We start from the raw sequence: 576,716 nt of genomic DNA, 5'->3' as shown, positions 1-576,716 counted from the left end.
ACTGTTCTACTAGAAAGTATCATAAAAAATACGGTGTAAGTGAATGACCTTAGTAAGAGTAGATTTATATATAAATGAATTTTTAATTCCGAGGTGTTTTATCATTGAAATTACTCCCAAAACTGCATTAGAAGTGTGGCTGTGCAAGGCTTCCTTTTATCAGGCCTCAGCGTGCAGGGGCTTAGCTTTTGTTGCTTTGACAATTACAAAAGCAGGTCATGAAAGGGAAGAAGGTAGAGAAAGAACATGGGGGCAAAATTTCTCACCCAGGGTTCTGGGTCCCATGGGGTCACATAGACTTATTCTTGGGATTCAAAAATCCTGAAACCATTTTTAAATTGCTTCTATTTTCATGATAACTTGCTTAAACTTATTTCAATATTTCTAAAGATGAAAATATACAATGATAATTTTTATATCAAAGACTTTGGTTTCTTCAGTCTGTTTCCCAAATTGGAATATTTAGGAATATTTTTTGAGATTGCCTCTGTCTTTTTTTCCTTGATATCATTGAAGATTGGGGACTACTTTTCCTGGTTAGGAAAAGACAAATGGGTGTCCAAATTTCTTTAAACCATTGAAGTGAGGCTTCTTCTCCCCCACTCTGCTCACATTGAAGGAAGGAAAAAGGTGACGAGGTCAGTACTGCTGAAAAGAGCTAATCAGCTATCTAAAAGGAATATTTTGAGGCCCAGTGTTAGTAACAAAGAGAACATATAGACCTAAAAACTACTTTCCGGGGCCGGCCCCGTGGCTTAGCGGTTAAGTGCGCGCGCTCCACTACTGGCGTCCCGGGTTCGGATCCCGGGCGCGCACCGACGCACCGCCTCTCTGGCCATGCTGAGGCCACGTCCCACATACAGCAACTAGAATGATGTGCATCTATGACATACAACTATCTACTGGGGCCTTGGGGGGGAAAAAAAAAAGGAGGAAGATTGGCAATAGATGTTAGCTCAGAGCCGATCTTCCTCAGCAAAAAGAGGAGGATTAGCATGGATGTTAGCTCAGGGCTGATCTTCCTCACAAAAAAATAAAATTAAAAAAAAAACTACTTTCCATATTTATTTATATATATAAATATTGGGGTACATGTTAATCTGGCATCTTCCTGCATGCTAAATTCGAAAATGTAAATACATTAGAAAAAGAAAAAACTTTTATTTCTCTTTTGGTGTCTATTTATTGTGTGAAGCTACAGTCGAGCATAACGCACAGGTGGTTTAAAATGCTTCTCTGCCATCTGAGATCTCGGCTTGCCAGGGTAGAGATGGGGATGTCACTTCAGGGAATTGGGCTTATTCAGTATGTAAAATGAGGCTGGCATGGGTTCAGAGGTTTTGTCTGTGTCTTTACTCAATTAACAATTTTTTGCTTTCTTTTTTTAACTTTTTAAAGGCCTTTTAAATTTACTTTTTAAAAAATTTTTATTATGTAGATGCATAGATTAGAATTACCTGAATTTTTCTGTCAAGTCCACTAAGATTCTTAATACCTAGTATTCATAATATATATTTCCTATCAAAATACATAGGAATTATTAGTATTTAAACCAGAGGTCATTTTAATCCTGGTACTGAAATAATATTCTGATTTACAACCTGTCACAAAGATTTATTTTCTTTCTTTGATGAAAATCTGTGTTAACTTGATGACTGCATTGTATCCGCATTTTGGATTTTGTAATATTGTAAAAAAATCAAACTAGGTTTTATTTTTCCAAATTTGATGTTTTGTGAGCTTATTTTATACTAAGTATTTGACATTTAATTCATGGTATGGGTTTGAAAAAAAAGGAAAAGTGGTTTAGATAAGGAAGGTATGGCTCAATATACTATTATACATACATATGTATAGTAAAATGAGTGTTGTCTCAATAACAAGTAATATAAAAAGAAAATCAACTCTTGGATAAGTGAGGAAGAAGGAAATACAATACAAGTCTAGGTTTGACAGCAATATACAGATAATACCACTTATTTTATTTAAATGTATATTTTTCTGAATGAGAACTTTGTGAGTATTTAGGATTATAATGTCTGCCTTTTTGATCCACTGTGTTACTGTATCTAATTTTAATGAAGAGGGCAGTATGTGGCAATAAGAAATAGAAATGGTGAGACCTTTGTGGACCCTCTAGCAATCAGTGAATATCAGATCACAAATTTCCCAGCTTTAATTACAGGCAAAAGACAAGACAAAATTAGCATTTTAATATAGAAATATCTTAGGCTTTAGGAGAATTATGATAAATCTAATGTTGCCTAGTGAACCAAAGAGGGGATATTACAACAAACTGTCTCCTTAGGAATATTTGTTTAAATAAAGGCAACAATACTTCATTCTTATCTTTTTTGGATAATTATCGCTATTTCAGGCTGTTCTTTGTTCCAGGTTTAAAATACCTTTAGTTTAAAAAAAAAGTAATTGGCAGTGTTTGTTTTCTATAAAACTACAAGAAGGGAAAAATTCCGTTTCCTTGGCACTAACAAGATAATGATTTTAGGAAGAGTTTTTGCTCTACAGCTCCAGTTCACTGGTGCCATGGCGTCTCTGCACTTGGATGCGTTTAGGTTATCTCATTTCAGTTACAGCGTATTAAACTGACTCCTCTTCCATGGCTGAGGTTTGCCCACCTGTCTCCCCTAAAACACCTGCAACATATGTTTGCATAACCCTGTAATGCTTTGCCTTTGGGGTCTTGAGAAATTCCCCCAGAGCTCTTTGCTTATAAACAGCTGAGCAATTCGTTTTTCTAATGACGGTTGCTTTTCCCCCAGCATTGAGGCAATAACATATTCACTAAAATAAGAGTCTCATTTTTCATCAAAGAGAAACGTTCGACATATTTTTACAGTGCTGTTTCTCCTTCTGAGCCTTATTTTTTCCCCTTTTCTAATCTGGCATGCTAAAAACTAAGAGTTGGTAGCAAGATATTAGGAAAAGAAAACTAAGTAATTCTTCATTTGTCAATATTTTCTTTTCTTCATGCCAAACGTGCAGTATATTGTAAATATAAATCAATCTTTTCTATTAAACAAATGCTACAGGAACTATATCAGTTTAAGTTAATGTAAAAATTGTGACCAATAAACTATAAAAATGATAATAATTTGGACATATTGCAGGAAATCACTTTAATTATTGTAACCTCATAAGCTGGCAAACAATTGTGCGTTAATAGCATAGTATGGTTTTACAATTTTTTTAAATTTATAAATGTATGCACTCCTATTCAGAGAATTGAGAGCCTTTCTCCCCACATATGAGATCCAGTGTGCATGATATACTTTCCTAAATATATGTTTTTGCTTTTTAAAAATGTGATGTTTGGTAAAATCTACCCTCAATTATATATATATGATTATCAGAAGTATGAAGTATCACTTTCTTGTTATGACGGATTTTAAGTTGTCAAATTGTCAGATCTACTCTGAAATTAAAGGTCTACTTGTCAGTGCTCATGGCGTCAGAAGGTAATCATAGCTTCCATTTCAATGAGTTTTTATCAAGTGCCCAGCACGGTGCTGGGCACTTGATGCTCATTGTCTCATTTCCTCCTTACCCCAGTTTTGCAGCTGAGGCAACTAGGCCTAGGAGTGTAAGTGACTCTTCCCGGTGGCTCAGCTAGTGGTGAGTGGAGCAGGGATCTGCACATAAGCCTCACTGACTCCTGACCCTCTTGCCTCCCCGTCCGCAGCCTGTGCCTCTAAAGCAGATGAGCGATGTTTTGTTTACCCTCGTCCCTCTGTTTTTAACATACAACTTTTAACTCTTCTTTAACTCCTACGGGTACATTCATAAATTAGAACAGGGATCGCTGGAATTGTTCTTCTTTTGCTCCTTTCAGTTCTACGTGTGCTTGTAAATAGCCAGCCCTTTAAAAGGTGCTGTGTTGTTCAAAGCCAGATGAGTACTTCAGACTTGTTTCCTTCTGGAGTCTCCATGTAAGAGTTCAAAAGGAGATAATCATCTTCACGGGAGGGACAGGAGTTAGGGGATCAGTCTAGAAAGGTCTATTTGTCATGACCTTTGTCAGATGAGTTTGATTTCACCAGCCTCAGAACAAGGAACACTATCATGTACTATCTTGTAGTTAGTTGTACTTAGTGTGGGTTAGCATTTAAATATTTGTATACTACCACAACAAAGTGAGTTTGAACTTAAAATACTGAAATACTACTATGGGGGTAAGGGTGGCAGGGGGAGGAGGGTTATATGCAAATCTGCAGACTTCCATTAGAGAGTAGAGCAGAGGGGAGTGGTCCACCATCAAAAGTCATCCTCAGTAAGGGACAGAGTGTTTGCTTTACCTGAAATTACATTAAGGAACAGCTTACTGTCGTAGAATGTAGACCTCAGAATTGAAGAATGTTAACTATAATGGAGAGGTTAGATAGATTTCAGTCAGTCTTATCCCTTACATTGATTGCTATCATTTAAGTACTATTTGTAAATTGATTTTGTGATAATACCAAATTAACAAAAGCATTTTAGAAATTCAGAAGTACAGCATGGGCTTTGTTCTGTTTTGTTTTTCCGTATAATTACCTCTAGGAAACTTGTTTCTACCACTATCGATTCTGCTTCTGTAAGTCATTTTGTCCACAAGACTTGAAGATGCCTCCCCCAAATCCAGCCTGTCTATGCCATGGGTGGTATTTTCAGCATCCTTCTTATATTGCCATAAAATAAAATGCTGAAGAGAGAGAGTTTTAAGAAGGGCTTCACAGATTGTTACCAGAGAAGAAGTGAGTGGTACTTGGGAAGTTAACTTTCTGCAATCTTGTAGATCATTTATTTCAAGCCCATCCAGTTGGTCTAGGAAAGGCATGGTAAAGCCTGGGTGGACTGATTTGTGATTTCTGCATCTTCATGTATCATTATATAGGCTTCCCAGGTGATGAACCTAATTGGTATTCCTCTGTACACAAACCAATGTAAGTTAAGATGTGATTACCATTTTGCTATCTTTATTCTGAGGAAAGATTCACCAAAACACAAGAGATTTTTAAAAATCTACATTGGTTTGGAAAAGCTTATAATATTTGAAATTTGACATGTGAAAATGGGTTTAAAATAATTACTAATTGTTCCAATCCAGGCAAGATATAATATTAAAGTTGTCAACATCACATGTCCTGCACAATGAGAAATTACAGCTGTCATGGGGTCTGGTCTTTCCTACATACAGGGTTTTATACGTGTAGAATTCTAGTGGCTCTTATATTTTAGAGGAAATTCCAGATTTTTAAAAATTAAAAATCAGGACTGTTATATTCCTGTAAAATTTTATTTGGAAAAAAAGTCTTTAAAATAAGAAAAGCAAGTATCTCTTTCCTTTTAAAATGTTTCTGTTAGACTTCTGCTTATTTAATCTCATCCCCCTAAGGAACCCATTGTTATGATTTCGGTACATAGTTATGTGAGAAGATATTGCTCCAAAATTTCTCAACTTTTTGAAACCTTATTCAGAAGAGATAAAACTAACTTAATTGAAAGGGAAGAATTATAGGTGAATCGAAGAACTGTCAGTATTGAATCTTAATGTATAAAAGCATCTGTGTTCTTTTTATTGTTCATGTCCACACATGTTGATTTTTCTAGCCACGCATTAGTGTACATACACGTCAGACGTTTAGTTCTGGGTTGTCCGTTACAGGAGCCACAAGCCACGGTGCTCTTAAGCGCTTGAAGTGTGGCGGCTAGTCCAAATTGAGATGTGCTATAAGTGTAAGATATGCACTGAATTTCAAAGACTGTACAAAAGAAAGAATGTAAAAATGTATCAATAATTTCTTACATTGATTACATGTTAAAATGACAATATTTTGGATATACTGAATTAAATAAAATGTTATTACATTGAATTTCACTCGTTTCTTTTTTTTTCAATGTGGTTGCTAGAAAATTTTAAATTTCATGTGAAGCTTGCATTTGTGACCCACATTATATTTCTGTCGGAAAGTGCTAGTCTAGATCATCTATCTGTCTACATACTTACGTTTTGGTAACAGCATCATCTTCTTAGACAGAAAAACCTATTGTATAACTTCCAACTATAACCTCTGATTTTATTTTCTTACATTTTAAATGCTGTTTTTCAACATCATCTTTTGATTCTTTGTCTTCAATCCTAGTACAGTGGTACTTTCCCTCTCCCTTTGACACTAGTACGTCTCCTAGGAATTTAAATAGGCCTTAGTGAAAGCAATACTTGAGCCTCATTCATATGTTCAAGTTAGATCATTATTCCTAATAATGGCTTTAAGTGCTTAGATAGATTAGCACTTCGTGTCTTCGGTTGCTCGTCATCTGTTTATAAAGACGTGTCAAGAAATTGCACAATGCAATCCCTTCTTTCATTGTTTTCTAGCAAAAAGTAACATAATCCTTTATTAGTTAGTTGGAAGTCAGAGAAGAAAAGCCTTTTATATTAGCAAAAATAAAATGTATTTCCAGGTACTGAGAATAAAGAGCAAAATTAGTCATGAGTGATAGTCCTGCGAAAGTTAATTTTTTTAATAAATCATGAATGCACTGGCAACCGGCCAGTGGCTTTAACCTCTATTTTATTTTCCCATTATGCTTGGGTCCAGGTTGTCATCAGCTACCATGAGGAAACCTATGTAATTCCTAGAGAGAGAAAAGTTGCGCTGTTAGACTTAATAGTATGGTAGTCATGGAAGCATCAGTTATCTTCATCAAGGCAATTCAGATTTGATTATTGTAGAACTGTGTTGAATACCAAACCAGTGGAGTAGTAGCTGGAGCTAAATCAAGGGATTGTCATTTTTGTCAGATGATTAGGGCTGACTAGGGAAGAGATATGAAAGGGTTGAGCTGTGTAAATATTCTCTTTTCAGCAGAAAAAGAAAAGGTCCATCGTGGCCATTAAGATGCAGCTTGTTAGCTTGATGAATGTCAAACTATTTAACCTTAGCAATTATATATCCCCACCTCCATGCAAGTATATCAGTGCCTTGGGATTATGCCTCCAGGGATTGATATTGAAGCATATTGGTAATTTTCTATTAAGAGAAAATGCAGCCTTTCTGTGTCTAGATAGATCTCTCAGAGGATAGGGCATGCTCTGGTTCAAAATCCTAATTATTAATTCAAATCATATATTCAGGTAAACATTGTAACACATTTATTTATAAGTTTTTTAAAACTTTTCTTAACACTTTAGAGATGATGGTATTCATTTAAGTTATGCTGTTAACATGTTACATTTTATAAACTGGAAGTATATTTGTTTAATTTTTATTTGCCTATGAGGGACTTGTCTATTTAAATAATAGACACATTAAATAACAGCAAAATATTTAAATAGACACACTTGACCTAATGATTCAAGGACATTTCTGCAATGATTATAAATAATATTAAATGCCAGAAAAGGCAGTATATGCTGCTTTTATGAAATGTGCATTAGTCAATTTGCTTTTGTGTTGTGATGGTACCCTGCTAATATTTCCACTACCTGGGCACTTATTAAACTCGTATGTAAGAATAGATGACATAGAAATTGCTAACTTGAAAAGAATTGCTGAATTCTGAAATAACACATTGATTTTAGGAGAAGAAAGACTCAGTGTGCCATCTAGTGGGCATATTTAGCATTCTGGTTATCAAAAACTAACAGTGATTTTTACTTTCTCCAAAATACAGCTTTCTTGACACTGTCTCTCAGCCCTTACGCATAGATTGTGCTCATGTTACATCTCATATAATTTTTCAGTTTTGTTTTAATTTTATCTGATTGTATTTTGGAAAGTCATATTGATCCAAATCATCAAAAATAAGTCTAATGACAGAAATAAATCTATGTAAACTATGAGACAGATAAAAGTAAAATATATTAAAACAATTGCAGTGTTTAATTAGGACTAAGATCAGTTAAGACAAAATTTCAACAATAAAAGCAAAACTAAAGCACACAAATTATTAAACTTCATTGTTATATGTATTTTTTCTGAAGGATATAAAAATCGTTTTTGTTCTTTTATGTGTTAATGTATAATTTAAATAGCTTTATACATTTTTTTTTTCTATAGAGAAATCCAAGACCAGTGACTTATCAATTCCATCCAAATTTAGATTATTACAAAGCACGGGGAGCAGACCTCATGAATAAAAGCCGGTAAGTCCTCTTTCTCTGATGAAAGTTATAAATCACAAAGATATTCTGAGAGATCATCAGGAAATTTTACACATTTGCTGAAAATAATTTTCCAGATTTCAGAATATCAGTGGTTACTGCATGTAATGAATCTTTGTTAAATAAATTATCTGAGTTTTTTTTAAAGCCATAAGAAAATGATATACATCAATGTCAGTGGTAAGATGAAAAATTAAATAAATATAAGAGTACTTGTTACAATTTGAAGTTAGACAACTTCATTTTTCTAACACTAATAAACCTGAATAAATTGTGCCTACTTGTATAATCTCTTTCTAGATCCTTGCTTTTGATTGAAAAGAGGCAGTTCTATAATATATTTTTAAATTATTTCAGTAACAAAATTAAAATTGGGTTTCCCAACTGTCTTTAGAACTACACAGTAAGCTTATAAATGCATCTTGTGTGTGCATTTGTGATTATATACATAGAAATTTTAAGGGTCACTGTAGGAATAAAAAAACATTAAATCCTACTTTTAAATGAAATTAACATTGGCATAAAGGGTTGATGAACAGTTTTGTTCTTTCATAATACTGTGCTCAGATGTCTCAGGAGTTAACTTTTCAAACCAGAACCATCTCAAATTAGAATGTAATTTCAAAGTTTACTCTGCAAGACTAAAATGTTAGTAATGATAAATGCTGCCAAGTTGTCCGAATTTTCTTCCTTAAGCATTTGCCTATGTGCTAGCTTTTCTTCAGTAGGCTTCCAACAACCTAAATATACATTTATGGGGTGCATATACACGATGTGTTCGGCTCTTACTTGGAGAGTTAAAAAGAAGACATAATTCCTGCCACACACAAACTCATAGTCTAAGGGATGAGAAGAGGTTTACAAGAAAGCAGCTAAATTTAAACTTGTATTTTGAACCCTGTTTTAGTGTAATGTTATTTTTAAAGTACCCATCCCTGACTGAAATCTGTCTTATGTTTTGATGTACTGTGTAATTACGAGACAGTTCTATAGCCCAGGAGGCTTCTCTGAAGCTCTTTTCTGTTTATTCATTTCATCTGGTTCTTGTTTCACAAATAAAAGGCTATTCCCTGTAGTCACTTTGTTCATTTAATTTAACATATTTTTGTTGAGCACCAGACTCACATTATTCTAGGCATCAGAGATACTCAGTAAACAAACCAGACAAAAATCCCTGCCCTCAGGAATCTTACAGTCTAATCACTTGTATTTCTCCCGTCATGTTAAGTATTTAGTTTTGGTATGTTTAAAAGAACAAAGTATTTTAGGTACTTTCTTTATACAAGATCTTTCTAGCTAGAATCCCTTCTTCTCTCACCACTTCTCCCTCACCAGTACCACTGGATTAGTTTTCACGCAACGGCGGAAGAATTATCAATTTACAGCAGATTATGTCACAGCCCCACTTAAACCTCTCGAAAGGCTTCCAGTTACCGCTGATAATCCAGTCTTCTTCCTGTGCCCCTTCCCTCTCTCTCTGACGTTATCTCCTTCCATTCTCCCCTGCTCTGCACTCCCATGCTTGCACCTGCCTGGGGCCTTTGCACTTAACTCTTCCCCCTTCCTGGAGCACTTCTCCCACCCTCATCTTCCCTTGCCTCTTCATGATTTAGGGCTCACCCCAAATATCATCTCAGAGAGGCCACTTCTGACCTCCCTGTTGTCTTCTCCTCCCCTAGTCACTCTCTACCCATTTCCCAATCTTATTTTCATAGCATTCATTACTAACTGAAGTTATACGCTTCATTTGTGTGTGCATCATCTGTCTCCCCAACTTCCCCACTAAAATGCAAGCCTCCTGAGGGCAGGCACTTTCTCTTACTCACCACCTAAGGGCACCTCAGATAATGCCTGGCATAGAGAAATTACTCAACAAATATTTGTTGCATGTATACTTGTATTATTTTTTGACATTTTTCAACATCTACTTTTTTCTCCAAAAAAGGAAATGAACTGTACCCTTTCTTTTCTACCTTTCATGTTTTCTTTCTTCTATTTAGCTTTCTGTCCCTACATTTTTCTTCTCAAAAATGTTGGTTCTGTTTTATGTATTTCCTTATAAAGCACATTGAGATTCCTCTATAAAGTGTCATTGTGATGATTGGAGGGAAGGTTTTTCATCATCTCTGTTGTGGTTTCAAAGGTTAAAATTGAAATTGAACCAAATGAAACATAGTGTGAGAAGACATCGCAGACCAGTGAGCAAGGGAAGAGTTAATAAATGTGTGCTGGGAAACTTGACAGATCTTTTTTTTTTAAGATTTTTTTTATTTATTTGTTTTTTTCCCCCAAAGACCCAGTAGATAGTTGTATGTCATAGTTGCACATCCTTCTAGTTGCTGTATGTGGGACGCGGCCTCAGCATGGCCAGAGAAGCAGTGCGTTGATGCGCGCTCGGGATCCGAACCTGGGCCGCCAGCAGCGGAGCGCCGCGCACTTAACCGCTAAGCCATGGGGACGGCCCTTGACAGATCTTTTGAAAACGTTATCAACTTATAACCTTACCACACACCAAAATAAATTCCAAGTGAATCAAAGTGCAACAAGGAAACACAGAAATAACACAGAAGTGTCTCTCTGAACTCTAGTTACAGAAGACTTTTTAACCTTAAAAGTAATGGAAGAAATCACAAAGGAAACGACTGGTGGATTTTGCTACACAAATGTTTTTAAGTAGATATGTCAAAAATAAACTGAAGCAAAAGGCAAACAGAAAATTGGGAAAATATTTGTAGTGGAAGTAACTGATAAACTCTAATATCATTAACGTATAAAGAACTTATGCAGTTCAGTAAGAAACACAACATCCTGTCTCAGCGGCCGTTCCTTCTCATGCCATGCTCTCTTGGATTCTCTCCTTCTCTGCCTATAAATGTTGGAACACCTTCCAGGCTTCTTTTCTTCTCTGCACCCCTTCCCTAGAGGATCTCAGCCCAGGTTCCTGGCTTTAAATACCATTTATGACTGAAGGGTCCTTAATTTATATCTTCAGTTTGTCCCCTGCCCTTGACCTCCAGACTTATATAGTCCACCACCCACTCAGTTTTTCCTCCTGGATTCCCACACGCATCTCAAATTTAATACTTTGCAAACTAAAATTTTGATTCCACCTCCACAAACCTGTTTTTCCCCCAGTGTTTTTCCATCACAATCAATAGCACGACCCAGTTGATAGAGCCTTAAAATTGCCCTTGCCTCCTCTTTTTCTCTCACATCACATGTCAAGTCCATCAGCAAATCCTCTTCAAAATATATCCTGAAACAAATCACTTTTCTCTCTCTGTACTGCTAATACTGAGTCACCACATCATTGCTCATCTCACTATTGTAGTCTCCCAACTGGTCTCCCTGCTTCCTCTCCTCTTCCTTATAGATCCTTTCCACACGGCAGCCAGATTAATGTAAGTCAGATCATATCACTCTACTCAGAGCCCTTCAGTGGCTTCCCAAAACATTTAGGATAAAATCCAAAGCCTTTTCAATGGCTTACAAGGCTGGCCCTATGTGATCCAGCCTCCTGTGTCTCCAAACCCATTTGTTACCACCACTCTCATTTGGTCACTGGACTCCGGCCACACTGGCCTGCTTACCATTCCTCAAGCACACAAACATGTTCCCATTTCAGTAGCTTTGAGCTTGCTTTTCCCTGTGCCTAGATTCTTCCCCAAGAATCCACGTGGCACACTTACTATCCAGTCTGTGTTTACATATTATCTCTTTGGAGAACCCCTCTTTCACTGCCCTGTCTAAAATAACTGCCCCCTTCATTCTGTCCCTTTGCTTTGTTTTGTTTTTCTGTTTTTTATAGCAATTCTTAATTACATGAAATGGTATTTTTTAAAAATTTTATTGGGTATTTTTTGTTTCTTGCACTGAAATGTAAACTCTACATGTTTGTCTTATTAACTGTTGTATCTCTGCACCTAAAATAGTGCCTAGAAAACAGGAGGCACTGAATGAAAGAAGAATTGCAAACAGCAGATAAACATTGAAAAGGCTGTTTACTCATAATTAGTGAAAGAAATGCAAATTAAAACACCAATAAAGTACCATTTTCACCTTTCAAATTAGCAAATTAAAAATATATGAGCCAGGGGCCGGCCCGGTGGTGCAAGCGGTTAAGTGCGCGCACACGGACACACTGCTTGGCAAGCCATGCTGTGGCGGTGTCCCATATAAAGTGGAAGAAGATGGGCACAGATATTAGCCCAGGGCCAGTCTTCCTCAGCAAAAAGTGGAGGATTGGCAGATGTTAGCTCAGGGCCGATCTTCCTCACACACACAAAAAATAATAATTAAAAAAATAAATGAGCCAGAGATAAATAAGTCCTAGAGATCTACTGTACAGCATAGTGCCCATAGTTAATAATACTGTGTTATATACCTAAAAATTTGCTAAGAGGGTAGATCTTACTTTGTCTTCTCATCACAAAAAAATTAAATAAATAAAAAATAAAAAGAGAGCAGGAAGAAATTTTTGAAGGTGATGGATATGTTTTGGTATAGATTGTGGTGATAGTTTCACAGATGTATACTTATCTCCAAACTCATCAAGTTGTACACATTAAATATGTACAGCTGTTTGTGTCAGTCATACCTCAATAAAGTGGTGTAAAATGAATGAGCAAGCTAGCACTGGGGAAGGTGTGTGCATACCCTTAGTCACCAATTGAGGGAGTATAGATTGAGACAAACTTGATAATCTTGCCAAAGAATTCTTCCAATTCCGTATGTAGCCCTTATATCTACCACATTATTCCCTGGAGGTTTGTTTATCGTGTCACTACTTTATCCATGATCAAAAACCAATGTAGCCATGAAATGGTTAATAAAGTCCCCATTTAGCTATTTAAGGCCTAAGATGCTTATACCAGGCTGGGCCCTTGAGCCGTAATTAGCCTTGCAACTACTTTCTTAGCTGTTTAGAGGCTATTAAAGAGTTAATGTATGGGGGCTGTCATTGAGTAGCAAGACAGGGAGTGGGGATGATCCAGAGGGGATCTCTATACTCGTGGGGAAACCCCAGCGGTGATCGGTAAGAGGATAGGCAAGAGATAGACGCCTGGAAAGCAGGGAACTAATACCTGCTGCCTCTATGATAATGGACTTCTATTTGTGTTGCTTATCCAAATAAAAGATGAGGCTGCAAAGATGACATGTGATTTCATGGATAAGAATATCTCTAGAAATCAAGAAGCCTGATTTCTCTTCTCTGCTTTACCATGGATTGCTATAATTAAGTCTTTAAAAGCAAGTGCCTAGGTATTTTAGTGGTAGATTTTCCATTACGTGTGTGGGTAATATTCACTATGCTCTGATTTTACTTACTTGCAAATTTCTTTTTAAAAATGGGAATTGACATTTTCTTATTCATTCAACTTTTGAGCTCAGAACGACAATTTAACACTCAAATCTTGTTCCAGTTTTGTCCTTAAATAACCAGAAATTGCTGCTATAAAAAAATAAGTACATCTAAATTGTGACCAGTCTTCAGAAAGACCCATCTAATTTATTTAGGAATCCATGACTACTAAAATGCCCAGTTCAGTAGTTATGGAACAGAATTTCATAGTTTTTAATACTGCAATCTCTTATATTAGGAGTAGAATCACATACCTTCTCTATTCCAAAACATTCATGGATTTTCTGTTTGAAAATGACACAATTTCTCAAAACGTATAATTCTTTCTGCTCTGCAGAAGTGATGAAATAATGGCACCTGAGCTGTCAGTAGTGCCTCACGAGCACATGTCACTTTATCTAGCGGTGCGTTTTTACAGACTCCACAACAGTAGGTCTTTTAACTTGCTTAAGCAATTTTGTATCACCAAAATTAGATGTTTCATTTGATTAAATTAGGCCTTGATAGAGATGGAAGAAACCGAGCTTAGTTCTTGATCTTTTTACTCACCAGATCAGCAATAACATTCTCTGTGCTAACATTCCCTGCTTTCCTCTTCCCCCTGTCAGAGCTTAGTTTAAACAATTTAATTGATATCAGTGATATAATTCTGGCAGGTAGGCCCTCTGCAGAAGACCCCTTGTCAGGACCCCTGCATGGTATGGAAGAGGAAGCCAGGCTCCAGGGAAAGAAGATTCTAATAAGGCAGGTTCCCTGGGCTCTGGAGATGTATCCCACAGTCCTCAGCGGGGCTCCATGTGATTAAAGAGTGATGGCATCCAGTCCATTCTTACTCCAAGAATGCCTGGTGGCTAATGATTCTTCATCTCTCCTTGGGATCAGGATCTGCCTCAGTTAGGAGTGCTCCCCTCAGGGCCTGGCCTAACTAGAATGTCCTGAGGAAGTACAGGATCCCAGGAAGCACAAGGATTCTGCTAACAGTTGTAGTCTTATGTTAGAATATGAGCTTTGTGAGACCAGGGACCACATCTGTCTCTTTCATTGCTGTTTCCACAGGACCCGGCACAGAGGACAAATTCAAATGTTAGTGAAATGCATGAATACTTTTTAGCTTCAATTATAGAATAACTCATGTTGATGTCAGGGTCTGGATCTTAGAATCTTCGTATTCCCAGTGCCTGGCAGTGTTTCTGGTATTCAGTAAATATTTAGTTTGATGACTGAATAAATAAATGCTGTTTTGAATACCTAAAAGTATTCCAAAAAAAAGTACCAAAAGTACCAAAAAAAAGTCTCCTGGACAGTTTCCATTTTATATAGTCAACAAGATTTTTTAAGTTAGGCTTTATTATATTTACTTACATAATGACTGCATTTTTTTCAAAGTATTTTATTGCTAAAATATGGTAAAGAAATAATATGCTAATAGTATTCCCCAAGCCATGAAGCTGAGAAGTCCATGGTTATCAGTATTAGTAGTTAATTGGCTAATCAGAATTTCAGCGGACACTGATTTCTATATATAAGTAATTTTGTGATATTTTTGTGCTCAAATAACTAAGAATTTGTGCTATAAACACATCTATGTCTGAAGTACTCTTTCTGTTGTATCAAAAAGAGTTGTTAATTCCTAACCAATTTAGGTAGATTGGTAATGCTATCTCCTATCTAGTCCAGAGTAAATAGATCTTTCTTCTCTTTTAAAAAAATTTGTGTATAATTTGTACATGATACACAGATCTTAAGTATTCAATCTGATGAGTTTTGATACTTGTGTATACCCATGTAACCACCATCCAAAACAATATATCTGGAGTGAACGTGTCTTTTCAGCCAAGAGTTCCCTCATGTCCCTTTACAGTCAATTCCAACCCTTCATCCCAAGGCAACCACTTTCTAATTTCTGTTACATATATTAGTTTTGCCTTTTCTTGAGCTTCACATAAATGGAACTACACAGCATGCACTCTTTTGTGTCTAGCTTTTTTCGGTCAGCATAATGTTTTTGCAGTTCATCCATGTTGTTGCATATATCAGTAGTTCCTTCCTTTAGATTGTTGAGCTGTATTCTATTATATGAATATACCACAAGTTGTCTGTTCATTTGTTGATAGATACTAGGTTATTTCCAGATTTAGGGTATTATGAATAAGGCTGCTATGAACATTCTAACACAGGTGTTTTGATGTTGTTGTTTATTATTGTTGTTTGTGGATATGTGTTTTTCTTTCTCTTGGGTAAACACTTTGAAATTAAATTGCTCTATAGGATAGATGTATGTTTAACTTCGTAAGAAACTACCAAACTGTTTTACAAAGTAATTATATCTTTTTCCACTCCCTTCAGGAATATATGGGGTTCTATTGCTCTATATCCTTGTCAGCATTTGCTATTGTCAGTCTTTTTGATTTTATCCATTCTGGTATGAAATTGATATTTCACTGTGGTTTAATTTGCATTTTCTTGGTGACTAATGATGTTGAGCATCTTTTCACAGCATATTGGTGATTTATATATCTTCTTTGTGAAGTGTCTGTTCAAGTATTTTGCCTATTTTTAATGGGTTGTTTGTCTTTCTATCCCTGATTTGTAGGAATTCTTTATATATTCTGGATAGGAGTCTTTGTCAGATATATATGCTGCAAATATTATTCCCCATTGTGTGGCTTGCCCATTCATTTTCTTAACGATGTCTTTTGATGAGCAAAAAATTTGTATTTCAATGAAGGTTTGTTTTTTTTCTTTTATGGCTAGTACATTTTGTTTCCTATGTAAGAAATCTTTACCTCCCCTTAGTCTCCATTGTTGAGGGTCCCCCAGACCACCATCAGCTTCAATGATTCATCAAAGGACTCATAAAACTCAGAAAAGCTGTTATGCTCATGGTTACAGTATATTATGGCAAAAGGATACAGATTAAAATCAGGAAAGGAAAAAGGTTGGAGTCTAGGGGAAACCAGGTACAAGTTTCCAATTGTTCTCTCCCAATGGAGTGCTTAAATCTCCCAGGAACCACGTATGACAATACTTATGAAGTGTTGCCAAGTAGGGAAGCTCACCCAAGCCTTGGTGTCCCCCAGGGTTTTTTATTAAAGGTCAGTCACATAGCCATAAAGCCACCGTGTGACTAACATTAGCTACTCAGTCTCCAATTTCCTCAGAGGTCAAACTGATACAGTGTGGCATGGGGCTCAGGTTGAACAAAAACAGACTTTTACAATAAATCCTATTGTTAGCATAAACTATTTGATGTGGCCCAAGGCCCTAGGTATACACAGACACTCTTATCAGGCCCGACATTCCAAGGACTAGAGGTTATCTCCCAGTTGTCAGTCAAGGGCCAGTCCTAAACAACTTTGGAATGTGCAAGATTTGGGCATCCCAGGTCTGCTGAGTTAACCCTTTACTGTACAGTCTCAAAGATATTCTGTGTTCTTCCAAAAGCTGTGTAATTCTAGCATTTGTATTAAATCTGTGCTATTTGTATTAAATCTGTCACTCCACCATCTGTGTGCAGTGAGGTCAAGATTAAGGTCCATCTTTTTCCATGTAGATATCCAGCTGTTCAGTACCATTTGTTTAAAAAGTCTTTCCTTTCCCTGTTGAATTAAATTGGATCTTTGGTTGAAAATCATTTGACTACATATGTATGAGTCTATTTCTGGATGGTCTATCCTTTCTCTAATACCACACTAGCTCAATTATGTAGCTTTGTAGCAAGCCTTGATTTTAAGTGGTCTGAGACCTCCAGCTTTATTCTTTTTCATTATTTTGGCTATTCTAGGTTCTTAAATTTTAGAATCAACTTAACTTGTCAAATTCTATAAAAATCATTGGGATTTTGCTTAAGAAAGGAAAAAGGTTGGAGTATAGGGGAAACGAGGTACAAGTTTCCAGTTGTCCTCTCCAAATGGATTGCGCTGAATCTCAATCAATTTGGAAAGAACTGATACCTTAATATTACTGACTTATCTAATCCATGAACATGGACTATCTCTTCATTTTGTTAGGTCTTCTTTAAATTCTCTCAGTACTGTTTTATAGTTTTTAGTGTTGAGATCTTGTAGATTTCCTTTTAATTACGAGTAGATAAATTCCTCTTTTTTTCTGCATCTAACCTGTTCCTTCCTGTGCCTGTATTTTTAAAATGTTAAAATTTTTCCTTGGACTTTTCCGTGGACTCACACGTTTCTTTATATATATTAGCTCCCATACCTCCTGCCTTAAAACTCTAACAGTTGGTTCTTGATATATATTTAACTACAGCTGCTTGTGATTTTTTTTTTTTTGGTGAGGAAGATTAGCCCTCAGCTAACATCTGTTGCCGATCGTCCTCTTTTTGCTGAGAACGATTGGCCCTGGGCTAACATCCATGCACATCTTCCTCTTCTTTATATGTGGGATGCCTGCCGCAGCGTGGCTTGATAAGCGGTGTGTAGGTCCACGCCCAGGATCTGAACCTGCAAACCCCGGGCCTCGGAAGTGGAGCGCGCGAACCTAACCACTATGCCACCGCACCAGCCCTTGTGATTTCTTTTTTAATTGTGAAGATACATAGTGATTTTCTTTTTCTTTTTTTTTTTAATTTATTTATTTTTTTCCCCCAAAACCCCAGTAGATAGTTGTATGTCTTAGTTGCACATCGTTCTAGTTGCTGTATATGGAACGCGGCGTCAGCATGGCCGGAGAAGCCGTGCGTCGGTGCGCGCCCGGGATCCGAACCTGGGCCGCCAGCAGCGGAGCGCTTGCACTTAACCACTAAGCCACGGGGCCAGCCCTATAGTGATTTTCAAAGTGAGGGAAGAGTGGTGAGGAGGGCCAAACTCCCCATCAGGTGGGCGTCTCAGAATTATATCCTCTTCCATTCTGATGTGTTCCCCCAGGCTAGAGAATCCCTGACTCTCTAAAGGCTCTGCTGTTGTGAACCACGATTACCAATGGGAGAGATTTGTATCCCTCAGATTCATTGAGTCAGAGAATAAATTAGTTGAAAACTACCGCTTTAGAAAATAGAAACCTCATTTATTCCTATAGATATGTCTTAGGGAGTTTATCTAATGATTTTATATACCATAGTTAATGCATAATTGCTTATTATTTGTTATGTTAGTTTAACAAATATTATAAATTGTGTTCAGACCCAATTAGGTAAGCCCTACAGTCTGGCTTATAACCACCCACACATCAGGGCCAGCCTTTTTATCCCTAATAAGCACTATTCCTTTTGCTTCACATCACACTAACAAAAATTCGCCTGCCACGTGCAAAATCATCATAGTCTTTATAGCTGAAAGAAAACATGTTTCACTTGAAAGTCAGACTTCTAAGGAATAAGTAATAGCAAGCTAACTTTTATCATTTAGTTTTAATAAAACCTATGAATTCTAGAGTTCCATGAGATGTGGAGAGAATTCGTTTTCTAAGATAACAGAAACTTCACAATATGGCAAACAGAATTAGATATAGATGTCTTTCACTGAAGCAGATTTGATGCACTCAACATTAAAGTTAAAGAATTTAAAAAATTGTAAACTAATTCATTTTATAGAATTTGAAGACTTTAACTTACAGAATTTGTAAGTAGAAGTACATCATGAATGTTAGCTCAGATGTTAGAATTATCTGAAAAGTACTATGTTGCAACCCTGACAACTGTTTTAAATTTCCAAATAAAAGACTGATGTCTATAAACATGAAAGAAAGAAATATGAGCCATAATCCATTCAGAGTAGGTCAATAATGATAGACTAGAGAAATACAGAGATGCAAAGAGAATATTGTTTCTATCCAAAACCAAAGTCAGGGATGTGAGGGCGATCTGGCTGCAACATCTGCCACCCCATTGATCACCAGGGTTGATTTGGCTGATCTGGCTGGCTAGGTGGGTATCCCCTTCCTCCCTCACTGCTCCATGTGCGTCCCTTCTGAAGCTGTGCGCTGGGTTGAAAAGGATGACCTTCCCTGATAGAGGAGGACCGTTCTTCTGTCAGGAGTATATGAGTAGCTGTGCTCCCCTGCTAGAACCTCCAAATTGGCTCTCAAAACCAAAGTCCCATATTTATATTTACTTTTTCCAACTATTCTTTGCACTTAAGAAAATAATTTTAAGATAAGTTATATGCTTTTATGGTGGAAAAGAAGTATATGTAGAATGAGGTAAGAAAACGATAGAAAAAATAGGAGCCTATAATAGAAAAAGGACAAGAATGAAAAAAAAAGATCTCTGAAGGAAGATGAACATAGAGGAGGAAGGAGGGGCAAAAAAAAAAAAAAACAGAAAAGAAACTGAGAGTGGAAATAAGGAGGCAGGGCAAACAGGTAGGCCCCTAAGTTTGGAGATGGGGTTTGGTCAACATTCCTCAAGGGCCTAGACTAGTGTACAGGCCTCTTATTTGGTCCTATCATCTCAACGGTATAATGAATGTGATGGTAGAAGCCATTTGGCACTGCAGATCATAAACTCTTAGAGTTGAAAAGGGGCTTTCATTTAACCCTGTCTCTCAGGCATACCAGGACTAGGAAGCTTGGTGTCTGAAGATGGTTTTCCAGTCGCTACTTACACAGTTCCAGAAAGGGAGCACTTGCTTTTTTTTTTGAGGGGGGGGCTATTTATTTATTTTAATTTATATATATATTTTTTTTATCGAGGTCACATTGGTTTATAACATTACATAAGTTTCAGGTGTACATCATTATATTTTGATTTCTGTATAGACTGCATCATGTTCATCACCAAAAGTCTAGTTGCCATCCGTCACGATACATATGTGCCCCTTTACCCCTTTGCCCTCCCCCCCTTCCCCTCTGGTAAACAACAGTCTGATCTCTGTGTCTATGTGTTTGTTTGTTTATCTTCCAGCACTTAGTATTTTAAATAGAGCTTGTTAAACTATTAGAAAGGATTTCCTGTGTCATATCTTTTTAACTGTCTTCTGTTACTTTCTGTAACTTTTGTAACTCATGTCATTTTTTTAAAGCCATGCCAAAAAAGGACTGTTTTCCCTCATGGCAACTCTCACAATACTGGAGGACTTGCTCCCCAGATTTTTTAGCCACTCCTCTTCCAGTGTAATTTTCATACCTCCCCACTGTTCCACTCCATTATATAAACACACAATTCAATTCTACCAGAAATTAATGCATTACCACAAGCTGTCTGCCATAGTTGTACAGTTATCTTCTGCAGTATAGGCACTCATCTAGTATTTCTAGTCACATATTTACATTCACTGTTAAAGGATAATATATATTTACTATAAAAGGATAATATATTTTTAGTATAGATAGAGACCATATTTACTTTTGAAGGATCATTTCACAGGGTACACAATTCTAGGTCAGTGGTTTTTTTTCTCTCAACACTTAAACATTCACTCTGCTCTCTTCTTGCATGCATGGTTTCTGAGAAGAAGTTGGATGTGATTCTTACCTTTGCTCTTCTATAGGTATGGTATTTTTTTAACTCTGGCTTCTTTCAGAAATTTTTTTTCTTTATCTGTGATTTTCTGTAGTTTAAAAATGATGTGGCTAAGTATAGTTTTTTTGGAATTTATCCTATTTGGTGTTCTCTGAGCCTTCTGGATTTGTGGTTTGGTGTCTGACATTAATTTGGGGGAAATTCTCAGGCATTATTGTTTGACATATTTCCTCTGTTCCTTTCTCTCTTTCTTCCCCTTCTGGTATTCCCATTATGCATATGTTACATCTTTTATAGTTGTCCCACAGTTCTTGGATAGTCTGTTCTGGTTTTTTCTGTCTTTTTCCTGTTTGCTTTTTCAGTTTATGGTGTTTCTACTGAAATATCCTCAACGTCAGACATTCTTTCCTCAGCTGTGTGCAGTCTACTAATAAGCCCATCAAAGACATTCTTCATTTCTGTTACAGTGTTTTTGATCTCTATCATTTCTTTTTTTGTCTCTTAGAATTTCCTTCTCTCTGCTTACATTGCCCATCTGTTTTTTGCACGCTGTCTACTTTATTCATTAGAGCCCTTAGAATTTTAATCATAGTCATTTTATATTCCCAGTCTAATAATTCCAACATCCCTGCTATATCTGAGTCTGGTTCTGATGCTTTCTCTGTCTCTTCAAACTGTGTTTTTTTGCTTTTTTAGTATGTCTTGTAGACATCTATGTCTTGATAGATGGACATGATACAGTGGGTAAAATGAACTGCTATAAGCAGGCCGTTGGTAATGTGGTGACAAGGTGTGAGCTGTAGTCCTATGATGAGGTCTCAGTGTTTTAGTGAGCCTGTGCCTCTATACTGTGAACTTCACACATGCCTCAGCCCCTGGGTGGGACAGGATGGCTTGAGGGGGCTGGAGTTGGGTATTTCACTTCCCCCAGGTCATTTAGGCTCTGATAAAACCCCAGCAGGTTAGACTCTGGTTAAGTAGTTTCTCCTGAAGGCAGACCTTGTTAAGAAGAACAGAATGCCCTGGTGTATTTCAAAATGGTTCCTTTTCCCCACCCCTTGCCGGAAGCATGATTTTTCTCATGTATTTACCATGAGAACCTGGTAGGGCTCCAGGAGGTAAAATTCACCCATGACTGGGTCCCCTTGGATTTTTTATATCTCAAATTTGTCCACACTGAGCCTCTAGCAATTCATCAACTACAGTTCAGATTTCCCTACCCCAGTACTGGTTCCTTTGAGTTTCTGCTCGTGGGTCTCTGCTTGAGTAAGTCATGATACTCTGTATTCACCTGTCAATCTCTTCAATTTGGAGACAGCAATTTGCCCTGTGACCTCACTTCTCTTACAGATCTTAGAAAAAGTTGTTCATATTTCTTAGTTTGTTCAGCTTTTTACTTGTTTTTAGGACAGAGTGGAGACTTATAAGCTTCTTACATGCCAGACTGGAAACTAGAAGTTCACTCATCTAGCATTACTGTAACCCAAGAATCTTACTTTTCTTCAACATCATCACTGTGGGCTTATATTAGCCTTGTAGACCAAACCAAAACATTAATGTTTGGGAATTTTATTTTTTTAGTGTGAACTCATATTAATCCATGCCTCTATATTCTATATGTAATGTGCAATTTTAAAAAGTTTTAACCTAAGTACACAAGCTCTTATTTATCTTTGTTATATTTTATCTGTTTAATTCATTTCTCATGCTAGCCTGTTGAGAGTATTTTAAATTTTGATTATTTTATCTGATATTTTATATGTCTCTGCACCCTTTGGTCTCAAATTCAATAAGCATGTGTGCTCTTTCTTCAAGTCACAAAATTATAGAATTTTCTATCTAAAGGTGACAGAAAATATCATATAATTCAGCCCCCTTGGTTTAAAGATAAGGAAACTTTGGTCCAGACAGCAGTCTAACTAACTCTCCCAGGTTACACAGCTCATTACTAGAAGATTTTGACCTTCAAAAAAAGGACTGGTGAGCAGATCTTTGAACCAAGTCTGAGATGCTTATCATCACCAGGAGCCCTTGATGAGTGCTAAAACATTCAGCAGTACACTTGAGGTACAGTTGATTAGCTATAACTGAGCATGCTTTAGCTTCCGTTATATCCACTGGCACTGACATACCTTGATAAAATCTAACAGACTTCAACCCTTCAGACAAGAAATAAAGTTACCTTAGAATGACTTGTTTATAGTGAACCGTACTGGCTACTTGTAATAAACTATAACCATTTCCAAGTAATTAATAAAAATATTTATGTAAACCAGTCTATTTTCCAGTTCATGGTTTCTGCACTCCTTTTGAAAAATCAGAACATTTCCCCACTTCCATTCTTCTGATATTTCTATTTTTACTCAATAAAACAAGATGAGTAATATATTTAAACACAAATAAACTCAAACATCTGAAATTTTAAAATGTACCTAAATAACAATTAGTCAATAGACTATTTAGAAAATGTGGGGAAAAAACTTTGATGCTGTTGCTATATTCACATGTGAATGTATAGCTTTAAATGCTTTTATTGGGAAAGAAAGAGAATGAATAAGTGAATGGGTGAATGAATGAGTGAACCAAGCATTCAACCTTTGGGAACACAAGAAAAGAAATAATAAGAAAAATATTAATTAGAATATAGAGAAAAATAATTTAAAATAAATTGAGGGCTGGCCCGGTGGCGTAGCGGTTAAGTAGGCACGCTCCACTGCGGCGGCCCAGAGTTCACAGGCTCGGGTCCCCGGCGTTCACCAACACGTCACTTGTCAAGCCATGCCTTTGCAGTGTCCCATATAAAGCAGAGGAAGATGGGCACAGATGTTAGCCCAGGGCCAATCTTCCTCAGCAAAAAAAAAGAGAATTGGCATCAGATGTTAGCTCAGGGCTAATCTTCCTCGCAAAAAAAAAAAAAAAATATATATATATATATATAGAAAATTCATTCTTTGACAAAAGTATAAACAAGTATCTAACAAAATTTTATTTCAAAAAGAGTGAAATAAACAAATATTAGATAATATCAGACCTCAAAAATCTATAGGTAGAAAGGAAATAGACCAGGGTGATGTAAAATTTGGATACCAGGAGAGGGAAGGATGTGGAGAATTTTTACAGAGGTAATAATGTGATATTTTTTTTAAAAAAAGCTTTAGAAAGATTTTAGAAGTCGAATGAAAACAGCTCATGACTCCTGCAATTAAGAAGGCCTTGGAGACCCTAGAAACCCTTTCACTAGAATGTAGGTTAGAAAGCCAGGCTGCAAGAGATTAAGGGGTTAGGAAGAGGGTAGGAAGAGGCAGCAGGAGTTACCCATTTTCAGAAATTCGGAAACTGAACAAAAGGGGCCCAACAGGGAAGCCAGGTTGAGTTCTGGTACAAGTGTTTCGAAGGATTCTTGGATCTTCAGAAAAATGCCCCTGTTTCTACTGATTTAACCCTCTAAATGAGTAAATAAATTCTTGGCACAATTTCAAAACAATTCCTCCTAAATGGTACTATTTTTAATAATAGTATGTAGTAGACAATAGTAATGAAAGACTTTGATTACACAGAATTAGTTACTTACTAGATTTGATATTTAATGTCTTGTTAACTCCAAAGTCCTCTTACTATTTATTTCAACACTATTTACACATTGCACTCCATCTTCAATCCAACGCAATCTAATCCAGCCCTCGCTGACCATCAGATCTCTGACAACTGTATTAATTCTCATTAATTCAGCACACATGACTTAATAGTATACATCACAACTAATAACTGTTACAAATTGTTTGGTATTTCTTGTTGAAGAATGCTGCTACTAACATATGCGATCTGTATTAGCTAACGTTGGCATAAAAATTGTCATGCCTGAAAAACAAATGAACTATGGACAGTATGCTTTGCCCAGAAGAACATGGTTTACAATTGTTTATATCTGAAAATACATAGAGTTACCTTCAGTAGTTGTTTTCAGAAGAAAATGTTCTTCTGGAAGCTAAGAGTAATAGATGAGGGGGAAATTGGTTAAAAACAAAAAGTGTTCAAAACAGGAAAACAGTGCTCATCCCCTTTTAAGAGCTATTCAGGTGAAAAATTGCTTGGCATGAGCTTGATCTATATGTTTTTCGTGGTTATTAGTAGTAATGAAGATGCATTAACCATATTCTCTTGATAACGCTCTAGCAGTTTCTTAGTACTTTTATCAACATATAAATTTTACAACTGGCAATATGGGAATTTGACTAGTACGTTTTTGTTTATAAAAAAGGGTAACAACATTATAACTTCTTCATATCTGTGAATTATGAATCTCGACTTGCAAACAAGCAAAACTAAAATGCACTAGAACTTGAATATCATGATAGCTCTTCCTTCTACTGCCACTCACGAGAAATGGGAATGCATGTGGGCTGCTGAGTGGAGTACAGTGCCAGGGGTGAATGCCTTCTTCATCCAGAATTTATGAGTTCTTTTCATTTCATTCATTCATTTTCTTTTTTTTTTTTTCTTTTTTTTGTGAGGGAGATCAGCCCTGAGCTAACATCCATGCTAATCCTCCTCTTTTTGCTGAGGAAGACCGGCTCTGAGCTAACATCTATTGCCAATCCTCCTCCTTTTTTTTTTTCCCCCAAGGCCTCAGTAGATAGCTGCATGTCATAGCTGCACATCCTTCTAGTTGCTGTATGTGGGACGTGGCCTCAGCATGGCCGGAGAAGCGGTGCATCGGTGCGCGCCTGGGATCCGAACCCGGGCTGCCAGTAGCGGAGCGCGCACACTGAACCGCTAAGCCACCGGGCCAGCCCTCATTCATTTTCTTAATAAACATGTGTAGAATGCCTTCTCTGTTGCTAAGCTGTAGTGTCTGTCGATTGAGAATGTTCTGCTTCATCAGGAAGCAGCTGAAAACGGGAAGTAAGTGGTACACAATCACTATATATCCTTATCTCCTTTAGGAAACGTTCTTTTCAACACTTTTTGGAAGGACATTAAATAGCTCCGCTCCTTAAAGATGAAACTTGATGCAAAAAGAACCATTTGAAAAATGATTTTTTAAATATTTCGTTGAGTTATAAATGAATAGATCTTTCTTTTATAAAGCTGAATTTCAGGTTTTAAATTTGATTTGTCCTATCTCCAAAGCAATGGAAGTCTCCAATACCTGGCCCATAATATTAGCTAGTACCATTAGAGCAAACTTTATGGAAAGAAGAAGCATAGTGTTCTTTCCTTTTTATTATAGAACTGTGGATCAGTTCTGTTTTAGAGCTGTATCTGGTAATGCCAAGGATGCAGCTGTCATATAAAAAGTAGGAGAATTACTATGTAAGTGCTGCCTGGCAGATCTGAGAGAAGGAAATGATGGTAAAATTCAATTCGACTCATACTTGATTTTCTATTTTTCACTGTTATGAAAAAGAAGCAAAACGTGAGAAAATAAGTTTCTATTAATGATTTGGGCCATAAAAATACAAAATTTGGCATTGTCATGGAGTTGGACTACCTCCGCAACTAAAATAATTTATAATCAAATTGGTCGTCAAGATAATAGCCTTGAGATACTTGAAGATTATGAATCATTTGGGAAATAATCATTCATTTAACAAACGTTTACTTGGTGTCCTATATTTGCTGGACAGTTATAATAAGACAGGCACTGGAACACCGCGGAAGCTGAGAGAGGAAGTGTATAAGAGGGAGGGCAGTGTTTAAGGGGGTTAATTGCCACTGAAAGGTAGAGTAAAATAAGAATGGACCTTCAGCTCTGCAATGCTGAAGTCACTGATGACCCTGAGGAAAGTGGTTTCAGAGCAATGGCAAGGAGGCCACAACAAGACCTCAGTGGGCCAAAGATGGAAGAAGCAGAAGTAGCATCTTTAGACTCCCTTTTGAAGACACAATTGTGAGGAGGGAAAGAAGTGGGATGGTAACTAGAAAGGACTGAAGGTTCAAAGGAGAAGTTAGTACACACATCCACCCCATGACTGTATGCTAATGGGAATGATACAAGAGGAAGATGCAGGAGCAGCAGTCTTGAAAAGTCAGAGGAGATGGGATCCAGAGCACAGATGGAGAGGCTGGCCATGGCTAGGAGCAGGGACTCTTCTTCCACTTTAACAGGTGAAGAGACTTAGACCACAGGTAGATGCAGCTGCCATTTAACAAATATTTATAAAACACCTATTTTGCGCTAGGCAATGGCAATATATAGCAGAGACAAAAATCCTTGCTTTCATGAAACTTTTATTTGAGTGAGGATTGGACAAGGTAGACAAATAATAACCAAATGAGTAAAACATATAGTATGTCAGATGATGCAAAGTGCTATCAAGAAAAGTAAAGCAGGGCAGCAGGGAAGGAGGATATGGAGTGCTGGGGCAGGGGGGTGTGGATGGCAATTCTCATGAACTGGGCACTTGATGTAACTTCTGTGAATTTACTTCTTGACTCGCAGACATTTATTTTTCGAAATCAGATTAAATGTGGTCTAATACTCATATGCCAGGGCTTGTGGGAAATCTACTCTTGGCCTGGCTTCACCGGTGCCCCCTTCTATGAGTACCCCAAGGCTTTCCCAGCCCTGTACCTCTCCTTTATAGTCCTCATCACAGGTTTTAATCATACATTTATTTATTTAATATGTTGCTTCCCTCCTGGACTAGAAGCTCCAGGAGGGGAACTATGTCTGTTCTGGACAGTTGTATCCCCAGAACCTTGCACAATATTGGCACGTAATAGGCCCTAGATGCTGAATGAAGGAATGAATGAATGAATGAAAAGTGAAAAGACTATTTTCCATAAACCACATCTTTAAGACTCTTGTCGTTTTATTATTCTCTGGTCACTTTTAAGTTTTCACTTCTCAGTTTGTGTAGCTGATCCAGTAAATGGCCTTTTTCATAGCAGGTAAGGTATGTTTTTATACCAATGGAGTATGTGAAATAGAATTGTCCTCTAGTTTAAGTAGTGTCTCTCCAACCAATTTTTTTTTTTTTTTTTTTACAGGACCAATGCCAAAGGCGCTCCCCTGAATATAAATAAGGTCTCTAACAGCCTGATTAATTTTGGAAGAAAGTTGATTTCTCCAGCAATGGCCCCAGGCAGCACGGGTGGCCCTGTCCCTGGGGGCAGCAGTGGCAGCTCCTCCACTGCTGTTGTTCCCACCAGGACCTTAGCAGAGGCCCCCAGGCATCATTTGCAACAGCAGCAGCAACAGCAGCAGCAACAGCAACAGCAGCAGCAACAGCAACAGCAACAGCGGCTGATGAAATCGGAAAGCATGCCAGTGCAATTGAACAAAGGTAAGGAAAAAGTACTAGTAAATCGAAAGAAAACACTCACAGTGTAACCTGGGATCTCCTCACTTGCCTGTGAAGAACCATCCTCCTAGAAATAGAAATTAATGCAAAACTTAATTTTTAAAAAATCTGTTGTATTAGATCCTTTTTAAGTTAGAACATCAGATATTGTATTGTTCTTAATTAAGAACATTTTATGGGGTAATTTGTTAAGGTATTTTTTTAACATTTATATCCTAGTATATTGCATTTAAGTCCTGTGGATGCCCCTAGAGTACGGCACGAACTGTCACAACACAGAACTTGACTGTAATCTCTGCCAACTTCGTATAATGATGCTTCTGACTAGAAGAGGCTCTGAAATGGGAAGTTCCAACGCCATGGGCTTTAATAGTCGCAGCATTCCTCGGTGCCACTGGGAGGAACCTGCCACTAGGCTTGCAGTCTCTCATCCAGCTGCTTTACCTCTGGAGAATACAAACGAGAGCCTTAAGGGCTTGAGAAAAGCTAAACAGAATCTCAATCAGCCAAAGTAAGTGTCTGAGTCCATGCACGAAAACTTAGAACCCTAGAATGTTACAGCAGAGGAAACCTTGGAGATGTCCGATCTGGATCTCATCTGATGAGTGAGGCACTGCTGTTAGTGGCATTCTTGCTGCTGGGACTCGGGGAAGCTCATTTCTATTTCAGGGCCTTCCCAGGGCGTCACCTCCCTCATGTATTTTATTTATAAGAGGGCCCTTCAGGTTCTTACTCAGAACTTTTATACTCTTATTTTCCACCTATTTGCAGAGACATAATGTGTTAGATACCCCTATTCACAGCCGATTAGATTATTTTTAGTAGTGGGACTCTCCTATCTAGAATATAGAAGAAAGAAATAGTAACATGATAGCAGAATATCTAAAAAATCAATCCTAAGACCTCACAAAGCATAGAGTCTGCGGCCATGGTGTCAGGGCAGATATCCTGACCCATGCCTCATTCATGTCTTAAAGGGATCCCTGTGTTGCAGCCATGTTCAATAACCAGTGCTGACAATAACAATGGTAATATTGAGTCAGTAAGAAGACCCTAAACCATGTTCCGTATACTATGTTTAAGAAGATTGCATCCAAAATTATTAAGTATTTTATATTATTGGCATTTAAATCAGTCAACTTAAATTAAATGGACTTTATTCCCCAGTGATACAAAATAATGAATACTATTAGTAATGAGTGTTTGTGTGTGTATCCTTCCATTAGTTACATCATGTTATCTGTTGTTGCCTATATGAAGTATTAGACTTTGTGTAATTAGTATTTAAATTTCTATTAGAATATTTGGTTTACCTTACATAAGAATATCTCCTTTAAATCACATTCCTTTTTTTTTTAATGTAGAGCTATCACACATAGTTTACAGAAAAGGAGACTTCAAATCATTAATCATTAAAATACCAGGAGACATGCCCACTTACAGAATGGAAATGAATGTTATTTTATATATTTCTTAATTGTACTGTTTTATTGTTCTAAACAAATATGACTTCAATATTGCTTTGATAACAAGCTGTAGTCAGTAGTAATTCTAACTGATGGCAGGCAAATGAGTCAGAGAATCTCTTAATGCTGTAGCTTAAATTTTCTGAGGAACCAAGCCAAATGACTCTAGAAATATAAAGTTGTGTCTCTAAGGAAATGTCAAGTATTAATATCACAGTAAGTGAGAAGGGAAGTGCAGGAGGATGGAACAATTGATGAAAACTGAGTCCCCAGTTATGAGGGGACAACAGAGCACTTAAGCAAAGTATTTGGAACATGAGCATCACCAGGGCATTTTGCAACTGATTCCTGTGCTGAAAGAAAGTGGCCTTGTTTGGCAACTCTTCTGTCTTTTTGTTTCTGGTTCGTTCTTCTCATGTCAATCTACAAAAAGCTTGTCTACCTTCATGTTAAAGATAAATATTCTTGCTAAAGCCCTTCCCTGCATAAAGGTTTGAAGAGAGTAAAAGGCAAAGAGAACAGTTTGTACAAGTAGAAGTAGTACAGGTTGATGTTCTTCCTTCCTTTACTCTCCCATGAACTGTCAGTGGAATCCTGAAGCTCTCTGACCCTTTCTTTCCTCACCCTGAAGTGAAAGGTTTGGACCGATCTCTGGGGAGCCTCCCAGCTCCAAAAATCTGTAGTTCCTGTGGTAAAAGATATATTGTTACTTCTCCAACATTAGTTCTTTATGCTGGTGTTTCCCACAAGTATGCTGCTGTTCTGTGACGCTGACAAATCTGCAAGTGTGTCACCTGGTCCCAGAGATTAGTGAGCACAGTATTTAGCCTGTCAGGAGGCTTGTGTTGGAATATGAATTCTAACTATCTCAGAAGAAAGTCATCTACATAGTGCCTTTGAGGAAAGATAATGGAATAGCCTTTTTAGTGTATTCTCTGGTGGAAAATTTGAAAGTTGTTTTGAAAAGTGGTTGTTTATAAAGATGAAAATGCTTATGGTTTTCATAGGCTAGTTAACTCTTGATTGTGTGTGCTTATATAGGGGAACAATTGTATGAAAAATCCAAAATTCATCTATCTGTTGCTTGAAATGCAACGGATTCTGTAGTGTATATATGTGTTGGGGGTAGAGTTGTGAAGGAAGGAAAAAGGAGCACAAATCTTCCTCCATAATTTTCCTGGTGATATTTAATATTAAAATTAGTTTTCAGTCTCTAAATAGACACTAATAGGTGATCCAGAAGCAGCAGAGTAAAATGGGTAGCAAGCACAGAATTGAAAATCTCCTTCAAATATACAGAAAATAGGCACACCACTTATCAGTGAATAGAGAGTTTTTATCAGTGAATAGAGAGTTAACTATATTATGAAAATTCAGGACCTGATAAGTTCTGCTAAAAGCTGTTTATCACTTGTTTGGAATATATACCTATTTATAGATTTTATTTCAGTTATAGGAGAATATAAATACGTGTACTGTTAATTGATGGGGACGACATAATTACAACCTAATATTTCCAGATGAGCTGGCCGTGCTGTAAATCATAATTGTAGCAAGTGGTCAAGGCGTTGAGGGTATGTTATTTAATTCAAAAATTGATTTTTTACTATTGTATGAAAGCTCCAGGGGAAGCAAGTCTATTTATCATACATTATCATACATAGAAAATACAGTGCCCTTTAAGGCTTGTTTTTTAGCTTGTTAACTTCAAAATAGCATAGGCCTTCAGATGCTGTTCTATCTGGAGGATTATTCTGTTGACAGTGACTGTGCTCAGGGTTGAATTTTGTCGTCCAGGAATGAAATCAAAGAACCAAAGTCTTCCTTCTAAATGGTAGCGAACCTCAGGTTCTTCACAAAATTCCCTGTTGTGCTCCTTTTCTTTTCTTTCCTGTATTTAAAATGCACTCCTTTTCCCCCATTTCCTTTGTCTATTTTTTGAATTTGAACACTTCTTTATTTTAAGCATTTACTACAGGTCCAATTTGTAAATGAGATCTTGCCTATAATAAGTATATCAAGTTTAAAGGGTATGCAGTTCACAGATTTATTTTTACATGTTGACATTTATAAGTACATGTGGTAACTTATGAAATCTTTTCAATACTTAATATGAAATTAGAACTTGTTTAGGTCTTTATCTTATCACTGAAGAAACTGGTTTCAAGTTTAGTTAAAAATAAATTTTGTCTGTTATAGGAGGAAATCAATTTCAAAAGAATGCTTCTTAAATGCATATAATTTACTTTTGGATAAAGAATTTTTTTAAAAAGAAAGAAAATATAAAATCACACTACTATTTGTCACATAATGAAATCTGTTAGCAAAATCTTCTGACTGCTAAAGCTTTCTATACTTTAGACTTGTAGAAACCTATTTTTTCCTTTAAGAAAAACATGCACAAAAGCTTTTGAGGAAACACTTTTTAAATATTATTTTCTTTTAAAAATATTTTATATTAATTTTTCTAAGGTTGTGCTTTATTTTCTGTTGTACTGTACTTTTAGTAATTAGGTTGATAAAGTGTTACAACATTAAATATGAAAGAAAAGTTAATTTTTTCCTTTTTATGAAATCTAATTATTTTTTCTTATGAAATCGAGGCGATGTAGTTACAGGAAGCGATGCTCAGGTTTCTGTTCCTGTCCAGACTCTAACTGACCTCCAAGGTACAGTTACCATGGCAACGTAGTATATCTCTTTGCCTGCAGTATTATCATTGCCTACTCAAACTCCATTTTTCTTTTTGCCCACCCTCCATTCATACTGTTTATCAGTTCACTACCATTGTTCAGCCACTGAGTGGCACTGTTGTTTAGAACAAAAGTCCCCTGTCATGTCATACCCTGGTGATGCCAGATCTGGCTGTGATGTGGCTTTTCTATTAAGTTTGCACCAGCCTCTTTCCTTGCAAAATACGATCACTCCATATTTTGTGGTAATTTTAACACTACACTTTATTTGGCAGCTCACACTGAGGTGTTCTTTTTGTTGCATAGGTGTTCTGTGACAGTATTTGTCAAATTAGGTCTGAGATTAGATGATTTATATGCTGTTTATATGCATATTGTTGAGTGTATTGAATTACAAGTTGATTTTGAAATAAATTTTTAAGTACAGACTTTGTAATATGAATCATATTAACAGAATTAAAGTCCTGTGTGACAGATCTCCATATACAGTAACTGACAATGATTTAAAATCAAAAGATAACATTTTAATATCATAACCATTTGTTTAAAACCTATAAAAAAGTTTACTTAAGAAATACAAAATAGGGGCTGGCCTGGTGGCACAAGCGGTTAAGTGCGCGCGCTCTGCTGCGGCAGCCCAGGGTTTGCTGGTTCGGATCCCGGGCGCTCACCAACGCACCGCTTGTCAAGCCATCCTGTGGCAGCGTCCCATATAAAGTAGAGGAAGATGGCCACGGATGTTAGCTCAGGGCCAGTCTTCCTCAAGAAAAAAGGAGAGGATTGGCATCAGATGTTAGCTCAGGGCTAGTCCTCCTCACAAAAAAAAAAAAAGAAATGAAAAATATTAGTAATCCATATTCAGCACCTCCTGTGGAATTTCAAAATGTATAAATATTTAAAGTTGCTTTATTAATCTTTTATTATGGAATCTTTTAGATAAAATATGCTATAGAGAGGATTTCTGTGTTAAGTGGAAGCCTAGACTAATTTTAAGAATCTTCAATTCAAATTCAGACTAAAAAGATAATATTAATTAAAATACATATCATGTTTTTCTTAATTTAAAATATCCACATAATATAGTCATGCTACTAGTATTAAAATACTGTTCTGGGCCGGCCCCGTGGCTTAGCGGTTAAGTGCGCGCGCTCCGCTGTTGGCGGCCCGGGTTCGGATCGCGGGCGTGCACCGACGCACCACTTCTCTGGCCATGCTGAGGCCGCGTCCCACATACAGCCGCTAGAAGGATGTGCAGCTATGGCATACAACTATCTACTGGGGCTTTGGGGGAAAAAATAAATAAAATAAAATAAAATACTGTTCTGATAATGATGTCTTCATAATATCCATGCTTTTTGATAAATTAATGGAAAAGAGAATGTTGTGATTAGGAGATGAGTGGTGTATGGCTTAACTTGTTAAAAACACACACTGTGACAAGAGAAGTACGTGACCTTACTTCTATAGATAGTTCTGGGTTTCACAGGTACAGTTCCTGGCTGTGTTCTGGTAACTGAACCAGCTGACCTTTAAGGGCTTTTCTAGCTCGGGGGCTCCACGAGAAGAGCTGCTCTTTGCTCTTGGTGTCTGTTAAGTGATCTGTGTAATAAAGGGGTGCAGTAGCATAGACAATAGAAAAGGCAGATAATCTTAGCTTCGTCAGTTACTATACTTAAATGAGTATGAATGAGATCATCTTATATGGTGAGAATTCACAGGACTTAAATTTGTTTCCTAAAATTAAAATCTGAGCCCCCCAGGCAACTTTTTAACCAGTGTTTTGTTATCCCAAAGTTAGTTTGCTAACTTTTTTAAGTTAGTTTGCTGCAGAGGAGATCTTTGGCTGTGGAAGCCCAATTTATACCTATGCAAAGAGAACGCTGAAGGCTAGCTTGCTTGTTTGAACTTCTGCTTCTATGCTATTGCTCAGTCCATTTTTTTCTGCAGACCAGAGGCACGTGAACAGTGTTGCTTTTTTAATAGAATCTGGAAGAGACAGGTTGTATCATTTGTTCACATAACTTGTGTTATATAAGTAGAATCATCTCATTCACTTATTCAGCACATATTTATTGAGTGCCTACTATGTACCAGATTCTGTTTTCGTTGGTCCCTGGCTTTCCCTACAGCTTTACCAGGTTGCCTGGCATCAGCTTGTGCTTTAGATGACCCAGGCAAGCCTGCACAGTCAGGCACCAGCTCTTTTTCTGGATACCCTGTTCAGAATTCCGCCTGCCTGCCATGCTCTGACAGAGATTGTGTCAGTCTGATAGGGAAGGCTCTAGCTGCTTTATGAAACATGACACCCAAATAAACAGCTTTCAGACTGACTGTGACAGTGATGATGAGACAGTGAGATGATACCCACCCTGATTTGGAGAAGTCACTTTGTGTTTTCCTCAACACACTTCCTACAAAGTGTCAAAGAAGCAAGAGGAAGTGGAAGTAAACCAGAATAGTTAGTGATGGCAACAAAAAACTTTCTAACAATCCTTGCTTAATAGGATCAGTAATATTAGAAGTTGGAGAACTTCATCAGAGGTGCCACACCCATTATATTCCCCTATATAATATTTCAAGAGGAGATACTTTTCGTTTCAGGGAAGTAAAAGTTCATTTAGACTTGCCCAAGTGTCTTTTTTCAAAGTAATGGAGTAAATTTCAAGAAGTGTAGTAAATATCAATACTTTCAATGGTGCTTTGATTATAGTCTTTTTTTCCCATGAGATTTCATATCTGTATCTTTGCCTTTTAACACACAATAATTATATTGGTTTTAATGTTTTGAAGAAAAACACTGACTGTAAAGTGAGATTCCACAATTTAGATCAATAAATAATTTTTGGAAAATTGTTGGAAAGTTCCATTTTTATATCTCTCAGTGTAGGTTGCAATCATGAAACAATATGACAGGAGAATTTGTTTTTTGAAGACTTAACTCAAAGGATTTCTTCAAAATTATTTTTGGAAATTGCACACCTCCCCCAGAAACTTTTTTCAAGAGATATTTAGGAATTTATTCACAAACCAAAAAGCTTTAAAATGTGGGCACAAACACAAACGTTACTTCCAAAGAGAATTTAGAATTTCCAACAAGAGAGGTACGTAAGTATTATCATATAATGGACCAGTAGGAAAGAAATTTAGATTTCTTAAGTTATTGCCATACACATTTTTAAAATTTATATTTGTGTGTATGTGTTTATTTTATGGATATGAATATATACACATATATGTACACACATAGATATCATTATATAACATTTATCAGGTTGTTTTTAAAAATAAAATGGGGAGAAAAAGGTGAAAAATCTCCCTACCCAGATAACCACTGTTGACATTCTTAAAGTAAAACTAAAATACATATATTAGACAATCCCAATTAATTAAACACATAAAATGGAAAAAACCTCCCTTTTCTCCTCCCACTTCTTTCTGCCAGCGCATTTCCCTAAGGGTAACCATTGTTAACTTTCTTATAATTCCTTCTAGGGAAAAAAAAGATTTTAAACTGAGGAGTAACATGCAAGTCGCTCACGTTAATGTGAGAGCAGCTCTCTTATCTGGAGATGATTTCCGCTCTGGACCTTCAAGAAGAAAGTACTTAACAGAAATGTCCCAGTGCTGATGACAAGCAGCAAATTGGTAGAACAAAGAAAAAGGAAGTCAAATCAACTAGAGTAGGACATAGTAATGACAAGACAAAGAAACTGAAAAACCAAAAAAGTATCCTCATGGATGACCCTATATTGGTCACTGGTTGTTGAGAAATGATAGTCCTGAAGCAGAACATATAGTTTCATTATTTCTGTATAATCACTTTAAGAAGGCAGAGAAATATATAATATGTAAAATGAATTTGGAGAAGCATCAATTAGCTAGAAAATGCAATTTTGTGGAACTTATTCCAAAAGACATTGAATAAATGAGCTGCTTTTGGACCGAGAACAGAGTCAGAATTTGCCCTTTACTTTCAAAAGACCTCGTTCCATTTTTCTTTCATCTAATTTTAGTTCACAGTTAGTCCAGCCCACCTGGCACAGCCCTTATTAGGGAGCAGGGAGGTGCAGCTTTGCCAGCATGGCTCCGGAGTTGGTGCTGGGTTTGACTCCTGCTTCTGTCACTGCCTTGCTGGATGACTGAGGGAGGTAACTTAAGCTCTTATCTGTCAAGAGAGGAAGAGAACAGCGGCTTAAAGGGTGGTTGTCAGAAGTTCCCACAACACCTGTCCCATAGAAGGGCTCGAGGGTGCTACCTGCTCGGGTGGTGGTGATGATGGCAGCACCATTATGTGTTTTCCTCAAATACCTCCTTGGTTACCAGCATCAAATTATGAAGGAGCCAACTCAACACCTCTGTCTTTTTTTTTTTCCTTAAAACCACCTGTTTGCATGCAAGCACTGGATCCAACAGTGGTTGACCTCTGTGGTCAGACTAGAGCAGGTCTATTCCAGGGGCTTTCAGTACAGCCTGCTTCCGTTTGCTCTCCTGTGGCACCAAGATGTGTGGTTTTTAATGAGTAGACGTCAGCCCTCTTGCTGTGTGTCACTCAAGTCCGTGAGGTAAGAAAATGTTACCAGATAGGGTTTTCTCCTGGGTCACTGTATAAAGCCAAGGTGATCCCTTTTCTGTGGCCACAGCACTGGGCTTCCCTGGCTCTTCCCTTTCTGCTGTTCTGAGCTGTGCCCCCCCACCCCCACAACAATCCCCAGACTTCCCAGCCTCCTGAACACCTTGCCTTTCGGTGTCCTGTGTCCAGCTCCCTCAGCTGGTTTCAGGTTGACGGGGATTCTGCCTGTTTATTTAGGAATACAGCCCAGCCCTGTTCTTATTTCCCAATGAGTTTAATGAGAGAAAAGTCATGAAAATATTATTCATGGGGCATAATAGGCACTTAATAAAAATTTTTCCCCTTCCTCCTTTCCTCCCTCCCAGCCATTCTGTAGTTAGGGCTCCTCGCTGATACCTGTGAAGCTCATTCAGTCAACTTGGGCTCTCGACAGATAACCTCGAGTGAGATGCAGCATATGGGACACACAACTTTTATTGAATGTTTCAGAGAGGGAAAGAGAATGAAGGAAAGATTTAATATACCCTAGCATGGCCATATCTAGTCTACCTTTGTGCACTTTAGAAAAAGATACCCCTTCTGTGCAGATGCAGCTCACACCAGGGCACATATCTTAACACGTACAATGTGAGCTGGACTTCAGCTGCTCCACCAGGCAGTCTTATGTATGGCATATGTGGTGGTCCTATGCTTAAAGCCTGTTAGCTGAAGTCTGGAATGTCGCTAAGAAGTGCAGCCAATGCAGTAGTCCCCACAGGAGAGGACTAGCAAATCTGTAACCCCGAGTGCTGCATATTAAACTCCCTGCTTAAGATTTGGAAGTCACCACTGTGCTAGTAATAGCTTATGTCTACTGAGCGCTTAGCATATGCTGGGCACCCCACTGAGCCCTTTACACACATGACCCACTTGGAACACACAGCATGTGTGAAGTAGAGGCCTCACTTGTGCATGAGAACCGTGGCTTATGGAGCCTCAAAGACTTGTTCAGGGCCCCACAATTAGATATCAGCTGAGCTCAGACTCAAGCCTAGGTGTGTCTGACCCAGCAGGTATTCTTTTGAGGGATTCTGCCTTGTAAACATCTCTCAAACCTACCACCACAGCCTTAGTTTAAGCCCTTATAATCTCTTGTGTGGGCCAGTGCAGGAGATGCCTCATTCAGCCAAGCTCCTGTAATCCTCATGCTACTTTCCTGCTTAAAATCTGTGGTAACTCCCATCATCTACTGACAAGATAAAGGCCAGACCCCTTAGAATGAGAACAAGGTGCTCTTCTTGACATAGCTGGCCCTATTTCTAGAGCCTCACCTTCCTTCTTTCCTCCCTCCCCCCAGGGCTGGATGACCGAGAGAAAATAAGCTGGCGTTTAGGGTACTAGCAACTTTTAGAAAGAATTTGTTCGATTGCCTCCTCCCCGCGAAAGACCATTGAAATAATCATCAAATGAAAAAGAAGCACTCTGTTGGACTTGGTCTTATTTTACACTGGTGTTGGTGTCCTTTTCAATTACAGATGGAGAGCGGGAAGCTCCAGGGATTTAATCAGGCTCTGACTGAGCTAGATGTTCGCAGTGGTCTGACTGCCTTGGTCAATACTGTGTTCTCTGCCCAAAATGACCCTCCCTGAGCCCCCACCCCAACTCTGCAGGTTTTAGGATTGAGCCCACACCTCTAATTGCCTGAGACAGGATGGACACTCCCTCTTTTGTGCTTTGAGTACTGCCCTTTATGTTCTGTGTTTGCTTTTCTCACCTGGGATTGCAGGTAGGTTAGTGTGTGTACAAGTCTATATTTCCTTTGTACTGCTATTTGGGGAGCTTCTTAAGAGCTCCTGGTGTGGTCATCCCTTGTCCTCGGTGCTAGGCAGAGTCTCAGGCATTTCATAAGACCAGCCTGTAGAGGGCTTGTTTTCTGATGTTTGGTTATGAATGAAAGACACTGTGCATGCCTGAGGCAGCTTAAGAATGGGCCTATAGTTAGTATATTTAAGAATGCCTTACAGCATAAAATAATTTTAAATAATTGTCTTGGGTCAGGATTTCTGAGAAATACTGTGAGACAAAGATTTATGGGTAGCAAGCTTTTAGGGAGTGTCCTCAAGATCAGCGCCTGGGGAGTGAAAGAAGGAGAACTGAGCTGAGGGAGGAGCTGAACTGCCTTGCAGTTGCTGCTGGAACCTCTGGGGCTGGCACTTCCCCCTAGAGTTGCCCACCATGAGGCAAGGGACCAGCCTGTATCCTCTGTCAACCCAAACCAGTCACTGGACTGGAGCCAGTCCCCGCGGAAGGGGCATGACCTCTCTTCAGCTCTCTTCAGCTGAGGCCTGTTACCAGAGACAGCTCTTGAGAGCCATCAGCAGCCGCCACTGCTGGCAGCTGGGGGAATGAGTGCCTCGGCCTGAAGGGGGAATCTGGGCAGGGCACCACAGCAATATATTTAAAAATGTGCCTCTAAGAATAGACTTCAAATTTTAGTGCAACGAAAGAAATGATTAATGTTGTTCCTATCAGTTAAAAACTGTAAAAGATTTACAGAGCTTCAGAACCACTGTGCAGCTTATGGGCTACCGGCTTGTGAGAATACTGACCCCTCAGCTCGGGAGCTGTCCATGTGAGGCCTGGGTGATGGAATGTCTCATCCATTTGCCTGCTGTGCCGTACCGGTGTTGTCATGTTCTGTGTGTACTGGGCATGAAAAGGGCAGAGAAGCCTGATAGTCCTTTCTTCTTCCCAAGGCAAGATTACTCCTGGTGTCTAGGCCTTTCTTACAGATCTCCAGAGGAGATACTCCATCATCCCTTTGGAGAACATGTTCTGGTGACTTCATTTTCTTAAGGTCTAAATGTTTATGTTCCCACAAGGCACAAAAACCTTAGTAAACTAATTTCTGTAATGGAGGGGAAATATATATATATATATATATTTTTTTTTTTTTTTTTTTTTTTTGCTGAGGAAGATTAACCCTGAGCTAACATCCATGCCTATCTTCCTCTGTTTTGTATATGGGATGCCACCACAGCATGGCTTGATGAGTGGTGCATAGGTCTGCGCCCAGGATGCGAGCCCTGGGCCACCGAAGTGGAGCATGCAAACTTAACCACTATGCCACCAGACTGGCCGCCAGAGAAATATATTTTACACAGGGTTTCTGTGTGAGATCTAGCCCAGGTACTTTATTAATACTACCACTCATTTGGAATTTGATAATTCAAAGATAAATTCTGATAAGAGCTAATGTTAGTGTTATCGCTGAAAAGGTAGCTGCTAAGCAGAATAATAGGTGCAGAAGATACCTGTGGATGTTGTTCCTCATGGGAACAAACTGCTTTCAAATTCTTTCTGGATTTGCATACTTATTCTCACACAGTACATAATTGGTAAGCTAATTTATTAAAGTGAGGAGTCTAAAGATTTCTCCTAGATACATCGTTACCTTATTTTGTTAAGATAGTTACTTAAATATAACAACCTGCATGTTGTGAAAAACATTTGGAAGTTTAGACTGTTCATTGGTTTATACCTGCGCTGTCCAATATGGTATCCCCTAGCCACATGTGGCCATTGAGCACTTGAAATATATGCTGTGAGTATAAAATATGCCATGGATTTTAAAGACTTAGCATGAAAAAATGAATGTAAAATATCTCAAAAGTTTTTATATCTTGATTACGTGTTGGAATGATAATAGTTTGGATATAAGGGGTTAAATAAATTATTCAAATTAATTTCACTTTACTTTTTAAATTTGAATACTAGAAAATTAAAAATGATATATGTGGCTCACATTGTATTTCTCTTGGGTAGCGCTGGTGTATACAGTCCTCTTCAGATGTTCTAAATTGAACATCGGCAGACCTTTATTGCAGTCCCACAACATGCCACCCACTATGCTAGCTTTTCCCAACAGGAGAAGCTGGTAATGACCACAGTCCCTGCTCTTAGTGAAATCTGGCCTTTGTAATACAAGTAGGAACACCTGTCATTGAATACAAGTGGCCTGACCATCAGTTATTTTCTGTTTCTAGAAAAAGCCATCTCAAAATTATATATGTCCTAAAAATTAGGTAGATGAACCTATTCCCCAAATCTGGTTTATTTGGGGTTTTTTTTGGGGGGGAGGGGTTGCCGTTTTGAATGAATAGCTCCTTAGAGTCACCCTCTGTGATACAGAAATATAATAATATGTGTTGGCATAGTCTTTTATTTTGGACAAATCTTATGATGTTGCTAGCTATATATATAACTGTATGTCCTTGAGGAAGTTAATTAAACGGTCCAAGCCTCAGTTTTCTCAGATATGACCATCTCACAATATCATTAGGATTAAATGAGATAATATGTATAAAGGTACATACGTGTGCAAGGACTAAAATTTTGCAAATATCTCATTGCTGTAGTGTATTCTAATTTTCATTCTTCTTCTTCTTTGGGTAGACAGACTAGGGAAATATGTATACAGGGAAGGTTGGAGAAAAAACAAATAGTACAGATAAAATATAGAACCAAAGAAAAGGTTTCTTGGTTTTATTATAGTTTTAAAATGGAAACACGTGATTTATACAAACTAGGATAGCTTAAGATTTTTTCTTTGGTAGTGTAATTTCTTTTAAATGGAAAGATTTCTCAACAGGTTTGATAGAACTTTACTTATATATTGTAAATATCCAATAGATGGATAGATAGACATAATAGGTGCCCACTACCTTATTTCAGAAAGTATTCAAGGCAACTAAAATTTTATAAGGTTTGATATATATAAAACTCCTCACAACTATTTTTTCCTTTTGGAAGAAAGTGGAAAAAAAAGTTGTAATAGTCCACAAAATTCTTTTTCCAAGTGTATAATAAAATTTAAATGATTCTACTTGGAATTTCAGATTAACTCAGACTTTGAACTATAACATCAGATATTGAGAGTCTAGAGATCACAAGTAGAGTATAATAATCAAAGGAATAGTAAAGAGAATTTCCCGTTTATTTAACTGTTCTGTAGGTCAGAAGTCTGATACAGGTCTGACCAAGCTAAAACCAAGGTGTCAGGAGGCTCTAGGGGAGAATCATTTCTGCTGTTGGCAGAATTCAATTCCTTATGACTTTAGGACCAAGGTCCCCGTTTCTTGGTGGCTGTCAGCTGAGGGCCCTTCCCATCTTTTAGAGGATGCCACATTGGCTCATGGCCGTCTTCCTCTGTCTTCAAAGCCAGCAATGCCAGGTCAAGTCCCTCTCATGCTTCAACTGTCTCCTTTTTCGTCTTTAGTCATTTCTCTGACTCATTTTTCTGCCTTCCTATTTCACTTTCAGGAGTCATGTGTCTACATTGGCCCACCATGATAACCCAGGATATTCTTCTCATCTCAGGGTTCTTGATCTTAGTCACACCTGCAAAGTCTCTTTTGCTATGTAAGGTAACATATTCACAGGCTCTGGAGATTAAAGGCATAGGCATTATTCTGCCCGCCACATATATGGCTTTTGGGGGGAAGATATGAATTATAAAAATTGACCAAGAAGTAGAAAACTTTAAAAGAGGAATGAATATAGAAAAAAATCCAAAAGTCATCATTGTAATGCCTTTATAAAGTCACTAGCACCAGAGAACTTTATAGGTGGGTGATCCAAGTTTTGAAGGGACAGATAAATTCACTTGTATAAGCTTAGAGAAAGATGGAAATTTCTTCATTTCATTTTATAAAAAAGCCATGTTCTTGTGAATCAAATGCTTTGGCTTCTTAGAATTTATCTTTTGTTCTGTAAACTTTTAAAAGTAATTTGAAACTCAAAGCTGAGCAAACATTCCTTTTGTTTTAGCTATATCTTACCACCCCAAGGCAATAAAAGCTACTTAAGGAGTAGAGTTCCAAGGAGCAATGAGAAAATATTCATAAAAGGAAAACGAAAAACCTAGGTTTATAATAAATATTTAAATTGTTTCCCACTATATCATCTTGGGGTAAGAAATGCCTTCCTAAATAAGCAGGACTTTAAAAACAAAAGCCATAAAGGAAAATGTGGACACACACACACATATACACAAAGGGCTAAGTTCCAGAATTTAGGAAAAACTCCCCTAAATCAGTTTTTAAAAATAAAATGAGCAGAGACAATTCACATAGGACCTTCAGATGGCCTGTATAAATATATTAAAAGATATTCAGCCTCACTTGTTATCAGGAAACTTCAAGCTAACACAGTGAAGTGCTCCCTTCATCAGAGTAACCAAGTAAAGAGATGAATAAAGATATAATGTATCATGTTACATTTACACTTTATATACAGATGTACATATACACACATATGTATGTTAAAATCCTAGGAGAGAGCAATTTGGAATCATTTATCTAAATTTAAAGTGCACGTACATTAGACATAGCAGTTCCATTTATTTAAATTTACCTTATAGGAATAGCCAAGTGTTTGTACCTAAAGATGTACGTCACTAAACTGTTAATTGCCACTTTGTTTGTAAAGGCAAAAAACTGGAAAAGTCCTAAATGTCTATTCAGGAGTGCTACAAAATTTTTTTCTTCACAGCCATTAAAAAGAGTAAGGCAGGGGCCAGCCCAATGGCATAGTGGTTAAGTTCACGTACTCTGCTTCAGCAACCCGGGGTTTGCAGGCCCAGATCCTGGGTGCAGACCTACGTACCACTTATCAAGCCATGCTATGGCAGGCGTCCCACATAAAGTAGAGGAAGATGGGCACAGATGTTAGCTCAGGGCCAATCTTCCTCAGCAAAAAGAGGAGGATTGGCAACGGATGTTAGCTCAGGGCTAATCTTCCTCACCAGAAAAATAAATAAATAAGAGTAAGGCAGATTTTTATACATGACAAAGACAAATTTCCTAGACTAAGTTAAGTCCAAAAAGCAATTCACAGAGGGAAGGACTTTTGGAATGATAGTATAAGGACTGCTGAAAATTAGTTTCTCCGTAAAAGCAATAAGAACAGTAGCAGAAATGTCAAAATCAGCTTTTTCAGAACTCTGGAAATTAATCAAAGGATTGCAACAATTTGAGAGGCATCTATTCAAGAAAAAATGGCTGAATATCAGTAACAACAGCATGCTTTGTGGCATTTTAACTTGCCCTATTCCCGCCCTCTGCCCAGGCTCCACCATAGCCTTTGATAACCACCAGCCTGGCAATCACTGGAAGAGAAAGAATGGATTTGGAGCACCCTAAAAGTCCCATCCCCATTAAATTGTCACTATTTGACCTGTCCAGAAGCTCCCTGGAAAAGCCTCATTCATAGGGCTTGTCTCTATTTGCCCTATTCACAGCTCACTAAGGGAGAAACCCCATCCATCGGGCATCCATCAAAAATAATCAGTGGCAATTATTTAACATCACAGCTGTCCCAGGTGGAAAGGGAGCAAACAAGCAGCTAACCAAAAACTTAACAGGAAAATCAGAGGCTAACAAAAGACTTAAAAGGGAAATCTGAGGAATGAGATGTCCATAGAGGAGTTAGAAGAGCTCCAGTATATTCCTGGGATTCTAGAAGGCCACATACATGCAGGATTATGCACATGCCCAGGAAAGACTTGAGAAGGCTGTAATCTCTCAACTCTGGATGAACTTGAAGCTCTGCATAGGCAGGAGTGAAGGCTAAAGCAGAATTGTGAACTGCCTGCTAGAGCATTGAAGGTGTGTCCCAACACACACAGAGCCCCCTGGTTCAAGGCGTTAAAAAAAGGAAATTTCTTTCTCTTAACTGACCACTAAGGTAACCAAGCAGAGACTTCAGTGGCCACACACAACAAAAGATATAGACTATAAAATTCATTTAGGAAAGTCACTGAAAAAACAACAAACAGCAAGAAAAACAAACTTGGGGGATGAGTGGGATCTAATTTCCAGAGATGCCACATTATTTTATTAAAATGTCCAGTTTTCAGTAAAATTTCTGAGACATACAAAGAAATGGAAAAGTATGGCTCATGTACAGGGAAAAAATCAGTAAGTACAAACTGCCTCAGAGGAAACTGAGACACTGGACTTACTAGATAAAGACTTTACATCAGCTATTATAAATATCTTCAAAAAACTAAAGGAAACTGTTTCTAAAGAACTAAAGGAAAGTATGAGACCAGTGTCTCACCAAATAGAGAATGTCGCTAAAGAGATAGGAATGTTTTTAAAAAACCAAATAGATATTTCGGAGTTGAAAAGTATGATAACTGAAGTGAAAAATTCACCACAGAGGATCAACAGCAGATTTGAGCTGATACAAGAAAGATCAGAACTGGAAGCTATGTCAGCTGAGATTATCCAGTCTGAAAAACAGAAAGACAAAAGAATAAAGAAAAATGAACACAGTCTCGGAGACTTGCGGAATACCATCAAGCATACCAACATACAGATAATGGGAGTCCCAGAAGGAGAAAAGAGAAAGAAAGAGGCAGAAAGAATATTTGAAGAAATGCTTGCAGAAATATTCCACAGTTTCATGAAAAACAGTAATCTATATATCCAGGAAGCTCATTTAGCTCCAAGTGGGATAAAGTCAAAGAGATCCACACCTAGACCCCATCATAGTCAGACTGTTAAAAACCAACAACAAAGGAAGAATCTTGAAAGCAGCCAGAGGAAAAAGCAACTCATGGTATATGCAAGGAAGCCTTAATGCAGGAGCTCAACTCTAACACTCTGAAAAGAAACATAGGAGTAAATCTTTGTGAACTTGGGTTAGGCAGTGGCTTCTTAGATGTGATACCAACAGCACAAGCAACAAAAGAAAAAATAGGTAAATGGGATTCATCAAAATTTAAACCTTTTAAGTGTCAAAGGATACCATTAAGAAAGTGAAAAGACAATGCACAGAATGGGAGAATTTTTTTCAAAACATATATCTAAAAAGGGACTTGTACCCAGAAGAATTCTTACAGCTCAACAATAAAACAGTAGAAAAACAACCTAATGTTAAAAATGGGCAAAAGATTTGAGTAGACATTCCTCCAAAGAAAATATACAGATGTCTAATAAGCACATGAAAAGAAGCTCAACATCATTAGTCATTTGCGTTGGGAAAATGCAAATAAAAATCATAATGAGATACCACTTCACACCCACTGGGATGGCTAAAATAAAAAGATAGCCAATAATAAGTGTTGACAATGATGTGGAGAAATTGGAACACTCCTACAATGCTGGTGGAAATGTAAAATGGTGTAGCCATTTTCAAAAACAGTTTGGCATTTTCTCAAAATGTTAAACAGAGCAATTCCACTCAAGACCCAAGAGAAATGAAAACATGTCCACACAAAAACTTATACGTGAGTGTTCATAGCAGCATTATTCATAATACCCAAGAAATGGATACAAGCTAAATGTCTATTAACTGATGAGTGGATAAACAAAATGTGGTATCTCTATAGAACAGAATATTATTTGGCAGTGAAAAGGAACGAAGTACTGATAACATGCTACAGCATGAATGAACCTTGAAAACATTGTGCCAACTGAAAGAAGCCAGTCACAAAAGACCACATACTGTATCACTCCATTTATATGACATATCCAGAAAAGGCAAATCCATAGAGACAGAAAGTAGATTAGTGGTTGCCAGGGGCTATAGGGAAGGGAGTATTGGGAGTAACTGCTAATGGGCACAAGGTTTCTCTTTGGGTGACAAAATGTTCTAAAATTAGACGGTGATGGTTGCGAATCTCTGTGACTATACTAAAAACCAAATGTGAATTAAATGTGAAAAACTAAAATGAATTATACACTTTTAAAAAGGCAAATTTTGGGGCCAGCCTGGTGGCACAAGCGGTTAAGTGCGCACGCTCTGCTGCAGCTGCCCGGGGTTTGCTGGTTCAGACCCCAGGCGCACACCGACACACTGCTGGGCAAGCCATGCTGTGGCGGTGTCCCATATAAAGTGGAGGAAGATGGGCGTGGATGTTAGCCCAGGGCCAGTCTTCCTCAACAAAAAAAAAAGAGCAGGATTGGCAGATATTAGCACAGGGCTGATCTCCTCACAAAAAAATAAAAAGGCAAATTTTATGGTATATGAATTAAATCTCAGTAAAGCTATTTTTTTATAAAGGCATTTTTCACATCTAACCAATTTATAGTGAGAATGTATTTACGTATTAGTGGTCTAATTTTAAAAAGAGAAACTAAATTAGTTCCTGAAGTCTTTTTCAGCTCCAGCATTCTAGGACCCTGTACTTGAGATTGTAGCCATGAAAACGTAGCCCAGGGAAGTTAAGACTTAGAGCCCTGGAGGAGGGTGGGAGACAGGGGGAGGCAGAGAAGGGAAGGAGTGAGGTCCAGGTGGAGCTGCGATAGTCAAGACCCTGAAGGAAGCATAAGATGTTTCTAGGCCCTGGGACCTGTTCTTCTCTCTCCTTTCCTGACCTCAGAGGCACCTCTACTACCCTTCGAGGCTCAGCCCCGGTATCGTCCATTGCAGGTTGGATTCTCCAGGAAGCAGACTCTGAGACGGGGTTAGAAGTACAGAAGGTTTACTGAGGAACAACACCTGTGAAAGGAAAAGAGGCGGAAACAGGACTGGGAAGTGGGGGGATGTTGTCAAACCATGATGCAAACCTCACAACAGTCTCTGCCAGCTCGCTAGGGAACTCTGCAGCCATGATTTTCTATTAGAGCAGCCCTCTTTTGGGTGGAAATGGGTAGGCCCTTTACTGCTAGTCACTGCTGGGAGTTTAATGTGAAAACTAACTTTATAAAAATAATAGCTTTATTGAGATATAACTCATATACCATAAAATTCACCTTTTTAAAGTGTATAACTCAGTGGTTTTCAGTATGTTCACAGAGATGCGCAACTATCACCACTATCTAATTTTGGAATGTCTGGAGTTAAACTTGACTTCTCTCTTTCTCTCATACCCCTAATGGATTCATCGGTAAACCTAGTCAGTGTTGTCCAGAGTCTGAGCACTTCCCGCCACCAAGAGCTATGATCATTCTGCTTACTTGGAGTTTTGCAGTGGCAAAAACGGATTTCCCTGCTTTTGTTTTGGCCCTCTCCCACCCCTAATTCTATTCTCAACACAGCAACCAGGTTGATCCTTTTAAAATCAAGTCAAATCGTGTCACTCCTCTGCTCAAATCCTCTAGTGGCTTCCAGTGGCTTCCCTTCTTGGAATAAAAGTAATCAAAATTGTCCACAAATCCCTACCTGCTTTGATCCCCTGCTGCTCTCAAACCTCATCTCCTACCCTTTTCCCCTTCATTCTTAGCTGTAGCCACACTGGCCGTCTTGCTGTTCCTCAAACACACAAAGTTCCTGCTTTGGGGCCTTTGCACTGCTGTTTCTTCGTATTATCTGCAAAGCTGTATTTCACCTTCTTCAGGATTTTGCTCAAATGTCAATGCACCTCAACTCTCAGTGACCTTCCCCGACCATCCTATTTAAAATTGGACTGACACTCACATCCCCCTTTACTGCTTTATTTTTCTCCATAGCACTAACTACCATCTAAAATCATATATATTTTACTAATGTATTTGTCTGTCTCCCCTCACTAGAAAATAAACTCCTCAAAGCTTGGGATTTTTGATGGTTTTAGTTTCCACTGTCCCCCTGCACCCATAAGTGTCTGGCAGTTACCAGGCCTTCAGTTACTAATGGTTGAATGAATGAATGCATACACACCAGGTATTTTGCTAGGTCCTTAAGTCCCCATAACAATCTTGTGGGAGTATCCCACTGTATAAGTGAGACCTGCATGAGTCTGGCTGCAGCCAATTCTCTGTACCAGTCTTCTACACCACACCACCCTCTCCACAGGACTCACTAGAACCCTTGCTCCTGTCTGAGGGAGGTTTGTGGCTCCAGACCTCTCAGTAAAAAAGGCACTACTGGGAAATCACAGATGGGATCCCCCCACTCTAATGTGGGGACAGGTCAAGAAAGAGGCCCTGTGAGCCAATTGTGTTAGTGCCATCAAGTTAATTCCAACTCCTAGCAGCCCTGTGTAGAGCAGAGTGGAACCCTGCCCGGTCTTTTTGTGCCATCCTCTCACAATTGGCACTATATCAGACAATGCTCTGCTGCTGTTCACAGGGTTTTCATGGCCAATTTTTTCAGAAGTGGGTGGCCAGGTCCTTCTTCCTAGTCTGTCTGAATCTGGAAGCTCCACTGAAACCTGTCCACCATAGGTGACCCTGCTGGTATTTGAAATCCCAGTGGCATAGTTTTTAGCATCACAGCAACATGCTGCCACCACAGTATGACAAGTGACAGATGGATGGTGTGGTTCCCTGACCAGGAAACGAACCCGGGCTGTGGCGGTGAGAGCACCGAATCTTAACCACTAGACCACCAGGGCTGGCTCTGTGAGCTAATACCTTGTCCCATTTCCAGATGCTTCTACCATAGGCCAAGGGTAGCCTTATATCTGTTCTACAGTTAATGAAAAGGAAAGAGGCTCTTTTGAAACACTGGTGAAGGATTTAGATTTTTTGATATTAATAATATAATATGCAGTATAACAGTTTCTGGTTTCTATTATTAAGGACAATTCCATTATTTAAGAGAAAATCCTGTCATTTACCCTGTGATTTCTAAAAATTGGATTTTTCAGTTTTTTTATATGTGTGCAAAACTTGGACTATTGTACTATAAATTACATGTAGAAAACTAGAGCAGTATGTCATTGTTTTACAAAAATTGGCAGCTATTCTGATACATACAAATGCACCCATTTTAATATTCCGTAGTGTCATTATGTTGACACTGTGAACAAAGAAGTATCATGACTGATCATTTATCAAAAGCAGTAAATTCAGTAGCTTAGTGAAAGAGCCTGGTGTTTCATTATTTCTACTTTAATTTTCTTACAGGACAAAGTTCTAAAAACATCAGTTCATCTCCAAGCATTGAGAGTTTGCCTGGAGGAAGGGAATTCACTGGCTCCCCACCTTCGTCTGCTACTAAAAAGGATTCCTTTTTTAGCAACATCTCCCGTTCCCGCTCACACAGCAAAACTATGGGCAGAAAAGAATCTGTAAGTATTTGCGGATGGTTTTCTTTTTATCCTTCATTTTCCTCTGGAGCGTTGCATTTGTTAAAGCTTCTTTAGTGCCTAGTTTTATAAAGCTCTTAAAATTTTTATGGACTAAAACGAATTCCTTCATCAAAAATATTTTAATTTTGTTATAATTTAGTAATATTTTAAGGCTATGGGCTATATTATGCAGGGGGAGAAAAGGTAGCATCAATTTAAAATAAGTTGAATCCCAAATCTCAGTCCTTTCTTCCTCTACAAATGCATTTTTGTCAAAGCTTGTGTTTTTTCCCTAAAATTTAACAAAGAGCATTATACTATATAATAGAGTAAAACTCTTACAACAAACCAGGCTGGTTTTTTTTTTTCAGTTGTAAGTATTTCTTGAAAATTAAAAATAGTTATTCTATCACTTGTTTTAAAAAGTTATACAAATTATATTTAAATTATGGTGTGCCTCTCTCTAAGATCCTTTGTATACATTACTCAAAAGGACATATCTACAGCATATCAACTACTTTGTAAATCTGCTTGTGTCTGAAATTTTTTAAGCCAACTTCACAAGAAATAAAACATTTAACCACATTTTGTAATTAGTTTAACACCTAATATTCTAATATGAAGAATTCATCTGCCCACTGGAAGAGGGTGCAAATGTAAGGTATTATAGAAAAGGATCTAGCTGTTGCTGAAATAGTCCTAAATTAGGGGGAAAAAATACCTGTAAAACTTTGAGAGATCATTATTTTCGCTACATAGACTGGAGAACAGCATGATGTCTATCTGTATGCCTGTGTGTGACCTTGGGCTAGAAACGCAGCTTCCTGGTGGCTTCAGCCACCTCATCTGCAAGTTAAACAATACACTTTGCTCTCTGAAGGGAAGAATTCACTATGTACTCTCTTGGAGTCCCTTTCAATATGTAGGAACTGTGATTCTCTAATTTGCGGAAAAGCAGAATGGAATTTTCATGTAAAGATGGCGGCTTTAATGTAAGCAGTTAGCTCTGCTCCCTCCTAAACTCCACTCCAAGGACAGTTAGGGTAGTTAAGGATAAACGCTCAAGGAATAAGAAAACTGGATAGAAGACAACAGCAGCAAAATTTTGTTACTTGGAAAGCAGATGTTAAGTGGTAACTTACCTTAGCAGCCTAAGAAAGCTGACTGCTAAGTCAGCGGTAGGTAAAAACCAAGAAGCAACTTGATTTAGATTATGAAATCCTCTGGAAGCTCAGAAACTGGAAATGAGATGAAGGTGGAACTGGAGACGTGAGGATTTGTCAGAAGTCTCTTCAAGAAGCAATTAGATTCCCTTCCCCACTCTGGCAGAAGACTGGACGTTTAGTTCTTTGGAAAGCATAAAACAGAGTGTCTCTGGACTGAGAGAGATCAGGCACATTCAAGTGTGGGACCAACCTACTGGAAAAGGGATGATGAATAGATTTAAACACTGAATTTGAGATCCCCAGACCTCACCCCACTCGCTTCCCAGAATACCCGTATATATAGCCCTAGAGTTTTCTCTAGTCACAAATTTAAAAAAACACAATTATGCTGACCTTAGGGGTTCTCCAGGGAAACACCCAGCCCACTTTACAGTGAACAGAAATGGAAGGTAAGAGAGCAAAATATAAGAAAATTAGAGAACCAACCCGAGAGGTTCAAAAATCTGAAAATTAGGAGCTCTAGGAAAATAGAATAGAGAAAATGAAAGGAAGGAAATAAGCAAAAATACAGTCAATAAATTTTTCCACTAATGAAAGATCTGAGTTTTCAGATTTAAAAGTCCATAGAAAGTCCCACACAAGTAAAAACAAACCCACATTCAGATACATCACTGAAAAAGTTCAGAACTCTGGAAACAAAGAGATATCCTACAAACTTGTAGAGTTGGGGGGAAAAAAAGATTTCCAACAAAGAATTAGGAATTAGAATAGCTATAAATTTTGCATAGCAACACTAGAAGCAAGACAATGGAGGAATACCTTCAAAGTTCTGAGAGAAGATTACTTCTAGCTCTGTTCAACACCTAGCCAAACTAATTAAGTGTGAGGGTAGAATAAAGCTACTTTCAGATATTGAAGATTCAAAAAATTTATTCCCATGCACCCATTTTGAGAATCCACTGGAGGATGTGCTCTACAAAGATGAGGACATACGCTAAGGATGAGAAATACATAAGAACAAGGAAACAGAGTAACCAGAGCAAGACAAAAAGATTCCTCAGAATAATGTAGGGAGATCCCAAGACTATATATAGCACAGCTATTTAGCAGGTCCAGAGAGCAGCAGCCAACCCAGATTGGAGCGAGTCAGAAGGTTCCAGAAAGTTTTCTTCAAAAAGATGAAATTGGAAGAATGACTAATATATTTGAACGAATTGAAAGATTTAGACAACTAGGGATAAATTTGGATTTGAATTAGTGATAACTTTATAAAAACTAAGCCATTAAAACATAGGACAATTGGTAACCCAAAGAAAAACAAAGAGTGTACAAGAGAAGAAAGAAAGCTTATGATAAACCTTGTAACTGAGCGATGACTAAAATTTACAGACATAATAATGTAAGCCTATTGACTATTAATCTAATCAAAATTGTGCTAAAATTCTGTTGAGAAGATGGGGTGTGGGAACTGTGTGTTTGCATAGGAAGGGGAGGGAGCAGGTGATGGTGGTCAATAGAGCTAAATCTTCATTTTCCATAGTGGAAAATCAGTGTATAATACTCTCTAGAAAAATCAAGAAGTAGCAATATAAGCTAGAGATAAAGAGATGAAAAAAAATGGGTAAAAGAATTGAAAGTGGTTGCTTCTGGAGAGCAGGAAGTGGAGGGTGGGGCTGTGTGAACTGTTTTTCATAACAAGCCTTGTAGCACCATTTGACTCTTCAAAGTGTTACGTATATAACTTAGATTTAAAATAACTAAAAATTACAACAAAAATAGAAGGTATTGGCATAATAAATAGGGAGATGTCTGCCTGTACAAAGAACATGTCTATGAAGAACCAGAATAAGGAATAACAAATGAGAAAGGCATATGGAGACATGTTTCATTTGCATTTCATCATATTTTGGTGGCATATGGATTAGTCTACAACACCAATTAATTATTTTCTTTATGGTGATACTGTAACTTAAAACTGAGAAATTGAGCAAAAATAGAAATAGAGTCTAAACTAACTCTCTCTACATAGACCTGCTGTGAACCACGAAGCAGAATGCCAAATTATTATTCAAAATTTAATATATTTCCTAACTTGTGACAAGTAAGTAGGCAGAAATTTTTAAGAGAAAGCCCATGGTTTTCCAAGTAATAGGTTATCTTATTATTTTATGAAATAAGGGTATTGTAGTCGATGCTCATTGCCAAATAGTTCCAGTTCTCCTTCATTCTAGGCAATTGATAGGATTGCACTTCCTTGTCCCTTGTGATCTGTCAGAGCCGTGTGACTAGTTCTGTCCAGTGAGTTGTGAGTGGAAGTGGTGTGAATGTATTGCCACTGCAAGACCTTCCACAACGCCCTCTTTTTCTCTGGCACAATGAGCAGAGTCCACCTGCCAACCCTTGATTCACATGAAATATGAGTGAGAAGTAAACCTTTATTGATTTAAGCTGAGATTATTGCTTATCATGGCCTAACAAAGCACAGCTGGAAAATGTTCAGGCCTATAGCTGGGAATCATTCTCTGATGGGAGCCACATACCACCCCCAGAGTGGTCCCAGTGGCACCAGAGATTATGACAGGGTACCTTCCATCCCTGAGCCCACTTTGCTTTCATTTCCAGCCCAGGTTGGTGTGATACAAGAATATTCCATGTCCTCAAAAAAGTTCAGAATAGTTTTTCATTAACATCAGCAGCAGCAGCAATTTCTCATACAAGCAAGTGCCCAGAAATTGAAGCAAAGACATCTCTTGCTTTGAGTCTCCAGTGCCTTAGACTATATGATACCTTTCAGATTTCAAGGCTCAGTTGATCTTTAAAGTGGCCCAGGGTCAAGAAATTATTGATGTCAGTTAACAGAAGGCTAAAATAGCAGTTGAAAACAGACATTAAAACAAAGATAATCTAGTCATAGCTATATGGTAAAACCTGCTTATAATGGTTCTAATCTAGTCGTTGAGAAATGATTTCCAAAATTAATGTAAGTGTGACATATTTTGGACAAGCGTCATGTATTAGGTTGTAGAACTTATCTCCTCTCAGTATGGCCTTTTTGTGTATCATATCAAGCCTTGCTGTAACCCACAGGCTGTCTTCTCTAGATGAAGATGTATCACATTTATTCCTGTTAATGACCCTGATGGCTGTATAATAAAAGAGTGCAAAACTCAGCTAAGTCTTTAAAGAGGTAACAAAGTAAGCTTTGTGCCGTATATTTATGAAAGACATCGTTATACTTCTTTTCTGAAATGTGAGCAAACTAGTAGGAAGTTTTAAAAATTGACCTACCTTCATTATCAGTAGTAGTATTGTTTTGAGGATTGGTATTTATTCATGAAGGCAATTTTCCCTCTGCTTTGTTTCCCAAAAGAGCCTTTAGGGCTCACCTAATTCAAACCCAGGTTTTAATTAAGTTCTGACTTCTTAGTCTTGAAGAGAAAAATTGAAAATTTTGATACTTTTAATTTTTTATGCTTTATTTTGCATGATAATGTAAATGACATCCAATACTTAGTTTTCTAGAAATCTATTTTAGTTGATCATTCATCTGACTGTTAAGTAATTTTTTACTTGTTTTAGCACTGTTAGTCATGTTTTATGATTGTTGCCAAATCGCTTTCCAAGAATATCTTTGCTAAGGTTAAAGAATAGAGAAAACACTGAATATAAGAAAAACTCTAAAATTGATTGGTGTATAAGTTCTAAAATTTAAGCACATCAGCCAATTAAGATTTTTTTCTAAGGTCCTGATGAACTGCAAGACATTTTGCTCTGCTTTGTGATAATTACATACCAGTCTCGAAAGATCTAAACTTATCCATGGTTCAGAATCCTCTCTAAACCACAGGAAATTAGAATTGAGCTGGAAACCCTGCATAAAACAGGATGTGTAATGAAGTACCCACCACCTGCAGGCTCACAGCACCACTGGGGGTGCTCATTTTGTGTCTTTGTGACCCCTGCATGCACTCATCTTTGCTGTAGTTTGAATATATACCATGGTCATACTAGTAGAATTTATTTTTGTAGTATTTGTTGATCTATTCTTTATCACAACAAAATTTAACAGAAAGTGTCAGATAAATGAAAACAAATTTGAAAGCAGACTCATATTTACTTCTGGAAGTATAGACAACCTGAATATTACCTGATCTACTTGTCATGTAGAAATTGGAATTTAAGACATATCTATATAAAAAATATGAGAGCATTCTCAATGACGGTGCTTACACTGAAATTGGGGGAGGGGGAAACACATCAAAAGTTAAGTAATAATTAAACTGTCGTGGCCTAGTGGTTAAGTTTGGCATGCTCCACTTCGGTGGCCCAGGTTCAGATCATGGGCACAGACCTACACCACTCATCGGCGGCCGTAGTGTGGTGGCGGCGACCCACATTGAAAATAGAAGAAGATTGGCACAGATTTTAGCTCAGGGCGAATCTTTCTTAGCAAAAAATAAGTAAATAAATAAATAAAAATATAACTCATGAGAGGCATTGTGTGGTTTATAATGCCATATAAGCAGTAAAGACAATAAATAATACGGATTCAGAAGATAGACCACCATGGGCTTTGTTGGTCTAGACAAGCTTCATTTGAGAGATCAGACTTGAGCCACAAACATATTTATTCTTCCATTAAACATGACCATTGTTTTCCCTTATGAAAATCCAACAACTTACTAGGACAGATAGTGGTGGTAGATATTGAATAGGCAGTCAACAATATCTGCTGTAGGTGTTCTCTTCTCCCTTACATCCTCTGGCAGAATGTAAAATAGTTGGGATTATATCAAGTTGCTTTTGGTAAAAATAAGAGAAATTATTATCTCAAATGAGGAAATTGGTTGCTTATTGTTTCAAATAACAAGAGTCCTGAGACAGGCAAGTCTAGAGTTGGATAATTCAGCTGTTCGTTGACATCACCAGCTTTCTATTCTGCTGTCCCCAGTGTATTGGCTTTGCCCTCAACTTGCTCCCATCATGTTCTCAAGAGGGCTTCCACAGAGCCAGGTGTGTGTCCTGTCATCCCTCCCTCCCCCAACCAAACACAACATCTTCTAGAGAAGTCTATTTAGTTTCCCAGCGGGCTTTCCCTCCTATCCCATTAGTTGGCCAAAATTAAATCCCATGCCCACTCCTAAACCAATCTCTGGTAAGGGGAAAGGTTTAGAGAAGTCCAAGACAATGTGGAAAGGAGGTGGAGGGATGTGGCTAGATAGTTCGATAGGCAAATTATCCCTAAAGTATTAATTGCCAAAATGGTTTATTTAATCCTTCCCTAAAACATTTGCATTTGAAAAGAGCAAGTTCTCTTGTATCAATGATGTTTTAGTGATAGATTTTTAGGCTCTTGAGTTAGATTGGTAGTTGGAAGAGAGAAATTGAGCAGTGGCATTCCCAGTAGGCCAGAATTTTCCTAGTTATCTGATTTTCTCTTCAGTCAATGATATATACTTCCTAAGAACATATATTATGTGGAAAGTATTGATTATAATGAATTTCTTTATGGACTTCTAGATGAAATTGAAAGTTGGCATCTAGAATGTATCTAATTATAGGGGTTTTTCAATTAATAAATATATATTTGTAATCTTCCATTGTGTAATCAGTAATACTAATGATAACTGAATTAAAATACAGTCCCATTTAAAATAAATTCCCATATAATATAGTTTACTGAAATGAATAGATATAAAATGAATTTAGACATCAGCAGTTTTTCTAGCTTAAGTCTCATGAAAGGAATTTTAATCTAAGGCCAAAATGAACTCAGATATTTGAAGCATGACATTTATTTAATCATTCAGTGTTCCATGAACCTTGCTCACAGTTGTTCTGCCAGAGCATCAGCTCAAGGTCAGAGAAGGTGGACCATAAATCTTTGTAGGAGTGTTCCTTCCTCCTGTCTCCATCTTTTTTGCCTTACCTAGTTCACATAATTCCGTTGCAAAGAAGTGTAACCATCAAAGGGAGCATCACAAAGAGCTCTCTGTCGTCAACAGTTTATAGGATGACATTTTTAATTTAACTTTTGTAAACAGCTTTTATGATCACCTTTAAACATCTTTGTGCTTCAGTAAATTTATTTTTAACCAGAAAATCTGAGGAGCCTATGAAAGCAGAACCACAGGAAATGGAGTGCTGAACCTTAACTGTAATACCTTTTTTAGGACAGTGAAGATGGTGCCGTTTGGGGACAAATGAGACACTTATCCTCCTCATGCTGGGCCTTCTTCCTCCATCGTTTGTCTTTATCTCCATCATCTCCATAAAATGCAAAGATGCCAGACTGTACCCGTGGTGAACGCTGCCCAGGAGGCATAGACAATGGTTTGGGGAGAGTTCAAGCAAAGCAATTAGAAATATTTAGAATCCCTGTCCAGAAATTCCTGTGGCTTTGTATCATGCTAAATTAAATGTGTCATGGATAGTATCTGTTTCCTTCCAATGACCTTTCTTGAAACTTGACATTTATTCAGTCTTTCAATGACACATTGCCTTGGGGACAGTAATTTGTGCCCTCAAGTGCACATGTGCACAGTGGGGAAGGAAGTGAGGGCTCTGAATTGTCCTGTGCAGATGGAGGTCAGGCAAGGCCAGAGGCCAAGTTGTGGAGGCTCTTAGATTGTCCTTCTCTTTCCCCTCCATGGCATCACCACTTTCTCTTACAGTGTCTTCCTGCTTTTAAATCTTCTGCCCCTAGTGTCTCATCATTTATTCTTTAAAGCAACTATGTCAACTTTTCCAGGAAGCTACATTTTTAATCCACTGAGCTTTAATTCCAGAAAGAATGGCTTTGCTCCTGTCAGGAGTTCCAGGCCTACTGAACAAAGAGGGGATCTGTATCAGACAGGCAGTATTCACCTGGCATTGAAACCTTAAGGCTAAGAACACCTTTCTTTTTTTTTTTTTAATGCTATTGGTCTTAACTTTTTTTTTTTAATTTTATTTATTTATTTCTTTTTCCCCAAAGCCCCAGTAGATAGTTGTATGTCATAGCTGCACATCCTTCTCGCTGCTGTATGTGGGATGCGGCCTCAGCATGGCCGGAGAAGCGGTGCGTCAGTGTGTGCCTAGGATCTGAACCCGGGCCGCCAGTAGCAGAGCGCACGCACTTAACCACTAAGCCACGGGGCCAGCCCAAAGAACACCTTTCTGGTTGTCCCTCATGCTGGAGCTGCTGTGCCCAGAGGGTCACTCAGAGGCTTGGGCACCTTTACCACAGCTTCCTCTCTTTCCCTGAACCCTACACTCTTCCCTCCCAGTTTTCTGCTCCAAGATGCCCATGTGTCAGGAATTCGTACACACGGAAGTATTGCAGGTGGTGAGCACCAGGAACCTCACCCCTGAAGCATGGGAGAAAGAGGCAGAGTTCCAGGGTATCAGTAACGCAGTCTGTGGACTGCTCACGAGAGCCCTGCTGAAGGGGCAGGGGGTGCTAAACCAGCCTGAGCTCTGTTCACTGAGCAGCACGCCCAGCTCTAGGGGCTGTATTTGCCTGGAGAAGGGGCATTTTTTTTCTCTGCACAAAGGTAATATCAGTTCCCCAAGTCCTAGAGTCAAAGGAGGTGACTTTTCCTAGTTAAATTAAAAGCATGCTTTAGGTTAGGAAAGGCCCCAAGAAGGAACTGCAGCTGTTGGAAAAATCCAGGACCTTTCTATCTTATGGCAGTGATGATAAAATAAAAAAACATGGATGGTACCAGGAAGACATGTTAGCATTACCATGAAGAACTAATAATATGAGAAAAGAAAAACAAAAACAGAATTCACTTGACCCTAAGAATAATACTAAGCATAACCATTTACACAGAGAGTACACCATGCATGCTTTATTAGGCCTCGTAATAAGCATGTCTATCATTACAGTTGCATCTTATTAAAAGTTGTGGGCGAGTCCGGCCCTGTGGTGCAGCGGTTAAGTGCGCGTGCTCTGCTGCGGCGGCCCGGGCTTCGCAGGTTCAGATCCCAGGCGCGCACTGACGCGCTGCTTGTCGAGCCATGCTGTGGCGGCGTCGCATATAAAGCAGAGGAAGATGGGCACGGATGTTAACCCAGGGCTGATCTTCCTCACCTAAAAAAAAACGTTATGGGCTACCTTTGAAAAACAAGAAAGAAAAGAATAAAGAAAAATCTTTCAACTGGAAAAGGAGTTCTGAAAGGGGACACTTTCCCCACCCCCCCACTGTTTGTTCATAGACCCCTGACTAGACTCTCATTCCTGGCTTTCTTGGTCTATTTTCCCAATTTTTTTTTTTTACCTTTGATTTTCTTATTGTTCTTCTTTAAAGTTTCCTATCTTTCTTATTTTGCCTCTTTAATGAACTCTTAAAGATGGTCTGATCTTATTTAAATAAACCCGTTCCAACCATACCTTGTCCCTGCAACAGAAAGGGTCTTTCAGACCGGCACCTAGGATCACTTTCAGGTAATCACCCTGACTTCTTGATCATCATCACCTTGTTATTCTTGGAGCCCATCCCAAAGTTAGGACAGAATTGTAAATAAGATTATGTAAATTTGCAACATTTATCTGAATCCTTTCATGTGTCCCCGCAAAGAACTCAGGGGTTCCATTAGCAAGGAAGTGTAAAGAACTGGCAAATTATGTCATTAATCTGTCCCACATACACCTACTGCCACACGGTCCAAAAATTGAAGGAGGCCTCATGTGCAGAATAACGCCCCAATCAATTTAGAATAAACAGTAAGAAATGCTGCCAAATTGCTTAACTTCAGGATGTTCTCAGTCTAAATTCTAGGCAATCTTTTGGGTTTGAAGCATATTTTTATACTCCACATGCATCTCTTATTCATTCATCATGATATAAAGATACATATTCCATAAAATATCATGAACAATACTCTTGAGGGGCCGGCCCAGTGGCGCAAGCAGTTAAGTGCGCACGCTCCGCTGTGGCGGCCTGGGGTTCGCCGCTTGGGATCTCGGGCGCGCACCGACGCACCGCTTGTCAGGCCATGCTGTGGTGGCGTCCCATGTAAAGTGGAGGAAGATGGTCATGGATGTTAGCCCAGGGCCAGTCTTCCTCAGCAAAAAGAGGAGGATTGGCATGGATGTTAGCTCAGGGCCAATCTGCCTCACAAAAAAAAAACAAAAGACAAGAACAATACTTTTAAAAATGAAAGTGCAGAAAATAAGAATGAAACCAGCAAGGTACCACTCTGTGATCATGCTAACATTTATAGAAATCTTAAATTCATCTCTGGACAACAGTCAAGTTTCATCCAGCTGGACAGTGATGAAACTATTAACATCTATTTACTGCCCAGAATAAATGTGTTGGTTTTTCCCTCAGTGTCTACAGTCAGTCACCTATCCTCAGTCTCTATTATGACTAAACTCTTTTTTTTTTTTTGCTGAGGAAGATTAGCCCTGAGTGAACATCTGTTGCCAATATTCTTAGTTTTTCTTGTCTTGAGGAAGATTAGCCCTGACCTAACATCTGTGCCAATCTTCCTCTCCTTTATATGTGGGTCGCCACCACAGTGTGGCTGATGAGTGGTGTACGTCTGCACCCAGCATCCAAACCCGCAAAGCCAGGCCGCTGAAGTGGAAGGCACCAAGCTTAACCACTTAACCACTTAACCACTGCGTCATTGGGCTGGCCCCCTAAACTCCTTTTTTGACACCCTTGATGAAGGTCTTCAGAATTAGGTTTGAAAGTGGGTAGGCATAAGATCTTTTTCTCAAATAAATGAGGAGGCCTAATTCTTTTGCCAGGAATTGAGAGTTAAATTTCTCAGATGGACTAATTGAATTTAAAGACTTAGTCCTGGACCTTGCATTTCATTCCACAGAGAATGTCATCATTTAGGATGCTTTAAGCTGAATAGAATGGAAATTCTGACTCAAACTGCTTCAGATAATAAGGAAAGTTACTAGTTCACATAATTCCAAAGGAATTCTCATTCCTGACTGCACATTAGAATCACCTGGAGAGCTTAAACAAATACCAGTAGCAGGGGCCGGCCCAGTGGCATAGTGGTTAAGTTCACGGCTCTGCTTCGCAGTTTGGATCCCGGGTGCGGACCAACGCACCGCTTGTCAAGCCATGCTGTGGCGGCATCCCATGTAAAGCGGAGGAAGATGGGCACGGATGTTAGCCCAGGGCCAGTCTTCCTCAGCAACAGGAGGAGGATTGGCAACAGATGTTAGCTCAGGGCCGATCTTCCTCACACACACACACACAAAAACACGAGTAACAGAAGTACTGAGTCAGAATCTCTGAGGTGGGGCTTGGGCCTTGTTAATTGTTAAAAGCTTCCCAGGTTATTCAGATGTGTAGTCAAGGTTTAGAACCAGTGGTTTAGAAGCTCATCAGTGTCTTCAAGGACCCACGTTCTTTCCACCTCTCTGCCCTGCTCAGGACAGGCCCTTTCCCAGGTTAGAAGCAAGATGGCCACAGCAGTTCTCGGCACCGTATCTGTTTATCAACATCTAAGAGAGAAAGACCATGTCTTCCTGGGGCTCTGGATTGTGGGCCTTCCCTTGAGAGGAGGCTCAGGGCTGCAGGGCCCTCTTGGGGAGGAAGACATGAGGAGTGAACACAGGGAGCACCCGCACTCCTCCTGCAGAGTCAGAGTTCAGTTAGCCCTAATGCGTGCTGCCGTGATCTCTAGAGTAAAGCTTTTCCGCAATTACCTTTGTAAAAAAAGGTATCAGTATGATTATGATGAATATATTCATCTTCAAATGAACAAGTCGTCTTCAGAACAGTCCATTCTGTTATAGGTGGTTTGTACATTCCCCCAAATCACCATGCTGTGCAAAATCATGCATTAAAAACCACAGGACTCATGGGAAAAGTGGGATTGGGGAACAACACTCAAAAACTTCATCAGTGACACATAAAATAAAAGGGGTAGCACGGTTTTACACATGTTAAATGATTACAAAACAAATGAATACTACAATATAATCCTTTACTTGAACAAGACCTGAAGCTTGGTTGGGGAAGTGGACATCAGAAGAGTTGCAAGCTTTTGAGTTACTAGGAGGTAGAGGAAGGAGAATGATCTGGAATCTGATGGATGTGGGTTATAAGTGTAGCCCATCACACGCACTGTGACCTGAGGTGGCTGCAGACATCTGAGGTGTGTGCATGTGTGCACTTTGTGTATTCCTACATGTCTCAGTTCAGCCACGTGCAATGTTTTGCATTCGCCTAGTGTTTCTTGTGGATGCACTTGTGCATAAGCAAACATGAACTTTGCATTATGTTCAGTTGTTCCCTGATCCATCAATCTTGTTGGAACAAATTCACACTATCAAAACAGGAACTGACTCTGCTGTGAGTTTGACATGCAGCTTCTGAATTTGTTGGGTTAGGGGAACGAGGATATAGAAAGATTATACTTTCTGTATTCATTTTTTCTCAGTTCGGTAACTAACAGTATCATGTTAATTAGGAATTTTAGAATAAGTCCATTTTATTAATGGTTACATACATCCCAAGTATTTCATAACACCAGCTTGCTCACTGTGAGTGTCTAACTCAGTGTCTGACTCCCCATCAGAACTCTGCAGGGGCTCCTTCTCACCAGGATAAATCCTGCGATTTTAAGGCCCAGCCTGCACCCTTTGCCCATCTCATCCCGTCCTGCCTTATCATCAGCCCTCCCTGCAGTTCCTCCCCAGCCTTTCAGGAATGCACCACTGTTTCAGTTCCCACAGACCAACCACACTGTCTCACACCTCTGCAGTTTTGCTCCACTGTCTCTTCTGATGAAAATGATTCTTGTGGCCACAAAACTCGTAGAGTTCTTTACAGTCTCAGCCCAAGGACCTTATGTCCCATGGAGCCTTCCCTGCCACCCTCTGGAAGCTTTAAGCACTTTCAGTAGGTAGCTGTGGCCCTACTTAAGCTGCCAATTTCACAGCCCTTCCCCAAATCTATGGAAGCCACCTCTTGAGATGGGGGGTGTCCTAGGTTATCTGCAAACACTTCCTTTGCTTTGACTGTTGGAGAACTACTTGTATTCAGTTATAAGGCTCTTGCAGGCGCTTGTCTCCATCTCAGTATCCCCTGTGTCTGGCACTCAGTAAATGTTTAGGAATGAATGAATGAATGCTGTTGAGGGTCTTGGGTGCTGTGTAAGGATTCTGATGTATTAGGCTTTACTCTGGCCTTTTCTAAGGCCTGAAAAATCACTTCATTTCCCAGTGGCATTCACCAACCACATGCAGAAACTAATAGGAATTGTTGGTACATAGTGAGAAATGGGATTTTTATGAATTAGTTTAAGGGGTGAATTAACAAAAGTATAATAGGCATGTAAACCAGGTAATTTAGAGAACTGTGTTTCCTTCTCACCTTTTTTTTTTTGTTTCCCGAAGCCTCAGAATTGGTGGTATTTATGTTAAAGCTGTTCCAACACTTGGCTTCCTTTACCAATTGTAATTTAAATTATTTCTTAAACCAAGTTTGTTCCTCAGCTGGGATTTGCTGTAGGGTACCCTTTTTTGTTTGTCTCTAATGGGACGTTATGGGGTCAGTTAGCCCAGAGAATGGTGGTACAAGGGTGCACATTTCATCCTCACCCGAGTCGATTAGTTTTGCCATACGAAAAACAGCCTTGGCCGAGGCCCTTCTATCTGGGTCAGCTATTGTGCAGACGCTTACTTTTGGTGCCAAGAACAGCAAGGGAAAGCACGCATATGGTTCTCCCCAGCCCACAACAGTATGAGAAACTCAGCTAGAGGCGCCAGTGCTGGCTGGGTGGTTTCATCAGTTGGTCTGAGCACATGTAAGTGGAGAGGGAAAAACCCTTGTTAAATAAAGTAACATCTGTGCTAATTGGCATGGCGGAGGAGAGAACTGTTCTACTTCACAAAAGATTGGTCAAGTTGCCTAATTATAAAAATACGACATGGAGGTGATAGCCCAGAAGTCCAAAAGATGAGACGTTTCTCCACAAATGCCATTAAATTAGCCTGCCAAACACAGTCCCTTCTAGGAGAAACCTTTTTTTCCCAGTTAAGATGGTCACAAGACGGGCAATTACCTCAACAACTATGCTTAACATTTTTATACGTTTTGAATGTGTAAAGGCTAGGAAGTTCCTAAGACATATCCTATGCGTATAATTATTTAAAAGAGCAGTTACAGGATTTTTGCAAATAAAGTTTGTAACTATGCAAGTAGGGTATTATTCTTCCTCTTGTTACAACTGTATGAGTTTGTCCTAAAGATTTTATTTTAATTTCCAGTATATTTATTTCAGGATTATAAATTTATTCAGTTTACTTTAGAATTTATAGTACATGATCCTATTTTCTGGCACCATTCTTATCTCTTCTGTTTATTCTGTTTTCTTGTAAACAACTTCTAGAAAAGCAAAGTTAGATTAAAATAGCTCACAATGTTGAAATGGCAGTAGGCATAAAAGCATGTTTCTAAAGGCTAAAAGTAATAAATATTACTTATTATGACTCTTATAAAAATCAGGAATGAATTTAAATACCATGGGTTGTGGATGTGTTCTACCATTTTCTTTTTATTGCATTCATGTTTGAAAAGCATCTTTTATTCTCTGATACTTATACACTGCCTCTGTTTATCACAAGTTATAGAAGAAAGTATGCATAATTCAACAAAATTAGTTTATATTTGACTTTAAAATAAGTGCTTGTGTTTACAGTAGAATAAATTGATACCTAATAGTCTTTAGCTCTAAATGGAATAATGAAGCCACTCTCTACACAACTGATCGACGGAGGCTGGAAAGCTGTCTTGGAAGCCTGTCACCCTGCTTCTCCTCCCTGCATCCTACTTCACGTTGAGGAAGAGGTCTTTTGGAATATTACCAAATATGCATCCCACCGTGCAGCCATCTGTTAGAACTGCCTTAGAGCAGGGAGATAGTCAAGTGTTTCGCAGCCTTCCCAGAGGGACTGGAAGCTGTATTCCGAAGTAAATAGGAGGGCGTGAGATGGGTTCTCTAAATCCTTGCCATTCAAAATGTGGTCCAGAGACCAGCGGCATAGTTATCCTTGGGAGCTTGTTAGAAGTGCAGAATCCCAGGCCCCACCCCAGACCTACTAAATTAGACTCTGCATTTAACAACATTCCCCAGGTGGTTTTTGTGCATATTTAAGATTGAAAACAATTAGTCTAAGTACAATTAATTGAGTATCAAATCAGAAATGAGCTTTTCTATAGATAAAGCCAGCTTCAAATATATCCTAGTGTGAACATGTTCTCCTTGTGGATGATGGCTAAGTGCTAATGGTTAGAGAACACTTTCCATGTGTGTCCTCTGTTCTAAGCGTTTTACCTGTAGTAGCTCCTTTAATCCTCAAAGGACTCTCTGAGGTGAGTGCTATAATTACTTCCCATTTTACAGATGAGAGAACTGAAGCATAGAGAGGCAGTGGTTAACTCTATCTACAAAAAAATGTTACTAGTCCTGCCTGGACAATGGGCAATTTCTGCTTTATCGGGTGGAGCCAAAGAATAAAATGAGGCAAGGAATTGAGATTTTTTTTTTTACTCCCTCAATGAAAATTATGAGAGGCAGCTATTGAATAAGAGGAAACTTTTCTCTCTTAATTTTGTGAGCCTTACATTTTCTATTTTTAAAATATCATTTATAATTCATATCCCATATGTCTCACCCACAGCAAGCATGTGATCCAAGTTAATTATTTTAACCTGCCAACACCTGACTTCAAAAAGATATTTGGAACACTTTCACATGTAAACCGATGAAGTGATTGTGGACTTGATACGTAATTCGTCTACTCTAGGGATGCTACAAGTCAAGTTGCAGTTTGGTAGAGGAAATTTTTGCGTGGAAAAATAAAAGTTTCTCCTACACTTCACCTTGCGGCCCTGCCCTCCAGCTCTTCTTGGGCTGCTGCAGGGAAGGGGTTGGGATGGTCTCTATCCATTAGGACCAGCTGAGGCAGCGTGATCAGCCTCAAAAGCCTGGCTCTTGCCTCCCCTAGCAACTCTGCTTTTAAGGCAGGCAATTTTTGACTTGATAAATCATAAGGAGTCAGTACTCATTTATTGTGGTATACATAACATGTAAATTTGCCAATTTAACCATTTGGAAGTATATAGTTCACTAGTATTAAATTATTTCATAATATTGTACATGCATCTCCATAACTTTTCATTTTGTAAAACTGAAACTCTTTAGCCATTAAACAGTAACCTTCCATTCCCCCCTACACCCTGCCCCAGGCAACCACCATTCTACTTTCTGTCTTTATGATTTTGACTAAGTACCTCATATAATGGAATCATACAGTATTTGTGTTTTTGTGACTGGCTTATTTCTCTTAGCACAATGTCCTCAAGGTTCATCCATGTTGTAGCATATGTCAGAATTTCTTTCCTTTTTAAGGCTGAACAGTATTCCATTGAATGTGTATACCACATTTTGCTTATCCATCCATCAGTGGACACTTGGGTTGCTTCCATGTTTTCCATGCTTCCATGTTACTGTGAATAAGTCTGCTATGAACATGGGTGTACACATATCTCTTTGAGACTCTGCTTTCAATTATTTGGGCTATATACCCAGAAGTGGAATTGATGGATCATTCAGTAATTCTGTTTTTAATTTTTTGAGGAACATCCATACTGTTTTCCATAGCAGCTGTATCATTTTACATTCCCACCAACAGTGAAATCTTTATGGGTTCCAATTTGTCCACATCCTCACCAACATTTGTTATTTTCTGTTTTGTTTTGTTTTGTCTTGTTTTTTTGCTGAGGAAGATTGGCCCTGTGCTAACATCTGTGCCCATCCTCCTCTACCTTATATGTGGGACGCCTGCCACAGCATGGCTCGATAAACAGTGCATAGATCTGTGCCTGGGATCCGAACCCATGAACCCTGGGCCACGGAAGCAGAGTGTGCAAACCCAACCACTATGCCACCAGGCCGGCCCCTGTTATTTTCTGGGTTTTGATAGTGGCCATCCTAATAGATGTGAGATCGTATCTCAGTATAGTTTTGACTTACATTTTCCTAATGATTAGTGATGTTGAGCACCTTTTCATGTGCTTATTGGCCATTTGTATATCTTCTTTGGAGGCATGTCTATTCATGTCCTTTGCCATTTTTTTAATCAGGTTTTTTTTTTTTTTGTTACTGAGTTTTAGGAGTTCTCTAGATATTCTGGATATTAATTCCTTATCAAATATATGATTTGCAAATATTTCCTCCCATTCTATGGGTTGCCTTTTTACTCTGTTGATTGTGTCTTTTGATGCACAAAATTTTTATGAAGTCGGTTCATCTGTTTTTTCTTTTGTTGCATGTGCCTTTGGTATCATATCTAAGAAATCATTGTCAAGTCCAATGTCGTGAAGCTTTTGCCCTATGTTTTCTTCTAAGAGTTTTATAGTTTTAGGTATTACATTTAAGTCTTTGATCCATTTCAGAGTTAATTTTCGCATGTGGTGTTTGATAAGGGTCCAACTTCATTCTTTTGCAAATAGATATCCAGTTTTCCCAGCACTGTTTATTGAAAATACTGTCCTTTCTCCATTGAATGGTCTTGGCACTCTTGTCAAAAATTATTTGACCATATATGCAATATTTTACTTCTGAGTCTTCTTTTCTATTCCACTAGTCTATATGTCTGCCTTCATGCCAGTAACCACACTGTTTTGATTACTATAGCTTTGTAGTAAGTTTTGAAGTCAGGAAGTGTGAGTCCTCCAGCTTTGTTCTTCTTCAGGATTATTTTGGCTATTTGGGGTCCCTTGAGATTCCATATGAATTCTAGAATGGGTTATTCTATTTCTGCAATAAATGTCCTTTTGATTTTGATAAGGATTGCATTGAATCTGTAGATCACTTTGGATAGTATTGACATCTCGATATTAAGTCTTCCATTCCATGATCATGGGATGTGTTTCCATTATTTATATCTTCTTTAATTTCTTTCAGCAATATTTAGTAGTTTTCATTGTACAAGTCTTTCACCTCCTTGGTTAAGTTAATTCCTAAGTATTTTATTCTTTTTAATGCTATTGTAAGTGGGATTGTTTTTGTAGTTTTCTTTTCAGATTTTTCATTGTTAGTGTGCAGAAATGCAACTGATTTTTGTGTGTTGACTTTGTATCCTGCTACTTTGCTGAATTCATTTATTAGTTCTAACAGTTGGGTTTTTTTTGTGGAATGTTTAGGGTTTTCTACAAATAAGATCACATCATCTGCAAACAGAAATAATTTTATATCTTCCTTTCCAGTTTGAATGCTTTTTATTTCTCTTTCTTGCCTAATTGCTCTGGCTAGAACTTCCAGTAGTGCTATGTTGAATAGAAGTTGTGAAAGCAGACATCCTTGCTTTGTTCCTGATCTTAGAGGAAAAGCTTTTAGTCTTCACCATTGAGTATGATGTTTGCTGTGGTTTTTTCATATATGGCTTTTATTATGTTGAGGTAGTTTCCTTCCATTGCTAGTTTGTTGAGTGTTTTTATCATGAAAGGGTGTTGAATTTTGTTGAATGCTATTTCTGCATCAATTGAGATGATCATGTGGTTTTTTCCCCTCATTTTGTTAATGTGGTATATTACATTGATCAATTTTTGTATATTGAATCATCCTTGCATTCTAGGAATAAATCCCACTTGGTCATGGCATTTAATCCTTTTAATATGCTGTTGAATTTGTTTTGCTAGTATTTTGTTGAGGGTTTTTACATCAAAGTTCATAAGAGATATTGGTCTGTAGTTTTCTTTTCTTGTAGCATCTTTGTCTGGCTTTGGTATCAGGGTAATACTGGCCTCATAGAGTGAGTTGGGAAGTGTTCCCTCATCTTCAATTTTTTGGGAAAGTTTGATAGAATTAGTATTAGTTCTTCCCTAAAAGTTTGCTAGAATTCACCAGTAAAGCTATTGAGTTCAGGGCTTTTCTTTTTTGGGAGTTTTTTTTTTATTACTGATTCAATCTCTATACTGCTTATAGGTCTATTCAGATTTTTTACTTAGTCTTGGTAGGTTTTGTGTTTCTAGGAATTTGTTCATTTCATCTAGCTTATCCAATTGGTTGGCATGTGATTGTTCATCGTACTCTCTTATCCTTTTTATTTACATAGAATTGGTAGTAATGTCCCCGCTTTCAGTTCTGATTTTAGTAATTTGAGTCTCCTCTCTTTTTTTCTTAGTCCATTTAGCTAAAGGTTTGTCAATTTTGTTGATCTTTTCAAAGAACCAACTTTTGATTTTGTTTATTTTCTGTATTGTTATTCTATTCTCTATTTCATTTATCTCTGCTATAATCTTTATTATTTCCTTCCTTCTGCTGGCTTGGGGTTTAGTTTGTTCTTCTCCTAGGTTCTTCAGTTGTATAGTTAGGTTGTTGATTTGAGATCTTTCTTGTTTTTTAATGTAAGCATTTATAGGTATAAATTTCTCCCTTAACACTGCTTTCGTTGCATCACATAAGTTTTGATATGTTGTGTTTTTGTTTTCATTCATCTCTAAGTATTTTGTAGTTTCACTTATAATTTCTTCTTGGATCCATTGGTTGTTTAAAAGTGTGTTGTTTAATTTCCACAAATTTGTGAATTTTCCAGTGTTACATTTGTTGATTTTTAACTTTATCCCAGTGTGATCAAAGAAGATACTTTGTATAATATCTATCATCTTTTAAAATCTTTTGAGACTTAATTTGTGGCCTAACATGGTTTATCCTGGAAAATGTCCCATGTACACTTGAGAAGAATGTATATGCTATTGTTGTTGGATAGAGTGTTTATATTATATGTCTGTTAGATCTAGTTGGCTTGTTGTTTGGCTTAAATTCTCTATTTTCTTATCTTCTGTCTGGGTTTGTTCTATCCATTGTTGAGAGTAGGGTAGAGTCTCCAGCTGTTATTCTAGAAATGTCTTTTTCTCCCTTCCATTCTAGGTGTGTAAATGTTTATAATTGTTATATCTTCTTGCTGTATTGAACCTTTAATTCATACATAATGTCTTATCTGAGTGTGGTTATCTTTCAGTTCATCTTACTTGGAGTTCATTAAGCTTCTTGCATGTTTATATTCATGTCTTTTCATCAAATTTGGAAGGTTATCAGCCACTATTTCTTTAAATATTCTCTCTATCCCTTTCTCTCTCCTCTTTTTCTGGGACTCCCCACAATGTGCATGTTGATTCACTTGATGATATCCCACAAGTCCCTTAGGATCTGTTCATGTTTCCTCAGTCTTTTTTCTTTCTGTTCTTCAGACTCGATAGTTTTCATTGTCCTAACTTCAAGTTTGCTGATTCTCTCTTCTGCCTGCTCAAATCTGCCTTTGAATCCCTGTAGTGAATTTTTCATTTCACTTATTGTACTTTTCAGCCCCAGAATTTCTTTTCGGTTTCTTTTTAGGTTTTCTGTCTCTTTATTGATATTTCTGTTTTGTTCATATATCATTTTCTTGACTTTCTCTGCTTTTTCCATTAGTTCTTTGAGCATCTTTAAGTTGATTGTTTTAAAGTCTTTGTCTAGTAGATCTGCCATCAGGTATTTTGCAAGAACAATTTCTGTTGATTTATGTTTTTCTTTGAATGAGCCTTACTTTTCTGTTTCTTTGTAAGCCTTGTGATTTTTTTTGTTGAAAACTGGACATTTGAATCTAATAATCTGGAAATCAGATTCTCCTGCTTTCCCAGGGTTTACTGGTTTTTATTATGGTGGAGTTTTTTGTTTGTTTGTTTCTAGGCTGTCTCTGTACCAAGGATCAGCCTGAGGTGTAAACTTAAGGTCTCCTCACATCTTTTCTGAACCTGTGCCTTTCCCTGGGTGTGTACAATCACTTTCCAGTTTTTTTCATATATGCAGTTGCTTTTGAATGTCCTAGTCTATAATGTCTGGCTTCCCAAAGGGGAAAAAGATAAAAATGAAGTGGGGGATAAAGGGTGCAGGGCCTTTAAATCCACTAGAAGTCACTTCAGCTGGGGCGGGGTTGGGGGTGGCAGGGGGTTGCAACAATGGGAAGTGGTGCAACAACGACCACCCTCCTCTCTGTCTGCAGCTCTGTGATCAGAAACAGCAACCAGCGATCAGAGCACAGACCCCTGATATTTAGAGAACAGGGTCATTTTTGCCCACCCTGGCTCCCACAAGCTGCATGCAAGCTGTTCCAGGAATGAGTGCACAGCTGCCTGCCACAGGGCTTTGGGTAGGGGATAGGTAACTGCTATTGTGCTAAGAACTGAAATTGACTGCAGTTTACCCTCCAAGCCTTTCCCTGGAAGTAGCCAGCCTTCAGTAGACTCCGGCATTCCAAAATAGTTATATCAAACAGATTCTGACAGTGCAATTGTTGTCTCTTGGTGGAGATTCCTGGTGCTTCTTCCTATGCCATCTAACCCAGAGGCAGTATTCTTTTTTTTTTTGTGAGGAGATCAGCCCTGTGCTAACATCCGCCAATCCTCCTCTTTTTTTGCTGAGGAAGACGGCCCTGGGCTAACATCTGTGCCCATCTTCCTCCATTTTATATGGGACGCCGCCACAGCATGGCTTGCCAAGCAATGCGTCGGTGCGTGCCCGGGATCCGAACCGGCGAACCCCAGGCCACCACAGCGGAGCGCGCGCACTTAACCGCTTGCGCCACCGGGCCGGCCCCAGAGAGGCAGTATTCTTGAATGTAGTGGTTTTTATTCAGCTTGCTGGAGGAAACTAAAGTATGAAGTCATACAAAATACTGTTGAGTTTAGGTCTTTGTGCCTTTGTTCTAGGCTACAATAGGAAGAAAGGAGCATCACCATTACAGCATGAAGTGGGGTGGGGAGAAAGGTCTCAGTGATTGTTATGAAAACCCTATTCTGAGGACATCTCTGCTGTCCTCGGTGATACGCATCTTAGTCGGGGTACATAGCACTGCCTCAGTGGCTGAGAAACAAGGAAGCCTGCTCTGTAAGTTCCGCTACTTGTTAGCTACCTAGCTATATTAAAGTCTATTTGTAAAATTAAGTGGTTTGAAATAAATTATCTCTAAAGGCAATTCCAGCACTGAAATTATGTGATTTGCTACCTTAAAATTTAACACCTTAAGCATTGAATTTCAGTTCAAAATTTCTAAAGGCCTTTTCCATTCATATTTAATATGTTTGTTTACATCCTGTCTGCAAATGGGAACTGTTTTATTTACTGGGGAATTTGATAAGCATCTTTATTACTTTAAGTATCTTTAAGAATCACATTCTTGGGGCCGGCCCTGTGGCTTGGCAGTTAAGTGCACACGCTCCTCTACTGGCGGCCTGGGTTCGGATCCAGGGCGCGCACCGACGCACCGCTTCTCCAGCCATGCTGAGGCCGTGTCCCACATACAGCAACTAGAAGGATGTGGAACTATGACGTACAACTATCTACTGGGGGGCTTTGGGGAAAAAAAAAGGAGGAGGATTGGCAATGGATGTTAGCTCAGAGCTGGTCTTCCTCAGTAAAAAAAAAAAAGAGGAGGATTAGCACGGATGTTAGCTCAGGGCTGATCTTCCTCACAAAAAAAAAAAAAAAGAATCACATTCTTTCTAGACAGCCCGTAAAGAACAACGTCCATTGATGTTCCCACTTTAGGTGCCTAGAAAGAAAACCCTTCATCCTAAAAGTACTACTCAGGGTTTGCACATTGGACAAAATATTGTAATTACTTGCTTTTTCCAAGTTATTTAAGTTATTCTTACTGTTTAGTGTTGTTTAGAGCACAGATTTGTTTAGACTATTGTGTTGTTTAGAGTTTGCTTTGGAATCGATTTTGGTCACTTAGAAATATTAATACCTCTTTTTTCCCCTTGGTAATCACCTTTTACTTTTTTTTCCTTATTTTCTCTCTGTTATGTTATTGAATAATCATTTGATTTTTTTATTACAAAAGTATGTTCCAATTTCATTGTAGAAAATCCAGAAAAAATAAGCAAAAAGAAGGGGGAAAAATGACCTATCGTCCCACCATTTGGAGAATAACCAATATAAACACTTTGAGGAATAACTTTCCTTTTTAAAAAAAAAAAAAAAAAATCATGCTTTACCTACTACTTTGTATCTTGTTTTCCCAATTAGTATATATATTATTGTTAAATGTTCTCCTATAAGAACATTTTAAGAAGTTGCATAATATTCTGTTTATGAATGTACTACAAGTTGCCTAAAGTCACCTATCATTGGACATTCAGGAGTGATGTGGAATGTGTGTGTATGCAGGCTGTCATTGAATGTATGATGAATATCCTGGGAGTTATGTTTTTGCATGTATCCATAATTCCTTGGAATAACTTTATAGAATTAAATTATATTAATAATCTAGATGTAACAACAAAATGAACATTTATTGAGTGCCATGTGCCAGGCACTGTGCAAAATGCTTCATCTGGAAAATCTCATGTAATTAGTCCTCCAGCAATCATCTGAGGTAGGAATTATTTTTATCCACATTTTATAGACAGGAAACTGAGGCTCAGAGAGCTTTGCTGTCTGGTCAGGGTCACAGAGATGGTACATGCAGGCGTAGTATACACTGATTCTGGGGCTTGTGATCATATTCCAGCTTGCCCTTCAGCTCGTCTGTACTACTTTACACACCACTTATTTTTATACTCCTAAAAAGTCTTCTTTGTGCTCCTCTTCTGTTTTTCTGGTGGTGTCTTCCTCTGCTGATACCATATGTGCTGGCTTGGATTTCATTCACACCGTGTGTGTGTTTTGCCCTTGTGTACACCACAGCTTCCTCAGAACATCCGTGGCCTTCTCACTTTTTCTCCTTGAGACTTTCCGTTTCCTTCACTTCCCACTTCTTGTTCACCCATCTGCTCGAGAAAGACTGGGCATCTTTCCTGTCTTCTGCTTGCTATATTTAGCCTGTTCCTGCTGCCTGCAGTCAGTATCAGTTCTCTTGTCTGCTTCTCTTCTTGTGATCTGAGGGCACTTGGATGCTTAGCAGATCTCCACCCTGCTACCCTTTGTGCCCTACTTTTCTCCCAAACCAAGGACCCTGGGGTTTTAATTGGTCCATGGACAAAGACACTGCTGCGGCCTGTATAATCCTCATGAGCGTGGTGCATGTTAGGGCCGTGGCCACAGCAGTCTGCACGTCAGACCCCAGCTCTCAAAACATAGTTATCTGAAGTAAAAATGTAATAGGGATGAATGGGAAGAGCAGGAAGCCTTTCTGCAAAACCTCAGCTCCTGCTCTTCCCCGTGCTCTGGCTCCACTCAGTGACCGGGTCTTTGCCCATGTCCCCCACTTTTCTGACTCCACTTCTTCGTCTACTGGGTCCCTGCCTCCTGAAACATCTTGATTCATCATTTCTTCTGAGCCAAGTCCCCCTTCACCTTTAAGACCCATCAAAATGCTGCCTTTTCCAGAAAATCTGCTTTTATTTCCACCTCTGCGAATTGAAAGTCATCTGCCCTCCCCAGAACTGTGACAGCTCCTCGTTCATATCTTTACAGAACTTACCTTACTGCTTTCTTGGCTTATGTACAGGTCTTACCTCCCTCTAGACTTGTAGAGGTTGGAATCCCTGTCTCATTCATTATTGCATTTCCCACAAGGCCTAACACAATACAAATGAATATATTTGTGAATAAATTAATAAGTGAATAAATAATAAACTACAAAATCTTGTTCTACTAAAGAAGAAATAGCAGTGAAGCGTTTAACAAAACTGACATATAAAATCATATATTGTAAAACAATTTAAACAACTAAAATGTATAATATTTGAGTAGAAGTGTAATGATGCATCAACTATTTTGGTGTGAATGGTGGTGGAAACACCACTTTTTAAAAAGCAAATTCAGAGCCAGCCCTGATGGTCTAGTGGTTCAAGTTCTGCACTCTCGCGGCTTCAGTGGCCTAGGTTTGTTTCCCGGTCGTGGAACCACACCACCCGTCTGTGAGTTGCCATGCTGTGGCAGCAGCTCACATAGAAGAACTAGAAGGACTTACAACCAGGATATACAACCATGCACTGGGACTTTGTGGAGAAAAAAAGAGGAAGATTGGCAACAGATGTTAGCTCAGGGCAACTCTTTCCCTGCAAAAAAAAAAAAAAAATGCATTTCCTTAAAAGAAAAAGCAAATTCAAAGAAACGTTTCTTCAATCAAAATGAAAATCATTCAGCAAACAACAAAATAACACAGCCAATGATACCTGAATGTTTTTCAAGGAAAACAATTTAGTAAGCAATTTGGGATTAGGACTCAACATTGTAATTGGTGAAAGAAAACCGAGATATGAGGTTATTCATTGGAAGGGCAATAGTAATTAAGCATAAGAAAGAATGTGTACACAGGAAGAAACAAGAGTAGTGGGCCAAGTGACTTGGGTTCTCAAATAGCTCTCTAAACCTTGGCATACACTTCCAGAGAATGTAGCTTACAGAGGAGGAGACCATGTTTCATGTAGGAGATAATGAGAGAATCTGCCTCATAGGTTTGTTGTGAGAGTTAAATGAGTTAATGCATGCAAAGCTCAGTGCCTGGCATATTGTAATCGTTATAAAAGGGTGAGATGGTAGCTGTTTTTCTCTTCTGATGGAGTGGCCCTCATCGTCTTCCCTATGGGACTGCCAAGTACAGCTGGTGATATGTTACACACATTAGTCTGCATGTTGCCCTACTTCATAATCCTCCATAAGTTTCTTGCCTTGCACATCAATTTGCTATCCAACACTTAAGACAGTGATGGGTTTTTAAGCCCTAATTAATCTTTCTCAGCTAAGCTACATAAAGGTTTTAAAACCAGAAACTAGTATTTTCCAACAGTGAATCATAAAACCCTGTACATAAAGTTCTTTTCACTGTATTGACGTGATTTTAAAAAATTATTTAAAAGAAAGAGTAATTGCCTTTATTGAGTACCTGCTCTGTGCCAGATACTCTCCATGTGTCCTCACTTCGCTGTCTCACCAATCCTGCCAAGGGGGTGAGAGGACCAAGAAAAGAAGGAACTTGTCCGAGATTATACAGCTAGTAACTGGCAGAAAGAGGGTTTGAACCCAGGTGTGTCTACTCCAGAATTCCATCCTCCCTCCTGTAACGGAAGGCAGAACATATATGCAAAAGTAAATATAACAAACATTTATCTTCAGTATCTTATTTATACGTAAAAATTGCACTAACAAGTTGTTTTCCTAAAACCTCAAGGCAATTAGCCAAGCATTTGTTTTTGATGACAGAGGACCGATTTAATGAAAACAAATGACTAAAGCTGTCAGTGTTTAAAGCATGTTAGTTGGAAGGAGTGTAGAGCATGAGAAGCTAAGATAGAAATGTAAAGTCGGTTCCCACACTTCTAGAAGCTTGATTCTTGGCTCTTTCTTTTATCTGTAATTATATAATATAGTGAAGAATAAATGACAAGCCACCCTTTTGCCTCCAAGTGATCCATTTCTATTTATAAAATCTGAGTGATAGTTGAAGGGTTTAGGAATATTTTAAGATTAAGCAAACTCTAGAGAGATAATACACTGGATTTTAAACTTCCAAATGGAAGAGGTTCTTGGGCCCCTCAACCTGTTTCAACCAGAATGCTCCTCTTATCTCATATATTGGGCTTTTGTGTGAGCTTTCTTTTGAAAAAAAGGTTTAAATGAGTGAAAGTTGCCATTTTCTACAGTGTAGATTTCGTTTGTATTGAGGTTTACTTGGGATTTAGGCAAGAAAGATGCTCTTCACTTGCCACCAGAGCCCAAAGCAAAATTGCAAACTTGGAAAATTGTGTTTTTATATCCCCACATGCTCACCCAGCAAGTGCTTCGGGCTGCCATGCATTTGTGCAAATTGTGCACTGCACACTTGTGCAAATTATGCACTGCAGTCTCATTGCATTTTTTCTTACAATATTGTTCTTGCTAGCACCGTCAAGTGTTTTGAGAAAGGGACCCCCTTTGAGCTACATACTTCCCTTCAGCTGTTCAACACCTCACAGCCAACAGGCCTGGCCTGTCTCCTCTTGAAGTGTCTCCTCTCAAGCTCTTCTTCCCTCCCAGCAATTAAAAAGAAAACAAACTGAATAAAATAAATCCATTTAGGTAGGAATGACTGCTAGGGATTAAAACTCCCAAGGGCTTTTGCATTTTAAAGGAAGTGATTGCTTAATCCAAATTAAACTAATACAGAGAATAAATAGAGAAGACGTCTTTAAACCAGGAGGCAGTGCATTCCTAGTGCCGCTCTTTGCTACTACGGGATCTCAGCAGGCCAGTTGGTAGCCACATGCAAGGAGAAACTCAGCCCACAGCTGGGCCCCCTTCTTTTAAAAGACTGCCAAGCTCTGGCCTCAGTACAGTTCTAGACTCATCCAGTTGGGTGTGTGTGTGTAACACATTGCAAAGATGACTTGTTCAGTAGAAGGAACAGGAGGCAGGGACCAGGATTTCCAGAGCAATTTTTCTTATTTCATTATAAGACTTCTGTGTACTCTACCTCATACTCTAGTAATTTATATAAGTTTTTTATTCCAACTACACACTTGTAAGCTCCTTGGGAGAAAAGTCTCTGCCTTTTACCTTCTGCCGAGAGTGCTGAATTTAGGCCCAGACTGGTTAGCGGACTGCTTATGGTTACATGGCTTGTTAATGGCAAGACCAGAAATAGAACTCAAATTTCCTCACGACATATACCAATCTAGTGCTCTTTCTGTTCAACCACTGTTTCAGTTTTCTGTTGCTGCATAACAGCTGCTCCAGAATTCCACTCCTTAAAACAACAGCACTGTTATTCTCATAGGTTTGTGGGTCAGGCATTGGGACAAGGCTTGGTTGGGCTTTGTTCTGCTCCACACGGTGTTGACTGGGTCACTCACTTGGCTGCCTTCAGCTGGGTTGGGCTGAAAGGTCCAGGAGGACTTCATTCGCATGTCTAGAATCTCAGTGCTTCTCCTGTGGCCTCTTTCTCTCCATATTTTTCTCTCCTCTCTTTCAGTATGCTAGCCTGAACTTCTTTACAACATGGTAGCTGTCTTCCTCTAGTGAAAGCAGAAGTTGGCAGACCTCTTACACTAGCCCCAAACTGGAACAGTTTAACTTCTGCTGTATTTTCTAGATCAAGGCGATTCACAAAGCCAGCCTAGATTCAGGGGGAGGGGAAAGAGAAACTACCTCTTGATGAGTGGAACAGCATGTACAATAAAGGAGGGAAGGAATTGATGGTAGCTGTCTTTGGAGACTAACCACAACCATAGTTAACAACAGTTGTAGCCTTCTTTCTCTAATTCCTACAGTGTCCTGATAGGGCAGGGTAACTCAAGCCTGTGCAGAAATAAAGGAGAAAAAAGATAAGAAAAATGCCCTAAAACAGCCTATTCTTTTCCACCTTAAAGCTCAGCCAAAGAGTTAGGAAAGTGGCACCATCTCCCCGTAGGCCCCTGTAATCATCCCCTGGCTGAGCATCTTCTGGGGGCATTTGTCCTTATTTGAGTATCAGAGAGGAGGCTGCTGCACTTTGTGGGATATGTAAGGAGAATGGTTAGTGCCACTGTAATCCTACAGCGAGCATTTCACAGTAATTTTTTAGAGCTACTGCTATGTCTGTTTTCTGTCAAGCATTTATTTATTTATTTTTATTTTTATTTTTTTTGTGAGAAAGATCAGCCCTGAGCTAACATCCATGCCAGTCCTCCTCTGTTTGCTGAGGAAGACCAGCCCTGAGCTAACATCTATTGCCAATCTACCTCCTTTTTTTCCCTTTTTCTCCCCAAAGCCCCAGTAGATAGTTGTATGTCATAGTTGCACATCCTTCTAGTTGCTGTATGTGGGACGCCGCCACAGCATGGCCTGACAAGCAGTGCGTTGGTGCGCGCCTGGGACCCGAACACGGGCCGCCAGCAGCGGAGCGCGTGCACCAACCGCTAAGCCACGAGGCCAGCCCCCTGTGTCAAGCATTTTAATACATATTCTTAAGGGCTCATTCTCCAGGCAGCAGTTAGCAATACTTTCCAGTGCTGCGTATGTGTGTTGCTAAAATGGAATACACCTACAAGTAACCTTTTCAACTGTTAATTTCCATCTATAAGTCAAATTATACTCAGTCTTTAAGAAAAAGCATATCTCAGTAAGTCTCTCTTCCCTCCTTCAATGACACAGAGGATTCTTATGTGAAAGGACAAGCATCTAACACTAGAAAATCAATTTTCTAGCCTATTTCAGCTCTGGCAACATCCTTTTTTTGTATTCTAGCTAACTTGATTTAAAATATCCTACATAATGAGGATTATTCTCTTTCTCTGAGAAAAACTTCCATAATCTTCTAAATTTCCTTGGGAAATTTTTTGTGTGTATTATTTTTTCCTTTTAAAAAACCAGACTTTATTCCTTTGTTGCAGTTAGATTGTCTTTTACCGTTTAGATAATTACTTAACTCAGAGTGTTTTTCCTAGAAACAATCAAATAAATAAAACGGTCTAGTTTCATATCCAGAGAGGAAATGTAAGAGCAGCTATTTATGGGCTGTGGGGGCAAAACTGTTCCAAGTACTTTGGGAAATCTCACATTTTAAGAGATTATCATTGTCTAGAAAATGATGAGATTTGTCTTCTACAAATGGAAATCTTTGGTTTCCCAAATGTGTGTGCGAGAAAACGTAATGTTTTTCTAACAGCTGCCTAGGGAGCGTGGTTTGCTGAAATCCAATTTACTCTACCAATTTGTGTGGCTCAATAGTTATTAAAGATATTTTATGAACTTTTTTTTATACAAGTTTGTGTGGGTAAGCATTTACACATGGCACAAAGCTAGCATTCAGTTAGGAAAAGTCCAGATTTTTTTAAAACTCCATTTTACCCTTTCTCTATTTTGTTGGTGGTGGCAATGGGGGGTTTGCTCTTGTTTATTTGCTATTTTCTTTTGTTTTGTCTAGGACTGAAAAGATATTGTGCCTTTTTAAAATAGTCCAGATCATTTGGAGAACTTTGGGGATTTTGTTTGAATTTTTTTTTATTTTCATTATTTTTACCCCCTTCATTTTAGGAAGAAGAATTAGAAGCCCAAATTTCCTTCCTTCAAGGACAGTTGAATGACCTGGATGCCATGTGCAAATACTGTGCGAAGGTGATGGACACTCATCTTGGTGAGTGAACTGCTTTGGCCCTGGGAACAGTGATAGTCCTAACAGCAATAGCACTAGGCCCTGTGTTGAGTCTTTACATGAGTTACTCATGTCATCCTCACAGCAGCGCTGTGGTAGAAATACTCTAACTGTCCACATCGTACAGATGAGGAAACCGAAGCATGGAGAGATTAATAAAATTTCCCAAGATTATATCACTAGTAAGGGGAGTAGAAATTCAAAATGGAGCATTCTGGCTATAGATTTCAACTTTTCATTGCTACACTGCCCTTTGTAAATATCTACTTCAAACTAAAATAAAATGTTGAGCTTTCAAGATCAATAGTTAGCTCTACTGTTGTGTCAACCCGTCTATAATCACAAATGTGATTATTATTTTAAATGTGTGTTTTTAGCTACCTGCCTGAAATGCATATCAGGACCACATGACCTTCTCTTACTTCTGACTATGGTTATATTCTAAGAAATGTCCTAGTTTGAAGTTTAGTTTACATGTGAGTCATACATATGTCACATTAGAAAGTCTTCAGGCACTACTGTCTCTACAGTTGTGGAAGTTCTGTATTTTGTATCAGAAATAGTCTCTGCTGGATCACATGTGTATTGCTTCAGTAACTCCATGCTGCTTGCAAAAGCTTTTATAATGCATATTGTTACTATTTTTCAGCCCACTTGTGGACATCCTTTCTTTCTCCACTCTCCAGTGTCTCAGCATCCGTAGTTTGGGAACAAATAGGAAAATAGTGGAATTGGGCAATATGCTGCTCTGTGAGTGTGGAGAAATGGCAATACAAAGCATTGTAAGAAATCAGGATGCATCCCACCTGTGAATAGGAACCAAAGAGAATCCACCAAAGCCCCTTCCCACTAGCAGGGGTTCTGAGAGTGGCCCATCTCTGGGGCCGTCGCTGAAGGTGGACTCTCTACCTCAGACTCCTTCTGTCTCTAAGCCTGTTAGGTCATGAGTCCATTGCATGTGGCCAAAATGGCTGTCATTTGGGTATAGCCTAAACCATCCTGGCCTCTAGCAAGTAATAAATGTTCTTTATGGATTTGGAGAGCTGCTGACCTAAGTGGCTGGCTGCCTACTAGTGTCTTATTAGGCAGCTGGCTGGGCCCTATTCTGTCCTCAGCCTTATTTCTACTCTCTTGACACTCCTTCAAAGAAAGGGCTCAAGAAGAGGAAACAGCAAGAGAAACCCTGCTAGATGCTCCAAATGGTAGTATCCCTTATCACAGCAAGAAACATTACCTGTCACGTCTGACTCCACCACCTTCAAAACTCTATTTATATGCTTCTTTATGATCATTTAAAAAAATTCTTATAGAACTAAGTTTATATGAGCCTCATCTTGTAGCATCACACTTTAGAATGCATAAAAAAGTAGTGAAGAGATAGTTTATATATAAATAACTAATTTTAATTAATTATCATTTTAATTTTAAGCAGTGTGTGTACATGTATGTGTATGTGTACACACGCCATGCGTATTTTTTTGCTTCTTTGTCTATGTGGGTGACTTTTGCATTACTTGATTTTGGTTTTGACCAAAGCAGGAGAACAAAGGAGTGACTGAGAGAAAGATTTACTAGAACTCTAGAAAATCCTTTTAGGAAATTTCCAAGTTGTTTGGTCCACATAGCAGCTTTTAAAGCAGCTTTACTTAAGCCTCATCATTTTCAAACAGCTTTTGCTCTGATTTTGGTCTTTCAGTCAGCACTAAAAGAGCATTTTCTCTTTGCATGGGAGGGGGAAACACTTGAATTAAAGAACAGCCCCTACCAGCTGTGAATTTTCAACTAACCACAAAACTAGATTTGTTTTTGCGTGTACGTTTCACTTTCAGCCAGAATCCTTTCACAGGGCTGTCGACATCTTTCACCATATAAATAGCGTGACTGCATGTTTAAAGTAGGTTTGAGGGATGCTACAAAGAATTCCTGGCCCGGGGCCCACAGATGCATTTTATTTCATCTGCATCTTATAACATTGGTTTAGTAAAAGGTGTTCCTATGTTATAGGCAATTTTGACTCTAAGCAAAGATTTGAGGAAAACACAAAAATTAATTTAAGATGAAGCTCTTGATTCACTTTTTGACTTCTTATACTTCCTTTAAAAATGACTTCTACCCTACTATTTTTTCCATATGATGTTTTCTATTTTTCCTGATTATTAAAGTAGTACAAAATTGGAAGAACTATGGGAGAAAATATTTGCAAATCATGTATCTGATAAGGGGTTAATATCCAAACTATATTAAAAAAAACTCATACAACTTAATAGCCAAAAAAAAATCCAATTATAAAATGTGCAGAAGATCTGAATAGACATTTTTCCAAAGAAGACATATAAATGGCCAAGACATACATGGAAAGTTGCTTGACATCACTAATCATCAGATAAACACAAGTGAAAACCACAGTGAGATATCACCTCACACCTCTTAGAATGGCTGTTATCAAAAAGACAAGAAATAACAATTGTTGGCAAGGATGTAGAGAAAAGGGAACCCTTGTGCACTGTTGGTGGGAATGTAAATTGGTTCAGCCACTATGGAAAACAGTATGGAGGTTCCCCAAAAAATTAAAAACAGAACTACCATATGATCCAGTAATTCCATTTCTGAGTATTTACCTGAAGAAAACGAAAACGCTAACTGAAAAAGATATATGCACCCCCATGTTCACTGCAGCATTGTTGACAATAGCCAAGATATGGAAACAACCTAAGTGTCCATCGATGGATGAATTGTTAAAGAAAATGTGGTGGGGGTGTGTGTGTGTGTGTGTGTGTGTGTGTGTGTGTGTGTGTGTACATACACAATGGAATATAATTCAGCCATAAAAAAAGAATGAAATCTTGCCATTTGCAACGACTTGGATGGATCTCGAGGGCATTATGCTAACTGAAGTAAGTCAGAGAAAGACAACATATGATCTCACTTACATGTGGAATCTAAAAACAAAAAAACAAGCTCATAGATACAGAGAACAGATGGGTGGTTGCCAGAGGCAAGGGATAGGAAGTGGGAGAAATAGGCAAAGGGGGTCAAAGGTACAAAAGTCCAGTTACAAAATAAATAATCCTGGGGATGTGATGTACAGCATGGTGACTATAGTTAATAATACCATATTGCATATTTGAAAGTTGCTAAGAGAGTAGATCTTAAGAGTTCTCATCACAAGAAAAAAAATTTTTTTTTGTAACTGTAAGGTGATGGATGTTAACTAGACTTACTGTGGTGATCATTCCACCATGTATACAAATATCTATCGAATCATTATATGGTACACCTGAAACTAATGTTATATGTCAATTATACCTTAATTTTTAAAAAATGGAACAACTGAAATAGCCATTAGTGATTGATTATAATGTAGTAATGCTATCTTTATAAAGATTAAAATACTTCTTTATTAACATAAGGAGATATTCATGATCTATTAAGTGAAAAAAGCAGGTGGCAGAATAGTATACGTTTGATATGAAAATCACTGTTGACAGTGGTTGCCTGAGTGAAAGAAGATTGTAGAGGGACTTTCCAAGGGACCTAATCTTCTATGCTTGGAAAATGCAAGACCCTCACTGAAAATCTGTAGATGGCTTAAGTGTATGTGACTGGCACCTGGGGGTCAGTCTTTACACTGCAGGTGGGAGTCAGCTGTAAGAGCGGCTGGAGGGGTATCTGAGAAGGAGAGACAGCCTCATGGAGCATCAAACAGACACAGGGTGGAAACCAGGCTCTGTCACTTCTTAGCTCAGCCTGCTTATGATTGTGTCTTCATATATAAAGTGGAGATACAAATATCTATCTTGCCAGTTTGTGGCCAAAATAATATATTTTTAAAGCCCAGCATAGGGTGTAGCCCAAATGTGTATTCAACACAAATCCTCTCTTTCTCCTTAACTCTTAACTGTTCCTTCTCAGGGACGAGCCTGAGAGACTCATCCAGCCCATGACCAGAGAGCTGAGTAGTAACTTGTCTGGGGCCCCACAACTAGTTAGTGGAAGGGCTGGGACCAGTACCACATTAACCAGCACCTAACTGAATATTCCTTTATCAAATAATGCAGAAAGACGCTGGAATTGGGGATCTGTTGGTCCTCAGGTTAGGTATGTGAGCTCTTTGAGCAAGAACAGCTTGATCAGAACTGAATGGTGCTCTCCACTCCTTGTCATGAGCACTCCAAGCCTCCGTGATGCCCTGGGCCACAGGCTCCCGAGCTGGCTGTGAGAACTGCCTCAGAAACTTATTCTAGGAGTTATTTCTCTGTATCCCTTTCTAATGTTAACTATTTTCACTAAGTTCCTTTCATTTCAAGAGAATTCCATGTCACCCTATGTATTCCTCAGACATGCAGTAATATCTTAAAATGTCAAGTACGGTTCAAGCCTATTTTTATAACTGATAGAACAAATATAGAGAAAAGCCTCTCAGTTAGAAATTATATAAAAGCATTTGTTCAAATGGTCATTTAATTATAAAGGTAATAAAATTGACAGGTTAGCAGTATTTCCTTATGGTTCTGGAACCCAAAATTGAAAGATTTTGTTTTATCAACACTTTACCAAAATGCTAATTTTATTGTCTTCACATAATTGAACTATTTGAATTCAAAGATTTAGAGAGAGGAATTGAGAATACGTGTTTTATTAAATCTAAACTTTTCCTGTCAACTTCAGAAGACTTTTTTTACGTGCTCATTTTTCTGTTGCTATAGTTACTCCCCTTCCTGTCATTCTGATAGTTGAGTTGAAAGCCATTGACAGTGTTACCCTGCATGGCTGTGCTCAGGCTATTTTTAGATTTGCCGTACTTCACACGTAATTGCACGTGGGTGAGCAGCTTCCACTTCTCTGTTGATGAGCAGCTGGGCTGAGCTGCCAGCTGTTTACGGGGGTGTGAGCTGCTCACCCTGCTGGCCTCTAATGCCCACACCTGCCTGCTCCCACTGGAGGTATTTCCATTCATCTGTTTGGTGTTTAGACACTGGTTTCTAGCAACTTGCCCTTTCATTGGTGGTTCAAACACAATGGGAGAGTTAAATGCAGTGAATTAAGGGAAATTAGGTTTCCCATGCTCTTGTTGAGAGTACTGTAGCTCATAGGATCTTGGAATGTTAAAGATGTGGAAGTCCTAAAAGCCGTCTGAACTGTTCTTCATTTCACAGATGAGAACACCAAGGCCCGGGAAGGATGATTGACACACAGCTAGCTAGCACCCAGGAGTCCAGAGCCGAATCCAGGCCTTGGCTTCTCTTTCACTGATGCTTCTACTCAGGCCACACTTGAATCAGTAGTTGGATTTCAGATCTTCTGCTATTTTATTGCACATATCATTACTGATTTTGCACTTGTCATAATATTTATGCCAGAATTAGCTATAAGAAGAGGCCAGTTTTGAAAATCAGTTTATTTGCCTCTGCAAGAACTTTCTAAGTCTGATTTTCTGATGTTTATAAAAACAACTTTCAATAGATGTCTTTGGAAGTGTTCAATAAGGCAATTAACTAATGACATTTGAAAAACAGAAAAGAAAAATGTGATCACCAGACAGCTTTCTCTCTGTCAACCACACTGTGATAAAAGCTTTTCATAATTATTTTAAGAATTTTAAGTACTACATTTAATTATGAGTAGCATAGTCCTCTATAAAAGGAAAAGATACACTTCACCTGAGGATCTTATTAAAAATGCAGATTTTGATTCAGTAGGTCTGATGTAAGGCCTGAAGTTCTGCATCCTAACAGCCCCCTGGTGACCTGATGTACGGCCCCAGGCTCCTTCAAGCAGCAAGGAGCAAGAGAACTTAAAATTATTTGGGCAAAATTAAATTAATGTATTCATAAGCCTATTGGTATATTCATAACCCCACACTTCAAGCACATGTGCAGCTAAACTCTGTGGGCGGAGATCTCACAACCTCCCCTGGCATTCTGGTGTAGCTTTCAATCATCTGAAATTCCGTTCTTTTTTCAACCTCTCTGAACTTGTTCTATTCTAGTGGAAGTCTTTTCCCCCCGGTTTTATTGTCAGAAGACTTGAAACAATTGGTCAGCATCTTCCTTGTATCAACCCCCTACCTATTTAGGAAAACTTAGCAAACTATACACTATCTTATCCTTTCCCAGGCTAAGATATCACAACTCTGATCGCATGGCCTCAATACAGACTATACTTTCATCATTTTGTTTTCCATTTTCTGGCTCTCTCCCATTTTCCCACATGTTTTTCCACAGGAGGAACCCAAATTAAATATCTTTCCCTCTCTCTCTTTTTTTAAATATAATTCCCAAATCATTACTCTTTCTAAACTGTCTATGCATAGCCTGTCCTCCCCGCTCCATACCATACTGCCTCTCCATGTCCTCCAGTCCCAGCCCTCTCCAGCCAATGACCTGATAGGCAAAAGACTTGTCCACCTATCTCTGTGGAAAGAGGCTTGCTGCCAGTTGCTCAAAAGCTCAAGGACTTGGTGCCAGACCGAAAGCTCAAGGACTTGGTGCTGACGGTGAGCGTCCGTGCTGAGCATAAGGGCTTGTGAGTAGGGGAAGGTGAAGCCCAAGATAAGAAGGCTAATGTTCATTGCCTTGGGCCATATTTAAATCCCTGCTGAGGAGTGGCACTTAACTTTCACTAGATCCTCTTGTCAGCAAAACTTTTATGGCCTGAAATTCACAAAAAAAAAATCCATCTTAAACCCAGTTCAAAGAGTCTTATTTGACTAAATGATGTAATTTCAGGACAATCTTCGCCAAACTGCCCTCCTATCTCATTGCTCCCAAATGAGAGGGCACAATGGCAAAACCCCAGGAGATTTCCTATAAGTAAGGGCCTAGCTATGTTTCTGCTTTTATTTTTAGAAGTACATATTCTGGCAAAGGGATCTAACCATTACTGGAGCTTAGAGAGCTTTTAAGTTTAAAAATGTATGTAAAGTCTCTTTTTCTGGTTGACCCTAAGGTAGCAGCCATATTATGATAGATTTTACTGTAAGGATCATCCTTCCATGACGCTCTCTGGCTGACAAGGTGTGTAAATCCTGAGAGAATAATACGCCAAACAGTAGAGATCAGTAAACATTTGGAACACTGTGCTATAAACACACTCAGTTCACTTAAGAAAACTACTTACTGGCCCGACGACTAATCTTAATTGTAATACACATATTTTCTTACTCTTACTCTTGGATTTTCCTAAGTAACGCTCCTCTCCCAGTGCTGAGTTTAGGATCGTCAGCCATTCTGGCAGCTGGATGCAAAATAGGACCCTTGATTATATTGTCTTTGTGATCTGCTTTTTGGTTTTTAGGAATATACTGAGCATGAAGCACCTGACTCAGTACTTGGCTCTTAATAGACCATCAGTGAGTGTTATTTCCCTTCACCTGCCCCTACCTCTTCTCAAGGCAGGATCTGGTTGATCATGTTAGTATCTCTTAATTCTTCATCTGAGAAATATCTCACATACATCAATTCTTCAGGAGATAAAAATCAGCCCTAATGCTGGTGGGAAAGCCTCACATTGGTCATTTGGCCAATATTTACTGAGTACCTGCTCTCTGATGTAAAAATAGGTTCTAGGAGAGGTAGGTTGGGAGTAGGGTGAAGTGGTGTTCTAAAATTGAGCTCAATGTGTATGGAAGAGGTGAGTAAAACTTCAAAGTAGGGAGAGAGAGCAAAAGAGAATGTACCTCATTAGAAATACCTAAAGTAACACATAGCTTCACATGAAGCAAACCGAGGTCCTCCCAGAGTACCAGTGATCTCAGAAACATTGGCAGGGACAGGTGGGGTTCCAAAGTAAAGAGGGATCTAGTGAACAGAGTACCACATTTGGAACCAAAATACCTTGAGTCCAGGATTTGTCATGTAGAACTGTGCAGTTTCAGGACACTTTCCATCTTTGAGCTTCGTCTGTGAATTGTAGTTCCAAGAGTAAAAGATGAAGTAGGAGGGAGGCCAACAACTGGATGCTTTCAGAGGGAAGACTGTTAATAGGAAGCTGTTGTGTGAACACAGTTTTAAGGTGGACTTTGAAGAAAAGGAGGGATGTAGTGTTATAAGGAGAATGGGAGGGCCTTCTAGAAGGGAAATGGCATTTGCAGGGACACACAGAAATGCACACTGTGTATTAAAGGAAGTATTTGACGCCTACAGTCTTCTCCAGACCTGCCTTTTCCCAAGATCTGGACAACTATGGCACACACTCTGAGCAGAAATGCCTTTGCTAACAGGCCAGCCGAAGCCAATAGTAACAAAGTACAGGTCTGCCCCCCTCCTTGACTGATGGCCACCTCTTTAACCACTGCCACTCTGGGCATACATATGACCCTAGGTCAGCCCTACATGTAACCCCTCTATTTTGTAACAGCCTGCATATTTCCCCTTTAGAGTCTGCGGAAGTCCATTATATGAGATTGTCAGAGGTCAGGGTAATTAAATCTCTATCAGAGATGAGAGATCATCAGAGAGCAGAATCCACTTACGTGCGTATTTAAGGGACTAGAGAAGGAAAGAAAAAATACTAAGCAATAATAGTAATAGTGAGGCAGTATGCTAGAAGGGGACTGCTTTGTTTATCTCACCTAATCTCTCCAACAACCCTGTGAGATAGGGATTACCCCCATCTCACTGATGGGTTTAGTGACACAGGGATCACAGCCCAAGGTCGTCAAAGTCCAAGCTGATGCTAGTGGCAGTGTTCCAGAGAGGTCTAGTAGGAATGATTGGGCAGTCAGTTTTACATATGGGTGACTTCCTATTGCTGGCTGACCTCACTTAGGTCAGTGCCACCACTTAATAAAGGGCACTGGCATCTTGAGGCAATCGAGTCAGTGCCAAGACCCCATCAGTGCCTCTTCATGTCTCCAGCCCCTCCATTAGTGCCGTATGCATTGAGGGCTAGGAGTCCAGACCATCTGGGATCGCATCCTAGCTCCACCACTTCCCAGTCGTGAGATCTCGAATAGCAGACCTGGCATTTTTGAGCCCGGCTCCCTTTTCTGTAATAGGATGATGGTCCTCATCTAGAACTGTAGTTGGGATATCAGATGAGGTAAAGTGGCCACCGAGAAATGAAAGCTACTGGGTCCTGAGCTTCTCATGGGTTAGGTGCTGTGCTAATGTATTTATTCTTCACAGTAATCCTGTGAGGAAGTTCTGTTATTCCCCCTCAGGCACAAGGGGGTTAAATAACTTGCCCAATTGCACCTCCTCTATGGATAAATGTTCTGCTTTTGTCCCCTTTCCGCTATCCTTCTTCATGCATATAGGCTTATGTTACCTTTTGTACCAGCCATTTAAATGAAAACTTTTATTCTAGCATTGAAGAAAATAAGGTTTTTAAGAAATTGAAAAAGTAGTTGTGTGCCATTTCCATTACCCTCAGAGTGAGCGATCAATTTTTGTGGCATTGACATTTCATTAAAAATAGTGGAGTCACCATGGGATTGTTATGTTGATAAGATTTTTGTGTAATTTCCACAGAAGTGGTTAGTTATGTGAGGTTTTCCCCATTAGTTGCAGTGCTTTAACATTTATAGTATATAATACATAGAAGGAGATTAAAAGAATGTCATCTTGCTTCTACACAGAAACAAAAAGAAAGAGCCTTTATATCATAATTTATTCTGCCTGTTGTTACGAGGAAAAATAGGCATTACATTGGAAATTTAAACATTTCACATTTCTGCCTTTAATATTTTAAGGCATGAAAAGACGTGATTATGTTTTTCTTTTTCTATATGTAGGTGCAACTTACTTAAAGCCATAGATTTGTTACTGAGACATTATACATTAGTATGTATTAGTAGAATGTTCATAAATGCTACCTTAAATCAATATATAGTGGAACTGGTTAGGCAAAAGATTTACATAGTCAGTACTTGGTTAGTAAAATAAAAATTCTTCTATTCAAAACATTTAACAGCCTCTGAAGGTGCCCTTTTGTTTTAATTTGGATTTCTATACCCTGGCTTTCTTAAAGCGAGACTGGTTGGCTTAGTTGATTATAGGAGAGGTTCACTTAAAATTAAGTGAACATTTTATGTGTATGTAGGTTTTCAGGGGAGAAGGTCCTGGTTTTCATCAGATTCTAAAGGTTATCATTGATCCTATCCAAAAATTAAGGCTGCAGAATTGCTAGGGGAGGGTACACAGCAATGATACTGAGGCTCTGGGCTCTCCTCCCTCCCTGGCTGAGCCCTTGGCTGCCCACGGTACACATCAGGCTGGAGCCAGCCTGGGACTTGAATCATATTCTGCAGGCAGGAGAGGAGTGGGCGGGGCTCTTTTGTCCCCTTTCATTAGAGGAACTAGATGATTTTCATTCTGGATAACAGGCAGTAGCTGCTGTACTGAGTCAAATAATGTCCCCCTTAAATTCATGTCCACCCAGAACCTATGAATGTGACCTTATTTGGAAATAGGGTCTTTACAGATGTAATCAAGTTGAGATGAGGTCATACTGGATTAGGGTAGGCCTAGGCTGTAATCCAATGACTGGAGTCCTTATTAAAAGAGGGAAATTTGGACACAGACACACAGGGAGAGTGCCACGTGATGAAGAAGACAAAGCCAAGGAAAGCCAAGGATTGTCGACAACTGCCAGAATCTAAGAAGAGGCAAGGAATGGGGCCGGCCCCGTGGCTTGGCGGTTAAGTGCACACGCTCCCCTGCTGGCAGCCCGGGTTCGGGCACCGTTTCTCTGGCCACGCTGAGGCCGCGTCCTGCGTGCAGCAGCTAGAAGGATGTGCAGCTATGACATACAACTATCTACTGGGGCTTTGGGGGAAAAAATAAATAAATAAATAAAATGATTAAAAAAAAAAAAAAAAGAAGAAGAGGCAAGGAAGAATGCTTCCCTAGAACCTTTAGGGAGTGTGGCCCTACCAACCTTGACTTGGGACTTATAACCTCCAGAAGTGAGAATAAATTTCTGTTGTTTTAAACCACCCAGTGTGTAGCACTTTGAAACTAATACAGCTGCTAATAACATAAACCCAAAAATAGTAGGATAAACAAATCAGGAGGTTATTTTTTTCTTAAAGAAAAGAAGCCAGAGGTGGGCAGTCTGAGCAGGGATGGCAGCAACATGATGTGCCCAGTGCCCCAGGCGCCTTTGGGCTTTCTGCCTGCTGTCCTTAAGCTGTGACCCTCATCCGCATGCTGGCATTCCAGGCAGCAAAACTGGGGAGAGTAAAGACACAAACTGAGTCAGTCCCCCATGAGGAGCTTTCCAGAAGCTCCATCCAGGGATTTCTCTTATACTTCATTAGCCAGAACTGTGTCACATGACCAACCTTGGCTGCAAGGGAAGGTGCGCACAGTGCCGCCCTGAATAAAATCTGGGACGTGTTGGTGTGGAAGGAGTGGAGGGTAGAGTTGGGGTAGCCACCAGCAGCTCTGCCACCTCTGTAGACCTAAGAGGCAGTGCAGTAGGGAGGATCTAGAGTTGGTGGCTGCTCATGGTCTTATCAAGAGGGAGCACGTGGGGGGATGTGGCCTTTAGAACATGGGGCATCATTCCCCCGTAGGCCTGTAACAAAAAGACAACAGGTTTCTCTTGTTCCATCTTCCCAATACACCCATATCTTCTGCCTTCACCACCACTCCCCTTTTCGACCTACCCCTGCAAGCATCACCACCACCACTCCTGAGTATATGCGTTTGTGGCAGGCTCACAGCAAAACAGGGCATCTAAGAGAAGATGGCTAGGGCGTCTTGGTTCAGGGGATTTTCAGGCAACATGGCCAGTTGGATTTTGTAAGATCTCAGGTGGGCACTGATACTTTTGTAGTGAGATAGTAATGTTACCAAACCAAGTGGGGTTGCCTCCTGGTGAGTTAAATAAGACTCTACACCAGTGGAAGTTGTCTCACAAAGTAAAGTGTATTTGCAGCAAATAGGAGGCCATGAGGAATCATTTGCAAAGTCATGGCGTCCCCAAACAAAGGGAAGCAGAAACTTTTATTTTGGATGGGGAATGAATATTCAAAAGGGAGAGGCAGGTATTCACTTGCACAGGCTCAGTTGGAGAACATGCTTCCACATAATGAGGCCTAAGCTCCTCCTGGAGAGATCTTGGCATTAAAAATAAGGCAGAGGTCCTGGGCATAGCTCATGTGATGAGGCTTTGTCAGTTTCAGGATGCTTGGTTGGTGGTTATATCTCCCTTGAGTTTCTCGCTTGGTCAGTTTCAGGATGGTTGGTGGTTACATCTCCTTAACATACAAAAGGAAAAGAAACAACTTGGAAAAACAGTTAATTGCTTCCAAACCCATCTGCGAGTTTCTGGAGGAGCCTAGTTGGGGCCAGTAAATCTATATACCTAAACTCAGGCGTGTAGAAATCGTGCTCTGAACTTCCATTCCCACCAGTGGCAGTCCAAGGCTTAAACTTGCCAATTAAAGGCAACTCGGTCTCTTACAGGTTAAGCATCTCATCTGAGCACATGCCCACAGGTAGTTTCTCCACTTTGTCTCTTCTCCCTGCCAGGATGGTGTCAGGGTTCTGGGATGGCTCACATGTCTCTTTGGTGTTTGAGGAAGGGCCTCTTGAGTGCCCTCTGGTTCTCTGTTGGCCTCTAAGGGGAGCTCTGTTCCTGCATAGTCCTGGGCCTCTGTCCCCACTGGAACCACTAACTGCCCTGTAGGGCGGCAGCCTCTGACCCCAAAGGTGTTTGGTCCTTGTTGCTGCTGACCTTGGGCCCCACCATTACACCAGGCAATTTGGCCAAACACTTTTGCTTCAGGCTACGTTCTATAGCAGACTATCAAGGGGCAGCAGGAGATGAAGGTCCAGTCAGGTCAGCAGGAAGAATCATGTTTGGTTTCTGCAGATTGCCTCTTCTCCTGGCCTCCCAATATGCTGGGTGTGGCCCCCAGGGGCCTCCCCTCCATTAGTTCCTTGGACCCAAGAAGCCCCCAATGCTTCCTCCAGATGTCCTGGTGCTCCTGCATCCATTGGCTGAGCTTCCTCTCAAGCCTGGGAGCTGTCCCCCTGCTGCCCCCGCTTACACAGCAGGAGCTGAGAAATCTGCCCCACCTTGCAGCTCAGTGGGGCAGAACCCACTGCCTCACCAAACTGCCCAGTCCACATGTGCCTGGCTGCTCAGGCAGCCCTGGGGCCCTCAGAGCTCTGCTTTAAAAGCCATAGCAGTTGTAAAAACAAAAGTAACCTTTTTTAATCCTCTAAAAGACCCACAGAACTGTTTCTTGTCAATTTTCTGCAGTTGGTTGTTGTTAATGTCTTGTTGAGTGGATTTTGTGTTGTTTTTTATTGAGAGAGAACAAGTTCTTACAGGCTTTTAAGGAAACCAGAAACATTCACTATCTAATTATATCTATTATTCCATTCCCATTCATCTTGCTTTCTTTTGGAGCAGGCCTTTCTGTTAGCCAGAAACTACAGTCCCATTTTCTGAATAAATAAAAGCTGCTGTTTTTCTGCTGTGGTATGGGAGAGGACTTGTCAGCATGGCTTATAGATTGATTCTTAGTGAAGATTCTGATAAATTGTCAGGCGGGACCCGTGTTGATGGTATCAGTCTTGGCCTTGCCCCTACTGGAAATACTTTTTAAAGTATTTAAAATACCAGTGTTTTGAAATACAAGTTCCAAGAGTATTTTTCCACGTTTGTTCGTTCATTCATTCGGTCAGTAAATGTTTAGTGTGTGTCTGATGGCAACCTGTAGGGCCACGAGTTTGTCCTTTTATTTTTGCCATTATGTTGAATCTACAACATGCTTTACTGTTTAATTCCTTAAAGATGGTGTTTTTATTAATTTCAGTCACCTGGGAAGAGCTGGTCTTTAGAGAGAGAGGTGAGTTGACATCAGTGAACTGTGAGGCAGTGTAGGAAGCCCAGTCTGAAAGCCTTCCACCTAGAGGTTGGATGAATGTTCTAGGCTGTCCACCACATCGTGGGTCAGCAAAAGGCGCCCTGGCCTCTGCGGAAGTGCAGACACGTCAGTCACTGTAAGAACGCATTCATGGACTGTTGGTGGGAAGGCCGTGCCTACCAGGCTCAGCGCTCCCCTCTGCTCTGCCCGGCGCCAGCCCCATCTGCAGTTTGGCACACCATCCTTAGTGGGAATAGTTGCTGTGAAGTTTGGCAGAAAAATTCCCGAGTTTGTCTGAAGTTATGGTATGGCAGCAGGTAAGTTATACTCAGAGCATTAGTTATAAAATGTCATTCTAGAGGTACAGACTTCCAGTTATAAAATAAGTAGTCAGAGGGGTGTAATACACAGCATAGGGAATATAATCAATAATATTGTAAGAACTTTGTATGGTGACAGATGGTAACTAGACTTATCGTGGTGATCATTTCATAATGTACATAAATATTGAATCACTGTTGGACACTTAACTAACATGATATTGTACTGTCGACTATACTTCAATTTAAAAAAAATATCATTCTTCTATTTTCAGTGAATATTCAAGATGTGATATTACAAGAAAATTTGGAAAAAGAAGATCAAATTCTGGTTTCCCTGGCAGGATTAAAACAGGTATGTCCATTGATCTGACTTTGTGTCCCACGGGCCACCCTTTTAGTGTTGGGGAGGGCACCCTGGGGCATGGCATACCACAATATCAGAACCAGTGTCCCCCTAGCCCCTCATTTCCTCCCAGACAGAGCCCCTCCTGAATCCTCAGCTCCTCACACCCCTTGATCCTTCTGGTGATTATATCTGATTAGCTTGCAGCCCCAACTGGTTTTCCATTTCCCACCCCTGCCCCTTCCTCTTACCAAACCTATTCTGTTTGTTCCTCACTTAAAGTTGGTGTGGTGTGGTCCACCATCACGTTCAGTCATTCATCCATCAATACACACATGTCCTTGGAGCACAAGTCATAATCACTACCTACAGCAGGCCTCAGAGCCTCAAGGGCCACACTGATTCACCCTCAAAGAGGGTTCCATTCCTAAATGGAATGTAAATGTCAGCGAAAAGAGTGTGCTGCTCTCAGATGTCCGCCTGTGTTATTAACAGCTCAGCTGGAGTGGAGCCACTTGAATAGCCAAGGGCTGCTCAGCGGGGCTGGGTGTGCAGGCAAACGGTGCTTCCTGCTTTAGATAACTTCCAAGGATGTGACACCCATGTCCGACCCTGTGAGAACCTGGCCATTAAGACTCTGAAATTTTCCTTAGTCGTTAATAAGTCAATGACTTTGATAGAGTTGGACTTTTTAAATTTCTTTTGTATGGTGATATATTCATATCCATACTATTAAAAAATGGTCAATGACAAGTCTAGTTTAAATGTATTAGAGGTTTAGCTAGCATTTAAAAACAAACTCATTCATCTTTTTTGTTTATTTTCTTCTTCTTTGAAAACAGATCAAAGACATTCTGAAAGGTTCCCTGCGTTTCAACCAGAGCCAGCTGGAGGCCGAGGAGAACGAGCAGATCACCATCTCAGATGACCACTACTGCTCCAGTGGCCAGGGCCAAGGCCAGGGCCAGAGTGCTCAAATGCCTGGGGCCACCAAGCAGGTACAGGAGCTCTGATGAACAGTGTCACATTAACTGGATGGCGGCGCATTCACGTAATTCTTCAAAGTTCTGAATAATAAAAAACCTTACCAAAGTTGCTTAAAATTACCACGTGTGAAGTTCAACTGTAAAATACCACAAGTGGCCTGAGCCAGGGATGCTGTATATAGCTGTGCAGATTGTATACTTCAGTGCCCTAGGGGGCGCCATTCACAATGATAATAATTAGACTAGTGTTTCCTAGAGTTGTGCAGTGCACAACCTGCACACCTGTATGCAGAAGCTTTGGCCTGAACCTCCTGCCAGTCCCACTGTGTGGCATTAGAAAGCCCGATCTCTGCCTCTGTTATTGGTCAGTTGCCTCCAGCTGATGCCTGCATTCCTCTTTGGCACAGGAAGTACTGTCCATGCTTTCCTAATGCTGTCTTGAGTGTATTTCACTTGGCTGGAATCTTTTTTACCTTCAAGGGGAAAGACTTCTCATTAACCTCCATCCTCTAAGGCAGAGAGGTCAGCAAACTTTTTCTGTAAAGGACCAGATAGTAAATATTTTAGGATTTGCAGGCCGCATATGGTCTCTTGTCACATATTTGTTTTTGTATTTGGTGTTTCTGTTTGTCTGTTTGTTTTCACAGCCCTTTAAAAATGTGTAAGCCATTCTCAGCTTGAGGGCCGTACAAAATCAGGCCACAGGCCGGATTTGGCCCAGAGGCCATAGTTTGCTGACCCCTATTCTCAGATGTTGACGTTGTGTATAATTTATTCTAACATAGAATCACAGAATTTTCCAGTTAGAAAGGATCTAAGAAACGCCTCACGCGCTTAGTCCTGCCTGCTCGTTTGCTGGTGAGGAAACGAAGGCCAAAGAGGCGCATGGGGTCGCCAGACGTTCCGTCTTCAGAACCTGGGTCCCAATCCAGTAACACTGCTCCCGCTCCTCCATGCCGCCTCACTGTGCCTTATCTGATTGGACCAAAAATTCCTAGTAATATTCTTTTTAAATGGCTTACGAAGTTTCATCTTGAAAGTGAACATTAGCAAAATCTCATCCAAGTCACTTTCTCAAAAACCAGCATCCAGATGCTTGTAAATTATTTAATTTTTATGACTTTGAAAAAACAAAATGACATTTTAGAATGCAGACTTTTTCAGTTTGAAGAATACTCTTCAAGAGGAGCACAGGAGCCTGTGTGGGTAACTTCATCCAGCTGTAGAGGAAGTTTTCACAGAGCATTTTGAGTCTGCATTTTTAGCCACATGAGACAACAGTAACATTGCAAGTTTAATTTGGTTAGTTCCTCCAGATTCTCTTTCCCTGCACCAGTGTTTAATTTTTCAGTAATCACTTATTTGTTCAAATATTGTTGGGCTTAGGCTCACCCCCCCCCAACCATTTTTAATTGACAATTTCATTTAAAACATCACATGATTTTTTTAGTTGAATTTGTAAAAATACTACAGAAAAAGACCTTTCAAAAACACTAATGAATTTTCTAAATTTAAAACTTCTTGATTATACTTTACAATTGTCGTTCCCGGTTTTCCTATTTGTAAGAACTTACCTGTTACCACTGCAGCCCCAGTGGACCCCCATGTGCATACTCAGGATGAGGCAGCTACGAGATAGACGTGAGATGAAAGAGGATATGCCCTTGTCTGCAGGGCCACGGTCCTGTGCTGCATCCAGGAGAACGTTCGCCTCTGTACGTGCTTCTGGAACGTAGTCAGCCCCTCCTGGGCCTGCAGACCCCACTGCAGCCTTCTCTGCTTCTCTCTTCCTCTGTAGAGTTAAGTGAGAAAGAAGACAAGTGGGAAAAGGGAAAATAGAAGGGCTTCTCTTCTCTGCTCATTCCCTGCCAGGGCCCCTTCCCCAAGGGTGTCAGCAATTTATAAGAAGCCAGTTTTCTTGAACAAGGTTTTCTCTGAGGAAGGGGGAAATCGGGAAGCAGTGCTCCCCTCTCGCCTTTGGAGGAGGAGGCAAGAGAAATCCCAGATGCAGGCAGGTCACCCAGACGAGCCAAGTGTGTGGGGCCGTCCACGGCAGCGCCCAGGGATCTGGAGTAGATGGTAAAGGGGCCACCAGGCGGGAAGCCCTGACCCACCTTCTTCCTGCAGGAACACTCGTCGCAAGCCTTGGGGCTGCCGTCAGGGCTTGGAGCTGGCTGGCTTTACTTTCCCACGGCTTGTGGGGAAGGGGCAGGGGTGCTGGCTGCGGACAGGAACATGCGTGCCCAGTGGCCAAGTGGGAGTTCTGAAGGCTTTTTCCCTGCTTCCTTCCAAATGTGAGTTGAGGTCCTGCTGTGCCAGGGACCAGGTGTGCAGGGTTATGGAATGTAGCCCCTGCTCTCAAGAGCTTCCAGTTCAGCGGTGCCAGAGGCTGGGGGAGCAGTGCTAGGCAGGCTTTTGCGACGTTTTCTGGAGATGTAATCACCAGGTTTTGGGTCTGTGGTGGGTTGTGCCACAGCACATTCCTAACTTAGCAATGGATTGTCTGTGCTTTCTTGGCTAATCACTGAAGCATGTCTAAAGGATGGTGCAGAGGACCAGGCTCACCTGCCTTGAGGCAGATGGCTCAGGGCCCTCCTGCCAATGCCCTTCCCCATCAGGACCTTCAGAAGGCTCTTCCTTTGTGGGAATGCCCGTGCCCCGCTCCCTGCTGGGAGGGTGGTGGAGAGGCGGCTAATATTGTTCTTCCCATTTGATTACAAACCTTATCTCCAGCTCTGAAGACAGCAGATGTGAAATTGTATTTTGTGGAGTGAAAAGAGCCACATTCTGTCCCTCCCATCCAGAGTCTGTCCTTCACACACTCTTTCGGGAAGGTTTTGATGAGCTTCACTCAAATCTACCGCAGTAGAAGGCAGGACTTCGTAAGACCCTGGGTTCGTCAGTCAAGCAGCCAATGTCACCTGCCTCACTGGTACTTGGGGTGCATGTTTTTACCTGAATGGTCTATAGCTGCATCGTCTAGAACAGTAGCCGCTAGCCACACGTGTCTATTTAAAATCAAATTTAAATTCATTACGATTAAATAGAATTAAAAGTTAAAAATTCAGTTCCTCAGTCACACTAGCCACCTTTCAAGTGCTCGGTATCCACATGTGGCTAGGGGCTGCTGTGCTGCCAGCACGGAGGGAAAGCCTTTCCATCATCATGGAAGATTTCTGTTGAAAGCACTGGTCTGTAGTTGGGCTCACCTGCCTCACCATGATCCTAAACCCAAGCTAAGAAATGAAGCAGGGTGGGGATGGCAGTGGGGGTGTATACTGCGGTGGTCCTGGCCAGTTTTAGGCAGGACTGACAGGTTGACAAACTTTTTTAATCGTGCAGTACATGCCTGTGTTTGGCAAAAATGGAGGATTGACCTAGGAATTTACAAAGTTTCTGTAAATGATATAAATGGCACCAGGTAATAGCTCACACTGCTATGGAAATCCTGAAAGAAGGCATCTTTGTTTCTAGAAGAGTTCTAGGTGGGAGTCCAGAGGAATAGGGTCTTTGCTTTGTGACATTGGCCAAGCCACCAGGCCTCCAATCTGGGCTTCATTTCTTGATATAAAGGTTGGGGGATAATAAAAGAAGATGGTTGCTGAGGCTCTGTCTGCTCTAACGTGCTTTCTCTAAGCCAGGCCATGGGAATTATCTGGGAATTTGGGGGGCGGGGCTGTTACTCACAATTTATAACTTGACTTCCTTCACTACTTTTCCAGAAACACACCAGAAAATTAGTGATGGCAGGAACCATCTTTACTTCTAGCCTCAGGTTTTGTAATATATTTCTCCTCTTCAAAGTCTTGCTAATATCTTCACTATAAGCTGAAGGAGAATAGGTTATCATGGTATTTCTGTAGTAGAGACACCACTCTGAAAACAGCACCCATGTGCATATGTGTGAGAAGACAAGCCCCACTCAGATGTCCCTTCTAACCTCCCCAAAGGCAACTCAGCCCTGGCAAGGTGCCCCTTACAGAGGGACAGCAAAGGGGATGAAAAGGACAGTCTTTCTCTCCCAAACTGCTCTAGTGCCACTTGTGCTCACATCCCCTTCTAACAGAGGGTTATGTGCTGCGTATCTCTTCAGTTTTGTAAGAATTAATGTGTTGATAGAATGTAAACAGCTTTAAAACCTGAAATGAAGAACCTCAAGGCCTGTTGTTTCAGCACTTTGATCTTAAAGGCAAATTCTGTTTCTGTTCTCCAATTAAATATCTTAAAGGCAGACGAATTCTTGAAGGGTGGAGGCACCTAAGCCACTATTAGCCACTGGCCACTCGTCCCCCTCCCCTGTCACGAAGGCGAACATGAGATTCAGAGAGGGCCTGTCAGTCAGGCCCGGATTTCCCTTAGAAGTGTTGCCCACTACCTGTCCAGGCTCTGTCTACAACCCGCAGGTGACCTCAGCCATGCCAGTCTGGAGCCCAGAGGACCCGGGGGGCACTTCCAGCCAAGGGGCTCTGTACATCTCATTAGACTTCAGACCCTGCACCCGTCCCACCCACGCTGGGGGGAGGGTAGGCAGGTGGGTGGGGAGCAGGTGCCGCATTACCCCGGCTTACAGCACTGGGTAAAGTGCCCTTTCTGCCAGGCTGGTGTTGGAACATCCTTGGTCAGACTGTGGCTTTACTTCCATCGCAGGGGAGGCAGGAGTTTCTCTGATCTTAACCTGAAACCTTTACCAGTTCATGGATGTCAGCTTCTTTAGTTAAAAATCAAAATGCTACTCACAATTGCTTAGAAAGGAAAATAATTGTAGAGTAAAACAATTGCTGTCTCCATACTTTTTGCTGTATACTTTGCAATGACCGTTCCTGGTGTTCGTGTTTGTAGAACCTACCAGTTACCACCACTGTCCCAGGGGACCCCCAAGTGCATACCCAGCACGAGCCAGCTATGAGATATAGATGAGATGAAATACACTGGGGCGTCCTAAAGCTATCCTTTAAGCAGGTAGGAAAATCACTCCGGATCTGAGGCTTACGTTAGGGAGCCCGTCCTACAGGATTCACGTCGTGCACGTCATCTCCCTGCATGGTGACCACACACTGTCCTCATCCCCATTTCACAGAGGAGAGAGTTCAAGCCATAGGAGCAGGAGTGACTTACATGGCAGGGTGCCACGTGGAGCTGATAAGGATTCTGTCTCCAGCCTGCTGGCCGGCCCCTGAGCTGGCCTCTCTCAACAACTGCCCAAGAAGGAGATTGACTCCATTCTCTGGGAAGCCAGCATTCAGCTTCAGAGGGGCTGGCCCTGCTCCACTGGGAAAGGCCTGGGCTTCAGGGAAGCAGGACCAAATACTGCGTCTTTCCAAGGAAGAGCATAGGGCGAGGTGGCCTAGATTTCCATGGTGCGCTCCCCAGCTCACAGGACCTCCACTCGCTGTTTCTTCTCTCATCCACCTACACTTCTGATTGTACCTTACAGGCCTCTTCAGAAGCGCTGGGGCGCACAGACAGAGGGATCTCAGACGACTTCATCCTGGTTTCCAAAGAAGACGAGGGGGGCAGCACCAGGGCGTCCTTCGCGGGCCAAGCCCAGCCTCTTCGCACCCTCAGAAGCACATCTGGGAAAAGCGAGGCCCCGACCCGCTACCCTCTGGTGTTCTCCGACCCGCTGATGGGCCCAGCCTCAGCTTCCTCCAGCAATCCTAGCTCCAGCCCCGATGACGACAGCAGCAACAACAGTAAGGACTCTGGCTTCACTATTGTGAGCCCCCTGGACATCTGACCACAGTGCCCCAGGTCTGCCTCATGGGGACCCGGCCGCCCGCCTCAGCAGCCCCAGGGCCAGGCTGAGGCTCCCCCAGTGGAGGCCCCTCTGGAACCAACACTTCTTTCTCAGCACGCATGTGGCATTGGTACAGCCCACTGGAACCCTTGAGAGGGAAGCAAATCAGGCCTCAAAGCACACAGACTGATGTTCACCAAAATGCAGGGGGCGCTTCATGGGCCCAGCCCCACCCCACCTACCCTTGCCCAAGCTAGAGCTGGGTTAAGTACTGTGTCACACTCACTATCAAGAAAGACCAAACCACGAGTAAAATCACTCTTCCTCTGTGCTCTCCTCCCCAACTAGACAGGTGTGGCAACTCCATCAGTTATATCTAGAAGAAGGAAGAAGAGTTGGTTTCAAATCTTTCCTCCCTCAGAGCATCAGGCATAGGAAAATTGATATCAAGAAAACTTTCTCTCTGGAAATCTCTATCTCAACCTATTTCATTCCTCCCTTGGGAAGCCATACAGCAGAGCCAAATGCAACAGAATGGACTAGAACTAGTGGATTCCAGTGCTGGAAAAAACCCATTACTGACATCTCAGAAAATTACAATGATCTTTAGAGACAGAGTCTAAACTTAGGAATCATATTTTGGTGTGCTGTGGTTTAGATTTTTTCATTTGTTGAAGAATGCAGCCTCAGGCCAGATCGACTCTGGTCCCTCCTTAAACAGTTGTATTTCACATTATCTTTCACAGCCAGAAAACACATCACTTTAAGCAAATCTTTGCTGCACTGATTTCAAAAGTTGTAAGAATATTATTCCTTGAATTGGAAAATATGACCCTGACTTTGTGGGATGAACACCTTTCAGACAGTCAGTTTTTGGGGAAAGTTTCTGTAGTTTTGGGGCTGTAGTCACCTGTTAACTTAAGAGTAAAGGGAAAAACCCAAGCTCATTCCCATCCAGAGTCAGGATAGCCCATTGGCCTTAAGGTAGCAGTAATAGGGAATTAGACCTGGAGTCCCTTCTGGGGGAGCAGGGCTTCCTAGAGAACATTCCAGATGCCAGGAGGATGCAGGATTCTGTGCAGCCCTTCCCTTGCTGGGAGCCAAGTGTCAGAGCTGCAGGCCTGGGCTCAGTTGTGCATCCCAGGCTCCAGGACAGGACAGGCCCGGGTCTGATGTTCGGTGCCTTCCTGGGTATCAGCACAGAACAGAGATTCCCCTTGTCAGTTGCAACTTAGGGAACCGTGATGGGCACAAAGCGTCACATGAGCTGTTTCTCTCCTTAAGGAGAAGGGCCATGAAAAGGACACTTCTCTCCTTTGCCTGAGTAGGAATTCTAACAGGATGGACATGGTGACCTCCGTCAAGGAGGAGCCGCCCTTGCCCTGGGCTGACTGCTTCTTTGGGCTTCTCTGAGGATGGCAAGGCCATCCTGGGCAGTGGGAGCTTTGTGGCAACAAGCAAAAAGCTAAGTATGAAAGAATAGACACCGTTGACATCCCTCCCACTGCTGCTCATGTGTTTCTCTATAGACACGTGTGGTAATGACATGATTTCCCACTTGCTCTCCACGGAGATAGTGACGACTCGAGAGTCAGCTACTGCAGAGAGGGTTCGAGTTAGCTCTACAGTTTGTTCTTAAACTCGAGCAGGGAAATCTCCTCCCGACACATCGGCATGTAAGGTGGAAACTCTGGTTTTGCTCAGATAACAGGGTTGTTTGGCCTCCACGATTACTCAGAGATGCACTGATTAGCTCTCTGGCTCTGACTCTGAGTGGTCGCTCAGCACCCTATGGGTGTGACTCACTGAGTAAGTTGCTGCCGAGTACATGTTCCCTTGACGACACTTCCTAAGCTCCCAACGTCCCCATATAGTGAGTGGCCTTGCAACTGCACAGTGGTTGCCATTACTTTCTCTCCAAGTACCTGGCCTGGCAAGGTGCTGATGGTTTCTGTTCTAAGGTAAGAAGTATGGCCCTGTCTTTGCGGGGGTTCTAGGACAGAGACTGGAAAGGCCCGCGAGCTGGCTGTCCCCTGGCTGTTGGGCCACAGTCGTCTGCTCACTTTCAGCATCTCTTTGGCCCTGAGAGCTAGAGTCATGATAGCCGAGTGTCACTGGCCACACAATAGCCCAGACACCCACCACACCGACAAGGCGCCAGGCTAGTTCCCTCAGTTGGCTGGGCGTTGAACAGTGGCTGAAAACTCCCAGCCCTGCCCGCACGCTCGCGTGGGTCCTGCATCCTGTGCTTCCGTGTTGGTGCCACGTGAGAACCAGTGAGGTCACTCAGGGGTTGCTTCTTTGGCCCCCGACAAGCTGTTCCCTCCTCAGAGAAGAGAAACACACGAGGGGGGAGTGGGGTACAGGCAGTGCCACCCTCAAATTCCCAAAGGTTCATGAGTGAGAATTGTTACTGTCTTATCTTTTTTAAGTGACTTGTTTTTATTCTTCATAGTTGAACGTTGTTTGCATTTTTATTAGTTACAGTGCTATCCAAGAATATATGTTCCTTCCTTTTTTATCATCAGGTACTTATGTTTAATTACACATTTTTTAAATCCTGAATATATGAAACCTTTTTTTCTTTAACAAATGTGGTAATCAGTGGAACCCTCTCATGTTTTGATTATTAGCAGTTAAATATATTTTATATACATAAATCTTAGATTAATTCTCATTGTCACCTACTTTTTTATACATGTCCCTGTGTTTCATTCATTCCTCTCTGATCGGTTTGGAAATTTGAGTTAAAATTTATCTCTGTACCTTATATATGAGAGTTACAGGTTAGAGAAACAAAGTCATTATGACTTTGCCTTATCTTGTGTGTATGCCAAGGGGTCATATAACACTTTAAACGTTTAATTATGCTGGATTACTCTTCCAAAGATGACCTCCTGCTCATGCTCACTGCTAACTGCAGTCTGGTAAGAAATCATATCCCCGCAGAATGAATGTGGCTACACATAAGCCACGGCCCCCCTGCGATTGGCCTTCTCCGCTTGTGACTGAGCTGAATCTCGGCGTGGGTCTTTCGGGGTTTGATTGCCCGCCACTAACAAGAATGCTCCTCCGCTGCATCAGAGACCACGAACAAATACAAAACTGTCTTCTAATAATAACCTGCCAGAGTTGACCCAAATTTAGCGGTCTTATTTTATTTTATTGTTTCTTTAAGAAGCTGCCCCCAGGGGTCATTGCAGAACCAGAGTGTGTGGAGGACTTATGTCCCTGCGCTCTGAGTGGCCGTCCTGTGGAGCCCCTGGCCATCCGTCGCTCCCACCCCGCAGATGCACACCTGGCCTCCGCTCCCCGTGTGTCCAGAGCCGGGGCATGGGGAGGCGGCGGCGGGGAGAGGAGACCAGGATGAACTGCCGGCGGCAGCCAGCCGGCAGGGCTTCCTTCCCACGGGCCCGAACCGCTTCCTCAGTGTTACTTTCAAAAGCTCTCTTTTTATAGTGTTGAAAAGAAATATAAAGTTCCTGTAAACAGGCTTGAGACCACTTTGATGTAAAAGTTGTCATCATAATTTTCTCACAATGGCACAGTTCAGTTGATTCACGGGATACTCAGTTCTGCCATTTATCTCCTGTCGCTTTTTTCTCATTCATCTTTATGCTGTAACTCACATTGATTTAAGAAATGACTTATCCTTTTGACAAAGTGATCACATTCAATATGGTTAAAATAAAAAACTAATGTCAAACTGAGAATGTAGCTTGACTCGTTCCAGGCCGGGGGCAGGGGCCCAAGGTGCTGACCAGGCCTGACCCCGAGGAGCCCCACCACCCAGGGCACGGCCAGGCGGGGCGTGCATGGTAGGCCGTGCCCCCAGCCCAGCCTCACACACGCCGCTGCACGGGGCAGCTGGGACTCAGGCCTGACTCAGGGCTCTCACCTAACTCGGCCCTTCCCTTCCTCTCCAGTTTGGGCAAGTTGCTTAACCTCTGGGGCCTCAGTTTATCTGCAAACTGGGGCTAGTGTTAGTCACCTACTTCACAGGGTGCGGTGAGGATCGAACAGGACAACACATGTAAAGCACTTAGAACAGAGCCCGACACCTGGTGAAATGCAGGACAGTTTCAAACGTGATACTTAATTCTAAAGGAACCCCCAGAGGGCATATAGTCCCACCCCTTCTGTTGACAGCGAGGGCCCCAGCAGCTTCCCGGAGGCCTGGCCATCTGCTCCCAGGGCTGCATCAACCCCAGGGGCCCACCTGAGGCAGCCCTGCTCGGCCCGCTGGTCCAAGAGGCCATTTGGGGGTGGCCCCAATGGCTTGCCACCAGCACCCCACTTTCTCCCCTCAGCGCCAAGTTTGCCTGGTGGCCTCACACCCAGTGGGGAGTTTGGTGAAGAGGCCACGGGGTGGGCATGGGAGAGGAGTGCACTCCAAGTCTGAAGCTAGGAACTAGGACAGGTTGGGGGGTCTCTATAGCTTAGGTAGAGCCGTGAGGCCAGCGGCACCCTAGATTTTGTGCTTGGGCCCATCCCTAGCCTAGGCCTCTGTCCCAGGCCCAGGCAACAAGGGGCTTTCCCTCCCGTGGGTCACACCACCATCCCTCCAAGAGACTTGATCAACCACAGGTTTTGCCATCAAAAGGTTGGAGGGCCTGGCACACTTCTCATGCTGGCGACGGTGACCCCTGACCAGTGGCCACCACACACACACTGGCACCCCCCACTGGCCGCCAGGAGCAGAGACCCTGTGCAGCAGGTGCCCCCCAGGAAGACCACTTCAGGGCTGCTGGACCGTCCTCCTGCCCCGCCTGCATCCTTTACCGGGGGGCTTTTCCCAGCCCTGGAAAGCTGCCTGCCGGAAAGTGCGAGGGAATTACACCATCTGGGAGCAGCTCTCAGCCGAAGGCCAAGGAGAGGTGAGGGTGGGTGGCTTCCCGCAGGGGGACGTCCAGCTGCTGACTGCCCTCCCTCTCCTGACTCCCTTCCCTGCTCCACTGCTGGGGTTTCCTTCTCCCACATAAACGCGCTGCTCTTGAAGCTTCCCAGGCCCGGCTTCTAGGGGAACTCGCACTAACACACCTTCCTTCCTGACCTCTTCAGGCAGAAGCGGTGTCCCTGGCTCACCCCCAGCCCAGGCTGCTGGACGAGCGGGAAGAGCCTGCAGGCTATCCAGGTGCTCCAGAGTTCTCGCAGATGCGGGCTGTGCAGAGAGGCACCTTCCCTCGCTTCTGTGGTCGGCAGAGGGACAGTTGCACCAGTCCCATCCAGGGCCGGGGCAGCCCTCTGTGAGTTCTTGCTCCCAGGCCCACCAAGTTGCCAGTTCCTCCTACAAGTGAGCATTACCCACGGCTGATAATGCCTGTTAGAGGAGCTACTGACAGCTTCATTTTTATTTTGTAACTTGCCCCTGTCACAGCATTCTTAGCCTTTTAAGGATGTGTATGTGTCACCAGAAATTTCTGAACTCTGAGAGGCACATCTGTTGATGAGAAGGGATGGTTCTCACAGAAAGGTGACGGGCCCTGGAAGCAGATGTGTGACGCTACCCAGAGAATTCATTCAACAGAATGAATTCAATTTGTTCCTTCAATAGACTTGACTGAACACCCTCAAAGGATGAGGCGACACAGGTGCTGGGGACACACAATGCCTCTCAAATTGCCAGGAAAGGGAGGCAGAGACATGTTACTCTACTAGAAACACAGAAAAAGGTGTAAATACTAAGGAAGTCCTCCCTCCAGCCTGGGAGGTTCCAGAAGGCTCAGGGGTGAGACTGGTGAGCCGGCCCGGTGTGAGTCAGCCATCCTCCCCTCTTGAGCGAGGGGCCACACCACTTCCTGCTCCGTAAATGCTAGAATCTGAGTTGACGGGTGGACTAACAGCAGCTAAGCAGGTTGCATTTCCCCACAGACACGTGCTGTAATGGGGGGCTGGCCCCTCACTAAGGACTCAATGCTGTTGCATCATTCAGTTCTAGCCAGAAAGTGTACCCAGCTTGGGGATCCCCTGGACGGCTCCCGAGGGCTGACATCATCCCAGCTGTAGTTGAGGAAGCAGCCTGGCAGCAGGAACCCTCCCATGTCTCAGATTCGGAGGAATCAAGGGCTACGTCACAGGTATAACTGAAGGGGTGAAGGGGCTGCAGTGGATGTCACCTTCTAGGGGGTCCTCCCACGGGAAGAACAGGCAGCAAAGGCCATGCCCTAAAGAGGAGAGCATTGTCCACTGCCCTTCCAATGACATCCTTGGCCCTCAACACAGGTGTCCCCACCTCCTGTCCCTTCCACTTCTGGCCCTGGTCCTGCATCCATCCAGCTGTCCAAGCCAGGTGCCACTGATCCCTACACAGCCTCCCATCCTGGTCCAGGCCACAGCTTGGTCAGGCCCTCTTCTCCACTCCCCACCACAGCGAAGGCCTCATCCCCATTTGCTGGGCCTGGCCAGTGGCCTTGCTCCTTTGACTATCCCTCTCACCTCCTCACCTAGAAACAGATCTGACCAAGGGTCCTCCTCCGAGCCCTCAGGATGAAGGGTGACTCCTTGCACCTCCCACCTCCACCCCACAGGCCTGTGCTGCAGCCCCACTGGCCTTCCTCCTGCTGGGCCCTTTCCTAGCTCGAAGCGTCCCATGTGCTGTTTCCTCTGTCCAAAACACCTCTCCTGGCTCTCCAGTTTATACCTGGTGAACGCCAGCTTCAAGGCCAGACTCCTGTGTGAGATTCCACCAGACTCCTCTTGCCCATGGAACTGCTTTCTGGAGGGCCCAGCATCAAATTTCACTTTGCCCACTGTGCCAGTTACTATGGATGCATAACAAATTACCCAAAACACGGTGGCATAAAGCCACCGTTTATTATGCTCATGGGTTGTGTGGATCAGGAATGCACACACAACATGGTGGGGATGGTTGGTCCTTGGTGCCTCTGATGTCTGGGGCCACCGATGGAAGATTCAAAGGCTGGGGGCTGGAATCTTCTGAAGGTTGGGTCACTTAGATGTCTGCTGGTTGATGCTGACACCTTAGCTTAGGCTGTCAGCTGGGACACCTACAGGTGGCCTGGGCTTCCTTGCTGCAAAGTGCTTGGGTTCCAAGAGCAAGTGTCTGGAGAGAGAGAGAGAGAGAGAGAGAGAGATTGAGAGTGAGTGAGCCAGGTGGAAGCCATATCACCTTTTCTGACAGCCTCAGACGTCATGCAGCATCACTTCTGCCAAATTCTATTCAATTTGAGGTGGTCACAAGCCCACCCAGCTTCAAGAGGAGGGGAAACAGATTCCAGCTTTTGATGCAGTGGGCAATGTTCTAGAAGCACATGTGAGACTGGAAGTATTGCTAGGGCCACTTTCAGAGAATACAATCTGCCATGCCCATTGACTGGAGTTTTCTTCAGGGTAGCCAGAACGAGGCCGTGGCCATGCAGTGGTAGAGTAAGGCTGCTCCAGCCATACTGGAGAGCTTAGAGGTGCCATCCAAACCTTTGTAGCTGCTCACTCCTCTCCTCCAGCAAGCCTTCTGTGATGGTTTTAAAGCATGCCCCCAAGACTCTGTGACACTCCTCCCATCAAGAGCCCCTTGAATCTTGGCTCTGTGACTTCTTACCCAGTAGAATATGCAGGACATGGTGCAATGCTAGTTTCTGGGCCCAGACCTTAAGAAACAGGCAGCTTCTGCTTCCTGTCTCTGGTACACTCACTCCTGGAACCCAGTCACCATGCTGCAAAGAAACCCAAGCAGCCCTGTGGAGAGGCCTATGTGAAACCAACAGCCAATGCCAACTTAGAGTGAGCCATCTTGAAGTGGATCCTTTGGCCCCAGTTGACACCATGTGGCACAGAGACAAGGTGTACCTGCTGAACCTTTCACAAATCACAGAATTGTGAGCAAACAAAATGATTGTTGCTGTTTTAAGGCACTAACTTTTGGGGCGGGTGGTGATGCAGCAATGGACACCTTTCCCTGGTGCTCTGATCAGCGGGACTCATCTCCAATGAACTCCCTCATCTTGGGGCCATACATCTTTCCCAGCCTTCCCCATCCAGAATTTCCCTTCTTGAAAAGAGGGCCTGAGCTTCACCTATTCATTCACCCATATTTATTGAGCACTTACTATGTTCTAGAGGCTGGAGACATGCAGTGAACAAGATAGACAAGATCCCCAATGCCTTCTTATTCAACGCATTGCCTTGTAAATGAGTGGAGGAGATCATTTCGGATGAGATGATATGGCAGAAACTCCTCAGGAAGTCCAGTTCCCTCCCCCGGGGCCGGGACACAGCTCAACCACATCTCCCGGCCTCCTTGCAGTGACTGAGCTCGACCCACTGGAATATGAGTGATGACCCAGCAGCGGAGTGTGGAGAGGAAGGAGATGAGTAGGTAACCCTGCGAGACTGTGCGGTAGATAGAGGAGGCTGGGAAAGCCCCTTCACTCCCCAGATTTTGAGACCCACCTGTCCCAGATTTTTCCCAAGCCTCTTTGTCATTCTTTGCTTTCATTCCCACAAACATCACCCCTAGGGAAAGAGCCAGAGCCCGCTCTGACAGACTGGGCAGAGATGGCGCCTGTGTCAGTCCTAGCCAACCCCAGTTCACTGATTCAGAGATTGTGGGGCCCATCAGACACCAGTGCCCCAGTCCTGCCTGTCCACTCAACCCTCAAGATGCCAGGGCCCCAGCCCACTCTTAGCCAATTGAGAGAGGCCTGTGAACATGACAAGTAAGCTCTGCGAGCCTCCTTTCCCCATCTGCAAAATGGAGGGGGGAACGCCAAGCTTGGCCACCTCGCAGGGCTCTTTGCAAGTGGAATCCAGTCTGTTCCATGCCAGGCACTGTGCCCGGCTGCCGCTTGCATTCACTCACACTCACAGTAACCCCGTGAGGCTCGGTGATGCGGAAGCACAAGCCCTGGGCTCACTTGGCCAGCGCGTGCAAGCAGCTGCCTGCAGCCCTGCCCCTCCCCCCCTCAGCTGAACGGCAGGATTTGGGGTGGCCTCCAGCACCTGCGGGTGGCAGGTTCTGCCAGTCTGCGGGACCGAGGCCAGCATGATGGCAGCAGCCTCTGTTTCCCTCCACTGTCATCAGCATCACGCCAGGGCCCCAGCTCGCTGCGTGGCAAAATACGGAGGCGCCATTCTCGGGCGTGTGTGAGCTGCTTCACCCGGCGCTCTGACTGCAGTGCAAGCTGCCGTGGGCTTCTCAGAATCCTGCGCCTCAGAGATTCAGAGAAACTCAGACTTTCAGAGAAAGTCTGTCGCTGTGCCGGCAGAGATGCTAACCACAGAGCCTGAGCAGGGGCCAGGTGAGAGCTGGTTCAGCGGGGCCAGGAGGAGGTCACCCTTCCTGTCCCCAGCTGTGGGCGGAGGACCCCTGTAGCAGAGCGCAAATGTCAGACCCATCCCGAGGCGTGTGCAGGGGGTGGGAGGAGCACTGGCCGGGGAGTCTGCAGCCCGGCGGTCAGCTCTGCTGCATTCTGCGGTGTACAAGCCGCCCAGACCTCTCGGCGTTCACCCTCCTGCTCAGGCAGGGCTCCATCCCAGCTCGTTCAGGAGTCCTTGACGAGCCCCTCACAGTCTCTGCCACTTGGTCTCTCCATCTGAAAAATTAACGGGTTAGATTAGATCAGGTGCTGTTTTCAAACTTTTTTGACCATAACCCACATTAAGAAATACGTTTTACAGTGTACTACACAGGATAACGTCAGGTGCTATAATTCGCAGGTCCCAAGATGTCAGTGGCTTCACACAAGAAAAGTTCATTTCTCACTCACATAACTGCAACTCGAGGTCTCCTGGTCTGTGGGTGGCTCTCCTCCACACAGTGATTCAGGGACCCAGCCCCCTTGACCCATTCCATTGGCGAGAGCAAGTCACCCAGGGGTCTACCCAGAAGTGAGGGGCTGGGAATGGTCATTCCTGGCAGGGCAACCCCTCCCCAGGGATACACTTATTCTATGGGAGGGGAGCACAGATCTGGCAGATAGTCAGCTGCCTCTGCCACACCCTGGACACACACACACATATGCACACACACACACACATACACACACAAACTTAAATAGAAGGTTCAGGAAACATGCTCATACACGTGTGATGCCTTCTGATTCGATACCTACCATATTTAGTGCTGGGCGTGACCCACTAAATTAATCCCATGACCAACTATTGGGTCAATGCCTACAGTTTAAAAATTCAGATGATTCCTTAAAGAAGTGACCATAATATTATCCAGCTCTGGAGAGTGTACAGAGTTCAGGGGCCACGTGTCTTGAAGGACTTTTTCAGCCAAGAGAGTTGCTTGAAGCCATAGCTGTCACTCAGAGGACCATGCAATGCAGGAAAACTGGCTTTTAACCCACAAGAAATTAGGATATCCTCCTCATCTGTCCAATGAAGTGAGGCCTGGCCAGATGTCTGGGGGCAGAAGGCACCCTTGGGGCCCAAGAGGGCGGTTTCTGAAGCAAATCGCAGACCGGGTTTGGCGGAGGGGCATGCGGGCTCCCAGCCTCCTCCTGAGAGGGATTTGGCAAGTGCTTTTCCCAGAATGCAGTTGACTTTGGACAAAATTCCAGCTAGGTGGCAATGGTGATTCACCAAAACCTTGGAGAAGGAGCATGCCTCTTAGCACCCGCCATGAAACATCCTGGCGTCCCCACAGATCACACCTTCTCTCCCACCCTGCCCCCATCCCCAGAAAAGGTCTGGGCTCCCCCACCTCATTGCTGATGTTCAGCGAGCTCTGACAGGTCTGCAAAACACCTTCTGACCCCGGTGCTCTTTTCTCAGAAACACCTGGGAAAGAGCCCCATAACTGTGTGTGACTCAGTTCATGACATATGACCCAAAGTGACACTGGGGACGCTGGCCCTTTTCTTTGAAGAGACAGATTTCCAACTAATTTTGGTCCACGCACCGCAGTTTGAGCAACTCTCCTATCATGAACCCAGAGCAAGGAACCTCTCCATGGAAAAGGTGTATGATGGCAGGAAAATGAAATTGGGCAGCCAGTGGACCTGGGTTCAGGGAGGGCCTCTGCTCCACACAAGCTGTGTGCCCTTGAGCAACTTGCACAACCTCTCTGAGTCTTCATTTTCTCACCTGGAAACAGGATACATTGCCTACCTCTCGGGACATGTGTGAGGAGCAGATGAGTTAAAGGGCATGACTTATGATGACTGCCCAATAGATGCTGGCCTGTCCCCCACCCCACCCCCCGCCACCATGAGGAAGAGCCATATAACCACATTCATCTTGTGGGCGTAGACTTCACTGACCTCCAACATGGATGTGAAAGGCAAACGAACCCCCTTCCAGAAACCCACGTGTGTGGACTGTGCTGTGCCCCAAGGGCCACACACCCAACCCAGCCAAGGGACTGCCCTCAGGAAACTCGTTGCCCCCATGTACCCCTCTGACCAGTCCAAGTGGAACAACTTGTGAGTCTGGGAAAGGCGGACTCAAGAGTAGAGGAGGGACATGATCTGCCCTAGACCAGGAGGAAGGGGTGGCAGGTGGGCTCCTTAAGGAAGCGAAGTTTTGAGGTGGAATTTGGAGATGACTGAGCAGTTTTTGGGGGGAGGTGCAGTCAGAGGGAGCAGTGTGTGCAGAGGCCAGGCCCCGGGCAGGCAGGGAGGTGCCTGTGCTGCTTGGAGTCCCCAGGGTGGAAGGGACTTGTGCTGGGCATCCTCACAGGGCCCGGCACATGGGAGGTGACTGGGGGCCCCTCAGTGAGAGCTCTTGTGGTCTGAGGACTTCAAGGCCTCTCAGGGACCTCCCCACCACTCTGGGGTTGAGTGTGTTGGGGGTGGGGGCTTCTAGAATATCTAAGATTCAAAGCTGAACTTGTTAATTTGAAGAATAACCTCAGAACGGCCAGGTGGTCCCAGATGGGACCCTTGGGGGATTGGCGCTGCTGTGGGGGAACAGCAGAAGCAAAGGCAGAGAGGCCAGGACAGAAGAAGGAAAGAAAGACAACTAGAGAGACATTTCCAGTGTTGGAAAGGAGCGTGAGTTGGCAATAAGAAGGATCTAAGTTTCAGCACTGGCCCTGCTTCTCGCTGGGTAATCTTAGGCAAGTCACCTCCCCTCTCTGGGCCCCAATCTCCTCATTGATGAAATCAGGGGTGGGCACTGAACGGAATCACCTGTAGGCTGTCTAGAGTGTGGACTCCTGGAGCTCAGGGAGCAGGCACGTTCACTGTCCCTCCAGAGCCTGGAATCTGGGGGCACAGAGCAAATGGCTGCAGACAAGAGGAAGGAAGAAGGGAATCCACTGACCAATGAAGGAAACTACAATCTCTTCCAGTAACAACTGGCTATTTCTGACGATGGGGAGAGCAAAGAGGTGGAGAAACTGGAACTCTCATAACTTCTGGTGGGAGTGTAAAATGGTGCAACAACTTTGGAAAAGGGTTTGGCGGCTTCTAACCAAGTTAAACATAGACTCACTGGCAATCACACTCCTAGGTATTCACCCAAGAAAAATGAAACATGTCTCACAGACAGACTTACACATTAATGTTCACAGCAGCTTTGTTCATAAAAGCCCAAAACTGGACACAAATGTCCATCCATAGGTGAACGGACAAGCAAATCGTGGAACAGCCATACAATGGGATGCTCCCTGGCAATGAAAAGGAGCGAACTCTTGGTACCCAAAGTGGGTGAATCTCACAGACATGAGGGTGAGCCCCAAAAGCCAAACAAGAAGGAGTACCTACTGGAGGATTCCATTTAGATGAAGTTCAAGGAAAGACGAAAATGAATCCATAGTGATAGACATCAGAGAGTGGTTGCTGCCCATCAGTGGGAGCAGGGGTCGCCTGGGAAGAGCCTGAGGAAACGTTCAGCATTATATCCAAATATATCCAAATATATGCAAATATATCCAAATATATGCAAATATCATCTCCTCCTCCCTCCCTACGACCCCCCCTCCCCTTTCTCCCTCCCTTTCCCTCTTTCTCTCCATAAAACTGTATTCCATCTCCAAATATTCAAATAGAGTTGGTAGTATCCAAGAAAAGGACACATGCATATCCTGTGGTCATATAGACATTTACCCCTGGGCCCACATTCATCCATTCATTCAACGAATATTTATTGAGCATTTCAGAGACTGTTCTAGGCACTGGAGAAGCAATAGTAAAAATAAAAATCTAGATAAGTCCTTAAGTCTAATGTCAGTCTAATGTTATCGTGACAGTCTAACGTCACCATTCCTACAGGCCCCCGCCCTACTCCAGCCTCCTCTGGTCTCAAAGATGTTGTAAATCTAGGTCATTGGTTTGGGTAGATGAAAGTCTTCAGAAAAAGTCCTGAAGAAAAATAATTACTTTTAGAATTATAATAATAATAAAAAACCAGAAAGGAGAACTCAGAAAAAAATGATTTTACAGGCCATAAAGGCATATTGAATTATATTGCAACATTATACATAAATGGAAAACTCACAACTGGAAGGGAAAGATGGTAGAGATAATTAAGAACACAGGATAATCCAGAAATAATTTCTGCTGGCTTTCTTACACAGGCTTTTAAGAAAGGAAATTTAACTTTTTATTTTGAAATAATTTTAGACTCACGTAGAAGTTGCAAAAATAGGATACAGAGAGTTCCTATGTACCCCTCCCCCGGCTTCCTCCAATGATAACGTCTTACTTAACCAGAGTACAGTTATCAAGACCAGGAAGTTGACGTTGGTACATTCCTATCCACTAAACTGCAGACCTCACTCAGATTTCACTCCTTTTTACATGCACTTTCGTTTTTTTGGTGTTTAGTTCTATGAAATATTATCCCATGGATAGATTCACGTAGCCACCACCACAGTCACAGCACAGCATGACTCCCTCACCACAAAGAGCTCCCTCATGCTTCCCCCTCTACAGTCACAGCATCCCTGCAACCTGAGTTCTGGTGGACTGTTCTCCATCGCTATCAATTTCTCATTGGAAGAGTGTCACATAAATTGAATCAGATATAACCTTTTAGGGACGGGCTTTTTTCACTCAGCCTAATGCTCTTGTGATCCATCCAAGTTGTGTGTATCAATAATTCATTCCCTTTCATTGCTGCGTAGTATTCCACGGTGTGGATGTACCACAGTTTGGTTATCTGTTCATCCACTGAAGGACATCTGGGCTGTTTGTAGTTTGTAGCTGTTACACATAAAGCTGCTAACTATATCTGTGTGCTTCTTAAATAGCCTTTGATGTATGGACTCTTTTTCTGCCCACCTCCAGCCAATGGATTTTCCTTATGTTACTCCAACATCATGTGCAAATCTTCACTTATCTGGATGGAATACATTTAGCAACACAAATGAGACTCAGGAAGAAAGCAGACAAGACACGGAGGAGCAATGATAGGTGCTGTAAATGTCACAAAAATGTCACTGCAGAAGGTCCATCAGCCATTGCCCCGAATTGTCAATGCATGTTTTACACACACCTAAAAGGTTTGCCCATCTTGTCTCCTTGTCCACAGCAGTGTAGAAGGCGTGGAGAGCTTTTGACAGCAGCTGGAGTCATGGATGATCATATGACAGTGGCGGTAAGACTTACAAACCACCCAATAAAGCTAGCAATGCAGGCCATCCAGTGCAGGGTAAATAACCCAGTTCTCTTCAGTGGTTCAGGAGGGCGTCTGTGTTACTGCAGCAGAGTAACTTCCACAGTAGCTCCAGAGTCCTCCAGAAAAGAGGAATTATGTTTCGGACGCTCCTTGACGAGGCAACAACAGATGGCATGTATTTAAGAGTGATTTTCACCTCAAACCACTGACAATTACAGAAATCAAAATGCTTCCAGCAGTAAGCACCAGCAAATTGACTTGAAGAATACCGCATTCCCTGACGCCAGATAAGTAAGGTAGCATTTTATTAATTTTAATGAACAAGTCCCAACAGAAGACAGGCCAGGAGGCCCACACATGCTTTATGCCTATAGACAGGGCAGACACAAGAATGGAATCAAATTTTCCGCCAAAGAGCACGGCTCTGAAGTCGCACACGCCCGGATGTGATGCTCGGCGGGGTGACCTCGGTCAAGTCATTTAATTCACTGAGCCTCAGTTTTCCATCAGTCAATGGGAGTGGCAGTCCCTACCTGCGGGGTCATGATGAGAATGAAACAGGATGAAAGTCTGCGGCACGTCAGGTCTCGTGAACGTTCCCGTGAGAAACAACTTTCACATGAGAAGTAACTTTCCCTTGAAGCACTTCAACTCTCCACCCTCCTCGACGTGGGGATGAATGGGGCCAGTTGGTAGTGGCGGTGGAGTCTCTGTTCTCAGCCACTTCCTACCTCAGTGTCCCCTCTGCCCCCACCCTATCCAACCCCTCCCCCCTATTGCCAACCTCAAAGGCTGGGAGTTTCATCGGACTCCTGGACCCTCGGGGGATGAGCTGGCTGGTGAGGAATCTGACCCCTGACCCCTGGAGACTCCCCCACCCCAGGATTCCTCTCCACACCCCCCTCTCTCCATCTCCACCAGCAGACAAGCACCACCTCTCCTCTCTGGAGATCTGAGGGCTCCTGGAGGCAGCATCTGTACAGGCTGTGGCCTCTTCTGATGAAATTATCTTCCGTCAACTGTCAACACCTAAATATCCCAGCCACAGTCAGGAGCTGCTCTTTCACATCAGATACAAACCACTTAATTCGATTTGTTGGGGCAAATGTTTTCTTTCTGAGAGAATCTGGCTCAATGCCCCAGTCAGCCTGAGCAGGAAAATGTGGGCACCCCCTTTGTTGTTCTGGAACCTCTCATGCCTACTGGAGGGGATGAAGTTTTGCCAGGGGGTTCTGATCCAGGAGAAACTCCAGCTCGGGGGAAGCTCACATCCCAAGCCCTGCCCTGAGACCAGAGGTGCTGGGGTCAGGGGGTGCAGGCTCCTGGTGCCACCAACCAGTGGTGTGATTGGGGTAAAAGTCCTGGGACCCCAGTGGGGCGTGAGTTTCTTGATCTGCAAACTGGGATGACAAGACCCTCTCCTAGGATAGTGGTGGAAATTAAAGGAGATAATTTACATAAGGCTCTCTAAAATGTCATCGTCGCTGGACCAGTAAGCAAGGGCACATTCTCATGGCGAGGGCAGCCATGCAAGACAGCAAGCCAGCGCACATCTCAGGCCGCTGCTTGCACCAGGCCGGCTAACATCTCCTTGGCCAAAGCGAGTCCCGTCGCCGAGCCCAGAGTCAGGGGCCGGGAAGTACGCCAGCCAGCAGTGGGACGAGTGAGGGAGGGAGGAGCTAGAACAACACTCCTGTTGGCTATGCTGAGCTGGGATTTGCATCCACATTCTTCTTGAGGGCACTGCCTCCGCGTAATTAACCTGCACTGACTCAAACTGAGAATGAATGTTCAAAATTTTTACTTATAGAAAAGAGTCTTTTATTAACATCCATCTCTAATTGGCCTTAAATTGCTTTCCCATCAGGGACAGGCCTGTTTAGCAAGCGTTCATGGGCGAGGACAGGGAGTGCTTTACAGATTAACTCATGTAGTCATCACAATAACCCTGGAGGGAGGTACCGTTATTATCCCCTTTTAGAGAAGAGAAAACTGAGGCACAGAGAGGTTAAATAACTTGCCCAGGGTCTCACAGCGAGTAAGTGGCGGAGATAGGATGTGAACCAGGCTGGCTGCCTCTGGAAGCTGGGCTCTCACCATTGTGCCTGCCTTCAGAGGCCCTGGGATGAGGGCAGTGCGCAGCCGGCAGCCTGGAAAGGCCCTCTCCATGCCACCCTGTAGTTTCCCTCCTGAGAAGTCTCGGCTCAGATGTCACACGCCAGAAGTCTCCACCCTGCTGTTAACGTGGCCTCATTTGCTCCCCACAGCTGCTGTGAGACCCATTTTAAAGACAAGGATCCTGAGGGGTGGGGAGGGAGTCACGACCGCAGGCTCCTCGTGGCACTAGGATTGGAATCCAGGGCCACCAGAGGGGATGAGGGGCTGAGGAGGGAGGGAGGCCCAGCAGCCGCCGGACCTGGGGTGGGTGGGGGTACGGGGCCTTGAGCTATGGCAGCGCCTTGGGGCAGCCCAGGAGGGGCAGGGGACCGTGTCTCCCTGACAGGCCTTCGGTGGGCCTTCCTCCCAGGGGTGTCCTGGGGGGACCAGCCTTCCAGCCAAAGCTGAGCCTTGGCCCCTTCTCCAGTCCACCGCAGAGACACACAAATGCACATCTGACCTCAGAGAGGACCATCTCTCTTAGAAGTCTTCCTCCTGTGACCTTTTCTCCTACCCACGCCCCCACCACTCCTCACCACTTGGTGCAATGTGGCCTCTTCCCAACTGGGCCCCAGACCGCTCAGCTGCTTGCTCGAATCGACGAACATCAGGAATCTGTGGTGCCCCAAACACAGAGGAACCCCCAGCGGCCCTGCTGTCAACTGAAATGATCCGAGGACAAAACATTTGAGACGAGCTGGTAAGCTGGCAGCAGGCTGGATGTGTTCTATGAGGTCCACTTGGTGATTTACAATTTAGGCGTTAGTTGCCAACATGAAAAACAGGGAGATTTCACACAAAAATCAGGACATATGGCTTCTCTTGAAACCTGGGCTCGGGGCCGGCCTGGTGGCACAAGTGGTTAAGTGCATGCGCTCCGCTGCGGCGGCCTGGGGTTCACCGGTTCAGATCCCAGGTGCGCACTGATGCACCGCTTGGCAGGCCATGCTTGGCGGCGTCCCATATAAAGTGGAGGAAGATGGGCACGGATGTTAGCCCAGGGCCAGTCTTCCTCAGCAAAAAAAGAGGAGGATTGGCAGATGTTAGCGCAGTGCTGATCTTCCTCACAAAAAAAAAATAAAAAAGAAACCTGGCCTCTGCTCGAGGGGCCCACACCAGGTTGGGACTGGGCTGAGCCAGGGAGGTCTCCAAGGTGTACAGTTCAAGGAGCCTCACGCCCAGGTCCGTGCCCTCCAGGCAGCCAGGGCGGCTAAGCAGGGGCATCCGTGCATGCGACGCCTGTTTTACCCTGAGGGGACCCCCTAGAAGCCAGGCCACATCCTACTCTTTCTGCTCACTTCCTTCTCCCCCTTTTCTTTCTTTCCTTTTCATAATTGGCAGTCTATTTTTTTTTCTTTAACTGAGTTAGAATTTACGTCCAGTAAAGGAGATCTTAGAGATTCAACTCAACGAGTTCTGACAGGTGTTTCACCCATGTAACGACCACCCCATGAAGATACAGAATATTTCCCTCACCCCAGAAAGCTCCCATGTCCCTTCCAGTCCCCCCATCACCTCCCCGAGGCACCAGTCATCTCCTTTCTATCACCAGGAATGCTTTCGCCTGTTCTAGAACCTCACGTGGATGGAATCATGCAGGGTGTACTTTCTGGTGCCCGTCCTCTGTCACTCAGCATTCCGTCTGTGAGATCAACCCATTGTTGCGGTCCACAGTGGTCCCTTTCTATTGCTGAGTGGTGTTCCGCTGTGTGGACATACCACAGTGGCCATTCTCCTGTTGGTGGACAACTGAGCCGTTATGGGCTAGTGTGACTAAAGCTGAGACGGGAACAAGCCTCTCAGGAGATTTGCGGACATCTCTAAGCCCCTCACCTTCATGGGTGAGGAGAGAATGCAGACTAGGCCCAGTTTGCCTGACCCTCATCGCCTCCCTGGCTTTAAAAAATCTCACCCTATTTTATTTGCCCACCCTTTCTGTGGGGTCACAGAGTGAAGGATTCACGAGGAGGGGCAGGGAGGGGCAGGGACCAGCCACAGATGGGAATTTAGTGAGAGATTGCTGACACCACACACACAGGCATGCACACACACACACACGCACGCACACACAGAGGCATGTATGCACACACTCACACACACAGAGGCATGCACGCACATGCACACACCATGCACGCAGACACACATAGAGGCATGCACGCACATGCACACACACGGCCAAGCCGCTGTGTCGCTGGCATTGGGTGGCATCTCCTTAGATGAGCCTGCAGGCCCCGTTCCTAGTCTGCTTTCTAGCTGCCTGTCTTGCCTCTGACCCCGTCCACCCGTCCCAGAGCTGCCAGGCTTCCCTTCCTGAAGAAGACACTATTTTGCTCATGTCATCCCCCCTCCCCCGGCACCTTTCATGCCCCCAGTCTGACTCCAGAGGCCACAGATGGCTGCTCCCTCGGCCTCCCTCCCGCGCACACTCCACGCCTGTTCCCACCCCAGGGCCTTTGGGCTTTGGCCAGGAGGGCCTTCTCCACTTTGTAGCCAAGCCTCCTCCTGGTCAGTTGCCCCCTCCCGGATGAAGCCATTCCCAAATGCCAGCAGCCCCACTGCTCTGCCCATGATTTGCCCACACTGCCACCTGCCATCCTTCCCTCTGCTGTCATTACTTTTGTGACCACCTAGGGGCAGGGCTGGAGAGCAGACGGGCACTGGATCCATTGGGTGTCCTGAGGCCAGACCTTGGCGCTCTGGGCTGACAGGAGAGGTCTGAACTCGTGTCTGAGGTAACTGGGGGTGGGGGAGGCAGTGTTGTGAATCACGTATGGTGGAGAGAGACCTTGGGTGTCGGCCCCCTTGGCTGCTGCGTGGGGTCCCTTAGTCTCTGGGGCACGGGGGCTGTTCCCTAGTGGGCGTGCCAGCCCCCACACCTCCTAAATGCACAGGTAAAGATGAAGGCCGCCTTTGCTCAAATATGTGACCCCAAATATCAAGTTTCCCGATAAGATCTCTCAGACCGTTCTGTGACCATCTAGACATTTAGGGTGGTGGGCTACTGGTTAGGATTCAGCACTCTCCCCACTGCAGCCCCGGTTCAGTTCCTGGTCAGGGAACCACAGCACCTGTCTGCCAGTTGACATACTGTGGTGGCTGAATGTTGCTGTGATACTGAAAGCTATGCCACCGGTATTTCAAATACCAGCAGGGTCACCCATGGGGGACAGGTTTCAGTGGAGCTTCCAGACTAAGACAGGCTGGGAAGAAGGACCTGTCCACCCACTTCCAAAAAATTGGACATGAAAACCCTGTGAATAGCAGCAGAGCATTGTCTGATATAGTGCTGGAAGGTGAGAGGATGGCGCGAAAAGACCGGGCAGGGGTCTGCTCTGCTGTCCACAGGGTCACTAGGAATCAGAATCGACTACATGGCACTAACAACAGACATTTAGGGATCGAGCTAAACTATTCAAATGTCCTGATAATATGTTATTTATTAGTTGGTTGCACATAAGTCGTAAGCATGTCTTGAAACTGGAATGTCTTGTGCGACTTTTCTTCCCCGTTAGGTCTCAGCTGGGAGTACAGCTGCTTTGTGTAGCCCAAGAACAGCACCATGATGGGGGCGGATGGGGATGGGGTGGGGTGACCGGGGCTGAAGTTCCCCAGAGGGGCCCATGGGGCGAGTGAGGCACGGGGGGCCAGACAGATGTGTGCCTAGATTTCTCCCCCAGGAAGTAAACGGATTGTTCCCCCTCAGATAGACCGGCCCTGGCTGGTTTCCTTGTAGGTTTCAGTTGCAGCCAGGCCTGACTCAGCCGTGTCCCTGAGCAAGATTTCTGGGCTGGGCCAGAGAGACAGAGACAGAGACAGAGGCAGACAGAGAGAGACAGAGACAGAGACAAACAGAGACAGAGATAAGCAGATACACACAGATCAAAAGAGCTAGAACAAGAAAGAAAGAGAGAGAAATAGCCAGAAAAATACAGAGACGGAGAGAGTCAGAGAAAGAGACAGAGAGAGGGGCACACAGAGCCAGAGGGACATCAAGATACTGAGGCGTTTAGAGAGAGAGACAGAGAGACACACAGAGACATACTGAGTCGATGCAGAGATGGAGGGGGGAAGAAAGAGAACTAAAGAGGGAAAGACTTAAAATCTGCAGAGGAAACAAACAAACAACACAGAACACTCTGCTTGGCAGCTAAGCAGGGTGCTGATCACCAGGGCTCGGCTGGCCTTTCCTGTCCCGCAAACTCCCCAACTGCTCCCAAGATCAAAGCTCGCAGCTCTTCTGAGCCTGACGACCCTTTCACCCCACCCAGGTCCTGACCCCAGACGCTGGCTCAGACAAGGCTCTGAGAAATTCAGCTAAACGCCTTACGGTTACGGCGGGAACACACCCCTTCCCCACCCCCACGCAGAATGAGGCCCCACGGCCGGTCCCCAGCCTCCTCCTGCAACATAACACCGCTGAGGCCACATGGAGAGACAACTAAAAGCTGCCCACAGCCACCATATGGTGGGTCTCTAGGGAAACAATGTGCAGCCCCAGAAACTGTCCCCAGGTTCCCCGAGGGAAGGAGGTCCTGGGCCCCAAGAAATGCCAAGCCCTTCGAGCTGGGCCCTGCCACCTCTCAGCACCCCAGCGGTCCCCAGGGCTCAACAGTAAAGGCAGAGAAAGCAGAAAGAGGGTGACACGGGATCATGGTGCCAATCAGGGCCTGACTTGTGCCGTGTGTGTGTGTCTGTCTGTCCCCAGCTGTTATCCTGAGGAAGCCAGAGGAAAGGCAGGCTCCTCAACATGATGGGTATAAATAGACCCAGAGCCACAGGGGTCCAGATCAAGGAGACGCAGGAGCTATTTCAGGGTTAGAACAAGTGCCGGCCCCCAGGGAAGAGACATTCCACCGCCAGCGCCGAGCACGTCCCTGGAGCCGGGATTAAGGGTTTTTCTCCAAGTCATGGATGCAGGCCCAAGAAGCTGTGCCGGCTGCTGGCAGGGCAGGCGGTCATCCGAGTCACCCCAGGCGATCTAGAAGGCCTGTGATCCTACGGACACTTCCAACTCCCCGGCCAGAGGACACTCTTTTGGTGTGCTGACCAGCCATGCAAACAGATGCACCAACAGTCCCCGAAAATAGATCCCAGTTGTTGTGCACATCCCAAGAAAAAATGTTCAAAAACTTTTCTAAAAATGCTGCACAACAATGTGAATGTACTAATGCCAAAGAACTATATGCTTATAAATGGCTGAAAGGGTAAATTTTGTTATGTATATTTCAAATAATTTTTATAATAAAAAATACAATTTTTAACTATATATATATATATATATTTTAAGTGAGGGCTTCGAACAAGGCCGTTATCTGTCAGCTCTGATTTCCTCCTTCTTTTCTTCATGGAAAAGCAGTCTCTTCCCACCGGTGGCAGAATGGCCAGGTCACCCCCTCCAGCTCAGCAAGTCTGCAGACAAGTGGATTGCTCTCCGCCCATCAAAACCAGCCGAATCCCGAGCCTCACCCGCTGACCCGCTCGGGTCACACGCCCATGGACCCGTGTTGTGGACACGCTGATTGGTCAGGACTGGCGCAAAGCTCCGGACATGCAGCTCTACCTGCGGAAGACTGCTCATTGCAGACTCCCCGGGACGCTCTGCCTGAGGCCTCTTCTCCTGCAGGAGTGCACAGGGCAGGGTGACATGCGGGGGCTCCTGGCCCCCAAAGCTGCTCTTGGCCAGTGATGGAGAGGAAGGCGGTAGATGAACATCCCAGCTGCGCAGTGAGTTGGCCCACCACGGCCCCTGCCCTTTCCTGTCCCACCGACCCCTACAGTGTGTCCTGGGATCACCTTCTAAATCAACTACTTGCACTTGAGTCCTTGTCTCAAAGCGGGTTCTGGGGGAACCCAGACCAGAAAGGGCCCCAGGGGAACCAGGAGACTGCTAGGAGAGGGGAGAATGGGTCCTGGCGGCCAAATCCAGCTCCCTCTGGCTCAGCTCAGGGCGGGGGGTGAGGGGGACAGCAGGGCTGCAGTGCCCCTGCCTGGGGGAACCGCTCCAGCCCGAGGCGCTGTGATTCACCCACACCTGCCCTCTCTGGCCCTGGGGAAAATCCCGCCAAAAGAATTCCTGCTTTGAAAGACAGGATGGTGCTCCCTGGGAAAACATTTAGCTGTGCTCAATGTCAGAGACACTCAGAGGGCAACAAGGGATTTAAGCAGAAAATAATAAAACAGAGATGAGAAGCAGGGAGCCGGTGTGGGCACAGCCTGGCGCAGGCCTGCGGGGCAGCAACTCTGCAAATCGCTGCCTTGAAGCTGATCTGTCACTTGAGGGCGTGACTCAGTCCCAAGTAACTTTTAATAAGGACTCTCAAAACGGGAAGTTAGTTAAGGATCAGTGTCCCTGGAGAAAGAGAATCCCCTTCTGTCTGTAACTGTAAGGAATTACAGGCATTTCAGAGAGAAGGGGTCCTGATGACTCATTCTGAACAGGACGGTCGGGGAACCTTCCTGCTCTCCAGGCTCCCTATATGCTGAGCTTCTACCACTGCGCCGGGCAGGCTGTCCTCCTGACGACACTGTCGCCCAGAGGGTAGAAGCCTGTTGGGCTGGGGAGGGCTGGAGGATGTCAAGACTGCAACTATGGTTTACTGAGGGCTCACTGTGTGAGAACTGCGCCCCATTTGAGTCACAACCCTATGATCCCCATTTTACAGATGGTAAAGCTGTGGCACAGCAAAGTAATTTGTCTGTGATCAAACAGCTGATAACTGGCAGACCTGGGATTTGAACAACCCGGGTAATCTAGCTCCAGAGACCTCGTAATTGCTATGTGATTCTGCTTGCAGGCACTGGGGGAAGTCGCTGAGATGGAGGAGGGGATGGTGGAGATACAGAGAAAAACAGACACACGCACGCACGCACGGACACGGCACCCTGAACTAGGTCCAGCCATCTGAATGGACCTCCTGGCAGCAGTCCCCCCCAACCCCCGCCAAGGCTGTCTGGGTCAGGCGAGGTCCTGCCACCAGAGGAGCCGGTGGAGAGCAGACCCTGGAGAAATGCAGGCCGGGCTGGCACGCTGGCTCTTCCCCCTCAATTTCAGGAGCTCTCCGCATCAGCCAAGCGCGGGTATTTTTGCACGGCCCCTTGCCGCAGGACCATCTCTGTTACCTCCCGGCCCAGAGAATTGCCATCCTTTCCCAACACCCCCGCACGGCAGCTGCAGTAACACAGCAGTAACTGCATTAGCAGGCTCTCTGCATCCCCACGAAAACTAGGCCACTGTGTCCTTCAGACCATAATGAGGGGCACTGCAGAGAGCTCCCTGATCACATCACAGGGGAGATGAAGCTCCACCGGCTGGAAAATCGAGGATCAGGACAGCTGCAGAACCGCCCCCATCTGGAAGGTTCTCCCCCGCAGCCAGGGTGCTGGCTCGAGAGAGAGGACACGGCCGTTCTCACGCGAGCGCACCATGTGAAGGGGTCCTTTGTGCCCCTCACGTGCCACCCCCACTCCAAAGGCTTTGAAAACGACATTCTAAAGCCTCCTCCCCCCACCCTCCGGGCCCGCATCATTAGGGGTCAGTCTGTGAGGCAGGCTCTGTAAAGCCCATCCCAAGGACCTCTCCCTCCCATGGTCCCGAGTCCACGGCTTATGCACCTTATGCCAAACATCTCAAGTGTTACTCAACTAACACTGCGCTCTCTCTGCTCTGTCTCCGAGATGTCACAGAGTTAGGGCTTGTCCTGGGCCTGTAGGGGCGGGTGGCAACGCTGCCATAACCCTGTGCTCTATCACAGAACCCACACCCGGGCAGTTTAACCCAGGAACTCGATCTCCCACGCCTGTGCTAGGAGGTGCTTTATCTTAATGATTTCGTTTAATCCTCCCAGCAGTGCAGTGGTGGTGCTCTAGTAAGTTCAGTTGTGAGTGACAGGCCCCTCTCAAATAGTAGCTCAAGCCAAGGCTTCTCAAACATTATTTTGCACACAAATCACCTGAGGATCTTGTTAAAATGCAGACTCTGATTCCCTAGGTCTGGGGTGGGGCCAAGATCAGCATTTCTAACAAATTCCCAGGTGATACCAAAGCTGTTGATCAAGCATCAGAGGCTTAAATGAGATAGTGGTTAATTTCTCTGCCAGGTAAATGATGTTCAAAGGGAAGCAGCCCTAGTTTGGTCTATGTCTTGATGGTATCCTTTTGCTCTGCCATCCTCAATATCTAGTGTCTTCCTCCTAGCACAAGATGGCTGCCCAAGAACCAGCCATCAGATGCATATTTCAGCCAGCAGGAAGGAGGAATAGTTGAAGAAGGGCATACTTGCTCCTTTGTGGCACTCCCCAGAAGTTGCATATGACAGTTCTGCTTATATCCCATTGTCCAGAACTTAGTCATATGCCTCAAGGAAGCCTGGAAAATGTACTCATTATCCCAGGCAGCCACGTGTGCAGCTAAACATTGGTGAGGGTGGTGGAAAGAAAGGAAGAAATGAAGAATGGATATTGGGGACAGCTATTCTCACCCGCATTTTACAGATGGGGAAATTAGTGGACAAGGAGCTTAAGCAGTTTGAGGACTAAATGAGTTAATATATGAGCGCACAGTAGTCATTTGTCGATGTTTTTATCCATGAGTCTGTTTGTAGTGTTAAAAAATAAAACAAGCAACAAGGACATTTAGAAGCCAGAGATATAGGCTCAACTGCCTCTTGGAACGAACATTTGGAGGAGGTGCCAGGAGACCACAGGTTACTAGGATCATTGAAATGGTCAACAGAAGGGGGTGGGGGGAGGGTGACCTGCCTCAGCCCAGGGCTTCCACGTCCAAGCTGCTGAGTTGCAGACCAAAGGAAACAGAAGAGGGGGGAATGGTTTGTTGTTTTCTTTCTGAGTACCCAGTATGCCAGGTGCTGGGTCACGTGGGAATGCCATACCTCTGCCTGGAGTTGCTCGAGGCCTGGGGGGCCTGTTATCCTATAGAGTTGCTGCATCAGTCAGGTTGGGCCGGGTTATGCCGCAGTGACAAATAACCTCGGAGGCATTAAACAGCAAAGGCTCGTCACTCACGCTGCTCACTTGGAGACCAGCTGGTGGAGCGTCCACCCACTGCTGGTGGCCTAGAAGGAGAGAAGAGTGAATCGTGTGCTGGGTCTTAAAGCTTCCACCCAGACGGGACACACATCATTTCCACTCACATTTCATGGGCCAAAGGGAGTCACACGGTCACACCTAACTTGAGGGAGGTGGGGAACTGGAAGGAGAACTGGAGAAGTTTTGTGAATGGCACAACTACCACAGATGCACGGGGTGCCTTGCCTGGTCTGGTAGCATCAGGGAAGAATTCTCGGAGGAGGAGGTGCCAAAAACAAAATATGTGCTGTATACAATGAGAAATGCGTATTATTATTGCTGTTATCATTGCTTGAAATAGAAGAACAAAAAAACTAGACTGAACGCTTCCTTCTCCCTCAAGCTCACTGGGAAGGGAAGTAACAATTACGATCAATCTGCCTGTGCTGGATACTTTTCTAACTGGCATGTCACCCTCACAGAACCCCTGCGAGGGAGGAACTGTTATCGAGGATGAGGAAACTGAAGCTCGGAGAATAAAGCAACTTGCCCTTATCACACAGGATGCAAGTACAGAGCCCGCATTTGAACTTGGGTTTCTCTGACTCCAAGGTGTGTGTGGTGCTTCACAACACTCCACCTTGGGTCCCTTGGGAACACGGCAGCCCCGCCCACAGCTTCATTCCACCCCACTGCTGCTCTCTGAACGTTCTTACTGGTTTCTGTTGAGTTCCAGAGGCGCCACAGACTAGGAGTCTGACCAGGGGATTTCCACAGCCCCCGCTCCCCAGAGGCAGAACATACTCCACTCTCTCCCCAGACCTTAGCCCTCCTGCTTCTCCCACATCCAACTGGGTCTGGCCAGAATAATCTAGAAGCTACACACTGTGGACTTACTCATTAGGAATTGATTCATAAGGAATTCATTGAGTTATAAGAAATCAATCTTTATGTTGATGTTAAGAATACTTGAAGAAAAAAGAAAGCCAAACTAAAAATCAAATTATCATCAGATTTGCCCTCTGGTTTTCCAGACAGTCCTATTTTTAAGATAAGAAGAGCTAACCGTGGTTGGGGGCTCACTGTGTGCCAGGAGTGTGCTGTATGTGTTAACTAATCCTCACCACCTCGAATTGGCAGGTGATTACCTGTGATTACCCTACTTTCCAGATGAGGAAGTGGAGCCAGGAGGAGAATGGCTGACTCTTGACCATGATATTGCCCCCTACTGGGAGGCCCGAGGAACCCCCAGCCTGACAACCCCAGAGAGACCTGCAGAAGAGGATTCCAGAGGCCAACAGGGGTTAACATTCCCCCTGGGGGAAGGGTTCACGGAGGTTAGTGACACCAGAGCAGGGATTCGAAGGAAGAATAGTAGTTTATCAGGTGGTCAAAGAAGAGAAGGATGTTCAGGCAGAAGAGACAGGGTAGGGCCAGCCTGGTGGCTTAGCGGTTAAGTGCACGCGCTCCGCTGCTGGCGGCCTGGGTTCGGATCCCGGGCGTGCACCGACGCACCGCTTCTCCGGCCATGCTGAGGCCGCGTCCCACATACAGCAACTAGAGGGATGTGCAGCTGTGACATACAACTATCTGCTGGGGCTTTGGGGGAAAAAAAAATAAATAAAATCTTAAAAAAAAAAAAAAAAGAAGAGACAGGGTAAGGATAACGACCTGGAAGCTTGAAACAGGCCTGTAATATTACTGAATTCTTCATCATGTGAGGAAAAATGGCCAAAGATGGTACTGGAGAGGTGGGGGAATCCAGAGGTGAATTTGACGGCATGTGGAGATGTTTGGGACAGGAACGGGTAGAGCCAAGAAGGACTCCCAGGGTCCTGGCCTGGAGGGGTAACATTATTTGATTTATTTGTTCCATAGTTTATTTTAACCATTCATTGCTTCACTCACACCGTGCCTCGCCTGACAAGAGAGTTGAGGCGGCTCCCAATGTCCCTCCATCAGAAAAATCAAATAAATAGCAGAAGGAAATCCCTCCAAAACACTCATACCTGTCCAACCGTGGACTCAAATAGAAGTGACATGTCCAAGAGAAACAATCAGAGATGTGTCCATATTCCTCAGTGTTGTTCATGTTGGAAAAGATTCAGGGTTGGGAGAAATGACAGAGGCACAGATGAATAGCATATGACACATTTGTACAGTGGAATTCTTAAATTATGTGTAAAACACTAAATGATGTGGGAATTTAGCTGGTAAAATTCCATGTGTTTCTGTATAGTATGATTGCAATGATATACCTAGAAATAACTCTTGAAGGAAATATATGAAAATATTCACAGCTGTTTGGCCTGTGGACTTATGGGTAATTTTTGGTTTTGCCTTTATATTTCTATCCTTTGTTTTCAAAGTTTTCTGTGATTTAGAACATATGACTTCTATAATTATGAAAAAAATTAAAATTTTTTAAAATTAAAATGTTTTCTAAAACTGTTGCAATCTATTATTTGCATTCTCATAATACATCCTGGAGTCACAAAAAAAATAGCTGAGAGAAATGGAGTGAAGAGGGGGAAAAAGAGGGCAGCAAAAAGAACAAAGCACAGGAGTCCTCCACAGAAACACCTGCCACCAAAATCCTAGAGAGAGGCCAGCTGTGAGCTTCCTGACAGCCAAAGCAACGAGAGAAACTCAGTTCACAGGGTCTTTCAGGCCAAAATTAACAACCACGACACCACAACAAAAGTGTGCCTTTTCCTGGAACTGAGATCCAAGAGAAATTGCGCCCCATAGAGAACAGTGGTCTGACAGTGAGAACCAGGCATGACACACACAGCCACTCTTCATTACCCATGGGCATGCTAGGGGGTGAAGCTCTGCCCAGGCAGAGCCGTGAGGCCCAAGTGCCTGGCTATCTGATGATCTGACTCCTTGAGGGGTTCGGGACCCCTCACCATTGTGAGAGAAAGCCGTGGAGTTACAGTGCAAACACAGGAAACTGCAATAACCCAGCAGCCTCATCATGGGCGGCCTGCCCCTAACCCCCAGCACGGACTGGGTGCCAGGCTGGGCCCCTTCTGCAGTAGGCACAGCGGGACAGCGCCAGGGCTCACCATACTTTTAGGGGTCCATGAACAAGTTTTCTTTTCTTTTAAAATCGGAAGGGAAAAAAATGAACTTTTAGGTCAAAGAAAATGTTTTAATATACAAATTAACATCGTTATCTTTATAGCAACACAATTGTCAACTATAATTTCTAACATGTTTTTGTGGAGGAAGGGTCCACAGAGGTTATAACGAGGCCCTGGGGCCAGGCTCCACGCTAAATCCTTTCCATCCATGATCTAATCCAACACAGCAACACGCCGAGGGGGCGATGTACCACCCCAATTCACAGATGAGCAACTGAGCCAGAGTGGTGTTTAGTGACCTGCTCTGGGTCACCCAGGTGAGTGGCCAAGCCACTCTGGACGCAGCTCATCTGATGACAATTCTCGAGCTCTTTGGACCCAACAGAAGCAGTGGTCCCACAAGCTGGCAGCTTGAATCCCTGTGGGACCCCTGGAAGGTGACGGCAAGTGGCCTGGTGGCTTCGAGGTGGCTCTGGGCTGAGAGTGAGGGGCACCCCTCAGGAGAAGGAAGAGGAGGGAGGGGAGGGAGGACACAGCGGGTGGCAGAGCAGCCCTGGGCTGGGTGGAGCGTGTGAAGAGGGCTGAGGTGCCCGTTACGATTCAACAGCCTTGGGTTGGGTGGAAAGTCCTTCAGTCTTTGGTGCCCATCCATTAAATGGCTGTTTGACCTCAGGCACGGCCCTTCACCAGCTGACGGGCTAAGCTGTAGATGCATTGGTAATGGTACCTCCACTGTGAGGTCCTTATGTGGACAGAACTAGACGGTACAGCAGTGCCTGGCACAGGGCAGGCATCCCATAAAGGCCATCTCCTCCTGATAGTGTGACCACGTGCCAGACCCAGGGGCCAGCTTCCTGCAGGTGAGTTCTCCTCACTCAGCGCTGACCAGCATCTCAGTCATCGTACTCATACAGAGAACGCATTGACATCTTGACGCCTGTGCAGAGACATCTGGAAGGCTTGATGAAAGGTAGTCCCTACATAACTTCTCCAACTGATGGCAGCCATTTAAGGAACCCTTTTTCCATCACTAAGTTACATGACAAGTTCATAAATACAAGTTTTGGGGATCAACCGATAGCTTCTTAAACTAAAATTTAAACTAAAGTTACTACAGCAAAGCGTGGCTAGAAGTTCATCAGTCCTGTTTCCACGTCCTGGGCAAAGCTGACTCCATTTCCCAGCCTCCTCGCCATCAGAGGCAGCCGTGGATGGAGGTTCTGGCCAGAGGAACGGGAGTGGAAGGGAAACAGGCCCTTTCCAGGCCTGGCCATGAAGGTCATTCGCTTGTGCCAGGTTTGTCCACTGGCCAAATGCAGAGGCTGACGCGGAGGAGTCTGGAGGCCCCAGGAGACCACGGCTCCAGGTAGTGTGCTCTGTTGGTGCCCCACTGTGAGCCCCCCGCTCTCTCCTTTCCTATACATGCCACTCATGGCTCCTTACTCCAGCCTGAGGGCTCTCATGGGCTGTGGATCACTCAGCCTCCCTGGGGGGCAGGCCCTCAGCAGTGGTGGAGGGATGGGGGTGGATGAGTGCCCAGCTCCCATGCCCCTCAGGTGGGGTGACCCTGTTCTCAGGTGGCGTGACCCTGAGGCCTGTTCTACAGTCTCCCAGGCCCCCAGTGGGATGAGCCTGTTACCCCAGCCATAACAGCTCATTCACACATCCTGGATTTGCTGCTTTTCCCTGCCTCACTTTCCCACTCCCCATGGGGCTTCCTGGGGTCATTTGGGATCTGCTTTTGCGGAGGATGCAATCCGAGTCACAGCACGAGATGGAGAGAGATTCCTTTCATAGCCCCTGAAAGGCTGCCTGCGAACCCAAATGGACTGTGACAGGAGGGAGAAATAAACCTTTGGAGCGGGGTCAGCAATCTCTTCCTGAAAAGGGCACAAGAGTTACAGCCATAGGGCCTATGCTCCAACTGCTTGACTCTGCTGCCAGCACAAGAGCAGCCGAGATGGGGCGTAAATGACGGGCTGGCTGCGGCCCAATGGAACACCTCACCCACAGGTGGTGGGCAAGGTTTGCCTGTGGGCTGGTGGTTGCTGGCCTCTGCGTGACAGCGTTAAGCCACTCAGATTTTGAATTTACTGTCTCTGCAGCTAGTGTTCATTACCTTAATTCTTGAGGTCCAATCTTCTCAGAAACAGTGGCAGAATAGATTTTGCCCTTCCCAGGTACACACAGAGGTGAATTGGGATTTTCAGCAATGCAAATACGTTTTTCTGCTTATTGTGGTGATTAAATCTTCCTTTAAAATAAATTCATGTGAGTTAAAAAGCTGAGTCAATTAAATAAAAAGGGTGAGTTCATAATAGTATGGGGAGAGGAAAAGTGGTAAAAATCCTGAACCCAGTAGGACGTCCCATATCTGAGAAAGGCTGGAGGGAGCTGGGGAGTCAAGGAGGGTTCTGGCAGAGGAGACGAGGTAGAGCTGGCTTCTGGAAGCCTGAAGGGGAGGGAGGGCAGGGTCTCTTTAAAGTGCTCAACTGGAGGGCCAGGCACCTGCAGGAAGATGCTTCATCAGAGGGTTTCCTGAGTCCTGAGTCAGGATGCATTTCTGACAGAGCAACGAGAGACAGCCATCTGGCTCAGCAATGTGTGTGAGAAGCTCTTGTCTAAACAAACGGAAGCCAAACCACACAGTAGGCGCCCAGTTCGGCCATAACTGGCTCCCATCTCCCCACAGAAACCAGCTGACTGGCTAGTGACAAGCCGGTCCCTTGAGGGCCTGGCACACTGCTGTTCTCAGCCTCTGCATTGTTATCAGCCCAGGTCTCGAATGAAGAAACGCCCTTCCTTTCTTGTCTCCTAGGAGGTAAACAACGTCTTGTCCCTGCCCATCTCAAGCCGCCTTTGTGTCCAACCAGGTCGGCATTCACCTTCTCTGCCTGCAGCTCTGTCTTCGCAGAAAAGTCATTCTGTGGCCTCTTCGCAGCCCGGATTCTGCCCCTGGTTCTGTAAACGTGGCTACAGTCGTCTGCCTTTGGGGCTCCCGTTCTTAGTTCACGCCAGGGGTAAGCTGTGGTGGGGGGTTCCCTGGCTTCGGCCCCTCAGTTTTTGAAAGTGCTAGGCAGACGTCAGCCCATTTATTAAAAATGATATGGTTCTCTCTCCCTCGCCGCCATTTGACGCTGAGCCTCTAACTTAAAGGCAAAATGCACTTGTGTGGTCCACTGGCCCACTCCTGGCCAATCAGACGTCCCAGTGTTGGGACAGAAACTCCATTTTGAAAAAGTTCCTCAGGAGATTCTGCTGGGCAAGGCTGGTTAAAACCAGCTCTTCTACTAATCAGGAGTTCCCAGCAATAGCTCCTCATTAGACTCACCTGAAGAGATTTTAAAACTCCTGATGATCAACTGAATCAGAATCTTGGAGGTGATAGTATTTTGACTATCTTCCCTGGTGATACCAATGTGTAAGCAAGATTCAGAACCATTGCTCTACGCCAAGGGTTGCAAACTAGCGGCTTGTGGGCTGAGTCTAGTCTACAAACATTTGTTTGGTCAAAATGTCTTAAAATTTGGGGTGGGCATATGTTATCCAAGAGTTTGCCACAAGCCCCACCACTCCCTGTTACCTTACCCCTGACTGCCTCCTTGGTCCCATGCCCTCCTTGATCCCTAAAAGCCTTGAGGATTCAGTTCCAAAGTGGCCTTGGTGACCAGCACTCCTCCTGGACAACATTTCTTTCTCAAAATGGGAAGGGTTGAAGGGAGTAGAGAAGAAAACAAGGAAAGTGGGAGAGGAATCATGGGCAGGGGAACAGCCCTGGGTGGCTGAAGGGGTCCAAGCTGAGGCCCCCTTGGGAACAAAGTCTGTACAGAAATGGAGAGGCAATTTGGAAGGAAGAAACCCCGTGGCCATTCAGACAGCCATCCATAAGCAGAAACAGCTCCCTCCTCCATTTGCTTGGCTTCTGTCATTTCCCTCAATCATGGTATATAGTTATCTATTTAGGAGTCTTCTTAACTTTCATTAGATTTATTCCTAGGTATTTCATGTTTTTGACGTTATTATAAATGTTATCTTTTAAAAATAGCATTTTCTAATTTTTGCTGGGACATAGAAATATACTCAACTTTTGTATATTGACCTTTGTAACCTCACTAAACTCCTCTATTGATTCTAATAATTTATCTGTAGATTCTTTTGAATTTTTTATGTACAAAAAATGAAGCTTGACCCTCTATTGCATACCATACAAGAAAGTCAATTCTAGGTGGATTGTGGCTTTACGTGGAAAGGCAAAGCAATGAAACTTCTAAGAGATAACATATCTTGATGACTTTGAAGTGAGGAAAAGATTCCTTAAGCAGAACCCAAAAAGTACCTAGAAGGAAGGGAAGGATTGGCAAACAGGACTACATGAAAATCAAGAATGTCAGGTCTTCAAAATACACTTTGAGAGAATACAAGTCAAACCACAGAGTGGGAGAGTGTGTGTGCAAGACACACGACCCAGACAGGGCTCGTATTCAGAAGACATAGAGGAAGCCCATAAACCAGTAAGGAAAAGGCAGAGAGCCTATGAGAAAATGTATCTTGATCATACATGTCACAAAAAGGATATCCAAATGGCCAATAAACAGATATAAATGGCTCAGACTCACTAGTAACCAGAAAAATGCAAATTAAGACCATAAGAAGAAGAGCCTGTCCCCACCACTGTGTGGTTTGAGATGAGAGTAAGGATTGAAGGTCCATGTACTATTTATCTAAATATTTAAATGTTATCCATCAAGCTAGCAAAACTGTGGAAAAATATGTTTTATCCTTTTGCCTGAACAAATATAGCTTTGTATTGACAACATTGCAAATATGAGTAAAACTACAGTTTTTATATGACTGAAAGTCATTAAATATCAAAGATAAGTGAATTTAATTAATATTTTTACATCTCTGTGTTCTGTTAATGGGCCAGTGGTGTTTGGATGAGTAGTAAAATAAAGACATACTAATTCATAAATGATTATATATTTATCTGATAAAAGTTATTCTTTTTGCCTTCATTTTAGCAAAATTACTAATTATGTTGTTATAATCAAGATTTTCATATAACTTTTATTTAACTGACAATAATAATCTAAAGGATTAAAATATATTCAAGGTATACACAATTTTATTAAATTTTTATCAAAAACTTAAAGCAAATGTTAAAATTATTTTTAGGTACGTTTTCAAAATTCTTTTCTTCTAAAAGTTTCAAAATTATCTATTAAAATTAAAAGTCAAGCAGGCCGGCCTGGTGATGTAGTGGTTAAGTTCGAGCACTCCACTCCGGTGGCCCAGGGTTCAAGGATTCAGATCCCGGCTGCGGACCTACACCACTCATCGAGCCATGCTGTGGTGGCGTCCCACATAAAAAATAGAGGAAGACTGCCACAGATGTTAGCTCAGGGCCAGTCTTCCTCACTAAAAAAAATAATAATAATAATAATTAATTAAAAGTTAAGGTAAAAATTATATGTTGAATATAAAAATTCTTAATCAAAATTATTTTTAATTAAAGCCAAGAAAAATTTTTTTTTAAAGATTTTATTTATTTATTTTCCCCCCAAAGCCCCAGTGAATAGTTGTATGTCATAGCTGCACATCCTTCTAGTTGCTGTATGTGGGACACAGCCTCAGCATGGCCAGAAAGGCGGTGTGTTGGTGCGCACCCGGGATCCGAACCCGGGCCGCCAGCAACAGAGCGCAAGCACCCAACTGCTAAGCCACGGGGCCGGCCCCAAAGCCAAGAAATTTTAATTAAAAATTTTTAATTGAATCTTATTAATTTTTATAAATTAAATTTTCATCATTCCAGCATTCAGTGTCCACCTAGTTGCTCATGTATCCCACACCATGCCTGTTATGTCTAGACCAGTTTTGCCCCCCAAAAATATCTGGCAATGTCTGGTGACATTTTTGATTCTCACAACTGAGGAGGGTGGTGCTACTGGCATCTAGTAGGTAGAAGCCAGGGATGCTGCTAAACATTCTATAATAAGCATGAGAGACAGCTGCAGCAAAGAATTATCTGGCCCCAAATGTCAATACTGCTAAGAGTGAGAGGCTCTGGTCTAGCTTTGCATACATGCAAATTTGAGAGGGTTACTGGTTGGTTAATACGGCAACGGCTGCTCAGCTGCAATGTGCAGTGGTGCGGACACTGCACTAATTCATGAGCACCGCCAGAACCACAAATTAGAACGTGAAGAAAAGCAAGAAATGGAGGCCCAGTATGACTGAGAAATGGAACGCCATGATGCAAGAAATCTACCACATCCCTGCTACTGAAGAGGATGGATTTGACAAGTTAATTGATTTGTGTTTTCGCTTGCTAAGTGCTTTCTCCCTTCTAACCCTCCCCCCTCCCAAAGCAGCACTGGTCTCTGAGGTTGGCTGCGGCACAACCCACACACCTTCACAATATTTGCATGTAGTTGCATTTTGTTGAGGGTGGAGGGCAAGAAATGTAGAGAAGTGGTTCCCTGAGGCCTTGACAGTGTCAGAAAGAAATGTGGCTCTCTGAAATGTGGGACACAGAGCAGGAGGCCCCTGTTGTCCAGGCTTAAGGTCAGGGCTGCAGTATGATGCCACCGCACACTCACTGGAGTGGCTAAAATAAACAACGATAATACCAAGTGCGGACAAGGATGTGCAGCAACAGCCAGTCACATACACTGTGGGTGGGAGTGTACATTTAGTGTTAAACTTCTAATGCAAAAATATTAGTGATGGAAAATATGCCATATTTATGTACATTTCCTTGGAAACTAGCAATATCTGCTGAAGCTGAACGTACACACACCAACAATTCTAATTCTAGATAGATGCCCAACCGTGTGTATGAGCCTCACAAATATAATATCTTTTTCTGTTAATAAAGGCAGTATGTGCCCTTTGTAGAAAATTAAAAGAAAAGGAAAAAAATCTCGTTATCTCCAACTCCCAGAGATAAACATTGTTAACATTTTTATACAGTTTCCTTCAGGTTATTTAATTGATTTTTAAAAAATTCTATATGTATATGTAGAGAATGTAGAAAAATCTCTTGCTTTAAAAGCATTGTAAGCATTTTTGCATATCATTTAATAATTTTCTATGACAATGTTAACAGCTGTATAATATTTCAGTGCATGAAATGAGTATTTATCAACCTCTTATTAATAGACATTGAAGTTGTTTCCAGTACATTTACATATACACATATACATATACATCTTTCTGAACCTCTCTGATTATTTCCTGGCACGCTTTTTACAAGTGAGATGGCTGGGTCAAAGAGTTATGAACGTTTTTAAGGTTCTTGATACATACTAAACAGTATTTTTCCAAAATACAGTGGCAGCTCACATTCCCTTCTGGAGTATATTAGATTGCCCACTTCACAGCACTTGCTCCAACTCCGAGCATTATTGTTTTTCAATCTTTGCCTATTTCATAGACAAAAAATGGTATCTTGTTTTGATTTACTTCTCTTTGATGACTAGTGATGTTAAATATATTTTTTATGAAGTTTTATTATTCTACAGAAAATTCACAAATCACTATTCTGAAGGAGCATAGTCTAATATTGAAATTTAAACTTACAACACAAAAATATTAACAACAGGAAAATATGTATATCACTGCATATCACTGTATAGTTTTACAAAGCATTCTACAATAATTTCTGTCACTGCAAAGAAGTATAAAATATTAAAAACTGTAACTGATACCGTGAACACATTGACATGTAGGCTACAACAAAAACACAACTTTATCTTTTTTTCTCCCCCATCTCTTGAAAATGTATTTATTGGGGGAAGTTTTTACCCTGTGTGGGATGAAAACTCGGATGTTCCTTTTCTACCCGTTCTTAGGTACTAGATAGTCTTGCAATCACAAACACAGCCTCAATTTGCTAAGTAGATTGCCCATAATCATGGAATAATCAAAACTCCAAACTCGATTTAGAGTCCAATCTTCCCCTCCCCCAGCCAGCACAGCTCTGGGGGAACCGGGAGCGGGCGTGATCACTACGCCCTTCTTCCTCATCCTCCCTCTCTACTGGCTAAGGAAGTGGCTTCTGGTCTTTTCAGAGAGTTACACAGGACAGCGGATATAGAAAGTTCTTACTTGTCTGATACTGTCATGAGACGGTTTTTTCATACTCTGGCATCCTCCGGGGTCTGGCAAGTACTTGAAGCTAATTCTTTCATGAGCACATTCAAGGATCTATCAGATTCTCCTGTTGGGTGCTGCCAACTACAGCTCTCACGAGAGAAGGGGAGTCATGTTCCTCCAGCTGCTGCCCCCTGCTCCCACTCCTGGTTTTTCAGTGAGAACTGTCTCTGCCGGGGTCCATTTGCCCCTCCTGGCTGTCCTCTTGGACAGCTCTAGAGGGCCTCCCTCTCTCAGGTGGCCCACTGGTAGCTCATGAGAAACATATGCAAATTCTTCACCCTGTTCTTGGTGGCAATTCAGTTACTTCTCAAAATCAGCCTTTGACTCCCTTCGTCTCTCTCTGCCTGGTGACTCAGTTTGGTAGCCATATCCTCTAACCTTGAAATTCCTTAGTCACATGCAAGAAATTAAATCAAATGTCCCCCCACAACTGCACCATTTCAAGGTCACTGAAGACTCTTGCAAAATGGGTCACAATTCTCCACTCCTCCCTGTAGCCACACCCCTTTCCAACGTGACTTTGATGATTCTCCCACCAAGAGGTGGAGTTTATTTTCCCTTCCTTGAATCTGGGCTGATCTAGTGACTTGACTTGGCCAATACAATGCAATGGAAGAAAGGATGTGCCTTTTCCAAGCCTAGACCTGAAGAGGCCTTGTACATTTGTGCTTACTTTCTTGGACCCCTGCCACAGTCTTGTGAACAAACCCAGTCTAGCTTTCTGGGGGATGAGAGACAACATGGAGCAAAACTGGGTCAGCAGATTCATCCCAGACTCAAGAGGGAGCTCAGACAAAATCAGCAGAACTGATTTGCTGACCCAACGGTTAACCACACCAGCCAATCTGCATGTGAGCTAAATGAATGCTTGTTAATCTTCTGAGGAACCTCCATATTGTTGTTCCACAATGGCTGTACCAATTTACATTCCCATCAACAGTGCAGAAGGGTACCCTTTTCTCCACCTCATCCCCAACACTTATCTCTTATCTTTGTGATGATAGCCATTCTAACAGGTGTGAGGTGATATCTCATTATGGTTTTATTGGCATTTCCCTGATGATTAGTGATGTTGAGCACCTCTTCATGTATCTGTTGGCCATCTGTATGTCTTCTTTTGAGAAATGTCTACTCAGGTCCTTTGCCCATTTTTTAATCCAGGTTATTTGTTTTTTTTGCCCTTGAGTTGGTTGAGTCTCTTATATATTTTGGATGTTAATTCCTTATCAGATACATGGATTACAAATATTTTCTCCCATTCCATAGGTTGTCTCTTCACTCTGTTGATTGTTTCCTTTGTTGTGCAGAAGCTTTTTAATTTGACGTACTCCCACTTGTCTATATTCGCTTTTGTTGTCTGTGCTTTTGGGGTCATATCCAAAAAATCATTGCTCAGATCAATGTCAAGAAGCTTTCTCCCTCTGCTTTCTTCTAGTACTTTTACAGTTTCTGGTCTTATATTTAAGTCTTTAATCCATTTTGAGTTGATTTTTGTATACGGTATGAGATAGGGGTCCAATTTTTTCTGCATGTGGATATTCAGTTTTCCTAACACCATTTATTGAAAAGACTATCCTTTCCCTATTAATGTGCTCTTGGTACCCTTCTCGAAGATTGGTTGACAGTAAATGTGTGGATTTATTTCTGGGCTCTCTATTCTGTTCCACTCTTCTATACGTATATTTTGATGCCAATACCATATTGTTTTGATTATTGTAGCTTTGTAATATATTTTGAAATCAGGAAGTGTGATGCCTCCAGCTTTGTCCTTCTTCCTCAAGATTGCTTTAGCTGTTTGAGGTCTTTTGTGGTTCTATATGAATTTTAGGATTGTTTTTTCTATTTCTGTGAAAAATGCCATTGAGGTTTTGAGAAGGATTGCATTGAATCTGTAGACTGAATCTTTGGAAATTTATAGTTATTATATTATGGTGCCCTGGTCAAAACTTCCAACTTAACACATTGTTACATATCTAGAAATACGTTTGTTGGTTAAACTTTACTTTTAGCTTAATGCAAGTAAGATTTAACTTATGAATGCCAATGCCTGGTGGTTTCTGCCTCATTACTGTCATTGTAATTTGTGAATCAGGTGTTTAGAGTGGCCCTTGGACACCCAGCAAAGCTACTCACTTATTGTGAGACCGAGAATCAACCTAAGAAGCAAGTTTTGTCCTTTCTAAAGTATTTCACATCTAATATCGAAGGTATGGGTAAAACACTTTGGTTGATTAATGTATGCAAGGCAGTTATTAATACCCTCACTTAACAGATGGGAAACTGGGGCATAAAGAGAGGAATCAACTTGGCCAAGGTCAAAGTGTGGGGCCAGAGCCCAGGGCTCTTGACTCTTGGCCAAAGTGTTTCTTGCTCCCCTCTCATTTCACCCCTGTGCCTATTCCAACTTTCTGGGTCAAGGACTTTGTGACCTTGTAATCTCTCAATCAAGAAACACAATCAAAGACACAGACAGGTGCTTGGCTTGGGGCTTTCCTTAAGAAGTCTGGGCTAACCCTTGATTTAAAATCCCTCAAAGGCAAGGATCAGACATTCTCTTCAATAAACAGTAAACAAGCTGACTATAAAAGGAAAATTACAGTCACATGGGGTTATACAGCCTATTGATTTGAATTTCAGTTATCGTTACGAGAATTTATGGCATATTTATCATCATGAAAAGCATTTATCTTCGGGCAACTAAAGCAATAAGAAAGGCGTAGCATTTAATTTTACCCACAACATTTCCTTTAATCCAATCTGACACCACAAAAAGAGAATCAGTTAGAATTTCCTGGCTCAGGATAATTCCTAATTCTCACATGGCAGCTGCCAGAAAAGCTAATTAATTCAGATTGACTGCTGGGCTTCATTTTTATTTGGATTTTTTTTAAAAAAATGAATGAGGGTAGCAGATCAATAGCATATGTGCAGCCTGGACTCACATTCTAAGATGTTGTCTGCCAGCTGGGTTCTGTGCCCTTCTTAGGCCACAGCCCCCAGAGGGAAGTTTCTGGGAGGACAATAAAATTTCCTCTAACAATTGATACTTCACATCGAGGGCATGACTCAGGCCCGGTGACTCATTCTTTCAATTCCCAAATATATGCAACTATTTGGACCCTGGTGAGAACCATTCATAACTCCCCCAAGACACATTCCACGTCCTCCATCCATTGATGATCTTAGTGACCAAGCAAAGAGTCGCCTGAGACATGCATACTTCTTCTTCCTTCTGACTAACTGAAAGAAGAGTCTTCACATCACTGAGGAGGTGTCTTGAGTTTCCACTTGGCCCTGTTGCACAGCAGGTGTGGCCGGCCTTTCAGATATTCGCAAGAGCCAAAGCTGTCTGGGCTGGCCTTGAGAACAGGGCAACCGGGGAAAGTCTGAGCAATGAATTCAGATAGGTCTGGTCTTGTTCTCTCACTTACTGTGTGACTGCGAGCAAGTTGATTCACCATTCTGAGCTTTAGTTTCCTCATCTGTAAAATGGGCATACTACTGCCTACCACACAGACTGTTAAAGGGAGTTAAATTGCTTAGTAGGTGATGGTTGGATGGTAAGAGCATTGCATACAACACAACCTGTTACACAAGGTCTTCATCGTACGGTGTTGTTTTTCAGAAAAGGTTCATCCTTTTGTTCATTTGTTCAACTAATATTTACTGAGCACCTATAATGGGTCATGGCACTGGGTGCTGGGGATGCAGCTGTGAACAAGATGGACCAAATCCTGGCCGTGATGGTGGTTACATTCTCACTGGGGGAGATAGGCAGCATACAAGTAAACAAAACATCTTTGGCAGACATAATTAAGTTGATGAGCTGGACAGTAAGGAGTGAGATTCTGTGGCCAAGAAAGGCCTCAGGGACATTAGGGTTGAGACTGGAATGATGAGAAGGGGCCAGGCTTGTGACGTAGGGGGGAGTTTGGGGGGGAGCATACTGTCAGAGAAAGAGCATGCACCCAGGCCCTGAGGGGGCAGTGAGCATGCTGTGTGGCTGGAGCGCATGAGCGAGGGAGACAGAACCCAAAGACTGAGGCTGGGGGGTGAGCAGGGGCCAGATCACGCGGGACCTTCTAATCAGGGGTTGGCAATTTTTTCTGTAAAGGGCCAGATAATAAATGTCGTAGGCTTTGTGGGTCATATGAGCTCTGTCACAACGACTCAGTTCTGCTGTTGTAGCTGAAAACAGCCATAGATAATATGTAATGATTGGGTGTGGCCGTGTTCCAATAAAACTTTACTGACAAAAACAGACAGCAAGCAGGATTTGGCCCACAGGCTGTAGTTTGCTGGCCCTTGTTTTAAATCATGGCAACAAGTCTGATGTTTGTTCCAGGTATGGTGGGTGACCATTAGAAGGCGTTAAGCAGGGGTATGACGTGGTCTGACCTGTGGTTATGACTGTGATCTAGGGCTTCACACCAGCAATGTGCTGAATTATCGCAGGGCCCCCAGGCAGTCTGCACAGAATCCCCAGAAGCATCCAAACGCTACTCGAGCCAGCCAGTGAGAGGAGTTAAGAGAGAGGAGGAGGAGCAGGAGAACAAGAGGAAGAAGGAGAAGATGGAGCAGGGAAGGGGAGAGGAAGAGCAGGGCAGCATGAAAAGTGCATATTCCTTGTATGGACTGAGTGCTCTTCGGGTCTGGCTTATTTCTCTCAACCTTATACCCGTGAGATAGCTGGTGTGGTGAGATGTGGTATTTTGTTTATCATTATTGCTCTAAGATATTCCATTGTGTGAATATGTCACAATTTATTTACACATTCTCCTGTTGGCTACATAACAAGAGATATCTGGGTACCCAGGAACTCGCAAAGGTTTGATTCAGGTGCCAGCCCCCAAAGCTGGTCCCACAGCCAGGCCCTGGGTCAGCATCTGGTGCTGGCTGGCTCTGGGGCCTCCCAGTGGGTTCTGTAGGTCCTAATAGACCAGGAGGAGCAGGCGTGAGAGTGAGGTTCCTACAAGCCCTGCCCCCACCCCCCACCACCACTCTTGGAACCTGAGCTGATTGATTTCAGATAAATGAGCATCAACAATCTAGATCTGTGGCCAGGAAATGTACACAGGTGGAGGTAGTGATGGGGGGTACTTTCAGTGTTTGGTTATTTGTGCCCAGCAGGCTGAAGGTTAACAGACATGTGCTAGAATGATCATACCTGTTGCTAGAACATTGACATATTTCCATAAAAGTAGGAAAATAGCCCCCGCCCCAATTTCCCCTGTACCTCCCTCCTGCCTACCACCCAGGCCCTGCCTGGGCCTCCCCCGGATATCCACTAGCCCTCCAGCCTGCCACAGCTCCTGTGCCCCAGCCTCTGCCCCTCTGGGCAAAGCAGGCCTGGACATAGTGGGAGGGAGGGGTACCTGGGACTGGTGCTCACACGCGGCCTGCACCCACCAGCACCACTGGTGCTCACACCTGTGACACCCACCAGCCCCCCAAGGCTGGGCCTGCCTCACATCACCCCCCGCAGTATCCATAGTGCGCTGTGCCAGTTGTTAAGCATTTCAACATCACATCTGCCTCCTGGGACCTATTTTCTGCCTCAGACAGTTGGAGTGAGAGTTTCTTTGATGGCTAACTTTGATCCTTGATGAAAGAGCTACTGAGAACAAGAGTAATAATCATCTTAATAGAGGGGGTGATAAGGACAGTAATAGCTAACGTTTACTCAGTCGCACCATGTCCCTGGCACAGCTCTGAGCATGTTACATGTCGGAGCTCACGCGGCCTCACAACATCACCCTGGGGTTGGTGCCGCAGTGATTTCTATTTCACCAATACAGAAGCTAGCCCAGGACCACACAGGCAGTCAACGGCCAAGCTGGGATTCAAACGCAGATCATCTGTCTCCAACGCCTAGAAAGCAAAAGAGGAGAGAAAGAAGTGTGTGCAGTGTTTCCTGTGCATTTGTTTCCCTGCCGTTCCTGGACAGTGGACACGGTGTGTGGAGACAGAGCTATAACTTGAGCAGGGGTGGAATAAAACACACTGCCTTAACCGCTTCTCTACGCATAGTTGTCTTTTATTCTTGCACGCATGCATTCATTCAACAGTGTTTATTAAGCTTGAAAATGGTGTTAAGTATGAGATTTTGTCAGGCCCAGATGATACCTTTGTTCTCAGTGGGAGCAGGAGTCAGCCAATAACGGACAAAGAAGTGGCGATGGCTTAACCACTGCCTAGCTCTGGGCAGATCCAAGTACAGGTGGGAATTTGCCCTCCACCCCACTCCCTGTGGGAGTCCAGGGTTTCACCCAGTCTCTCTTGGGCTTACGGATGAGCTGGGACCTTGCAATGGGCATGTCCACACAGCGGGTCCTGTGGGCATTGACCCTAATCTGGGGCACACAGACCTGCCCATCTTGCTGGGAATTGGGCGCTGGCTGGCTGCTGGTGGCAGTTTGGAAATATGGCCACTAATTCTTTGATATCTTTCCCATTGAGAGGTTGGGTCTATGTCACTTCCCCTCGAATCCAGTTGAGCCTGTGACTACTTAAAGGAATGGATTATGGCAGGAATACTGCTATGTCACTCCTGAGACGAGGTTGTAAGGGCCACACAGCATCTACCTCGTCATCTGGGAACATTCCCTATTGGAGCCTTGAGCAGTTTGACTTCCCTGAGACCACCATGCAGAAGAGGTCTCATGGAGGCACTCTGGTTGGCAGTCGAGCTGAGCCCAGCCATCCTCCATCCTAGCCCAGGAGCCAGGCGTGTGTATGAGGAAGTCATCTTGGAATTGGGTCCCCCAGCCCCAGTAGTGTGATACCCCTAGTTGACTGAATCACCCCCAACCATTTAAGTCATCCCAGCAGAGGCCCAGACATCACAGAGGAGACAGAAATGCCTGCTGTGCCCTTTCCAACTTCTGGACTCACAGAATCCATGAACAGAACAAACTGGTTGTTGTTTCAGCCACATAGTTTTCTGGAGGTTTGTTATGCAGCAATAGATAACTGGAAATCTGCCTGTGTCAGTCAGGGTTCAACCAGAGAAACAGAATTAGTAGGAGATGTATATGAAGAAATTTATTGCAAGGAATGGGCTGAAGCAATTGTGGAGGCTGGCCGGGCAAGTCTGAAATCCGTAGCGCAGACCATCAGGTAGGGCAGGCAGGAAGTGAGAGTAAGAAAGGCATAAAAATTCCAGATCGGGATCTCAAAGACATCATCCCACCTAATGCAAGGTGCCCAGAGTGACACTGTGGGGCAGAGAGAACGCCCCAACCACTGGAGGGTTTGGGGGCTGCAAAGGATGGGAAGGATGTGTTCCCCAAGGAGGCCATGCTGGAGGGGTGAATAAAGGACAAGTAGAAGGTGGCCAGGTGTTCTGAGGGGTCGGCGACACGGCAGGGAGAGAGACATGCCAGGAGAGCGTGGATCAGTATCTCGGCCAGTGCTGCTGGAGGGAAGGTTGCTCGAGGGAGGGTGGTGGGATGCTGGGCAGGGGGAGCTCTCATGAAGGGGGCTGCCTGTGAAGGCGTTTGGGCTTTATTCTGAAGGAGACACACACTACCTACTATTTTATAGTGTTGTTTGATTTCAGGGACACACACAAATCTTGCCCTGCCTCATTTCTCTCAGGCAGCAATGTCGAAGAGGAAAGTGGTTGAAAAGTACAAATGGCGCCAGTAACAATCCATTACCGGCAGGTACCTCTGCTGTTTCCTGTCTCCTATACAGTCTCCAAAATGACACATTTGGTTCTCCTGGGTCCTCTACTTTATCAACACCCTCTCCCCAGATGTTCTTGTCAACTCCCGTGGCAATACATACCATGTATATATGCTAATAACCCCCAAGTTTGTCTTTCCAATCTTGACTGCTGGTCTTCGCTCCAAATTCACATATCCAACTGCCTACTTGACATCTCCACTTAGATGTCCACTTAATAAGATCCCAACCTCAACATGTCCAAAAAGGAAGTCTTGATCTCGCCAAAATGTGCCCTCTCCCTAGTCTTTCAGGTATCATTTCTTCAGTCAGAATCCTAGAAGTTATCCTTGATTCCTCCTTTTTGTCATCCTACTCACCCAATTGCTTAGAAAGTCTCTATCACCAACATACATCTCCGATGCACCCTCCTCTCTCCGTCTCTACTGCAACCTTTGTAATTGAGGCCACCATCCCCTCCTGCCATGCATCATTGCACCAGCACCCTGACTGGTCTCTTTGCTAAGCTCTTGCAACCTACTGTTTCCTCCCTGGAACAACAAAAATTGAATCATACCCTTAAAACCCTTCAATAGCTGCCCAGTCATATTTAGAATAAAACTTTTCTCATCACGTTTGGCCTACAAAGGTCCCAAGTTATCAGGTCCCTGGTTCTCTCTCCAGACTCATCTAATGTCACACTTCCCTGTGCATATCTCCTGTCACTCTCCAGCACACTGAGCTCCTCCAGCCTTAGAGCCTTTGCACGTGTTCTTGTCCCTGCCTGGAATGCTATTTCTACCACTCTGCGTGAGTAAATCCAATCTGTCCAATGTCATATTTTCAGAGGTTTTGCCTTCCCTGACATCTGTATCTGAAGTGGAATGCCTCCTGCTATTCTTGATCTTAACTCTTGACTTGTTTCTGTAAACTCCTATTACAACTTGCAATTTATTTAAATGTCTGTTTGCCCATTGCCTGTCCACCTTAGTAGAGTTAGCTCGTGTTCTCTTTTCCAGCACCTAGAACGGTGCCTGGCACATATGGGTGCCCAATGAATAAGTGTCGAATGGATACAGACTATGTAATGCCTTCATTTGTTGCTGACTAGGAAGAATAAGGATCCTGTCACAAGCATGCATTTATGAGAAATACTTTGTGAGAATTTTCTTCTTTTCTATCTAGGTCAAAGAAATATCCAAAGAGAGAGGGCTCCAAAAAACATTTAGGTGAAGAAGACAAAAAGCTCTTGGCCAGAGACCCTGGGGGGAAGCTGCCGTGTGTGTGATCAGCGTTGATGGGCTGGGCTGGACACACTAAGTCATTTATAAAGGTCTGTTGTGTGATTACAGTGCTCAGCCCTGCTTGATCACGTAATTCAGCTCAGCTAAATTACCCAACACCCAGGGGAGCAAGAACGTCTCCTTGCTGAGCCCCAGCAGCCAGGCCGTCTTGTTCCTAGGATACAAAACCCATTTCTTCTGGACCCTTGTCCGAAATCATACTGGGCAGTGGAGAATGGGATCCATGACAGGAGAAATCAATTTGAATCCAAAACTCTGGTCTTGTGTCTGGGATAGTATCGTTTTTCAGAAAGAAAATGCCAATGATGACAAAGAAAGTGGGGTAGTTTAGGGAAGTGTGGTGCTGTGACAACAGAGTTGATCAGAGTGTTGGGTGTGGGCAGGTCTGGGGCTTAATCCCTCTGGGGAAGTCATTTCACTTCTCTAGGCCAAAATTTCCTCAACTGGAAGCCAAATTTCCCTTTTTAAATATTCATAGTTTTAAAAACAGAGGTATGGGGCCAGCCTGGTGGCGTAGTGGTTAAGTTTGGCGTGCTCTGCTTCGGCAGCCCGGGGTTCGCAGGTTTGGATCCTAGGCATGGACCTACACGCCGCTCATCAAGCCACACTGTGGCAGCATCCCACATACAAAATAGAGGAAGATGGGCATCGATGTTAGCTCAGGGCCAACTTTCCTCAAGCAAAAAGAGGAAGGTTGGCAACAGATGTTAGCCCAGGGGTGATCTTCCTCACCAAAAAAAAAAAAAAAGATAAAAACAGAGGTATAATTTACATTTGCACTTCCCCCATGGCAGCCCCCGAGTCACCTCTGTGGAACCCAAGGGCTCCTGCAGTTGGTGGCTCCAGCCAACCCTTCTGTGTGGTTAGCCTGGTCTGCCTGAGGGCCCCTGGGGCTCTCTTTTCTGGCCACAGGCATGGGGACACCTGGAGAAGCTTTCCCATGCTCACTCAAGCCAACACTAAGATTTTCTGATCTTAGGAAAAATCCAGGATACAGACAAGCATTTACTAAGGATTTACCACAAATTACGGTCAGTATGTATGGTATATCACAAAAATTTATAATAAATCAATACTCCTTATACATATGTCATGTACTCTCACTTATAAATCCACTCAGTTTTCCCTAAACTTTCAATTTTTTCCAGTGAAAATCAATGGGCAAATTTAAATGCCTTTTATATATTGTTGGTAGAATGAATTCATGTACCTGTCTTAGTACAGATAATCAGGATATTATCTAGACTCTTGCTACTCAAATTGTGATTTTTTAATGCACAGCGTGGGTGTCACCTGGGAACTTATGATAAATGCGGAATCTCAGGCCCCATAGTCATATTTACATTTTATTTCTAGGATATTTTTTTCTAAATACTTCTCTCTCTCTTATTGTCTTCATTAATGCTCTGTGCCCAAATCTAGGGCAATTTTTGTACAGGTTCATTTTTGGAAAAAACTTGGCATGTTACAGATAGGAAATTGTTTTGTGCTTTTGGTAAAATATGCCAATAAAAATCAATCTATATGTTTGCTTTATTAAGGTGAATTTTTATGAGTGTTTTCTGGCTGTATTTTACCTTTACATTATCCACCTTTTCTTGTTATATTCAGAAGCTGAACTTAACTTTCTTGTACATAAGATTAAGTTCATGCTTCCTAGAGTTATTTTAAGAGTAGATACAATTTACACAGTAGAAAGATATGTATATATGCTAAGTGTATATGGATTTTTATTTTTTAGACCAAAATCTCTATTTCTGGTTTAAGTGAGGTAGCAGACAATATGAGTTTTTGCTTCTATTATGTCATTTTCCAGAAATTATATTCTCCTATTTTTTTACTAATAAAAATATGCTATTAAAATTCCTAAGTGGAGATGGATGCACAATTCGAGAACTGAAGTTTGCCACACAATACGCCATTTCTGCCTCCACTGCCTAGGTGCTGGGTTCAGAACAACCAAGATGACAAACATCTAAATGGGCATCTGACACACGACATCGCTCTGACCGATACAGCTCAAATGGCCAACTACACGTCTCGTGGAGTCATTTCCATAGAAAACACAACTGCTAACAACAGGCATCATCTCAAAAATTTAACACAATTTTAAGAGCGGAGTTGAAAAAGAACTGAAATTGGAACCCAGTCCCACAGTCTGGTCTTACCTCTGACCCTGGCTGTTTCTGTGGCCTTGAATAGTCTCTTAACATTTCTGGCCTCAGCTTCTGCATTTTGAAAAAGATATTGGATTTGATGATCCCAGAAGCCATCACTGGGGCTGAAATACTACTGTGCCACTGAATTCATTTACCCAAGCCCAAAGGAGACACATTTTAACCCCTGACCTGTTCCCACAGAGACTGCAAAATTCCAAGATTCAAGTCTTCTTGAGTCTTGAGTAAGTCTCTAAGTCTTGTGAACATGATTTCAATTTGCCTTTTTCATTTAATCAGCATTTATATCTTATTCATATGAACATTCATATTCATAGTAAACGCCATGAGCCAACAGCAGATGTGGGAGGAAAATTATAGAAAGATCCCCACCCCAATCCCACCCCAATCAGGATAATTCTTTTCCTTCTCTTACATGTCTCTGCAAATTAAAAGGAGATACTGTTGATAATGCTCTTTGTATTGAAGACAATTTTGAAGTAAATCGGAAAGGTCAAAAAGCAGCATTGCAACACAACAGTGGCTTGGTAATTATGAGCCTTATCACAACTGACAAGTACCCCAATGGTGTATGACTGCCACAGCCATTAATGATGCAACAGTTCTGGAGACAGGGACTGCTGATTGCTCATAATGCCAAAAAGACAGTATCCTGTGGGTTCTCAGAAATTTCTGCATGACTGGCCAGTATGTTGTTGTTTTTTAATCTGAACTAGAATATCTTCAGCAATGACATTAATTCTCCAGTTGGCCACAGGCCTCACCGCTCTCTATTGTCCTCCTATCCATTTCACACATTTATGCCACCAGCCTGGCTTCTGGAAGCATTTATGGTTACAGCTCTTGCCCGTTTCCCCCTCTTAATCATCATTTATCCCACCATCACACTTCCCTTTAAACATTTCTGATTAACATTTAGCCTCACTGACTCATGAAGTTGTGACTGACCACTATAAATTTCCCCAGTGGGTACTCTGTTAAACCTGCATGAATCAGGCCTTGCCCATCTTGCATATGAACTCTTTGTCCTCCCTGTGATCATTCCTCTGAATTTTTCCTTGTGGATATAAAATCCGTTGATACAGGTCCCCTTTTACAAAATGTTTGAATGTTAAAACATTCAAATCTGTCTTTCCAAGTTGCCAATGACAACATCCAGTTTGTTTTCTTTGGTAGGGCCAATAAATACTTGTCTGTCATATCAGCCATTAAAATTCCATCAAATGCAGTGAATTCTAGCTAAACACGTCTATGGAAGAAACAGAAGTATGTATAGTCCAAAGATAACTTGCATCTAGCTTGGAATATAATCACTTACCTAATCGCACACACACATTTTAGGACTAATGCACATAGCCACTTCATGGTCAAACTGATTTCCTCCCGGCTCAGCCCTCCTATTGGCATTCTAACAACGGAGACAACAGGAAGTTTACATATATTTAACTGTGAGTCATCACTGAATGAAATGACTGTCATATGGGCCCCCAGACCAATTCCTGGGCATCTCCTCCAGGCTGGGCCTGAACTACAGACTCCACAACTATGACCCTCTGACAGTTGTGTGGTCTGAAGCAGGAATGACACAGAATAGCCCTCTGCTATGAGCGTCCCCCTCCCACACCCAGGGCAGACATCATTAATCAATCAATGGCTCAAAAAGAGCCGTCATCAATTGGTAATATTTGCCTAGGCATGTGTTTGCAGGGGGAGTAACTTCTGTTCACCATTTCTTATCTAAATTATAATGTAATTTGTCTGAGGAGTTCACACTACACTAAATTTAGAAGCATTTGAGATAAAAGCTCGACTGCTAGTTCCTGCATGTACACTACAGCAAAGCCTGCTAACGGGCACGCTCCATCCTCTAAGTCAGTCCCCCACGCAGGGGAAAGACAAAGAGAACACACACTTGCATGGGAACCCTCCCAACCATGTTGACCAAGCTAGTAGTTTTTCATTCATAAAAACTAACAGAGCACTCTGGACCTCCTGACAATTGATGAAAAACATTAGTACAAAAGAGAAGAACCAAAATAAACAAACAGAACAACTGAGCATGGAAGAAATAATAGAGGGAAAAGAAAAGCCCTTGTGAAAGATCTAAATAGGGTCCTAATTACAGTCACAAAACAGAACATATTGCCATAAAAAAAATAAGCAATCCTCAGAAAACAAGAAAGAGGTCTTGGAAACAAAAAACATTGAAGCCAACATCACATGGATCAACGTAACAGGCAGACAGAAAAAAGTCAAGAAAATCTAAGACATGGAACAAAAGCACAAAGAGATGACTGAAGGAAGGGAAAAGTTAAGAGATCCTGAGGATTGATTCAGGAGGTTTAACATCCGTCTAATAGGAATTCTGGAGAGAAAGGACAGACAGAATGGAGAGGTTATAATTAAGTAAATAGTAGGAAAAATGTCCTGAGTTGAAGACACATGAGGTTTCATAATGAAAGGGCCCATCAGTTATGAAGCAGCACATTAAACACCATCTATCTGCTGAAGATTCTCCAGCCTGTCTCCCTTAACTCTTGCCTGTCCAGGACATCTGGCATATACACTAGACTCCAATGGTCCATCTGGCATCTCAACTTAGATGTGTCCAAGCAGCACTTTTGATTTTCTCCTCTAAACCTGCTTCTCCCCAAGCCTTCCCTCTTCAGTTAATGGCACACCATTCACCTCGTTGCCAGGGTGAAAATCCAAGAGTCATCCTAGATTTCATCTTCTGTCCTGCCGTGTCCAATTAAGACCCTAAATCTGATCACATCTCCCCATCTCTACTGCAACACTCTATCCCAAAGCCCATCACTGCTTGTCTGGTTGACAGCTAGTGCTTCCTAGCTGGTCTTCCTGTTCCTACTCTTGACCCTCTATAATCCCATGCTTCGTACGCAGCCAGAATGATCTTTTAAAATATAAATCAGATCATATTACTCTCTAATTTATCTAGAATAAGATCCAAGCTCCTGGCAGGCTCTGCAGCATCTCCTCCTGTTTGCCTCTCCGACCTCATCTCCTTCCGCTGTCAGCTTTACTCACTAACTCTCCAGCCCCCTGGCTTATTTCTGTCCCCAAACACTCTGAGTCCTTTCCCGCCTCTGTCCCTTTTGCTTGTGTTCCCTTTACTGTGATGCTCTTCCCCAGATCTCCACATGGCTCCTCATAAGTCAGGGCTCTGCTCAAACGTACCTTCTCCGAGAGGCCTCCCTCGACCACCTGGTCTAAAGCACTGCTCACCCTGCCTCCGTTTATCATTACCCCATCCCCCTGTTCTATTTTCCTCTTGGTACTTGTCAATATTGGAAGGGATCTCAGCTACTTATTTGTGTGTGTATATATATATATATGTGTGTGTGTGTATACATATATATATATATATATATTTTGTGTGTGTGTGAGAGGATCAGCCCTGAGCTAACATCCATGTCAATCCTCCGCTTTTTGCTGAGGAAGGCTGGCCCTGGGCTAACATCCATGCCCATCTTCCTCTACTTTATATGGGATGCTGCCACAGCATGGCCTGACAAGCAGTGCATCAGTGCGCACCTGGGATCTGAACCCGGGCTGCCAGCAGCGGAGCGTGCGCACTTAACCTCTAGGCCCCGGGGCTGGCCCCCCTATTTATTTGTTTATGTTTTATTGTCTATTTCCCACATCAGAATGTAACCTCCACTAGAATAGGGAACTTACTGCTCTATTTCTAGCCTCTAGAGCTCCTGACAATCAACATCTACAATAAATATTTGTTGAATGAATGAATAAACATATATATCATCAAAACATGTTAGAACACCAAAAATAAAGAATAAACCCAAAAAGTTCCCAGGAAAATGAAGCAGGTTACCTACAAAGGAATAAGAGAGAATGGTATCCATCTTCTCATAAGCAATACTGGTACTAGAAGAAAATGTAGTGATACTTCAAAGTTCCAAGAGAAAGTGGTTTAGAGCCTAGAATTAGTGATCTAGCTGAACTTTCAATCAAATACGAGAACAAGGTCAAGAGGTTTTGAACACGGAAAGACTCAGAAAATTTGCCTTCTGTAAACGCTCTCTGAAAGAATTACTCCCAGACATCCTCAGCAAAAGAACAAAAACAAAAAAACCCAAAAACAAAACATAGAACCCAAGAAAGCGCAATAGATAGTAAAACTGAGCATTGTAATAAATAAAATTAATCCCAGTATTAAATCTGTGCAGCAGACCTGGCAAGCAATTAGTCCAAATTAAAAACAAGAAATCAGAGGGCTCAGAGAAAAAAAAAGTCTTCAAAAGAAAATAATCTGTAATAAATTATTTGAATAAGAAACAGGAAAGATTTTACTGATAAGAGAAAAGCATAAAATAACAATAATATATCATGTTCCCTCTTCCCACGCCTACTCCCAATTGTTTTCCTCCTAGTTTATATTTTAAAATATAAAATCAACTTTATTGAATATATAATAAAGTACAGATTACAATATACAGCACAGTATACAATATATACAACACAGTGTACAGATTTCAAATATAAAATTCAATGAGTTTTGACAAATATCTAGTATATTGTAACTACAACCAGTGTAACTACAATCAATCAAGATATAGATTTACATCTATATTACATTTACATCACTCCAGAAAGTTCCATTTGCAGTCAACTCCCACCACAACCCACCCCACCCCAGGCAACCACTGATAAGATTTCTATTGCCGTATCCTAGCTCTGCCTGTTCTAGAACTCCTTATGAGTGGAATCATAGGGTGCTCCTCAGTGTCTGGATTTATTCACTCAGCACCAGGTTTTCAGAGTCACCCACATTTGTTGCAGGTATGAGCAGTACAGTTCTCCTAACTATAGTTAGTAGTAGTTGTTGTTAGTGTCATTGAGTTTAGCGACCTTGTGGACAGCAGAGCAGAACCCAGTCTTTTTGTGCCATCCTCTCACCTTCCAGAGCTATATCAGATGATGCTCCACTGCTATTCACAGGGTTTTCACGGCCAGAAGTGGGTGGCCAGGTCCTTCTTCCTGGTCTGTCTTAGTTGGAAGCTCTGCTGAAATCTGTCCACCATGGATGGGTCAATCTGCTGGTAGTTGAAATACTGGTGGCATAGCTTTCAGCATCACAGCAACACGCAGCCACCACAGTATGACAACCAACAGACAGCGAGGTGGTGTGGTTCCTGACTGGGAAACAAACCCAGGCTGCGGCAGTGAGAGTGCCGAATCTTAACCACTAGACCACCAGGGCTGGCTTGAGTATCACATTTCATGAAAATAACACAATTTTGTCTATTTTCTCATTGATGGTCATTAGGTAGTTTAAGTTTTTGAATATTATGAATAAAGCTGCTGTCAACATTTTTGTATGAGTCTTATGGAGGATATAAGGTTTCATTTCTCTTCAGAAAATCTAGGATTGGAATTGCTAGTTCATAGGTTAGGTGTACGTTTAACTATATCAAATAATGTCCAACTGCTTTCAAAAGTGCACCATTTTACATTTCAACAATATTGTATAAGAGTTAGAGTTGCTCCATATTTTCGTCAACATTTAGTATCATCAATCTTTGTAATTTTAGCCATTTTAGTGGGTGTGGGGTGGTATCCCGTTGTGGTTTTTTTTTTTTTTTTTTGCGAGGAAGATCAGCCCTGAGCTAACATCCGATGCCAAGCCTCCTCATTTTGCTGAGGAAGACTGGCCCTGGGCTAACATCCGTGCCCATCTTCCTCTACTTTATATGGGACACCGCCACAGCATGGCTTGACAAGCGGTGCTTCGGGATCCGAACCTGCGAACCCTGGGCTGCTGAAGCAGAGTGCACGCACTTAACTGCTGCACCACCGGGCCGGCCCCATCCCATTGCGGTTTTGATTTGCATTTTTGTAATGATTATGGTGTTGAGCATTTTTTCAAGTGCTTTTTGGTCATTATATTTTCTTTTGTCAATTGTCCTTTATCCACGATTTTTATTATATGTTTGCTTTCTAACTATTGAGTTGTAAGAGTTCTTTATATATTCTGGAAACCAGTCCTTTGCCAAATATAGCATTGCAAATATTTTATCCCAGTCTGTGGCTTGACGTTCAATGCTCTTAACAGTGTCTTTTGAAGAGCAGAAGTTTATTTTAAAGTTAAATTTATGGAATTTTTGTATTGATTTTGCCGGTTGTTTTCTATTTGCCCCATTTATTTACTCTTTGTTCCTTTCTCTCTTTTTCTGCCTTCTTGTGAGTATGTCTTATTGTTCCATTTCACCTCATTTGTTGGCTTATTAGCTATAACTATTTTGTTATTCTAGTGGTTTCCTACTGCCTATATTTACATCATTAACTGATAACAGCCTACTTTTAAATGATATTATACCTCTTCACATAAAGCATAGGAACCTTACAATAATATACTTCCATTTCTCACTTCTAGGATTTTGTGCCATTGTTGTCATACATATTACTTTTACTTAGGCTATAAACCTCACACTGGATTATTATTTTTGAAACAATTATTTTCTTAAAGAGAGTTAAATAATAAGAAAACATCTTATATATTTATATACATAGTTACCATTTCCAGGACTCTTCATTCCTTTGTGCTGATCCTTATTTCTGTCTGGTATTATTTTCTTCTTCCTGGGGACTTCTTAAAAAACTGTGTCTTGTAGTGTGGACCTATTGGTAATGAATTGTTTTAGCTTTTGTACATATGAAAAAATTTTTTATTTTGCATTTTTTGTGATATTTTTGCAGAGTACAGAAATCTAGGGAGACTGGTTTCCTTTCAGTCAGTACTTGAAAGATGCTGCTCCAGTGACTTCTCACTTGCATTGCTGTCATCAGCAAAATCTGCTGTCATCCTTATTTTTGTTCTGTATAAAATGTGTCTTTTTTTCTCTATCCGTTTTTAAGAGTTTTCTCTTTATCACTGTGGGTGTTGAGCAATTTGATTATGATGTGCCATGGTGTAGTTTCCTTCATGTGTCTTGTGCTTGGGGTTTGTTGAGATTCCTGGATCTGTGGGTTTACAGTGCTCATCAATTGTGGAAAATGTTTGACTATTATTTTTTCAAATATTTTTTCTGTCCCTCCCACTCTCTCCTCTCCTTTGGGTATTCCAATTACACATATATTAGACCATTTGAAGTTGTCACACAGCTCACTAATGCTCTGTTCATTTTTTAAAATTCTCTTTTCTATCTGTGTTTTACTTTGGAGAGTTTCTATTATTGTTATATCTTCAAGTGCACTAATTTTTTCTTCTGCAAAGTCTAATCTGCCATTAATAACATTCATTGTATTTTTCATCTCACACATTGTATCTTTCATTTCACTCTAGAAATCCAATTTGGGCCTTCTCTATATCACGCAAGTAACTACTTAACTTTTTGAGTAGAGTTATAGTAAGTGTTGTAATACCCTTGTCTACTAATTCTAACATCTGTGTCATTTCCAGGTTGCTTTTGACTCATGGATTTTTCTCCTCATTATTGGTCATATGTTTCTGCTTCTTTGCATGCCAGGTAATTCCTTTTTTAGATACCAGACATTGTAAATTTTACATTTTTTGGGTCCTGGATCTTTTTATATTTTAAAAATATTCTTGAGCTTTGTTGAGGGATGCAGTACAGTTACCGGAAAAATTTGATCTTTTCAGGTCTTGCTTTTAATACTTTTAGGTGGGACCAGAGCAGTGAGTGTATAGCCTGGAGCTAATCCCTCCCCACACTGAGGCAAGATCCTTCTGAGAACTCTGACCAATGTCCTGTGAATTAAGTGGATTTCCACTCTGGCTGGTGGTGAGCAACAATATTCCCAGCCCTGTGAACACCACACGCTCTTCTCTCTAATCCGTGCATTCTCAATGGGGGTGATGTTGCCCCCAAAAGGGCAAAACTTACTTTTTGGAGAATAATTTTTGTATTTGTCTCTTTTTATATAAAGCAGAGGTATCCATAAGTTTATATATACATATCTATACATACATACAATACATAAATAACTATACAGATTTACACTAGTCCTGTGGTATTAAAATTCCATAAGGGAGAGTGATTATGAAAATAATGTCTAAAATGACTCCTTAAGGGGTTGATAATCTTAAAAAGGTTGAGAAACGCTGTTCTAATGATTCTGAGTGGCTCTTTCCCCTGCCCCAGGCAGTTTCCCCACATGAGCTGATGGGTACTCTGCGGAACACTGGAGGGTGACCCTCTGCAGATCTCTTTCCCCTCCGGCACCCTGTCCTGCAAACTCTAGCCACCTTGATCTTCCAGGTCTGTTAGCTCCATCTTTGACTCTGCCCTCCCTGCACGATGGCCTGGAAACTCTCTCAAGGTTATCAGCTGGGCAATCACAGGACTCACCTCATTTGTTCCCCTTCCCTATGCCTTATGTCCTGTGTCTTGAAAACCATTGTTTCATATATATTTTATGGCTTTGGGTTGTTTTATGCAGGAAGGCAAATCTGTTCCCCATTACTCTATCTTGGCTGGAAATGGATGTTAGTTATATTCACCTTTGATTGACACCAGTTTGGTCTCATGGGATCACAAATGTCTCCTTCTAGGCAGGTTTAGTCACACTATTTCTGTAACAAATTAATTCTCATGCAATTATAATATTATAAAGGCTGGTTATATGGGTCTTCTGGAACATGCACTCTTGGGATGATCCCTCTTAGAACCCAGTGACCTGCTATAAGAAGTCCAAGCCACATGGAGAGACCATGTGCAGACCCCTGGTTAACAGCCCAACTGATCCCCCTGCCAACAGCCATGTGAGTGAGCCATCTCGCATGCCCAGGCCAGCCAGATGACCGCAGCCTCAGCTGACATCTGCCGGCAACTGCGCAACAGACCCAAGCAAGAACCACTGAAGTGAGCCCTGCCAACCCACAGAACCACGAGAGATAACAAATTACTGTTCTAAGTTCTGGGGGTTGTGTTTCGGAGCAGTAGACAGACCATCTTCCCAGGAGGGTGAGGGCCCCATTACACTCTCATGGCCCCACCTTTCCGGAAGAACTAATGGTAATAATACAATAAGTCCCCTGCAAGCCAGGCACTGGTCCTAGTGCCTTACAAACACCATCTTATTCAGTCCTCACAAGAATCCTGTGAGGGAAAGAAGCATGTTTTTTTTTTTTTCCGTTCTCTTTTTTTTTTGAGGAAGATTGGCCCTGCGCTAACATCTGTTGCCAATCTTCCTCTTTTTCTTTTTTCTCCCCAAAGCCCCAGTACGTAGTTGTATATCATAGTTGTAGAGTTGTAGCTCTTCTATGTGAGAAGCAGCCTCAGCATGGCTTGACAAGTGGTGCGTAGGTCCGCGCCCAGGATCCCACCCGGCGAACCCCAGGCCGCCGAAGTGGAGCCCGCGAACTTAACCGCTACGCCACTGGGCCGGCCCCCGAAAGAAGCATTTTTCTTATCCTTAGAGGCAAGGAAGGTTAAGAACACTTCTCCTCAACACTCAGCCAGGATGTGAACCCGGGTAGCACTTCCCACGGTTTGTGACTGTACCTGTATCTCTGTAATTATGTGGATTAACGTCTCCCCCTTTAAAGCTAAAGTGTGAGCTCCATGGAGGGTAGGACCAGGTCTGTTTTTGTTCGTGGTACATCCCTGGAGCCTAAAATGTGCTCAATAAAATCAGAGCGAGTAAACCTCAGCGGCTTCTGGGAGCTCACGCTCAGCGTGAGAGAAGAATAAAATGCCAACTACCTCATTATTCTTTAGGCCTGGTAGTTCAGAGGTGAAATATGTATTTGGAATTCATAAGAGTATAGAGACATAGTGCTTGGGAATATAGCAGACAGATCTGGGCTCAAATCCTGACTTGAGCACTCTGCGACCTTGGCTAAAGTCATCATTTCTTCACCTGTGATATTAAATAAATACCTTGCCGGTTGTTGAGAGGATGAAATGACATATGCAAAGCACCCTGAACACAGTCCTCGGCACACAGCCCCGATAAAGAGTTCCACTGTCTAGTGTAACAAACAGAAAATTCTTCCAATTCATGGCAAATGTTAGGTCTGCTCCTATCAAACATTAGCTCAGACATGAGCACCCACTGAAAATGGTAGATAGTATGTCCAGCCTGGGCATGCTCACTCGCTGGGTGAAGTGGAGCTCTGCTGCGACTGCATTAAAATTTGCATTTATGATATTTTTAACCCTTGATTAAAGATTCAACAAACTCAAAGGATTCAATATACTACATGAGGTCACATGGGGAAAACTGCAAGCTGGAGGGCTTGCCCCATCCAGTGCTCGACAGCCCCAGCTCCATGAGGATGCAGGACACCCAGCCTGAGAGGGACCCCTGGCCCTGGCTCCAGGGTGACACCTGCCCAAGATGGGGGAGGTGAGCATTTGGGGTTTAGAGGCCTTCTTTCCCACTCCTCGGAAGCTGTAGCTGCTAAAAGCAGAAAACAGACCAACACCTGCAACAGCTTCAGTAGCTGAGAGGGTCGATTTAACAAGTAGATGTGAAGAGGAGGCAGAACATCTTTTAGTGTGTCCGAGATGCCCCGGGGTTTACTGTGGACAGGACATCAACAAGCGTGCTGGAAAGCTGACACTGGGCTCGATTTACAAGTGCGACTTTTCATTTCCCACCGATCTGACCAGCTCTTTGCCACAGTCTCTGTGCACTTTTGTCCAACTCTTCATTGTCCTCTGCAGAGCTTTGCCAGCTGTTTTCATACTCTTCTGATCAGACATGTCCCCTAATTAGAAGTGATGCACCCTCTGTGTGCACAGTGAGACTAATGTACACATTAATCAAATTAGCAGGGCATTATGTGTCTGTACAATAAGTAACTTAATTGGGCGCTCCCCCCATTTAAGGAATGTAGATGATGGCAGGAAGCCAGCATGGTATCCCACTGTCACCACACCTTATGAACCCAAGAACAGCTATCTCACTTCCCTGTGGTCAGCAGGAGTTATAATAAGGCCTCCACAGATTCGGTCCAGAATGGGCCAGTTAGTCCTTTGCAAGAGAACAATGTTTACAAAGGTCGTAAATCATAACCTTGACCCTAGCCTGTTTGATAAATGTTTTCCATTTCCTTTTAAATGCGGAAAAGAGAAGAGAGTAGCTCACTTAGCCATGAAGGTGTGCTCTGCTGATTTGGGTCATCATCTTAAAGGAAGGAAGGGGCACTCACTGAAGGCTGATCTTTTAGCAAGGAAAGGTGGAGCAAACTCTGGCCTGGGGCAGTGCCAACACTACCCCAACAGACTCTGCGACATGAGACAACGCACTTTATTGTTCTTGTCTGCAACTTCTGCATCTAGAAAAGATGTCAGATGGAATGATCTCATAGACTCCTTCAGTTCTAAAGTCACTGATTCCAAGCCTGTATGAACTACAACAAATTACATGTGCCTTGCTCTCAGAGTCATTCAAGTCACATATTAGATAATGCCTGCCACTACTATAAATGTAGCAATTTTTTTCAATTTCATTATATTTTAAAAGTCATTTTTTATGATTTCTGGATTTTCACTTTAAACTAAATATTGCTATTTACTTACCAGCTAAGTTCAAAGATTGCTAACAATAATCTAAATTACACATTACTTTATTTCTCATTTTACAAATCTACTTTTAATTCTTTGTTATTTTCTATTCTTCTGTTTTTTCCACGTAGAGTTCATTTCAGAGCTAAGAGCCTAGGCTACCGGCTGGTTGTTCCCTGGAGCGTGCAGGGAACCGCACTACGCTCAAGTTAACAGATAGGTTTAATTTTCTAACTGGAATTAGATCTAGCGCATAGCCAGTGGAGACGCAAACCTTAATATAAGCATACTATTAGAATGCAAACGACAAGAAATGAGCACAGGAATTGTTTTTTAGGAGGATATTTAGGAGTCTGGGGGGAAATAAATATATCAACCTGAGCATCTCCTTGACTGTAAGGAAATAATTAATAAGATACCAAATTGAAGATTAAATGCTGTCAAGTCGATTCTGACCCCTAGCACCCGGTGTACAGCACAGCAGAACCCTGCCCGGTCTTTTTGCACCATCCTCTTATCATCTGGTGCCATATCAGACAGCGCTCTGCTGCTGTTCACAGGGTTTTTATGGCCAACTTTTGCGGAAGTGGGTGGCCAGGTTCTTCTTCCTCGTCTGTCTTAGGCTGGAAGTTCTGCTGAAAGCTGTCCACCATGGGTGACCCTGCTGGTATTTGATATCCCGGTGGCATAGCTCTCAGCATCACAGCAACACACAGCCGCCACAGTGTGACAATCGACAGACGGGTGGTGTGGTTCCCTGACCAGAAACGAACCCCAACCATGGCAGTGAGAGCGCGAAATCCTAACCACTAGACCACCAGGGCTGGCTAAGCTGAAGACGACACACACTCATCTGGCTTACATACCTGGATCACAGAGAAGAACACGGACAAATCAAAGAGGGGTTGTTGAAGATTTAGGCAGCTTTTACTCTTCCAAGATTTGAAAGCAATTTTGGTTTGGGAGAAGCAGTAATTAGGCTGCAGTGTCTGGTACCTTTTCAAAAATAGCACAAGGTTATGCTGATTTGGAAAATAAAAGCTTGGAAATGCAGCTGGCCATAGGAAAGCTACATCATCTGCTCCGGCCCCTCCAACTGCCTTTGACTTACCATTTGTCTTATTTCAAGGCACACTTCACCACACTGTGAGCTGAGATGTGGAAAGAGGTGTCTCAGTTCGCTTTACAATCAGCTGCCATTATGTAAGGTTGTGGACACCTCACTAAAAGCAAAATTGTCAAGCCAGACAAGCAACTTATTTTTGACAAACTTTGTTCAACAATTGGCTACTCTTAAGGGTAAAATATCTCGAAGCAGAAATTTTAGAAGTTGAACTTTCATTAAATGCATGTACTGCTATTGGAGAAATATCATAAAACATCTTTTTAATGTGAACACTACTTCATACAATGAAAAACTATTTACATTGTGTTGCTTCCAGACTGGCTGCTTTTACATCGTGCATATACCCAGCGTGTGTCTTCAGCCAGGCGCCTCAGTCCAATTGCACGTCCTCCTTGTACGCGATGGCTCTCCAGGGTCCCTGGGGATTCAGGGAGTCTGTCCACTTACATTCTCCTTAGTAATTATGGCTCAGCAGGCATGCCACCAAAATCATCTATCACCCAGAGGCTCTGGCAATCACACATTAAGTAAAATGTGTAGATTAGGTTTTTCTCCAATAAATACTAATTTGACAATACAATCCATTTCCATCTTAAGAAATAGTTTTCAGTCAGGAAAACGTTTGTTTCTCACTGGAACTAGAGTGAACAGTCTGTTGTTCACGCTGGAACTGAGTTATGATGTCTTTGTATACAAATATAGCATATTTTGGCCAGGAATATAATTTCTTGTTAAAGAGTTTATTTGCCTTCACACGCAGGATTGCTACATACATTCACAGTTTTAATAGGCTGTAATTAGCTATTCCAGTTGTGCTTTAAAATCCCAAATATTATTTTCATTAGTGAGTGCAAAGCAAATGTCCCATTTGACTACAGTTGGTCCTAGAGTTATAAACTCCATAATGATTTCTAGAAAGTTCCCTCATTCTCCAGTTTCGTCGTTTGCTTTTTCAGGGATGACTTCCAGGCTCCGGCGCGGCTTCTGACCGTCAGCATTTTCTGTGCCTGGTTTATTCAGCCCGCACGAAACAGCAGCATAATGGATTTGTTTCAAGTTCTCCAAAGTCTCGTTCTTAGCGTATTTCAGAAGATCCGCTTGTCCCTGTAACAAAACAGGCAATCAAACAGCGTTAGATGTGACATGACATTGTTACAGTTTGACAATATAGGTCTTCCACTGAAACTGAAATATTTTGATTCTGCAAGAGAGCATATTTATTTCTTATTGGCACTGCATCTGAAATAGGTCAATTTTAATAAAAAACGAGTTTGTTTTCTCAGTTTTCAACACCATACTGCAAGTGTGTGCTGTCTTTTCAGTTCTTTCCATTCACAAATCTGAACAGAGTTCTGTGCATATGGACCATTCCCGTCTATCCTCGTTAAAATTACATCTTTGGCTAATTGTTTGGCCAATCTTGTTCTTTTTTTACTTTTAAGATTTGCTTTTTTTTTTTACTTTTTATTCTGAAATAAGTATAAATTCACAGAAGGATGCAAACATAGTGCAGAGAGGTCTTGTGTGTCCTTTCCCAAATGTCCCCCAATGGTTGTATCTTAAATATCTCTAGTACAATATCCAGACCAGGTAACCGACAGTGGTACCATGTGTGTATAGTTCTGTGTCACTTCACCCCATGTGCAGGTTCCTGTAACCACCATTGCAATCCTCACATGGGGCTAGTCTACCACCACTAAGATCTCCCTGGTACCATGACTCCACAGGCAGACCCATGCCCTAGCCCTCCACCATCCCGAGCCCTTCACAACCCTAATCTGTTCTCCATCTCTAACAATCTGCTTTTGAAGCAAGCTCTGGCATCACAGACACACAGCAGGTCCTCACTGAGTACTTGCTAAAAGAAGGAATAAAGGAAAGAATTCTCTACTCTGGATGAACTTTCTTAGCCAAATTTTAATTTCTTTTATGGGGTGTGACTGTCAACTTGACATATATGCAGGCTAACACGTATAAAGGTCAGAGAACAGTGGGATGGATTGAAGCGCAGTCACTGGGAGTCTGGAATTGGAGCTGACGATGGGCCAAGGCAGAGTTTGTCAACCTTATCATTCTTGACACTTTGGCAGAGAATTCTTTTGGTGGGGGGCTGGGGAGGGGGCTGTCTTGTGCATCTTAGGGTATATAGCAGCATCTCTGGCCGTTACCCACTAGATACCAGTAGCACCCCCAGTTGTGACAACCACAATGTCTGCAGACATTGCCAAATGTCCCCTGGGGGATGAAATTGCCCTTGCTTGAGAACCACTGGGCTAATGTATCAGTCAAGGATTTCAAGACTATTGGGTAGATGAGGTAACGCGGTGCTCCATTGTCGCAAATTCCAACATTCCTACTTCGCTTTTTTGTTCTATTTTTCTTTCCGATATTAATCTGCCTTCTACTCACACTTCTACCGTCTACTTCTACCTTTCCTTCTTTCTTATTCTCCTTGCTCATTATTTTTTATCCTTTCCTCAGGCTCTCAATTTATTCTATTATTCTCTTTATGATTCCTCTACGGTTTGGTTTTTTCCTTGCCATACTTACATTCTTGTTTTTTTTTTTTTTTTTAACTGCCTCCCCATGTGCGTCCCCTTTAAAGTACTCTTGCACAACAAAAGCTTGGGGCCAGCTGCAGAGGGTAACAGGGAAGGACTTAGCTTGGCAGGCAACCGGACTATAATCAAAGCTCAGTTGCTGGTGAGACCAAATCGCAATGCAATTTTAAGCCACCAAGAGACCTGAATCCACAGAATGGTTTGCTGTTTACCACTCACCGTTCATGATTTTCCTGCTTTACAAAGACCTTTAATTACTAACTATAAATAGATGGTCCATTGCTTAGTTTAACTGAAGGAGCTTCATTTTTATTCATTCTTACTAGTCACTGAACTCATATATTGAAATGTTACAAGTTGTGAGGTTTTGTATATAAATACAGCATATTGTGCCAGGAATATAATTTCTTGTTAAAGAGTTTATTTGCCCTTGCACATAGAATTACTACATACATTCATGGTTAATAGATTGTAACTAGATATTCCATTTGAGCTATTAAATTCCAAATAGTATTTTTTTAATTAATAAACTTTATTTTTTAGAACCATTTTAGGTTCACAGCAAAATTAAGCAAAGAATACAGACAGTTCCCATATATCCCCTGTCCCCACACATGCACTACCTCCTACCCTCCTGCCCCACGGTGGCACATTTGTTACAGTTGACGAACCTACACTGACACATCATTATCATCCAAAGCCCATAGTTTAAATTAGAGTTCACTCCTGGTGTTGTACATTCTACGGGTTTGGAAAAATGTATAGCGACACGTATCCACCATTATAGTACCACACAGAATAGTTACACTGCCCTAAAAATCCTCTGTGCTCCACCATGCCATCCCTTCCTTCCCTCTAATCCCTGACAACTACTGATCTTTTTACTGACTCCATGGTTTTGCTTTTCCAGAATGTCATATCACTGGAATTATACAGTATGTAGCCTTTTCAGATTGGCTTCTTTCACTTAGCATTTAAGGTTCCTCCATGTCTTTTACGGCTTGACAGCTCATTTCTTTTTAGCACTGAATAATATGCATTGTCTGGATGTACCACAGTTTATCCATTCACCTACTGAAGGACATCTTGGTTACTTCCAATTTGGCAGTTATGCATAAAGCTTCTATAAACATCCATGTGCAGGTTTTTGTGCGGACATATGTTTTTGATTCATTTGGTAGATTCATTTCAGTTCATTTGGTAGGAGCATGATTGGTATATCATATGGTTTAAGAGTATGTTTAGTTTTGTAAGAAACTGCTAAACTGTCTTCCACAGAGACTAACATTTTGCACTCCCACCAGGAATGAATGAATGAATGAGAATACTCCACATTCTCACCAGCATTTCATGTTGTCAGTGTTCCAGATTTTGGCCATTCTAATAGGTGTGTACTGGTATCTCGTTGTTTTAATTTGCAATTCTCTAATGACATATGATATTGAACATCTTATCATATGCCTACCATCTGCATAGCTCCTTTGGTGAAATGTCTGCTCAGGTCTTTTGCCCATTTTTAATCAAGTTGTTCATTTTCTTATTGTTGAGTTTTAAGAGTCCTCTGTATATTTTAGATAACAGCCCATTATCAGATGCTCCTTTTACAAATATTTTCTCCCAGTCTGTGGCTTGCCTTGTTATTCTCTTGACTTGTCCTTTGCAGAGCACAAGTTCTTAATTTTATTGAAGTCCAACTTATGAATTCTTTCTTTCATGAATCATGCCTTTGGTGTTGTATCCATAAAGTCATTACCATACCCCAAGGTCATCTAGGTTTTCTCCTATGTTATCTTCTAGGAGTTTTATAGTTTTGCATTTTACATTTAGGTGTACGATCTCTTTTGAGTTAATTTTTATGAAGGGTGGAAGATCTGTGTCTACATTAATGTTTTTGCACGTAGATGTCCAGTTGTTCCAGCTCCATTTGTTGAAAAAACCTTCTTTGCTCCATTGTATTGCCTTTGCTCCTTTGTCAAAGATCAGTTGACCTGTGGATCTATTGGTGGGCTCTCTATTCTGTTCCATTGATCTATTTGTCTATTCCTTCAGCAGCACCACACTGTTTTGATTACTATAGCTTCACAGTAAATCTTGAAGACGGGTAGTGTCAGTCCTCCGACTTTCTTCTTCTCCTTCGATAGTGTTTTTGCATCTCCATATAAACTTTAGAATTGGTTTGTCAATATCTATAACTTGCTGGGATTTTGACTGGGATTTCATCAAATCTATATATCAAGTTGAAAGAAATGACATTTTGAAAATACTGAGTTTTCCTACCATGAACATGAAATATATCTCCATTTATTTAGTTGTTCTTTGGTATCTTTCATCCGAGTTTCATAGTTTTCCTCATATAGATCTTCTACATATTTCATTGGATTTATATCTAAGTATTTAATTTTTGGAGGTGCTAAAGTAAATGGTATTGTGTTTTTAATTTCAAATTCCACTTGTTCATTGCTGGTATATAGGAAAGTGATTGACTTTTATACATTAACCTTGTATCCTGCCACTTGGCTATAATTGCTTATTAGTTCTGGGAGTTGTTTGCTGATTCTTTTGGAATTTCTACATAGATGATCATGTCATCTGTGAACAAAGACAATTTTATTTCTTGCTTCCCAATCTGTATACCTTTTCTTTTCTTTTCTTGTCTTATTGCATTAGCTAGGACTTCCAGAACAATTTGAAAAGCAGTGGTGGCAGGAGACATCCTTGCCTTTTTCCAGATCTTAGCAGGAAAGCTTTGAGTTTCTCACCACAAGTATGATGTTAGCTGTAGGTTTTTTGTAAATGTTCTTTATCAAGTTGAAGAAGTTCTTCTCTATTCCAAGTTTTCTGAGAGTTTTCATCATGAATGGTTGCTGGATTTTGTCAAGTGCTTTTTCTACATCTATTGAGATGACAGATAACAGAGTTCTTTATCTGGTTGAATCTATGTTTCCCAAATTCAGACAATGAATGTATGGCATATTGAACATACCAGGCCTTCAGGCATCATCCAGGTGAGACACAAAGAACCCCTCTAGGTGATAAACCTGGGCTTGGGGAGCTGCAAACTTTGTCCACATCACTTTAATTTTGTTCTCTGTACGACTGACATGTCCTGGAGTTCTGGCATTTAGTGTGAATAAAGAACAATTCTGAAAGAGGTGATGGTGTTTGTTGTAGCAGTGTTCACATCTCATTGCTTCAAAAGACTTCAAAAGAGCAAAGGCTATTTAAAATGCTGCCGCCCACTGACACAGGGTGTCTGGTTTTGAAGACTCCCACGAAACTGGCTTTGCAATGTTTTCAGTTGAGAAACTCAAACTCTATTTGGTTTCACACATTCGTTCTGAATTTCATAACTTACTCTATTTGGTTTTTATCTTGAAAGATTTATAACAACCTTAGGTCAAAATATTTTAGGTTCTTACTTAGACTCAGAAAATAATCTTTAAAAGATGTAGCTACGGGCAGGGCTGGATCCCAGCGGCTCTTGCTGAGAGTCTGGCAGGATGTGCTCCTCTGGCTCTGCCTGGAGCTCACCTGGGATTGGATCAGAGGCTGGAGCAGCTGGGACAGGAATGACGGTAGGTGCCAAACGTCAGAGCCGGCGCCCAAGCCATACTCAACTCTTGGCTAATCACCAAACTTTCTGTCTGACCACAAAAGATGCCCTAGTTTTTAATATATTAAAAACATTTCAAGGCACATCTGTTAGTACTACATAGTTTTTGAAACCAAAATTAGCAATCACAATTCATGGCTTCTATTTAGACCTAGAGCTAAAACAGTAGGAATTCTATACTTCAGTTAATTTTTTCAAAGCTTTTCTGTCAAACTATCTGTTAGAGAAAAACAGAGTTGCTTTACTTCTGAGGTTAGTGACCCAGTGTGGCCACAAAGACTCCCTCGACCTCTGCCACCAACCCGTGCGATGGTTGCTTGGCTGAGAGCCAGAGAGAGCCAAGATGGCCACCTCCCATTCCCTGGGGGCCAGCAGACACTTTTCTTCCAAATTACATGCAGAGGGAAGGAGGAGAAAGAGGAGGACATGCGCACCATTTTGGGACTCTGAAGAAGGCACAAAAGCAGTCAAATACTTTTTGTTTTAATGCAAACAGGAATGTCAGTTATCAGTGTCTGGTTTGACATCAGCATATCTGGGGCCCACAGTGACTTTTGGGTTGTTCTGAGGCCACAGGCCGAGAAGGTTCACCTGGGGCTGCGGACTAGGCTGCCTCCTTCCTAGCTTCCTTATCTGCTTGGGAACACAGAGAGGAACCCAGCAGATTTTAGGTACCTTCTCTGATACCTTCTCCTTTGCCAGGAGATGAGGCTGACTCTGGGATACAGAAAGGGAGGCAGACGCCTGGAGAGCACCAAGGCCCAGGAGGGAGATAGACTGTTGCCCTGAGTGAGCCTAACACCAACCCACATGCATGCGTCCTTATCTTTCCTGTCACCTGCAAGTCTCCAAGAGGCGTCAGGTACCCTCAGCGTCACTCTGAGATGATGGCACCGGGTCTAGGGTCCCTCTGCTATCTCTCACCTGAGTGCTTTCTGCAATGAAAACCAGAGAATTGAACCTGTAAAACCCTAACAGAATCTCATGACTGGGGAAACAAAAGCCAGGTCGACAGGAAGTCACAGTTTCTTTACTGGTTATTTATCTGGCATATTAATAGTATGTGGTCATAAACATGTTACCTTTTAGTAAATATTTTGTGGTTAGTCACTGTTTTGGGTGATGCAAGACTCATAAAGAAACTAAATACATTTCAATCCAGTATTTCATAAGTATTCAGAATCACAGGCCAAATGCACAAACCTCCTTCAAGAGTGCTATGGAAACTATTTAATACGTTATATTTCTTACAACCACAATTCAAACTCACACAGAAAGGCTGCGAATGTAATTATAGTCCTAAATTTGAAACCACAAAGCCTACGAAATGTCAAAAATTAGATATGGGGGCCGGCCCCGTGGCTTAGCGGTTAAGTGCGCACGCTCCACTACTGGCGGCCCGGGTTCAGATCCCGGGCGCGCACCGACGCACCGCTTGTCCGGCCATGCTGAGGCTGCGTCCCACATATGGCAACTAGAAGGATGTGCAACTATGACGTACAACTATCTACTGGGGCTTTGGGGAAAAAAAAGGAGGAGGATTGGCAATAGATGTTAGCTCAGAGACAGTCTTCCTCAGCAAAAAGAGGAGGATTAGCATGGATGTTAGCTCAGGGCTGATCTTCCTCACAAAAAAAAAAAAAATTAGATATGTGGGAATGCATACCAGCAAAGCCTTCTGGGAACAGTAGTTGCCATTTATTGAGTGACTACTGTGTGCCAGGTGCTGCATTAAGCCCTTTACAAAGATTACCTCTTGAGAGTCTCTCAAGTCTGTAAGAGAGGTGTACTTACTATTCCCATTTTATAGATGAGGAAACTGAGTCTAGAGAGACCCAGGGCCTCCCCCAAGGCAGAGTCTGCACAGCGAATTACACTTGAACATACACAGCTTTCTCTGTGTGTGTGTGTTTTGTTTCCTTCTTGGATAAACTAAACCACAGGGCCCAAACTATAGAGAATTGAGCCCCACACATCACATGAAACACTTTAAAGCCGGCAAAGTGGAATGTCCACCACATTTTTAATGTACCCATCATACTGCCAACTGCGCAGACAGTTCACTCTTCCCGTGATTAAACACAGGAATGGGAATACAGATTTCCAGTTCGTATTTGTTGAATGAAGCATGAATGAACAAAGAATGAATGGGCTGTGGGACTCTTAGCTACTGATTCTAAATCACCACCCGTTACACTGACAGTGCCCCCTCGAGTGGACTCGTGGCTGCCTCGACAGCAGCATGTTCGTCAGTTACAGAAGGCCTCAGCTTGGTCAGGCCGTCTCTCCACCGACGTCTCAATAAACCTCACACTTGAAAAAAGAGCCTCTGATCATCAGTCACCTAAGGCCAGAGCGACAGGGAATGTGGCACGTGCTTTTCTATAGGATGTTAGATTCGTTTTAAATGCTTCCTTATTTTTTCTGTTTTTGGCTTCACCTGATGTGCATTCACAGGTTTGAAGGGAATCGAATGTGGGTTGCAAATAAATTTGTCTCACCGCAGCAGGAAGACTGCCTTCCCCCGCAAAGGTTCAGGGTTCTGACAAGGTGGGCGCGGGGTTCTGTGAGCATGTAAAGAACAGCACTGGGAACAAGCTCCTAACCCTTGATTTCTCTCGTAACCCAGAGAGACATTAGAGTTGTACCATGCAGTGTCTTCATTACACAACGACAGTGGACTGATCTGAGAACTGTCTTCGAGTCTTCTTTTTTGTTTTGTTTTTTGTTTTTTTTGTTTTTTGTGTGTGAGGAAGATCAGCCCTGAGCTAACATCTATTGCCAATCCTCCTCCTTTTTTCCCCTTTTTCTCCCCAAAGCCCCAGTACATAGTTGTATGTCATGGTTGCACATTCTTCTAGTTGCTGTATGTGGGACGCGGCCTCAGCATGGCCGGAGAAGCGGTGAGTCGGTGCAACCCTGAGATCCGAACCCGGGCCGCCAGTATCGGAGCACGTACACTCAACCGCTAAGCCATGGGGCCGGCCCCTGTCCTCGAGTCTTGATCCCTCCACCTTTTCACTTTATTTTGGATATTTCATCAATTTACGGTTATTCCCCAATTTAACAATGGTTATACTCAAAGGTTTGTACAAAAGTTAATAATTTAAAATTTTAAGTATAAGATTCAATTTAATTTAAATTCAGAATGAATGCCTTTCTCCTCAGAAATAATTTTATGCTTCACTCAACAAAGATGGAGAGTGGGGGGGCTCCAACACCATGGAGGAGGTGGTGTCTGAGTCGGGCCTTGACAGAAGGTTGGGAAAGGATTTCAGCAGGCCAAGGGGCTGTGGAGGACGCTGCCTTCCACACATGACTCCATGCGCCAACAGATGACGCCTCTGGGGCCTCACCACGGTTTAGTTGGTAGTTTCTATACTACAAAGATTTCTAAATTCCAACTGCGACTACTTCTTCTTCCGTTACAGACCTGGCCGTGAGAAGGGCTAAATTTCACCCTTGGGGTGAGTGCTGGCTCCTTGCAGTGGGAGAGGGGCCTCGCCAGAGGTGGGGTGAGGGTTTCAGGAGCAGCCATCAGCATCCCTAGACAGTGGAAGTGAGCCAGACCTAAGGACAGATGGTAGCAGCTCAAGAGAGGGAGAGGGAGCAGGGCCTGAGGCGGGGAGAGTGTGGCCCCACTGCACAGAGAGAGGAAGTGGAGCGAGGGGATGCTGAGGGATGAGCAGGGCCAGGACAATGTGTGGGAAAGCTCCTGAAACACTAATAAAAACAGTACATGCATAAGCACTTCCTGCATACTATTAATTTTTTAAGCACACCTTTTGCATAATTAAACGTCAGCTGAGTAATCACAAATTCCACGCTGGTGGGATCCAAACATCTGAAATTCTACTGTGTTTTAAATGGATCAGAAGGTACAGCCTGCCTAATGACAAACACTATCGCAGTTTGCTTTTCTGAGCCATTCTGAGGAGTTTTACACACTAAATAGAGAAAGGGCTTTCAGTCAATTATAGCTTTTCAGGAAAACAGGCAACATAATACAGCACATATAATAAATAAAATAACTAAAGGATATTAGCATCAACAAAGAAAAGGAGTTACACACAGACTTATAGTAATTGTTGGAAGGAAACAAACGTTAGTCTTCAGGTCTTCAAGATAAGCACTGCACCTCAGGTAACAACAAAGAAAATCAAGATTAACGTCGTACCAGGTGCAAAAATTGTCTGGTTTAATGACTTATTTTTGGCAGAAGTCTTATGTTCCTAAAGAGAACAAATCTCTAATTACTTTCAGGGTTTAGTTTTTAGTCTTATTTCTGAGGGTGGAGTGGCACAGACGCAGAGAGCTGGCTTGGCAGCAATTCACCCGGAAAACACCTTGGGTTGTAATAAGCTTCATTTAAGTCCATGATATGATGCAGGTGCCATAAAATCCAACATAATTTTGGTCTATATTAACAGAAAGATAATTTTCAGACCACCAGCAAAATCAGACCGACGAGTCTCACTCTGCCTCTGAGGTATGGGATAATTCTGGCCACCCCATCTCATGAAGACCCTGACAAACTAGAGCCTTCAGAAGACAGAGGGACCAGAAGGGGAGGGGACCAGAAGCCATCTCATCCTAGAATCTGCGGAAGGGGCTGAGCAAGCCCGACCCGAATCAGGGAGGTCCAAGAGAGGATATGATAGTGCCCAAGTCTATGAAGGGCTGTTGACAAGAGGGAACAGAACGATTCTGTGCTGCTTTGAGGGCGCTACTGTAACCAGTGGGTAGAAGCGAAGTTACAGAAAGGTCAAACTATACATGTTGTATGACGGAACATGACTACAACTGCATGACAATGGAGCAGGCTGGCAAAGGAGCAGAAGCAGCAGGAAGTCAGATTTGATGACTTTACCGTCTCGTGAGGCCAAGCCTCACAAGGTCTCCGCTTACCCTTCACTCACACTCTGCCACTGTGGTGGACTATCTGCAAAGACGGCCACCAACGATTCCCTCCACCCCTGTCCAGGCACGCTACTGCACCCATCAAGAGGCGGAGTCCAATTCCCCTTCCCTGGAATCTGGACTGGCCTTGATGTGCGTTGATCAATTAAATGTGGAGAAAGTGATGCTGTGCCAATTCTAGGCCTAGGCCTCAAGAAGCCTAGAAGCTTCTGCTTTTGCTCTCTTGGGATCAAGCTGTCATATAAAGAAGCTTGGACTGGATTACTGAATGATGATGTACCACGTGGAAAGAGAGAGAGGAGAGAAGACAGAGACCCAGCCATTGCAGCCGGCTCAGATGAGATGCCAGTCGCGTGAGTGAGGCCTTCTTGGATGTTCCAGCTCCCAGCCAAATAAAGCCTCATGAGTGATCCCAGCTAACACCACACGGAGCAGAAAAACCATCCAGCTGAGCCCAGCTAGCCCACAGAATCATAAAAAACAAGAAGTCATCATTTTAAGCCACTAGTTTTGGCGGGGTTTGTGATACAGCACGAGATAGCTGAAATAGCCACTTAAGGTGGCCATATTTTGTGCTGTGTGACAGTACCTTCCTGCACACAGTGGACTGAAGCAGGGAGAGAACGCAATCCTAGGGGACTTAATACAAGAGAAGGCTTATAACTTTAGGATCGCTGGTCTGGAGCTCAAAGGAAAGGCTGAGCCAATCAGATTTCCCCTCTTCGGAATGTGAAGCAGGAAATACGAATAGATTGAGCACTGGAGATAAAACCTTCTCAGGTACAGTCAGGGCCAGACCAAGGCAAGACCAGGTTGAAAAGCAGCAGAAATTACAAGTGGGCAGAAGAAGCTGCTGGTAGAGGGCGAAGAATGGAGTCAACGACCACGGGCCCACAGAGAGGAGAGCGCCTCAGGCACCGGGCTTCCTGACCACCTCCCAACCCCCGAGGCTGGACTGTAGCTCCTAGTCTCAGAGTTCCCCAAGATCCCTGTGCCCCTCACGCTCCCTGTGTAAGCCCGCATCTCTCCCCCTCCTCTGTGAGCCACCCTGAGTGAGCTTCTGCTCCTTATAACCAGAACAGACCCACTAAAACAGAACTCTGCTGCTGTGAAATTCCACCATTTTAGGAATGGTAATAAATAGAACAGCGAAAATTATCACCAGTATAGTGAATACTTTAGCAAATGGAAAATAAAGGGAGAGGAACTTCTTGATTAAGCTGGTGGGTTGAAAACGCATTACAGAATTTCCTTCCCACACGCCTGACGAAATGAGCAGAAAGAGTAAAATTGGCAAAAACAAAACCAAAAAACCACAAGCAGCAACCAAACAGAAAAAAAAAGGGTATAACAATTTAACAAATTTCTAAAACTCACCGAATTCATACTAGCAATTCACACAAATCCTGAAAATGCTAACAGCCAACCAAACTGGAGAGGTGCAGACTGAGTGAGTGGTCTTCTCTTTTTACCTCTGTTTGATGGAGCAGAGAGGTGATGGGACAGAGGGTGGGAGGAGAGAGGTGACACAGGTAAGTGAGAAATGAGGCTGACACACAACTAGAAAACTAGACACAATACATAAAATAATGATTTTCAGATAGTGCAAGACAGATTCCTGAAAGAAGGATGCAAATACGCAGGTCACTGCTTGGAGAGATTCCAGGCTGCAGTACAGGAAGACAGAACCCAAACAAGCCCAGCGGCCCCACTGAGCTGAGGAGACAAGAGTCTGGAGCTCAGGGAGGCCAAGGCGGCTAGAACGTGAGGGGCAGAGTAGCGGGGCAGGGAGCTCTGAAACAGCTATTGTAAACGTATTATGTGTGCTCAAGAGGGAAGAGGATATGACAAGCACAAAGAGGAGAGAAGTGAGAAATTTGAAATAAAAAATACACTGTGTAGGGTTAATGGCAGATCAGATGCTGTGGAAGATACAGCAATACTGCTTGAAGACAGAGCAATGGAAACTATCAAAAATTTTTTTAAAAACACAGAAAAAAGACCTAAAAACAAAGGAATAGTGTATCTGTGACTTGTGGAATAATATCCAGCATTATATATGCATAATTGGAGTTGCAGAAGGGGAGGAGAGAAAGAGTAAGACAGAAAAAAAATACATAAAGATAACAACGGCTGAAAATTTTCCAAGTTTGATGAAAACCATCAACCCAAATATCCAAGAATCTTAACAAACCCTAAGCAGAAGAAACATAAAGAAAACTACACCAAAGACCATGCTGATTTTTTTAAAAGCTAAAAAACCCTCTCCAAAACAAAAAGACACATAACCTCTATACACTTACTAAACTGGCTAAACTGACAATAGCAAATGTTGACGAGGATGTGGAGTAACTGGAACTCACAGAACACTGCTGAGGGGAATGCAAATAAAAGTTTGTAAAGCAGTGTGGCGATTTTTTATAAAGTCTGACATACACTTACCATATGACCCAGCAATTCCACTCATAGGTATTTACCCAAGAAAAATAAAGACATATGTCCACACAAAGACTGGTATGTGAATGTTCACTGCAGCTTTATTCGTAACAGCTAAAAACTGGAAACAATCCAAATGTCCATCAACTGGTGAATGTGTAAACAAAGTGTGGTACATCCATGAAATAGAATACCATCCATTAATAAAAAGGAATGGATCACTGAAACACACATCAACTGGAGGAATCTCAAACGCATTATGGTAAATGAAAGGAGTCAGGCGCAAAGACCACATATCATACATGTAAGTCCATTTATATGACATTCTGGAACAGGTGAAACCAGAGAGACAGAAATCACCTCAGTGGTTGGCAAGGTGGAGGAGTTTACTACAAAGGGGCACAAGGGAACTTCCAGGGGTGATGGAAATGCTCTATCATCACTGTGGTGGGGTTGCACGACTATATACATTTGTCAAAATTCATTGAATTGTGCAGTTAAAATTGGTGAATTTTATTTTATGTAAATTATACCTCAAAAAAGTTGACCAAAAAAAAAAAAAAAAACAAAAGAGAGAGAGAGGGAGAATGATGCTGACTCTCTAATGGGAGTGAAGTCTTGAGGGCTGGCTTCTGAATTAAAGAAGAAATCAGAAGCCTGTGGGAATGGATTACATCCTCGCCCCAGTGATGCAGCAGAAACCCCAGAACAGGACATTTACAAACTCTGAGAAAGCTGGATCCAAATCTCCAAAGGAAGGCTGCCTAAGACCCCAGCGGAGATTTCTCTCTTCTCTCTGCCATTCCCTTAGGCTACAGAAAAGTGTGGTGACTTCTTGGACTGGCGGTCACAGTGAACCAATTTAAACATTGAGCTTATACCGAGCAACAGGGGAATTACAATCTTGGGACCAAATGGGAATATTTAAACGTGGACAAGGGAAAAATAACAATATGCCTAACTCTCCACACAGAAATATTAGAAAGTGCTAACATTCTCATCTTTCATAGCAGAAGCTCAACCAACAAAGCTTACAATTGAAATGTGTAGCTTTAAAAAACAACAAAATGACTCCTATTAACATTTCTCATTATCTTTTTTCTTAACCTCAGAGGGATTTTATAGGAAATAAATACTTAGAGTAAAAATTGTTCAGCAATTTAAATGAATTGCTAAATGGCTTCTTTATGGTTTCCTTTATTCTGTTAAATTAAGTGAAACTGAGTACTTTTTAAAAAAATTAAAAAGAACAACTACAGTAGGATTCTATCTACTGACACCTTACGTCATAGACTCTGAGACACTAGTGCTTGTGAGATGCACCACTATTTTATATACTACTCAGAAAGGTCACTGCCAATTTAACTAGGAAACGAGGCAAAGATGCCACTAATTATAAGATACATACCAATTTCAAAATATGATAAAAAGGTATGACTCAGAATTAATAAAATATATCTCCCTCCCTCCCTCCCTCCATCCATCTATATGCATATAAAAGGTTCCTGGAATAAGGTCACCTACAGTTAATAAGTCATTTCTCAAAGGGAGGATCTGAGGTCATTTTAAAACTTTTATCTTTTCTACATCACAAAAAGTTCTTTATCATGAAGATGCATTTACAGGGGCCGGCCCGGTGGCACAAGCGGTTAAGTGCGTGCGCTCCGCTGCTGAGGCCCAGGGTTCGACGGTTCAGATCCCAGGCGCGCACTGACGCACCACTTGTCAAGCCATGCTGTGGCGGCGTCCCACATAAAGTGGAGGAAGACGGGCATGGGTGTTAGCCCAGGGCCAGTCTTCCTCAGCAAAAAGAGGAGGATTGGCAGATGTTAGCTCAGGGCTGATCTTCCTCACACACACACAAAAAAGATGCATTTACAAAAGCAAATGAATGATTTTTATTCAACGAAAAAAAGCGACTGGAAGTAAATATGCCAAGATGTTAACAGTGAATCATTCTGGGTGTGGTGATCACGGACAACATTTCCTCTTTGTTCATTTCTGTATTTTATAGCAACTCTTAAAATTGAAAAACTAAACAATGCAAGGAAAGATTCATAAAAACTGGGATGGACATCCTTAGATGAAAGGAGTTTATGGCAGGGTGCCTCCTCTTGGGGTGACCTGTCATCCCCGTTTGCCTGGGACTGTCCCGGTTCTCACACTGGAAGCCCTACGTCCCGGGATGACTGGTCACTGTGTCCTTTATTGTTCACTTGAGTGGGGTGATAACACAACGAAGGATACTTTTGATTTGATTCTAGAGCAGTGGTACTCGATTTTTTTAGGGTGCCTCAGAATACCCTGAGGAACTTGTTGAACAAGCAGATTCTTGCGTTCCACCCCTGGCAATTCTGCTCCAGGAGGTCCGGGGTGGGGCTCAGGAGACTGCATTTTAAGCACCCCAGGTAATTCCTATGCCTGGCCTCAGGCTCCAGGGCTCCCTCAAGCACGTCCTCCTGTCCTCCACCTCCTCTCTCCATCCCCCAGTGTCATCTAAAACCTTCCCCAAGCCTCTGTGCCCACTACCAGGGCACCTGCTGCCTACTGCACACTGCACATAGCCCTGGAGGGCTGCCCCCTCTCCAAGCTCCGCAAAGAACCAGAGGTGAGAGAACTCAAGGGTCCTGTCCCCTCCAGAAAAGGCTGGGAGCTTAACTCAGACCCAAACTCATGTCCCAGACTCTGGGGGCACGGACTCTTCTAATGGAAGTCTAAACCTGTGAAATACACAGAAATGAAAAAAGCCCTTCCAGTATACAGAAACGACACACACATCTCCCCAATTCCTCCCCATTCCTTGCTTAGGTTCTCCATACTCCAACACAATCTACAGCAAATGTTATCCTAGAAATTTTAAAAAGATCAATTATCCTGTCCTATACATTTGTTTCCATTTGGACATAAGTCTGAGGTGTTAATTCTCTCTCCTGGATGTAATTCAAAAGAAAATAGGTTTCCTCAGTGTAGCTATTTCATTCAATTACTTATTTTTAAAATCTGGTCCATCACTTTATGTCAGCTGGTTTTCATTAATATGTGCACCAGGCTCTCATTTTCTGTGGATTTTTGCCCAGTGCTTCTCAAACTTTAATGTGCATAAGAATCCCCTGGGATCTTGTGAAAACGCACAGTCTGATTCAGCAGGTCTGGGGTGGGGCCTGGGAGTCTGCATTTCAAACAAGCTTCCAGGTGACGCCCAGGCTGCTGGTTTCCAGACCACAAATGAGTAGCAAGGATAGCTGACAGATGAAAGTTTGGTGTCTAAATCTATTTTTCCCTATAATAAAATAAAAGCCAAATGAGCATTTGTTCCTATCACAGGGACAAAAAACTATTGTGCTATTTTTTCCTGAGGTTTGCAGGAAATTTGTAGCATACCCTTCACCTCTGGTTGCAAGTGAGTCGGCAAGTTGTAAAGCCAAATTCTTTTTCATTGTAAATTTTATATCTGCTGTTTACTGAACTGCAAACAATCAGAGTTAAGTACTAAGCAGGAGATCTAGAGATTAAAAAAAATACATGTGTAGGAAGGGGAGCGTTTGAAGAAGAAAATGATTTTAATTATAAAAATGAGTAGGATTTAACGCGAGAAAATGCAAGTCGGCTAGCTCTGGAAGAGCGACTTTTTATTAAATCAAATCAGAAAACTGTTGTCAGCTCAGGGATGGATCTTTTAACTTGAAGAGGAACAGAGAAATTAAAAGAGGCAGCTGTGATAACGTCTTTACAGTTTTGAATTCACCCGAGGAGCAAGTCTGGAGGGTGAATACCAGAGAGTGATTTTACATTTCGCTGTCCAAGACCTGGGGTGAAATAGTGTTTCTGTGTCACAGGGAGAAACGGGACAAAGCACAGCAAAAGGCCACCGGTGATCGTCTCTGAATGGTGGGACTAGGGTTGCCTTTGATTATGCTATTTTGACATTTTCTACACTGAAAATATATCACTTTTATAATAAAAGTTAATTTTTTTTAAAGGGTCACGCTGAGATAGATAGAAAGACAGATGGAAGGAAAGGAGGGAAGAAGGGAGAGAGAGAGAGAAAGAAATCAACAGATAGATATGGATGACTTTTTCCCTTGAAGAATAATTTCTTTCAAATGGCAATTCCTATTTCTTTTAATTATGCCCCACACAATTCTTTCCTATTTTATTCTGGGATCATATTAATATTAAGGCTGTGATTACACTTTAAAGTGTTAAATGAAATCTGAGTAACTAAAATCTTTAAATTCCCCATCATTCCTCTGTAATCAATACTTTCTATTTCACATGTAGCAACTGGCATTTATGAACTTTATATCCTTCAAGGATGAAACGCCAGCTCCTTTTCCTTCCCACCAGAATCTACAATGTGCCAACCATCACAGTCCCCTGTTCTCCCTCCGAGCCTCCTGCCCAGCTCTCGTGCTTGCAGACTCTCGGGAGGGCAGACAGAGTTGTCCTGGATTTCTGTGACCACGCTACAGCCTCAAGTGCTGATGAGGTACACTGTAGGAAATGTTATCCAGGAAGAAACATGCTGAAAAAGATGGCAAAATCACTAGCATCAGAAACAACTTGGCTAGATACCTTTAAGATGGTGATATTCCAAGTGAAGCTCTCCACCGCTTTTTGCAGTTTTCGTTCCTTCAAACCTTCCTTGGTGCCTATGCTGTGCAAGTGTTCATGGAATTCCATGGCTGAAAGAAACAGAAAGACAAGGCATTTTACTTCCCCATCCAATCTGTGGTAATGAACCGGCAATATTTATTTTTCTAGGTATAGCTAAAACGATTCCAATCTCCAACGGAATTTCATAAATGTGCCTATTTAAGAATGTAATAATGGGGGGAAACACGGAAAATTGACGGTATCAACAAGGCGGAAGGCATCTTAGAGGTCAGCGATCGTTCCTTGTGGTTTTGAAGGGAGAACAGGGATCATTTGCATTCTCATTTTAGAGATGCTCATGGTCTGAGGCTCAGCAAGGTTCAGAGACTGAAGCCTGATGGAGGGAGCAGGAGAGAGAGCTGGGACTAGAACCCAGGTCTTTGGAATCGCAGAAGGCAGATTTCAGCTCCGCTGAGGACACAATGCTGGCAATTAGGGATGAAAAGAACGCAAAGTAATGTATTTCCTGTCACAGGAAGAGTCAATCTGAGGTCAGATTCCAGGCCATTGTTAAGGCAAGAGGATGGGGAGAAAGACCATGAACTCTAACTGGCATTTGTATCATGACTCTTTATTATAATTTACATAATCAAATGAATATTCTCTACTGTCTTTCAAAATAGTCTCTAAGAGGCTCCTCAGGCAGCAACCCTGCAATAATGCAGGAGTGAGATGATGGGCCTTCTATTGGTTTAATGTCATAATAACTCATGGATTTCTTACATATTCATGGCAGACAATTATCCCGTCTCTGGCCAATGAGAACCCTTAAGACAGGTTCTTACGTCCTTTTGAAATGACCAGTTAGCATTTGATCTGTCCCTGGCTTTCCGGCACAAGATCTTCTAGACTCACCAAGTACATTTCCCATCTCAGACCTGAACCCAGGCCTTTCTCCAAGGACCTCCAGATTCTTTTAGTGGGAAGTGATGTTTAAAGGCAAAAATCGGGGTGCTACGAGTGCTCATTGTTACTGAGTTTTCTATGCCTTTTCATTGGACAGACCTCAGACGTGAATTTTTTTTTAAAAAAGGAAAGACTAAGAGCTTATTAATACTTCTAATTCAAATTTAAGTGTATAGGGTTTTTACATAATTTTTTAAAACTTGACGCTTGTTTCTTATCTCTTAGGTAGAAAATCTTAATTCCTAACCACATCAACATAACTATTAATAGTAAGACTGCTGAATCCAATTTAAACTCTCCTTGCATTTATTTTTGTCCTTAGAGAGTATCTCATTGAGAACGTACAGTAAAAATATTATGTCCTAAGGTCACTCAGAATAATTCTTTTCTCTACGTGGTTATGTCACTAACAAAGTACAAAGAGGTTCATTTGTCTCTTTTTTGTCATTCTGTGTGTGTGGTGAGGGCAGTGATTTTTGGATATAATTTGTTTTATGATTATGACAAAAGTTTACATGATTCCAAAGTCAAACCACATATCAAGGTGTAGGCAGTTAAGTCTTGTTTCCTTCCTGGTCTCCTCTGTCCCAATCCCTCCCTTCCCCTATACATTTTTATTAGTTTTTGATTTATCTTTCTATTGCATTGTTTCCCCTTGAAAATATAAGCAAATGTGTACATATATCCATAATCCTCCCCTTCTTGCACAAAAGGTAGCATACTACGTACATTGTTCTGTGCCTCGCTTTTTGTTTTTCCCCCCACTAACTACACGATCACTCCGTGTCAGTGTACAGAGCTCCTCCTGACTCTTTTAACAGCTACACAGACTCCACTGTGTGATGAACCAGCATGTTAGGGACATTGGGTTGTTTCAAATCTTTTGCTATTACAAAGAATGTGGAAGAGCTGTAATTTTTACAAGACGTTTCCTGTGTTGTTTTGTACACTTCTACTGTTGTAGAGCAGTAGGGCATTCCAGAGAGTTGGGCATTCCAATTTCCAACTCCATTTCTATGCAACATCATTTCAAAGCAACTCTTTATACAGTGATTGACAGCAACTTTACTCCATCATGTCTTTAAACAGTAAGCAAAAGCTGACACACATATGATAAATATAGCAAGCTGCCAACTTAGTCTTTTTTCTGCTTTCTGTATTTTTTCCCTCACTGAATAGGAACTATTGTCCTGATTCCTGTCATGCTAATGAGGCTTAATAACCTCACTGGTTTCAAGAAAGAATAGTAATTAGTAAAATTCATTACATTGTCTAGGAAACTACCACACTGACCACTTTCCTTTTCTCCAACCTCACTTTTGTCAATGACGGTACTTGAGGACATCCCAACTTGATTAACTGACCCCTCCACCCAGTGCTGGTGACCTGGCTCAGACAGTGGGCCGCACCCCCTGTATCTAGTTCTGACTTTCCCTGGATGTGCTGGAGCGTTAAACCACACCCTCACTCACACCCACACCGCGCCCAGACCCACCCACCCACTTTCTCCCTGGTCACCTCTGGGCGACTCCCTGCAGCATGCTGTGATGACTCAGACCGACTTCCTAGAAGAGGGCCATGTGAGGCCCTAATGGTTAACCCTGATGTGCTGGCCTTTCTGTTAGGATTTAATACTGGACTTCAGCAAGATCTGATTTCAGGACATGCGTCTTTAATACTCATCCTGTCTATGTTTCTGGCAGTCAGGAGGCACTTTAGTTTTATAAGTATCACCAAGGCTTGGCAGATGGAATTCATGACTGGAACATGGGAAAGAGAAGAGACACAGGGAAGTCGTGGGGGAGCAGCTCTCTGTAAACAAGAAGGTACACAACTACATGGTCTTCCAGGTGCAGAGGAAAAGAAACTGGGAAGGCAAATGGAAGTGATATTAATGTGGGACTACACACTATAAGTGCCTGACCAGATATGGGCTCTTTATGACACTTTTTAATTACAAATTTCAAAACTGGCACAAGGGTGGGATACGACAATACCGGGGGATTTCTCACCACCCAGGTATCATCAGCTTGGAAGCCTCACTCCACTAGAGGTGGAGTGTTTATCTTGCCTTGCTGAACATTTGACCAGCTTACTAGGTGATCACCTCGCTAGGTAACATTTCATCATCTCACTAGGTGATGATCTTACTAGGCAACGAGGCCACGACAGGACCTGCTTCCCCGGGCTTCATTCCAACTGACAAGTAGGAACCTACAGACCAGACCAGCATGGGAGAGCAGAAGAAGGGAACGCTGAACTTGGGCAAACATCTATCCCAGGTTCTGAGGAAGCAGCTTTCAGAAAGTTCAGAAAAACCCAAGACCAGAGCCGGTAAAAAGATACGCTGCTTGAGGAGGACTGAGGACTTGAGGAAAAATCGCCAAGATGATGAAAAATGACAGTGGTAAGGACGAAGCAGGGGGGCATTCACAGAGACAAGCTCAGCTGTCTGAAAAGCTCTTATTTGACATGTCTATCAAAAAGTGAGACTAGACAATTCCCTTTTATCTTCCCCTTCTTAAAATATCTGTATTCCAATAAAAGTCCACAGGGAAATGCAAAATGTATTATTAATGAAGTTCTTTAAAAAAGGAGCACCAAAAAAAAAAGATGATAAGTTGAAAACTGGAAAAATTATGTTAAAAACATAAAACTCAAGGGGCAGGCCCAGTGGCATAGTGGCTAAAATGTTCGTGCGCTCTGCTTTGGTGTCGCCCAGGGTTCGCAGGTTTGGATCCCAGGATCTTACGCACCACTTATCAAGCCATGCTGTGGTGGCATCCCACATACAAAATAGAGGAAGATGGGCATGGCTATTAGCTCAGGGCTAATCTTCCTCAGCAAAAAGAAGAAGATTGGCAATGGATGTTAGCTCAGGGGCAAATCTTCCTCACCCCCCCAAAAAAATATGTATATATAAAACTCAAAATTTTAGGGGCTGGCTTGGTGGTGTAGTGGTTAAGTTAGTGCACTCTACTTTGGGAGCCTGGGGTTCAGAGGTTCAGATCCAAGGTATGGACTTACACACCACTTATCAAGCCCTGCTATGGCAGGCGTCCCACATACAAAGTAGAGGAAGATGGGCACAGATGTTAGCCCAGGGCCAATTTTCCTCAGCAAAAAGAGGAGGATTGGCAACAGATGTTAGGTCAGAGCTAATCTTCCTCTCTCATACACACACACACACACACACACACACACACACACACACACACACAATATATATATATATATATATAAAACTCAAAATTTTAAAAAGTGACCAAGACTATCAGTCCCATTGTTATTTATTTCATCATTTGGTTTGCTGCATAACACACCCGTTTCTTCAAAAAGACTTTTATATTATTAACTTACAGACTGATCTTTGCAAACATTCTGCTAATTCACTGATTCGAAGCATATGTTGATTTTGTTTTTTAAGGAAATAAAAGGATTCTCACCTTGCTTGGCCTGTACATCATGGCTGTACCTTTCACTGCTCCCCTGTGACATGCAAAGCCCAGGGTAAGGACTGGGGGCACACAACCAAGGCAAGCACAGGCAACCTGCTAGACGGTTTACCTATATTATGTAAGAACATTGGAGGCTACAGAACTTTCCCACAGAAATGGTCAAGAAGGACTTGAATATTGGTTTGTCCAAGCCTGATGTCCCAAGGTTTCCCAACTACCATGCATTATTTCTAAAAAGAGTCCCAGCCCCTAATATGAGCTCATGACAGGGTTCTGAGTACCTAATAGTTATGCTGTGAGGTGAAACACTGTAAGGGCTCTGGGACAGGCACTGACCCAGTTCTAAGGGAATATGAGGGAGAGAGAGGAGATTATGCATTTGAACTGGGTCAGTCCATATATAACAAGGAAATCTAATTATATATCTAAGATGCAAACTGCATTATTCCCTTGCTACTAAATTACTAGGAAATCTATTCTAACATGTCACAGGAGGTCTTTTCGGTTCTTTTCGTCAACAGTGAATATAAAGAACTTGTCTGGGTTAGATGTTAAGTAACTTTCTCCTATTTTCCAAATTATTTTCAGCACAGAAACATTAACCCAATGAAAAGGTCCTTATCTTATTAAGAAACTTAAAAGCAGTATCTCTGGAAGTCATACCATTCTGTCTAAAGAGCAGAGTGAGTTTTAAAGGAGCTGGTAAAAATTAGATAAGTAAAAATTTTAAGACTGTCACCACCTCCCCCTGCCCTCCACCAAGAAGTCAAGTTATTTTTGTTTTAATAGTCCTTGTTCTTTAATTACAGTTAGGGGTGGTAGGGTTAGGAGCTAGAGGAAGGTGAACAGATTCGGAGCTCCCACCCCCACTGTGGGGGTGAGGATGGGGCGTTAACCGGTGCTGGGAGGAGCCCTGGGTGGACAAGGAGCTGGTGTGAACCTGTGACTGCAGATGAACAAGCAAAAGGGGAGGCTGGGAGACCAGTTAGGAGGCTGTTACAGTAATCTAGAGAATTTTAAAAGCACGTGGTCTTGACTGTTGGAGAGAGCGTGTTAGAATGGTAACACGGCAAGGAATTTGGGGGAGCTTGTAAGAAGATCATGGGGACCGGCTTCACAGAGAAGTCACGTGGAGACAGCAGGGTAGATCTCAAACCTCAGCGTACAACAGAATCACTGGAGGTGCAGATCTGAAATGCAGATTCTCTGCCTCTCCCCTGGGATTCTGATTCAGAAGGTCTCGGGTGGTCCCACACATGGACATTTTTAGCAAGCATCCCAGAAGACTTCCATGCAAGAGGGCTACTAGGGATCACTCTGAGGAAAAAGCAGACTAGGAGGATGGGGAGATGGGACAGAGAGACTGAACGTCATGATGAAGATGTACAGCATGTCCAGAAGTGTTAGAGGAGTATTTCAGGAAACCTAAGAATTACGGTACTGTCAACTCTGTCTATCCTAAAAAAGGAAGGATGAAAGGAAGGAAGGAAGAAAAGGGGGGTGGGGGGAGAGAGAGACAGAGACAGAGACAGAGAGGGCGGGAGGGAGGGAGAGGAGAAGGTAGGCAGGCAAGACAGTCAAGACTCAACGTTTTCTTTTTTAATGACTGGCCCAGCTCTCATATACAAATATTTATTTATTTTGTTTATCTTGACCAAGATTTTTTTCCCCTATGTTTTCCAGTTTCACTTTTATTTAAAAGGATCTAACGTGAAACGTAATCAGAAATATTTACTTGGAGAGGTAAAACTGAACTATTTTCTAAGATTCCTTCAACATGTAGTTTTTTCAGAATAATTCTTTGTTTTTATAATTAACAGTCAATATCCATAATATTGAGATACAAAAGGTCTCATCCTTTTGGATAATGAAAGTAATTCTTGATGCTTGAAGTAATAACACTAATTGGTCAGCCATTAACATTTATTGATCACACACCATGTGTAGGTCATTTGACTATATGCTGTGTTGAGTCCTACAACTTAAATACACTGAACATTCTGTAAAAAGCTATAGATTTCTAGAAGCATGGGAACTAGTGCTATCAGCTCACTGACAACTCTTTCATTAAAAAATCTTTATAATTTTGTTCTGGAATACAATGGCTGAGTTTAGAGGCATTAGCACAGGAAATAGGGCAACAGTATTAAAATGATGATGTGAGAATACACATAAAAATTGCTGCTTTTTAAAATTTGATGCCAAAATAAATTCTGTAGGTGCAATATCAAATCAGGACGTTTGTACTAGGAAACACACTATGTATGGGAGATTTAGTAGGCATATAGGGACTATATATTATAATGTAAAACTTTAAAGAATAAATTACAAACAGCTGGTAACGTAGATTAGATTATTTAATCTTACAAAATAAAGTAAAAACAATAAATCTGACAAGTTTAAAGTTCTGAAAACCTGAGAAAAGTCCATCCTGTGTCTTCACTTAAGTGACCAGACAGAAAATGAGAAGATAGTAAACACCTCCTATGGTGGAGTTGATTGCCCCTGCACCTGTTACAAAACCGTAAGCAATTATATTAGAAAGTTACATAATAAGAAGACAGGGAGTCCTGTACGATTTCCTGTGGCTGGCCTCAGTGTCCTCAGTGAAGCGATAGGAAAGCTGAACTCTATTAGAGAAAGGCTCTCTGCTTAGCTCCTGTCCTCAGCAGATGTTGACCAGACAGAGCCCAGGATGCAGGGCACGTGAGCAGCCAGCACGGCTCATCATGACCTTAGGATGCCGGCGAGGCCTCAGGATGTGTTCACCTCCCATTACTCTGTTCAGAAACAAAACCTGGCCACTTCTTTTTTTTTAATTTTATTTTATTTATTTATTTTCCCCCCAAAGCCCTAGTAGATAGTTGTATGTCATAGCTGCACATCCTTCTAGCTGCTGTATGTGGGACTTGGCCTCAGCATGGCCGGAGAAGCGGTGCATCGGTGCGCACCCGGGATCCGAACCCGGGCCGCCAGCAGCGGAGCGCACGCACTTAACCGCTAAGCCACAGGGCCGGCCCCATAACCTGGCCACTTCTGCTGGCCATTCCTCTGGTCAGCTTACACAGGTTAGTTCTACCTCCTGCCTTCTTATTAACTACACTATTAATCCCACTGATATGCAATTATCCCTTTGTATTTACACAAAGTAAATATCTGACTTTTTTGCACGTTCCTAGTTTACTAATTATCAATGTGTCTTTTATCTGCCTGTCTATATTGCCATTATTTCCACTGTGGGAAGGGACTGTTCATTTATATAGGTGCTGTGCCTAGAAGCAGCCCTCACAGGCAGGCTTTTAATAATGCCCGTTAAGTGGAGCCTTGTAATTCTTAAAGGATAAGAAGATGCAGGAGAACTGCCCAAACCAGCTTCTCCTGAGCAGGTGAAAAGAACAGAACACTGCCTCTGTCATTCCCTCAGCGAGCGGACACCACCAAGGGGTGTCCCACGCGGGGCTCTGGGGCATTGTGGGAAGATGCATACCAAGGCGGCTTTCTACGGAACCTCCATTTCTTCATCTGTGGCATTCAGGGCTGACACACGGTTTTCCAGCTCTAAAATAACAACTATTTTTCACTGATGAATTAGAGGTAAGAGAAAACCTACATACTTCTGAAAATAATTAGAATTTTATTGATCCTCAGAAAATTTCTTTTGCAGGACCATCTGTAAAATCAATATTCAGAAGTTTCTAACTTACAGATTTAAGCTAAGAGAACATGGCTCACATGGCCCAAGCACTGCCTAGTGGACTTGGGGAGTGCTACCAGGCAGACGCTGGGGGGAAGCGAGAGGGAGGCAGGTTCTTGATTGTGTTGCGGCTGCTGCTGCTGCGTAGTGACAAGAATCCCTACTGCGAAAGCAATCTTCAGCTTCAGAAATAGAAACCAGGCCAATAATAATGAGGGAATGAGAAGTGGGATTGTTTTTCTTTCAAGAACAAATTCTATTACCCTCTATGTTTCCAGTATCTTCCAAATACTATGCTAACACATTTTCATCATAAATTTGTGTATTTTAGAGCCATGTGTAGTTTTTCACATTATTTTGAAGTTAGTTGTTTGACAAAATAATTGTATTTTTTCTATTAGTCAATATCCCAGATACTAGTCTGATTTAAACCCACTGGCATTATAAGAGCCTCATATAAAGTGTGGCCTTGCCCACGTTTTCTTTAAAGGTGAAATGTCACATTTTGGGGCAACTATTAACAAGGTAGGGGAAGAAACCAGGAATCCTTGATTGTGCTATGACATCGCCACCCAAGTAAGACGAGGTAACAGTTAATTCTGGCCAAAGAAATTGAAATCTTTGTAAATTTTGGTAAACTACATTTGAAAACCAATACTAATTAGGTTAATAGTCTTCTGAGAAGTGTGACATTATATAATTGCAATGTGCTATATTATTTAACAGTCAAAATACACAGAGTGTTTAAAGGCATTAAAAGTTGGAAGTCTGTGAACATATTACACAAATCCAATGAAACGCACAGGAACGTGGATTAAAGCCTGGAGTAACTGATGTGCAGAGAGCAGTGAATGGCCATGTCTCTTAACATAGATCTGGCTGGGCCTGCTGTGGCTGCTCTCTTGCTAAAAGGATTGTCTCTGTGCCTTGGCTGCTCTGGGCCAAAGAACTACAACTGGGTTCCTCCAACTCCATGACCTCAAATTTCTGTTCCTAGGGAAAAGGTGTGGGTTATTTTTCTTCTGGAATGTTAACCAAGGAAAAAATCTGCTCAAAATCCTTTGTGGTAATGAACTTGAGAACTAAGGAAATAAATAGCAGGTCATGAAACAGCACAGAAAGGACAAATGAAAACCTATACTAGGTGATTTCTACGAGAGTTAGTTCTGTTCTGATCTAAAGTGAGTGAAGACACAGGTCATGTGAACAAAGAACAAGGCTAGGCCATGCGTCCAAGGTGAAGACTGCACAAATTGTCTAGCCTTTCGATTTACAGCTATAATGTTAAATTTTAAAAGTTGGTATGGCCACACAAAAGTATATTATTTGATTTTTACGTAAAGAACTGTATTTTAGGAAGTTATTCCTTCTTTCGATGTCATCTCTCAAAAATCTAAACAGCATAGATTTTTTATATAGGTAGGTGTTGGTTTCATATAGTTTTCCAATTATTATTTCAGAAATACTTTATAAGTTAAATATTTTAAAGTTTTTTTTTGAGAGGCTTAAAGTTTAATGATAAAAAGTGAAACGTAATGCTGATAAAGTATCATGTTTTATAAAAATTAATACACGACTGTAAATTTTCTAAGATGATATAATTAAATTAACTAAGAACATTAGTACAACTGCATATAATGGAATGTAGTGAAGAGAAATTTCCACCTCTATCAAGTCTCCTGCTTCCCATCACAGATAAGCTTAGATGAAAACCAAACAGTTATAAAAATTAAATAAAAATTTAAAAATATGTGATATATACAATACTAACATATGAAAAAAAGAGGCTTTGCTTTGAAGGGAAGGGGGGCTCAGTTAGAAACATGGCATCGTTTCCTCTTCGACTGAAATGGATGCCATTTATTCTTGCCAAACATAAAGCAGATGACCTTTCAAACATTCTGGTTGGGATTTTTCTCTACCAATCTAAATGATATGAATCTAAAATATACTATGCAGCGCATGGCCAAAAATTTTTAGAAGCAAATATAATTTTAAAAAATACCCATGAGAGACATATTGATCTTAAACTGATATACTTAAAGATTAGTTTTTCAAATCAAAATTTACTTTGTTGTCTAAAGAGCTCTTTTATCACAAACATATCCAGTTTAAAAATATTTTTGTGTGTGCTGAAAATAGAAAACAAAAGCAAAGGGTAAAATCTTTCAAATGGTGACAAAAGAAATATATATTTATAATTTTATTTCAACTTTCCCAAATTAGGTGTAGTGCGATACTTCCTAGAAGGTGGAATTCCATATAACACAGGTCTATCTGGGACCCTATTCAAGAGATCAATTTATCAATAGTATTAAAAGTACCTCAAAATAACATGGTCTGAGCATGTCTTGCGGCACAACCTCAAAGTATCCTGAGAACAAAATATGGATATCTGATCATTTTTTCCAACTAATTTACCTGTAACACCTGTTAAAACATACAGTCTTTGTAAACTATACACTCTGCCCCAAAACTCCAGAGGTCTGAAGTTTGGGTGTGCCACTGACACGTGGGCGTTTACACCATAATCCCCATGGAGACATGGAAATGCCTAATTATCTTTATATAGTTCCAGTTGGTAGTCTCTTTTTCTTGGCCTTCTTCCTCAACATTCTTGGCATTAACAAAAGCCAAATTATTTTAAGATGAATTTTGAGCTGTTAAATCCCACTCCACATGAGGTGGAATAGATAAACCAGGTCTCTTAAACATATCCACGAAACCCAGATGGATGACAAGATCCTGAGATGCCAAATCCACAGGAGCACAGTTCGAGAACGAATTACATGAAGGAGGTTCTCCTTCCTCTGCCAGCAGGCTCCACCTGGGTAAATCTAGGTGAGCTCAAGATGCATAACTTGTGGTCCTCTGTGGAATCTAAGTACCATGCCACCATTCTAAACACAGGCCACGTGACTCACTTGGGGTGGGATCCTACGAGGAATCATGTGTTTAGCAGGACCCTCCTTACTCCATGTCACTAAAAAGTAAAGAGGCCTTCTTCACCGGACTATACTGAGACTAGTTTTTATACCTGGGACATCTCTGTTTGGATTGCTCCTCTTCAGTCAGTTCTTTCCTCTCCACCACTGTTTGGCATGACCGCCATCACACACCAGGCCCTCGTGACCTCCCCTGTCCACGTCTCCCTTTCTTTTTATACCTCTTCTTATTTTAATTTTTGAACAGATAATATATCATTATGGCTCAACAATTTAAAAAGCATAAACTGGAATACAGAAATTTTCTTTCCCTTCCCCATCTCCCCTCCCACCCGGCAACCGCTGTTATTCCCTCTTAGGTCTCCTTCCAAAGACAGTGACCCACCTGCAAGCACGCAGGGCTCTATTCTCCTGCTAAATCTTTTGAAATAAATATTAGCAAATAGCATACACTGTTTGCTTTGCCTTTTAAAACTATACATACATATATTTACCTATATGTATATGTAAGATCTGCCTCATATATGTATACATATGTAGTGTGTGTGTGCGCAGGTGAATATATATACACACATATTTGTTTATTCTTTTTTATGGTAGCATAATGTTCCATTATATGGATCTATCATAATGTATTTAACGAGAGCCCTCCTATTGAACATTTAGGTAACATTTAGGTTGTTCTCAATGTTACAAAGAGAATTCCGTACACATGTCTTTCCCCCAGTATGTGCTCATATCTGTAAAAGAAACTTTGAAAAAATGGAATTGCTGGGTCAAAGTGTATATAATTTGTAATTCTGAAATGAACTGCCATATGGCCTTCTCCAGGTGTGGACCCAATTTACATCCCCCCAACAATGTGCAGTTATTAGTTTCCCCCACATGCTCACCAATCCATCACGATCTGTGTGTGACAGAGCTTTGGGGTCTTTGATACAAAAGTTTGGATCTGATGCATGAAAAATGGCATCTCCTTGAAATACCTCCTTTACTTGACTTCCAGAAGATGCCAGGGTTCTCCTCCCACCTGTCTAGCTGCATCTTCACCTCCTGTACTTGTTCTTCCACATCTCCCCGACACGTAAACACGGAGGGCACGGCTCCATCCTCTCTATCCACACTCTCTTCTTAGATGATCTTGATCTCCAAACTTAAAAGACTCATCTTTGCGCTTATAGATTCCAAATTCATCACCTCCAGTCTGGACCTCTCTCCTAAACTTTAGACTTGGAAGTCAACGAGGCACATCAAACTGAACATGTGCAAAACCAAACCCCTGATCTTCCCTCTCAAACCCTCTCCTTCCCAGTCCTCTCCATCTCGTAAATAGTAGCGTCCACTTTCCAGCTAAAAATCTTGCAGTCATACTGACTCCCCTCTTTCTGTCCTCCTACCCCACACCCAATCCATCAATAAATCCTGATGGCACGACCTTCAGAATATCCAAACTGTAACCATTTCACATCACCTCCACCCAACCAGGCCAGATCAAGCCACAGTCATTGATGGGGCTGGCCTGTTGCAAACGCCTCCTCGTGAGTGGTCTTCCAGCATCGGCGCTTGCCCCCATCCCTATCCCCAGGCTGACGCAGCCACTCCAGGTCAGATCCTCAGAAAGCCCTCCCATCTACTGAGAGCAGAACCAACATCCTCACGACGTCTGGCCTGCCCACTGTTAACTCTGGCTCCAGGCTCCCCTCCCCTCGCTCACAGCGCGGAGGCCACACTGGCCTGCTAGTTCCTCCTCTGACACATCAAATGCTCTCACCTCAAGGCCTCTGCCTCGGTGGCCCCTCTTCCTGGGATAATCCCTTTCCATGTGTTTGAAAAGCGTGCTCTCCACCTCCAATCATGTCTGTACAAACATCACCAGTACACCGAGGTCTTGGCTGAGCACTTTATTTAAAAGTGCCACCCTCTTCCCCCACCCCAGCACCCCCTAACCCCTTCTCTGCCTTATTGTTTCCAAAACACTCATCACTGTCTGACACACTGTTTTATTTGCTTTTTTGTTTTCTGTCTCCCACAACTAGATTTCAGCGTCATGAAGGCAGGGAATTAGCCTCTGTGTTCATAACTGTATTCCCTGTACCCGGAACAGGTTTGCATCTTTTATAAACGAGGCTGAACATCTTTTCATTTCGTTTTAGAGTCTTCTGAATTTCCCTTATTGCGAACTGTGTTCATACTCTTTGCAGAGACGACAAACATTGGGGTCGCTGGCCTTTTCCCTACCCATTGTAGGAGTTCCTTACATATACGGATAGTAGCCCTTTCTGATATGTAATGCTAAAGTTTTTTTCTGTAGTTTTTGTTGAGACTTTGCTTCTGATAGTTTCTGCCACCCAGAATTCTTTTCATGCAGTCTAATGTGTCAAGTTCTGTGGTTTAACGTTATGTTAAAAGCTTCTGGGTTTCTGTTGTTTGCTTGCCTGCATCCGCAGCCTCATTTGCTACTCCCATCTTTGTCACGGTGTCTTTGTCACGGCCGCAGCTAGTGTGGACCTCACGGCCTTGCCTGTACTCTTCTCTCTGCCTGGAATTCCTGTCCCCGCCTGCCTTGCTCCCTGACAAACCTTCTTGACTCAGCTCCTGTTCTAAAACCTGGTTCAATGATCGCCCCTGACAAATCCATCACAGGGTGTGCTGTCACGGCCGCACAGCACGGCCCTCTCGCTAGTGGATAGAGAACCCGGTGCAGGGGGAGCTCGTCATCCGGCGGCCTGTCTCCAACCCTCGACCTGGAGCCCCCCCCAGGGCGGGAAGTGAAGTCCCCAGCTCTGTCAGCCTGAGAGTAGGGAGCTATTCAATGTCTGGTGAATGAATGAAGGAACAAATAAACGCAGCATTCCATGTTCAATTCAATTCAACGTTTATTTACTGAGTGCAGCTTTGCGCCAGGCACTGCTCTTGGCGTTTGGATGCGTTATGAATAAACAGAGATCCCTGCCCTCAAGGAGTTACATTCTAGTTGGAAGAAGACACGCAGTAAGCAACGAACATAAGTAAACTATATGGTAAGTTAGAAGGTAACAGTTGCTATGGAAAAAAGAGAAGCAGGGGCCGGCCTGGTGGCTAGCAGTTAAGTTCGCGTGCTCCACTTCAGCAGCCCAGGGTTCGCAGGTTCAGATCCTGGGCGAGGACAACGCACCGCTTGTAAAGCCATGCTGTGGTGGTGTCCTATATAAAGTAGAGGAAGATGGGCACAGATATTAGCCCAGGGCCAATCCTCCTCAGCAAAAAGAGGAGGATTGGCAACGGATATTAGCTCAGGGCTAATCTTCCTAATAAAAAAAAAAAAATAGAGAGAGAAAGCAGGGGCCGGCCTGGTGGCATAGTGGTTAAGTTCGCCTCCGCTTCAGCGGCCTGGGGTTTGTGGGTTCAGATCCTGGGTGCAGCCCTACACACCGCTCATCAAGCCAGGCTGTAGCACCATCCAACATACAAAATAGAGGAAGACTGGCACAGATATTAGCTCCGGGCCAATCTTTCTCGCAAAAAAAAAAAAAAAAGAGACAGCAGAGCAGGGCCCCGGGATCGGGTGCACTGGGATGCTTTCACACATCGAGGTTAAAATAAAACATCCAGTTCTGAACTACAGACTCGTAATCATAGCCCAGGATTTTCTGTATTTCCTCCTAACCCTTTCTTCCTTAAAGAACTCATCCACCCAAGTGATTCTTCCATTTGGGTGATGCCAATTCTATCCGCAGACCTGACTCCATCCCGGCTTCACTACAGCTGCTTCAACAACTTACTGGCTATTTCCATTTGACCACCTGCTATGGTCTTAATGTTTGCATCCCCCCCAAATTCATATGTTGCAATCCTAATGCCCAGTGTGATGGTATAAGAATGGGGTGGGGGGGAGGGCGCTTTGGTAGGCGCTTAGGTCATGAGGGTGGAGACTTCACAAATGGGATTAGTGTTCTCCTAAAGAGACCCCAGAGAGCTCCCTAGCCCACCCACCATGTGAGGACACAGAGAGAAGGCCCTGCCTGTGAACCAGGAAGTGGGACCTCGGCAGCCACCACACTGAATCTGCTGGCACCATGATCTTGGACTTCCCAGCCTCCAGAAAGGTGAGAGAGAAATTCCTGTTGTGTATAAGATATCCAGTCTGTGGCATTTTGTTAGAGCAGCCTGAATGGACAAGACACCATCCTACTGTGATCTCATGCTCACTACACCTAAAACAGACCTTCACAATCAACTTCTTCCTATTCTAAATAGGAAGGCATCCACGTTCCATTGTTGGGAGTAGTATTTGAACATGGAGGGCAAAGGAGAAAGATGAGTCAATCAGTGAGTCCCCAGGCCTGTCCTGAACTATTTAGTGACCCCACTGCCTATAGCAATTTCCTAACGTGTTCAAGATGTTGACAGAATGTGAAAAAAGGGCTTTATAACCAAACATGTTTGGCAAATGCTGAGTTAAACCAGGGGATATTTAGCATGCTAATGTGTACTGCCAATCTCCAATGGGGAATAAGTTGCGTCATGAAGATTAGGTGATGAAATCCTCTGCCCAAGGAACATGATTAGTATTTCCTGAATCAGGCTTTGGGCAATGTTGGCCCAGAAAATCAACCCCAAACATTTTTATCCTTGAATTTAAAGGCTTCCATCATTTGACCCCACCTGTATTTCCAACCCTAATTTCTGCTGCTTCCTGGAGCAGACATTGCCCTTCAGCCAGGACAACATATTTCATGTGCGTGGAAAGCACACCTTGAGAAGGAAGCCCTCTACCCCTTGGCCCACCTAAAAAGCCCTGTTCCTTCAGCTGTGCTTACAGGGGTCCTGCATTCCCTCAAGCCCCTAGCTCAAGGCCCACCTCCTTCCCTACCTACAAAACCCTCTGGGCTTGCCCCTTTCTTCAAACTTCATTTGTACCTACTATCTACACCACTGCTTGGTTGGGTTTTATAACCTCCAATGACAGCAGAGACCTTTCACTATTTTTCTGAATCTCCAATAAGTAATTAGTACAACATCTTATCAATGAACACATTCTACAAATGCATGACTGTGTTTTTCCTTTAATATATTAACATGGGTAATGACATGTTTTTGACATGGCACTGACCTATAATGAAAGAATACAGGCTATAGTTGCTTTAAATTCCTTATTCTTATAAGAACATTTATCTCTAAATATTGTTAAAGCATTCTTAGAATGCGTTTGTTCACTTTACCCACTATAATCCTTTATTCATATTATATTACAGGATTTGTAGACCATAGAATGTGAGAGCTGGAAAAGCCTTAGAGATCATCTAGGCTATTTACTTCACTTTAGACCCAAGGATATTTATTAGGTTTTATACATATATATATAACCTTCTGCTATTTGTCTGAGAAAGATGATTTAATTTATTTGAGGACTTTACTTGAATTGTAGTTCTTCTCAGCTTTAATAAACAAGTATAATAGAATAATAATAAAAAAATTTTTATGGGAATGCCAGAGTTGAAAGCAGCCCAACTCCTCCCCAGCAGAGCATCTGCTAAGATGACCCTGAGAGCTACTATTTAAGTGAAAAGTGATGCTTTCAGAGACTCTGTGGGTTTACAAAGGAAGGAGGGAGGAAGAAATGACAAGAAAACACAGCTTTGGGGCTTGCTCACAGGATAAGTCCCCCAGTTTCCCTCCTTTGCATTCAGGGCACTGGGGAGATTTCACTAGTGAGAGCTATGTTAGGAAGGAGGAATACACTCCTCGAGAAAGACAACTTGGCTGCCAATTAATCCCTCAAGCAAGTGCATGCTGGAGTCTGAGCGGTCACTTGTCCCTTTGAGGGCCAGAGGAAGGAGGCTCAGAGGTAAGCATGAACCCAGGGGGGCCCTTCTCTGCTCTACTCTCTAAAGACAGGTTCTCAAAACCTGACTGTGCTCAATCAAATGCAAACTCCTGAGCCCCACCCCGAAGATTCAATACTGGGGGGAGAAGCAAAGAAAGTGCATTTTAAACAAGCACCTCAGGAGATTCTGACCACACTCGGAGAAACGCTGTTAGTATGGCAGTCGATGTGGGGATCTTAAAGCCGGAGGGGTGATGGGCACAGGAGACGGCTGGGTGTGGTGAGACAGCAGCTTTCTGGAGACCAGCTGCTTGTTGTGACGCTTTTGCCCTGAGTTGGCCTAGTAGTCACCTTTGTGATCATTCCCTCCACCCTCCCTTATCAGTGACGAAGGTTCCTTTGGGGGGGATTAAAAGGTGGAGGAGGGGTAGGCTGGCCGGCCACTGAAGACCTTGCTACTTCTTGCCTTCCCATGGCTTCACTAATTGTTACTTAACTGAAGTGCCTAGGAGAGGATCAGGTGATTCAACACCCATTCTTTAAGGAGAGGAAAGATGCTGAGGGTTCCAAAGGAGTTATGGGAGTCTGACTCAGGTTTGTGGGTCTCACCTTCAGAGGCCACTCTTCACCTTCAAAGTTAGGCATTCACTTTCCCCCTTGAAACTCATGCTGATGGGCTGCAATTTAGGTGTCCTGTGCCACTGTACGGGATTACTTGTTTCATCTTGTAATCTTTTTAAGTAACTGCAATCAAGCCATTCCAAAATTGCTGCTTAGGCAATTGATCTTCTGTCACTGCATTTTAGAACCCATGGGGCCAGCAGGGCATCATATAATCCAATGTCACTTAGATTGAGGAAAATGAGGCAGAAAGGGGTCAAGTGACTAACTTAATATCACACAGTAAGACATACAGACAGAGGGCACAGAATATAGGTCTTTGGATCCCCAGGGAAGAACCTCTTTTGTAAAACAGAGCTGAGAAACATCTTGACGTAAACGAAAACAAAAGTTACAGTCTCCCAGGTTTCCTTTTGTGAATATTTTCAAACAGAACACTTGTGAAGTGCTTTTGGAATGATTCTTACAGATGATTTAATATTTACTGTGTTGGGTAAGATAATGATGTGAGTAAACCAAGTGATGGATGGTGGCAGGTTACTTATCCGGTAACCTCAGGTCCTAAGAACACACTGAGATCTGAGAAGTTTGTGAAATAAAAAAGGTCTCTGCCAATCAAATCCAGGCCACGTAGGCCTGGCCTGATTTTCTGCTTGTTCTCCCCATGTGGAAGTGTGTCGGGCTCTCATCTAGATAAGATAAACCTATCAAGCTTGGTCACAGGGGAGATGCCAACTGCTCAGCAGACCAGAAGCAGCAAATCAGAAAGGAAAAAAACCGAGTGGTGTACAGACAGTCGGAAATATAGTACAAATTAGCAGTGAGAACTGAAAGCTGAATGAGAGGAGATGGAATTAAACTAGTAACCCTGATCTGAACAGGCAGAGCAAGGCCATCGAGGGTACAGGTTAAGGATCCTCCAAAACGTAAAGGCTCCTGGAGGAATTGCCCCATTAAACTGAAGAATAATAACACACGCTTCTCAAGATGACCCCGAGTCATCGAAAGTCCAAATTATTTTTGGCAAACCAGATTTGAGAAAGCAGGGATGTACAGAATCCACTACAGAAAATTTTCCATTAGGTTGATTAAAATGAAGGGTAATTAAAGCTTTCCATTATCTGGACAGTCACCTTATATCCCACTGTACTCAGTAAAGACGCAAGCTTGCCGTGCAGGAGAATCCCTTAGAGCTTTTAGAAAGAAGCCTCCATGTAAACAGGCCTGGGTGGACTGGGTTTTCTTTCATTTAGAGTTTGATCTTCCCTCCGTCATTCCGAGAGTGCAGAAGCAATTCTTCTGCCAGAAGAGGAACCAGGCTCTCGCCCACCGGGGCACAGAGACACCGTCTCTGCACCAGGCCTGCCCACAAAGCCAGGGAGGCTGGCAGGCGGCCTCGGCAGGAACCTCAGCTAATTCACCTAACACTGCCCCAACCTTGTGAGCGTGGCCCCGTCCTCCTCTCAGGAAACATCCGCAGTCAGGGATTCCTGTGGCAGCTTCCCATCCTTGATTCCTTTCTTCTCTTTTTTTTCAATTTAGTAATTTAAATTAAATTTAAATTTAGTAGTAATTTAATTTTTATCAGAATCATGCATGCACATAGTTTAAAGAGCCAAATAGTTGTCACCAATTCCTCCTCTCCAGAAGCCAGTTACACTCAAACCCTTTAGCTGAGTTTCCTTTTTTAGTGTTTACGTCCATATTTCTAAATAATATGCTTATGTTGTTTCGTTAGATTTTTTTTCCAAACGTCACCTATTAAACTCCCCATAGTGGATGAGAATTTTGCTATTTTTAATCTCCCCGCTGCCAGGACACATGTAGTCTCTTGGCCATCTGGGGTCTAATTGCTTCTTAATCCAGCTTTGAGGCAGCTCTTCTCTTTTACCCCCACTTCCAGAGGCAGCAGGTGCCACCACATCCTGAGCTGGTGGGGGGTGGTCTGCAGCGCAAATCAGATGCCTGTCAGGTCCCCACCTCAGCTTTAGCTCTCCTGACTCAGCTAAGTCAGTTATCACTTGTTCAGCTGGTTTTCAGTTTCCAAAATTTTGTTGCTCTCATTTTCCTTGTCCTTATGGGTTTATGCCTTAAAAAAACAACCCTTACTGTCATTTTAATGAGGCTCAGAAGGGAGTGGAGATTAAATGCAGGTGTTAATACACCATCCTTGACAGGATGTATGTCACTGATTTCTTTTTTCCTTTCCAGAGAACAAATTATTTTCTATTTAAATTCACCTGATGAAAACACCCAATGCACTGAAGCAGAGCAGTCTGGGTTTCCTTCTATTAGATCAATTCAGTGACTAAAAAAGGAATTAAAATTCAAAGATAGGTTGCTAATTCTGGCCATTGAAAGAGAAAGACATTAGAAAGTGGAAAAGACTGTTCCTCTGAAAGAATATGGCTGATCTTTTATCAACTTTTTAAAAAAGAATTTTTATGAACTTTTATGGTGCTTCTCCCACTGCAGATTCCTGTTCAGATCCCCTGCACGTGTTCCTTACCAATCACCTACTTTGCTATTTCTTGGAAGAACAAGCATTTGTTAGATTTAGGAGCATGTGTGCACGTGAGTGTATGCACCTGTCTCATCGATGTAAACACACTCTTCCTTGTACAGCGCTGCCATTTATCACTGATCTTTCTCACTCACATGGGGGCCCAGACCCACTTACCCCACATCACTCCTGCACCATCTCACATCCAATTAGTCCCTTTTACTGGCACTGAACAAACGCTCCCAGGCTCTGGCCGGTCCTCAGTCCCCTCTTTCACACGCCAAAGCTGCTGCTCTCCTATGGCACTACATCCTTGTCTACCTTCTAACGGAAAACACTCCTTTCTCTCTCAGAATTTCTCTGAATGTCACAGCTCTCTGTATTAACCAGGAAGAAGAGTCCTTCCTCTCGCTAAGGTCAAGTGTTTCACAACTGAACTTGATTCCTGCCCTCCTCACTTCCTCCAGCCTCAATCCCTCTCATCTTTTATTGCCTTCCTCTTCACCTCTTCCCCGGATCTTTCTTACTCCTAGAAACATGGTTTTCTTATTAAGATTTCCCTTTAACCCTTCAACCCTCTGTGCTGCCATACTCTCTTCTTAAAAGAGTGGGCTACGCAGGCTGATTAAAGGGCCCCCTACCCCAGGGTCCCTCTGGGTCATCTGCCCGCCCGGGGCCTCAGGTTCCCAGCCTACCTTGCCTGGGGGTATTCACTTCCCAGCACTCCTTTCCTGCCTCACTCCCTCTTCCCAATAACATCAGCATACGCATTTGTATCTCCAAAAAATCAATTACAGGGGCTGGCCCGGTGGTGTAGCGGTTAAGTTCTCGCTCCCCTTCAGCGGCCCGGGGTTTGCCAGTTCAGATCCTGGGCGTGGACCTATGCACTGCTAATCAAGCCATGCTGAGGCGGCATCTCACATAGAACTAGAAGGATGTACAACTATTACATACAGATATCTACTGGGGCTTTGAGGAGAAAAAAGGAGGAGGATTGGCAACAGATGTTAGCTCAGGGCCAATCTGCCTCAAAAAAAAAAAAAAAATCAATTCCATAGCCAGGAGGTTGAACCTGTCCAGACTGGGTGCACTTTTTTAACATGGGCCTGGAGGAGGGAGTGTAACTCCTTATTTTCACTTAATTGTTTAAATGAAGGTTTATCTAATAAGAATATAAATTTGTGTTTAAAAATTTGAAATACTTCTAAAATAATCCTCTCTTGCAGCACTTTGGTGACCTATATCTTCAGTGTCATTGCGAGATTAAAGTTCTACAAGCAGAATAACAATTACTTATCAAAACTAAAATCTTATGCAAATGTTTTTGAGCCCAATACAAATTAGCAATTCTTCCTATGACTAATGACTATCTGCCCTTACGATAACTGTAAACCCGAGAAACAAAAGATCAAAGGATTCTAAAATAAGCACTTAGGATAATAGAGAGCTGTGTAGGCGTTCAGCAGTAACTGCGGAAACCAAAAGATGATCGTTACGTGCTTCTAAAGGTCTTTAAACCCAGAGCAACATGAACCCTGAACAGTACATAATGGTTATTCTTTTTCCCCTTCCTAGCAAAATCCTTAATAGACAAGACTCTTCAGCATTTTAAATACAAGCAAAAATATCCCCTAATGAAATCAAACAGAATAACACAAAGCTGCATTATGCTAGAAATCACCAAATTTCATAAACCAATGAAGTTGCAAAAAAATTGACAATAACTCAAATTGTTAAATTAATAAACAGTTCTTTTTTCCTGATAAATGTAGTCTCAAATTCTAATAGTCCACAATTCTCATAGGAATACATGCGTTTAATAGAATCGAATATTCAATAGAAGTCAAATCACATTTAGTCAGTTAATATTTGAGCGACTACTCTGTGCAGAATGTTAGAACAGATGTCACAAGTAAAATACAGAGTCACTCAGTATGCAAACCTGGTGCCATAGGATGTTACTATCCTGTTTGGAAGATGGAACACATTAATAAAATATACAGTAACTGAAGCAGCTCTATCAGCTGCCCAAATACATATCTGAAGGGCTGAATAGAATGGTTAGGTAACATAAATCCTGGAATCATAAAAGATCTCCTGTAAAACTGTTGAGACAAAAAGAAGAAAAGTACAGACTGGCAGAGAGGAGGGAGAGGGAAGTCTTACCAGAGGGGGGACTTGTGAAAATCTAAGTAGGAACACACAGGGATTAGGGAAGGGCAGCCCAAAGGCCAGGCTGGTTGGACACCGTCACTTCCTTTCCTTTCTCACTGCTCCCCAGAGCCTTCCAATTGGGTCCTGCCCATGAAAATCTTCTGCACACAGCTTTTCGATCATCACCTTAAAGTTCAGTCTCTTTCCCATTCTGCTCAAAAGCCAATGGCTCCCCACTGCCTCACAAACTGAGTTCAGACTCCTGAGTTACACACAGTAAGGACTCAATACATGTGACTGTGTGTGATTACTTTCATATCTCCTGTTCGATTTGAACGTTCTAGAAGGCAAAAACCAATCTTGCCTATTTTTTAATATTTTGTTATGTAATAGTTCTTACAAGTACCTTATGCATGGTAGAAGTTCAAAACATATTTATTAAATGAACAGATGAGTTAATTAATAAATTTTATATAATATTGGCAAAATGGGTGGGCCAGTTGGTTAGATGACCTTGCATGGGAAGTTAGAAGGTTAGAGTTGATACAACAGACTTTAGTAAGCTACTGGATGATTATGTGTAGGGCAGTGACATGAGAAAAATGGCATTTGAAGTAACTTGTTTTAGTTGTGGTTGTAGGGAATATTAGCCCAGAAAGGACTAGATGTAGAAAGATCACTTCGCCAATATTTTGCTAACAAGATGAGGATTTTTGTCTGTTGATCAGTCACTAATGTGCATATTCCTTCAATAAATACCAAAAAAGAAAATTGTCACATGTATCCTTGTCTTTAATCTATTTTAAACAAGTTTATTTCTGAAATAAGAGATGATTTTTTTCCCCAGGCTGCATAATAGTTATATAGTCTCTTGATCTTAAAGAAAAGCAACTAAAAACCTTAGAAATTAAGGACAGAATTACAAATAATCTCCATATTAGAATCTTCCAAATTGACACTCAAACAAAATTTAAAAATTGAAAGAACTCAATTTTGTCTATTCTAATTACAATGCAGAAAACACTTGATTTTTTGGTTTTATCACAGTTAAAATTAATTACATGCTTGTGTGTCTAAGTAGAATTTTATAATCTAGTATAAATTATCAGCATCTAGTATAAATTCATCAGCATTTGAAAATGCTGGTGCATTAAGAAGTGTTAAGAGGTTGTAATTGTTGCCCATTTTCCTTTCTAAGAACTCATTCTTTCTCAGCTCAAGCCTCACCTTTCCTAGTGTGTGCTAGAAAGTCAGGGTGACTGGGGGGTTTGGCAGCACAGGAAAATCTGAGGAAAGAGATGAGAGCAGAGGTTCTCATCTTGCTGCTCATTAGAAGCACCTGGGAGCTTTTAACAGCTATGAAATCTTAAGCCACACTCCAGACCAATGTCAGTATATCTTAAAAGCTCCCTCCCAGCTGAGTTTGTCATCCAGGCTTGAGACCCAGTGAATTGGTATTTTCTTTAGCCATGGAAAAATAATTTTCATATCTGATTTTCTTGATATAGTATCAAAAAGATGAAATAGTTAGAGGCAAAATATATGATGCTACTCATTTTATTTTACAGAAAAGAAACAAACTTGTACTTACCTGCCTTCTGACAATGTACAATCTTTTCGTACACAGCATCTGCATTTTCAATCAACGCCTTGAGGGACTGGATCATCTGCAAAGGGAACATCCAGACACGAGATGACACCTGACAGCTGGACACTGGTCTGCAAACGTGCATGGGGCTCTTCCCCTGAGAACAGGCTGAGGTGATGAGGCAAAATACTCTTTATCCGACTTCCTACTACTCAAGTTCAAAATGTATGTGAAAAATGATAAAATCACACATCTCCATGTGATGGTTTAAACAAGACTGCGAGTATGATGTTTCCAGGGCAGTTAGGCTTGTACAACACTGAGTTTAAACCTTGAGTCAGTACCGAACTGAGTTCACTTCAATGCGCAAAGCTTCAAATAAATACGTGTACACACCTGATCTGTGTTTTAAGTCATAAACACATTATGACATTTCAGTCATTCATTTTAACAAAATCTCCAACTTCATCTTATAGAAGCCTTCAACACCTACATACCTTATCCATTTTCAAAATGCCTTCATCTGAAAATTGGTTTAAAACTTACAACGAGGACCAAAAAACAGCATTTAGTTGATGCATCACTAATGATATCACTCAAACTAGTATTTTTAATGTTCCTATCAATGATTTTAAAACTTTCTATTTTGAGTTCTTGTTTCAAATTACATGTGCTTGTTTTAAGAGCCAACCTTGAATAAGAAAAACGATCAGGGCACAGCTGATCAATTATTTTACTCACCAAAATGTTAGGAAAAGATCTATCTGAAGTAACATTTTTGGCTTTAGAATCACCATGAAAATAGGATGACCAGATTCAGTTCTCATGACTCACATCGGTATAATTATGATGCTTGCTTTAAATGTAGATTCTAACTTTCTGTATTTAAACGTCCAAATATTTTGCATTATAATATTACTCATCTATTTTACATGACCATTCTATTTTAAATAACAAACACCAATCCATCATTCTCCCTTCCTTTAAATTCTGCCTTGTTTTTCTTTATAGTATTTATCACTAACTGCCACGGTAATTATTTTATAGAAACTAAATATACGTAGGTTGAATTTTTTGTATAACTCAAAGAACACCATATTTTGATTAGTTACACTTATTTAAACTAAAGCCTAATCAACACGCCTCTTAAAAAGTACACCAGATTCTTAAAGTGAGTCACACAGCATTTATCAACTTCCCCTGTTTTAAGAAAAGTATAGTAAACATCAAAAGGTTCGAAGGCCAAAGCAGGTGTTCATTTATGCCTTCATTCGTGATTCATGGAAGGTCTACTATAGGCAGCCCCTGGGTAGGAACTGGGGACACAGTGACCTGCAGGATATAGCCCCTGTCTTCAAGAAGTCCACAGCCTAGTGGCAGAGCTTGCACATTGGAATTCAGTATTTTCACATTCTTTCTTCAACATCTGAGTCATTCCTGTAAATTAAAATACTCTATTTTACAGCTTGACATATTGAACAGGCAGTGATAAAAATGAATAGTTAAGAACTCGATTACACTGATATGAAGTCATTTGTACCATTACATAATCTGCATACTAAAAAGGTTCATAGCATCATCAGTAACCTTTTTCAGCTTTGATGTCGAGCCAAATGAGAGATATGAAGCAGCAAGGACTTCTTCAAGCAAGGATGGTGGTTGTCATAGCTTAGTATCAAAGACCTGGCCAGCAGTGCCTCCATCATTCAGACAGGAAAAAAGCAAAAACAAAAACCACACAAGCAATGAAATGAACCTGGTCATGAAGCAAATGGGCAGTACAGGGGCAATACCAGAAGGAATGTAGGAGAACAAAACAGCAACACAAAGCACAGGCTCACACATGCAGACAACCTGCGGGGGAAGGCGGTCAAAACAGATTCACACTGGGGGTGGCGTGGGGCAGGAAGAGCACAGGCTTCTTTGGGTTCAAATCCTGGTGCTGCTGTTCATTGGCTTTGTCATCTAGGACAAGACATCAAACGTCATGGAGCCATAACGTCCTACCTGTGAAATGAGTTTAATAAAAGACACTACCGTCATAACACTGTGAGGATTAAATGAAAGGATGTGTGCGGCTGGCACAATGAAAACACTTGCAAATGGCCGATGTCACAGCTGACTCCCCATTTATCTAGGGGGCCTGGCAGAGCACTTTCTGGTAGCCCAAAATAAGCTGAATGCGTATGCCTTCCTTTCATATGTTCACTGGCAATGTTTCAAACACCCATTACTAATTTTAGTTTTACTTGAAAAGCCTGGTGTGATGAAGGTCAGAGAAACAACAAAGTGCATTATTATTCTTAGAAGCATCTTCCAGTTTAAAAGCGTCAACAAAGGGGGGCTGGCCCAGTGGCATAGCGGTTAAGTACGCGCACTCCACAGCAGTGGCCAGGGATTCAAAAGTTTGGATCCCCGGTGCGCCGATGCACCGCTTGTCAAACCATGCTATGGTGGTGTCCCATATAAAGTAGAGGAAGATGGGCACAGATGTTAGCCCAGGGCCAATCTTCCTCAGCAAAAAAGAGGAGGACTGGCATCAAATGTTAGCTCAGGGCTAATCTTCCTCAAGAAAAAAAAAAAGTATCAACAAAGGTTAAATAGTTATGCACCTTTCAGCTGTAAAATACCTACAAGGCTTCAGAAATGCACATCCATTTCAAGGGTTTGGAGAGGGACACTCCCCTGCCTCCTGCGCTCTGTAATGCTCAAAGGATCAATCCTTTATTCTTGGGGACAGTCATCTACTGAGTTCCCCTAAGTGTGGAACCCTGAGCTAAGTGCTGAGAATGAATAAAGAATAGTTGCTGACCCAGGACTACGAGCAAACAGTAACCACGATAAAATGTGGCATTGTCATTGTAGCCCACGTGCTATGGGTGTGACAAAGTTAAATACTCCTAAGCCAGGTTGGTGGGATATTTAATGGGGTGGGGTACTGGTGGTGTCACGGCGTCCATATTGATGCTCCATTTCTGGCTTGGACTTCAATATAACAGTTCTTCTCCCGACAATGGGAGTGAACATGCACCCCCCCTCACTTATGAGCAGTACATAAAACATGAAGGAGGCTAACAGACCAGGGTGGAGAAAGCAAACAGAGTGAGAAGCCATTCCCAGCAGGTTTGGAAGTAAACAGCAGTAGGTATTTGCAGACCATGTTAGAGGGGAGTTGGGAGGGAACCAGCCTAGGAGAAGGCAGGCACACAGTAAAGAATCAGCAGAACTGAGAGGAGGCCGGGAGAAAACACATCCAGACCTTAGCAGAGATAATCACTTTGCCACGCCTGGTATTAAATGTTTTCACCACTTCCTTTGGGAGGAGAAGTTGCCAGTTTATATCTTTTCATAGTTTTAGGGTACATATTTATAGTTAGGGTGCATATTTATAATTAAACTAATGTATGGTAAACAGTTTGTAGTTCTTGTCCAGAGCATGAGTTCATTAATCCTCAACTCTTGCAGTATTTGCCTAAGTTCTCCGTGAGTGAGAGAGAGGAGCCCCTCTCAGTGTTCCTAAGGAAGCTCCCGGGACTGTGAGCTCCTAGGAGCACACTAGGTTAAGGGTCCAGCAGGCTGAGAGGCAGGACCAGGCAATGCGCCTTCCGTCTGCCTACCCAGCGGGCTGATGTCTTGCTGTCATTCAGCTGACACTGTGATTGAACAGAGAGCACTTGGCACTGAGGATACAGCAGGGACAATAAGGGGATGCCATTAGATCTCGTGGGGACCAATGTCTGGGTCTGCTGCTTGATAACGAGCTGTGAGTATAAATAGTACAAGTGTTGGTTGAATGAATCAAAATGAAAGTAATTCAAGGCCTCCTCTGCATCAGGTATGTACTTGGTGCTTTCTATTTCATTTAATGCTCACAAAATCCATGTGAGGTGCGTATTTATGGTGTTAGTTCTACAGATGTGAACACCGAAGACCTGAGAGTTAAGCAACTTTCCTAAGGTCATCTGGTATTATGGGCAAAGGAGGGGCTGTAACTAATAAACAACAGAACTGGTGTTGCGTTTGACCTCAAAGCCTCTGCTTTTCCACAATCCATGATGGGTCTTGACATATGAGTAGCAGTTGCCTAGGCAAAGAAGAAGAAAGGGCATTCCAACCAGAAAAACGTACGAGAGGAGAGGGATTTAGTAACTCCTGATAGGCACTACACACAGTATGGTAATATCATCTCAACTATTAACATTGATCCAGAACTATTTTTTTTAAATAATGTTTCTATAAAGTGCTTTGGGAAAATATTTTTTAAAAATGACAACAATGAACAATTTACTTGGCTCCACTTAACAATTCATCATTATAAAAGAGAAATCATTTATATTTAATGTGAAACTACTAGAATAAGCATCTCAGACTAGACAAAAGCAGATATGTGGGGAGCAACATCAAGAAATGAGTCAAAGGGAAAAACTGCCTTATTTTCTCTGTATCTATTACATTAATATGTCAATATAGCACGAGGCCCAGTAGAGCGGTTGGCTCTATGAGCATTATTTGCATTAATGCAAATGCATTAATTTCATCGATCCCCTCTAAATGCATAGGCGTAAGTCTTGGCACAGCAATCAGACATCCTGCTGCCAGCCCTTACCACGTGGACACGCAACTCATGTGGTAACTCACCACGTGGACATGCAAATTGTTTATCAAGTACAAGATGCTTTTATACAGTTGTTGCTAATGGATTTCACATTAGTGTCCAGTTACCAGTACCTCCTAAATTTCTAGAACTAATGCATTAGGAAAATCTATGGATTTAACATAGCCTGAAAAACTATTTCATAAATTTGATCAATTCTAATACAAGGTTTTAATACAGGACTCAAGCAGATGTAAAGCAGAAAGTTTCAACTAAAGGCAAAATAAAAATTAAAATTCATATTTTATTAAGCTGGAAAGAAACCAGAAATGCCTTTCATAAGAATGCTCTGTTAACAAGTAACTCCCCATGTAAGTATAAAGCAAACTTCTCTGTTTATAGGTATGGTTATGAAGGACTATTACTATATTAATATATTTTATATTACTAGATTTCTATAGCCTGCTTCTTTATTTTATGTTTTGAAATTTGCATATCAAGTCAGAAAATTCTGTTTTCAGAATAAGCAAGTCTATGGTTTTATGTAAGGATCTTATGTCTGATTTCAAACAATACACGGAATCTCCTTTCATCCTAGGAACACAGATTGTGATAATTACAAAAGTAACTTGCCAATAATTTTAAGTCCTTGGGTGAAAGAAGTTTAATGATAACAGTAATAACATCTTCTGAGTTCTAGATTTTTTCCCTTTATCTTGCTTTGGCCCTCAGTTTCAGATAGAAAAGGCCCCCCTCTTAACTCCGTCCTTTGCCGTCCCCATCTTAACACACTGCTGCTGCTGCTGCTTCGTTGTAGCTGTTTCTAATGAAGTTACAAAGTCTGAGAGGTGCTCAAGTTGTTATAAAAGAAAATGGCCAGATAGCAAAAAAGGTTTGTTGTTGTTCTCTTTTTTTTTTTTGCTAAGGAAGATTAGCCCTGAGTTAATATCCATGCCAATCTTTCACTACTCTGTATGTGGGTCACTGCCACAGCATGGCTGATGAGTGGTGTGGGTCAGCGCCCAGGATCCCAACCCGCGAACCTGGGCTGCGGAAGTGGAATGCACCGCACTTAACCACTACCCATGTGGCCTGCCCCTAAAAGGCTTGTTCTTTTACACAGATTCTGTGACTATGTGACACATAACTTCCCAAACACAAATAGTTGAGCATCATTCTCAAAATTCCCAATGGACTTGTAAAAGTGATACACCTGGCTCCTACCACTGAACACCCCAGAGTTCCAAGGCAGTCTTGAAGATCCATGGTAGGCCTTGATGGACAGTGAATGAGCAGGTGGCAGGTGTGGCTTCAGGTACCACTAGGCTCAGGAAAGATCCTGGGAGGATTAGACCAAAGCAGGACTTGCCTCTCAGGACTCCAGGGATGAATAAGAAAATGGCAAATGTGAATCAAGGATGGAGGTCTCGAGAAGATGAATGAACGCAATCCAAAACAGTCTTCTCCCTCTAATCAGAATTATCTGCATGGCAGCCTCTAAAGGTCAGTGTCACTGGAGGACTGTCACCCTTGTGCTACATGGACATACGAAGAGAGCTGGTTCATCAATGCTGAGAATGGGACAGAAAATAAGAACGAAATTCCCTCAGGAATCTGTAAGCTTTGGTGCTTTTTTCTGTGCTCTTGAAAGTAACATCTGTCTGAGTTAACAACACTGCCTTTCTTTTTAACATTTTACAATAATTATTACTACTATGTGGGTGAAGAATTTTAGAATCAAAGCAGGAACACTTTAGAAGATCCAGGACTTCTAAACTAAAATTCAGAGGTAACATTTTCTTTCCCTAAAGCTTCCAAGTACAGCAAAATGTCACAAAGTTGAATGAGTGGAAGAGAAACCATTTACGAGGTTATTGTTGGAAAATGCAACGTAGCTTTTAACGCTTAAAAATAATATAAAAGTCACACATTTGCACTGGGGTGCCACAGTTATATCGCTGTGGGGGTCTTTGCCCAGGTGCATGCTACAATTAAACCTAGCCCCCCTCTCCATCTCCCGCAGGTGAGGGCTGTGGCCACACTCTGCTGTGTTGGGGAGGGCAGGGAGCTGGTTACCATCCAGGGGCCGCGGTTCGCCATGTCATTAATCGCTGTGGTCATCATCCCTCCCAGCAAGGTCACTATGAAAACATTTTCTGAGTAACAAACCGTTTCCAGAGTAACTCATCCTTGTTTCCTCAGCAAACTTTGCTTCCACTTCCACATTTTTCACTATGCAAATAATAGAAAAACCTCTATAATAGAAAAATTATAGAAAGAACCTGAAGCTCTGCCAGATAAAAAGCCCTACCGGATCATTAACGAATATAGAGAGGAGCATATTTGGGTGCTACTGCATACAGGACCCCACTGCAGGCACGATGGTGAGGGGGCAGGATAGAAAGCAACGTGAAATATCGTTAAGCTCTCTAGGCACGGGCATTCACCTTAGAGGAAGGCAGGGAAACACGGTTAGAGAAGGAGTGAGGGGCCAGATTTTAAGATTAGGATTTTAAGCAGAGATGCGCTGTGATCAAAGTGGAATTTCAGAACTATGGACAAAGCATGAAGGAAGAAATGGGGGGTGCCGGGCGTGAAAACTGGGACAGGAAGAAGGCAGGGAGCCACTGCTATACGAGAGACCTGGGCGGCTGCAGAAGGGTTGGGAAAGAAAGGATGGGACTGAGAGATTATGTAGGGAGGGACAAAGCAGGATTCGGACCGATTTGCTGTGGGCACAGAAGAAAAAGCCAAAGACACAGAGGGTGAACTGGATAGATAAAACTGGAACACATCCTGCAGTTGTAAACCATGTCACAGTTTACAAAGCGACCTCAATATGTGCACTTATTCAGGATGTGGAGTCCCACCTTAGTTGAGCTGAATTAGTGGTAACAACAGGGCAGTCTTGTGAAAATCTGCAGCAGCAACCAGAAACTGTATGGAAGCTTGGTTCTGGCATTGAAAATTGGGAATTTTCTGCACAGAGGTAGTAGCTGAGATGAAAGAATGTCTGCATCTCCAGGGGAGGAATTTTAAAGATAAATGAGATTAAAACATCACAGTGATGCTCCAGAATCACTTAAATTAATCACCAGAGAGAACTAGTGTAAGAGACACAGAAGGAGTGGTCCAGGGGAAGGAACAGTACAAGGATATTAAACATTCACATATGTGTGAGGAGGGTTTTGGGAAGGAGGGTGGGTCCACGGTATGAGGAGCTCTGGATTCGGTCATTTGGTCATCGTGGAGAATACAATTGCAGTACTGACAGTTCTGCTACAATGCGACATATGTGTTCCTAAAAATCACTGCACTACACAAAATTGTGCAATGAAAACTGCAAGGTTTGTGGGAAAAATAAGGATAGGGGCACAACATTCAAAAATTTTGCAGTGACACATTAAAAAAGACAGGAACCGAATAAAAGCAATAGCACAGTTCTGCATACGTTAAACAGTTCAGGAATGCAAAAATGCTACAACGAATGTGGCACTGGACCTTGAAAAGGACCTGCAGTTTGCTTGTGGAAGTGGGTGTCGGAAGGGTTGCAGCTTGTGAGTTACTGTGAAGGGGTGGAAGGAGAGGGATCTGAAATCTGATGGAAAGTTGTACCATGAGGTGTGGATGGGTATCGCTCCTAACACACTCAGTGAGCTGAGGGGCTGGCAGATGTTTGAGGGGTGTATTGTGTGCATTCAGGTCACCCAGTTGCAGTCTTCTGTGTTCACTAGTGTTTCTTGTGGTCAAAACTGTGCACAAGAAAACACAAAATGTGCGTTAGGTTAAAACGATTCCCTAACATATCAATCACACAAATAAATTTGCATTTTCAAAACAAGTGTTATAGCAGAACTGACTATAAAAGCGTGACTATAAAAGCGAGAGTGTATCAAAATCTTTCTGAAAGTTTTTTTCAAAGTCTCCAATGCAATTTTATTGCGAAGTATAGTTAAACGCTCAGTTTCTATCATATTCAACTTAAGTATGGTTTTGGCATCATATAAGCCTGACACTGTACTCAACTATTTTAATAATCACTTCTTGCCAGAGAATAGACGCCAAGTACTATATAAATCTGGAGCGAATTATGAGTTATGAGTGACCCAGGGCCCAGATGCAGGAAGCCAAGAATTCTCTAGCTTTTCAATATGCTCTAACTTTTCATAAAGTTCACTTCAGAGCTCGGATGGTACCTACCTAAGGAATGACTGTGGCTCTCCGGTTACACGACTTTTATCTAAACACTGGTACAATCTGAATCTCATATGCACCGGATTTCAGATCAAATCCGGTAAAGTAATATCCCATCTCATCTGTAGAGACCTGGCTGAATTTTCACATGACAAAAGGCCTCCTCTACCACAATCAATGCCTCCATCTATCACCTCTCACTCTAAATTAACATATCATCATATTTGCACACTTAGAAAGGCCAGCATTTCATAGATTAAACTTCAAGTTTTAATTAAACTGCACTTTCTGAAGGGAATCACCATGTAAATATAAGATAAAGGCATTATGCTAATTATACACAGGGTAATAAAGGTTTCTCCTGTCCTCACCTAAATAACCATTTGGATTCAGTACAAAATTCATGAAAATAAATACTATCATGTAGTCAAAACAATCAATTTACCACCCTAGGTTCTGTTGAGAGGTTTCTTCCTGTCCCCACACTCCAGTCAAAGCCAGGCCCTGCCATGTTGTCATAGCAACAGCCCTTCTAAGCTGGGAGGCTCAGGTGCCTGAGGAGCAGGGAACTGCCCCTGTTCTGGGCAGTAGCTTGCCTCCGAAGGTGGCGGCCATCAATTCCTGCTCTCTTTGTACGTACACGCCAGGGCCCCGTGGACAGGGAAGGTCCATTCCTCCTTACTTTCTACCAGGTGCTCTGACACCTAGTGCACACGGGATGGACCAAATGTTTACCCTCATGGGCATTTCTGAGAGGCACTTCCAGTGTTAGCCACTAGAAGTCCTTAGTAATACACATTTGTCAGGCTGGAGGAGAGGAGAAAGGAGCAAAGATGAGAGAAAACATCATGAAGACGAAATTGGGAGGAAAAAAGCACATGTAGAGGAATAAAAGAAAAAAAAATGACAAAATCACAGAGGCAGAGCTTAGAGCAATTAAAACAGTGAATGCACCAGAGTGATTTATCTTATCACAAATCATATTTTAAATCGGATAAGAGTATTTTATTTTATGCAGACAACTGAATAAACTATAAAGCCACAACCAAACTTTTATTTGAAAGGAATTCACTCATATTTCTAGATTAACTGGGATTTAGCATTACTAGAAGTCTCCATATGTTCCCAAACATATTTAAATAGACCAGGGGCTGGAGAAGCTCCATTGTGCAAAAGAGCTCAGGGAATATAGTTAAGGGCTCTGGAAAAATCAGAGGTTCCCAGACACCAACAGATTAGTCATGAAGTCAATGTGCAGATTTTAAATGTTTATCCTACTACAAATTGGTGGCAAAGTTTTAAAACTTCTGAATAGTTTTAGTTTCAAAAAGTACACAGAATTTCAAAAAGTTGAAAAGAATTTTGGTTTTGATCTTGTACTATTTCTGGTCCTGTACGATACCATATTCAGAGGAAACAAAATTGTTGAAAATTGAGCAAGAAAAAGAACCTAAACTACCCTAAAAAAGGAACTCCATTGCAATTATAAAAGTATCCAGAAAAACTGTGTACTAATTCCCTCCAGTTCCTCTAACAGCATATCACGCTGTGCTTTTCTGTGTGGACAGCATGTAGACAGTATGTTCACATGCACTTAAACTATAATAACCCTCTTATTTCTCCATTTTATGATCAAGCTTATATGCTCGGAAGTCTTGTTAGGGAAGAACGTGGTGTGCTACACATCGTTTTGTAGGTGATCACCGTGGGAAGACTTATGCAACATTCTCACACCAAACAGGCTACTTTATAGCACAAGATGAATCATACACTCAAGGACACACACACACACACCCCATCCTCTCCGGGGCCTTTGGTCCTATCAGCCTCTCAACATTGTAAAACTCTTCTCTGCTTTCCCAAACTATAATAACAACGTGCTTACACGACACCCTCATACCATCTCAGATGGCACGAAATTTAAGTGCCCCTGGTGCTCAAGCATCCTCTATGGTCAGGAGGGTAGGAAGGGGTATGAGTAAGTGAGGGTCTTAGCAACTTGGAAAGGAAGTTTCTACTGGGCCTGTGGGCAGCCAGGTGCAGTCCAGCGTGGATGTAGTCTACAGGCAGCCACTCACTTCTGTCTCCAGTAAATGCCTGGAAAGAGGGAAAGAAGGGCCAAGGCATCCCGGTGACTCCCCCGGTCTTAGAGCTTTTAAAGATAGTGAGCTCAGAGGCTACATCTTGGGTGGAAGGGAGTGTCTCCAAGGAGCTGATGAGAATGGCTTAAAACCTGGCCTGAATCATCCCTGCAGGAGGAAATGGGAACTTGAGCTCATTAAACCAATTATTCAATGAGCACGCTACTTCCACAGAACAGATTAGGAACTTGCGGATGCTACATTAACTCTTTCAAGTCACCAAGGACCATTTAGAGTTCTGACATGCTGGTTCAAAACTATTATTACTAAATTAATTAAATTTCAAAAGATACAATTTGAATTAAACATAGTACCACTTTTATTACTGCCTATTTATAGCAAGCCTTTTCTCCAAGGGGATCAAGGTGATTTAGAAACTCCTAATTAACAGAAGGTAATTCAATCACAGTCTTACTGTAAAGTAGCATTAGTTTCTCTCAGGTCTGTGATAACTAAGTATAGGTGTTAGTTAAGAGAGAAAAGCAATTGGAGACTTCTCTGTAATGAAAAGCAATATTTTTGAGCACAGTGAAGTGTCCACAATATTCCAGGAATGGCAGAGCTAGAAGGAAGACAAGAATGCATTCGACCAGTCACTCCAGGATGTACTGTACAAACCCAGGCATTCTTCCTAGTGTTGACCACAGAACTCACGTGTCCCTTCACCTTCCCCTTTCAGAGTAGAGAGACAACTCACCTAGCAAGGTGCTGGGAAACCTTACCTTCTCCTTTCACTTTGTAGTTTTAACTCTGCCTTCATGAAATGTAGTAACCAAGCTGCTGCTCTGAAGTTTGGAGGGAGATTAAAACATACACACATAAAGGTCTTAAAGCTTCAAGAGCTGCGTGTTTCTAATAATAAAAACTAATAATGATTACCATTTATTGAGAATTTATTGTATTCTGGGCTATTTACATGTAAACTCATACCCTTTGAGGTGATGATATTATGCCCATTTTACAGACAAATAAATGGTCTTGCCCATGGTCACAGAGGAAGCACCAGAGCAGGGACTATCTCATCCTCAGGGCTCATCTTCTTTGCTAGCACTGCCTCCTAAAAAACACCCACTCATCCACTTCCTAGGGTACAGGCAGGTTCCTCCCTCATCCCCCAATTTCTAGTCACAGTGTCTTTGTATGAGAACAATTCTGTGCACATGTATTTACCCTCCATGCACACCTGCCCAGATGGTCTGCGTGAATTCACAACTGCACTTATTGAGATGCGCCCTTGGCAAAATACATCAGGACATATCTTCTGTTGGGCGCCTTGTAGCCCTGGGAGTCAGCTCACAACGGCAGGTGAGATAGGAAGGATGACAAGGATTTCCCAAGGTGGGGTCAGAGCTGGCAGATACTGTGTGCTTGGGGATCAAGGTTTCTTCCCCCAGGAGCACAGGAGTGTGGTACAGCTCACTTACCAGGGCCAGTGAGTGTTGGAGATGAGGCAGGTGTGACAACTGAGAGAAGGTGGCTGTCTGGTCAGTCCACCAGGGGCCCATGCCCACCTACTAGCTCACGTGACAATCGACCTATGAGAATGCTTTGGAAAATCATAAAACGCTATGCATATATGAGTGATGTTTCCATCTCAGGACATCTTCAGTAAATCAAGCTGCTCTCCTGCCTGGCCAGGTGAACAACTAGGAGCCCTTACTTCTTCCTCCTTTCCCCTCCACTCCTCAACTCTGCTGTATTTTCTTCATAAGGTCTATGAATCTTTAAGTAGGGACTTTCAGACAGAGCAAAGAATCCTTTGGCAAAGGGTAGGGGAGACTCTGAAGGTCTGAACAAGAGGTAAATGATCTGGGGAGCTGGGACCCTCATGCCTTCCTTCCTCCTGCCTGTTCTAGTCCCAACTTCTCCTGCCTTTGGCCCCACCCTTCCCACAAGCATCTGGAGCTGTCCAAGTACCTCAGGCGTCCTCCTCTCCCCAGATCAGCAAAGGCCCCACTCACTGCCTTAGGATGTGAGTGCTACCGTCTAGTACTAAGACTGGAGAGCAGCTGTTCCACCCTCTACCCCCTCGCTAGCCCCCAAACCTAACCCTTCCCGGGAAGGCTACTTGTGATGATATAAATCAGTCAAGTTCGGGGAAATGTAGGCACTCTGTGGCAGGCTCTGCTGTAAGAACATAGTGGTGAACAGGACATACACTCTTCCTACCATCTTGGAGCTCAGATTTGGGGGAGGGGGAAAGACATACCTTAAAAAGAGGAATCAAACCAATGAAAGCATAATTACAAGTTGCAGTGAGTGTAAGAAGGAAATGAACAGCGTAAAGAGTAACAGGGTGTGGGAATCCACAGAGGGGCTTGGGAGCAGCTTTCCCACACGCCCCGGGAGGGGAGAGTTTCAAAGGTCTGGCCTCTGCCTCCAGTACCCTTTATAATCCCTTCCCTTCTGAGACAGCTTTAAATAGAATGTGGTTAGCACAGCCTCGATTTTATGATTTGAGAGAAAGCCCTCCTCCCTGCTAGGGGAGGGTGAAAGGAAACTGGGGGTTTTCAGAGAAGATACAGAGCCTGCCTACTAACTCCACCCAATTCCCCTTTCTCCACCCAGCCCTTCAGCCTCCCTAACGAAATGCTTGAGTTGACTGAGGAAAGGAGCAAGACTTTAACTCAATTCTTTGGCTCATTTTTAATGCCTCATTACCAAGCAGCCCAATCATGATCTCACTGAATATGTGTGGAGTTAAGTTAGTTATACAGTTTATTGGATTATAACACAAAACTCTGGTTGATTGTCACCATTTTCTACTGACATAGCATGCCTGCCTCACGAGCACAGAGAAATCAGAGCAAACTTGAACTTTCATTGCCTTCCCTCTTCTAGTTTCCGCCTCTCTTGTCTTTAGGTTCCTGACCGTCAAATGCTAACAAGATGCTAACAATTAACAAAATGCTAACAACTGGTATTCCTGCCTCAGGGGCCCACTGCTTTTTTCAGGACAGAAGGACTCAGGCGATTACAGAGCTCTCCTCCTACTGGGTTAACACGTAGAATGATGTTCTTATGGATCAAAATTCAAAATGCACTGAGGACATTAGTTAAAGAAAGAAAGAAGAACCTTAAAGATCATAATTTAAGCTGGAAAATGTGAATTTGGAAATCAGTGCATCGGAACCCCCTAAGGACTTTTTCTCCTAATCTTTCTGAGTGTGGACAAACTTCTCTGTAAAGGAGCAGACTGTACGTAGTGGAGGCTTTTAGGCTTCATTTCTGTTGCAACTACTCAGTTCTGCCACCTTAGCGGGAAAGCAGGCACAGAGAATACGTAATGGATGTGGCTGTGCTCGAACAAAGCTTTGTTTATGGACGCTGAGATGTGAGTCTCCTATGATTTTCACATGTCATAAAATATTATCATCATTATTATTTTTTTCAATTATGTAACATGTAAACACCATTCTTAGCTTGCAGACCATACAGAAACAGGTGGTGCCAGATTGGCCCACAGGCCACTGTTTCTCAGCTCCTGTCTAACATGTCACATGAGGCACCGTTTGGTAATACTGGATTGAAAGTATTCAAGAGAATATAGTTTGATATGCTACATGCACATTTAGAAAAGAACATGAAAAATCAGGTGCAGTTAGTATTTTAAAAGGATAAACATATGTTATGATATACGTAGGCAAAGGAAAAATTTGGTTATGAAGAATCCTAACATTAATCGAGGATTTTCACAGACACAACAAAGATAGGGCTCAGTTTTAGGAAAATCAACTAAAAAGTCTAAGTACCATCCCAATTACATTTAGCTAAATATTCAAATAGCCACTTCTATTCACAAAAATAGACTTTTTTTTTTGTGCTTTTGGCACCAGATAAGTGATTCAAAAGCTAAAATTATTTTGTGCCATAAATGACATAAATGACGGTATAACTGCATTTGATCACTCTCCGGTGTAGCAGTGTAATAATCATAAAGAAAACTAGAATGATCAACACTGATCTCAAATAAAACACTTGAATTAAAGATTTCTATAAGTAGATAAAGGATCTCCTATATAAAATCTCCATATAAAGATCTATAACATTTAGCCCTAAAGATTTGGCTAATACTAAATGTAATAGGGAAATAAATATTTTAAACTACCTAACATGTTATTTTTAAGTTAACTGGTAATTAAGCTTGTAGAGTTAAACTTAACTCTTAACACATCATATTGTCCACCCACTGAGTTTACTGTGAGAGTAATTTTCTTATGGTTCAGAATTTAAAATGCCTTAATTAAGTTAGAAAAGACTTTAATACCATTATTAAGTGCTATTTTTATTCCTGATAAATTCATGTGGTAGTAAAATCAGATTTCTGGTATTAAAGGTGGTTATTTTAGTGGGGTGAGTGGCATTAATTATTTCGCAGCAAGCTGTGGGAATAAAAGAGAACAGAATGAAAAACGGGAGTTGTTAAGTGTTATTTATAAGACTATATCTAGCTGTGGAGAAAAATCACTACCTCATTATTCAAACGGCTGTGGAAAAACACCTTCAAAATTTTTTTTTCCAGTTCATGACTAGAGACATAACAGACAGGAAAAAAGGTCAGAAACGAGTATATCCTACTGCCCAAGAAAAAATGCCAGAGGGTGCCTCAAGTAAGTGTGTACAATTACATTTTCTCCAAAACGTTTCTGAAATATGTGATTTTTTATATGAGCTTGCTATTTCTATAGCTTTATTTTTATGGGGTTGATTCCATCCAAATTATCCCATTTCTTAGAGTTGCCTTCTAGAATGTGATTGTCCTTCCAAAGAGTGTTATGTCCACAAAAACAGAGGAGCTCATCATTGCATTTACAAACAGATCTGGGTATCACCACTAAGAATTTTATACAAGTGTTTGATGTAATTTCAATCTTTTCAACTCAACTCCAAATTGGACGTGCAACACTGCGGAATTTCTAAATGGAAAAGCACATGCCGTTCTAAACTACACAAGAATGGGCAGCAATACATCAAGTTAATCCACGATAGATGGGTCCTGCATTTACAACGATAGATGGGTCCTGCATTTACAAAGTCAGGGAATACATCCAGAACATCAAGATTCTAAACAATAACATTATATCACTGTAACTTACATGCTTTCTAAACTCTAATCTGAATATAAACAACAATGGGGCACAATGAAATATTAAACGATTCATCCTTTGGATGAATCTTTGAGGAACAAATACTTCTGAAAAGAAATCCGCATGGGTGATTCTCACTGGTTAATTGCAGCCAGCACTTTGAAGCCAGCACTGTTAAAATGATCACTCAGGCCAAAAAAGCTCCATTTCACTGGCTGGAGAACATTCTGAACCCCACGTAGAGCCAGACACCAGGGCAAATGGCAGGCTCAGATGGCAAAGGCAGCCACCTTCCCAGGTGAAAGGAAGAAGCACCAGAGGCTTCACATCCCCAACTCCCACTTGGCCAGAAATTGCCACCGACAGGAAAACTAAGTTAAACAGCATGGGTGCATTTCCTGGGTCCTCCAGTGGGGTGTGGCCCAAAGAGTGCTGGTGTTTCAAAGCGAAGCCCCTACTTGGGGAGTTGCGAGGTTTCTATTCCAGGTCTTTGCAAGCTTACAACGATGAAGATGAACACGTTCATTTCTCCTTCAGAGTAGGCAGCACACCCTGGGCATGGCCCCTCTGTGCCAAGAGCACAGGTTGGAGGGTCAAGCAGAGACACAGCTCTCCTCTGGGTCCAAGGGAAGACCCAGCCAGGGGGCTCCCAACACAAGGGGAGAAGCAGGCTGAATGCATTACTGAGCGATGAAGTGCATGTTCTACGTCAGCTACTCCTCATGTTTGTGAATCTGAAAGGATTTGCAACTCACAAGCTGCATAAAGACACACAAATTATCATACACTGCAAGTCAATTAGGTTCTTTGTTTCTTTGATCACTGCTTTTCTGTTTGAAAAGGATTTCTACAAAAGAGGACAATCATATCCACAAAACGAGACTCAGAGATGATACCATTTTGCGGACACTACAAAAATAATTACAAACTTTAAGATGTCAAACAGCTTCTGGATGCTGTAAAAACTTTTTTTTTTTTAAAGGGCTGTATAGTATTGATAGTGTTTGATCATGCACATTTCAACAGCAAATCAAAAATTTTGACTCTGGAAAACTTCAATTACTTGAGGAACATATGGATGAGGTACATGTCCTTAAAGTTATCCCCCCGCTTTTTTCTCTCTTAGCAATTATTAGGCTTAGTGTAAATTCTTCATCAATCCAAGCACACCAAAGGGATGCCACAGTTCCAAGATGCTCTAGGAAGAGTATTATTCACTTAGCAATAATAGCCAAGGTCACAGGGAACAATTTGGCTCTATTTCTCTTGATGATGATCATATAATCCCTTTAGCTGGTCTAGTTCTTAAAGTTGTCACATCATACTTCCAACTACCTTCTTGCTCCTCTCTCCAACACACAGGTCTTTCCCTAGGCGGTATTTCAGGAAGTCTGTCTTTACAGCAGTCCAGTGATGAACTGCAGTGGGGAGGGAATGCTGCAGTCTGGGCGGCTACAGCGGTAAAGGTGATGTAACAGGGATAGTATAAAGCTATTTTTTTTCCCCACATACGTTGCCATGGTTTGTAAATCATTTTGCCCTGGGGGCTTTCCACCTATTCAAACAGCAAGTTTCAGAGCCTGGGTGAAAAGCAGCTATCTTATAAAAACAAAGACACTTCTCAGTTTTAAAGGTCAAATTAATTTTTTTTTTTGGGTTCCCACTAAAACAAAAGGCTTGAAAGTCAGGATTTGTCAAGGAGAAACTATTTTCTAAATTATGTTAACATATCAAGAAACAACCCATAGATCACAGAGCTTCATCACCTCGGGTAGAGGAGACTGTCCTTCCAGCTACCAAGGCTGGGCCAAGAGTTTGCAGCTCTGGGACAGGAGGAGAGAAGGAGCAGTGGAGGAAAGCTGAGGGCCCACCTCTTGCGGTCCTGAGTGACTGGAGATGGACCTAGGAAATCCCTCCACTGCATGGACTAACCTCAAGGTGAATGGAAGGTGAAGGGGGAGAACCGTGAGCTTTAGAAAGAGGTTCGTGAGTAAGGACACAGAAGGAAGACTTCTGCAACCACGCCCCTCCAGGCAACCGGTAGCCACTTTGTAGGGGAGCAGAGGGAAGGAGAGGAAGTCTGAGAGGCAGAGCATTTTACATAAAGAGCTAAGCATCTACAGTCCAAAACGGATAACATAAATTAAAGCCATGGATCAAGTTTACCAAACTGAACTAACATTTAGGAATTCCCACCTCCCCCCTAAGAGAGAGAGGAAAGCTACATTTCCTTTGCCATCTGGATCCAGTGTGCAGTCTGAACTCAACTCTTCCACAAAGGCATAAGGTGAGCAGGGGCTGAACTAGAATGACGGCCACAGAGATGGAAAGACAGACAGCGTTGCCTCTGCTCAATTAAAGTTTATTTATTCAAAGTCTAATGGAGACAAAAAACTTACTGAATAAACTAGGATAAGGAAGCTAAACACTTCCTCACAGCTTTGAAAAGCCGCCAGTGCACATCGTGACGGACCAAAAGAACTGTGTATGTTATTTATAGAACAAGTACAGAATTTTTAAGATGTATTCGGTCATTTTTTTTTTTTAATTTGCTGGAGAGGTCCTTGACAGAAAGAAGAACTTAGCAAACGACTTTTAGCCACTGCAGAAACATAAACAAAATACTTCCGGTCAGGAAGAGAATATCTCAAAAATAAACTTTGAAGATTTATTGATTTTACAAAAGTAAAATCCAATATTCAATGTGGAATTTGACGAGAACATAAGAAGTAATTCCTCTGCTCTTGCATAGGAAGAAAGAAGACTACAGTACTTCAACGATCTTAGCTTTATCAAAAATGCAGTAGCGTTGGGGCCGGCCCAGTGGCATAGTGGTTAAGTTCGGTGCATTCTGCTTTGGCAGCCTGGGTTCACCAGTTTGGATCCGGGTCGCGGACCTACACCACTTGTCAGCCACACTGTGGTGACGACCCACATATAAAATAGAGGAAGACTGGCACAGACGTTAGCTCAGTGCTAATCTTCCTCAAGCAAAAAACGAGGAAGACTGGCAACAGAGGTTAGCGAAGGGCTAATCTTCCTCAGCAAAAATAAAATAAAATAAAATAAAAATGCAGTAGTGTTCTTTTGCATAAAGCATAGGTTTAGAAGGAAGTTTCCTAACTTTTCTGGAGCTTTAGGCTTCAGCTATATTTTATACATATTTTTCATCAGATTTGGTGAAATAAAGAGTTTGAAAAATAATCAATCTTGGTCTTCCCCTTTAAAAAGCAACAGAAAGGCTCTAAGCAGAGAAGTAAAACAGTAGGGACTCCACCAAATACCTGGTCCCAACCACTGCCCATCAACAGCTCCCCAGGGGGCTTGGCTCAAGTGGAATCTATTTGAGAATGGAAGAGACGCCAATAGCAGGCTCCCATTTCTCACTGACCAGCACGGTTGGACAGCACCCTAGTTCTTGTTTCCTGAAACAAGATCAGACTGTTCAGTACATCAGATGATACAGTGGCTTGCTTAATATCATTTATCATTTCTTGTCTGAAGACACCACCGGACAACATGTTGAATTCCATTAAGGTTCTCATCTCTGTCCTCCCAGAGACTCTGGAGCTGGGTATCAAATTTAACTGATAAAAACTGCTATATGACGAAGTCTCTCTCAAGGGGATTGCCAGCCGCCAAAATGCTACTCTTTCCCCAACTGTTCATTGCTTGGTATCTGGCATGTGTGTGTACGTGTGTAGGAAGACTTCTAAATATGTGTTCCTTGATGGTTTCTGTGGAGATATGTGAAACTAGAAAACTGGATCAGAAATAGTCTTATAATCACCATCACGTGTACACCCTGAAGCACTATCTTTCAAAACTTTCCAAATCTCCCTGCATCTGATTACCGAGTGGCAGCCTGTACATCTGATCTGATGATACATGTGACGCTGTCATTGCACTGTTTCTTTTAAACATTTCTTTTCCCTTTCCATTGGCAGCTTGAACCGTTTTGGAGCGGCTCAGCTGTATGGTTCTGATGACTCCAGAGAAACTGCTTTTGGAAACATCACTGGCTGGACCTTCCCAATCCTGGAATTAACCACAGCCTTTGGGTTTCTGATCTTCCCTCTGCAGCAGGACATATCCACCTTTCCCCAAACTTTTTTTTTTTTTTGAGTCTTAAGTCAAAGCATAATATTCTATCTGTCCTTTTTTTGTAGTTATAAAAGTTGGGCAAGTGACACTTCCAATTAAAAGAAGCTTTTAATGTCAAGTTCTGAGGCAGTAGAGGGATAAAAGGGGCCACAAAGGAGATGGGGATCAATGGTAACCTTATTACAGATCATCTCTGGCTCAGTTCAGACTGGCATACACCGTTAATTACAAAGCGTGACTTCTCTCTTTACTGCGTTAAGCTGTAGCAAGACAAACCACATGAAGCCATACCAACAAGATACAGCAGAGTGCTCCTGATGTCATGCTGATCGCCAACACGGTGTAAGAAAAAAACCTTCTTTCACACTTTTTATTTAAAGAACCTTGTGTGGGTTTTTTTTGAGAAATATTTAAAGTAATGAGTTAGAAGGGACTATTCAGTAACTTATATAAAAACATTCACAGAGAGCAAATAACATCCTCCTAGGCAAAGCATCTTATTCCTCCCTTTTAACACTAAAAACATACTGTTCTCTACTGGATAAATGGATTCCCCAGAGGATGCTTTCTTAATTAAATGTGAAGGCAATTAAAATCAGGATTTTTGTGAAGCTGTAAAAGACCAAAACAAATTAATTTCAGATAGAAAGTAGAGACAAAGGAACTGCAATGCTAAGAATGAATCATGTGTCATCTCTGAACAGATGAGGGCTGCCCAAGAGCCCACTGCTGTGAGTATGAACAGCCACACTGCCTGTAGCAGAGCTGAGCATCATTTACTTTACTTTTTCCTCGTCTCTCCTTTCCATTCCCTACGACTTCATCTTCAATTTAATTACAATGACTGAAACATATTCCATAGTACAGAAAAATTGTAGCAAAATCAAGGAAAAAACATTTTTTTCTTTTAAAAAAATCTTATTGTGATAAAAACACTTAACATGAGATCTGCCTTCTTAACGAATTTTAAGTGTACAATACATTACTGTCGACTATAGGTCCAACGTTGTCCACAGATCTCTGGAGCTTATTTCTCTTACTTAACTGAAACTTTATGCCTCTTGATTAACAAATCCCCATCCTCCCCTCCCCCAGTCCTGTAACTACCATTCTGGTCTTTGATTTTATGAATCTGACTATTTTAGATACTTCATATAAGTGGAATCATGTAGTATTTTTCTTGCTGTGTTTGGCTTACTTCACTTAGAATACTGTCCTCTAAGTCCAGTGAAAAAACTTTTAAAGAGAACTTTCTTTTTATGCAACACTACACCAAATATTAAAATTTCCAATGTTTTTTCTCTACAGAGGAAGAATGCTGTTCCTTGCTCTCCATATGTTAGTAGAGATCTCATAAAAATTTTTAAAAATTTAAATCTAGAACAGATGGTAAATCTAAAACTAATAAACAAAGATAGCTAGAGAGCTGAATTATTACTCTTACCAACATTAAAAGGATGGTAAAAATCACTTTAGTTTAAAAAGATGATGAATGAGATCACTTGTACCAATGGGAGAGGGGGGACATAGCACTGAAATGCCAGCACAGATCCATTCTTAAGAGGGCTGTGTATTATAAAGAGTATCCAGTTAGTCACTAGAATCTCTTAAACTCAGGTTACATAATCCTTATTTTCTGCTGCCAGCCTTTAATTATACAAGAGAACAAGCTCAATTTTGATATTTGATTGTAAACAGTAGATGCATTCAAGTTCATTTACATAAATTTTAAGTAAAATATTTAAATTTTCTGCTTTCTGAAGTAACAACATTTGTTCAGATACTTATAATCAGATTTCTTCAAGTGGAATTTGATCTAACGATTGATTACAGTCTCCTTTATTTTAAGCTCACTGAATTTGCCTTTTAATATACACCAAAGTATACAAAATGAATTGGTTTCTACCTTCACAGGGAGCAAAAATCAGAAACAAGATACCTATGACTTCAAGAGCCCCACACAGACAACTTTAGATTATCACTATTGAAGACATCTGGGCTTCAGCTATATATTGATCCTTCATCAACACACCACATGTGGCTAATTTTCCTGATCCAGATTGCAGGAAAAAACCAGACAGAGACTACTGGGGCTCTAACTCTGGTTCTGTCATTAATCTGAGGTACCAGAAGGCTTCCATTTTCTCATCTGCAAAATAAAGGTGCTCCACAGGGTGTCTCTGAGCTCTCCTTCACTCCAAACCTCCCATGGTCCATATGCCTAATTCTGAGCACGACCCTTTACTGCTCAAAAATGTACAAGAACTCCCACGGTCCAAACATGGATTTCCCAGAATATGTGCTTCCCATTTCCAAGTATGTTTCACCCTGTGAACTCAGCTTGCAACAGCCTCCTTCTTATCTTTACCTGTTGAAATCCAACTCATTCTTAAAGGTCTAGCTCAAAGGCCAACGTTTCCTTGAAGTCTTCCTAATCCCTAAACTTGAAACTGACCATTCTCTCCCATGAACATCCAAATAATTTGTTTACATGTTTTTAAAAATCTGCCTATTAATCATCTATCATCTTACTATATGTGGATACACATTTCATCTCTTCTATTAAATTGTAAACTCCTCAAGGGAAGAAAAGTCTTATTTGTCTGACAACACTCTCCATACCAGTCCAGTCCTCATTTTTAATAGCCCCCACCCCCATCTGCCTAGTCTAAGAAGATGTCTGTACTTCTCTTCTTCCTCTACTCCTGAATGGCTTTGACACCTACCTTCCTGACCTAAGTCCTAGGCTCAAACCTCACCACTTCCAGGACCCAAGGAGGTGCCACAAATAGGGTAAAACCACAACTGGGCAGTTTTAAAGGTCTGTTTGTTGGTGGTAATCACAGGAGCCATTAGGACAATCTAGGGGCCATGGGCAGGGCGATCACATAACTAATTATCTAAATAGTGACACTTTTAAGGGTTAAAGGGAGAATTATTAACAATTATGCTAGGACAACAGGTATATAAACAGGGTCCATCCTAGGAAAATTGGGTTGTGTGGCCACCCCATGCATGAGCACTCTTTTCTAGCCTCCATACTGGCTTACATGTTCACATTCCCATCATCAATTCCTTCTCTGCATTCTCCTTTCTCACAAAGGAACTGGCTTATTTCTGACATATTAGTTTATAAATAAGAGTTTAGACACTGAAAAGTAACACAATCTTGATAGCACAAGTACATATCCATCCACTTCTACGAGATGCCACGGTCCTGTCCTCACTGGAGGGCGAGCTTTGGCAGTGTGGACCGGCAGCGACACACAAGTTCTGGAGGGGATTTCTCCAACGGCTCTTACTTCTCATTTGGAGTCTTCAAATTATAAGTGGGAAGTCAACAAAGTGAAGTAAGATCTTATTTCTAAGGTTAGTTTTGGGTTAAGCTCAACATAACATTACAAAAATAAAGACCCATATTTAAAGTTACAGGCTGTCCAAGACCTTAGTATATTTCCCACCAATATTTAACCTATTCCTTTAGCTAGCTTTAGTAAATTAATTGTTACAGGTGAGAAACCATTAGGTCACTAAAAAAAGGACTGTAAAACATTACAAGAGTTATAATATTGCTGTAGCAAAATTATAATTTTTAAAATTCAAATTGTAATAATTTAAATTTAATTTGAAGTCTTTTATAGCTTAGTTTATCAGATGGAATTAAAAATAGAACAAATCAATAAAGCTAGGAGTATAATGCAGCACAGCTATTTCAACTAAACATTATGTAAGAGTAATCTCACAATTTAAAAAATTTAAACAAGCTAATACATTCTGTCTTATCACTTCCACAACAACACACATTGTTAAAGTTATATGCAAATAAGAGTTACATATAAAGTTATATGCAAATAAGAGTTACATAATAAGCGTTACCATCTACCAGTCCAGGAGGAGGAAGGGGCGGGGAACCAAGGAACACTGAGCGATTCCTGTGCCAAATATTGTGGTGGGTGCTGTGAAGGCTGTTGGTGTCCATGAGGCTCTCTAACACAGGCCCTGAGAACCAAGCCATGATCACACTCCTGCTCTGGATCGGCTCTCAGCCCCTGAACTAGGTCCTGGGTACTAACCCTTGTCCAGTCTGTTCTGTCACCTACACAGGGCACCATCACCCCTCTCTCAGGACGTTCTTGTGACCATGAAGAAATGTCACTGCATGAGTGCCGCAAAATCAGGGAAACACCGAAGGGGGCGAGTCATGTTAGATTTTGGTCAATGAAATAGGTCAGCAAAATGTGAAACGATTTTATTTGTGGCTTAGGCTTAAAAAACATTTACAAATATCAGCTTTTTGGCTTCTCTCATAAAACTTAAAGAATTGGGAACTAACTAGCTAGCTTGGGTCACAGCATGGAGGAGCTCTTCAAACTTTTTCATTTTTACCTCTGTTTCCTATCTTTCCATTTCTTTCCCCAAAGGAATCTCCGTATAAGCTTCCTATGTTGATTTCATTCCCCAGCTGCCTCCAGTACCTTCTAGTGGACCGGATGGCTCCCTGAGGACAGGGGCCATTCGTGCTCCTCTCTGTGGCTCCTCAGCATGGAGCTTCCCCCAGTGTTTATCAGATACATTTGCCTCTGGCCTTCCTTTTTTCTGCAGGTTGACTATCACTCTCTGCAGTTTACCTGCAGTGTCCAATGTTCAGTCCTTTATATCGCTCACATTACCATGAACTCTAAGCTGGAAATAGCAGGGAATAATAAGAATCTGTTACAAAGTGTGGCTACTGCATAGGAAGCTGGGTACAAGTTCTGAATAAGATCAAGAAGTGAAGATGTAGGACCCCACAGAAACAGTACCCCATAGTCAAGTCCATTTGTGAAACAGGGCACACTGTATCCATCACCACCCTCTCGGGGACTCAGTGTGCCAGCAAATAAAAGGCCCTGAGAAGTCCTGTAATAAAGAAATCTGATTAATTTTGTTCAAACCAGTATGTCTCCAAATTATTTCACCATGGAACCCTTTCTCCCACACGACACTCACTAACATCCTAAAAAAGCAAGGTTCCTCAGAACACACTGTGGGAAATGCTGACCTAAAGTGCTTTTTCTTTCCCTTGAATTGTATAAATCCTCTGAATTGCAGCTTTCTGATCAAGTTATAAAACAGTCAAAAATATTTCTGTTAAAGTGTATGATGCCAATCCCATTTTGTCTTTGACCATGGCAGGCTACATCAGAAGACTAGTGTTCTGTGGTCTTAGTGTGGAGGAGGTGGTGGGTGAGGTCTCTCACCCTAGCACGCTGAGCGGAAAAAGTCAACAGCCTGGCCCATCTGGGAGAGGAGTGTCCAACCCCACCCTTAACCTTGACAGGCCGGAGAGTAACTGCCAGCACTCACACGGAGTTCTGACAGCTTTATCTACATTGTGAGCTTGAAATGTGTGTTGTTCATCCACTAAATTCTCCCTTATAGTTATAATAAATCAAAAAGTATAATAAGAGCAGGATGCGATTAAGAAAATGCAAGATTTACCTTAAGCACAAATATGCAATATTCTAGGTGTCCTGAGGATACCTCATTAATGTTAAGCTGATTACAAATTATAGGTGTCTCAGAGAAGCTGCTGTTAGGGAAGAAACAATCACACAGTACAGTTATGTGATGGAAGCACCTGCCCCCTACGGTACTTAAAAAAAAATTTTTTTAAATTAAATTTCTCACCTTTACCAGTTTGAAAAATGAAAACAAAATTAAAATGAGTGAATTAATGGCTGGTTGCAGGGGAAGATAAAAAACTCTTTACTATATATGTGTGGAAAATAGTGTATCATTTAGAAATCAATTCAGACATAGTTCTTGAGAAGCTAACCACTATTTAATCCAACTGAGGCAAGTGTCTCTGAAGCCTGCTTTCTAAAACAACAACAAAACACTAAACTCTTTCAAATACAGTAAGGTCAGGGGAGTAATTTTTCCAACATAGGTAAATGAAGGATGAAGCAGGAAAGCACACCTCAGCAAGAGCTCCCAAGGATGTCTGGTGTACAGTCTTCAGATGCCTCTCTCACCTAGCTACATCGAAGTAGCAACAACTACTCACCATGTCGTAAGTTGTCACAATCTTCTTCAGAACCTCAGGCACGATGCCCTGCAGCTCCATGGTGGGATACTGCTCGCTGAGATTCAAGACCACCAGGGGTGTGTTGTCAGGCCCCAGAAAGCGGGGAGACACCGCCAACATGCACTGCATGAGATTGGCCACAGAGGAGAGGCCACACAGCTCCTTGAACGACACCACCGCGTTCTGTTAAAGAAAGGAGGCACTTTGTAATTAACCAGGGGCTTCAATTTCTCATGGATGTTATATCTGATATACTTGGTTATCCTTGAGCTTCCTGGTACAACAGTTGTTAGCCATGTTATGACAGAATTGGCTAATGATTATTTCATCCTGGGAAAAATGGCTATTTTCCAAAGTAAATACAGTTACAGATATTTGTAATGCCAATTTATCAAAAGTCCAGAAAATGCAAATAAGTTAAATTCTTCCAAAGGGCAAAGCCTCTTTTCAGATCAAAGTTCACAGCAGTGCTAATGCTGATATGCAATTACGAGCAAACAGAAAGAATGGCTTCTGCCTCCAAGAAAGGTAAAAATGAAGGAAAAAAATCAAATCAGCTTTAAACTAAGTATCAAATACGCCAGCCATCCAAAAAGAGAAAGGATATTTGTGAGGTAGAAACTTGAATCTCTCTCACCTGTATGCCTGCTGGTTCCAAATCTAGAGGAACTCTGAGGAGGCCGCAAGTAACTGGTGTGGTCTGCCCAGCAGGGACCTGGGCCTCCCTCAGCCTCCCTATGAGTGTCTCCACTGATCTCGACGCTGCTCCCCCTCTCTTTTTTCCTCATCACCAGTGGTATGCCATTAAAATATCTATTAAAGAAAATACTTCACACCGTAAACTGCCACGAGCTGGCATTCTCTGAGCACTCGCCGCGCGTGGAGCTCCAGTAGGCATGTTCACTACACACCCCTCACCTAATCTGCTCAGCGGGCTGGGCGCTGGTGAGGACACTGAGGCTTGGCTAGGACCGCTCTCTGTCATGTGTCTAAGGTCACAGAGCTGGCAAGTGAAGGAGTCAAGATTTCACCTGAAATCTGTGGATGTTGAGGCCTATGCTTTTAACCAGTATGCTATAATAACAGGTAAACTCCAGTCAAAATAGGAGTCAGGCATATTATTCCAGGCACACAGGCCCTGACCTGGCAGCCAGAAGGGAGGGATCCAGGCCCTCCAAACCCCATGCCTTCTGCTCTCAGATACCCCGGTTCTTGGAAATGAGCAGCACTTTAGTTTTAAATTTAAACATTTTCTTTTTATTAATATTGCTTTAAACACGGACATCAAACTGTAAGTCATTTTGCTCAAGATCACTTCAGTGTTGACCACTTATGACAGTAAGTCACTACCGTGATATCTAAAGGGGGTCTTGCCCTCACTCTATCACACCTCCCTGTTTTATTTTCTTCACAGCACTTGCTTGCGTCCACAGCCGTCCTATTTGTTTATTCACCCGTTTTTGGTCTGTTCCCCCCTCCCCCAATGCCCACCCCTAACCAAAGTCATCTGCTGGTTCACTGCTGCACCCTCACGGCCCGAACTGCCTGTGCCTGGCTGACGCTCATCAACATCGCCACCAACGCTCGGCCAGGTTCAGCGCAGACACGCATCTCTGGAGAGATGATGCTCAAGTTCCCGAGGATCCTCAAGGGAATTCTGTGTCACACACACAACAGCAGCCACAGGGCCGGGGACAACGTGGCTTGCTCAGAGTTGAGGGTTTACCAAACCATTTCCACCCTCAGAAACAGGAAAGGCTCTTCTCATTTCTGTTACGCTTTTACTTTGAGAGAAAGACGGTAAAATTTCTCTGTTATAGGAAGGTCTTTTTATTGATGGAGTATCCATAGAATCGGTAGAGGAGTGAAATATGTTGAATTTCCTGAGTCAGATTTTTTTTTTTTTGGTGAGGAAGATTAGCCCTGAGCAAACATCTGTTGCCAATCCTCCTCTTTTTGCTAAGAAAGATTGGCCCTGGGCTAACATCCGCGCCCATCTTTCTCTACTTTATATGTGGGACGCCTGCCACAGCATGGCTTGATAAACAGTGCATAGGTCTGCACTAGGGATCTGAACCTGTGAACCTCGGGCCACCAAAGTGGAGCGTGTGAACTTAACCACTACGCCACCAGGCTGGCCCCTTTGAGTCAGATTTTTACTTGCTGGTGGCATTCTTCTCATAATAGTTATGTGTATGGATATATATATACATAATCAGCTAACATACTATATGATTATATATATTTTTTTAATAAACACACGCTGTGCAGCAATCATGCACACGGCACTTCTCACACACTGGACGGGTTAGGGCTGGTATCTCTGGGGGGCGGGCCCTTGCTGTCTAGTTCTGTATCATTCATGGGCCCTAGAACACTGCCAGATATGTGGATGATCCTTAATTACACACATAATTCCTAACTGATTGCTTTTAGCCATTATATAGTTCAGAGTTAATTATCATCTTAGACCTCTAATAAATACAGACACCACACGTCTTTTACTTAAACAATTAAACAGCTGTCTTCTAAAAGCAAGAGGAGGCTTAATGCAAACATACTGGTTCATTTAAGGGCTTGCTATTTTCCCAGCATTACAGCTCCATAAGAAAGGACTGGAATATACCCCTTTTGTTTTGATAGGCCATCAGTTTGTGTTCCAGCTAAGGCATTTTCAGAACTACTAGAGATTCCCATGTACACTACTAGAGAAAATGGGGAACTGTTAAGCAATCATTAACAGGGACTAGGGTGTGGTGTGTGAGACAGCAACAAGACTGGTTTAGTCTAACACGTTATCAATAGTTTTGTATTTATCAATACCAACCGTGGTTTTGGAAATTTAAATGATAAAAAAAATGAGACTAGTGATAAATTCTAATAACCAATTGGAATTTACAAATTATTTAAAATCAAATATACTATTGTAAAAAAAAAAATGAACCCCAATATATTCATAAACTATGCACATACACTAAAAAGGAAAACCAACGAGTCAATAAATTCTTAAACACAAGAACGTACCTGCATGTTCTCTCTCAGATCTGTGGCATCCCGTATAGGGGGCTGGGCATTCTTGAACACCTCATCTACAGTTTTAATCCACAGTGTTCTCAAAGATGCATACTCCCTGGATTTCTTCCCTTTTCTCACAGAAAGGCCCCTTTTATGAGGTTTCCCTCCTCCTCTTCGGTTAGTGATAGCCACATGGACGAAGAGCGAAGCATGCGCTAGCACCTCTCCCGTCAATGACTGGAGGGGGACGTGGCGGTAGCCCGTCTGTAAACATTCAAAGGGAATTGTGTACTGACCGATAAACTCATCCCCAATGTAGTCATCGTCGAGTACTACGAAGCGCACCATGGCCAGTTCAGGGAGGTTGATTTGAAATTCAAAGCTTTCATCAAAAATGGGAGCGTCTCCATTCTGGTGCACTGTTTTTGTCCTTTGTTCTGCACAGTCGGCAGGGATTCCGTGAATTTCAACATAGACATAAGGATCCACCACGTCACCTTTTGCACCTGATCCTTTGGGTTTGGGAAAGTTCTGCCCGCTGATAATTTTAATGTGGAGAAGCTGAGGTGAGACTCCTGGCACAGAGTCCTTCGTATTGGCGCTGAAGAAAGAAACTTCCTCCCTCATGATGGCTGGCCGAAGGACATAGCCACAGTTTCCATTCTGCCTAAACCAGCCAATATTCAGGTCCATCATCAGTCCTGGGGTCTGAAAGTTCATGGCAACGATCTGACAACCACATTTCCAAAAGTCTTGAGGGTTCATGTTACTAGAGTCAATTCTCATTGGACTGGGAAACACCCGAGCAAGAAAACGTTTGTTGTAATTCACAAAGTCCCCTGGATTTTCATTGGCGTATTTGCTGGCAAGCACTTCGTTAAAGGAACAGACTTCCCAGTACTTCTGAACCTGGAATGACACCTGAAATTCTTTGAACTGAACCGACTTGCAGATGCTTACCAGCTCAGACAGTTCTTTACAGAGCTGAAACCGCTTCACAGCCACATTGTTGGGCTGCTCCACGTTCTCTTTTCCCACCCTCTGAGACATTTCTGCTCCTTCGTCTTCATCAGTAACATCTCCTTCTACTCCAGAGCAATTTGAGGACAGCTTCTTTGCTTTAATTAGTATCTTCCCTTTCAGGACATCCGGGGATGGTAGATAAGATTCCTCCACGTTGGGTGATGTTGTGTAGAGCTTGTCTCCTAAAATCTTCTTCATGTGTTGAACCATTACCTTTTGTTGTTTAATAGAACAGTGATTTTCTAAACACAAGATAAGAGGATACTCTGAAGCAAAGAATGCATACTTGTTAATAATATCAATGACACTGCGGAAGACTATCTGAGAGGTCATGGTGTGGCCCGTGTAAATTACAGGTTCATTATCTGGCCCATCCCATACATCTAATTCAACACTCCGGCAACCCATTTTAAGAGCTCGAATGTATCCTGTGATATCAGAGGGACCTCGGAACTGATCCTCTATCAAGTACGTATTATGAGATGAGTTTATAAAGTAATGAGACAAGGGTTGCTTCATATCCTGACAGACCTTCTTATGTTCTGGATCAAATATATAACAGTCAGGTGACATAAGGTAATTAGTGAACCCGTCTATGGAGAGCCAGCCCTTTTCCTGACCCTCTTTGGATGGCTCATATTTGTGAATAATTGCAAGGCTTATTTCCTCATTTATATGTGCCACACCCTGTTCTGCCTCAAGAAACATCATGAGGTCCTTGGTATCAAGGAATTCTTTATTGCTTGAAAACTGAACTAAAAGGAAATAAATTTCAGGTCTGGTACAAAGCTCATGGAAAACCTCGACAAATTCTTCCCTTCTGACGTCCGTACCAGCTTTGTCCTTGGATTTGTGCAATTCTTTGAACTTAAGCTCAATTTTGCTAGTTTTTAAACCAGGATTGAGGTTTATGATACACTGCACAGCATTACACAGAGTTATATGTCCAAGGTTATCTACATCAATTTCACTAAACATTTGTGAAACCCAAGAAGTCCTCATGTTGTCTTGGCTACTTTCTAACATATCAAGTGTATGTTTTCCATAAGAAATTAGGTACCGCAGTCCCGTAACCCAGATGTTCGCAACGTCTGCAGAGTTGGCAACCAAATCGAGTGACTCATAATTCTCTCCATATATGACTGAAAATGCACAATCTTCAGATATCTGGTCAGAAATGCCATTGCTGCGGAATATGTCTGTATTTTTTCCTGTTCTCACTTCCTTGATGGATTTAATATCAATCTTGGCTTTCTCAGAATCCTTCTTAGATGGTTCCCACCTCAGGCTCTGCATGTCGGCATCCAGTAAAAAATACCTATGGTAAATCCTGGAGTTGGAGCGAACCTTTTTGAGTTCTGAGCCCTCAACCATTGAATTGATGCAATCACTTGCACTGCTGATCTTCTTCTCTGTAGGCATGCTACTGAATGACACTGTCTTTTTCCGTTCTCTTTTCTGTTTTGTACCATCCTAGGAGAAAAAAAGAAATAGTGTATTAGAATAACATAAACATAGGTTCCTATGTTTAACACTAGGAATAAAAATTTAATTTCCTTGAAAAAAATTACACTCTCAGGATTTCCTATTGTGTGTCCTATGATGAACGATACTCATTCACTTCTGAAGCTCAGAAGTGGCCTTGGAGTTTACAGCTTAATACAAACAGGTAAAAAAGTCATTATTGAATAACTGCCATCCAAGAGTGTCAGGAAACACAATTGCAGTAACACTCAATGAAATCTTGTACAGAAAACTGGCTACATAATTTGCAGTGTCCAGGGAAAAATGAAAATGCAGGACTTCTTGTTCAAAAACTAAGAATTTCAAGAAGGGCACGAAGAGCATTACGTGCACGGTCCTTCTGAGTGTGGAGCCTGTACAACGCACAGGTCATACACCCAGGAAGCAGGCCCTGTTTGTATATACATCTCCTACACCAGTGTTTCTCAAAGGGTTGTCACTCAATCACTTGTCCCAGAATCACCTGGGTTACCTGGTTAAAATGCAGATTCACAGGCTCATGGAATCAGATCTCTAGCGGGTAGTGCCAGGAGTTTCCATTTTAGGCAATGCTCTAGGTGATGGGGGTGTACAGTAAAAGTTTGAAAACCACTTCCTGACCACTTGCACTCACTGGGCTATAAGACGCCTGGACTATTTCTGGAAACTATATATATCAAATGACCAGAAACAGCTAAGTATGAACCATTAAATTGTGTGTTAAATGAGTAGACACTGGAATTCCAGCAGAAATCTCTGGCTCTTCAGAGTCTCATATTAAATTAGCCACGGTCCTAAATACTTCAGACAGATATGGTTTTACTGTTGCAGTTGTATTAAGTCTGGGTAGGTGGCTTAAGTCTGGGTAGGTGGCCTAGATTCCAGCTGGAGGTGCTTCTAAAATGTTAGAGGCTGGATTTATTAAAGCCCACTACCATGCACCAAGCTCATGCTTAGAACAACGTCACCAAGTACTTCAAATATTAACAGAAGACTAATACTACCAAGTGAAAACTTCAGGCAGCACCTATTTCTAAAGAAGTCTGCACCACCAATAACACACTCAACTTTCCTGCATAACGTAGCAGGTACCCACCTTAAGGAGCTGACGGCACATCTATGTGTGTATTTAAGTTCTTTTCCTGTACAGAAGCCTTTATTATTAAAAAAAAAAATTGTTCAAATCTCACATCTTTCGCAATTTTAACCTAAAACATGATATTGCCTTTCAGGAGGTGTATGCAATTTGTGATGAATTTTCAGTCAGTCATTATATTCACAAATTAGGGATAGAGATGAAGGTTGGGATTGTATAACTTTCATGGCAATACAGAAAAAAGCATGCAAAATATTATACAAAGGTGATTCTAACTTTCCTGCTCTGGAGAGAATCTATTTTGAATAAAATCTCTAAATTTTAAAAAGCGATTATGCTATTCTCTGTGTCTGAAATTTAAAACCACTTTTACTTTTTGACTACCTATACTTCCAAAGCAATTTGCAGAAGGTAATAAAACTTAAACTTTAAATCATATGGGTATCATTTCCTTCCAAGTTTCAAAATGAACCATAGAGGCTTTTGTGATCTGCATGCCAAGATAAAACACAGAAGCCACAAGGCAGAGTATTTCTTTACAACTGTATCCTCAGAACAATGAAGTGCAGAAGACATAAAAACTGTGGTAATTATATCCATAAGATATATCGTATTGTAGCTGTTCCAAATCCCTAAAGTGTAGATTGTATTCTATCTATTCAAGCGAGTTGGCATGAAATTAAATTTGTAATCAGCCATGCATAAGGGCATGAAACAAATGTATAAATTTCCTATTTTTCAGAATGACCGTTGTCTTTACCTTTAAAAACATATTTACCTTTAATAACGACAACATACTAAGTAAGGGAATTTTATAATCTTTATAAATTATATCTCAAAAGTGCCACTAGCAAAAAGAAGTCACAAAGATAAATGGAGGTTCTTACCCATTAAAAATATATATAACGTTTTCTCAACACTGTAATCTTTTATTCTGTCACTTTTAACATATTGATTAATCTTGACTGCCACTTTCTAATTTATTAGAAATGATACATTTCAAATTCATAGCTCTCTTTGTTATTAAGAGAGAAAAGCTGTATTGCAAAGCAGATTAACCACATACATATACGTGTTCACACACCCACATCTGTGGGACAGGCGGCAGTTTAAACATCATACTTGTGGCTTTTTAAACATTGCCTTGCTTTTCACAAGCCAGCCCAGGCTTTGACTGGTGACTTCTGATCATCGATTGTAGACACATGAATATGACGGTCACCACAGCATAGGCTGCTGTCATGACAGCAGGGACTCCCCTTACCAGAGACTTCCTGTCTCTTCTTCCCCTTCTTCTGCTGTTGCCTAGAACCATCCCGTCCTCTCCATAGCACACCGAGGCCTGAACGAAAAGGTCTGTTTCTCCTTCCTCGCTAGCAGATAAAGCTATTAGAAAACATGGATAGAAGAGTGTGCTTGCTTAGAGACCAAAAAGGAGAGCAGGTGTGAGCTTCCAATCATCATTGGATGGACCAGAATCACTGGCTGGAAGCAACAGGTGGATATGAAGGCAGGCTGGTCCCCCACGGCCCAGAGGAAAGGAAAAGGAGGACAGAGGCACTTGGGAGGGAAGGAGAATTGAGGATCAGCAGCAGGAGATCCAGGCCCCCAAGTTGCCTGACTCCCAGAATCTTTATCCCCCTCCTACTCATTTCTACCTGCCTTTCACTTTTTAGCACAGCAGTGATCAAGTACTTGCATCAGCTGAGCAGCTGGTCAGTAGCAGAGTTGGAATCTATTTACTATGTCGCCTCTTAGTGTTAATTAGTCTAAATTTAATACTGAAAAGTGATCAAACTATTTGTGCTACACATATAGTTTTTTTTTAACTAAAAGAAAACTAAATGTATATAACTTATATGCACTAATCACCTAAAACCAGAGGAAAAAACACAAGTTTCTGCTGACACGGAGGTGCCTCAAAATACTTTTAAAAATAATATAAACAATGTTTCAGAGCTGGCTCTTATACTATAAGTACTCGTCACCTAAAGCTTCTGAGTGGTGACAACAACAACATGTAAGCTTGGTCCACTGTGCATTTCTGCTACTCTTTCAGCACTTATTAACATCAAAGAAGGAATACAAAACAAATGCCCAGTCTGGAAGAAAACCAGCTTCCAAAAGAACCCACCTCCCTTTCAATCCTGAAATTCTGAATTCTAGATAAACAATTATAAAATTTTGAACTGGAAAAAAGCTTAAAGATTCATTTAACCAACATTTATCTACAGAATAACAATTTTGTACCAGGAATGATTTTAAGAAAGCAATGAACTAGATAGAAAGAGACTGAGCAAGCTTTTCCACACCACAGCAAATTCAGGAAGAATAAAAATATGTATAGAACTTACATGTAACATTAAAAATGGAAATAGCCATATTGAGTCCTCTGGAAAAACATACGTATTTCTAACAGACTGCCTACTTTATTTAATAGAAGATTGTCACTACCTTTTGGCCACTAATATTATCATCTGGGATATTTAAGAGGTAACAGCAATTTCCTAAGTGGGCATGGGCAATTTCATACATTCTCATCCTGAAGTGAGGTAAAACAAATAGGTTGGCCTCATTCCTTCTGCTGGCAACAAAGTGCTTGGCACTGATCCAATCATTCTAGCTCATTCTGGAGAAGAGGAACCTATCTGAAGCGTCGGAGTCTTGTCTCAGGGCACATGGTTGACGTCCTGCTGGAAGAGAATTGCCTCGTGTTCTCTTGTATTTCAAAACTGACTTGTTTCCATTCTCTGTTGGATTATTTCTCAACAAACACCATGAGAAAATGATGCATCAATATCCAGACTGAAGACATTGGCAACAACAGTGAAGAAGTCTAGGCAGTGATTCTGGTCTGGGGTGAGGGCAGCACAGAAGTGGGAGGGGACGCGCTGTGAAAACAAAGCAATGGATCATCTTTCTGGATTGTTTTGAGTCAAGTTATGTAATTTGATTAAAAGGGTATGAGACCTTTATGTTCATTTAAAGGCGTCTAGGATTAAAGAGAGCTGAGAAAGAGCAGGTTAAAGAAATTTCTATCCTTAACAAAACAAAACACCCCGGACACAACCTGAGGCCCATGAAAGGAGCACAGCAAGGCCTACTCTTTCTTCAGCTCAGTAACAATGACTCTGAACATAAGGAATAAGTCATGCTGGGCACATCAGGGTTACCTCGCAAGGTTTTTCATACATCTTCAAAACTTTGATGTGCTCTCCAAGATGAGCAAAAGGGGAAAAAAAAAGGATCTGGAGCAAAAACGGTCACTCTGAAGGTCGTTTTATACAACCAGAGGAACTGAAAAAGAATCAAACAAGTTGAAGAAAATCTAGGTATGGTCAAATGCTGCTTCCCACTCACGTGGAAGGGCACTTTATTGCAAATAACGGAAAGCTACTCGCCCATGGATACCTCTCCTCATGGGCCGCCTCCTCCATGACGCCCTCTACTGTATTCTAAAAGCTCACCCAGCCCAAGTTTGGCAATAAGTCTTTGAGGGCACAGATCTGCTAATGGCTTGGAAACCTGTGGGTGACTTGAAAGTCACAAATGTGGGCAAGTACAGTTCAGACAATAGCTTAGAATGCAGAAAGTCAAAAGGGAATGTCATTTCCACTCTAACAAGAAAAAGCCAGACTATGAAGTCATAGCTTTTCTTGTATCCATCAGAGAACTGTGGTCACTAGGCAGCCAAGGGAACTGAATTTCAAAGAGTGACAAGCCCTTCTAAGGAGAGACAAGACATAGAAACTTCCACATCTGGCAGAGCATGGGAGGAAGAGGCCACCATGGGAGCACGTAAGAAGAAATCAGCTAAAATTTTAAGGAATTCTGGAGGCCAAGTGTGGGCTAGCATATCAGTTTAGAGTAACTTGGAGCCCCAGATGCAGGGAGAGTTTGTACTCACTTGTAGCCTTCTTGACAGGTGCTCCTGAGAAAGACTGGAGACAGAGCGGAGAGGGAGCCCCTCTCCAGGGCAGAGGCATGCAGCAGGTGACGGCTGCCACTGGGTGACAGCATGAAACTCTGCCTACTTCCCCAACCACCTTCTCATATGAAGCAAAAGCCTTAAGCAACTAGGGAAAGGGCAGCAAGCACTCTTTCTCCCAGGGCCACTGGAAGAAGGGCGGAAGAACCTCTTAGACTCGGGAGGCTGCACCAATCACAGCAGAACTGTGCTACCACCAGAAGAGAGACAGAAAACTGTCTCCTGCCCAAACTCACCACGGATCCAGGCAGAGTTCGGTTGCCTTGGGGAGCAGGGCAGAAGTGCTGAGAAGGTCCCACCCCTGAGGCCCAGGTGCACAGGGCTGCCTAAGAGCGAAACTAGACCAGGAGGACTAAGAATTCCCCCTAACTCGACCAGAAGCCTCGCACCAAGTAGCAAGCAGTGCACCACGGAGGAAGGGCAAGAGCACAGAATGAGACCCCTTTCTAACACAGGCGTTCGCAGATGAAAGCTGAGGGTAGCACAGGAAAAACGAGTACACCCTCCAGGAAGCTAGCCCCCACTTAAACACAAGGTTACGGTGGCCCTCCGGCCGAGGAATTTGAAGGTAACAACAGCAATTCTAAACACAAACCCAGCTCAATTATTGACTAGACTGACTCAACTTCCTAACACCAATGACCGGGAAGAAAAAGAGGCATGTTCATTTCTGAGCATAAATAATATTTACCTCAGCCTCTATTAAATTTGATGTCTAGCATTCAATAAAAATTACAGGATACACACACACAAAACATAAGAAAAAATACCATTGTCAAGCGATAAAGCAATCAATAGAGCCAGACTCAGAAGTGACCTAGATGTTGGAATTATCAGACAGGGACTTTAAAACAACTATTATCAATAGATAAAAAAAGTCTAGTGAGGAAAGTGGACAATATTCATGATCAAATGGGCTATTTCAGCAGAAAGATGGAAATTATAAAAAACAGTTCAATGGAAATGCTGTTTAAAAACCCCAAATATCAGAGATGATGAATTCCTTTGATAGGATTATAAGCAGACTGAACACAGCCAAGGAAAGAATCAGTGAACTTTAAGAGAGGTCAACAGAAATTATCCAAACTAAAACACAAGGAGACAAAAGAGTGAAAAAGTACAAAACTGTGCATCCCAGAGCTGTCGTGTAACATATGTGAAAATAGAGTCCCAGTTGGAAAAGAGAGAAAGAGAATATGGCAGAAGAAATATTTACAGAAATAACGTCCTAGACTTTTCCAAAATTAGACCCAAGAAACTCAAGCAGGATCACACACACACACACACACACACACACACACACACACACACCTAGACATATCATAGTCAAACTGCTGAAAAACAAATACAAAGAGGCAAAGCTTTAAGGTAGCCAGGCTAAAAATGAAAGTTACATACAGAGGAACTCAGATAAGAATTATAGTCCAGATGGATCATAGGTGATCCACTTACATCTAACCACAGGTTGTCTACTTGACCCAGCTTGCAAATGTACTACATATAATAGTTTTATGGGAAAAGTTATTTTCTTTTAAAACACTGTCCCCTTTTTTCCTGTTCCTAAATTGCCTAAACTATTCCTCTTCCTAAATTTCCCCGTGCTTCCACAGACAAGGTGTCCCTAATCTGATATAAATCTTTGAGGGGTCACAGATGGGTTTCAGAGGCCCCACAAGACTGTGACTGGATTCTGAAAGTGATTTGCAAACCCATCCCTCTTCCTTTAGAAAGTTTAGAATCATGGCCTTTTTAACACAAACTTTAGAAGGCAAAGAAAAAGATCATCATTTCCTAAGAAAGAATGCCAGCCTTAAATGTTAAAGGTAAAGGATAAATGTTTCATAGGGTTGTAACGAAAATTAAGGCTATCCTAAAGAGAAACGACAAAGGGAGAGACAGGAAAGAGAAAGGAAACTACATAATTTATGGATATGTCATAGAATTTTACTAATAGAAACAGCAAAATCAATCAATCATAGAAAGAGCTCTTACTTATAGCTGTGAAATGGTTTTCTTTATTCCAAGGTAGAACAAAATAATCCAATAGTTTATAAACTTTCTAGTTCTACAAGTCACCCACAGAAATACTACGGGCCACATGATATGAGCTAGCATTGCATAACTATGCCTCAGTTTTCCGACCTGTAAATACAGATCAAAAAACTACCTACACCCCCCCCATATGTTATTTATATTACCTACTTCATAGGGTTGTTATAAAGATAAAGTGAGGCCATATTTGGAAAAGCGCTCTAAATGCTGCTTGAAATTTTGTACATCCTACATTAGATCCTGTTCAATAAATACATTTCAGGCTGAAATTATTTCTTCATGAAAGAAAAAATAACAAGAAACACTATCATAAATGTGTAACTGCAATACTCTGATCACTTCTAATTTGTTGAAAGTTAGTCCCATCCCAGAAGAAAACAGAATGAACGTCACTCCCTCTGGGTCTTGTTTAACTGAGGCCATTACTTAATGCTACCAAAGAACTTTTGAGCACAATCAAATGGATGTGATGCCCAAGATATACTGGGAAACTGTCAAAGATAGTCAGATGCCCTCTCAAAATAAAGCTTCAGAAGGCTGTATCCCCATATTTATAGGGAAAAAATAAGTAAACCATTTCTTAGTCTTTTGTTAATTTTATATCCCATCAATATAGTTAAAATTACAATTTAATTCATGTGTTAAGTGTTCATATATAAAAACAAAAATTTAAAGCAGTGATCTCCATAATATTTTTGTCTAAAAAATAAGTAATTGACTTGGCTCAAAGCACTTTCTGATCAGAATTATTCAGATGATTCCTTCTACTTCATATTTCCATGTTATTTCCTACAGTGTTCAAAACAACTATAGGTAAAGAAAACGAATTTCCAATTCTTGTAAAAGGAAGTTTTCAAGGTCAGGTTAAGGTTTCCAAATCATTTGATGTAAGGGGTTATACCTGTTTTTAAAACAATGGGGTCTTTAATTATGAAATCAGAGGACCATAATGGAACACAATATATTCATGATAACACTCTTTGGGGGAAACATTTTCACTACTACTGAAGTATTTATTCAAAGTAAATTTACAAAACCATAATGTACATCTGTGTCCAACGTAAATTGCAATAAAATTCGTCAGTTTTCTCCAGTAATGAAAACCTTACTGGTGAGCACCAAGCTTCTATAAACTACACTAGCGCTACTTTATATTCCAGTGAAAATATTGATGCTAATGAATTTTAATTTATGATCTATAATAATGGTACTTAAGTGGCCGACTTTGGTGTGAAAACTGTCAGTGTTTCTCAACTGTGTGTATGGTGATTCCTTATTCAGCATATTATAAAGCCTGTTGACTTCCTATACTACAGAGCTATTTCAAGATGTGGTTACATAACTTTAATTGTTAATAAATGCCTGGCAAATCATACTGAATTTTAAAAGGTATGCAAGTCGAATCACATACTGTGAATTCTTAGCTACAAATATGATCAACTTTAAGAGTAACTTCTCAATCAATTTTTCCCCCTAAATTGTGCTGTTTCTTCACTATTTCAGGATAGCTTAGGAGGAAGAATTTATTTTCCTCGTCTTTTTTTAATCCTTAAATCTGTCATTGCTTGGCATTGAGGGAAAAATGATGACAATCCAGGGGTAGTCAGGAGTCAGGAGGAAGCTTCCGTAGGGATCCGTATGCCTGCTTTGGGCCACGTCCACCATAGAGAAGGAAGAACAGTAGCTCTTTCAGTCAGAAATTTTAATATTTCCACAATTATTTTAAAATTAAAATTTTTTAAGGAAAATTGCTTCACTGACAAGTTATTATGCAATCATCCTGTTTATTATTTTGTTTTTATCTTGTCCTGAGGGACAAAAAATTTCTTGCTGGGGTATTTTTTAATCCAATGGTTTATTTGCATATGAAATTAGTATGTGTGTACAAGAACAATTAGATCAGAAAAACAAAAAAAGAAACAAAATAATGAATCATATAAAAGGGAAACAGCTTTCTACAGAATATGCTTTTAAGTTTCAAGCCATTCAGGAGCCTGCACTAGTCCAGCCCTCAATGTTGTCTCTTCTCCAACTAATACAGTATTTATAGTCTCTACCCTATAATTTAACACTTAATTACAGTCTTATTCAGTTCTCTAATTGTTTTATGTGGGTTAGCCTTATCTCCTCAAGTAGAAAGTGAACTTTTTGAGGGGTTGGGCCACGTCTTACATTCTACAGCCCCTGGCTGGACCAAGGCTGGCAGTCAGAACAATAACCCCTTTTGATGAACTGGTAATCTCAATGATAAAGGAGTCAATCCAACAAGAGAATATAACATTTGTAAATATTTATGCACCAACATAGGAGTATCTAAATATACAAAGCAAATATTAATAGATCTAAAGAAAGAAAGAGCAATACGATAATAATAGGGGACTTTAATACCCCACTTTCATCAATGGATTGATCATCCAGATAGAAAATCAATAAGGAAACATTAGCCTTACATGACATGTTAGACCAGATGGACTTAATAGACATATATAGAATATTCTATCCAAAAGCAGCAGAATACACATTTTTCTCAACATTCTGGAATATTCATTCCAATATCCTAGAACATTCTCCAGGATAGATCATATGTTAGGCCAAAAAACAAATCTTAATAAATTTAAGAAGACTGAAATCATATCAAACATCTTTTCTGACCACAAGGGTATGAAACTAGAACAATTACAAGAAGAAACCTGGAAATTCACAAATGTGTGGAGATTAAACAATGTGCTATCGACCAACCAATGGGTCAAAGAAGAAATTAAAAAAAATACCTTGAGACAAACGAAAATGTAAATACAATACACCAACAGTTACGGGATACTGCAAAAGCAATTTTCAAAGTTCATAGTGATAAATGATTATATTAAGAAACAAGAAAGACCTCAAATAAGCAACCTAACTTTACACCTCAAGTAACCAGAATAAGAAGAACAAACTAAGCCCAAAGTTAGTAGAAGGAAGGAAATAACACAGATCACAGTGGAAAGAAATGCAATAGAGACTAAAAAGACAACAGAAAACATCAATGAAACTAAAAGCTGGTTTTTTGAAAAGATAAACAAAACAGACAAACCTTTAGCTAGACTCACCAAGAAAAAAGAGAGAGGACTCAAACAAATAAAACCAGAAATGAAAGAGGAGACGCTACAACTGGTACTAGAGAAATACCAAGCAGGGTCTGAGGAGCATGGGTGTTGGTTCTTTAAAGCTCTGGCAGCATTCGCCAGCGAAGCTGTGTGCTTCTGGGCTTTTCTTTGTTGAGAGGTTTCCACAACAACTTTAAAGCACTTACTTTTTAACAAACTGCTTTTCGTAGAGTTATCACATGTTCTTGTTATTGAGATGCCTCTAAGATGTGTTACTTGTTTATTGTACATTATATACATGTGTTAGCTACTGACAGACGGTGTATGCTGGAAAACATTCACAAAACTAAACCGAAGTTCTAATATTTTCTTCCAGGCTTATTCAACACGGCAACTAAACCATGAGCCCCAAGCTCAACGCAATGGCCCAGAGGGCTTCAGAGGCCCTTCCCCTGCCTTGCAGCCCTCAGCCAAAAAAACTTTGCAGGTCTTCTGCATGGATCCCAAGTCCCCACCTCACAGAGCTGCTTCCAGCTGGGGTGGATACGCCATGCCTACCTTTTCTTCTTGTTCTTCACCCAGACAGGCCTCTGGCCAGGTCCCTCAAACACCCTAACTCCTGGTGAATCTGCCCTCTACCACTCACTCTGCTCTGCCTTCCAGGAAGAAGGAATAACAAGTGCGAAGACCTTGAGGCTCAAGCGAACTTGAGTACTCCAGTGCTAAACAGAGACTAGTGTGGCTGAAGTGTAGTTAGCTGGGTGAGACTGGAAGGGGATGAAACCACAGAGGGGCAGAGGCCAGATCCTGTAGAATCTTATAGGAAGGCATTTGGATTTCATTCTAAGGGCAACTCCTTGAAGGACAGTGTTGTGATCTGACTTACCCTTTTAATACAGTGACAAGTGGGGAGGGGATGAGAATGGGGCAAGACTGGAAGCAGAGAGACAGTTAAGAGAAAACTACAGTATCCCAAACATGGGATGATGGTAGCTGGGACCACAGTCGTGACAACAAAGGTGGAGAGAGGTGGACGGCTTCAAAATAATTTAAACGATAGAGCTGACAACATTTGCTGATGGACTGGATGCAGCAAATGAGAGAAATGCAGAAAGCTAAGATAACTGTCAACTTTCTGGCTTGATTAAATGGTGCATGATGGTGTCATTTATTTAGATGGGGAAGAATAAGGAATAGATTTTGGGGGAAAATCAGTAGTTTCGTTTTGAACATGATGAGTTTGAAATGCCTCTAGATATCCAAGTGGAGATGTCAAGCAGGCAGCTAAATATATGAATCTGGAAATCAGGAGAGAGGTCAAGCCTACAGATATAAATTTGGAAGCCATAGCACACCGGTGGCCACAAGAGATTACCTAGTGAAAGAGGAGAGAGAAGAGAAGTCGGCCTCAGATTGAATCTGTTGCATTCTAATATTTTAGGTTGGGTAGAGAAAGAAGGACTGGCAAAAAAGGCAAGAAAGTAGAAGCCAGAGATGTAATAGTGACTCCAGAATATCATGGTGTTACAGCAGCCAAGAATAAAGTATTTCAATAAGAATAGAGTAGTCAACAATGCTTCTGGAGGGTCAGGTCAGAAGAGTGACTTATGTTCAATATTAGCATAGTCTCTCCAGCTTCCTTATGGTTGCTGTTTGCATGATATATCTTTTCCCATCCTTTTGCTTTTAACCTATTTGTATCTTTGAATTAAAGTGCAGACAGCAAACAGTTGGATCTTTAAAAAAAAAAAATCCAGTCTGACAATCTCTTTCTTTGTTTGGATTATTTAATCCATTCACATTTAATGTTATTATTGATATAGTTGGATTCACATCTGCCACTTTGCTTTTTCTTTTCAATGTGTCTCATGTCTTTTTGTTCTTTTATTCCTTCTTTAATGCATTCTTTGATGTTAAGTTAGTATGATTAGTATTAGTATGATGTTAAGTTAGTGAGGTATGTTTGAGATTTGGCAGCACAGAGTTCTTTGGTGACCCTGGTAGGAGCAGTTTCAGGGTAGTAAAAACTGCCATAAGGCTTCTGGAGTGAGCTGGAGACTAAAAGGGAAATGAGGAATGGAGACAGTGAGTGTAGTTAACTCTATGAAGAAGGAGCCAGGGAAGGGAATTGGTGGTTAGAGGGAGGGAGAGTTTCTTTGTTTATTCAGATTGACGATATTAGAGCAAGTTTCTATGCTGAAGAGATTTTTCCAATAAAGAAGGGAAAATTAATGATGCAGGAGAAAGGGAACATATCTCTGAAGGAACAAAGTCCTTGGGAAAGCAAGACGAGATGGGATCATGATTCGCTTTCCCCAAGGGGTGACTTTTGAGCTGGATCCTGATGGAAAATGAAAAGGAAGGGAAGGCTAATCAGAGGGAACAGTATATGCAAAGACATGAGATACAAAAGAGCCTGCAGTGTTTGAAGAAGCTCATGAGCCTATGGGCAGGGTAAGGGGAGGCAGGCAAGAGGAGGCTGAATGTGAGACCTGCAGGCAACACCGCAGAGTGAGGCTGCCAGCTTCTGTGGGAGAGGAGTCAGCACCTCCTCTGAGAAGGCCTCTGCAGCCTTGGGAGTGCATGTTCCCATGCTACAGACAGAAAAAATACAAATATGTACAAAACCGATAATCACGTGCAGTTTTCCTGTGTGTGCAAATACAACTCACCACCTGTTTTAAAAGGTCAACAAACGAAAAAGGCCTCATTTGTTTTACAACTTTAAGAATCACCTGCCCGTTCACGTAGGTATTTATTTTGTTTCTGCCTTAACTGTCTAATAAAACTGAGCTAAAGGATATGCTATGTTTAAATGTGACACAGTTTATTGATCCCCCTGAATGAATGAATGAACTCAAAGATTACCACTTGAAGGATCACCATTTTAACACCAGATAGAAACCTGTATAATTTAAAAACACCTTTTTTGAACAGTTATAATTATTTGAAAATGTTATAGTACACAATGTTATAATCCAAACTTTTTTTAATTATTGAAAAAATTTTAAATTATAATCAATTCCAAATCTACTGTTTTTCTACTTAGAGGTATTACATGCAAATAAAAGATTTTCTAACACAAACATCTGCTGAAGTGGCACAGATATTCACAATCTTTGTATCTACTTCACTCATAGCAACAACATACACACACTTTATGTCATACCCGGAGTAAGCCCCATTTTTTAAATTAAAAGCCATACTTGGGTTAAGAAATCAATAAAAATGCCAATGCCTACATGGCAGGAAGCCATAAGACTCGAGCGATTGGTTCAGAGCATTTGCAAAACAGAGCAATGCCAATTTGGATTGCAGAAGGTCCAGTCTGCCATTTTCCTGAATCATCGTATACCCTTTTAAAACTACAAGTCCCTTCCAAATTAATTAGCTCATCAAACTAAAATGAAAAGCAGTTTTAAAAACCAGCAAAATCTCATTATTAATGTATTTTTAAATGGTCTGTGCTGCCAGTGACTAAAGCAATTTAACTGCTTCAATGAAATCTCGTGTCACCATTTCCAGCCCACACTGCTGGAAGTTTTTCTAACTACTGAGAGAAACTACAAGTACCAAATGTACAACTAATTCCATGCAGCACGTACAAAACTCATTCTAAATACAGCTTCCTGAACCTGAATCATGTTTTAAATAATACAACACAGAACACATTATTAACAGGGGTTTCTAGCCATTTTGTATAGAATATGTATAGAATATAGCTCAGGCAATCCTACAGAGTACATTACTGTAAACTTCAGTTTTGAAAGTTGGAACTAGAAGGCTTTTTATTAATATGCTTCAGGATATCAGTGTGAGAATGAAATATAGGCACTTATAAGGCATGCTTAGATTTTATATAAAGGTATTAAAATGTAAGCTTAAAATGCCACATTTAATTATACTGTATTTTATTTCATTAAAGTTATCCAGGAGTAAAAACAAGGACTAATTCTGAGTCTACTTGCAAACTAATCACCAAAAGCCCTTACTCAGCAGGATGCTGTCCTTATTCCAAGAATGAAGCTGCTATACCAACCACCACTTCTAAATAGTGCTTTGATCTCTGAGAGTTTGAAGCCGACCTTTCAGGGCATTATGCAACTCTACACTGACTTGCTAAGGCCCAAGCGTCTTACAGAAGAGACCTTCAGAGAGAGCACTGGCAAATGAAGCAGCGCCCTGACAGAAGGTTCCAACAGAGGCGGGGAAGACACAAGGCCTCCAGGACCCACAGACGCAGGGATGGTTGGAACCACCAGCAACTGGTGGACTAGATTCCCCCAACATGGAGTGACATCTAAACTTGGACACTTCTGGGAATGAAAGTGGGAATTATTAATCAATATGCCACAACAACAGGGACTGTTGTGGGCAAAATGAAATGTATGGTCACCCTACTTGAAAGTGACCTTATTAATACTGTGTTAAGTCCTTACTAAGTGCCAGGCACTGGAGATTCAAGTATAACCAAAGTCTAACCTCAGCCACCGGGATATTCCCATCCTCACTGACAGGCAGGCAGGCTGCCAGTTTGGTCTGTCTGCACACTTCCAACTTGCAGGCTTCACCTTGTCCAGTCTGAAAGCCCATCCTACCCAGGCCAAGAACCCATCTCTACCTGTTTGTGAGGTCTGGCTTAGTCTTGCTGCCTTGAACCAGGGGACAGGTAGCCATGTGTACCTTTGGGCACAGCGGCCTAGTCCTTATGGTTGCTTCTTATTTATTTCCTGAAGCTTCTACAATTCTCTCTACCCTCTGCCCCTTTGTGGGGATGGATCCTTAGCCCAATCCCCAGCCTGCCTGGCTAGAACTGAATCTTGCCCAGCTCCCAGCTGGAGCACCCCTTTGATCTGCATGGACCTTGTTGAGAGCACAATGAGACCAGCTGCTTAGCTGTGCAGAGTTCTCCTCTCCCATGAGTCCCCCGAGGGCACTGGCCTGCGCTCACCACACACCCTTGGACATTACCATTCAGATTCCCATTCTCAATCATGCCTCTCCCACAGTTGGCCTTCCTGCAAATCTCGCGGCAATGCCTGTGCACCCTCCAAAAGGGGAAGCGACACACAGATGGGGGTTATGATCTGCGCATGTGATTAACACAGGCGTAGGTGAGTAGAGTAGAGAGCAGGCAATGGTAGGGAGCCCCTCACAAACGGGATACAGTTGTTAGAAGGGATATCGGAGGCGGAGTGTGAGTTCTCTGAGCTGGAGGAAGGAAGTGAGGTGCAAGGCAGGGTAAAGGAACTGATGGCTGGGCCATTCCAATTGACCATCTTAACAGACTATAAATCAGTTCTTCTCGGGATCAAATCACGCCTCCCTCCCCCCAAAAATATGCAGGTGTATTGTAGCTCTCATTTTATCAAAACATGAATGTATTCCACACAGATGACATCATCACTGCTGTATGTGTCACCTTTGACAACGTAGGACTGCATATCCCACAGTCACCTCAAAACTCGACTCTCCAGGTTCAGCAATCCTTTGTAAGGTTGCTGAGATAAGTCTGTGGCTCATGGCACTTAAGAAATGCATCTAAAAATTAGATTAGCAAAAAGCTTATCTTTTAATCTGATTTGATGCATCTCCCCTCATCCTCCAACCCAAATATGATGCAAAATTCACTTGGGTTTATTGAAAATTACAATGGCAACACAGAAATCACATTTTGTCCTTTGGAAAGAGCTGGAGTTTTAGCTGAACCATGTTTATTCCAATTATAAATTTGTTTTTCAAGTAATTTAGCTGTCCTTTTAAAAGGACATTTTTAAAATGCATTTAAAAAGCATTACTGTAGAGCAGTTTTTAATTTAATAAGACTAAAACTTGAGACCAAAGGCTTTTCAAAATAAGATAGGACTAAGAATATGGGAAAATCAACCCTCTACATGGCCTGTCTCAGCTCCCTCTGAGCAGTCTTGGCTCCTGTAGCCCACTACCACTAGACAAAAATGGGAAGTGTCCTTGATTTAGATAATGTAATGGATTTTCTCTATGAATTAATTTTATTTATGAATTAAGAGAGAAAGAAGAAAACTCAAAAGAGAATGAAGAGAATGAAGTGTGGAGAGTGACTAGAATAATCTACAATTGCTCACACTGCTCAGAGAGACAACCAAGATCTCAGTCATGCTCACCTGTCACGTACATAAGCTTTATAGGCCACATGGTAACTACTGTCTACCTTACCTGTAGTGGTTCCCACTCAGAGGGGAGGTGGGCTAACCTTTGTTGAGCTACTCTTACGCACAGGCACTTTATAAATGTTATCTCTGAATCCTCAACTCTGGGAGGCAGGACCTATCATCCCCATTTCAGAGGTTAAATAGTTTGCCCAGGCATATCGGGTCCTCCTCCAACCCTGCTCTGCTCTGTATGACCAGGGAGCTGCCCTTGAGGCAGATTTCCTCAGACGCCAAGTCAGCTGGATGCCCGCTGGGTTACACCCATGAGGCTCTGGCAGAGGACTGAAGGCTGGGCAGGCGCAGGGCGAAGCCTGGTGGTGTTCCCTCCTCCTCTCCCTGCAGGGGCGAGGCTAGTGAGGCTGCATCCCCTCTGAGGTTCCCATGGCCCCTGGGCTCCAGGACCAATCTGCTCCCTGTCTTTCCACCCTGCGGGCAGGGATGGTTTTCTGCTGTTGCTAATCTCTGGGCGGCTTCACCAATCCCCGGTTGGGCTCGTGGTTCTTCCAGCACCTGTAACAATTCCCTAGATTAAATCATCACGGAAAATACAGTTTTTCGGGTTGGACCCTGAGTGATTCAGTGCTCAAAGATGTACCCGCTCAGTGGTAAGCCAGGTCCTAAAGCTGGCTTGGCCTGGCCCTTCCCACTGCCCTGGCCGGCCCACTCTGACAGCCAGGGCCGAGTTCTCCTAAATCCCCGGTTACTGGCTGTGCGGCCTTGGGAAGGTCAATAAACCTCTTGAAACCTCAGCTGCTAATTTTACAAAGTGAGGAAAGTAATTATTTGCCCTTAATTACTTTACAGGGCCTAGTAAGGCACAAATAAGATAATAAATGTGAAAGCACTGTGCAGGCTGACTTAACCAAGACATTACAAGTCCTCAAGTCTTATTTACTGGGACTATGAGACAGAAAAAGGAGTTCACCTGAAATTAACCCCCAAATTAATCTCACGGATCTAAATGGGTAAAAATTACACAAAGCTGCCTTCTAAGAGCTCATTGTGAGCTGACCAACACTTTGTCCTCTTATAACAGAAGGAAGTCGGTGGGTCATGATCTCTAAGGCTTCCACAGGTACCTGCCTGACCTCCATAGCCGGGCGCTGACTTCTGTACCACCGCTTCCTGTGGAACTAACCCTGGACCACAATGACTATACTTGCTTCCCAGGATTGTTGTTGAGTATTAAACAAGATAATGCAGAAACGCCTACTGAAGTTCTTGATGCCCTCAATAAATGTCAAATGTAGTTAATGTGGTTGATCTTATCACCACTATTATTATTAACATCATCATCATATAACAAGCATTTTACAAGGGTTTGATCAGAGCTTTCTCTTCTGCCTCTATCATTCCCAGACAAGTGGCAATCTCAGCTCTGCTTCCTGGACATCTTTACGTACTTCAAGCAGTCATCATGACACAAGGATGGCTCCCCCTCCTTTCCTTTATTTCTATTCTAAGCACCTGGGAATCTTGGTTTCAGTATTACTTGCTTTTGTGTGTGTGTGTGTGTGAGGAAGATCGGCCCTGAGCTAACATCTGCCAATCCTCCTCTTTTTTTTTTTTTTTTTTGCTGAGGAAGACTGGCCCTGGGCTAACATCCATACCCATCTTCCTCTACTTCATACGAGACGCCACCACAGCATGGCTTGACAAGCGGTGCGTCAGTGCGCGGCCGAGATCCGAACAGGCAAACGCTGGGCCGCCACAGCAGAGCGCGCGCACTTAACCGCTTGCGCCACTGGGCCAGCCCTTTACTTTTTTTTTTTAAATCATACTGTGAAAGAAAAAACTGTGCTATCTAGCCACATATTTACATAACAATGGGCCAAATAAAGGGCTAATAAGAAACCATATACTCTGATTTCTTATCCTATTATACTTTGCCATCATTTCTTGCAGTTATAAACATGAGTATTTATAGGGAAAATACTAATTATCTTTGGGTAGACAGATACTTTCCCTTAGTGATAGCATTGGAAGGAAGCAGAGACACTGTCCAGATCAGTGATATCCAAAAATGTATGAGAGTCACAAATGTAATTTAAAATTTTCTAGTAGCCACCTTAAAAAATGTAAAGAGAGACAGATGAAATAAACTTCAATAATTTATTTGACCGAAAATACTAGAATTTCAACATGTAATTAGTATAAAAATTAAGCTATTTTCCCTTCTTTTTTCATACTAAGTCTTTGAAATCCAGCATCGTGTACATTTGCAGCACATCTCAATTCTGACAAACCATACTGCAGTGCTCAGTAACTACAGGGCTAATGTATCAGACAGCGCAGGGCTAGGTGACAAGCTCCTTAAGGGTAGGGACTCGTCATATTTTATTTCCAGATTCCCCCTGACATTTCTAGTGTGGTGCTTTGCCCAAAGCAAGCATTCAGCAAATTTCATCACTGAACTCGGGGATGAATGGCTGGAAAGAAGGGCTGTCACTCAGAAACGTAATCAAGGCCAATCTAAGTTTTTTGAAAGAAATAACACTTTATGGGCTTTATACTTTAAAAAATTACAAATGAACATCATTGCTAAAAAAACCCACAACGTTCACTCACATTCATATCACCCCCAAAGCCACACTACATATAAAGAGAAAGTAAGGTTAACTGTCCTCTAAAAAAGAAAAAAAAGTAGGAGCGAGCGAGAGGGAAATAAAAAATGGCCCCAACCAGATCTCCACAATAAATGACCATATTCAAATACTATTTAAATAACTTCATATGTCTGATATTATGTAAGAAGCTGTAAGGTATGCTAGGACACAGACATAACTTGAAAAAGAATTAAAAACTAATATTGCAACCAGGTAATTTATGAAAATGATGAATATCTTTTTTCTCAGTGTTACTAAAAGCATATTTTACTTGAAAGTTTAGAAGCTTAATAAATGCAAATTACAGCTAGCTTTTACCTAGTTGATACAAATCAACTTGGTCAGTCAGGATAACAATTTAAAAATAATTTGCAGCTCTTAAAGGCCACAAAATTAGACCGTTTATAGAACAATATACAGATATAGCCAAAGAAAAGACAGTAGTGCCTTTCAACCTGTGGTACAGAAATTATAAATGTCACGTTGCTTTTGACTACCAACACTGCCGTCCACTGAAAGACTACCCAGGCTGGGGCCACTCATCAGCGATAGCTTCTTCACAAAACTCAAGAGGCATTCCATTCCCCTCAAGAAAAGGAAACAGTCAGCCGCAACAAAAGTTGTATGAAATTGCAAAATACTTGGTGTATCTTCACTCAGATTGTGAAATGAGCTTCTGAGGAAAAGTCAACTAACAGAAGGCACGCACTTAGAAGGGTGCTTTCTCCTTTACTGCGATAGAATTGGTTTTTGCTAGTTCTAAATACACTTTGACCAGATGGATTCAAAGGAAAAGGCATCTCAATGTATCTGGCTCTCCTGTTAATGCTCCTACCTACTGGGGAAGGGGGAACTGAGGTGATTCAGCCAAATGCAATACAACTGTGCGGAGGAGAAGCTCTGTGGCTGAAGGAGTTGCTTTTTCACCTTTAGTGAAAAATCCTCTTTTAACTAAAACTTAATTTATTCAACGTAGTATAATTTCCATCAGACCCCAGGCTTGACGAATCCATGGTTCTATGGTTACTAATAAAATACCAGTGTTCAGCTAGTCCTTTACATTTTTATCAACAAAATTCTTATAAAACATACAGCTAATAGCTTCATTTATTTGGCTAAGAACTGGCATACTATATTTACTTCTTAAATTATTAGCTTTGCTTTTCATTTTCAATCTGACTGAAAGTTGTTTGTGCTGTCCTTACATGAAAATAAAGTGTTTTGTTTTTTTGTTTTTTTTTGTGAGGAAGATCAGCCCTGAGCTAACATCCTTGCTAATCCTCCTCTTTTTGCTGAGGAAGACCAGCTCTGAGCTAACATCTATTGCCAATCCTCCTCCTTTTTTTTTCCCCCCAAAGCCCCAGGAGATAGTTGTATGTCACAGTTGCACATCCTTCTAGTTGCTGTATGTGGGGCGCGTCCTCAGCATGGCCGGAGAAGCGGTGTGTCGGTGCACGCCAGGGATCCGAACCCGGGCCGCCAGTAGCAGAGCGCGTGCACATAACCGCTAAGCCACGGGGCCAGCCCTAAATAGTGTTTTTTAAAATCTCCATAATGGCAACTTTTGAACATTTAAACTTCAAGGGAAAAGAAGTGGAGAATATATGAGTCAAAATTTATACCATTATTTTTTAAAAGCTATTTTTAGGCTTATCAGTTTATTTTCCTCCAGAGGCAATATGTGCCTCTTCAATCACTTAAAAAAATTGTTGACGTCTTTTGAATTCTATTTTGTGTCAATTTTTCACATATTGTCCAATTCTAAACACAGATCTCTAAATTGCTATATTGCCACTTGAGTGGAGCCTGTGTTAATAAATGTCACAGATTTTTCAGTAATTCGATAATGTTGATGACAAATTTCATATTGCTGACAAACTGCCACTTATTGAAATAATTAGTTTTCTACCTTAACTTCTGACTTTCATTCCCTCAGTAAATATTTACTGAGAGTCTGCCATGTGCCAGATGTTGCTGAGCCCTGGGTTTACCATGCAGAACGTAGCAGCCCCGACCTTGTAGGGGCTCACGTCCGGAGGGGCCGCTGGGCCTGTCTTTGAAACCCCTCCTGCCAGGAGGACTTTCTGCATTTCAGCAAACGCAAGAGGATGAAGAGCACTGGCCTTAACACCTGACAGACCTGGCTCCAAATTCGGCTCTGCTGCTAGTAGCTGCTGACCTTAGGCTACTAGATCCGTCCTCTCTTGTCTTCATTCTTCTCATCCATTACACAAAGATAATAATTTATTCTACGGGGTTGTGAGAGTCAAATGAAATAATGGAGGTACAGGGAAAGAATCTGGCACTCAGAGGCCCCATAAATGTCAGACTCTCTCCTCCAGTTCCCCTTAAAAACACAGCTTTCTATACTAAATGGACACTATTTTTAAAGCAAAGAGAGAGACGAACTGTAAATTTTAAACATGTATTGGTATATCAAATATTCAGGACTTACATATAATAAGGGCTCTTGGCAACCTGTGAGGCTATTAGCAGCTTGATCCCTCATCCTAAGTCTCTCTGGCAGGTGACCCTTTTTGGTCAATTGTTAGGTTATCATTTGCTCTTCCTCCATTAGAACTTTAAAAACAGTTCTACCATGTCGATAATGGGAGCAAAAGAACCACCAGGGGTGTGGCCCTTCCATCTGTGGGGTGATTCACACTAGAAGAAGAACTGTAGGGTCAGGAAGGAAGTAACACAGTGAACAATTACAGTGTGCCAGGCCTAGTGCTAGGTGCCTCACATGTATTATCTCATATAAATCCCATAACCACTCCAAGATGCAGACATTATTACCTTCTACCTTCCACAAAGAAACCCAGTACTCAAGTAGGCTAGCATAGTTGTCCACAGTGGCAACGATACAAGTAGCCCATCACTCCTCATAACTTCTGACATGCAGGGTCGTTAAACTCCTTGGCTTGGTAGAATGTCTGGCTGGTTCCTCCTTACAGCACCTTCTGCTTATTTCTGTTGGTTGGACAAGATCTGCATCCTGCAGATTAGAATTCCCTATGTCTGGGCTCCACTGGCCACTCCTATCAACATCTCCAAGGTTGCTCAGACTCATGGACAGCTCATGATGTCATGGTTCCATGGATCATCTCATTTTTTTGTTCTCCTCCTCCTGATATCTCCGAGGGACTACCAGAAATATTGAGAACTGTCCTTCAGTGTTGATGACCAACTCTGTCTCTTTCACAAAGCCCTCCGAAGTTGCCACTGGAAACAAGCATATACTCCCCCATATCTAACACCCATCTGCTCCTACTAGGGGTCAGTGCAGCCCAGCTATGCCCCATTCCTCAGAGTGAGTTAACAGAAAGTGAGAGGTGGCCTTCCAGGGCACTGAAGAGCAGTTATTATCACTCCTCTCGGCAGTGTCCAAGCACAGGTAACAGAGAAGCAATCACCTCAATCATTTCATATATCCCTTTTGTGGAGCCAGAAGCACATGGAGTACACAAATGAAGCACAAACACAGCCACATGACTTTTAGTTCTCTAAGAAAATAAACTAAAAATGACACTGGATTAGAGTAATAAGCCTAAAGTCTCCCTCACCTTTACCCTTTGATGTTTCCATGTGTATAGTAATGGAATATTACACTCACCAAGTATATTAACTTCAGCCATAAGACAGCCCATTTTTATGCTTTCTATTTTGTCTTTTAGTCTAGTTCAATTCAATAAACAATTATTAAGCATCATCAGTCAGGTACTATGGAAGTACTAAAACGGCTTATAGTCTAGAGGAGATGGTAGAAATAATTTCAAAAGTATGTGATTAGAAGCTAATATAGAAGCATGCCCAGGGAGCCACCATCCCCAGCCAAAACGTTCAGAGACAGCTTCCTAGGGACTCTTGAGCCTTAAAATAACTAAGACACGCAGAGATCGAGTTACTAGATCCTCTACTGAAGAGAAGTAATTAAAGGAATTTCATGAAAAGTTCTCTTTGCAAATGATACAATCCTACGTCCAAAAATCAGGAGTGAACCTACTTGCACTTGTACTTTCAGAAAGCAATCAATCTTAGCTTCTTTTAAATAATCTATTTATGCCTGAAATTGCTAGGGATGGATCTGATTCTTAAATTGTAACCCATTTTTTTCCTATTGGTCACATCCTCTTCTCTCTGACTTTCCATGTCAATTATGAATTTTCATTACTCTCATTTTCTAATTTATGGAGATCAGAAGCTAAGCAGATTACCCAAAGAGGTGAACCCTGAAAAGATTCACATAGAAACAACAAACTCGAACACTCCTACTCACAGAGAAAGGCTTAGAGTCCAAGAACCAGGGAAATGATTTATTATTTAATAAAACCTTATTTTCCCAAAATTTCAGAACTTTACAACCAATTACAAGTCTACTAAACAAAATCAATAGGTGAAATGGAAAGGAAGAGCCTGTGAAAATAGCTAGTGGTAAGTTATTTTTATTCTTAGACTTACTAGACCCTTATTTCTTCTTTTAAAAAATCATAATCTTAAAAAACAAATTAGCTCTGTTTATATAATTCCTCATTTCTTTTAAAAACAAGTATCAACACCTGTCAATGGGCACTTAGTATTCAAGCTTTTGCATATTAGAAAAGAAATATCCTTCACACATTCAAGTATGAAAAGACATAATAACATGTCTTTTGGTAGAAACCATAGAATTATCCCATTTCCTGTGTTGGTTGTAAATAACAATTTACCTAAATGGCTGAAAATAAATAGCTTTCATATTTTGACTAAGTGTCTTCACAATATACAGAAAAATGCAGTTTGCTGCTGACCTACAATGAGATACAAAATCATTACACTTGAAAACGTGACTCTGAAGGGCAACGGAAGCCTTAATCATATTTCCACGTTAATTAAGGAATAAGAATTTGCTCAAATGATATCTTACATATATTTTGGAATACTTCTCTGGATAAAGCAGAAAAAGCCTTTACAACGAGAATTTCTCTGTCCCTATTAAAATCACCTCAGTTTAAATTAGTCATTCTGAGCAGTACAAAATGAATTAGTCAGTGGACAATTCTGGCCACCTCCTCTGGGGAGAGCATAGTTCTAAAGACACTGCAGTTCTTATGCTATATGAGCCATTTTATTCCCACAGGAGTCACTTAGCTCTGCTTTGAACCACAGCCACAAATCACAGACTTTTAAACTTGGTTGGGCATTTTATAAATCCAAAGGAGAATGGATTAGAGACTGTGGCTGGATCGTGACAAATCAAACCCTGAATGAAACAAGAAGCACCCTTTAACAGCAGCTGTGCTAGATATGTGTACAAGTGGAAGGCAACACGCACTAGCAAAATAGCTGTGTGGGAGAGGGGAGACCTAGAGGGATTTTTTTCTTCCCCAAAATGTTCTTTAATATATGCTTTATATCATCTTTAAATTAATGCAAAAAATTTAAAGACATAAAAAATATGCCACTGCCATGGAGAAACAACCCAAAGCAAAGGCCCACTAATGGTAGATTAACAGATCAGCATTTACAGAGAAGACAGAAATGTAGATATGGGTGAAGACAATTATATAGAAATAAAAATATACTCACGGACTAAGTAAGTTTATTTTCGTCATTAAACAGGGAGGAATGGATTTCATTTTTAGAAACCTCCACTACGGCTTTCCTCTTTTTATTTTTTAATGTTCTGGTAAGAAACCACGCAGCTGTAGAACAGTTTCCTTTGAGTAAAGCAAAGAGAAGGAAGCCTGGCAAGGAGCGGGAGCAGTCGACGCTGTTAAGAAAGGGAGTCACTTCCTCCTGCACCCGGGGGCTCACACATAAGAGGGGGAAGAGAGGACACAACTGCGAGACACCAAGCGCTGAATTAAACCAGGCAGGTCCGACCACATCCCGTCCCAGGCTCTGCCTCTGACACTTGCTTTTCAGTTCAAAATGGCTGAAAAACCCTCTGCCCAGAAGTGTGCATTTCTATCTTGCCTTTGGGCCACATTCCTGTGTTTTGATAAAAGTGGTAGGTGTCACCCGCTGCATTTATGATGAAAAACACCCTCCCCTCCACCCAAAAACACATACACCCCAAAGCAGGAAAAGAAAACAGAAATGGCGAACAGGGCACACACTGAGGCTCAGAAGCCCTCACGGAATCCTCAGGGGGATAAACAACAGCTCCTAAAACCTTGCAAGAGCCTAAATAAGCTGGTAAAATGAAAAGAGGACAGAGGCTGGATGAAGAAAAAAAGGCACTCATGGAGAAAAAGTCTTAATTTTACAGTTTGGGGAAAGACACACGTAGTAGATCCACTTCAATTCGACAGAGACTCAAGAAGCGCCTCACCGGCACCGTAACTTTTCTCACATCCTCTAGGTTTTGGACATGAAGCAAATGCTTTCTCTGCCTCAGATGTTCCTCCTCTGCACCACTTCCATAGGGATGAAACTATTATCCAGAAAACATATTTTTAGAAGTGTGTATCCTGCCCACTTACACAGAATCTGAAATGGCATATGATTATAGCCTAATATAAAAGAGGATAATTTGGGGTGAAGAAAATAGAACATCTATAAGAAGCTTTAAGATAAGAAGTCACCACACACCTGAGGCGAATAAAATGCTTTGGTTAGATGCTAAATTTTTTGTGATGGAAAAGTCAAAAATGGCAATACATAGGGTTACACATCTTTTATTGCCCAACAAAATTAAGCAAGCAAAAGTCCTCGCTGAGATTAACTTTCAGAAACTAAATTCAAGATGCAATTCAGCACATGGTTCTTGTATAAAGAGCACTGTGAAATAAAGTGGCTGGCAACTACTTCTCTACCTAGGAAAGAGAAACTCAAAGAGGTGAAAGTTAACAAGTAAATTAACCTTCAAGTACAGTCTCTGGATAGGTTGCAAACGAAATATAAACCTTTCAGAAGATGTGCCTACATTTGAACCAAATCACCAAATCACAGAAAGCTTCATTACTATTTCGAACCCCACAAAATGCCCCAAATATACATATTTCAATACAGAAATTACCCATTTCCTATAGACAGTGAAAATGAAGATGGATTCACAATTTTAGTCATGAGATTATTATTGGCTTTCTTTTTCCAAACCCTCAATATAAAACTTTAAAGTATGCTATTATTTTTAAAATCTGATACAAAATTTGCTTAAATTAAAATAGAAAGTGAACTGGAAGAAAACATGTTTTTTTCCACTTTTGCTACCTGATCAGTATATTATCAATATTATATTATTTAAATAAACATATTTCCAGGAAATATAAATTATGACAATTGTAGTTAAGAGTGGTTTGATAAATTTTACTTTTTCAAAGTGGTAGTTCAAATTAAACCAAATCGCAAATAAAGTTCATATATGCAAAATACCCTGGTGGGAGAGGGGGGCATATCCATTAGAAAAAGAAATAAGAGTTCATGCCTTAGACTTAACTGAGGTTTTTAATCACAAAATAAATGTGGCTTGTGCCCCACAGAATGTATAAGTCACATCATCAGGTGACTTGGAAATATTAGTCAAATATTCAAAAGTAAACAAGACAACCACCAAAACAAATTGCTGATGCTGTGAAAGGGTAAACATTCCAAAAACAAGACTGCATCATTCCTTAGAATTATCTTTTCTGGACAATTATTTTCCTTGGGTGAGTACTTCTGCATCAGCTGAAAGTTCTAACAGAACAGCAAGACTGACCAAAAGAAAATTAGACCTGAGTTTTCCTCTGCTTTGGCAAAGGGCAAGATTTGCTTTCCTCTCTGCCAACAAAACTTCCTAATGTGAAAAAGAGTCATATTCAATAAGTTTCCAACATTTAAAATTGTTGCTAGGATTCTGGGCTTGTTGCATTGACACAATGTCGTCTGGCATCTGAGCGTGCCAATGCCTCTATGGCGAGAAAACTAATGAGCTTGTAAGAATGTCCTTACATCATTACATCCCCAAGAACGTCGTGGCTGCCAGTACTTCTCCACAGTTCGAACATTTTTCTCCCTTTTAGTGGTGATATCTAGGCTAGATCCAGATTCATTGAACTGCAAAAGAAATGAAAGAGGCCCCTGCCCACCCCCTTTTCTACATCCCATTATACATTTTCCCTTCTCTCTCCTCCTCTCATCCTGCTGGACTACGAGTTCCTAGGGCACCTAACTGAGTAACAAGGGAAATGAAGTTTCAGATTGCTGTCACCGGTCCTCAGAGCAAAGCATCATTAACCAATCTGTGAGCATTGATGAAGTGAGCCTCACTGATAAAGAAGTCACAAATATTTTTAATCTGTTTTGTAGCCATTCATTCATTTTAAACCTTCAAATGATTGTAGCTTTTCTTGTTAACTACGCTCTTATCAACAATAAAAGAAGTAGGAAGGCTCTTCAGTTCTTCTTCTGTCCTCTAACCACATTCCAAATACAAAAAGAAAAGCAAAGTTTGAGATTGTCCAGAAACTGGATAATCAACTGAAAACAATAATGTAGTGGCTGAATAGATTCCTAACATGTGTATCAAACATAAGGCAAGGACTGCTGGAGGCTCCAGTGAGTTCTACTTCATCAACACCTGCAAACTGCAAGGTGCTGAGGGGGATACAACATGGAACAAGACACAGACCCCGGCCTATGGAAGCTTTCAATAGGGAGGCTAGAGGAAAGAGGTAAGTGGTGAGTATCGTAACAGACATTTACGAAAGGGCTGTGATGTTCTGAATACAGGGAGTATAGGGTCCTGGGGAGGCCCTCGTTGTCTATTGAAGAATGGATCTGAATGGGTAAAAATGGAAGGAACATCGTAGGAGTGGAAATGCTCTCGGGGTGACTGTTAAGGGCAGCTAGTGTGGTGCGGCCCGAGTGCAGGCTGTGGGAGAGGAACAGTGAGAGCTGAGGCTAGAGAGGCGAGCTGAGGCAAACCACAGGAACCATGGATGCCAGCCAAAGAGTAAGTACTTACAGGACTATGTTCTAGGACACACTGGTTTGAAATCATTCCCCTCTAATCAGAGAGAAGAGGAAATACAAATCATAATGTAAAGTGATGTGAAATAATTCACTCAATAAACACATATTCAATGGCTATTCTAATACCTAGCACAGTGCCCTGAACATGGAAGACTCAATACTTTTTAAATGAATAATGTCCATATGTATGAGGCTCAGTACTAAGATACTAGACACTATGGGGCTACCAAGATGAACAAACATGGATTCTGCCCTTAAGGCACTTCCATCTATATATACATATGAGCCCCAACTGAGGACCAGGAGTCGGGGACTCTGGCTGGTACCAATGAGGGTAACCTTTCTAGAAGGGAGTAATCTATGATGAGGTGACCCCCCAAATGCTACCCTAGTGTGGGCCAATGGAAGACTCAAAGTTCAAGAAGTAGCTAAAGACTGAAACAAATAAGCCCCACAAATAAGGACAACACTCTCCTCTCCCCACTTCTTCCCACTCTTTCTTGAGGGAAAAATGCTTACCTGATGACCTTCCTTCCTTTAAGAGATGACAATGTTCCATGAGAATTGCAGTGATGGTTAATTTTATGTGTCAACTTGGGTAGACTATGGTGTACAGTTGTTTGTTCAAACACTAGTCTAGATGTGGTTGTAGAGGTATTTTTTAGATGTGATTAATATTTACAATTAGTTGACTTGAAGTAAAGCAGATTAGCTTCCATAATGTGGGTGGGCCCCATCCAATCAGCTGAAAGCCTTAAGAGCAAAGACTGAGGTTTCCCGAGAAGAAGGAATTCTGCCTCCAGAAAGCAGCATAGGAAATGTGCCTGAGTTTCCAGCCTTCAGATTCAAGACTGCAACATGAGCTCACCTGAATCTCCAGCCTGCTGCTGGCTTGCTCTATGGATCTGAAACATGCCAGCCCTGACAATCGCTCAAGCCATTTCCTTAAAATCAATCTTTCATTTTCTCTCTCTCAATATACACACACACATACATATATATATATATATATACATAAACACACATACATATGCACACACACCCACACCACCCTACTGGTTCTGTTTCTCTGGAGAACCCTGACTCATACAATTGTGATCCGGATCGTGCCTCTTTTATAGCCATCCCCCTTCTCCTCAATAGCTGTTTGAGAAGTCCATTTTGTTCCTTTGCCCATTTCTTTCTCAGAGGTAAGCACCTGGATGAGCAAGGTTCAACTCTTCCTTCTCCTACTAGTTCATTCTAAAATGGGACTTGAGGCACTGTCAGGTACTGTCTGCTCCAGCCAACTAATACAGTCTCCCTGCAGCAGCTCGGCTGCACCAGACCTAAGCCAAGGAGAGCCAGGCCTTCTGAAAGACTTGCAGCAGCTTTTCTGCTGGCAAGTGGGTGTGGAAGAAGCCAGCGGACCCAAGGCTAGGGGATGGCACCCCAGATAAACTTTGCCCCAGCCACTCACAGCACCTCAGTTCAACAGCTTCCTTTTCCCAATTCAGTCATCCTGAACTTCTCCCCAACCAGTCTCCAGCCATCCACTTAAGGGCACATCCTCCCACCCAACCCCTATGCAGCCACCTGGGAGAACCTCCATGGTATAATTCCAGTATGTGCCTGTGTCTGACCATCACATGGCCTAGGAGCCCTACTGACAAGTCCCCTCCACCTGGGCCTCTCAGACCTTTCTGCCAGTGTGAATAGTCAAGAGAGCTACATCCTCTAGCCTCCGCAACGTGGAAGTCCGATCCTTCACAGGGGTCCAAAACTACTATAACGAAAGCTCCTAATAAGCTGCTATTGTGCTCCACATCAGGTATTTCACAGCAGCCAAACCCACTACCTAGGAGAGCAAGGGTCTGAAATCAGAGTGATTCTAGGCTTCACTGAGCTGTGCTTTGAATAAGTGAATGAGGAACAAATCCTAGCCTCAATCTCTCCTGATTACTCAGGAAAGGCCACCAGGACTTCCCAGGGGAGCTGGCCTCAAAGAGGCTCTATGAAAAGTCTCTGCATTTATCAAGGGTCCGTCTTTCTGCCTCTGCCCTAGTGTAACCTGAGGCTGGGGGGAAGAACACGTTTTGTTCTTCAAGACCTTTTAGAGGAAGGCAGTACTCTTGGAGCCCAGGTTGGGATTCTCCATGCCTCACTGCCCCTTCTAGATGAGCCAGACCTGAAACAAGTACCCTTTCTTCCACCTGAGCAGATCTCCTCAAGTCACAAATCTGTAACTGAGGAAAAAGGGCCAGCACCGGAACTGGAACCAGATGGAAGCAGGAGCCTCAGGAGGAACTCCAAGTGCCTCGGCCGTAGACTTCAGCCCTTTCCCTCTCCATACACTCAGAGTCTCATGAGGAGAATTTTCAAGACTATTCAATAAGCATCTATTATGCAAAGTGAGACATAATTGCATTTTCAAAGGTTATTAAATCTTTGTGCTATTGGGCAAACGCTTTTGGACTTAGATTTCCCTTAGCAAACAATATAAGGCACAGAGAGATACCGGTGATCCAAAACAGGAACTCTTAATGGCAGCAGCAAGAGAGGCACAAGTACTGTCTGAACTCAGGGACAGAAGGGGTCATGTCCATGCAGGTGACAACAGTCTGGAGTTCTCAAGAGCACCTGACCTGCGTGTCCAGCTGCCTCCCAGACATTTCTTCTTGGTGGTCTCAAAGGCACATCACATAAAATTATAAAAATTTTAAAATATCAAGTTTCATCAGTAGTAGGCCAGGCCACAGGGCAGGGTAAGGATGATGAAAATATCAATAAGTATATCAATTCTTTTAATTCTCTTCACTAATTATTTATAGTTAGGTTATTAAAAACAATTGACTCTGAATTATTAATACTGAAGAAATATAACAGCATAAGAATCAAACATGAAAGGTCCTGGAGGGAAAAAATAAGATCCTAGATGGGGCTCCTCCTGATTGCAGTGAGAATCCAGGGAGCCTAACATCTAGGTCATGAGGCATGCTAGCAGCTAAGGCCCACCATCACTCAAGGATGGAGACGCCTCGTGCTGACCAGACTGATCAGTATGTCTCTGCCAGCTTAGCTCTCCATTTCAAGACTAAATCAACTGACCACAACCTTTCAAAGTAAATCTCTTTCAAAATAATCTCTTCTCTAACATCCCTTCCCCTTCTTCCTTCACCAGACTTTCTATTCCTTATACACCAACTGCCACAAAAGAAAAGTGTCTACTTATCCCTGTGGTCAGTGCCACTCTTGTCCATCCCCAGGCTTCCACGCTCCCTGAGCTGGCCCATGACCCACACAGATCTCCAACCCTTCCCGCATAACTGCCATCCACCAGGCTCATCAGTTGCCAGGTTCCCTCCGGCAGGAGCTGAGACACTGGGCACCCTGGAGCACTACGAATATCAGAGGGCTTGGCTCCTGCCAAGCAAACCCCTTATTCACCTAGTGGTGGCCCTCTGCTGGGTCTCTATGAAGGCTGTCTCAGGTCTTTTCCCCTCACCATCTTTACCCTTCATGGGCAATAGATGACTTTGCTCCCTACATTCTCGAGTAGGTCAAGATTCCTGCACTTCCTACAGGGAGGTTTCAAATATTCTTTATTCTCCTCCTCCTCCCTCCCTATTCTACTACCCTCAGTCTCATCCAATGACCTTGTCTCCTGCTTCATCTGGAAAATAGAAAGCATCACATGGGAATGCTTCCACAGCTTCTGGTTCTCCTTCGTCAGTTCCTTCTGGTTGGAAATGCTATCCCTCTCTGGTCTCAGGATAATGCCCCCACCCCCACCTGCGCTCTGGACCCTATTCCCTTCACACAGCCTTCAAAGGGACATTACTCCACCAGTTACCCTCCAGCCAAATCTTCAGCCTTTTTCCTGCTGTTGGCACTTTCTCTTAGCATTAAATTTCCTCAAATCCTTTCCATATTAAAATAAAGCAACATAAACAAAAAACTTTTCCTCCACCTCATGTCCCACTGCATTTCCACTTTACATTGACTTGTCTGTCTCCTCCGGTAGACTATGCTCTTTGAAGGCAGGGACTGTGTCTTAGAATGTTATAGTTCATTAGCTAGCATGGCCTGACACATGGTAGGTGCTCACTAAGTATGTGCTGAATAAAAACAAGAGTGAATGGAATATATGGATGTGTGCAGTGGAAAGGTCTTTGGATTTGATATAAGAACACCAGCCTCTAGTCCCAGTCCCAACATTTGCTAGTGTTGTAACCAGTCCCTAAATTTCTGTTGGCTTCAACTGTAAAGAGAGAGAGTTCTGTCAAGACTCTCTAAGGCCCCTTCGAGCATTAACCTTCTATGACCTTAGAGCATGAGGTGGTTTTATGTTTTAAATGTCAGAAGGCTATCCCAAGGAAACTGGCAGGCTCTCCAACTTCACTGAAACAAGAGGACATACACTTTAATAGCAAGTATTTCATCTAGAAAACATTTTTTTTTAATTTCCAAGAATGTTAGGCCCTGGCATATGTTACTAACAGAAACTTTTGTTATTTTGTTGCCTATAGATGATTGGATTGTTTGAAATCTTATTTAAGTTTTCTTAGCCTGTTAAGTATTCAAACTATGATGCCCAACAATTAATCAATAAGTAGTTACTGAAATTATCCTCCGTATATTAATGGTCACCAGAGAGGACAGAGAAAAGGATATATTCTCACCCTCAAGAGCTCAAAGCACAGTTATGAAAATAAGACTAAAATATGTTTTAAGAAATGATAGAAAATAGAAAGGCTTCGGGAAATGCTTCTGAAGGAAGGTGAGGTTTATGCCTAGGGAATTGTTTATTTATTCACATAGAAGACATAAATGAACAATATTCGATTAAAATATAGGGTACTGACTTTAGATGCTATAGATTTGGAGAGATTTTGGTGGTCCTTGAAAGCTAGGCAGGACTTAGAATGGAGTGAAGCAGGCAGTTCCCACAAGGAGGACAATGTGGCTAAAGGCATGAATAAGAGAATGTAGCTGACCCAACGTCAAGTGGGAGGAAGGAAGGAAGTGGGAGACAAACTGAGAGGCAAACGTCTGAGCGTCCTGTGAGTCAGGTCCAGGAGCTACAACCAACATCAAAGCAAATAAGGAATGGCTGGATGATTAGTGGCTTGACTACAGTGGTGTTTAGGAAGCATCATCAGGCAGCGAGGACCCCGAGGAGGAATTAACAGTCAGAATGCGAGGAAAGGTGAGAAAGACCTGGGTGGGGCAACTGTGCTGGGAGACCTGATGTAAATCAGCACATGACTCCACAGAGGATAATGGGGCAGGTTGATTTAAGAGAAACTCCTAGATTTTTCAGCTAAATCACTAGTCAACGTGGTACCTCTTACAGAGATCTGAATAATGATGTTACTTTGTTGAAACAAAGAATGTTTATAAATTAACTAGTTTTATGGAGAAGATGACTTTCTTTTCACCCAAAGAATCACAGGTTCTCAAGCTGGAAAGGACATTATAGTGGGACATCTAATTGAAAAAGTTCTGAACACAGGTGGGATACAGTACTGACGGCCAGGTAAGTGTTCAAGGATAGGACTATGCTGAAGAAGCCACTAGTGCAGAGGTGATAGCTGCTGCTTATGAGAGCTCTCCAAGGGAAAAAATATTGATAGAGGAGAGTGTGGACCTGAGGGCAGAGCCGTGATGAACGTCTACCGTCAGACAGCAGAAGGAAAAGTAACCAGCAAAGCAAGCTGAGAAGAACCGGCTATAAAGGTAGAAGAATTATGATGGATAATGTGAGAAAAACCAGGAGGGAAAAAAAAGTCTCATGAAGAGCCGAGTCAGCAACATTAATACTGTGCAAACACCAAAGAGAGAAATAATGAATAAGAGACCTTTGGATTTTGCAACATAAGATCAAGGGTAGCACTGAAGAAAGAAGTTGTTCAGTAGATTGGTGGAAATGAAAATCAGTTTGGAGAGGCTGGGAGACAGTGGGTATGAACCACTTGTTCAATACGTTTTGTAGTAAAAAGGAGCAAAAGAGAATAGGATTCAAAAGGCAGATAATATTATGATAGACAGGCTAGGTGTGTGGTTGAATTCAGAGGGATGGATGGAAGATCCTGGAGAGAGTGAGGATAAACATGGAAACAAGAGCTGAGGAAGGTAAGAGTGATGCCGTCAGGTCCAGGTGCAGGGGCTGGCACTGGAGCAGAATTGGAACCCCCTTTCTCTACACTTGAATGGGAAGCTGGAAGGATACACACAGAGCCAAAGATGGTCTGAGGTGCTGACAAGCCTAAATGTAGAAGTTAGGCTTTGGCAGTGGAAAATAGACCGCAAAGATATCTAATCCCAATAAAGGGGAAAGGGAGTTAGGAGGAAAGGTCTACAGTAGTCATAGTATCTATCCATGGGAAGCAAAGCTAACAGGAACCAGAAGCCTCATCTGGCGGCAGTTTCAAAAACTTAGCTTTCATCATTGCTCCTGACAACACAGGTGTGCATTCTGAACAGTTTATTAAACAAATACTTACTGAAAACAAATTACCAGCTTAGAGTTTAGAGGGGTGGAACACAGTAAGACAAAAACTAAGGCATTCGCTTAAAAGTGATTAAAATTGGAAATCGTGCAAAGTTACCCACAGTGAACTTATTTGCACAATTACCTACAATTAATGGTTTATTGCTCATCCTTTCCTAAGGTTGGTTTTTAGTTAATGTTTTATGGTAGCTAGGCATTTAAAGAAGGGATAACAGCAGTGCTCAATAAATATGAATGCCACTGAATGAAAATTATAGCTTAATATTGTATGAATTAACAGGTATTTTAAAGTTCATCAGGTACATTAAATGAAAATGAGAAGTCAACTCAAAACTTAAATATTTGCACCGGACTTTTTAACTTTATATGATACTTATGACCCATTATAAGTAACAAATTCTCCTAAGACTTATTTCTATGTCTACTATTTAAGATACAGTGGTATAAACTACAACTTTTTTTATGTTTCATAAGAACTCCAAAGGGGTTTTTTAAAGTTTGCACTAATGTTATTAACTTTACTTATCTAATTCCTTTCATAGACAAGTTAAGCATCCACCTTCGGATTATCTGACCTGCATAGGATAAATCTCCATGGATTTAGCACCAGTTCACTGAGGTAAAAAATTACTAATTATTTTACTTCTAGCAAATTAATTACCGTGTTATCACCTATTAAAATAATTACATGAATGTTGTATACCTGCAAAAAAGAGAATTTCAGAGGACAAGCTCCTCAGGGGCAGGGATGCTGTCTATTTTACATGCTTATTACACTGCTAGGCATATGACCATACACAGAAAGGAAATACCGAAGTAGTATCTGATTACAGAGATATCATTTTCTACCTTTTAAAATTTACATTTATTAAAATTTGTTTAAAGTAATTAATGTTTAGGGGCTGGCCCAGTGGTGCAGCGGTTAAGTGCGTGCGCTCTGCTTCAGCGGCCCAGGGTTCGCAGGTTCGGATCCCAGGCACGCACTGATGCACCGCTTGCCAAACCATGCTGTGTCTTGACGTACGGTGTCCCATATAAAGTAGAGGAAGATGGGCACAGATGTTAGCTCAGGGCCAATTTTCCTTGGCAAAAAGAGGAGGATTGGCATCGGATGTTAGCTCAGGGCGGATCTTCCTCATCAAAAAAATAATAATAATTAATGTTTATTGTAAAAATTCAAAATCATAGTAATACACGAAGTGAAGTTACCCATGTTTTGCCCCTTGCTCACAGACAGGTACTATTAACTATTTCATATAGTATTTCTCCTAAAAATTTTTAATGCGCGCATGTGTGTGTATGTGAATGTGTACACACACATACCATTTTTTACAAAAACGGGATCATACTATACATAATATTTTGCAACTTGTTTCATTCACTTAATAATATATCTTGGACATTTTTTCATGTCACTATTATCCATAAAGCTCCCCTTTCTTTTTAAGGTTTGTATAATATTCCCTTTTTTAGATGTAACACAATTTATTTGACCAAGTCCATACTGATGGATATTAGGATTCTTTGTCCAATTTTTTCACTATTATAAACAATACTCAGTGAAATCCTTCTTTACTTTTACAGGAATTGCTGCAGGATTAATTCATAGCAGAGAATTTTTTGGGTCAAAGAATATAAATATTCAAAACTTTAACACATATAGCTAAATTGCTCATCACAAGTTGCCTAACACTACTACCAGCAGATAAGAATACCTACTGCCCCCTAGCACTCTCCAACACAAAATGTATCCATCTTTTTACTCTATGTTCACTGATATTATTTTAATTTAAACTTCATTGAGTATATTTCAGTTTAAATCACCATAATCATTTAAAGCACTTCTGCCTTTACAATTAGATACTATTCCAATATTAAATTTTAGCACTCACCTGATTTTAGGTTATGTACATTCTAGACAAAAGAAGTTATTTGGCTAAAGATGCTTCCAAAGACATACATTTTATTATTAAATAAATCATCACTTTAAAAATTTAGAAAATATAGCCAAATATAAAGAATAAAATGAGATTATCTATACCATCATTCAAGAGATAACTGTTAAAAAATAACCTTTGGGCCGACCCCATGGTCTAGTGGTTAGGTTCGGTGCGCTCAGCTTTGGTGGCCCAGGTTTGCAGGTTTGGATCCTGGGTGTGACCTACACCATTCGTCAGCCATGCTGTGGCAGTGACCCACATACAAAATAGAGGAAGACTGGCAAAGATGTTAGCTCAGGGTGAACCTTCCTCAGCAAAAAAAATAAAAATAAGAAATAAATAACCTTTATTCTATGCACATATTTACCGTACATATATTATTTTTCTCAAAGTGTAATCATACTATATGCTATTTTATATTCTGCTTTATTAAATAATCAGCTATGATTCCCCCCATAATCTTAAATATTTTCAATAACATGATTTTTAAAGCCTATATAATATCTCTTGATTTATTTAACTGTTACTACTGGACATTTACTTCTGATTTTCAGTATTACAAATTATGCAGGAAAGCATTTTTGATTGCATCTCTGAGTATTCCATTAGGTTAGAAAGATTCCTAAAAGTAGTTAGAACAGGTTCTTTATTTCAAAATAATGAACAATATGTTTGAACTATCAAGACCTTAGGTTTCTATCATCTGTTAGATACAGCCTCATCTATGTAGGTGACTCCTCACTTCCTTAGGATATTACAGGCAGCATGGTTGGACTGAACTTTATATTTATAAAACCAGAAATGTGTCTTTTCTTATTTTTTGCAAAATTGTTCATGACTTTGAGTACCAGCATATTTGACTGACAAAGCAATAATCATGGAAAGAGACTTCGACCACACTTTTCTCAGAAATCATCAAATTAAGGATGCTAGCAAGAATGTCAAACAGAAGATCAAAAACAGAAATTATTAGCTTTTATACACAACAGCAATAATCAATTAGAAAAACAAATAGAAATAAATCCCACTCAAAATAACAATTAAGAATGCCTAGTATGCAAGACTGTTATGAAAAAAATATAAAACTTTACTAAAAGACATAAATTAACTAAAGAAGAGACATATCTTGTCCCTGGATGGGAAAACTCAATATAAACTCAATATTATAAAATTAATTTATAAATTTAATGTAATCTCTAACAAAATATCAAATGGAATTTGCAAGGAATTTGACACGCTGATACGAAAAATTAAAGCCAATGAATAAGTATACAAGAGAGCTGAGGCGATCCTAAAAAGAAAGAACAAAGGACTTGCCCCACCAGACATCAAAATAACACTGTGAAGATATAGTAATTAAAACAGCAGGATGCTAGTGCAGGAATAGATGACCAGATTAACAGAAGAACACAGACTCCAGAGATAGTCCAGGGAATACAAGGGAATTCAAAATATAATAAAAGTGGCATTCCAAATCATGGGAAGAGGATTAACTACTCAACAAATGGTATTGAAATAACAGACTGTCCATTTGCAAAAAGCACAAAATAAAAAAGAACAAAATCTCTTCTTCACACAAGTCATACACACATACAAATATTCCAGAGTAATTAAAAACCTAAACCTAAAATAACATACAAGCAGGATCAATTACACGATTTGTGGGGCCCAGTGCAAAATGAAAGTGCAAGACTTTTCAAGATGGCAACAGCAGAGAATTAAACGAAGCGGGGAGGGAGATGAAGGGGCTTCTGAGCACCAAGAAAGATAAATTTGACTACATCTAAATTCAAAACCTCTGCTTGACAAAAGATACCATAAACAAAGTTTAAAGACATGCTAGAGAGAAAGAAAACATTTACAAAACATATGAGACAGAAGATTAATATCCAAAATATATAAAGAACGCCTACCAATCAATAAGAAAAAGTTAAACTAACCAATATTTTAAAAATGCATAAAGGATAATAATTTGCAGAAGAGGAGATTAAAGTACTATAAAACATGAAAATCTGTTCAGCCTCATGAATATTCATACAAATGCAAATACGAATTAAAACAAGGAGTTTGTTTGAACCACAGATAAAGTTTGATGACACCAAGTGTTGGGAGTGGACAAGGAACCTGCTAACGGGAGAGCACACCGGCGTCTTTGAGGGGACAACCTGCAGCATCAAAATGGAAAACAGGCACACCGTCTACCTAGCAATTCTCTCTCTTGTTTACTACCCTAGAGAAAAGCTTCCCACACGTATGTTTACAAGTCATATCCTGGGATTTTACTGCTGAACCATTTTATAACATTTTCATCACTCTAAAAATAAATCCTGCACCCATTAGCAGTCACTCCCCTTGCCCTCCAACCCCTTACTCACTAATCTACTTTATGTCTCTATAGTTTTGCCTCCCTGGACATTTTATATAAATGGAGTCATAAGTGTGTGGCCTTTTGTAACTGACTTATTCTACTTAGCATAATGTTTTCAAGGTTCATCCATTTGTAGCAGGTATCAGTATCTCGTTTCTTTTTATCGCCAAACAATATTCCAGCGCATGGATGTACCACATTTTATTTATCCATTCATCAGCTGATGGATATTTGAGTTGTTTCCACTTTTTGGATATTATGAATAACGCTGCTATGAACATTCACGTATAAGTCAAAACACTTTTTAAAAAAAGTTGAACATTCTAAGTAAATGTGTGCTGGATGATTTAGAAAGTAGGAAAATTAAAATACATGTTTTTCTTTATTCATCCCTAACAAGTAATCTTCAATCAATCTGAAAGAGCCATTTTATAAAAATAATGAACAGGAAGCAATCATTGATATCATACTAACTATAATTAACTTCCAAGTTAACCTTGTCTTAAATGTTAAATTTTAAGAAATGAGTTTTTGTAGCTGGAGAAATATGCTTGATCAATAATTAATTTATTAATTAGAATTTTCTGAAGAGAAAGGAATGAAAGGGCTTTCTGGAAAGCGGTGGGGGAGGGGAGGTTTTAAACCTTGCCAATCACTGGGGTAACTGAACATTTTCATAGCAAAGGTATTCTGCACTCTGACTTGGAGTGAATTTTGTAATTATATGGAATAACAAAATAACTAAAGACAAAACTATTGAAAATCAGAGGATATTCTGTTTTTAAAACACTTCTTCTCCATGGATGTAATGAATTGCCTTTCAAAAGCACAAAAATGCCAGACGGGTAAGATGTGTTCATCCAGAGGCTTTGCAGATGGGCCCTGATTTCTGACTGTCTCAGTAAAAACTGTCATTCCTTCAGCTCCATTTACTGAGTGTAGCTCTAGGGACAAAAGCACCATCCCTCTCCTGAGGAACTCACATCTGAATCCCACAAAGGTGAGAGTTTAAGAAAATCTTTACTTACTGCTGTTTTAGCAATTTTGTTTGAGCTCCCATATAAAATAATGATGACTCATTAGAATAAATCTTTACTCATATTCATTCACTTACTCTTCTTATGTGGGAAAATTAATATAAAAGAAAGGCTCTACCTGATTATTATCTGATTAAAAGGCAGAGGAAAAAACTATGAATCATTTAAAAATATTATAATGTAATAAGAAATTTGAAATAAAATCGTTTATGACAGGACTTATAACTTGTTTTAACTTGATGATTAGCTGCATAGAATAACTACAGAATCAAATGAAAAAAGCCACACTGGATTCCATGTACAGACCAGATAAGGGAAATGTGACACCAAAACTAAAACCAAAACAAATTAAAAGCAGTTATAAGAAATCAGTCCACCATTAAGTTGTATTCCAGAAGTTTCTATGTAAGTCAATTGTCTGCAACTCAAAATTCATCCTCCCATAAAAACTACAATGTAAATAGTGCTTATAATCTCAGACCAACCCAGAAGAGCTTTCTTAATACATGTAGCTAATGTACACAGACAACATAAAAAAGGGAGAAGTAACTGTTGAAATACTAGTAATTAAACCAAACAGAAAACAATTTAAATTCAACAAAAAATAATTTTTAAACTTTTATTTCGATCCTCGTAATCTAGTACAGGAAGAAAAGCAGTGTTAACTAAACGAAAAGCTGGGCTCTCCGCCTCCTCCCTTTTGCTTCTTTTTTCCCTCTACTTCAACCACCTTCCCCCTTTTTCTCTTCTATCCCAATACTGCCAATTTTCAATCTTCAACTTAAATCTTTCCCTTTCCACGAAGGCCGCCTCACTCTAGAAGGATCTTGACCAAGGCTAGAAGCCTGCTGCTCCCACACGTTCATTCTGTTCTTCTGGCAATTAACTTTATAGACCAGCACTGCTTCTGCTCTTGTTAGGCAGTAATAGTTATCAAACAAAGGGATCCCACGGGAAGGTGTAAGAAAGAAAAGGAATGAAACTCTTCTGAGATAACTGGAGAAGAGCTCTAAGAGAAAGAGAAAGGAGGGAAACAGAGAGAAGATGTGCATCACCAGCCTGTAGGGGATGAAGGCAGCGAAGGGTAAATAGTGATGGGTCAGAAGATCCCCACTCCATTCACAAAGTAGAACCGTGAGCTCAGGGTCTACCCGTTAGTTTTGGATGGGGAAAGAAAGGGAAACGGGTTGGCTATATGCATGCTGCTGATGTCAGTGTCTATGCACATTCATTAACTGTCTATTGAGCACTTAGTACATACAGAGTACCACTGGATACCCTAATCTAAAATTGAGGAATTTTTTCTGCTCAGAGTTTACAGTCTATGGGGGAGAGACTGCACACAAACTGTAGTAAATCCAGAATACACTAAGAACCACAGGAAACATGGTGCTATAGGAGCACAAAGGAAGAGCAGGAGACTGGAAGAGAGCCAAAAAGTACATCCCTTCATTCAAAAAACCATTATGGAGTACCTAATATGTGCAAGGCAATGTTCACAGTGCTGTGGACAAACAGCGAATAAAACAGACAAAACCTTTAGCCCTCGTGGCACTTATAATAAACAACAACAACACAATAGTTAAAAATACAAGCAAAGTATATGACATGTAAGATGATGATAAGTACTACGGAGAAAAATAAATAAAGCAAGAAAGGGGAAAACGAGTGCTCTGTGTGTGTATGCGTGTGTGTGAGAGAGAAATTGGATAAAGCCTCACTGAGAAGATGATATTTGAGGAAAGACCTGAAGGAGGTGAGACTGAGCACACAAATATCTGCAGGAAGAGTGTTCCAGGCAGAGGGAGTCGGTAAACACAGCAGTGTGCCTGGTACAGGAAGAGCAAGGAGGCAGAGGTGCCTGAGCAGATGGAGATGAGGAGAATAGCTGTGGCCAGATCACATTATAACTCATGGACCGTAGTGTGGATTTACACTTTGATTCTACATGAGCTGGGTTTTAGGAACAAGAGTAATGTGATCTGGCATACCACAACATGGCGCTGTAATAATCCAGGCTAGAGATGATGTTGGCTTGGACCAATATGATAGCAGTGGAAGATGATAAAAAGTAGTCAGATGCTGACTGGGGAGCTGATAGGACTTTCTAACGGATTAGACGTAAGATGCAAGAGGAAAAGAGGTGTTGTGTTAGTCTGCTAGGGCTGCCATAACAAATACTACACACTGGGCGGCTTACACAACAGAAATTCCTTTCTCACAGTTCTGGAAGCTGGAAGGCTGAGATCAAGGTGGGGTTGTTTCTTCTCAGGCTTCTCTCCCTGTCTTGTAGATAGCCATCTTCTCCCTCTGTCTTCACATGGTCTTTTTAAATCTCCTCTTCTTATAAGGACACCCGTCCTATCGGATTAGGGCCTATCCCAATGACCTCATTTAACCTTAATTACCTCTTCAAAGACCCTGTCCCCAAATACAGTCACATTCTGAGGCACTGGGCGGAGGGGGGTTTAAGACTTCAACATATGAATTTTGAGTAGACATAATTCATCTCATAACACATGTCAAGGATGACTCCAAGCTTTTTGGCCTAACCAAGTGGAAAGATAGAGAGCCATCTGAGCTCGCCGTTGAATGATGAGTAGGCTTCTGATGCTTGGAGAAGGGGATTAGAAGTACAAATCATTATAGTAAAAAGATCAACTGACATGTATTGAGTGCTTATCATGTGTAAGGCACCACACTAAGCACTTTACATCATTACTTCATTTAATCCTGACAACAACACTACAATGTCAGGATTACCATCGCCATCTACAAATCAGGAAGCTGAGGCTTAACAAGGTTACACAACATGCCAAAGTCACACAGCTAATAAGTGTAATGAAAGGGATTTGGACCCAAGCACTCTGACTGCAGCAGTCATGCCCTTAGCCACTGTCTATACCTCCTCTGCCACGGAAAGCCACGAGTTGAAGGCACGAAACCATAAACATAATCAAAACTAACCTTAAGTATGATACCCAAGAGATCATCAAGTTCAACTCTCTCCTTTTACACAAGTGGGCATGGATTCAAAAGGTGATTAAATTATTTGTCCAATTCAAGCCACCTAGAACAGACCTTAATTAGAACATTCTTTATTTTATAATACTAAAAAAATGGAAACAACCTAAATGTAATTGGTTAGAAAATTATGGAATAACCTTACAATTAAACACCATGCAACCATTAAAACAACGATGTAGAGCTACACTGATTACGTGGATAGATATCTGTGTTATATTAAGTTTTTTTAAAATCAGGTAATAAAATAATATTTTAGAATAATCCTTTAAAAATATTATATATATTATATGTATATGCAAAAGTCTGGACGACATACACCAAAAAGGAGAGAGAGCAGGAAAGTGGATAATTTTCACTTTCTTTTTTAAACCTTTCTACTACATCTGATTTTTTTTCTATAGTAACTATGCATTGTTTGTAAAATCAGAAAAACAAAAATGCTGTTGCCAATCTAGAAAGATTTTTCTAGAGCTATTTCCTTTACACTTTGCTGCCCAAACTCCTCCCAGCTAGCGGGCCCTCAGGCCAGGCTGCATTCGAGCTTCTGGGACTGACTTTTCTCAGTGGCTCTGACTGCATCCACAGCAACCCCTGGGAGGCAATCTGTCCACGGACACGCTTCAGAGCTGGTGCAGGGGATAACTGTCCTCACAGTTAATAACTCATTTAGACTCAGAGATCCAACTTATCACAAATGAAGTGTATGATCTCAAGAAATGTAAGCATATTATTCAGCTGGTATTTTGAATAACATCAGATCTGTCAAGATTGTCATTTATGTCAAGTCATTTATGTTCGGATTATAAAATAAAGTACCGATAATAATGTTTGAAAGGAGGAGGCTTATAGATAAGGGCATGAAAGAGAGAGCAGGGGAAATGCTTATGGGGAAGCTAACCAAAAAGCAGTCATAGCATCACACTTACTCCTTATTAATTCAAGCTAGTTGGACAGCAAACTATTATTGAACTCGTTGTTCTACGCATGGCACCAGGCTTTGCCCAACAGAGACGAAGAGAAGTAAGGCACGGAGGAAGAAAAAGGCACAGTGAGAAGACAGGTGGCAAAAATATGAGAGGAAGCAATAAAAGAACTAATACTGAATTTGGGAGAAAAGGTGTCTGAAAAAGAGGATAGAACAACCCAGAAGAACGGGAAAGTGGCATGTGCAATAAAGCCACATGCTGCTCCCTGCCAGGACATGGAGGGAGGCAAGGAGGGAGGCAAGGAGGGAAGACAAGGAGGGAAGAGTAGGGACTCCAGGAACAGCATCCTGAGGCTCCCACTCTGTGTTTCAGTCCTGAGAACGACATCAGTGAGCCTCTGGGAGGCAAGGATGACCGCTCTTCCTCCGGGGTGTGTTTTGGCCTGCCAGCAGGAGAATGTGTGAGAAAGACCATACGGAACCTTTCACCTGACCGCCCTTCCTTCCCTTCCTCTGTGACCCTGGCTGCAGGCAAGCCGGTTCACAGTATGATGTGGTAGGAGCTCAGCTTCTCTAAAGAAATAAAAGAGCTACTTTTCCCCTAAATAATCACGGAATCTGCTCGTACGCATTTGCACAAGAGAACAAGGTACTGGCCCCGGCAGATTCTCACCGGAGACTTCCTATATAGATTCAACTGGTTCACAGGACAAGGAGGCTTCAGTCTGGGGGACCAGAGCGATTAACTCATTTAGACTCAGAGCAACTTTTTGCACAATCATTTCACACAATCATTTATTTCATCCTGGGAATTCATGTACTCCACTATTTTCCCTCACCTTCACTCCTTTGGTAACTAGCAGATTGCATTTAATAAGCTTTTTATTTGACTACATATTTTGCTAAACATTAGGACTAATAAGATAAGAACAGTCCTTGCTCTTAAGGAGTTTACAATCCATGGGGCAAATACAAACAGATCATTTCAGTAGCGCATGGCAAATCTGTGTTTTTCAAACTTTTTTGATGTAACTCTGAATAAAACATACCGTTTACCCAGCAACCCTATGTATACTTACACACAAACGTGAAATAGCATTTTCTCTTCTAGTCCATCCTGTTCAGTTTTATTTAATTTTTAAAAAATGAGTCACAATTATAGCCTGAGAAACAGACAGGGTGCTGTGGGAGGACAGAGGAGGGGCCCTCAGTCCAGCCAGGATTCAAAGAGGGCCTTATGGAGGCGAAGTCTGTGTGGAGGACAATCAAAGTCAGCTAAGCAAAAAAAGGAGGAAAGATATTCCAGGCAGAGCAAACACCCTGAAACTTGCAGGCAAAACATGTACCATGCGTTTGAGGACCTACTGGCACTGGATATCATCAGAGCATAGACTGTGACGGGCGGAGGGACAATGGATGGGGCGCTGAGTAGACAAGAGCCAGGAGAAGAGGAGTCTTGAGTGTCATGGGGAAGTGCTATAGACTATGCTGCTGGGCCAGGGGCTTGGCTGAAGGGTTTTTAACTGGGAATAATCTGATTTGCCTTTTCCAGAAATCACTCTGCCTATGAGACATTAAGGAAGGCAAAAAAAAAAAGGGAAAACAATAGTTAAGAGGCTAATGCCAACAGTGGAATTGAGAGGTGATGGGGTTTATAACATGTTACGAGGGAAGGGGACGTAGCACATCCCAGTGATAATGTTGGCAGGCAAGAGGGATAAACTTGAGCACATGAGCAGGCAGCGGGGAGTTCAACCATGAGCATGGGCGGCATAGTGGTGAGAAGAACAGGAGGCCAAGGACTGAACCCTTGGCAGCCCCTTCCTCTCAGCCATGGGAAAAGGCTGGGAAGGCAACGAAGGAGACTGAAAGCTGCAGGCAGGGTCAGAGGCAAACCTACAGAGTGCAAAGGCAGAAGCCAAGGGATGGGAGCCTGAAGAGACTGAGGGCCTACAAAATCAAGGCAGCCGCAGGTCCAGCAGGAGTAACTGCACCAGCGCTGTTGCAGGAGAAGTAGGAGAAGCCGCTATCCCCCAGGAAGCATTTCCCGTGGGCCCACGCCATGCGTTGCATTCTTTACTATATATTTATTATATACTTGACCACATTCGATCTTCATAATAAAAGAAGCTATTGTCATCCCATTTCCTAATGTAAGGCTCAGAGAGGTTAAGTAACTTGTCTGATGTCTCTTGATGGGTTTGTAGTAGAGCCAAGATTCAAACCTCCACCTACCTCACGCCAAGTCCTATTTTAAAAGTACTAAATTTTACAATATGGAACTTAGTTGTGGCCTTTGCAAAGGTAAACACAAGATTACATAGTTGTGGGGACACAGGGAGAGAGACAGTAAGGAGAGTTCGCTTCTCTTGCAATAAAACTGACAAAGAGGGAAACTAAACAGACGATGCGGCCCCTAAAAGAGGACTGGATGGTTTAGGATGTGAGAGAGGCAAGACCATGCTCAGCGGCTGCAAGAAAAGCCAATTCAGAGAAAGCATTTGAAGATGAGGCAAGGGGCCAGAGGACAATGAGGATGCAAGGTGCTGGCCTGCAGGAGGGACGTCTCACCCCTGAGGTTGGAGGGAGGGCAGGGAAGGAGAGTTCAGCTGAGGCGCTTTGCATATGAAAGTAATTCGGAAGTTCCCTGTCCTCCTGTCATTTAAGGAGTCCTTTTCTTATCTATAGTTTCCCTCAAACCCTACTCATTTGGGGTTTTGAATGACTCTCTCAATTACGGAATATTTTGTTTTTATAGTATGAATCTTTTTCTTTAGACCTGAAGGACTCAGGTACCACCCACCACCCCTGTGCTTGGGTATTTCCTTTGCTCCCCCCCCCACCCTGTAGAATGGCAACAGTCTCTCAGTTTCTTCTCCTTCTATAATGTCTGGAAGCAAACATTTTTCTGAGGTTTTCTAAAATATGCTATTTGCAGGGAAACAGATGGAGTGAAAATAACAAAATTATCACCCCAACGAAAGCTGTCCCCAATATTCTACGCAATATAAACAGAACAAGACCCAGACTTTTGTATTCAGAAGCTCTACAACTCTATGATCATTTTTATTCCACTGAGACCTAATCCAACCTTACCTATTTTATTCCAGAAATAACTACCTTTTGATTGTTTCACCCAATTTTAATAATCTGCATGCACTTATATGACATTTTTCTCATTTATTTATTTGTTTGTAGTCTATCTTGTTTAGGATATGTGTCCAGCATAAGAGACACCCACAAATATCTGTGGAATGAAAGGATGCTCTCTTTAGACTTGGTCTCTAAAGATCACCTCTTTAGAGACATGACAATAGAATCATGGACTCTGGCAAAGCTTAGTGCTAGAAGCAGAGCTCAAACCCATGACTTGAGCCTCATTAGTTCCACGTCCCAATAAACCCAACCAACGGACTTTCTAAAATAAGCATTAAAAGATTTGTATTTCTGTCTAAATCAATAGACCTAGAGGACCTAGAAACTCTAGAAAACTAAACACAAATAGTTTGGATCTATCGAAATTCCAACAGCTATTAGACTGTTGCCCTAAAAGAAAACACAAGAAAGAGTGTGTGGTTACCCCTTCACCCTTGGTGCTATCTGCAGCGAGAATTTTATTTTCAACATGTGCACAAGCATGTGTGGGCCTTCGTTGATTTTCAGGAAGCCAAAACACAAAGCTTGGATTCACAGTATTCCTAGATAAGTCTATATTTAGACAGAGACAAGGTTAGATGATTCAAACAAACTATATAGCTAACTTATACAGCTATAAGTTTTTTCAATTGGACAAATGTTAGAGACAGGACTAATATCCTCCCTCAAACACTTGTACAAATTTTCCTCATATTTCTGAATTCTTGTGCTCTAACTTTTAGAGTGACAGTGGTAGCTGTCTCTCTTTGTTTCAGGCACAAATATGGAAGCAGTAAACTGCATATAAATCCTTGATCTAAAGAACTCGTGTCTGGGCGGGGCATTAACAACAGAAGAGGTACAGGGAGAAGAGACCCTGAAGACATCTTTTGTTCCAGGCGTTTCCAAGGAGGCATCCTGCTATGACAGTTCCCGGCATCAGTCTCATGAAAGTGCTTCTAAACACTACCTTTGCACTATATATGCAACAAAAAATGGGTTACTATTTCCCGGTTTCATATAGAAATGTGCTCAGACAAGGGCCAATCAAAATCTGCGAGGAAAAAAACTGTTAATATGCGGTCTCCCACAAGCGCATAGCTTTCTCTGCGGCTGTGGCTTCCCCTTCTACTGGCCAGTCAACTCCAACTGTAGACGAAATGTTAGTGCTGGACAGAGGAAGACTGAGGATGGCCAGGCTTCTTGTAATTCTTTTCAAATGCTTTTTTGTTTTCTATAATACCTCTTCTTCCCTCTATTAGCAATGATCATTGAAGTGATCATTGAAAGTTGACTCTAATTCTAAGTTCTAACTGTTATTTTATAGTCCTTTAAAAATGCATTCCAGGGCGTTTTTTACAGTGTAAAAACAGTTCATCAAAGTATCCAAAAGCTTTATAAAATCATCAAAACTTTTTTAAAAAACAGATCCAAACATGATTAATTGCTTGTCCAATATAAGCAAAACCATGTTTTTGGCTTTTGGATTTATAATTCACTCCAGTTAAGTAATTAATAAAAATGTATTTAACAATGAATTAACACAATTACATTATATAGGCAGTTATGCTTGAAAGCAATACTAAAAATGATGTAAAACAAGTAAATTTTAATATGGAACATCAAATTACACATCAATTGCCACCTTTCAGACCAATTTTTCATAAAGTAATTTCCATTGCATTATTAAAATATCTGATATAAAACCATAACTTGTTATCCAAAGTTAGTGCAGCACAACATTCTCTGCTAGAGACTGAGTCTGTGACATGGCTCTTTGGTCTTTTGTTTGATCTGTACTGTCAGTGTCAATAAAAAGGGAAGCATCTTTAAAAATCAGCAATGTAAGGGCCAGCCCAGTGGCATAGTGGTTAGGTTCGTGCCCTGTGCTTTGGCGGCCTGGGGTTCCACAGGTTCGGATCCTGGGCGTGGACCTACGCACTGCTTATCAAGCCATGCTGTGGCAGGTGTCCCACAGAAAATAGAGGAAGATGGGCACAGATGTTAGCTCTGGGTCAATCCTCCTCACCAAAAAAAAAAAAAAAATCAGCAACATGAGAGGGAAATTGAACCATATGGGAGGAAAACACACACCACTAATTTCTAGCCAAGTGTGTAACTTGTAGTCATTAAAACACGTAGTCAAGTAAGGGTTTTGTTACAGGCTTTGGTGGATTTTCCAGATTTTCCACAGCAGGTGGGTGTTTCATCTGCATAGGTCAACTGTCCACAGAAGGCCATAACCTGCAATACCTGCATAGCCTGCCCAGCCTAGAAGGGCGGGTGGATATTTAGGAAAGAAGTGTCCTGTTCTTTGATTTATGCCATTAGCACTGCAAATAACTAAATTTAACAACCATAACTGATTCACCATAGAAGTGCCACACGACTCCTGCCCTTTGCCTGGAATCAATCGAGACCTACATCAGATCACTCTCTAGAAAACACCCTCCCAGATCCTCAAGCCTAACCTCAGGTCTCAATTCACTGATTACATTTTCAATATAACCAATTTAGTTAGTGACTTTCAGTGCTATGAAATTTAATTGTATTTCCACTGAAGTTTAGGTAAAGGTTCCTTCCAGTAGCCTATTATTGCCCTGGAGACAACTATCTGACTTCAAAGTAGACCATAGAAAAGTCAAACATAAATCCTGATCTGACCAATCTTACCTTCTCTGCATTGATGATACCAGTGGTTCTCAACCAGGGAGTATATATGCCCCCGAGGGGACACTTCACAATGTCTGGGAGGACATGTTTTAATTGTCATGACTGGGGAGGGGGACAGGGTGCTACTGTCATGTAGTGAGTAGAGACCAGGGATGTTGCTAAACATCCTATAATACAAAGGCCAGCCCCTCACAACAAAGAATTATCCAGCCCAAAATGTTAATAGTGCTGAGGCTGGAAACCCCAAACTATAAAGATAAGATTTAAGAGTTAACACCTATACCTGGACAACACCAGAAAACCTGTGCCATAATAAAAAAAAAAAGGATGATTTCCAACACTCATTCTCTTCCTGATCTCTGATATGCAAAGAGTAGTTAATTATAGCCTTGCTTTTTGAAAAAACATTGCTTAGCCTGCTGAAAAAAAAATGCATTTACAAAGTCACATATTCAACATAGTTAATATTCATAGCCTTAAAAAAAAAAGACCCAATCACCTCAAAAAAAATCTCCCCAGGAAACAACCTTTTGTTCTTTCGTGAATGCAATTACACTTAGATTTTTCATAAATTCATGTAAAATGATAGACACTTAACATATGCTTGCCTGCTCACTTTTCTTTCTTTCTTTTTTTTTTTTTTTAAACAAATTGGCAAAAACACAGAGAAGAGACAAACCACAGAGTTTATCAAACAGATACACATGGAACTCTGGGTGGCCTGAAAGCCACCGAACCCCACCTATGAGTCTTGCAAACAGCATTTACTGGGAAGCCAGGCGTCGCTGGAGAGCCAACAATGGTACAGGCTAACGCGGACAACACAGCCCCTTGGAGCCAAGCACATACAAACAGTCCCATCACCAGACTCGTCTCTACATTTCTCCTAAACATGCACAACAGGGCAGTGCTTTCTCTCAGGAAAAACCAATCAAGCTCCAGAATGTAAATTAAAAAAAAAATCAGACTTCCATTAAGAACCTAAATTATTTCTAAAAGTTTAGGAAATGTTTACCTTGCTGCCAAAATGATAAATGTCAGGGACTGTGGCATTGTCTTTCCTAAGATTCCTTGAGTCATTCTGCGGCTTTGCTTTAGTCCTGTGGGTCAAGACACTACAATCTTTGGTCTGGCTCTGATTTCCTCTACTGCAGTCAAGAAAATGGGTCGTACTGGACCTTCTGCATAGAAAGGAACCTATGAGCATGCAAAGATTAGAGCCACCATCCACCAGAAAAGTCATTCTGATGTTAATTCATGTTTCAAAGAAGAAGGATAAGTTTGAGCTTTGAGTGAAATGCAAGTTGCAACCACGTAAATCATGGGCAATATTTCATGACCTGAACTTTCCCATACACTCCTGATTTCAAACATTCTATTCTTTCGACCATGTATAACATCAAAGGCCTCAGAAATTTCAATATTTCTACATCTAATCTCTGAGACTGCCTCCCCACACAAAATGCATGAAAATTGTTAGACTAGGTGTCCTGATTTTTGGTTTCAGAAAAAAAAATTTTTTTAACTACTGGGAACCAAAAAGGTAGATTCCTACAACACATCTTACACCAGAAAAATCCTGATTAACTAAAGATTTAAAGGTAGAAAATGAAAATAAATGTGAATATTTATACAAATTCCAATATTTATATAACCCAGGGTTGAAGATGGACTTTCTCAACAGTAAAGGCACGTAGCACAAACAAAGCATTTTATTACATTTTAGAAAAGTCTTTCTGATCAACAAAACAACATTAACAAAAGTAAGCACAATAACAAACTAGAGGAATCCTACGACAAACTAGGGCAATACTGCAAAAATTTAAAAGACAAAGGGTTAAGCTGCGACTAAATGTTTATAGACCGCTTAGAAATCAAAAAGACGAAGATAAACTGTTGAAGAGAAAAATAAGCAAAAGCTAAGAATATGCAATTCATGGAAATATAATGAGTAAATAAGCATGAAAAAGCTTCAACCTCACCAGCACTCACAGAAACAAATTAAACCAAAGAAGAGAGACGTATTTTCTACGCCTATTAAATTGGTGTCAATTCAGAGCAATAGTAACACGCAGTGAGGTTGAAGCTGTGGGGCAACAGCAGTTTCCTAATTGCTGTGGACCTGTAAATTGGGGAAGCCTTTCTGGAGGCAATTTGACTGCATTATTAAAAGATTTAAAAATCTCGTTTCCTTTGACTCAGCAATTCCACTTCCAGGGTTTATCCAAAAGAAACAATACAGAAAGTTCATAAAGATGTATATATTAAATGCATTGTTTGTAAGACTTTTTTTAAGCGAACAACCAGAGGGCTGAGTGTCTCTGCCTCCACATCCACGTCTAGCAATAGCTAACACCTGTGGATTCCACTGTCTAAAGAGCTTTCCAATGTCTACTTCTCTCTACCTGCACCGTCATTACCCAGTTCAGGCCACCATCGCTCCTCACTTGGATTATCGCAACAGCTTCCTAAATAGCATCCCGTCCCCTTCCAGTTCATTTTCCACTTGGCAGTCAGAGGAGATTTTAAAAACACAAATCAGATAACTTCACATCCCTGGTAAAAGCCTTCAGTAGCCTTCCAGAGAGTTAAGTCCAAACTCCCTAACAACTGTAGAGAGCTGTGGATATCCTGACCCGATCCCCACAGAGGCTGTGGATAGCCAGCCTCCTCTCCCCATCCGGTCACGGACACATGTGAAATTCCTCCAATCGGCCATGCTGGTCTCTGAGCATGCAGCTGTTCCCCCTCCTGGGACATGGGTCCCCACACTATTCCACCCCTTAGCTAACCTACGCTCCTCTAACACATTCTTCAGGGCTCAGTTTAGCAGGCACTGCCTCCGAGGAAACCTCTCCTGCCTCTCCCCGGTCTGAGTTAGACGGCCATCCTAAGCACACACTGTCCACAGCGCCCTGCACTTATCCAGTCACAGTACTGACCAAACTGTGTTGGAATTATGGGCTTAACTGTGAGTCATGTAGTTTGCAGGCATCTCAAGTCACCTTTATCACTGCTTGGCCTTTTCAGAGGCCCCAAATTCTTTGCATGCCCAACAGTTCCCTCGCTTATTCACACACCAAGTGCTTCTAGGTCTATAACACCACCATTTCTTTTACACAAGCTCAACTATTCCATAATACATACACCCGGTAGTGGTTGCCTGAGATAGCAAGACACTGAGCAGATGTGCTGAAGCTGCGCATTTTAGAGACAATTTTGGGGGTTCTTTGGTCTTTATTGTTTATCCTTTAAGCCTTATCAGATGTGATTGTTGTTTTGGAAACAGAGATCCTACATAGCTCCTTCTATCCTTTTTTCTAGGACAAATTATTAATCATATCAACAGAGCACATTATAATAGGATAGCTCTCACAAACTAAGAAGAGAATTTTAAAAATCTTTCCTTCATTCTAGCACCTTTGGTAGGTAATAATCAAAGACGAAAAGCAACCTAAACGTCCCTCATGAGGAAACTGATGAAATAAATTATACATCAAAACAATGGAGTACTGTGCGGCCATAAGAATGAGAAACTCTTTATACACCAACTTGGAAATAGTGAAAAAAGCAAAGTGATGAACAATATTATAACACAGTGCTGTGTGTCTAAAAGGAGCAGGCACATGCATACATGTGCTGGCTCATGCATCAGATGTCTCTGCAAGAAGACTCTTGCGGGGAGGGAAACTGAGTGGCAGGGGCCAGGGCGGGAAGAAAGACTTTTCCCTGGATAATCTTTTACCATTCAGCCTTGTTAGTATACTACATATTTCAATGACAGCTTACCTTTGGATTTTTATTTAACTAAGTAGGTATGAATGTTTGGCAAAACTCTTCATACGAGAAGCACAAAAGCTAATTTTAATATCTCCCTTCCTCCCCAAGAAAACCTTACAATTTCCAGTGCTCTTCAACAAGGCTGCCAAGGCAGCGGTAGCACTACCGTCCTTGCCAGGTCATTTAAGGTATGTCTCAGCGGAGGGCTGCTGCCTTCTCTCTTCAGTCTGCTCTGCTCCTCTTTCTCAGTCCTTCACCCTACAACGTCCTGAGCAACAGCCACTGTAAAATGCGCCCGCTGTCTAACAATACTTAGGTACATTCCATGTTCTTGGAGGCAGCATGAAACTAGGATGGTTTCTTCCCAGTAAGTGGTGCTGAAATCAGCCTTAAAGGAAAAGCAAAACTATGAATTTGTACAGCCAAACCACATTAACTACAAATTCTGCTTTTGTGGCCCATATTGCTATAAAAAATGAATGACTAAACCAAAGAAAAGATAAATGGATGGACTAAAGAAAACAAGAAAAGGAAGAAAAAGAGAGAGAGAAAACACCTTCACTCCAATGGGCTTTTCCTCTTCCTTAGACTTGGCACAGCCAACACGGCAGGACGAACTAGGAGGGGCTGATTTCCTCCTCATTAGTATTGGGTTACAGACTCTGTCTACAACTAATAAGTTGTAATTCATGCCTTAAATTTGTTTTTCCTACATCTTAAAGATATGTGCAAGAGAATAATATGTTCTGTATCTCCTCTATTTCCTAGTGCCAACCAGGTTATCATGCTCTCCCCATACGAACCAGCATATGGTTATGGAGAGAAGGCCCTTTCCCAAAGGAGAATTGCAATGGAGAGAAAATTTAGCAGAAATTCCAAACAAAATAAGGATAATCCCTAAACATCTTATTTCTTGTCTTCATACCAACATGAAAATAAATACCTCCAAAACAAAATTGCTAAATTTAATTACCAAGTTTTTAAAAAAGACACCATTAATTTAATACTATCTAAAACATGGGAGAGAAATAATGAGTACTCCAAAAATTCTTAAATGAGAAGAAAAAATTCAGTCCAGTTGTCTTATGAAACCATTAATTGAAATAATATTCATAAATTGTTATTACCAAAAAAAGGATGTTACTAAACTGATAGAAAGCTAGATTTTGAAAACTCAGTCCTTGAGACATCACGTATGCTTTCAACCGATACTACATAAACCAACTAGTAGAATGATTATTAAACCCAAGCCTGACAAATATATATAAATTCAGATTCAACTAAAAATTAAGTGAGAGCTTATTCTATTTCAGAACTTACTCTATGTCTTACACTTTACAAGATGCTTTCATGTCCAGTATCTCATCAAATCCTTAAAGTAACTTTGGCAGGCAGGTTTACTATTATTCTCATTTTGCAGAGGAAAAAACTGAACTTTAAGACTAGAGACTTGCCTAGGGTCACTCAGGTAATAAGCGGCAGCAAGAGGACTTGAACGTGGACTCTCAGACTCTAAGACCAACACCTTTCCTCTATAAATACTATTTGTGAGGTTTTCTTTTCTATTCCTTAATGTCAACAGACGTTAATTAAACCGCATTTTGACAGAACACTGATAGTGCAACCAGGTTATTCTATTTGCTGATACAGAAAGCCTGTATTTAAATTGTTTCTATAGGAACAAACTTTTGTGCGCTTTTTTTCTAAGTGAGACAAGCAAATGAGGTGGGAAGACAAAGAAAAGACTGAAAAGAGATCAAACAAGAAATAACTATCATTTAACGGTTCCTCTTCTATTCCATATATCTTTTTCTAAAGTCAAGTCAATTAAATTTAGCCACTAGTTTTCGTGCGGACATAGCCAGACATGGATCTAAGTACAAACTGGGTCCCTATCCTCAAAGATCTCATACTCTAGCAGAAGAGCCAGACCCGCAAGTAAAAAATTACCAAACAATTTCATGAGTATTAGAGTAAAAAAAAAGAAAGGGCAATGCAGAGGAAGAAGGGAATGCATCTTTCTGGGAAGGAGCTCAGGGAGGAATGGTTCTGCCCAGGTTGTGACATCTGGTGGAGGAATAGGAACTGGCCAGGAGGAGGAGAATTCCAAGCAGAAGCATTAACATCAAGATATGGGCCCTACCCTACAATCCGCATGTATAGAGGAAAAACTACAGACTGACTTGACTAGAATATACATCTCAGAAATTGGGGTAATCAAATGTACACTGAAGGTAGGCAAAAAACGAGGTAAAGATGGCTCCAAGGTTTCACGCTCGGGTCATTAAAAAAATACCATCAATGACATAAGAACTACTGAAGAAGAAGCAGACTTAAGGAGAAAATCACGAATAACATTTGGGACATGCTAAATTTCAAGTGCCTGTAAGAGAGTTCCATGAGGCATAAGAAAATAAGGGACTTAAGTTTAGCAGAGACAATGGGGTTCAGAGACCTGAGAAGTGGTCCCTCAGGGAGTTTATACAAGTATCACTTGTTTACTACTCTAGGCTCGATTTCTTAGAAATGTACAGAAGCTAAAGAAGGCTGTGTCAAAAGAAAAAACACTGAATTGTGGTAAAAGTCGTAGGAGTTTAAGAAAATACTACACTATAGCTCTTTTATTTATAGCAGCTCTGATCAAAACAAAGAGAGATGATCAGCAAAGGTCCTATTCAGACATTTGTTGGACTATAGATCTACAGACAGAATAAATAACAATTAGGAGACTTTCAAACACAGCTGTTCCCAATACCAGCTCTTCCCTGCAGTAGTCAAGGGAGGGCCATTGTTTCCTCTCAGCCACAAGTATTCACCCACTTGGAGCTCTCCCTCAAATCTGGGTGTTCTTCCCTCTACTCATGAAATCTTGCCTGTCATCAAAATGAGGGAAACAGAAATAGGAACTCATGAGGTTACTTCCTCAAGTTAAATGGAGAAATAATCAAAAACAAACTTTAACCCACATTACATATTTTTTAGACTAAAAGAAAAGGGAATAAACTACGAGCATTTACCACAGAAGAGCACTGATCTAGGTTCTGAGAGTGAAGACACACCAGGCACATTCTGGCTAGAATACAACTCTAAATTGAGAGCCATGTGACTTTTCTGCATTCCTGGGCAAGTCACCTCCCACTATATTTCTCCGTCTGTAGAGAGAGGCCTCCGCCTTCCTGAGAGTCACTGAGAGCCTGTGTGAGGTAACGTGCAGGCCTTACTTAGAGAGTCTACAGAGAACTGTGGAAACAAAGCCCAGGACCTCGGGGTTACTTGTTAAGCCCCACACAGCAGTCGAGATGTGCAGCAGCTGTCCACTTGCTCCTTTTGGATCCAAGCATGGTGTACTCTCCTTACACTCAAGGAGTTCCTATGTCAGGAAGTAGAGAGCATTCTCCTCTTTCAGTTTCCAGAGGACTAGGCTTCCCCAGTCCTCCAAGACTTGGGGATACGGGGAATTCCTCCCGCCTAGTACAGGAGACTGCGAAGGAGGAAGGGTTTGCTATCCTTGGTCAGAAAAACAACACATCAGTGGCCACCTAAGAAGGAGGAAATGTTGGAGATATATCTGTGCACAGAGAAATCAGAAGGAAAGAGCCAATGGCTACAGCTCAATAGGGTGAGATCTGAGAGGCTTTTTTCAAAAGTTAAGAATGACTACAAAGTCTGTGTTCCAACGTGACTCCCAGGGTATCTGATGACTTTACCAGGATGCTCTGATTCTTCCTGTCTTCTCGAAAGCCTTTTCAGGATTTGAAAACATGGTATCTTCATGGAGATGATAACGCCACAACGGTACACTAAACCTTGATTTTCAGGAACCTACAAATCTCAATTCCAGCAGTATCTAGACACCCTGAGGCTAGTCCTGGTGAAGGGCAGTCTCTCTGCTCCCCAGTTCCCATCCCCTCTGCCTTCCTAAGCTCCTTGCTTTCCTAGGTATCTTCCCTGCCTTGCTTAGCTTCACCATCTCCACCTCTCCTGGCCCCTTACCCTCAGCATTTAAATATGCTCAAGCCTCTCCCATCTTTTTATTTTAAACCTATCCTCAAAATCCAACTCTCTCCAGCAACAATCCCCCCAAACCATTCACAACTAACCTTGAGAAAATTTCTAGTCTCCAGCCTCTGCTTTTTTACCTTCTACTCACTCCTCAAACAGTCACCCCACTGAAATGGACTTTTGCTCCAGTCACCCACAACCTCCATGATACTGAACGCAAAGACTGTGTCTAGGTCCTCATCTTATTTGATGGTAATAATGATGATGTCACCCAGTGTTTACTGAGCTCTTCTCATACACCAGGTATGATACTCCGTACTATCGCACTTTATCTGGTCTTCACTACAAGTTGACCAAGTAGGTTTTACAATTAAACCCCTTTTATAAATTGCACCTTTGAGAAGTAAAGTAACATGAACCCAATGTCACACAACCTGTGAGCAAGGCAGTCATGACCCAAACAGAAGCTTAGCTCCAGAGCCCAGGCCCTCAGCCACTACAGCTTGCTGCTTCCTCTCTGCAGCATCAGACTGCAGCCATTCGCCTGTCTCCATGCTTTCTCCCAGCTCCTTCTTGGTCTCCATTTTGGGGTTGCTCTTTGTCTGTGGACCCTTAAACACTGATGTCCCCGGGGTTCTATCCTTGGCTCCTGTCCCTGAGGCTATCAGCCAGTTCCTGGCCTCAATTATCACGCTCAGGAATCAAAATCTGTCTCTCCAGCCAGTCTACTGACTGGTCTCTCCAACTGGTCTGCTGTCACCTCCACAGATGCCTCAGGTTCAAAGTGTCCAACAGGGACCTCAGCTCCTCTACCATATTTGAGTTAAATGCTCTTCCTAGTGTTCTCTCAGCATCCTATACAGCCTCTCTCCTTGGGCTAACCACCCTGTGTTGTAGTCACCAGGTCTCCGTCTGCCTATTGTGTGTATTGTCATTGTCCCCCAGTGCCTAATACTGGGGCTAGCATGCAGTAGGTACTCATTCAGAAATTATGAAATTAATTAATGCAGAGCCTTTGGCTGGTGAAGTAACCTCCCTAGACCTCAGTTTCTTCACCTGGAAAATGACAGAGTTGGATCAGGGGAACGGAAGTGTATTATATCCTGCAAGCTGCCCTTTGAGAAAAGTTCTGTAGTCAAATAAGTGGAGACATGCTGCATGTTCTCCTCCTGGCAATTCACATTAAATAGCATATTAAAAGCTCTGACAATCTTTTATTGTTGTTTAAATAAGGGTCTCCCAAACTTATCTGACCACAGAATGTTCTTTTCCTGGAGTATCTCAGACCCTCCAGAGTGAGCGATGCTCCATGGGGTGCACGCTCCGGAGAACACTAGACCAGTGATTCTCAATGGGGGGCAATTTTGCCCCCAAAGAACATATGGCAAAATCTGGAGACATTTTTAGTTGTTACAAAGGGGTGGGGGGAAGGGGAGCAGGTGCTACTGACATCTGCTGGGTAGAGATCAGGAATGCTGTTCATCATCCTGCAACGTACAGGACAGCCCCCACAACAAAGAATTATCATCCCCAAATGTCAACATGCCCCAAATGTGCCCCAGTTGTGAAACTCTGAACTAGACTGATCTTTATTATCAAGGTTCCTTCCAGCTCTAAAACTGCTGATGTTACCAAGCCACAAAAACTTATCAAGATGCTCCAGATGTAGACAATGGGACATCCCAGTTAGAACACAGACTGAGCAAAGATGTATTCCTTCTGAACTACAAAGAGGGTTTGATCAGAATGTTCACTAACCATTCTTGGCCATTTTCATTTTTGTCTTCAATTGTTTATTTTTTTCATTTTATCAGTATTTTATTTGCATTAGCATATTTGTAGTATTATATTATGGAGCGATAACTGGAAAACATTCACTTTGAATACCAGTATAACAAATAAAGCAAAATTAAAGAGAAATGTGATAGCTGATACCCTATTGCACAATCAAATGTCTTACAAACATTCTGTGAAGGGTTTACCCCATTCTTTCTTAAAGAATAACTTTAAAGTGCTAAAAGGGATGATGACTTTAACATTTCATTTTAGCTAAAAAAAAAGTATATTCTCTGTGTCCAAATTTCATTTGCTTCAGAAAAGAAGGAACAGAAAAACAAATTGCTTTAATTTTATGTACATCAAGGATAAAAAGTATAATAACTACCAAAGAGCAATTTCAAATTGATTTTTTTCAGCTGTTCCCCCATTCTTCCCTCACCTTAAAAAGTTTTTGATTATAAATTATTATTTGCAAGAATGAAAATCTGATCATTATAGTAAAACAAGTTTCATCTCCAAGCAGTTTCAGAGAGTAGTTTTAAAACATTATTTAATTTACTCTTCCAAAGAAAATCTTTGCAGTTAAGTAATGATATAATAGTAACAATAAGGTTAACAACATTTACTGAGCACTCAGGAAGTGCCAGGCAAGTGTTTTTCACACATGATCTCATTCTAATACTTACAGGAATACCTAGAAGTATACTACTATTAATCCCATCTTAAAGAGGAGGAAACTGAAGTTCAAGAAAGGGAATTATTCCCCAAGGTGACACTGCTAGAAACCTAGTAGTAGAGCCAGCCCTCACATTTGTCTGATTCTAGAGTATCCGAAACTATGAGTAACAGGCCGTTTTTTGTTTGTGAGCAATTTAAAGCTACTTAAGCAGACAGGCCAGCTATCACGAAGAATCAGCAAAAGACTCAATTCTGATGAGCATGGCAATAAAATTTATAAGTTCTACAGAGGGTGATCTACAGAAAATAATTTTGACTGTTTTCATGCAGAAATTCTCCCCGCAAACTGTCAGCATTTCAAACATTTAGTTTACAGAAGCGTGAGTCAATATGGCCCATTCCTTTGTTCTGTGAACAGTCACCTGAAAAGCAGACTGGGCTGCTTTAGAAAACATCTGGCGGTTCCTCAAAAAATTAAACATAGTTACCATATGACCCATCAATTCCCATCTAGGTATACAGCCAAAGAGAAATGAAAACATGTCCACACAAAAACCTGTACACAAATGTTCACAGCAGCATTATTCATAATAACCAAAACGTGAAAAAACCCATATGTCCATCAGCTGATGAGTGGACAAACAAAACGTGGGAGATTCATACAACGGAATATTATTCAGCCATAAAAAAGAATGAAGTACTGATACTACATACTATATAACACAGGGGAACCCTGAAAATAGTCTGCTAAGTAAAAAACAGCCAGTTGCAAAAGACCACATATTGTATGATTCCATTTATATGAAGTGTTCAGAATAGGTAAATTCAAAGAGACAGAAAGTAAATTAGTGGTTGCCAGGGGCTGGGAGTGACTGCTAATGGGCAACCATTTCTTTCTGGGGAGATGAAAATTTTCTGGAATTAGACAGTGGTGATGGTTGCACAACTGTGAACATACTAATTCATATATGCTAATATAGATGTACACTTTAAAATGGTGAAATTTATGGCATGTGAATTACATTTCAATAAAAAAAGCACATTGGATAACTGCATGACATAATATGAACAATAAAGCTCATGTTTATACCTTGAATTGGCTAAAATAAATATGTGTGCCAACAGGATTCTGGAATTTTAAGTAGACATGCTGATTAGTCATAACGACTTAGGTCACTCACATTAAAAAAAAACCCTGTGTTCTGCATATTTAAATTCCATATATACATGAAGTAAAGCTAAATAAAATCTGAAATTCTGACCTAGAGGTATCTTCTAATACCTAGCATCATGGTTACTCCCAAGCACTGACTTACACTGAAACACGCTGGTAAAGTACACTCCACCCCGCTGCCAGAAACAGTGGCCCTCACAGAGCTGAGGATGTCTATCGTCCTCCATTTTCTGTGCCAATGCCCCTTAACTGGCACAATCAGAGGTTGACTGCAGGCTGTGGAAAAGTTCCAGCTGACAGTTCCAAAGCCTAGAATGCTAAAATCCTAGACTTCTAATTTAGATTTCACTCTTTGTGTTCAAGATATTATAGTCATGTGCTGCTTAATGACTGGGATATGTTCTAAGAAACTAGTTAGGCGATTTTGTGGTTGTGCGAACATCATAAGGTATACTTACACAAACCTAGATAGTATAGCCTACTACACACCTAGGCTATATGGTACTAATATTATGGGACCACCGTCATATATGCGCTGTCGTTGACAGAAACATTGTTATGTGGCACATGACTGTGTATGACCTAAGAGCATTTTCTACGCATTTAAATACAAGGGAAAAAAATCTGTTCTGACAGGTCCAACTGGAAGCCACTGAGAGAGATGAGTCCTAAAGGATATGCTTTTTAGTACTTTCTAAGTAAGCCACAAAAACTAAGGATAAAATCCAGACAGCTTTTCTGTAACTCTATTATTTTACTCAACTCAGTTTAAAGGTTTAGATAATTCAAGTCATATAGGTCTTCACTCCATAGTCTTCATCTAACAGCCCCTGTGTTTATTCATTCATTCTACAAATGTTTTTTTGAGCATCTACTATGTTCCAGGCACCATGCCTAGTGCTAGGGGTACAAAGGTGAATAAAAACAGAGATTTTCTCTGGATCAGAAAGTTGTCAGACCAGTGGGCAAGACAGTCATCAATCAAATAATAACATATAAATGTGTGTAATGATCACTATTTATTTAGAAATTAGATAAATTCTGGGAAAGATGAATTTTGTAGCAATGGTTAGGATTCTCCAAGCTTTATCTTATTTATTGTCATGCAAGGGATTCTTATTTCATTAAAATAAGATATTAGATTTTAAAGTTTTATTACACTAACTTAGGAAAACCAATAAAATTGCTCTGGATATGTCTACAGACTCTAGAGGGTTTTGGAAAGGATAGTCTTGATATGGGCCCCTGAGGGGCGAGTCGAAAAAGAATTTTCAGACACGAGCCACTTGTTCATTCGTGCACCTTTATTTTGTGTTCAGCATGGGGACGGGACCCATGGGCAGTAAGGAGCTGCCGTGCAAGTGTTTCAGCATGGAGACAGGACCCACAGGCAGTAAAGAGCTGCATGGGGACAGGACACATCGACAGTGAAGAGCTGCAGTGTCTGTGTGGGGCCATTACATATGATTTTTAGCTATTTTTACTACTCTAAAGCAATGTCAAAAGAGAAAGTACTGGGCCGGCCCCCTGGCTTGGCAGTTGGGTGCACGCGCTCTGCTACTGGCGGCCCGGGTTCGGAACCCCGGGCGCCACCGACGACGCACTGCTTCATGGGCCATGCTGAGGTCGCGCCCCCCATACAGCAACTAGAAGGATGTGCAACTATGACATACAACTATCTACTGGGGCTTTGGGGAGAAAAAGGAGGAGGATTGGCCATAGATGTTAGCTCAGAGCCGGTCTTCCTCAGCAAAAAGAGGAGGATTAGCATGGATGTTAGCTCAGGGCTGATCTTCCTCACCAAAAAAAAAAAAAAAAAAAAGAGAGAGAGAGAAAGTATTGGTGATCTGGTTAGTCTCAAAGATTAGGGCATGGGGCCAGATGAATGAGATGTGTCCTTGCATTCCAAGATACGGTATGCCTCAAGGAACACATAGGCAGGAGATTAAAGTCATTGATCACCTCCTGATATAAATTCCTTCGCTCCCAGCCAGAGGCGACTGAGTAAGTAGGGGCATGTGAGACTGAGTGGAGTTCTCATGGAAATTGTAAAACGAGTCATAAACAGGGTTTCGACCACGTCAGTATTAAGAAAAGCAAACGGTGAAATATCAAATGTATAAGCAATGAAGAATATATCATTTATATATTTCAGTGAAAAAAGACTCATCAAGAAAGGTGGAGAGTTAGATGGATGTTAAATTAAGCAGTTACAGTTTGAAGTTAACAGCAGCCTATAGAGCCAAAGTCAGAGAGTGGGTGACATTAGTGAAAACGGCAGAGTAGGGAACTCCAAAAGCCCATTCCTCCACAAAAGCATCGAATAAACTGGCAGAATGGTCAAAATCAACTTTTTTTGGAACTATGGAAACAACCAGGAGATTACAGCAACCAGGGAACACATAATCAACAAAAAACAGCTGAGTCTCAGTAGGAACAGCCAATTTCATGGTATTATAACTCACCCTGGTCTCATCCCCCACTTCCCAGCTCAGTGGGGGGCCTTGAAGACAATAGCCCACATTCCCAGTACAGATACTATTACCAGAGAGAGGCAGAACACAGCTTATTTGGAAAGAATTGAGGTTGTTTGTTTTGATCTGCCTAGTGGCTCAGCTCAAAAGGCTTGGCTTAATCTCTTCTAACTTGGAATTCTACCAGTATTGAGGTGGCTACCCAGGGGACTTTTGTCAAAAACACTTCAAGGCAAATATATTAGTTGCTGCTGCCTGGGGCAATGGATAACAGTTGAGGTAAACAATAAACTAACCAAAAGGCTTGGGAGGAAAGGCTGGGGAATGAGATGCTTTGGCAAATAAGGATTTTGAAAAGATCGGAGATATTCCTGGGAATCTAGACAATCACATGCATGCAGGGTGCTAAGTACATGCTCAGGAAAGCCCTGAGATAGCCCTAAACTCTCACTTCTGGCTGACCTTCAGATTCTGTGCAAGCAGGAAGTGACGGCTAAGGCAGAGTTGTAAATTTCTGTCCCATCACTAGTTGGTCACTAAACTAACAGAGTAAGGGCCATCAATTGCCACACATAACAAAGAACACAGACTTTACAAAATTAGTACAGAAAAGTCACTGAACAAACAACAATAACTAAAACAAGCAGCAACAAACCCTGGGGAGTGGAAAGAATCTGATTTCCAGAGTTGCCACGTTATAATATTACAAATGTCCGATTTTCAACAAAAAAATTACACAGCATGTAAAGAAACAAGAAAGTATGGCCCATATACATGAAAAAAGGCAATTAATAGAAACTGTCTCTGAGAAAGCCCTCCCGTTGGACTTATTAGACAAAGACTTTAAATTAACTATTTTAAATATGCTCCAAGAGCTAAAGGGCTCCAAGAGCTAAAGGAAGTCATGAGAGTCACGTCTCATCAAATAGAGATTATCAATAAATAGATAGAAATGATTCTTCTTTTTAAAAAGGACCCAACAGAAATTCTGGATTTCAAAAGTACAATAACCAAAATGAAATTTTCGCCAGAGAAGCTCAATAGCAGATTTGAGCAAGCAGAAGAAAGAATCAGCAAACTTGAAGAGAGGTCAATAGATATTATCCAGTCTGAGGAGCAGAAAGGACAAAAGAATAAAGAAAAAATGGAAGTCTAAGAGACCTCCGAGACACCGTCAATCATACTAGCATATGCATAATGGAAATCCCAGAACGAGAGGAAAGAGAGGACAGAGCAGAAAGAATATTTGAAGGAATAATGGTTGAAAACTCCCCGAGTTGATGAAACATAAGAACTGATATTTACTTAAGGGCAAAACTAACAGAAGTGGTTGTGTGAGGCAACTAAACTAAGCCCCATGCCACTGGGTGCTTCTGACACAGGAAGAGTGACAGTTTAATAGAACAGAATTCCTTATGAACTGTGGTAAGACTAACAGCACTATATGCTAAAGATATAAGAGGAAGCAGGAGACAGAAATCCAGGCCTCCATCCACGCAGCCCTGGCCACCCTCACCGACCATTAGGCTTCCGCTCTTCTGCTGTGCTCCTGCTGCTTTCACTGCTGTGAGCTGCTAACTCCCTGGTCTTCCCCACTCCTCACCGCCAGATCACCCGAGGTGACACCCTCCTCCTGCAGACCAGTTGCCTGCCTCCAGCCCCACTTCCAAATTACCAGGGGGTGAGCAGCCACTGTTATGGACTGAGGTCTCCCTTACCCCCCGACAAGGGGCAAGGGGCTGAGACGCCGACCCTAGATGTTGCAGGGAGTCTGACTGCCCTGACTGGACAAAGAGCCCAACACAAATCACATTTCAATCACTGGTTGGAGGAGGGGGGAGTGGGAGGTGAGCTTATTTTGAGCACTTACAATATTTTATTATACTTAGCAATCTTTTAAATGCATTCTTAGAAAGAGGATGCTATATTTTAAATATTTATTATAGACGAGTTACTGTTTTCTCCAATGAACACTTTTTCACTTTTAGAGCAGGTATCAATAGGGAAATCAGGGTTCCATCTGCAAAATTTTGCCTCCAGAAGCTTTGTTTGTTGAAAGTACTAATGGATGCCTTGTGGAGGGATGAGGAAGAGTTCTCTTTAATTAAACCCCATACTTTGATTACTCCCTTTTGAGGCAGCATATTTAGTTGTCTCTAAAAGATTATTTTTTTCTAAAACATAATATTTTCATTTTAATTATTATGAACTGAGAAAGGATTCTGTGCCCATTCATAGATGGAATGTTTCATTTGCCTGTTGCCAATTATGATTTTTCTATTGACAGAAATACACCTGCAGGATATATTTCAATGGCACCTAATATTATAGTTTCTAAACTCTCTGTTAAACATATTAGACTATTAATAAATACATGCATAGGAAGATTAATTTCTCAAATTTGGCTATAGCTATAGCCAAATTTCATAGCTATATTTGGTAGAATTATAAGACCCTGGGAAGTAATATTTTATGAGAGTTAAGAGACACAATGCATTATCAAAGAAAGTTCCATCCAATTAGAAAAGCATGAAAAGATTTCAGATCATTGAAGTTATCATTTTTAGACCTTCATAAAATTTCAGAATTATTTTAAAGTTTTGAAGGGGGTTCTATGCTTAAAATAGGTTTGACTTAGTATTTCTATTACAAATTGTAAATTGCAGTGCTGAATTCTGAATATTAAAATTCTGCCTGAATAAGTTTTAATATAACAAAAACTGCAGAGCCAAATTCTTCTAGCAGTAAAGATTCTGCTTCGCAGGGATTAATTTTAAAAGTTCACAACTATTAAAAAGCATAACTTTTCCTCTACCCCACCACAGATTAAAAATTGCTTTTGTTGTATCACATTCTTTTTAAATAGTTGCAAGCAATTCTCTCTCTCTTTTTTTGTCCTGCTAAAAATATGTATAATTCAACCAACCTACTAAAATCAAAGCATCTTCAACTTTCTTTTTCCCATAGCAACCAAACGGTTTCTCAGATGCGATTCTTCCACATAGCTGCCTTAATATTTCCTGTGTCCTTACTGAAATAGACAATAGTTCTATGTGGATCCTTCTTAATTAAATTCTTTCTTGATCAATCACTAATTAATAGAAAGGGGCAGTGGTAAAGATCATGATAAAATGATTTGCACCTGTCTTTAGAAAACATTTTTGCCTTGTATATGTGTGCAATGAATAGTGATATTCTGGGAATTTAGAACCTTGTTCTCTCAAAATCTGCCATATTTCTATTGCACATTTTTCTAAAATATAGGCTGTAACGCATCTCCTGTTTTTCTCATCCACATCCTCAGCCAGGCTTTGAAGAATTCTGAAAGCCTGGTGAAATAAGATCTCCTCTTAGGGAAATTCAGATGCCATTTTCCTCAAAAGATTGTTCTCAGCTCTTGTGTCCAATGATCTTACCATTTACTAGATATTTCATCAGCTTGCCAAGAATGGGTGTGAGAGTCACCAATTCGCAGTTTTCCATTAAGCAGGCAAATCACACTTCCAACATATCAGTCCTCTGACCCCCGTGGTCACTATATTTAAAGCTTTCTTATACCATAAAGACAGGTGATTAAATTAAAAATAAAACAATCTACTTGGTGCTAATTATTTATTTATTTATTCATATTTTGTGAGGAAGATCAGCCCTGAGCTAACATCTGCCAATCCTCCTGTTTTTTTTGCTGAGCAAGACTGGCCCTGGGCTAACATCCATGCCCATCTTCCTCTACTTTTATATGGGACGCCGCCACAGCATGGCTTGACAAGTGGTGAGTTGGTGCGCGCCTGGGATCCGAACTGGTGAACCCCAGGCCGCCGCAGCGGAGCGCGCGCACTTAACTGCTTGCACAACTGGGCTGGCCCCGGCACTAATTATTTAAAAGAAAGATTCTCTACAAAGGCAACTTTATTCTGGAATAGTCCACTTTAAAAGATATGGTTGAAATAGTTGACTAGCATCTCTCTACCTACCAGGTAGCAGTTATCTGTTGCTATAAACACACACACTTACAAGAAGCAGAGGTCTTGGACCCCTGACCTTGGAAAAACTTACCATGTGGGCCAGATCCACAAATAAAATGAAACATGTAATGTTTAAAGATGCTTTTAAGTCAAAAGGTTAAGCACCTTTTTTTATGACTTTGATCTATTCTATTCTATTCTTAGAAATAGATCTTATTCTTGTATGAAATTCCTAATTCAAACTTTAATTGAAGGTGAGATATAATTTTAAAAGCAGTTCCCACACTCAATTTCTTCCAAATGGCAAGGATAAAGGAAAACTATAAATAACCAAAACATATTTATAGATCACAATTTGGTGCTGAGGAATTAATATTCAAAATGTTTCACTGTATTCTCATTTAGTAGTAGTTATAACACAATGGTTCTCAATACAGTAAACTCCTATTTATTCCTATTATTTGAGGAGCTGGGTGGCCTCCAGTTAAATGAGAAGTAAATCTACTTTAAAAATAAATAGAAACGCCACACAAGCACTTCACTCCTGCATTCTGTGAGCGTGTCCTCCCTAGAAGGCTGGCCCCCTCTAATCGCCACCGACAGCCAGGCCAGCGTGCAAGAGCACTTACAGGCCTCAAAGCGCTTGTTTTCTTGCTCTCTCTCACTCTCTCTAATTTACATATCTGCTTTTTAATTTTTGGTTAATCTTTCCAGTTGTTCGGATTCTCAATAATTAGAAATTTATCATATAATCATATGAAATAATAAAATTAACTTATATTTAGGTGAAATACCTTAGGAGTTAAAACAATGCTATGTCTTATATCATCTCTAAAAACAGAAAAACATAGAAGGATTAACATTCTATCTAACAAATGCAGTTTTAAAAAGTTAAATGCCATTATAAAGCCAGGAAGTAATATCCTCACTAGCCTTCTAAACATTAAGCATTTCTGGAATCTGGAATCCATAATCGAGTGACTGGAGGATCTGTTCTCACATTTACATGCTACAATATGCAAGATTTTTTACAGATAATAAAGTAACTAAACTACAAAGAGTACCAATAACAAAACAGTATGGACAAATTATTTCAATTTGTTTAAAAACACACAGGCTCTCTGCCTCACTGATTTCTCACCCTCAGAGGCAGTGAGGAAAAATAATTGGGTTGGCCAAAGCGTACTCTGGTGATTAAGTTTTACACAGATGCTATATATGTGGTACATATATGGGTATTAGCAATTTTATAATTTGCCTGAATGAATTTTCAATGGTTTTGCTAATTCTTACGCCATGGCTTCCAGAAATACTAGTTCAAGGTCCATATTCACAGAATCTTTGTGATGAGGATTCTCAGCAAAGAATACTCTCAGGAAAGAATAATTCATGTACTGCCACCTGAGGTGACTCTTCCTCACTCTGATGGAACCACTTCCAGGAAAACACATGCCCCCTCAACCAGACTCCAAAAAAGGGCTGTCATAAAAAGTACATACTTTCTGTAAGCCAACTATACAAGCCACAGAATCAATACCTTAAAGGAAGGCTAAATATTAAGAGCTAAGCATACAACTTAAAAAATCAGAAACATAGCAAAAAGAATAAACCTAAAAAAAGAAAAAGGAAAGAATAATAAGGATACAGGAAATAATAAAGATAAAAGTAGAAATTAATGAAACAGAAAAGGGACACAACAGAGCAATAGAGAAGATCAACAAAACCACAAGTTGGTTTTTTTAAAAAGATGACGAAACTGATAAACCACTGGCAACCACTGGCAAGCCTGATCAAGAAAAAAGAAAGAACAAATAAGCAATACTAGTAATAAAAAGAAGGACATAACTACATATGCAGTGGATTGTAAAAAGGCGAGAGAATATGATGAACCTTATGTCAATAAATTTGAAAACTTAGGCAAAGGAGACAAATTCCTAAAAACTTATAACCAAACAGTGTAAAAATAATGCAGTGCCTAGATTCCAAACTAGCTATTAGTATATACAAAGGGACCAATAAAGCTCAGGAAAACAAAACAAGCCCCAGAACTTCGAGAGCACTATTTCTTATTAAATTCTCATTTAAATTTTGGCTTCAAATGAATGAATTCAGGTTTTTTGTTCAAAGGAATAAAACTAAAAATTTTAACTAAAATATTTCCTATCTAAGTATTATGATTTGTAAGTGCTCTAAATTTAAGAATGATGTCCATATCTTTTAAAATAATTTCCTTAATGAAGAGTTTTCCTATAGTATTTCTGTTTAACTTTTGGGATTAGTTAATACAAGTTTACATATGCTGCCAAGTGTAAAGTGATTAGGATTTAATAACTTTCTGAAACTTAAGTGAATGACCCTTGTACTTTTGTATTTAATATTAACTTTGAGCTGCCATATAACTGCCTTCTTCCAGTTCTATGTTAAGTGCAAGGACAATAAAGTCAAAGCATTACATAGCTAGAAGAGATTTCAACCCCTCACTTCACAGATGAGAAAACTGAGACCCAGTGAGGGGAAGTAATTTGCCCAGGTTATGTTAGCTTAGTCTTTTTGCTCCAGCACAGAAAGTCGTGATAATTCTGTAGTCTGTGGAACATAATTCTGTCCCCTTCCTTCACTATTAAGACAATGCAAAGCTATTGCTAAAACCCCACTGTGCATCTCTCTGTGGAATACTATTTAGAATCAGCACAGCTGTTAGTATTAAGGGGAGTTTTCATGCGTTATCTAAAAAGGCTATTTTCTGCGCAAAAAAATTTCTATTGTTTTAACATTTCTCTCCTTTCCTATTCCTGGTTCAAATTCCTTGTTGACTATAAAGTTCATGGTGACAATTTGCTCTTCCTTATAATAACCTAGCATAGTCTGATAGCCCTATCTTAGTTTCTCAGATGAAGGGTACAAACCAAGACTGTGTAGAACAGTCCTCCTGAGATTCTGCAGTTATACAAAAGTTACACGTCAGACAGCAACACATATAGGTAAAAAGAAGACTATTCAGGCAGTCATCCAAATTTTTTTTTCCTCATAATACTCAACTTCCAAATTATGAGACATTGGAATGATTCACATAAGAAAATAGAAATCTGGCATTATGGAATCAAATTATCAAGATGCAGTTTCCCCTTTTGCGTAAGTCTCCAAGATGACTGCTACAATGTCCCTCACGATACACGCTCTTCTTCCGTGTGACCTTTGTCCCTCATGATATACGCTCTTCTTCCGTGTGACCTTGCCACTCTCCCATCATGAAGCGGGGTCTCATTCCCCTCTCCTTGAATCTGGGCTGGCCTATGATTCATATATAACTACAAGAATGCAGCAGAAGCGACTCGGTGTGACATCCGAGGCTAGCAGAAGAGGCCATGTAGCTTCCACCTGGTTCTTTCGGGAGGCTTGCTCTGGGGGACGTTCAACTACCTGAGACCATCATGCCGGAAAGGCCACACGTAGGCACTCAGCTGAGCCCAGCATTCCCATTATCCCCACAGAGATGCTCAACATGTGAGTGAGGAAGCCATCTTGGAAGCGGACCCTCCAGCCTCAGCCCCCCGTTGTTTGAGTCACCCAGCCATTCTAGTCTTCCCCATTGAGGCCCTAGACCTCTGGGAGCAAAGGCTAGCCATCCCTGATGTGTTCAGTCCAAACTAATGACCCAAAGAATACATGATCATAATAAAATGGTTATTGTTCCCTGCCACTAAGTTTAAGGGGATTTGTTATACAGTTATAGATAACCAGAAGGGTTTGTGTGGCCAACAAAAACCCCCAAAACTAAAAACGCTACATTACTGCTGATCCTAGTTATAGGACTAATTCTTAATTTATTGGCTAGGTAGTCAGACAGACCACAAGGATAAAAAGACCCTTCAGACCTGACCCTACTGAAAGGAAGATAATCCACTGGCACACAGAGGATGTATGTCCTTAACAAAATGGGACCGTAACCTATCCACATCCGGAGTGCGAAGGACAGAAAAGGGCTAAGTACCAGTAAAGGGCTAGGCCAGGGAAGGAAGAGCCTTTTATAGAATAGCTATCTCATTCTCCAGTCACTGCCAGGCAACCTACTACGGAAACTATGAGTCTCCGAGGGGATCATAAGACAAAGAACACAGGCAAGGGGAGCGGGGAGATAAAGAACACACAAGTTGTTCCTTCACTCTGAGGTACCGGATGATACACGGCTAATGTATGACCACAAAGAGAGGAGAGAGCCCTAATCTAATTTACCACACAGACTTCAACACTCAAGAGGAAAAATCAAGTATTTTAATTATCTTTAACTTTTATTCTTTAAAATTCTGTTGATAATATGTTTATATTTCAAGTCTCTTTGAGTAATTTATGCCAAAATAATTCCAAACATTCATCGGCAACTATTTGGACTTTTCCTCTAAATAAAAAGATTAGAGTTATGTGAGCACATTCACTTGCTGCCACAACACCACTGGCACTGGTATTGCCACCGCCTCTTTACAGGGATGGTATTGATCTTCTTCTTTGAGACTGTTCTGTTTAACATACTGGATGCTCTTGGCAGTAAGTTATTCCTGGAGTTTTGGCAGTAACAAATTTGAATGCCAAGCTGCAGGATATATTTTTCCATCAGAAATAGTTCCGGGTGGGGCCAGCCCCATCACTTAGCGGTTCAGTGCGCGCGCTCCACTACCGGCGGCAGGGCTTCGGATCCTGGGCGCCCACCGACGCACCGCTTCTCCGCCATGCTGAGGCCGCGTCCCACATACAGCAACTAGAAGGATGTGCAACTATGACATAGAGCTATCCACTGGGGCTTTTGGGGAAAAAAAGGAGGAGGATTGACATGGATGTTAGCTCAGGGCCGGTCTTCCTCACAAAAAAAAAAAAAAAGAAAGAAAAAAGAAATAGTTCCGGGAGAGACTACATGTCTCTTGACCATTTCTACACCCTATAGACCATTTTCCTATTTCAGTGTTTCAGGAAAGATACTTCCAGTAGATGTACGAATTAGTTCACTACAAAAACCCAACAGCTGCAGCAAATCCTATAACCCAACAAGGGATATTACGTTTTCTTGATCAAAACAAGTGAGAAACAACTAGCTTAAAAGCAAAATATTTGGTTATTCATTGTTTTAAAAAGGTGAATAATCTTTTATTCTATATTCCTCATCCTTCCTCAAATTCGTCTATTCCCTAGTATGGCAGGTTTACTGGGTCAATTGTATCTCTGTTAATTCTGGTGCTATAGTATCAAAGTAGGCTACAATAAAAAATCAAACAAACAAAAAAACTTTCAGTTAGATCAAAGCGTGGAATGCATTTCAAGATTATAGGCTCCTACGAAGCATGCTTTGATTTAATTAATTAAAAATAATGAAAACTTTAGGAGACTGTTTTAGATGCTCATGAATCACTTTCTGAGGTATGAGCAAGTGGGGCCTGGATTTTCTTCATGATATTTACTCCATTCCATGCTTCTAAATGTAAACTGAATGGGTGTCCCTCTTTTTCTCTCTCTCTTTCCCTCTAACCTCTCCTTTCTCCCTTTTACAAAGCCATGAGTGGTAGACGCTTAGGCACAGGACAAGCATCATCCTTTCCCCTACGTCAAACCTGGCTTGACCAAATAGTGTCAAAATAACCTTTTTAGGAATAATCAGTTTTCCATAATTTAAATGATGAATTTAAAAGGAAAAAATGCATAAACAGAATAAATCAATGAGAAGTAATTTCCTAATGACAGAGATGAAACACTATCTGAATAAAAAGAGGAAAAAGGCATAAAATTAAAGGAAAAATATTAGTCAGTATAGCAAAGAAATCTGCCTATACAACCAGAGAATACATCTAAACCACAGGGAAGTAACTGTTTCCAATGCCATGAAAACCCATTAAATGTGAAGCATGGATAATTCTAACACGAAATACACACTTAAAAATATTCAGAGATATATGCTGACTTTCTCTATGTCAGGTTTTGGCTAAATAATATCATAAAGCAAATGTGTGGACATTATTACTCGGAACTCTCACTTAAAAATAAAAAAAGCAAGGTGAGGGGCCGGCCCAGTGGCATAGTGGTTAAGTTTGGTTAAGTTCGTGCACTCTGCTTGGGTGGCCTAGGGTTCCCAGGTTTGGATCTCGGGCGTGGACCTACACACTGCTTATCAAGCCACATTGTGGCAGGCGTCCCACATATAGACTAGAGGAAGATGGGCACGGATGTTAGCTCAGGGCTAATCCTCCTCACAAAAAAAAAGAAAGAAAAGCAAGGTGAGAATAAACATGAAGATTTTAATGAAGTCTTAAGAAACTTCTAGGTCTTGAATCAAAAGCATTTATCTCATAGAGAGAAAAATGTTCACTAATGTTATGTATTGTTTGGTTTATATTAATTTCCTTAGCACAATATAAGAGAGATGTTTTCACTGATTTATACCAAGATCCACTAGTACAGTTTTATAAGCAGATAAAATTTTTGTTCCCCTAAATTGAAAGTACTGTTTTACATTTTAAGTGATATTTTATTAATTTATCTTTAAATCTTTAAACCACACATATCCTCTAACTCCTATAAAAGGAAGACTCTCTAACGTACTCCATAAGAATTTTTAATCATTCATTTCTACTATAGTGATTTCATGAAAACTAGGATTCATGAAACTCTATTCAAAAAATAAAGACATCCACTTATTTTAATCCAGTAAAATTGGACCACCAAGGGGAAAAAACTTTGAAAATTCAAACTTAATTTATCATGGAAGTACACTAATATTTTAATCAATAAGCTCAAAATTAGATTCAACATACTAATTTTAATGATGGGTGAACTTAAGGAATATATCTCTTGAAAACTCATCTTTCTCCTAGATATTAGTGTTTAAGAAAATTAAATTGAATTAGTATGCTTCTCCCTAATTCCTCCCCTCACTATTATATATATTTCTCCATGTACAATGCACTTTATTATCTCCATGAAAACTTTATAGACTACATTAAGATCTGTGTTATAGAGTTACCTTAATTTTCTCTCCAACTACTTTCTCCCCAACTCACAACTAAAAAAATTCTTATAAGCAATGGCATACACCAAAAGTTCCACATTAAACAGGAAGAAAGAAAAAGATGAACATCGGTGAAATACAATTGAACTGCATTTTGTAGTTACCAAATTTAAAAGACTATGACAATACATACCATGGTTGCTAAAGATTCCTGGTATCAGAGGAATTTGGCAAGTCATACCTCATACAGTATTGAAGAAAATATTTTAAAAAGAAAAACACTACGGTGGGTATCACTATACTCTCTGTATTTCAATAATCTGAAATAAGAGTCTTATTTTACTTTTCTACAACTGGAACAAAATTTACAGGAAGATCTTTTTTATTTTCACAAAATCATGAATCTCTAAATCTAGCACCTTAAGCATTCTATCCAAAATGATTATGAGGTCTGCTTGTTTTTTTAGCAATACATTGTCATAAAAATGACTTCATGAAAGCTAAGTTTTATATATATATATACACACACACAAATATTTTTATATATTCATATTCTACTAGGTAATTGGATTTAATTTCCTTTTCTCAAAACAAGGTCACTTTACATTTCACAAAAGCTTTGACTAAATTTAAATATTCATTTTCCTTACAGCCAAATTTAAAATATTACTTCAAGTAAATGTATTATAAAACAGTAAACCATTAAAATATTAATTTATTTTTTAACCAATCATAACAGAATCCCAGCAATAATCTGATGATATAATTAAGAAAAGTTTTACACCACATCCCAAACGAGGCAGTGATGCTACCTTCTACGTGAAGACATTAGTAGGCCCACAGAAGAGCCTTAGAAGCTAAAGGATTTGCATACCCCCACCACCAAAATTTCAACTAATGCGTGAGAAGTGCCTCGAGAGAGAGGCTGGGCTTTCTAACCAAAAGGAGGGGAAGGGCCTTTCTGGAATAGGGTACAGAATACGAAACTAAAGGGATGGTAAAGTGACCACAGCCTGCAAGGCCCAGTCTGGCTAGAAGAGGGGGCTGGGGAGAAGAAGGACAGGATCCTGGAGAAACACTAAGGACAGGTGGGGAGTGTGCTGAACACCACAATGAATGTCAGGGCTCCACTCCAAGGGCAAAGGGCATCACAGAACTGTTGGGCAAAGAATGTTACGCAGTAATGTTAAAGCAGTATTAACCTGGAAACGATGGAAAAGGATTTGGGGGAAAAGGAGAGGAACAAGGAGGAAGGGAGGTTAACCCTTGTAATCATCCAAGCGTGTGGTGACAAGAGCCTGGTACCAGTATCAGAAATGCCGGGACAGATGTGGGGGACAATGAGAACACCGTCAGCTGGTAGGAGGAGGACATCTTCCAACACCAACATCTCAAAAAAGGTTTTGTTTGTTTGGGTGATTGATTTGGTTTGGTTAGGAAGTACATTTTTATAGATCTAAGATTCATCTCACAGTCATTAGTTATTCAGCATTACGTATTAACAGTTTTTAAAACAAAGAAAGCAGAATAACTCAAAGAAAGCAGAATAACTCAGTGGAGAGCACCTGGCCTCACAGTCAGGAGCCCACAAATCTATTTTTGGCTTTTTGAGCAATGTTGCTCATCACCTTATACAACCAAACAGGTCTCAGTTCCCTTCAAAGAAAAATGGTAGAACAAACTGATACATCAAGAAGTGTTACGGGGGAAAGACAAACTCAATCCGTGAAATAGTGTTGACAGTAAAACTACTATACAAATGTTAACCACTAACAGGTAATATTTTCTTTTTTTTTTTTTGTGAGGAAGATCAGCCCTGAGCTAATACCCATGCCAATCCTCCTCTTTTTGCTGAGGAAGACCGGCCCTGAGCTAACATCTATTGCCAATCCTCCTCCTTTTCTTCCCCAAAGCCCCAGTAGATAGTTGTATGTCATAGTTGCACATCCTTCTAGTTGCTGTACGTGGGACGCGGCTTCAGCGTGGGCAGACAAGCGGTGCGTTGGTGCACGCCCGGGGTCCGAACCCAGGCCACCAGTACTGGAGCGCACACACTTAACGGCTAAGCCTCGGGGCTGGCCCCAAGGCTTTTCTAAATGCTACCAGGTGGACCTTCAATTTTACGAGACTGGATGCATTTATTGTTTTGATGAGGGTGCTGATGCCCAAACACATCAATACCAAAATTCACCACTTTACCTACTTATGATCATCCTTCCGTGTCTGTTTTTTGCTTCTAAGGTTGAAGATCAGTCACAATTATGATACATTCTGAGTTGTACGGTGCAAATTTCAACCCTAGGACACATAAAAGTTAATATCCTTGTTCCTAATCCTCTTCATAGTCATTTTCTGCTTAGTGCACCTTAACTCAATGATCCCAAAAGATATTTAATAAAAAAACAGTAACAGTAAGAATAGTAATAATAATACATAAAACCATTGAGTACTTTGGTGTGCCAAACCCTGTGTTAAATGCTGTAATACACTCATTCTCATTAAATCAGCACAGCAGGTCCTCCAAAGGAAGCTCTATTATTATTATTCCCTTTTCAGAGATGAGGAAGCTACGCATAGAGAAGTTATGTAATTTGCCCAACAGTAAGTGGCAGAGTTAGAATTCAAGCTCATGTGCTTGCTATCAAGAAACAGCAAAAACCTGTATGTTGAGAGTGTACATTTTAAGTTATCATATCCAGAACTCAGCCCAAGAACATCAACGTGAATAACAACTGTTTAAATGTATTAGACAAAAACATAAAAGTATTGATCTCTTCAGTTGGCAAAATATTTCTACTTTTACCCAAGTTCAGCAGGTGGATAACACAAGCCCTTCCTAGAGTACTCCCGAGACTCGGTGATAAACATGGTCTGCCCTCTGGGATGTCATCATATACTAACATCACTTTTATAATAAAAGGAAAAATAGAAAGAAGGCTGAAGCATACTTTGTTCCAAATATCTAGTTAACTTAGATGTGACAATGCTTATCACATATTACCATAATTTTCCAATTTAGTAATTATCAGAAAATAAACATTAAGTTGACACACTATTTATTTCCAATAGTCTCTGCTACCATCACATTTTTATTAATTTCATCTTCATCTGAATAAACAAGCAATTTTTAAGTCCAATATCAAAATGTATAATGAACCACAACCTGGGATACAGCCTCAATCCCCAACATCTCCTCCCTGAGGCTGCCCAGCTCCAAGACAGCCAATATTTATCACTCCACCAAACATGCTGTGTATACCGTTCACAGATCTTTGCTCATGCGGTTCCAGGTTCCCTGGAAGTTCTCCACCAAGTAGTAGATGCCATTGGTGCCCTGCCCAAATCTCCCAACTGCTCTGAGTGTTGCCTGCTAACAGCTCTCAGCTAACCCTGGGATGTTATGTCCCCCTGCCCACAGGCAATGACTAATTGACATGGGGAAGATTAAAAGAGACTTAAGAGACATATCAACCAACTGCAATATATGGGACCTGATCTGGACCCTAAATTAAACAAACCATATTTTTTTAAATCTATGACTTTTAAAGGCAATTGAATATCTGAACACTTACTGGATATTTGATGATATTAATGAATTACCGTTAATTTTTAGGTATAATAAAGATATTGTGGTTTGTATAAATATATTTATGGATAATACGGTATCTGAGATTTGCTTTAACATAATACAGGATGGGGATAAGTGGGTTGGAGTACAGAGGAAATAAGATTGGCCATGAGCTGATAACTGTGGAAGCTGGACGATGGGTATATAAGAGTTCACTATACCATTCTCTATATTTGTCTCTATTTTCCACAGAAAGTAGAGAGAGAGAACCCATGAAAAGGAGACAGGGAATTAAACATACAATAGGAATGACAACCTGATAGTGCCAAATCAGCCCACAAAATTAAGTTTTCACTTATACTTGCTTCAACATTATTTGGAATAAAATATTGGAATTAATAGATATCATTAGAATAAAAATGTAGTGAAGATTCATTAAACGTGTTTTGAAATAAATTGAATTGAAATACACTGAAGTGAATTCATATTCATTTCTTTCATGCAGTCATTATGAAGACAGGTGAAGAAAACAGCCAAATTCCATCTGAAGGGCATGACTCCTGAAATGCTAAGTTTAGACTTCTGAGATTCTGTCAGTTAGTACAAAAGCAGTCACTAATACTTCTTGAAGGCTGTGCTTTACATGTATACCTCAATTAATTCTCACAAAAATCCAATGAAGTAGATCCCATTATTATACCTATTTTAGAGATGTAGAAACTATGGATAGTAGGTGATCCCAGCCTGGATTCACACCCAAGCCAGCTGACTCCAAAGCCTAAGCAATAAGCTCCTCCTTCCACAGCAGCCCTGCGAAACTGCCACCATCAATGCCCTAATGCCTTGCTGTAGAGTTAACAAAGCAACAACATTTGGGCAAAAAGCCCCCATCATGGTAGACACTTCAAGCACCTGCCTAATATAATACATGGATGATCCGCCACTGGTATCATTGGGCTACCTTTCCGGTAGTGATGGCTGTGCACTTCTCCAGGATTCTCATGACCCACGAGACAAATGACAGGCTTGTCAGGTTAATATTCAGGCCTATGAAGTTGTGTCTTTCCTAGGTGATAAGCCTACACAAGAACTAAATTCATCATCTAGACCCTTTTTAACACAATCACCAAATAAGTAGCCATCTTTTTAGACTATCATGGCAAACGTAAAATTATAAACCGACAAACTTTGAAAGTGCAATCATTAGTAAAACCCACAATTTCAAAATTTCCTTTCATGGGACAGAGCTTAGATTAAATATATAAATAGGAAGGAGGATAAGGAACCAAACACTAAACTAGTGTGGTCAAATGCACTTTCAGATAACAGCATGAGAAAATAATTCATCTGAGTTGCCAAAGAAAGGAAACAGGATTCAAAAGTTAAAAGGATGGTCTCTTCCTTCAACTCTGCAACAGGAGAAAAAAGGAAAAAACACCCTCCAAGTCACCATCAGCCTTCTCCAAGCCTGCAACCACATGGCTGTGTTTTAGACTGGGTGGAGCAGGGAGTAAATAAACACAGTTTCTATTTTTAGCATGCTTTTCCTGGCCACTCTGAAATTTCCAAGTCACAAATTATTGCCTGTTATCTTTTAAAGTAGATTTTTACTCAAAAAATTCATAGAAAACTCAGAATCAGGAGGAGACATACAAGTTCCTATATAAAGCTAATTTATTTTAGAAAATAATTTATTATGTTAAAAGTATCATGTATTCATAAAATAAACTAGGAAGAATGCTTAAGATATTTGCCATTGCATATACGCAAAAGAGTAAATCTCAAACTCTATGGTAATTACTGATGTTAATACAGTAAATTTTTAATTTTAAAAACCCAAATTTTATTAAAATTTTGAAAATGAACTTCTTTGCGAAAATTAACAATAAAATAAATCAAAATCGAAGATACGAGTTACATATTAACTAGTGCAAAATTCTCTCCAAAATTTAAATTCACAACATGCTCAATGACTTCTCTCACCTTTACTCAAGAATAATGGATTGGAAGTAAAAAGAACATATTTGTTTGTAGATTCTACTTCTTCCTCATTCATTTTAGAAAGAAAATCAGGGGACAGTCTGCACACATCAGGGCCAACCTATCCATTGGACAGGGGGCACAATGCTTAAGGCCCTCGATATTTTTAGGGGCCCACAAAAATGTTTTAATTTCTTTTAAAATCAGAAGAAAATAAAAGAACTTTTAGGTTGAATAAAACGGTTTATATAGAATATTAATAGATTTGTCTTTATACCAACACAGTTGTAAAATATAATTTTACAACTTCTTAAATAGATGAGGAGCCTACAAAGAGAAAAGGCCTAGGCCCCGGAAAGTCAACATGCAGAGTCCTTCCTGTCCCAGAGGCCTCTCTCGGCAGATGGGGATTCCGCATCTCAAAGCGGAAGATGGTAGTGGAGCCTTGGCTGGGCCTGGAGAGTGATGCGCACCTGTTAGCAACTACTCCTCCATTTGCAGGGATCCCCTCTCACCCCAGCTTCCTCTCTCCAGTTGCCCCCAAAGATGGGGGCACAGAACTAACAGGCTCCCTGCATGCTCTCGATATTCTGAGGAGCCTTAAACGGTAAGCTGGAGCTGCTGCAACAGCACAGTCTTGCTCTGAATCAATTGTTTGGTTGCTTTTTTTATTTTAGATGCCTCTGGAATCTGACGAAAACTTCTCGGAAACATATGCACATACCCACAAAATTTTGCATATAATTAATTTCATCATTGGAAATTCACTTCCTTCACACAGAAGATTTTAAAATTTTGTAAATAATACTTCTGTCTCATTTTAAATGCAAAAATTAACTGGCTGCTTGCAAAAATTTTTGAAATAAATCTAAATAGTGCAGATAAAACAGATAGTACACTATATACCAAAAGAAAATTTAGAAGGCAGCTACTTTGGGTTGATACAGAAGTTGAAATTGGGTCCAGGGCTTTGATAGTCAATCAGCTTCGACTTCTAGTTTTTGTTTTAATGATAAAAGGCATATAGTGCCAAGTGAAATCACAGCCCACTTTGCCAGCAGGCTAGGACAGGCGTGTGTGAAGGAGTGTGAAAATCCTCTAAACCTCTTCCAGTTCCATTCACTTTACATCACTCCCTGTGCCCACACACCCCGGGGCCTTCTGCGGCAAGGATAGCAACTGATAATGCTGTGTCCTGAAGGAAAGGATCCAGCACGCATTTCAATGTAAGGCTGTCAGAACCAAAATAACCTTCAAAAGCATTCTGTAGTTTTTCCTGGAGTCTATGGGCTTCTGCCTGCAAGAGACTGCCACAGCTGTGTCACTGACTCTGGCCAGCAGACATACTTGGTTATCTGCTTCTGGCTGTGCTACCAGGATGGCAACTGGGCAAAAGTGCTCCTGGTTTTTCAGCAGCATCCATCATGGTGATGGCAAAGCCTCGAACTGAAAGAAGGACCTCACTCAAAGGGCCAGATAACCACAAATAAGCCAACCCATCAGTAAACTCCTCCCAGTGAAAACAGGGTTCTCCCTTCCTTAAAGCCCACATGTGTGATCTCACACACACATTCCTCTCACACTTGTCCTCAGTGTTAACCAAATGCATTCCATAGTCTGCTCCCATTTTTTGTCAAGATCTCTTGAAAAGGTTGAGGCATGAAAGTCATGGCCCTGGCTCTGGACAAATGGACAACGTTACAGGCAGTCAGCATATCAGATGTTTTTCAGAATTACTGGCCGGCAGGTTTCACAAAACTGAGCAGGCACACAGAAAGCTACAAGTCTCACAACATACGGGCCTTTTATCACCAAAGCAGCAAAGCCAGATTTGCTGCCCCACATCCAGACGCCCCCCGTTTCATGGGATCAAGGTGTTCTGACCATCACAATTCTACATTTCAAAGATATCTGTGGCCACTGCACTTTCCAAAAAGAGATCACTAACGACATATTCTTTGAAATTTCACACACACATAGCAGATGAAAACCATCAGGTGGTTGTAATGAAGAATGCCAATGGGCTCATCCAGGTGCAGGCTGAAGGGCCCTCTCCTGCCAAAATCTGCTTTAAAATATTAGAAGAAATGTCAGCAACCTTGAGTGGATGGTGCCATGTGAAAGGAACTGCTTCAGTTCTTTTCTTCTGTATTCAGTCACAAAACCAACCTGAGCTCTTCCCAGAAATAAAGCTTTACCAGGTCTCTCCCACCACGTGTGGCTTCTCCCACCCGGCCACATGATACACAACCTTGCTGAACCTTCGGAGCTCTGTCCTCTCACACATCTGAGTGCCCACTGCCAGGCATACCAGAACGCCTACTGATGCTACACTTTCATTGGCAAGGATCTCGGTGTACAACCAGCGCAGGGGTTTCGTGTCTCGCCATATTCAGCGAGGAAAGTAAAACTAAGGGCTGGAGCTCCGATGTACTTTGCTGTTTAGCATTTTCCAGTCTAAGAGGAGACAGATGTCTATGATCATGTGGCAGAGCAGGCCTACTTCAGTGCTATCAAAGGGGAACTAACTAGTTCTGTTACATGAAGGTCACTCCAATGGTGACTTCCAGACCACGCACGGTATCATTCCAGCCCACCTCATGTGCATACGTAGCAAAATGGCTTAGTAATACCATCAGCACAAAAAAATAATTTTTTCACAGAAACAAACTTCAAAGTAACAGCAAAGAAATGGGGAAAAAACTGTAAATCATGTATCTCAGAATAAGACCGGTGCCTTAGTCTCAAGATGATTAAGACTCCAAACTGAAACCTTAAAAGAAAATAAATTCTTCACGTGGATACTCCTTTTCAAAACGCTTAAAAACTGTTCCTCTCTGGCTCACAAATATGCCCATTTGTAACTTATAACACCTTTCCTACATGAAACAAATGTTTCTGAGCCAGATACCAATTAAATTTTCTTTGCCATTTTAAGTGAACAAAGGCATGGCAAATAATAAGAGTCTCTCAAAGATTAATGGAGGCTGAGGGTAGAGGCAGATGAATACCTAGATACTTGTATGATTCCCTCCAAACCACTTTAGAATGAAAATTAGAGAGAAAGTTATACTTTAGAGTTAAATCATTTTTAATTCAATTCAGCCCATGTTCTTGCTATGGAAACTACGCACTTAATTTTAACAGCAACATATATCTAAACTAATCATTTCTTTAAAAAAAAAAAAAAAGATAAACGCCAGCATTTTCTTATGAAAGAGCTTGCTATAATTTCTTAAGCTTTCCAACTCCTTTAAAAGAAATAAATATTCTATTTTTCATCCAGATGATTCTTAGGCCATAAAGAAAGGAGAATGGATGGTGGTGCCATTTGCCAAACTAAGTAGCTCCAGAAAGGACCAGATAGGAGGCTGGGAGCAGGATAAGAAAGGGAAGGTCGGATCCGCACATGCTGCAGTGAGATGTTCAGATGACATGCTAGAGGGATGCTGAGTAGCCTCTGTCTCTTCAGCTCAGGGCAAATCTGAGCTAGAGACATCTACTCAAGAGTCATCAGTGAATACCTAGTTAATTGCAACTATGGCTGTAGAAAAGTTGTCCAGGATGAGGCCTGGAATAAGCATGGCACGGTGAGCCCTGATGATCTTCACTGGTGGGAGAGGGAGGAGGAGTAAATGGAAGAGAAGGAAATGGAGCCTGAGATCACAGACACTCTTTAAAGATACTGCCAAAGAGAAAGCTGAAGAGGGAGGAGGGGAGGTTATTGCTATCTTTCTTGTTTTTTAAGAACGTGAACATGTTCACATGCTGAGGGGAAGACATAAGCACAGAAGCAGAAGTTAAAAAACAGGAGAGAGAAGATGGGATCTGGAGCACAGGAACAGTGGGGAAGAGAGACAGCCCTCTATGGTAACAGAGGGAGGACCAGTGTACAGGTCTCAAGGCAAAGGCTGAGAAGTTTCCCTAAGAAGCAAGAGATAGGATCATGTGCTGAGGACAGTGGGGAGGAGGTGACAGGATGGACATCCACTTATTTCCTTGGCAACAGTCGCACATCTGTGTGGGCACCGCCCTGAGTCAGGGATGCAGGCTTGACCCCTGGAGGGGAGGCTTTCCCTCTACAAAGCTCCCTGGCTCAGAGGACAGCCTGTGACCCTGTCCTCATCAGCACCAGGTCCACCCTGGGTCACACAGCCATGAGAAAAGGACTGCCCCAGCACAGCTGGCACAACACAGCCTCCACATTCTGAAGGTCTTTAGTCACCAGGAGCAGCACCTTCCATGCAGCTCTTGAAAGCAACAGGTGGCCTCCAGAATGACCAGGCATGATACTGCCTTTCTTGTAATGACAAATAGGTCTGACTTACTAAATAAATTTAGTGCATAAATATAGTTTGTTTTTTCAATATCCAAGGATGTAAAGATGCTCTGCTTTATCAGAATAAGCAGTATAGCAGTTAATTTTTCTAAGTAACAGTGGGCCAGAGACATATGATCAAGGACTTAAACTTTAGTTCCTTTCACAGCAGAAAAACAACTCTTTGGTTTCTCAACAGCCCACAGTTCACCACCTCAAATGGGTGCTGCCCTGAAATTATATTTTGATGATACTGGATTTCTATTTTCGTCTCTTGTTAAGTAAGTGGGTGAGGAATGAAGTGCCACTTTCCCAATTTACACGTATAAAATATGTGAAGGTACCTGAGTAGCATGGAGAGTGAATGAGGACTAGATGATGGGTCAGGAGACGTGGGCCCAAAGCTCAACCTTGCTAATGTTTTGTGCGACTGTGTGTAATTCTGTACGCATAGGCTTCAACTTTTTCACCTATAAAATGGGGGCCACGGGCCAGCCCGGTGGTGTAGTGGTTAAGTTTGCATGCTCTTCTTTGGCGGCCTGGGGTTCAGATCCCAGGCACAGACCTACACACTGCTCATCCAGCCATGCTATGGTGGCATCCCACATACAAAAATAGAGGAAGATTGGCACAGGTGTTAGCTCAGGGACAGTCTTCCTCAAGTAAAAAAGAGGAGGATTGGCTATAGATGTTAGCTTTTGGCCAATCACCAAAAAAAAAAAAAAATTGAGGGCTACTAATGATGTCTACAACACAGGATAGTTGTGAGGGTAAACTGAGCTGACATTGTTAAAAGTGCTTTGTAGAGATTAAAGAACTATGCAAAAATGAGGTGTTATTAGCATACAAATTAATTTTCCCAGTTTTTCTTGAGTTATAAAGTATTATTACCACAACGATTTTAAGTTTTCATAACGTCTTGCTTTAAGAGTTTTTAACTTCTTTCAAAACATTTGGATGATTATCCTAATGAAGTAAGCAGATCGACCTATAGCTTTATTTCAATTTATAGAGAATACAGTGAGATATAAAGAGTTTAACCGATTTTCTTAAAAGTCAATATACAAGCTAGATATAAAGTTCAAATCTTCTGTCTTCACTTGGACACTCTCCATGAGAAAAAATAAAGTGTAATTTGTAATTTCGTTAATTAAAAAGTTTGTTTTCTTTTCAACTCCACTGAAAAATACTAAAAATACAGAAAGAACGGTATTTAAATTATTATTGCCTTAATAATTCCTGAATTCTTCTCTGAATTTTTAGCTTTGTCCAGAAAATTGAAGGTTATTTTCTTTATCAGAGTCACTGCTACCTCTCACTGCTACCTACAGAACTTTCAAGACTCTGAGATTAAGACCTCACTGGTTCTATTGGTAGTGACTAAAACAATTATGCCAACCCACCAGTTCACAGTGCTGAAAAATAATAAAAATGACGAACTGAGGGAGAAGGCACAGGGCCCGAGGTTAAGTGTTTCAATTTGAAACGGTAAGTAAACCAAAGCCAGAGCGAACCAAATTAAAAATATGAAACCAAAACATGATATTCAAATAAGGTGGAGCAGGGAGTACTGAAAACAACATTTTAAAGTACGAACGATAAGAGAGGGCAAAAAAATTAAATGTGACCTTTAAAATAGGACAGTTTTTTGTTAGGGTTTTTTGGGGAGGAGAGTGGATAGTTTAATGGATTTATTAGCAAGCTTATGGGAATAGCACAGATCATTCCCATGTAAAGAATCAAATCGACAGTGAAATAGCAGAAACTGAAGCATTCAGACAAACAGATTCTCCCCAGATCTATACAGGTTTTACTTACCACATAAGTCATGCAAAAAGTACTTACCCAGGTGCCCAAATCTGTCAGACAAGAATTCACGTACCTCTTACAGTAAAAAGAGGAGGAAGCAGAGTCCTCTTGATACACATGACATTTCAGCCAAGCAGAGGCACAAACCCTAAATCAGAGCCCATATGTCTCAACTTGCAGCTCCTGGGCTCCAGCGGCCAGCTCCCTGACCACCAGAACTGGAGTCCAGGTCTCGGGTTTGGACCTTTGCAGAGAAACTCAGGGAACTCAGCCTCCCTGCCTACTTGAGGCTCTTTTGTTGTTGGTTTTAAACGTGACCCCAATGGTCTGTTCTGTTCAGACACAGCAGAAAAGCCTAAGGCTAGATTATCCGTCCTCTCTACATATGAAACTGGCCCTCCTGTGAACATAGATGATTGACTGCTCCATCCTGCTCAGTTCTCACATCCATGAGCCAGACTAAGCTGTATGCCATTTGTTTGCAGAGTGGCCACAGCTCCACAGCACGTTTGGGGCCAAGCTTCAAACCACCACCTAAGTGAATTAGCCACTGGAGTTGTGTTATGGAGGGCGTCTCTCGAAAGTGATAGATGCAGAGCATTCCACGGCTGACTGTACCTTTCCTTATACCTGTTCTCCTCTCCACCACCTTTAAAGTACAGCCTCCCGATAATGTGCCCCAGTGTCCCTGGCACACCACTGTGTGCCACCAGTGGATTACAGGCGTGCCAAGATATTGAGACCTGCAAGCCCCTTCCTTCCACCTCTACCTTCGCCAAAGCTTGGCGGGGCCTCTAGCCACAAGCAATCTCTTCAAACTTAGCTGTACAATTATATCATTTTCTATCTGTAGCTTGGTGTGGAAAAGGTTGAAAGCACGCTTTTGGAGCATAATTTGTGGATCTAATAGCTCCCAGTGTTCCTAGGAATGGGGGGCCTGAGAGTTGCCAAATTCTACCTGGGGACAGGAGCTTTATCACGCTCTGTTATTCTGGTGACGTCCTCTAAGCCACCTTCCTCCTTGTTTTACCTTGCTGTCTGGCCACCAGTAATGGCAAGATGACTGAGGTCAGGGCGCTGCCACAGAGGACACTTCTCATGGACTGTTCAGTCAGGTGCCCCGCAGGGCCCTGTTTGTCCTGTTTCTCCCCCTTGGTTTCACCTTCTGGTTTTCAGACCCCTCAGGGTAGACTCATCAATGGCAGCTATTCCTTGAGACAAAAGGGCTATTTAACTACTTCAAAATATTCTTCAACAATACTTTCTTCTCTAACAAAGACAGGTAAGCAGATCTGGGTAATTACACTGCAGGAAAGGAAACCTCTCTGATTCTTCACTTGGTAAATATTAGAGTACTGAATTTTCACAAAAAGATTGTAGACTTTCTCCCCCAAAGAATGTTCAAGTTCATTTCTACCATGTCTCTCATTTACACATAAGTAAATTAAACAGGCTGTTAAAGACATATGTATTAATAAGTGGTCCCAATCACTATCAGGCAGGCTCGAGAACACTCTGCTGCTGCCAAACTGTGGGTACTCCTCCAGCCTCTAGAGACCGGAGTCTCCAAAGACCCGGCCCTCCCACCAGAGCACGTCTCTTCCTTGGTGCCCATCTAGGATACATGGACACAAGCTTCTCTGCTGGAAGACCCACCCATCTTAATTTGGAAGACAAAAAAATCGACCTAAAAGAATAAATGTGAGTAACGATGATCTGGTAATAGAGCAACCGAGTTGAGGAGACCAAGAGTACACACCAAGTAAGACTATGAATCTGCAACACTGATAGTCTCGTGTTACTGCTGTGCAGCCAATAAAATATATTTTATAGATGCTCTGGGAGTTCAGTGGTCATTCCTCCTGACCGCAAGGGTCTGTGTGGTGGGAGGAAAATGCTACAGCACTCAGAAAGGTCAGAAAGGACATTCACCCAAAGGTCATGACACACCAACCCAGACTGTCAGCCCACCATAATGAGGTGCACTGAAGCGTTACTAGGAGGGCCTCTCCCTCTCCGCATAAATTACCCATACAAATAGATAACTGCCTGGCAAGTGTCGATTTATAATTTTCTACGAGTAAACAGCACTTTTACTGCACATTGCCACCCAAGCACAAGATGAGGTGGTTAAAGGAAATGTGAGGACGCATCTCAGCAAAGTTTGAAACGTACAATCACCTCTCTCTAGAAATAGTGCTCATGCCTCAGTCAAATTAGCTCTTTCTAAAAAATATTCCTCCTGGGGTGGTTCTTCCTCCATGATGCAGAATGTCATGAATACACAGATGTCTTTTCTCTTGTGAGGGATGGAAAAGAGCTGAGAGATGGACCAGGAAATAGTGACTGCACAGTGATGATTATTCCAGGTAGATTAAGGCTCCAAATAACCAACCCAGGGCCTTTTGATAACTGACACAACATATTCCTTTACTCAGATCAAAAATACATTCTTATGGTGCAAGATAAGTACACAGGGCAGACCATCATTTTCACATATAAAATCTGTTTCTCGGGGGCCAGCCTGGTGGCACAAGCGGTTAGGTGCACGTGCTCCGCTGCGGCGGCCCAGGGTTTGCCAGTTCGGATCCCGGGCGCGCCCCGATGCACCGCGTGTCAAGCCATGCTGTGGTGGCATCCCATATAAAGTAGAGGAAGATGGGCACGGATGTTAGCCTAGGGCCAGTCTTCCTCAGCAAAAAAGAGGAGGACTGGCACTGGATGTTAGCTCAGGGCTGGTCCTCCTCACACACTCACACACACACACACAAAATCTGTTTCTCCAAATTTGACTAAGGAATTGTCCCCTTTCATCAGCAATTTTTATCCTTTCAGAAAAAGGGCAGCTCAGCTCCCTGAAGGAAAGCTCCATTGAGACAGCTGAAGGTTTAACCCTACCCCCTCTGTACCCGACCAGCCCCACCAACTGTCACCTGCAGGATTCTGGAGCTGCTTGTTCTCTCATATCTAACAGAGCTAAACGGGGCAAAGACCTACCATATGAGAAAGGTTTCACAGCTGTTCTTAACCCTGGCACACCTTAAAATTTCCCAGGGCACTTTAGGGAATCCCCAGAAATTCTGATTTAATTGGACTGGAGTGGATCTGCACATCAGTATGTTTTAGAATTCCAATGTGTCCTAAAATGACCCATCTGAAGATCTGGTGTTTTCTCACCTGAAAGAATATTTCCATGGGACAAGAGAAGGGCTCGGTAGAGCTAAAACTCCATGCTGACCACCTGGGATCCTAGGTCTATTGCCACCCAGCAGTAATCAAACGGTTCTCACTTTTGTCTATAGACCTGGATAACTGGTTTCTGTTTGTTAATTGCTTTTGAAAGCAAAAGGCGCTACCTAGAAAACTTTCATGCAGAGAACAGGTGCTCTACAAATGAGTGGTTCTCAAAGTTTTGTATGAGCAGCACTTTCGAACAGTAAACCTATTGAGTGCACCTGAAGGAATTAAAATGCTCAAAACCATACTAAACAAATCATAAAAACTCCCAGCAATCACGACAACATTGTAAGATGACCCCAATGACCAACACACCCTTCACTACTGTGTCAGCTTCCCACCCAGGCCCCACTCCCTATGTGTTCTCAATAAAGTCCAGGAAAGAGAGTCTTCATGGGACTCCAGCCAGCTGCCCCTCTCTCCACCCGCTCTCCACACCACCGCTCAGCTCACGACTCTATCAGGTCTCATCACGGCCGCCCTGCAGCAAAAGACATTTCACATGTTGATCAACAGACAGCAGCAAACTGCGAAAGCCACTGTCCTAAATGGTGTAGGGTGAAGTAGCCAATAAGTATCTGAATTTGATTAATTTTCACAATTTAATTGTTTAAATCAACTTATTTACTGAAGTATGATATACCTCCAGAATCATGAGTATATACAGCTCATTGGATTTTTACAAAGTGCCCACTCTTAGAACTACCCCTAGATCCAGCAGCCAAAAATTACCGTCACCCAGAAGCCCCCTTGGTTCTATCTCCTGTCATTAGCTTCAGATGTAACCACATCTGATTACACAGATGTAATCCTGACTTCTTTCACCACAAATTAGTTTGCCTGTTTTTGCACTTTATATGAATGGAATCATATAATATGTTTTCTTTTGTGTCTAGTTCCTTTCCCTCAACATTATGCTTAAGAGATTGGAGTGGTACATGTAGCAGTCATCTGCTCTTTTTGTTCTTTCTCTCTGTCTGTCTGTTTACCTGTCTTTTTTCTTCAAAGTATTCCACTGTATGATATACTATTTTATAAGATGGGCATTTGGGTTATTTCCAATTTGAGGCTATTACAGTTAATGCTGCTACAAGCATTCCTGTACATGTCTTTTGATACACAAATGTACTAATACCTGTTGAGTATATATAACTTGTAAGAAAGGCGGTGTGGTATGAACACAAGGACAGGCAAATAGACTGATAAAACAAAATAGACTCCAGAAACAGACCCACAAACATACAGTCACTTGATTCATGACAAAGGGCCAATGCAGTGCAGTGGGGACAAAAGGTATTTTCAAATAAATGGTGCTGAATTAATTAATTGGATATTTATATGGAAAGAAAATCTTGACCCCTACCTCACACCATCCACAAAACTAAATTCTAGATAGATTATAGACCTAAATGTAAAAAATAAAGGTTCTAGAAGTTAAATAAATGAATATCTTAACGGTCTTAAGCTAAGTAAAGATTTCTTAAACAGGACACAAAAATAATAGCCATAAAGGAAAATATTGATAAAGTGGATTTCACTAAAATGAAGAATTGTTATTCACTAAGAGACACTCTTTAAGACAGTGAAAAGATAAGTCACATATTAGACGACATTTTCAATATATATGTCACACAAAAGACATACCCAGAAAATGTAAAGAAGTCTCACAAATCAATTTTTAAAAAATAAAAACTCAATTTTTTTAAATGAGCAAAAGACTTGAATAGGCATTTTACAAAGAAGAATATCTAAATGGCCAAGAAGACATATGAAAAGGTGCTGAACATCATCAGTCATCAGGGAAATGCAACAAAAGCCACAGTAAGGTATCATTACATAACCATAACAAATGATTATAACTAAAAAACAAAAAAACACTGACGATACAAAGTGCTAGCAGGCATTTAAAGCAACTAGAACCCGGTGGGTGTGTAAATTGGTTTAACCCGTTAGAAAAACCACATGATAATATCTGCTAAAGCTGAACATGTATATATTCTGTGTCATAGCAATTCTACTTCTAATATTATTTTTAATGGATAGAAAAACATTTATGGAAATATACATAAACCAGAGAAAGCCTTGAAAGAGCATACAGATCTCTTTCAACAAACCATCAAAAACTCCAAAGATAAACACATCCTTAAAACCAGTATTACATCAGGAATTCTGTTAGTTCCGATATGAAAACATCTGAATAATTCTATTGGTATTTAACATAATCTATCAGCATGAATTGATAGAAATAAAAATCTAAGCAACTCGCTGTATTTCCTTCAAGAATAAACATTAAACCATATTAACGATTTGAAAAATTACATCTACTATGCCCACAGGATATCAGAGCTTAGAAGGAAGATGAAAAATAAAAGGTAGCAGAAAACCATATGGAGAGAGGCATACGGCTTATGAGTCTAATGGTAGCTGCAAACGAGGTCATTCATCCCTCTGTGGCCACACTAATTGGTCAAAAGCAACAGAGGCTTCGTCAGCAATGCTCATAAAAAACAGCCTACCCCTTCCCAGGCATTTTCAATTTAGAGAGCAGACACCTGCTACCCATCAGTCTCTCATGAGAGAGGACTCGTGTCAACCTACCACCATATTATTTGATTTGCTCTTAATCTTTACTATTTATAAACAGAGTCTTCAGAGTATGTGCATGCACAAGTATAACATGTGTACACATGCAGCTATCTATAGCAAAAAACAAATTCTCAAAAATAGCTGTTTGGAAGACCACATCTTATTCTATTAATACTCACATACTGCAGTATTACATAACAATTTTTTTCCAATTCTGTTATGCTAATATGCAAATAAATGAACTCAACCATAGCTAGGAGCTAAATGTACTAATCAGGATGGCCTTGTGTATCTCTAACCACAAAAGAATTTTACATGATCTCTTTCTATTCTAAAAATCCCATGAATCTACATTATTAATCACTTTTAAATCCAGCTGCTTGGTTTCTGCAATGTTAATATCTGCTATTTCCAAATCAGTATATTTAGCATACTCCAAGAAGATACCCGAATACTGATTTCATAGTAATGTGTTGTAAGTGTTAACATGTTCTATAATTTTATAACTATTTGATAATTCTAAAGCAATAATAAGGATAGATACTATCAGAAGATGTTCACCTAAAAACAAATTGTTACTAATTATTATCTGCTTTACCTTCCAGGACCCTAAAAATTGTATAACTGTAAGTCAACTTTTTATTAAAAAAGAAACAGAAATGGAAAAGGACCCCCCTCCAAAGAAGTTTTCAAATCCATCAAAGAGTGGAGAGGAAAAGGACAAAATTCTAATTTGTGGATCAGACAGAAACCAATGGCATGGTGGGCAGAACTAAGGCTATGGCTTTTTGTTGATAAAGTATATGTTGCCCTCATCCCAAGATTCAGCCACAGAAGAGCAAACTTTCCTAATTAAAAATCAGTCATTTATTTTTAGGACTGGTAGAAACTGCTAAGATCAAGGAGCCAGAATGGCTCGGTCAAGTAAGAGAAAAAAGGAAAAAGTCAAAGATGCATTTCCGAAGATGAAGTGGAAAGAGGGTGACAGGGCAGTTCAAAGTGTGGGCTTTCAAGTCATTCAAGCCTGGTCTGAATGCTGGCTTTGCCTCTTACAAACTCTGTGACCTTGCCTGGAAATTCCCAAACCTTCAGGAATAGGTTTCCTTCTCTGTAAAAAGGGAATGATAATGTCTCCTTGCAGGCCGTGGGGAGACTTGTGTGAGATGATGCATACAAAGCATTTCTTAGTGTCTCTTCTACACCCAATTCTTGAGTTGTAATAAAAGGCAGAATTTCTAACATCATATGACAAAATATGCTGAGGGTTTAAAGATCCTACTTTGACAACTCCACCTATTAGTATTCTATATTCCTTATTTTCTTTTTTATTAATTCTACAGCACTCCCAACGAATATCTTTTGACAATCCAATATTAATGATGATAAAAGTTTAAGTAATTTAGTTCCTTAAAAACAGACAAAAATTAAGCAAAAACTATAGATATCACTTAAAGAAACTGAATACCAGAAAAGAGATTAAAGGCTTTAACAAACAGTAAAGCTCTCTCACCATGCTTTTTAAACTTTGATAGCAGAACATAAATCAAAAGAAATTTTCAAAGGTCTACTCTTATTTCAGAGGCACAAAAGGGACAGATCATTTATATCAGCATCTTGCAGAACAATTCTGGAACCAACCAAATTCCTGGATCCAACTCCACATGAAGGTATTTTCTTCTGTTGATTGTTTCCAAAATTATGTACATGAAATAAATTTCTTCTTTGAAGTATACAACCCACTGAGTTTTATATTCCAATCAAAACCAGTTGAAGTTAAGTCTAAATATCATCTTCATTAAACTCCTAAGATGTTATATCATTCATGTCCACTTATTCATCCATTCGCATATTTATTCAACAAATACATACTTAAATACACGCTTTCCACAAGACATTAAACTAGGGTTTTCATAAATTCAAGATGAATAAGATGAAGTTACTTATGAGGCAGAAGGAAATGGGGCTGTATAGAGATAATAGGCAGAGTGGTGGTTGGAAGGCAGAGAAAGGAACAATTCATTCTGAGAGGTGATGAACTGAGGAAGAAGACCTTGGAGATGACTGAGAGAGGAAGGAAGCATTGTAACCTGAGAAGAGAGAGATGTAAATATAAGGGCTACGTTTAGGCCTGGAGAGCAGTCCCATGGGCTCCGGCATAGGTCGTAACAAAGACTTTGTGAAAAGCAGATAAGTAGGGTGACCATAATATTTATCATCTAAACCGGGATGCCTTTGAGAGTGAAAAGAGGCACTACTAATAATTTTGTCAGGTCAAAAGATGTAAACCTGGACTGTCCTGGGCAAATCAAGACATATGGGTGCTTGGCTCAATGAAACTGATGCTCAACACCCCCTGATCAGTTAGCTGGGGCTATTTAGATATGTGCCCAGTTGTACCAAGGCATCAGTTTTTAGAAAGGTACCAAAACAAATCATTTGTGAAAGCATCTTTAGAATATATCTAAGAAATTTCTCTGGGTTCATTCTGCATATTTCAAAAGATAAAACTTCCAAAATGGCCATGGCAGTGTTAGTGATCGCCAACTTAAACGGAGCTAAATGAGTTTGGTCATCTCAGGATAAACTCTAAATAAGAAAAACTAAAAATAAGAAAACCAAACATACTAAGTACCGCTTATTGAGTGCTTATTACAAGCCACACACTGCTCTGAATATTTCTCACACATCATCTCATTTAATCTTCACAACAACGCTATGAGGGGGATTTTATTCTCTCTGTTTCAGAGTGGGGTAACCAGACACACAGACTTAAATATCTTGCCCAAGGTGCACAGAAAGGGAGAGGGGGAGCCAGAATCTGATCCAAGCACCCAACTCCACACCCTCAATTTTTCCCACCACTGTTCTGCCTCCTGCATAATCCAGACATGCAACATGTGGCCTGAGTGCAGCCCGAGACCCAAGGGTACAGCCCAGCTGAGATGATTAGCTAGAACACATTTTACCTAATTACCCTTGCCACGTGACCAAGCACTAGCGGCCAGCAGGGCCTAGCCACCTGCCCTCCTCTGCCACTTGGAAACAGGCAGGAGCCAAGTGTCCTACCAGCAGGCTGGACCATTTGCATAATTGTTGCTAAAGCTCAATGTAATTAATTATATACTTTGAGCACCCTAAAGCTATGGACTTATTCTGACACAAAGAAAATAGGTACTGCTGAAACTTCCCAGGTGGTTCCGACTTGTTTGAATCACTACTAATACTCTTATGCCAAGCACAGCCCTCTGGAGTCACCATCATTATCAGCAGAAAAGAGTTGGTCAGGCAGCTTGCAAACATAGTTTCAGATCTCGTGGCCCACTGGTAAAAATATTTGAACATCCCCTGCACTAGAGAATGCCATTAATATAAAATAAAAAGACAGCTAAATTAATCCAGAGGTCTGGTAGATGAGTAAGAAATGCAGCCAAAACTTAGTATTACTAAGGAATAGAGCATCTACTCTTGGACATGTATGTATAAAATAAAGTCTGAAGAGAAAATAGGAATGTTCATACTGCATTTATATCTGCTTTTAGGCTGTAAATAACATTGCCCTATTTTGTTGCATACTGAGGCATGGGTAACAAGCATTAAAAGAAAAAAAGAACAGTCTAGTTTAGACCCCTTGCAGAGCACAGAGAACGGTAAAAGGAACTGAACAGATTCTGGGAGAGAGCATTCTAAGAAAATAACTTGAGTGGCTGAGACCAGCAATTAAAAAAAATAAACAATTTCCTGTCAGTTGTCTATTTGGATTTGGCAAAAAACAACTCAAATCAAACATAAGGAAGAGAGGTTGGAAAACAGGGAAGGGAAAAAGCAAGAAGGGGCAAGTAATTTTTAGGGTATGAAAATTAATACCCTCTGATTACTTTTGAAAACTGAACTCTGAATTGTGACAAAAGCTCTCTGAGCGGCTGAGACAAGCTTCCATGCTCTGGCCTTTCGACAGTTAACCTTGTTTGTGTGGCCTAAAATGCATTAGCACAAAGTGAAGTGGAGAGTTGCTGATTGGCCATAAGATTTTTCTGACCTAAATGATCCAGGCTGCCTATCTACCCAGACAAATTCACTTTGTGATCCCGTCACTGTTTCTTTAATATTTATGATATGCCCACAAGTTTGATGGCATGCAGTTGTCTTCCTCCCCCATTCAAAAAAAAAAGTCTAGAGTCAAATGCAGACATTATTTTTAAGATCCAATTCAAAAAATGGTTATTGAGTGCTAGCTATCTGTGCAGAACTAGTAAGTACAACCCAGCGTTTGCCTGCAAGGAGTCTAGTCTATTTAAACCATGGGCCAATATAATATCCATACTTACATTTTTATTGTTTTGTTTAAATATGTACAATAGATGTTCCCCATCTTGGGGTGCTCAGCACCAAGACGTAGGGATATACGTCAGTGTAAAGGTAGTAAAAGTGTTTCTCCCACACCCATGATACTATGATAACGACAAGAATGATATTAAGAAAAATAAGGGCTGCCACCTTGGGCAAGGTCCAACCACTGGTCCCAGTGAAGCTGGAGGCTCTGGTCCAGCAGCCACAACAGGTGACTGAACAGCTGCCTGGGTATATTATCTGTCAACTTCTTCTGCCTGCAGAAATAGAGATTCTTCCCCCCCCCCAACTATCCCCTACATTTAAAGGGGAAAATCAAATCCAGTGTTCCAAACCACCAAGGCTGCCTTAATTACACAGAAAATTTTAACCTGCCAGTGTAATTTAGAGGGCAGTGGAGTGCAGCCATACCCACGTGGGCTACAACAACCAGCGCCGGCACTCTGGGCAAGTGGTTAACCTCTCTGAACTCTGGCTTTGTGCAGCCTCCGTGGTTGGTGCAGCCTCAAATCAGAGAATTATATTAAGTACTTTTCATGTGTTTTGCACATAATAAGTGTTTAATAAATGGTGGCTGCTATTACTTTTAAATACCAAAATAACACAATGGCTCTATTTCCTAATTATTAAAATAGTACCCAAGATCAATGGTTGCCATGGTCTGGCGATGGGGGAAGGGAGACTACACAAGGACTGGGGGGATTTTTTGAGGTGATGCAACTGTTCTATATCTTAATTTCGGTGGTGGTTACACGACTGTGTGTGTTTGTCAAATCTCATAGAACTGGACACTAACAAGAGTGAATTTTAATTTATGCAAATTATACTACATTTTAAAAGGTACCAACCACAATATTCAATTAGTTTTGATTAGTTAATTAATTAGTTAAAATAAACCATATCCAAACTAATAGACATTTTAACTTCATTTATTTCCAAAATTAAAAAGAAATCTAAGGCCTAAAATGCTACTTCATATTTTTAGACTCAGCTCTTGAATTAAAGGGTCAAGCTAGCTGTAAAAAATGGACGCCATCTGAACAATTAACCAAATGAACTGCTTCAAAATAAAGTATGGATTGTATTGAACGGTGTGATAAAATGAAATATGGAAAGAGAAAATGAAAGTGATGTTTTCGTTTACTAGATTACTTAAGATGTCAAGCATAATGGTTCCTTCCCTAAAAATCTAGTAATGGGCCTCTGTAAATAATCTAAAAAGCTTAACATTATTTTCAATTGGCTAAGGAAAAGCAGAAACGTCTGGTGATGAGTTCCATGACTTATTTATCTTGTCAAGGTATTTGTAAAAGGTTCTACAAGGCTGCTCCCTCTGAATTTTCATCAACACTGTTACCATAATCCAGGAGCTCTTTTAGTATAGATCTGTTTTGGCAGAAAATGTAGTTTTACAATAATTTCTTACTGAACACCATATTTACAAAACAGATGGAGTTCCAAAGAAATGATTTTAAATGAGAAATATAATTCTGGTCAGCCTACAGTGCACTTCTGCATGTGTCCTGGACCTCAGCAATAGTCCTCTTTCTTTGCCTACTGTGTATCACATTTAGGCTGTTATTTCTCCCTCTGATTTGGGGATCCCCACCTAAGAGGGATATCAAGACTGTAACAAAGATGGAAGCTAAGAAACAGGCATAGCTCACAAGCCCGACATTTTCAACTAATGCAACCCCATAAATACTGGCCTCTGTTCCTTAGCCAGCATTTGCGCCCTGCCATTCCCTCAAGTCCACAATTATCACCTTGCTTACTAATCTATTCCTGCCTCTACCCTGAGATCATCTGACTGCATTCATCCCTTATATTCAAAGAGAACATGAAGAAATCAAAGAACGATGTCACTATTGCTTTTTCACATGGGCTTCTGCTAAGCTGTTTATTATTTTTTAACAAAAGTGAAATGTAATTTCTGCCATTCATGTGACAAAAATGTCTGTGCACTATTCATTGCTTCACCAAATTTGATGTTCAAGTAAAAGATCTCTTTCTTCTATTAGGATATTGTCTTGATGCTGTTATGTCTTTAGAAAATACCACATTAAATTTCTAAAATCTTGATCCTTCAAAGCATCAATTCAAGGGGAAACATACCAAGTCATTACCTATTTAAATACAGCATACCTCCTTCCTATAATCCAGACTTGATCAACTTTCAACACTATTTCCATAGCTTTAAAGGGTGTTTAAGAAAATGCAAATTGAAAATAGAGACAAGAAAAAGAAGTCAGTCAAGTCATCTTAGGAGGTACAAAACAACGAACAAGATATTAGACCGGTAAATCCAAAACCACCCGTTTTAGAAATTAACAGAACAGTCATGAGAAAACCTGTACTTTCTTATCATTTCTCCATTCATTCAGGGCGTAATCTATTGAGTCCCAACTATGTTTCTGGCAATGTGTATCTAGGGATACAACTGTGTACAAGAAGCCGAGGGCTCTGTTAGAAGAAAAATGACAAACATATCTTTGAAAGTTGCAAAATTTAAAAAGGAGTGATTTCTAAATAATTAACCATTGCCCCATGTGCTTCTAGAATTTTCAATGAAGAAATGATATCTATCGACAAGTTCTCATTTCCACACATCAGAAATATTGGCAAATCATTCTTCTTTGTAATCTTCCACGAATGTAAAATTAAAACAGATGCTGTTGTAATTAAATAAGTTACACTGTGAACCCCACTATGGACACCAATCAAGTTTGAACTGTTTTTTTAAAAAGTGCAAAAATAGGCCCTCCAAAAAATTGGGGGGAGAGGAGTTAAAATTAGGTAGGCTGGTACCTTCTTTGGAATTTTCACCTTAGATTTCATTAACACCACAATGCAAAATCACCACAAATATCTGGTAACCAACAAAAGCAGATATGACACATAATTCTGTCAAAAGGATTGATTACCACACACAGTTGAAAGCAACTTCCATGGACACATAAGCTACAGAGTAAAAGAAAATATAAGTCACTAAGAGTAGGTATGCAGCAAAAATATACTTTCCTTTCCTTTAACTCTAAACACCCACTGCAGGTAGTTAATGTACTTGATCTTTAAGACCTTCAATTGTGCCCTTGCCCACACATAAACTGTGCAAACAGATGACAAAGCGAAAAGCAGTTTCACAACTGCCTGTTACATAGAGTAACAAGGTGGTGTATTTCACTAGATTACTGCAGAAGTTGATAATACCATCTGACACTTAGAAGATTTCTGTAGGTCTAATTGAATTTCAAATACCACCAGTGCCCGCTCTCTTCACTGTGGCCCATTTTGCCCTCTCTCCGTCTCTTGATTTTCTTATCAGCCACAGGAAGGGTGGGTGCAGCCTTGTCAATGTGCTTTGTTGCTCACTGTCTTGGTAACTCCTTGATTTTCAAAAAGCAATGTTTTCATATTTCCTCCAAACTTGAGCAGAATGAGCTAGTCTTGCCTATGGCTCTGCTCTTCTTAGCTCATCAACTATTTTTTTCACTTCATGTCACCAGAAATATTTTTGCACTGCAGACCAAAACGTAATATTAGAATGAAACCACCACAAACTCAGGAGTTCCTAATATTACTTCTTGAGTTTATAATGCACAAAACAATCGCTGACTTTCTTCTGCTAAATAACACCATGTAAAAGACATCAAAATCAAGCAAACTGCCCAAAAGAACTTCCACAGAACTGGAGGCCTGCCTACTGCAGCAAGGAAAAGATTAAATCGTGCAGAACTGTAATCTCTCAGTGCTTTTGAGTCTAAGAAAGCGGAAATCTGCATTTATGTTCAGAAACCTACTCCATTTCTCCCTGTGACCTCAGTGACCAAAGATTTTGCACCCTCGAAGTACAACCGTTTGCAAGAGGCAAGTACATACAGATAGGAAGAAACCTATTCAATAATCTCTTTTCACTGCCTGGGATTTTTAAGAAAATGTTTTCACATAATCACTAACTGTCTTGAACATACAATAGAAACCTTACAGGGAGTCTTTTACCAGCCTAGGCTACCACAGAAGAGCATGCCATGCCCAGGCAGGTACAGGCCATAAATCCAGGCCAATCCTGGGAGAGGTGACAGCCCCAAGTTCAACTGGGGATGTCTTGAGCACAGCTCCCCCTGCACATTAAAGATCGCCTCTCCATTCCTTCCAAATGCCATTTGCATCCAATCGCTGCTCAACCACCCCAAGCACCCGTGCTCCAGTGGTTCCCGTTAGCAGCAGGCTCCTCTTACAACCTCCTCTTTCCAGCACCACTCCCCGCTTGGGGAAACAGACCCCAAGGACGGCCGGGGGTTGGCGATGAGCGCCCTTCTCCCACCTACCTTGATGATGCTGCTCCGGCGGGGCAGGCCGCCCGGTTTGCTCTCCCGGGGGAGGGGGCAGGGGGCCGGGCCGGGGGTCGGGGCGAGCGCGGCGCCGCGGGGTCCCCTGGCGGGGCTGGCCAGGGCTTCGTCCCCGGACACGCCGAGGCTGCAGTCTCCGTTGGAAACCCCGCCGCTGTCATAGCGCGCCCGCCCGTGGCCGAGGCGACCTCCCCCGCCGCCGCCGCCGCCGCCGCCGCCGCCTTCCCCGGCTCCGGCTTTCAGGGCGCTCTTGGCGCCAAGGGCCGGGCCCGGGGAGGTGGGCAGGGCCCCGCCGGCGGCGCCCCCCCGGTCACACTCCGCCATGGGCGCCCCGCGACCCGCCTGCACAAAGCCGCGTCCCCGCGTCCCCGCGTCCCCGCCGCCGCCTCGGGCCGCCGCGCGCGGCCCCTCCTCCTCTCCTCCTCCCGCCGCCGCCGCCTCGGCCGCTTCTTCCGCTTTTTTTTTTTTTTTTTAATTTAGATATGATGTTTGTTTCGAGCTTGCCTCGCGCACGGTTGAAGTCGTGGCGGCAGAATTATCAGAAGATTCCTGCAGGGGAGAGAAGAGGGACACGAGTCACTCGGGCGGCAGCGGAGCCCGGCTCCCGGCACCTGGGGAAGGAAAACACGCCCCGACACACGCGCCGCTGCGGGCGCCAAAAATAACCCGCGCGGCCCGGGCGCCCACCCGGGGCCACGGGCGCCCCCTCCGGGGCTGCAGGCACCCACCCCGAGGTAACGGGGCGCCCACCCCGGGGATCAGAGCGCCCATCACGCGGGAACCGGGCGCCCTGCTCCGGGGCCAGTGCCCACCTCGGGCTCAGGGCGAGGGGAAGCGGCGGGCGCCCCGACGTCCTCTGGCCTCGCGGCCCCGGGCGGACGGGAGGGGAAGCCGGGGTCTCCCAGGACCCCAACTCCCCAGAGGGCCGTCGCGTGCCGGGCCCCGCCACGTCCCCGCAGGGTCCCTGCTGAGGCCTGCGGCGCCGGGAGGAAGCGCGCGGCGGGCACGGGGGGCCGAGCCGTGACAGTCGCCGTGCGGCCCGGGGCGGCTCCTGAAGGGGGCAGCCCAGACCCACCACCCCCGGCCGCGGCTGTCTCCTCCCGGGCTCGGCGCTGCCCCCTACAGGCCGCGAGGACCCTCCCCGGCCGCCCCCTGACCCACCGCGAGCCGCCCGGACCCCTGCTCGAGGTCGCCGCCGTCGCGGCTGCTCTCGCCGAGGCCAGGTCATCGGGCCGCGGAACCTCGCTGCGGAGCGGACGGCGACGGGCGGCGGCCGCGGGTCCTGGATATCTGCCAGCCCTCGGAGCTGCGGCAACTGCCAGTCACCCGCCCGGCGCCCCGAGGGGCAACGACCGCGCAGGCCGCGGGGCCCGGAGCGAAGGTCCCGGGGCTCGGCCGCGGCGCCTCCCTCCGACCCCCGGCCCCGTTCGCGGGACTGGTTCCCCTCCCACCCAGCTCGGGGAAAGGCCATTCGGACGTTCCCCTCTGGGCTTCCCCAGTGGGTCAGACCCATTTCACATACAGAAACCAGTTCCGTTCCCTTGGGCTCCTGCACTGTGAATTGATTCAACTGGTTGCAAGGATGCTGGGGCGGGGTGGGGGTGAGGAGCAGTGGACCTCGGGAGAGCCTGTTCTGTGCCCTGAGTCGCCCTACAGGGATTTATCACTGTCGTTCCTCCCTCCTAGAGTCCTTCCTGATCCCGTCGCCAGGGATGCCAGCTGGTCCAGCCTTCTGCGGGCCCCGCCCTAGGTCAAACTCATCTTTGGGGGCAGGATACTACTTGGCTCCCTACGGCCGGTCCCTCCTCTCTCTGGTCCTCCCCCTCCACCCAACGCTTCAGGTAGAGTGACCGGCTTCAAAATCAACCCTGATCCTATCCCTCCCTCGCGCAGATACTTCCCCCGGATCCCCATCCGTAGAGCCAGACAGGGCCCAAACTCCGCAGCCTGGTACCCGAAGCCCCACCCAGCCTGGCCCCACCCACCTCTCCATCCCGGGCTCCCCAGCTCCAGCCTGCAGCCCTTCTCCAGCATCCCAGCTCTTCACCAACTAGTGCGTTTCCTTATCCGGGAATGCGCTTCCCGCAAGGCGCGAAGGAGAAACTGATAGTCCGCTGGGGGATGAATTTAAAGACCTTGCTTTCATTAGCATGATGTTGTAGCAAACTGCCAAGTAACCTCTGAGGAAACGGACTTCACATACATATACATACCCGCCCTTGCCTCTGAAGCAACTTCAAATACCTCCATGTTGTTCTTGGGGGCGTTTTAATTCTTCTGATCTTCTAGATTCATGTTTTTGTAACCCATTAGACAAGCTTTTATCCATCTCTTGCCAACCTGGGCCTACACACTAACAGAAATATTTTCACATCGAGGGACAACAATGTTTTAATATTTTATTCAGTCCCATCCCTTTTCTTTCTTTCTTTCTTTTTTTTTTTTTTTTACTAGTTTTGGTTCAAAAATTTTTTTCCGTCTTGTGATAGTTTTGCAGAAAAATATATTCAAATAATTCAAATCAGGTTCTTAATCTGCCTTATGGAATTTATAGTTGGAGTAGCCTGTGAGTATTCTGTGGGGGAGGAAAGGAAGAATTCTGGGCCTTTATTCTTAAAGTTCTATAATTTTAAGATTTTGAATAAATGCCTGGAGGTTTCTCTGCCTTTTCTCGCATTTAGCAATCACTGGTAAAATGCTGTGATGCTCATATATCCTCCAACTCCTACCGTGACTTTTCCGGGGTGAGTAGGGATATATAGAGATTTAAACCTCCAGGATGCTTTTTATAAAACCACCATCCAATTCACCTAATGCTCTCCAAAATGAGCACCTATCCATCTCACTCTGGACTCCCAACAGGTCAAACCAGGGAGACTTCATTGAAATAAACTTGGCATTTAAATTAAAACGTTTCCCAGAGCATCTTGGCAGACCTGTAACTAAGGATGCCAGAAGCCCGAGGTCTGTGCCAGGTTCCTTTTTATCCCCAAAAGTACTTGTCTCCCACAAGCCACTGGTCACACGCCTGCTGATGTTACAGCTGTACTTCTTCATCACACAAACGGCCAGACTGTAGGTACCATTTCTCCTATATGGTGATGGGAAGCAGCATGTTCTCTGACATGTGCAATTCTCAGCTCCCAAAAGGCTTTTCAATAGCTAAACTCAGATTTTTTTCATCGCAAACAGCATAGTAAGCAATTGTTTCTCCTCCTTCCTGCTTGTCTCTCTGCAGTTACTAAGTGATTGCTTTCCATTTCTCCTATTCTGTGAGCAATGTTATTGAAGAAATTGTAAATATTTTGCCAAAATTCTTGCTGAAGTGTTTTCATGGCATTGTAAAATTCATAGAAGTTAGAGTTAGAAAAAGAGCCAAAATCTCGTAGTCATTCCTCAGCAAATACTGTCTAATGGTTTCTTCAGACTCATTTTCAGAGCAGAGCAATAGAGATAGAAAAGACATTAATAAAATTCTCATTCTGGATAACTCCATGGTGCTTATACCAATTTATTATATCAATATACTAAAGGTTAGCTGCTGATGAATAATTTGTTCATAATCTTTAAAGTCAATAGATATCTTTAAAATCTTATTATCTTGTCATGCCAGCAATACATAGCTTTATCTCTTTTAAGTTGTCTTCATATTTCAATCCATGTCAGCTTTTAAGCATTGTCGTCACCCTTTACCAAACTGTCTTTCATTTATTTGTATCTTTAATTCAATGCCTAGAACATGAGCTATTCAAGCTCCCTGGTCCATAATAACCTTCCTTCGGCCTCCCAAAATAACACTGACGCTGTTTACTGACTTCTTGCCGTCATTTATACCCTCGTAGGTTATGAATTCCTATCTAGTTTCCAGTTCGCAGGCTCTAACATTACAACTCTCTAAATTTTTCTGACTCACTGAGCATTTGGCCTTCAGATTATTTTTCCCTCAGTGTATTATGACAATTTTTATTTCCCAAATCTAAATTTCATTTTATTTCCTGTATTTCTCTAAGGATATGGTTCAACCTCTGAGCCTTCATATTCGACTGCTCCCCATATACTTAATGTGAGAGCTAACTAGAGCAGAAAGTAGACCAAAATGCTTTAAGGAAATACCAGATTATATCAATGTACTGGTCCACACGGGCTACCCATTTGTTTCCTGAGTTAATCTCAGATGTTGATTTTAATCTATAATGCTCCTAAGGCTTGGATTATGTTTATTTTATCATAATCCTCAACAAGAAATATGTAGTGATTGCCTTTCTTCCTGGGCACCAATGAGGCAAGTGAGACCTGCCAAAAGCTTTCATTTTCATATGCTTCCTCTCCTCTGACACTAAAGATCTTTCACCCATTTTCCTTGGAACCATCTTCTACAAGTGTATGTGGCTGCCAAAAAGCTAGGCACTCAGGGAATTACATCGACGCTTTCCAGTCACTGAGAAACCACTGCATGAATTCATTAACTTGTTCTCAGTGACTACTGAGTTAGGTAGCAGTTTAAGGGAATCTATTAATTAGCAGGAGTTCGATAAGATTATTCTATCAGAAAAAGTAACAATATGATTTGCTCTAAAAATTACTGTTATCACACTACTTTTATAAACTCTCATGTATTTGATTGTATTTCTACTATTACTTTATTACAAGAGTTCTTGCATACTCGAATGCCTCTAGGAGCCAGGTAGGTAATGTAATGAGTAAAGCTGGAAGGATTCGTTTCATAATAGTATCATAATTTATAGTTTTTCAACAGTGATATATTTGCATATCAAATGCAGAGGAATACTCTTTCTGATTCATCTTTGGTTTTCCAATTTTGAAAAAGCCTTAGATATAAGAAATATTTCTCTTTCCTCTTGACTCTAAGAAAGACAGTGTGAACATAATGATAAATAGCAATTGACACTTAGCCAAGTGGGGGACATCAAATGGAGTGGTAGGGACTCAGATAAGCTGGTGAGGACTCTTACTGCAGCCATGAGGGAATCCTGGCTTGATGCTGCCTGGATCATCTTCTTTTTCCAGAGACGCCAAAAATCTGGACTAGGAAACTTGCTATTGTGCTAGTTAATTCTCTTAAGGGAAGGACACCCACAAAATGAGGTCTCCACATATAGTTCTTTATCAGGTCTACAGAGAGGCCTATTTTTTCCTATCCTACCTCCTAACTGCATGATAAGCAAAGTATAGCAAATGCCCTCCAAATTTTGCATTTATTTGGGTCTCATCAATCTGATTTTCAAGGACACATTTATTTCAGTGAGTTTAAGAAGTCTGATGATGGGGCTGGGCCGGTGGTGTAGTATGGGTTCGTGTGCTCCACTTTGGTGGCCCGGGGTTCACAGATTCGGATTCTGGTTGTGGACCAACACACTGCTTGTCAAGCCATGCTGTGGCAGGTGTCCCACATATAAAGTGGAGGAAGATGGGCACAGATGTTAGCCCAGGGACAATCTTCCTCAGCAAAAAGAGGAGGATTGGCAATGGATGTTAGCTCAGGGCTAATCTTCCTCACACACACACACAAAAAAAAACAAGAAGAAGAAGTCATATGACCCTATCATTTTACACATCCCAATGTGTGATGTATGGCTCCTAAACTGCTTCCCTTATCTACCACTGCCTCACCCCCAGAACTATTTCATCTCTGAAATCTGAAACTCAAAAACCCATTGTCTAACCAAAAACCCTGCCCTCTCATCAGTCCCGTTCCCTTACTTCCCCCAAACCCACCTGCCAGCCTTAGCAAGACCTATACTTCCTCCACCCCACTCCACTCTCTCAGTCCATCAGCTCTCCTGTCTGTACATTTTTTCCCTACCCAGCCAGTCAGGACCAAGGCTTTCCACCGTATTCTCACCGGCATCCTAGACCCTTCATTGCCCTTCAGTTGTTTCCACCTTGCCAATCTACTGCTTTGCATAAATCCAACCATGACTTTCTCCATACGTGCCCCCAGGCTGCCACTCGGCTGGAGAAAAAAAGTCATATAGCCATGCTGACTAGAGAAGTGTATGATTTTTGTGTTCAGCGGGGCCTTTGGTGCTCTTAGGCAATATTTTACCCTTTGCTAATTGGCACCAATTTCCATTCTCCAAATCGTTCCTCTCCAAATCCCAACTGACCCACTGCCCCTCCATCTCAGCAGTAGTCTTACAATTCTTCTTCACACAGCCAATAAAATACATCAGGGAATAAGCAGCTTTGACTTTCCCTCCATCCCATTTATCCTTACCTAGCCCATGAATCCAGCATCTTAGGCTAACTCCAAATCAGAAACCATCTATGAGTGTCTTCTAGGATTATTGGACTCTTCTATTCTGATGTGATTGTTCTTTTGTGGGGGACCAAAGGGTTTTGTAACCCTCCTTTGGTTAGAAGATGGAGTGGGGTCTTCCCTGAAGAAGTGGCCAGTCTCAATGTCAATCATACAAGGAAAAGAATCAAGGATTTGGAAGGCAGCCTAGACCAAAGAAAGAGGAAACGCTTTCCTCCTTCTGGGCCACCTTCTCTTGGGCCTGGTGTCTCCGGTCTTCATGGGTGCTCCAGTGCCATGAGAAGGAGAATAGGGCCTCCAGGAGCCAGGAGGGGACGGGGCTGCCTTTATCAGAAACCCCACAAGGCTGGACCTGTGTGCTCTGAGGAGAGGGACGTTGTGTTGCCAGTTTACAGTTGCTCCTTGTGGTGTGATTCTCCCAAGCCATTAGTAAAGAGGCGTTAGGTATTATAGCTCCTCTCAGCTGTACCATTGTGGATAAAGGGATGGATGGTCTGTGAAAGAGGAGCCTTTTCCCAAACCCCCAAAGCCAGTGTGATGGCTGCAGCAGCCATTAGTGAGCTTCCAGAGGGAAAAGTGAATCCTTGAGGTGAAGAGGCAAGTGGTGCCCCTGGCAGCTTCTCTCTCCGTTGCAAATCTGGCAGAACTGGGGCTGTTCTTCTGCCTCTCCTGCCTTGCTTATTCACATCTCTTTATCCATTTCTCTCTCCATCAGCTGCTTTCCTTTCACATATAAATATATTCTGGACACACCTTCCTAAAAATTTTTCAGTTACCAGCCTATTGTAACTGTTTTCCTTCCTCTTCTACTGAAACTGCCCTCCCAAAGGACATAGTTGACATCCTAATTAACAAACCCAATGGCTACTTTTTATTCCTTATCTTTTTAGACCTTTATGGAACATTTAATATGGCTAACTCTCCTTATATCATTGGAACTCTGTCTTCCCCTGCTGAGATTCTTGTCCTGGTTGTGCCACAGGAATCGCAAACTCAACACACCTTAAGTCCGAGTCACTGAATCTGTATTCTATACATCTATTCTCCTGTACTCCATATTTCTTTTTGTGGTACTCTACCCACACAGTAGCCTTACTGAAGAACTCAGCCTCGACTCCCTGCACCCCGTTTTCTGTTAAGGCCTAGTTAGCCATGTAAATCAACCTAGAAATGTCTCTCACACGCACTCCCTCCAGAGTGGCCTGGTTTACTGTCTCATCACACTTGGCTTGGACTATTGCAGTAGCCTCCTAACCCCGGCTGACTCTAATCCCTCCCAGCTTCAATCTATTTCTCAAACCACCACCAGAATTATCCTGGGGATCACTTCTCAATCTAAAGGTCTCCAACAGTTCCACTTCAAGACAAACTTCATTCTCCTTAGCAGGCACAAACAGCTTATCATAACCTGGCCCCCAGCTTCCCGTCTAGCATCATCTCCTACCCAGATACATTCCCTATATGCTAGTCACACTGACCTACTTCCCCGAAAGGCTGTGCATTCTCACCCTCTGTGCGTTTGCTAGGTTTAGAATTCCTATTTCTCTCTCTCCATTGGAAGAACTTAAAGGCATCCTTCAAGAAAACTCAAATGTTTCCCCCTTTGTTGAGATGTTCCTGACTCCAGAAGACATAGTAAGTTGCTCCTCTAGGCTCTTAAAGCACTGCTACATACCTCTGTTACAGCTCTCATTGTACTGTATTGTAATTATTTATGAGTCTTTTCTCCTTCTGAGTTTGAGCTCAACAGAGTACAGCTTACAAGTCTCTGCCCCATACTAATGGAGCTCACCGGACATTGACAGTACCTAGGATTCACCTTCAAACTCTCTGCACCAGCCCAGGACCTAACATACAATAGATGCTCAATAAATCTGTTGATTTTAATAGGCTTTTTCAGAAATTTATCTTTGTCCCTCAATGCTTATAAAATCCTTTATTTCATAAAGCCTCTTTCTTTGGGTATGCTGAGTATATTTTATTCTATGCCTTCCAAATTTTCTTCCTGTTTTCCCTTATTATCTGATACAAATAAATTCATTCATGTAGCTAGCATCTGTTGAGTATATACGTACTTTGCGTAAAGGACTGTATTTGATGCTATGGAGGAAGATGACTGGGAGTTTGGAGTAGGAGGGAGATTTATTTTCCATTATGTATGCAGTACAGTTCCAATTTTAAAAATAGTTGAAAATAATAAATTAAAGGAGTAGTCCCAGCCCTGCCATGGGTCACTAAAAATTCTGACCTAGCTCTGAGAGATAGGATGTAGCAAAACCTGACCAGCCCAAAAACATTACCCCTCCACCTTGGCTCGATGCCCAACTCCTTTCTTAATTAGTTAGAAATTCCCACCAGTAGCAGTACACAACACAAGAGAGGACAAAAGTCTCCAGAAGGCTGCTGCTAAGATGTACAAATTACCTGGCAAAAGGCAGCTTCCCTAGACAGCTCCCACTTCTGCACATTAGCAAAAAATTAGCCAAATGTCACCTTGTGCTTTTTGGCAGAGACATATGGAGGCCATGTAAGAGAGAAAAGACAGGTTAATCTTGTTACCCAGAAGATGGAGGACAAGGCTCAGGACACTAGCCACCCCCGTACCCAACCCTCCACCCCCATCCCTGAACCTAACCACCTCCCAAAAAAACAAACAAATAAGCAAAACATAGAGAGGGGACTTCGGGCAAGTGAAAATGGATTGGGAGCCATGTGTTGTGGTTTTATAATCTGGCTCAATGGCTGCCTGGGTACAGAGTAACACCTAAGAGGGGGCTTGGGAAGGGAGCCAGACTTGAGTGAAACTAGGCTGCCTTGAAGGAAGTGATGGAGCTGGCTTGCTGAACAGGGGTCAGAGGTCATTCTGGGGAAGCCAGAGAGCACAAACTAAGACACATCCAAGTTCCTCACCTTGTCAACAGTTCCTTTGCAAACACTGCTTGCATTATTAAACCTTAGTTAAGACACATTGTGGAGGGAGCCTTAAATGATCTTTTAAAATCATGTGATCATACAGAGGATCTTGAGCTCAACTGGGACTAGTACAAGAACAAGAGGAAGTGGATAAGCTGTGGCCACAGGAATTTTAGGCCCCAAAGAGAGGAAATCTTCCTTAGATTGCCATCAGGCACTGGTTTGCGTTAGCCAGGGTGCCTTGGAATTTCCTTTTCACAAGAACCTTAAGAATAGGGTAGGCAATTAACTACCAGGACTGGGCCACTCCAGCCTGAAGGCAAAAGGTCATAATGAATGACTCCTTTGACCTGCTGATTCTGGGTGTTTAATCACAGAATTAGACAGGTTTTTTTTAAAGTCAAGTTAGATATTGGATTTTTGGTTTGGTTCGTTGGTTGGTTGTTGTTTTTTTTTTCCGGTTCTCAGTAGTCTTGTTTTCAACGGAATCACTATTTGGTGTGATGTAATGAAATGTTTCAGCCCTCTTCCAATCACATGTATTTCTGACTGGATTGTCCATTTCTCTATCCTTTACTGTCTTGAATTCGAATACTTTTGTAATCACATATTCCCATAGTCTGAGTTCAAGTGTTTCATATAATTGGTCCATTTTTCCTACCTTCTAAATTACGTTCCCTGGCTTCTCTTTGTCACTGAGCCAAAGATCCCAGGACATTCTCTCCTCTGGGTAGAGTCTCCACTTGGTGAATTATAAAATGGCCCTTTTCCTAACATAGTAATTTCTTTGATGCTGAGGACTTGCTGTGTTTGTAACAGTTAGGGGCAATTAAAGTGTCTAATGGAGTGCAATGTTAATGCCATTAGAGTATGTGGAGTAATTTTAAATCACCCTCAATCTCCAGTTCTGACAATGGGTACCTTGGTTTTTAACTCTGTGTTGTGTCCAAAATAAAATTTTTTTGTCACCATGTTCTCTGGTGTCAAACTCAGCCTTATTGCCTCCATAAACACTTTGCACATTGAACCATCTCTATGTTCTTTAATCCATCTGTCTCCCTACAAAGACTGTATTAGTCTACACTGACATTTCAGCCATAAAAATGATCCCAACCATCCCCGCTCTTCCTCTCTTTTCCTTTTAAACACACAGCTTAAATCTTAAGTCTTTCATAAGCCCTTTTCTCTGCAGTGGTGTGTAAACACTTCATTCCAACAGTCTACTGTTCTCACTCTTACTTGTAGGGAGATTCAAACCTTCTGTCTAATTTGGGATGTTAGGCAGCATCCCTGCTGTGTGACTCAGCCCCCAGACCTGAGATGCTCTGGCTGGGAGCTCTGATCAGAACTGTCACCATTTGGTCTCTGCTTGACATAAGACAAATTCTTTAAACCTTGGGGATTTCATTTTCCTCCTTGGTCACACAGGGGTGAAAACGCTAACCTGCCTCCTGGGGTGGATGCAGACCAACATTTGCAAGCATTAAAGAATGGTATGAATGCTGATTGAAAAAGCAGCAATTGGAGCTCACAAATAATTTCCCCAAAAGGTCAGTTAGACCCACAAGATTTCTCTGGTACACACAGGAAGTCTCAGCCTCATCTATATTTAATGTACTTCCCTTCTCACTGATCCCCATAAAGGTGAGTTTGGGGTACAATAAATATTTCACAGTAAAAATTTCCATGCCCCAAATTCCAGGGCCCCCGTCAGCAGCCTCCTTATTTTCATTTTGAATATAATGTCTGCTCAATCACAGAATATGGATATTTGTTGGAACATCCAGACTACATTCCCTTGGTAGTGTTACTGACAACTGATTCTTGTACATTATGTTGACTTGGGGACTGTATGACTGCCCACTAGCTCACCCATCAGCACACAGTGTGTTATAATAACTTTTTAGTCTCTCTGATGCATGTCACAAGCTAATAACTCTGAAGAGAAAGAAACGTAAAACAACGAGAGGACAGAAATTATGTCCTAAATAGTGATCTCATCAAGGAGAAAGAGAGAAACTAGCCCAGCAGCCAGAGACTGTAATGGGGAAAACCATTCATCAATCCAGAAAGGCGGATGAGTAATGAGGCTCATGTGTTGGGAATGGGATTATTCCCACGTATCAAAATGAAAGAAAGCATTAGTAGAATTAGGGTGTTCCTGTGCAGCTGGCTAAAGACCCCTACTTGTTTCTGGCGTGAGTGGAGTGGAGGGCAGGAACCAAATCCCTACCGGTTAGTTTCCCTGGGCAAGTCCATATCACTTCAGGCCTCAGGGCAGGGCATGCGGGCATCTTGGGATGAGCAGGACATCTGAGAAGCGGCCTCCCGTCCCTATCCAGGCCCTTCAGGGGTGAGTAAACAGGGGCCCTGGGGTGGGCCTACCCTGAGATTCAAACTTCAAGGATTTATTTCATCAAGCTTGTCACGTCCCTATCCAGGCCCTTCAGGGGTGAGTAAACAGGGGCCCTGGGGTGGGCCTACCCTGAGATTCAAACTTCAAGGATTTATTTCATCAAGCTTGAGACAGACTGAAAAAAAAGGAGATCAATTTGAGGAATGAGAGGAATGAGGCAAAGGGAAGCAAGGTCCATAGACAGTAGAGCCTGCCTATCTCCTTCTGAGCCAATAGCCTCCCTCAGTGAGTGAGAGAGAAAGAGGAAGGCCACAGCGAAACCAGGAAGAAGGGCAGGTTGAACATACGTATTCGCATTTTACAGATGAGGCTACAGAGGCACATCCAAAGTTAGGTAACTTGCCCAGGGCCAAGTCTGGCTCCAAAGTCCATTACTTAACCACTATGCAATTCTAAGGGGGAAAAAAAGCCAGCATGCCGTCTTTGAAAGTCCAGCCCAAGAGGAATGGGTAGCTATGGGGACACATCTATATCTCTGTATTATATTCAGCAGATTGAGACCCAATTCAGTCATCCTAGTTGGCTATTCCTCTGCTAGGGTCACATAGACCTGGAGAATTCCCCCTGTATCCCGTCCTGGGTTCATTGTACAAAGAGACAAAGAACAGCTCACAGTGTTCAACCAGCACTGCCATCTTGGTGTAGCCTTAAGGGTTGACTATGCAGCTCAGTGGAGAATCAGTGAGCACTAATTATGCACCAGGCACTACTTCAAGGGCTTCTCATGCCTCACCTCACTTAGCCCTCACAGAAACTGATCAATAGCTACTGTTATTTTCTCCACTTCTTCTTTACTAAGAAGGCTCAGAAAGGTGAAGCCACTTGCCTGAGGTCAAACCACAGATAAGAGACAAGGCAATCTCAAATTCACATCTTCAGGGATGCTCCAGTGGGTTTTGACCCTGTCCTATTCTGTCCCGGCTCTATTTCCCAGGGTGTATTCAGAGGGTTAAGCTACCTCCTTCACTCTTCAAGAGAAGGGCTGTGTTGGAAGGAAACTGAGTTTTGCACTTCCAGGATGATGGGAATACACAGCGAAGGCAGAGAGAGTGTGACAGAAAGGATTGAAAACCTAAAATTCCAAGTGCGTGGGAGCAAGCCCTGTCCTTTTTGTGTCAAGAGGTTGGGGAGATGAGGATTTGGGAGCTGTGTGGGAAGGAGGGAGGTTAGGGTCACGGCTTACTTTTGCTCCTGCTGCTGCTCCAGGCAAAAGTCCTGGTAGGGCCTGAGCTGAGTCCCATCTGCTGGACACCTGGCCACAAGCTCTTCTGGAAGCAATAAAAGAACCCTTGACACTAAGTGAAGGAGATGTGAGGGGAGAATTCTGAGCAGTGGTTTCACCCTGGGGGTGGGGAAGAGCTAAGCAGAGGACTTCCCCAAAGTTGCCTGGCTGGAAGAGGAGCTCATTTAGATGATGGACTGGCTTATGTAGAAAATCCAGCAAATCATCCCCAATCAGCTTGTGATAAAAAAATGAGTTCAGCAAAGTCACAGAATATAAGGAACAAGCAGGACTGGCTACACAATTTGTGGCAGCCCATTGCAAAATGAAAATATAGGGCCTTTGTTCAGAAATCATTAAGAATTTCAAGACAGTGACAGCAGAGCATTAAACCAAGTACAGGCCCCCTCCGAAAGCAGGACCCTGTGCTACTGCACAGGTTGAAACACCCTTGAAGCCAGTCCTTGATGAAGGCATATTTAGGAGAACCTGGCCAAGTGCAAGAAGAAACTCACAGAAATATGACTAGTTGTAGATCTCAGGACTAAAGGAATATGGCAGAATCTGTGGACATATAGAAGAGAAACTATATAGCTGAAAAATATAAGGAATAAAGTAGAGCTAAAAGACATATGGAACGCATTGAATCACAGGGCAAAGGATTATAAAAATTCTTTCTAGTTATACAAATTAATCATACACTGGGACAGAAAAATGCACTTAATGCGAAAAAATAATAGCATGAAATCTATGAAACCATATTCTCACACCCAACATAACAATACAATTGTAATTAGATAGGGAAAATAGAATTCTACAGAAACAAATCACATGGAAATTAAAATTCAAAATACCATATTAACTTACATAGAGGAAAGCTACAGTAACAAAAATATTTTTTTAAGTGGCAAGCATATAAGTACAACATATCATAATTAATGAGATGCTGGCAGAAGTGTACTAAGAAAAAAATTTATCTCTCTAAATGTATATTAATAATAAAATGAGAATAGAAATATCATAAATTAATTCCGTGCCTAAAGAACTTTAAAACGGGATAATGTGATGAACCAAAACAAGTAGGGAAATAAAAGTACAATAGAAATTTTAAAAATAAAGGAAAGATAATAGAAATAAACCAACAGAACAGTGGTTTGCCTTTTGACAAAATGGACAAAATTGATAAACCATTGGCGCAATGAAAAGGAGAAATTACAAATTAATATAATCAGAGAATAGACAAAATAGCATAGATTTTGTTAAATGTTAAATAGCGTTGTTCTTAGCTATACGTGTAAGCTAATTGATTTAATAATCATGCTTAAATGATTTCTCACAAACGTAATAAAAATATATGCAACAAGAAATAGAAAAACATTATTAATTCATGATATATAAAGAGGAAAATTTAGATATTATGCCTTCAGTAGAGAATTTTCTAAGCTTTTAAAGAATAAATAATCCCTTATACTACTTAAATTGCTCCCAATATATATATTTTTAAATATGGCGTGTTTCCTTTGGGAACTATATTTCTTAAGTAAACTTGTTGACCTTCGTCAGCACGAGAAAATCTCATTAATGAAACAAAGATGGAAAAATCTTAAGCAAAATCTTAACAAGCAAAATGTAATGGATTTTAAAAATTGTCCAATACGGAAAAAGCAGGATTTATTCCAAGAATTTAAAGTTGGTATATTGCAGCAAAATATTTAACACAATTAATCCTTAAAAAATAAGCACAGTGGATTACTGCCTTGATATAATAAAGCATAGATACTTTAATAGTAAAAGCCAGATACAAATGATAGCACAATGTATTCAAGAAGAAAAAAAAATGGTTTATAAATACAGGGAGGAATGAAATTTGAAATTCTGTTTTTGCAAGTTAAGGCAGCTATATCTAGTAACTAGATATAAACAAGGCACAAAAGTATTAAACATAATTAAGAGGAGATCAGAGGAATTAAGAAGAGAGTCAGAAGATTCAATGACATTACTTTATACTGGTAACACATCAGTAGAAAATACAAAAAGAATTCCCATTAAAACAGTGAAAAAAGGTTAATGACGTCAACTCAGAAAAAATTGGTTAAAAAAAAAAACCATTGCAAAACACAGATGGAAAAAATAAAGGAATACATAATAAATAAAGCAGAAATCAGGTATTCAGGAAGCCTAAAATTAGAAAAGATGGCAATATTTTTAAGTTAATGAAAAGATTTAATGCACTATGAAGTCAAATATAATATAATTATATAATATAATATAATATAATATATAATATAATACAAAGAACTCTACAAACTGATGGTGCACACCATTCAGATACATAAAAATGAATAATATCAAATACTATTTTAAAGATATGATTGTACTGGGGCCAGCCCTGTGGCCTAGTGGTTAAGTTTGGTGCGCTCCACTACAGCAGCCCAGGTTCAGTTCCCAGGTGTGGACCTACATCACTTGGTGGTGACCGTGCTGTGGTGGCGACACACACACAAAATAAAGGAAGATTGGCACAGGTGTTAGCTCAGGGCGAATCTTCCTCAGGAAAAAATAAAACAAGATATGATTGTACTAATGTTATATTTCCCATATATTTTAAATTATTAAAATACTTATTAAAAATACAGGGATTATGTATATACAATTAGGAAAAATTAATCTATCCAATTGAAAGTCCAGAAATAAATTCAAGGTATTAAATCAGTGCTGTTCAAAATAAATATAATATGAGCTATATATGTAATTTAAAATTTTCTAATAGCCACATTTTTAAAAGTACAAAGAGACAGGTGAAGTTAATTTTAATAACATTTTATTTAATCCAATATATCAAAAATATCATTTCAACATGTAATCAATATAAAAATTATTAATGATATATTTTACATTCTTATGTTCATATTAATCTTTGAAATCTGGTGTGTATTTTACCCCTACAGCACATATCAATTCAGACCATCCACATTTCATGTGGCTAGTGGCTACTATATTGGACAAGACAACATAAATAATGATAATATTTAACAAATTGTATATATATATATATATATACACACACACACATATATTTTTATATACACATATATATTTATATATACATGTAAATGATACTAAAGAAAAAAAAATGAATACAAGTTTCTTAGTTCTTTCAGGCTGCTATTACAAAATACCACAGATTGGGTGGCTTTTAAGCAACAGAATTTTGTTTCTCACAGTTCTGGAGGCTGGGAAGTCCAAGATCAAGGTATCAGCACGGTCACCTTCTGATGAGAACCCTCTTCCTGATTCATAGCCAGCACTTTCTCACTGTGTCCTCACGTGGTGGAGGGGTCTAGGGAGCTCTGTGAGGTGTCATTTATAAGAGCACTGAGCCCATTCATGAGGGCTCCACCCTCATGATTTAATCACCACCCAAAGACGCTGCCTATTGACACTCTCTCATTGGGTGTCAAGATTCCCACATGTGAATTTTGGGGAGATACAAACATTCAGACCTAAGCAACAAGTATTATCATGGTAGCGTTATTTTAATATCAGTAGGTTGGAAACATCCAAATGGCACTAAGAAGGGGCCAGGCTAAGAAAATAGTGTGAAATCAACAAAATAAAATGTTCTGTAACAAGTCTATAGATACTGTCAGTGCACAAAAAAAATGAGACTGTGAAGTGAACAGAGGCCAAACAAAACAATATGTAATCTTCCTTATAACTACGATAAAAAGCATTTTTGTGCAATGACAAAGAAAATAGCTGAATTGTGAGGAATGCAATATTAATATTGCCATAATAGTATAGTGTGTGACCATATTCAAAGCAGTTTTACGTTAAGCATATTTCGATGGGTGTAAGGTCCCTTTTCTTATAAAGACACTTCTGTTTATGAAGGAAGGAAAGGAAATGCTCTGCTATATTGCAACATGACCACAATAGTTACCAAATTTTGGTTATATAGTGCCATTGCACCACATGTTTGACTTGGGGACATTCAGTTATACTTACTTACATCTCTCTCTCTCTTTTTTTTTTTTTTGGTGAGGAAGATCAGCCCTGAGCTAACATCCATGCTAATCCTCCTCTTTTTGCTGAGGAAGACTGGCTCTGAGCTAACATCTATTGCCAATCCTCCTCTTTTTTTTTTTTCCCCCAAAGCCCCAGTAGGTCGTTGTATGTCATAGTTGCACATCCTTCTAGTTGCTGTATGTGGGGTGCGGCCTCAGCATGGCTGGAGAAGCGGTGCGTCGGTGCGCGCCCAGGATCCGAACCCGGCCTGCCAGTAGCAGAGCATGCACACCTAACCGCTAAGCCACGGGGCGGGCCCCTTACATCTCTCTTTGATGTAATTTAAAATACTGTCAAACTATGTTTTGTCTTTCTCACCTGGGGTTCCAGGAGAGAATTAAGCCCCAATGTCCTAAGACATTCATTCACAGTATGTAACACATTCACTGCCATCTGGAAGTGTATTAGTTATGTACCATCCTTGGGAGAATTGAGAAAATAGTCACTCCAATCATTTTCTGTGTCTGTGCTTCAGAAAAGGAACCCTGGTAAATTTACTAAAAATCACTGAATTGTACACTTAAAATGGGTGAATTTTAGAGTGTATAAATAATACTTTAATAAAGTTGTTTTTTAAAAAATCATTTGTCTATTGAAAGAGCAAGTGGTTTCCTTTGATAGAAAACCAGACATCAAGATCATAGAACAGCATTGTCCAATAGAACATTCTGCAGTGATGGAAATGCTCTACATCTGCACTGTCCAACACAGTAGCCACGGGCCATGTGTAGCTATTCACCGCTTGAAATTTGCCTAGTGTGATGGAGGAGCTGAATTTTTAATTTTATTTAACTTTAATTAAATTTGAATACCCACACGTGGCTAGTGGCTACCATATTGGACAGTGTGGCCACAGTAAATGTAAGGAATGCACCTAAGTAGGCTCACTGAGGAATGAGCTGACCTCCTGGAAACTTTTTCAGGAAAACATTGCCTATAGCAGAGTCTTAGAGACATTTTCACCAAAGGCAAATTCTGTACCCCTGACTCTTCCTCAGAAGGCATAATTCCAACTCAACTCATTCCCACCTCCACCCACCCCTCACCAAGAGCCCATGATAGAGAGTTTAAACCCCAACAAAACTGCTTTATATTTCAGTTTGGGAAACGCTTCCTTCATAGATGAGAAATTGAGATCCAAAAACCTTAATAACTGGGCTGTTTCATTTCTTAGACTCCAGAGGCTCAGTGCCCAAACCCTATGGGCTTTTCAAAGGCTACAGAAAATAGCTCAGATCTAAAATAAATGAATGAATGGCTGAAAAATATGAAAAGGGAAAAACAAAGTCAAAGATAATGTTCATATCAAAATTGTCAAAATCCTCTTAAATTTCAACAGAAAAAAGGTTATCATTACTGGAGATGTATTTAATATAATTAATATGAGGGGTGAGAACTCCACCATTATTATCTAAGGTATTTGGAGGTCTCAAATGACTTAACATAAGAGGCCTCTCAGCTTGTTATTATTATTTTTAGGACACTTTCCACATTTTACTTACATTTTATTACTAACTTTAATCTCAAAGTTACATATCCGTTCACCCATTTGTTTGTGTTGGTTTTATTTAAACTTGAATGCATGGTAAACAAAGACTGTAAACAAGTATTTAACACGTCTGGAACATGTAACACACAAGAGCTGCTTTTACCAGAAATCCAACTCCCCTCTACCTTTTGTTTTATAAATACAGATATCAAAACAACCCTGAGAATATTTCTAACTCCACCAGTGGCCTGCACCTTCACTTCTTCAAAGATTAACATGATCAGTAGCAGTATTCATCGTACCTGCTATTTTTTACAACTTAAACTTCAGATCTTTCACTAAGCAAGGGGGGATTACACAGTAGTCTATCCTTCTTGGGATTCATTTTTGGAAATGCATATTGTCTGACACTTCTTACCATATTTATGTCTTGTAAGCCTGAACATTTTGAGTATTTGGGTTTATGCTTAAATGCTGCCTTGATAAGGGGGAAATCGGGCTTCATTTTTTTCCCTTTGTGTGAAAACATAATAGATGTACATATATTAAATATATTCTTATGACTGTCCAGGTCATGTTTACCAGCTGGGATTCATTTACTTCCTGGGTAAGTGATTTGTGCCATGACTCTTAATCACATCATTAATATGAGTGGAAGGTACGTTGATTTAAGCAAGTTTGAGATACACTAAAATTAATCATTGATATATTTGTCTTTCTGGTGGCTATAAAAAGTCATATTTCCTTTGGATGCCATTATATTTCCTAGGTCTTAAAGTCCAACTTTAATACTATACAAATTTGGCCATTTTCCCAACATTAGTATGCTCCATGCATCCATCATTCCACTAAAATTATTTATTCGATTCATATTTTGTTACAAAAAAAATAGTAGAGGAGCTTCTAAGTATTTAGGAACACATTCTACTTTGTGGCTATTGTCAGAATTTGTCAGCGGAGACTGCTGGACTTGTGGTTGATGGAGCCAGTCCTATGGCCCCATCTCCATGTCAAATGTTCCCCTTGACACATTATTTTGTCACTCCTACAGATTTTTATTAATTATTCAAATCACATACAGTGTTTAATATGTCCTAGGTGCTGTTCTAAGTACTAGATATGTATCAATTCATATAATCCCCAGAACAACCTTGTGAATTAGACAGTATGATTATCATTCTCATTTTATAGATGACAAAATTGAGGCATAGAGAGGTTGAGTAACTTGTCCAAGATACACAGCTAGCAAGTGGCAGAGCCAGGATTTGAACCTGGCTCTAGAGTATGTCCACTTAATCGTTGTGTTATGCTGTCCCCCACCATTCAGTGTATGGGGGTCCTACTAACCTATTCCAGATTCCTAGTGTGACTCTAGGTCTGAGGTCCTGTCTAGGTGTAAGAAAGGCTACAGAGGAGAAGCCTGGAGATGGCAGAGGCACCTGTAAGGTTCTTGTGTCCACAAACCAACAGACTGGTGGGCCTATAGGTTGTGAGGGATTTACTCAATGTCGAGCAATTCCAATGCCCTCTGTGAAGTATCCTTCTCCAGCCTTGGGTCATGAGATGCTGATGAACTGGAGCTCAGCAGCCTCCGTCATCTCACCAACAAACCAGCTGTAGCGCCAGTTACGTCCCTTTGGTAAAGCTCAAACAATTATGCCTTTGCCCTCCAATACTCTTTTTCTCTGTCGAAATACTGCACATTTGGGGACTTTAACAGGATAAAGGTTATCAGAGATGAGATGATATATGAACTTCTGAATAATTCTGCTTATATCAGTGAACAGGCCAGGGCACCATCAGACCCTGGAGCCTTTCCCAAGAAGATTAATGATCATCCGGAATCAAACGGAAACAAACCGAGGCCAAAGAGCAGTAAATCAAGCCCCAAATGAACACACACTCTCAAAAGTTCAGCCTTGGATCTTACATCAAACAGTTGTCAGTGCTTTGGAAAACATAAGAAAACTGGAGGGGGAAGAGTGTTTGACAGCATCGCTTCATGAAAAGGATTTCATTCACATCAGCTTGAATAAAAATAAAAGGCCCACTGTGAACAAGTTGAGTGCAGAAGTATTTATCAAAACTGTTGATAGCCAAGGACCCCTCAATTCTGTGTTCCAAAAAATTCTGTCAAAAATTGAATGGATTCTCATTCCCTAGGGTATATTCCCTGGGAAACCGACTCCAAGATGGAGATGAATGTGTAGAAGGTTTATTAGGAGTATTGTCAGGATCAATACCTGTAAAAAGGTAGAGAAAGAAGCAGGACTGGGCAGAGGGAGATGTTGGGTTGTGCTATAGTCACAATAGAGGCCTCAGCCAGATCCATGGGGAGCTCTGGATATGGAATAGCCCTTCAGAGTTGTCCCAGGTTGGGGCAAACAAGGAGGCCAGGCTTTGTACTCTTCCATTGACCAGTTATTAGATGTGGGCTACCCTGGAAAGAGGGCATGAACTTGGGTGAGGCAGCTCTTTCCAGCCTAGGGCAGTTCTGAAGAGGGTTGAGAGCCATCTGCTAACAGCACTCCCAACAGCTGGGGAAATAGGTCCTTCAGTCCTGAAGGCAGATCTGGGTGATGTATGGCAGCATCCATTACCTTTGTTTAACAAGCATTTGTTGAGCATCAACTATGTGCCAGGCACTAGGCTTGGGTTTGGGGGGACATGACTTTGAAAAAGATATGTATGATTCTATTCCTTGAGGATTTTTCAATGTCCAGAATAAGAAATATTCACTCCATAATGAGGCATATTGAAAACTTTTGACTTAAAAAGCACTAAGAGCCAGTCTGCTTTTGTTTGACATCAAAATGAATTTGTTTTCCCTTTCTCCATTTTGGAGTGGAGCCTCAAGAGTTCCTTTAAAAGGATACTAGTCTATGTCTCTTAAAGCTCATTTGGATGGCTTGACTTTTTATTGGGATCAAAGAATCATGGAATTTTAGACCTAGAAGAGACATTAGAGATCATGTGGTGTAACCTGTCTCCCAAAGGTGGAGACATCCTTTCTACGGCATCTCAGACACATAGTGATTCAGCTTCACTTGCATAACTCCAAAGATAGAGAACTCACTATCCAGACAGGAAGCCCATTCCATTGTTGGATAACTTCAGTTGTTACTAGTGACCTCCGTCCATTAATCCCAGTTCTGCTATCTTGAGCAAAACTAAGTATCAATAGTCCTTGAGGTATCGGAAGACACCCACTCATCAGTCTTCTCTACTCCAGGTTAAATATACCCACTTCCTCTGACTGTATCTCACAGGGTTCTATCTTTTAGGTATCTTCCTAGCCTTTCCCCTGTGCCCATTCCCTTATCGCTGCCTGACTTAATTCAGGCCTTACCCTTACATTGTTTATACCAATAAGCTCTAAACTGCCATCTCAGAATCCATTATATTATAGGCCAGAGTCATCTTTTGAAAATACAAATCTGCTAGTCACTCCCCCCCACCCCCCACCCCCCACCCCCACACACTACAATCTGTTTGAATCCAAGATCTCAATCTCTAACACGGCACGAAGGCCCCTCAAGATGAGCTCTTACCTATGGGTTGGGCCTCAACTCCCACCACCTCCAATGTGTACCCTATGATCAAAACATCCTCTTTTCTTTGTACATGTTCTCGTCTCTTCCTTCTGTGCCTGTTCTCTTTTGTCTATCTAGTGAACTCCTACTAAATCCTCAAAATCCAGTTGAAAAGTCAACCCCCCTGTGAAGGTTAGCCCAAAGAATTTTTTCCCTTCTCTGTGCTTCTACAGAACTGTTCAACTCTCTCTTTTACCATTTATCATATTGTTCAGCAATTATCAGGTGTGAGTATACCTTCCCAATTAGAATGTTAGCCTTTGAGAGCAAGGAATTCTAGTCTATTCTTGGCATGCTATAATTGAGTACATGAGTAAATGAATGAAATGAATAAGTGAATGGATATAAAATACTTTTCAGAACTTTCATCAGCTTAATGATCCCCCTCTAAATTGTTAATATTTCTCTTAACCACCTCAGGGGGTCTTTACCCTTTGAGTGTTTTTGAACCTGAGAACTTTGAACCTCAATTAAGTTTTTGAACCTGAGAACTTAAGTTTACACTTCTCCCTGTAAAGTTCTATCTGTAGATTTCTTGTCTGTCTTAATAAAGCCCAATTTTAATTCTGTTACTTGTTATGTTATCTAGTCCTGTCTCAGTTTTTTACCTTTTGTACCACTTTTATACCAGAAAAGGGATACTTTTATGTCTTCAAATAAATTACTGACAAAATTGGTGACCAGAAATGGGCCAACAACTCACAACTTTCCTCTGCCAGACTGTTTCCAAATGCCAAGACAACAAGTTACATCCCTATGGTGCTGCTATAGAAAGACCAATCATCTCATCTTGGCATCATTGAAAACTAACCAATTCATGCATTCTTTCTTCATGATAGAACAAGTGGGTCTATCATTAAATGTCTGTATTTGCTTTAAAGAGGTTCTAATGTGATTAGGGGTGTAAATTAGTGACAATTTTCTTTATTTTCAAAAAGTATATTTCAAAATCTTAGCTTTATTCTTGAGCCCATACTCAGTTCACATTGGTGACAGGGGTCATATCTTGAACTAATGAATGAAAGAGAAAAAGATAATTCATTAATGTATTATTAGTTCTTCCCTAAGGCCAGAATGTAGCACCTGTCCCACGTTAGCTTTTACAAGCTATGTATTTGGAGGGAAAACATTTTGCCCTTAATATTACTCTAAAAAGATAGGTCTTTGTGTTATTTAGTCCTTCCCTATAAAAAAATGGTATAGTTAGGTTATAGATTAAATCTTGCCCCCTTATGTGATTAGGCTATGTCTCTTACTCTAACATGAAAAACCTTATTCTCTTTTAGCAGCTTAAAAGTGAGGTTCCTCTGAAAAGATTCTGATCGTTCTTTCCATTGTTAAGTGTATGCCAGGATCACTATACCAAAGTCCGGGAGTGTCAAATGGGAAAACAAGGTTCATCTGTAAGATCTAAGAGTTAGAAGGGAAAAAAATAGATGATTTGTGCTCACTTTTCCAACTCCTGTGCTGAAACCACAGTTGATGTTCAGTAAAAAGTGGCTAACTGAGGAATTAAAATAGCATGGCACTACTGGCTTAAAATATGGAATCTCAACCCAATCCTGTGCCTTTTAAAAAATTCCTTGACTCATTCATAATGAGAACCAAAAATGCTATACTAAATGGGAGAAATCTGGGAATGAGGATAAAGAATACACAGAGGAATGAAATTTAAAAACTTCCAAATCTCATTGGAATGTACAAATTAAAAGACATGACATTCATCCCCATCATGGACCTTGTGAATATTTTTCATTGACCTTTTCATCGTGATAGACTTTTAAAATCCACAAAGAAAGTTGAAAGATCAACACACCATCTAATATACCTTCATGCATATTCTAACTTTAAGTGAGTCAATCTAACGTTGTTTTCTACTTGCTAAAGAATCTTGTTTACCTAGTCTAAGATTATTGCAACCCTCAGCCCCCAGTAGTCATTTCCACCCAGCTGAAAAATGAGATTCAAGTATTGTTCACCGAATTAGAACTTAGTGCTAAATTCAGAAGACGCAGTTAATCCAGTTGTTCAAATTATACTCAAGTTTTTCCAAATAAGCCAGTTAAGAATCTGAGGATGAGGCAGCAACTCATCGCCTGACTGAAAAAACTAGTGATGTCCCTTCGGAAGTAAAACATTCATAAAGTCCACAGCACAGCATTACTCATTCCCCACTTCTGACTCATGCACATTTTCAGAAATAATCCTTCTTTAAATGTTGCTGCAATGGGAAATATGAAGAGCAAAGTTGTTTTGGCACAACTTCACTCTTGTTTTCTTGAGTTATGAACTGTGTTTAGTTTCACGCTTTTGATCTGGTGCATTCTAGATGATATATTTGCACACACGACATCTCTATATACATTAGAAATAGACCTGCTACAACAGCTCCTATGACTTAAAAATTCTCTATACAGGCTACTCACAGAAATTTCTTTTATAGTAATCTATTACTTTCCACCATGAAAATACTTAACGTCCTCAAAGTAAAATAAATTTCATATAATATATATTATAATACCCTTTATTTGAGAATATGACATTGCAGTTATGCATAAGGAAAAGTTGATGAGAAGTAAATGTTTACATACAGTTAATTTTACTTTTGTAAATAAAAAGGGAAATGGACTTATAAATGTTAGTACTTTCAGGACATATTTTCCCAACAATAGTAAAGACAGAAAACTGTTTCTGTCAGTCTAGCTCAAGGGTATTCATTTCTGGGAAACGTTTCTAAACCACTGTGGTCTGCCACAATTGCTCCCTCCTCTGAAGCTCTGTAGAAACTTAATGTTGTTTCACTCGTCTTGGCCCTTAACTATATCCTGTCTTACGTTTTTAAATATGGACTTTGGAGTCAGTCGGAGATAGGCTTGAATCTCATCTTGGTCTTCATCAATAAAATGGAGCAATCATACCTTCCACAAAGGGTTGTTGTGAAGTCTAATAAGCTAATGTATGCAAAGCATTTAGCACAAGGCCAGGCACGTGATAAGAGATATAAAACCAATAGCTATTATTATGATTTGACAGTTATATGTGTTACATATCTGCCGAAATATTTAGAGGTGAAGTGTGATGATATTTGCAACTTACTTTCAAATGGTTCAAGGAAAGAAAAAGATATACACAGAGACAGAACAAAATGTTAACAACTAGTGATACTAGATAAAGAGTATACAGATGTTCATTGTACTATTTTTTTCAAATTTTCCCTAGACTTGAATTTTTTTAAATAAAAAACATGAGAGGAAAATGTAAATTAGATTGTATCATATCCTTTCTTAAACACTAAAAAGAAGTTACTTGTGCACATTCATGTTTTCAGTCTTACAATGACCGTTTAATCACATGGACACACCACACTTCATGGTGCACATAAAAGCTCATTGTCCAAGATGGTTCACCAGTCAGTCTTTCCATTTGCCTGTTTTATTCTTCATTTAATGCTCTCACCTCATCAGCTCTCCAATCTTATGACTCTATCCTCCAGCTCTTAAAAATTTGCTTCTGACATGACTTCTGTTTTGATAACCCATTTAGTTTCTCTTTCTGGCTTGCTGAGATCTCACTTCATGATTTTGTTGAGTCTTTAATTTTTCTTAACTTAAAAATGCACCTAAAGACTCCAACAAAAAACTGTTAGAACTAATGAACGAATTCAGTAAAGTTGCAGGATTCAAAATCAATATACAGAAATTTGTTGCATTTCTATACACTAATAATCAACTATCAGAAAGAGAAATTAAGAAAACAATCCCATTTACAATTGCATCAGAAAGAATAAAATACCTAGAAATAAATTTAACCAAGGAGGTGAAAGACATATACACTGAAAACTGTAAGAGATTGATGAAAGATATTAAAGAAGACACAAATCAATGGAAAGATATTCCATGTTCGTGGATTGGAAGAATTAATGTTGTTTTAAAGTATCCATACTACCCAAAGCAATCTACAGACTAAATGCAATTCCTATCATAAGTCCAATGGCATTTTTCACAGAAATAAAACAAACAATTCTAAAATTTGTATGGACCCACTAATGACCCGAAATAACCAAAGCAATCTGGAGAAAGAAGAACAAAGCTGGAGGCTTCATGCCCCCTGATTTCAAACTATATTACAAAGCAATAGTAATCAAAACAGTATGGTATTGGCATAAAAAGAGACACATAGATCAATGGAACAGAATAGAGAGCCCAGAAATAAACCCATACATATGTAGTCAATTAATTTGCAACAAAGGAGCCAAGAATATACAATGGGAAAAAGACAGTCTCTTCAATAAATGGTGCTGGGAAAACTGGATAGCCATATCAAAAGAATGAAACTGGACAACTATCTTACACTGTACACAAAAATTAACTCAAAATGGATTAAAGACTTGAATGTAATGCCTGAAACCATAAAACTCCTAGAAGAAAACATAGGTGGTAAGCTCCTAAACATCAGTCTTGGTGATAATTTTTTGGATCTGACTCCAAAAGCAAAGCCAACAAAAGCAAAAATAAACAAGTAGGACTACATCAAAGCCAGCAAAGGAAACCATCAACAAAATTAAAAGGTAAAGTACTGAATGGGAGAAAACATTTGCAAATCAGGTATCTAGTTAGAGGTTAATATCCAACATATATAAAGAACTCATACAAATCAATAGCAAAAAACCAAAAACTCAATTTAAAAATGGGCAGAGGATCTGAATAGACATTTTTCCAAGGAAGACATATAGATGGCCAATAGTTACATGAAAAGATGCATAACATCATTAATCATCAGGGAAATGCAAATCAAAACTGCAATGAGATATCACCTTACACTTGTTAGAATGGCTATTATCAAAAAGACAAGAAATAACAAATGCTGATGAAGATGTAGAGAAAAAGGAACTCTTGCGCACTGTTGGTGGGAATGTAAATTGGTTCAGCCACTATGGAAAACAGTATGGAAGTTCCTCAAAAAATTAAAAATATAACTACCATATGATCCAGTAATTCCACTTCTGAGTATTTATCCCAAGAAATGAAAATACAAATTTGAAAAGATATTGCACCCCCATATTCATTGCAGCATTATTTACAATAGTCAAGGTATGAAAACAACCTAAATATCTGTTGATGGATGAATGGATAAAGAAAATGTGGTACATATATACAATGGAATATTATTCAGCCATAAAAAAGAATGAAATCTTGCCATGTGTGACAATGTGGATGGACCTTGAGAGTATTATGCTAAGTGAAATAAGTCAGACAGAGAAAGACAATACTGTATGATCTCACTTATATGTAGAATAATAATAATAATAAAAAACCCATAGATACAGAAAACAGCTTGATGGTTGCCAGAGGTGGGGGGTAGGGCGCAGGCAAAATGGGTGAAGGGGGTCAAAAGGCACAAACTTCCAGTTATAAAATAAATAAGTCATGAGGATGTAATGTACAGCATGATGACTACAGTTAATAATACTGTATTGTATATTGAAAGTTGCTAAGAGAATAGATCTTAAAAGTTCTCATCACAATAAAAAAAATTCTGTTACTATGCATGGTGATGGATGTCAATTAGACTCATTGTGCTGATTATTTCACAAGATATACAAATATCAAATCATGTTGTATGTCAATTATACCTTAATAAAAAATTTTTTTAAATCCAACAAATAAATGCACTTTTGTGGTAAAATATAAAATTCAGGCTACACTGAAATGTAGAGAGGAAAACAAGTAAAAGTCAACTTCCTCTCCACTTTACAGTCCTCCCTTTCAAAACAACCACTTTTAATAGTTTAGCATGTATCCTTTCAGATAGTTTTCTATCTACATTCAAAGATATAGGTACATTTCTATTTTTGTTAATTTTAAAAAAATTGTACTAGGGCCGGCCCTGTGGCTTAGCGGTTAAGTGCGTGCACTCCGCTGCTGGTGGCCCGGGTTCGGATCCCGGGTGCGCACCGACGCACTGCTTCTCCAGCCATGCTGAGGCCGTGTCCCACATACAGCAACTAGAAGGATGTGCAGCTATGACATACAACTATCTACTGGGGCTTTGGGGGAAAAAAATAAATAAAGAAAATTATTAAAAAAAACTGTACTATATTATACATTTTTTCTTACATTATTATCTTGGCTTGAACCTCTAGAACAATGTAAATTAGCAATGATAAGAAATATCCTTAAATTATTCCTGATTCTCCCCTTTCACAATCATATTCTCAGATTTAAGTTATACTTCTTTTGATAGCTTTTCACAAAATAAACTCTCACTAAAGGGGCTAGCCTAACTTTTCTACAGTAGGAGAAATCAACCAATTAGACTCTTAACTCCTTAAAGGCAAGAACTATTTCTCATACTTTGTATTTCCTTTTGGGCTTATCTATGCGTGTTTGCTGATCCTTCTTGTTGAGTGAAAGGACCAAACACAAAATATCTTTTTCTAGAAGTGAAAGTTTTACTGCAGATTAGTTTTGATGTACTAGATATGCATCGTGGCTATTCTGCAAACATTACTGTTGGAGGCTGACAACTGAAATAGAACAACTTCTAAACAAACATACCTCAAACAGGTTTTGTAATTTTAAGCCTGCTCTGATTAACAATTAGGCAACTGCATGCAATACTTTGCCTAAATAAAGGCGCCAAATGAAAACTAACAAGATTCGCTTTCTAAGTCTTTAATGTCTTTTGTAAAATCCAATAAAACCTAGTATGAAAACTACCCATTTCTGGGGCTGAAATTGAGGATTGAGGTAATATTGGCAGAAAGAATGATTGATGAAAGTAAGACATCTTTGCAGTAAACCAGAATGCATCCATAACAATATCTACTCCCCGGAAAGTTAGAAAGAGTGAGTTGACCACATGAGCATAATATTCAGTCTGTCAAACAATAGAAATATGATCTTCCTCAAGAGAAAACTGCACATATAGTTATTAAATCTCCCTGTATTTCGCTCTAAGGAAGATAACCGAATGGAGCCATTGAGCTTTCTTTCCTTTAATCAGTCAACTCCCAAATACCTCCACAAATGAGTTCTTACCTCCTCAGAGCAGGTCTCTAGTTTTCCATCAGATTTGATTTTAATCTGGCCTCTGAGTCAAGAATGCATTCAATTATTTTCTTGAAAGCCAGAGTTCATATCAACCCATTACCTTATTAATAACCACTTATAGGGCCAATGCCAGGCTATAAGCATATTCCTCAGCCAATTATTCCAATTAATTAATTGACTGGTTATTTTATTCATCAAACATTTTCAGATGCCTACTGTGTACCAGTTCCTATGCTACTGATGGCAATAAAAATATAAGTAGGCTGGAGTCTCTGCCATCAAGAATTCCATAATCTTTACCTTTTCTGTTTATAAATTTAAAAAATTATATTTCGGTATAATTTTGTGGCTTAGCTCACATTATTTATTTCCACAGCAATTATAACAGTTAAAAGTATCAAGCACCTATAGCAATCTACAGATTCAATGCAATCCCAATCAGAATCCCAATGACATTCTTCACAGAAAAAGAAAAAAGAATACTAAAATTCATATGGGGCAACAAAAGACCCTGAATAGCTAAAGCAATCCTAAGAAAAAAGAACAAAGCAGGAGGCATCACAATCCCTGACTTCAAAACACACTACAAAGCAATAGTAATCAAAACAGCATGGTACTGGTACAAAAACAGACACACAGATCAATAGAACAGTATTGAAAGCCCGGAAATAAAACCACACATATACGGACAGCTAATTTTTGACAAAAGAGCTAAGAACATACAATGGAGAAAGGAAAGTCTCTTCAATAAATGGTGTTGGGAAAACTGGACAGCCACATGCAAAAGAATGAAAGTGGACCATGTGCTATCGCCATTCACAAAAATTAACTCAAAATGCATCAAAGACCTGAAGGTGAGACCTGAAACTATAAAACTCATAGAAGAAAATATAGGCAACACACTATTTGACATTGGTCATAAAGGAATCTTTTCGGATGACATGCCTACCCAGACTAGGGAAGCTAAAGAAAAAATAAACAAGTGGGACTTTATCAGATTAAAGAGCTTCTACAAGACAAACGAAACCAGAATCAAGACAACCCACCAGCTGGGAGAGAATATTTGCAAAGCATACATCTGACAAGGGGTTGATCTCCATAATATATAAAGAACTCACATAACTGAACAATAAAAAAACAAACAACCCGATCAAAAAATGGGCAGAGGAAATGAACAGACACTTCTCCAAAGAAGATATACAGATGGTCAATAGGCATATGAAAAGATGTTCAACATCATTAATCGTCAGGGAAATGCAAATCAAAACAACACTAAGATATCAGCTCACGTCCGTTAGAATGGCTATAATCACCAAGACAAAAAACAACAAATGTTGGAGAGGATGTGGAGAAACAGGAACCCTCATACACAGCTGGTGGGAATGCAAACTGGTGCAGCCTCTACGGAAAACGATATGGAGATTCCTCAAAGAATTAAAAATAGAGATGCCCTATGATCCAGCCATTCCACTACTGGGAATCTATCCAACGAACCTGAAATCAACAATCCAAAGAGGCTTATGCACCCCTATGTTCATTGCAGCATTATTCACTATAGCCAAGAAGTGGAAGCAACCTAAGTGTCCCTCGACTGATGACTGGATCAAGAAGATGTGGTATATATATACAATAGAATACTACTCAGACATAAAAAAAAGACAAAATCGTCCCATTTGCAACAACATGGATGGGCCTGGAGGGTATTATGTTAAGTGAAGTTAGCCAGAAGGAGAAAGACAAACACTGTATGATCTCACTCATATGTGGAATAAAAACCAACTCATGGACAGAGAAAACTGTATTGTGGTTACCAGGAACAATGGGGGTGGGGGGTGGGCACAAGGGGTGAAGGGAGTCATATATATGGTGATGGACAAACAAAAATGTACAACCCAAAATTTTACAATGTTAAAAACTATTAAAACATCAAAAAAAAAAAAAGTATCAAGCAGCAACAGATTTAAGTCTGTTAAAACCCACTTAATCTAACTGTGCCAGTGGAAGTCAGCCCTTCTAAAGGGCTGTTTTCCCTATTCTCGCAAAAGGTAAGTCCTGATAATAATTAAGCAGAGTGCACTTAGGATATAACACACAATAGTCTTCCCAGACAAAAGCTCTCATGCTGACAACTGAGCATGACATAATAATCTAAGACATCAAAAAAGTTGGAGGTCACTGGGATCACAAAAACAGACAGGATGCTTGTATATTACCTTTGTGGAGTTCTTCTGGAACAAAACTACAAGACAATACTCAGAAAGCAGTTTCACTGATTAATTAACTACATGTTTTTAGTAGCCCAGTAAACCTGACACTCATCACCAAAGTTGAATTTCTTTCAAAGCCAACATGGCCCTAGGATGCAATCAGTAGGAGTATAAGTAATAGGAGCTGGAAGGTATTTAATCAGTGTCAATGTATGCCAGCTTGTTTGGAGAACAGTATATCCAGCTCTGCACCAAAGTAAAACGTCTATCACTTTTTCCTTTGAAGCATGCATTTTAGAATATGAACTTACACTTGCATAGTTAAAAGACTATCTCATTTTGTTGACTTAGGTAAATTAAAATCTCTACATCTCTGGCATTATCGATTAAGATCAATACTTTTTTCCTTACATTTTATAAAGAATATATTTTCTTCACTTTTTTCCAGTGAACTTCATAATTACGTTCATCCATGATGGACTCCATGATAGCCCTGATTCCACGGCCATCAAGTTATAATTTTTAGTGTTTATTTTTATGACTTTCCCCCTATGAGGACTCTTTTGTGACTTTCCTCTATAATGTCTGCCAACATGCAAAAAGGGGGAATTTATAAGAAAAATGTTATGGAGGCTGATCAATCATTTCTTGTTACTGAGCCTGCAATCCCAGTGGCTGGCACTCAGTGAAAGAAATAGCAATTTAATGGGGTTCCAGATCCTAAAATTATACCATTAGATCATACAGTTGAAACACTAGAATGCACATATTACAATAAGAAAGGAGAAAAATGAAAACGTTAGGTCTAATTATGGTAAAAAACAAAACTTTTATTAAATGTAAACAAAGGGTACGTTATGGAGTGTCTAAATAGAATACTTTGTTAGATTTTAACTGGTTGAGAACTCTTCTCTCTCAAATACTCACAAGTCTCATCTCTCTCAGAAAAACACTTCATTTGCTGCCCTCTGGTCTCCCCTCTATTTTCTTTGCAAATTTCTCAAGGGAAGAGCCTCATTTCCCTCACTCAGCTTCCACTTTTCTCCCCCACTGTATCAGTCAGGGTTCTAGCAGAGAAACAGAACCAGTAGGATATGGAGATACATATATATATATATATATACATATATATTATATAATATTATATAATATATATGTATATATATAATATACACACATACAATGTATATATTGTGTATAATGTAATATATATTAGAAGGTACATATTAATATGTAATTATATATTATGATATATATTATGTTATATAGTAGGATATATAGCCCATGTTTATATATATCCTACTATATAATATATATAATGTATTATATGATATAATATATATAAAGAAAGAGATTTTATATATATATATATATATATATATGATCTCATATATATAGGAGAGAGAGATTTCAAGGAATTGGCTTATGCAATTGTCAGGGCTGGCAAGTCCAAAATCCATAGGGCAACCTGGCTGGCTGGACTTCTTCTTTAGGGAAACCTCAATTTTGTTCTTAAGGCCTTGATTGGATGAGGACCACCGAGATTATCAAAGATATTCTCCTTTACTTAAAGTCAACTGATTGTACACATACAAAACACCTTCAGATCAACACCTAGCTTAGTGTTTAATTGAATAACTGGGTACTATAGCCTAGCCAAATTGACACATAAGACCAACTATTACACCCACCAATTATTGAGATTTCCCTCAAAGGTCAGCAATGATGTCCTGGCTGCTAACCCCAGAGCCCCTTGGTTGGAGCTCATTCTCTGTTGCACTTGACAGGGTTCACTACCACTCCTTTTAAAAACCTTCCCTCACCAGAACACAGACCATCCTATTCCTAGTTAAGTGTTCTCTCTAGTTTCCAATCTAGCCCCTTTTAAAGAAATATTATATTTCTTGAGAGCAATTTTAACACTATGGGATTTTATGACATGCTAATTATTTCAAAAGTAATGATATGTGGATGAGGTGTTTGCTAAATCTGTATTAACCAGGGCCCCAGGAACCTCATGGAAATCTAGGTCCAAATTCTGCAGGTTATAGATGGGGAAATAATAGCCAGGACACTCCATTCCCCTATGCTTGATAATAATAAAGTGTCTTCAATAAAAGATATGACTCCCAAACATTATCATTGTGATAAATAGTATTTTACAAATAGATAAAGGAAGAAAACAGGGTGATAGAATAGAAAAAACAAAAAATCTTAACCTGTTGATCAACCATCATCGGACCTTGATTAAAAATGCAACTCATTCAGCAAACGATGCTGTGATAACTGGATATCCACATACAAAACAATGAAGTAGACCCCTTACCTTATACCACATATAAAAATTCACTCAAAATGGATCAAAGATCTAAATGTATGACTAAAACTATAAAACTATTAGAATAAAACATAGAAATAAATCTTTGTGATTTTGGAATTGGTAATGTTTTCTTAGATATGACAGTAAAAGCACAAGTGACAAAAGAAAAAACAGATAAATGGGACTTGATCAAATTTTAAAACTTTTGTGCTTCAAAGGACACTATCAAGAAAGTGAAAAGACGGCCAGCCCCAGTGCCTAGTGGTTAAGTTAGGCACACTCTGCTTCAGCGGCCCAAGTTTGGTTCCTGGGTGCAGACCTACACTGCTCATCAGTGGTCCTGCTATGGCGGTGACCCACATACAAAATAGAGGAAGATTGGCACAGATATTAGCTCAGGACAAATTTTCCTCCGAAAAAAAAAATAAAGTCAAAAAGACAATCCAGGGAATGGGAATCAATGTTTGCAAATTGTATATCTGATAAGGGACTTGTATCCAGAATGTATACAGTGCTCTCACAACTCAACATAAAAAGAAAAATAACCCAATTTAAAAATGGGAAAAGGATTTGGATTGACATTTCTCCAAAGAAGATATATGAAAGGCCAATACGCACATGAAAAGATGCTCAACATTATTATTCATTGGGGAAAGGCAAATCAAAACCACAATGAGATACTACTTCACCCTTACCAGGAAGACTAAAATTAAAAAGACAGAAAATAACAAGTACTGGCAAGGATGCAGAAAAATTGGAACCCTCACACACTGCCGGTGGGATTGTAAAATGGTATAAGTCGCTTTGGGAAACAGTTTGACAGTTTCTCAAAATGTTAATCATAGAGTTACCATATGACCCAGCAATTCTATTCCTATGTTTGTACCCAGGAGAACTGAAAACATATGTCTACATGAAAATTTATACACAAATGTTCATGGTAGCATTATCCATAATAGACAAAAAGTGGAAACAATCCAAATATCCAAATGACGCATGAATAAACAAAATATGGTATGTCCATGCAATGGAATATTATTCAGCCATAAAGAGGAATGGAGTACTGATACATGCTACATTACAGATGAACCTTGAAAACATTATGCCAAATGAAAGAAGCCAGGCACAAAGAGCAATATCTTGCATGATTCCATTTATATGAAATATCCAGAATAGGAAAATCTTAGAGAGAGGAAGTAGATTAGTGGTTGCTGGGGCTGTAGGGAAAGGAGAATGGGGCTATGGGTTTCTTTCTAGGGTGACGAAAAAGTTCTGAAATTAGATAATGGCAAAGATTATACAACTCTATAAATGTACTAAAAACCACTGTGTATTCTAAAAATGTATACATCCTAAAGGCATGAACTTAATGGCATGTGAATTACATCTCAATAAAGCTGTCATTTTTCTAAAAACCTAGGTCAATGTATCTTGCTACCATTTTTGTTCTTGTGATGATGGTGTCTTTTCAATTATTAGACTTGTGTATGAAATGAGAATTCACACTCTGGAAAACCACTGAAGTTTGTCAAATTAAAATACAAAGAAAATAACTGATATTTTCTTTTAAGAGGTAAATGATTAATTCTAGGTTTTAAGGTAGAAGAAATGAGTTTTCCCTTTGACAATGAATAGTTTTATTATACAGTAATACTACTTAGCATAATTGCAACATTAAGAATTTCAACCTTAATTTAACTTGCATATTTTCTTTCTTCTGCATCTTATACTCAAAAAGAAATGAGAGCCTAATATCAGGTAGAACTTATAGTATTCCCTCAAAAGATTGTATATGTTGGAGAGGCAACTTATTTCTTTGATATGAGCTTAGGTTTAAAGCAATTGAATTGCTCAGCAGGATTTCAATTCTCTACCAGATTATCTCAGTGTTCCTCAACTTATTTTTCATTATCATCCCCTAAGAAACTTTTTTAGACTTTCTTTTTCCTAATCGCCCTTCTCCCTCATGAAATTTTAATACTACAGATATCCTATATATCTGTTTATATACTCTATGTACTGTATATTTATGCTTTATCCATAAAAAGGGCAAGATTTTTCACCTCCAAAACCAATTTTCACTCCCTTTAGAGTGATATCACTCCCATTGGGAATACATAGTCTACCTTTAAGATTCATGTGTGTATTTGAGCGTACATATTTTATTTTCCTTACTCTAAACAGAATTTAGAATTCTTTTGCAACTCAAACTTAACATGTACAAATTTAAGTAGATAAAATTTAATTTTTATAAATGCAATTGAATAAGAATAATTTGGAAAAAATACGTGTAAATAATTTTTAGATATGCTAAGTTCAGATAAAATATTAGGCAGCCTTCAAAATTATTCTTTCTGAGACTATTCATTGACATTGGAATCTACTTATACTCTCGAGTGGGAAAAAAGCAACATGCAAAACTATATCAGGAATGCTTCATAAGTTTTCTAAAACACATACACATGTGAGTACAAATGACTGGAAAATATTCATTAAAATGTTAATGCTCATCTCTGGGTGCATAGATGGTAGGTGATTTTTAGTTTCAACTTTATACATATCTGTAGTTTCCAACTTTTCTATTAGGAGTTTGCATTACTATAGTTGGGGAAAAAATGGTTACCAACAAAATATTTATTGAAATTAGTTCATATCAGGGAAAAGATGTAATAATGTCTATTGTATAATACTTGAAGTAAGGTATTTATGTAGCTTTTTGGGGGGAAAGTTTTGTTTTTGTTTTCTTTACATGCCATAGACAGAGGTACACTATTTCCAGCCCTTGGTCTTGCTAGTACTTTCAAAGCTTCCTCAGCAAAAGTATTAATCCTTAACAAAAGACAAGTTGACTATGGTCTAGGTCCTAGCAATTTTCCTTCTGTAGAACCAATGCTAATGTATCTCAAGCTTACAGAGGAATCATTCAGCAATCAAATGTTTGCTGATGAGCTTTTAAAGAGTGAATCCAGCAAACAACTAAAAGTCATTATGCACTTGATTTCAACAGAGTCTATTTAAGTAACGACTCAGATTTGAATGTCACCAAGTTTTGGGGCTACTGAAGGAAAGATACTTTGAATATCACTTGAATAACATAGTTTGTAGGGTGCTCGTATTTGATGCTCACAACTTCATCTGTGTGCCATTTGATATCATTCCTATTATTTATGGGTGCACATGAGGCAAGTGAAAGAACTGCTACTCCTACCCAAGTCTTTGACTCCAAGCTTCCCTCTTTCTTTGGACCGTTCTTTCTTACTGAATGAAACCGTGAGTATTTTAAGCATGAATAAATGAAGCAATTAACCATGACTTACAAACTTACCAACCATGGCTTGCTCAGATTTCAAATATATCCCACTCTCTCCTACACTCTTGTGGTCCCCTTTGGCCCCACAGAAAGGGCCATTGGTGGCACAGAGGGAGGTTTGCAGTGTATCAGGAAAGCTTCATCCAGACTATTATCACCAGTGTGGTGGGTTCTGCCACAAACCATGATGGGTCTTCTCCTCCAGTACTTTCAGGATTTGGAGGAAGGGCAGGATGGGGTGAAGGGCAAGTGGATGGGACCACAGGGTTTCAGGAGGCCCCTCTCAGACTGGGCTCTGGGAGTATGTGCCTGTTGTGGAATCTCCATATGGAAGCACTGAGGAGCATCACGGAATGAAGAAGGAGCTTAGTGGAGAATGTGCTGCACTGCACACTACTTAACTATTATTTTCTAGGTCAGTTCCTGTTCTGGTCACCAACTCTAGCCTGAATACATTCAGGACATAAGCCAAAACACAAACAATCTTGATTTACATTTTTTTCTGATGGCTTAGCTGAATTTATATTTTAAGGAAAAAATAGCTTAAATTAAAAATTACATATTCTGTTTTGGTTAAAAATGATATATTATTCAATAAAAATCCCTAAAATTAATATGTAAGCATCTAAATTAATAATATAAAACAATTCAATAAAACAATAAAAATGTTGTGGGTTATATCTATTGTCCTTCTAATAGAGCAACAAATCTCACAAATATTCATGATCAGCCTGTTAAACTGGAGACAAGTCACCTCCAAGGCTTTCACTGCAATTTCCTTTGGCTAGCAAAATAACAGATCATGATTTAGTGTTTTGATGTTGCTATAAATTTAGGTTGAAAAACATACAAAAATGTATCAGTGCTTAAATATACCAGTGCTTGACTATACCTGCGTGTTACAATTGACATATATAATCAATTTATTTTTGACAAAAGCGCCAAGGTAATTCAATGGAGAAAGAACAGTACTTTAAATAAATGATGTTGGAACAACTGGTCATCCATTTGGAAGAAGCTGAATCTCAACCATTATCTCACAACATACACAAAAATTAACTCCAAATGGATGATAGACCTAAACATAAACCATAAGCTAAAACATAAAAAGTCTAGAAAGATTCCAGGAGGATATCTTCACAATTTAGAGTAGACAACGATTTTTTAAGAAATAGGATTTTAACCATAAAGAAAAAAGTGAGAAACCATATTCCATCAAAATTAAGAACTTCTGCTCCTCAAAAGACACCATTATGGAAATGCAAAGATAAGCTTTAGGCTGAGAGAAAACATTAGCAATACATATATAAAACAAATATCTTGTATCCAAAATATGTAAAGAACTCTTACAACTCAATAATAAGCAACTCAGAGGGAAAAAAATAAGCAAGACTAGAATAGCCGCTTCAAAAAGAAGTTACACAGATGGCCAAAGAGCTCGGAAATAAAAGATACTCAACATCATTGGTCATCAAGGAAATGTAAATTAAAACCACAGTGAGATACCACTACACCCTCACTAGAACTGATAAAATTAAAAAGATCGACAATATCAAATGTTGGCAAGGATGTAGAGAAACTGGAACTCTCATACTTTGTCAGTGGGTATGTAAAATTGTACAACCACTTTGGAAAGTAATTTGGTAGTTTCTTATCAAGTTGAATGTTAACCCACCTTATAACTCAGCAATTGCTTTTCTAAGTATTTATTCAAGGGGAATGAAAACATATATCCACAAAAAGAAATGCAGGTGAATGTGTATGGCAGCTTTACTCACAACAGGCCCAAACTGGAAGCAACCCAAATGTTCATCATAGATGAGTAGATAAAGCGTCTTCATACAGTAGAATAAAACTCAGTAATAAAAAGGAACAGGGCCGGCCCTGTGGCTTAATGGCACCGCTTCTCCGGCCATGCTGAGGCCGCGTCCCACATACAGCAACAGAATGTGCAGCTATGACATACAACTATCTACTGGGGCTTTGGGGGGAAAAAATAAATAAAATCTTAAAAAAAAAAAAAAGGAACAAAATACTGACACCACAACAATGTGGATGACTCTCAAAACTATCATGTGAGCAACACAAAAGAGTATACACTGTACAATTCCATTTACATAAAGTTCTAAACCTTCAAAACTTATCTATGGTGATAGAAATCAGAACAGTGGTTGCTTGGGGCAGAGATGAGGGGAAGAAGTAGAAGGTGTGCTTGACTGCAAAGAGGCAGGATGGAACTACACTGGGTGATGGAAATATTCAAATCATGGTTGTGTGGTGATACACATGTGTATACATTTGTCAAAACTCCTTAAATGACATACTTTAAATCTGTGCATTTCATTGTAAGTTAATTATACCTCAATAAGTTGATTAATAGCAAATTAAAAAAATACTTATGTGCTTTCTAAAAATGAAACCTGTACCACTCCATCACTCAAAAACAACAAGAATATTCCTTTCATTGAAGCAGTTGATTAAAGTCTGTGAGTCTTTCTGTCTGAGCACATATGAGGATGAAGGATTTCACCTAGTCAAGACTGCATGGGTTTAAATCAAATCCATCCCCTAAGGTTGTAGGGTCCTATTCTCTCTGTCTCTCTCTCTCTCTGTATGTTTCCTTAAGCAACAGATAGTCAAAGATGGCTTATGGACAGTTCTACCGACATGGAGACAGGCTACAAATTTTGAGCTTTCAATTTACAATTTTCAAGTAATTTGATTTCGAGGCCTGTGTTTTGTCTGGCTCATAATACGTACTCAAAAACTATTGTTGAATGAATGAGTAATTAAATAAATGAATGAGTGAATCCTCCTCCTTCACTCACTGTAAAGTAAACGTTTTATCAGATGTGGACCAGAAAATTATACCCGGCCTTAATATCCCTTGCCACATACCATATGTAACCATATGGTAAAAATAAAACTACACAAAAAAAACACATTGAGGGTGATCAAAAGGTAATATATATGATTTGAGCAGGAAAACTCAGGGGCAGCCTGTAAGAAAATATGCGCTCTCCTTTGCCCTGACAGTTGTTTACACTCAAATGCCTTCTGATTTAGAAAGAAAAAAAAATGTTTATTATTTTTTCTAATTAAAAGTAATATAGTAGTAGCTGTAATTCTGGCTTTGATCCTGGACGGGCAAGGGAGCATGATAGCTATAAAAATTTGAATATGGACCATGGATTAGATAATGCTTTTGCATCAATGTTAAATCTCCCGATTCTCACAATTTTACTGTAGTTATGTAAGAGGATGTCCTTGGTCTTAGAAAATACATGCTGAACCACTTAGGGGTAAAGAGAAAAAAAAAAAACCCTAACATTTTCATTGTAAAGAATGTGGAAAACATAGGAAAATACAAAGAATACAAAAATCACCCACAATCTCATCACCCAGAAAAAGATACGATTTTGGAGATAAATATTTTTTTCGTTCCTCACTTAAGTATGCTCCCACATCATTAAGTATTCACGATTTTCAATGGTTGCATAGTGCCATGACCTGGTTTACCAAGTGCCTATTATTGCACATTTAGTTGTTCAACTTCTTCACTATCATAATTACACTGCAATAGCCTATTGTACATTACTTTGTTCTAAGAGATTATTATTTCCATAGGATGTTAAGTATGAGGTAGTTAGTCCAAGAGGGAGCATCTCCTTTTTCCTGAATCACAGGTCTAATAAACCGATTGATTAGATTGGTCACAAACCGTGGTAACTTGAAAGAGGCCTCCACATAAAGATGGCCGCTCTCCACTCAGGGCTCACACACCCCACCCCCGTCCTTCCCGGGAGTGAATCTGCCCCGCTAACCACAGGGAGGCACTTGCTGCACTTCCGTAGTTATCCAGCTTTCTTAATGCAAAACTCACTTTATGTCTGTGTGGAGGAGAATGAGTTCTCACTGGATTTAGTCATCCCATTTTAACTCCTCAGCAAGAGGTCCATATGTGTTAGCATTGGCTATGGGAAGCTCTAGCTCCATTCTAACAGAATTTTCTGTGGTAAGGGAAATGTTCTTTACCTGTGCTGTCCAACACAGTAGCCAACAGCCACATATGGCTAGTGAGCGATCGAAATGTGGCGAGTGTGAGGGAGGAATTGAATTTTCCGTTCTATTTAATTTTAAGAAACCTAAATTTAAATACCCATATGTGGCGAGTGGCTATTGTATTGGACAGTGAAGCAGTATAGCCCTTGTTACTCAAAGTGCACCAGTCCCTGGACCAGCAGCATCAGCATCACCTGGCAGCTTGTCAGAAATGTGGAGCCTCAGGCCCTGCCCCAGACCTGCTGAATCAGAGCCTGCAGTTAACAAGATCCCAGGGGACTCATGTGCACATTAAAGTTTGAGTAACATTGCCCTCTGTCTAGAAGGATGCAGCCAAAATGTTACCATTGTTACCTTTTGAAGTGAGGCATGAGACTGCATGCATGTATTGCTTTTGAAATGTGTAAAACAGTAAAGATACAAAGGATGGTAAAGCTGCCACACAGCCTGTATATTAGTTAATTCTACTGGTTAGTGAACTAGTGCACACCAAGTAAATAGAATGCCTTCTCTTGATGGGCAGAACAGATTTGTGGTCAAGGAGGAAAGTTTCTCAAAGGTAGGCTTGGGACCTCCCCACTTACCTCTCCTAGTCCCAGGCGAAGTTTGCCATATTTTAGAAGAAATTAATTAATTATATGTCTCAACACCCCTTTGCCTGCCATAAACACATCCAAGAAATTCGCCATTTCTGAGCCAGCAACCTAACCGTCAGAATTGGTTTGCACCCAGCAAATGGATACTGCCTATAGATTTAACTGAAGTTACTATTTTATGTAAACTCTGGGTTTTATGAAGTTTTTCAGCTAAAGAACATATTTCCTTTCCATGTATGCTAGTCCACAAGGAGAAAAAATTCCAGGAAAAAGTAATTTCAAAATTCGGGATTAATATTTTGGAGGACAGAAGTTGAGAGATAGAAATATTAAAACTTTATCAATATGATCTTAAAAATCCTCATCAGAAAAACATTATTAGTTATATCAAAAAATAAAGAGATTTCTTCAGTTATAAATTATATCCTAGTGGCCTTCAGAGTTTTGTTGACCATAATCCACAGTATGAAAATAATTTTACACACAGACATTCATCCCCACGCACATAACTGAAACAAAAGTTTACCCCTACCCTAAGATCCACTCTAATGTTTTCTATTTTATTGTATATTATTTTATGTATTCTGCTCTATTTCAATGTTTTGAAAGTGCTTGTTACAAGCCACAACACTGACTTCTCAACCTGTTAATAGGTCAAGACCTACAGCTTGCAAAACACTTTTTTTTTTTTTTTTTGCTAAGGAAGATTCACCCTAAGCTAACATATGTGCCAATCTTCCTCTATTTTGTATGTGGGTTGCCGCCGCAGCAGGGATGACAAGTGGTGTAGGTCCATGCCCGGGGATCTGGGCCCATGAACCTGAGCCGCTAAAGCAGAGCACACTGAACTTAACCACTATGCCACGGGGCTGGCCCACAAAACATTTTTAAGCTAGGAGAGGAAAAGGGAGAGAAGGGAGGGAGATTGTTTAATTGAGGGAGATTGATTGATTGATTGATTGATTCAGGAAAGAGAAAAAGAACCATAAGATATTCAAGAGATGGGGGGAAATGATGGAAAACATCAGAAGTGGGAGAGTGAGAGGAAAAGGGAGAGTGAGAGATGGTTCCTATGATCTATCTTGTCCAGGTCAATGCCTGCTGATTCTAATGTGCACCTCTCTCACCCCAAAATGCTTACCCAAATCCCCTACTCTGGGCCTTCATCTCTTTCCAGCACCCCTGATTCCCTTTTTCTGCTGCCTATTACCTCTTAATAATCTGAAAGCACATTTTCTTGCTCTAAGATCACAAAGTCCTCTCATGGCGGCCCTGACTGGCTTCGTCCATTTCTGATACTCTTTCTCCATCCTTCTACTGATGGCTCCTTCTCTATTTTTTCCTTTTCTCTAGGATGTCTAACTCTCTCTTTGCCTGATTTCTTCTTCTCTCTCTCTCCTGGTTGTGCCTCTCCCCTGTAACTTCCCAGTACAAGATCAGTATAAAACACTATGATGTGTTCAAAAGCTTAACTGCACAAGCATGATGAAGGGTGAGCTGTTCAAGTGAAAACTACAAGGGCATTATTTATCAAACTATGAGGGCTCCCAGACCCTGGAGAAAACCTCTGAAGACCACCGAGATAGCTTGGCTTCCATTTTAAGACATACTACCCTGGGAGTTCTGTTGTCTGTGATTATGAAAAGAGCTGATATGATCCTATGAAGCAATAGTGGACGAATGTGGTATTCAAGAAAAAGGACAAAGAACTGGAGAAGATTCTGCAAACCACAGCTTACGGAAGGAAGAAGGATGTGAGGACACAGTGGGTAGACTGGGTAAGTAGAAGTCTGCCAGCAGGAAGCTCAGTTAGCAGGCTGGCTTGGTGTCCAGCCCTGGGAAGGTAAGGATCTAAATTGCCTATAGCAACAGAAAGCAAGAAAGGAGAGGAGATGTGTTTCCAGAGAAGAATCCCAAGTTAGTGTCTTGGCATCCTTAGCCTGGGCCAAGCTTTAATCTGCAAAGGCATAGGAATCCTGTTGAAGTTATTGTGAAGGTATCTCTGAACCCACTCTCAACAGCTCTTGCAAACTTGGAGCAATCAGATGAAAATTAAATTACTCAAAGGATAAAAAAGCATAGGAGAGTTGTTGATGATGCAGAGCTGAAGCCTGGTTCACATTCAGCCAAGAACAGCTTGCCAGCCTTGGCTGCTAGTCCATTTTCTTCATCCCTAAGACAGGAAATTACGTGAGTCCCAAAATACGCTCCCCTATAAGTCTGTGACTGAGTCCAGCTGTTCCGACAGAATTTCCTGTGTCCAGGCTCTGTACACGAAGATCTGTGCATTGCCAATATGTTTGTTGAGCACCTACTCTGTGCAAGGTGCATTGTTAGTTCTGTGTTCAGCCTTATGTGTGAGCAGGTGGCAAGTAGAGGAAACACTGGCTCTGAGCCACAAAAGAAATGCAGTCCACTTTGACCTCTTGCCAAATTCCCGGAGCACCGTTATTGCCTAGGTTCTCACATCTCCTTCTCGTGCTCTAGGAGGACTCCTTCTACCCCCAACCCTACCCTATACCCTAGAACCACACTCTTTTACTTGAGGCATTTGATATTGGCAGGAGTTCTGACCCATCAATGTGTGTGTGTGTGTGTGTGTGTGTGTGTGTGTGTGTGTGTGTATTTCAGAAGCTCAAGAATAGTAGGTAACAAATTAAGACTATTAAACACATCTAGATGTGTGAGGGTGTTTATGGTTCAAAAAGAGTTCTCCTGGACTCTCTCTTTCTCCTGAGCTCTTTGATCTCTTGCCTTGATCTTGGGTTAACAGGTTGTAAATAATGTGTTTTCTTAACAAAAAAAGAAAGGAAAGGAAGAAAGAAAGAAGAAAGAAAAGGAAGATTGTAAACCATGAAGAAAGAAACAGAACTTCCTTATTTCCCAAAGTAGGAAACAGCTGTTTTTAATTTTAAATACCTGACAGAGGAAGTATGGTTGTAAATGTTACCCACACTAAACCAGATTAATTTTCTATTTAAGAAGAAAAGTAAGCAACTTGGGCTAAGGAGGCAAATTGCATGGCCCTATTATTTAGCACGTTTGAAATGAAAGCCAATACCGCTATTGAAGTGCTGGCTGATGGAGTTTTCTCTTCCTCTCTCTAATGCCCGCCCACAGGTTGCCTGGCAACCAAATTGCATTGCTGAGAACACTCCCCAGCAATAACTGACCCTGAATTTTAATTTTTGTGCTGATGCTTAAGTGGGATAAATAAATAAATAATTGTGATCTCCCAGAAACAGTATTCATTTTTACCGACATGCAGCATGTGTAGAAGATTATAGGATGGCAAATAGAGCGATACAAAAAATTAGTAAAGCCTTTCTCTTTTTAGGGGGTTTTTGTTCAAAAAATATGAAAAATCTGGGTAGGCTTGGGGAAAAAAATTAGTAAAATGGTTGTATGAAGGTAAGAATGGAAGACGAAATTAACCAAAAAAAAATCCTAACATCTATAACAATATAAAGACTAATGTTAATTTTTATTGTCCCTTAATTGGAATAGTGTTTCAAAAATAACAAATAATACTATATGTGCTATGCATAAAAGGATCTGGGATGGCCACCCACAACCCTAGCATAATCCTCCCTTTTCACATGTAGTAGAAATAAGAATTTACACGCATAGCAGAAAAAGGGGGCAGGTTGAGTTGAAGGTTCCACATCCACGTGTACCTGCTGCTTTGTGTTTTGAATAAAAGAGTTTGAATTGAACATGTTATAAGTAACTCCTCATAGTCTCTACTGTTCTTTATTCACAGCTTTTAAAAATGTATCCTCATGTAGTTACTCAAGTGTTCCTAATTTTGGGGCTAGCAATGATCATTTTTACCATTTCTGAAAACCATCCTTCTAGTTCATCCTGAAAATGAAAGGAAAGTGGAGCATACCTCTTATCACTTCAATATGTGGTAAGATTTTTGCCTGGAAACTTAAATTCTTGCCTGAAAACATTCTTTTAAATACTTAGTGAAACAAATAAAGCAAGAAATTAGGGTTCAAATTCTGGCTCCCCCACTTATCAGCTGTGGGGCCCAAGTAGTCTCTGGTCTTATTTCCTCATTGGTAAGTGGGGGCACCATTAATAATGATCTCCTTGGGCAGTTGTGGGCTAAATGAGATCACCTAGCACAATGCAGTCATACGGTAAGTACTCAATTTCAGCCATTATTATTATTGGCCATATGGTGAGGGTAGTATTATGAGTGTAGTGGAAGCTGTGATGTGCTGCCCAGATCCCCCTTGCAGAATGAAGGAGTTATTCTCCTAGCTTCTGGAAATGCTGCCCCAATACAGCCTTTAGCTGTGAGCTCTCTTTGAGGACTGCCTTGGCTGAAGAACACCCCCTAGCCTAAGATAATGCATCTTTCCAGGGGCAGCCTGAAACCAATGAGTGGTCCACCCGAGGATATAAAGGTCCAGCCCCTTCACTCCAACCTAGGACAGCTCAGGAGAGCCATCCCTGCACTAGAGTTCCCTATGGAACTGGCTAAGGCCTTCGCTGGACCTAAATCGCAGCTCAACCTCTCCCTCTGTCTAGTCCTGCTTTCTTTTCTTCCTTTTTGCAGCTGTTGATTCCAAGGGCACTCCCTAATAAACATCCTGCATGCCAATCTGCGTCTCACAGTCTGCTTCCTGGGGAATCAACCTGCAACAATGAACCATCACAAATATATTTCAGAGGATTTTTAGTTATCATGGTATAATCATATGTGAAAAGAAGAGGTTACCCAACTCAACATATGGGATGATCTCAACTATGACAAATTATGTGAATGTGTATGATTGGAAAAGTGCAAAGCACACCAAGATTAACAATGTTTCTTTCTGGGTAGTAGGATTAGAGATGATTTTAATTTTCTTTATACTTTTCTGTGCTCTCCAAGTTTCCTACAAGGAGCAAATTACTTTTTCTGTGGGGAGGATGGATCTCCCAAGGGCTGAGCCCCATGCCCTACTTTACTTCCTCCAAGTAGTTCAGCTTTCAGATGGTCATGAATGAGAATGGATCAATCTAGAATACTCCTTATCACCATAACTAGTCAGCTCATCCCCATGTCTCCAATGGCTGGGACCTGTTATCCTTAATCTTTAGCTAAGAAATCTTTTCTTCAAACACAAGTTTACTCAGATACTTGATGTATAAAGCATCTAAAAATCAGGACTTCTCTGATAGGAGACAAGACTGGGAATAGGTGGGGAAAGGAGGAAAAAGTTGGAAGCTTCTGTCCTTTGGTCAAGTCTCTAAGACGTCACTTTGAAAATCCTGAACCAGAGTTAACATTTTTAAATGTCACAGAGCCTTTACCTTCAATCTTGATGATGTGATTTGAAGAGTAAGACATAAATCCTGACGTCAATCTGGTTGGAAACAAGTAAGAAACAAGAGACAATTAGAGAGTGATAAATTTTTTCTCACTGTAAATAAGTACAGTAGGAGTCCAGAAAAAGGTAACATGCCTACAGGCTGGAATAATCAGAAAGGACTTCATGGAGGAAGTAGATCTCATCAGTATCTTGAAGAATGAGTAAAATTTAGCAAAGCAGAGGGCAACAGTGAGGTCATCCTTGATAGTGGCAGTGGCCAAAGCACAGAAGGGTAGTGAGTATTGGCTCTTTCGGTCTAGTAAATAGTGCACTTCTTCCTTATTGGAGCTAAGGATGTACTTGGAAAATGAGAAAACATGGTTGAATCAATATGGTGGATAAGGTTTTTTGAGGGAAACCAAGAAGTGGAGTTTAGACTTCTTATTCAGGCAAAAGGGGTTCCCTGAGCATTCTTGACAAGCTGAAGGTGGTCTATTAAATAGCTTGCCTGACTGCGATACACAGGGTGAAGAACAGAAGGGAGAAATAGGCGAAACGCACCTGGGGAATAGGCTATAGCCTTCACCTTAGGGAACCATGGCCCAGACTGAAGTGGGTTCTGGCAGTAGCTGACATTTAGAATTTGAGAGCAATGACATATTTTCTCATGCTTATGAAAATGAGTCACATCGCATACAAAGGGCTATGTCATTTCCTCCTGGAATTTTTCCTTTAATATTGTTATGTTCCTTATTCTCCAATGCTCCACTGACATAGGTCTCATTCCTAAAGAGTAAAAGAGGCAGTGAGAGGTGAACTAGAAACCTGAATGTGTGATTATCTCTGGGGCTGGGCCCTCCCTGCCTTCTGCCTCGGTGAGCAAACAAGGCCTTTAGCAATTCTGCCTGAGTGATCTGGAATAACCTCAGAACTTTCCTCATTTTATGGCATCCAACAAATAAGTGAATGGAGAGATAGTGGGTGCCATAAAATTATGTGCGGGGTTTTTCTGTTCCACATATGCTTGTTCAGTTCATTAGATTAGAATCAAATGACATATACTGATGGCTTCCTACATGCTAGGTCATTTGCATGCATCTCATTTAATCCTCAGCACTTTATGAGGTAGGTATTTGCATTCCCATTTTTCAGACAACTTGCATTTTGTAAGCATTTACTCTATTCACCAAAATAATGGAACATTTTTTCAGGATATTTATTTTAAAACAAACAAGTAATTCCTTCTTCTTTTTACCCCAGTAAATTTAAAGGGTAGGTTTAGATAACAGGGCTTGACTCTACAGTTAATTGTAGAACAGCTGTTCAATAACTGGGCAATTTTTCCACGAACGGTACTAAACTAGGGACTCGGGAAAAAAGCAGAGCCTGGAGGATGCAATCACTGACCCCAAATTGCTTGCTCTGGAGTTAGATAAATACTCAATGCATAGAAGAACAATAAATAGCAGTTTGAGTAGGTGTGTGATAGGATCCAATGAAGTTACATCCAGGACCACCTCCCAAATTCCAAATCAACAAGTATTTCCTAAACCCCAAATATCCAAGGCAGGTAAGCCATCTTTGTCTGCATTTCCACCCTTTCTCTTACCTGGTGAGTCGCACCCTCTTAAGTTTTCCTTCTTATTCTCTCTCTTTCTATTTCCCCTTTCATTGACCTATTTCAGGTCCTTCTCATCTCTTGCCTGGATTTTTCCCACAACCTCTGGGCTAGTATCTCAGAAAAGATGGTTGGTTTCTCCAATGAGGCTTTTTAATCCCTGCCAGACTCACCTTGGTGAAACACTACCTGCATGACTGTGCTTCTCTGCTCACAACCCTTCTACGCTTCCATTGTCTGCAGGATAAGGTCTAATCATCTTAGATTGGCATTCAAATCCTTCCAAAATCTGACCCCAGCCCCATTTCCAATCTAACTGCCCACTAATATTTTTAGTTCATCTAGAGTAACTGCTTCCTGTTTTCCCAGCATACTGTACCCATTTTTGTCTCTTTGACTCAGTTCCGCTTGTGCCTCCTGTCATGTCAAGGTCAAGCATAACATCTTTTATCAAACCTACTCCGGTCTCACAGCATTTCGTTGGATTTTTCTCACACACCTCCCTGGACTGCTACTTAATGTTATTCTATGTACTTAGTATCCATCCAACTCAATGGCAAGCAATTTGGGATCAGTGATTGCATCTACCAGACTTTGCTTTCTTCCCCAGAACCCCTAGTTTAGTGCTATACATAAAGTAAGTGCCTAGTTATTTCACAGCTGTTGAACAACCAAAAAAGTAGAGTCAAAGTTTATTATCTAAAAGTAAACTTACCCTTTACGTTTCCTAATGTTTGTATTCAATTCTGCAACATCCTCATTGCATGAGTTCTGGATTTTGCCATCTCTAGGTATCTCAGTTACAACCTGCAACTCTTAAAGTAAAAAACTTACACTCTAAGTCAATGCTGTCCAATGGAATGTTCTATATCTGTGCTGTCCAATTTGCTAACCCTTAACCACATGTGGCTTTTGAGCACTTGCAACGTGTCTAGTGTAATTGAATTTTTAATTGTATTTCATTTTCTTTAATATAAATAGCTACATGTGGCTAGTGTAAATTGTATTGACAGTACAGGTCAAGTATTCACAGAGAAAAGACAAAAGAAGATAGATTGTATTAGCCCCAGAGCTTTTCAATAACCACTCTAAAAATCACTCTAAATAATCCACAACAGTATTGAGTAGCGATGTCACAAGTTTCCCGGTGCTTCTCACCCATATAATACAGTTTCAGCTAGGTCTATACCTACTGGCTGTCTGTTGACCAAACATTCCTATTTTTATGGTCCATCTGGAATTCTAGAAGCTCAGCTCAGGTGATCTCATAGGAAGACAGAATAAAATTCTCCCACAAGACACCCTCTAATAACTAGAGGTGGTCTCATGAAACCAGCTTATCTAAGGGTCCCACTTGGAGTATTCTACCAAGGCCTCTATTTCTGTCATTAGATGTGTTTTCCTATTTCAGTTTCAAGGAAACATTATATGAAAAATAATACAATTACCTGTCATTATGTATGTTAATGGAGGGCAGACATGGCAAAAATAAATGAAGTTCACACATCATCCCTTTCTTAGACAGATATGCTTATCCTCACCAAACTATACCAGTCCATATGTGGTCAAGTTGGCTAATGTCTACTTCAGCCCTTAACAAAAATAACAGATAACATTTATTGAATGTTTACAGTCCCTGAAAGCAATTTATCTATATTATGTTATGTAACATGACTCTTGGAGGCAGGTGCTATTATCATCCCCAGTTTACAGATGTGGAAATTGAGGCACAGAGAGGTCACAGGGTATGCCCAGATTAATGCAGCTAGCACATAGCAGAGCCAGGATTTGCACCCAGGCATTCTAACTCCAGTGTCTATGCTCTTAACCATTCTGCTATTCTCCTCAGCCCAAAGTGAGGTATTAATATTTATTCATTCATTCATTCAAACTCAATATATAATGAGCACTAGCTGCATATGTGCGTCAGGCACTATGCTAGCTGCAGAGCAGAAGAGGCATGACCTCCCTCATGGAGCTAGAGTCTAAAACTTGAAGAACTCAATGATATAGTGACTGGTCATCCACCACCGGGTTTGCTCCAAGGACCTTATCACCTATATGACAGGGAAAGATTACTAAGGAACAAGACCATTAAGCAGAAGGACACATGTCAGCTGAGTGTTAGAAATCTATTTCTCAGAATATCAGGCTTGGAGCTGAGTCTTAAAGAATGAAGTAAACCCCTAATATAACTAAAAGGCAAGCCCAGAGCCGTTTCAAGGCTAGCCAACAAAACCTCAACTTCTCTCAAGAGTCAACCCTCCTCACCCCTGAAGTGGCCCACCTGGGATGTTCTCTCTCTTAGGAATATCCTTTCCCACTTCTCTACCTTGCTAGCTCCTTCTTAGACATCACTTAGGATTTTGCTGCTCAAAGTGTAGCAGCATCAGCACCATCTGGGAGCTCGTTGGAAATGCAGAATCTCAGGCTCCACCCCAAACCTGCTGAATCAGAACCTGGATTTTAGCAAGATCTTCAGGCGATTCTTGTGCCCATTTTGCAGTCTGAGGAGCACCAAGGTAAGACACAGCTCGGCACCGTCACTTCCTTGAGCCCCCTGGCTTGAGCGAGACTCTTCTCCACGGAGTGCCCACATCCCCTGGTCTTCAGTCCACCCCTTGTTGACTCTGCCTCCTCCCTGGATTCCTGGAGGGCAGCTATGGTGTCTTATTTCCCTTGGTGTCTCCAGTGCATATAACATGCTGAGTAAACATCAGTTGAACAAATGAATGAGTGCCTCTGAAGAAATGTGAAGGCGCTCTTCGAAAAGTTAGCATCATGTTGCCCGGAGCCTGTCTGGAACAGTGTACTTGGCATTTCTCCCTCCCAGCTTCTCGGTTTGCCCCCTGGATGAGAGAAAGACTTCTCTGAATGCACCTAACTTAGCCTTCAGGCCTGAGCCAGGGCTGGGGGTTCTCTGAGCCTTCTGCTTTCTGCCACCTAGTCACAGAACCCAGCAGGAAAGCCCCAGCAAACAAGGGCGGGCCCTCTGCTGCTGAGCACAGCCACCTCAACAAAAGCGGGGCGCTTCCTGTGGGGCCCAACCCAGTCTGGCATCCCGCCCCACAGTGGGTTCCCCGGGGCTCAGGACGCCAAGGTCTTTCGCCTGTTGCTTGGGTTTCTGCAGGAGCTGAGGGCACGCCCTGCTCTGAGGGCAGCTTCAGAACCTCAGAGTCAACAGATGTTGGGCTACCTCAAAGTTAACTCCAGTTTAGTCTTCAAAGGTCCCGCAAACAGCAGCAGGGAGCTCTGAGCCTGCTTCTTGTTTTTTCTCAGAGAGGGACTGCCCTCTAATTAGCCTTGCGTGCTGACTTGGGGGAACGTCTCTATTCTCAGAGGACACGGAAAAGGAGCTTTACCCCTTAATACTGCCTTTCTTTTCTGTGTGGTTTTTTAAAAAGCGTTTTCGGTAGCTACATGAGGTTGGGTAATGCCCAAGGCTTTGCCAACCTCATTGTGATATTTTTTTCACTTGTAACATATGCAACCACAGATGCTGCCGCGAGCATCACGTGCTCACTCCCCCTAGCTGGGAGGGAGACATGCCTTTCGTTTCCCTCTGACCACTGAGCCTTGCCTTTTCCCTTTCCTGCTTAAATGACTGAGCTGTCGGAACTAAAGGCAGTGTAGGAAAGAAGAAATCACCCACTTATAAAAAAAAGTTAGTAAAACAAACTGCCTTTTCATTTTTTAAATTTTTAGCATTTTAATTTTTATGCAATACTTCTATATGTTCTTTGTAGAAAATTTGGAAAATACAGAGAAGCATAAAATACCCATAATGCCACAGTGAGAACCATTCTTAGTATTTGGTAACTTTCTCTCTAAACAGCCACAGCCCTGGCATAATGTGAAGTTAGATGGATGATGACTAGGGATTAGCTGCTGTCCACCTTCCAGCCCCCAAGTGCACTTCTGAAACTTTGTAACAATATAAACCTACATTTTATGCTGTTTAGAATTTTCGTCCCTACTCATAACATTATGGGTGGGTTCGTTGTACTTGCATAGTTGAGCTAAAACTATATGCAATTTCGTATGCTATTATTATTTTGCTTAAAAGAATATCAAGAGTATTCTCCCATGTTAACATTTTTTTCTATTTTCTAATTTGTCAAAGAAGTTTAAATGAGATGATACATGAATTATTGGAAGTGAGAAGGTTACTAATCTGTTATAATAAGGTTTAAATGAGACAATATGTATTCAAAGTGCTTGGCCAGGGGGCCTGGCATATAGTAAACTCTGCATAAATTACTATGGTAATTAATAAATATATATTTATAAATAAAGTAGGTATGGCCATAGATTTACTAAAATCTCATTTTAATGCCAGCATAATATTTCATTCTAAGTAGCATATTTATCCATCCTTTTATCGTACTGAGCTTATTTCTAATTCTTCCTATTTAAAATTGTAGCACTGAAGCAGATGTCTTTGAATATAACTTTTTGTTCATATTTTAAAAATATTATTTCTTTAAAATGGATGACTACATTGGAGGATATGAACATTTTAAAGGCTTTTTATTACATATTGGCAAATAACTTCCCAGTGCTTCTACTGAATTTCCCACCAGCCATGAGTGGGATTACCTGTCTTTCTGCATCCTCACTAGCAGTAAATTTTCTTGTTTTTAAATCTGCCAATTTGACAGGTAAAAATTAGATTTCATTGTTCTTTCATTTTGCATTTTTAAAAATTACCAATGAAATCAAAATATTTTTTCCTATTCATTAACCATTTGCATTGCCTCTTCTATGAACTCTCTCTTCAAGATCCTTATAGTAAAACATATTTTGTCAATCAAATACTCTAATGGTTTGGGTTTTCTTCTTGTGTGAGGTGTTTCTTATATCAAAACTCGTCAGAAACACAATCACTTTCTATACATAACTGGAAAGGCTAACAGTGAGACCATTTGGGATTTTATTAGAGATGTATTTAAGTTTAATCATACAACTAATAAATATTTGGCAAAGGACCACTACATATACCCATACAGTGGTCTTTAACACAGATTCTGCCCAGGACTAATTAGTGGGAGAGAAAGGGGTGGGCAATAGTCAAAGCCTAGGCAGCTGGATGCATCTGGGAGCCCATCTTATCTGTGCACAGTCCCAAGTGATCATTTTGGGACTTTGCCTGGGCCCATGCCAGGCAAAGAAACACTCAGAACACAGAGGTAACACACCCAGCTCCCCCAGCTGGCATTCTGTGACTTGGCTAATCTATAAGAGTGGGAGATGATATGATGGAGCATGTTGTACAGGCAGAGGCTGCCACTTCACACCCCCATCTCTCACTATCTCCATTTTACGGATGAGGAAACCTGGTCTTAAGGAGGTTAAGTAAGTTGCCGAAGGTCACAGAGTAAGTGGCAGAGCAAGGGTTCAATTAGTGGCCCAAAGTGGATGCTGTCAGCCACTAAACCACAAAGCTTCCCTTAAAAACAGGATCTCCAAACACGAGAATGTCAAAAGTTTATATTATTAAATAAAACTTTTATAAGCAAGGCAACTTACTAATTTTTATCCTCAAAGGAAAATAACCATCTCCAGGAAGGGAGCTCTATTTCCCTGTGAACTCCCCAAGCGGAGGACAGAAGGATTGCTGGCGCATCACCTGCCTGAGTCTGTCATTTCCAAGAGAAAAACTGAGGTCGAGGGTCCTCCTGGCTCCCAGGGAGGAACTTATTCTTACCATGACTCAGTTTCCTCTCCTGAAAAAGGAGAACTACTCCAACATCCCTCAGGAAGAGGGTGAAGATCCTGGGCTTTGTTAGTCCTTGGATGGGGAAAATGGCTATGGAATATCAGATCTCAAGAATTGTTTCCTAGATATTGTATAGCATCTGTCATTCACACAATGCTTGCTGATTAATGATGATTGAAATTATTGTGAAAGTCATTTGCAAGTACAAAGCAGGATCTGCATAAGTCTTGCCAAGAGTTCTGCATATCAATTCCAGCAAAGTTTTAACCACCAGAGTAGGCACTTTTCCCACCAGCCCTTCAATCCCTGTGCAGTGCAGGGATATGTAATAGCATTACCTATAATCCACCAGCTAAAAACAATGACTTGAGCTCTCTTGCCCCCCTGAAAGCTATATGTAACTTATTCATAGCCTGATTTCTTTTAGGGCTGACCTAATTTCTGGAAGGTACCAATCCATGATACCATGTTAATACATATGATTGATGCAATACATCTCTCTCTTCTAGTACTTGGAGAGCCATGAAAATATTCATCCCTCTGAGCTACAGAAATCAGTTTTCTCACTTATGATCTGTAAAAGTACTCAATGTTATTTGTCAGAAAGGAATTGAGATATACATATGAGTCTGTCTCTGAATCCGAAACGAGAGGGAAAGGCAAACTGTGCCATGGTAGACCCCGTGACTTCAGGCAGTGCTGTTTTTAATTTTCAACTTGTGTCTAAACTTGGGAACCAATCTGACTACCCGGAGTGTCCAAAAGAGTTAACCAGGCTTGCTTCTGCAAAGCAAGCTGAAGTTAACAGCTTTAGCTTGAATTAAATAAACGCTGGCAGTGCTATCAGGCCTTGGCATGGCCAGATGGCAGTCGCCACACCTTGCCAGTTACCAATCAGCATTCAACAGCTGGGCTTGATCAAACAACAAATGCCCTTGACCCTGGCTTCTGATCATCTGTTGGTTATAAATAGTAGCTGGGTGTCAAGGAAAGAGAGCAAAGTACTTGATACCCGAGATTCAGGAAATCCATCTGACAGCAACATAACCAGCTAAATGTACTGAGCTAGTTTCAGGAATACTTGAGAATGGAAGAACAAAGTCTAATAATTGATCATTCCAATATTGAGGCCCCTGCAGCAAGAAATGATGGGTGCTTTTATGAAATGAAGGCTAGGATATTTCCAGATGCATATGCAGTCAAATTGAAAACATGACATATCAGTGTTTGAAGTCCCCTGGGTTTAACAGATATCAACTGTTAGAGTTTGCTTAAGAAATAGGAGAGCATATCCAAAATTCAGTGCCATGCTCTTCCCATACCAAAAGATATAAAGGCCAAAAAATTGATTAATAATGCTTCACGTAATGTATCTTAACCCATTTACCAAATTTCATATTAGAGCTAAAGACTGTGAGATGATCGTTTTGTTGGCTCAGATCTGGACTGGGTAATTTTAAAAGACAGCATTGAGAAGAGAATCTCCACATTATGTGGCTCAATATCCGTATTTTCCAACGACAAAAGGCAGGGGGTGGGGAAAAAAAGCAGAAACTGATGTTTTAGGAAAAAAACTGAGATTACCTTAGATCTGTTGGATGAAGATGGGAACCGGAGAGTCTGAAGGAAATGCAAACACAGCCCAGCAAGAAAGGAAAGAGCAATAAGGTGGAATAAAAAAACAAGAAAAAAGAAAATAGCGGAGTTTAAGCTCCAGAGAGATTTTCACTAAGCCACTGTGCTGTTACACAGGGCTTTGCTTTGATGGTTAGGGCACACATGCTGGCAGGCCCAGGTGCCTCTCTGTGTGTCCCCTCTCTTCCAGGACAGGTGGGGATGTCTTTCAGTGGTGACAACTGGGGCAGGGGAGTGTGTGGACAGAACCAGCAACTGTGGGCTTGGTGGGACTCCACGAAGCTGAGGGTGGCCAGCTGGGCAGGGTCAAGCATTGCAGAGCCTGTTCTCCTCCCTCTGCCAAGAGAGCGCCACCTGAGTGGAGGCCTGTGGAGACCAGAGCAGTGGTTCCAACCACCATGCTCAGAGGACCCTCTTTCAGAGTCAAAAACAGTGCTGAGGACTCCCGTACTCAAGTAGTTATACTTTGAGCGGTCTGAGTAACCAAAAGACTGAAAGCCACTAGGAATTCATAACACTTTTAAAAATAATTTGTATTTTGTTCCTCACTACACCATCTATATAGATTTAGGAACGAGTCATAAAACAATCTGTGAGACAAGTTATTTTTTCAGTCTGCAGATGGACTGGAGGGCCCCTGGCCATTCTGAAGCACAGACAGAACATTTGATCATGTAATCTGACTTCAGGGCTGACCACTTGATTAGAAACTGCATTATTTATGCCTCTCTGGGATTTCTGTGTCATTGGAGGCTTGAAACCACTTTCTGTGCTGGCCGGTTCTCTGATTTTAGGTGCACTGATCTCCTTTTTTGATATGTGCCTCCACGGTGGGATTTGAAAAAGAATTAGTTTATCCGTTTTCTTGATTGCTTTTCATTACTCAATCAAACTAATCTCAATCCACATTCGGAGGATCCCTTTTTCCTTTCCCTCACGCAGATCTTTCTTTTCTAGAAGGTTCTGTACATATGTCAATATGTACAGGTCTCAGGTCACTGTTCACTCACTGTGAATCTGAGAAAACCAATGATATCTCAGCAGTGAAGGTATTTCTCTCATGATCTGGTGCTTGAAAAGCAAATCAAGAAACTGTGATAAATAGTAATTGGCAGAGTTTTCGGTTTCAGAATAATTCCCATAATCGTGCAAATGTCTCTCAGAAGGTAGACTTGTAAAGTGTTAGGGGGCTGCAGACCCCACATGCTGGGGTAGACCTCTTGATAAGGCTGGTTTTCCATACTTCAGATTCTCTAAAGAGAACCCACCTAAATCTATGACCAAACATTTTTTACTTTGAAGACCATTCTAATTCATAGTGCAAGCTGTTAGGCTTATCAAAGAGAATCATAGAATGCTGGCATTGGAAAGAACCTTGGGGAAGTCCACGCCTCATATTTTATACACCAGGAAACGGAAGCCTGAGTTTTCAGAGCCTGGAACAGACACTGACAATATCATTTCTCAGCTGTTTTCCATGAAGGCCTTAATGGTATATGAGCCAGGCTCTGCCTTTAATGTCTAAAATGGAGAAACACTGGTTACCTGAAAGCAACTAAGATGGGCCTTCTTTGATATAATCCACGCTTTGCGTCACACACTTTGCGTTGTTGATGAGGAGTGATGACCTTGCTGGAACTGCTATTCAAGGCCCTGTGGCCTCTTGGTGGCTTATCAAACCAGAGCCAGCAGTGGAATGGCATCTGATCTTTTCATTCTGAGTTCCATCCCCATTTTCTACCCATTCTCAGAAATTTTGAAGTCACCTAAAATGGCGACCCGTGGCTCAGATTTTAGTGTGGGTCGGATCACCAATGAGGACAATCAAGTTGCTTTGCTGATCCTGACGTTCCTCTTGTCTTTCTCTGCAAGTTGAAGGCTGACAAAACTGAGTGTGATCGAACTAGATTACTTCATGCGTATCAAGGAGTGTGTATCAGTCAGGGTTAACTGCAGAATCAGAACCAGTAGGATACAGATATTAAGAGCTTTATTTTAAGGAACTGGCTCATGTGGCTGTGAGGGCTGGCTGGGCAAGTATGAAAGCCACAGTGTAGGCTGTCAGGAGAGGCTGGCATGGGCTGGAGCTGCAGTCCACAGGGGGCATTTCTTCTTCTTCAAGGAAACCTCAGTTCTGCTTTTAAGGCTTTTCAAGCCCACCAAGATTATTGAGGATATTCTTCTTACTTAAAGTCAATTGATTATGGTTTTTAATCACATCGACAAAATACCTTCATAGCAACATCTAGATTAGTATGATTGAACAACTGGGGACTGTGTCCTAGTCAAGCTGATATAACACTGACCATCACAGAGGGGCACTGTTCTGCTTCCTACGGAATATTCCGATATTGAAGGAGACTTACAGTGTCCTTAGCTGTTCTTATCATTGTGTCAGGCACAAAGTTGACAACAAATAAGTATTTACTGAGTGAATGAATGAATGAATGAAGGGGTGAATGAGATCATGATGTAGGGTTGTGGAGTACAGGACCTAAGTCTATTCTGGGGGGTGGGGAGGGAGGAAGGCCATAGGACAAATCACACTGGCCCCAGGACCCAGGCAGAGCCCCAGGAGTATGGGTGATTATCCGGTTTAGGGTTGGGGCACATCACCCCCAATAATTTTATATGAGCAAAGGAAGTAAACTTTGTACCAAGGACCTCATTGAAAGGGGACAATTCATAAAAGACAAAGAAATATGCCTGTGGAGAAGGGTAGACACTCTTCAGTTGATGGGAAGTCAGGGCAGGAGGAAAGCTGTGAGGAGGAACTGCCAAAGTTCTCTGTCGCCTCCTCTGCCCAAGCTTTTCCTCTGCTGTCCCATGTCCTCTTCTTGCCAGAGGGCCCAAAGCAATGGAACTCGTGGCTGTGAACCCTATATGTGCGAGGGGTGCAGCTGGTAGGAATCTCAGCTCTCCCACCCTCTGGCTATCTGTAGGACTTGGGCAAAGGTGCTTTCTTCCATGATCCTTACTTTCCTGACCTGCAAAATGGTCAATGGTCTTAATGATATCTAACTCTCTGGACCATGGAAGGATTATAATACATGTTGAGAGCAATGGTGGATTTACCTTGAAGTTAAAGAAGTTTAAGCTTCAGGGCTCCTCATGTGCACGGGCTCCTCCAAGACTCAGAGTGTCTCCCACGGATGTGAGAGGAAAGAGCAGCCCAGCAGAGTGCTGGAGTGTGGGGTGCCACTGCAGCTTGAGGTTACCCTCTGTGCCCTGGTCATAGTCCTGGGGCTACCAGTACTACTTCCATATCCAACTGACCCCAGCAACCACTTGCCCAATAGAAACTAATTGAGTGAGCTACTTTGTGGGGAGGGGAAGGCATACAAGTTTTCCAAAATGTTAGCTACTATTATTATTAAAAATCCTTACACAATATTTGAGTCAGTACCAAGTAAATAGTAGATGCTAAGATTAACATTGAGCTCTGTAGATGCTCTCAGAAGCTGAATTCTGTCCTGCCTGGGTGTTCATTTTCCTACTAAAATGAGCATTTTTATTGATCTTCAAAGTGTATTTATTCTTTTAATCAGGGTATAATGGGTAAAAATAGTGAGTTTGCTGGCTTAGTGTTAAAAATAAAACATGATCTTGATTATCCTAACCATCTTTCTCCTCATTTTATTTCAAGATCCCACAGACTAGTTTCTGGTTAGCAAGAAAGTGAGAGTGGAGTTGAGTGGGCAGAATAAAGAGATAAAATGAACAAATCAAGCCAGGAACATTTAAAACAAAGCTCAGTCAATGCTCATCTCTTCCAGACAGCTGCCAACCCCTTTTCTCAGCTAAATAAAAATTTCACATTTTTGCCTCCAATTACTGGAAAAATTATGGTAGAGGGTCCAGCCCCATTTATTAGAACTTGACTAGATTACCTCCATTATTTATCAGGAGGGCCTTTGGTCCAACTACACTGAGTGCCTTACAGAAATTGAAACGTCCCACTCTTGTACTATCATGACTCCAACGGCAATGGGAATATTTGAAAAAGCATAAAGTGTCTCACTCTGTAAGGAGACAACAGCAAGGAAAATTAAACTTCAGCGGCAATGGTCAACTTCCGACTACTGTTATCCAAAATGGTCTAGCACTGTGGTGTGTATTGTGAAGCTCTGTACTTGTGGAAAATGGAAAAAGGCATAATGGGTTAGAGTAATAATGCTTGCTGCCGCAAAAAATAAATCTTGTTGGCTTAACTCAACAAAGGTTTGTTTCTTTCTCTCATAAAGTCTTACATAGGTCAGGTTGTCCTATTTCACCTTGTAGCTGCACCATCTGGAAGCTGTGGTCTTCAAGAGCATTTCAGCAGGAGAATAGAGTGATGGAAGATACACTCCAGCTGTTAACCACTTGGTGCATGTTATTTCTGCTCACTTTTCACTGGCCAAGAACAGTCATATCCAATTGCAAGAGAGGCTGGGAAATGTAGAGGAAGGCATAGATGTTAGGCAGTCACCCCCTGTCTTTACCACCCATAGAAATCACAAGGGATAAGATGATCGAAAACAACTGCTCATTCATTGATTCATTTTGAGGACCTGCTTTATGGACCCCGTTTTAGATGCCAGGGATAGAGCAGAGAATACTATGGACGTGCCTCTAACCACCATGAAGTTTCCACACTAATGAGGGAGACAGACGTCAAACACATACTTACACGATTAATATCATGTGGACGTGGAAAGTGAAATTCAAAGCAAGCAGCTTTATGTACCCAGGGTGGGGGTCATTTGTCCACAAAAAGGTCATTTGCCTTTTTCTAGGCAGTTCTGCTTTTAAATGGTCTGTGTAGTTTTCACACCGTGGGTCCTGTCCCCTTAAGTATAAGAGAGAAACTGAAGCTCAATATATAGATGCAAAGGCACCTTGCCTGGACTGAATCAATGGCATCCTCCCTGACTTCGCCCCTTTCTTTGCACTCCATCCCTTTCAGTCTATTCATCACACAGCAGCCAGAACGATCTTTGTAAAATGGAAGTCAGAGCATGTCACCTGCTCAAAACGGTGATGACTCTCTATTTCACTCAGTAAAAATGCAAAGTCCTCACCATGGTGGTCTACAAGGTGCTGCGTGATCTGGCCCCTGTCTGCTCCTTAGGCCTCTTCTCCCTGCTCTGCTCCCCATCACTCACTCTGCTTCCTCCACTTGGACCTCCCCGCTGCTCTTCAAAGGCACCAAGCCCACACCTGGTGCCTGGTGTGGGGACTTTGTACTACTTGCTATTTCTTCTGCCTGGACTCGCTTTCTCCAACCACCCATGTGGTTCACTCTTCTCTTCCTAAAGGTCTCAGCTGAAGTAAATGTCACTCTATTAGAGAGGCCTTCAGGATGCCTCCCCCGCACCCCATGAAATATCCCTCTCTTCTCCACCCTTGGACTCTTTTTTCTTCCAAGCTGCTGGCAATTTTTGCAAATTTTGATGATGGCTCGCTTGCTCCTTGCTCCTTCCTTCTTCCTTCCTTCTTTCCCTTCCTCCCTCTCTCCTGCCTTTCTTCCTTCCTTTCTTTCTTTTCTCTCTCTTTGTAACAGCTTTATTGATATATAATTCACATACCATACAATTCACGCATTTAAAATGCACAATTCAATGGCGCTTTAGTATGTTCAGATTTGTGCAACTGTCACCACAATCAATTATAGAACACGTTCATCACCTCAAATAGAAACACTGTCCCCTTTAGTTAATACTCTCAAATCCTCCCCATCCACTCCAGCCCTAAGCCCAATCCTAAGCAACTACTCATCTACTTTATGCCTCTATATATTTGCCTGTTCTCGATATTCATATGAATGAAATCAGATTACATGTGGTCTTTTGTTACTGCCTTCTTTTACTTAGCATAACGTTTTCAAGGTTCCTTGACATTGTCGTGTATATCGGTACTTCATTCCTTTTCATACCTGAATAAATATTCCGTTGTATGGATATGCTATATGTTGTTTATCCATTCATCAATTGATGGACATTTGAGTGTTTCCATCATTTGGCTCTTAAGAATAATACTGTTATGAACATTCACGTATAAGTTTTTGTGTGGACACACGTTTTCATTTCTCTTTGTTGTGTATATCTAGGAGTGGAATTGCTGGGTCAAATGGTAACTCTACGTTTAATCATTCGAGGAATGACCAGACTGTTTTCCAAAGTGGCTACACTATTTTACACTCCCACTAGTGATGTACAAAGCATCTAATTTTTCCACATCCTCCCAAATACATGTTATTGTCTGACTTTCTGATTTTTGCTATTCTGATGGGTGTGAAGAGGTCTGTCTTTGTGGTTTTAATTTGCATTTCCTCAATGGCTAATGATATTGAGCCTCTTTTCATGTGCTTATTGTCCATCTGTAGATATTTTTTGGAGAAATGCCTATTCAGATCCTTTACTCATTTTTAATCGGGTTATTTGTCTTATTATTCACTTGTAAGTGTTATTTATATATTCCAGATATAAGTCGTTTATCGGGTATATGATTTGCAAATATTTTCTCCCATTCTGTGAGTGTCTTTTCACTTTCTTGATGGTGTCTTTTGAGGCTCAAAAGTTTTAAATTTTAATGAAGTACAATTTATGTATTTTTTATTTTGTTGCTTGTGCTTTTTGTGTGATATCTAAGACTCCATTGCCAAAACCAAGGTCAAGAAGATTTCGTTGTTATGTGCTGTCAAGTTGGCTTTGACTCTTGGCCACCCAATGAGTGAGTGATGTCCACCATATCCTGTCCTCACCAGCCCTACTCAGCTCCTGTAAGCTCATGCCTATGCTCCCTTTAGGGAATCAATCTATCTCATATTTGGTCTTCCTCTTTTCCTGCTGTCTTCTACTTTTCCCAGTATTATTGTCCTTTCCAAAGAATCCTACCTTCTTATGATGTGCCCAAAGTAGAACAGCCTCAGTTTCATCACTTTTGCCTCCAGCGATAGTTCAGGCTTAATTTGCTCTAGGACCCGCTAGTTCATCTTTCTGGCAGTCCAGAGTATTTATAGAGCCCTCCTCCAATACCATATTTCAAATGAATCAATTTTTTTCTTGTCAGCCTTCTTCATTGTCCAGCTTTCCACTTGTACATAGTAATTGCGCATACAAGGGTGTGGATAATCTTGGCTTTAGTCTTTAATGACACTTCATTACACTTGATGATTTTTCCTAATTCTTTCATTGCTGCCCTTCCAAATCTCCGTCTTCTCTTGATTTCTTGGGTGCAGTCTCCATTTAAACTGATGACTGAAGCAAGGTAAACAAAATCTTTAACAATCTCAATGTTTTCTTTGTTTACGTTAAAGTTGTGCAGTTCTTCTGTAGTCATGATTTCTGTCTTCTTGATGTTCAAATGCAGTCCTGCTTTGGCACTTTCTTGCTCAAAAAATCTTGAAAGATTTCCTTTAAATCTTCAAGAAGTTTTACTCCTATGTTTTCTTCTAAGTGTTTTATAGTTTTGGCTTTACATTTAAGTCTTTGATCTATTTTGAGTTAATTTTATTTATCTATTTTTTCCTTTATTCTCTCCAAAGCCCCAGTAGATAGCTGTGTGTCATAGTTGTCCTTCTAGTTGCTCCATGTGGGACACCACCTCAGCATGGCTTGATGAGTGGTGCGTAAGTCCGCGCCCAGGATCTGAACCAGTGAACCCCAGGCTGCCGAAGTGGAACATGAGAACTTAACCATTACGCCACTGGGCCGGCCCCTTGAGTTAATTTTTGTATATGGTGGGAGTTAAAGATTCAAATTCAGTCTCTTGCATATGGCTATTCAGTTGACCTGTAAGTTTGTCTGATGCCAGTGCCATGCTGTCTTGATTACTGTTGCTTTATAGAAAGTTTTGAAATTGGGAAGTGAGTCTTACAACTTGTTGTTCTTTTTCAAGATTATTTTGACTATTCAGGGTCCTTGCAATTCCATATGAATTTTAGGATCAGCTTGCAATTCTACAAAGAAGTCAATTGGAATTCTGATAGGGATTGCATTGAGTCTGTAGATTAATTTGGGGAGTATTGCCATCTTCACAATATTGTCTTCCAATCCATGAACATGGGATGTCTTTCCATTTATTTAGATTTTCTTTAATTTCTTTCAACAATGTTTTTGCAGTTTCCAGAGTATATGTTTTGCAATTCTTTTGTTGAATTTATTCCTGAGTATTTTATTCTATTTGATGTTATTGTAAATGAAATTGTTTTCTTAATTTTTCAGATTATTCATTGCAAGTGCATAGAAATACAATTTATTTTTGTATGTCTTGTATCCTGCAAACTTGCTAAACTCTCTTATTAGTTCTTATCATGTTTTAATGGATTCTTCAGGATTTTCTGTATATAAGATCGTGTCATCTGCAAATAGAGATAGTTTTATTTCTTTCTTTCTGATATGATGCTTTTTATTTCATTTTCTTGCTCCTGTTACTCTTGATCTTTCTTACTTCACTTTATTTCTTCTCCATAGAACTTACCATTACCAATCATATTGGATGTTTACCTGTTTATAACCACCCTCACTAGCATGTAAGCTCTTAGAAGGCAGGTGCTTTCTCTATTCTATTCACTGCTTTCCCAGATTTTCTGGAACAGAGCCTGGCACATAGTTGGTGTTCAATAAATATTTACATTCTCTGTTAGCTTTCAGGGTGAATCCTCCAAAGGGATACCCTCCTGATTTCAGCATGTTCTCAAGACTCAGCACTGCCTGGAGTTGAGGCCATAGCTGAGTGGGAGCAGTTCAGGGCATCCAGAACCACTGTACCAGGATGCACACCTTTTCAGGAATCAGTACAAGACATTGCAAAAAACAACCAACAGCAACAACAAAATCCCTTTCCATCTCTAACTACTCACAGCAAATCAATTGCATCTCAGGATCCAAGATGGGGGTCTACAAGATCATTTACTGCTTTCTTGACCATAGTGACTATGTCTTTTCCCACCACCTGACAACCTAAGGCAGAGGGACTTCTTGTGGCCACAAAGCAGTGGCAGGAGCTAAGGGACCTTTTGAATACTACCCATAGTGAGAGTTTCCAGGATGAGGACTCATTTAAGAGTTGCTACAGCCACAGCATTGGACAGATTCCATCTGCACAAAGACCTGTCCACATGCCTCCTCATCATCTCTCCTACCAACAACCTCTTCCTGTCCAGCGTTTCTATTATTTAACCTGAACCATCTATTTTTTTGGTGAGGAGATCAGCCCTGTGCTAACATCTGCCAATCTTCCTCTTTTTTTGCTGAGGAATACTGGCCCTAGTTAACATCCGTGCCTATCTTCCTCCACTTTATATGGGATGCCGCCACAGCATGGCTTGACCAGCAGTGCGTTGGTGCGTGCCCAGGATCCGAACCAGCGAACCTCAGGCTGCTGCAGCGGAGCACGTGCACTTAACCGCTTGCGTCACTGGGCCGGCCCCATGAACCATCTTTTATTAATATTTTAAAAAAAGGTCATTGACTAGAGCAATGAATAGTGATGTAGAGTGTTTTTGTAAGGCTAAAAAGAGGAAGAGCTAGTCTGGAACAAAGAGTGAGTGGTCTGGGCTCCATGACACAAAGTAAGACCTTTGGAATCCAGGCTGGCAGCCCACTGCCACCCAGGGAGATGGGCCGTTGGTGAGACTGCATACCTCCCATCCCACCCACCCAAGTCAGGGCAACCGAGCGAGAAGGATGGTATAGGGATTCTTTTGACACTACTTCATTTATTAAAAGAAAATGAGTCATTTCAGGTAACCTGACAAAGCAAAGTCAAGATTATTAGACAAAGTTTAGGAGAGATTTGCAGACATTTCGAGTGTGTAAAGAATTGTTCTCTCACAAGGTCGCCCCTGGACTCTGGCTTCATTTGACCCAGAGTAAGTTCAGGAAAAGTGCTATTTCCATGCCAAATATAAGAAAAAAAAAGGGAAATCCAAAGTATTCCTAAGGAAAAGGAGGAAGACAAGAATTGATTGAATACATGTGAGAAGGCCTTTCATAGGGTAGTTTTTGCATGTTGATGGGTTTTGTCTATTTTACCGATACCTTGGCAATTGAATTATAGAAAAAAAATGTTGGAATCTTAAAATCTTAAAATTGAACATATCACGTAAGCTATTATTCTTAAAATGTCAGGCTCAAATTTTATGATTAAGAGAAGAGACCTAAAATAATAACTAATGCACGTAGTGCTTAATATGTGCCGGGTACTTTTGTTCAATTAGTCCTCCCAGTAACCCTCAGAGGCAGGTACTATTATTAATCCCATTTTCCAGATGAGGAAGCTGAGGTAAGTGATGTTTAAGCGAGTTGCCTAAGGCCTCACAGTCAGTCTGGCAAGGCCTAAATTTGGACTTAGATCATCTAATTCCAAAATCTGGGTTATTGCTGTAATTTATTTTCTATGCCATTATAGTCTATGATAAGTATTCTACCCAAACTAAAAACTCTTAGTTTGCAAAACTATATCCATTTTCAAACAGAAAAGTATCAACCAAACAAAAGTCTCAGTTTATGGGCTGCTGAGAATTTACCCACAAGATATACATATACATAGGCCAAACACCAAGATATATATACCAAATATGTTCATTATAGGATTTTTTTTTCTTTTTGGTAATAGCTAAAATCTCAAGAGAACCTAAGTATCCATTAATAAAGAATCGGTTAAGTAAATTATAGTCTACCCATAAAGATGGATAATTTCTACAGCCATTAATAAGAATAGGCAAGACTCATCTCTGGTGAGGAAGAAACTTTGGAAGATGTGGGAAAATGCATTTGTATAAATAATAAAGAATGTGCGTATAATTTTCTGACAGGACATAAAAGAAAATAACTGTGGTTAATATTGGGGTTAAGATAAGGGAGAAAATACAACAATGTGAATATACTTAACACTATTGGAACTGTACACTTACAAGTGGTTAAGATGGTAAATTTTATGTTATATGTATTTTACCACAATAAAAAATAAAATAAGAAAAGAAGAGACATTTACTTCTCGTTTCATATCTTTCTACTCTATTTGATCTTTGTACATATTACTTTTATTTTCACAAATAGTCCAGTAAAAAAAGGAAATGCATAAAAAAAGTTGTGAGTGGTCAGAAGGACTTAAAGTCACTTATCTTCTGCATCCAGCTATATTTTTATTAGCGTCCTGTATGAAGAGCTCTAAGAGTCAATAATGCTTGAATTTATGTGCAACTTCAAGTGATCATGTGGTCATCTGAAAGTTCCTAAATAAATAAAGTTCCCAGTTCCCTGAGAACTTCACATCCCATCAAGAGAAGAGAGTTTTATTGAAAGTGGTCTGTGTGAAAACAACATTGGACTCAGCACCCACCTGACATATTTTCCTGGAATTCGTTTCAGATTATCTTGTTTTGAAGAACAGGTAGTTCCTCTGTAATTTCAGACTGTCCTCCTGAGAACACACTATCCTGGTGTCCTCTCTCTTCTTGACCACGCAATTTCTTCATAACCTTTTATGGCTTTTGTTTTGCTCTCTGCTTATGCCTTCAAAAAGTGAGCCAGAATATAAAAATGCACAAGGAGTGTGCTGAACATTGTAAATTACGTGTCACGGTTAAAGATAAAACATAGGCAAGTGTCTAACGGAGAACATTACCATTTATTAGTTTTACTTTGATCGTCCCTATCTTCATGTGAAAATACTGCCTGAGCCTGAGTCTCTAAGACTCCATCCCTGCCTCACAGGTTTTAAGATCTGATGAGTAAAGAAATCTCAACTTCTGGAAAAGACTTTGAAGATCATCTGGTTTCCAGTCCCCGCAGGGGCCAGACAGGTAAATGAACAGTGACGTTGGCCAGGTGGGGGGTGGGGAAACCTGGGGACAGTGTGCCCCATCTAAAGAGAGCCCTGTCTCTCAGCTCCAGCCCACAGGTACCTTATAGGACCCAATGTGGCAAGAACGTTCCTTCTGATTTTTCAAGAGAAGCTGGAAATCTAGACTTGTATATAAATGATTCCAATTTTTTAAATTTGGTAATTAATTCAAAAAATTTGAAAGCACTGTGAGGGCCAAACAAAACATGTCTCTTGGCTGAACTGAGAGGTGACCTCAGATGGAATCCAACTCTCTTCATTTTATGGGAGAGGCCCAGAGAGAAGTAAAGTCACTGGCCTGAGTCCCAGGGCTGGGGAAGAAACTGGGACCAGCTACAGTGTGTCTTCCAATCTCACCGTCTTTCCTCAGCCTTTCAGTCCGTCTAACAAAGCAGCGGACTAATTTTAGACAAGCATATGACAAGTCTTCCATCCCAACACACCTGTCAGTAAGCCTTCAACTTGATAGGCTGGACCTTAACCACAAATAGAAGACCCAGCCGACCAACTACACCCACTCTCCACTTAATTCCGGCTGGAGTCTAGCTCTCAATCTTTCTGGGTAGATATGGGGAAGAAAACGAAAGGTTGAAAATTTTACCCTCAGACAGTCTGTGGGAGGAATGGAAAAGTCTGCACTTTCTGGTAGAAATTTCTTAAAATCACTAATTACAAATGTGGCATTACTTGGGAATATGTTTTACCCGGTTTCCCAGAAAGCAGATACAAGGTCTCCATCCCCTGCTCCGTGGCGACTTTACAGTATGGGGCCTTGCCAAGAACTTGTGTTTCCCATGTCATGAGAGGAAATGAATCTGTTGGCTAAGAGCACAGACTCTGGAGCCAGATGGCCTGGGTTCACATCCACATCCTGGAAATTACCAGCCACATGATCTTAGACAAAGCATGGGACCTTGTTGTGCCTCTACCTACTCATCTGTAAAATGGCAACAGTGTCTACACCTTTCTTTTCAGATAGTTGCAAGGATTGAATGTGTTTATGCGTAAAGCATATGGCAAGTACCATATGTGTCAGCTGCGCTGTGGGATCACCTGGGGAGCTTTCAAAAAATACTGATGCTTGGGTCCCAGCCCCCGAGATTCTGGTTTAACTGGTCTGAGGTGAGGCCTGGGCCTCAGAGCTTTCTAAGTCTTCCCATGTGATTCCAATGTGCAGCCAAGATTGAGAACGTCAATGTAAGTGCTTATTAAATAAATGATAGTCCTCTGAGTGACTGATTTTTTTTTTTTTTTTTGGCTTAAAACAATAGAAATATATTGTCTCACAGTTCTGGAGGCTAGAAGTCCAAAATCAAGTGTCAGCAGAACCACGTTCCCTCTAAAACCTGGAGGGAAGGACCCTTCCCTGCTTAATCCTAGCTTAGAGCGGTGGCCATCCATCCTTATAGTTCCTTGGTTTGCAGCTGCATCTCTGAGTGACTGATTTTTTAAAGAAGTTAAGGTCCTCTCTTCTTTATTTAAGCACATATTTTGCAACCTCTTTATGAAGTTCCCCAAGTGGTCACCTTTCAGTAGTATTCAGCATGGAGGGCCACAAGACCCCAGGTAAATTTGTGAAGAAGATGAAATGCGTCTGTGAGCCTCCCCGTCTCCTCTGCACTCCTTTCACAGGTTTGCCCCTGGCTTCAGGATGTTCAGACAGCCCCTGGTGGTTCTGATTCAGCTGGGTGGTGAAAGATGAACTGGCGATAATTCTCATAAGATGAATGGGCATGCATGTTAAAAAGAGGGATCTGAAATCCAGATAATCTTTCATGAGTGAAACAAACCTGTGGAGGTGTGGGGATGTATACTGGAGAGTTGGGGCATGTCTTCTCCATTTCCCTGAGAACCTTACCAATTCCAATGACCCAAGCAAATAGGAGAATAGGAGCCTCTAGGAGAATAGGAGCCTCTAACACGGCTCACCAGTATCAAAAGACAGTACCTCTGAAATTCATCTCATCTGAGATGCTGACAGATTGAGTAAGAAATATCACTGATATAGTGAATTACTATCAACTGAGTGTGTTACACCCTAAAAATGCACACAGTATGCTCTCAAATAAAAATGGAATCATTTTGACTTCAGTCTATCACGGGAGGCTTGTTTGTAAGTTACCTGTCCTGACATCTCCAGTTTTGTTGATGATCAGAAACTCTAATGCCCCTGGGTTGGGGGATAGAGGGAGACAGGGAAGGGTGAGACTTCTGTGTGACAGAATGTCTGCCCTGAAAGGGGAAATTTATGGGGAAGGCTTTTAAACCAAGTGAAACCTTGATGAGGGGGTGGCAGCATCTGTGGTTTGAAGCACAGATTAACCAAGTTCCTTTGTTAGCGTGTCTGGTATTTTTTATAAGCTTCCATGTTTCCCCTGGGCTTGGTATCTTATTAGTAAGCAATATATTGAACACATTTGTTCTCACGATACGAATTTGAATCCAAAGGCTTCCATGGTGATTCTGGAATTTGCTACTAGAAAAACGAGGAAGTTAGTTGATCAAAGGTAGATTCATTCTTTACACGTCTCCAACTGGAAACATCACGAATGTCCCTATACTCTGGCCACTGGACTGTGGGGCTCATTCTGAGAGGTCTAGATCACAGGTCACTACCATTGCCTTTCTCTGTCCTGGGCTGTCAAGATTTCTGGGACTATAAGAAAAATAACAACAACAATTATAATAACTAATACGTGCATAGTGCTGACTATCCTAAGCCCTAAGCCCTAATCCCCTCCATAAACTAACAGGTCCAGTCCTTACAACAACCCTATGAAGTAGGTAACCCTATTTTTCAAATGAGGAAACCGAGACGCAGAGAGGTTATGTGACATACCCAAAGTCACACAGCTAGGATTAGCAGAGTCTGGACTAGAATCCAGCCAGTCGATTCCAGCCACACTGCCTTTCCAGAAAGTGCCTAGCCCGGCACAACAAAACTTTTGTTAGATTATGTGGTTAGGAACACTGTTTCAAAAGGCTGCTTCTCCTGTATAAGTCCCTAACAGTACCATGCCTTTGCCACCGCCCTCTTAGCTCTTCCGAGAATGAGAGCATTTAAGCTGTTTCCCAGGAGATTCCTCAACTGCCCTTATCTCACACTGCCCCCTTCTACTCACAGTTCCTCTCTCTCATGTTTCAGAGAACAAGTGTTTCCCCATCCCAAGACATATATTTATGCCACATCTTCTTTATCCATTCATCCATTGATGGGCACTTAGGTTGTTTCCAAGTCTTGGCTATTGTGAATAACGCTGCAATAAACACAGGGGTGCAAATATCTTTTTGAGTTAGTGTTTTCATGTTCTTTGGAGAAATACCCAGCAGTGGAATAGCTGGATCATGTGATAGTTCTATTCTTAATTTTTTGAGGAATCTCCATATTGTTTTCCATAGTGTCTGCACAAGTTTACATTCCCACCAGCAGTTATGAGCGTTCCCTTCTCTCCACATCCTCTCCAACACTTGTTATTTCTTGTCTTATTAATTATAGCCATTCTGACAGGCGTGAGGTGATATCTCATTGGAGTTTCGATTTGCATTTCCCTAATAATTAGTGATGCTGAACATCTTTTCATGTGTCTGTTGGCCATCTGTATATCTTCTTTGGAAAAATGTCTGTTCAGATCCTTTGCCCATTTCTTAGTCGGGTTGTTTGTATTTTTTTTTTTTTTTTTTTTTTTTTTTTTGGTGAGGAGATCAGCCCTGAGCTAACATCCGCCAATCCTCCTCTTTTTTTGCTGAGGAAGACGGCCCTGGGCTAACATCTGTGCCTATCTTCCTCCACTTTATATGGGACGCCGCCACAGCATGGCTTACCAAGCAGTGCGTCGGTGCGCGCCCGGGATCCGAACCAGCGAACCCCGGGCCGCCGCAGCGGAGCGCGCGCACTCAACCGCTTGCGCCACCGGGCCGGCCCCCGGGTTGTTTGTATTTTTGTTGTTGGGTTGTATGAGTTCTTTATATATTTTCCATATTAACCCCTTATCAGACATATGATTTGCAAATATCTTCTCCCACTTGTTAGGTGGTCTTTTCGTTTTGTTGATGGTTTCCTTTGCTGTGCAGAAGCTTTTTAGTTTGATGTATTCCCATTTGTTTATTTTTTCTTTTGTTTCCCTTGCTTGGGGCGACATGGTATACAAAAAGATACTGCTAAGAGCAATGTTGAAGAGTGTACTGCCTATTTTTCTTCTAGGAGTTTTATGGTTTCAGGTCTTACATTCAAGTCTTTAATCCATTTTGAGTTAATTTTTGTGTATGGTGTAAAATAATGATCTACTTTCATTCTTTTGCATGTGATTGTCCAGTTTTCCCAGCACCACTTATTGAAGAGACTATCCTTTCTCCATTGTATGTTCTTGGCTCCCTTGTCGAAAATTAACTGTCCTAGATGTGTGGGTTTATTTCTGGGCTTTCAATTCTGTTCCACTGATCTGTGTGTCTGTTTTTGTGCCATAACCATGCTGTTTTGATTACTATAGCTTTGTAGTATATTTTGTAATTTCTTTTTGGAGCAGCAACATTTCTCAAGTTCTGTATATTGTTTCTCCTTCTCCTTCCCTGATGGCCACAAAAGTGCAAGCATCTCAAAAAGTGCAGGTGCACAACATGGGCTCAGAGCCAGGTTGTCTGGGTTTGAATCTTGGACCTGGGCTTTCTTTCTGTGTGATCTTGAGCAAGTGACTCAACCTCTCTGTGCTGTCGATAACTTGGGGATAACAAGAATACCCAACCAATGAGATTGCTATGAAGATTAAAATGAATTAATCCAAGCAAGTGGACAGTGCTAGGCAAATAGTAAGTGCTCTAAATGTCACTATATTATTTTTATCTCCTCTATTGGAGATACATTTTTGGCCCCATGGTCTGCACAGTTACCCTCCCACTTCCTTCTTTGACCTCAGTGACCAGGTCACTCTCTAACTCAAAATCCTTCAATGGCTCCCCATTGTCTACCCAACAAGATGAGATAGCTTGGAGTTCAAGGCCTTTCCCTTCCTCTATCTGGAATGCTTCCTCCCTCCTTCTCTGCCTGATCAATCCCTATCCATCCTTCAAGGCCCAGGTTCCAGGATGCCTCCTGCAAGCAACCTTCTGAGATCACCCGCTCAGAACTCCCTGCTTCCTTACGGGGACCCTTGATTTCTCCCATGCTCCACCACTTCTCAAGCACAACCGTCTATTACGTGCTTATCTTCTCTCATCTGGCATCCACTGAGTTTCTTCTTCTCTCTCTATAATTCCTCCTACAGCCAGGTCATACTGAGTGTTCACTAGGTGCTAAATGCTGCTGTACATGCAGAATCTCAGCCAAGACCTAAGAAAACCATAGGAGTCGTCATCCACTTTTACAGATGAAGCCTGGAGAGCTTCATAACTTACCCAAAGTCACACAGCCAATAAGCGACAGAGTCCAGACTTGAAGCCAGGCCACAGAACTCCTTGTCTTAATCACCATGCTCCACAGCTGCTTGACTGGCTTTGTATCTCCCTCAACCCTCACACAAAAAAAGCGTGCTGCTGCAGCACTTCAGCAGGTGCTTAGTTATAATAACGACGACAACACTGATAATCATAACATAACAGCGCATTTAAGTGCTTACTATGTGCCCGGCACTTTTCTAAGTACTTTACATCTATGAACCAATGCAATCCTCACAACAACCATTTGAAGTAGATACAATTTTTATCCCCATTTTATAGATGAGGAAACTGAGGCACAGAGGGTTAAATAACTTGTCCAGTGGCAGAGCTGGAATGCAAACCCAGGAACTCTGGCCCGAGAGTCCATGCACTGAACCTACATGCTGCCTCCTAGCATGTCTATTTTGAATGGTTTTAAATGAGGAAAAAATAAAGAAAAAGATGTATCATTAAAATATGAAATTTGATAAACTTGCATTTTATAGAAATCCCCTACACCAGATGACAGGAATGGAACTGTAACATTTAGCCACATGTCCTATTCTGAGGACAGGCTGGTCAGCAGATGAGAGCATGGTGCCAACACCCACAGAGAACCTGGCAGAGAGCAAGAAGCATCAACGGCACCTTCTGGCCAAGCTCTCTGCTTCTTCCACCCTCACAGCCATGGAAACTCACTCGGGTGGCCCTGGGCTCTTGGCTGGTCCGATTTGACCTCCTCAGGGAGAAATCAAGAAGGGCCTGCTGGCTCCCAGGCCTGCTGCGCAGCTCAGGCTCTGTGCCGGGAACGCCAGCGCTGAGGGCCGTGGTGAATCCTGTGAGCATGAGCCACTGTGCCCACGTAGGCAAACTCCCATGCAAACTCCAGGCACCTGCCCATGGTCTGTGGAGTCAAGGTCACCACTTGGCAGGGCTAGCTAAACACCTCTCTTGGGCTTCCTTCAGGAATGGAGCAAAGGTGCAAATGGAGGGGAGGGGCCGGGAGGAATAAACAGAGGCCCTCGCTTTCCTATCCGAGTGCTTGTTCTGGACTCCTTAACTCGACAAATACTCACAGTTCTAGTTATTGATATGCATGAAAACTGCTTGCTTTGCTGATACTGAAGCATCTTGTTCTTTCCTTACCAGAATACTTATCCCCGTAACTGTAGTTGCTCTCTTAATGGTAATTTACCAGCAAATGTAAGTAAGCTCCATAAGGGCAAGAATCACGCCTGCTTGTTCATCTCTATATCCCCAGGCTCGCTACCAAGCCAGCAGATACTCAAATATCTGTTGAATAAATGCATGAGTAGGTAATGAATATGTGATCATGTCAGCAGAGCTAGTCGGCAGACCTGCTCCCTGGTAGCCAGTTTTTCTCTCTGAAATTTCAGTTCCATGGTGGTTAGGTGGGATTACATGACTGGTTCTGGCCAGTGAGTTATGAATGGAAACGGCATGTCGTGTCTGGTCTGGGGCGTTAATTGTTGGTAGAAGACCCACAGAGCTCTCTTCTCTTCTGCCATGGAGATTGACAGTTTTCCAGTTGGTAAGTTCTTTCACAACCTGGATGCTGTGTTGCACATGTAGTACAAGTAAGAAATAAACCTTTCTTGTTTGAAGCCATCAAAGCTTGGGGGTTATTTGTTATTGCAGCAGAGCAATATGGATATTCAGTCCATACAAGTTCGTCAGAGACCTACAGAACTAAAGAGACCCAGGAAGCTATCCTCTAGAATAACTCAATAACACTTTCTGCAAGGATGGAAATGTTCTATATCTACTCTGTCCAATACAATAGCCACTACCCGTATGTGGTTATTAAACACTTGGAATGTGGCTAGTGTGACTGAGACTCTGAATTTTTAATTTTAATTAATTTAAATGTGACTAGTGGTTACTGTATTGGATAGCATTGTTCTAGAATGTGCCATGGTATAGCAGATGCTGTCATGCAGCATGTCAAAGGCCCTCATTCCATCTGACTTCAGTGCAGCTGTGGTGGACAGTTCCATGCCCACAATCCCACATCAAGTACCCTTTACAGTTCTCTCTGGGCCTCAGTTTCTTCATCTGTAAAATGAAATGGTTCAATAGAGTCAGCTCTATGGTTTCTCCCAGCTCAGTATTTTTATTGGTCTGGACATACAGCCCTAAAGACTGCTAAGCTCAACCTCCCCGGAAAATCACCCCAAGTTAGATTCTGTTTTGTTGTGGCTGTTCTTAGCCTAATAAGGTTCAATGTCTAGGGAGTGCTGTAGTCACAGCCAGTCCAATTCAGGTGAGAATTTTATGGCTACATTGGGGAAATGGTCCAATTCAAATATTTGCCATTCATTTTTTCTCAACAAACTTTTTATTTTAGAATAGTTTTAGATTTAAAGGAAATTTGCAAGGATAGTACAGAGAGTTCTCATATAGCCCACACCCAGTTTCCTCTATTATTAGCATCTTATATTACTATGGTTCATTTGTCACAACTAATGAGCCAATAATGATTAATTATTATTACCTAAACCCCATATTTCATTTTTATTTCCTTCATTTTTACCTATGCCCTCTTTCTGTCCCAGGGTCCCATCCAGGATACCACATTACATTCAGCAGTCACATTTCCTTATACTCCTGACATGAAACTGTCCTGTGACAATTTCTCAGATTTTCTTGTTTTTGATGACCATGATGTTTTGAGGAGCATTTTATAGAATGTCTCTCAATTTGTGTTTGTCTGCTGTCATGGTTAGACTACGGTTGTCAGTTTTGGGGAGGAAGACCATAGAAATAAAGCACCATTCTCATCACATCATATCAAGGGTGTATACTATCAACATGACTTATCACTACTGATAGAAAACTTAATCGCATGGCTGAGGCAGTGATTCCCATGTTTCTCCACAGAAAGTTCATTTCCCCACTTTCCATAGTGTACTCTTTGGAAGGAAGTCACTATGTGCTGCCCACACGTAAGAGATGGGGAGTTAGGCTCCACCTCCTTGATAGGGGAGCAGGCATTTTTGTAAAGTACACATATAGCCATGCAGGCGATTTCTGCTGGGGAACAGCTTCCAACTCTAAACCTTATTGCCCCAAAACAACTGAGCCAAGATGTCGATGAAATGTAATCACTGTATCCAGTCTTTGGAAGGGGCATTCCCAAACAATGAGGGCAAACTGCTCTATAAAAGTAGCATACATAAAGCACCTTACACAAAAGATACTGCTTAGTAGAGGACTTATTCCTATTTCTGTTTACACAAATCTTGTTTACTGCTCACAACATTCAGTCTCACTCTCACCTACAAATCTAATACGGTTAATTATTACATATAAAGAGCTCTTAGAAATCAATAAGAAAAAAGTACAATTTGTCTTTTCAAATGAGCAAAGGAGATAAACAATAAATTCCCATAAGAAACACAAAAGGATAACAAATATGATATATGCTGAGGAGGCTAAAGTGGCTATCTCTGAGTGGGTGTGGGGATGGAGAAATTATAGAGTACTCTTGCTTTTTACTTTACGATTTCAGAATATTAAACAAAGAACTTTTTGCGATCATTTTTTAAAAGCAGTAAAATAATTTTAAAGTAATAAAATTCTATCCATTAAAATATATATGCTATGGTTTCTAATCCAATACTGGCTATAAAACCTAAAATTTACTTTAGACTCTTTCTTTCACTTAACTGTTTCTTGAAGTGAAGGGTAACCTGAGGGCTTTGGGAACAGATGGCTTGTATTGTGAAACATGATGTGACTATTATTTGCATCTCTTAATTGGAAATTTAGCATGCAAGGTCACTCCACCATATATGTTTATAATAAGAAATTACAGAAACTTTTCTTTGTTAGGTTTTTAAGATTCGGCAATTAAGCCTATGACAGAGAAAAACCATTGTTCACTAGGCGATTTTGGTTCTACTTGCCAGTAATTGGAAAAAAATTTGTCATGCAATTTCTGAGGAAGCATTATTGTTATTATTATTCTGCATACTCTTGCTTTGGTTATATTAAATGAATATATATGTAGACACCCTGAATGAAGATTTTGTTAAATGAAGAATTTGTTAAACTAAGACCATTTTGATGGTCCAAAGGAATCAAATCTATCATCTCTATTTAACTTGTATCAAGAATGAGGAAAATTGAGAATAACTGGACCAAAATTTAAATATAAATTTACGTGCCTGAAAAGATGATCCTTAAATGAACACACTGATATTTTGATTTCTTTCTTCAAATAAGAGAAAAATAATGTGATATTAGAATTCAACCTATCACTACTGGAGTAATAAGCGTGTAATAAAGCGTGATCCTGGCATGTGCTATTGATATGCTGCAGAAGAAAGAGGTGTGTTAGAGTTGCTGGGCAGGCAAGGGCAACACTGGTTCTGCATTATCCCCCGAGGAAGAACCCAAGATAAACACAGCTAGGCGCAAGAGAAATCAATGCCCACTTATTTTAAGGTGTGATTTTATGTGCAGAAAAGATGCTCACGGAAGTGCTATGCATCTGTTTGTCTGACAAAGGCTAGAGCCCTGGTCACAAGCCTTGATCTGTGAGGGATTGAATTAGTTTTGACGTTATTGTTCTGGGCCTCTGAACACCTTCTAGTTTGCCATTTACTGAGTAGCTGAAGAAAATACTTCACACACACATAACGAAACCTCTTCTATTATCAAGTTTTTATTTAACTGTCAGGGCTGAGCAGCTAAAATAACTTGAGAAGCTACTGAGAATGCAAGGGAAGTACATTTATTGAGGCTTAAGGGAGGCGTCTGACTTAAGCCATCTTGGATATATCTAGACCTTTTGAAACGTTCCTTTGGGAAATCCTCTTGGAAAACGGTTTGAGGTTTTTTGTTTTGTTTTGTTCTTTGGACTTGGTGCTGACTCTATCTGGAATATTTAAATCTTTTGGATACTATTTTTGAACAAAAATTTTCTCCTACAAATTTCACTCAGAAAGAGTTGAGATGAAAGAAAGGAGCCCTAAAATTATTTTAGCAATTCCAAACCTTCAGACAACATTGGAATATTTTTATTGGAGAGCCACAGGGCAACATTACCCAAACTGGTTACAATCTTTCCACTACAGTGGACTGCCAGGCTGAAAAACAACCAGGGTGGTGATGGGGAAAAAAATTGTTTTTTTATCTGGCAAAGACTAAATACAAAATAAAATCGTGTAAAGTGTCTAAATCAGACCCTCAACATCTCTGAAGTTCTGATTCATCATCAGAACCTAGCCTAACACAAAGTCTCTCTAATTGTTGGGCAGTTTGTTTTGGAAAACAATCTCTTCAGATGTACACTCTGTCTAGCCAAACGTTCCAATGATTCATTTTCCGATTTCTTGCACCAGCTCCTGCCAGAAAATGGTCTTAATGTCCCACCAAGCTAATGGGGCTTCTGATGATATATCTGATAACATGAAAAATACTGTTGCTATTGGGAATCAAAAATAATCAAAGGTGTTCTCCCCAGGAAGATCAAAGGGCCTGTCAGGTACCTCAGGTGTCTGATTTGCAGCAAACCTGGGAAGTTTGTTGTCCCTTGGGCCACGGACATTTTGATGAATGAGTATGTTCAATAGGCACCTGACACATTGTAGCCCACATCAACCCTTTTCCAAACCACCACCACCAACAACAAAATAAACTGTCCAAATAAGAAGTTTCCATGTTTGGGTCAAACAAAGATGTGAAGAAATGAAAGTCACCGGAAGATAAATATTTCAATTGAAAGATGTTTCCAAAACTTCAGTTATTTGCATATCACAATGGAAACCTTTGCCATATTCTAGGACCACTGTGCTGTTAGGTTAAACCACACAAAATTACCAATATTTGGGCGTGATCCACAAAATCAGAAATTTCATATGGTTCCATCTAATACCATTTAGTTAATGTTTTTCTTCAGATTGACTAACTTTAAAACAAATTCCATTCAGCAATTGTGCTCCTTGTTATTTACCCAAAGGAGTTGAAAACTTATGTCCACACGAAAACCTGCACACAGATATTTATAGCAGCTTTATTCATAATTGCCAAACCTTGGAAGCAACCACGATGTCTTCAGCAGGTGAGTGGATAAATAAACTGTGGTACATCCAGACAGTGGAATATTATTTGCTGCTAAAAGGAAATGAGCTATCAGCCATGAAAAGATGTGGAGGAAACTTAAATGCATATTATTAAGTGAAAGAAGTCAGTCTGAAAAGGCTACATACTGTATGATTCCAACTATATGACATTCTAGAAAAGGAAAAACTATGAAGACAGTAAAACGATCAGTGACTGCCAGGGATTAGGGTCAGGAAGGGATAAATAGGCAGAGCATGGAGGATTTATAGGACAGAGAAAATACTGTGCATGATACTATAATGAAGGATATGCGTCATTACTCATTTGTCCAAACCCATAGAATGTACACCAAAAGTGAATCCTAATGTAAACTATGGTCTTTGAGGGATTATGATGTGTCAATGTAGGTTCATCAATTGTAACAAATGTTACAATTAATGCATAAGGCTATGCATTGCGGGGGGCAGGAAGTATATGGAAAATCTCTGTACCTTGCTCTTAATTTTGCTGTGAACCTAAAACTGCTCTAAAAACATAGTCCATTTAAAAAACAAAACCTTAAATTAGTGCTAAGTATTTTAGACTTTAAATATACTGTGGTAGAAAGTCTCCAAATACGGCCTCCAGCAATTCCTTCCCTCACTGCACATTCATGTTGCTTATCTCATAAGAGACAGAGTCCATTTCTCCTTCTCTTGAATCTGGCCTGGCCTGTGACTTTCTTTGATCAATATAGTGTGGCAGAGGTGAAGCAGTTTCAGTTCTGAGCCTAGCCTCTAAGAGGCCTGGCAGCTTCTATCTTGCTTTCTGAAGAGAAGCCAGCAACTAGGTAAGAAATCCGACTACCTTGAGACCACCATGCTATGAAGAAGCCTAGAAGTTAGTCACATGGGGAGGTCGTCAGGGGGAGAAGTGAAGAACCTAGCAGACAGTTAGGACCATGACCCCAGACATGTGCATCCGGTTGAACCATCTCAGCCAGCCCTCAGCGATTTGAGTCATCCCAGCAAGGCCTTAGACATGGTGAAGTACAGGTGAGCACCTCTTTGCTGTGACCTATCTGAATTCATGACACACAAAATTAATGAACATAAGATGCTTGTTGCTTTAGGTCACTAAGTTTGGGGATAGATCACAGAAACATTCTGCTTGAGGAGGTTTGTCTGGTGGATAAGACCACAGATTCTGGAGCCAGACTGCTCCAGATTCTAGCTTTGTTACTTACTAGCTATGAGGCCTTGGGTAATTATGACTGTGGAAGATTACTTCATTGGTGGCCCCCAATGGACCATATCTTCCAGTAGTCACACCCTTGGGCAATCCCTCCCACACTGACTCTGGACTTGGCCATGTGACTTGCTTTGGCCAATGGGACATTAGCAAGTATGACGCAAGCAGAGACGATAAGCACTTGCACAAGGGGACTTGTCCTTTTGGAACCCTTGCTCTCGGAGCCCTGTGCCACCGTGTAAAGAAGTCCAGCTGCCTGGCTGAAGAGACCATATAAAAGGAGAGAGATCCCATCAGCCTCAACTGTTCCCAGCCATCCCAGTCCAGGTGCCAGGCGTGTGAGTGAAGAAGAGCAGAACCGACCTGCTGAGCTTAGCCCAGATCACAAATCAAAAGAAATAATAAATCATTGTTGTTTAAAGCCACTAAGTTTAAGGATGGCATGTTATGCAGTAATAAATAAATAGAAATAATATCCATGAAATCATAAATGTGGTAAAATAATATTTTTCCTAGCACACATTGAAATTTTTAAAAAATCATGAATGTACCACCTAAAACTATCTTACATACCACTAAATAACCCACTTCTCAGACTTTGAGAAATACTGCTTTAACGAGACAATAACAATGATATTAAGTACGATAGCAATTAGTTGACTATTTACTCTTTTCTAGATTCTGGGCTAAATGGTTTGTGTGCATCTAATTTAATCCTCCCAACAGCCCTATTAGGTGGGTGTTGCTATTATTTCCATTTTGTAGATGAGGAAAGTGAAGCTCAGAAAGGTTAAGTAATTTGCAAAAGGTCACCTGAGGGTTACCTTTGATGATTATTAAGAGTTTTTTTATGGAATAGAAACTTTCCTTGATCTGGAAGCAAATGAATAAGATCTACTCTCTATATAAATATGTTATCTACCTTCAAGTTATGAATTGCTGATAGCTTTCCTCGTGTCATATTCAGAGTCTACTTCAAGGACACAGCTGCTCTACTTGACCAGAAGCCTGGGCTATAGACAGGCTCCTCACCCTCCCACCACCTACCCATCTCCACTCCTACTGGGGGGCTCTCCGGAGCCATTCTGACTCTAATAACCAACAGTATTTATTGGACATTTAGTATGTGCTCTGTTGTGTGCTGAGTGTGGAGGTAGGAATGGAAGGTTAAGAAGAGATTCAGTGCAAGGTTGACTATGATTCCAATCTTCAAAGAAGACTAGTGCACACATCCAAAATAGTCACTAGACAAAGTAGGGCCATTTAAAATTATATGCTAAATTATACGGAATGGATATGTTACAGAAATTGAGAGGGAAAGGGAAAACCAGGGGAGCCTGAATGGAAAAGGCAACTCTTGCATGCCTCGGACGTAAATATGGGTTTTGCAAAATTGGAGCTGAGAGGAGAGGGCACTCTAAGTAACAAAAACACCCTGGGAAGAGATATGGTGGTGAGAATAATCATGGGACAGAGAGACAGGTTGGGGGTAGGAAACAAGTTTAGATCCATGGACCAAAAGCACTGAGCTCATGTTGAATTCACCGTTATGTCCCCAGCCTAGCACAGGGCCTGGCGCATAATAAGTACAGTACTCATTGAATAAACATGAGTCAGGGTCCTCTCCACAGGTACAGGGAAAGAGTGACCCGTGGAGTATTTGTAGGTGGAGGCCTGGCAGGCAAGAAGGTATACTTCCAAGGACTATTGAAGGAATGAGGTCAGAGGCCATGCCCATGACCTTTGAGGAGTGGTGCTGGGGGCAGTGCAAGGAGCCTAGGCAGATTAAAGGCCTAGGAAAGAGCATCCTCACCTCCAGTGGGACCCTACTGGCTTCCCTGCCCTGTCCCAGCAGGTGTCTGAAACACAGAGACTCACTCCACCTACTGAGAGACCTAGGAAGCTCCCTGGCAGCTTCATCGGCCTTGGAAAGCACTCAGTGCCCTCTCTCTTCAAAAACTGACCCTGGCTTCACAATGACCCATTTCTTCCCTCCAGCAATAACCACCTCTCTTGTGCTCCCTCCTGGGCCTGACCAGCAATCACTGTTCCTGCATCCAACCTGAAGAGGGAAGGAGGTCCCATGGCTCCCCCAGAGGGGACTAAACACTTACTGCGCTTTGGAGGTCTCTAAGTCTCCATCAGCCCATGGGGTCTCTGTGTCTTCTTCAAAGTCCTTTGACTTGGCAAAGCCACACGCCACACTCAGCGCCCATCATGGTGAGACCCTTCTGGTGCAAAGTCAGCAAAATCCAAGCAGCCCTCCTGACTCTCTGACCATCTGAGCGCTCCCCAGCACTGGCACAACGTTCTCACTCTCTCTTTGTTCTTCAGGGAACAGTGAGCTTTGGTTTGAGGTAACCTCAAAGGAAAAACAATCTGATGTGTGATAAGGCTCTTTGGCCGCTGGCAGAACAAGGAGGGCCTATCAGACCCGGCTCAACTCCAATCAAACAAAGCCAGGCTTTCGTTGTGGGTTAGGCTAAACCGGGTTTTTGGTGAAAAGAAACCAGCTGAAACTCCAGCCCAAGGCTGACACCTGGGAAACCTTCTAGGAGAATCATAAATAAGCAAAGGAAGTCGTTCTTGGGGATCTGCGGAACTAGAAAAGCAATTTCATAAGCGTGTATATTTCCAACAGCACCTCTGCAAAAACAGCTCAATTTGAAATCTTCATTTGCATCAGAATAGTCATGAATATTCAAAAGTCAGCCAGTGTTTCAGAACAATTGTCTATTCCTGGCGCTTTCTTCTTCCCCTTGAAAAGCAGATCATGTGTTTTCAAGAAAGGTGGCCTTGGCTGGTCTTCGCACTGCCATGCTTGGCAGGAAAGGGGATGATTATTTTCTGTTTCTTAATATTGAATAAAAAAAAAAAAGCCTCAGCTGGTGTTAAAATTTGCTCTTTGTTCTGGTCAGGATCTGAATCATACTACAGACCTGGAATCAGGCCTAGGGGTCCATTTTCCAAACTTTAGGCAGAGCTTTCTGTTCAGAATCCTGGACATATTTTCCTACAAGGTCATGATCCCAATCTGTGGCCTGTATACAGCCCAAAGAGTGAGGAGACTCCTGTCATAGTGCTCAGAACTCTCTGGGTTCCTTTGGCCAAGCCACTTTCCTTCTACACTTTAATATCCCCGTCCATCAAATAAAGACTGCTATGTGTCCATCCTCCCTCTCTACTTTTGCCTCAGTCTTACAAAGCTAAATAAGATGATACTGCATAAGTGAAAGTGCTTTGAACTCCTTGGAGGAAAATCAAGAGCTATGGCCAAGTCAGTGATTATATATCGAACCTTTCATTGCCAGAAAGTAATACAACCTTATGATTCACCAGGGATTATCTTAAACAGTTTTAATGTTAAGAAAACAAATGCCATTAAAAAAAGAGAGAGAGAGAGACACTCACCAGTCTATCATTTGCTGAGATGATAGGCAGCTGTTTCTCTTTTTTATGTTACAATTTGATTTTCCCAATGTCTTCCTTATGCTCCAAACAGATTAACGGTTCAATAACAGGTTTAAGGTGGGTTATGAGAGGAGGAGATGCAGGAAGGTTGAATTGGCAAAGATTTAATTTTCTGAAGATTTATCCCTCTGCCCCCACCACGTTCCAGTTGAAGTTCATTCTATTGTCGCCTAAGCTCTGTCTAAATTGTTCAATTTATGTGACAGAGTCTTGATGGTATCTCTTTAAGTCTGTCAGAGAAGCCAATGCAACGTCAATTCAGAAGTGAAGTCATGGTTACAAAAGTGCCTTTAGTGAAAACTGACAATGTGGGAAGTCTTACCTGTTCTCTTGCAATTATTTCCGTATTCAATTTGCAAGATAAAGGATGAGCGCCTCTCCACCCACCCCATGCCTCTGGATCAGGTTGTGCTCTTTCTACTTATTCATCAGCTTCCTCAGGGTTGGCCTCAGATCACCAGGTGGAGTACTTGGATGTTGGTGCTGGGGAGGACTTTGGAGATTTTCTAGCCTAGCTACAGAATCTGAGCATTCAAAAGATTGAACTATTCAAAACAAATACTTTCATTAATCAGGCATTTAAAAAAAGGCATGCATTGTTATCACAAGGCTAAAAAGACTCCGAATCAAAGAAAAAAGTCTGGGGATGGGGTGAGTCAGGATAGGAGGTTGACATACCGCCCTGTAGTTTAAGGGAGGGTAAATACCTCAGCTTCCGTGCTCCTCAATGGGACAATTTTTAGGTGTGTTCTGTAGAGTTCCAGAGGCCCCCGGTGAAGCTGACCTCTTGCCGCCCACAGCTATAACCTGCTCATTAGCAGCCCTTTATTGGCTTTCTCCACTTCCCTGACTCACTTCCCCAATCCCTCACAATGCTTCCTGAGATCACCTCCCAAAGAAATTATTTGCACCCAATTCTTTGTCTCAAGGACTGCTGCGGACAATGTGGAAGTCCATACGTCAAAAGGAACTCCTCTTAGAGGCCTGTTCTCAACTGGGGCTGATTTTGCCCCCCAGAGGACATTCGGCAAAATCTGGAGACATTTTTGGTTGTCGCAACTGGGGGAGAGGCTGCTATTGACATGTAATGAGTAGAGGCCAGGGTTGCTGCTAAATATCCTACAATGCATAAGAAAGGTCCCCACAACAAAGAATTATCCAGCCCAAAATGTCGGTAGGATGGGAGACCCTGTCTTAGAGTGCCTGTTCCACATGTTTCGTCAGCTCAACTCATTACCTCAAAAATGGAGAAAAGTCCACTCTTGGAAGATGAGCTCACAGAGAGGAACCATCCAGGCCGTCTCAGCTCCTCATCTGCTTGTAGTAATACAAGAGTCATTTTCTGGGGTGTGGTGATAGTGTGGCTCCTGCAGCTACACGTGAGAAAGGGGACAGGGCTGGCGTCCAGTTAGAGCGGCATGAATCATGATTGGTAACTTCAGGGACACCACTGAAGTCTTACTGGCAAGGCAATAATTGGGATGATTCTTGGCCATTCATGTATTTGGGCAGATAACCTCTCTTTTAATCACTGACGTGCAATTGAAGATACGCATATTACATGCTAAAATCCTTTTGGGGTTAATTGTGCTGTTTGTGAACTAAATATAACTAAACTACTAAAATAGTGTTAAATTTACCTAAGTAGTTCCCAGATTAAATATAACCTTCTAATGCAGCTAATTTTACAGATGAAGAAACTGAGGCTTAGATCAAGGAAGCCGTTCCTCGTCATACAACTAGCTGGGTGCTGAATCAGGATAGGAACACAGATATTGAACTCCCAACCCATTACTGCTTCACCCAGGGGCGGAGAGGAGCGCATGGGAGACCTCAGGATTTTATTGTTGAGTGGATTATATAAGCCCAGCAGATGGCTAACACTGAAGCCAGCAGTTTCTCAAAATTTCCAAATCCTAACCAGCATCACTCTCATTATGATGAACTGTGCCCATCTTCTCTTGTACCTTCCAAAGGGTAACCACAACAACACAACACACACACACACACACACACACACACACACACACACACACAGCCTATATTCCTTATCCTGGAAAACAATATAGGAAATTCAGCTTTAAAAAAACTTTTTAAATTCCACAGGAAGATCGAGGGAGGAAAGTGAAATCAAGCTTATGCTAAGAATCCTGAGCAATTTTCTCTGATTTCTTAAGAAGATGTCACGGGTAGCTAGAGAAAACATCAATAACTAACAAGAGCTCTTTAAAGAAGCGTACAATTTTACATCTGGGGAAGATTCCAGATATCATCTCATCAAATGGCTTTACTTTACAGATAAGGAAACCGAGGCACAGAGAAAGCAAGGAACAAAGGAGCATGTGTAAGTCCACTCAGCAGGAGTTAGAACATTCCCTGCTCATTACTGTAGAACACTCCTCTGATGCCAATTTTCTAATATGGTTCTCATTTTAAAAACTGATAGTCATCAAATATGGATGTAGCTCTAAGCTACAGTGTTTGTGTGTAATCCAAGAGGCAAAAAAGAAGAGGTGGAGGGAAATTTATTGCCTTACAGGAATTTCTGAATTTTTTTCTTCTAGAGTCATCTATAATTTCAGTCTTCTTTATGGTTCCATGAAGAAATAAATTCCTACCAAGTTCTGGATTATAAATTTAGGAGAGTAGTTAACATTTACTGGAAATGAAATAGACATGTGGTATGTCACCATCTAGCCTTTGGTCATACAGGAGAATGGTGAGAACAACTTAATTTTTGTAGCTCTATCACTTTAACTAGAAAATCAACTCAAAGCTACTTTTTTTTTAGATCATTGATATTTTTTCTTTAATTTTGGAAATATGACTAGAAAATTCATGTGCTGGGCTTTTGTTTAATTTTCTATTGTAACTAAATAACACAGCACTTGAGTCTTAGAAATAGATCACATTTGTCTTCCTGGCACTTAGCACAACGCTTGGCATTCAGCAATTACTCAATATATTTGTGCTGAATGAATGAATGTCACTGATTGCTTCAGAAGGCATTCTGCCTTGATAGGAATTACTAGTAAGTGCAAGTCTGTTTATTTTTCACAAGTATGTTTGAATTTTCCCATCCTTTTATTTCTTATAACCCAAGTCAGTCTTAGAACATCCATCTTTTATATAATAATAACTCAAGGAAGGAATTATTAAAACAGAGGCCTGAATAGGAATACAAGTCATCATTTCAAAAATCCTTCTCTTCTTGTAGAAAGTCATCTTTAGCTAGGAAATCAACATAGAAAGCAAGAGTTATAAAACTTGAGTGTTATTTCTCCGTCTGTATTTATCCTTTGTTATTTTGGATTGGTTCATTGTGAGTGCCCATGGCAGTGTAGTGGTGTGGTCATGAGCAAGGACTTTGGAATCAGGCAGACACAAAGTCAAGTCTCAGATCTGCCACTTACCAGTCATGTGACCTTGGGCAAGTTATTTCACCATTCTGTGCCTCAGTTTCCCCATCTATATAGCAGTACCTATCTCAGAAGGCTGTCAGGAAGAGTAGATGAATTCTACACATAAGGTGCCTGGCATATACTAGATGCCTGCCAAATGTTAGAAAAAGAAACTCTCCATCTACTTGTAATTACCTTGCTCTTCTACCATCAGAGTACATTCAAGACCTTGATTATGCCTACTTCAGTTGTCTATGGCAGCTTAAAAAACTACTCCAAAACTTAGTGGCTCAAAACAACAAGAATGTATTTTGTGTGTGTGTGTGATTCTGGGGGTTGACTTGGTGGTTCTTTTGTTGGTCTTACCTGGGCTCACTCCTGGAAAGTCAGCTTGGGACTAGACCCAGTGTGGAGAGCTAGGCTGCTGGCCTCCCTCTCCATGTGGTCTTTCTTCTGGGCTTCTTCATTACATAGTGGACACAGGGCAGGGCTCCAAATGCACAAAGGCAGAAGCTGCAGGGCTTCCTGAGGTCTAGGCTTCAGAGTTTGCACAACGTCACTCCCACTACGCTATATTGGTCAAAGCAAGTCACAGGGCCAGCCCAGTTTTAAGAGAGTGTAGACTCCACCTCTGGATGAAGGAACAGCAAAGTCACATTGCAAAGGGCCGTACACACTAAGATAGAATGACTTTGTGCTCATAACACAATCTACCACAATATCCCTTCAGCTTGCCTTCTTCTTGTACCTCTTCTTGGACTATACTTTCTCAGTCCTCCACTTCTACTTCACACATCTTCCAGTCATTGCATGAAGTAAAAATAACTTTGTCACACAGCCAGTGACTGCTGGAGAATCACGCAGCAGGTCAATGAACAAAGAGTTGTGCCCCGAAGTAAGGTAGACACTCAAATCTAGGGACAAATTCAGAAAGAGCCACTTTCCAAGAAAGAAACTAACAAGAACCCATGTGCCATGATTGGGGCCATCTATTTTCCCTGAAATAATTCAAACTTGGGACTTTGGAGTTGTTTTACCAATGGAGTTATGCAGTCCTATTGGTATGAAAAGTAACCAGCAAAAAATGTAATTATTAAAAAATAATCTATAAATTTGGGGATTTAATCTGGCATGAAAGTCTTTAGAAATAAAAAAAGAGTGATGAGGCGGTAACAAACAAGGCAGAAATTGCTTTCCCGACCTCTGTTTGAACTAGGCCCAGGCAAGTGACCTAGGCTTCCCCGGTTAGAGGCTCCCATCTAAGACTTCAAGTTGTCAGCTAGTGACTCAAAGGAGGCAGAACCACACAGAAGACTTTTTGATGGAGACAGAGATATCCAGCTGCCAGAACTTGCAGCGGTGGAAATGCTGGAAATCAGTGGTGTCGTCTGTGGTATCTACGCCCATGGCCATTTCCACTAGAGCAATGCTGAGGGGTCATTTGGGGATTGTTCAGGCTGCATGCTCCTGCGTTAGACTCTAGTCCTCCCAGAGATTCTGTGAGCTACTTAAATCTCCTTAAATAAATTCCATTTCTGCTTAACCAGGTAAAGAGGGCTCTGAAGTTTACCATGAAAACCCTCCCTGGTACTTTTGTATAACTAGGTAGTTGGGTCGGTAAAGAGGTATACTCAGGACAGTTATCGGACTTTATCAGAGTTCTGAGGAAACCAGGTTATCTCAATCCTGGTATGTGGCAGCCCTTGGAATGTGCCACTCAGATCTCCCCACAGAGAGAGCCTATCAGAATGAAGCTGCCCCACACATGTGGGATCCACTACAGTGTGCCTGCTGCGACCACGCTCCCCACGGACTGCCTCCAGGTGATGACTGGGCATGGCCAGGGTGCCAGAGCAGGGACATTTCTGTTCTGGGGTTTCCCATCTACCTGGCTGAGATCTTCTCAGACCTTCACTTTTCATGTCTTATTTAAGAAATCCTTTCTTTCCCTGAAGGTCAGAAAACTATTAACCTGTATTTCTTACTAATAATTTTAAAGTTTTGTTTTCATAATCAAAGACTTTAATTCATCTGGAGGTATTTTGGGGTATGGTGTGAGGTAGAGGTTCCAGTTTCATTTTTATCTGTATGCATAAGCATATTTTTAGCTCCACTTATTATAGAGTCCCTCCTTTTCCCACTGCCGAGCTGCTCCTATCGTATATCAAAGTTCTATACGTACATAGGTCTGTGTCTCAGCTCTCTATTGTATCTCATGGGTCAGTTTACTGCAGTGCCAGTACCACATTGTCTTAATTACAATAGCTTCATAATAAGTCCAGCTATCTGTAAGGTAAGTCTCCCCTTCTTATTCTCCTTCAGAAATGCCTTGACTATCTCTGGCCTCTTACTCTTCCAGATAAATTTTAGAATTAGCCTGCTAATGCTATTGAGGTTTAGCTTGGAATTGCATTGAATCTATAGATCAACTCGGGAAGATGTGACTTTTTTTCTTTTTCTTTCCTGTTCTTTTCTTTTTCTTGGCACGGGGGAGAGGAGGGTCCTGGGATTAAATGCCTGCCTGCCTGCTGTTCTGCATCCAGAGGTGGGGCAATCAAATACAGACCTCAATGACTTTCTGTTCCTAGCCTCCTTTCTCACTCCCAGGTCATCTGATTCTGAGTTTGGAGACTCAGAATCAGTTCCAGAGATCAGTTGTCTTCTTTGCTGTACCTTAGAGGTAATTTTTATTCTCTCATTTATATCTTTAGAATTTTTCTGCAATGAATATGCATTATTATTGCAATAAAACAAACAAAATGGCTATCTCATTCCCTTGGCACCAACTCCCAAGTCCAGCATTCAGCTTTCTCCATTACCTCAATGCCAACAGGATAGCATACACATGGCCAGTGTGCTCTCAAGGTCAATGGCAGACGTTGATAATCAATTGCACACATTTGCCTGATGTGCTCTGTCATCAGAATCCTTCTCAACACAGCCCCACTGTCAGCCACTGCTGATTTATCAAAGTTGTGAGAGAAAACCTGTTTGCTGTCCCAGGATGCGATGATGATTCACTCTTCCTTCCAGATCTATATTCTGTAAATAATTCTGAAGGAGGCAGTCCAGAGTGGTGGAAAGAGCACTGCACATGGAGCCACATGCTGCAGTGTGCAGATCTGGCTGTGCAACCCTCTAATAGACGATTTTTTCCCTTGGAACAGCTATTTTCCTCATCCTCAAATTTCCACTTCTGTGAAATCAGGAGGTTGACCTAAGTGCTGGCTAAGGCCCCCACCTGCTATAACACACTGTGATTCTAAATTCCATTCTTTCCCCAGGCACTTGGTACCGGAAAGGAAAATAACAATAATGATAACAATATCACATATCAAGGGCCTCCTGTGTACTAAGCACATGCTAAGCACTTTATATGTATTATTATCTCATCTACTACTCACAATATCTTATGATGCTATTGTTCTCCATTTTATAGATGAAGAAACCAAGGATTAGAGAAGGAGAGTAACTTGTCTGAGGTCATCCAACAAGTCAACGGATACAGATTTTAACCCAAATCTGACCACAGCAAATGCTGCTATGCTCTGCCCATATCCCCCAAGCACTCATTGTCCCAATGCATTCTACTGCAAGACTCAGTCACTCTCCACTTGAGGGCTTTCTCCTGCCCCAGTGGGGCAGGCCAGAAATTCCAGGAGTATGGGGAGTTAATGTTCCTGGAAGCAGCTCTCATATAATGACAGATCAGAAGTGGAGAATACATACCCCAACTCCCTCACTTCTTGGCTGGGATACTCTGAGGCTGTTTTTTCCTTTTCTGGTCTCACTTCCTCTCTCCTCTATCTTTGCTTCCTGGGATCACCTCCCAAAAAAACTCCTTACACTCAGATTCTTGTCTCAGGGTCTGTTTACCGGAACATAAACCAAGAGAACCTTGTAGCATGCTATAATACCATGAAAACTGGACAGCAATGTTGTAGAAAAATACATTTAAAAATTGTTTTTTAGGTCTTACCGAGTTTCCTTTGAGTTTGAAGTACATAAGCCAGATATTTCAAGGTCTGTGCCTTTGAGAGAGGTGAGTTAGGGGCACTTGAGGTTTGCAGAGCTCTGAAGGCCGTGTGGCTTCGTAGAGTAGACTCTGGGTTCTTGTTCTGTCTTCAGCCACTTCTGCCTTGAGGACAAGTGTGGAACCTCCAAAGGCCTACTTCTTCATTTATAAACAGAAAGCTCTGTGATTCTGACTCTGTGATTTTCAGATCTTGGACTCAAAGTAATCCAGCCTGGTTTGGCTGATCCATAGTTAAGGCTGGAATGCATCACTTCATGCAGCTGACAACTTTGCATAAAGGAAATAAAGGCCCAGGACACCAGCAGGCAGGAAAAGGTGAAAGCATAATCCTAAACAAGGAAATACATGGATGGAGATAAAGGGCTGTGCAGTCAGGCCCAGGGGAAAATGTTAATTATGATGCAGGCTCTTGGAGCAAGATGGAATGTAAATCCCACAAACTACAATGTGCCCAGGGCTAAATATGCAGCTGGTATGATGATTTTTTCAAAGAACCATAGTATTCAATTACAGCTCTGAGATGTTTCTTTTCATCAATATAATACTTTTACACATTTAACAAACTCTTTTTAGAATCAATCTCACTTTTTAGTGGCCGTGGCATTACTGAATGCCATGCCTTCTGGCCCTGTCTTGGTGGTGGTTGTTTGTGGGATCAGCTGAAATAATTCTTGCCATTTTATTCGAGGACTTTGTAAAGAGGACAAGATCCCCAGTAGAACTTGAAAACAAAGTAAAGAAAGCATCCCATGTGACTTTTCTCCCCTGAAGTTCTCTATGACTCCCTGCCTGCCGTCAACCTTGGGCTGTGATGTTAATTTTTCCATCTGCTTTGGCTGCAGGTAATTTGGAGACACCGACGTCATCAGACCATCTGTTCAGTGAAACCGCAGCAATGCTTGCCTCCTCGGTTGTTTATGCCTTGACAGCTACTTTGGGCTATTTTCAAGATACGCTGGGCAGAGACTACACTCTGTTCCAAACAGTCCCTTAGCAGTGCATCAAAGGGTAAGGACTGAAGATTAATTTTGTTTGTTATTATAAAAAAAAATGCAAGTGTAAACAGAGTTACTAAAACTTATGGTTCATCCCAAGATGAGGAAAGCAGACAGTTTGCATATGAGTGGTCATACAACATGTTTTTTCTTACTGGTGATTTCCTAACAGACTCAGTTTGTACAATCCGATCATTCCAGCTATGCCCAGGTCCTTGTTGATTATTGAAAAGCTGTTCTCAAAATGACACTGTTGAATGTCGGGCATTTCTTTCCACTTTCCATAGTGACTTTGAATCTTCTGAATAATCCGATTCAAGTGACACATGTCGAGGACCCACTATATTCCAGTCAGTGTGTTGGATATGAGTGTACAAAGAGCAAGAACACAAAGGCCGTGCCCTTCAGGTACTCACAGTCTGGAGGCAGAGACAGGTACATAAACACAAAATTAGGTAATCCCTCTGTGCCTCAGTTTTCTCATTATTAAATGGAAATAATTACAGTACCTGTCTCTTGAGTTGTTGTAAGGGTTGAATGTAAAGCAGAAACATAAAATGTGCTCAATACATGCTAGAAAAACAGACGAATATGGAGCATTTAGGGCTATCATAAAGGAATTCATCAGTGGTCCTGTGGGCACTGGTACAGGAGGAATTAGCGAGGAGATGTCAGGCGTGGTACGGGTTGCACATCCCGTCTGTCCCATATCCCATCAGTTCACCTTGAGTCCCCCTGAAGCCGTGGTGGACATTTCCATGCATGCTGACAGCTTCCCTCCTCAAGCCCTGAGCCTTTCTGCTGCTATGCCTGACGAAGAGCTTTCTGTGGCACCAGTGTGGGTCTTATTACACCTGTGCTTGGGACAGCTTAGACGTGCTGGGGATTTACCACTCGCAGAGGCAACCCTCAACCAATCAGGCATAGAGATGGCAGATAAATATCCAGCTTCCCTAATCCATGGTGGACCAATTCCAAGGCACATTCTACGCAGTCCCTGGGAGGGCCCCAGGGATAACCCACTGACTGATGTGTGCTTCATTGGCTTTTCTCCTTTCCCCATGTCATGTTCTCCACTCCTCTACTTGTAAAAAAAAAAAAAAAATCTCTGCCCAAGTCCTCGTCACAAATTTTGCTTTTGAGGACAATCAAACTTTAACAAATTGGAGATGGGGAAGGAAAAATGGGAGAAGGGAGCTATGGAAAAGAAGTGATGTTTGAGATAGGCCTTGAAAGACAGGAGTTCAGCAGGTGAGGAGATGGTAAGGCCTCAACCAGGAACACAAAGAGGCAAAGGCGTGGAGGCCTGAGAGACATCTGGAGCCTGGAATACGCCCGAGTCGCTGGAGCACAGGGTTCTTGGAGGGCAGAGGCAGCCGGCAGCTCAAGTAGAGCCCTGCATGCAGAGTGGATCAAAGACAAAAAGTGTTCCTTCATTGCACAATGAGATCTATTCAAGAAACACAGAACCCCTCATCAAAATCTGTTCTCTCGAGTCCTGCTCTCCATTTGAGTAATCAAAGGCACAGGGTCATTAAACAGAATATGCACTGGGACCAGGCCGATTTAGTCCTAACGATCCCAGGATCCCAGAGGCGCCTTGCCTTTCTTAGTGGCTTAAGCAAGTCAGATATATGGTAGAACAAAGCTTTTGGCTTTTTAGACAGCACCCATTGTCTTCTGTAGCATCACCAGAAGTAAAGTTGTGTTTATTTAGAGCAGATTAAATATGAGTGCTCTTTCCCTTAGCTGGATTCACAATTCTCACCTGATTCCATGCGTGGATCTTCATGCCAGGCACTCCCTGGACTGGTGTCCTAACTGTGGGGAGTATTGGACAATATCCTTCTCTGCTCTTGAGGTCTTATGAAACTGAAGATCCCAAAGTAGCAGACAATGCTCAACAATCCTGTTTCCAGGTTATTCAAGTTCTTCCCCTGTTCCATTCCTGGTAGTAGCTCCTCATGGTTTTACTATCATTTCCAATGAGCAATGGGATTTGAGAAGTATAAAACAGTACACCTGTAGCAGCTGCTGTCAATGCCCTGCCCATACACCCTTGGCATTACCATTACAGTGCACAACTGCCTGATTTCCAACTACTCAAGGGCTTACTTGGGCAGTTGGAGCCCACTCTGCCCAAACCTAGGACTCCATAAGTGCCAGGGAATTAATGCCCCAGCCCCTGCAGCAGCCCTCAGCCAACAACAACAAAAGTTGACGGATAAATATCCCAGCTCCCTCTCCGTTCAGGTGTGACAACTCTGAGGTGCATGTTCTACACTGCCCCTAGGGGGCTCCCCAGCAGGATTAAGCTCTGATCCCCCAGAGTGATAACTGGCTTTATATTGCAGCTTTCATCGGAACCTTCCCTTCCCTGTCCCGCTTTCCCACTCTCCTACCAGTGTTTTCTGGGATCGTCTCCCAAATAAACTACTTGCACTCAATTTCTGGTCCAGAGTCCCCTGGGGAACCCAAGCTTAGACAACATTCTCCAATCAGGCTTTCTATTTTAGCGCCAGCTCTGACAACGCTCTGTTCTGTGAGGGGGCATTTTTTTTTTTTTGATGTTTTATTGGTTACGTGTAGGTTTCCTTTTGCCCCCACTACTATAGAAACGTGAGAGAGTTACCTGTGTAATAAGAAGATGCTGTATAGGAGGATCTAAATGAGAAGGGCAGAGTTATTACGGGACTGATTGGGAACAGAGTCCCCAAAAATGCAGACTGGGAAGACAGATCTAAGAGGAATTAGAAGTGGCTCACTGGCTAGCTAGAAAATGGCAGAAAAAAGAAGGTAACAGGCAGAGAGAAATAAAGATGGATTTGCACTGAGAAAAGAACAATCTCTGACTTTTCCCTTCTCTAGGAGTATGGCAGAAATGTTAGTTACCTTTACTTGCTGACAAAACTTCATCTTGGTTAGAGTGGCAATGTGTCCAGCCATGAGTAATGAATCTTGATTGATTTAAGTCAACAGTGACAACATTGTTTCCTTACTACTCATCCTTTGCAGCTAAAGGTTGCCATGTGACTAGTTCTAGCCAATGAGATGTAAGAAAAAGCTCACTGGAGAATTCCAGGAAGGCTTTTGCTTTCCTGGTAAAAAGGGACAGAATAGGCTGTCACTGTTCTCTCCTCTTTTTTTGTGAGTTAAATGCAGACGTGGTGCCTGGAACTGCAGCAGGCATCTTGCAACCATGAGGCAACAAACCAACATGCTAAGAATGACTGAGTGGACAGAAAAGAAAGATAGAATGAGCCTGTCTGCATTAAGCATTATCCTCGGCTGCAATATTTGTTACAGAGAACAATAAACCTCTATTTGTTTAAGCAACTTAGAGCTTTCTGCTACTTATAGCCTAAAGCATTCCTAAATCCTAAAAATATTATCTGTCAAGTTAAATCCCCAAGTGCTGCAAAAAATATTAGTACATGTGATTTTGTGACAGTGACAACTAATTAGAAGTATCATTAGATCAATAAAATCTTGGTTAATTAGAATTTAACTAAGTTTTGAGAATACCCATAGATCAAAGTTCAGCTAAGCTGAAGAAAGTATGGTAACTAATTGATTCATTAATTAGGAAGAGCTAAAGGTTGAAGGACTGCGAGTACAAGTGGTCAGTAATCCAATATGAAAATAGTCAATTTTCAGGCACTATTCAAAGATTATACTGAATACATGCATAGGTAAGCATGTATATATTTTTCCTAGATAATACATGTGGTATTTTGCACCTTGCTTTTTATCAGTTATGAATACATCTTGGTTATTGCCCCATTTCAGTTGAGAGAGAGTTTCCTCATGCTTTTTCTTTTTACAGCTGCATGGTACTCCATTGTGTGGGTATCTCATGGTCTGTTCAACCACGCTCCTACAACTGGGTGTTATGGACTTAATTGTATCTCCCCAAAATTCATATGTTGAAGCCTTAACCCCCCAGTACCTAGGACTGGTGTCCTTATAAGAAGAGGAAGAGACACCAGAGATGTGAGCACACAGAGAAAAGGCCAGGTGAGGACACAGCAAGAATGTGAGAATGGGAGCTGGCCACTACCGAGAACCCCCTCAAAACACTGGTCTTCCACTTTGGAAGCCCTGTCTCTCCCCAGGCAGCTCTTGTGACATCTGTAGCTGACAGTGCTCAGGTTTGGCCTGGGGATGAACCTGTGGCTGCTAGCTCTCCTGCAGCTCCATGGGTGGGTGAGGGGAGCATTTATGCATGTGAGTGGGGAGGGGGCGAAAATTGGCACAGCTTTGCCACCGGCAGTCTTCCAATTAACACTGCCTCTGCAGTTTGTTACCCCACCTCCCACGCTAACTCTCTACCTGGCTACTCCAGGCTTCCAGCATTCCTGGGGCTCCTGGGGGAGATGGGCTCCAGGCTGAGCTGCAGTCTTCATTCTAGCAGTGGTGGGTTCCTCCATATGTTTACCTGTCAATGTGTTCTCACTCGCCATCTGCCATCCAGATATTCATTAATAACTCTCATGTAATGATAAACCTGTTGCCACTCTCCACACTGTTGGGGGTTTATTTCCTCTGGGACTTCTGTGCCATAATTTCAATGGGATTTGGAGAGAGAATGGGAAGATAATTCTATGTGGTCCCCTCATCTCAACCTAGAAACCTGCATTATTGTAACATAGTTTAGTGTCAAGGGCACTTGACTGGGAGGTTAGAGGCTAGAGTCCTTGTCCTAATTCCATCACCATCTATGTCACCATGTTCTTTTTTTTTTTTAATTTTTTGTTTATTGCAGTAACATTGGTTTATAATATTGTATAAATTTCAGGTGTACATCATTATACTTCTATTTCTGCATAGATTACATTATGTTCACCACCCAAATACTAATTACAACCCATCACCACACACATGAATGTCACCACGTTCTTACACTCCTTTTCGTCATCAATCCCTTACAGATCCAAAATTCTGAGATTCTTTAGGGGACATTTTTCCATATAGCTGACACCCACCATCCTCCTGCCACCCCAATGCATCACAAATGAACATTTGTGTCACTTTCCTTTTCCCCATTGTCCAAGAACCTTCAGAGATCTCATGTGGAAAGAAAATCAGAAGCAAATTATTCAGTGAGAACTAAGGTCTGAGGAATCTCAAAATGATGCAGAATCCTTCTGCCCCTTTTTTATTTTAAAATTCCCTGCTAACAACAATAGGCTCTGCTCTTTCTAAAGACCTATCTTTTCTAGAAGTGAGGAGACACTAAAAAGGCTTAAGTGAAAGGATTAGGCAAGGGAAGGAGCAGAAGCAAAGCTAACTGGCACTGCCAGAGTGGCGAGAATATATTCATTCATCCAAAGAGAAGCTGTTGGGACCCAAGGACATGTAAAACACAGCCCTTGCCCTCCAGGAATCTACAGTTTCATCAATCAGGTTTTCAATCATGGAGCCAAACTGGAAAGGAGCAGTCAAGTGTTTGCTGCTCTAGGTGAATGTGAGGCTGCATAAGAATTCACTTGGTGGAGACGGTAGCCTACAGGGGTGCAGTCTGTTATTGCCAACAAAATGCCAAAAACTGGAATGAAAGACGTAAATCTCATCAAGAAAGAGTCTTTGGAGCACATGGCACAGAGATAAGCCAGTTCATAGGGAAGGAAGTGTGTCAATATGGCATGCCAAGGAGATGCAAAAAGAATGGCTGTAGGTAGTCAAAGCCAGCATCTCAGCTCACGTTGCACCATTTGCCCATCCAGAAGAGGCTTGCTAAGGTTAGGCAAGGATGACATAGATCTTATGCAGAACATTTATTTGGAAATGGGCTACTGTTTATAATGGTGAGTAAAAAGATTGGGTATGGTTTATTTAGGTCAGTTTTGGCATTCACCTCAGATATCTCTAGCTGGATAACAAACTACCCCAAAATGTAGTGGCTTAACGAAACAATCATTTCATTATTATGTCTTATGATTTTGTGGGCCAGGAATTTGAATAAGACTCAGCTGGGCAATTCTCCTATTCAATATGGCCTCAACTAAGATCACGTGGTGATTTCGATGGTGGTATTCAGTGGTGCACTGGCCGGTCTGAAGGGCCCAAGACATCTTCACTCATATTCTGGTGCCATGGTGATGGATAGAAGCCTGTGTCCAGCTGAGACTGTTGACAGGCGGGCCAAGGTGTGGCCTCTCTAGCATGGTAGTGTCAGAGTAATTGGATTTCTTTCATGGTGACTCAGGGCTCCAAGAGAAAGTGTGCTAAGCGAGGGGAAGTTCAAGCTGTCAGTGTCTTAAGACCTGAGCTGGGAAACTGGTACAGCATCACTGCCCCTGTATTCTATATGGTCACAGAGCTTGCCAGGTTCAAGGGGAGGGAATATGGACCCCATTTCTCAATAGAAGGGATGTCAAAGAATCTGTGGCCATCTTTACTCTGTTGCAGCATTAAAGAGAAGACTAGAGAACAGAATGTTGCACTATCCTACTCATAGGGTGGCCAACCATCTGGTTTTCCCAGACTGAGAGATTTCCTGGGATTTTTAGGGCTAAAACTGGGACCATCCCAGGTAAATGCAGTCAGTTGGTCACCCTACCTACTCAGCTCATTCTTGATTCATGGGGACCTTGACAGATACAGCAGATTCTTCCCAACTTTGGATTCTAGTATCTTCTTGTAGGAGATCTGTGTCCACGTGGCTTGTGGTTCAAGGAGACAGCTCAGGAAACAGCTTTCTGAAGTTGAGTTTGAAAAATATAGGTATTTTCAAGTAAGGAGAAAAAAATGCGCAATGGTAGAAAATGGAGATTAAGAAAGAAATATCCCATGCTATCTTTCCCACAAGTCACTGTCAAAGCTCATCATTTTTATCATTCCAATTGTATTTAGTCATAGCTTACATTTTGTTTGCTCTTCCCCTAACGCCTCCTTAGCCAAGTGTCCAGGGCTGTATGAATATCTCAATGTAGCAGAAAAAGCAGAAAATGTAAGTTCAAATTCCTCCTTTGTCACATCTCTAGTCATATGCTACACAATGACATTTTGGTCAATGATGGACCACATATATAATGGCAGTCCCATAAGATTGGTACCACATAGCCTAGATATGTAGTAGACTATACCATCTAGGTTTGTGTAAGTACACTCTATGATGTTCACACAATAACGAAATCGCCTGATGACACATTTCTCAGAATGTGTCCCCATTGTTAAGCAACACATGACTGTAATAGTAATGTGACTTTGAGTATATCCCTGGATCTGTCTGAGTCCTACTTCCCTCATCTCAGAAGCAGGGATGATTTTGCCTAATTTTCTGAGGGTCAATGTACACATCAAATGAAAAATCATATGTTTACTCAACATTTTTATCAATGACTTGGATGTGAGCCTTGATGGCATAACAGAATTTTTAGGTAGCTTTGGAGGGAGAGCTAATACACCAGATAATGTTCAATATCTTAAAAGATTTAATAGGCTGAAATGATGGGATAAATTTAATGAGATGAAGCTTAGAGAAAATTAAAATTTTTGATCTCTGGCCTAAAAAAACCCAAGTCAAGTACAGAATGAGGAACAGGGATTAGTAGCAACATATATGAAATTATTTGTGAGTTTAGTTGACTATACAGGCTGGGTATAAATCAACAGTATCATGTGACTACCAAAAATAAAAGCCAAAGAAGCCTTGGGCTGATTAAAGGGAGTCCAGGTCTAGATCAAGAGGGATACTCATCCTTTTCTAATGAAATGGAGGAACCACATCTGGAGCATGTATTCATTCAGTTGGAATCCCAACACTTTAAAAGGATTAAAAAACAACTAAAGCCTGTTCAGAGAAGAATGTACAAGATGGAATGAGAACCCAAAATTTGGAATGGTTAGCCTAAGGGACCAAAAACCCCTGGAGTACTAGATAGATTTCCTTAAATGCACTAGAAGTAATAGACCAGTTCTGTGTAGCCCCAAATACAGAGAATTAAGGCCAAAGTGTAAAAACCCCAGGGAAATAGATTTTATTTATGATGAAGGAATATTGACTACTACAGAACTGTGTCCATGATGGTATCCATGTCGTAGGACTTCCCATGTAGCAGGGTGTAGAAGGAGAGCCATTAGACACTAGGAGTATGTGGCATATTGTCTTTTCAGTCATGCCAATATGTATCCCATCCCACCCCACGCCAATATCCCATCCCATCCTATATAAGAATATATATGTTTTTACAATGTGATGTTGCCACTCCTCCATCCAGGGATGGGAACCTATATTCTCCCCCCTTGAATGCAGGCAGATCTTTGTAACTATCTTGATCAGTAGAGAAAAAAATCCTATGTGACTTTTGAGGACAGGTCATAAAAAGTATACATCTTCTGCCTGGCTCTCTCTCTCTGCTGGTACTATCACCCTTGGAACCCAGTCACCATGTGCTGAGGAAGCCAAGCGGCCACATGGAAAGGCCACACGTAGATGTTCTAGCGACTGTTTACGTCTTCCTGGCTGTTTAAGTCTTCCTAGCCAATAGCCAGCATCAACCACCACACATGTGAGTGAGTGAAACTTGAGATGATTCCATCTCCCATCCTTTGAGACTTTTCAGCTGAGGCCTCAGACATTATGGAGCAGAGGTCAGCCAATTCTCCCACGCCCTGTCTAAATTCCTGACCCAGAGAATCCGTGAGTATATAATGGTGTTTTTACGCTGCTATATTTTGGGATAATTTGCTATAGCAACCAAAGTAACTGTAACAGAGGGGTCCTACCTCTACTGTGGTTCCCCTATCCAAGAAGAAAGGAGAGGGAGTCTGGATGATGGGTCGGACTGGAAGGATGGAGCTAGGGGTATCAAGAGATAGGCAAAGTTGGGAGAGTAAAGAGCAAGGTGTGGAACACATGGGATCAGAGATTCAGGAATCAAATCTGAGAACCTGGGGACTCAATGCATGCCTTAAGTAGGCATTTGCTTTACAAAAATCCTGGTTTGCCTTGCAGGAAAGAGTGGCTCCAGATAAGGGAAGTAGAGAAGGCTGTCTTAGAAGGCAGTGGGTGGGCATCAGCATATGCTGTAGGAAGAATTTGGATATCAGATGGGTGGATGGACTAGATAATGACCTTTAATGTTCCTTTCAATCCTGAAATTCTGTAAAGTTCTTAGAAAAGTGTAAAACACTATGCAGATGTATGTATTATTAATAATGCACACTCTGTGGGCCCAATAAGAAGAGGCTTAATAGAAATTGGTGGGTAGCTGAAAGTCAAGACAAGAAACTGGATTATTCTACTAGGGTTAAGGGAGGCACAACTGGATCCCTCTCGTGTTGGTAGCAAGAGAAATTTCCACTACTCCATCCACCCTGCTCTAGCCTTCAGTCACACATTAGATTCTGAGCCTCAAGGAATAAGCTCCTAATAAAAATGAAAGGAAATAAGGAAGAAAAAAATAAATCCACGTGGGAAGCGGGTGACACCACAGCCAAGCATTTAGCCATGGGGATTTAACTCCGACTCCTGGAACCACATTTGTGAACAAATCATATGTTGTTGGAGAATGGGGCTAAAGGCAACCAGCATAAAGCAGCTGCTCCTGCTCTACGTTCTCCAAATAGCTCATAATAACTCTATTGATCCATTTATTACAATAGCTTTTAATTATTCGTTCAATTGGACTGACTTTTAACTTCTAAAGGGCAAGGATCAGATATGTTCATGTCCCCAGTGATTAACATGGTACCTGAAAGAGAACAGGAACTCAATAATTTTTTGATGAATGAGTAGATAGAGGGAATTGCTGGCTGGCTGGTTGCCTGGCTGCCTGGCTGGCTGGCTAGCTGGCTGGCTAATTGGCTAGCTGGCTGGATGGTTGGCTGGGTGGATAGACGGATGGATGGATAATAATTCCTCTTGGATATGTGGAGGCTGGCAAGCCCACCACCCAAGTGTGGGCCTGCTATTCTGGCACTTAGAAACTTTGGCCCAGAGCCTTTGGAGATGTTTAGGTGAGGGGTACAAAGAAATCTGGACCTTTATCGATGGTCACCTTTATACCTACTTAACCTCCCTAAAACTGCTTTATAAACTACTGTGAAGCCCTAGGATGGGTCCTCCACTTATTAAGCATATTGTTCATTTATTCAACAAATATTTATCGAGCACCCAAGCCCCTGTGCCAGGCACTGGAGATAAAGGTATAAATAAGTTGTGACCCTGACCTCTCATAATCAAATAACCAATAGCAGACAATTTGATATGTGCAGTGATGGTGGAAGAACAGGGCGCTGCAGGAACATGACAAGAGCAGATACTTACCTTGATCTAGGGAGGATTAGGGAAGATTTCCCATAGGAAATGACGTGGAGTGGTGAGTGGCAGCCAAAAATGAATGGGAATGAGTATTCCAGGCAGAAAGAAGAGCAGATGAAAAGTCCAGAAACAAGCTAAAACTAGAAGAGTTTCAGAAACTGAGAAACATTCTGTGAGGCCATAGCTTGAGCCATAAACAAGGGTGAAGACTCCATGGAAGATGTTTTTGTATTAGAACTGAAAAAGAGGTCAATTAGCTGAAAAACCTTTTTGCTGTCCTAAAAGAAACAAATTGCCCCTGATCAGCTAGGACTATATTTTTCTCAGAGTGTTTTCACAGAGAAGGGGCTCAGCACCTATTGCACACCTAAAACTTTCCTTGACATGTGAGCAAGTTCCAATTTTCTTCTAGAAGACCCTGTGCTCCAAGGCGGTCAGACTGAAGAGAACTTTCTTGTGGTCCTGAGTACTGAAGCAACTCTGTATAAGCCTTTCGCTGTCTCCTAATGACTGTATATCTATGTGGCTTTGTCTTCTTTTGTGTTTCCTGAGATGGAGACCCTAAGACAAACAGCTGGATACTAGTAGCTTGTTAGAGAGGTGATCCCAGGACGCACTGGTAAGGGAGAGGGGAAGTAAGACAGGCAAGGGAAGGAAGCCAATAAAGGGTGTGTTAATGAGTTTACTGTGTGGGAAACTGGGGCTTGAGCCTATGTGAATCTCTGGGAGATAGTGTAGAAAACATCTCAGAGTTGGCTCACCCAAGAAGAGAGGGAGCAGGGGTATTTATCCACCAACTCTCATCTCTCATTGGTTGAGGGCGGCTCCTGAAGAAGTTGACTCCTTGCATTTCTGGCCTGCCCCTTATGCAGGCACAGTAAGTGAGGGGTTAAGGAGGGACACTAACAACATCTGCTACTGGTTCTCTCCCACTTAGGCCCTAATCTCTGCTCATGTGGCTTGGGGACAGAGGAAGTCAGGCTCCTGAGTTCCAGACCACCATCTGGTCTTGGGCTGAGGGGGATTTCCTGATGGCAGGGAGGTTGAGGTCAATCCTGTGTCATCGGCACTCTGATGATCTACTGGGGTACTAAAGAAGCCACACAATTCTTTGTTGTTTTTTAAGCTTTAAACTCTCTTCTTCCTAGCCATACTTTTATTGTACTTACACTTCAGTTAATATTTCATCTTATCTTATGTACTGCTATGATTTTTTCTAATCAAAATGCTGTGCATTAAAATCCTTTCACTCTCACAAGGTTCTTGTCTTCTGCCTCACTCTTCCACATGTCGGAGAGTTGAAGAGACCTGGGAAAGTCCAATGCTGATAGAGAAACTGAGGCTAAGAAAGAAAATAACTTACACAAGGTCACCTGGCTAGATAAAAACAGAGCTAGGACTAGAATTCAAGTCTCTAGGCTTCTAGTTCAGAGGTCAATGAACTTTGACCCTGCCTAATTTTATAAATTTTGACCCAGCCCACTGCCTAATTTTATAAATAAACTTTTATTAGGACATTCGTTTACATATTATCTATGGCTTCTTTCACACTACAATGGCAGAGTTGAGTAGTTGCAACAGAGACAGTATGCGCCCCACAAAGCCAAAATGTTTACTATCTGACCCTTTACAGAAAATGTTGGCCCTGTTCTAGGCCACTGTTTTTTCTGTTATCCCCCAATCCCTAATTCTCGCATTATTTATAGCTACAATGTCATCTCACAAACACTCTCTCATTTAGACTGCACAAGAACCCAGAAAAGGTCATTTTTCCCATTTTATGGATGAGAAAATTAAGGCACAGAGAAGTTAAGTAACTTGCCCAAGATTATGCAGCTGGTTAAGAGGCAGAGGCAAGACTCAAATCTACATCTTCTGACTTTGTCAGTGTGGGGTTTTTTTCTTTTTGTTTAGTTTTTTGGTGAGGAAGATTAGCCCTGAGCTAACATCTGTGCCCATCTTCCTCTATTTTTTGTATGCAGGACACCGCCACAGCATGGCTTGATGAGCAGTGTGTAGGTCCATGCCCGGGATCCAAACCTCCGAACCCCTGGGACCACCCCCGAAGCGGAGCATGTGAACCCAACCATCACGCCACTGGGCCAGCCCCTGTCTGTGTGTTTTCTCCACCCAGCCTCTGCTCCCTTGGGCTCCATCATGCTTGTCCCTAGCTTAACTCCTAAATAATCAACCATCCAGGCAAGAGCCACTCTCAACAGATGTATAGCTTTCTTTATGGCATGAGTAATCTAGGTGTATATCTTCATGTCTTTCTTGTCGCCTTCAACCCAAACAAACATAGCTCTAGTACAAGATAAGTTATAAGAATCCATGAACAAAGCCATAAATTTTGATAATGTAAGTGGTTTTTTTTTTATAAACTATAATTTATTGCAGTAGAAATGTAAGCCTTTCAAGTGCAGAGGACTGGGAAGATTTATTGTAGCCTACCCCACTAGAACTTGGTCTCAATGGCCAAAGAAATATTTCAGAAGGGTTTAGCACATCCAGTTGTGGCCGTTCCAAGCAACAGCATTTTGTCTGAAACATTCCTGTGGGGCCACATGGTTCAGATAGCTATCTGAGAAATATTAAGGGATAAAAGAAAAGAATTACAGAACTTGTACACACGCTTCATTGGAAGTATGTATGTAGGTGATTAATGTTGAGAATCACTATTTTACTAAAAAAATGTTGTTGTCCCATCGTAATTCATCTGGAACCAGTTCTAACCATTTAACTGTTTAAATAATAAATTTAAATTATCTTATGATGAACAAGAGAATTCCAGATTTTATACACTTTTGCGTTAAAATTGACAACAACTCTAAACTTTCACACCACACATAACTTACTGCATGAATTTGACAACACTCAAACTGGTCTATACCCTGTTCAATGAGACAAGTCCACTGTTTCTTCCACTCTGCCTCTGCTCCCTTGGGCTCATGCCTGTCCTTAGTTTCACTCCTAAATACCAACCCATTCAGCCAAGAGCCTCAGGGCTTTTTATACGCCTTGAGTAATCTTGGGTGTATGTCTCTCATATTTTCTTGTTGCTTCCAACCCAAATGAAAAGATAGCTCTGGTACAAGATAAATTACAAGAATCCAGGACCACACTTGGATGTTGCAGCAAGTTCAAATTCCTACAATATTTTCTAAATGCTTTCTCTAAATCTCTGTGTTTCTCGCACTGCAGACCAGTAACCAACAGTCCGCAGACCCAGCACCAATCCACACTTTGAGTGGCACTCGTACATCCTCCTTCTTTATGTTCCAAGGTGTGCTGGTTTTCTTTTGTGTGCTCCACGCTATGTTTTTCTCCCATCCTCTCAGTATTGGCCCTGATTGCTTCCTTATTTCTATGTGTGAAGCAGAATCGAGCTTTCATCATAGTATTGTTAGGCAAGTTTTAATTCCCTTGATAAGCTCTGCCTACCAAAAAAGCTGGCTCCCTACTTTACCTACTCTTCCAGGAATGGCAGCACTGTGCAAGACTCTCTATTCTATTCTGAGCACTCCGCCTACATTTGGGTAGCATCTGCCACTTAGCTAAGGCAAAGGGAGGGACTGTTTAACATCTATGTGACAGGAAGCATCACTTCCTCATTGGCATCCAAGCTGAAAATAGATTTCCCCACTGGGCAGAAACACTGTAGCCATGACACTACCTGTACCCTGTCATTGCCCTGGAACTACTTCTCCTCACCCCTCTCCTCTGCCCCCAGCTGAAGTCCCATTTGATTGACTGCATTCCTACTTGATCATATCATCCTGAATATTAAGTAGCCAGAACATGCATTGACTGACAGTTACCTTGCCTGAAAGCCTAGTTGTCCCCATCAATGCAAACCTCCCTTAAAGCTACTAATTAGGTCCGCAGGCATTCTCTTAACTAGAAGAGATAGGTGTATATTTTAAACTCCACCAATCCCATCTGAAGTGTTAATTGCTGATATACATTGTGAAGCAGCATTTTTAAATGGGTAAAATTTTAGCCTTTACTCCTGGTTAGTGTTTAGACTTTGGTGACTAAATTTCTCTAGAAGATAAATTATTTTGGGAACAGTTTGGGAATAGAACTGGCTTCTGTTCAAATTAAAGTTTGTTACCATCATACATTTTGCTTCCACACCCTTTAATCTCCCACTTTTAGCTCTGTGATTTGTTAATTCTCCTATATTTCAAAGGCAAAAGCTGCCAACATTGACACAGGCAGTGAGGCGCTGGGAGAAGGGAAAAAGCCTCTGACCTCTGGGAAATACATAACAGGTAATGTTATTTTAAATGCTTGGAAAGAAAATGTCCATTTTTACTTACAAGGAATTAAAGAAAAGATTTAAAATTCTAACTTTTTTAAAGATGCAAGACATGCTCTATTTAATTAAAATCTTGGACAAATGCCAAAAAAATACTGTAGTTTGAAGAACCTGTGACAAATGTAAAGATTCTGTGTCCTCAATCCATCAAAGTCTCATATCTCAGGAAAACTGAGACTCACAGCTTTCAAAACAACTTAAATTCCTAAATCACGACATTCTGTAAGCTCCAGGGTCATCACCGGAATTCAGGGTATCCCAGAGATGGTCTTCCTTCTTCCTGGCCTCCCTCCTTCGTGATGATTCCAGCAGCTGATATTTAAAGATCAGGACAACAAGAAATAACGCCATTTTCCCCCTCTATTTTAAAAAAAGAATTGTTGAACCCAGACGTGACTGTCACTCACAGCCCCAACTGTGTGACTGACACTTTTTAAAAAGTTATTTTTTCTTTCAAAACAAGGGAAACAATTCCTGCATAAAACAAATTCTCCATCAACTGGGAAACACAATCACTGGAATTTTTTTAGCACACTCGTTTTGGGGGAAAGAGGCGATTAAGAAGAAAACAGGCTAATGTTGAGCATATTTGTTTAAAGCAACTTTCCAGGCTGTATCCCAGAGTCAGAGAGATTCCACACAATTTCTTTCTCATTCTGTATCTATGGTTTTGTTCAGTGCTGATGGATGGTCAATGTGGACCCTCAGGCAGATTAAGACCCTGACCGTCAAAGGAAGAATCAATTTTGTTTGATGCACTGTCCTTACTAAGTCCAGAAAAATTAGACCAGAACATTTCAGAAAGGATTTTCAACATTAGCTGAAACCTTCATTTTAACCAACTGATTAAAGAAACTAGAATCCGGATTTCTTAAGTACTCTGGGTAAACTATTACCTCATCTGTAAAATGAGAAAGTTCCATTCGGAAGTTCGTTCATTTATTTAGCAAAGACATATTTAGTGCTTGATTTGTGCCAACGCTGTGATAGGTCCTGGAAATATAGACATGAACAAAACAAAGTCCCCGCACTCATATGACTTATGGGTGAGTGGGAGAGAGAAATACAAAGCAAATAATTACATAAATAATTTATAATTGCAATTGTGGTTGGTGCTACAAAGAGGAAGTACAAGATGTTATGAGAAAGTATCATGGGGACAGAGAAACCTAATCTAGGATTCCTAAATCCCAGCGATAAGAGCATGTGCAAAGGTACTGAGGCAAGGTGGAGCTTGGTCCTTTAGAAAAAATGTAAGTAGGAAAACAGAACTGAAACGGTATAAATAACTAACCAAGAATGAAGCCAGAGACTAAGCAGTGACCAGATCAGTCAGTCCTTTGTTGGTCATAATGATGAGCTCATACTTTATCCAAAAAGCATTGGAAACTGTGACTAAGACACCCATTTGTCCCTCAATATCTGTTCAAGCCTTTTTGCTTTAGCAATACAACCCTAGAATCTAGTTGGGCACACTGTTGCCCAAAATAAGTACTGCATTTCCCAGAATGCCATGCGACTGAGTTCTGGCCAATGAGGTGTAAGCAGAAGAGGTAGAAGCAATGTCCAGGAAGTGTCTTTAGAGAAGAGGGTATATTCTTCCTTCTTCTCTTGGTTGGGAATGCTGATATGATGACGGGAGTTTGATTAGCCTCCTTGGACCATGAAGGTGGAAGCCACACACAGGATAGCAAGGCCACAAGGTGAAAGGAGCCTGAATGCCTGTCATCATGAGGGGCCACACTAGTCACGGAGCACTGTCTCTGGGCTTCTACTATGTGAGAAAATTACACTGAATTGCACGTCTATTCAAGCCACTCTTATTTTAGACTTCCTGTCAGTCTCTGCTGAGCCTACTATTAATTGATACTGAACTATTTCTCAAAGATAGAGTTTAAAGAAAGGTTTTTCATGATAGGATTATGATCTCTTAAGCCCATAAATTTCTACAACTTTTGTGACATATCTAAATATTCAACATAAGACACAAAACTGGAGCAAAACTTTTGTTTGCTTCTTCATTCATTTTTTTATTCATTCACTTAATCATTTGGCACCTACTATATACAAAGCACTTGTCTTAGGTAGAGGTAAAAGTCACAAATAATTTGATGCGTACCCTAAAAGGACTTATAATTTGGAAATACAGGAAGTGATCACTTGTAAGATGCAGATGACCAAAGACGACAGTTAAGGAAAAGCTGATGTTAAGGATGTGGGCAATTGACAGAGACAATAAAACCATCATACATGGAGACTAGGTGCACTTATAAAGTGACCACATAGCCTAAGCTCTCAAAATGCCTCCATGCCAATTGAGAAACTATCTAAACTAATACATACTCTAAGACACAAAGTTTCAGAACAGCAGGAAGCTTTAGAGAAAGCCACTGTTTGTCCAATCCAGTAATTAATAGGATTTTGCTGACCTCAGAAGACCACGCAGGCAAAGTAAATAGGCAAAAATCATTTCCTCCTTTGAAACCCGGGATTAACAAAGAAAACTCAGCCAAACACCGGGCTTCAAACACCTGCTGATGAAATCTGTTTTATCATTGTCATTGCCAAAACTAGTCCCCCATCGTGGGTTTATCATAGTTGCTGAGATCTTATTTAAGAACTAATGCTGCAGATTTACAGGGAAGAAACCTGATCTCATGTTTAGAAGTAGAGCTCAAGAGCCAAATGCCTCAGCAAACAATCCTTTAAGACCATTTACGAGCACACACCAGCTGCAGGAGGAAGCACATGGAAGACAGTGTGCTGGAGAATCTTGGGTGAGCAGGCAGTAGAGGGGAAGGAAGATCTATTTTTGAGCACCTCTGTGCCCGGGATTGTGTGATGCACATCATATAGGACAGCTTGTTTAGTATCTATAACATCTCTGTGAGATTTTAATGTTATCTCCTTTTACAGGTAAAGAAACAGAAGCTGAAGAAGATATGATTTATCCAAGTCATGCAATCAGGGCACAACTACACTGCGATCCAGATGTGTTCTGTCCATTAAGTCAGGCTATATGAAGCTTTGTGGGAGACAGCATCTTCAACTGTAAATTGGAAGTGAGGAGTGTTAGCAGATGGTCTCCAAGGGTATTTTCTTTGTAAAAACCAAGATATACAGTAGGCCCCCTTATCCACGGTTTCCCTTTCCACGGTTTCACTTACCTGTAGGCAACCGTGGTCCAAAAATAATGCTACATCACAAAGCCTATGTCATTCACCTCATTTCATCTCATCACATAGGCATTGTATAATCTCACATCATCACAAGAAGAAGAAGGGTGAGTACAGTACAATAAGATATTTTGAGAGAGAGAGAGAGAGCATATTCACATAACTTTTATTACAGTATATTGTTATGATGTTCTGTTTTACAATTAGTTGTTGTTGTAAATCCCTTACTGTGCCTAATTTATAAATTACACTTTATCATAGGTATGTATGTACAGGGAAAAGCACAGCATATATAGAAATTGGTACTATGCGTGGTTTCAGGCATCTGTTGTGGGTCTTGGAACGCATCCTCCGTGAGTAACGGGGGCCAACTGCAGTTTTCCACCTGACAGCCAACAAGCCCGTTTATGAGCTTTGGGGGTGTCTTCCAGTCCCAGTAATAGTAAAGTCTCCCCTTTGTACTAAATTGATAAATTTAGCACAATAAGCCAACAGTCTCTATAGGTATTCTTCATCTTAAGATTTTCATCTTAATATTTGAAAACATCTTAAGATAATATGGAAACTGGCACTTTCAAACACTATGGCGCAAACTTTTATGAGAAAAAAAAACAAAATGAGAAAAACTTGACAATATCAACACTTAAAAATTTGGATTCTGTAATTCTGTTTGATGATGGGTTACTTCTCTCTTGTGTAAAAGTCTGGAGGTAGGCGTTTAAGCTAGTCTTGCAGCTCTGCTCCATGAAGCCATCAGGGACATAGGATTCTCCCAGGTCAGTGCTCTATCATCCCTATGATGTGGCCCTTGTCCTCACGGTCCAAAATAGGGGCTAGAGCTTCAGACACCACCTCTACATACTAGGCATTAGGACAAAAGAGAAAGAAGGGGAAAAGAGTGCTTACCGGCTGTCTTTTAAGGGACAATATCAGAAATGCCACATAGTACTTGTGCTTACATCTCATTGGCCAGAATTTAGCCATAGGTCCAAGTGTCCTTGCAATGGCAATAAGAGATGTAGTCTTTATTCTGGGCAGCCAAATACTTAGCTAAGAGTATGAGGCTTTATTACAAAAGAAGAAGTAGAAAATAGACATTGGTAATAGCCAGCAGTCTCTGCCAGTTAACACATAAGGAGCAGAGGAGTCTGTATATTATGATACTATGTGTGAAGAAAAGAATATATGCATATGCACATAAAATGTCCTTAGAAACACTCAAGAAACTGACAGTTTCTTATAATCCTTCAATACTGTTTAAATTGTCATCATGAGCACATATTGCTTTATTTTTTTGTGAGGAAGATCAGCCCTGAGCTAACATCCAATGCCAATTCTTCTCTTTTTGCTGAGGAAGATTGGCCCTGGGCTAACATCTGTGCCCATCTTCCTCTACTTTATATGGGACACCGCCACAGCATGGCTTGACAAGTGGTACGTCGGTGTGCGCCCAGGATCCGAACCTGCGAACCCCAGACCTCCGGAGCGGAGCACACGCACTTAACTGCTATGCCACCGGGCCGGCCCCGCACATGTTGTTTTTATGATTTGGAAATTTAAATTTAGAAATTGATAAAAAGTGGATCAAGAAATTAGGTAGAAATATAGGCAATATTAAGGAAATTGTCCTTGGGAGAATAGAGCAGGAAGTTACTAATTGTTCTTTTATTTCTTCTGTAATAATTTCTGCTTCTAAACACAAGTGCTGCTTCGGACATCAAGAAGAATTAAGATGGAATAAAATTAAGAGTAAAATATGTTAAGTGAAAGAAGCCAAATTTAAAAGGCTATACACTGTATGATTTAAACTAAATGGCATTCAGGACAGCTAAAACTATAGGGAGGGAGAACAGATCAGTAGTAAACCAGGGGTTAGAGGTTGGGGAGGGTTTGACTCAAACTCTCAGCATGAAGAGGCTACAGCAGGAAGAAATTTTTTACAGTGATAAAAATATTCCATATCTTGATTGTGGTAGTAGTTACATAATTTTATGCATTGGTGAAGATATAATCAAAAATATAATCAAAATAATCAATGAGATAAAAACTGGCCAGATCCATGCATGAAGAAAGAGAAAAGAGAAGACAAACACAAGGAATGAAAATGAAGGCATAACTTCAAATATTTTTGATATCAAAATAAAATAAGAGGATATTATGAAAAAAAAGTGCCAATATATTGGAAAACTTAATTAGAAAAATAGAAATCAACAAAACTGACTAAAGAAAAAAACAGAGAACTTGAATAATTGTGAAACTATGAAATAAACTGAATCAAAAGTTTAAAATCCCACAAAACACATGGCCTGTATGGTTTTATCAGTGATTTCTAGCAAAAATTCAAGAACAAAAATTTTAATCCTATGCAAAATATCCCAGAGTACAGAGAAAGAGAGAACATTTCTCAACTAATTTGATGAGGCTAGCATAACCTTCAGAGTAAAAACTGACAAAGATAATATCAGAGACAAAAACTGGAAGTCAACTTTAGATATAAATACAAAAATCCTTAAAAATATATTAGCAAACCAAATCCAGAAACAGATAAAAAAGATACTAACATATGGCCACATTAGGTTTATCATAGGAATGAGAGGTTGCTTTAACATTAGAAAATCAATTGATACAATTAACCACAATCTTAGTTTAAAGGAGAAATATCATACAATCATCTTAATAGATACAGGAAAAATATTTTCCAGAATTCAACATACATTTTTTTTTTAATCCATATTTTTTTTTAAATTTTTTGTTTATTGCAGTAACATTGGTTTATAACATTGTAAAAATTTCAGGTGTACATCATTGTACTTCTATTTATGCATAGATTACATCATGTTCACCACCAAAATACTAATTACAACCCATCACCACACACATGTACCGAATTATCCCTTTCACCCTCCTCCCTCCCCCCTTCCCCTCTGGTAACCACCAATCCAATCTCTGTCCCTATGTGTTTGTTTATTGTTGTTATTATCTACTACTTAATGAAGGAAATCATACAGTATTTGACCTTCTCCCTCTGACTCATTTCACTTTGCATTATACCCTCAATGTCCATCCATGATGTCACAAATGGCTGGATTTCATCGTTTCTTATGGCTGAGTAGTATTCCATTGTGTATATATACCACAGCTTCTTTATCCATTCGTCCCTTGATGGGCACTTAGGTTGCTTCCAAGTCTTGGCTATTGTGAATAACGCTGCAATGAACACATGGGTGCATGTACCTTTACAAATTGGTGTTTTCAAGTTCTTTGGATAAATACCCAGCAGTGGGATAGCTGGATCATATGGTAGTTCTACCCTTGATTTTTTGAGGAATCTCCATACTGTTTTCCATAGTGGCTGCACCAGTTTGCACTCCCACCAGCAGTGTATGAGAGTTCCCTTCTCTCCACATCCTCTCCAACACATGTTTCCTGTCTTGTTAATTATAGCCATTCTGACGGGCGTCAGGTGATATCTCATTGTAGTTTTGATTTGCATTTCCCTGATAGTTAGTGATTTTGAACATCTTTTCATGTGTCTGTTGGTCATCTGTATATCTTCTTTGGAGAAATGTCTGTTCAGGTCTTTTGCCCATTTTTTAATTGGGTTGGTAGTTTTTTTGTTGGTAAGATGCATGAGTTCTTTATATATTTTGGAGATTAAGCCCTTATCAGAAGTATGGTTTGCAAATATCTTCTCCCAATTGTTAGGTTGTCTTTTCGTTTTGTCGATGGTTTCCTTTGCTGTGCAGAAGATTTTTAGTTTGATGTAGTCCCATTTGTTTATTTTTTCTATTGTTTCTCTTGCCCGGTCCGACGTGGTGTTTGAGAAGATGTTGCTAAGACTGATGTCGAAGAGCGTACTGCCTATGTTTTCTTCTAGAAGTTTCACAGTTTCAGGTCTTACATTCAAGTCTTTAATCCATTTGGAGTTAATTTTTGTGTATGGTGTAAGGTAAGGGTCTACTTTCATTTTTTTGCATATGGCTATCCAGTTTTCCCAACACCATTTGTTGAAGAGACTTTCTTTTCCCCATTGTATGTTCTTGGCTCCTTTGTCAAAGATTAGCTGTCCATAGATGCGTGGGTTTATTTCTGGGCTTTCGATTCTATTCCACTGATCTGTGTGTCTGTTTTTGTGCCAGTACCATGCTGTTTTGGTTACTATAGCTTTGTAGTATATTTTGAAATCAGGGAGTGTGATACCTCCAGCTTTGTTGTTTTTTCTCAGGATTCCTTTAGCTATTTGGGGTCTTTTGTTGTTCCATATAAATTTTAGGATTCTTTGTTGTATTTCTGTGAAAAATGTTGTTGGAACTTTGATAGGGATTGCATTGAATCTATAGATAGCTTTAGGAAGTATGGACATCTTAACTATGTTAATTCTTCCAATCCAAGAGCACGGAATATCTTTCCACTTCTTTGTGTCTTCTTCAATTTCTTTCAGCAATGTTTTATAGTTTTCGGTGTACAGCTCTTTCACCTCTTTGGTTAAGTTTATTCCTAGGTATTTTATTCTTTTTGTTGCAATTGTAAATGGGATGGTATTCTTAATTTCTCTTTCTGCTACTTCGTTGTTAGTATACAGAAATGCAACTGATTTTTGTATGTTGCTTTTGTATCCTGCAACTTTACCATATTCGTTTATTACTTCTAAAAGTTTTCTGGTGGATTCTTTAGGGTTTTCTATATATAAAATCATGTCATCTGCAAATAGTGACAGTTTCACTTCTTCCTTTCCAATTTGGATCCCTTTTATTTCTTTCTCTTGCCTGATTGCTCTGGCTAGGACTTCCAGTACTATGTTAAATAGGAGTGGTGACAGTGGGCATCCTTGTCTGCTTCCTGTTCTTAGAGAGATGGCTTTCAGTTTTTCACCATTGAGGATGATATTAGCTGTGGGTTTCTCATATAAGGTCTTTATTATGTTGAGGTACTTTCCTTCTATACCCATTTTATTCAGAGTTTTTATCATAAATGGATGCTGTATCTTGTCAAATGCTTTCTCTGCATCTATTGAGATGATCATGTGATTTTTATTCTTCATTTTATTAATGTGGTGTATTACGTTGATTGATTTGCGAATGTTAAACCATCCCTGCATCCCTGGAATAAATCCCACTTGATCATGGTGTATAATCTTTTTAACGTATTGGTGTATGCGATTTGCTAGTATTTTATTGAGGATTTTTGCATCGATGTTCATCAGTGATATTGGCCTGTAATTTTCTTTTTTTGTGTTGTCCTTGTCTGGTTTTGGTATCAGGGTAATGTCAGCTTTGTAGAATGAGTTAGGGAGCTTTCCCCCCTCCTCAATTTTTTGGAAGAGTTTGAGAAGGATAGGTATTAACTCTTCTTTGAATGTTTGGTAGAATTCACCAGGGAAGCCGTCTGGTCCTGGACTTTTATTTTTGGGGAGGTTTGTGATTACTGTTTCGATCTCCTTATTGGTGATTGGTCTATCCAAATTCTCTACTTCTTCTTGATCCAGTTTTGGAAGGTTGTATGATTCTAAGAATTTATCCATTTCTTCCAGGTTGTCGAATTGGTTGGCATATAGCTTTTCATAGTATTCTCTTATAATCTTTTGTATTTCTGAGGTGTCTGTTGTAACCTCTCCTCTTTCATTTCTGATTTTACTTATTTGTGCCTTCTCTCTTTTTTTCTTGGTGAGTCTAGCTAAAGGTTTGTCAATTTTGTTGATCTTTTCAAAGAACCAGCTCTTGGTTTTATTAATTTTTTCTATTGTTTTTTTGGTCTCTATTTCATTTATTTCTGCTCTAGTTTTATTATTTCCCTTCTTCTACTGATTTGGGGCTTTGTTTGTTCTTCTTTTTCCAGTTCCTTCAGGTGCATTGTTAGATTGTTTATTTGAGATTTTTCTTGTTTGTTGAGATAGGCCTGTATCGCTATAAACTTCCCTCTTAGAACTGCTTTTGCTGTATCCCATAAATTCTGGCATGTTGTATTTTCATTTTCATTTGTCTCCAGGTATTTTTTGATTTCTTCTTTGATTTCTTCGTTAACCCAGTCATTGTTCAGTAGCATTTTGTTTAATCTCCACGTATTTGTGGCTTTTCTGATTTTCTTCCTATAGTTGATTTCTAGTTTCATACCGTTGTGGTCAGAAAAGATGCTTGGTATTATTTCAATCTTCTTAAATTTATGGAGACTTGTTTTGTGGCCTAATATGTGGTCAATCCTGGAGAATGTTCCATGTGCCTTTGAAAAGAACGTGTATTCTTCGGTTTTTGGATGGAATGCTCTGTATATATCTACTAGGTCCATCTGTTGTAGTGTGTCGTTTAAGGCCAGTGTTTCCTTATTGATCTCCTGTTTGGATGATCTATCTGTTGGTGTAAGTGGAGTGTTAAAGTCCCCTACTATTATTGTGTTACTGTCTATTTCTGTTTTTATGTCTGTTAATAATTGCTTTATATATTTAGGTGCACCTACATTGGGTGCGTAGATATTTACAAGTGTTATATCCTCTTGTTGGATTGTTCCCTTGATCATTATGTAATGCCCTTGTCTCTTTTTACAGTTTTTGTTTTAAAGTCTATTTTGTCTGATATGAGTACTGCTACCCCAGCTTTCTTTTCATTGCCATTTGCGTGGAGTATCTTTTTCCATCCCTTCACTTTCAGTTTGTGAGTGTCTTTAGGTCTGAAGTGTGTCTCTTGTATGCAGCATATATATGGGTCTTGTTTTTTTATCCAGTCAGCCACCCTATGCCTTTTAATTGGAGCATTTAGTCCATTGACGTTTAAAGTAGCTATTGATAAGTATGTACTTACTGCCATTTTTTAACTTTTTTTTTTTTCTCAGTGTTTTAGTAGTCCTTCTCTGCTCCTTTCTTCTTCTATACAGAATTGATGGTCACTTTAGTTTGACCTCTGTCTGAAAGCTGTACTCTTTAACTCCCCTCCTCCCTCATGTTTTTGATATCATATCTAACCTCTTTGTTGTGCATTTGTATCCATTACATTCTAGTTATGGAAATAGATAATTTTTCCTATTTGTGGTCTTTTCTTTTCCCCTTAAATCAGTCCCTTTAACATTTCTTGTAGCACTGGTTTCTTGGTGACAAACTCCTTTAATTTTTGCTTATCTGGGAAAATTTTGATCTCTCCTTCCATTTTGAATGATAACCTTGCTGGGTAGAGTATTCTTGGCTGTAAGTTTTTTCCTTTTAGCACTTTAAATATATCGTGCATTCTCTTCTAGCCTGTAAGGTTTCTGCTGAGATAGCTGATAGCCTTATGGGGTTTCCTTTGTATGTAACTTGACTTTCTCTTGCGGCTTTTAGGATTCTCTCTTTATCTTTAATTCTGGACATTTTGATTATGATGTGTCTTGGTGTGGGCCTCTTTGGGTTTATCTTGTTTGGGGCTCTCTGTGCTTCCTGTACCTGGATGTCTGTTTCCTTCCTTAGGTTAGGGAAGTTTTCATCTATTATTTCTTGAAATAGATTCTCTGCCCCCTTGTCTCGCTCTTCTCCTTCCGGGACACCTATAACACGGATGTTAGTGCACTTGATGTTGTCCCAGAGGTCCCTTAGACTGTCCTCAGCCTTTTTAATTCTTTTCTCTTTTACCTGTTCACCTCGGGTAATTTCTTCTAGTCTTTCGTCCAGCTCACAGATCCGTTCTTCTGTATCCTCTACTCTGCTTTTGAGTCCCTCTAATGAATTTTTCATTTGCAGTATTGTATTCTTCATTTCTGATTGGTTCTTGTTTATATCTTCCATTTCTTTCTTGACATTCTCACTGAGTTCATCTATTCTTCTCCCCAGATCAGTGAGCATCCTTAACACTCTTAGTTTGAACTCTCTGTCAGGTAGGTTGCTCATTTCTGTTTCACTTAGTTCCTTTTCTGGGGTTTTGTCCTGTTCCCTTACTTGGAATGTAGTCTTTTGCCTCTTCATTTTGCCTCTTTCCCTGTGCTTGTGTCTACGTATTAGGTAGGTCAGCTATGTCTCCTGCTCTTGGATAGGTGACCTTATGTAAGTGATGGCTTAGGAGGCTTCCAGTGTGCTTCCCTCAGTTCTCAATGTTCCAGGGGTGACCCCTATGTGGGCTACGTGTATCCTTCTGCTGTGGCCTGTTTGCTCTCCCTGTAGGCACCCAGGGAGGCTGAGTTATGCTCCTGGCCAGCTGTTGTAATGCTCAGCTGCTTGTAGTTGCTGTGGGCCCTTCAGTCTCTTTATCAGGTGTGGGGAGCCCCAGCACAGTTGGCTGCAAGTTCTAATACCACATTTGTGTTGCAGTATTTCTTTTAAGTGAGTAGGCCCCCACCGTGGCAGGTTGTTAGGCTCAGGGCCTTACAATTGTTGTAAGCCTCTAGCCTATTAGGTCTCTTGTCAGCTCTCTGAGGATTGCAGCTGGGTGGGGCTGGCCTCAGGCACAGGAGCACCCAATTGTTTCAGGTTTTGGAAGGTGGAGCAAACCTCCTATGTGGGTCTTTGAGAAGCACAAGTCTTCTGCGGCTGAGAAGCCCTGCCGCCCACAGGTCCACACACACAGTCAACACAGTCCTGCCCCGTGTGAGCGCCCCGACCTCCCCAAGCGGACCCAGTCTCTCCACGGCAGGAGCCCCACACACTCTGCCACTGCCCCACACTCTCCACCGGCTCCTTATGCACACCCTGCCCCGCTCAAGTCGGCTCAGTTGCCAGGCTGCAGAGAATCCAGTCACCAATCTATGCAGGCCCACAAGTTGCCTGAGGGCTTGTTGTTGGGTGGGGCCAGTCTCTAGGGTGGGCTGCCTGCCCTGGCTGAGCTGGATTAAATCGGTGCTCTAGTGGGTGGGGCAGACCCTGGGCTAGCAGGCCTCAGGGAGAACTCCAATGGTGTCTGTGTCAGCACGCCCACACCAGGCCACAACAATGGCCACCGCCAATGTCCCAGTCCCTGGAGAGGTCTCACCTCTCACCGAGATGCACTCAGGGCCTATTAGGTGAGTCTCTTGTCACCAAAGCACTGTACACCTTTCTTTCTGGGGATTTTAGGATGCTTCCTGAAATGGGTGAGTTTGCACGCGGGCCCTTTAAGAGCCAGTTTTAGTTTCTTTGTGAACCGGGTTTTCTGGGGGTTCTCCCCAGTGTTTTAGTAGCAGGCACAGTCAGATACTATGCGGCTGGTCTCGATTGTGCTGGGTCCACAAAATGCCCACAGCGGGGGTGCTCCCCGGCTCAGGGCCCCGCGCCTCCCGGGAGGGCTCCGTACCTGTGGGCTGCTCCCGGCGGCCGTGAAGCTGGCGGCTTGTGAAGGCGGCGTTTTTCCTCTCCAGAAGGGAGTCTCTGCCTCTTCCACCTCAGTTAGGATTGTCTGTTGTTGCAGGAGTTCCTCTCATCCGGTTTTCAGTTCTGTCTCAGGGGTAATTTTTCCACGAGTAGTTGTAAATTGGCTGTGTCCACGGAAGGACGTGAGTTCCGAGTCTGCTTACGCCGCCATCTTGACTCCGCCCCTCAACATACATTTCTGATAAACATTCTTAACAAACTAGTAATTCAAAGAAGCTTTCTTAACATATAAAACGGTTATCTACCAAAAACCTACAGCAAACATTATACTTAATGGTCAAATGTTGAAAGCATTCCTTTTAAGTTCAAGAGGAAAAAAACCAGAGTATCTGCCATCAACTCTTCTATTCAACCTTGTACTGAAGGTCATAGCTAACACAAAAAAAATTAAAGAATAAAAGTAAGATATGATTTAAAACAAAACAGTAATTATTCACAATTGATATGATATCTACATGTCAACTTCAGAGAATCTACACAAAGATATTAGAGTTAATTAAAGATCTGAGCAAGTTTTCTGGATACAAAATCCATATGTAAAAGTCAAGCGCATTTCTATGTATGATCAACGATTAGAAAGAATAATTTTGAAGGGACACCATTTACAATAGCATTAAAAATCATGAAGTACTTACAGATGGCCAACAGACACATGAAAAGATGTTCAAAATCATTAACTATCAGGGAAACGCAAATCAAAACTACGATGAGATATCACCTCACGCCCGTCAGAATGGCTATAATTAAAAAGACAGGAAACAACATGTGTTAGAGAGGATGTGGAGAGAAGGGAACTCTCATACATTGCTGGTGGGAGTGCAAACTGGTGCAGCCACTATGGAAAACAGTATGGATCAAAAAAATCAAGGATAGAACTACCATATGATCCAGCTATTCCACTGCTGGGTATTTATCCAAAGAACTTGAAAACACCAATGTGTAAAGATACATGCAGCCCTATGTTCATTGCAGCATTATTCACAATAGCTGAGACTTGGAAGCAACCTAAGTGCCCAACAAAGGACGAATGGATAAAGAAGATATGGTATATATACACAATGGAATACTACTCAGCCATAAGAAATGATGAAATCCAGCCATTTGTGACAACATAGATGGACATTGAGGGTATTATGCAAAGTGAAATAAGTCAGAGGGAGAAGCTCAAATACAGTATGATTTCCTTCATTAAGTAGTAGACAATAACAACAATAAACAAACACATAGAGACAGAGATTGGGTTGGTGGTTACCAGAGGGGACAGGGGAGGGAGGAGGGCGAAAGGGATAATTCAGCACGTGTGTGGTGATGGGTTGTAATTGGTATTTGAGTGGTGAACATGATGTAATCTATGCAGAAATAGAAGTATAATGATGTACACTTGAAATTTATACAATGTTAGAAACCAATGTTACTGCAATAAACAAACAAACAAACAAAAAATCATGAAGTACTTAGAGATAAATCTACTAGATATATGTGAAGCCTAATGGAGAAAATTATACAACTTCTGATGTATTTAAAAAGACAAAATTAAGAGAGGACTTATACTATGTTGATGCATCGAAAAATTCAATGTTATAAAGATGCCAATTCTCCCCTAATTAATCTACAGAGTCAATGTAATTTTAACAAAAATTGCAACAGGCTTTTATTTTTAACTCAACAACATGGATTCGAAAATTTATATGGAAAAACAAAGGGTCAAGAATAGCCAAGACATCCTCTTAAAAGGGGAATGAGATGGGGACTTGCCTTACCAGATAGCAATACATCTTATAAAGACATAGTTGTTAAAACACTGTAGCATTGACACAAGAATAGACAAATAGTCCAATGGAACAAAATAGAGCGCCTAGAAACAGATGTACACATATGCAGAAACTAGATATTTGGTAGAATTGGCAAAACAGACCAGTGGGGAAAGGAGGGGTTTTCTAACAAGCTCCCAGGTGATGCTGATGCTGCTGGTCCAGGACCACACTTCAAGAATGACTGCGTCAGGGAAGCAACCTGGGAAAGCTCACGCTCACCCCAGCACCCACTTCTTCCTGCCCTTTCAGTTCTCCCGACAGCCTGAGGCAGGGCAGAGGCTGCTCTCCCGTGGCTCCTGCTGTGTTCTCCTATTCCTAAGGGACTTCCTGGAGCCTCCTACCAACTGTGTCCTCTTCTGGTTCCCTAATGGTAGCTCCTTTAACCCCCAACTCCTGTTCTCTTTTCTCTTCTCTTACTTTCCACATTCTCTCCCTCGGAACCATTTGTGTCTTACTCACCATGGTATCCTAGCATCTCGCCCAGTGCCCAGTAGGGCAAGCACACATAAATAAGTACTGAACTGACCAACTTCTTTAGGTACATGATTCTTGTCAATCAGGGTGGACTAGGTTACGCTGGCTTCAAGCATCAAAGGTTTACTTCACTTACGCTAGGTTACCCTGAGAAGCCTGCACCATTTAGAATGCTGCTGGTGTGATGGCAGAAGTAAGAGAGCACATGGAGAAGCTCGCACTAGCTCTTTAATACTTCCATCTAGAAATGACATACATATTTGGCTCATATTTCAATGGCCAAATCCAATCACATTGCCAAGGCTTCCCACAAAGCCAGCCACGCCACCACGAGTAGGGAGAACTGGGACCACAGGAGAACACCCCATGTCTACCCCCCCAACTGTAGTCCAGACTTCTCTTCTTGTTTCCAGACTTGTATTTCCAAACACCTATTAGACGGTTATACCTGGCTGATCTTCTAGTGTGTTGTTTTCAAAACTGAATTTATTATACCTTCAAGCTCCGTTTTCTTCCTTTCTCCGTATTACTGGGTTTAGTCACAGGAGAAAACTATGGGTTCTAACCCTTGGTGTTGTCTTTGCCTTCTCCTCTCCTTGGCATAGCCAATCAGTTGCCATATTCAGCTAATTGTATACCTCTTATACCTCAGCACAGTCGTCCCTCAGTATCTGCAGGGGATTGGTTCAAGGACTCCTGTGGACACCAAAATCCACGCATGCTCAAGTCCCTTTTATAAAACGGTATAGTATTTGCATATAACCTATACACATCCTCGCATGTACTTTAAATCATCTTTAGATTACTTACAATACCTAGTACAATGTAAACCTAGTGCTATAACAGTTGTTACACTGTATACAGTGTATACAGTGTTTACAATTGTAAACAATTCCCTGTATTGTTTAGGGAATAATGACAAGAAAAAAATTAATGACAACGACAAAAAATAAAAAAAACAGAACATGTACAGATGCAACCATCCTAGGCCTTTCTGTCCACGATCAGTTGAATGTGGATGCCGAATCCACGGATACCAAGGGCCTGACTGTACTTGAATTCTGTCTTATAGCCTACCCTAAACTACTCCACTCCTATTCATTCATTCCACAAACAGGTAAGAGCACCCATCATGTGCCAGGAACTCCACTAGGCTCTGGAGATACAGCAGTTAGAGAGCAGAGTCCCAGCCCCAGCCTTATGGAGTTTACAGTCTTATAAAGACAGAATGTTGACAAATGACTACACATGGAATCATTTAATTATGGTTGTAATATGTGCCATAATAGAGAGGAAAGGAGCGCATGAAGGCCTTTACAGGGGGACTGATCTATTCTGGGGAAACTGAGGAAGACTTCCCTGAGAAAGTGACATTTAAGTGGAGACCTGAGGGATGAGTGGTATAAAGCAAGTGAAGAAGGGGAACATGTTCCAGGCAAAGGAAATCCCACATGCTGCAATTCCAGTCAAGAACCTTATTGCCTCTTCTCCAAAACTGTTGTAGGAGCCTCCTTCATGGTCTACTTGTCTTCACCCTCTGCCTGTCCAGTGCTGCAAAGGATTAGGAAGAGTAGGAATAATCTCTTACCATGGACTTACCAGGGCTTACCATGGCATCCCCTTGCTCAAACGTTTTCAGTGAGTCTCTATTGCCTCAAAGTAAAATGACTTTCAAGGTCCTCCCATTTTCATCCTAATATTTCTTTCTGCCATTGTCTCCCACTTATCCCCCCTCACTGATGATCAAGCCAAACCAAATTGCTCACAGTTCTCCTTATACACCCTCCATACTTTCAACTTCTAGCCCTTTTCTCTGCCTGGAATGCCCCCTAATTCCTTGGGTCAAGATCTCTCCCTTCTTCAGATACCTCATCCGTGAAGTTTTTCCTTGTAAATCCATCGTAAATAACTTCTTTCCCCATTTAATGCCAATGACACTTGATCTGACTTTTTCTAAGGTATCTTTTGTGACCAGTGTTTATGTGCATACCTTATCCCTCCAGGAGACTGCAACTTCCTTAAAAAGGAGATCTGACCGTGACGGGCTTCTATCCCTCAGAGGACTCACACAGGGTTTTGCACAGAGTAAGTTGAGGCTGCACAACTGTAGAGGCCATCACTGTCCCCAATGTCTGGACCCAGGAGTCAGGGAATTTGCTGCAATCTGCCCCCATTTCTCCTTTTCTCATAGCAAGTGTCCCTCAGGATGGATTGAGGGATCCTCTCATTTCTTAGAGGGAGATCCTTGAGCTACATTCTACTGCGTCTACTCTCTGGAGTGTTCTTCAACCTCTTAGTAAACTTTTCCTGTCAAGCAAGATACATGCTCCTCTCTCCCTAGCTTAATCCATCTCCTGTTTGCAGCTTTGAATGGACACATTTCCAATTCTCCTTAGGGGTTTGGGGCTAAAGACTGGTGGATGGGAGCTCACGGTGGTTTTGGAGTGTACCTGGCTTTGGTTTGAATCCAAGCTCTCTAACTAGTGAACCTGTGACTCCAGGTGAGGGCCTTAAGCTTGCTGAGTCTCTTTTCATTCATCTGCATAGCAGGGATAATCGTGCACCTGCCTCCAGAGTGAAAAAATACATAGGAAGTGCTTTGTTTATTGATTCCTCCAACAAATATCTCAATAAATGGTTGTCACTCCAATCTGTTTTGTTCCCCCTTATTTGTTCTACCTCCACCCCACTTTAACCTCTCTATCCTCATCTAACTGCCAGCCAGTGCCCATTACTGCCCACACTTCCATCTCCTCCTCTCCTGCCCACACCCTTCCTCTTCTCTTGGCTCCCACTGTGCCCTCCCGAGGAAGAGGGGGAGCAGGTGCTAGAGCTGGAGTGAGATGGACAAGCCCCAGGGGCAGCCTGATTTCAAACTCAACCATTTCAATTTGCAGCTTCTCTTGTCTGGATGGTGGAGGGCTTTCACTTTGGATCCCATGGAGCATGCGCCTCAGCTCCCCTGGGCCACACCTGATCCAATCATCACTCTTGTCCTGATGCCAGCTGCCGCTGAGCAGCCGGAGGACCTCCTAGCCCCTCCGTTGACTCCTGTTCCTGGCTTGCTCACTTTCTGCAGGAGCCAACAGGAATGAAGAGTTCCTCTCTCCCTTGTTCGTAGTGGTCCAGCCAAAGCCTGAAGATTTTGGCCTGGCTTTGTTCCAACACACCATATTGCAGTCTTTCTGCTAAAATATTGTATAGCAACAAGAAAGATCCCTGGAAAGTCAGAGCAAAGATTTTAACAGGCAAATTGTAACTGACTCCACTGTGTCATAGGCCTGAGTTTGGCAGGCATAGGCTGTGGACCTCAAACAGCTGTACCTCTGGGGGCCCTGGTTAGACCAGCAGGAAATGTTTTCAGGTTCCCCCAGCACAAATATTCTGGGAGTCTAGAGGCAGGCACAGATTTCATGGAATCTTCAGACCCAAGTCCTTTGGTGATTTGGGGCCAAGTCAGGATTATGATCCAACACCAAAGATGCTCATTCCAGAGTGTCTTGAGTCTATGCAGACCGTGGCTCTGGAAAGCACAAGTTATAAGCAGCCAAGAGTTTCCAACAGCAAGAATATTAAGAATAATGGATAACACATGCCAGCCACTGAGCTAAGGTTTATATGCATTGACCCTTTAATCCCTAGAACAGTCCCAGAAAGTACTTTTACAGAGGAGGAGACAGAGAGGTCCTTATTCCACATGGATGCGGGTACAACTCTCCCTCAGCCCCAGCTCTGTAGGAGGCTTGCTTTTTAAATCCAGCTGGCAGCATCCAGCTACATTTTATACTATCTACGAATGTTGGGAATTATTGATTTATTATATTAACACTTAGCTATTTTAATAGAGGAAGGGATTGTGTGTGTGTGTGTGTGTTTGTGTGTGTGTGTTAAGAAGCATACTGTCCCTGTTCTTAGTTATCCACACCTAAGAAATAACCAATTGGTTGGTCCCCATGCCTATGAACCAAGTACCTAATATAGACTATTTAATGCCTTCTGCCAAAACGAGACAAATTGAGTAATGTGGAGTTCTAATATCTGCGAAGTACAGACATGCTTATTTTAGTTTGTTCCCTAAAATTGTACCTAATTTTTATTATAATGATTATTATAACTAACATTTCTGACCACTTCTAATGTGCCAGACCCTCAGCCCAACACATACATGCTATGTCATTCACTACCATAGCACCCCACAGGGCAGAGACTATAGGGGTACTCAGTTAACAGAGGAGAAAGGGAAGCTCAGAGAGATGAGGCAGCTCACTGAGGTCACACAGCTAGGAAGTGACAGACCTGGGTTAGACCCCAGGCTGTGTCTGCCTCCAGAATCCATGTGCTTAACCATACAGTACGCTGGGGTAAAAGTGCCTGACATACTTAAAAAAAATTGATTTAAAAATAAAGAGCATTAGGGGCCTGCCCTGTGGCATAGTGGTTAAGTTCAGCACACTCCACTTCAGCAGCTCAGGCTGGCAGGTTTGGATCCTGGGTGTGGACCCACTCTACTTATCAGCCATGCTGAGGCAGCAACCCACATACAAAATAGAGGAGGATTGGCACAGATGTTAGCTCAGGGCTAATCTTCCTCAAGCAAAAAACAAGAGGAAGATTGGCAACGGATGTTAGCTCAGGGTGAATCTTCCTAACAAAAGAAATTAATAAATAAAGAGCATTAGAGGCAAAGAGAGCAAAAGGGGAAAATCCACGAACTAACAGGATCCGATCTTTCCAGCAGAAATCTCCCCTTGATTCCCCCAGGAGAACGAAAGCCTCAGGCCACAGGGAAGCAAAAGCGTGAAAGAGCCAGGAAGCCTTATTCAGAAACTTCACAGGGTGGGGGTGAGGAGCTTTGTGTCACCTCAACGCTTTTTGTTTCTTCAGATCATGTCTTCTTTCCTGAACCCATATCATTCTGTTCCAACAATGCCCTTTCTCCCTGCTTCAAAAACCATCATCTGTCCTAGTGGATGATTTTTATTGACACCCTCTGCTCTTTGAGACTCCTGACTAATAGGAATGCATATTAGGATTTTATAAACTTGCTTTCAAAGACACCACAGGAAGAGTATACAATTTTTCACACATTGCTTTGTCCCTTTCTAAGAAAACAATAAGCCTACAATGGAATATCGGGAATTAAAGGAAAGGTCTTAAGTGATAGCAATTGACTTTCTGTGAAGTCTTTTCTTGGAATGCCTTTTAGAAAACAGCAGGGGTGCCCCCCACACTTCCCAGGGGTTCTCAGAACCATTCTTCCCTCTTATCTTGCAAGTCTGAGCTGGCATGGAGGTGTCAAGCCACACAGGAGAGCTGTGGGGGCTCAGCCGCAGCCTTCATTATCTATTCAGGGAAGACAGCACGCTGCTCTCCAAGAGCTGCCTGAAACCAGCTCTTATGTCACACATCAGCAGCGTTTAGTCAGACAATGTGGACATAATTACCACTTTTAATCTGGTAGTTGGCGGGGCGGGGGGTGGGGGGTGGGGGGGAACCTACCAATCTAAAGCCTTGTAATATGGCTTCTGTACTAGAACAGAGCCTCCTGCTACAGCGGGGAAGCCTCCTGGAGGATACAGCCCATATCATTAAGGATTTCTGGATCCTGTTCTTCACAATAGAAAAAACAATGGAAAGAAACATTACAAACTACTCTCTTCCTAAGAAAAGATATTTTTTTTTCAAAAATTTAAGCCTAAGAAACGTACTTTAGCCCAGCGTTGTCCAATAGAAATATAATGCGGACCGCATTGGTAATTTTAAATCTTCTAGTAGTCACTTAAAAAGGGTAAAAAGAAATAGGTGAATAGTACGTGCATAATTTCAATAATGCATTTTATTTAACCCAATATAGCTAAACATCACCTCAACGTGTAATCAATACCTATAAATTTACTAATGAGCTACTCTGCATTCTTTTTTCATACTAAATCTCTGAACTCAGATGTGTATTTTACAAGTACAGCATATCTCAATTTGAACACATGTGAATAGTCACATTTCAAGTGCTCTATTGAGGAGTATGTGGCTCATGGCTATTCTGTTAAACAAGGCAGACAGACAGGTTGCTTAACGTCAATACATGTATACATTGCTTTAAGCAGATCTTAATGAAATTCAGGATTCACATGGAGACAGAGCACATAACTCTATATTATGATTTCCACTTGCTTTCAAGCAAATTACAAACACCTTGGAGGAAAGGACCCAACTCATAGCCAGACATGTAGTAGTTCCATGTTAATGAATGATGTTGATAATTTAGTGGATGATTAGATTTATCTCTTTGTATGGTTTCTTTAAATACCAATTACTAGTCTATTTGTCAAATTTATATTATTCTATTTCCAAATATTTGATGTTTGGAGGGATCTCCACAATCTTACATCCAATCATCTGGCCAACTTCTCCACTTAAAGACGTCTCAAACTCAAGATGTCCAAGACTGAATTTTTGATCCGTCCTTCTCTCCCCTACCAAAAAAGAAAAAACTTGCTCCATCTACAGCCTTCCGCATCTCAGTTGATGGCAACTCCATCCTTGAAGTTACTCAGGCCAAAAATTTCAGAGTCATCTTGATTCTTGTATTTCTCTCACACTGTACATCCATCTGTCAACACATCACGTTGACTCTACCTTAAAATTTATCCAGAACACACCACTTTTCACCAACCTTCCTGTTATCACGTTGGTCTAAGCCACCACTCTCTCAACTCAGGATCCAGAAGACTCTTTTTAAAACCTAAGCCAGATCAATCTGTCTTGCTTAAAAAACTATCTGATGACACCCTATTTCACACTGAGTGAAAACCAAAGTACTAACAATGCCCTATAAAACTAAATATGATTTGCCCCTCTTCCCCCATTACCTCTCAGACCACATCTCCCTCACTCTCCCCTTCGCTCTCTCTGCTCCAGCAGCATTGGCTTTCTTGCTGTTCCTTGAACTTGCAAGGCGTGACCTTGCCTGGGGACCTGTGTCCTTGCAGGCACTCTTCCTCTAAGTAGCTGCCTGGTTCACTCCTTCACCTCCTGCAAGTCTTGCTTCAATCTCCCCTTCTAAGAGGTGCCTTCTCTGATCCATCTATTTAATCCTACCCTCTCTCTCCAGTCTATTTTCTGCCTCCACATTCCTGAGCCTTCTTATCCTGATCTACTTTTTTCTCACAGCCCTGGAACACTCTTCCCCCAGATACCCACATGGCTCACTCATTCCCTCACATGGCACATGGCACGTGGGAGGCACTCAATAAATATTTGATGAATGAGTGAATTTCTATTATGCAAAATGAAGTACACCAGTAAAATTTTCAATAGCTTAAAAATACTTACTGAGCTTTCCTTCTCACACTCTCCACAGACAATTTATGGGTAATTTTGCTCAATGTTTAGTGGTCTTATTATAGCAAGATGCAGGACCAGTTCTTCACAAATTTATAAAATTGATAAAATTTCTCTTCCTTACCTTCTTTGTCTTTCAACACTGTGTCCCCATCTCTTTTACTTTCTATCCTGTGTTTATTGAACACAGTTAGCATGAACACAATAGAATAGTAATGGAAATGTTCTATATCTTCACTGTCAAGTGTGGTAGCCTGTTGCCACCTGTGGTTATTGAGCACTTGAAATGTGGCTAGCACAATTGAGGAACTGAATTTTTAATTTTATTTAGTTTTAATTGATTCAAATTTAAATAGCCTCGTGTGGCTAGTGGCTACCATATTAGAAAATGCAACTCCATCCTTAAGGAACATTCATAAGCTCTTTGAGGAAAAATATATCTTCTTATCCAAGTGCCCTTACAAATATCTCATTCATCATTATATGAATTAACAAGAAAACCAGTTATTATTTCTTCCTTATTTAGAATTTGGGAAACTATTCTAGAAAGAAGTGACTTATTGAGAGTCAAATTTTAAATAAAGGCAAAGTTTTAAATTAAACCCAACATGGCCAGTGTTGGGGGAAAGGGAGACTGGAATGAGGGACACAGTTTCCTCTTGCCTCTTTTCCATATTGCCCTGTAAGGAACAGAGATAATAATAGTAATAACCTCCCTGCCTTAAGCACTGTACCAGGCACTGTGCAAGCACTTTTTTTAAAATCAATAATCTTATCAAGTTCTCACAATCACCCTGTGAGGCTGGTTAAACTATTATTGTCTCCATTACACAGATAGAGAAATAGAGCCTCTGAGAGCGTGACTGCTCCACACAGGTGGCCTGAGATGCTAAGTCTATCTGATCCCGGAGCCTAAACAGTACTCTGTGTGGCCTCTCTCCCAGCACTGAGACTCCAAATATCTTTAAAATAAATTGAAGTAAGTCGAGAGCATCTCTATCATCTTTGTTACTTTTATATGAAAGACTAAGTGGTTTAAGATCGGGAATAAAGCTGAGAAGTTACTTATTAAATTCCTTAGCTTATAAAAAAAAAAAAACACAGCGGGGCAGGGGAATCCAATGAGAGTAGACCATTAGGTTCTAGTCTTGCAATATGAACAGTCCTGCCCACTTGCTTTCCTTGCCTCATTATGGTTCTATGAGGAGGCTCAGATCTAGGCCTCATTTTCATTCATCTCTTCATAAGGATGTGAAAATAATAATTCACCCAAAGTTAATAGCAACGAAGAATGTCCCACCCTCAAGCATTCCCACCCTAGCTATGGACTTACTTCTCCACCCAGCAGGGGAGCCCCAGCATTTTACAATTACACGTTAATGAAGAACAGAATCCTTCCTCGTTTTATTTTGCATTTCATTTCCAGAATAATTTGACGTGTGTGTGGAGAAGGGCGGGTGTGAGGAAATGTAAACAGTGCTCATTTATTACAGCTTTAATTTAGACCAGATCTCCCCGTAATCCAATTCTGAGTAGCACTGTTTATACCAGTAGGCAGTAAACACTAATAAAGATCAGCTGCACAAGGGGGCGGGACAACATTTCTGCTGGCTATGCCTGCTGGTGAAAAAAAACAAACAAAAACTCTAATACATTCACAATTTGCCATATAATTTTGACCTATATATAGAAACCAAGGCAAAATTTTGGTTTTGAACTGTATGGTTCTATGAGGTGTGTTCTTCCAACAATCTGGTTGACTACATTACCTCAGACTCCCACCCATGGCCACATCCTTGACCTTGTCACTACCAAAACTCGTATAAACCCTCTAAAATCTCAAGTTCACTATCTGAATTTCTAGCTCCTTCCCTCTAGTATCCTGTATTATTGTCCTATTGCTGCCACAGCAAATTATCACAAATTTAGTGACTTAAACAACACAAATTTATTATCTTACAGTTCTGTGGGTCAGAAATCTGACTTGGGTCTAACCTAGCTAAAATCAAGACGTTGGCAGGACTGTGTTCCTTTCTGTGGGCTCTAGGCAGGATCCATTTCCTTGTTTTTTCCAGTTTCTAGAGGCCACCTGCATTCTTTGGCTCATGTTGCCCTTCTGCCACCTACAAAGCCATCAAAAGCAAGTCAGGTCTCCTTCTTAAATCATGTCACTCTGACCTTCTTCTATAGTCAGATCTGCCCGGACTCTTCTTCTACCACCATCTTCCATTTTTAAGGACCCTGTGATTACATTGGGCCCACTCAGATAATCTTCCTATTTTAAGGTCATCTAATTAGCACTCTTAATTCCATCTGCAACCTTAAAGCCCCTTTGCTAACACAGTCACAGGTTCCAAGGATTAGGATGTGGACATCTAGGATGGGAGAAGTAGGGGGGCACTATTCTACCCACCATATATCCCAACTCCAGTAATCCTTCTACCTCCTGGGACCTAAAATCCATGTTCCTACAACTTAAAACTTTCTGCCGCCTTTCTTCATATCTTCACTTCCCTCCTTACCCAGCCGGAATTCCATGATCAATTATGATAATTATGTGTTTCGTGCATCTTCGGCTCCCTGTCCTCTCTCTTGCTTCATTCTTCTAACTTGGCCAAATCTCAAAGAGTTGGGTTAAATCCAACTCTCTGCTTGCTCTGCACCTGCGTCTGTGCAGCTAAAAAATGGCCAGAGCAAACACACTACCAAGTAGGACCATAAGGCTGTCCACCAATTGTACGACATTTGCCTGATCTGTTCATTCTCCCATTCTCCAACATGACAATTTCATACCTTGTTGTGCTTCAACTTCTGGCCCCTCTGACCTTCTCCATTCACACTTTCAGCCAATGGCCTTTTTCACTGAGAAAATGAAAGCAACCGGAAGAGATCTTCTGCAAATTCCCTCCATCACATCTACCAACCCATAAGCACATGTTCCCAAGTACTCTGCCTTCCCTCCTGATACTCCGTGAACTCTATCCAAAGCAGTACCTCCTCTTGAGTCTAAATTCCAGCCCCTCTATCAATCCCTTTAGCACAAAAGCACATATTATTTCCCTTATCCTAAAAACAAACAAACAAACAAATCCTCTCTTGAGCCCCACTGACCCTTCCAGCTCCCATCCCATTTCTCTGCTACTCTTTAGAGCAAAACTCCTCAGAATAATTACCTGTATTTGCTGTCTCCTAGTCCTCTCTTTCAATTCTCTCTTAACATTTTGCAGTCAGGCTTTGACACCATCCCCCAAACTGTCCTTATGGAGGTCACCAAATGACCGCCATACCGGTAAATCCAATGGTCAATTTTCAGTCCTAATCTTTCTTTATGTGCTGATTGTACCATCATCCTTGAAATACTTTCCTCACTTGACTTTCAGGACTCTCCTGGTTTTCCTCGTACTTCACTGGCCACTTTTCAGTCTCTTTGGCTAGTTCCTCCTGGACTGAAGTACCAGATCAGTCCTTGGTCCTCATGTCTTCTCTATGTACACTCTCTTCATAGTGAGCTCATCCATTTTCATGGCTTTAAATACATCTATATGGTGATGATGCTCAAACGTATATATCCAAACCTAACATTTCCCCTGACCCCAGACTCATATCCAGTCACTTTCTTGACATGGGCACTTAAATGTCTGATAGACATCTCAAAACTCACCATGTTCAAAACCAACTAATGATCTTCTCCTCATAACTTGATCTACTCACAGTCTTCCACATTTCATTTTATAGCAAGTTCATCTTCTTATTGCTTAGGCTAGAAACCTTGCAGTCCTTCCTGACTCCCCTCTTTTTCTTACAACCATATCCAATCCACCTCAAATCCTTGACTTTACTTTTGAAGAATATCCAGAGTCTGTCCATTTCTCACCAACTCCACTGCTAGCATTCTGGCCCAAGCCACCATCACATGGTCTCAGTTACTATAATAACCTCCTAACTGTTCATCCTGCTTCCACCCTCACCCCACCCATGCAGTCTATTACAACACAGCAGCCAGAGTAATCCTTGTAAAATGTAAGTCAAAACACGTCCCTCAGTGGTTCTCCATTTTACTCAGAATAAAATCCAAAGTCCTTAAAGGGCATACATTGCCCTAGAAGTTCTGGCCCCCACTATCTCCCACTGTCCTCACCTTGCTCTCTCCACTCCAACCACACTGGCCTCCTTGGAGTTTTTTTAACCCACTAGGCATGCCACCACGTCAGGGCTTCGGATTTGCTATTCTCTCTGCCTGGACTACTCCCTCTTCCTCTGCCTCATGTGATTCGCTTCCTCATTAAAGTCATTTCTCCAAAGAAACCTTTCTGGTCCCTCAATTCAAAATCACGTGGCTCATCACTTCCTATCCTGCTTCCCTGCTTGATTTTTTTTATAGGACTTACAGCCTTTGAAAAAACCATAAAACATATTTATTTTGTATATTGTCTGTCTTCATTTGCTGGAATGGAAGCATCATGTGGGCAGGGATTTTGTCTGTTTTGTTCACTGCTGTATATCCAGTGCCTGGTACGTAATAGGTGCTCAAAAAATATTAGCTGGGTATGAATGAATGTGTGGTTCCTTTTAAAAAGATCATTCTCTGTCAGGAGCTAGACTGTGTAAAAAAAATTTAGGGAATTTTAACCTATTACACACATTACTCTATTTAAAAACTTTTTTTTAATGAATTGTAGTAAATACTATTCATTGTCTACAAAAGCCATTCTTCTCTCTCCCCTCCCCATCTGTTTCTTGCTAATGCAACTCTGGTTTTGTTTGTGAGGACAGTGTCCCTAGCTCCAGGAGTTCAATTACAACGGGTCTAAGCCAGTTTGGTGATTCTAGAAACTCAATTCTTCAGTCACTTTGTGCCTACAGGTGGCCATGTGCTCCTACTAAGCATGAGGAAGTCAGTTGGGGCACATCTGGGAAGGATTCTCCTCTCTGATAAAATGAGACCTCTTCTCATCCTTTTCTTTCCTGCTTTGAATCTCCAGATGTTCGGGGATATAATGTTTGGAGCTGTGGCAACAATTTGTGACCACGAGTTGACAAACTTAAGAAAGCAAGCCTTCACCTTGGGGATGGCAGAGCAGAAAAAGAGCCTGAGTCTGTGGTGATACTATTGAGCCTTTGGACCAAATCCTGGAAATACCTACTTTCAGACTTCCTGTTTTGTGAAACACTTAAACATCTTTTTAGCTTAAGACCCTGCTTGTCAGGAGCTCTGTTCTTTCCAGCCAAAAGAATTCCTAATGGATGTAGCCCTAGGCGAATCTTCGGGCGAACTTTGACACTAAGGGACACCATACCTGACCGAATTTATGTTGACTCACAGAGGTCTCAAACCTCAGGGTGCATCAGAATCACCTGGCAAGCTTGTTAAGGTGCAGGTTCCTGAGCTCCACCTTCAGAGATTCTGATGCAGGAGGTCCAGGGTGGGCAGAGGAAGCTGCCTATGGCAGCCGTAGAGGAACGTCACTCAGCATCCCTCCAAGAAAGAACTTGCTTTTCAGTTGTGAGGAGCACAATCAGCTGACCATCTCTAGTTGTTAGCACCTGCAGGATCCACCTGAGTTTTTGAGCCAGAGCCACACTCTTCCTGACCAACCAGTGACAAAGTATGGCAGGGGTACTAGGGCATGACCATTTGTGCGCAATGTGGGTCTCTAATGGGCAATCCTTGCTCTGAAACTCCCCAGTGGGTTGGCCGAGACTGTGTCAGGTCTGTATCATGCTCTGGGCACTCCCTGCCCAGTCCTGCTCCCTGCCCTCTTTCCTTTCTTTCACAGGTGTCAAATGAGCATTGTCGTGTGAAGCCTTTCTGTGCCCAATCCTGCTTCCTCGCCTTTCTGTCTTTCACAAGCTTTGCTACGCAATAAACCTCTTGGACTCCTAATTCTATCTTAGGGTCTGATTCCCGGAGGACCCAACTAACACAATGACGTTTTTAAAAAGCACCTGGGGGTGATTCTGATGCAGGTGATCTTTGGTTAAACTTTGGGAAATGCTAGTGTAGAATTTGGGTTCTTTGTTCCTTACCCCACACAAGGGATGATGAGAGATGTTGCCTGTCAGACTCCGCCTCCATGTCCCAGCCTGTACCCTCCTCTTTATTCTTCTCTTTACTTCTTTTTTTTCCCACTAGTACATCTAGCATAAACATTTGGCAAATGGGTCCAACCATCGTATCTGTGAGGAAACTGTGGTACAAACTATTTGCTATTGAATCACTTAAAAAAAATTGTACAAAATGGTACAAAATGATTATGTGTACAAGGTCACCTTGTTCAGGTGCCATAGCACCTGAGTGGAGCACTTGGAAATGCCTTTGCTTTTCACTTCTGCAGCTGGAAGGCCCATCAGGGGCTCTGATCCTTTTAGTTTCAATTTTCTTCTGGATACTCTTCTTTCAATCTTTGGGATAACAGGGGCTGGATGAGGGAAGTGGCCACCTAGTAGGAGCAAGCATGTGGTGGAGGCTCACCACAAAGAGGAACCCCAAATATGGCAAGTGCTCCTTTACCATATTGCCTGGAAACAGCCTTACCTGAAGCTTACATTTCAGTGTCCAATTTTCAAAACTGAGTTTCACTAAAGTCAAATTTAAAATTTAGTAAATTTAAATTAGTAAAATTAAATTTTACTTTAGTTTTACTAAATTTAGTTTTACTAAAAAAATTTTAGTTTTACTAAAATATTTGGATTAGTTCTAAAAAACTGCAACTTACAGATATAGCCTAAACTATATTTTTTAAATGCTCATTTGAATAGAACCAAAAGAACAAATGGCCCCACTGCTATTCATGATATTATATCCATACTGTAAAGTGCCATTTTATGAAGTGATTCAACATTGAGTTTGGATGAACGAGTGCTAATTTGTCCAATTCTCATGGTGTAGACATCATGTGGAGGCAGTAACGACATGAATAGCACACATTCCTTTCTGTCATCACCACCCATTGAGTTGCTAAAGTCAAGAGTCCTCCTCAACAGCTCCTTTTCACACATCTTTCACTTGAAGTCTGCTCTAAGTTGTATCCAACCTAATTCCTACTGATGTCTCTAACCCATTCACGTTGTGCCATCTCCACTGCTGCAATTCTTTTTTTTTTTGTTTTTTTTGTGAGGAAGAGTAGCCCTGAGCTAACAACATCTGTTGCGAATCCTCCTCTTTTTGCTGAGGAAGATTGTCCCTGGGCTACATCTGTGCCCATCTTCCTCTACTTTATATGTGGGACGCCTGCCACAGCATGGCTTGACAAACAGTGCATAGGTTTGCGCCCAGGATCCGAATCTGTGAACCCTGGGCCGCCGAAGTGGAGTGTGTGAACTTAACCACTACGCCAGGGGGTTGGCCCCATCCACTGCTGCAATTCTTGTTGACGCCGCTGTCATCTCTGTTCTGGACTCTCCTGGACTGTCACAACAGCCCCCTCCCACACTTGCTTCTCTCTAAACCACTCTCCACATGGCTGCCAGAGGGATCTTTTTAAAATTATAAATCAGATCGTTCTTAACTTCAAGCGTTTAATGACTCCGCCCTAAGAGTAAAAGCCAAGCTCCTTACTTGGCCTACAGGCCCTGGAGCAATCCGGTCCCTTCCGTCTGCAGCCTCATCTTCCTCCTCTTTCCTCCTTGTTCACCACACTCCAGTCACTATGGCATACTTGCAGCTTTTTGAGTGGGCCACGTTCTTTCTTGTCTCTGCTTGCAGCTCTCTTCCATCTACTTCTCATCAGAGCCGTCACTCCCTCAGGAAAGCCATCCCTCACCACCTCTGCCATCTATATTTGGCCTCTCCTAGGACTCCACACTGTTCCTCCATAGAACTGGACCATGTGATTATTTGTGCAGTGTGTATCTCTCCTCCTCCACTGTGAGCTCCACAAGGACAGAGATCTTGTCTGTCCGGTTGACCACAGACACCCAACACCAGACACAGTGCCAGGCTCATAACACTCATTAAAAAATGAATAGACTTGATTTTGTTATAGCTCAATCTTACTCTCACCAATTTTTCAATGGGAATTTCTTACCCCTCTACCAGAAAATAAAAGCTTTGATCCCAGCTGTTAATAATTTCTATTTGACTATATAAAACATTACATTCTTCTCGGTTTTCTGGAACTAGAGACTAGGTAAACAGCAAATTATCTTTTTTGGTTCAAATATACCATATACTTTCATACAAATCATTTTGAAAAAATATATAATCAGAATATGTCAGAAGGCTTCACAGACATAGCCTGTAACTATTCCCTCTAGGATTAGATTCTCAAAAAAGCAATAAAATCCCTAGTGGTTCTGAGTCCTCCACAGCTCTGCCTCGGCTCAGCCAGCCCTCATAAGCCCCAGCAGCGTGAAGGTCAGAGTTCACATTTGCACAGCAGGGTTACATCCAGATTCTGTACCAACCACACTTGTCCCTGATTGTCCCTCTTCCAAGGCAGTGTTATCTCACTAGGGGGATGGGGGTGGGGATGGGGTTAGTGTGGGAGGTCGTTGGTATAAAGGGATGAGGAAAAGGAGTGAAATGGTCCAAAAGATTCAGGAAGATTCAACCAACTCTAAGGGGGAAGTCAGTCAGGATTTGATCAGAGAAGCAGAACCACTAGGAGAGAGACACACAACAAGGGATTTATTTAGAGATTTGACCTTCGGCAATTTGGGGATTTGGTTATACGGTCTCTGTAAGGCTCTGTGTCTGGTGTTAGAACCTGAAGTCTTCAGCAGGTCGTTGGGAAGGGAAGGTGGATATAAAGCAGCAGCTCTCAATCAGGGCCTATTTTGCTCCTCCCCGAAATAATGTCTAAAGACGTTTGGAGTTGTCACAGCTGGAGGACAGTGGGTAGAGGCCAGGGATGCAGCTAAACATCCTACAACGTACAGGACAATTCCCCACAATAAAGAATGATCTGACCCAGGGGCCGGCCTGGTGGCGCAAACGGTTAAGTGCGTGCGCTCCGCTGTGGCGGCCCGGGGTTCGCTGGTTCGGATCCCGGGCGCGCACTGACGCACTGCTTGGCAAGCCATGCTGTGGTGGCGTCCCATATAAAGTAGAGGAAGATGGGCACGGATGTTAGCCCAGGGTCAGTCTTCCTCAGCAAAAAAAGAGGAGGATTGGCAGATGTTAGCACACGGCTGATCTCCTCACAAAAAAAAAAAAAAAAAGAATGATCTGACCCAAATGTCAATAGTACTAAGGTCTAGAAACTCTGATTTAAAGTAAGGAATAAACTGGAACCTACAAGTGTAATCCAGAGCCCATAAAGATGGATTAGAACCAATATTTCTTACCTCTGCCAACTTCAGTGATGCAGGTGTCCTGCCGTAGTAGCCAGTCCCTTTTGTCACAGAGCTAACCATGCACTCCGTTCACGTGTTGGGGGAGCTGAGGAAGGATCCAGGGGCAGGTGGAAAAGCTGCAGGCCCAGCTGCCGCTCCACGCCAACAAAGTGGGCCAGCAGATAGCAGCAAAGCGTGTGAGCCGCGACAGCACCTGGTGTCCCTGCACCTCCCACCCCTGCAACCCCCAGCTCTGCCCCCTGCGCGTAAAAGCAACGTGGCCACTGCTTCCAAGTCTTGGGCAAAATGCATCCTGTGGCCCACCTTAAACATATGGGGAAGAAAACTCAGGGAAAGGTAGTTCAGTATTGTCAAGTTGACACTTTATAAAGCCACTGCAGGCTGTACACGGAAGAGTTATATATTAGCCAGTGTTCTCCAGAGAAATAAAACCAGCAGGATGTGTAGATGGATAGATGATAGATAGATGATGGACAGATGATAGATAGATAGATAGATAGGTAGATAGATAGATAGATAGATTTACTTATTTATTTATTTATTATAAGGCATTGCCTCCTGTGATTATGGAGGCTGACAAGTCCCAAGACCTGCAGTCAGCGAGCTGGAGACCCGAGAGAGCCCATGGTGTAGTTTCAATCTGAAAGCCAGCAGGCTGGAGACCTAAGAAAAGTTGATGCGTCAGTTTGAGTCTGAAGACAGGAATAGACAAATGTCCCAGCTCAAAGGCAGTCAGGCAGAAGAAATTTTGCTTGCTCAGCCTTTTTATTCTATTCAGGCCTTCAACTGATTGGATGAGCCTATCCACATTAGGGAGGGCAATCTGTTATGCTCAGTCTACTGATTCAATTGTTAATCTCATCCAGAAGCACCCTCACAGACATACCCACAATAATGTTTGACTAAATATCTGGGTATCCCATGGCCTAGTAAAGTTGACATATAAAATTAACCACCTCAAATTGGCTTAAAGAATATCCTAGATTGTGTATCAGTAAACACAGGGAGCTGGAATAAGGGGTCCCTCTCCTCAGACCTTCTGGAGAACCTTGAGTTTGCCATTTATTGATTTTTTTCATTGCCTTTCACTAGCGTACAACTATTATCAGATCTGTTCTTATTCATTGCTGTATCCTCAGCTCCTAGCAAAGGGCTTGGCACACAGTAGGTGCTCAGTTGATACTGGTTAAAGGAATGCATGCTTCTAATGTGGAAAAACTGCAAGCAAAATGTAAATAATAATTTATTTCAGGTGGATTTGGTCTACACAAAGAATTTTTGTTTTAGGAGTTGTGTTGTTCACCAGACTTCTAAAAAAGATTCTAGTTCTCCTATATTGATATCTTCTTAAATCTTCCCTAGGATATTCCAGAAATGACCTACTACAATGTTGTATTAAAATGAAAAACAAATCGGTCTTTTCTCTCTTTAGGAATAAAGTAAGAAAGAAATTAAAGTTTCAAGAGCTAATACTTTAAGTGTACTCAACTCTTCAAGATCATTTTTCACCTTCAAAACATAACAAGCAGCAAAATAATAAATCCTAAAATCTGAAGCTGCAGAAATCTATAGGAGGGGAAAAAAAGAGCAAAGAACAATCTCTATTTCTCCTCTGACCACAACAGATAGCACTATATTCAGCTGGAGGTAAAAAGCTTACGGATGTGCGAGTCCCGAAGAAAACAAAACCATTGCTTCCCTGCTTTTCCTGAAGGAGGAAAATGAAACTCTTCTGACCTTCACTGGTCACCAAGAAAAATCACTTTATATCAAAGAGATTTTTAAAAATCATTTTATATTAAATAGGTTAAATAAAGCACCTTTTTATTTATTAAATAAAGCACCAAAACTTCAATTTCGGTAAGCTTCATTTTTCCATGTTTTTAATAATTTCTGAAGTTATTGTACATCTTAAAACCAGAAAGTCCTTTAGCAACTCTTGTTTCCGATTAGGCTCAGCCCAAGATTTGCTAGCTAGTACTTTCTACAAAGAAATTACTACCAGAGAAGAAACGTTCTCAAATCCAATTTCCACAAGAGCCAGGTAAGTGAATAGGAAAACACTTATAATCTCCATTTAAAGGGTGTCTGTCGGAAGAAGTACCTGATATAACACGTGAAAGCCCTGACTGAATTAGCTTCAAAATCACGTGAGATGCCTCTGGTTTTAGGGAAAGCGTTCAAGATATGGAATAGAAAAACTTGCATTTAATTTCTGGCTTTGCCACTTTTGAGCTACACGACCTTGAAAGGGGGAAGGAGGAGTGCTATGGACTGAATTGTATCCCCCTCACCCCCAACTCATATGTCGAAGCCCTAACCCCAATGTGATGATATTTGGAGATGGGGCCTTTGGGAGATAATTAGATTTAGATGCCTTGCAGGACATTTGGTCCTGTCCAAAAGGTCCATGAGACATTTGGTCCATAAGATATTTGGTTCACACCAAAAGGTCCTTGACATTTGGTCTTGTCCAAAGTGAACATCAGACATTTGGTCCACGTCAAAATGTCCTTGATATCTGGTCATATTTGATCCTGTCCCAAACGTCCTTGCCAAAAGGTCCTTGGTATTTGGTCCTGTCTAAAACCATTTGGCATGGACCAAATATGCTCATGGACGTTTTAGACAGGCCCAAGTGTCAAGGACCTTTTGGTGTGGATCAAATGTCTTATGGGCCAAATGTCTTATGGACATTTCTGATAGGACCAAACCATTTAGATGAGGTCATGAAGCTGGGGCCCTCATGATGGGATTGTTGCCCTTATGAGAGCCACGAGAGCATGCTCTAGCTTGCTTCCTCCCTTCTTCCCTGCTCCCCTTCCTCTCCTTTCCTCTCCTTCTCTCTCTGCCACATGAGGACACAGCAAGAAGAAGGCTGTCTGCAAGCCAGGAAGAGAACCCCACCAGACCCCGACTATGCTGGCACCCTTATCTCAAACTTACACCTGCAGAACTGTGAGAAAATAAATTTCTGTTGTTTAAGCCACCCATCCTTTGGTATTTTGTTATGACATCCTGAGCTGGCTAATACAGGGAGGCATTAAACTTCTCTGAGTGTCAGTCCCTCTTTGGTAAAATGGAGATAATTATACCTAAGCCATAGGGTTATTGAGAGATTCAATGAAATAATATATGATGACAACTTTTAATAAACTTCAAAGAATAGTGCAAATGCATGGTCTTGTTCCATGATTACTTATATAATAGTAATTAACATCTGTAAAGAACTTCATAGTTTATAATATACTTTTAAACACTTTAATGTGATGGTTAAAACAGCAGTACTAGCTATACAAAAAAGATGATATGCTCTTCTTGTTGATGAGGAATTGGAAGCCACAACTAGAAAACCAGGTCTTCTGATACCAAATCCAGCAGTATTCCCACCTACTCTTAAAAGGAGCTCTGTTCAACTTTAATAAGACACCAGAAAAATGTGATGAAGGCTCAGTCTGCAATACAGCTCTACACAAACCTAAGAACTTTTCTCCCCAGCTACTGCCCACAGGTCCAAGGACTACACCACCCCCTTCCATTCCGTGTTCACACGGTGGAGTGGTATTGACTTGTTTCTGGCATAGGTAAGAAGTGTGGGCACTCAGAATAAGAAAGAGGGTGAGAGAAGATCCTTGAATGAGCATAACAGTTACAAGACATCTGGAAATTCGGCAGGTAGAGCAGAATGAGAAAAGGGAAATATAGAGGGTGGTTAAGGACATGGGTTCTTGATTCTAATCTCAAGTTTTCCATTTATGGACTATGTACCATTGGGCAATTTAACTTAAACTGAGCCTCAGTTTCTTCATCTGTAAAATGAGGATAATAACAATACTTACACTATAGGGCTACTGTGAGATCAGGATGAGCTGATCCATGTAGAGTGCTCAGGACAGCTTCTGGCACATAGGAAGTACTCAGTTTATGTGACCTTATGAAGAAGTTGACAGTGGCAAGAAAAAGATGATGACAAGGACAGAAATGAGGATTCACAGCCCTTTCCTGCCTTCTAGGGAGGGAGAAGACTGTGGACACCTGACGCCTTAGTGTACTACCAGTGTTCAGGCCCTGGATTTGCTGGTTGGGGACACAGGTAAAGGAATCACATAATTTATAGCTTTTGAGTGCAAAAGGAGATGATAAAAAGAATTCATATTTGGGGCTGGCCCGGTGGCTTCGTGGTTAAGTTTGCGTGCTCTGCTTCGGCAGCCCAGGGTTCACAGGTTCGGATCCCGGGTGTGGACCTATACACCACTCATCAAGCCATGCTGTGGCGGAGTCCCACATACAAAATAGAGGAAGATTGGCACAGATGTTAGCTCAGGGACAATCTTCCTCACCAAAAAAAAAAAAAAAAAAGAATCTCATTAGGTAATTTTGTAAAATATTTTTAACTGACAATTTGATTTTATTATATTAATGGACCTATGAAACAGTTCTATTCAAAAACTATTTTCAAAAATAAAATTATTTCCAAAAAATAAATATATCATATATTGTGTACATTAAAGCAAAATTTAAAACTTCTTTATATTGATTATCTCAGTTTTAAAATACAGCCCAAATAGAACAATTATTCTTGATATATATTTGTGTACTTTAATCAGTTTCTTAGCTGTCTATCTTTAATACCATCGTTTGTATTTTTCAAGGTAGTCTTACAGCTTTCATAAAATAACCTGTAATCTTCTTTAAAGGTGCATGGTGTGGTTAATAATTTTGAAACTGTTGACACCTTCAATTATTCTTTTCTATAGACTATTTTTAACTCAGGAAATATTCTCTCTATAGATGCCGAGGTACCTGGTAAACTCGCAGTAAATTCTGCTGTATAGAGGATAGTCTCGATTCTAATTTTTAAATTTAAATATTGACATATTTCAGCCCAACTCTTTTTACATATATTGTCTTTTTGTCTTATTTTTACATATATTGTCTTTCTGTCATTCAGAATACATTTCTGCAACAAATAGTATAAGATAAAACTCACCAAATAAATTATCTCTGTTATTGATCACCATAGATAGTACAAAATGCTGTCTTCTCAATTTCATTGCCTTCTAATAATGAATATAAAGTTATCCAATTAAAAATGGGAGCTCGAAAGAAAAGGGAGGTAGCTCCATCCAGAGACAGCTCCCCTTGCCGCCCCTCGGGTCTCAGCTTAACCATCTTCCTCTGATCTGGCCGCCACAATTTTCCCTCCTCCCAGACTACTTGCCTCCAGACTGCCACCCCTCTTCACATGCTTCCATCCCACCCTGCAACATTCTGTTTAATATTTTCTCCCACTAGGTTCCTCAAGGCCAGGGACTGTGTCTGTCTTGTTCACAGCTGTACCCAGCACAGGGCCCAACACATGGTAAGTCCTCAATAAATAATAATTGAATGAATGAATGAACAACCCATTCTAAAAAGGAGCACAAAATCAGATTAAATCTGTAAGAACCCAATAAGATCCCAAGAGATCTGATTTAAACAATTTTTTCTCGTAATAGTAACTTTACAGTGGAGAAACTTGGAAGACGTACCTTGGCCGTGTGATCAAAATTAACATTGCCGGTAATAAGACATATTGACATCACATACCCACTGACAGGATGCACTGAGAGCACATCATCACTTCAGTGGTATTCTTGCTAAAAAACCACAACCTCATCTTTTTTTTTTTTTTTTGGTGAGGAAGATTAGCCCTGAGCTAACATCTGTGCCAATCTTCCTCTACTTTGTATATGGGATGCCACCATAGCATGGCTTGATGAGTGATACATAGGTCTGGGTCCCGGATCTAAACCTGCAAACCCCGGGCCGCCAAAGCAGAGCACATGAACTTAACTACTACACAACCGGGCTGGCCCCATAATCTCAATCTAATCAAGAGAAAACATCAGACAAGCCCAAACTGTGGGCCATTCCACCAAATAACTGATGACTGGCCTAGACTCTTCAAAAGTGTCAAAGTTATAAAAGACAAAGACTGAGCAACTGTCATAGATTAGAGAAGACCTCGGAGACATAACCACCATATGCAATGTGGGATCTTGGATTGGATCCTGAAACAGTGAAAAGAGCATTAGTGGGGAAATTGGAAAATTTTGAATAATATCTGTAGATTATTTAACAGCATTTTACTAATACTAATTTAGTTTTGATAATAGTACTGTGGCTATGTAACCTGTTAACATTATGGGAAGTTGGGTGAAGGGTAAACGGGAACTCTGTACTATTTTGCAACTTTTCTCTAAGTCTAAATATGTTTCAAAATAAAAAATTAAAAGAAGTATTTTCCCCAGTTATTTGTTCAAAGACCAAAAACAAATATTCTGCAAACAGCTACCTTAAAACACCACATTTATAGTGTTTCCTCTTGCCAGAGTACCTTGCATTCGTTAATTATTGCTGATTTATCAAGCCCATTCACTGCTGCCTGCTCATCAAGGCCCCTTCCAGCCTGACCACCCATGGGAACAGACCTTTCCCACTCCCTGCAGCAGGCTCTGGGGTCATCAGCACAGGGCCTCAACATTCCCCTCTCCTTGTCTTTGCACTCATCAGGTCTCCCAGTGGCCCATGTCTTCCCCTTTACTGTTTCTGCCAAAAGCATGGTCTCTCCATCTTTAACGTGGCTCAAAGGTCACCTTTGAAGGCCTTCCTGAATTTGCCCTTCTCAGGGCTGATGATTCCCTCCCCTTCTCTGCCTGGCCCTTGGATGAATATGTGCTCCTAGGCATGGCTTTTTTCATGACGCTGTTAAGTCTTACCTTGCTTGCATGCTGTGACCCCAGATAAATTGTCAGGGAACCCTCTGATGCCCATGATGCCCAAGGGTCTCTTCAGGCCTTATCATTGTAAGATACTTTCTAGTCTGTAATGAGGAGGTTATGAATGAGGAGTGTGAAGACCCAGAGAGGCTAAGTGACTTGCCCAAGATCCTAGAGTATGTGAATGGTGGGGCCTAGACCACCTGGCTCTCCCAAGTCACTGTGCAACGCTAAGCACATGTCTCAGGAGGCATTGGATGGCATAAGATGAGGACAGGCCAGGCCCAGACCATGTAGGTTGTTGCAAGTCTAGACAAGGAGTTTGGATTTTAGCCTTATAACAGTGAGGCACCATTATGGATTATAAGCCTGAGTCAGCTCTGATCATGTCACTCTCTTACTAAAAACCTTCAGTGGCTCCTATACAATAAACGCTAAAATCCTTAGGGTAGCATTCAAACATGCCCTCCCCAATCTGCTCTTGATTTACTTTTCCATCTTATCTCTTATGTTTCCCTTTCATGTTATCTAGATTCAAGCCAAACCGTATGCTCACCCATATACTCACTGTGGTCTCTCCAGCACCTGGCAAAGTATCTGGCACATTGAGTGAAAGAACCCCAGTTTTCCTCCCAAGTCTTGGGCAATGATGTTCCCCCAACTGGAAAAATCAGTGAAGCCTTTCCTTCATCTCTTCATATACATTTCCACCTCATTTATTAAGGCCTAACTCAAATGCTCCCTTCTCCACAAAAAAAGTCTGTTTTAACAAAATCCCTTCAGCTTAGAACAATGGCAGAATGCCCTACTTCTCTAATGATTCACACATCTCATCTCCCCCCAAATATGCCAACTTTTGTAGGGCAGGGTCCATGTCTATTCTGCCTCTGTTATAGGAGATGTTGTGGTGACCAACCCAGATGCCCTTTGCCTGGCCAGTGCACCCATGCCCCAGCTTCTCTGAAGGTTGACTGCAAATGGCTCACAGACACCTCCTTTGTCCTGAGAATAGACCTCAGCTGGCAGGATCTCCCTTGTCCCTGGAAGTGATACCTCCAAACCTCACAGGGGCAGCCCACAGCCAACGAATGACTGATGTGAGGTGCAAAAGCAGGCCCTCTGTCTCAATGGGGAATGACTCTGTGGAGCTGTTGATGCTCCAGAGCCCCAGAGAGTCAGGCCAAGGCTTTACCTGAGTCCACATCCTTTCTTGGCTTCTTCCCTTGCTTTGTTTGCTGCACGCCCTCCCTTATAGATTTGTCCTGAAGTGCATTCCCTCAATAAATCACTTTCGCAAAAATTCCCATTTCAGGCTCTGCTTCTAGGGAACCTGCCCTAAAATATCTGTGAAGCCAACAACACCTAGCTAAAGATGGGCGCTAACAGTTACTCCGTGTCTGCAATATGTCATGCACAATGAAGATATTTCACATGCATTATCTCATTTAATCTTCTCAACAATCCTATGTAGTAGGAATTATTATCCCTCTTTTTCAGAAAGGGTAATTGAGGCTTAGAGTTAAATAGTAAAGTCATGTTTTAAACTCCCATCTGTTCTTTCCACCACACCCAGCTGCCTCACTAAGATAACCTCAGCTATCACAGGAACTCAGTACATGTTTGTTGAGCAAATGAATGCGCCATAGTTATGCTTTTTCAACCCTATCTACATAGTTTAGAGTTGGTTGTTGCTTTGTCCAACTTAAAAAAAAGAAATTAGAGCCAGTATTGTGGTTCCTACCAATGATTACAGTCTCCATGGCAAATACAATGTGTTAAGCTGACCAAAGCAACATGATGAATTGGAGTCAGGAAGAAATTGTGTTTTACCACACTAAGTCATGATCACCTTTTGTACGTGATCCCATCCATTTTTTTCTGTACACTTATTATACAAACATCTTCAACCTCTAGCACCATTGTACAGTTTGTTTGTTGATTTCTTTATCGTCCACCTTTTCAAACTGCCAGATGGTTCTCATTGCAGTGGAGGATAAGATTAAACAAAGTAGGCAGAGAAGTCCAAAGACCCTCTTGTTTCCGAAACAGACCCTGCGGTATGGAGAAAACACAACTTTCTCTCATAACAGGCGTGGAAAACACAAAAGTGCCCATACGTGCCAGGCCTTCTTATGTGAAGACTGTATCTTCTCATTATAACCCTTACTAAAAACAGAGTAAAATATAATAATGTCATAAAGGAGAGAGTTGCTTTTGCTCTCTTTAAATCAAAAAGGAATGGATTCTAAAACTGGATTGTGGTGATGATTGCACAGCTCTGTAAATTTACTTTAAAAATCTCTAAATTGTGCATTTACAGAGTATGAATTTTATGGTATGTAAATTTGACTTCCATAAAGCTATAGAAGAATAATACCAGTAAGGGGAGGAGATACAGATGAAACAAATCTGGCAGTACGTATATTGATAATTGTTGAAGCTGGGAAATGGGTAATGGGAGTATATTATACTATGCCTTCTACTTTTATGTATATTAGAAAGTTTTCATAAGAAAAACCTTTAAAAAGGAATGGAGTAGAGAGGCTTCAGCTTTGGTCTTCCCCATGAAACCTTGCCAATTGAGTGGGCATTTTGCCACTATTTCACATTGTTCCATTTGAATAATTATGATAATAATCCAATGATAATGATAGTAGCTGCCATCGATTGATATCTTACTGTGTGCCAGGCACGGTGCTAAGGGCTTTGCAAGCGTCATACCTTTACAAGAGCCCCATGAGGTAGGTACTATTTTTATTCACATTTTACAAATGATGAAACTGAGGTCCAGAAAGCATAAGAAGCTTGCTTATGCAACTATGAAGCTCTGGGGAAGAAAATTATTTTTTTCCTTCTATTCTTCTAGGTTCTCGACTGGGTCTTTGTGACAAAAGACAGATTAACAAAAGGAAAGCACACAAATTTATTTAATATAAGTTTTACGTGAATACAGGAACCTTCATAAGGAAATGAGGACTGGGAGAAAGGACTCTTATGCAAGGTTTGATGAAGAGTGGAAAGTCGGAAAAATGTGATAGGAGAAAGGGTATGAGCTAAGTGTAGTAGACTGAAGGAAACTTAGTAAGGCCTGTTGGTTCAGATTCCTCTGGGAGTCCCTCTGTCTTAGAGATAAGGATGCGCCTTTCTTCCAGGTATAGGAAGGGCTCCTCTCACGTGAGGGTCTTATGACCCGCTTCAGGGGAAGGCCAAAGAGTTCTTCTTGTGCTTGCCATTTCTCATATGTCTTCAGCTTACAATATTCAATATGCCAAGGCACCATATTTTTGGGTAGCATGTCCTGAACCCCATCAAAATCATGTGGTAAGTGCTATACTAGAGAGAGAGCAAGAGTGTGCTTTGAAAGCCCACAGGAGGTGGCAGTTACTTCTGACGAGGATGGCAGGGGTGGGAACAGGGGATTTTGAAAGGACTTCATACGGGGAGAGAAATTCAGGTTGGGTCTTGAGGATCCAGTAAAGGTTCATGTAGCAAGCAAATGAAGAGGGAGAGGAAGATTATCCCAATCAGAGAGAACATCAAGAATGATGGTGTGGGCATGAGAAAGTGCACAGTACATTTGGGGCAGCCATAGGCGTGAGAGGTGGAGAGCAGCTGAAACCAGGGGTGGGACAGACAGGAAAGGCAGGTGGGGGTCAGGAGCCCACGATGGTCTGAGGAGGCACTCTAACCAAGAGGGGCCAGGCCTGTGGGCCCAAGTCCAAGGCCTGCAGAAGAAGACCCGGAGTAACCCTCAAAGACTTTGGCCTGTCTTCTCTCTAACGAGGTCCTGACATACCCCCCACATTAGGTTATCTAAGAATGATGCAGCAAGAATGGGAACTGGTCAATATGCATCAATTTCTCAACCCAGCACCGGCCCACTCAATAGTACCATTTGGCTCATAGAGCCTGAAATAAATACCCAGCTGTAACAGAACGAAAACACAGGTATTTTTTTCAAGTAAACAGCCTTACTTCACCTCACCTGAACTCAAGTTACATATTTCATTTTGTTCTGCACGCCAGAAATTGATCCAGGAATGCAGAAATATACTGATAAGATGTCTTAGTTGGAAGGAGAGGTGAACTGCACACTCTTTTGTCCTCCTTTATCATATTTTTTTTAAAATATGAGGGCCATTTCTTAAAGGGAAACAACCTGGATATGAATTCACGCCCAAAAGGGTAAGAAAAATGTTGACGGTTAAAGTTTCTGCACAAAGCTTTGAAAATCGATATCCTAGCCCAGATTCTGGACTCTAAATATTATTATTTAAGCAGGAAGTTTTCAGTTCCTAATTTCTCACTTCTTTGAGCTAAAGGGAACCCAATAGTTTAAATCAGAGAGTCTCATAAAAATACTCCATGTATATTTTTATATGAATTTGAAGAAACTAGAAAATACTGTACATAATCTATAGATGATAAAGAACTATTATTAATATTTCTAAATAAGTCATTTTGCCCTGCTCGCTAGTAATGAATTACACTCACCAAGTGACCTGATTCCAAATTCTTTATTCCCAAGTACACATGCGACAGTAAATGAACTCTGCTAATTAATCCTGGTGCTTTGTCTGAGAAGAGATTTAGAATAATTAGAGGAACTAAAATTTGCCTTGACAGTGAATTCAGAGCAGACCACAGGAAGACACTTCTGTTTTCATTGTTGCCGCTCTAAAAACCTATAGGAGAAAAGGCCAGTGGCTGAAGCGTCATTGTCTAAAGAACACCTCAGGTGGCAACATTACAAGCCTTGTCCCCCTGTGCTGAAATCCACCCAAAGTGTAAGCAAGACCAGCACAGTCACCAGCCCCTCAGAGGTGCAGGAGCAAGGGCCCTTCCTCAGGCGTTAGCATTCATCCTCAACCAGGCTAGCTCATCACCCACGAAGTGAAAGCAGAAAGTTTTCATTCCCCTCCCCCTGTACAGTTCAAAGAATTACTCTGGCCTCCGAAACACCCTGTAGATCATTAATTGGTTATGGACACTGGACTTTTTCCCTGCCTTGAGGTGAAATGCCCAGTGGGATTCCAGTGGCAATGCCAGAAGAGGGAATTCTTCAGATTCCCCTTTACAGGCACCCACTGCCAACAAGGTCCTGGTTTCAAGTCCCTAAACCTAAGGTAACTCTTTCCAAGTTCTTAAAAGCTGCCTGTACCACTCAACTTGGGGAACTGCAGAACCCCCTTTAGCCAATGGCTACTCAATAATGATGGAGTTTAGATGGCTAGCCATTGCGGGCAGAGCATAGCCATTCTCTTTCTTGGAAAAAGAGGCCCCAAATAAGTTACCCTACAAGCTGTAGTACAAAAGGCCAATTTTTCTTTAAAAAAGAAAAAAAACACATCCCTTCATGATAGCCCATGTCATTCTTACTAGAATCTTAGAATTTGAGATTTTAAAAAGCAGCTTCAAGATGATTTCATCTAAGCATGCTGTCTTACAGATGAGGAAACTGAGGCTCAGCGAGTCCACATGACTCTCTTAAGACCCTCCAACTAATTAGTATTCCCTGGAACTGGAAATCTCCAGATCCTGGTCCAGTCTTTCTGGGGTTCAAGGTAGTATGCTGGTGAGAAGCAGAGCTATAGGGTTAACACAGCCCATTCTCCCAGAGAGAGAGTAATAATTAACGCAGTAATAATTAATTAAAACATTATTTTATACAAATATACATATTAATTTTTTTTAATTAAAACAATTTTCTTGAAGAAAGTTTCATGCTTGTGGTATTATTTAGGGTTATGTTCCCAAGCCATAAACACTAAAGCTATGCTATCAATATGGTAGCCACTAGTCACACGTGGCTATTGAGCACCTGAAATATGGCTAGTACAAGTTGAGATACACTGTAAGTGTAAAATATACACCTAATTTCAAAGACTTAGTTCAAAAAAAGAACAAAATTTCTCAATAATTTCTTATGGTTGCATGTTGAAATGATAATATTTCAGATAAATTGGTTTAAATAAAATATATTATTAAAATTAATTTCTTCTGCTTCTTTTTTACTTTTTTTAAATGTTGCTACTAGTAAATTAGAAATTACATTTGGGGCTTGATTATACTTCTATTGGACAGCTGCTGGATGAGAGGGTAGATATTAGGGCCGTTCAATAGTCAGGTTCTCTTCCTCCCAGGCACGCATAGGATTGCAGATCCCTGCCCTCTGTGAAATCAGGTGTGGCCATGTGGTTTGCTTTCGCCAACAAAAGGTGAATGGAAGAGACATGTGTTCTTCTGGGCAGTGCATTTAATTGCTCATGCAAGATACTGCAATGCCCTCCAAGGAAACTGTGGCAGTGAACACGGAGACTGAACAGCTGCCATGCTGACTGTGAGCTGAGGTTCCTGCTGACTCTCACCTTAGATGTGGAATGTGAGCTCAAAATAAACTTTTTTAAATAAGCAATTGAGATTTGGGGATTGTACATTCCTACGGAATAACCTAATATATTCTTAAGTATAGCTTTCTGGTATAGAGTATGCAGAGAACTACACCACGGCAGCATTTCCTAAAGTTGCTTAACCATGGCACACTTTTGAGTGTGTGATTTATTGACAGGATATTAATCAGAGCTCATGAGATATAATGCATACTTGGATTATATTAGTGAAGACAGCAAAAATAGATCCCACAGATCAATTAATTGAGCCCATGATCAAAATTTGATTTGCATGTCTTATTATTTTTAGATTAAAACCAAAAATAAATCATTTTTATGTCAAGAATGTATAAATCAAGATCATTTATTTTACTTTCTAAAGTATATCGTTTCACCAAATATTTTTTATGAAAATAACATTTTTGTGACTTTTTAAAAATCATCAGCCTGCTTAATATCAGAAAGAACGTTGCTGATCGAGGACAGTATATAGTCTATTCCTAAATTTTGTCTTTACTACATTATAATCCGAAAAAAAATCACATTTTCCACAAAATGAAGAACAATGTGTTCAGTGTGTCTTGCTATATTTGGGGGCTATTGAGGCAGGCTTCTCCAAAATCAACTGTTTCATCTTGAATAGCTCACTTCCTTTTTTCAGAAAACAAAGTCCGTGATTTTCCTTTTCACTTTGAAGCATTCACTTTCTGCTTGTTTTAGATTGACACAGTTTTGTGAGGTATCGAGACTCTGCTTTTTGTTTAAAACTTTCTTCTTTCAATCTCAGATCCACAGAGAACAAATTTATGTAGTATAAATGTTTACATGCAATCAAAACTAAATATCATTCCAAATTAATTTTTTGTTGTGATATATCACAACCTTTTAAAGTGGTTTTTAGTGTATTTACAAGTCATGCAATCATCGCCAGTAATTTCAGAATATTTTTATCACCCCAAAAAGAAACCCCAATCCCATTAGCAGTCACTCTCCACTTCCCTCTCCCCCCAGCTCCTGGCAACTGCCAATGTACTTTCTGCCTCTATGGGTTTGCCTTTTCTGGACATTTCTTATAAATGGAATTTATGTGATATGTGGTCTTTTGTGTCCGGCTCCTTCACTTAGCATAGTATTTTCAAGGTTCATCCATGCTATAGCATGAATCAGTACTTCATTCTTTTTTATGGCTGAGTAATATTCCATTGTATGGAGGATATATCACATTTTGTTTATCCATTCATTAGTTGATGGACATTTGGGTTGTTGCCATCTTGGGCTATCATGAATAATACTGCTCTGAGCATACATGTATAAGCTTTTATGTGAAAATATGTTTTCAGTTCTCTTGGGTCAAATTAAAATTTTAAGACAAAAATTATTTTTGAAGGCAAAATACATAACACACACGGGTAAATTCTGCCATTGTAGCAAAGCGCAGATTAAACATCCTGCATCTGTGTATCAGGCACTAGGTGACTTCCTGGGGATCAGGGGAGTGCTGGGAGATTTCTAGCCGGTCTTTTTTGGTTCCAGGTTGGTCCAGGCAGGAGCTTTCTCCTCAAGCCCTCACCACCACCCCCCTCTACTAGGTGGCCACACTACTCTGCATTCCAGGGAGCTCCTGAGCATTCTGGCTGTTACCCACTTGTGGTGAGTCGGAGGGGGGCCCTGAACAAAAATCTCGGAGCACAGATGGCCATCACTCATGCTGGATGACTGACGAGCATTGTGCTGGCAACTGTCTATCAGTGGTCCTCTCTGGACCACAACAAGAGGCACAGATGGGCCCGTACTTGGCTTTCAGAGGGCCTCCTGGGACTGGAAACACATTGTGCTGATTCTGGTGGGAGCTTACGGTCTCTCACTTGTATGCTACACTCCTTTCAAATGGCTCCTCCCATTCCTTTCCCATATTTTTCTCCCTATCCTGTGGATTCTTTTTATCTCTGCTGCGTTTCACTACCTCTGCAATTGTCTACCTTTCACCAGCGTATTTTGAATTCCAGACTCAAATATGCCATCTTTATTTTCTTGTCCTCGGTGCCTCTGTCCAACCAGAAGAGAAGGTGACTCATGTCTGGCTGCCTGGGTTGGGGGAAGGAAGAGATGAAAGGCCCAAGTAAAGGAATTTCATTTCAATATACAACTTTGGAGTGGAAGGAGGGTGTAAGAAGAGCACCAATTGATTATTCTCAATGTTATTCTGCAGTAGCAGTGTTCAGTAAAGCCATACCATTTCTTAATGATAAATTATCCCATGAGACTAAGAATAACTAGAGGTTTGATATGTTTCTTAGATATTTAGGAAGAAAGAAATTCACTACTATTAATTTTTCCCCCACTGAATCCTATTGATGCCTGGCACTTTTAGCCCTCTGTGGGACCTAGTTTTGGAAATGAGGCACCCCAGAGCATGCAGCCACAAAGTATCTATTTTGAGCTGAGTATCATTAAATTCCCTCAATTAGTCCCAACTGAGGAGTCAGAATAGCTAGGCTATGTTGCAGAAACAAATGACCCCAAACTTGAATTGGCTTACAACAACAAAAGTTTATTTCGCACATAGCTATATGCCCACGTGTATCTGCTGTGGCTCTGTTCTGCGTCATCTTCACTCCAGGGTCCCCACGGACAGAGCAGCCACTATCTGGAACACTGCCAGCTAGAGGAAAGAGAGAGCAGGATAAAGCACACACTGGCTCTTTGCCTTGTCCAGAAGTGACACACGTTACTTCCTCCTACATTTTGTTGGTCAAAGCAAATCACACAGCCAGGCCCAAGTTCATAGAGTGGGGATATATAATCCTTTCATGGCGAGGAGCACTACAGTGAGGGGCCCTGAATTTGAGTGAACAATAAATAAGTCAACTACAGGACGGGAACCAGCAAGCCCCACAAATCTTTGGACTCTTGTGTGGGACCTAAGTCACCAAGGCATACTTTCTCTTCCCCTCAGTGAGTTCTTCTTTGAGATTATCTGGGTCCTTTTGTACTGGGACCACATCTCCTGGTCAAAGCCATTTCATTCTACCCCACCATCTTTCTCTAACTTTGAATCTCAGAAAGTAGGGATTGGGGTCTCAGATTCTTCCCTCTGAGAAGGTCTTTGCCTCCTTATTGGCCTCTTTTCTCCTTGGCAATGGGTACAGCATTCTGTTGACTGCCTGTTCTACTCCCTACTCAGAGGCAATGTCAAGGGCAGGAGAGCCATCTCAGCAATAGGCTACCTAGCTAGCTCCAATCCCAGGCCAAGTCATGGAGGGCACCAGAAGTTTGAGCCACCATTTTTTCCCTGTTCATGATTTCATCCCTACAGTGATGTTGACTAGTTATAGAATAAGTGCCACATCTTGGGTATAAAACCATATGATCAATTAACTAGTGTCAGCAGGAGAATAAGTCAATAGCACTCAAGAAGTTCTCTCAAACATACATGCTTGTGTTTATGTATTTATTCTAAATCTAAAACCCTTCCTTTCTTTGATTGCTATATCAATTAAGATTGTATTCACCTGAAAATAACAGAAAGCCCCCCCAAAAATGGTGATTTAAATAACTATATATTTAAGGGAGTAATATTTTTTGGGTAACATGACATGCTAAGTAAAGCAGAGCTGGTATTGAAGCTCAATGATGCTATCAAAAACCCAGAATTTTTCTCTTTTCATACTCCTCCATCTTTAATGTAATGATTTTCATGTCTGTTTGTCAGTTTGTGGTCCTCCAACAGTTGCTGCCCCTTCTAGTCTCATGACCATGTCCAAGAAGGAAAAGAGCAGGGACAATGGGCAAGGGCCTTTTTCCTCAGGAGCTTTGTCTTTTTATTGGGGAAGTAACAGACTAGGGGCTCCCCTCTAAGGGCTTCTGCCTGCATCTCAATGACCTGAAGTGTGTCATTTGGTCCCCTAGCTGTAAACAAAGGCTGGAAAACAAAATTTTCAGCTTTTACAGCCTCTGTACTTAAGACAGGTAAGGGAGAAGTGGATTGGAGGTTGAGTTTGGGTCAGCCAGCCTACAATGTCTGCCATGATCCCTCTTTTGTGAGGTTTTATCCAGTATCTCATTGTCTTCTCTGTATAATCCCCACAATGCCACCTACTTCTGTGCCCAAATTAAGCATTTACATTCACCTCCTGGGAAAGCACATGATTACAGTCTTGGGAGTGGTTGGTGTCCCAAGCTTCCTTGTTTGATGCCTCTGCAGTCCTTCCTTGGTCAACATCCTAATGTCAGTGGGTTTTCATCCAAGTGTATGTAAGCCATATTATTCTTGGGCAATCAAAATTATGCAAAGAACTAGATGTTTGCTTTCTGTTATATCTTGGAGACATAAGTTGGTATTCACTTGACCTGTCTGATTTTTCATCATCCTTGTATTTTTAATTCTGTTCTTGGTTCAAGCTGTTTTCCTCAGACTGAGACTACTAATTTCCAAAATACTAATTGAACCTCTTCACACTTAAATATTTTATTCTCAATTTTACTCCTCTCTATTTGACTTCCTAATGCGTGTACTAACAGAGCCTATGTGAAGGGCCCGATGTTAGCAGGGCATAAAAAATTTCCATTCCACCCGTTCCCCAGAGAAGCGGATGTCTCTAGTTAGATAAGCAAGGAAGACCATTTTAAGTGACTCTTCCTTAAACAAAAAAATCTCTACCAAAATAGTTTGCTGTTTCTTACTTAGTAGAGTCTTCCAGTTACAAGTATTATAACAATTTAGTTGTAAAAACACTACCACACTTTCAAGAGGGGATGGACAAATAAGAAACTATAAATTCAAATAGTCTGTGTGCTGAAGCCAATAGTAAACACAGATTAAGAGGAAAAGGCAAAGGCAAATATAAATACTGTCAAGGTACGTATGACAAATATTATTCTTCTTTGGATTTAGTGAGATGCAGGAAAATATGGAGAAAGAAGAAATGGATTCATATCTCAGTCTTAAACAAAAATCTACTTACATATTTAAACTTGAATGTCCCATCTGTTCGATGTAACAGTTATCTGTAATACGTCTGTCCTCATGTAATTCTTGCAACACCTTCATGCTCCTTCCAACTTCTGGGCGGCTTGCAACAAACACACTGATGGTAGTGTTGAGAACAGCAAAGAGAGAGGGTTTCAGGATGTCTCTCTCGCTCTCATCTGCTGGTCTTCAGAGGAGGATACGGCTTAATGGTAGCTGTCGTTAGACCGTCTATATATTGATCAAGGGAGAAATCCCAGAAATAGAGAGGAGACAAAACTGGCCACTTAACTTTGAGTTGGGAAGCTCCAGAAGATTCTCAATATTGGTACCTAAACATGATTTCCAGAGAGGTTCCAAACACAAACTGAGGTTTTATTCCTGTCATCTTCTCTGCCACTTCTCACTCTTCACCAAAAATATACAGTAAAAAGAAGAAAAATAGATTAGGGAATTATATTCTCAGAAAAACCACCTAAGGTAGGAAACATTCTCTATAGAGATTTGAAGATAAAACAGATATGGAATCAATATGCAACCCTATACACACTTAAGATGAGAGGGGCACGTAGGCAGTGGCAGTAACTCTGCCCATGCCAAAGGACACATTCAGTCTTCTAAGGTTTCCAAGCTATGCCCAAGGTTTATTTGTAGGTCTAATTCATAAGAACAGTAAAAATTGCATTCAGGACCGAAGCCCTGGTTTAACTAGCCAATTATTTTCTCCCTGATGACATGTACACTTTTTCTGGGACTAGTTAAGCTATATAAAGTCAATCTCAGAGACTAAGAATATATAACTAATATCTCCATCTTTTCTGTATTAATCTACTTACTATAAACTTAACACTCATAATATATTCATATTATATATTATGAATATTATTCATATATATTTTTTGAACCAATACCAATAGGTAATATGTTCTGTAGTTATCAATACATATATCTATCTTTTTCTGACCACTTAGGTTAATATCTTCTGTTCTACCAACAGATTAGTAAGATTTGAAAATAATACCAAAGACAATTATAGTTAAGTATTTAGGATAAGAACTATGGGCAATATTGGGCAATTTCATTATATTAATGCAGTTTTCTAATGTGCATAAAAATTTATGTTCCCATTTTTGCCTGCCATGATAAGTTCTGATATTTATATAAAGTAAAAGTAAGAATTATAAAACATAGGTCTTTAAAGTTACAGTTGGATTTGTGGACCCAGGTACATTCAGAACTTCAAGGAACCTTCCGAAGCATTTAGTACACCCCCTTATTTTATAGAAAAGGAAACCAAAATCAGAGAGGTACTGACTTCCTCAAAGCCACACAATAAGCTAGTGGGAAAGCTGGAACTAAAATATAAGGGATTTTTCCGCTTATTTGTTTATTTTTACTTTCAGTCAAATGCCCTTTGTACAACAACACAAATTTAGAAACTCAAGAATGTTTTCCTGGAACTTGTTTAAGGATGGAATAATGAAAATTTTTCAAGCCAGAGACTTCTGGTTGTCCCCCCATAACCATGTTCCCATCTTTCCATAATGAAGGAATCCTCATTTTGGGTGGACACATGATTGCTCACTATGCAACCTCATTTCACAGAATTCCTTGAAGCTAGATGTGGCCATATTACCATGTTCTGGTCATGTAACCAAGTGAGATAAAAAAATGTCCTGTGGCAGCTTCTGGAAGCTTCCTTAAAAGCTAGCTGGAATTCATATGTTGCTCTTCTACTCTTCCTCCTTTTTTCTGTCCATAATGCAGACATGATGAACGGAATTGGAGCCTCCATCTTGGACCACAAGGTGCCCTTGGGACTAGATGTTACACAGGATGGACTTACCAGACCCAAGCATCACTGAGTCGTGGGGGACTTCCTGGAGCCATACCTGCCCTGGACTGCCCACCTCCAGACTTTTATATGAGAAAAAATTATCTTCAATGTTATTTATGCCACTGTTGTTTTGAGGCTGTACTCCAGAAAAACATAACCCTGATACACTTAGGGAACAGTTGAAATACCTGAACAATTCTTCCATATTTTTATGTTCCCTTTATGGGTGATCTGGCTTTTCCTCATCCCCATTACAGCCCCAGGGAAGGGGGGCAGAGCGTCTGGAAGCAGGAGGAAGAAGTTGCCAAGACAAAGTTGGCACCTTTTTTGCATAGGTGCTTTGTGGGAAGAAGAAAGAGGAGCACAGGCTGTGAGACCAGTGTGTCCTGACATCCCCACTCCAGGTCAAAGCCCCAAAGGGCCAGGATGTGTCAAAGGGAGGAAAAGCCAAAAGCTGAGGGGTCCTGAAAGCAGCGCCCTCACGGGTGAGCTGGTGGGCATGGGAGTAGTGGTGGTGGAGCAGGGCTGGGCAGGAGGAAGGACTGGGCCAGCCCTGAGCCTGCCCGTCCTTTCTCCCCGTGCTGTGTTTTGTAGTGCAGACTGGTGGGGTTGGCAGAGGGGCATTGGGGTGGGTGCTGCCCAGACCCCCCACTATATGAGTCTCAGGCCGGGGATCCACAGCCTGGCAAGGGCTTAAGTGATGCCAGGTAACTGGGGAGTTAATCATGCCCAAGGACCCAGCCAGGCCAGCCCCCCAGGGGCCACCAGGACAGAGAGCCAGCCTGGCTGGCCACAGTGCAGCCACAACCAGGGAGGGCCCCGCGTGGATCAGAAGCCCTTCTTCCCCCTCCAACATGGGGCCTTATAAAAATCTCCAAATACCTGCCGCCATTTTTGAGAAAAACAGGAAGAAATCTTTAATCTGATCCTGAGACACAAATCAAATGAATTCACCCCGAAGGGGGCTATTGACACCAAAAGAGACTGAAATATTCTGATAGGCCAGATTAGAGCTTTCCTCCCCCTCATTCACACCCTCCTCTACCCCCAGAGCCTGTGCCTCAATGGGGGCCTGTTGAAGAATGTTAAACTTAAGGAAGCTACTTTTTCTTTGCACATCTGAATGTAGCATGGGTGCATGTTGGACCCTGGTAACCCTTATAAAAGCCATAGCAGTGGATTTTTAAAGATGAGAAATCTGTGTATTTGCTGTCAATCCTGTGATAGGAAGGTGTGGTACTTATATAACATCACGTCTTGAAGCACTTTGCTAAAACAATAGTGTTTATTTACTGGGTAAGAGTAGAATTTTTTTGTGGCCCTAATATGAATTCATAAGTGGTGATTGTTTCTGCTTGGAATCAAAACAAAAAATGTATTCCCTTCATTGTTATTTTGGGTACATCTGTGGTCCAGTTGCAACATCTGGAACCTGTTGAGTCTAGCTCTTTTTATAAACAAAAAGAATTCTAATATTAATTTTGTTTTGTAAAGAGATGGATATTTACTTAAACTGGGGCTGTTTGATATAAAATGTCCAGAGTGTTAGGAAAAAAGCAAATTTGTCTAATTCGTGGCTTGAAACAAAAGCTTCTGTGATACTGTATTCTGGGGGAATTTGGTTTTTACTTGCCAGACTTTGCACAAATGCCCATTAAACATTTGAATGATCTGTTAACAAAGTAGCATTTCTTTTAAATAATGAGCAGAAATGTCAAGAAAACTCAAATGATTTTAGATTTAAAACATAGCCAAGCAGTCTTTTGTTCATTTTTAAATCATGTTTTAAATTAAATAGGAATTTTTAAAAAGTGTTTTAAGGGAAAACTTATAATTTGGTATCATTTGTGCTTAAAATTTTGCTCCCTTTGTGCTTAAAAATGTGTTAAACTTTCCTATGATATTAGTATTATTCTAAGTTAAAAGGAAATCGAAATCCAAATTTTACACTATTCAATAAAGGCCAAAGTTGGTGTCTCTAATGTTAAAGTTTATTTTTAGTATACCCTTAGACAAAAGAAGGAAATTAAGAAACATGTGCTAAGTGGCCAAATATATTTTTTTCTGATTGCTGCTTTTGAAATTTTTTTTTTTTCAAATTCTGAAAGTAATTCATGTTCTGTGTGGAAAATTTAACAATTTAGATTAGTTTTATGAAGCTAGAGCCCTATTATTACCTCTTAGAGATAACACAACCACTGTTTTTATATTGGAGTATATCTCTGAAAACCCTACGAATAGCAGTGGAGCATTGTCTGATATAGCAGTGGAAGACGTGGGGACGGCACAAAAAGATGCGGCAGGGTTCTGCTCTGCTGTCCACAGAGTCCCTAGCAGTTGGAATCAACTCCACAGCACTAACAACTACAACTACCTCTTTATTCTTTTGTCAATTTGCTCTATCTTAAAAGATTTTAAGTTTATCACACTAGCAATCTGGAATTGTATTTCACTAATCTGATGGATAATATATCACCATGTTTCTCTTTTTATCTACTTCTGGAACAGTTAAAAAATATTAACTATGAAAGAATAGCAACCAACCAATGAAAAATCATTCAACAAGTATTAAGGGAGCTCATCACACCTCGTGGTTAATACTAGTTTAAGAACTATGGGAAATAAAGTACACAGTTCATTTCTGCCTTGAGGAATTTATAGGCTATGTGCAAGAAAAGACTAACATGCATGAAACCATTAAAAAACAAAATAGGACAGTAAATTTTATAACAGCTATTATTTTAGTGATTATTAATTGAGACCGTTTACATGAGTCTGTGGCTTAATCAGGGCTCATCTGATTTTAAGAACTAGAAATACACTGAAAGGAGACTTTATTGGAAAGATGCAAGGGATAACATAGAACGTAAGGCACCAAGGCACTGCAGTCAGAAACTACCGATTCTTGAGCTCTTACTTCAAATTCTAACGGGAGAGAATCTGATTGATTCAGTTTAGGTCCATGTTCATTCCCATACAATCAGTTGCGGCCAGAAAAGAGAGGTCATGTGGCATCTTGAGTTGCCGAAAGGGCAGACATGGTTGACACCTACGTCCTAGCTATCCTCTCTTCTTCCTTGATAATAGAACCCACTTCTGGTTTCAGGCAGGAATGTGCCCAAGCCCATAAGACGAATCATAACTAGTCCAGGTCAGTTATTATAAATGCATTCCCTTTTTGCCAGATATGCGCTTACCCAGACTCCCTTTGAGCTGGAAGTAGATACATCACACAGTTCTGGACAACAAGATATAAAAGCAAGTCTATTAGGACAGATCTTCCTCCCAAATAAAAGAGAGATGTAAAAAGGGAGTCCCTTCCCTCCTTCCATACTCCTGACTCAGGATAAGTCACACTTTATGGTACTAATCAAAGAATCCCAGAGGTGCTGATTCAGAGCCCTCATATCATTAAGCCCCAACACTAATGTTGGAACTACTTACATCTAGATTTCATATTAATTTAGTTTTTTTTAAGTCAGTATTATTTAATCACTTTTAATCACGTATTCTGTTACCTATATCCAAAATGGTAGGTATCTCTTCCAGGGCTGTGGTAGGATTAGGTTTTTTCAGAGATTATGAAGACAAGAAGGAAATTATTGGCATATCTGGTGTAGTTTTTTATGGGCCACGCATGGTGTTAAGCAATCAGCCCTGGTGGTCTAGTGGTTAAGATCTGGTGATCTCACTGCCACAGCCCGGCTTCTTTTCCCGGTCAGGGAACCACACCACCCATTTTCCAGTTGACATACTGTGGTGGCTACATGTTGCTGTGATGCTGAAAGCTATGCCACCAGTATTTCAAATACCAGCAGGGTAACTCATGGTGGACAGCTTTCAGCAGAACTTCCAGACTAAGACAGACTAGGAAGAAGGACCTGGCCACCTGCTTCTGAAAACATTGGCTATGTGGGCCGGCCTGGTGGCGTAGTGGTTAAGTTCACTCTGCTTGGGCGGCTCCGGGTTTGCAGGTTTGAATCCTGAGTGAGGACTGACACACCGCTCATCAAGCCATGCTGTGGCAGTGTCCCAAATACAGAATAGAGGAAGATGGCACAGACGTTAGCTTAGGGCCAATCTTTCTCAGCAGAAAGAGAAAGATTGGCAACAGATGTTGGCTCAGGGCCAGTCTTCCTCACCAAAAAAAAAAAGAAAAAAACATTGGCCATGAAAACTCTATTAATAGCAGCAGACCACTGTCTGATAAAGTGCTGGAAGGTGAGAGGATGGTGAGCTGCAAAAAGACCAGGCAGGGTGTTGCTCTGCTGCACACAAGGTCACTAGGAGTTGGAATCAATTCAAGGGCATCAACAACAAATGGTGTTAAGCACCATATATCTATCCTTTCACCTATCCTATCCTTCCACTGATCCTCTAAGGTAGAACAAGAAAAACGGATGAGAAAACGGAGCTTCAGAGAGGGCAAGTAGCTTGCCCAGTGTCATTAAGTGCTAGAGACAATGCAAAGCCAAAGCACATTTAAAGATTTGCTATACTCCTTCCCCAATTTCACAGGTGTTGCCATCCGAAATCACACATTACATACTTTGGGCACTGAAACGGCTATGAGAGAGGAAGATAAAGGTGGAATAGACAAAACATTTCACAGAGGAAGGGAAACTTGACTAGACCTTCAAGAATAGGTAGGATTCAGAGAGGAAAAGCAAAGCTGGAAGGACATTCTAAATGGAAGGAATACAGGAGGCAGAATGAGAAGGGAATGTTGGTGAGACAGCCCTGATTAGGGCTACGTAGCATGCAGTCATATATGAAAGGGTTTTAACAGGCTGAAAAGCTTAAATTTAATTAGGTAAAGCTGGAACTAGGAGCCCTGGGAGGTTTGTGAGCAGAGCAAAAGAGCAATATATTGAGAATAGTGTTTGATGGAGATTTAGGGGGCATGGATTCCAGTCACATAGCTATTGGAATCATCTAGCCACAAAATGAAGAGAACATGACATGATTCCTTTCTTAACCAAGGGTATGTCCTCTGGTCTAAAAGAAAGTGGTGGGAATAGAAAAGAAGCTCTGTTAGAGAATCAACGTAAAGGAAAACAAATAGAACTTGTTGACTGATCAGATACGGGAAATGACAAAAGAATGTTGCCCTCAACTTTCGTTGTTTTTTTTTTAAGTATGCGTATTTTCTTCTTTTCGGGGGTCTTTTCTGTCTTTATGATTTTCTTTCAACTTGTGTCCTGTTCTTCTGTCCTCTCACTTCCTTTTCCTTGTCCAGGCTGGCTGAAGCGCTTGCTGCAGCTACACAAAACAAAATGTTTGCCAAAAGGGAAGCCACGGTGGTTCTGAAACTATAGACAGATTTTTTTTTAAGTCATTTCTACATAGGCCACAGGAAGAATCCTTAGTGGGAAAATGGAAACATCTTAGCTTCTCCTTTCTAGGATGATCAGAGATTAATTGATGTTTGTGTTAATCAAGTTGTTTTCAAAGGCTTTTCTGCTAAGCTCTAAACGCTGGCCCTGTGAATGTTGTATTTACTCATCTGGTGTCTCACCTCTTTTCTCTGCATGTATTCTCTCTCTAAATTGAGCGGACCAGGGGCAAGAACAGAACTTCAAGAGTTACAGGGGCGCCCTCAGCAAATTGCTTTGAGACTGTCACATTGCCTTAAAATACACAATATATAGAAAAGCTCTTTAGAAAGCACACCTCCCAGAAAGCATAGTTCTTCTCTTTGGCAATTTCTTGGGTTCCTAAAAAATGCTTTTTGAAAGTTACTGACTGATTTAAATAAGAGCTCTCATCTGGTTTGTTAGGAGGATGTCCAGGAAAGAGCTGATGTTCAAAGGCCATGAAATGTTCAACTGTTGGTGTTTATACTAGGGATTTTTTTTTCTCTTTTGCTCATGGCTTACATCTTTTCAGTTTAAGGAAAGAAATTCTTGGAAACAAATGTAACTCTAGTTCATTACACTGGACTAGAACTTCAAGGAGGCACCAGTGCCACTGTACTCTTTGTCCGTGGGGCTGAAGAGGAAAAGAAAGAAAGAAGCCAGACTACCACAAAAGACAAGCAACCCAAAAGAAAAATGGCCAAAGGCTATGAACAGGCCATTCACAGAAGAGGAACCTGAACAGTCAACAAACAGTAGGAAGAGGCTCAACACCATGAGCAGTCAGGGAAATGCAAAGTGAAATGAAAATGAGTGCCATTTCTTGCCGATCAAGTTGGCAAAGTGTGATAATATCAATATTGGCAAGTGAATAGACAAATGGGACTCCCACTCTCAGTTGTAAGTTGCTATATATTGACACAGCACTGAACAGGTAGTTTCATGCTATGTATTAAAATTTGAAATGTGCATATCCCATGACCCAGCAGTTATACTTCTTGGTGTTCACTGCAGAAAAATACTCATGTGGCTCCAATTAGTCAGGTTCACTGTATGTTATTTGTAGCAAAGAAAAAGTGAAAACAACCTAAACGTCCATCGACCAAGGAATGGTTAAATAACTACGATATATCTATATTATGTAAAATTATGCCACAGTTAAGAGCAATTAAGTAGATCTATATACTGAAATTAGAAGTCTCTGAGTCATACTGTTAAAGGAAAAAATCAAGTTGCAAGATGCATACAGTATATCACTTGTGTTAAAAACATACAATAAAATATTATATATTCTAAATATGTACATACTCTATAAGTACAAATATATAGCATAAATACATATTTTCTACAAGTACATTAAAAAAGAAGTACATATTTTCCACTAATACAAGTACTTTCTATAAGTACAAATACCAAATATTTTACATAAGTATACAGAAGGGAATGCCTAGAAAAAGATCTGAAAGGATTCATACCAAACTATTAACAGGGGTTACCTCTGGGGAAGGATCTCGGATGCAGAATTGGTGGTCAAAAGGAGACTCAAACCTTATTTTCAATTTTTTCAAGAAAGGGAAATAGTCACGTCGTCTTAAAAATGGATAAGGAAAAGAAAAGAATTAAACATAGAATAAAACGGTGGGAATGACTAGGGATCAGGAAAGGAAGACGAGTGAGTTCTACCAGATTTTTCTCCCTGCTTCTCCACAAGTGTTCAACAGCTTCTGCTTCTCTGATTTGCAAAAGTCTGCTCGGTGATGCCTCTTGACTCAGAAAAAGCAGCTCCAAAGTGATTGGGAGGAGTACCTGTGTGGGTAGAGCACCAGCAGTGTGGGCCCAGGCTGGAGATGCGGTTGTCAAACACTTTAGATTGGATCTCAACACTTGGGAAAAGGACTAGAAGATTCTCTCACAGGCAAAGTCAGAAGGAAATTTCTTCTTTGTTAAGCCGGTAGCCTCCTCAAGGGCAGATTGGAGTGATTCACCGGTATAGGATGGTTTGGGTGTAGATTTGGGGGTTTTGCTTCATTTGAATGGAGCATCTGAAGTCCTGATCCTAACCTACTTATTAATATGGATATATCAGAAATGACTGAAAACTTTTCTTTTAATGAGAAAAGACTCACAACCTCTCTCTTTATTTGGCTACTTTCATGGAAACCAGGGATTTAATGCTTAACTTTGTCCCACTATATTAGCCCTTTCCTCCTCCACGTAGTTTGCTAATATCCCTTAATGGTTAAGAACTCAGACTCAGAAGCCAGAGCGCACTCGAGATGTGTGTTGTTATGCTGGGCCATGTGAATTCGGGCCCAGTGGAAGCTGCGACAGCTTACCTTGAGATTTAAATGGAATTGGCACAAACTCCAGCCGACATGCAGTAGGAATAACACACATGTCTCTTCCTATGTCTCTGGGAATTCTGAGAGTATGATTTTTGCTTTTCCAGGTCACTTCTGGCTCCAAGCCTCTTTGTTCCTGCTGAATTATTCGATCTGTGATCGTCTTGCTGCTTAGCATGCAGTCCCTATCTACACCATGTTGCTACAAAAAGAGAAAAGAGACCCCTTCCTTGTCATCTCTCACAAAAAACACCACGGGCATAAAGCTTTTGTGTATGTAGTAGAACCGTACTAAAGGCTGGAAGCAATAGAGGGGTCTTATGTTACAGAGTCGCAGAGCAAAGAGCCATAAATCTTTTAGCTGTTAACCCTCTTCTTAAAAGTACTTTGGCTGACCTCACTCATCACCTATTCAGTCAAGGTTCTTGGTTCCAAGCAATAGGCATGGAAGTTTTGGCTGATTTAAGCAGGAAAGGAATCTCAAAAAGGACTGAAGAACCAGGTTGGAAATCTGTGTCTCCAAGAATGACACATGGAATCACGCTGCAGAACTGGTGCAGTGAGGAAGCTTCAGCTGCCACCACTGGGCACCAAGTTGCATCACAGCTTGCACAACTGACAGCAGAGGGCATTGCTGCTCTAACTGATGCCATGGCTACTGCTGCTGTTGCCACCCTTCTCCAGAATGTATTCTCTGCAGTCACTGGTTTATGGCATCATTAGTCCCCTATTCAAAATTTAGGGGGGGTGCCTCTCATTGGTGTTGTCTAAGTCACAGGCCCGGGTCTAGCTGCAAGAGAGGCTGGGAAAGCAGTCTCTCCCTGTAAGGGAAGGGACTCTCAAATCCAAGGATGCAAGTTGTTTATGGCAAATGTTCTCTATATCAGTGCTTCCTGAACTTTAATGTGCTTATGAGCCATCTGGGGATCTCCTTAAAATGCAGATTCTGATTCAGTAAGTCTAGGGTGGGGCCTGAGATTCCACAGCACCCAGGTGATGCAAAGTTGCTGGTCTGAGGACCTCACTTTGAGTAGCAAGGCTCTATAGCCAAGATTTTCAAATTTGATTGCATATTGGAGTAACTTGAGAAACATTTTTTAAAAAAATACCAATGGCTAGGTCTCACCCTCAGCTGATTTAGCTCTTCGTCTGGGGTAAGGTCTGGGAATAAGAACTTTTAAAAGCCTCCAGATGATTCCAATGTACTCAGATAGCCTCTTTCACTGCAGGTTCCAACTTTCTGTCACTTTGCAAGGTTATTTCTTCTCTCCAAATTCCCAGATTTCCACACTTCCAGGCTTGCTTGGTTTCCCCCCTTCAAATTCAATTACTCTCACTTATTATGCAGAACAATTTGACACTCCACTCCCTAGTTCCTTGGGCCTAACTTTGCATATCCAAAGACTATAAAGAGTTCTCCTAATCCAATATTTTCCAAAAGTATGTTATCTGTTGCCCTGGGAGAGTGTGATCTGAAGTGATCCATGGACAAATATTGTTTTTTAGACGAGTCAGTTTTTTAAAAAATTAGGTAAATAATAATATAGATATGCAGAACAGATACAACAAAAATCATGAAAATAGTCTGCAAATGAATGAAGTTTGAGTGTGCTTATACTAATTGTAAGCCTTCTATCCAAAGTCCCAGGCTTTCGGAGCACAAAAGCATTGGAAGAGGAGTTAAAAAATGTCAACCTTTTTTCCTTCTCCCTTCCTTACAGTCTCTGGAGGATAAGAAAGCAATATAGAGGTTTATTTCTGAATTTATATGAATCATGCTACCAAATTTAACACATTGAAATGATTAGTCAATTTTGATCTTAAATAACGATTCTTTCTCTCTCTATTCAGTGAAGATTTCATAAGATTTCAAGAAAATACCACAACCTTTGAAAAAGTCATGATCTAAACAAAAACAGTCATAAAAATTGCTTATGGAATATGAAATATGAAAAATAGGTTAAATTCCCTAACCAGGTAAATTTTGACAAGAAAACTAGTGAAATTTTTTAGAATTGTTGAAAGCTAATCCACAAATCCAGAGTCCAAAAACTCCTCAGCAAGAGAAATTTTTAAAACTCTACACCTTGTCACATGATTGTGAAATTTCAGAACATCAAAGAAAAATAGATCTTAACCAGCAACTAGATTGATAGCAGATTTCTCAGTAGCAACTGAAACCAGAAGATAATAAAATAATATGTTCAATATTCTGAGAAAAAAAGACAATTGTAAACCTAGAATTATATATCCACTAGAATTATCTTCAATGAATAAGGGCAAAATGAAAGTATTTCAGGTGAGGAAAAACCTGAGAGTTTACCACATCATACTCTCCTTAAAGGGAATTGTATACTTCAGGCACAAGAAAAATAATCCAGAAGGAAGATTGGAGATATGCAAAGAAACGGTAAGCAAAATGTTTTTACACGTGTGGGTGAGTCTAAAAAACACATCTAATTTATAGGAGGAAAACAGAACTAATGTAGTGAATAATAATAATAGCTTATTAATTGGGAGGGGATGTGCAGAGTTAAAAATTCTAAGGCCTTTGAATTATTCAAGAGGAAAGATATTTATTAGACTTGAAGTTTACATGTTAAAATAGAATAATCACCTTAAACTATACATGGAATGTATTACTCCAAATAAGTTGAGAGAAAACGAAAAGACACAATCTAAAAGAAGCTTCTTCTGTAAGTTTTTGGCATTTTAATCTTTGCTGTCTGCCATTCTCATTCGTGTAAATAACATTATATAATTTTTTATTGTGAGCTTATCTTTAAAGGGTCCTTTTCTTATGAGAATCCCTTTCAGCCTTTTATGGAAGCATCCCTCCAGGTTGGTTTGATGTCTATTTCTGCCAGGCATTCCAGATGCACCTTGTCTGGGATCTTTTGGGGCAGGAAGTGGGAGTTGGGGGAATTAATTTCTAGATCTTGAGATTCTAACAACACGTAAGTGCTATAAATTTAAACTCCAAACTCTTGCAAAATGCAGGTCTAGGGTTTCAAAATTTCATAGAGCTAAATAACTTTTTCTTTTCATCCAGAAGTGGAACAAGCTTCCTCATCTGCTTACCCACGGGGTGTTCTTTCTTTTCCCTAGTCTACTCTTTTCCTGAGGATGACGACTTTCAGGGACAACAGCATTTTGTAGTGTACTGAGTTCCCACTCCCACCACCTACTCCAAACCCTTACCTCCTGCCCCTATACTTCCAGGCCTCAAGTTACAGAGACTAACATCATCTTGCCCTCACTTAGGATGACTGACTGTCCTGGTTTCCCTGGGGCCTGGTTTACAGGGATGTGGGGGTTTTCAGTGCTAAAACCGGGACAGGCCACGGCAAGCTAGTTTTTTGGTGGACCTACGCCCCAGCCCTCATACTCAGGGCCAGAGAAGAATCAGTTCAACAAGTCACTGCTCTGGTTTTCAATTTATTTTAATTTCTGACATCTTGGGATTTCCCTTCATTTCTCATGGGTTTAGCTGCATATTAAAAATAAGGTTAGTTATTATTTTATTCAGTAATGCTCAGTGTTGGTAGTGAAACAGTTTTCAGGTTACAGATGTCCACCATTTTGCTAGCTCACAAAATAACAGTTTAACGACTTTCATCAGTACAAAAGTGAAGTTTGAGAATAAAAGTCATAGTCAGTTACCCTTTTGGGTATAAGGTGCTGAAGTGGTTCCCAAAGTTGTGTGATTTGCTCTGCCAACTGCCCCACAGCTCACCCTTGCTCTAGGCCCTGTTTCTCTGACCTTGAGAATGTTCTAGAATTCTCTAGGCAGGCCTAGCTTCTTCTTGTAAGGCCTAGAAGATAAACTCTCCCTCTTACAATTTAAACCCCCTGGAGGAAAAAATGTTTGCCCATTTTGTTTACTCCTGTATCTGGGGTACCTGGCAACTGTAGGTACTTAATAAATGTGTCTTGAAAAGAATGAACGTCCTGAACGCCAAACTCGCGTGCCCTACCTCTTATTTCTTCCAATCCAACCCCATCTGCCTCAAACTTGACAGAAGGCATCCAAGTTTCTGGACTTTTGATGTCTCCTTGCCCGTTTTCCACAGACTTGTTTCTATTTTCCATTTCTGTAGGTATTTGAATTGGGGGCCAGCGATAGGGAAAATCGTGATCGGGCCAATCCTCTGCGTTCAGGACGCCATTTTGAAACTAGAGCCTAGATACATTAATTTTTTTTTTAATTTTAAGATATATTTAAGTATGCATACCTATTTCAAGTGAGCTTGAACGGCGCTTTCAGGGTGATGTGTGTGTCTGTCTGTCCGTGTGTGTCAGGGCGGCGCCTTCCGGGCTGCACGCTGCCGGCCTACGCGCACCCCCTATGCACCCCCGATCCGGGCGCCGTCGTCCCCCCAAGCCCCCCCGTAGGGGGCGTGGGCGCTGTCACCCATTGGCTGAGGCCACTCAGACGAGCCCCACTACCCGGCGCCCCGCCGCCACGCCGCAGTCAGCCCGCGCCCCTCAGCCTGGCCGCCCGGGTCTCGGGGCTCGTCCGCCTCGCCACCCGCCTCTGCTCGTCCATCCTCGGCCGACTTCCATCCTCTCGCCCACTCGAAGCCAGCGGGCACCGGCGGACCTACGAGCAGCCCAAGAGCGGTGCCAGAAGCGCGGCCTCTGCTGCTCCTCGAGCCCTATCGGCGGGAACTGCTAGCTGCCGCCATCATGGTGAGTTGAGGAGAGGAGGCCTGAGGGGGCGAGCCCGGCGGGGTCCTCCAGGACGGGGTCCTCCAGTTTGGTCGAGACTCGGATTTGGCGCGGGAGGGGGGCCGAAAGCGGGGTCACTCGGCCTTCCTGTCCTGGGGGCACCGTAGGCCGCAGCCTGACGGGGAGAAGAGGCGGCCGTCGGGCGGCCAGGGCGCGGCCTACAAGGCCCTGAGGGGCAGGCAGGGGGTGGGGGTGTGGTGGGAGCGTGCGGCCCGGGGACCCCGCTGGATCCCCGCCAGCGGACCACGTGCGAGGCCCGCGGCCTTCACGTCCCCCCCCCCCCCACGCCAGTCGCCAGCGAAGCTGCAGCTCGGCCTGGGTTTCCGGCCCGGCCAGGGTTTGGGGTGCGGGCGCCCCACCCCGCCCCCACCCCGCCGGCGGCCTCCCTTCCCGCGCTTCCCCTGGGGCCTGAGGCGGCCTCCGCGAGATGGCGGCGGCCGCGCGGACGCCCCCTGGCGCGGGCTCTCGGAAGGGCTCGTGGTGCCTTTGAGGCGGCGTTTCCCAGGCGGCGGTTCCTTCCCGCCCTAGTGAGCGTGGTGGGGTGCGGGGCCCCTGGGTGGCGTGTGGTGTCGGGTGCGGGCTCCGCGGAGCCGCCAGCGAGGCGTGCGGAGGGCGCGGCCCGGAGCCGAGCGAGGCGCCGGGATGCGGTGCTGTCGCGGGGCCCCTCGTGCCTGCCGCAGCCGCTGCGGCTCCCTCGTGCTGCCGCCTCGGGCGGAGGGCGAGCCGGACGCCATGGTTTCCGCACGAGGCGGAGTGGCCTGGGTTTCTGCGGGACCGCGGGTTGGAGGGGTTTAGAAATGTCTTAATGGGACGCTTTTTTCCTCTCGATAAACCAGGGACTTGAACCAAAATGTGCGTCCAGTCGCACGTGCTCTTTGGCGTGTGCGTTTGTGCGAGTTTTCACAAACGCCTCGAGTTGGTTGACCACCACGGAGTACAGCTCTGTGAACACTTCTGACCGACCGTTGTCACAAATGTGTAAATACTGTGTGTATTTCTTTATGGTACAGTTATTATTTTCCATTTTTAGAGGTGAAGAGAGGAAATTTATATTCAATTTATATTAGTACATATAAATGTTAAAATAAAAATCTAGTTATGTATAACTATTATTTGTAATAATTTTGTCACCTAGTTCTCTGTGTTAATAATTATTTAGTAATCACTATGAGTTACTGTAAGTAATTATTTACAATAATTTTTCCTCTCCATTTTTAGAGACAAAGAGGGGAAACGGTAATAGCTTTATTGATTTTTTTCTGATTATAAAAGTAGCATATTAACTCATTTGAAAGGAATCGGTGTGAGAAAGTAGAGGTCCATCTTAATCCCAACTCATGACCAATGTTAAAAGTTTTGATGTATGTATTGCATATAGATAGATAAGTTTTATTTTACAAAAGTTGTACCGTACTATACAATACTATTTTACAACCTGCATCCTTCAATTAATATAGTGGGCATTATTGCAAAGATAAATTTAAAATAATTTTGAATATATAGAGTATAGGATTGTACCATTATTTTACGAAATTCTCTTATAGTAAATAATTTTTCTATTAAAACAATACTAGAACGAGTATCTGTGCAAATGTTTTGGCATGCCTATTCTATTAATTCCTTGAAATAAATTGCTAGGAGTGAAATCACTGGGTGAAAGGGTTAATGCCCATTTTATAATAATTTTAAATTATCATTCTTTTAAGTTACTCTTGATAAAGCATTTACCAGTATATATTCCCAGTGATAATATGTAAAGTGATCTCTTCTCCACACTCTTTCCAATGAGAGGTATTATACTTTTTAAAGTTGCTGATCTGATGGCTGGAAAATATTTCACTGTGTTGATATGCTTTTTTTTTTTTTTTTATCATTTGTGAGGTTGAAGTTTGTCATTAGCTTTTTTGTTTCTTTTTTATAAATTCTTAGTCCGCTTTTCTAATGGGATATTTATCTTTTTCTTAATGGTTTAGATTAACTCTATATTAACATTAACCCTCTGTCATATATAGTGGAATTTATAGTGGTGATAAGGAGATGCCCTTATTCCTATTTCGATGGAAATGTCTGACGTTTCACTTTAAGCCTGATGATAGCTTAGAATTAGATCAATAGAAAAAAAGATTCTTCTATTTCCATTTTACTTGGGTTTTTTAAAATTAAAAAAGGAATGCTGTATTTTATCAAATGCTTTTTCCAGGTTGAATTACGGTAACAGATTTCCTAAGAATGAACCATCCTTGCATTTCCAATATAAACTGTATTTAATTGTGTATTTTTTATGTGCTGCTGGAATTTTGCATCTCTGTGTTGGGGGCAAGGGTGGACTATCTTAATCAGGTTTTGTTATTTAGATAGTGCTAGTTTTGTAAAATTCATTGAGAAGTATTCTTTTTTCCTCCTTTCTCTAAAAATTTTTTTAAGAAAAGCATTTGAATTTTCTTTGTCTTCTATTCCCTCTTTTATCTACCATTTTTTCTGTCTTGGTGCCCCCCCCCCCCATCTACATACACACAAATTATCTGTTTCTTTACAGTTTGGAAAAACTCCTAGTGAAACTAAGTCAGGAATAGAGTATTCTTTGTTTTCTTCAGATTGCTTTTAAAAATTCACATTTCTCTGGCAAGTTAGCCATTTCAGCAAGATTTCCAAATTTACTCCCATAGAGCTTATACATAGCATTCTCTTATAATCAGTGGTTATATCGCCTTTTTCGCAATTAATGAGCGTTTTTTCTGCCTTGCCTTTTTTCTTGCTTAGCTTTGCCAGGATTGTATATTTATTGTTTTGGACTTTTTCCCCCCAAGAGTCTACTCTTGGATTTACTTAAAAAGTTTTATTCTGATTTTCATTTCCTATTTCCTTAATTTCAGCTTTTCTTTGTATTAGTTCCTTCCTTGTGTGGATATAACTCTGATAGCTACAAATTATAGACTTTTTTCCTGGTCAATATACATAGATCTCTGTTTGCTTACATGTAGACATAATGTTGTCAAAGAGCTGACATCCTAGGAGCTTTAGCAACTATAAGGTTTTTTTTTTCAGCTTTTAGTTATCTTTGTTATTTGGTTATCCAAATATAACAGGGAATATATTACTGTAAATAGCAGTGATGAGAATTGTATATATGATGGCCTCCAAGTTGACCCCTACTTAATATCCCAGTGTTACTCATTTCAAAACCTGCCAGCTCACTTGAAGGTATATTTAAGAAAAGTAATTACTTAATTTAGTTTACATGCAATTTATTTTCTGTATGCTATTGATAGTTAAGATTAATGCTTTAACATAAAACTTTTTGCTTTAACCTAAGCATTTATTTGTGGAGTATTTTTGGTAATAGTTTAAAAGTGACCAAAGGTTGTCTATTGGTTGTGGATTTTGTGTATATGAATTATAATTGTATATAAATACACACAGTAGGAGTTCAAAAATCCCTGCTGTTCAGTCTTGTTAAAATGGAGTTCTTTGCTTTCTTTGTTGGCTTTGGGCGCCACCTGCTGGCAGAGGACTAGGACATGATGGTGCCTTCCTTAATTTAAAACATGACACTAGTAAAATGATTTGATGAATTTAATATCCCAATCAAGCAGGCAGCCCCAAACCAAACTTCCTATAATATTTAATAACTTTTTTCTTTTCCAAAATAACTATTTGTCTCAAGTATTCATTTTATTTTTGTAAATAGAGTATGAGAATTAGAACTTTCTTCTTCAGCTCTGGCGACACTGTCACAGGGTTTCTCACCTGCAACCTTATTCAAATTTTGGGCCAGATAATTCTTTGTTGTGTGGGGCTGTCTTTTGCATTACAGGGTGTTTATTGTATCCTTGGCCTCTACCCACCAGATACCACGAGCACCCCTCAGTTGTGACAACCAATAATGCCCCTGGGCCACAAAGTCTCCCCTAGTTGAAAATCAATACTATCATAACCTCTTAGAATCTGGCACAGTTTTCTGGCCTGATGTTGCATCTGTAAAGTAAATGCATCCATTATGGTTCACAGACAGGCAATACTATAAATAGCTGATCAAATAAAAAGGTGTCCAAAGTTCATCCACAAATGAAGGGGAGATTGAGAAGGAAAAAAGAAAGTCTACCAGAATTTCAGAACCACTGTTCTGTTTTATTTGTGTTTTGGATTTTTGAATGAGCTAGTTGAAAGGTATTGGTAAATTGTCTATAGTGAAGGAAAATCCAGTCAGGTTCTCAATAGTTCAAGATATGTGGCTTATATAGTATAGTCTCATTTAAAAAAAAATTATCCAACATCAAAAAGTGGAATAAGTTTAGAAGTTTTTTACTCTCTCTCTCTTCATTGTCATGAAATATTACTGTACTATAGTTAAAGGAAAGAATTAGGAGGTATTCAAATAGAAACACAAAATAGCAAGTATAAGCACAAATTAATACAGAAAAGCCAAAGCACTGAAATTTGATAATTTGACAATTTTGATTTCATCTCTAATTAGTATAGCAGTTTGTGGAATCTTAAATTATCAGTAAGTTCTAGCATCTAACAAAACAGGAACTCTACCTACTGTTTCTTTATTGTTACTAATTTCTATAAAAACTACTGTGCTTACCTTTTTAAAAATATGCATCAGTTGGTTTATTTTGTCCTTCCTTTTGTTTTCCTCCATAAGCAGAGGTGTAATAGCTTTAGCTCTCTCTTGCAGCCTTTTGTATTTACCTCTTATAATCAGTAGGCACTTCATGAGTGAATTTCAAATGAGTGGATGTGCCATAAAGTAGTTTCTTGAAGTTCAAACTCAAATTGGTTGTTAATTAATGAAGTATCTACAAAATAACTAAGTAAATAGTAAAATCAGGAAAGAGACTTTTTTTAACCTATTGAAAATAAATTCCTATAACAGGACACTAACTTATATTGGCATACCACATTATACTTTACCAAATGAATTCACAGATGTTATCTTGCTTCATTCGAAAAGCAGTTTTCCCAGAGATAAACGTCTGGCAAGTAAGTGGCTTATAACCTGGTCAGGCACATGAACCTAGATCTCCTGACTAAATCACTTTTTGTTTCACTATGCTATACTGCCTTTCTAACATATATGTTACCAGTAAATTCTGCTTCAGACAAATTTACATTAACTTTAGTGTGGGAATACTAAAGACAGAGTTCTGACCAGAATCCAGAAAAATAATGAGTTTCGTGTGTCTCTATCTAAAAATAAAGATGGTATCATTTATGTCTGTCAGCCCACTGTGAAAATTAGAATTATCAGTGGAACTGACTTGGTGTTATTCAAGAAGAAAAATGTTATTTCAGAAGATGCTTTGAATATCCTAGTATTAGGGAAAAGAATTATAAACCCTTTTTTAGCAGGAGCTACGATATGTGAGCAAATAATGTTTTCATGATCCATTTCCAAAGTAAAGCGGGAATACTAACACAGGAAATACAGTCACGTGCCACATAATGACGTTTCGGTCAATAACGGACCACATATATGACTTACGGTTTTCTAAGATTATATGATCTCATAAGATTATAACGGAGCTGAAAAATTTGTGTCGCCTAGTGATGTCATAGCCATCATAACGTCATAGTGCAACGCATTACTCATATGTTTATGGGGATGCTGGTGTAAACAAACTCTGAAGACCTTCCAGTGGAGCAAGATGTGGAGGTGGAAGATAGTAATATTGATGATACTGACCCTACGTAGGCCTAGGCTATATTTGTGTCTTAGTTTTTTAACAAAAAAGTTTAAGAAGTAAAAAATAAATAAAAAATTTTAAAAATAGGAAAAAAACATAAAATAAGGGTGTAAAGAAAGAAAATATTTTTGTACAGCTGTATGATAAGGTTTGTATTTTAAGCTACATATTATTACAAAAGAGTCAAAAGTTAAAAAAAAATTTAAAAGTTTTGAGCCAGCCCTGATGGCCTGGTGGTTAAAGTTCAGCACTGACCGCTTCAGCTGCCTGGGTTCACTTCCCGGTCATGGAACCACACCACCTGTCTGTCACTTGCCATGCTGTGGCTCACATAGAAGAACTAGAATGACTGACAGCTAGCATATACAACCATGTACTGGGGCTTTGGGGAGAAAAAAAAAAAGAGGAAGATTGGCAACAGATGTTAGCTCAGATGTTTCACTGCAAGAAAAATAAATTAATTAAAAAGTTTATAAAGGTGCTGGCCCAGTGACGTAATGGTTAAGTTCGGCATGCTCTGCTTCGGCAGCCTGGGTTGGCAGGTTTGGATCCCGGGCATGGACCTGCACCACTTATCAAGCCATGCTGTGGCAGCAACCCACATTGGCACAGATGTTAGCTCAGGGCCAATCTTCCTCACTATAAAAAAAAAGTTTATAAAGTAAAAATGTTATAGTAAGCTAAGGTTAATTTATTACTGAAGAAAGAAAATTTTTTTGTAAATTTAGCGTAGCCTAAGTGTATAGTATTTATAAAGTCTACAGTAGTGTACAGTGATGTCCTAGACCTTTACTTTCACTCACCGCTCACTCACTGACTCACCGAGAGCAACTTCCAGTCCTGAAAGCTCCATTCATGATAAGTGCCCTACACAGGTGTACCATTTTTTATCTTTTATACCATATTTTTACTGTACTTCTATGTTTAGATGCATAAATACCATTGTGTTACAGCTACCTACAGTATTCGGTACAGTAACACGCTGTACAGCTTTGTAGCCTAGGAGCGATAGGCTATACCGTATAGCCTAGATATGTAGTAGGCTATACCATTTTGGTTTGTGTAAGTACATTCTGTGATGTGTGCACAATGACAGAATTGCCTAACCACATACTTCTCAGAACGTATCCCTGTCATTGTGACACATGACTGTATTATAATTATAAAATTCATGTTAATTTTAGTGAATAGAAAGACGAGGCAAAACAAATTGGTTTAAAACTTTGTTCGTTTTCTTTTTGATGCAGCTTTTTAAAAAAATTTTGTTTATCTTTTTTAAAGATTTATCGTGCTTTTTAATGAGATAGTCAGTAAAATGAAAATTTGCTTATTGGCATAGAACAGGATAACTTCAATAATTTTATTTTTTACAAACCTGAACTTTCCAATTATTTTTTATCAGTTCACATAGTATTTTCACAGAATCACTATAAAATCAGTATTCTACCACAGCATTGTTACAAGAGATGGTGATGAGCAACACTGGATTTAAGAAAATACTGTACTCCTTTGTTAAAATTTTACACTGATCTGATTACTGTAAATCGTGAGCCTGAACTAAGTTGTATTCATGACTAATTTAAATGAAAGTAATTTATATGAAAATATTTTGTACTTTAAACACAAAAATAATGTTTCACATCATGTATGGTTTTTGCTTATATATCTACTGATGACATCTGCTTTCTAAATTACAGTCTGCTGCAAATCCTGAGGCTCCAAACTCAACCATCTCCAGAGAGGCCAGCACCCAGTCCTCATCAGCTACCACCAGCCAAGGCTATGTTTTACCAGAAGGCAAAATCATGCCAAACACGGTTTTTGTTGGTGGAATTGATGTTAGGGTATTGTATTCATATTTCATTTATTTTAAAAATATTTTGTGAATAATAGGATTTTGGCCCTATTGCAAACATAAAGTTTTTTTGTGCTTCATGCTGGTTTGGAATTGGTTTTACATTTAATCTATAGGGACTAAAAAGACCTTTGACAAAGAGCTATGGGTAGTTTTGGGATACTGGGGGGAGATACTTCCACAGCATCAAACTTTTTTTATAGTGTAATTAAAAATTTTGAATGCTGAGTTTTTACTCTTGAAGTCAAATTCTTCTCTCTAGATGGATGAAACTGAAATTAGAAGTTTCTTTGCTAAATATGGTTCAGTAAAAGAAGTGAAGATAATCACAGATCGAACTGGTGTGTCCAAAGGGTGAGTAAAACATATGTTCAGTATAAATTGTAAAAAGTGTCTAAACTATAGCATCTGTAGAGTGTCAGAGAAGAAGAATTCAGAACTGGTAGTCTTATACTTGTATAAATGAAATTTGTTGCTTTGTTAATTTCTTTCATGTAGAGGATAAAAGTTTGCTGCCAGCTCTTTTATTTAATCATTTTCCTAAGTGTTTGTATTTAAATATTTCCCATCTTTATTTATTTCACATAAGTGGATTAACCAGTTTTATCAAAGAATTGTTTTCTTCTCACATTTCACAATATCTTAAATTTTAACCATCTTACCATAGATAATAAATTAAATTCAGGTTCGTAGGTATGAATTTTCTGTTAATGATTGAGGTTCCCACACTATCTTTAATCTTAGTGCATTCTGACGTAGATCAAGGTAAGAAAACAAAAAGCAGTAATATTTATAGAGGATCTGTCATGTACATCTTACAGATAGTTATCTCAGTATATTTTTCATCTTTTATCATTATCACTCTGTCAATTATTTCATAGAATACTAGAAGTTTTAAACCATGTACTGTTATAGTGGTGATTTTATACTTCATTTATCTGCCTTTCTAGCTATGGATTTGTTTCATTTTATAATGACGTGGATGTGCAGAAGATAGTAGAAGTAAGTAATCTTATGGAAAAATCTCTTAATTAGTTTATGGATGCAATGTTTAATGTTGTTTGAGTCCTGAATATGTACTCAGTCTTGTATAAAATATAGAAATAGGTAGACTTCCTGTTTGAAACTCAGACTTAGAGTAATCTTATATAATTTGTCAGAAGATGGCTTTGGGTTTTTTTTGCTGAGGAACAGTCACCCTGAGCTAACATCTGTTGGCAATCTTCCTTTTTTTTGCTTGAGGAAGATTCACCCTGAGCTAACATCTGTTGCCAGTCTTTCTCTATTTTGTACGTGGGTTGCCGCCACAGCATGGCCACTGATGAGTGATGTAGGTCTGTGCCTGAGAACCAAACCCAGGCCACTGAAGCAGAGTGCACCAAACTTAACCACTAGGCCACTGGGGCTGGCCCCAGAAACTGTTTATTTTTGATTGGGCATCTAGCTTCATGAACTAGTGATAGGAAAGGTTAAAGACAGAGTGTAAAGGTTTTGGGTCAAATTCTGAGACACCTTGTGACGCTTGACTAGAGTACTGAGGGTAGGTAAGGTAGCTTCATGCTGATAAATTTTGATTTGGTATGTTCTTACCACTGATCTTCTCTGATAGTAGGAATTTTAGAGGACTTGGGATGTTTACCAAAGTCTTGGAAGTAAAGACTTGGAAATTGATTTTAATTTTGTACTGTTTTATTTTCAGTCACAAATAAATTTCCATGGTAAAAAGCTGAAACTGGGCCCTGCAATCAGGAAACAAAATTTATGTGAGTAAAGAAAGGAATTGTTGTTGTTGACACACGAAGCTTTTCAGAGAACTAAAAATAAGTTTTGTTTTCTTTTTATTCTTTAAAAAGGTGCTTATCATGTGCAGCCACGTCCTTTGGTTTTTAATCCTCCTCCTCCACCACAATTTCAGAGTGTCTGGAGTAATCCAAACACTGAAACTTATATGCAGCCTCCAACCATGATGAATCCTATAACTCAGTACGTTCAGGTAAGAATTACCTACGTTTCTGTTTTTTCATTTATTATAGTATTTGAGACTTACAGATGGGGGCACCCTAAAAGTAACCCAGTCTCACATTTTAACCCTCTGTGGAATTATATCCACAATTTCCATAATAAGTGATAATACTGTCCCTGTTTGAATACTTTGAGTGATGGAAAGTTTATTACTTTTGTTAGAAATCTGTCATTCTTAGCATTATTCCTTATACTAAGCTAAAATCTGCTTCTGTATAGCTAGGAAGTCTTTATCTTAGAACTGACGTCTGTAGCCACATACAATGTATTTCTTCCCTTTTTTCCCCCATACGATAACTCCTTAAATATTTGAAGGCAGCTTTCTTCATGTGTCTGCCTGGTTTATTCTTCTCTCAGGTTAGCAGTTCTTCTAGCTATTCTGTGTTTGCAGTGATTTCCAGATGCTTCCTCATATGGATTGCTGACTTCTGGATGTATTCTGGTTCTAGAATGGATAGATTTTCTGATCACTTAACTATATTTGTAAATTCTCTGTGTTTCTGGCATATAATTTGTCTGGTCCTGGTTACTTTAATATTTGAAGTGGGATTTGGAATACTTACTATCTCCTGTTGATGATAAATAACGTTTATGTTGTTCTTAGTTCATTTTACTTTCTTTAGTTTGAAAGACATTTTATTTGCGGGAAAAGAAAGAAACAAAATAATAGTGAAATAGTCTGCAGTCTGTCTCCTGTGTTTACATTTTTCGTGTATCTGAAGTGTAGGGTATATCTTTTCCTATTTTTCTTGCTTTGAACATGGCTAGAAGAAAAGCCCCACTTGTTCCTAATGTATACTGTGAGCTATTACCTATTCTGGGTGTGTTCATGAATGTTACTACCTAGATTTTTTTCAATCAATATTTACTGAAAGATGTAAGACATTGTACTGTCTCTTTTCCAGGTTGGGGTTATATATGGCCCTTAACTTTTAGAAGTAAAATACAGAAAGAGCCATAAAGTCTGTAGAAAGACTATACATTGACTATACATTACCCTATTATATTGTCAAAGGAACACAAAACTGCCTAAAAGTATTTTTACAAAGAAATAGCAGATGTGTTAATATAACTTTAACATGGAAATCTATCCTAAAGGAGTTTTATCACCAGTGCAAGAAAGAACTTCAGGGTGGGGATAAATATACAAATAAGATAAACCTGTGCTGGCAAAATCAGTCACTTCCCTATTTATCCCTTCCTTCTCCCTGCCCAAAAGGCTAACATTTGACAAAGAGTATTTTTTTCTTCATGAAGCCAGTCACTTAAATAGAATCCTGCGTTGTATATACAAAAATAATGAAGATTTCTTCGCGTGTTTTTGTTATATTGGGAATAATATTCCTTCTCTAATTTTTAAAAATTTACCTTGTTAATCCATTTTTTCTGTAAACTTTATTTTCAGGCATATCCTCCTTATCCAAGTTCACCAGTTCAGGTCATCACTGGATATCAGCTGCCTGTATATAATTATCAGGTAATTTAAGAGAGAACAAAATGATTTCCTTTGGAATATTATTGAGACCTTTATTTATATAAATTCCCCTAATAGTTTGTCATTTAAACTGGTTGAGTGTGCCTAAAATTTAAGAAAAACTTAGAATCTAGAATGAAGGCCTTTATATTATTTAGAAATAAGGGAATGATATTTTGACAGGAATATACTTAGCAAGAAGTTTTCTCTTATACTGTCTTGTAAGATTTGATGTTCCCTTCTTGTATTCTTCCATCTTCGCTGTCAAATAGCTGAAACGTCCAGGCTAACTTTCATAAATTTTTCTAGGGAGATGGGTTGAAATAAAATGATTACTCAATTCTTAGATCATTGAATTCCAGTTATATTGGATAGTGTTTATTTTAGCTAACTACTACAAGATAGGCATTCTCTGAATTTCTGCCCATAGATAGGACCACATCTATGGCAATAAATTCAGAGAACGACTATCCTTGAGTTTTCCTGAAAGCCAACTCCAGAAAATTGAGAAAAAAGTGGGTTTATATATGAAAGTAACAATAAAACCCTCACATATTAGAAACATAAAGTACTTTTTTCTTCCATTCTGTTTATTTTATTATAACAGGTTCAAAGAGCCAGCATGACAAATACCTCAACATTGAGTATCTCATGTCTTTGTGAAAATGCATAAGAATATTTAAATAATTATTTCCCTTTGTTTTTTTAAGATGCCACCTCAGTGGCCCGCTGGGGAACAAAGGAGTTATGTTATACCTCCGGTAAGGTGAATTAGCCAAACATATACTATTCTTTATTTTAAAGTATTTTGTTGTTTAACTGTAATGTATTTATCGACCTTTGCCATATCATGTATGTCTAGAAATATTTTTAAATGCCCTTTTACATTATGTGTTATGTTTTATTAATTTCTTGTCAACCCAAGTATATACTCCCATGGGGGAAACTGCTTTTTGTTTCTCAGGTTGTTTTTGTGTGCTTAAGCAGTGGCCGCTCTGCATGCAATAGGTGCTCAGTTACTTATTGATAGAATATATAATCCAAGGAAAGTAGTATTAATGTCTATGTTAATTCTAATTCTATAGATTTAGAATTACTATTGAATCTGCCTCTACTTTTCTACCCATAAAAGAAATCTGTTGAAGGGAAAGAAATGTTTTACTGTTAATATTGTTATATAAGAAAAGGAATAAAGCAAAAGAGAGTGCTGCCTCTAAAACACCTGAGCCTTTGTTACTTTCTTTCATCAGGATTGGATATTTGAGAGATATGATATGAGTTAAAATTCTGAGGCACTGGGAAGTTCCCATTCGATTACTACATGTTGGAGTTCATTTTTCTTAGAGCCCTTCTAATTCTGATTATGGTGAAGCTTAGGAAACATTTCAAGATAAAAGACTGCTTTACTGCATTTCAACTATTCAGTTTAAAATCAAGTTTCTGAAATAATGTAATTGAACTTCAACACAAACCATATTTAAACTTCCAATATCAGTGCACCATTTCAGAGAATGGATTGTTTAGAAATGTATCTAGTGTACGTTTCTTTAATTACACGTTTTTCATTTAAAATGTAGGCTTATACAGCTGTTAACTACCACTGTAATGAAGTTGATCCAGGAGCTGAAGTTTTGCCAAGTGAATGCTCAGTTCATGAAGCTGCTCCATCCTCTGGAAATGGCCCACAAAAGGCAAACATCTAATTTTGTTCATTAATATTTATATTTTCATTTTTTTTCAAGGTTCAATAATGGTTCTTTGAGAAGCAAGCATTTTTGCCCAAATTTAAATATGGAAGCCATAAATTACAGAGCTTTAGTAATTGATAATTCAGCAATTTATGTAAAAGTTGAAGAAATTTCAATATATACATGTACAAATTTCAATGTATACATATAATTTCTGATTCAGTAGTCCTTTCTTCCATTTTCATTTTTTTGTTTTTTTAACATACTTTAATAAATATTGTATTAACATGATTTGATAGAATGCAGTGGGCAGGTTTCCTCAAGAATTCTACCCTTCAAAAGAGGAATTACTATGAATTATATTTGCTTGGTCTTTTACCAATTTAAACATTTACTTAGCTAAACAGTAATAAACGATTATTTACGGTATTCTCTCCATAACATTATATGTGGTAGCAGCTCTCAAGAGTGGTAGAGTTACTAGTATAATTGAATTACTGAAATAGGCAGAGTAGGTTTTTTTTTTTTTATTAGAGCAGATTCCTATAATAACAATACTCTCCCTCTTGAATTCTCCTGTGTTTTCTTGAGTGGGTGGGAATGTGGAAGTAGTTGATGTGATGGGAATATGCATAACATTGAAGAATTCCCATTGGAGTGTGTGAACTTGGTCCATGTGTTTCTTTTTTTTTTTTTTTTTTTTATTATTTATTTATTTATTTATTTTTTCCCCCAAAGCCCCAGTAGATAGTTGTATGTCATAGCTGCACATCCTTCTAGTTGCTGTATGTGGGACGCGGCCTCAGCATGGCTGGAGAAGCGGTGCGTCGGTGTGCGCCCGGGATCCGAACCCCGGGCTGCCAGCAGCAGAGCGTGCACACCCAACCGCTAAACCACGGAGCCGGCTGGTCTATGTGTTTCTGAGTGGAAAAAAATGTTGAAAACTACTGAACTATAGGGTGAAAAAATTCCCTGATTTGGTACATGATTTAAAATTTGAAAAAATAGCTTACAGTATGATATAATTATATTATCAGGTTTTATCCTGGATATTTTTTTCTTGAAACGTTGAAGTTCACGGTTTCTTATCTCACAGGAATAATTATAGAGCCTTAAGCAAATATATTAGGGTTTTACTAAATTGAGCTTTTTTAACCAATACTCTATCACTAAGGTTCTAATATATTTCTTAAATTTAGTACAAAAGTTACATTGTAAGTGACATGTGGTAAGAATTATGAATTACATAAGAATTCTTTAGAAATAAGCATATGTATTCATTAAACTTGTTTAAAAAGCTTGTTACAGTGAGTACAAGGAAGAATAGTCTTTAGATTACTGAAAAAACTTCTGTATTTCAGAAATCTGTGGACCGAAGCATACAGACAGTGGTATCTTGTCTATTTAATCCAGAGAACAGACTGAGAAACTCTGTTGTTACTCAAGATGACTACTTCAAGGTATGAAAGGAATAGTATACAGGATAAAAAGCACATTTTGTCAGCTATGAAGCATCTTTTTTTCTTTGGTATATGTATTTTGAGATTACATAGAGCATTTAATTGAACTCTTAGCATTTGACTGTAACCCAGTAAACTACTGCAAGTGAGTTTTACCTAGCAGTGTATTTTATGCTGCTCAAACCTTGATATAGTGTAGTTTGTCCGTAGGGAAGAAACCTTTAGCAGAAGCTTATAATTGAAAAGGTTCACGAAAGAAGAGAGTAAAAAGAGAATATTGCCTTGACCAAATAGAAAAAGAAAATTTCAGATGCAGAAAGCAGAACTTACAAGTACATGGAAGAAGAGAAATCGATCACTCAGATGACGTACTTGAACAGTGTGGAGGGAGAAGAGGTAAAGTGAAGCAGTAAAAAAAAGCTGAATTGGAAGGAAATGGAAGTTGATTCAGAGTTGGTGAAATGGAAGAGATTGTAGGTGTTTGAATTTAAGAAAGTTTTGTTTCTGATCCTGGTTCTGTCACCTTGGAGGAATCATTTAAATCTTATGAAGGCTCCAGTTTTTACAAATCTAAAATGAGGAGACACAGGACTAATGGTCTCTAAGATCCTTTTAGTTCTGAGAATTAGTCTATGAATATGGAAAGGAACTAACTGGTTGCTCCGGTGGGGAAAGGAATATTGTGCTTTAGTAAAGGGAAGTTTTTTGTTATTTTTTTATAACAGGTTTATTGAGATAAAATTCGCATACCATACAATTCACTCATTTAAAGTGTATAATTTAATACTTTTTAGTATATTTGCAGAGTTGTGCAACCATGACCACAGTCAATTTTAGAATATTTTAATCACCCCAAAAATAAACCCCTTACCCATTAGCAGTCACTCGCCATTTCCCCCCAACTCCTCTAGGCATGGACAACTACTTACCTACTTTCTTCAAGGATTTTCCTTTCTGGACATTCCATATAAATAGAATAATACAATAAGTGGCCTTTTATGTCTGGCTCCTTTCACTTAGCATAATGTTTTCAAGGTTCATCAGTGTTACAGCATGTATCAGTACTTCATTTCTTTTTATTTATGGATATACTACATTTTGTTTATCCAAACATCACTTGATAGACATTTGGTGTGGTTTCCATTATTTGGCTCTGATGAATAATGCTGTGAATATTTGTGTACAGGTTATTATTTGGACATATTTTTTATTTCTCTTGGGTGTATACCTAGGAGTGGAATTGCCGAGTCATATGATAACTATGTTTAACCTTTCGAGGAACTGCCAGAATTTTCCCAAAATGACTGCTCCATTTTACATTCAAAGGGAAGTTTTTAACCATTGCTTTGTGTCTTAAAACAGGGAAAGGAGAATAGCTTTTTTCCATCTATGAATGGACATAGGGTGAAGCTTAAAGCCTTTTTAAAGGGAATACTAAGGACTTCGTATAATGCAGAAGAGTATACCAGTAGCAGGATTAAGTTATTACCATCTTCTCAACAGAGAGTAAACATATTTATTTAAAGTTGACATTAGGGTTACAACAAAAGAATGTTGTTTCATTCTGCATAAACGGTACAATTTAAAAAGAAAGAACCTGGGTCATATGACAGCTTACCTTGCCAGAGTTCTGAAGGTTAAATAGGTAGTACTTAACCCGATTTGTTTGCAAAGCAGATCTTTAAACTTGAGTTTTCACTTGGTATTAGACAAAAGCCTCCCTTTGAATCTTCTAGGGAGTTTCTGCTCCTCTGGGCTGGGAGTCAGAATTTGGTAGTCTAGCATCTAGACCTGTTTTGATTGGCTAAATGTTATTGTTGTGTTTTTTTTTTTAATTGAATTTGAATGCCTTGAGGCAGGGTATATACACTGTTTCCATGGTAAATTCCACTTGTTGTTTTAATTCCAGCTCCTTCATAATCTTTTAATATCCTACCTGACCTTTGAAGATAATTTGAGTTTGTGACCACTTTTCTGGCTTCAACCTAAATAGGATATTACCCTGTTGACAGATTACATAATTTCCAGAAGTCACCCTTCTTTATATGACAGTTGAATTTAATCCCTAGGAAAAGGACACAGTTAAGCTAAATATGTAGAGAAGAAAGTCCTCATGTTATTACTGGTTTACTCAGCTCCATTCCTCTTTATAAGGCCTCACTTCCTTCTGTCTGCACATCTGTAGGCAACATAAAGTGAAAAGAAATTTTTGCATATATTTTTAATTTTTCTGTTCATTTCCTAAAGAATGATAAATCTTCATCACAAATTAAGGATATGCCTTTAAATATGCCAAAACTTTTATCTTTTAACCTTAAAAGCATAGGATTTCAGATCGAAGTGGAGTGCTATTCTTAAAGCTGTGTTTCTACCAGATGCACTTGTTAGTAGAAGCAGTACTTTTTTAAATGACATGCATTTTCCACCAGCTGTCTTTGGGACGTCACTGCCAAATCATTAATTAAGAAGCTACATAAAATGATATCTAAGTCCTCTGTTTCTGAGTTTACCGAGATTTCTTTTTTTAAAAATTGTTGAATAAAACTAATCATCGGTACATTTGATATCGCAAAGTTTAGGAATGCTTCCTAAAAATGATCACTTTTTTCCTCATTATTTATATTTTTTAAACCCAAAATAAATGCTTTAAGTATTTTGCAACTCACTTAGGTCATAGTGATAATGGGAAATTTTCAATGAAGTAAAAAGGACTTTCTGTCTTTTCTAGGATAAAAGAGTGCATCACTTTAGAAGAAGTCGGGCAGTACTTAAATCTGTTTGATCCTCTCTGCTGACTTTCGAGTCTCATGGGAAGTTGCTGGTTTTGAATATTAAGAGACTGAAAGTGTTTCACTATTATAGAAATTTAATTCTGAATTTTGATAAATCACACTCAGACTTTCTATACAGGTTGTATTAGATTGCCTAGTTTTATTTTACATTGAAACTGTTTTTCATTAGAGTGTTTATTTAGAAACTGGTTCTGTGTTGAAAATATAGTTAAAAGTAAAAAATAATTGAGACTGAAAGGAATAACTTTAAAAATTATCTGTAAGGACTTTTTTTTAAAATTGAAATTGACATTTTAAGAGTTTAAAAGCAAATACTGATTTTCAAAAAATTATTTTAGAAAACCTACTATTTTGAAAGGTCAGAATTTTGATAGTTTGAGTACAAGCATTTCACTTCTCCAACAAGTACCTGTGAGCAGTACAATATTTACAATATTGTGCTTTACATTTATGATTTGTCTAGAAATTTACAACAAAAGCAGAGTTTTAAAACTGCATTTTTAATCAGTGGAACTCAATATATAGTTAGTTTTATTGAAGTTTTCCCTATCTAAACCCAGTAAAACAGGTTCTAAACTAACAGTCCAATCAGTGGGTCTTACATTTATTAGTTCAAAATATTTTATCTTTTATCTAGAATTCACACATAGATATCCTATTTGATTGAGATGGTAATTAGGATAACTAAAATTCTAGGCCTAATTTTTTTTAAAGAATCCAAGACAAACTAAACTTTACGAGGTATATAAGCTTCTCAGTGAGTTACCATTCTCCTTTTTTTCTTTTAATTTTATTTTTCCTTGAAATGCCAAACTCAATGGCTGTATCTTAAATTGTGCAAAATATTGGTATTAAAGAATGCTGAAACTTTTTTATGTCACTTAAAGGTTAATCAGAGTATCTGAAAGGAATTGTCTTTATAAAAGCATTAAAATATTAGTTATTTGTTAAAGAGCAGATAGATTTTTATTTTTGTTTGTTAGACCATTATATTTCCTTTTTTAAAGTAAAATATGTCCAGGAGACTTAAAGTAATTTTGGCGTTTCTAAATCACAAAAGTTGTTTAGTAAGCATATCCCAAGAAACTATTAATAGAGTCCGAGTTAACAGTCCATTTCTAGATTAGCTGGTCTCCTCGTTAGACATTGTATATCGTAACAGACAACTTAGAGCACCTGGAGCCCCTTGGCTGTACCCACAGTCTTGCTTTTCCAGTCTGTACCACCATTTTTGCAGATTTGTTCCAAGAACAGGTGATGTGAAGAAGAGAAGTAGCAGTATGAGAAGTTTGAGGGCTAAGCCTTGGAAAGGGTTAGTAATGGAATAATACCTGCCATGGACATGAGTTTAAAGTGGCTTCCTGGCCTTTCTTTCATTGGCCCCTTCACTAAAACGTGGAGACTCCATTTATCCCTAACCTAATGCAGTGACCATGGGCTGTATCATCAGTGCCCATTGTTGTTTTATAATTCTTAATAATTTTCATTCTGAATCTGAAGAGTCTTTTAACTTAAAGATCCCCAAGAAGGCTTTCTTACGCTTCAGAATTTGCAAGTGCCCTGAAATTTGTCCTTTTTAAAATTCTCTATACTTTTTTGTGTGTGCTGTAACATTCTTACACGTATCATTCTGTGATTAAATCTCCAGGTTACTATAAATGATACCTAAATTCTAAAGAGACTATTATAATTATCCCAGTATGACTTTAAGAAAAGTAAGGGAATAAACTTTTTATTTGTGTATTTTGTTGGACTGAAGTACTTAAAAGAGTAAGGTAGAAAGAGAGACAAAGTCCTGAACCTTTCAAAATGGAAAATTAATTTTAAACTTAAAAGCACGTTCCTGTTACCTATTGCTGATACTGTCTTTGCATAAATGAATAAACAGAAATAAAAAACGTTTTTTTTCTGAAAGTGTTTTTGACTGACTTATTCATGTTATATTATCTAAGGAGAAGTGATGGGAAGTTGGGTGGGTAGTATGTAACAAGGTTTAGATCCTTGAAATTCAAAAGTATAAATGCTGTTCAGTTTGTTAATCTGGTGGAATTAGTTTATAAAAGCAAATTTTGGTACATTGTATTTTTATTGCTTTCTCTTAGGAAACTAAGAGAGAGGTTTTCATGAGAAAATAATCCCTCTTATATTGAGTTGGAAATGGCTAACAGTGGGTTCCAGTGCAGTGCATCAATAGAGCAGTGCCGGGTAGTAATGCTGGAGAGTTGTATATGATTCTGCAATCTCAGGGCCAAGGTCCCTCTCATTTTGGACTCTATCAACATTTTGTCTGCTGTACACTTTGGGCCTAATCTCTGTGACCCTTTTATTTTGGAGTATTGGAGTTGTTGATAATAGAGCTTAGATCTTTCATATTGCATTTACTTCATATGAGGGGGCATCCGAAAGATCAGTACTCACCACCTCTTCCAGTTGTAGCTCCAGTACTCCCAGTTCTTTTATAAACGGAGGCCATAGGAGAGGAAATTCTTTCCTTTGGACGTTCCTGTGCTATATTTCATAACTGACTCATCACCAGAAAATTTATTTTGATATCAAGGTTCTGCAAGATAAAAAAAGAGCACCTTCTGAATCACCAAAGGTTAAATTTTGATTTTTCAAGTATGATAAATTGCTGAAGATTAGTAATCCGTAAATGTGCGTGTGTGTATGTATACACACGTACTTAGATATTAATCATTATCCAGAACCTTTGATTAGCCCCGACCAAGCTAAATAACAGTTTATAACATTTTGAGACCCCCAGCTAGACTACATATATCTTAAACAGTTGCTTTAAACCAACTTGATATTTTAAGCATATTTGCAGCTGAGGATTACCATGAAGTTCTTGACACAAAACCATGTCTTGGGGATTGAAAGAGAAATTTCATGCAGCACTTTTTTGTAAGAAGTTGCAAGTTATGGCAAAATCAATTGACTCCAAAAAGGTTGGTCACTCCTATAAAAAATAAAATTCTGCATGCTTTTTTTCTTTTTATGAGAACGTGTTACCTTCATAATTGTTCAAAATAGCTATTCAATATTGATTAGCACCCTTACTGCAAGGAAATCATCGACGTTCAAAAATAAAGAATCCGAGGCCAGCCCCGTGGCTTAGCGCTTAAGTACGCGCGCTCCACTACTGGCGGCCCGGGTATGGATCCCTTATGCGCACTGACGCACCGCTTGTCTGGCCATGCTGAGGCGGTGTCCCACATACAGCCACTAGAAGGATGTGCAACTATGACATACAACTATCTACTGGGGCTTTGGGGAGAAAAGGAAAAAAAAAAAAGGAGAATTGGCAATAGATGTTAGCTCAGGGCTGGTCTTCCTCACAAAAAAAGAAAGAATGAATCCACAGCAGTTCCCTGTAGTTGTAAAACCCTCTACCCACTTCTCTAAAATTCTCTTGGTTGTCTTTAAAGGTAAACTCATAAAAATGGGCTGCCACATTGCTTAATCCTCTTGCCTGCTTTCATTACTGTCGTTTGAGGGTAATAAGGAACAGCAGCGAGAAGGCAGCATGACACTGTTGTCTCAGAAAGGCAATAGAGAGGGTGGGGAACCATAAGGGAGAGAAAAGTGGCAGTATTTTCCATTGACCAAGTCTTGTAAATAGGCCCAGCTGTTGAGTATGATCATTTGGAATCTCTGAAACGCTGCTTCTAGATGAGGATTGCGCCTATACATATACTGATAACTACGTAATCTAGCCCTTCACAGCATTATGTGTAATATGTCTCTCTGTGTGTAGCTGAATCTCTTTGAGCAATTCCTCACCACCCATCAAAGACTTGAGTTTTCCATCTGTAGACAGTACATTTGGTGGTAGAAAACAGTAAACATAAGAAGTTCAAACTATAAACGTGCGTTTTTGAAAGCTCATGCAAAATATTCAATCTGCATAGCAAAGAAATGATAGGTAATTCTACGTTGCATTTAGAGTTAAAAACATCTGTCCAATATGGCTGTAGCTGTGGGCCAATCCCAAGGAAATGCAAAAAATTGTCTCGTTACAGAAGTGGAAACTACCACTGTGCAATTAAACTCTATGGTAGCTGTATTTTACATTTTTAACTGGTCCGAAGCAGAAAGTTTTCCAGTTGAGTCTCTAGTTCATTTTCCCAAGGCACACGGAGGCTTTGTATTTTATGTACACCTCCATTAAGGCTGCATGCCAGGAATATGCCTTTTTCCCACATATAAAATTCTCAGATATCAGTTCACTAGGTCTTTAACAATAGAACAAATGCTTGCGTGACTGGGATATTGGGGTCATGAAAGCTGTTTATAAATTTGAAGTAATACATTTCAAGCAGTTCAGAAAGTTGGATGTTTTATAATCCTTAATCAGTTCTTTTTTACAGAAAACAAATCCAGCACAAAGTACATTGAGGCTCTAATCACATCTATTGTCTTTCCCCAAAATAAAATGGATACAGATACACTCTATTCTGGTTCAATCTTGGATGAAACTATTTACTATTGAAGAAAGGTGGGGCTGACACTCATCTGGTCTGCATTAGTACAGCCAGAGCAGCTCTTTACAGTGGCCATGTCCCCTCTCCCTTACATGCTTGTTGAAAATTTTTAATATTACCCACCATCCAGAATAAATCTGGCTGGACCCTGGACCAGTGAGAATGGAGAGGAACAATTTAAAATACTGAGGTCGTTTTCTCTCTGTTTTTATCTAAGCTGATCTGTTTGAGCTACTGCACAGTGCAAATAAAATTTGAACAGTTTTTAAGTAGTAAACCTGCTAGATAATAGTACACCTGCACTTTTTTTCTGAGCGTGGCTTGGTTGCTACTCATTCTGGTTGGTCGCGTGTCTGTCCTTGATAAAATAAAAACCCATCACTCACCATTCAAAGTTATATCCATGATTTAATCAGCCCCTTATTTGATAGGGCAAGTGTTCTCAATGATACAAATTTCACAGGGAAGTCAAATAACAGAACCATCATTTGAGGTGTTTTTCAGAGACGCCGACTCCTTGGCCCCATTCTGTGATGCTCTTATTCTGTAGATCTGAGTGGGCTCAGTAATCTGCATTTTAGTAAGTCCCTCAGGTGATTCTGATCTCTGCAACACTCATTCTGAGAAATACTGTCCAAAATGGGGATCTCTCAGTATATCCTCTCAGGCGACCTCTGGTTTTGGGATAGTTGGGTTTGGAGAACAACCCCATCAGGTCCATTTTAACTTCTGTAAGAGATGTTGCTGGTTTAATTCATCTTTCCCTGCGAAGCCCGTGCCAGGAATGCCAGTTGACCACAGGCAGGGGTGACTCAGGAATGGGCTGAAAAGTGGACCAATGAAGTCTGAATGCCAAGCCTTGTGGCCAGAAACAAATGGAAAGAGAGAGTGACTGTGGTAGAAAAGCTGGATTCCAAGACCAAGTGCAGGCAAGCCACCCGTGAGGGACTAGGCTTGGCGGGGAGGGGCACAGTGGGCGCTACAGAGGCAGAGACACCTGGTGCCTGGGGGGAGAGCTATGCCTTTGGCCCACTTGGCAAATTTTAAAAACAGCTATTACCCATGGCTTTTAGAAAAGTATGGCCTGTCATTGCTCCTTTCCCTGACTTGGAATTAACTAATATGTCTTATATCCTTCACGAGAATAATGATAAATCAATATCAGAAATAATATGTTAAAAAATCAAATTCCAGAGACAGTCTTGGGCATGTTGAGATCCATATTGTGTTTGTATGTGTATTTAAGAATTCACACACAATTCATGCGAAAGTATAAAAATAAGTATACCTTTAAAGAATAAGAAAATACCTGAATTAGCGTAAGAAACAGAACATCACATTAATTTACAAATTTTCTATGTGCCCTCTCTAATCACACCCCTTTCTCCCCCAACAAGAGGTAACCACTTAATTGAATTTTGGTTTAATCATCTGCTAAATAATTTATTGTTTCTTTTCACATTTTTTAAGTGGTTTTCCTTTTTTAAAAAAAGACTTTTTTCCTTTCTTTCCTTCCTTTTCTCTTTCCTTCCCTCCCTTCCTTCTTTCCTCTTTCTTTAGAGCAGTTTAGGTTCATGGCAAAATTGAGAGGAAGGTAGAGAGATTTCTCATATACCTCCTGCCCCCAAACATACATAGCCTTGACCATTATCAACATCCCACACCAGAGTGGTACATTTATTATAATTGATGAACCTACATTGACACATCATAATCACCCAAACACCGTTGTTTACAGACTGTTTTCCAGAAACACGCAAGAATAAGATAGCATCATCTTATCTCCTGTTACTATAATGTTTGCAGGTTCTTATAAAAATAAAGGTGTGCATCTGTTTCACGTGTGCCTTGATTGCCTGGAGAAGATTTCTTTCTTCTTTTTTGCTCCTTCAGTTCCTAAGACAGTTATTTGTATAAGGTGAATGTTTCATCAACCTTAGATGAGTGAATACCAAGTAATGGGGTTATCTGAACAAATATGATGATGACTTAAGAACCAAAATGAATGACAGAGCAAAATTTGAGAGATTGAGAGAAATAAAATAGGTAAATAAATAAAATAACACTGTCTTTTTAAAAATATGCAAGTTAATTCATGATAGAAAAATCAGAAAATACAGAATAACTTAAAGGATCCTTCCTTTTCCCTCTTCAAAGAAAATTTTTGTTCTGTTTTTCTCCCAGTATACTCTTCAAGTTACGGTAACTGGTTCTCAACTCCGGCTACACATAGAATCACCCAGGGAACTTGCAATGGACTGAATGTTTGTGGCCCCAAAATTCATTTGTTGAAGCCTAATCCCCAGTGTGATGGTATTTGGAAGTGGAGACTTTGGGAGGTGATTAGGTCATGAGGGCAGAGCCCTCATGAATGGGATTAGTAGGAGGCCTGAGAGAGAGCTCTCGCCCTTTCTGCCATTGGGGATACAACAAAAAGATGACCATCTAGGAAGTGGGCCCTCACCAGACACTGGATCTACCAGCACCTTGATCTTCGACTTCCAGCCTCTAGAACTGGGAACCATAAATTTCTGTTGTTTATAAGCTACCCAGTCTATGGTATTTTGTTATGGCAGCTCAAACAGTCTAAGCTAGAGCTTTTTTAAATAGGTCCAATGTCTAGGTTCCATCCCAGAGATTCTAATTTAATTGGTCTGGAGTGGAGTCTAGGTGTCAACAGTTCTCTTTTTAATCAACTTTTTGAGGTGTAGTTTACATACAATAAAATGCATCTATTTTAAATGTACAGTCCAATGAGTTTTGACAAGTGTGTATCTCTCCTATAAACACCACTCTAATCAAGTATAGAACATTTCCATCATCCCTAAAGATCCCTCATTCAACCCCCAGGTAACCACTGATCTGACTTGTCACTATAATTGTGACACTATAAGCACCAAAATTTCATATAAATGGAATTGAGCAGTCTGGCTTCTTTCACTCAGTATACTGTTTATGAGAGTGATCATATTGTTACATGTTTCAGTAGTTTGTTCTTTTTTTACTGCTGACTAGTATTCCATTGTATTGAGGTACCACAATTTGTTTATCCATTCACATGTTGATGGACATCTGGGCTGTTTCCAGTTATGGACTGTTATGAATAACGCTTCTATGAACATGCACGTAAAAGTTCTTGTGTGGATATGTGTTTTCATCTCTCGGGTAAATAGCTAGGAGTGAGTCATATGATAAATGTCTTATGCTCTATAAGAAACTTCCAAACTGTTTTCCAAAGTAGTAGTATTTTGCATTCCCACTAGCAATGTATGAGTGTTCAGTTGCTCTACATTTTTGCCACAACACTAGGTATTATCAGTCTTTTTAATTTTAACCATTCTAGGAGGCAACAGTTTTTAAAATATCCCCAAGATATATGTACTTTTCTGTATATAATACATCAATAAAAAGTGAAGGAAAAAACAACTCCCTAAATGATTCCAATGTGCAGCCAAGGTTGAGACCCACTGAGCTAGACTAGACAAACGAGTTCCAAATAGTTGAATGAGGACAGATATTTTTACTTATGCATTCACGGGTTGTTGTTTTTTTCCCACTCACCCATTCATGTACTCAAAAAGACCTACACTGGCTCTTTACTAAGTGTTGGGAATATAGAGATAATACAACGTCCTGCCTTCAGGAAGCTCAGTGTCAAGTATTTTTTTTTCTCTCTCAAGAAAAACAAATTTTGCATGTATGACCACAGTCACTGCAGACAGTTTTTTTTTTTTTTTTTTTAACTGGTCTTTCTTGGAATTTTGCATCCCTGGCCTAAGTTCAGTCCTGATGATGGGGAGAAAAGATGAGATCATTCATGGTGTTTGAGGTGTTGCTTTATTGGTTTTACACTTTGCCTTGCCTGCTTCCTACCTCCCACACTTTCTTTCATACGTAATTTAACTTTGGGAACAATGTCTTTGAATGAGGTCACCGGGAGTCATAACTATAAAAATAAAATGGACATACTTTACCCCTGGTATTTGCACACTGCTGCCTGCACACCACAGAGATGTGCACACCACTGAGCTGATTTCTGATCTTTGTATTTTATCTCTCTCCCTTGTTTGTTTTTTTGATATATACAATCTTCAATAAACAGAATATTCTAATAAAAACAAGACAAATTGGTATAACATTATAAAATCGTCACCAGAAACCTAGTAAAGAAATACAGTAGACAGATAAAAATAATATAGCCTATAAGTCAAACAAAACTCACATGTAAAATTGCGTCATTAAATAGTAGAATATTGTCTTCTTTGCTATTAAATTTATACTGTAAAACAACTTTGAAATGGTACAACAATGCTTGCCTCCCTGGAACTATTAGAAAGAGATATAAAACTTAAGCAGTGTCTATGCAGAAATTATTTTTATCTTCTAAGGTAGAGGTCAGTGTGAGGATTGTTAAAATTGCCTGCCACTTACTTGCAAAACAGATTCCGCACAGAGAAATTGATAGAAAATAGGTTCCGTTTCCTTTTCCTTGGGGCGTTATTGGTTCCAGAGACCCCAGAAATCTTATGGAAAAATAGCTAACGAAAAAAGCCTGACAATGAGTAGAAAGCTATTGGTCTAGCTCTGGGTCTAGAGAAGTCTTATCTCCAACATGGATGGATTTTCATCAAGACAATATTTCCAGAGCAATCTTAAGCCAGTTTAATCCCTTGATTGATATTCTATACAGTAGAATAAACCATTTTCAATATTTGCTGTTTATTTTTATTTCATTGAAGCTTCTTTTCACTGCAATTATTCTTTTTCTAGCTTCAGTTTTTTACACAAATTGGATTAATTGATTAGTTTTGTCCAGCTTTATTGAGGTATGATTGACAAATAAAAATTATATATATTTAGGTTGTACAATGTGGTTTTTATAAAGGGTACAATGTGATGATTTAATATACATATACATTGTGAAATGATTACCACAATCAAGTTAATTAACACATCTATCACCTCACATATTTACCCTTTTTGTGTATATAGTCAAAATACTTAAGATCTACTCTTTTAGCAAATTTTAAGTATACAATACAGTATTATTAATTGTAGTCACCATGCTGTACATTAGATCTCCAGAACTTATCTTATAAATAAAAGTTTGTACCCTTTGACCAACATCTCCCCATTTCTCCCACCCCCCAACCCCTGACAACCACCAATCTACTTTTTGGTTCTATGAGTTTGACTTTTTTAGATTCCACATATAAGTGAGATCATACAGTATTTGTCTTTCTGTGTCTGGTTCCTTTCACTTAGCATAACATCCTCCAGTTTCATGCTGTCACAAATGGCAAGATTTCCTTCTTTTTTAGGGATGAATAATATTCCATTGTAGGAATATACACACACACACCACATTTTCTTGATCCATTCATCCGTTGATGGACGCTTAGGTTGTTTCCATATCTTGGCTATTGAGAATAATGCTGCAATGAACATGAGAATGCAGATATCTCTTTAAGATACTGATTTAATTTCCTTCGGATATGTACCCAGAAGCAGGATTGCTGGATCAGATGGTAGTTCTATTTTTAATTTTTTGAGAAACCTCTATACTGTTTTCTGTAATGGCTGTACCAATTTACATTCCCACCAACAGTGCACAAGGGTTCCCTTTTCTCCACATCCTCACCAATACTTGTTATGTCTTGTCATTTTGATAATAGTCTTTCTAACAGGTGTGAGGTGATATCTCATTGTGGTTTTGATTTGCATTTCCCTGATGATCAGTGATGTTAAGCACTTTTTCATATACCTGTTGGCCATTTATATGTCTTCTTTTTGAGAAATGTCTTTTTAGGGTCTTTGCTCATTTTTTTAAATTGGGTTATTTTTATTATTATTATTAATATTGCTATTGATTTGTTTGTGTTCCTTATATATTTTGGACATTAACCTGTTACCAGGTATATGGAAGAATTGATGTGGTTCAAGAAACTGATCTAGGAATTTATCCATATACTGGACATATGTCCCAAGATGTATATATGACCTCATTCTTCAACAAAAATTAGCAACAAGTTAAATGTGCACCAATAGGGGAATAATTTAGTTCAGGTATTTTCATACTATTTAATACTCAGCCACAAAGCATGGGTTGACAAACTCTTCTGTAAAAGAACAGATAGAAAGTATTGAAGGCTTTGTGGGCCATATGGTTTCTGTCACAAATAACCAACTCCGCCATTGCAGCGTGAAAGCAGCCATAGACAATATGTAAAGGAATGGACATGACTGTATGTTCCAGTAAAATCCTGTTTACAAAAAAAATCCAGATTTGCTTATGGACCTTAATTTGCAGACCTCTGATTTAAAGAGATGATATAGATTTACATTTATTGTCCTAGAGAGTTCATCATAATGTACACAATAAACCATTTTGGTATAGTGTGATGCCACTTAATGTAAAATGAAGGTTTATACATGGACTTATGCATACAGAAGTGTCTAGAAGGATGTTCAGCAAATGTTAACGAAGATATCTCTAGGTTGAAGGATTTAGGATGATTGTTTTTCTTCTAAAGTTTTTGTATATTTTTATTATTAGAAAAATATTTTCATTTAATAATTTATACCCTTTGACAAAGTAATTCCATGGTTGTCTTTAGAGTTATCGCATACAGCTGTGCAGCCTGTGCACTGCACAGTTTCAGAAGATGCCATTCACACAGCAGTATGAAGGCAGCCGCCTGGAGTTGTGGGATGGGCAGCCCTTCCATCTCCCATTCTCTGTTCAGCTCTGTCCAGTTAATTCAACAAACATTTATTTGTCATCCACTATGCCAAACACTGTTATAGGAACTACAGGTAGACAAAAATTTCTGCCCTCATGGAGCTTACTTTCTAGAGAGGGAGAAAGGCAATAATCAGAATTAAGAGTGAAGTATATAGTATATTAGAAAAAGGTAATAGAGCAGAATGATAAAGGGATCCAGAATGGTTCCAATTTTAAATAGGATGGTCAGAAGGGAACTTAGAAAGTTGCAATTGAGCAAAGACTTGACAGAGGCCAAGGAGGAAGCCATGTTCATATCTTGTGTAAGAGCATTCTAGACAGAAGGGCCAGCCAGTGCAAAGGCCCTGAGGGAAAAGCATGCCTGGTGGTTCTGAGGAACAGCAAGAGGACCAGTGTGGCTGGGGTGGTGGAGTGAGGGAGGGAGAGAGCAGTAGGAGATGAGGATAGGTTGGTAATGGGCTGCCAGGTCACATAAGCCCCTGTAGGTCAGAGCCACTTAAGTGTTTCTGAGTAGAGCAGTGACATGATTTGACTGACACATTTAAAGGGCCACTGTTGATGCTGGGTTGAGAACAGACTGTTGGAGTCCCAGGATAGAGATAGCCCTTAACACAGTGTTTTGTAATTTCCTTTTTTCTCTTCCTCTGTCCCTCACTGCCCTGTAGAATCCTGGAGGTCATGGAGTGGTTTGTTGTCTCCTCTATTCATAGCACAGTTTCTGGCAGAGGGAATAGCTAGTGCAAATGCCCTGAGGCCCCCTTTACTGAATGAAAAAAGGCAAGCAGGACAAATACTTAACTACTCTTGTTCTACAGAAGAGAAAAATTGGAACTTAAGGAGGTTTGAGGAATAGCCCAGAGTCAAAACAAGGTCAGCACCAGAACCAAGGCCTTTTGATTCCAATGTCAGGGTTCCTTCCACCCTGGGACAAAAGACGGATATTACCTACAAGATAAAGTGGAGGTGAGTGAAGAGAGGTGGCTGGAGTTCAATTCTGCAGACTTTTGTGACGGGCCAAGGCATTTTGACTTTATATAGTGATAATGTTTATAGCTAATATCATATTAAAAAAAGACAATGTATACAAACATGGCAGGATGTCCACTACACGTTGCTGCTTAAAAACGCAGGTTGAAAAATAGCATTTAGAGTATACTTCCCATGTATTTAATACATGAATGCATAAGAGCAAGGATATTCACCACTGTTAGTGATGCTTATTTCTTGATGGTAGGATTTCAGAGAGCTTTTATTTTCTTCTTTATTCTTTTCTGAATTGTTTGAATTTTCTACAATAAGAATGTAAAAACAGGGGCCGGCCCTGTGGCCGAATGGTTAAAGTTCTGTGTGCTCCCCTTTGGCGATCTCGGTTCTCAGGTTCAGATCCTGGGCATGAATCTACACCACTCATCAGCCATGCTGTGGCAGCGACCCACATACCAAATAGAGGAAGATAGGCACAGTTGTTAGCTCAGGGCTAATCTTCCTCAAGCGAAAAAAGAGGAAGATTGCAAATGGATGTTAGCTCAGGGTGAATCTTCCTCACCAAAACAAACAAAGAAACAAAAAAAGGAATGTAAAAACAGAAGACATAAAATCTAAAAGTGCTTGGCATTAAAAAGATGACATTAAGCTAACATTAATATGCACTTTGCAGTGTCACGGCACCTGTACCACTCCTATTTCTTTGTAAATTCTTCCAGGGCAGGAACTGAGTTTTATTCATCATTATTTGCCCAGCATGCAAAGCCTGCCACAAATAGGTGTTCAATACGGCTTGTGGGATGAACGCAGATTGGCTTCGTGAACTGTAGTTCATATAATCTTCACCAGACGCCTAAGGGGCCTCGGGAATGACATGAACACTGGTTCTAGCTGAAAGGAGTTTCGTCTCTTTCCTGATTGGCGTCACCATGACACTCAGGAGACCAGAAATCCTTGTAGAAAAGTTTTAAGAAGCCTGAATGGTAAGTTTACAGATTCGTGATGACTGGTCTCAGGTCCTCCCTTAGCACTCTTCAAAATTTGGGCTTTTCAATGGAAGGTTTTTAGTCAAGAATCAGTGATGTGGCAACTTTTACTCTGATAATGTTTCAATCTAGCTTTTTGGTTTTAATGACAGTTGCTTACTGTTGGGTTACATCATTCTCAGGAAAGCCTCCTTTCAAAATCTATACCTAGGGGATCATTTGTGGATGCGGTCAATTGCCTGCTTATTCGAACTCCTCAAAAAGTGCTAGGTTTTGCTTCCTAAACCATCTGTTTGGCTTTTAATCATTATAGAAAAATAATTAGGAGTGAATGGGCTTGAGCCATTGATTTAAAATTAATAGCTTTAAAAATATTTCCAGGGCCAGCCTGGTGGCATAGCGGTTAAGTGCGCACGCTCTGCTGCGGCAGCCCGGGGTTCAGATCCCGGGCGCGCACCGACACATCACTTGTCAAGCCATGCTGTGGCGGCGTCCCATATAAAGTGGAGGAAGATGGGCACGGATGTTAGCCCAGGACCAATCTTCCTCAGCAAAAAGAGGAAGATTGGCAGATGTTAGCTCAGGGCTGATTTTCCTCACAAAAAAAAAAAATTTTTTTCCATTCCTATTATTTTTACCAGTTATTACTTATTGTTCAAATCAGGGTTTTGTTTGTTTGTTTGGTGAGGAATATTGGCCCTGAGCTAACATCTATTGCCAATCCTCCTCTTTTTACTTGACGAAGATTGACCCTGAGCTAACATCTATGCTAATCCTGATCCGAGTAGACTTTTAACCTAAAAACAAGGTATATCTCTCCATTTATGTAGGTCTTTAATTTCTCTCAGCAATGTATTATAGTTTACAGTGTACAGACAGTTCACATCTTTTGTCAGATTTATCCATAAGCATTTCATATTTTTTATGCTATTTTAAATGGTATGTTTTAAATTGAAACTTTAATTGATTGTTTACTGATTGTTCTCTGCTAGTAAGTAGAAATGCAATTGATATTTATATTGATCTTTTATCCTGCAACCTTAGCTAAAATTAATTATTAGTTCTACTAACTTTTGTGTGGATTCTATTAGATTTTCACATAGACGATCATGTCAGCTACATAGCATATAAAGACAGTTTTACTTCTTTTCCACATTGAATGCCTTTTATTTCTTTTTCTTGTCTGATTGCATGCTCTAGAACCTCCAGTGGGATGTGAGCAGTGAGAGCAGACATCCGTGTCTTGTTCCTGATCACAGAAGGAAGGCATTCAGTCTTTACCATTAAGTAGGATGTCAGGTACAGGTTTTTTATAGATGCCCTTTACCAGTTTGAGGAAATTCCCTTCTATACTTAGTTGCTGAGAGTTTTTATTAGTAATGGGTGTTAGATTTTTGCCAAAAGCTTTTTCTGTGTTTATTGAGATGATCATATGGTTTTTCTACACCACCACCCTCTCCCTGACGCAGATGCCCTCCTCACCACACTTGGGCTCTGACACCCGTACTGGGAGACCAGGACACCTCTCATGGGGATACCTTCATCGTCCTCCTTGGGCTCTGAACCCATACTCTAGGGCACATCCTTCCTACATGGAGGCCCACCTCACCCAACTTGGGCTTTAAAACCCCATGGCATGCTGCTTCTCTATATGGACGCCCTCTTTTCCCAGCTCAGGGTCTGTCACCTGGTGGCAGGCCACCTCCACACATGGACGTCCTGTTCACCTTGTTCAGGCTCTAACACCAGCTCTGGGCTGCTGTGCCACTTTGACTTGCCCTCCTTCCACTGCTGGTGCGGATGCCTGCCTTGCTCTATCCCAGCTAATCATTTTAGCAGAATTGTTTGTTAAGGGAAGGGAAGAGAGAGGAAACAATATTTGCACTTTCAGCAAGTTCCCCAATTTATTTTTGTTATTTTTTTACAGTTGATCAATAGACCTTACTTTGAAAAACACTAAATGAGAGCAACCCAAATCTTTTGATATTAAAAATAATTTGGGAATGTGATTTAGAATGTGCATTGACGCATAGGTGAGAAATAGCTCATTATTTTCTTTAAAAATTTTATCAGAGTAAGAAAAACAGATTATATGAAATTAATAAATAGAGTGTCCCAGATGTCAGTAAAGCAAAGGATGACATAAAAGAGCTGTAGTTACTGTCAGTTTTCCTGAAAACTTCATAGATAAGCTTCACATGGATAGTGATAAGGAGTGACTGTAGGTGCCTGATCTCATAAAACATTTCTGATTTGGATTGTACAAGGGCCACCTCCGCCCAGCCTAAGCATGGTAATACCATCAAAAGAAACAGTAATCTACCATCTGGAAAGCGTTTAGAAGTAATTCAAGTCTCTACTTAAGTTTTATGAATAAAGGCTAATGGAGAAATTATATTGCATGACACACAGTAAAAGCCTTGTATCAGTCAGCTATTGCTGTGTAACAATCCTCCCCAAAACTTGGTGGGGTAAAACAACAGTCATTTATTATGGCTCACATGTCTGTGGGTCAGATGCTTTTTTGGCTGACCTAGGAAGGGCTGACTCTGCTGCATGTGTCACTCATCTCCTCCTGGAACCTGTGGGCTGACCAGGGTATGTTCTTCTTATGACAATGGCAAAGATGGAAAGCCTTTAAAGGCCTAAGTCTCAGCACTGGCTCACTGTCACTTCATTCAGCTCAGTCTTTTGGCCAAAGAAATCTCCATCAGCCCTAAAGAAACTCATCGCCCATCTCCTTCTTCAAGGTTCCCTCATTAGGGCACCTGCTCCTGCAAATCTTTCTCCTTCCCAAACTCTCTATCAAATAGTCCATCCACACTAGCAACCTTGTCTCCTTTGGCACCCTCTTACCCCTGTCCCGACTTGTTTTCTCAGATTCTCCATTTTCATTTGCATCTCCACCCTTTCCCTCATTACTCCAGCAGCTCCCAAAGGACCCCGACTGAACAGGCAAAACTCAGAAGGAGGGAAGGGAGGCAGCTGGTGAATGCTCACATTTCTCCCTGCTGCAGTCCGTTACTAACTACTGACAGGTTTTGGCACTCAGGCGTTTGCCTATCCAGGTCAGAGTTGTAAAGGAAATGCTGTAAATGTTCCCTTGTCTTCGTAATTGTACCATAGTTCACCATGATAAAGCTTAAATGTCACTTCCAGACTAGGTTAGGTCCCCCTGAGGTTTCTGTGTCATCGATAGCCAGTATAACTTATTTGTGAAATTCCTAGCTTACTGCCTGTTTTGTTTCTCCCACTGGACCGTGAGCTCCTCCTGGCCAGGGAGGCTGTCTGTGCTGTTCACCAGCCATGGCTCCATCTTTCCCCCACAGCCAATCCGTTAACAAATGCTCTCAGCCCTTCCCCAGTGCCTGTCCCGGTCCATCCACATCTTGCCACCCTAGAGCTAACCTGACCCGAGCCCCCTCCAACTCCAGCCTGGATTGCAGCCGTGGCCTTCTGGACTGGTGCTCCTGCTGCTACCGTGCTGGTTACAGTCTATTCTCCACATAGTGGAAGAGTGACTTTGAAAAATGGGTAAAATAGATAGCGAATTGTGTTTCTGCTGTGCTCAGAATCCCACGGCAGCTCCTCACTCTTGGGATCTGACCTCAGATTTCAGTGGTTGATGGTAAATGTCTAACAATCTGCCTTTGGGTAGGACCCCGGTTTGTAGTTTATCAATGTTAGTGATGCAAATACTCTCATCATGGCTGGTTTCAAGTTTCTTTCTTTCCTCCTTTGTTTCCTCTTTCCTTCCTTCTCCCTCCCTCCCTCATTTCCTTTTTTCCTATCCCCTCTTTCCTTCATTCTTTCCTTCCTTCCTTTTCTTATTCTCTGCCTCGTTCTCTAGAACTTACATTCCACGACAGGAAGACCCATCTTTGTCCCAGTCATTGCTTAGAAGTGCCAGGCACGTAATGAATGCTCAATAAATATTTGTTGAATGAATGCTTGATTAAATGAATGGAGGATCCATTCTTCCTGCAGTACTTCCAGCATTTCAGAATTGTTCAGCGTAGACGGCATAGTTTTAAAATAACCAAATCACGTTCAGCACTTTCAAGTTCACAAAGCACTGCCTCATGCATCGTCTCGTATGACCCGGGCACCTCCCGAGGAGAAGCCGGGGGAGGTGTTTGTCTCCCTACCTTACGAAAGAAGAGAGAGACTCACAGGGGTGGAGGTGCCCGCCCCAGGTCATGCCGCAAGTGACAGTATCCGCAGGGTCTCATCCCTGTCTGGCACTCTTCTCCAGGGCCCTCAGTGACTCTTGGGGGATCTCAGCAGGGAAGCCTTGCAGCTTAAGGGGGGGTTGTCCCAAGGAACAAGAGAGAAAGGGAGGGAGAGTGGGAAGGGGAGAGGCTTACTGAGGCCTCCCCTGGCAGGCAGTGCCTCTCACCTCAGGGCCAGCACAGTGGTGACTTCAGACCCTGCTCCCATTCCTGTCCCTAGATTCACACTGCCCCCAACCCCAGACCCAGCATCCCACAGAGAGCAGGCTTACTCCTAGCATCACCTTACCCTTCCACAGAAAGGAACAGCAAAGGTTGCAAGCTGGAGACCTATAAGCTGAATCCAGTCCCCACGTGTGACTTATTTAGCCCCTGTAATGTTTTAAAAATTGCATCAATTTACAAAACAGGAGATCCCACGTGGTAAGTGATTTCTTTTTGCTACAGGAAATTGGCCGTTATCAGCTGGGCTGACAGTGGCCACCCCTAAGACCAGACGAGTATTGTCCAGTTCGCCACAGTCCCCACAATTCCCTGTCACCTCTCCAACCCTGAGGACAGCCGTCAACTGCCATTTATTTTCATGCTCGCCATTTTTCATATTGTTGAGAAATGTACCTCTGAACACACACCTCTAACAAAAGGAGGAAAACAAAAGATGTAGGGCCGAGTCACCTGAGTCCGAGAGCCGTGGCTTACATCCTGCTTCCAAATGCTCCCTTTCTTAGTCCTCTCAGCAATCCCACACAGAAGGCTTCCAGAACCTCCATTTAGGAGAGATCCTGGAGTTCAGAGAGGCTGAGGGGCTTACCCAAGGTTTCAGAACTAATTAGAAGCAGACATCGAACTTGAAGACAACATCTCACTGGCACAGACATCTGCACAAATGGCATTTGCAGCCCCCCACTGCCTTTGTGTTCATCCTGTGACAGTGGGCACAACTTGAGGTGACGGCCCTCGTGTAATCTGCCGCATGAGCATTAGGTGGCGCCCGAAGCCAGCAAAGCTTTCCGCGACAATGCCTTTGTGGAAATTGGCTTTCTTCCATGATTACAGGATTTTAAGTCAGAATGGTTTTTCCTCTCTTTCTTTCTTTTTTAAAAATGGTCTTTCAACGCACAATATAGCGTGGCTTTTGTGCCAGGCATAAAATGAAATTTGCCTTAATTCATCGCCTAGGGAGAGAGTGTTTATGTGTCACAATTGACATCTGTTAAATTTTAAATGAAGTAAGCAAGCAATAAGAAGGTCTGAAATACATTCTTTGTTCAAGAAGTCGTGCAGACACTGATCAGCTGCTCTGTACAATTAGGAATAAAACAAGCACCTTTTCTTCCCCAGCAAGCGCCACTGAAAGCCCCAGGGAGGAACAAGGCAGAGGATGGATAGACTGCCCTCCATGAGGTTAACACTTCTGTTTCAAGTTCAGGCACATTGTCTGAGCACAGTGGGGAGACTGCTCTGACAGCCCCATTGTACCTGCTTCTGCCCAGAGGGCTGAAAGGGAGCCTAGCCTCCCCACCCTCCTCTACTTACCTGCTACTTTTTTTTGCAAAGTGTAAGAAAGTGTGAGGCGCTTCATCCAGAGCGGCCAGATCAGTTTTAACTATCAGCATATTATTATGGTGAATCTATTCTTAAATCAAAATGTATTTGTTCTTTTGTATTTCACACTAGCAAGGAATTTGGAACCAATCCCTCCAAAGTTAGCCCTTGCTATCTATTGTTCAAGCTTCATTATTAAAAAGAGAATGAGAGCAGATATAATTCTGATACGCAACTTAAATATCAGTTAACAATTTGCTCCTTTCAAAGATGTCCTAAGATCATCAAATGAGAAAGTGAAGCCTTACCTATAAAACCAAATATTGTAATTGTAGACTGGGGTATTTGGGGTATTGGAATTGTTTGATAAACGTGGGGATAGGCAGAAGGGCTTTCAGTGCCAACCTTTTGTTTCATTCTTTCCCCGATCCCTATAATTACGTTAGGCGTCTATGCAGTAACAATCAGTGCTTCCCAAACAGCCACAGTCATTTCCCAGTGCGCCCTGCAGCTGAGTTGAGCCGTGAGGATGAGTTCTGGCAAATGGGAATGTGAGTGGAAGTGATGGGCCACAGTCTGAGACACTTAAGAACCAGCGTGCCTCCTCATCTTCTCTTCCCCTGCCTTGAGATCCCGGAGGCCACGTGCCCCCAATGGTGTTCCTCCAAGATGGCGGAGGGATGGACTGTGGGAAGCAAAGCCTTCTTCACCAACCTGCATTGTAACAGGAGAGAGAATACTTTTTTATTGTGTTAAGCCATTGAGATTTGGGCTTAACATTGCTGCAGAGCCTATCCCTTCCAAGAAGGCAGGACTGTGCCTCGGCTCACTGGGGCCTGAGCTCCGTGCCCACACTGGGCCTGGCCTGCGGTAAGGACTCAAGAAATGTCTGTTGAACACATGACTCGTTTTGAATATCTTCCCTCTGATTATTTGCAGTACTTCAGTATCCTTGAATAAACTTCTTTGTGGTCAGCTAGTTTGAGTTGGGGCTTGCCATTTTTAACTAAGACTTCTGCTTAATGTCAGGCAGCTGTGAAATGTTAACCTTTCTCTCTCTCTGTATCTCTTCTGTTCTGGAGTCATCTTTTTTTTTTTCCGCCTGATATTGCTCTTATTTCAATTTCCTCTTCTTTTGTTTTATGACATACTAATTGGTCAAACTGTACAAATGAGGTATATGTAATATTTATTTTTTGTTTCTTTTATTCAGGAAAATATTTTCAAGTTTAATAATGACTCTCATTTCAAAAGCATAATGTATTCATTAAAGAATAATCAGAAAATACATATGGGCCAAAGGAAGAGGAAAAAAAGTGCCCACGATCCCCAATGCCCAGAGAAAAACATGGTTTATATCTTACTATGTGGCTATCAAGACACTATAATTTTTACAAAATGGTATCGTTATGCATATCATTTTAAAGTCAGGCTCTTTTTTTTCACGGACTATATCTAAAACATCTTTCCATGTCAGGAAACATATTTCTGTAACACTATTTCAATGGCTACATAATATTGCATTCTGTGGCTATGTGATCATTTAAAAAAAAATGTCTATATTTGTTAAACATCATAAACAGCTACCATATCTTTGCCCATATTGCATCCTTTGTTATATTTTAAAGGCAAACCCCCAAACATGGAATTTCTGGGTCAATGCATAGGCATGTCTTAAAGATTGTTGATATATAATGCTGTATTGCCTTCCAGAAAGCTACCAAATTAGAGAACATGAGTGCCCATTTTCCCACCTTCTTGCTGAGTGTTATAATTATCAAAATATTTCCAATTTGGTAAAGCTCATTGTTGTTATAATTTGTGTTTTTAAATTACTAATAAAATTATTAGAAAAGCTTTTTTCATATGTTTGTGTTAATAATAATTTTCTGTCCATTTGCTAGTTATATTTTTCTATTGAGGTATTACTATTTTGTTGTTGATTTGTAAGAGCTCTTTACATATTTTGGAGATTAAGTCATTATTATTGTATGTATTGCAAATATTTTGCTCAATTTTTCATTTGCCTTTTAACTTCTTATGTACAGACATTTCTTTTTAAATTTTATATAGTCAAATGTATCTAGCAGTCTTTTCCTTTATAATTCCTGCCCTTGGAGTCATGTTTAGCAAGGCCTTCCCCACACTAATATGACATAAATATTTACTCATATTTTCTTCTAGTTGTATTGTAGTTTCATCTTTCCATTTAAACATTTAATCCACTTGGAATTTATTTTGGTATATTGGTTTTAGCCAATTGTCCCCAGACTATTTAATTAGTCTTTTTCTCACCTATTTTAATTGTCAGTCTTAGTATATGGTAAATTCTGATATCTGGCCCAATAATTTATTTTTTATTCCTACATTGTTAACAAACTTCCTAAATTATAGTAGTTTGGAAATATGTTTTACTTTCTGGTGGGACCTGTCCCCTTTAATTTTTAAAAATTATCTTAGTTACTGTCACAAATATCTTCTTCCAGTGGAATTTAAAAATAAATTTGTCAAGTTAAAAAAATTAAAGTTCTATTAAATTTACAGATTGATTCGGAAGTAATTGGTATCTTGACTGACAGCCTGAAGACTTCTCATTCAGATGCACTATGTTTCCCTGCATTATTCAAGTCTTCTTTCTGTCTTTAGGTTAAGTTTTCTATTTCTGCTCTATTTAGTCCTAAATATTGTATGATTTGTGTTGCTTCTGTGAATGGGATATTTTCCTCATTATATTTTCTAATGTTTTATGGCTGAGTATTATTCCATTATATGTATGTACTACCACTTATTTATCCACTCGTTGTTGGGCGTTTGGGCTGTTTCCACCTGTTGACTACTGTGCACAATGCTGCCATGAACATATATGTGTACGTGTTCTTGTTTGAGTTCCTGTCTTCAGTTCTTTTGGAGTGGAATTGCAGGGTCATATGATAATTCTGTGTTTAACTTTATGAGGGACTCCAAACTATTTTCTACAGCAGATGAACCATTTTGCATTCCCACCAGCAGTGTACAAGTTCCACTTTCTCCACATCCTCACCAACCCTTGTAATTTTCCAGTTTTTTTGATTATTGCCATCTTAGTGGGTGTGAAGTGGTATCTCATTGTGGTTTTAACTTGCATTTCCTTGACTAATGACACTAAGCATCTTTTCATGTGTTTATGGACTATTGTGTATCTTCTTTGGAGAAATGTCTGTTCAAGTCTTTTGTCCATTTTTTGAAGAATTGTTTGTCTTTTTGTTGTTGATTTCCTAACTTTTTCACAGGAAAAACAGTTAATTGAAAGTTGCTGTTTTACATAAAATACTTTCAAAAGCAAAAACTAGAAGACTGAACACAAAATGACTTGATAAAAATTTTTAAATGTTTGAGTGGTTACTTGTGTCAGGTATTGTTCTAGCATTTTCCATGTATTAATTCATTTAATTCTAATAACAACACTGCAGAGCAGGTATATAAGTATCTCCATTTCACAAATCAGGAATATGAGGCACAGAGAAGTCCAAATTCACATAACTGGTAAATGGTAAAGTTAGAATTTGAAGCCAGATAGTCTGAATCTAGTCTCATAGGAAGATAGTACCAGCGTTGATTAGTTTAGCATCAAAACATAATGCAGGCCTCAGGATTTTCCATTTTCCTAACATGACAAAGGCCATTCTAAGCATGTTGTCTCTGCCTCAAGCTTCTACCCTCATGGTCATAAAATGGCTATAACAGCTCTAAGCATCACATCCTTTCCTAGCAACATCCAAATGCCAGAAACAGAAGGTCTCTTTGGTTTTTTCTTTTTTAAGAATGAGAAAAACTTTCCTAGAAGTCCTTCTGGCAGACTTCTCATTGGCCGGAATTGTGTCACACACCCCATCTTAAGCCAGTCACTGACAAGGGGAACAGAATTACGATTTTGGGCATAGACTCATCAAGCTTTGCCCCCTGACACTTCAGTGGGGTCCCGCCTCCCAGAACTATCTGCTCCTCAATTCCTGAACAGAATTCATTTCCTGATAACAAAGAACAAGGAGATAATGGCTATTGTGTTGGCGACCAACGACTTCTGCTACAATTGTCATTTACCTCTGTGAGGCTCAAGGTTTGTGACATCTCTGCGGGCTGGTGATTCCTTACCCTTGATTTCTTCTAAGCCCTCCCTCTGATTCCTTTTAAGGCCACTGATACAACGCATGCATAAGAATTTGGACTTCTGTTGCACAACTTCTTGCACTGTTTGCCAACTTCTCTCCTTCTTACAATTCCCTCTGCAGATTATAGGGGCATGTGTCTCTTCAAGCTGACCTTTGCATGTTCATACTAATTGCAGATGTAAACTATAAGCCCTAACACTCATAAAATCCTAGCTCCTGTCTCTAAAAATTCCCCAGAGTGGTACTTAATTTCACATGTTGGCCAAATCTTAAATCCAAAAGCAAAAGCCGATTTTCCTTTGTGCTGAAACTAAAGCTGAACAAAGTTCTTGGCTCTGGGGCACAAATCGGAGTCCTCAGTGGCACTCGATAGCAGAGATTTCAGTTAGGAGTCTCCTTGATATTTTTAAGTGTCACTGAACTATTCTGGCTAAAAAGAAATGAACAAAGCTTTCTTCCACATTTATACCCATCACACACAACCTCTCTAAACAGCCAAAGTAAAGTAATCCTGGGACAAATCATTTTACTCCATGTTCATATGATGGATACGCTGCCTTGAACATCTGTGAATTTACTTTTTCTTTTCATTTTTCTGAACATTCCCCCTAAGCTGATTTTAATGTATTTCTGATAATGAAAACAAAACAAACACACTTAACCTTCAAAGAGGAAGATGAATGCCAATCACTTCAGAATTTGGAACAAATATCTGTAAACATCTGGTCAACCGAATCTACATGATGCTCCTTCTGCAATTACTGGGCAAGTAAAGCTTACCTTTCCCATTTACTCTAGACTCATGTGAGGTGGCTGTGATTTAACAAGAGCAAGCTCAAGTCCCAAAGCTTTGTGGTAGTGAGTTTCTCATCAAGGAAAGGATTCAAGCAGAGGGTAGGTGACATTTGTGCAAGGTTCCTGAATTATTAGAGATTGAACTTAAAGAATTTATTTAAGTCCTTTTCCAAAAGATTCTAAGGTAAGTCAAGAAAAACTATATTTATATTCATATGATGCTTTATAAATCATAAAACCTTTAGACACAATTTATATTATTTAAGCTTCAAAACAACAGTTTTGGTGAGTTTATTACTTTCATTTTATAGATGAAGAAATTAAGGTTCAGATAGAGGTTAATTGATTTATCCAGGGTCACACATTTAGGAAGCGGGAGGCCTTAGGACCTCTGGGTCAAGGGTAGCTCCACACTCGGGACAAGGGGCAAGTGTGAGGCCAGGCATGGTGGAGGCAAGGCAGGGGGCAGCCCACTGCTAGGCACAGAAAAATGGCTGCTCTGGGCCTTTCCCCTCCTCTGTGCCCTAAGGCTGGTCCTCGGCAAAGCTGTGTGTCTTCAAGGCCCCGTCTGGACTCTTTCTCCGTTACAGTAGAGGGGGCCGTCCTGTCTCCTCAAAAGCGAAGTTTGTGACACCTGTGGTTTAAACTTCTTTGGTGTTTCAGCCCGTTCTTGGAGTATTCCTCTTTAAAAGGGCCACAGGCAGAGGCTCCCCAAAGAAGGGGGCTCTTGGGCCCTTGGCGTCAGCACGGGAGAAGGGGGTATTTCTGTTCAGCGGGGTCTTTCCAGTCATGCCCCAAACTGGCTACTCCACCTAGTCCGGATTGTGTGAGAGCACAAAGGACAATGCCACTGGCTGGTGGAGGAAAGAATGCTGGTGGAGGGGACAGGATGTCAACTCCCCCTCAGCCCCCAGGCTCTGGCGTAGACGGGAGGACAAATCCCCTTGTGTGAGGGCCTGGGAACGCAGCTTTCTTCCACGCAGTCCTTCCTATCAGATTCTGCCCTATTCTGGTAATTCAATGGGAAATGAATCCACCCAGGAGTCTGGGCTGGCCCCCGAAAGGAAGGTAAACATAACAAAGAGAAAGTCACTGCCAATTTTAGAGACCCTGTGTTCACAGGAATAAACAGCAATACAACCAAGTGGGAAAATGGGTGTTTCCCTCCACGTCATATCTAAATAGGCAATACTCAAGCCAGAAATAGGTTTTATATTCTTTTCATTTGGGTTGACCAATGCGGGTAAATGAAGGGTAATAAAATATATACAGATTGCTTCAAATACGCTATCTCTAGGCTTTTTAAAATCCATTCACCTTGCTATTCCTAATGCAACAGGAGGTAGGTACATTTTCATTGAATCTGGAAGATTATTTCCTCTCTGCCTGAGTGTCTTTGACCACATAGTATGAACTTTGGGCCTGCTGGCAATACCTTTTCTGACTCTGAGGAAACTGATGTTCAGAGAGAGGTTAAGTGACTTGTCCAGGGCTGCACAGCTTGGCAATGTGAAGTCAGGACTCTCACCCAGTCTCGTAACTCCCTCTCCAGTGTCTTTCCGCACACCTGGATGAGACACAGGCACGAGGAGGGGCCCGGCACCCACGACACAACATGATCATATGTTGATATTAATTTTTGAAATTATTTTTACCTCAAGGGCTTTCTCCCATTCAAACTACACTGGAGGCATCTGCTGTCTCAAAGGAGGGACTCTCAGGCATAAAAGCAAATGTTTTCTCTCTCCCACACCAAGGATTTAGAGATGCAGGAGCTTAAAAACTTGAGCTCTAGAGGAATTAAGGCCTTAAGTTTATGCCAGAAGCAATAGATTTGGAAGAATAAATGAGGTGGCAAGAGCTGGTTCTTCTCACTCCAGAGAGTGGGGAAGAGAGGAGAGGCTTAGGGAACAGGAGAGTTTGGATGTTAATAAATCTCACTGAGAAAAGGACTGTGCCTTGCTCCCACCACACACATGTCACTTGCACCCAAGGCGGATGTGGGAACCATTGAGAGGGATGCAACCTCAGATGGGGCAAGGACAGAGAAGAGATCTTCATGGACCAGTGAGGGAAGCACAGACAGCAAGGACATCTCAGGGGTGTGACAGGGTGGGCAGTGATGGGGGACCAGGTGGCCCCTGCACATGACTGCCCTTCCTTGCATGCTCCATTACCACATAAGCCCCCTGGAATGCAGACCCAACCTTGGGAGCAGTGGAACCAAATTATGCATTAAAACAAATACAATTGCCATATTTGTTGTTTGGAAATGATCAAACAGGAGCAATTCCATATTGTTCAGTGTGATGTCATTGGAAACCCAAAACTGCCTTCGATTTCTTGTCTATCACCCGGCAGAACAGGGATTTGAAGTGGAAATCAAATTCAATCACAAACAAAGACACCTGGACTCCTACGCCCCTGCTTGGAGGCTGCATGTGGTGCTTACTACACTGAATTGCCTCGACACCACGCAGTCCTTGGGACGGCCAGTGGTTCATGTCAGAGCGTGGGACGTCTCCAAGACATTCGGCTCTAATTCGAGTGGATTCTCCTCCACACCCTGCCATTTCAGACCTGCGTCCAGTGTCCAGTATTCGGGTAGAGCATGCATGGAAGCAGGGAAAACTCGTCTTTCCTTACAATTCAATCCAGTCTCAAGTCTTGTCTATGTTATAGGATTAGAGGAATGCAGGAGCCTGCAGGTCATCACCTTTACTTTTTAAATAGGTTGAGTTTTGCTTTAGGCTCTTCACCGGGGTAAGGCAAGAGGGAGTGGGGAAGCTTGGTCCCCAAAGGCTGAGGAATGGTAGCAAGGAAATTGCTGGTAAACTCATTAGCACTCACTCCTCTTAGTGTGCCCCCTGGGGTGATATGTAATGACATGAATCTAGGGAGAGCTGAGGAGGTGACTGCCAGAGAGGTCGGAAGGCATTGCCACTCCAGAAGAAGCCATACCTAGGTGTAGTGCAGTGATTCATGCAGCCAAGGGGACAAGGACAACACTATAGGATAGTGGTTCTCAAACTGTGTGCCGAGGCATCCTGAGTTGCCTCAGTGAATACACAGGAGCACTACAGGAAAGTTTAGATTTTTGAGGGAAACTCATTAACCTCTCTCAGATACTGAATAAAACTACTGCTCAAGAAAGCTCACAGTTTCAATATTAGATCATGACATCATTTCTTTGTGAAGCTGGCTTTCAGATGGTTGCTATGACAAAAAGCGTGGTCTATGCAAAATTCAATGTGGAATAGGAAATGACGATGGTGGTATTCAATCTGAGTCCAAGGTTTAAGACATTGTATAATGCCCATCAGGCACAACAACCCACTATTAAGAAATTGTGGTTATTGAAACAGGAAATAAAAATACTCTCTATTTCAATCTATATGTGTTACTTTTTTTCCTGTTGCTACTAAGTTATTAAGACATAATTATTAAACTATTTGGACCTGACTAATTAATAAACAGATCTTCTGGGTATTTCTTTTGACCTAGAAGTGCCATGAAAAATTACTGAGATGCTAAGGCAGCTGTGAACCAAAAGAATTTGGGAATCTCTGCCCCAGAAATTGGGCAAGCCAAAGCGAACTTGGGTCTCTAGATGAACCACCCTGAATTGCCCACTACCCTGGGCGGTTATGTGAGAGAGAAACAAATTTCTGTTTCGTTTGAGCTGCTGTACTTGGGGTTTCTTCGTTACAACAGCTTAGCTTGTTTTCTCACCGGTACAGCAGGGCTCGGTAAACATTTGCTGATGAATAGGCTTGGCATTGATTTCCTCCATTATTTCAGAGTTGGGATTTGCTTCTGGAACAGTAATAAAATAAGAGGTGAGCTACGAAAAAATAAAAACACAGCAACAAGGAGCCATGGGAAGTATAAGGGAAAGAACCCTGGACACTTACTGGTTCTTTGACCTGGAGTAAGTTCCTTGAATGTCAGGGTCATCATCTGTAAAATGGGAATAATTTATCCACCTTGTATACCTTATGGTGGTGGAAACTGGATAAGGTACTAACCATGAAAATATTTTGAGAAGTACTATACAAACATAAGCAGTCTTTGTTATTGTAATATTTATGAAAATACTAATGACTCAAGGGACCATCTCAAAAGGAGCTTGTTGGTGGGAAGGAAAGCCTGAATTAGTGCCGAGTCTGAATAATCCAGTTTCTTTTTTTTTTTTTTTTAGGTCAAACTTTGCTCAAAAGCAGTTGAGAAACACATGTAAGCACTGCCATTTAGAAGCTGAGTTTTAAGAGATAAAGAATCAGTTACACCTTGAACATCCAGTTTCAGCCCCTGTAGCTTACCTACTTATGTGGTTTGACTACGAATAAAATTCATCAGGGTTCCAAAACATTCAATTCTCTTAAGTAGTTAAGCAGTCTTCTATTTTATTGATACCTTTCACTTATTAAAAACCTTTTTTTTTCTGTCAATGCCACTGTTAAACTCCATTCTGTCCCCTGTATGAGTTCTTACCGTATCAAATTAGTAGGATCTGAATTAATAATTATTTTGGATAAATCAGTCAAACCCAAGGAACCCAGTAAAGAACAATTTGAGAGGTGGCCCTGGAGTGGACATTGGTCATTCAAAGGCTGTCTGGCATCCACTCCGCTCTGTGACTGTCCCCACTTGAGGGCTTTTCCATCGTGCGGGGCTGTGGGAGGCGGGAACACAGCCAGGGAATAAGGCCCTGCCACTTGGGCTCAGCTTTTCCTCCAGGCTCTGAAACCTGAAAACCATGGGGCAAGTGGTGGTCACAGTGCACTGCGGGCTAAGGAGGGTGTGCACCGGGTGGTTCCTGCGACATGGGCCTCTTCAGAACCCCTTTGGCTCTGGGACCCCAATCCACCGTCAAGTCAATGAGCCCCAGATTTCCTTCCAGTTACTTCTCTCTTTGTTCAAGAGAGCCAGAGTTCGTTTTTTTTATTTATTAAAAATTTGTATTTTTAAAAATATTTTATTAAGCAGATAGCTTAACTAATATGATGCCCTTTTCTAAACAGATTTTTATCTACTGACACTTTTTTGAGCTAATTTATAGTGTTACTAGTGCAAAATGCTTAACAAGAAGGAAATCAGAGTGATTTTAGAAACAAGAGCACTCATCCCTGTCTCAATCTAGAATTCCAGAGTTGAAGATTTAAGATGTATCTGGAAAAAGTCTGTGTTCTCTTAAAATGTAGCCATGTTTTCATAATTGATATATTATGCCTTTTTCATAATCTTCATCTATGTGTGGCTGCAAAAATTATAAAGAAAAGTTTCTGTTCCCAAAAGAAAACTCTTCTGCGGAAAATTGTGTGTTTTTTTAAAGCCGCAATCATGCTTCTGAGAATGTTTATCTCACTTTACTAAAACATTGTACAATCCAACCTCATGGGCATTCTTTATTCTGACACTTATAACTCTGCATAAGAACATCATTCATTTTGGGAGAAAAAACATAAAGAGAATGTTTCTTTCCTAAATATGCTTATTGTTCAATTTCAAGTGTGTCTGTGGTAAAGAAGAGGGAGAATGGATTTTTCCTGAAACTTTTGAGAGGCTAGTTATTTAACACTGTCTATTTTAAATAAACTTCATTTATCATCTAAAATCATTAAGAATTTAGGTCTTGGATGTTGCCTTTCTTGACCTTGGAGGTAAATGCAAAGGAAACGGATGCAACACCAGTGGCTGTATTTTGGCACTAGTATTTGCTTTGAAGAAGGTAACTAGAAATACAATTCTGTCTTTTTGTGTATGGAATTATTTAGCTTACCTTTTTAATTTTTGATTCAGCTTTGTCTGTGCTGATCACCTCATTCAGTCAGTTTCCTCGAGTTATCTACTTTTCTCCAACTCTACTGGCACCATCTTGGTTCGGGTTGCCACTATCTCCTGCCCATATTAACACAGGCTTTAATCTGCTTTAGTTGCCTCCATTGTCACCCTATCCCCATTCTCCAATCCACTTTCAAAAGCTAGAGAAATCTGCTAAAAAACACAAATCTAGTCACTTTATCCTCTGTCAAATATCATTCAATGACTTCCCATTGTTCTTAGGATGAGAACCAAAATCCTTAACAGGCTGAAAATGCCAGCATTATCACTTATTTTTAACATTAAGAAAAAAAAAAACACCGAAAGATGAAAGGATATTGTAGTTTATTATTTCAAACAAATTCGCCAGAGCTAGATTATGAAGCTCATAACTTGCAATGGCCTCATCTTTTAATAACTTTTTATCAGTAAATTATCTGTCAAATTTCATACTTCTGACAAGGGAAAAAACCCTGAAATGGTGAAGCAACAGAAATGTCTGGTTTGATGGAAAGAAGATGTTGAAACTAAGCAAAAATGTGTAAGTTGGCAAAAATTAGAGCCAAGAAAGAATCAAGAAAACACCCAAGCCCATCCATCAAGCAGGGCCTGGGAAGTGCCCACATCTAGACTGGAACTGGCGATCCCAACAGTTGAAAAATGCGTAGGCAAAATGCAACCTTGACCTATAGTCACTTTTTTTTTAAGGGAAAGGGATACGTGTGTTTATACCAGTGGAAAATAAAAAGAAACTGATATGATTTTAGAATAAAATTGTTCAGGCTGCAGTAGCTTCCTTAGTGGGCAGTTGTCCATGCATCATGAAGAACGCCAGGTGCCAGAGGGAGATCTTTAATATCGGAAACGAATAACAACTCTATTAGCTTCTGCCTTCAGACGAATTGGCCACTGGGTTGACTTCCTTCAGGGCCCCAGCCTGCCTACAAGAAAGGACTCATGCAAAACTCAGTTTATTTTTTATTGCCCTAGCAAGAAGTGATGGATCAAATGTGCAGAGATCTGCTGCTTGCTCTAGGCTGAGGTTCAGGAGATCTGTAAAATGGTGTGGTTGCACTAGAAAATTCTTCCATCTGTGCCGGGGATGCATTCCTTACAGAGCCAATGACAACGTCTTCATTCTCTGGAGGAAAGGTTTGGAGACTGTTACGTATGAGGCACTTCCCATGTGCCACACTACGTTGTGTGTTATCTTATTAAATTTTCACAGTGTAGCTAAGGTTATTTCCATTTTACAGGTGGAGAGATGGAGTCCTAGGAAAAGAACAAACATCTACTGTTTCCTCCATGCTCAGCATCCTTCCTGCCTTTTCTGGTGCCAGCACCCTTGTTTTCTTTGAGACACATGCCTCCCCCGGTCTTGGTGGAGCGTTAGGTGGAGGCTACCACTCAAGGTATGCTGCTCTCTTCTAGCCAGTCCTATGCTCCTCCCAAAGAATCCCAGTCTTGGTAAAGTACCACATAGATGGGAAATGGTTGGAGCTCTCCTAAAGTATCTGCTACCTCGATCCCCCTTCTATCTTTTCCTAAGGCCTGGTTCTTCAGCTTTTCTTCTAGTACTTCCTTTCTGGCTTATATTGTCTCCAGTTGGTTTCTGTTGCTTGCAATCAGATAGCCCTGGCTGAAACAAGAGAGTCAGCAGCAAGCGCTCGTTCCCACTGCTAGTGCCCTCACTCTTTCCCCTCCCTCTCCTTGCTGAGTGGTTATGACTGTTGGGCACTGGGTGCTTGATGCACGTGGGGCCGGGCCCTCTTTTCCACACAAGGAGAGTGAAGGAGGTGGGGCATGCTCTGCTCCCTGCGCATAGCAGCCCCAGCCTAAGGCTCTGGGTTTGTGTTTCTCAGTAAAGCTGCACTGCACACAAGCTGAGCTCCCATCTCAGTGTGATTTGAAGGTGACCAAATGATCTGGTGGCCTCCAAGTATCCATTCCCGGGACTGCTTCTATGTCTGAAACTCCGCCGTGAGAATCACTAGCTGTGGGACTATTTCTGCAAGTTCTTGTCAAATAGCGTTAAGCTAGGGATTTAACTCTTGCATGATAGGAAGTGTGTATTTAGTATCTATTGATTATCTAGTGCTTATATAAGGCTTTTTAATGAAATATTATTCGTCACATAGCACATACATACATTTGAAAATTAGTGGTATAGCCCTGTGAGAGACACATAAGAGATTGAGTTATTGGACAATAAGGCATGCGGATGGATTTTAGGATCTCCTTGCAAAAACTGTGTGTGCCCCCTGCCCCTGAGCAAAGCCTCATAGCCTGCAGGTGGGGAGCTAGTGCAGTAATGCACGCAGTATTGGTTATCACATAAGCATTCATTCGTCAGAGAGCAGGGGCCACAGGAATAGGACCCGGACAGAAGTTGTGCTGGAATCTCCTTGCTAAACAGACCCACAGAGGATGGCCCCCAGGGACCTGGATGTGGGCTTGCAGGCACCTGTGAGAGAGTGTTTGACTTGGGGAATGGCTTTAAAGACAAATTTTGCTGCCTTATGGTTGGTTGGTTTGTTCTTTTTTTTCTTTTTTGAGCCAACTCTCGTTGAGAATGAGCCCTGGAAATGTAGTAAGTACTAGTCCTGATTTTAGGAACATCAGATTTCTTGCCGAAACTGTCTTGTGCCTGAAAACTTTGGCCCATGGCTGGGGTTTGACAACCACGCAGGGCATGTTTTGTTCCCCGCTGAGTCTAAGGTGCAGTTGACTAGATAAGGGATTTGTGTGGGCAGAGGGGAGGGTTGGGGGGAGCCCAGTCTGCAAAGACAAAAATGGATGTTTGTTTAATCTTGTTTGGGGAGGGAGGCTAGAGGGGGTAGGCCTCAAAATGGAAGAAAGGAAGATATGGGAAAAAAATAAAATAAATTAAAAAAATTTTATTATTATAATATTATAATAATAAATTAGCCCAGCCCCGGGTCTGATAATAAAAACTACCAATTATTGGTCATTTAATCAGTGCCCAGCACTCTCTTTTAGTGAGCCCAACAACTTTGTGTCACAGATACCATTACTATCATCCCCATCTTAGAGAAGAAGAAACTGAGGTTTGGGATGCTAAGTAACTTCCTCAGAGTCACATGCCCAGATGTGCCGCTCTTGGAAACCCGGCCTCACTCCCACAGTGATTTGACGCCTCTTCAGGGCTGACCTGTAAGGAAGGTGTGGCATGCTGCCCACGTCTGTGGGCACACGGCATGGCTCTGGTCAGTGAAACCCGAAGGGGACATTTTTGGGCACTTCAACTTTATCAGCTTTGGGGAATCAGTCAACCCCAAAGGCGGGGTGTTATTCTCCTCAAGAAACCAGAGTGTACCCCAGCTATGTAAACCTGAGGCCCAGTCTCTTCATCTGTAAAATACGGATGGCCATAACTTCTATAGCAGGCTTAGATTCAGCTAGAATGACAGAAAACACAGACTAACAGTAGCTTAAACAAGAGAATTGTATTTTTCTCTCACATAAACATATTTTTCTCTCACATAAATCTGGAGATGTGCAGTCTGGAAGTTGTACAGTGGCTCCATGGTCATCAAGCACCCAGGCTTTCTATATTTTTGTTCTGCCACTCTCACCACATTTCTTCTACCTTATAGTCCTAAAGAGCTGCTCTGGCTCCAGCCATTACATCTGCTTCCATTCATCTGGAAGGAGGAAGGGGCAAAGCAGCGCACACTGCCCTTCTTTCTGGAAGTTGTACATGCCCCTTCTGTTTACATCTCGTTGGTCAGAACTCAATCATATGCAAAACATAGATGCCAAGGAAGCTGAGAAATGTCTTCCTTCTGTGAGCCCACTTGTCTAGCTAAAACTCAGGAGTTCTATTACTAAGGAAAAGGGGAGAACGGCTATGGAGGTTGCTTGGAAGAGGAAATGAGTTAAATGTATGTAAGTTACCCAGCAGAGGGTCTTCCTGGCACTTAGAGTATACTAGATAAACACTACTCTTAAATCTTTCCTTCCTTCCTTTAGAAAAGGAAGTTTCCTGACAAAACGTTCCAATTTGGTTATATCTGCTTTTATATATGGACAAAAACCTGAACAAGCACTTGTCTTGTGGAGCTCTTGTTCTTTTCTGCTATTTCGTAATAAGAAAGTTTTTTTTAAACATATCATTAATTTTTTTAAGTTCCTTGCTGTCCCTGAAGATTTCTCAGTGAAGAAACGGTCTTTCTCATGTTGTAATCCTTGGCTCTCCGCATTCCCTTGTTGTAACCAAGGTCCATCACAGAAGGCAAGTAAAAACCATGTCAGTATCCTAACACAGTGTGAGAACTGACGAAACAAAACACTACACTCACCTTTTCTTGGCCTTTTCTCGCTACTGATGTTCACGCCACTTTCCAAAGGCAGAACAGGGTCTGCCCCGCACAGGCTATTAGAGCCCAGGCAAGTCACTTCCCTGCTCTAAGCCTGGGTCTGCTAACCTGGAAAACGGGGCTGCGGGGATGAAATAGAAGGACTGAAGGAAGGAAAACTCTCAGCAGACGGCCTGGCACATTGCGAGTCCACCACAAAGGGTAGCTCTGTGTTTATTTTTCTATCCCAAACACCATCAGGCTTAGTTGGAGATTTTTACTGAGGCTTCAAGTTCATGACATTTTAGCTTGTGTTATAATAAAAAATAAGTACTTAGCAAGATTGTTCATAGTAGCTTTATTCATAATAGCTCCAAACTGGAAACAGCACAGTCCATCGACAAAAGAGTGGATAAACAAACCCTGGCCTATTCAGACCAAGGCACACTGCTCAGCCAATGAAAGAAGTGAGCAGCTAATATACACAGCAACAGGCATGGGTCTCAGAACCACCAGCTGAGTGACGAGAAGCCAGACACAAAAGAGTACAGAACATATGATTCCATGTAATTGTGGCAAAATTCATCTACGGTAGAATAGAAAAACAGAATAGTGGTTGCCTCTGGAGAGTTGAGCAGGGAATGACGGAGAAGGGATTTGAGGGAACTTCTTGGAGTGACGGTAATGTTCTGTATCTTCATAGAGGTTTGGGTACATCTGCCAGAATTCCTCTAGGGGCACAATGAAGATTTGTGCATTTCATTGAATGTAAATCTTACCTCTAAAAGTAAAAAGGCACATACAAACAAATATTGGGTTCTAGTTAATGATATGCATGCTGAAATGTTTAGGGGTGAAGTGTCCTTGTGTCTGTGACTTGGCAATACATCAAAAAATAAGATGGAGGGGCTGGCCCAGTGGCGTAGTGGTTAAGTTCGTGTGCTGCGCTTCAGCAGCCCGGGGTTCGTGGGTTCGGATCCTGGGCGCAGACCTACACATCGTTCCTCAAGTCACACTGTGGAGGTGTCCCACATACAAAATAGAGGAAGATGGGCACAGATGTTAGCTCAGGGACAATCTTCCTCACAAAAAATAAAAATAAAAAATAAATAATCAGTCCATCCAATCCATGGATGGATGGACTGATGGCTAGATATGTGATCAAGCAAGCATAGTAAACTGTCAAATGTAGAATTTAGGTGGAGGGTACATGGGCAATCACTGTACAATTCTTTCAACTTTTCAGTGGGTTTGAAAATGTTCATAATGAAATGTCAGAAAACAAATCAATGCTTAAGTAGGACAAATAACTTCAGACTCTGTGTAATGCTTTCATTCACTCGTTCACTCAAAGAACTTTTACTGCGTTCCTACCTCCTCTGGTGGAATTCTTCCCTCATGTCCGCATCCCCACCAGACTGTGGGTTCAAGGAGGCAGGGATAGGTTTGGCTCACCACTGTCTCTCCAGTCCCTAGCACTGTAGTTGGCTTAGGATAGGCACCACTTGATGTCAATTGAAGGAAGGAGAAAGAGGAAGGAGGGTGTGGCGGCCATGAGAAAGCGCTCGGCCACCTCCCAGCACAGGGCGCACAGGGGACCAAGGGCCTCATTGCTGTGCTCTGGGCTGGAGGCCACACCTCGTGTGGGCTGCTCCCAACCAGTGACTGAGTGCAGCAGAACACTAAGCCAGTCCTGTGCCAGGAGACACGGGGCCCCCTAGAGGGCTGACCTTCGCTGAAGGATTCCCCAACAGAACTTGCCGAACCTTCGCAGTGGTCTTCACCCAATCTTCCTTGCCTCTCTCTTCCACTGGCTCAGACTTGCATCGCCATTTGACCACTCTCCACGGCTTTCCTGCTCCCTCCCCATTTTCTCTAGCACAGCATTTCCTCTAACAAAATCCTTGCAAGTTGTATCCCATCTTTGGCCTCTGCGTTTCAGAAGATCCTCTGCTTCTGAGATTCCCAGACTCACACAGAGGGAGGGAATAAATGAATGAGTGAGCAAGACAGCCCAGGCTTGGCCTGAAGTTCCACCCTGACGGCGTAGTGCTACCCTCTAGCTGCTGACTTATGTTGCTCCCGAGGGCCTGCACTGCTGTTCATCTTGTCATTACTTCAACGTCTTGCCTCCACAGGTGGCTCGCTGATGGGTGAAGGAACGGCCAGTCCGTTTTGTGTAGCTTCTCCTATCTTTTCTAGGACAAGAATGCAGCACACACAACACCTTGCACACAGAGGAAGCAAAGTTCTAGGCACTTCACAAATAGCCACGAAAAGTGGTCACTGTGGTTGTGACCATTACTAGGTCAATTGAGTGGGTCTCAACCACCATTAAAAAAAAAAAAAAAAAAGAAACCGAATCCGAATAGAACAGAACAGGGTGCAAATATCAGGATATGTCACAGGAAGAAGGGGTCAGTTTTGTGTCCTGAATGTTTTGTTATAGTTCTTTACATATAAGTGTGTTTGTACCAGGTCATGGGGTGAAACGTATTTTTTATAGCCAAAAATGTTTGGAAAACTCTGATCTAGTGGGATCACCTAGTTCAGCATTTCTCCAAGATATATTTATCAACCAAAGCATTCCTTTGAGAAGGGATTTCCTAGTCGAATTGGTGGCGTAACTCCGAGCAAGTGACTGACTGTCGTGGAAAGAAAATCTCCTCAGTAGATCTCAGGAGCTGAGGATCTTACAGGCTCTGTCTACATCATCAAATCTATTGAATATCGAACTTTTCAAGCACACTTGAGCACTGAATGTCTCCTCCTTTTTGTTTTAATCACTCTGGAACACACCCTAGACAAGACTGTGGAGAGATACTGACCCAGCTCATCCCCCGACCCCTGCCTTAGTAGATTCCTCACTACACTGTCCTTGTTGGTGTGACAGTGGGGCTAGGGAGGTGGCTGACCCTCCTTGGTGTCTGACCTCCCACTAGGATGACGATTTTGTAATGCATCTCCTTCATACGCTCAGAGCCCCACGCCATGCTACGTGGACACCAAATGACTTTTTCCCGTTATGCCCCAACAGGCCTCCAGGATGCATTTACACTCTCTCTCCTGGCCCTTCTGTGCCAAGCGCAGGCATTTGCAAGACAGCAGCCTGTCACGGGAGTCACTCTTGGGCTGTGAAGAGAGGGAAGTTAAGTGGCCCACATGGGGACTGAGCTTATGACCTAGGCCTTCTTCTTCATGCTTGGTGACAGGAGTTAAATAGTCAGGTCCCCTGCAACAAATGAAAGTAAGTCCTGTCCATCCATTAGCACCCTACTACTCTCCTGTAATCAACGAGGAAGTTAGTCTGACTTGGAGGATGGTCTGTGAGTCAGGAGGTCTCAGTTCTAGACTGCGGCCTCACTGTGGGATCTGGTAAGCCCCTGGGCCTTATGGGTAAAATCAGGTGTCAGTCTAAGTGATCACATCGACACAGAACAGTAGAGGTGAAATGGGCCTCAGAAGACTTTAGTGCAGGTCTTTGGTTGAACAGATGAAGAAACTGAAGCCCAAAGAGGCCAAGTAACTTTTACTAGTCCAGACAGCACTTAAGTAGTGCTGCACAGATGGGAACTCGGATGTCTCGCTCCTATTTCAGCCCATCCTCATCTGACCAGGCTGTCATCCTGAGGTCCCTCCTATAACAGCATTTTCCAGTATACAAAGTAATCATAGTAGAGAGGCAAATAGCATACTCAGCTCATGTTAGAGGGCTTTAAACGGACTCTATGAAAAGACAGGAAACAATTACAGAAGTTGTAGTTGTTTAACAGCAGCATTTGCACACTCTGATATTTGTTTTAAAAATCTTATTAGCTCAATATAAGTACATGAAGCATTTCTCCCATTTCCCCTTGGCAAACTCCTTCCTTAATTCCAAATAAGTAGTATTTGCATTATTGGGTGTTTGTGCCACCACTTAATTAATCAAGACTCTCAGGCACAGTGGATAGAAATCTAACTAAACCAGTTTGAACAAAAAGGGGCATTTATGGCTCACATAAGTGGAAGTCCACTCACGATTGGGTTCAGAGACTTCAACAAGATTGTAGCTTGGTCTTCCTTTCTTGCTCCCACACACTCTCCAAACTCTGCTCATCTCTGTGTGGTTGTCTCCTTCTAAAGACGTGCATTCTCCACGTGGTGGGGAAGATATTTTCCAGCAGCACATTTCCAGCTCTATCACCAAAAATGATGACTTCTTTTTCTCTAACTCTAAATAGAAAATCCTAGGGAATAACTCTGGTTTGCTAGGGTCACATGACCACTTACAGACTAATCACTGGAACGGGTGATGGAGTTATTCTGAATGGCTGGGCCTAGGTCATGTGCCTACACCTGTGGCCAAGACATCCATCTCCTGGGATCAACAGTCCCACTAGAATCGGATGATGAAGTCTGGGGAGAAGCACTCCCCAAACCAAGATGCAAAGCCAATATGAATGGTTAGTTGACTTGGAAAGCTGAGATTGTATAAGAGAGACTAGTGGTCTGCCTAAATTCCAGGAGTGAAGCCATTGCCTGGGACAAATATTTGCTTGTCTGCACTGTGTTCACAGGTATGTATTTGCAAAAATAATGCAGCGCCATGGATCTGGCTGATCTAACTTCCATTCTCAACCCCTTGCCTATAGCTATCTTTCAGCTGGAGGCGGCCAAGTTACATAAATCTGATCAATAAAACATAAGTGCAGGTTTACTCTGTGGTTCTTGGGAAAGTATATACTTTCCAGATATAGGTTTGTTTCTTCCCTCTTCCTTCTTCTTTCTGATGGAAAATGGATATGATACCTGGAGTTGCAGCAGCAATCTTATAACCATGAGGGAAAGGCCAAAAGAATCATGAGCTGAAAACTAGGACCAGCAGGTGTTGCTTTGAGACTTTTTGTTATGTAAGAAAAACAATCAATCAATTTGTTTAAATCACTAAAGTCAGGTTGTCTGATACTCGCAGCCAAAATATTCCTAACTGATACAATGGGTAAGTTAGATTCATATGTAGCCATAAATAAAATCTCAAAGGTTGTAGAACTTGGGGGCCGGCCTGGTGGCATAGTGGTTAAGTTCACGCACTCTGCTCCGGCAGCCTGGGGTTTATGTGTTTGGATCCCAGGCATGAACTTATACACCACTCATCAAGCCATGCTGTGGCAGCATCCCATATACAAAATAGAGGAAGACTGGCACAGATGTTAGCTCATGGCCAATTTTCTTCAAGCAAAAAGAAGAAGATTGGCAACAGATGTTAACTCAGGGCCAACCTTCCTTACCAAAAAAAAAAAAACCTTGTAGAATTTGATACAGGTCTACATCTCTGCTTGTTTTACTCTTAGAGTTTTCAGTTACCCATCCTTTCAAACTTTGGGGAAAATGAAGAAGACACAGTTCGTTTACCCAGAGGAAGCTTACAACTAAATAGAGCTTAAAATTTAGGCCAATGTTGAGCAAAGAAGTCCTTCTCATGTTTGATTCCCCAGGGCTGCAATTAAGCCCATTTGCTTTTTATTTCTTCCTCAGTAGAGCTCAAGAATGGCTACTTACCATCTTTTTAAATAGGGAAGATGATTTAATTAAAATACTTTTCCATGTCTGTGGTGTATGTATGTGTTTCCCTTTGTTTTCCCTGGTTAATTAACACCAATTTCTTTGACTTTATTCATAAATCTTATTTTTTTCAAACCTCTAACCTTTCTTTGAGATTTGATCAAACAAAATCTACAGTTAGAGGTTTTAAAACTTGTGTGGTCACTAAGGATCTCTGGTCTAGCTGGAGAATAAAATTGTAACAACTTTTTGGCCTCCTGCTTTCAAATCCCTCCAGCCCCAAAGCTGGAGTCACACAGCCTCTCCTGGGTGATTAAGTCTTCACTGTGTGACTCTGGTTCCAAATTCTGGAATCAAGATTGTCCGGGGGCAGAGGAATCTGATGCAACCTAGGCTCAGGGGCATGTGACTCAGAATGGAGTCTGTGGGCCTGCCATGATCATTTTAGCCTTGCTGTCCTAGTCCCCAGTGACTGGATTCCCCTATGGTCTTTGCTTTCCTTTGCTAGGGGTATCTTCCCTGTCTGGTCTTGTCCCTCTTCTTCTGGTAACTGTTCCCTGATTTTCCTGTAGCTTTGCCTCTCCTGTACTGCTGCTCCTTGTGGTTCTAGGGGAATGGACTTCATCTTCAGGCCCCAGGGGGAGCGAGTGACTCAGTCCTGCCCAATCAGAGCATCACATCACTTGGGCCACAGAAGTTGATTCAGAGACGGCCATGTAAGCAAGTCAGGCTACTCAAAAGTCAGTGACACTCAGTGATGGGACTTTTGTAAGAATGACAGGGAACGGAAAGCCCTTTCTCCACAGAGGTTGCTGAGAGGAGACAATATGAGCCTGGTATTACTGGCACCATTTGCCACCAAAAGGGACAAGCCTCCTAAGACCAGAGCCCACAAAAAGGCAGAAAGAACTGAGAGAGAGAAAGCTAAATCTTGAAGATACTGTTTGAGCCCTGGATCAGCCTGGAAAGTCTACTGACTTTCTCATTTCATGACCCAATACATTTCCTTTTTTGCTTAAGCCAATTTAAGTGGATTTCCTGCCCTGAACCCTACATATTTTCTGACTGGGTCCCCAAATTCTGTTTGGATTAGACACTTTGGACGTGCCGTGAACGCACCTCCCGCTCAACCCTTCGATATCTCCCATCCTAAGGACTGACCTGAGACTCAGGTCCTCACCTGCCAGTCTCTGTAGAAATTAGCATCTGAAGATGCCCTCATATCCCTGTTTAGCAGAGGCCCTTGCGCCCCACCCAGAACCTCAGCAGTTCTTTTACTGGCTGCTGCTAAAGGCTCATGTGTTAATCTTTGCCTGAGAAATGTCCTTGGACAACTCGAATTGGCTTTTGATGAGGTACCTGGGAGTTACGACCCCTCCCCTTGGGCTTCCCTGAGCTAGTGGATGGCTGATGTGGGTGCACAAGAGCCCTAGTTCTTTGCCTCAAGGAGGAACAGATGCTGCAGAACAACGTATGCTCCAGAGCTCCCTGCAAGATCAGGCTGAGGCCAGACTTCACTGGAAACCACATCCTTGCTTAGCTTCTCCTCCTTCCCTATTCCTTAATAAATGCCTTGCACAAGAATCCCTATTTCAAGCTCTGCTTCTAGGGAACCTGACCTGTGGCAAATGGTAATTTCCAAAGACGGCAGCCCGATGTCTCTCATCCCACATGCTCCTCTTACAATGTGACTTCTCTCATTGAGAGGGGAGTCTCTGTCCCTTGCCTTGAATCTAGATGGATGTATGACTGTTTTGAGTAACTGAATATGGTGTAACTGACACTATGTGACTCTGAGGCTAGGTTGTAAGAGGTGGTGGAGCTTCTGCCTTGCTCATGGAATACTCACTCTGTAAACCTTCAGCCTCCATGGGAGTACTCTGATCAGCCCATGAAGAGAGACCACTTGGAGAGGGCCTGGGACTACAGGGAGAGAGAAAGACAGAGTTGCTGGCCAGCCACACCTGCTCCAGCTGCCCGGTCCCAGCTCCAGCCACCATCACACTATAGCCACATGAGAGACCCTGAGCCAGGACCACCCAGCCAAGTCCTCCCCGAATTCATGATGCACAGAAACTAGGAGAGATTAAAAAAACGGTTGTTGTTGTTTTAAGCCAATACGTTTGGAGTGATTTGTTGTTCAGCAATAGAATCTGGACCACAACCTAAGGCATCAGTTCTTAGCCTTTATCCGAATGTGTTTTACGGCCTGATCTTCCCTGGTCCTGTTTAGCAGCCCAAAGAAGCCAAGTTCTGGCAACATCTGTTGATAGTCCTGCTGGCAAACACACTTGGAAAAGCTGTTGCTTCAGGTTTCCACCATCTGGAAATGGGACAACACTGGCATTTGTGGGTTATCGTTGTCATTCCACCAACACCCGGGAGGGTTTACGTATCAGGAATAGATGACACTTGACACTCTACTTACTGTGTGGTCAGGCAGATGCGTCAGGGGCTGTAGTTTCCCTCCTGAACACATTTACTTGTAATATTAGTAATGCTTTCCGGGAAATTCCCAGATGTCAGGCTTTGAAAATCCTGAAGTGGCTATTAATTGTGTCTTAGTTTTGTTTAAGTAAAAATACTAATGAATGCATCTTCTAAATGTCATAATGAGAACCAAAAAATAGGAACTTGAATGTGAGGTAAGCTAGTGGTTCTCAAAAAGTAGCAGGAATACTTACTGTCATTGTCCCCTTGTGGGCCAAAGGGCTCTCGCTCTAGATGACCTGAGGATTGATGAGTCTTAATATGCAAGTCCCACAAAGGTGCATGTGTATGCGTGTTTTAAAGGGCTTATGGATACTTTTCTTTCGTATTTCAACCAACATTTTTAAAACATGAAAATGAACATCTGAAAAATATAGCCCCATTTTTTAAAAAGAAGGTATAGTCACAAAATGGATGCCTATCTAGACAAAATACCACTTGGTATCTTTGGCTTAGTTTCGCTTTGTAGTAGAAACAAGTAGGAAAGGCAGGAAGCAGATGAGGAGACTGTTTTGGGGGATTTTTGCTTCTGATTATTAACTTTACACTTAAGAAGACAATCTGTATGCCACGGAAATGTCAAATTTTCCATTCATTGCTCATTTTCTTGTAGATCTCTCTAGAACCAGGAACTCAGCAATGTGAAGTCTCAGGAGGTGAAGGAAATCAAGCTGAGAGGGTCTTGCTTGAATGAACTGTTTCTGAACTTTTCTTATATTCCTTTGTTCCTGACTGTTCTGGTGAGCTATTGCTGCATGACAAATAAGCCCAAACCCCAATGGCTTAAAACAACCACCATTTTGCTACTTCTCATGATTTTTGTGGGTCAGTTTTTTGGGAAGGCTGGGTTTGGTGGTTCTGGCTTGGGTCTCTCATGCAGTTTAAGTCAGTGAGGGGCTGGAGTGGCCTGGAGCTGGCTGGGCATCTCTTTCTTTCTTCGTGTGGTCTCAGGTCCACTCTGTGTGGTCTCCATGTGGGCTAGTCTGAGCTTCCTCAAAACATGGTGGCCTCAAAGCAATTGGATGGCTTTTAGGGTAGCTGAACGTTTCATGAGTGAACTCCAGCTCTCTAAGTGGAAGCTGCATTACCTTTTAGCTACAGATGTTGCAGCTTTACTTATGCCACATTCTATTGTTTACAAACTGCTCAGATTAAGGAGAGAGGAATTAGACTCCACCTTTTGATGGACGAATGGCAAGTTCCGGAAGAGCATGTGGGGCAGAAGATACCGTTGCAGGCCACCTTTGGAAAACACAATTAGCCACACTGCCAGAGCCTGGTTCCTCAGTGCTCCCATAGATTCTGTGAGCTGCCCAAAGCCTTTTTATAATTTTATTTACTCCTTAAAATAACCAGAGCCCATCTCTGATATGCAACAAGAACCCTGGCTGGCACACTCTCAATTCTTTAAAATGAAGTTTACTTATAGACTCTTGGTTAGAGCCTCTAACTGGGATTAGAGAAAGACAAGAGCAGAGGCGGCTTTTGGAATCAGAGTTTTCCTCTTAGATAATCAGATGAGTATAATGACCTTGAGAGGAAAGGGCAAGAATGAATGAGACTATGACCTTGCCTTGTTATGTCTTGACCTGCGTGACTTAACTAGCTGTCTTTTCAAGAAGTGATAACACTTGTAAAATACTGATAATTCCTTAATTGTAGCATTAGCAAAGATGCTTGATACTAATGCCTGGAGAAGAAGGCAGATGTTTGAGTCTGGCCTATTGCCATCCAGCTGTTGCTTAGCTGAGGCCAGGTGCCAAAATCAGGATTTAGGCCTGTTAAAAAGCCTCTCATGCTCTTTCCCTAGACTGCCAGGGCTGTCAGCCTGACTCTTGATACTTGGGCCTGGAAACTCTAGGGCTGAGAGCAAAGGCCTCAGTGGTGATTGACGGAGGGTTCTATACCCAAACCTCCATTTCAGCTGAGTAGGGAGATGGCTGATGATGGGAGAGAGGAAAGCAAGCCTGCAGCCACTGACATTTAAGCCCTATAACTGTGTCTCAAAAAGGGATGGGGAGAACAAAATGAGTCAGGAAGAAGGAAAGAGCAGGCTTTGCAAGAAACATAATTAATCCAATATATATTAGTTCCCTGTATGAATGGTGCTATGGTCTGAATGTTTGTGTCCCCTCCAAATTTATTTGTTGAAATTCTACCTCCCAAGGTGACAGTATTAGAAGGTGGGGAGGTGATTAGGTCATGTGGGTGGAGCCCTCATGAATGAGATTAGTGCCATTATAAAAGAGACCCCAGAGAGATTCCACGTCCTTTCCACCATAGTGAGGTTATAGCAAAAAGGTGATCACCTGGGAAGCCGGCCCTCATCAGCCGCTGAATCTGGGGCAGGCATGATCTTGGACTTTTCAGCCTCCAGAACTGTAAGAAATAAATGTTTGTTGTTTATAAGCCACCCAGTCTATGGTATTTAGTTATAGCGGCCTGCAAGGACTAAGACAAATGGTATTCACCTGTTTGTTCATTTATCCATTCCTTTGTTTGTTTATTCATTCATTCATTCATTCATCATATTATTTTATAAGCCAGGGCATTTTGGGAAATGGAGAAATGACTAGATCAGAACCCTCATGTAGCTGGGGATATAGGAGAGGAATAAATGGCTACATATCAGGCAGTTAAATCTCAGTTAACAAAACCTCTTGGAAGGAAGCACCTTTATACAAAATTATATTTGGAAAGATTAAAAAAAAAAGCAGATACCTTGAAAAGCTGTGCTCACACTCTGGAGCCTGAACCATAGGCTAACAGTTAAGGGGGAAATAACTCATAACTTTAAGAGTTTCCTTCTATACAGCATGGGGACAGGTGGAAGGAGGCTCCTATGCTTGTTTGCTAATCATCAACGTCAACCTTCAATTGTCTGATCTTCCCCCTCATATCACGTACATTTATCTTATATTAGCATAGTAGGTAGTCAAGTGTGCTAAGAATAAAACTTACCTTATGTTTCTATAATAGCATTTCAGAGGGGAGCAGAGGTGGCAGAAATTTACTCCCAGCCAATTTCAGGATAGGCCCAGTTCCCCTAGAGTTGTGCCAAAGCATGAGCAGATTTAACATGCCTGATCTGTGTCATCAGCATCCAGGATGGCATCCATGGGGACATCTTCACATTGTCTGGTTGCCAATTGTTGTTTCATACTGCTCTCTGCTCTCTGTATTATCCCTAAGATCTGTCACAGGGTTCCTGTTGTTCCAGGTCTCTCAGCTAACTTTCCTGCTTCTTTCAGAACATGAGAGTATTTTTGTTGCTTTTGTGCCTTCACTGACCACGGGAATCTTTGTGGGACTATTTATAGCTCTTTGCCTCTTTGGTGCATCCCTCAGGTGCTCAGGAGCCAGTCTATTTGTTCCACAGTATGTTATGGTCTAGGGAACCTGGAGGATTCCTCAGGCCCATCTCCCCAGACGTACCATGCTGGGTACCACCCTGAGCTCTAGTTGGGGAAGGAGCCATGAGTCCCTTCTGTATTTGGGTTTCCCAGACACATCTTAGGTTTCTATTATACCACCTACAATAATTACTCATTTTTATTTCAAATATTTAGTTTTAGAATTTCCATTTGATTCTTTTTTTAATAGTTTCTCTTTCTCTGCTGAGATTTCCTATCCATTCCTTCATTACAAACATATTTTCCTTTATATTGTTGAGTATAGTTATAATAGCTGCTTTAACATCCTAATGTTATTTCAACACTTGGCTCATCTTGAGGTTAGTCTCCATTGGCTAATTTTTCTCCTGGATATGAGATATACATTTTCCTTTTCCTAATGTCTAGTAATTTTGGACTGTATCTGGACCTTTGTGAATGATACATTGTCAAGACTCTGGATTCTGCTATGTTACTCTCAAGAACATTGATATTTTAAAAATGTTAGCAGGCAGTTAACTTTGCTGAACTAAAAGTCGAACTCATTCTTCTTTGCAGTAGATGCTGCTTGGAGTCTAGTTCAAGGGTCAGCCAAAGGTTAGAGCAGAGCCGATACACAGTTTGGTGCTCCCCATCTGTGGCTCTCTCATTTCTGGGATTCTGCCCTCTCACTTTCCAGCTGCTGTGGTCACTCTGAACTATGTCTTCTGATTCTTTAGCTGGTATGACGGTGAGTTTCTGTCTAAGTTTTGGCTGCCCTGTGGGGTACTAACGGGGGTCTGCCCACAGCTGAGAAGCCACAAAAAAACGGTAAACCCACTCACAGATGTTTCCATTTTTCCAGTGTTGACTTCCTTCCAGTTTCTGCCTATTTTTAGTTGCTTTCCACTGCCTTCAGAGAGTCGTTTTTAAGATTTTGTCTAGACCTTATCTGTAGGAGAGTTGGCTCAAGACAGGCTACTTTACTATGCTAGAGTAGAATTTGCTGTCCTTCCTCTTGAATAAACTGTAGGGGCAGGCTATTGGCGCTCCCTTTCTCAGGGCCTTTCAGTGTCCACTCACTCCTGCTTCTCCTTACACTTTTCTCCTCCCTGAAGTCCGGGGTTATGTTATGCATTCTGAGAGGCTGGGGGTACTTTTTTCTGCCTCTTTGAGGTTTTTTTCCCCTAAATTCTGAGTCATCTCAGACATTTGAAACTCCAAAGTCCAAGCTTTTGAGATCTCCAAGACTTTGTTTGCCTTTCTGTTGAAACAACCATTCCCTGAGCTATAGATGCCACTTAGTACAGCTGGTTCCCAAATCAAAGAAAAGGGGAGAGATAACCGGAAATACTAGGATTGGAAAGAACATCAATATTGCAAAAAATAATTCCTCCATATCAGGCATAACACCTACGTTGAGTGATTATTTGGTCGTGGTTTAGAATGAGAGAGATTGAGTGTATCTGATACTTAAATCAATAGTTGTAAGTAGTTAAGCCTTTTTATTTCATTCACTTAGTCATTCAAGCATGCTTTACTCATTAAAAAAACATTCAGAGAGTGCCTATTATTTGTCAGGCCCTGTGCTAGTTACTAATTATGGAATGAAAAGTTGTGCTTATTAAAGAAATTTCAGGTATCAGCAAACATTAAGGTGGGAGGTATAAGGCAGCCTAGAATTAAATTCCACATACTCTCTGAGCAAATTTGAAGCGATACTGATGCTGTTATTTTAAAGTGGCTTGGGATAGTGAAACAAGCACAAAATTTGGAGTCAAAAAGCTCAAATTTAAGTTCTAGTTCACCATTTATTAACTGCATCACCTTGGGTAAATCTCTCAATTTCTCTAGGCCCTAGTTTCATTTTCAGTCATTAGATAACTGCTGAGTGTTGCTAGGCTGAAAGCTCTCTGAGAATAGAAACAGTGCCTGTTCCTTTCCTGCTCTCTCCCTATTCCTAGTATATAGTTTTGGCACATAGTGGATTCTCAATAAATATTTTAATGTCACATGAGTGAGTAAACAACAGCTCTTATTACTTTTTTGATCATGGACTTCTCTAACCTGACATCCTGAGAATTACTAGGATTCCAGATTAATGTGAGAAATGCTCCTCTAATTGGATCCCTCCTCTGGTCCTCCAGCTCCTAGATACGCTCATGATGCTTTCCAGAACATTTGATGGGTTATAAGAGGTAATACCAATCAGGATAGGTGAGGTTACACTGCAGAAAACAACTTGTAGTCTCAGTGCTTAAAAACAAGTAGTTTCTTTTCACCTTACATAATCATTACAAGTTAGAAGGAGGGCTCAGCTTTTCACAGTCATTCATGGACCTAGACTGACGGGAAGCCACCATATGGAATATTGCCAGTGGCCTTGCTAGCAGAAAGAGAGGGCTTTGGAGGGTCTCGTCCTGACAATTAAGTAACTATCATGGAAGTGATACACATCACTTCTGCTCACAATACGTAGGCCAGAACTAGTCAAATAGCTTCTCCCAACCACAAGGAACCAGGAAGAACAATTCTACTAAGGGACTGGAAGGAGAGGACCAGAAATATTTGGAGAACAGCATTGTTGATCACCACAGTCCTGCCTTATATGGGAAAGCCTGAGTTGGTCCACTCAGGCTCACCTAAGTACAGGCCTGGTGGGAAATACGTGGGAGCATCTTTCATACTCTTGGATCTTTTCACTGTCCCTCAGGGTTCCAGGGCCCTACTCTCCATGTCAAGGACTTACCAGCACCTTAGGCTGTTAAATGACGGTTAAACTCAAGGAACAGGAGTTAGTCTTTCTGAATGGTCCCCAGGTTGTGCTCTGGCTGCTGTTGATGGGAGGTCATTGCCAAATGTCAGCGGGAAGGATGAGCAGCATTTTTCCTTCCTCTACTGAAGATCTATAGTGATCTTCCTGGACAAGGTCCAAGAGTTGTTGTCTAGTTGTCCACAGGGTTCTCAAGTGTTATGGATGGATGAGTCGCTTTTGACTGGAGGGAGGTGGGTTTCTGAATTCCGGCTCTGGTCAGTCCCTGAGTCCTACCAGTTGCTCCCTATTGACTTTTATCCTGATCTCTGGCTCTCCCTGCTGCAATCTGGCACCTTTAATCTATTCTTGGAAGGTATGTGTGTATGGGATAGTGGGTGGGTAGGGGAAGGAAAGGAGATATGATAGGGGACAATGGTTCCACTTGATTTCATATTTTCACCTATCTTTTTCATTTTATATTTGGACCTTCACTTTTGAAACTCAAAAGCCAAGAATTTGACATTTTTTTTTTCTGGTATTGTCATGATAACTCTCCCTTGTGACAAACTATATCTTCTCTAACTGTCTAAATTGATGAGAAGAGGGTCAGTACAGTATAATAAGAAATGCAGTGGGGGAAGGGGAAGGAGTGGTGGTGGAAGGGAATTCACATCAGTTAATGTATCAAAATATTATCCCCCCATTTGTTTAATGATTTATTTCCACGATCTCCTTTTTTTTGACATCTATGGAATATATAGGGTTCCTACATATTCATATATATATTTTTTTCTATCTCTGGTATTAAAGTTTGTTCATAAATGCAAGTCGATATGTCCCACGAATGGAATAACCAGTGAAGGAGTGTGGATGTGAATGGCTTTTGGTAAAGCCAGAGGGTTCCTCAGGCTGCATGAGGGAAACAAGGCTGCCAATAGCTGTGTGCTTCACACAATATTCCTGAAATTCAGACTCGTGACTCTTTACTCCAGAGAGCAAATTCTATCTCAGCCACAGGAGGGCCCCTGCTCCCCTGAACTGTCTGTTTGACAGACTGGGAATTCAGAGGTAAATGAGGAGTGGATTCAGGAGCAGAATAACAATATATTTTTTTTTGTAATGGGATGAATGGAACATTTGGCGATCATCCAACATTGCCTCAAATTGGTGATGCCTGTGGGTGGCATTTGCAAAGTATTACTTTGGCTAGACTTTGGACAAAAGTCCCTGGCCTGGCCAATCACTGCATCCATGTAAAATATCCTAACAGGCTCCCTGCCCCCACCCCATTCACACTCCCACACCGCTGAGGGTCTGACAGGGCATGTTTGGACACTGGCACGAGTGTTCCCCACTCCAGTGTGACCAGGGGCACCACGGTCTTGCCAGTGGTGTGTCTGTGAGGCTGTTCCTGTCACAATGAACAAAGAGCAGGCGGCTCCTCCGAAATGACTGGCTCTGGGGCACAGAAGTTCAGCCTTTGCCACCACGCCTCCTTGTAGAAACGAGTGTCGCCCTACATGGGGCCAAAGCCATTTAGTACGGAGCAGCTGGCCAAACTGTGATCTCACTGTGGCTGCAAACCCACTTAAAATATTAACCATGATGATAAAGATAAATAATTCTTGTACCTCCAGGGCATACATGAGTTTGCTTATCTCTCCCGTTAGCCCTGAAATGTTGCTGTTCAGCTGCCCTGTATCAGGTCTGGGTTTCATGGTCCAGCAAATAAACAATTAGGACAAGAGCTCTTCAGGTTCCAAAGCTTTTGATGGGTCCATTTTCTGCATAAGTTATTATTTGCTCTCTACAGGATAACGGGGGACTGAGTTATTTTGAGCTAAGTTGGAGGGGGCGCTGAGTGTGGTGAAAATGCAAGGTGGGGGTTAGGGATGAAAAGAAGGTGAGCAGAACAGAAGGTTAGCTGGGATTCTCCTTCCATCCAAGACTCAGCAGAGCTGGGATGCAGCAAAATTGCTCCGGCTGCTGGTACCCACGGCCTAATCCATCTCCAGAGTGGGGCGATGCTGCTGAGGCCAAGAGAGAGAATTGCTCCAGTGGGGGGCTCCTTCAACTGAGCTGTTACAAGAATTGTACAGTCTGGCCACGGCTGCTTCTTATGCTTGCCTAGGCTGGCTTAACTTCTCTCCCTTCCTTGGGGCGGGGAGGAGGTGTGAGGAGGACTAGCTTCCCCATTAACTTGGAGCCTGCGTTTTATTGACTGCAAACACTTGGGATCCCAGTTCTGGGGCCATCTGTGACCTGTCGTGCTGTAATAGCTTGGTTTTCCCCGTGTTCGACTCCCTCCCAGAGTACTTAGTGTTAAATCATAGGGGGAGGAAGTGTGAGCAGAGGAAAAACAGCACTATTACATGACCCCCGATGAGACCGCTGTGATAGAATTAAAAGCTGCCGCCCTAGGACATTCTAACAGATGACATTGTGAGGTTGCCAAGGTAACCCACCAGGATACAGTTCCAGCATCTTTGGGGTTGACGCTGGGTAGGCGAGGTCAGTCAGAGGTGAGGCCCAGCTGCCCAGGATCTATCCCCTGGCTGGCCAGTCCATGGTAGCCAAGTGGAAAATTGAGGTGACCTCTACACAACACAAATGAACCCAACATTGGCTCCTCATTAGATATTCCAGGCGAATGAGGATTAGAATACTCCGGATAATTGTTCAATGTAGGTTACACAGAGCCTTAAAAGATCTGTATGCTAATGACTCATCCATTCATTCCATAAATGTTTATTGAACACCTACTATGCACCAGGAGGGAAGCATCAGAATATCTAGGAAGAAAGGTCGAGAGTTCTAGAAAACCCTAAAAAATGAAGATCCAAGCAGGGAAAAAAGATAGTTAAGACATTTACACACTGTTAGTACTCGGGAAAATGTTGAGTGGAAGAAAATGGAAACAATCAGAATAACTTATTAACCCCAAGGACTTGGTGTTAAAAAAAATTTACCTGTAAAAATTTTATATAGTAGAAATTACTTGTTTAAAAGAAATCAACCTTCGCCCTCATCCACAACCAAGTTATGCTGCCTTTATCCCCTTTTCTCTTTATCTTCTTTTAAATACTCCGTACTTGCTTTTGAACTACTGGCTAACACCTATAAACGTTATTTTCTTTCTCTAATGTAAGGATCAGAAAGGATCAGAAAGATTCCAGATGGGCCCTGCCTTACAATAACTCCAGGCCTCAGGTGAATAAATAACATAAAGATCCCTCCTTTTGGCCTTATCAGTGGGTGTTCAAAACCATCAGTGGTGCCACTGGGCACTGGTCCCCACACACTACTGTCTGAACCTAGACTTGGGCAGTCACCTGGTCTTGTTATCTTCTCCCAGATGGCAAGCCAAGCAGGGGCGAGAGTGGGGGAAACGGGAGGTGGTGGTGGTGAGTGATGCCAGCAAGTGGTGGGGTGGAAAGTGAAAGGGACAAAAAACAAAAACAGAAATGAAAGGGTGGTGGGGGAGGGGGAAGGAACACAGAATCCGGATGGCTACGGATAAAGAAAACAAGGAAGAAAAGCTCTGAGAAGCTGTGGTAACAAGAAGAATTCCTGAAAACAAAATAGTGCTTCCTTCCCCCCTGGGGGGCGTTATTAGTACCAGAAGGACCTCATTAAAACACTGTTTTGGCCGAAATCAGCCCTCCTGTGGGCTGAACCCTGTGGGCTTCAACGCCTAAGTCCCCCTCTGCACAACTGGAAAATGTAGATAATTAGATTATTTTAGCTGTCTTGTTCCAGTCCCCTTATAATAATATTAATGATAATAATGTCAATGATAATAGCTAAGTTAGAAAGCACTCCCTAAACACTTTATATATACAACCCATGAGGAAGTGCTAGTTAACAAATGAGGAAACAGGCCCAGAGCAGTTAAGTCACTTACTCAAGTCACACAGGAGTAAGTAACTCGGCCAGCAGGCCATCCCTGACTGTTGGGCTCTAGGGCTCCTGCTCTTAACCCCTACACTGCAATTTTGCTTGTTCAAAATTTCCAAGAAGAACGTGAAGAAGAGATGCCTCACATGTTCACTTTACTAAGGCAGCACTGGCCTGGCACTTTTTTTATATATGTAATTGTCTCCTTGGGCAGCCTAAAGTTGCAGGCCAGGATGGTTCCCCAGATGTTCTCAAACCTTCTGGACACCTGAAGTAGGTGGAACATAGTGTGGCAAGGGGAGAGTGGCGTTGTCCCTCTTTCTAAGCACTAACTCCCAAGAAACAACTTATATGTCCGGGGATGGGCCCACCTGTGGAATGGGAGGAGGAATGGTCCTCTCCTAATAGTCCTCGCACCCTCTAGCCATGAGCACCTTGGTGGCAGTCGCCCTCCAGCAACCCCGCTCAAATACGGAGGGTCCCAGTCCCCCATGCGCGCTCCTGAGGCACACAACCTTGGTTAGGAGGGATCGAGAGGATGGGTCTGTGAGCCTCGCACCTCTGCGCGGAGGAGCAGTAAGGGTTGCTTGCGGCGTGGCGGCGAGTGCGGCGCGCCGGTTGCGGGCCGCGTG

At 41.2% G+C, this 576,716-nt stretch overlaps 3 protein-coding genes across 6 annotated transcripts in view; 2 read left to right on the top strand and 1 right to left on the bottom strand.

The window, feature by feature from the left end:
* Positions 1 to 105,116, top strand: part of TBC1D5 (TBC1 domain family member 5) — a 534,765-nt gene extending 429,649 nt beyond the window's left edge. For both annotated transcript variants that reach the window (XM_058553679.1, XM_058553690.1), the window contains exons 16-22: positions 8,061 to 8,146; positions 27,937 to 28,232; positions 49,798 to 49,961; positions 80,075 to 80,174; positions 94,616 to 94,695; positions 95,529 to 95,684; positions 101,107 to 105,116. In XM_058553679.1, coding sequence (XP_058409662.1) covers positions 8,061 to 8,146; positions 27,937 to 28,232; positions 49,798 to 49,961; positions 80,075 to 80,174; positions 94,616 to 94,695; positions 95,529 to 95,684; positions 101,107 to 101,409 — 1,185 coding nt within the window. In that variant the 3' untranslated portion in view covers positions 101,410 to 105,116. The remainder of the gene's footprint in view (positions 1 to 8,060; positions 8,147 to 27,936; positions 28,233 to 49,797; positions 49,962 to 80,074; positions 80,175 to 94,615; positions 94,696 to 95,528; positions 95,685 to 101,106) is intronic.
* A 56,818-nt stretch (positions 105,117 to 161,934) lies between these two features.
* Positions 161,935 to 419,544, bottom strand: PLCL2 (phospholipase C like 2). Of its 3 annotated transcripts, none has more exons than XM_058553648.1 (7): positions 418,823 to 419,544; positions 336,318 to 336,887; positions 233,231 to 235,717; positions 230,186 to 230,389; positions 204,020 to 204,095; positions 180,261 to 180,370; positions 161,935 to 163,259 (listed from the first exon to the last, which is right to left on the bottom strand). In XM_058553648.1, the coding sequence occupies exons 2-7, from the start codon at positions 336,660 to 336,662 to the stop codon at positions 163,080 to 163,082; spliced, it is 3,402 nt and encodes a 1,133-aa protein (XP_058409631.1). In that variant the 5' UTR covers positions 336,663 to 336,887; positions 418,823 to 419,544; the 3' UTR covers positions 161,935 to 163,079. The 3 variants fall into 3 exon arrangements, with proteins under 3 accessions (XP_058409631.1, XP_058409649.1, XP_058409640.1); XM_058553666.1 differs by lacking the exon at positions 418,823 to 419,544 and adding an exon at positions 337,151 to 337,206; XM_058553657.1 differs by lacking the exon at positions 418,823 to 419,544 and having other exon boundaries at positions 336,318 to 336,948.
* An 87,215-nt stretch (positions 419,545 to 506,759) lies between these two features.
* On the top strand, positions 506,760 to 524,192 carry DAZL (deleted in azoospermia like). The gene is made up of 11 exons (XM_058549163.1): positions 506,760 to 506,946; positions 514,373 to 514,519; positions 514,793 to 514,884; positions 515,481 to 515,532; positions 516,230 to 516,293; positions 516,384 to 516,523; positions 517,958 to 518,029; positions 518,737 to 518,787; positions 519,604 to 519,717; positions 521,076 to 521,174; positions 523,903 to 524,192. Exons 1-11 carry the CDS (start codon positions 506,944 to 506,946, stop codon positions 523,954 to 523,956), a joined length of 888 nt encoding a protein of 295 aa, XP_058405146.1. The 5' UTR covers positions 506,760 to 506,943; the 3' UTR covers positions 523,957 to 524,192.
* The last annotated feature ends 52,524 nt before the right edge of the window (positions 524,193 to 576,716 follow it).

Source organism: Diceros bicornis, chromosome 2 (genome assembly GCF_020826845.1).
Source record: "Diceros bicornis minor isolate mBicDic1 chromosome 2, mDicBic1.mat.cur, whole genome shotgun sequence".
Lineage (NCBI taxonomy): Eukaryota > Metazoa > Chordata > Mammalia > Perissodactyla > Rhinocerotidae > Diceros > Diceros bicornis.
The sequence above is the reverse complement of the archived record's forward strand: the minus strand, read 5'-3'. Positions and strand labels throughout refer to the sequence as shown.

Excerpts from the sequence above, each read along its gene's own strand:
- DAZL (XM_058549163.1), top strand. Across the intron at positions 515,533-516,229 it reads ATGTGCAGAAGATAGTAGAA|TCACAAATAAATTTCCATGG; the intron begins GTAAGTAATCTT and ends TTTTATTTTCAG. Across the intron at positions 516,294-516,383 it reads AATCAGGAAACAAAATTTAT|GTGCTTATCATGTGCAGCCA; the intron begins GTGAGTAAAGAA and ends TTCTTTAAAAAG.
- PLCL2 (XM_058553648.1), bottom strand. The coding sequence starts at position 336,662 with ATGGCGGAGTGTGACCGGGGGGGCGCCGCCGGCGGGGCCCTGCCCACC. Across the intron at positions 230,390-233,230 it reads ATCTGAGAGAGAACATGCAG|AACGCGGTGGTGTCGTTCAA; the intron begins GTACGTTCTTGT and ends TTTCTTTAACAG. Across the intron at positions 163,260-180,260 it reads GGAATATCACCATCTTAAAG|GGACAAGCGGATCTTCTGAA; the intron begins GTATCTAGCCAA and ends GTTTTGTTACAG.